The 516,651-nt window shown below is 40.6% G+C and overlaps 1 protein-coding gene and 2 long non-coding RNA genes across 18 annotated transcripts; 2 read left to right on the forward strand and 1 right to left on the reverse strand.

Moving 5' to 3' along the window:
- The first annotated feature begins 5,573 nt into the window (after nt 1-5,573).
- Nucleotides 5,574-413,979, forward strand: CTBP1 (C-terminal binding protein 1). 15 transcript variants are annotated; one of them, XM_043544846.1, is made up of 13 exons: nt 5,781-5,825; nt 57,209-57,315; nt 57,571-57,700; nt 82,205-82,303; nt 136,349-136,512; nt 362,968-363,122; nt 377,660-377,804; nt 385,207-385,413; nt 392,746-392,960; nt 400,752-400,882; nt 403,160-403,287; nt 406,255-406,372; nt 412,735-413,979. In XM_043544846.1, the coding sequence occupies exons 5-13, from the start codon at nt 136,455-136,457 to the stop codon at nt 412,919-412,921; spliced, it is 1,344 nt and encodes a 447-aa protein (XP_043400781.1). In that variant the 5' UTR covers nt 5,781-5,825; nt 57,209-57,315; nt 57,571-57,700; nt 82,205-82,303; nt 136,349-136,454; the 3' UTR covers nt 412,922-413,979. The 15 variants fall into 15 exon arrangements, with proteins under 15 accessions (XP_027681957.2, XP_043400781.1, XP_037754183.1 ...); XM_043544850.1 differs by lacking the exons at nt 5,781-5,825; nt 57,209-57,315; nt 57,571-57,700; nt 82,205-82,303; nt 136,349-136,512 and adding exons at nt 325,978-326,056; nt 342,876-343,001; nt 344,674-344,842; nt 356,748-356,838; XM_037898259.2 differs by lacking the exons at nt 5,781-5,825; nt 57,209-57,315; nt 57,571-57,700; nt 82,205-82,303; nt 136,349-136,512 and adding exons at nt 324,536-324,750; nt 356,748-356,838; nt 358,367-358,583.
- LOC119566148 lies at nt 255,738-331,098 on the reverse strand. 2 transcript variants are annotated; one of them, XR_006290236.1, is made up of 4 exons: nt 331,048-331,098; nt 258,160-258,247; nt 257,892-257,980; nt 255,738-257,772 (listed from the first exon to the last, which is right to left on the reverse strand). It is a non-coding gene; the product is annotated as an uncharacterized LOC119566148 (long non-coding RNA). The 2 variants fall into 2 exon arrangements; XR_005225251.2 differs by lacking the exon at nt 331,048-331,098 and having other exon boundaries at nt 255,848-257,772; nt 258,160-258,722.
- LOC119566149 lies at nt 321,897-323,142 on the forward strand. Its single transcript, XR_005225252.2, has 2 exons — nt 321,897-322,059; nt 322,970-323,142. It is a non-coding gene; the product is annotated as an uncharacterized LOC119566149 (long non-coding RNA).
- Nucleotides 413,980-516,651: the final 102,672 nt, after the last annotated feature.

Consider the following 516,651-nt stretch of genomic DNA (forward strand, 5'->3'; position numbering starts at 1 on the left):
TTGTAATTTATTTATATAGGGGTTTTTTTTTTTGCTGCCTCCCCCAGCTCCTCACTGCCCCCCTTAGGGCTCCCCATCACCCTCAGGGCCCTATACTTCCCCCATTGCCCTGAGCTCCCTTCCACAGCCTCGCACCCCAGGCTCACCCCACTTCTTGCCTCTTGACCACGGCGCCCAGTAAGGCCGGCCCAGCTGAAACCCCGCTGCCCTGGGTTGAAGCCTGCCCCCAGAGCCCGTCGGCTGACTTGGTGGGGGAGGGAGGGCTGAAGCCTTCCCTTAGAGTCCAGTGGCTGAAGTGGGGGGTCGGCTGAAGTCCTCCCCTGGGCACTGCTGGGAGGGGCCAATACTTTTCCCTCTCCCCCATCTCTGTTGAGGAGGCTATCCTGGCCGCAGGAAAACCCCTTGGTGGCCATATTTGCAAAATACTGCGCTAAGGGCCAGATCCTGCAACTGGATCTGCATGGATGGACCTTGATTGACTTTATTGAGGCTCCATGCAGATATAGGGGTTTCAGTGTGTCAAGCTGAAATATTGAAGCCTTAGGTAGATAGTGTGTACACACACATTTACATAGCACTATCATGTTCTTCCTATTTTTTTCATGTAGATATGAAATACATACACATTTTTTAAAGATTCTTTAAACAGAAAGTTTTATTCTAGACTATGTGAGTTCAGTAGTTAATTAATTAGCACTAAGGACATGGAAAGAAAAATTAGCAAAGGGTGGATATTTTGTTGTAAATTATTAGGCTAATGTGTGAAATATGTAGCTACTGAACATCAGATATATATTTACATGTAATTTATTTTGCTATGTATATTTAGTTACGTCTACTAATCTTAATTGTACCATATTTTCCATATGTGATTTTATGCTTAATGTTGAACTTCAACAATATGCAAAATGACCATATTTCACAAATATAAAGTGATCATAGGCATATGTGTGCAAAGTGAGTCAACCTTTGTCCTGTAGAACTATTGGTGAATGTTTGTCAGAAATTAGTAGTCAAAGTTGAAGAGGTTTGCTCAATGGAAACAGATGGCTGAGCCATCATCATGTCACAGAAAACAGCATGCATTCTTAGTTTAACACAAGAGGGAGCATGTCTAATCTTTAACCTTTAAATATTGCAACTTCAGAGAGAGAGCTTTAATTGTTGAATGTCAACTAATTTACGTTCTAGGTGGCATGGTTAAATATTTATACAGCCTATATGTGCATTATTGGCATATTTTCAATTTAAAGTTGTTGCAACTATTAGTTCATGCAAGTAGTGGCATAGAGGGAGTGTGGACTAGAACTAAACTAATCATCTAATCTCTCAAATATTTAAATTTATGTTAAAGAAAATGGAGTGGTCAGTAACTTCCTGCTGAAATTAAAACCAATGAATTATATTGTTGTAAACATTCAAGTACAGAAATGGGCCTTTGATTTTAATGATAAAATAATAATCTTTGTTTTCAAGTTTCCGCTGATTACGCCCCCCCTTCCAAAATTATGGAGCCCAAGTTTAATTTTAACAGAGTTGTGATTAATGCAAAACAAGTCTGTTTATACAATGGTTAGTTCTTAAGTAGTATCTTTGTGTAATTCTTACAAAAGCCAAGAAGTGTAAATTTGGAGTATATTAAGAAGGATGTGTGTGGCCATAACTTGTTGCTTTCTCCCTGTCCTCTAGCGGGATGACATAAAAAAATTAATCTAACATTTCTTTCTTATTTTGAATTTGTATTTCCAGGTTTTGATGATCATCCTTTTCAAATAGTTTATCAATAGGAATGAACATTGTAATTAATGACAGCCACATCCAGCTATTTAATCACTTTGGATAGTATACATTAAAAAATAGGGCTGTCATGCGATTAAAAAAAATTAATCACAAGTTAATCACATGATTAATTGCACTGTTCAACAATAATAGAATACCATTTATTTAAATAGTTCTGGATATTTTCTACATTTTCAAATATATTTCAATTACAACACAATACAAAGTGTACAGTGCTTACTTTATATTTATTTTTGATTACAAATATTTGCACTGTAAAAAACAAAAGAAATAGTATTTTTCAATTCATCTAATACAACTACGTCAGTGCAATCTCTTTATCATAAAAGTTGAACTTACAAGTGTAGAATTATGTGCAAAAAATTCTGCATTCAAAAATAAAACAAGGTAAAACTTTAGCACCTACAAGTCCACTCAGTCCTACTTCTTGTTCAGCCAGTCGCTCAGACAAACAAGTTTGTTTACATTTGCAGAAGATAATGCTGCCTGCTTCTTGTTTACAGTATCACCTGAAAGTGAGGACAGGCATTTTCATGGACAGTTGTAGCTGGTGTTGCAAGAGATTTTTGTGCCAGATGCACTAGAGATTAATATGTCCCCTCATGCTTCAACCACCACTCCAGAGGACATGCGTCCATGCTGATAATGGGTTCTGCTCGATAACCATCTGAAGCAGTGCAGACCAACGCATGTTCATTTTCATCATGCAGAAGAGAAGAATGAGGGGGGATTTGATAGCTGCTTTCAACTACCTGAAAGGGGGTTCAAAAGAGGATGGATCTAGGCTGTTGTCAGTGGTAGCAGATGACAGAATGAGGAGTAATGGTCTGAAGTTGCATTGGGGGAGGTTTAGGTTGCATATTCAGAAAAACTTTTTCACTAGGAGGGTGGTGAAACACTGGAATGCGTTACCTAAGGAGGTGGTGGAATCTCCTTCCTTAGAAGTTTTTAAGGTGAGGCTTGACAAAGCCCTGGCTGGGATGATTTAGTTGGGGTTTGGTCCTGCTTTGAGCAGGGGGTTGGACTAGATGACCTCCTGAGGTCCCTTCCAACCCTGATATTCTATGATCATCTGAATCAGATGCCACCAGCAGAAAGGTTGATTTTAATTTTTTTTTTTGGTGGTTTGGGTTCTGTAATTTCTGCCGTTGGAGTGTTGCTCTTTTAAGACTTCTGAAAGCATGCTCTACACCTCATCCCTCTCAGATTTTGGAAGGCACTTCAGATTCTAAAACTTTGAGTCCAGTGATGTAGCTATCTTTAGAAATCGCACATTAGTACCTTCTTTGTGTTTTGTCAAATCTGCTGTGAAAGTGTTCTTAAAATGAACAACATGTGCTAGGTCATCATCCGAGACTGCTATAACATGAAATATATGTCAGAATGCAGATAAAATAGAGTAGGAGACATACAATTCTCCCCCCAAGGAGTTCAGTTACAAATTTAATTAATGCATTATTTTATTAACAAGCATTATCAGCATGGAAGCATGTCCTCTGGAATGGCCAAAGCATGAAGGGGCATATGAATGTTTAGCATAACTGGCATGCAAATACCTTGCAGTGCCGGATACAAAAGTGCCATGCGAATGCCTGTTCTCACTTTCACGTGACATTGTAATTAAGAAGTGGGCATCAATATCGCCCGTAAATGTAAACAAACTTGTTTGTCTTAGCAGTTGACTGAACAAGAAGTAGGACTGAGTGGACCTGTAGGCTCTAAAGTTTTACGTTGTTTTGTTTTTGAGTGCAGTTATGTGACAAAAAAAGGTACATTTGTAAGTTGCACTTACACGATAAAGAAATTGCACTACAGTACTTGTATGAGATGAATTGAAAAATACTATTTCTTTTGTTTGCCATTTTACAGTCCAAATATTTGTAATAAAAATTAATAATATAAAGTGAGCACTGTCAACTTTGTATATTGTGTTGTAATTGAAATCTATATATTTTAAAATGTAGAAAAACATCCAAAAATATTTAATACATTTTAATTGGTATTCTATTGTTTAACAGTGCAATTACAACTGCGAATAATTGATAGCCCTATTAAAAATCTTAACTACTCTACATACTACCTAGTAGACTAAAACAGAAGCCTCACTATTACTCTGTTGACAAGTAACTAATTATATATTTAAAGTGTATATTTATGGCCATCCAGTTGGCTTAATCTGAGCTATATGGGAGGATGGGAGATCTAACTTTTTCTAGGGTGGAAATTGTTAACAAATAATATTTACAGTATGCACAACGTTATACATAACATGGAGACAGTCCATACTAGAGTGACTTGCCATATACAATGATTTGGTAGTGAGAGAGTGTTTATATGTGGCAGAGAAGAAGCAGAATGGATCTGACATACTTCTTGGTTTATGTTCAAGCAACCATTATGTTTTTGGGAAGTTGGGAGGAATAGTATTTTGGAGAAATAATAACCCACACTCCCCCTTGGACTGCTAACAGGGAGCGTTTGAGTAGATTTGAATTCAATAACTCTGCCTATTGATAGGAGAATATAGCCCCAAGGAATGGACTGTTATAGCTTTTAGCCACATATTTATTTCTGTAATATATCTTTTATTTGAAGGGGATTTTAAAATGAAAAATAATGCTTCAGAATAAGGGACTGGGAGAAAGCAAAATTTGAATTTGAATGACTTAATAGTGATATTCTGAGTTTCTGCATTAGTGAGATGAGGGCTATATTGGCTTATATGCATTCTGTTGAACTGAGGGATAACTGAATGTACACTTTGGTTTCGTCTGACATGTTTTTTTACTTTGACCTGTCAATCCATGTATGTTTACATTTTACAAAAAAAATGTACTAGTATGTGAATAGAATTCAATGCTTGTATTGCAGTTGTGACAGTTGACTTGTAATTGTGAAATGACTGTTGTTCCTTGGTTATGTGTATATAGGATGAACAATCCTAATAAAGATGTACATTAAAAGCGAAAGCTATAACGTTGCACTATGTCCTGGCTATTTAGTCATCTATATTAAATAAGTTGTCCATCTTAGTGCAGTTTCCATGGGTCAGTTATCCACGCCATAAAACCATCACCACTTCAGACATTGACTCTGATTGGTCAAAGATTGAATAAGTGTACAGATTGGCTTGCCTTGTCACCCTTTAGAGCAGCATTGTAAAGTAGCCATTGCAGAGCAAACAAAAATTATGTTCAGCCACCTTACCATGATGATGAGGGCATTTTACTTGCCTGTCAGAAAAAGTATTTGCTTCAAGCAAGTGGTGTGAGTAGAATTTTACAAAGCTGCCTTAGAGGATTAGCGATGACACACATTGTCAAGGGCCACTGTCTGTGCTGACTAGCTCTTTGAATAGACAATATCTCCAGGACTATCCAATAAATTCACTTAAAAGTTATTTAAAAGTTACTGTGTATTCAGACTACCCTGTTTTCAAATATTAATAAATATTTATTAGTGTGTTTTTATAAAAAGCAAAGCACCAGGTTCACATTGTAGATCAAAGGGTCTGTGAAATTTTATTTTTGAAAAGGAGTGTTTTATTTATATTGGAAAAGTGCAAATAAGGCTTCCAGAGCTGATAAAATGGGTGTACTTTTGTGCCCCTAAAACTTTTTGAATAGTCTAAATGGATATTTAAAAAATATTTTAAAAAATCACCTGTTTTAGCTAGGAGCAATTTTTTGCGGGCTTGAGTTATAACCACCTGCAAATAGGGGTTTAGGATGGAAGTGCTGACACAGACTGAACTATAGAGCAGTGTCCGTCGTGCTGCTGTAATAACTGCCCGGACACTGTTTTCTGCTTTCCCATTACTGTGTTCTGTTCCTCTCTAATTCACTATTTTTAAACTTTCTGAGAAGTTTGATATTATTTAGAGCACATAAAGTGCGTGGAATAACCTGAGGAGTAAAACTGTTCAGTAGCATGGACTTGTTAATCTCAGCCTGATCTTGTCAGTAACAGCAGAGCAGAGGGAGAGGGAGAGGGAGAGGAACTCCGGCTGGGGCAGCGCTCCAAAGGTTTGTCTGTTATTTTATGGCTAAATTACGTCTCAGCACCAAACTGTTAAGTATGCGGAGTGTTGTTTATAATCTGTAGATTCCGCAGTTGCGAAAATATGTGTGTTTAGCTGTATTGTTTGTTTGCAACGGGGAAGATTTGCCTGTGTGTGTATGGAAGAGAGCGAGTGTGTGTTACGATCTGGGAAACGCTGAAGAAGAAGAAACCCTGTTGGTTCTCCATGCAAATGACCGCTTTGGTTGTAACAAAAGCCTTGATGTTGGGCTTGGAAAAATGATCTGACAGTGTAACAACCCCAGGCCACTTTCGCCATGTTTTTGTTTATTCATGTTTCATTCCGTTTTCCGTAGCTATCTCACAGATGTTTCCAATTTCACTGTTTTTACACTGTCGATCCTCCTTTTTTGGAGTTAGCAGTAAAATGTGTGAAAGAATGTTAACAAAACAGAGAGGTGTTGCAGATGTTTATACTTTAGTTCTTGCGTTGCGCTTGACGGTATTGGCAGAGGGATACAGTACATATGAAGGAACGTCAGAAGCATCTGTTTTAACTACGGAGCTTGTAATTTCTAAATGTGCCCATTGTAACTTGGATTTTAACATAAGCAGATGAAGTGAACACGTTCCTGATACAATATGTCCAGTTAGTATCCTTTTTGGTTGTTACTATTTCTGGGGGGGGAGATAAAAATAAGAGCGAGGAAAGGAATATATGTGACACAACATGTATGCTCCTAGATAAACTCCTGCCATCTCTTAGTGCCTTTAAATATTTGAACAGCTTCTGTTAAGTCAAATAAAATTGGTTACCATGAGAAACAAAAAAGTATAATAGAATAGTTTAAACAGACTAATGAAAACGTTAACAAGGAATTGCTTTAAAAATATTCCTAGAATGGTAGTAGTGGGAAAAATCGTTTAAACAGAATTAGTAGTAACACATTTAAACCTTTTCGCCAGGGATGAACCTGGAAAACGCTCGCTCTCTTCCCTCCTCCTCCGCCCCCCCCCCCCCCCGAAATAACCTGCAGAGATGAATGATGAATCTTAATGTCATATATATTGATATATTGAAATGTAATTTTGTCTATTAACCACATACAAACAGTTGGTTTATAAAATTGCATGATTGTTGAACATATCAAGACATACACCTATAAAACCTTAAATCTTAAAGGACAAAATGATTCAGTGTCCAGAGCTACTGTTTAAATCAAACGTACGGTGAGATGTAAAGTTACTTAAATCCTCGCTCACTATGCATATGTGGATCTCATAATCTCTCTTCATAGGCTGGAGATTAAAGAGAAAAGGATTACAGAATCTAGAGAATTTTTTAGCAGAAGACCTGTAGCCTTACTCTGGGAATTAACACTGAAGAGGCTTTTAAGGAGGGGCAGGATTGCGGTAAACATTTTGTTGTATAGTCCTAATAATTCTAGAAATGGATCTTTCTTGTTGGTTCTGAATGATCACCAGCCAATTGTATCGGTGTTCACATAAGTGAATGGAATCAATCTTTTATATGTTTCATAATAATAAAGAACCTTCCTGCCCCAACAAAAGCAAAACAAAAAACTTTGCATAGATTTTTATGTCACCAAGTAGCAATATGGGTAAAGCATGTCATTCTATGCATTGTATTCACTTGTTTTTTGTTTTTCTGAAATAAAGCATTTTTCTTTCTTGTCTGAAAATAAAGCTTTGAACGGCTTCCCCATTTTAAAACATGAATATGATACTTGTATACATATATTTGATTGCTTTCTAAAATTTGACAGTATCAAATGGAAAATGGCCTATGCGGAAAAAGAAGTTTAAATAAAACCAGAAAGTTGATATTGTGGTCAGTCTTTATTGTGGTAATTAAGAACGGAGCCTAATAGACTTTGACCATGCTCCTACTCCTGCTTCAGCTGAGAAGAAGTTAAGGTGCTATGTTACACTTTTTGCAAAAGTGTTTCAGCTGATGAAGCAGATCATTTCATATGGACACGAATGTCATGCTTATTTGTTTGGAGAAAAGTTGCTGATCATACTGACTCTTGAAGGAATGGGACAAAGAAGAGGCTAAGTGGAGATACTAGTTACTGATTAATTGTGTGGAATATGGAAAGAATGTGAAAATTTTTCTTTTAATGGTTTATTGTGAAAAAGTTTTGGGAAAACATTATTATTATTACAAATAATATTTTTTGTAAAATATATATATATATATATACTTTTAATGTACTGGTGGAATATTTGATTTTTTAAAGTACACATTAGAACTAGTAGTTCAGCATAGTCCATCCTGGACTTTGTCAATAGCAAATCTTATAAGCATCTTAAATGTTTTATTGGGACTCTTTCTCAGTCTCCTGTGTCAGGACATAATCCCACTCTTTCTCCTCCCAACTCCTGGTATCTGTTATGAAACCTGTGGTTAGAAAGCCCTGAATTATTTTGATGAAACACCATTCCATGAAAACACATGAAATTGAATTGCTTAGATTGGAAGATTGTTCAGATTAGTGCTCAGAATTATTAAAATATATTTACAAATTAGTGAGAGTTATATTGCTGAAACTGTATTACAATACAAAAATAATATTTAACACAGTTATTGCAGTTCCACAAAAGCATTTAAGAAATACCATTAGTTGTGTTATGCTCTACATGCTTTATTTTTAGTGACCGGGGGGGGGGGGGGCGAGGCGGCGTTATATGGGTTTTTTGTTGTTGTTTTTTTCTTTGTTTGAGGAGTGGGAGTAAAAAAAAAAAAACAACCCCTCAGGTGATATAGTACAATAGTAATGATTAGTTATTTTTAGTTTGGTATCTTATATATTTATTTTAGACATAAATGTTTGTTTAAGTAAAAGTTGCTAGCTTTATGTAGAAATTGGTTATTTGTCCCAGGAGGTAAATTAATTTCAGATACATCTTGTACTCAAATGAATTGACATACATAATCACTTGTACCTTCAATTCACGTTTCATTATGTTGCTTTGTTCAGGATATACACTATCTTTTTTTTTTTTTTTTAACAACACTGTGTATATATTTGACATATGTCAAGAAAGGGATGCAGTATGGCCTAGTAAACAGAGCAATAGAATGGGATTCAGGAGACCAGAATTCTTTTCCTGGCTCTGTCATTGGCTTGTTGTGTAACTTGGGCAAATCTTGTCACTTATCTGTGCATCAGTTTTGGTTTCTGTAAAATAGGGACAGTGATACTTTGTAATGTGTATTTGAAATCTACTGATGAAAAATGCAATGTAAGAGCTAGGTATTATTATTATTTATTGACAAAATGGGATGGAAAGCTCTGATGGCTTCTCATTAGTATTCACTCATCATGGACGATGGGTGAACCACCCCCCCTTTGGGGAGGCTAGCCCCCCCCCACCCCCCCAGCCCTGCCCCTTCCACCCAAGGTCCTGCCCGCCAGAGGCTTGAGCCCCTCCAGCCCCATGGCAGGAGGAGCCCCAGCCAAACTGTCCCAACTCCTGGTCCAGTCTGAGCACCAGCCTGAGATCCAGCCTGATCCCTGGGTCAACCCGAGCTGCCCTGGGCCGCCGGCCAGAGTGAGCACCAGCCCAGGCCACCAGCCGAGCCCAAGCTCCACGCCACCAGCCCAAGCTCAGACCACACCGGCTTGGAGGGAGAGGGGGAGCAAGGGTGGGATCTTGGGGTGGAGCATGGGAGGCGCCACAGGCTAGGTTAGGGGAGGTTTAGCCTCCGCTGGCCTATTATACATGCCGCCTATGGAGCTCATGTGACTTCTTGGTGGTGGCTCATCTGAGGGTTTTTTATTTGCAACTGGGCTGGCATCCAAAATTTAAAATGTCCAGTCACTAGTGATTTGATGACACACTAGCAAACAGCCCAGGTAAAATGATGGTGTGTGTGCAGTCAGGATTTTTAATCCTAATTTTGACACTTGGATTTAAGGGAGAAATTGTGAGGGTGGGATTTGGACGTTGAGGGGGGTTATCTCTAAAAATCCAATAAGTACTTTTCAAATGAAATAACAAATGGTGTATTTCCTCAACTCCAAATAGCTCTGTAATAACAAAGACTTATTTTGTTTTAAAATTTAAAACCTGTGAGTTTTTTAGTTGACTTGTTCAGATTGGCTGGCTGAGACTCTGTGCTAGAAAAGTAAATTTAACAATAAATTTGTTGTAGGCTAAAATATGTTTAAAAAAGAACAACAACAAAAAACCGAACCCCTCATCCCCTTGCTCCTTCTCTTCCCCCCCGGCCGCCCCACAACTTGTGGCCTTCTCAATTTCTGCTCACTGACTATACTGGATTAATGAATCTTTTTGGTCTTGATTTTGCAAATAGTTATGCATGTATTTAATCTTAAATAGTCAACACTTTGAAGTCAATGGGTCTGCTCAAGTGCTTATAGTAAGAACATGATAAAGTTTTGCAAGTCTGTAGTATCTTCTACTGTAACTTGATCATATGGAATGGATATGGCAGTCAAACTGAACTGACATTCTGAAGTGTTACAAGTTGTCCCTTAGGTTAGGTGTACTTTAAATATATGATCCAAGACAATTAGGAAAGAAGTAGGAATGGTGCTCATCCACATCTATTTGTACATCATAGAGTCTTGTGTAAATTGATCTTAGACTGGATATAAAAGTATGCAGGATAATTTTATTTTGAAGACGTATGCACCAAACAGCTTAAAAAGCATTAGACTGATTTCTCAGCCTGTACAGTTTTAATCTAATATATGGTCATTTACCATAGTTTACAATAGTACTCGTTGTTTATGATTGCTTAGGACTGATCAGTCCTAATCAATATGCCCCTTTGCCAGATTGAAGCAGTTGAATGTCAAAACCGAATGGTAAAATGTTAGGAAATTATGGTTTGAAAGACTCCCTGCATTTTAAGAAGATTCCATAGTTTCCTTTTGTGTCGTTCTGCGTCAAATATCTGTCAAAACTGTCTTGATCTTTGTTGATAGAATCAGTCTTTGGTCCCTGGTTGAAACTGCTATCATTGCAACACTTAGTTTGCAACAACTGGAAATAATTTAAATGGAGACTCTAACTTGTTGTGTATATATAGTTTATAAAAACCCTTTTAGAAGTTTGAAAATAATTTTCTCCCACTAATTTTCCATTTAACAGGCTTTTTTTCTTATGGTGAGCAAGCCAACACGGCTAAATTTTTTGTAAATTTCTTTGTACAACAATATTAGCCATGTCTGCACAACTCCTGGAATCTGAGTTCAGTAGTAATTTGAAAAGCATTATTTATCCTATATAAATAGTGGCTGCTGTTTAGATTTCTCAGTAAGAAAGCGATGGAGTTCTTTTAGCTTTAAAAATTAGAATCCAGATCACACTTTGGACCTAGTAAATTATAACATTTGTTACATGGGTAAAACTCAGAGCCTAAATTACTTGACAATAACGTTTATCTTAATTTTCTTGCAAGTAGAGAATCCTTGCAACTTCTGCTGCATTCTTAATACATTTGTTTGCCTTTCTAAGATGGCCCTGTCTAGTGCCCTCTTGTCAGACAAGAAAGCCATCTCCATTTTATTCTTCACTGAAATAATGGAGTCATGATAAATCACTATGTTGTGTTTTGACTGTTGCTACTGCAGGCTGAAGTGTGTTCCTCCTTTTTGCTATTGTCAAAAGGTGGCAAAATAAATAATTTTTTTTTGTAAAAAGAAAACTAATGACTTTTTGGGTGCCCTTTTGTTAGAACCTTTCCTTTTTTCATCATTTCATTAGTTTACTTACTGCTTCCATTCAAGAAATTACATGGCATGAAAGTTTCTTGTATGTGACTTTTATATTGCATGGATATATACTTGTTGCTGCTCTATACTATACTTTTACTGCAGTGGGGCAGAAAAACAGAGAAGGAAACTGACAGTACAATACATTAGTCTAATCTTTTTCAATGCCTGATCCTTTTCTGAATAACCACTCTTCCTGCTCTTCCCACTGCTGGAGTGAGGGAAGGAGGAATCGGCAGCTATATCAGTCATATAGTCAGTTGTGATTGTCCATATTTTGAACCTAAGTGAGATGGGTTTAGTCTTCTGCAGTTAGTTTCTCATTCATCAGGCCTCTACAAGAAACAGAAATGGAGAGCAAGAACAAAGATATCTCTTAATGTGAAGTAAGAAAGGAAAGAGGTTAGGGGAATTTCTGATCAGTGAAAGGTTTCAGAGTGTGTGTATGGGGGGTGGGGGGTGAGAAAACCTGTATTTGTGCTGGAAATGGCCCACCTTGATTTTCATGCACGTTGTAAGGAGAGTGGTCACTTTGGATAGGCTATTACCAGCAGGAGAGTGAGTTTGTGTGTGTGGTTTTTGGAGGGGGGTGAGGGGGTGAGAGAACCTGGATTCCTGCAGGAAATGGCCCACCTTGATTATCATACACATTGTGAAGAGAGTGGTCACTTTGGATGGGCTATTACCAGCAAGAGAGTGAGTTTGTCTGTGGGGGGGCGGAGGGTGAGAAAACCTGGATTTGTGCTGGAAATGGCCCATCTTGATGATCACTTTAGATAAGCTATTACCAGCAGGAGAGTGGGGTGGGAGGAGGTATTGTTTCATGGTGTCTGTGTATGTAATAATGTCTTCTGCAGTTTCCACAGTATGCATCCGATGAAGTGAGCTGTAGCTCACAAAAGCTCATGCTCAGATAAATTGGTTAGTCTCTAAGGTGCCACAAGTACTCCTTTTCTTTTTTTGATCAGTGAAAAGTGATCACGTGGCTTTTGGTCAATGCATTCCCCCAAAAGAAATCATGTTGTCACACAAAATTCTAAGGAAAAATCCGTTTAGTCTTCCTCCAGTGCCAGAGCATCTGTTCAGATTTGCCTCCAGAAACTTTTTTTGCATCCTTACCACTCCCCTTAATAATGGAAAAAAGTTAGATTTGGCAGACTATTTCATCTCTTAGGAAGTTACATTGCAGAAAGTGAAGATTGTTTTAGAATCAGAATCTCAAAAGTTAATCGAGTGTGTTTCTCTACAACATTTTTCATCTCCCCAAATTACCATAATCTCTCCAGTCCAGCACCAAAGAGGTGTAAAGGAAGGATAGTTCCCCTTTTCCTTTAGGAAATAGAACAAAAGTGTTCTCTCTCTCTGTTGTACAAAATATAATGGAATTGGTGTGCAAGGTTTCACACTCAAAACAGTTGTTCAATAGAAAGGTACTCTGAGACTCTTTTTCTTTTCTTTCCTTACACAGATGCAATATTAGCAGTGTATTTAAAGTTCAGACTTCATTAGACTTTGTTTCGTGGTATTTTAGACAGATATAATTAATTGGAAAAATGATTGAGAGTTTTCTCAGTAAAACATATTTTTACACCTCATATATATACTAACTCTTATTCGTAAGCGTCTTTTGCTGTCATCTAATGGATGACACACATTCAAAGAGGTAGAAACTTGTGAAGAAACTACCTACATCTAAAGTAAACTATAAATATAATTCCCCCCCCCCACACACACCCTTTAGTAATTTAAATAATAGGGATCAGGGATCACACAATCTTAGTGACTATTTTGGAGAAATTCTGACCCAGTCTGCTTGGCTTTGTGGCTCTGACCACTGATACGTTTGCAGCAGGATGATGATGATAGTATTTTTCATTTAAATTATGAATAATGGTTCTTCCCCTTATAGTAGCCAGACGTTTGGATGGTTTGTTGGACTATGCCCTCAAGAATTCAAGGCTATTTATCTCTGCATCAGATATACAGGGGAAGTGGTCGAAATTTTGCTCCTGCAATAAGATTTACAAGCCTAATTTTTCTATCAAATTGCCTGAACTCCCCCCCAATTTTGCAATATAGAATTAGAAGTACAGATCTTACCAGTCTGCAGAGAAGTCAGGAAGGGGATGCGATCATTTTTAGCTGTCTCTTCCCAGTTAAAGAATCCCATTCTGGAAGTCTTATGTCCAAGAAGAAACCTAAACAATCACAAAGGATCCTTAGTGTGTATCAGATGATCACAGACTCCTAGAATATCAGGGTTGGAAGGGACCTCAGGAGGTCATCTAGTCCAACCCCTTGCTCAAAGCAGGACCAATACCCAACTAAATCATCCCAGCCAGGGCTTTGTCAAGCCTGACCTTGAAAACCTGTAAGGAAGGAGATTCCACCACCTCCCTAGGTAACCCATTCCAGTGCTTCACCCGCCCTCCTAGTGAAAAAGTGTTTCCTAACATCCAACCTAAACCTCCCTCATTGCAACTTGTGACCATTACTCCTTGTTCTGTCATCTGCTACCACTGAGAACAGTCTAGAGCCATCCTCTTTGGAACCACCTTTCGGGTAGTTGAAAGCAGCTATCAAATCCCCCCTCATTCTTCTCTTCCGCAGACTAACAATCCCAGTTCCCTCAGCCTCTCCTCGTAAGTCATGTGCTCCAGCCCCCTATTAATTTTTGTTGCCCTCCGCTGGACTCTCTCCAATTTTTCCACATCCTTCTTGTAGTATGGGGCCCAAAACTGGACACAGTACTCCAGATGAGGCCTCACCAATGTCAAATAGAGGGGAACGATCACGTCCCTCTATCTGCTGGCAATGCCCCTACTTATACAGCCCAAAATGCCCTTAGCCTTCTTGGCAACAATGCCACACTGTTCACTCATATCCAGCTTCTCATCCACTGTAACCCCTAGGTCCTTTTCTGCAGAACTGCTGCCTAGCCATTCGGTCCCTAGTCTGTAGAAGTGCATGGGATTCTTCTGTCCTAAGTGCAGGACTCTGCCCTTGTCCTTGTTGAACCTCATCAGATTTCTTTTGGCCCAATCCTCTAATTTGTCTAGGTCCCTCTGTATCCTATCCCTACCCTCCAGCATATCTACCACTCAGTTTAGTGTCCTCTTCACTCTTGCTGAGCGTGCAGTCCACGCCATCCTCCAGACCGTTAATGAAGATATTGAACAAAACCGGCCCCAGGACCAACCCTTGGGGCACTCCGCTTGATACCGGCTGCCAACTAGACATGGAGCCATTGATCACTGCCCATTGAGCCCGACAATCTAGCCAGCTTTCTATCCACCTTATAGTCCATTCATCCAGCCCATACTTCTTTAACTTGCTGGCAGGAATACTGTGGGAAACCGTATCAAAAGCTTTGCTAAAGTCAAGGAATAACACGTCCACTGTTTTCCCCTCATCCACAGAGCCCGTTATCTCGTCATAGAAGACAATTAGGCAATGATGGGCTCCTACTTATAATAAACAGCACTAGGCACCCTTTCCACAACCCTTCCTCCTGGCTAGTGGGGCAGCCAAAAGACGTAGTGAGCCTGCAGGAACTTTGTTTGTAAATAAGATGGCTTCACCCATAACATCAGAAACCTATTTACTAAGGCTATGGCCTAAGATTCCACTCAATGGACTATAAGAGGTAAATCATCTACAAGTTAGTTATGACTGCAGAGCACTGAGTCTGGAAAAGGAGTTACATTCTTTCTGAATGTATGAATTACCGAATAGACTATTGAATGTTTGAATGAATTATTGAATAGACTATAGAACTTTATAAATATAGAAAAACTAACACTTCTTGTCATTTATTAAAATATGAGGACCGTTTAGTGTGATGGACAGTATGCCATACCAGTGCATTAAGGAAGCTTATAGGATACCCAGAAGTTCTTTTCCCATAGAAGTCTGTGAGCACACACCATTTGGGCCTTGATACTTCCTGGGCTGAGAGGGGAGAGGCTACTGCAGAAGATTTGTGCACGACAATCACCTGACACTTTTGCTATACATTATAGGATAAATGTTGCATTGACATGCACAGTATTTGTCTATAATGTGACTATAGCTTAATAGGCTAGATCAGGGGTCGGCCACCTTTCAGAAATGGTGTGCCGAGTCTTCATTTATTCACTCTAATTTAAGGTTTAGCATGCCAGTATTACATTTTAACATTTTTAGAAGGGCTCTTTCTATAAGTCTATAATATATAACTAAACTATTGTTGTATGTAAAGTAAATAAGATTTTTTAAATGTTTAAGAAACTTCATTTAGAATTAAATTAAAATGCAGAGCCCCCTGGACTGGTGGCCAGGACCCGGGCAGTGTCAGTGCCACTGAAAATCAGTTCGCATGCCACCTTTAGCACCCGTGCCATAGGTTGCCTATCCCTGAGCTAGATATTCATCTTCCTTGTTTGTCATGCTCTCTTCTTTGCATTCTTTTGTCTGTTTCCCAGTAGTGAGATTTGGCAAACTCCACTTTTTGTACTGTTGACGATTAGTTTCAGAAGCACATTTTCTCCTACCTGCTAACTGTTTTCTGTGTCTTGATTCTATCATTACAGATGTCTGTCCAGGAATATTGTTTGGAGAAGACTTCAGATTTAGTTTGTTCAAAACATCTTAGGTGTCTTGTACCTTTTAGACTTAGGTTTGTGGGTTTGGCTTTTTGTGTTTTGTTTTTTATATTTTGTTTTTTTCAGACAAGGGAGAAGTTCAACTGGAGATGTGCTAACATTATGTGGTGTGGAAAATGTCTATGTGTGTGACAGAAAAGAATACTTCACAGTCCTCACTCATGGAACCAAATCTACAATTGTGTAGAAAATCTTGTTTTACAACGCCTAAAGATATTTTTGCGTGCATTTGTATCTATCTTAGGTCATTGAGGCCTCTAATCACTACAGTATTTAGCTGCTGGACATAAAAATTAAGAAAAGCATAAAATTTAAAATGGTCTGTCTATACCTTCCTAGGATTAGGCTGCTTAAAATTGCTTTGGGATTATTTTTCTATTTCTGCCTTTGATTACTTCTTTCTTAACTTCTCTGTTTCCTCTCTCTCCCTCACCTTCATTTTTCGCCACCTGTTATTGCCCAATAGTCTTCTGTCAATGATCTGGTTTTTCGCTGGGCTCTGAAAAGTGTTAGATTAGGGATTATTGTGATTTTTGTTTGGCAAATTGTTCTGGAGTTTAGGACTCATCACTGCAACCTTTGATGTTAAAGCCATCTCCATGCTATCGTCTGGTTCGAATACTGAATGTGGAGGTGCCAAGATACTGTAAGAAGTTAGGTGCTGTTGGCATCTAATTCTTGTCATTTATTGATTAGTGGAAGAAGTTGGAGATGGGACAGTAGTTTAGATCTGTTAGTATGCAGTGTTGGTTTCTTGATATTATTGTATCTAAACTATTGCATACTTCAGAAAGGTTCACCCACTAGATAATGGTATGCAGCCCTCTATGGCTTTGTAATTTTTTTATATATAATTTTTTCTCTATAATAAATTGTTTAATTGTAATCCTTAAATCAGAATCATGTTGGGTCCATGTAGATGCTTTACCTTATTTTCATATTTTGGTTTAAAGTCTTTAATTGCTTCAGGGTGCAGACATTTTTCATATCAATGTCACTGGAGTCAATGAAGATCTCATAATGCTCTTTTTTTTGGCAAGAGTACATATTCCAATTGGATAATAACATATTGCCTATTGTACCTGGAATTTCAATATATAGTTTCAACATTCTCTCCTGAATTGATAACCATTTAACAGCCACTTTTTATACATCAGTTATCGCGTTCCATTTCAATAGTTAAATTCGTGCAGTTCTTGGTGAAATTATTTTACATGTATCAGTGGTTCTTAACCTTTACTGCAGCCTGCACCCTTTTGGTTCTCAAAATATGTTTTGCACCCCTTATCAAAAATCGTTGGAGTAGGTCAGTTTTTTAAACCTAGATATATTTTTTTTGTTTGTATATTACAGTAATCATTTAAAAATGTATAATGTTAATAAATACATAGGTTTGATGAAACAAAGTAATTGTACTTACGTGCCTGTGCTTAATTTGTGTTTTTGATGATTTACCTTCTAAAAAAATCTGGCATGTCTCGCACCCCCGGAAAGGGCATCTCACACCCTCAGGGGGTGCATGCACCCCAGGTTAAGAACCACTGATACATATATATGGTAGCCATAAAAAATGCACTACATAGTGGTTTGCAGTGGTGTTCTTGTAGCCATGTTGGTCCCAGGATATTAGAGAGACAAAATGGGTAAGGTAATATCTTTTACTGGACCAACTTCTGTTGGTGAAAGAGACAAGCTTTTGAACTACACAGAGCTCTTCTTCAGGTCTGGGAAGAAGTGGCATATAGTGGTATCTCAGATACCACAGTTATTTCCTAATCTAGGAAGAGAGAAGTATAGTGGTTTCTTGAATACTGCTGCATAATAACTGTTGGTAAATACTGATTCTTTAATGGCAACTGCTATCTGTATGTACGCTTTCATTTTTATAGCACATTCAGTCAAAGACCCCAAACCATGCTGTAAAACTGCAAAATGCAGTAAAATATTTAAAGTGAATATTATTTTTGCACTCATCAGTCTGAGTAGTTGACACTCAATATGGAATGCATCCACTGATGTGGTAAAATATTTCCACTTTATTTTTTTCCTTCCGTCATTAGAAGTAGGATCTTGAAATGAAAGGCACAGTGAAAATATTATATATTATAAATGTCAAGTAATTTTAATCAGATTCTTCTTAAAAAGGAGATAGGTGGAGTTCTGCCCTTTGCTGAAGCCAAGGTACACCAACTTTCTAAACTATATAATATATTTCATCAATTTCCTATGCAATATAATCCTAATTCTGAAATGGATGTTGCATCTGGCTACTTGACTAAGTAATCCATGTCAGTTAGAAAATAACAGCTGCCACTTTCTCTCTATAATAGTGGCTGCAATACGTTTATCGTTTTCATTGATATGTAAACTGTCATGCAGCATAAGCTTGATTCAACACCTGTTGAAGTCAATGGAAAAGTTCCCATTGACTTTGATGGGTGTTGGAAAATGCCCTGCCTGAGATAACCTCACTGTTTTCATATGAGACCAACTTTTTGGTTATATTTATCTTACATCTGGATACAGACGTCAGGTGATAATGCCAATTAAATCCATAAAAATTATTTTAAATTGATTTTTAAACCAAAATGAGGATCCTGATGCCCTACTCCCATTGTACCACAGTGGGGAATTTTACTGTTGATATAGTATATATTACAACCTTTGTTGGGGAAAAAGGTAATTTTTAATAAAAGATTTTGCAAAATGAAATAATAGGTCATAGGTACAGAACAAATAATATATGGGGATACAGGTTATTGGAAAGTGAAAACACCTATGACATACTACTATAAATATTGTATGTAGTACAGAAGGTACCTAAGCATTTCATGTATTGAAACCAGACTCTAAACAGTGATTCTGTTCAGCAGATACTTCTTTGCATTTGAGTACTACTTTAGATGTTGGTTAGATTTCTTAGGGCACCCAGGGCTGTGAGTCATCTTATTGCCACCTGCCTCCAACATGAAGATGTCTTGCATGGGCCAGGTAGGTGTTACCTCTGTACCAGCCCTGTTTTGCCCTGGTTAGGCCTCCCCTTAAATCTCTGGAAACTATCTCCCTGTGGTATCCAGCCCCTGACCTTTGGATACCCACAGAAATTCCAGATCCACTGTTTCCAAAGAAAGAGTGTACCCCAGTTTACCAATTTTACCTTACCACCACTCTTGCATCACACACAGTCCTTGAGTTCAATGATAGAAAAATGAAAGGAAATTTATTTAAGAAAGAATAGAGATTCAACAGAAGCAAGTGTGACTGATGGATACCTATGGGTACATATAAAACTAAATCATAAAACATGAACAAGAGCCTACACTTATTGACAGTTATCTTTCCTATCTAATAATGATTCTGATTCTCCTTCCACATCATTCGCTAGCCCCAGAGAGCTATGACTCAGACGTTCATCAAGGTACCTCCTCAGTGAATGGATCCAGTGTGTCTTTCTCTACCCTGTGTTGAATCAGTCTTTCATGCACAGTGTGATTGCCTCGCAGTCATATAATTCCTTTTCACTCCCAAGTGGTTTCAATTTTTATAGTTTGTCTTTGATGGTTTTCCATTGACTTTTCTGGGTTGGTGCAAAAGTAGACAATCGAGCAATACATTACATATCAACTAGCCGCAGAGGAGTGACAACTCCCTCCAGCTTGAATGGGACATCATCGAGACACATTATTCACTGGTGACTCTTACTCCCTCCAAGACCACAAGGGCGTAATTGTCAATATAGTTACATTATTCCTTAAACATCAACTGTACACATATGTGGCGGTGATTGAGTATTGATAAGTTACAAACTTTCTGAAGAAACATCATAAGCTATGATTTATGGACAAATACCACAAAAGCAGTACGTTAGGTTTAATGAGTTTGACAGGAGTTGCTTGTAAAGAACAGTGAACCCTTTGCCATTTGGCACAATGGTTTGTCACAATGTCACCAGTGGAGCAGGTAGCAGGAGTTAGGGGTCCTGTGGAAAAAATAGTATGTGATCATTTAAAGCAGTGCTTCTCAACCCTTGGGTCAGAACCCAAAAGTGGGTTGCAAGAATGTATGAAAGGGTCGTGAACAAACTTTAAAAAATAGATCATGTTGTGCATACGTTTTTTTAAAATAGACGTCGCTTGTGCTTCACTGTATGTTAGCAGTACGCATACCAATAAAGTTATTTGAACATGCAGATGTCACCGATAAGCCAATCAAATGCAACGTACAAAGAGTTATGGGAAAGACTATGCTGCAGAGTAGGGGTCTCGCTTCCCAGGCCCCACCCGCAAGCCGACTGCCTCGGGAAGGGATGTGGCGTGGACGTTGGTCCACCTGCCTATTTCTGCCATGTGTGTGGCAGCCTCTGCTGGCACCCAGCTGCCTCACAAGTGCCAGGCAGCTTGAAGGACATGTGGTGGCTCTAGGGAGGAGGCAGATTAGAGAGCAGGAGGTGGCAATTTGTGGGCAAGGAAAGCAAGTCCAGCCCAGCAGGAGGGAGCTGCCAGGATCTCCTCGCGAGCCTCAGCACCATCCCCATGTGCTGCTGGTCAATTTTCAGTGCCCTGGGTTCATCACCGAGCCTTGGGCTGCAGCAGCCCCGAGAGGGAGGATGCCCCTGAACAGCCCCTTCCTGACCCAGGGCAGCTGGTAAGCACTGAGGTATAGGAAAGGGGATTATATCTACCTCACAAAGCAGTGGTGAATACTGGAATACCAGAGCTGGAGTCCCAGAGGAGCTGTGGGAAGGAGAGAGTCCCCACGGAGTGCTTTTGCAACCAGTGCAGCTGGACTTCTGCAAATGTCTGGGCTCCATGGTGTACTGCATATGCCCATGAAAACTTTGCTCGGTGCACTGGGCACTCGCGATGGGGCTGGGGCTAGCTGTGCACAGTGTGGACCTGCTGGCAGTGCCCATGGCTTGCTTGGGGGTCAAGCATGGTTCACTTGGAGGCTGGGCGCACCACATTTAGCCTTTCCTGAAAAGTTGGTAGAGCTGGGCAACTCAGGAGCAGTCAGGCACAGTGCCCCACAGAGCACCGGGGGCAGTAGGGGGCAGAGGCGGAGGCTCTAGGTCTGTGCTCTGCTGCGGGCTGGTACCGTGCTCCTTTGCAACCTTAATATTCTTTTAATGTAGTTTTTTGTATATGTATATTGGAAAAAATCCAATTCATGAAGATAACTTTAAGAGTCAACGTCATTAGTCTACTGTTTTTCTTATTAACCTGACAAGGAAGGATTTGAGATATCTGTACTTTCAGCAATAGAGAATTTAGATACTATATTCATATTATGGCCATGTCTACACCACAGAGTTAAGTCAAATTAAGTTATATCAACTGTCATAAACTGTTGTAATTACATCACTTGTGCATGTTCACACAACACTCCTTTGTGTCAGCGGAGCATGTCCGCAGCTGTGCTCTAGCACCAATAGAACAGTGCACTGTGGGTCGCTATTCCACTGTGCAAATCGCCACTTTCTCCTGCTAGGAATTCTGGGATTGGATCGCAGTGCCTAATGGGGCTGGATCACCTCCATCATGGGGGCGTCTTTTCCGTCCCATAATTCCAAGGTCTTCCGACTGCATTTCATGACGTTCTTTAACTGTCCCTGTAAACTTTGCACTTGCTATCTCTGCCTGAAAGCATAGATCTTGAACTACCCACCAGTCTTATGATAGGCGTTTTGAACACAGTGCAGCTGATCCTGCAGTATTTCATGAGCTGCGAATCTCAAAAGGAATCCATGGTGCCTGTCCTGCTGTGTGCCATGGAAAGAAACAATTCAAGTTTGATGTTGGCAAGTTTCATGGAGCAGCTGCTCACGGTGGACTGTTGCTGCTGGGCTCGGAAAACAAGCACCGAGTGGTGAGATTGGATTGTGATGCAGGTATGGGATGGTGAGCAGTGTCTGCAGAACTTTCGTATGCCCAAAGTCACCTTCCTTGAACTGTGTGCAGAGCTTGCCCCCACCCTGCAGCGCGAGGACACCGAAATAAGAGCTGCCATCACAGTGGAATAGTGAGTGGTGATTGCAGTGTGGAAACTGGCAACTCCAGACTGCTACCGGTCAATGGAAAATCAGTTTGGAGCTGGGAAGTCCACCCTGGGGGTTGCAGTGAGGCAAGTATGCAGGGCAATTAATCGCCTCCTGCTACAAAGGACTGTGACTCTGGGCAATGTGCAGGAAATAGTGGATGGCTTTGCAGCAATGGGATTCCTTAACTGTGGCAGGGTGATAGATGGCATGCATATCCCAATTTTGGCCCGAGACCATATTGCGACAGAGTACTTCAACAGAAAGAGCTACTTCTCTATGGAATTGCAGGTGCTGGTAGATCACTGGGGTCATTCACAGACATCAACGTGGAGTGGTTAGGAAGGTGCATGACACACATATCTTCAGGAACACTGACCTATATAGAAAGCTGCATGTAGGGTCTTTCTTTCCAGACCACAGGATTCCATTAGGGGATGTGGAAATGCCCATAATGATTCTGGGAGACCAAGCCTACCCATTACTCCCATGGCTCATGAAACCATACACCGGAAACCTTGACAGCAGCAAGGAGCACTTCAGCAACAGGCTCAGCAGGTGTCAAATGACTGTAGAATGTGCACTGGGAGATTATTGGGTCACTGGTGCTGCCTTTTTGGCATGTTAGACTTCAATGAGGAAAATATTTCCATGGTCATAGCAGCCTGCTCTGAATCACATTTGTGAAGTGAAGGGGGAAAAGTTTCCTCAGAGGTGGAGTGTTGAGATGCCACTGTGTTTGAATTTCTGTTGCAAATACCTGTGTAGATCACAAATAAAGAATCACTGTCTTTGTAAGGCTCAATTTTTATTCAACAGCAATACACAGATTAACACAGCTAGGGTCCACCTATCGAGGAAGGGGAAGAGCATATTTGGATGCAGATTGGCTAACCTAGTGAGGAGGACTTTAAACTAGGTTCAAAGGGGGCAGGTGACCAAAGTCCACAGGTAAGTCAAAAACATGGAGACCTGGGAGAAGGGTCAGAATTTCGGGGCGAGCATGGGCTGTTAAAGCAGCGATAAAGGAGAGACAAGACAGAACTGCTGGGGGTGGGGGGATCAAATCAGTATCTTAGATGTCTGTATACTAATGCGAGAAGTATGAGGAATAAGCATGAACTCGAAATGCTATAAATAAACACAACTATGACATAGCTGGCATCACAGAGACTTGGTGGGATAATACGCATGACTGGAATCTTGGTATAGAATGGTACAGCTTACTCAGGAAGGCGGGCAGGGAAAAAAGGGAGGGTGTGTTGCCTTATATATTAAAAATGTATATACTTGGACTGAGGTTGAGACGGAAATAGGAGACAGACCTGTTAAAGTCTCTGGGCAAGGATAAAAGGGGTAAAACAAAGGGTGATGTCATGGTAGTGACTACTACAGACCACCTAACCAGGAAAAAGAGGTGGATGAGACTTTTTTTGAACAACTAACAAAATCATCCAAAGCACAGGACTTAGTGGTGATGTTGGACTTCAACTACTCAGACGTCTGTGGGGAAAATAACATAGCAAGGCACAGATTATCCAACAAGTTCTTGGAATGTATTGGAGACAATTTTTCATTTCAGAAGGTGGAGAAAGCTACTGGGGAGAGGCTGTTCTAGATTTGATTTTGACAAATCGGGAGAACCTGGTTGACAATTTGAAAGTGGAAGGCAGCTTGGGTGAAAGTGATCATGAAATGGTAGAGTTCATGATTCTAAGGAATGGTAGGAGGGAGAACAGCAAAATAAAGACAGTGGATTTCAAGAAGGCGGACTTTAGTAAACTCAGGGAGTTGGTCGGTAAGATCCCATGGGAAGCAAGTCTTAGGGGAAAAACAATTGAAGACAGTTGGCAGTTTTTCAAAGAAACATTATTAAGGGCACAAGAGCAAACTATCCCATTGTGTAGGAAAGATAGGAAGCATGGCAAGAGACCACCCTGGCTTAACCAGAAGATCTTCAATGATCTAAAAATAAAAAAATAAAAAGTCCTACAGAAAGTGGAAAGTAGGTCAAATTACAAAGGATGAATATAAACAAATAACACAAGTATGTAGGGACAAAATAAGAAAGGCCAAGGCACAAAACGAAATCAAACTAGCTAGAGACATAAAGGGTAACAAGAAAACATTCTACACATACATTAGAAGCAAGAGGAAGTCCAAGGACAGCATAGGCCTGTTACTCAATGAGGGAGGAAAAATAATAACAGAAAATGTGGAAATGGCAGAGGTGCTTAATGACTTCTTTGTTTCGGTTTTTACCAAGAAGGTTGGTGGTGATTGGGCGTCTAACGTAGTGAATGCCAGTGAAAATGAGGTAGGATCAGAGGCTAAAGTAGGAAAAGAACAACTTAAAAATTACTTAGACAAATTAGATGTCTTCAAGTCACCAGGGCCTGATGAAATGCATCCTAGAATACTCAAGGAGCTGACTGAGGAGAAATCTGAGCCATTAGCAATTATCTTTGAAAAGTCATGGAAGACGGGAGAGAATCCAGAAGACTGGATAATGGCAAATATAGTGCCAATCTATAAAAAGGGAAATAAGGACAACCAGGGGAATTACAGACCAGTCAGCTTAACTTCTGTGTCCGGAAAATAATGGAGGAAATAATTAAGTAATCACTTTGCAAACATCTAGAAGATAATAAGGTGATAAGTAAGAGCATGGATTTGTCAAGAACAAATCGTGTCAAACCAACCTGATAGTTTTCTTTGACAAGGTAACAAGCCTTGTGGATAGGTGGGAAGCAGTAAACGTGGTATATCTTGACTTAAGTAAAGCTTTTGATACTGTCTCACATAACCTTCTCATAAACAAACTGGGGAAATGCAACCTAGATGGAACTAATATAAGGTGGGTGCAACTGATTGGAAAACTGTTCCCAGGGAGTAGTTATTAACGGTTCACAGTCATGCTGGAAGAGCATAACGAGTGGGATCCCTCAGGGATCAGTTCTGGGTCTGGTTCTGATCAATAACTTTATCAGTGATTTAGATAATGGCATAGAGAGTACACTTATAAAGTTTGCGGATGATACCAAGCTGGGAAGGGTTGCAAGTGCAGCCTTTGGAGGATAGGATTAAAATTCAAAATGATCTGGACAGACTGGAGAAGTGGTCTGAAATAAATAGAATGAAATTCAATAAGGATAAATGCAAAGTACTTCATTTAGGAAGAAACAATCAATTGCACACATACAAAATGGGAAATGACTGCCTAGGAAAGAGTACTGCAGAAAGGGATCTGGGGGTCAGGGTGGACCACAAGCTTAATATAAGTTAACAGTGTAATACTGTTGCAAAAAAAAAAAGCAAACATCATTCTGGAATGTATTAGCCGGAGTGTTGTAAGCTGATTAGGCCTCAGCTGGAGTATTGTATCCAGTTCTGGGCGCCACATTTCAGGAAAGATGTGGACAAATTGGAGAAAGTCCAGAGAAGAGCAACAAAAATGATTAAAGGTCTAGAAAACATGACCTATGAGGGAAGATTGAGAATATTGGGTTTGTTTAGTCTGGAAAAGAGAAGACTGAGAGGGGACATAACAGTTTTCAAGTACATAAAAGGTTGTCACAAGGAGGAGGGAGAAGAATTGTTCTCCTTAACCTCTGAGGAATGGACAAGAAGCAATGGGCTTAAATTGCAGCAAAGGAGGTTTAGGTTGGTCACTAGGAAATATTCCTGACTGTTAGGGTGGTTAAGCACTGGAATAAATTGCCTAGGGAGGTTGTAGAATCTCTATCATTGGAGATTTTTAAGAGCAGGTTAGACAAACACCTGTCAGGAATGGTCTAGATAATACTTAGTCCTGCCATGAGTGCATGGGACTGAACTAGATGACTTCTCAAGGTCCCTTCCAGTCCTGTGAGTCTATGATTTCTTACAAGGGATGTGACAGTGAGCAGCACTCGCTGAAGTGAGGATCTCACAGCTTCATGTAAGTCCAGCTGTCATAATGGAAAATATCCTTAGGGGTGGAGTGCAAGGGGTACCGCGACAGGCCAGGAATGTGAGAGGAATGTGTGTGGGGAGTTTGGGGACGGCAAGAAATGCCATTCTATATGGACTTCAGTGGGAGTCAAGCATGCATGTGTTCTGCCTACAGTTCAATCAGGGACCTCAGCATCTCTATTTGACCTTCCATAAACTTTATTATCTGCTCGTGACCCTGTCTCCTCTCTTGGCTGTCCATTTGTAGTTTCTCTTTTATTGTCTCTCTCCACACTCTGTGCTCACTATTGGCCTGATTGCTGACGATTGGAGCAATTGCTGACGATTGGAGCAATTCCTGAGCCTTCTTACTCCGCTTCATTCTCCTCCTTGTCTGGTTGGGACACTCTGCCAGTGTGTAGAAGCTGGCCCTCAAGGGCACAATCTGCAGAAGCAAAAGAAACAATACAGAGTATTTGGTGCACACGCACAAACTTGAATCATAAAAATTACATACACCTCTTTCTCACTTTCACTTGGCAAGCATGCAGCACGGCTTGAGTGCTAAACATGGTAAGTTCTGCCTGAGTTGGAGTAGGGGGTGTAAGATAAGACAGGGTCTAGGTGATTTCAGAAGGGGATCAGTACAGCACCTGAGGACAGTATTCTGAATACTGGCACCATTTTCCGTGGGGGGAGGGAGGGATTGAAGCTGAAATCACACTACTGAGGGTTACTGAAGATGCAAGTGTGCATTTCCTGCACGCGTGCAGCTTCAGACTGGATTCGTATGCTGCGCGCCTGTGCACTGCTTAGTTTCCTGCAGAAGTAATTGCTGATTGGTTAAGCAAAGTTTCCTACAATGGGGCAAGAAACAAAGCAGCTCTGCCAAGGAACCTTTGGCAGAGGACTGCAGAGTATGTGCAAGAAAGTTTCCTAGAGATCTCTGTAGAGGATTCCCAGGAGATCTCAGTGTGCATTAACAAACTTTTCTGCAGGGCCCCACTGCATAGCTGCACTGGGTAATGTAAAGCGGATGCTAACAGTACCTAGTGTTGTTAATTTCTATCCCTTTTGCCACATGCACCATGTAACAAATAAAGGACACCTCTACCTCATGTAACCATGCACCATCAAAGAAAAAGTACTTACCTGAGTTCTCCTTTCCTGCTTCAGGCATGCCAGACCTGGACTGCTGAGACTGGCTAGACCCCATCAGAGTCCAAAAGAGGTCCTGGCTTCCCACACCATTGGATGAGCCTGTCCCACATCCTCTTCCAACTTGACCACCTTGTCTGCCACTTTGTCTCGGAGTTGACCAAGCAACAGTTGGCCTCCTTTGCAGGGCTGTCCTTAGGATTTATGGGGCCCTACGCAGTATTATTAAACTGGTGCCCCTATGCCGGACGGCAGCCCAGGCTCGCAGCCCCAGGGGTGGGGCGTGGGTGAGGGATGAGACAGCAAAGGATAGCGAGACGCCCAGCCCGCCTCACGGTGGTGGAGAGTCACAGTTCCCTGCAGAGACCCCCGTACCCTCTCCCTCTCGCAGAATGGACATGCAGAAGGTACCTAATTAAAAGCACTAAACTTGGGAATAAAAAATGTCATTCACAGGTTTTTTGAAATACCCTGAAGTTTGTCAGAGATTTATTTGCAAAAACTTTGTTGTAAGGGCAAGTCAGCTGTCTTGCTGAATACAACATTAAATATTATGGAATACATGATACAGCTCTTCTCTGTTTTACATTTTCTTAATCAGTATTTCTAAGCTGATATTATATTTTAAATGTACTCTTAAATCTTCATAAAGTAATCATTCCAGATTACTACATATTTAACTCACTGAAACAAAGACATTATTTTAAATGAATCAGTCACAGAGGTTTAGTGTGTTCGTAACAATGTTCATTGCTTTTAGAAAAAGGGAACACTAATTTACTTTTTGTGATCTCCATAACAATATATGTTTATGAAATTTCACCAACTGTAAAAAATATGTTTCCAAAGATTTTAGGCATAACAAAGGATTTTATATCTTACTAAGGTACTGATTTTGCTGGAGGGTTCTCTTAAAACTAGTTCATCAGATAGTCAGAAGTAAAGAAAGGGAAACTCTTTTTCTAGCTATCTGGAAGGAAAGGGGTGTTGTCCCTTTAAGGGCCCTCTTTAACGGGGGCTGGGGTGTGTTTGAAGGGAGAAAGGGATGTACAGAAAGGACAGGAAGACTGGAAGCAAGTTTTTTTTACTTTAGTAATTAAAATTAAAATGTGTATTTTAGATAAGGGTGGTGTTTTGAAGGATTTATTTGAAAAACTATATGTCTGAAGATCTAAGCATTTAAGGCTAAAGATGATTGTGCAACTAAAAATCTATGCAAGGATTTTTTAGAGATGTGATTTTATAATCTTCACCAACTCACACTGACACTGCATCACTCTAATTTTGTCGCAAAAAGCTCTGCGCTGCTTGTCGAGGTGGTTTTATTATGTCAGCATAGCAAGAGAGTTAAATAGGCAGGAGGAGCATTGTTGTGTGTACACCTGCACTGTTTTGTCAATGAAACCTGACTTGTGAATGTCTAGTGTAAACGAGGCGTGTTAGTGCTGATCTCCACAGTGAATCATCTTGTCTAGGGAAACAACTGTTGGGTAATCATGACTACGGTCACCACCAAAACAGCCATTGTTAGAAATGTGGCATGCTCCAGGCTCCTTACCTGAGATACTGTGTCACAGCCCCAATACGCTGATTCTGTGATCACTGCAAGTAGCGATCTTACGGGGGGAATTTTTTATCTCTAGCCCTTAGGTTTTTATGTGACAGTCTCCTTGCTTCCTCTATTTTTAGGGTTACTTTTGACCCAGGTACCATTGAAATCTGTGGAAGTGAAGTTGCAAAGTCCTTGATAGTCTGCCAACCTAAGTAAGCTCTCCATATTCAAGGACACGAAGGCGAATTCATCATTATAGTCAGGGGCAAAACCATACGTTTTCATGGGAGACCTAATCTTTCCAGCTCCTCATCCCTTGATTTAATTTCCTTGCTTACTTATCTTTAATTTCAGAAGAGAATTAATTTCCTTAATTTTCCAGGAGCACTTAAACTTAAAAGATTCTCCTTGAAAGGGAATACGCTTCTAAGATGTTATACTGCTTCTTGTGCCTCATCAGCTTATACTTATTTCTTTCCGTTCCTAAGAATGGATGCAGTGTGTTTAGTTGATGGGATCTTCTCCTTTTGATAGCTCATTCATGCTTCTGCATTTCTGCCTGGAGATTCACTCTGATTTTTAGGCTTCAATTTTATTCTTCAATTGCAGAATAAGGTTAACCAGCCAATGCATATTTACAGACTTCAGATGCTTTCATGTAGCCCTTTCATGTCTGTACTATTCAGCCTGTCATATAGTCAGACGCTCAGAACCTTTTCTCCACTGTATTAGTATAGAAAGAGTAGTATAGTAGGAGACATTTCAGGTGGTGGCCTGCGATGCAAATGGCATCTCCAGGAGTTTCTGGTACTAGGCAGTATTTGAAGACCAAGTCTTCTAAACAAGTTCCTGTACACAAGTCAAAGGGTACTTCAGTTCCCAGTAAATCACCTATGCCCTCAGAATGAGAAGGCAAAACACTTCTGCCCTGGGGACAAAAATTTTAAGGACTCGGGTAAGACACGCACTTTTTTTTTCTGTTATTATATCAGATTTAAATGTTTTTTAATAGATGCTTCCATTCCAGGGGCTAAGAGGTAAATCAGAGTTTCTGTAGTCCCAAATACAATAGCTCTAAGAGCACTCATTAACGAAAGGGATCACCATGTGCTGCCATATCAAAGCAAAAAAGAAAAGGAGTACTTGTGGCACCTTAGAGACTAAAAAATTTATTTAAGCATAAGCTTTCGTGGGCTTCAGCCCACTTCATCAGGTGCATAGAATGGAACATATAGATATAGATATATATACACATACATACAGATAAGTTGGAAGTTACCATACAAATGTGAGAGGCTAATTAGTTAAGATGAGCTATTATCAGCAGGAGAAAAAACTTTTGTAGTGATAATCAAGATGGCCCATTTAGACAGGTGACAAGAAGGTGTGAGGATACTTAACATGGGGGAAAAGATTCAACATGTGCAATGACCCAGCCACTCCCAGTCTCCACTCAAACCCAAGTCAATGGTATCTAGTTTGCATATTAATTCAAGCTCAGCAGAATAAATTAGATACCATTAACCTGGGTCTGAATAGAGACTGGGAGCGGCTGGGTCACCACACACACTGAATCTATTTCCTTAAGTTAAGGAGTACTTGTGGTACCTTAGAGACTAACAAATTTATTTGAGCATAAGCTTTCATGAGCTACAGCTCACTTCATCGGATCCATGCAGTGGAAAATACAGTGAGGAGATTTATATACACACAGAACATGAAACAATGGGTGTTACCATACACACTGCAACAAGAGTGATCAGGTAAGGTGAGCTATTACCAGCAGGAGAGCCGGGACAGGAGGGGGGTGGGGAGGAACCTTTTGTAGTGATAATCAAGGGGGCTGTTTCCAGAAGTTGACAAAAACGTGTGAGGAACGGGGGGGAATAAATATGGGGAAATATCAAGGCAGGTGGTCTCCAGCAGTGTCTATGAGTCTACGTCAAATGCTAGCTATACACACAAGCTGATTGGTTAAGCAGGTGCATTTGGTCCTCAGGATGACAGAAAATGAACAGCAAAGTGTTACAGTTCAGGGCAACTGCACCTGTATTTCCACTCCATGGTCCAGCAAGGGCACCCACTCTCAGGCTTCCAGCTCCCCAGCTGTCACCTCCTAACCAGGGTTTTTCCAGGTTGCACAGTTCCTTGTCCCCAGCAAGGCAGAATTCTTAAACAGATCTCAGAGTAGCAGCCCTGTTAGTCTGTATCTGCAAAAAGAAAAGGAGGACTTGTGGCACCTTAGAGACCAACAAATTTATTTGAGCATAAGCTTTTGTGAGCTACAGCTCACTTCATCAGATGCATGCAGTAGAAAATACAGTAGGGGGATTTTATATACACAGAGAACATGAAACAATGGGTGTTACCATACACACTGTGAGGAAAGTGATCAGGTAAGGTGAGCTATTACCAGCAGTAGAGGAAAAAAAAATTATCACTACACACCCTGACCCCAAAAATCTCACTCTTTCACCAGAATAAGTCACTTGGTTTCACCACCTCAGACTGAACATCGTAGCTTTCAGCACCCCTGCTTCACGGTGTGAGCACCTTTCAATGAGTCAACTTGAGCTGGACTCCTGAGAGAGACTTGTACACCCAAAGGGAGCAATGCACCCCCACCTTCAGCATCTGCAGTGACTCTCAGCCAGCATTGTAAAAGCAGTAAAGTTTATTAGATGTCTGGAACACGGTGTAGAAAGTCCTTGGTTAGCATAGAGAACAGAAAAAATACAACATGGTCCATCTTGGTCAGCCCAGAGCCCTATGACTCCTTTGTTTGCTTTCAGGAGAATCTCAAACTTCCAGCAGCCCACTCCTAACAACCCGCCACCTGTGCCTCCTTTGTTCTTGTTCCCAGGCAAACATAACTGGCTTCTTGTAGGGGTGTAGACCATTAGGGGCATTAGTTGCTAGGTACCAAATGTCCAGGCAATTGGAGTGGCCGTTGTCTTCTCAGACTCCCCATGAACATGAGGCATAGGCCCCAGACAGCTAGGTGTCTGTCACATGTGCATCTCTGGGTCTCTGCAGAGAGTACACAAGCTTTTCCCTCCACCTAGTTAACAATGCAGCATATAGGGAAAACTGAGGCTCACACGATATTCACACAAAATATTACAGAAAATTCCCACTCTGTCACATTGGTACTCCAATTTGGCTGATCAGCCTGTCTTCAACAGTTCATCTTCAGCTTCATAATTGAGAATCATTAGATGAATTGTTAGGTAGACCAGTATGTTTTTCATAGCCTTCTTCTGGCCCTTGACTATAAAAGAGAAGTTTCCTCTTAGTTCTCCTGGTGCAGGGCCCATAGCAAGAGCAAGACCAAGACCCAGACACATTCCCCCAAAGACCTGGAATTTGAGAGGATAGATCACTAACAGTCTGGATTGTCTGATGACTTGCTGAAGGTTCTACTCCAATGCAGAAAAGTTCTTGTTATTGCGTTGGGGTGGTTTTCCAGTTTGGGGAAATTGAATGTATCCTAAAGATCTAATTAATCTCCACTAAAACCTATCTCTAAACATAAGAACATAAGAATGGCCATACGGGATCAGACCAAAGGTCCATCCAGCCCAGTATCCTGTCTGCCTACAGTGGCCAATGCCAGGTGCCCCAGAGGGAGTGAACTTAACAGGTAATGATCAAGTGATCTCTCTCCTGTCATCCATCTCCACCCTCTGACAAACAGAGGCTAGGGACACCATTCCTTACCCATCCTGGCTAATAGCCATTAATGGACAATCTCCATAATTTATCTAGTTCTCTTTTAAACCAAGTTATAGTCCTAGCCTTCACAACCTCCCCAGGCAAGGAGTTCCGCAGGTTGACTGTGCACTGTGTGAAGAAGAACTTCCTTTTATTTATTTTAAACCTGCTTCCCATTAATTTCATTTGGCAGTCCCTAGTTCTTATATTATGGAAACAAGTAAATAACTTTTCCTTATTCACTTTCTCCACACTACTCATGATTTTATATACCTCTATTATATCCCCCCCTTTAGTCTCCTCTTTTCCAAGATGAGAAGTCCTAGCCTCTTTAATCTCTCCTCATATGGGACCCGTTCCAAACCCCTAATCATTTTAGTTGCCCTTCTCTGAACCTTTTCTAATGCCAGTATATCTTTTTTGAGATGAGGAGACCACGTCTGTACGCAGTATTCAAGATGTGGGCATACCATGGATTTATATAAGGGCAATAAGATATTCTCTGTCTTATTCTCTATCCCTTTTTTAATGATTTTTGTTTGTCAGATTCAGCAAGAACTGAGCCTCCATTACTCTTTGAGGTCAAAGAGCAGCTTTGAGATCTCTCATGGTCACTTCTACAAAAGGAGTCCAGCATTTTATTTTAATCCCTGATAACAGTTAACAAACTCTTTTCTCTTATTAGAACTCCTGTTGCAGAGTGATGTTTAACCTTGTGCCTGGCCATTGGATGGACGAGCCATTTCAATGAATAGCTACTTCATCCTCCTGTTTTCTCTGTTAAAATTGTCTCTTGATATCTGTCCTTCAGCCAAGAAAGTTAGTGACTGAATGGCTTGTATATTAAAATCCCATTATGTAGTCTTTTCCACAAAAAGAAGTACCTGAAACTATTTCAGGGTTCCTATCTAAAGTAGTTTCACTTGACCTTGAAAAGTTCAGATATCATCATTTGGATACCTGCAGAACGATCAAATTCTCAAAGATAGGTCAAAGTTCTTTAGGCAATCAGTTGCCTTGTTTGCTTTCATTGCTGGTAAAAACGAGGGTCTCTAACCCTGGAAGATCTCCACATCCTAGGTGTGTTTGGTCTGCTATCCTGAGTCTTACAGGAAGACTTATCCTCCTTCTCTCAAAGCACATTCAACAAGATTTGTCTCTTTCTCTTAAGCAGAAACAAACAGAGCATTCTATGGTGAGATCTGCCAAATGGCCACAAGATAATCTATACACTCCTTCACCTAACACTGTGACACCTTCAGATGCTGCATTTGGTTGTAGGATTATGTAGTCGGCCTGTCCTCCTTGACTGTCTCATGTGCTTCAGCTCTTCCTTCCCACTTCTTTCTTGGGTACACTGCTTGCTGAGGCCTAAACTATTTCCGCAGACTGTAGGATTAATTCTGTGTGAGCACAGAGAATATAAAATTACCATTAATGTATCTTTTTATAACAGTAGAGTTCTCTGGTCTAGGGCATTACCTACTCCTGCATATTGTTAATGTTTTGGGGTTTTTTTGGTCTAGTGGGTCTTTGAGCTTTGGAAGTTGCTTATCTGGGACTATGATGCAATGCTCAGGGTTCTAGAGAAGGAGTCTGAGGGCACCAAATCTTTACCCAGTGGCTGCTTCTGAGGTGCAAGTGGGCATGGCTCCCAATACTTGTTTCTCCAGAGCAGGGGATTCTACTTTTATAAGAAGACATAGAATAGAATCATAGAATGTCAGGGTTGGAAGGGACTTCAGGAGATCATCTAGTCCAACCCGCTGCTCAAAGCAGGACCAATACCCAACTAAATCATCCCAGCCAGGGGTTTGTCAAGCCTGACTTTAAAAACTTCTAAGGAAGGAGATTGCACCACCTCCCTAGGTAACGCATTCCAATGCTTCACCACCTTCACAGTGAAAAAGTTTTTCCTAATATCCAATCTAAACCTCCCCCACTGCAACTTGAGACCATTACTCCTTGTTCTGTCATCTGCTACCACTGAGAACAATCTAGATCCATCCTCTTTGGAACCCCCTTTCAGTAGTTGAAAGAAGCTGTCAAATCCCCCCTCATTCTTCTCTTCCGCAGACTAAATAATCCCAGTTCCCTCAGCCTCTCCTCATAAGTCATGTGCTCCAGCCCCCTAACCATCTTTGTTGCCCTCCGCTGGACTCTCTCCAATTTTTCCACGCCCTTCTTGTAGTGTGGGGCCCAAAACTGGACACAGTACTCCAGATGGGGCCTCACCAATGCCCAATAGAGAGGAATTATCACGTCCCTCGATCTGCTGGCAATGCTCCTGCTTATACAGCCCAAAATGCCCTTAGCCTTCTTGGCAGCAATGGCACACTGTTGACTCATATCCAGCTTCTCGTCCACTGTCACCCCTAGGTCCTTTTCTGCAGAACTGCTGCCGAGCCATTCGGTCCCTAGTCTGTAGCGGTGCATGGGATTCTTCCGCTCTAAGTGCAGGACTCTGCCCTTGTCCTTGTTGAACCTCATCAGATTTCTTTTGGCCCAATCCTCTAATTTGTCTAGGTCCCTCTATATCGTATCCCTACGATAAGTGGGTTTAAATAAGTGGGTTTAAATTGTCTTTTAATCATTTGTATTTATGTTCAAAAGGCAAAAATAAACTATGAAAGAGCTTATGAAACAGGTTCTTCGGGGATGTGCTGTTAGACCAACAAGCATGAAGATTTAATTAAACATAAGAGGTCCAAACTATTTTACATAGACCAGTGGAGGACTGCTGGGTGATCGAGACCAAATACATGGTTGGGAAGAATTGGTCAAAATCTCTTCTCTAGACCTTTGGGGATACAAAGGAGACATAATTTTTCACCCATATTAATAACAGGCTCTGTAGCAATACTTTATATACAGAAACGAGATGTAAGCAAAACTATCAAAATGGGAGAGAATGTCACTTCTTCAGTTCCTGGTGGTGCTTTGAGTGTAGATCCCCTTATACAACGTCACATCTGTATGAACTTAAATTGAGAATCATACAAATGGTACTCACGTTGTTTTTAAGCAAATAATTGTTTGCACTTAAACATGTAGTCATTGTTTCCTTGTAGGAACCAGTGCTAAAAGAAAAAAGTTTTTGTTAGTTTTGAAGTTGGGGGCTATGCCAGATAGATAAAACAAAAGCATTCAATAAATTAAACCTTCAGTTCCTTGTCTAGATGTAGAAATATGGCTATTGTAGGCATTATAACTCTTCAGGTGATCTGGTAGAGATGTGGGAAAATGCTTTTAGTATGAAATCTCAATCATGGAGAATCTCAGAATCTGGTTTTAGTCAGGGATTTTAAAGCTGAATAATCTTTGTTTTAAGAGTAATCTGGGTAATATTTTTGGATATTTGAGAACTTAAAAATCCTCTTTAAAGGACTGTGGAGCTATAGTTAGTGTGGCCACTATTTCATGAATCCAGATTTCTAGGGTTTAAGTTTGCCTTACAAAAACATGGCAAAAATCTGACTGATAGATTTTCATTTTGGCTGCAGTTTGTTTTTTATTAAAAATAATTGTAATGCTTAAGTTCTGTGGAGATCTCTGACACAGAGCCACATTCATATGCGAGTGCGTAGGCACAATATAGCCATGTATGGCAGTCTTCTCTCTGAATTATCTTGATTTTGTGGGTTTGGCAACATAGTTGCATAGTTGTTGGACTAGAAAGAGGCCATAGATATGGCATGTTTAGACAATAACTTCTACCTCTATCCTACCTATTATTAAGCTTTGTAGCAGAGAAGGGAAAAACACTGTGTTGCAATAAAAAACATTGTTAACGTCTGTTTGGTATTATGACATATCACTAGTACAATAATTGCTCAGTATCAATAAACCTGAACATTGTCTGTTCCTCGCAGCGCTTCAATTGAAATCAGTAAGGATTAGTTTCTACGATCAAGTAATGCATCATGTCATAGATGCAGTTTCTCTTTTATGGCCAATTGGTCACTAGGGTGAAATTAAGATAGCGTTTTAGGACTTGTGTATTGGTTCTGAATTTCATTTTCCCTTATAATTCTGTTTTGGATTTTTACTAGGAAGTTTTTAATGGCAATCAGAAATGACTTCTGCAGTTTGGCCTATATTACATTTTCAGTAATGGTCTTCATTGGTATCCCGAGCTATTATGAATTATATGATCACTGTAATATAGAGTTGTTTTCTCATAGACAAAAAGTAATTTGCTGTTAAGGATGTTTGTGATCCACAGCATAGCTGTTTGAGGTGTGGAAAGGCCCAAAGACAACAGCATACTTCAGCAGTAACTGTGGGCCGTGGGACTTTAAGTTGACAAATGCTGAGAATCGTTTAACTTGGACATTCCAGATTTAGAAACTACTTGTAATTTTTTTGGGTGTTGTTTTAATTTAAATTAAGCTTGTGTTTATTTTTCTGTCTAAAATGGATAAGTACCAAAAGGTTTCTTTTTTAAAAATGTCTGCTTTTTAAAAACTTTTATTTGATTGGGACTCCTGGGTCCTACTGTAATATAAATAATTATTAATAATAGATGTGGACCTAAGAGAAATTAAATAAAGATTAATTAAGTCTATATTGGAGAAATTTCTTTCTATTAAGTGCTTATGGTTAATATGTGTAGTAAAAATGAAATGTGAACTCCTAGGTATCTGGTTAGCAGATTTAATAAGTTTAACTACTGAGTCTTCTTCCCCTTTTAACTGACTATTCATAGTTTGTATGCAGTGTAGTTGTAGCTGTGTTGTTCCTAGGATATTAGAGAGATAAGGTGGGTGAGATAATATCTTTTATTGGACCAACTATTGTTGGTGAGAGAAACAAGCTTTCGAGCCACACAGAGTTTTTCTTCAGGTCTGGGAAAGGTACTCTGAGCATCACAGCTAAATACAAGGTGGAACAGATTGTTTAGCATAAGTATTTAGTACATAATATAAGGGGTCTGTGACAGGGTGTAGTAGGCCTGAAAGCCCCCTGCTGGAGGCCTCACAGATCTACCACGCCACGCCCCAAGGAAAGAGCAGAAGAAGTGAGTCCTCCAAGCTGCTTAGAGAAGCTATGTGGGAAGCAGCCAATTAGAGTAAAGAGTCTTCAGGGAAGCTGCCAGTCAGAGCCCAGCAGGCTCATATAAAAGGAGCTGCTGGGCCTGAACAGATTCAGTTGCTGGCTGGAGCCAGGGAAGGAAGTACGGTGCTCCTGGCTGGTTGCAGCAGTTACAGTGTCTGTCGCTGGCATGGACCCAGGGAGCAAGGAAGGTCCTCCTGGCTGGCTGCTGGGACTCAATCATGGCTTCAGCTTGAGGTAATGTGGTCCCTGCTGGGGCCTCAGGGAAATGACCCAGAGAACAGTAGCAGCAACAAGTTAGTTAAAGGGATGCAGCAAGTGGCTGGTGTTTGTAGGGTCCCCAGTTTGGGACCTAGTGTAGTGGGTGAGCCTGGATTCCCCCATACCAGCTGCAGCCTAAGTGCCTTGAAAAGGGAGTTTACATAGGCCCAGGGAAGGGGCTGAAGACCGCAAAGGGGTCAATATATATTGAACTTTAAGGGGCTGAAGACCCCAAAGTGAGGATGAACGGAACTGAAAGATTGACTCAGCTGGAGATCTGGGGTCAGTTGAGGCTCACTACAGAGCAAAGAGTTTCCAGGGAGGAAGTCCTGGGGGCACTGCTCCATGCCAGAGCAGGGACTATTTGAGAATTAGCCCAGGGAGTGCTGCAGAAGACCAGTGAGGGTATTGGAATAGGCCCTGTGGGACTGATTACCCTGGAAGGAGTCTGTTTTGTTTCACACATGAATTATGTGTGACTTGGGCAGAGGGCTGAGACACCAAAAACCCACCTGAAAAACAGGACACTGCTGGTAGAGAGCTAGGGTGACCAGATGTCCTGATTTGGGGGTCTTTTTCTTATATAGGCTCCTATTACCCGCCACCCCTTTCCTGATTTTTTTTTTCACATTTGCGGTCTGGTCACCCTATAGAGAGCACCATAAAAGCTGAGAGAGAGCAGGTACACAAACACCGCATAGGAGGTGCTCACATGAGGTGAATGGACCCCATCAGAGACCATTCAAGATAGAGGGGCCCATTAACACCTCTGCAGTCACAGGACAAAAATGAAAAGGAGTACTTGTGGCACCTTAGAGACTAACACATTTATATGCTCAAATAAATTTGTTAGTCTAAGGTGCAACAAGTACTCCTTTTTCTTTTTGCGGATACAGACTAACCCTGCTGCTACTCTGAAACCGGACAAAAATGGGATTAGTGGGTTAGATTGTTGTAATAATCCATAAATCCAGTGTCTCTGTTTAGTCCATGATTTTTAGTGCCCAGCAGAGTTATGAATTTTAGCTCCCAGACTCATCTTTTGAAAGCGTTGTGCAGGTTTATTCTGAGGATGATAGATCAGATATAGAGTGATCACTTTGTGCAGGTGACACAGTAAGGTGTGGTGGTTTTTTTTTTTTTGTCTTTTATCTTCCTGTGTGAGTTCATTTCATAACTCTGCTAGACACTAAAAATCATGAACCGAACAGAGACCCTGGATTTATGGCTTATTACAACAGTCTGTAAGCCACTAACCCCCTCTTTTTGTCCTATGACTGCAGAGGTCTTAATGGGCCACTCTACTTTGAGTGATCCCTTAGAATATGTGCTAACTACTTATGCAAAACAATGTGTTCCACCTTGCAGTTAGCTGTGATACTGAGGGTATGTCTACACTACGAAATTAGGTCGAATTTATAGAAGTCGGTTTTGTAGAAAGCGTTTTTATACAGTCGATTGTGTGTGTCCCCACACAAATGCTCTAAGTGCATGTAGTCGGCGGAGTGTGTCCACAGTACCGAGGCAACCGTCGACTTCCAGAGCGTTGCACTGTGGGTAGCTATCCCACAGTTCCCGTAGTCTCCACAGCCCATTTGAATTCTGGGTAGAAATCCCAGTGCCTGATGGGGCTAAAACATTGTCGCGGGTGGTTCTGGGTACATATCGTCAGGCCCCCGTTCCCTCCCTCCCTCCATGTCTGCACTTGCTTTCAATCGTTTTGCGCCTTTTTTCTTGAGTTACCTGTGCAGACGCCATACCATGGCAAGCATGGAGCCCGCTCAGCTAACCATCACCGTATGTCTTCTGGGTGCTGGCAGACATGGTACTGCATTGCTACACAGCAGCAGTTTATTGCCTTTTGGCAGCAGACAGTGCAGTATGACTGGTAGCCGTCGTCGACATAGTCCTGGGTGCTCTTTTAACCGGGCGCCTGGGCAAACATGGGAGTGACTCAGCCAGGTCATTTCCCTTGTTTCGTCTCATGGCGATTGAGTCCGACCGGCAGCGCACTGTCTTTTAATCTGCAGCTAGCAGAAGATGATGGCCAGCGGTCATACTGCACCGTCTTCTGCCGAGCACCCAGGAGATGACGATGGCCAGCTGTCATACTGCACAGTCTGCTGCCAGCAAGATGTATAAAGACAGATGAAGTGGCTCAAAACAAGAAATAGACCAGATTTGTTTTGTATTCATTTTCTCCTCCCTCCCTCCCTTTGTGAAATCAACGGCCTCCTAAACCCAGTTTTGAGTTCTATCCTTGAGGTTTTGAGTTCTATCCTTGAGGGGGCCATTCAGTTTCTCGCAAAGCCACCCCCTTTGTTGATTTTAATTCCCTGTAAGCCAACCCTGTAAGCCATGTCGTCAGTTGCCCCTCCCTCCGTCAGGGCAATGGCAGACAATAGTTCCGCGCCTTTTTTCTGTGCAGACACCATACCACAGCAAGCATGGAGCCTGCTCAGATCACTTTGGCAATTAGGAGCACATTAAACACCACACGCATTATCCAGAAGTATATGCAGCACCAGAACCTGGCAAAGCGAAACCGGGCGAGTAGGCGACGTCAGCGCGGTGACGAGAGTGATGAGGACATGGACACAGACTTCTCTCAAAGCACGGGCCCTGGCAATGTGGGCATCATGGTGCTAATGGGGCAGGTTCATGCGGTGAAACACCAATTCTGGGCCCAGGAAACAAGCACAGGCTGGTGGGACCGCATAGTGTTGCAGGTCTGGGACAATTCCCAGTGGCTGCGAAACTTTCGCATGCGTAAGGGCACTTTCATGGAACTTTGTGACTTGCTTTCCCCTGCCCTGAAGCGCAAGAATACCAAGATGAGAGCAGCCCTCACAGTTGAGAAGCGAGTGGCAATAGCCCTGTGGAAGCTTGCAATGCCAGACAGCTACTGGTCAGTCGGGAATCAATTTGGAGTGGGCAAATCTACTGTGGGGGCTGCTGTGATGCAAGTAGCCAACGCAATCAAAGATCTGCTGATATCAAGGGTAGCGACCCTGGGAAATGTGCAGGTCATAGTGGATGGCTTTGCTGCAATGGGATTCCCTAACTGTGGTGGGGCCATAGACGGAACCCATATCCCTATCTTGGCACCGGAGCACCAAGCCGGCGAGTACATAAACCGCAAGGGATACTTTTCAATAGTGCTGCAAGCACTGGTGGATCACAAGGGACGTTTCACCAACATCAACGTGGGATGGCCGGGAAAGGTACATGATGCTCACATCTTCAGGAACTCTAGCCTGTTTCAAAAGCTGCAGGAAGGGACTTTATTCCCAGACCAGAAAATAACTGTTGGGGATGTTGAAATGCCTATAGTTATCCTTGGGGACCCAGCCTACCCCTTAATGCCATGGCTCATGAAGCCATACACAGGCAGCCTGGACAGTAGTCAGGAGCCATTCAACTACAGGCTGAGCAAGTGCAGAATGGTGGTAGAATGTGCATTTGGACATTTAAAAGCGTGCTGGCGCAGTTTACTGACTCGGTTAGACCTCAGCGAAACTAATATTCCCACTGTTATTACTGCTTTCTGTGCACGCCACAATATCTGTGAGAGTAAGGGAGAGACGTTTAATGCAGAGTGGGAGGTTGAGGCAAATCGCCTGGCTGCTGGTTACGCACAGCCAGACACCAGGGCGGTTAGAAGAGCACAGGAGGGCGCAGTACGCAGCAGAGAAGCTTTGAAAACCAGTTTCATGACTGGCCAGGCTACGGTGTGAAAGTTCTGTTTGTTTCTCCTTGATGAAACCCCCTGCCCCTTGGTTCACTCTACTTCCCTGTAAGCTAACCACCCTCCCCTCCTCCCTTCGATCACCGCTTGCAGAGGCAATAAAGTCATTGTTTCACATTCATGCATTCTTTATTAATTCATCACACAAATAAGGGGATAACTGCCAAGGTAGCCCAGGAGGGCTGGTGGAGGAGAGAAGCACCAGGAGGGGTGGTGGAGGAGGGAAGGACAAGGCCACACGACACTTTAAAAGTTTAAAACTTATTGAATGCCAGCCTTCTGTTGCTTGGGCAATCCTCTGGGGTGAAGTGGCTGGGTGGCCAGAGGCCCCCCCCCCTGCGTTCTTGGGCATCTGGGTGAGGAGGCCTTGGAACTTGGGGAGGAGGGTGATTGGTTACACAGGGGCTGTAGCGGCGGTCTGTGCTCCTGCTGCCTTTCCTGCAGCTCAACCATACGCTGAAGCATATTAGTTTGATCCTCCAGCAGCCTCAGCATTGAATCCTGCCTCCTTTCATCACGCTGCCGTCAGCTTTCAGCTTCAGCCATCTCTTCAGCCCGCCACTTACTCTCTTCAGCCCGCCACCTCTCCTCCCGGTCATTTTGTGCTTTTCTGCACTCTGACATTGTCTGCCTCCACGCATTCATCTGTGCTCTGTTAGTGTGGGAGGACAGCATGAGCTCAGAACATTTCACTGCGAGTGTGTTTTTTTCACCTTCTAATCTTCACTAGCCTCTGGGAAGGAGAAGATCCTGTGATCCTTGAAACACATGCAGCTGGTGGAGTTAAAAAAGGGACAGTGGTATTTAAAGACACATTTTATAGAACAATGGGTACAGTCTTTCACGGTAAACCTTGCTGTTAACATTACATACATAGCACATGTGCTTTCGTTCCAAGGTCGCATTTTGCCTCCCCCCACCACGTGGCTAGCCCCTCCCCACTCCCCGTGGCTAACAGTGGGGAACATTTCTGTTCAGCCAAAGGCAAACAGCCCAGCAGGAACGGGCATCTCTGAATATCCCCTTAAGAAAAGCACCCTATTTCAACCAGGTGACCATGAATGATATCACTCTCCTGAGGATAACACAGAGAGAAAGAACGGATGTTGTTTGAATGCCAGCAAACATACACTGCAATGCTTTGTTCTACAATGATTCCCGAGTACTTGCTACTGGCCTGGAGTGGTAAAGTGTCCTACCATGGTGGATGGAATAAGGCTGCCCTCCCCAGAAATCTTTTGCAAGGGCTTTGGGAGTATATCCAGGAGAGCCACGAATGCCAGGGCAAATTAATCATTAAACATGCTTGCTTTTAAACTATGTATAGTATTTTAAAAGGTACACTCACCAGAGGTCCCTTCTCCACCTGGAGGGTCCGGGAGGCAGCCTTGGGTGGGTTTGGGGGGTACTGGCTCCAGGTCCAGGGTGAGAAACAGTTCCTGGCTGTCGGGAAAACCGGTTTCTCCCCTTGCTTGCTGTGAGCTATCTACAACTTCATCATCATCATCATCTTCCTCGTCCCCAAAACCTGCTTCTGTGTTGCCTCCATCTCCATTGAAGGAGTCAAACAACACAGCTGGGGTAGTGGTGGCTGAACCCCCTAAAATGGCATGCAGTTCATCATAGAAGCGGCATGTTTTGGGCTCTGACCTAGAGCAGCCGTTCGTCTCTCTGGTTTTCTGGTAAGCTTGCCTCAGCTCCTTAAGTTTCACGCGGCACTGCTTCGGGTCCCTGTTATGGCCTCTGTCCTTCATGCCCTGGGAGATTTTGACAAATGTTTTGGCATTTCGAAAACTGGAATGGAATTCTGATAGCACGGATTCCTCTCCCCATACAGTGATCAGATCCCGTACCTCCTGTTCGGTCCATGCTGGAGCTCTTTTGCAATTCTGGGACTCCATCATGGTCACCTCTGCTGATGAGTTCTGCATGGTCACCTGCAGCTTGCCACGCTGGCCAAACAGGAAATTGAAATTCAAAAGTTCGCAGGCCTTTTCCTGTCTACCTGGCCAGTGCATCTGAGTTGAGAGTGCTGTCCAGAGCGGTCACAATGGAGCACTCTGGGATAGCTCCCGGAGGCCAATACCGTTTAATTGCGTCCACAGTACCCCAAATTCGACCCAACAAGGCCGATTTCAGTGCTAATCCCCTTGTCGGGGTGGAGTAAGGAAATCTATTTTAAGAGCCTTTTAAGTCGAAAAAAAGGGCTTCATCGTGTGGATGGGTGCAGGGTTAAATCGATTTAAAGCTGCTAAATTCGACCTCAACTCCTAGTGTAGACCAGGGCTTAGAGTACCTTTCCCAGATCTGAAGAAGAGCTCTGTATGGCTTGAAAGTTTGTCTCTCTCACCAACAGAGACCTGTTTTGGCCTCATAAAAGATATTACCTCGCCCACCTTGTCTCTCTATTCATAGCTTGTCTATTATTATGATTATTTTAGGATTGGGAATAGTGCACAAAGAAGTAATTTATGATGGAGTTTGCTTGGGTTATTGAAATAATTATAGGGAGAAAAAAGCATCTAGTTTATCTGTGGCTCTCCTAGATGAAAATCATTAACAAATGACGATTGCTGATCACATCCAGGTAAATCATATCCAGTAAATCATTCCTTCACTCTTTTTAGTACTTTAGGATAATACTGTAGCTAAAACAACAAGGAGTCCTTGTGGCAGCTTAGAGACTAACACATTTATTTGGGCATAAGCTTTCGTGGGCTACAGCTCACTTGATCAGATGCATGGAGTGAAAAAAAGTAGGCAGGTATAAATACACAGCACATGAAAAGATGTGAGTTGCCTTACCAAGTGAGGGTGTCAGTGCTAACAAGGCCAATTCAATTAGGGTGGATGTAACCCATTCCCAACAGTTGACAAGAAGGGGTGCTAATATTTTCATACGTGAATTTTAATTTGAGATCAAAGCTTCTTGCCTAAATAACAATGTTTCAACCAGTCCTCCAATTTTGTTTATAAGTAGATTTGAGACTATTCTATGTTTTTATCTTTATTATATGTCCTGGTTCCATTATTTTGGTTTTTTTGGTCACTTTTCCCTAGATTTTCATCTTCATTGCAACTAGTATGGTATAAGTTGTCCAAGTTGTCATGCATCGTGTAGGCCAGGTGCGTGTGCGGGGGAGGGGGGAAGGTCCAATCTCTTGGTGATCTGCATTGTTATCTGTAATGACAAACTTTTAGCCAAAGTTATTCTTTCTCGATACTTATACATTGTATTTTTGGGCAGCTACCATGCCAACAATAATCTGCATATTCCACTACTTTATAGTCATGAAGCTGTAGGTTGTCAAGTTGGGTCCATCAGTTCATTTGCTGAGAATCAAATAGTTTTTATGCTCCCTTCAGCTTGTTCTCTGCTTTCTAAATCTGCGCATGGGTATTTGTATGTGGTTATGTAAGGGAGAGAGTTTTAAAAGCACTTAAGTGATTTAGGAGCATCAGTTGATAGGCCAGTGTGATTTGTGCTCTTAAATGCCTTATGTGCCATACAAAATCTCCTCCCCCCCCAACCCCAGAGCACGTTAGCTCTTTCTAGAAAACTGTTGCTAGTTTAAAAAAAAATGCCAGTTTTAAGGACCAAAACACACTGCTTTTGGGCATACTGAATCTACAGATGTGAATTTGCTTCTTATCTTGACTGGCCTGCTGTCTTATCTCTAGAGTTGTGTAGATGTTTCCTCAGTCCTCGTCAGTTTACTGTAATTATGGAGTTAAAGAATCTCTTAGATTCCAAGGCCAGAACGGACCTTTGTGATCATCATCCTGTCCAGTGGTTTTCAACTTTTTTCATTTATGCACCACCCCCAAAAATTTTTGAATGGAGGTGCAGACCCCTTTGGAAATCTTAAACATAGATTGCAGACCCCCTGTGGTCTGTGGACCACAGGTTGAAAATAACTGATCTAGTCTGACTTCCTATACAATACAGGCCATAAACTTCCCCAAAATAATTCAGAGAGCAGATTTTTTTTAGAAAAACATCCAATCTTGATGTTAAAATTGCCAGTAGCATAGAATCCACCACAACCCATGGTAAATTGTTCCATTGCTTAAATTGTTTCAATGGTTAATTACCCTCACTTTTAAAAATGTCTTATTCCAGTCAGGATTTTTCTAGCTTTGACTTCCAGCCATTAGATCATGTTATACCTTTCACTGCTAATACAGAAGCCCATTATCAAGTATTTGGTCCCCCATGTAGGTACTTACAAACTAATCAAGTCATGCCACTTTCCTTCCTACCTGTCTCCTTATGTTTCCTCATATATAGTAATACGCTTTCTTTTGTCTTTTCCATTTCCATACTGCCCCCTTCCCCCTCACGGAGAAAAAACCTCTCAATAATCCATTTGTCTTTTCTAAAATATCCCCATCAGGCTCTCTCCCAATTCACTTTTCCACTAACCCGCTGACACATCTGCACTCCCATCAGGACTTCAAAAATTTACCAGATCGCTATTAACCGGAAGAAAACTAAAATGAAGAATCTCATTTTTCTTTGAGTAGTGTCCCTATGGATGCTCCATTGTAGGTGTGTCTGTGTCCCAGTGCTGCTGATCAGAGAACATTAGTAGCAGTGTCTGTCCAGCTCACGCATGTGTAACCCACACACCTCTTGGCTGTGGTGTTCTGTCCCATCTAGTACAGTTACAAGTGCGGGCTTGTCCGGGATTTCAACTGGGAAGTCTCTGAAGCTCGGGATGTGCATTCTCAGGTAGGGAAGTATATAACCCACACATGTCCTGGGTGTGGTGTTCTGTCCCCTCTAGTGTGGTGGGGGGAGATTTCTCTACAACCTTAAATAACAGCCAGTTGGCTTTTAGCTCATGCAGTAGAGGCTCATGCACTAAGCTCCAGAGGCCCCAGGTTCGATTCCCGCCTGCCGACAACTGGGGTCTAGCAGAGTTACACATGCGCCGCTCCTCGCCTGCCACAAGGCTAGCCAGCGTGCACAGATGATCCTCCCGCCCCCCGCCCCGTTCCTTCTCTACTGCCCCTGGCTAGACACGGAGCCTCTTGGCCTCCATACAGCTGGATTTCTGGTGTACAATGGATCTTTTGGTGTCTGATGCACCGGATTCTCCTCTGCTCAGTACCGGGGTCCCAGTACTGAGTTCACCCAGAGCCCTGGACTCACTGACTTCCTGGCATGCATCATTCTTTACTTCATTAAAATCAGAAAGTGAGTGAGAGGACCTTGTTTCCCAATGCTCTTCTCACCCACCATACAGAGCCCAGTTCCACTATGGACATCTGGCATACTGCAACTCTGACCCATACCCTCCCTGATTTTGGCAACTGTGGGACCCTTCCCATCACAATGGCCATCCTGAGACCCTTGGCAGGCCCAAAAGCAACAGGCCCTCATCACCGCTAGTGTGGCCTACAAGCAGCTGGGGAAGTACTCTCCTTCAGTTGCTGCCTCAAGGGCCTCAGAACCCCCTGAGTAGGCAAGGGAGGAACCGGAGTTGAGGAAGAAGTCACTCCTCAAGCTCACTTCTTGGCATTGTCACCAGACAAGATGGTGATGCCCCTTCCGCCATCTGTGGTGGATTATTTTAAATTGTTCCAAGGCTTGGCACAGAGGGTGGCAGAGGCACGATAAATACCTCTACAAGAGTCGACTGAGTCACACCCAAGCTGGTGGACATTCTACATTCCTCCACCTCTTCCAGAGCGGCCTTCCCTGTTAATGAGACTCTACTAGACCCCACCAAGATGATATGGCAGACCCCTGCATCCATCCGTCCAACTTGCAAGTGGGTGGACCTGAAATATTACATGCCAGAATTTCTATTCTCACACCCAGCTCTCAATTCAATCATTGTGGACACAGTTAATTCTAACAGTCGCCAACACCAATTTAAGTCCACCCCTTACAATTAGGACTGGAAGCATCTGAATCTCTTTGGCAGGAAGGCTTACTCCTTGGCCATCTTCCAGTTCAGAGTGTGAACTATCAAGTCTTGTGGGCTAAATATGACTATGCCAAGCTTAGTTCTTATTCAGCAGCTCCCCAATTCTCCTAAGGAGCAATTTAAAGCTTTAGTCAATGAGGGCCAGCTGGTAGCTAAAACATCTCTCCAGTCTGCACTTGATGCAGCTGACATGGCAGCTCGTTCTATCTCAGCTGCCATTGTGATGAGATGGGATTTGGGGCTTCACCTATCTGGCTTCCCAAAGGTGGTCCAAATGACAGTGGAGGACCTCCCTTTTGAAGGGACAAAATTATTGCCGATAAGACCAATGTCTCCCTTCACACATTAGAAGATTCAAGTGCCACTCTTCGAACCCTCAGAACCTATACACCTGAGTACAAAAGAAAGTATAGCCCTCAGCTGCCATTCAAGCCTCATTAATCACAGTACTCATCTCAAAAAGAGACCCTATGAACCTCAGAAGAAGTAGTCCAGGTTCCCCAGGTAAAAGATGTTGGGATCTCTGCAAATTTCCTGTCAACTCTCCACCTCTAAGAGAAATTTTGATGGGTTGGTTGAGCTGCCCCTAGAACACTCTCCTCACCGCTGCATCACAATGGAAAACCCCATCCATCCTTTCAAAGACCATGTCTCTCCATTCTGCAGCACCTGGGAATGGATAACACCAACAAATCGGTGCTGGAGATCATCCGGGATAGATACTTCATCCATTTCTCCTCCCTTCCCGTTCCCAAGCACTTTTCCCCATCCCTCTTCAGGGACCCTTCTCATGAGAGCCTGCTACATCAGGAGATTATCTCCTCAGAGTAGGAGCCATGGAGCCAGTGCCCATACATCTAAGGGGCAGAGGCTTCTATTCTCATTACTTCCTGATACTGAAGAAAAATGGGGGCTGGAGACCCATACTGGACCTCAGGTCACTCAATAAATTCACCAAGGCTCAGAAGATCAAGATGGTCATGTTATCAATAATCATTCCAGCATTAGAAAAAGGAGATTGGTTCTCTGCCCTCACCCTCCAAGATGCATACCTTCCACATTTTGATCATACCAATCCACAGACGTTACCTCAGGTTCGTAGTAGGCCAAGACCACTACCGATACAGAGTACTCCCTTTTGGCTTCTCATAGGTTCCCAGAGTGTTCTCCAAATCCTCTCTGTCGCCTTCTCCAAGGTTATCTCTAGATCAGAAATATGCAGAACAGCTACCTGGGCATCTGCACACACCTATGTAGATCACTATGCCATCCTGGGGGATTTTGCTGCAGATGCCAAATTCAGTGCCACAGTACTATCATCCATATCAGACTCCACTTTGAAGTTCCAGTCTCCAGTGATGGGTACTGCCCAGGAATTACCTACAGTGGAGTACCCATATGGACATTCATTGAAGTTACTCGTCTTGTACAGTAAAGATGGTTCTTCAAGATGTGTGTCCCTATGGATGACCCCCCCCTCCTCCCCTCTACTTCAGAGTTCTAGTGATTGACTCTGCGGTAGAGAAGGAACTAAGGAGGGATCACCCACTCATGCTGGCTAGCCTCGTGGCAGGCAAGGAGCAGCACATGCATGGACTGGACAGACAGTGCTACCAAAGTTTTCTGATCAGCGGCACGGGGACACAGACACACCTACAGTGGGTCACTCATAGGGACCCACATCTCGAAGAACCATTGTTACTATACAAGATGACTAACTACTTCTTAAGTGCAGCACCGAGGTGAAAAGCCAAGTTCCCAGAAGTTAGTACTTGATTTCCCAGCAGTGTACTTCCCCAGTACCATTCTCAAGGGCGTAATCTTTTGTAGCCTCTGCATAGCAGGTGTCTAAATCTAGAGCTCATGCTTTCATGTGAATGAAGTCGAATTGTCTGTTCTGAAACTATACAGGTGCTTCTTCTGTTTTAGATTTATTTGATTTTTATATTTCACTAGTAATTTTCAAAGCCAGCTGGATATCAAACCTACAGTATTACGTAATTTAAATAATTCTGGGTTGGCTGTGTCTTGCTTCAGTATCATACACCATTTTTCTTCGAATGATCATGTGTGCTCACAGTGCACTGTTGTGGGGGAGATTTCCCTCGGTGGTACCCATCAGGACAGCTCTTGCACCCTCTGTGGTCTTGCGCTGTTGTGCGATGGTATAAAAGGCCGAGACGCCCCCAACCACCCTCAGTTCCTTCTTACTACCTGAGACAGTAGTTGGAGCGTATTATCTTGCTATCACAAGTTTTCCACACTCTATTTGTATTTAGTTGGTACTCATTTTCTTTGAGTCTGTTTTAGCGTTACGCAGGTTAAGTAATAAGTCGGGGGGGGGGCAGATTTTTTGCATTTTTTTTGTTTTTATATATACTTCAGTTTCCATTATTGGGTACTATACCATTGTTAGGGCTTGCCTCAGTCACCAGGTTTCAAGCCCTGCCATTCCTGCAAAACCAAGCCATTGAGTGACCCATGCTCCAGTTGCCTGAAGTGTCTCAGGGAGACTCACATTAGGAATCTGTGCTAAATTTGTAGGAATATAGATCCAAGGACCAAAAAAGACAGGGAAGCCAGACCTAAATTTCTTCTGATGGAGGCAGCCCTGTACATACCCTTGGAGCCTCCCTTTGGAGTGGGTACTGAGCACATCCACTTCCATGAGGAGCGCTCCCCCTGTTTTGGCTGCATCCTGAGGAAGAGGTACCAGTATCTGGCTTTGAAAGCCTCAATATCCAGGACAGGGAGGTTCCTGGCACCAAATTCCATCAAACATGCTGAGAAAAAGAGGAGTGTACTTGAGGCAGAGGCACTCCCCAAGGCGGTCATCTACTCAGACATGACCATCAGTGCTGGGTCTAGTACAAGGGGCTGGTCTCTGTGGAGCCAAAGTGGCACCATCTAGTTCAGCAGTGCTGTCCCCCTTGTCTCAGCAACAAAAGGCTGTCCCAGTGCCATCAGCTCCTCCAATACATGTTGCGGCGATGGATCTGCTGAATGTCTCTGTACCAGTTTTGTTGGCAGTCCAAGAGTCCTCTTGCCCCAGTACTGTCAGCTGTTACTAAAACCTTGTCAATTGCTTCATCCCAGCATACAGCACTGTGATCACCTCCAGGCATTGTGGACACCTCTGGACACTCAAGGGTCTCATTGTACAATGCTGTTTTCTTTGTCTCAGCAGAATATAGTGCCTTCCAGACAGAAAGCTGTGACTATCTCTCCAATGCTGTCTTCTCTGGGCTCCCAACATCGATACCTGGCACCAACAGGAACAGCCTCCCCATTGATCGGAGGAAACTGATTAATCTTCTGACTCAGGGGTCAGCTCATATGTGTCAGTCGCATCATGTACCTCACCATTCCCTCCACCCACTAGAGCCTCCATCTTGGTCAGCCAGTAGAGATCCATGGCTTGAAAGAAATTGGGCACCATGGCCTTCATGATGTTTTGAAACACTTAGGGGTTAATCTCTGCTTCAGGGTCATCTCTGCACCCTGCTCACTCTAATTCATCTAATAGCCATCAAGACCCACTCTACCAAGTGAAGCAGGCAACTATTCCTGGTACTGGGCTTGATACCAAGCAAAAGGAAAGTGCTCTGGGGAATTTTCCCATAGAGGATTTGGAGGAGGCTCCTTTGCATTCAGCTTTGGTTTCCTCCTCTTCACCACCAGATGAGGAAGTGCTGTCAGAGAATTCCTCACCTCTGCCTGATGATTATAAAGCCTTCAGGACCTTTTAAAGAGGATGGCTTCCACCTTGGATATTTGGGTGGACGCGGTTCAAGAGACTGTCATTTTTAGCTTTTGTTGGAGTGGTGCTCCCAATTAATGATGATATCCTTGAGCCCACCAAGGTGCTGTGGCAAACTTCCTCTTCACTTCTTCCCAAAGCAAAAAGGTCTGAGTGCAGATATTACGTTCCCTCTCAGGGGTTTGAACATTTTTACACTCACTCTTCTCTGTGGTTGTTGGTGTTATGAGCTGACAATGATAGAGAATGCCAGTGTCAGCAGCACCTATCCAAAAGCAACAGATGAAAAGAAGCTTGATCTCTCTGACAGAAACTTTATTCAACAGCTGGGCAGCAGCTCAGACTCAACCACCAGGCATTTCTGGAATGCTATGATTTTAACCTCTGGGACAATATCTTAAACTTTAAGGACAGATTGCCAGAGGATGCAAGGCAAGAGTTTGTTGCTATGGCTGATAGGGGACTTGATTAATGCCAATCATTTTACTTTTTTTATTCTTTATTAATCAAGTATTTATGGACAATAGATCCTGTCAAACTAACCTGATACCTTTTTTTGATGAGATTACAAGTTTTGTTGATAAAGGTAATATTGTTGTAATATGTAGATTTTTATAAGATAACGTTTTGATTAAAAAAAACTAGAACAATATAAAATTAACATAGTCCACATTAAATGGATTAAAAGATTGCTAATTTCTAGGTCTCAAAATGTAATTGTAAATGGGGAATCATCATTGAGCGGGTGTGCTTCTAGTAGGGTCCTGCAAGGATAGATGGCTGGCCCTGTGCTATTTAACATTTTTTATCAATGACCTGAAAGACAACATAAAATAATCACTGATAAAGTTTGCAGATGACACAAAAATTGGGGGAGTGGTAAATAATGAAGTCTGTCACAGATACAGAGCAATCTGGATAGGTTGGTAAACTGGACACAAACAAACAATGTGGTTTTTTTAATATGGCTAAATGTACGCATCCAGGAACAAAGAATGTAGGCCATACTTCCAGAATGGGGGAACTCTATCCTGGGAAACAGTGACTTTGAAGAAGATCTGGGGCTTGTGTGGATAGTCTGCTGAACATGAGCTTCCAATAAGATGCTGTGGCCAAAAGGGACAAATGCAATCCTTTGATAGATAACCAGGGGGATCTTCAGTAGGAGTAGACAGGTTATTTTACCTCTGTATTTGGCACTAATGCAGTGGTGCTGGAATACTTTTTTTTTTATAGTGGGAGGGGTGGGGGAAGAGTGCTGAAAGCCACTGAACAAAACTGTAAACCCTGTATATGATGGAAACCATTTCAAGCCAAGGGGGTGCTTGCATATCCATACACTAGTGTGACTGCTTCTGGAATTTTGTGTCCAGTTCTGGTGTGCAGTATTCAAGAAGGATATTGATTAAATTTGAGAGTGTTCAGAACAGAGCCATGAGAATGATTAAAGGGTTAGAAAACTTGCCTTGTATATATATAGAGAGAGAGTCAAGAAGCTCAATCTATTTAGCTTAACAAAGAGAAGGCTAAGGGGTGGCTTGATTACAGCCTTAGAGTACCTACATGGGGGAACAAATATTTGATAATGGGCTCTTTAGTCTAGCAGAAGAAGATATAACATGATCCAATAGCTGGAAGTTGAAGTTAGCCAAATTCAGACTGGAAATAAGGCATAATTTTTTAACAGTGAGAATAATTGACCACTGGAACAATTTACCAAGGGTTGTGGTGGATTCTCAATCACTGGCAATTTTAAAATCAAGATTGGGTGTTTTTTCTAAAAGATCTGCCGTAGGAATTATTTTGGGGAAGTTCTATGGCTTGTGTTTTACAGAAGGTGAGAGTAGGTATTCACATTGGTCCTTGCTGGGATTGGACTCTGATACCATACACAAGTCTGAATTGCTCTCCAACTTGGACCAGAAAATAGTTCAGTTTAGCATTTGGATTGCAGTGTTCATTAACAAATTAATATATTTAGTAATGTCTGAAGTTGACTGGAGACAGTCTTACACAGCAACCACTAAGTGCTACTTTGCAGGAAGAGTTGTGACTGTTGGTGACCAGGCAGATAGATGAATCAAGGGGATGCCAGACAGCACATTGGTCCACACTGACATCAAGTGACTTCAAACAAAATAAAATTACAAGTAGGAAAATCTCATTGTTTTCCCTTCCCTAGCATTTTTTGTTACCATTCTTGTGTTGGAATTGAAACTTGGTACAGTGTATAAAGACACCTGCGTAAACAGTTGCTTAGTGAGTCTTAAATTACAGCTTATGTTGTCTTGCCGGTGCCCTGCGCCAAATGTTTTAAGGGAGCTGGAACAGAGAATCATTTTGGACTGCGTTTTTTTTTCTAAAATGTCTTTGCATGTTGTAATTCAGGATGTTGTAAGCCTCCTTGTAGTACTGGGATTACTCATGAATTTGACTCCTACCAGGTTTTTATCCCAAGTACGGAAATGGCTACAGGGAAACTACAGAACCAAATACTTAAATCTCAAATGTATTAATTGTTTTTCTTTTCTACAACTAAAATCTGTCTCCCTCATAAATAAGTTTGAATTCAGTTTAAGTGCTTACTAGAACAGAACTTTTTCTTATAAAGTAAAATATAAAAAGTCCTGGGCTTGATATTCTACTCTTTTACTATTCTGTTATTGCAAGGATTATAAGCTTGTTATGTTTGGACTTGTAAAAAAAAATTACAATGGCACTTAAAACTTCCTATAGGATTGTAAAAAAACAAATGTGATGGTGTTGGCTTGTGGTGGTTTTTGTTTGTTTGCATTTTAATATTTTGTAAATGGGAGGGGAACAATTAAATGGGAGTTTCATTTTTGAACTTTTATGTCACTTGGAAGTATTTACATGAATATGGTATATTTGAAAGTGTTTTTTTAATATTAGAAACACAATTTTAGTTTCTGAAAGAACATTCTAAAATATTACTATGGAAGTAATGAATTATGCCTTTTTAGGAGACCATAAAAATTATAAAACTGTCTAGAAGCCTATAGAAGAAGAGTGGGTGAAGCCAGTGATTGGAGAGAGGGTTTGTCTGTTAGGCAGATTCCAGTGTTCAGTGCTGAAGAGGTGAGCAGGTGAAATTGTGTATTATTCAAGGATTGGTTTGCTGGGATCTAGATACTTCTTGAAAGTGTGTAAGGGCATCCAGCAATATGGTTCTGTATAAAACTTAATAGTTCATCTTATGTTTGTCTTCACAGGGTTTAATTCACTAGGTGATTGTTTCTCATTCTAACTAGTAAATGTGAAAACTGCTTATTGATACTGCAAACTTGTGAATAGCATTTACTGATTGCCGAGCACTAGGGTATGAATTCATGTGACTCAACTTGCCAAAAGTTGAAGTGGTAGGAAACAAGAGACTGAATGTACTGAAGTAATGAAAATAGATAATTTATCTAAAGAAAAATTGTAAACGTTGTCAGGAGTTGTTAAGTAACAAGATTGAAAAGAGACATGCTCATCTCAGTAAGTGCAGAAAATTGGTTTCTTTTCGTTCTTAAAGATTAAATATGCCATTGAATGAAACTTTAATAGACAAAGTGGAAGAACAGAACATTGGTGAGTCTGATCGTGCAAATGAGACATTTTCAAAATGTAGCCAGGATGATAATTTAAGTCCCTTTTTGATGCCTTCCTGTTTCTCTTCAACATTTGCTTTATTCCTGAGTGCTCTCTTTTCTAACACCCAAAAATAGCAAATGTCAATCAGCAATTTTGCCATTTAAAAAAACTTGAAAGGCAAAAACTTCAACTTGAAAAGAAAGTTGTAACCTCTTTTACGCTAACATTATGTGAAACATTGCACGGAATGGGCAATTTAAAGAAAAGACTGAAGCATTTTGTCCTGGATATACCCCTACAGATGGACTTTAAACTCTCAAGTCGACTGCTAGGTGCTGCAAATGAAGAAATGGAAGAAAATTAAAGGAAGAACCAAAAAATTGAAATTAAAGCAAGCTGGGGGTTTTTTTGGGGGGGGGAGAGGGTTTAAATTTGAGGAATGACTGAAATATCTGCAAGCATCCCTATGGGGGAAAAAGTGCCCCAACTTAACGCTAGTGATTCTACACTGAAAGAAAAGTGCAGAATATTATATCCAAACTACTGAAGGTTCCGTATAAGAATCCAGAGAACAGTATGACACAGATTCTCAGGTGAAGTCATCCTAAACTTCTGAAGTATGGATGCTGAGCATGCTATTAAAACCTCACTGGGAAAGAAGTAATATGAAACAGAATCCTAAAGCCTATTGTGGAAGTTCAAAAATGCCTCTGCAACTGCTATCAGCCTCGTGGTTGGTTGACTGAAAAAAGTATTGATGCCCCAATTGCACTTGGAGAAGCTTTCAAGAAGATTCATTCTCTCTCTCTCTCTCTCTCTCTCTCTCATTAATATATAGTTACAAGAAGCTTATTGATATTTCTTCTGTTTACAAGGAGGACTTGGATCAAAAACATAAGTATTAAACTTACCCAAAACCTTCTCAAATGGCTTTTTTTATCTTGACAGATTACAAATTGGTAACACCACTGTCGACGTGGCAAAGAAAATCTGTGGTGTTCCAATTTGTTAATTAGAACCACACAAGCACAAATTGAAACTATGAGACCTTTCCATTACTTAGCCAACTTAACTAATTTGAAATACAAAGACCATATCTTGAGCCCAGAAGAGGAAAAAGAGGCTGAGCTATGGCTTGGTGAAACCTAATCCTGAGTTCCTTTTTTCTTCTAGTATTTAAAATTAAAGGTCCTGATTTCCACCCCAAATCCCTTTTCATTGAAGGGTTTTGTGTTCTAGTTAGTTGCAGCAAAATTATAGAAGCATACTACCTAGAGCACAAGCTATATGTATATATTTTTTTCAATTTTTAGAAGACCTCTCCAGCTTGCTCAGTGTTGATCCAGGATATCAGCTTTTGTTTTTATCTCCCAGTTTGGGGAAAAAAATCTTTTCAGGCTGGGGAATATCACAACCTTGACTGTACATTTCACCACTACCCCCCCATTTTTTTTCTTCATCTGTATGGGGTCAGCTCTTTGAGTTCTTCTGCATTCCAGTCTGTCTTGAAGCAGTTCCTCAAACTGCAGCTAATCACATTCTTTAGTATGACCTCCATCTAGTTTTGGTTCTTCCAACCGTTCTCTTCTTCATTTAGCACTTTGTTTCCTATACATTCTTCCAAGCTTCTTGACTCATGTCCAAACCATTTAAGCTGATTCCCTCCACTTTTTCAGGAACTAGCTTTGTGGCATCACTATTCAAAACCAGATTCAGCGAGAGTTAAATTCTGACCTCTGCTTTAATACACTCTTCCTCCGCTAACACTACATGGATTGCACACATATATTCAAGAGCCACAGTGTCCACAGGGATCTAGAACCATAATGCCTTTTCTGCCTTAAAACACACACTTTCTGGATAAATAGTATCTAGTTCTACACAGCTGTGGTACTACTGCATTTCAGAAATGGCTTGCATAGTACATCTGTCTTCTACCAGAACTTTATCATTCCTCATGTCGAAAGCCTGTTTGTTTTTATCTTTCATTCTTACTGATGGAGGTTGACTTAAATTCTCATTTTTCTCAAATAAAGGCAAAGAGAATTAACTGTTTTTAAAAACAGGTCTCTCCTGTCAGATTACCCTTACCATCATATATAGTCACGGCCTGCATCACTAACCTTTCTTTTTTATTTTAGTTATAGCATCCTGTCTTATTTAGAATAATCTTTGGTAACGTCTTTGTTTCAGTCTCTGACTTTGATTTTTCTTATTCTGCAGCCCTTTCTTGGGTAAAAATCTCATTTGAAGTACTTGGGTGTCACACAAGAACCTCCTGATGCCAACTGCAAGGAGGTGCAGAAGGGTTCAGGAATCTTCTGATTCTGGTATGTGTATTCCATTTCACCAAAGAATGTCATGTGAGGCCTCAAATGCAAGCCAGTGTCTCACCAGTCATCAGTATCATTGTGAAATGTATGTACAGACACTGTGTAAAGAGCTATGTATGTAGACTGAAAATATGTTGTTAAAGTCTAAGTATGGGGGCTGGTCACCAGCAAAGGTGAAAACCCAGTTTTCTGTCAGACCAGAGATATTTAGACATCTGTTTACATGTAAATTAAGTATTGTCTCATTCACAGTGGGCTTCCTATCACCAGTCTGAGATGAATGTAAATGAAGGATTGTAAGATGGAACTTCAGTAAGAAATCAGCAGGAAGAGAAGAAGATCAGCAGGGGAAGAGAGCCTTATCTTGAGGTGCACTTAAGAGGTTTGTTTTACTATATTTGGGGAATAGAGAAGACCCCCTGGCATCCTTCACTGAGGACTTAAAAGGGCAGCAATTTTTGCTTCATTGAAAAAGGGATTTCACACATGCTTGGCTGAAAATGCTGGAAAGAGCTAAGCAAAATTAAGAGAGCACCTCTCAACAAGAGTAGCTTGTTAAAGTTTTTAGTCTCTAGAAAACTTGTTATGATTTTATTTTATGTAACCATTTGTTTTTAATATTGTTACTCACTGTAAGTTGAATCTCTGTTCTTTGATAAACTTATTTTTGTTTTCACTATAAATAGATCTCAGTGCTGTGGTGTTCAGCAAAGTGATGGAGTTTAATCTTACAAGCTAGTGTGTACTGTTCCCTTGCGAATCGCAGGCCTGGTAATTCTGTGAGTGCTCAGTTGATAAGGGGCTGGACGCTACAGGGAATGCTTGGTGTGTACCTTTCACTACCTGTACAGAGAGTGAGGCCTGTGGGCGCCTGGAAAGTAGTGCTTGTGCGGCCAGAGGCTGGTGGCTTCCGGGAGATGATCCACAGCAGGCACAGATATGACTGCTGCACACTAATGGCAGGGAGTAGTGCAGTGCCTCACAACTTTGGGTACCTCCCGGGGACCATGACATTGGGAATTCCTCATAAGAATTAGCAGCAACATTGGCCTCTTTGGTTTTTATACTGCCCATATTCTTTAATCTGTCCTGTTCTTCTTTCTAGTAAATGTTTTTAACTTGTACCTTTTACTGTTGATTACTTTAAAAAAAATTGTATACAACTCCTAGTTTGACCGGGTCAGCACCTTTTTATTGAAATATATTTTACTTTGGTATGCATAAATTTATTTTCATGTTTGCTTTCAATCCTTTCTTTATTCTTCAATTCCTGAGACCACAATTATCTTTCTTTCAAGAGTTACTTTTTTTGATTTAGTGCTTATTTTCCATCAGAATGAGGAAATTACATGTTGGGCGCTCACTTTATAGTTTGTCTCCCACCCTCACTGCCCATTGGTGATGAGTTGTAGTTTTTAAACTAATTATCAATGAGTTATTAGTTTCTAAACTCTATATTCTTCTCTTTTTGAATTGTTCTTTTAAATTAATTGGCAGCTTTACAATACATTGATTGGTGTGAAACTCCTGAGTACAAGTACTTTCCCACGAAAGCTTATGCTCAAATAAATTGGTTAGTCTCTAAGGTGCCACAAGTACTCCTTTTCTTTTTGCGAATACAGACTAACACAGCTGTTACTCTGAAACCTGTCGTTATTCTTAGATACTGGAGTTTATAGGCATCAGTTTCTGGAAGAAGGTAATTTGCAGTCCTGGATAGAGAGTCTGCTACTCTGTTCCCTTTTTAAAAATGTGCTTCTGTCAGCATGCAAAGATAAAATTTCTTGGCACCATAAGTGACTGCTTCTTGGAGCAGCTAGTCCTGGAACCCACAAGAGGAGAGGCAATTCTTGAGTTAATCCTAAGTGGGGCGCAGGATCAGGTCCAAGAAGTAAATTATAGCTGAACCGCTTGATAATAGCAACCATAATGTAATTAAATTTAACATCACTGTGAGGGTGGACTGGAAACACCAAAGAAGCCCACCACAGCATTAACTTCAGAAAGGGGAACTACACAAAAATGAAAAGCTAGTTAAACAGATATTAAAAGGTACAGTCCCAAAAGTGAAATGCCTGCACACTGCATGGAAACTTTAAAAAAAACACCATAATAGAGGCTCAAATTAAATGTATACCCCAAATGTAAAAACATAGAGGGCCAAAAAAGTGCCACCATGGCTAAACAACAAAGTAGAAATTGGTTAGCCACAAAAAAGCATACTTTTAAAAATTGAAAGTTAAATCCTACTGCGGAAAATAGAAAGGAGCATAAACTCTGGCAAGTCAAGTGTAAAATTATAATTAGGCAGGCAAAAAAACAACGTGAAGAGCAACTAGCCAAAGAGTCAGAAAGTAATAGCAATTTCTTTTTAAGGACATTAGAAGCAGGAAGCCTGCCAAACTATCAATGGGGCCACCGGACAATCAAGGTACTAAAGGAACAATCAGGGAAGATAGGCCATTGCAGAGAAACTAAATGATTTCTTTGCATCTGTCTTCATGGCTGAGGATATGATGGAGATTCCCACTCCTGAGCCAGTCTTTTTAGGTGACAAATCTGAGGAACTGTCCCAGACTGAGGTGTCATTAGGGGAGGTTTTGGAACAAATTGATAAGTTAAACAGTAATAAGTTACCATAACCAGATGTTGTTTGCCCAAGAGTTCTGAAGGAGCTCAAATATGAAATTGCAGAACTACTAACTGTGGTATGTGGTACTACTAACTGTGGGCAACAAAAATGGCAGAGAAAATTCAGTATTTATAAATGCACAGTAATGCACATTGGAAAACATAATCCTAATTATACATACAAAATGATGGGATTACCATCATCTAAATTAGCTGTTACCACTCAAGAAAGATCTTGCAGTCGTTGTGGATAATTCTCTGAAAACATCTGCTCCATGTGCAGCAGCAGTCAAAAAAGCTAACAAAGTGTTGGGAACCATTAGGAAAGGGATAGATAATAAGAGAACATATCATAATGTCTCTATATAAATCCATGGTATGTCCACGTCTTGAATACTGCATGCAATTCAAGGTACAGAGAAGGACAACAAAAATGATTAGGGGTATGGAACAGCTTCCATTTGAGGAGATATTAAAAAGACAGGGACTTTTCAGCATGGAAAAGGGACGACTAAGGGGACATGATAGAGGTCTATAAAAACTTGACTGATGTGGAGAAAGTGAATAAGGAAATGTTGTTCTTCACAGAACACAAGAATTAGGAGTCACCGAATAAAATTAATAGGCAGCTGGTTTAAAATAAACAAAAGAAAGTATTTTCTCACACAAAGCATAGTCAACCTGTTGAATTCTTTGCTAGCGGATGTTGTGAAGGCTAAGACTACAACACCGTTAAAAAAAACTAGATAAGTTCATGGAGGATAGGTCCATCAATGGCTGTTACCCAGGATGGACAAGGATGCAATGCCATGCTCTGAGTGTCCCTAGATTTTGTTTGCCAGAAGCTTGGAGTGGACAACAGAATGGATCACTCGACGATTGCCTGTTCTGTTTGTTCCCTCTGAAGCACCTGGCATTGACCACTGTCGGAAAACAGCATACGGGGCTAGATGGACGATTGGTCTGATCCAGTATGGCCGTTCTTATGTAAAAGAGCTAACCAATGTAAAATAAGGGTTTAGATGTATAAATGTAATGTATAATAATAAAATGTATGTCATGACTGCTGGCAAGTTGATATAAGTAATTTAAGTTTTACTAACATGAAACTGTTTCTTTGACTTTTTAAGAAGGTTTCAAATATTGTTTGTAGGTTTGATAACATAAATGTGGAATCAAATAGAAATATGTAGGAAAAAAAAGTAAATTTAAATATAAATGGAAAAAATATATTAGTACTGCCTATGGGAAATTTTTCATAGTTGTCATTTAAACAGTTTTTTTTCCTATTTCTTTTTGTGTATGTATTTTTGTTTGACAGATGTCAGTTTCAGAATGTAAACATAAGCAGTCTGATTACTAGCTGGCAATTCTTCTACTACTTGCTCTGCAAGGATTGAAAGCACAGCTCCTTTATTAGGGCTTGTCTACACAGTCAGTGTGCAGCAAGCAAGGTTGTAAATCTATAGTACTCTAGCCTGCTGTGCAGTAAGTGGCCGTGTGGACTCTGCTATCGCACATTAAAAGCTCCCTCATGTGCAGTAGTAGGGTCTACATTGTGACTTAGTATGTGGTAGGCTAGAGTGATGTACATTCACACCCTGGCTTGCTGCACACTAAATCTCTGTATGGACAAGCCCTTAGTAGTAGCATTATTGATAGTGTACTATGAGTGTACACTCATTTCTCACTTCTTACTCATTTCTTTACGAAGGGCTTTTGAACAATCAGGCATTAAACTTCTTTCCATTATGACAGCATAAATGATCAATCTCTTTGATCAGTGATAATCAGCAGTCCTGTATCCCAAGGCACATCTCTAAAGGGGTAATGTACCCTAGAAGTTAATCTGCAGTTCACTTATTCTCCAGGTTTTTACCTCAGCATAGCTTGACTTTTCAAAAGAAGCTTTCAAAATAGCTGACACCTCAACTTGTGGGAGGACCAATAATAAGGACTTCCAGGAAGATTCTAGGACTGGATGTATGTGACACAGAAGATCATAGACCCACTGCACTTATTTATTTTTGGGAAATTAGGTCTCTGTCTCAGGTTAGACCAAAAGTGAGTGAATCTGTCCTCCCTTCATTTCTGAAGGATGCTTTTTCCCCGCCTCTTGCTTAAAGAAGACGAATCTGAGTTTAGAGCCTGCTTTTATTACATAGTGGTCATTTTTGGATTTTGGTGTGAGGACTGGCAGCAGTGGAGTACAGAGGTGGCAGCCATTTTGCAACCCTGGTATTCACACCATGACAAGTAATATTTAAGTGAACCTTGCTATCCAGACAGGGTAAAGGGTTGAAAAAGAAGGATCTGAGATTGAAAACTTTTGGGGGTAAAATTTGTAACTGTTTAAATGGCTAGAAAATATTTAGCGTGTTCTCATGGCCATGTAATATTAAATTATTTTAATATAATTTCATTTGAAACATTATTTTGAGGAGACAGGACTACTTTAAAAGAGGGATGGGCCCAACTGACTATAAAAATGTTATTCATGGACTTATGGTGGTCTTCAAGCAGCTTGCCTTAACTATGGATTTAGTATGAAACAAGACTATCACATTCAATGTAATTCCACTGCTCGTGGGTTCTACTGCGTAAACTGGTATTTCTTTGCCACTTCTTTTTGGTGTCTTCAGAACGTACAGAACTCTACATACCCATTCATAAGAATCTTGGTGTAAGTATCTAAAATATTTTAGTTTTTCAACCAACTCTTTAAATCTGAAACCCACAATTATTTTTTGCTTGAAACCTGAAAAGAGGTTTTGAGTGATCTGTTGAACATCTTCGAAAAATCAAATTGGAATCAACTGTCCATTTTAGTCACATCTTAATCCACTGTCCTTTTGAGACACAAGTTATGGGTTCTTGAAATAGGAATTTAGAAAGGAAATATCAACTTAAACTTTCACCATTAGCAACACTTTTTTGCAAAGTTTTAACAGCCTTTTCTGGATTCTAGTGTAAAATACTGTAACTTTTTTTCCCTTTTTGTTCTCACAATGGGTCTGATTTTTTTCATAGTGTGTGGCTCTGATTTTGCTGCTATAGTGAACAGTGCCTGCAGTTCATTCATGCTTTTTCCTGACAATTCATTGCCTGCAAAAATGGAAATCCAGTTTTGAAAATCAAGCCCTATATATCTGTATTCAGCAGTTTGTTATACAGACCTGAAAAGATTAAAAACTGGACCACAACTAGGAAGGGGGCTCAGCAGAACAAGCAACAGGACTCCGATGATCCAAACTCAAATAGGCCAAATCAAGACTAAGAAGTTCTAAAAATTCAGGGTCACACTTGAAATCTTTGATGTAAAAGCTCAAAAGGATAGTTTGTGTTTGCCTCCACTGAGAGTTGTAGTCTGGCAGAGATACTATACTCCAGTTTCTAAATCCAGACAAGCTCTGGCATTTTAACAGTAAAGCTCATCATACCTTTGAAATTGCTGAGGCTCTAATGTGAAAAAGACTCCAAATGAGGATTTAGAATATTGCTGAAATCCTTAATTATATGGGATTAATATCTTGAGCAAGCTCTATGACCAAATTTAAGTTATTTGGTCTTCCTGACGTGTATAGGTGTAAATAATATATAATTCTAAAATAAATAAGAGGATCAGGTTTAAATGGAGCAGAGGTAAATTTGGGTATAAAGTGTTGGTTAGCTAAGATGTTGTTTCTCTCTCTCTCTCTCTCTCTCTCTCTCACACACACACACACACACACACACACACACACACCCCTCCCCCCACAAGGAATCAGAACTCAGGTAAAACAAGATTTTGGGGGGGGGGGGTTGGGGGGGCTGATCTTTATTTAAAGGTTAAAAAAATCACAACTGTTTCTGGAGAATATAATCACTTGTTTGAATTTAGAGTGACTCTGGTTCCATCCTTCATGCTTAGTATCCATCTGAACATGTCTTCTGCTACAGGTGACATAAAATCCAGAGAAAAATTCTCAGGTCCAACTTGATCTCTGGTGGTGTGTGCAGTGCCATTTTTTTGTTACCAAGAAACATTGTGATAAAGAAAAATTATTATAATCAGTCAAATTAATTTAGGCTCTAGAACACTACTTTGTGGGTCGATTTTCACGAAAGCTCTGAGGACAGAGAATCTCCATTTCTACATCCATTAATATCTTACCTCTGAAAATGTGATTGTTCATGCTGAGAGGTTAAACGAAATCTGTCTTAATAGTCAGAGGCCGAATAGAGGCCCAAGTTCATGTCCAAGAGACTGATAAATTATCCAAGAAAGCTTTTGATATTGTAACACAGAGAAAGATTGATATAGCAATTCAGTCAAAACAGATGGAAGAGCTTCAGGAATGAAAACTGAAAGAGGATTATATCTTAGGGAGACAGCAAACTAGAAAGTATCAGTTGAAGGATAAAATAGGAAAAGGTGCTGCAAGGATCAGTATTGGTCAAACTTCTTAGCTGTTGGCTTTTCAAAACCCTTTATATTCATTTGAGGACTATTTTATAAAGTGTGCGCTGGAACCTATCATCTTGTGCTCTGATCCTGTCAGACCTCCAAAGAACATGCAGGTGTTGCAGGAAGTAGGTAGCATTTTTGCTTTGAGTCCATACTTGTGCCCAAGTATGGGCACTGGGCTGCGTTTGAAGTGTTGTCTTTTGGATTATACATGAAAATAGGGTCCTGACTAGAGCTGTGTGACTAAACAGTTTTGTGGTCCACTGGCCAAAGTGGGGCGGGGCAGGGGTGGGGGGAGAAACTAATTTAAGTTCAGATTGAGGCATGTTTTCATTTTGTTTGTCTAGGTGGAAAATCATTGTGGGTCAAACAAAATGTCATTTGATCTGAAAAAATCATTGTGGGTCAAACAAAATGTCATTTGACCTGAAATTAAATGTTTGATTTTGAGTATGGGGCATTTAACTATTTTGCTATTAAAAGGTAATTTGAAAACACTAGAGGCGGTGGTGGTACCATTGCCACCATTGTAACCCTTCAGCCCTATGGTCTGAGTATTTAGCCAGGATGTGGGAGACCCAGGTTCAAGTCCCCATGCTGCCTGATTTGGAGTAGGGATTTAAGTGTGGATTTCCCACATTGCAGAGGAGTGCCTTAACCACTGAGCTATAGAGTATGCTGGGGTGGATCTCTCTCAATTTCTCCTAACATAGTTGTTTCACTTTATGTAAATATTCATTGGAGCAGGGACTGGTATCTGGTTGCCGCCCCCCCCCCCCAAGTAAGTGCCCTGACTAGGCAAAGGAATATTTAACTATTTCCATACTGTTGTACAGTGTGCTGTGCTGCTTAATTCACCCCATAGGTGATTGCATTTCCATTGTTCAGTTGATCTCTCCAATAGATCACTTAACTCATTTGGCTGTAAAGGTTTAATTCATATTTGTAACACATTGAGATCTCCTGATAGACACTGTAGAAGAAAAATATAATCATGGCAATAAGTGTTTTATGCCTTGTGTTCCTTTCGTTTTGTTCTATGATGTAGTTTTGTCAGTGCTGAAATTGGGGGCACTCATAAGGTGAGGGTAGTTCTGAAAAGGGGAATAGATTGGTATTTGGGAAAGTAGGACAGATCACTGCAGAACTGGGTCAGACAAGCTCTTAGCTGTTCTATTATTCAGCTTCTGTTAAATATATTGTTCAAGTGAAATAACTGCTTCTAAGTTTAAAAAAATATTCAGGAGAAATGTGGATACTTGGATCCTGCTTGGGGGGCGGGAATATGATGAAGCTCAGCTCCTCAGACCAAAATACATTGGGCCCCCAAGGCACACGCTAAACCTGAGCCAGGACCACCAGTCTACTGCTAGCCAGGTGGTCCCCACTACTTGGACCCTAAAACCCATGTCTACCAGTGGCTGAACTCTTACTCCGCAATTAATCCTCTCTTTCCTCCCCCCATTCTCTCTCTAACTTAATGCTGCCCATTCCACCAATAACTAATGCTGGGCTGACCCTATCCGCTCAAAAAAAACAGTGTATGCAAGACTACCAGAGTCCAATAAATCAATTAATTCTGCAGCACTCCTATCAAATACTGAAAATCCCCTCCCTAATAAATCAGTTTATACTGGCCCCACAAATGGAGGGGAGGGGAGAAAAAAGGGGCAGGGTGAGGATTGTCTCCTCCAGGACCAGATCCTAGCCTGTCTAAAATGAGGGAAAAGTGGGCTCTAGTTTAGGGAGGGTCTGGCCAGCCTGAAGACCACAAGTGCTGGTCTGCCTGCTCCTGCCAACACTACCTTACCAGGCAGAGAAGTCTGAGTTGGACCTCTTTTGCCACCCTGGCAGAGAGGACTCTGCATGTGGGCCCCTCCTGCCACCCAGGTAGAGGGTCCTGTGTGTGAATGTCCATACTACCACTCCTCAACAGACGGTTCTGCTGAGAGGCAGCACCCTCCAGAATCCTTTTCTGCAATGTCTGAAGTCCTTTGCCATACAAAGCCTTCTGCTGGGATAGCTGGTCTCACTTGGGGCCCTGCTCCAAATAGCAGTAACTTTCATAGCCTACCCTACTTCAGATGGTGGGAGGGGTGGGAGGACAGCCGTCTGCTAGGGCATCCTGCGTCAAACTATGCCAGGCTGCCCCTTGTGTGTTGGGTACTCTAACAGTAGCAGTTGCCCTCCAACTCCCTAAGAATGGTAGCAATTAAGCTGTTCCTCTGCAGACTTGGGAAGATATCACTTTACAGGTTATTTTTGGTTCACATTTGAAAGGTATTTTTCTCAACCATAGAGCTCAAAATCTTTTTTGTTTTGTTGATTTTTTACACTAAAAACTTAGATTCAGCAAAACATAAAGAAGCACTTACCTATGGAAGATTTCTACTTGCGCTGGGCAAGTGGATTTTTCAAGGCCTGCTTATGCTACTTATTGATGTGAAATTTCACGTGTCTTAATTGATTTAGGGAAACTTGGCGAAGGGTAATATGTTACCTGTTATATCTATATCTATCCATCTAATCTATTTTTTCAGGCCAAAATTCCACTTCTGTTTTTGTTTGAGTTTTACTTCTAGTTAATATTAGACATTGTCTTCCGGTTGTTTGTTTTTTATTTACCAATATAAGGCAGTTGCATTAAATACCTTATTGTATCAGCCCAAACATATTAGTACAAGGAAGTATCTCTCTTGTCTGGATTTATGCTGGAGGGTTTGGAAGAAACAGCTAAATGGGAAAGAGAGAGCCCCTCTTTGTATTTTTTAAATAAAATTAGGGCTGTCAAACTATTAAAAATAATCACGATTAGTTGCGCAATTAATCGTGCTGTTAAACAATAATATACCATTTAGTTAAATATTTTGGATGTTTTCTACATTTTCAAATATATTGATTTCAGTTACAATACAGAATACAAAGTGTACAATGCTCACTTTATTTTTTTGATTACAAATATTAGCACTGTAAAAAAACAAAAGAAATAGTATTTTTCAATTTATCTAATACAAGTACTGTAGTGCAATCTCTTTATCGTGAAAGTGCAATTTACAAATATAGATTTTTTTTTTACACAACTGCACATGACTGTTAGATAACTGCACACACAAACAAAACAATGTTAAACTTTCGCACTTACAGGTCTACCCAGTCCTACTTCTTGTTCAGCCAATTGATGAGACAAACAAGTTTGTTTACATTTACGGGAGACAATGCTGCCCGCTTCTTATTTACAATGTCACCTGAAAGTGAGAACAGGCATTCGCATGCTACTTTTTGTAGCCGGCATTGCAAGGTATTTATGTGCTAAATATGCTAAACATTCATATGCCCCTTCATGCTTTGGCCACCATTCCAGAGGACATCCTTCCATATTGATGACACTTTTTTTTAAAAAAAAAAATGCATTTATTAAGTTTGTGTCTGAACTCCTTGGGGAAGAGTTGTATGTCTCCTGCTCTGTTTTACCCGCATTCTGCCATATATTTCATGTTATAGCCATCTTGGATTATCTCAGCATATGTTGTTCGTTTTTAAGAACACTTTCACTGAAGATTTGACAACATTCAAAAAAGGTACCATATGAGATTTCTAATGATAGCCACAGCACTCAACGCAAGGTTTAAGAATCTGAAGTGCCTTCCAAAATCTGAGAGGGAGGAGGTATAGAGCGTGCTTTCAGAAGTCTTAAAAGAACAAAAGGCCAATGTGGACACTACAGAACCTGAACCACCAAAAAAGAAAATCAACCCTCTGCTGGTGGCATCTGACTGAGGTGATGAAAATGAACATGCTTCGGTCTGAACTGCTTTGGATCATTATCGAGCAGAACCCATCATCAGCATGGACACATGTCCTCTGGAATGGTGGTTGAAACAAGCAGGGATATATGAATCTTTAGCGTGTCTGGCAAGTAAAATATCTTGTGATGCTGGCTACAAATGATATGCCAATTTTGGCAAGCTATGGTTAGCTTGGTGGGAACTCAACAGACTATGGTGGGAGGCAGCTGCAGGTGACTGGGTCTGGGAGAGGGGATCTGTAGTCTCTAGGTTTCCTGCTTGGAGCCTGGTTCATTGATTACAAGGCCAGAAGGGACTATTGTGATCATCTAGTCTGACATCTGTATAACTTAGGCCAGAGAACTTCCCATAATATCTTGAGCATATCTTTTTAGAAAAAACATTCAATCTTAATTTAAAAATTGCCAGTGACAGAGAATCCACCACGACCATTGGTAAATTGTTCTAATGATGAGTTACTCTCGCTGTTGAAAATGTATGCCTTATTTCCACTCTGAATTTGTCTAGCTTCAACTTCCAGCCATTAGATCATGCTATACCTTTCTCTACTGGACTGAAGAGCCCATTAGCAAGTATTTGTTGCCTCTGTAGATACTTATAGACTACGATCAAGTCACCTCCTTAACCTTCTCTATGTTACGATAAGTAGATTGAGCACTTTGAGTCTCTCACGATAAGGCAGGTTTTCTAATCCTTTCATCATTCTTGTGCCTCGTCTCTAAACCCTCTCCAGTGCATCAACATCCTTTCTGAATTATGGGCACCAGAACTGGACACTGTATTCCAGTAGCTTTCACACCAGTGCCAAATATAGAAATAAAAAAAAATCTCTCAAGATTCCTTTGTTTATCCATCCAAGAATCGCATTAGCCCTTTAGACCACAGCATTGTTTTGGAAGTTCATGTTCAGCTGATTATCCACCCCCCCCAGGATAGAGACCCCCCCGCACCCAAATCTTTGAAGTATGACCTGTATTCTTTGTACCTAGATGCATATATACAGTTCTCTGTATTAACATGCATATTGTTGGCTTGTGTCCAGCTTACCAACCTATCCAGATCGCTCTGTATCTGTGACCTGTCCTCTTCATTATTTATGCTTCCCCAATTTTTGTGTCATCAGAAAACTTTCAGTGATCATTTTGTTTTTTCTCAGGCCATTCATGAAAAATGTTAAATAGCATAGGACCAAGAACAGATCCCTATGGGACTCCAGTAGAAATGCACCCAATCGAAGATTCTCCATTTACAATTACATTTTGACACCCATCAGTTAGCCAGCTTGTTAATCCATTTAATGTGTGACGTTAATTTTATATTCTATTTTTTAATCAAAATATCGCGTGGGACCAAGTCAGATGCCTTACAGAAGTCTAAATTTATTACATCCGCACCGTTACCATTAATCTACCAAATGTTATAATATCATAAAAAAATATTGGATTAGTTTGACAGGTTCTATTTTGCATAAACCTGTGTTGATTGGCATTAATTAAATTAGCCTACTTCAATTCTTTATTAAGAGTTTTATATCAGACATTCCATTATTTTTCCCGGGATCAGTATCTGGCTGACAGGTCTACACTTTCCCAGGTCATCCCTTTTTAAAATATTGGAACAACATTATCTTTCTTCTAGTTTTCTGGAACTTCTCTGATGTTCCAAGATTTAATGAAAATCAGCATTAATGGTGCAGCAAGCTCCTCAGCCAGTTGTTTTAAAATTCTTGGATGCAAGTTATCTGGACCTGATTTAAAAATGTTTAATTTTAGTAGCTTCTGTTTAGCATCCTCCTGAGACTGCTAGTGGAATGGAAAGAGCGTCATCATATTATATGACTACGTCATCTACTTTTTTCTAAAATACAGAGCAAAAATATTTATTTAACATTTTCTGCATTATTACTGATAATTCTACCATTTCTATCTAGTAAGGGACCAATACCATTGTCAGGATTTTTTGTTGTGCTCCTAATATACTTTAAAAACTCCTTATTATTGTCTCTAACTCTGCTGGCCATAGAGTTCTCCCTGTGTCCCTTTGCTTCCCTTAACAATTTTCTACAGTTACTAGCTCCTAATTTATATTCATTACTGTCAACTTCCCCTTTCTTCCATTGGTTGTATTTTATTTCTTTATAGCTGCCTTCACTTTCTAAACAAAGTTTTTTGTTTGTTTGTTTGTTTGTTTGTTTTGTTAATGAATGACCTTTTCCCCTCAATTGTAGTATTGTGCTTTGTGGGCATCTAGTAAAGTGTTCTTAAATAATTCTGAATTATCATTCACATTAATGATTAAATTCTTCTTTCCTTTTCATTTAGCTCATAATTGTTTTCAGTTTTATGAAATTGGTTCTTTTAAAGCACCAAGTATATATATCACTGGTCTGGACTTTATTTTGTTTGCACATTATAAATGTGATCAAATCATGATCACTTGTACCTAAGCTACCACTAATTTCTGTGATCAGTTCCTTTATTTCTCAATATAAGGTCTACTACAGAATTCCCATTTGTTGGATGCAGCACTTTTTGAGATAGGAAATTTTTATGTGTAATAATTAGAAATTCCAAGGATGTTTGCCTGCTGGCAGCATGAGACCTCCAGAATGTGTCACTCTGACTGAAGTCTGACATGATCACACAGCCTTTTTTCCTACACATTATAGATAGGTGCTTAAGGCACCAGTCATTCTATATCCTAGTGTGACTTGGTGGTATGTGGCAGACACCTACAAATACCCCAAGTTTTCAAATATTATATGTAAGTATATGCAGTCTTGTTATAGCCATGTTGGTCCCAGGATATTTGAGACAAAGTGGATGAGATAATATCTTTTATTGGACCCGTTGGTGAAAGAGACAATCTTTTGAGCTTACACAGAGGTCTTCTTCAGACCTTTTTCAGAGCTCCATGTAAGCTCAAAAGGTTGTCTCTTTCACCAATGGAAGTTGGTCCAGTAAAATATTACTTCACCCACCTTGTCTTTCTTACTATGTATGTATAGACATAATAGAATCAATTTTAAAAATGTCTACATTTGCTAACTATTGCTATACAGTTACCACATATACTTTACCAAAGTTTTCCCCTATACTTAAAAAGGAAATCTCAGATACTACTGTATGGTAACAATTGGCACGTAACTACTTTTTAATGGCAACTCTTGCTTGTTTCAGGTTTGTTTTTGTTTTTTCGTCATTGTAGTGTACTTTATGGTTGTCTCGTAGAGGTTGCAGAGTACTAACGAGTACCAGGACAAATATTACCACAGAGCATGATCCAAAGCGCACTGAAGTCATGCTACTAATGTTAACTGATTTCTTGCTGAATGATCCATCCACTATGCTAGTCTAGTGGAAATAACACCAGTAGCAAAAATAGTTAGACAGATTGTCCTAGTTTGTTTATCTTACATTTTTCTGTCGTGCCCAGAAATGTAATGTCTCCACATGACTGCAGATAATATAATTACAGCTGAGAACCAATAGAGAGAAACAAAATGTGTACAAAAAGTAAATAGGGACAGCAGTATAAACTCAAAAAATGTTTAACTATCATTTCTAACCTTTTATCTAAGCTTTATTATTTAAACACCTAATGATGCCTCATGGGCAACTTACTAAATATATGGAGATAGTTCTGCTTATATATCTTCTGCATTTGTCTTCCCACTTTTTCTCATTACTAGTAATATGTTCATGGAAGCAGAGTCATCTTGTTTCTTGTATTCATTTTTCCCTGCTATATTACGTTCCACTTTAAGTTACAGGTTTTTCTTATGACATAATCTAATGTCCCTAGCAATAAACAATGAGGAAATAAAAAACAGAAAATGATATAACAGCACAATAACTTCTTAATGTTTGTTTTTCAAATGTGTGGTTTTGCCATTTTACACCAAATGAAATTGGTGATGATAAAACAGGATAAAATGTAACTTGTATTTATTCTGTTTATCACCTGTAAGAGGGTGAAATTGTGGACACAGTGAATATTGCTAACCATTGATTGTGGAGGAAGTTTATCTCATGGTTATGGAAAATTCTTACTGACTTTATTCAGGTAATCCTAAGTATGTTTAGCAATACTTCAGTTATATCCGAACTTGGACATACTGCAAAGCACAGAAATGTAAATCCTGTTCTTGGTTACCCTCTCATACTAGATCTCCAAACTATATTTTTACAGATGGGCATTAATTCTCCATTACTATGGTTTATTGTACTCCCCTGTGTTCTGTGCTTTTTTGACAAATATAGTTTATTTAGTTTAGTAACTTAATAGAGAGAGAAGGAAGAAATGTATGAGTGCCTTCACTTTGTATGTAGCTAAAGATTAAAATATGTACTACTAATATAACTTTAGATGAGAATTTCAAAAGCACCTAAGAGAATAAGGTGCTAGAGACCTATGGACTTTCAGTGAGAGTTGAGCACCTAACTTCCTTAAACTCATTGAAAATCTTACCATTAGAGTATAAGAGAAGCATATTCTGTGTAGAGTTCTTCCTAAAGAATGGTTTCAGAGTAGCAGCCATGTTAGTCTGTATTTGCAAAAAGAAAAGGAGTACTTGTGGCACCTTAGAGACTAACTAATTTATTTGAGCATAAGTTTCGTGAGCTACAGCTCACTTCATTGGATGCATTCAGTGGAAAATACACTGCGGAGATTTATATACATAGAGAACATGAAACAATGGGTGTTACCATACACACTATAACGAGAGTGATCACTTAAGGTGAGCTATTACCAGCAGGAGAGCGGGGGGGGGGGGGGAAAACCTTTTGTAGTGATTAATCAAGGTGGGCCATTTCCAGTAGTTGACAAGAATGTTTGAGGAACGGGGGGAATAACCATGGGGAAACAGTTTCCGGTATAGGGTGGTGTTTATGTGACAATCGCTTGTTAGCACTGTAGTGTCCAGGAAGTGGATCTCTTGTGTGGACTGGTCCAGGCTGAGGTTGATGTTGGGATGGAAATTGTTGAAATCATGGTGGAATTCCTCAAGGGCTTCTTTTCCATGGGCCCAGATGATGCAGATGTCATCAGTGTAGCGCAAGTAGAGCAGGGGCGTTAGGGGACGAGAGCTGAGGAAGCGTTGTTCTAAGTCAGCCATAAAAATGTTGGCATACTGTGGGGCCATGCGGGTACCCATAGCAGTGCCGCTGATTTGAAGGTATACATTGTCCCCAAATGTGAAATAGTTATGGGTGAGGACAAAGTCACAAAGTTCAGCCACCAGGTTTGCCGTGACATTATCGGGGATACTGTTCCTGACGGCTTGTAGTCCATCTTTGAGTGGAATGTTGGTGTAGAGGGCTTCTACATCCATAGTGGCCAGGATGGTGTTTTCAGGAAGATCACCGATGGATTGTAGTTTCCTCAGGAAGTCAGTGGTGTCTCAAAGACAGCTGGGAGTGCTGGTAGCGTAGGGCCTGAGGAGGGAGTCTACATAGCCAGACAATCCTGCTGTCAGGTGCCAATGCCTGAGATGATGGGGTGTCCAGGATTTCCAGGTTTATGGAACTTGGTAGCAGGTAGAATACCCCAGGGGTTCCAGGGGTGTGTCTGTGCGGATTTGTTCTTGTGCTTTCTTAAGGAGTTTCTTGAGCAAATGGTGTAGTTTCTTTTGGTAACCCTCAGTGGGATCAGAGGGTAATGGCTTGTAGGAAGTGGTGTTGGAGAGCTGCCTAGCAGCCTCTTGTTCATATTCCGACCTATTCATGATGACAACAGCACCTCCTTTGTCAGCCTTTTTGATTATGATGTCAGAGTTGTTTCTGAGGCTGTGGATGGCATTGTGTTCTGCACGGCTGAGGTTATGGGGCAAGTCATACTGCTTTTCCAATATTTTCCACCACACGATCCATTGTCTACAGCCAAGCTCTACGATACAACCGCATTTGCTCCAACCCCTCAGACAGAGAGAAACACCTGCAAGATCTCTATCAAGCATTCTTACAACTACAGTACCCACCTGCTGAAGTGAAGAAAGATTGACAGAGCCAGAAGAGTACCCAGAAGTCACCTACTACAGGACAGGCCCAACAAAGATAATAACAGAACGCCACTAGCCATCACCGTCAGCCCCCAACTAAAACCTCTCCAGCACATCATCAAGGATCTACAACCTATCCTGAAGGACGATCTATCACTCTCACAGATCTTGAGAGACAGGCCAGTCCTTGCCTACAGACAGCCCCACCACCTGAAGCAAATACTCACCAGCAACCACACACCACACAACAGAACCACTAACCCAGGAACCTATCCTTGCAACAAAGCCCGTTGCCAACTGTGTCCACATATCTATTCAGGGGACACCATCTTAGGGCCTAATCACATCAGCCATGCTATCAGAGGCTCGTTCACCTGCACATCTACCAATGTGATATATGCCATCATGTGCCAGCAATGCCCCTCTGCCATACATTGGTCAAACTGGACAGTCTCTACGTAAAAGAATAAATGGACACAAATCAGATGTCAAGAATTATAACATTCAAAAACCAGTTGGAGAACACTTCAATCTCTCTGGTCACTCGATTACAGACCTAAAAGTTCCAATTCTTCAATGAAAAAGTTTCAAAAACAGACTCCAACGAGAGAACAGTCAGCATGGATTCACCAAGGGCAAGTCATGCCTGACTAATCTAATTGCCGTCTATGACGAGATAACTGGCTCTGTGGATGAGGGCAAAGTGGTGGACGTGTTGTTCCTTGACTTTAGCAAAGCTTTTGACACGGTCTCCCACAGTATTCTTGCCAGCAAGTAAAAGACGTATGGGCTGGATGAATGGACTATAAGGTGGATAGAAAGTTGGCTAGATTGTCTGGCTGAACGGGTAGTGATCAATGGCTCCATGTCTAGTTGGCAGCCAGTATCAAGTGGAGTGCCCCAAGGGTCGGTCCTCGGGCCGGTTTTGTTCAATATTTTCATTAATGATCTGGAGAATGGTGTGGATTGCACCCTCAGCAAGTTTGCAGATGACACTAAACTGGGAGGAGAGGTAGATATGCTGGAGGGTAGGGATAGGATACAGAGGGACCTAGATAAATTAGAGGATTGGGCCAAAAGAAATCTGATGAGGTTCAACAAGGACAAGTGCAGAGTCCTACACTTAGGACGGAAGAATCCCATGAGCTGCTACAGACGAGGGACTGAATGGCTAGGCAGCAGTTCTGCAGAAAAGGACCTAGGGGTTACAGTGAACGAGAAGCTGGATATGAGTCAACAGTGTGCCATTGCTGCCAAGAAGGCTAAGGGCATTTTGGGCTGTATAAGCAGGAGCATTGCCAGCAGATCAAGGGACGTGATAATTCCTCTCTATTGGGCATTGGTGAGGCCCCATCTGGAGTACTGTGTCCAGTTTTGGGCCCCACACTACAAGAAGGATGTGGAAAAACTGGAAAATGTCCAGTGAAGGGCAACAAAAATGATTAGGGGACTGGAACACATGACTTATGAGGAGAGGCTGAGGGAACTGGGATTGTTTAGTCTGCGGAAGAGAAGAATGAGGGGGGATTTGATAGCTGCTTTCAACTACCTGAAAGGGGGTTCCAAAGAGGATGGATCTAGACTGTTCTCAGTGGTAGCTGATGACAGAACAAGGAGTAATGGTCTCAAGTTGCAATGGGGGAGGTTTAGGTTGGATATTAGGAAAAACTTTTTCACTAAGAGGGTGGTGAAACACTGGAATGCGTTACCTAGGGAGGTGGTGGAATCTCCTTCCTTCCTTAGATATTTTTAAGGTCAGGCTTGACAAAGCCCTGGCTGGGATGATTTAATTGGGGATTGGTCCTGCTTTGAGCAGGGGGTTGGACTAGATGACCTCCTGAGGTCCCTTCCAACCCTGATATTCTATGATTCTATGATTTAAAAGTAAAAAATATACAGGATTTTGCTCCATTTTTATGTTGTGTTTTGGTTGTGGTACTGTACTGCTTAACATTTTGGTCCAATAATTCCAAAATGTGTATTATATGATATTTGCACATTTGCAGCTTGTACTGTATAACGCTTTTATTACACCCAGAAACAAGAGGCAACAGAATGAATCACAACTGAATACACTCTAGGGAACAGTCCTGTATTAGGATGACTTAAAAGGTCTTTTCTACCTCAAACATGTATGATAAGGACTAGCCTAAAATCAGAATTTCTCAGCTCAAATGTTTGAAGTATTTTGGGTAGTGTTTTCCTTCTTTTAAAGTAAATCTAGTGCAAAGTAATTTGTAACAGGGAGATGGAAATATATTTGGAAAGACATCAGTGTTTACTTGAATAACTAGTGCCAGTAAGATAAATGTATAGGTGAAATGAGCCAAATCTTCATAATTGGTTGCATGTTTTTGTATGCATATACACAGACCACAAAACCTATTTCTTGCTCATGTGAGTCAATGCTTGTGGCCATTTTTAGGCCTGTGCTCTTTTGAAGATTTGGGTCATAATTTTTGGCCATTATGTTTTTTCCAATTGCCTGAAGCTACAATTAAAACATACAGGTCTCTTGTGAGTTGGATCCTAATTACATCATTCCACAGAATTTGAATTTATTCTCAAACCTTATGTAAAATATTATATATAAATTATAGCCCTGGTTCTGCAACATTTACTCAGATGTGTGAACATTACTTACGTAAATAGTTTTGTTCATGTTAATGGGACTAACCACATTGGGTGAACGTCACTCTTGGAGACCTGTATGTATTAGACACTTCTAAACTGGCCTTGCAAAATTCTGCTTGCTTGGGGTGAATAATTGTATTTTCATGAAGGAGACTAAATTATCATTTTATTTTTTCATCATGGTAGGGGAGGGCAAGTAGATTTTTTTTTTTATGCTTGAGCTAATAAAATTTCATGACTATTTTGCAAGGTTGAACTAAATATATCCATCCATCCAGAGAAATGAATCACTCTGCCAGAATTAAACTACAGGCATTTCTGAAGTGAAATGCAGTAGTTTAACAGTGCCCAGCAATGCTACACAATAGTTTGACAGGAAGAAATGAAAAACACCATATCACAGCTTTTCCGAACTGGCCTGCAGAGAGCTGGCTGATCACATAGTGCTGGATCTCTACTTTGTTTCCACCTGGTAAAAACAGAATAGATGGGACCAGGGGAGATAATGAAAAGCAAAAGCAATGGTGTGGTTAACTTTTACCAAAAACGAGTAAAACACTTATCACTGAAGTTGTAAACATACTTTCCTCCTATTACTTTTCTAAGTAAGAAACTGCGGTAGCTGATGTAAGGAGGTTACATGATTACCATTGGGAGGGGAGATGATTTGCACAATTGCCAATAGGAAGGGAGGTGTCCATGAGACAATATCTTTAGGAACCAGCAGAATCTTGGGAACAACTGTTAGAGAATTGTTATCAAATAATACTGGCCCAAATCTGCCACTCTTACTCACATCAAGTTCCTATCTCCATTCAAAGTCCAACTGAAATAAGTGTATCTACTCATGGAATAAGGTAGCAGTCAATGTAAGTGTGGCAAACTTGAGCCGCAAATGATCAGAGGAAGGATTTGCATATGAGATTTTACTCAGATAGAACTTCCCTTATCTTCAGTGTGAGTTGTGCAAGACTAAATACTACAAAATCTGACCATATTTCTTTTTTGTTGAGGATGTTTTTATACTCTCCAACTGCAGAGAAGCACATTTTTTAAAAAAAATTGTGGTGAAATTTAAATTTATTTAAAATACATATTTTAAACATAATATATCAACTTCTGCCAAAACATTAGTGAAAAAGGGGTTGGAAATGTCTTGAGGTGAATGTTTGGCATAAGTTTGTGTTTGGTGTACGCACATGGAAACAAGTGTATCCCACTAGAAATCCATTCAGTATATTTGCATTTGATCATGAATGATTGACTTAACATACTCTTAGTCCTTTGAAGAAGGGCTGGATTTTGTCCAGGGCTACAAGAGCTTCTGTAGTGCCCTCAGTGTGGAAAGTTAACTGGGCAAGATTATGGCGGCTGTGGGGGTGCAGAAGTCCAGCACAGTCCTAAAAGTGGCCAGGCTAGTCAGGAGATGCACAAGGTCAGCATATCACCTGAGCAGCCTCTCTGAATGGAGCTCCTGTGATGCCCCTGGAAGAACTTAAAGCTGCTCCCCTGGACCCCATGGAAGCCTTCATAGAGCAGCAACAACGTTACCTTCTGCTCTCCTGGGGGAAATGCCTCTCTTTCTGGGCCAGCATGAGTATATTTGACCCAAGGGCAGATATACCAGTTTTAATTAACTGCAGTTGGACAACAGAAATTTATGCGTAGATGTAGAAGTGAAATAGGGTCCAGTGCTATGCCATTAAAGTCGATCAAGAGCAGAAATGGGCTGTTATAGAAGCATCTCAGAGAATTTTTTTCTATTGTTACCAAGTTAGGTGGTAAGGAGAAAGAGTAAACATTTAAAAATCATAAAAGGTGGGGGATTAACCTAGGCAAATCATGTCTGAAATTTTATTAGGTTAAAAAAGATCCTTTTTTTCAATAATTTTAATTTATATGGTGCCTTATTTTCTCAGATTCCAAAAAATGCTTTATAATCTGCATTATGTATTGGACCTTCAATTAAAATTTAAATTTCAGTGCGGGGAAGATTAGTGAAGAGCTTAGTAGGCAGCAAGAAGAGGGCTAGGAGTTATGGGACAAGAGGAGGTAATAGCAAATAGCCAATCAGTGAGCAGAAAATAGAGTCCAGTGCTGAAATTTAACAAGTCAGAATCTGACAATATCATTAGTTTCCAGGAGACTGTGAAGGTATGCTACTGCTGATATGGTTGTTGCTTTTCTATTCCTGGTTTCTGGGACATGCTTCATTTGGTTTTTGGTTCTTAGATACCACGGTGATAGTTGCTTCAAGTGCACAGACCACCACTACTGCAGCTTCCTCTGGAGCAGAGGGTTCTAGTCACATTGTTAGCCAATGTACAACATACTGCATTCAGTGTAGGAGGAGGGATAGAAAATTTTGGTCGAGGAAATCAAGACTTAGGTCTGGTCTACACTACAGAATTAGCTTGACGTAAGCTAATTCTGTAAGTGTCTACTTTACAATGTTACTTCCGCCAATGTAAATCACCCACTACACTGACTTAACTCCACCTCCAGAAGAGGCATAGCTTAGGTTAATGTAGTTAGGTTGATGCAGTGTCATTGTGGACACTGCATTGAGTTTTCCAACTGTCAGCCCCTGGGGTACCACCTGGCAGGGTTGGCAGCTGCAGCCCCACCGCCTGGCTCTGGCTGTCTTCCCCTCCTGGCACGTCTCTAGATGCAGGAGTTGTGTCTAATCCAAGACAGATGACTATCCAGCCTCCTTTTGAAAACCTCCAGTGAAGAAGCTTCCAGATGTAGTATAGACATGCCTTACTCTGTTGTTGTCTAATAAAAAGTAGTCTGGATCTTTGTTCAGTCAATAGTAATGCATATTTATATGGTCCTAGTGCAAAGGCCGTAACTGGGAGTGGTGCCTTTGACAAGAGGATCTAAGGATTGTCAATTTACATTTTATGGTAAGGTAAATTTAATAAACTTTGATGTGACCCTTTAAAAATTTATTTATCTCTGTTCAGCAGAGATGGAGACCAAGAGTATTCAGCTTGAATGTGTGAGCTAACCCCTATAGAAAAGAACAATGGTACAGATCAAAGTTGATCACCATACTTAATCAAAACAAATGGAAATCATTAGGTCTTTTGACATACTGGCCTCGGAGACAGAAAGGCGGGGGGAAACTCCCAGAAGTGATTAGGAGGCACTAATCATGTGGCTTTTCTCCTAAACAAGAAAAGATCCTGCATGTAAATTTTAATCCAACCTCATCCTGATTTGTTAATGGATTATATCACACGAGGCATGCATGAGTGGCCAGGAATTGTATGTCTGAACATGCAAGATGTCCCAGTCACAGGAACTTGAAAATTGGGTACAGGACACAGCAAGAGAGTTGCTCTCTGGACACTAAGTGATGTTAACAGGCTGACAAAAGAGAAGTCAGAGGGGATTGCTTGAAAGGGGTGTTATCTAGTCACATTTCTTTTTTGTCTCTGCAACTCAGTTAAGAATGCTTTATCTAGCTTAGCTTATGAGAAATATAAGTCTAGATATGTTAAGCAAACTGTTTCTTTTCTTGTAATTCCATTTTTTCTCTTTGTTTTTAGTAAATTTGTTTTTGTTAAGATTATGGTTGCATGAGTAATTTTGTACAGACATTCCTGAGGAGAGGAGAGCCCCATAACCTCTAAGGAGAGTTGGTGAAGTATAAAGAGTTTCTAGAAGTTACACCTCTCCTTCTGTCCTGGAGTGTTTGGTCACGGGGCATGGGGACAGGTGTTTGCTCTCCCCAGTGGGTTGTTACCACAAATCTGCAGCCAATGGACACAAGGGGAGAAGTGAAAAAATTAAAGAGGAAATCACCTGAAGGGGGGTTCCAAAGAGGCTGGAGGTAGGCTGTTCTCAGTGGTGGCAGATGACAGAACAAGAAGTAATGGTCTCAAGTTGCAGTGGGGGAGGTCTAGGTTGGATATGAGGAAAAACTATTTCATTAGGAGGGTGGTGAAGCACTGGAATGGGTTACCTAGGGAGGTGGTGGAATCTCTTTCCTTAGAGGTTTTTAAGGCCTGGCTTGACAAATCCTTGGCTGGGATGATTTAGTTGGTGTTGGTCCTGCTTTGAGCAGGGGATTGGACTAGATGACCTCCTGAGGTGTCTTCCAACCCTAATATTCTATGAAATGAGAATTGGTGGTTGATTGGTCACTGGTCCCATTGTGCTGGGTGATCTGCAAACACAGAAAGCAGAGTGGTCTTAGTCCTGCAGGGTTTACAGTCTAAGTAGGTAGAACCCTAGAGTTTATTGTATGTGGAATGTGTGTCAGTTTTTTTCTCTAATTTTACATATTGTCTTCATATTAAACTGTAAACAAACTTTTACATAATTTATAATCATTTAACTGCAAGTACATGCTCTAAGAACTGATTTTTACATAATGACTGATGTTGGTTCTTTGAGAGTTGTGTTTTTACTAGCTTTGGTTCTCAAAGCCGTAGGTATCATCAATGTTAATTGATTGTAACTTTGAAGACGGGGATAAGTAGTTTTAGGTGCTGAAAGCATTGGTTTTCAGATGAGATCAGTTTCTCTGTTGTCCTCTCAATCTACAACAACTTTCTCCAGTGGGATCTCTTTGTTTGCCTTATAAATTGGTGGTGATTCTGCTACTTTGTTCTGTACTTTAGAAGTATTATTGCTACATTTGCTAAATTTATTTTTATAAACATTGAAATTTAATGTCGTAAAGTGCTCAACACAAATGTTGTGGCATTGAGTGAGCATGTGTAGTATACAATATTTGAAGGATACTTTAGATCAGAATAGCAAATTAATATTTACTCAGGTTAAGTTGGCAAGAAAACACATTAACCAGATCTCCAACTTGGATTTGTGTTTCCTTTTTTTATTAGTAATTTTATTATTTTGGGCAGGATTTTGTTCAGATCTGTAATCTTTCTAATATTTTATAGCCTTCATTAGGCTTAGTCTTTCTACTTGCACTTTCCAAGTACAGCACCTCTGAACCTGAATCTGTAGTCATTAGTATAATGTCACTGTGTATCTTACCTGAATAAGAATTACAAGACTGGGCCCTGAGCCAGCTTGATGTAACATTTTACCCAACATTACCTGTAATAATTTTGTGATAGTCTTCAAATGTGTTTTAAAACTTTCTTCTTTAATACTTAGTTTTATAATTAATTTGGTTTGTTTTATTGCTCTCTTGTGCTAATTATGTCAAGTTTGATACTTTTGATTAGTACTATATTATATAAACTAGTTATCAATCATATTAAATGATAGACTTCACAGTAGATATTCTCGTGTTTTACTTTTGGGGTTTTTAATTAGGTGTTTCCTTGTGTGTAGTTTTTTTACACATTTGGAGTTTTGTGTTACTTTTCTTTTCTCTTCCAGCATTCTTGAGCTGTTTCATACAAACTACATAAAATTACCACACGACTATTCTCTCAGAATCACCCTTTCGTCCTTGAGGTGTTCTTTTTTTGGCCTTTGGTGAGTACCAAACAATATTTTACGGTGAGATCCATTTAGTTACTTTTTAGTGCACCTGATCTTCCATTATACTATTCTCCCCCCTTATTTTTATTTTCCCATTCTCTTTGTTTAATCATTTTCTTTCTTTGTACCAAATTTTTCTTTTCTAAAGCTATTCTTGAAATTTTTCCAGTTTAACTAAGGTCTTATGGATGAAACATAATCTTTCAACTAATTTCTTCTAATATTTGTTTTAACAATGTTGTTTGGTTTTAAATTTTATATTTTATTGTGGGAGCCTATATGCTGACACAGAACTAGCCTTATTCCTGAAGCTTAAAAGATTGGCTTTACACAAAGGCTAATGATGTAAATACATTAGCATCATTTCTGTATAATCATACTATTAATTAACAGATAAAACTCCTTTTGCAGGGATATAGCCAGGTCAGTTTGTCATTTCTGAAGTGAAATGGCAGGATGAGTATAATGACCCCTTGAAGAGTTACAAATTGTTTTGTATGGTATGTGTTTATATATAGAATACAGTATATACTGTAATGTATTTAGCAACTGCTGAATATAAAATATTTGGAATTAAAAAAATCCACTACTTTGACAGACTGGAGTACAGGTATTCATTTTATTTATTTTTGAAAAATACTCTCATACAAGTGTAATTACTGGGGCTCATTGATTAAGCACTAAGGTTGTATTTCCTGCTACCCACCCCCCTGCCCTCTGCATAAAGAAGTGCATACATATTTAGTTGGTTTAAATGAAATCCTTTAATGTGTGAAGAGACAAAATTAAATGACTGTGTCAGATGATTCCTTTTTGGGAAATGTACAGTGGAGGTAATGTAACAAGGATAAATCTTCTCAGTGCTAGAAAATTAAATATTAAACATGTAACTTTAAAATGTAAGTCCTCATTCTGGTTTAAAAACTTCTCATGCCGTGTAAAAGCAGTGCTGTTTGACAGTTAGTAATGAAGCTGATTGGCTGATCTTCATCTAATAGTGATCTTAATTATTTAATAACCTTCTGCAACCATCATGCCAAATGCATGTGTAACCCATCCTCACATGCAACTGAAAGACTGAAATAAATCCATTATATAAATTTCCTGAGTAAAACTGCTTTAGTGTAACCATAGGAAATTGTCTAGGTGTGTGTATTTGTATGCTAGCTAAAGTAAAGAGTGATTGGTTTTTGGAGCCCTTTGCAAAGCTTGGTTGTCTGTTTGCTTCCATAATCACATGTCTCTGAAGAGGTTAACTGTAAACCCACAGTGCCTCGAAGGTTGGAGCTCCAGGGCGGATGTGCTTAAGCTACTGGGGAGTGTGGGTGTGGGGACTCAGCGCTGGACCTGGGTGCCTAGGGCAACTGAGCCACAGGATTCCATTTCCATGAAGGAAAACTGACAGAGCCTGTGCCCAGGAAGCTTGCGAGAGAGACCAAAAAAAGAGACACTGCTGCAGCCTACTCAGGTGATGTGAAGCTTAAGAACACATGGGACAACGTGGTGGGACCAAAACCACAGTTGCCTGGTTAGGGGCTTATTCCTTCACCCACTTACTTCCCTGGTCCTTCTTGCATGAACAGAGAGCAACAATACCCGAAGTCCAAAGGTGCAAACAATTCGATGTTTATTGGGGTGAACTTCCAGCAAGCATGATTCCAGTTTCCTTCCTTAGTGTCCCTCTTCCCAGCTCTGACACCACAGAGCCTTACACCTGTGTCCCTGTTCCCATTCCCCCCCCTTAGCAAAACATGATTCCAATTTCCCCACCCCCATTCCCTGTTCCCATTCCCCCCCCCCCGACACCCACACACGCCCTGATTGACTGCAGACTGTATAGTAAAACTTGAGTTCTGCTTAGCTATACCTTAACCAATCATTTTCCTGAAATTTAACTAACCTATCCTAACATATTGTAACATGATTATGTAACCAATTATATCCCACCACCTTAATTAGTTTACACCCAGCAAAATTAATTATACAGCAGACAGAAACAATCACAGAACCAGACAGATTATGCAGACAAATAATAGCAAAGTGGGAACTATAATGACAAAACAATACAGAAGTGAGGATTTCATATCCCAGCTATTGATAAGTGAGTTCTTGCCAGACAGGATGCTATCAAACTAAGTTTCCTTTTACATTTTCTAGGCACTTCCCTTTCTCTGGAGGCGATAAGCATTATCAGGACAGGATTGTATTCCTAACAGCTCAATAGCACCTTATTTCAATGGGACTAGGTTGGAATGTGCAGATGTGACCGTTCGCTTTCCAGTTTATGGCTGCCTCTGTTGCTTAGCCAGAGATCTCAGCCTAAGAACAGGGCCTCAGACTGTCACAGTAAGAGAAGGCCCTTACACCGGCAGACAATGATTTTGATTCTTTCTTTTATACCTCTATAACTAGCTAAGTGATAAGAATACACCTAAATTCTTAGAGTATAGGCCTTTACAGACAGGCCTGAATAGCTATATCCTAACAGTATCCAGCTGTGGGAGTTCTAGTAAGGCTGTGACACCTTCTATTATCAAATTGCTGTTCCACATGTAGGTTCTTACAGACTACCCGTTAATCTTCTCTTTAAGCTACATAGGGGGAGCTCCTTGAGTCTCACTGTAAGGCATGTTTTTCTAACCTTCTATTCATTCTTGTGGTTCATGTCTGAATTTTCTCCAAGGTATTCACATCCTTTTTGACTTGTGAAAACCAGAACTGGACACAGTATTCCAGTAGTGGTTCCAGGAGTGGTTGCACTAGTGCTACATACAGAGGTAATATAACCTTTTCACTCTTGCATGATATTCTCCTGTTTCTGCATCTGACGATCATGTTAGCCCTTTTGGTCACAGTATTGCACTGGGAGCTTCTGTTCAGTTGATTATCAGCTATGACCCCCAAATCTTTTCAGTGGCACTGCTTCCCTGATTAGTCCCCTCCATCTTGTAAGAGTGGCCTACATTCTTTGCTCCTAGAAGTATGGCCTTACATTTGGACATATTGAAAAGTATGTTTCCTTACGCCAGCTTACCAAGCAGTCCAGATTGCTCGTAGTATTGGCCTGTCCTCCTTTACTATTTACCACTCCCCAATCTTTGTGTCATCTGCAAACTTCATCAATTTTGTTTTCTTTCAGGTTATTGATAAAAATGTTAAATAGCGTAGGTCCAAGAACTGATTTCTGTGGGACCCCACTAGAAACAGCCTTTACAACTGCATTTTATGACTGTCAATCTGTCTGATGATCATAGGATCCATCCAATCCAATATTTGCTCCTATTTTTGCACACTTTTGGGGTAGACATTTTTTTCCTGTGCTTAAGACCACTGCTGTCAGAGTGGTTCTGAACTACCAGTATAGTTGACACTTGGAAACTCTGGTGATGGGCAACCTGAGACCGTTTCCAGTAGCCTAATTATGGCAGTTCCTGCAAGCATCACCGACCTAGATTCTATTCTCCGCTGCATCTATGTAACTGTTACCTACTGGCTTCAGATATGTAATTAAGGGCAGAGTACAGCCAACTGTAGCTTTGGAACTGCAGACATTTCACAGATGTTGTCATAAATATAAAGGGAAGGGTAACCACCTTTCTGTATACCGTGCTATAAAATCCCTCCTGGCCAGAGGCAACATCCTGTTACCTGTAAAGGGTTATGAAGATCAGCTAACCTGGCTGGCACCTGACCCAAAGGACCAATAAGGGGACAAGATACTTTCAAATTTGGAGGGCAGGGGGAAGGCTTTTGTTTTGTGCTCTTTGTTTACGTGGTTCTCTCTTGGGACTGAGAGAGGCCAGACAGAAATCCATCTTCTCCAACCCATCCTAATCCAAGTCTCCAATATTGCAACCAGTATAGGTAAGCCAGGCAAGGCGGATTAGTTTATCTTTTGTTTTATGTGAATTTTCCCTGTGTTTACAAGAGAGGTTTATTCCTGTTTTCTGTAACTTTAAGGTTTTGCCCAGAGGGGGATCCTCTGTGTTTTGAATCTGAATACCCTGTAAAATATTTTCCATCCTGATTTTACAGAGATGATTTTTACCTTTCTTTTCTTTTCTTTTCTTTTCTTTTCTTTTCTTTTCTTTTCTTTTCTTTTCTTTTCTTTTCTTTTCTTTTCTTTTCATAAAACCCTTCTTCTAAGAACCTGACTGATTTTTCCATTGTTCCAAGATCCAGGGGTTTGGGTATTTGATGATTTTGTAACCAGTTGATTAGGATATTATTCTCAAGACTCCTCAGGAAAGGGGGTGTGTACGGCTTGGGGGGATATTTTGGGGGAAGACGTCTCCAAGTGGTCTCTTTCCCTGTTCTTTGTTTAAAACGCTTGGTGGTGGCAGCATAATGTTCAAGGACAAGGCAAAGTTGTACCTTGGGGAAGTTTTTAACCTAAGCTGGTAGGAATAAGCTTAGGGGGTCTTTCATGCGGGTCCCCACATCTGTACCCTAGAGTTCAGAGTGGGGAAGGAACCCTGACAGATGTCTATAGAAAACTTTTGATTAGAGCAGAGATCCTGAAACTGTGATTATTAAATCATTTGCTGGTTGTCTGCAAAGAATTGAATGGTAACATGTTGCTGACTTACCTTATTTTGAGCACAGAGAAGGAAGATAGATGGGAGGAAGAGGAGAAAGGGACAAAAGTAGACTGTGATTAACTATTTCAAAAAGATCAAAACATGTATCACACTAAAAGCAGCAAATATATGTATACACACAGTTTCCTAACATAACTTTTCCAAGTAAACAATTGCTATCTGTCATAGGGATGTCATTCATTGTGAAAGAGAGGGCAAGTATTTCATTTGTTTTTCTTTGAGTGATGCACGAGATGAGGTTCTTTTGAATAGCAGTGTCTGTTGGGGCTATGCCTGTGCCCTGGCTACACTCTTGTTTCCCATAGACAAGTGTATGAGGAATGGGGAGGCTGCAACTCACACTCATTTCCTTTTTACCACCCTTGTCTGCAAAATGGAACTGTGTAGTATCCACATCCTTTTCTCCAAATGCGTTAGGGCAGTGGCTCTCAACATTTCCAGACTACTGTACCCCTTTCAGGAGTCTGATCTATGTACCCAAAGGTTCACCTCACTTAAAAATTACTTAAAAATACAGAAGTGTCTCAGCACACTATTACTGAAAAATTGATGACTTTCTCATTTTTACCATATAGTTACAGAATAAATCAATTGGAATATAAATATTGTACTTACATTTCCAGTGTATATAGGGCAGAATAAACAAGTCATTGTCCATATGAAATTTTAGTTTGTACTGACTTTGCTAGTGTTTTTTATGTAGTCTGTTGTAAAGCTGGGCAAACGTCTAGATGAGTTGATGTACCCCCTGGAAGACTTCTGCATACCCCTGGTTGAGAACCACTGAGTTAGGGCATGTCTAACCTACAGCAGCATGGCTATGGTGCTGCTGCTGTAGTGCCATAGTGCAGATGCTTCTTGCGTTGATGGACGGGGGGTTTCCATCACTGTAGTTAGTTCATCTCTCTAAGAGGCAGTAGCTAGGTTGTCGGAAGAATTCTTCCATCAGTCTAGCCACATCTACACAGGGTGTTAGGTTGACCCAACTATGATGCTCAGGGCATGAAATTTTTCACAGCCATGAGCAATGTAGCTAGGTCAATCTAATTTGTAAGTGTAGATCAGGCCTTAGCTGAATCAGTTCTATAGTTAGGATTAGTTATTGTTGTTAGTTTATTTTAAGTAAATTTTCATTGCCTGTTGGCATATGACCACCCCCCCCCCCCCGATCTCTAAACTTAGAATAGTCATTGGTTTTCCTTATGCCTGTATGTGCCCCGGTACAAGGGCTGCTCCTCTACAAGAACTTAAAATGGCCTACACAAAATAGCTGGGGTTCGAGATTTTTCCCTCTTCCAACATAATGATGCCAGTGAATGATAGCCATGCTCTATTCCTGGGAGAGGGCCATGCCCCAGAGCAGTATATGATTTGCAAGTGCTTCTCCAGAAGAACTCAAAAAGAAAGGTAGAAAAACTTGAAACTATTTCTCCTGAAGAGGTCCATGCAAGTCTAATCAGACCCTTACAGATCCTCTGAGAAGCTCCAGGTACTGGACCCATCACACACATTTGAGTGCCCTGGTGAGCTGAGGTGCCACCCAAACTCGGGGTAACCTCTAACAAGCCCAGTCATGAAACATCTTGCTGACATCTTTAAAAAGGGTCTGCAAGGAGCACTGCTCTAGGGACCAGGACAGGCACTGTTCCCTCTCTCCTCACAAGGGACAGAAGGCTTCCCCAGGCTCACTCTTCAAAAAGCCTGAAAGTAGAGTCCTGCCCTGGTGCACCTGCACCAAAAACCAAACTGTCTCTGACAGTCTCGTCTTACACCAAGGACCGCTCTGCTTCTGGTGCCAACAGTTAAGCACTGTTACTATTGTCACCATACCTGTGGTACTGGGAGCTCTGATATCGAGTACCTCATTACCAAGAACTAGTACTTCAGTACCAAAAAGCTCATCTATACTGATTTGAGATCTTGCCCTAGGTAGTTTGAGGTCTCTGTACATTGGCATCTCTCCATTACATGATGTCCAGATACCTTTCAGTGGGCCAATACCAGAGCAGCTACAGGAGGTCATTACTAAAGCACCCCGGTGCTGGTGCCATGACAAGGTATGCCTGACAGAACTGCATGTCTGCTGGAAGAGGTGCTTTCATTTTCTTCCTTCTCTTTCAGAAGGACAGAGCAGAACTTCCTCCCTGGAACGTACCCATTCACCCCCATGGATGGAACAGTGGGAGTCTGGTAGAATTGAGGGGGGAATCCTTGAGGCATTCCAGAAGATAAATTGGGAGTCATAGGGAACCTGCCCCTGTCCTGCTGCCTACCTCTATCAACCACGGCTTTACTGTTCTCCCAAGTGGTGAATATTTATGGCCCCGTGAGTGTTTACCAAAATTTTGGCAGTGGTGGGTGCCCACTTGAGGAGGCCAGGAATCCAGGTGCATCTCGGTGTTGATAACAGGGTTGTATGGAGAAAATCCTGACAGCAAATGTGTAACTTCCTTCAAAAGACACAAAAGCATCTTTGCCACACTGGGTCTCCAACTCAGAGGATACAGTTAATTGGAACTATATTATATTACAAGTCAGTAAAAGCATACCTACCTCAACAGAGGTTTCTGACTATGATGGACTTCATTAGGCTATTCCAGGCTCATCCCACCACACTAGTAAGGACTTACCTCAGAGTCATGGTGTATATAGTGACATGCACTTATGTCATGCAGCATGCTAGACTTCACCTTTGACCTTTGCAAGAACAGCTGAAATCCTTGTATCTGCCCAACAGAGTCCGTGGCCCATCTCACAGCTAGAACCTCTTTTTCTGTGGCTGAGTATGCTTTCTCTCTGGAAAAATAGCTTCCTACTGATAGATGGTATTGGATATTCCTCTCCATTGAACTTCTGAGAGACTGTCATCCCCCAGGGTGAAACCTGAACTATTGTATTATTGTGTCCCCTTTAGCGCTCTAGCCTAGGTTGTCTTTTAGAATGCGTTGCTAGTGAACAGCAAATCCCTCCAGTCCCTGTTCACTCTCAGCCACCAGCATGCAAAATCAGTCCCAGCTGAATACGTGAATGCTATGCCCAGCCATTCATGAATAGACACAGGTGGATGCACGCATGTCCCTCAGTCCCAGGCTTGCATCCCAGAAATGTGCATCTTGCACTGTCCAGCACACTACTGCACAGAGCAAGTTCATGAATTAGTCTGTCATTTTATCAAAGAAAATTATTGTTACAGCCTTGGTTAATCTGAGTAGAGATTCCCCAGACGCTTCAACCAAAACCAAACTGGTTTAGATAAAACATTAACATAAGTTTATTAACTAGAGAGAGAAATTAAGTGATTCTAAGTAATATAAGCATAAAAGTCAAAATTGGTTTAAAAATAAAAGGATAAAACTGCAATCTGATTCCTAAATGTTGCCAAGTTGAATAAGATTTGAAAGCAAAAAGGTGTGTCTCACCCAGAAAGTTTCAGCAGTCCATGCTAACTGGAAAGTATTCCAGTTAGGAACACTCACCCCATTTCAATGATGGTTCTTTGTTGTTCAAATGATCTTGCTCCCATGAGTACAGATGGGGAGGGGGGTCATGGGGAAGCCATTGTCTCTTCTTTTATACCCTCCTCCTCGTCTTTGAGGATTACCCGCCTGCTGCAGTGCAGACAATCAGTCTGTGGCATGTGTGAGATTCAAAGTGATTTCCAGGTGATTTCTACATTTCTTGTTCACACCTGCGTACATGATGTTTGAGATATCGTGGGGATGAAATGCAAATTTTTTTTGTTTACAGACCTCCCTGATGGCAAATGGTTGCTTCAGTAGCTAATAGTTTTCTAACACCTGTGGCCAGTCCTTTGTTGACACTGAGGAGCTAAGTGGTGGGTGTTCCCCAGAATTACAACATGTTTCAGTAACAAACATATAGCAAAATCTCATAACTTCATATACAATATTGATACACACATTTAACAAGACAATAATGTTCACCAGATTATGACTTCTCAAATGATACCCCACAAGGCATACTTTGTGCAAAATATATCCTTAACCATACAAAAGTGGTGAATATGGGGGTACAAGGTGTTACATGGGGTGCAGTGTGTCACAGAAAGCACTTCCCCCAGGTCCGTGTCTGAGGCACCAGTTGGTAACAGAAACTCTTTTAAAAATCTGTATAAAAAAGGATCAGCTCTCTACATGAGCACTCTGACTGTCTTAAAGGCCCTGTCACATGTTTCCATCCACTGAATTTTCCTGTGGTGTCCATCTTTCATGAACTCCGTCAAGAGGGATCCAATGGTGGCAAATCCTGGTACAAAACATCAGTAGTACTTGGCTAATCCCAGGAACTGTTGCATTTGTTTTTTTTGTCAAAGGAGTAGGGCCGTTCATCAAAGTGTGGACCTTGTCTACCAAGGGTCACAGCTGGCTGCCTCCTACTACTTACCCAGAGTACATAGTTTCACAACTTCTATTTTGCATTTGATGAGATTGGCTGTTCGGCGTTCACGAGGGATTGAAGTAATGCCAGCACGTGTTCCAAGTGTTCCTCCCAACTTCGGTTATAGATGACAATGTCATCCAGATGGGCTGTGGCAAATTGCCCATGGGGTTGCAAGTTTTTATCCTTCTAGAGCTTGATGGTTGCAGTTGCTGTTTTTTCCCTGGAATCTGGCATCAGCAGGATCTGCCAGTACCCTGTGGTAGGATTGGGGGCAGATCTGTACACGCACCCGTACCTGCTCCAGCAAGTCCTCCACCCTTGGCAGGGGGGAGGCATCAAATTTAGATACCACATTGAGTTTGCAGAAATCGATACAGAAGTGCACCATCCTGTCTGGCTTAAGGACGAGGATAGTGGGGCTCCTCCACTCATTGTAGGACACCTTTATGACTACCAGAGCTAACATTGCTTGAAGTTCTTGATGGACAGCATCCCACATTTTCCGGGTAAGGGGTGATGGTTTTCCCTCCCCTTTTTGTCCTAGTTTTGTTCCAGTGTGATGGGGGATCAGAGGGGACTTTTCTGGACCAGACAAGAGTGTTGTAGGGAACAATTCCACAGGTTGTTGTACTTGTGCCCTTTGATCAGGTTGTAAAGTTTTCTCATCTTTACAGACTTGCAGGATTTTCCTACCAGGGCCAGGGCTTGTAATTTTTTTTTTCTAGGGGTCTATGCTGAGCTGGTGTGTCTCTGCTAACAGTGCCAGGTTCTGTTTGGTCAGGTCCTCTGGTTTTTAACTTATTGCTGCATGATGCTGTCTGTAGGCCATCTGTAGCCATATAATTTTCCATGGGGTGGACCCCCTCTGCTAACATCTCTGGGCAATGTTTTAACTCCTAGGCCTTTCACCCAGCAGTAGGATGTGCGTGAACTATTCCACGAACACATGACATGCTGTCTGGAGTGGCTCATGACCGTGAGTGCCTACCTCAGGGCAGATTGTCAGAAGCAGGGCAGACATCCCAAATTGGTGGTGTGTTCTATAATTAGATTTCACTAAGCCAGTACCAAATGTGAACTCCTGGATCCTAACAGTCTTACCAGGTAGTTGCAGACAATCCCCTTAGACTCTCTAGTCTATCTTGTTACCCAGACAAATTGGACTTAGTGATAAATGGTCATTTATACCAAAAATCAACAAATATTCCAGGTTACTCCCAGTCACAAGAAACCAGTCACTCACCCAGGTTGAGTTGCATTCTAGATCTCACACCAAAGACAACACTGGTAGCCAATTCTGTAGTAAACTAACTATAGGTTTATTAGCTAAGAAAAGTCCATCTTGCTTAGGCCACCCATGGGTGTAACTTGAAAAAAGCCTTCCCCTTATCTCAGGGGTGATCCCTGACGTGCGTTCTCCACCATTTGTCACAGCTCTTGGGTTACAGATGGATGCCTCGAGCTGTCTGGGTGCTGCAAAACCCATAGGGTGCCTCAATCTGCATAAACAAGAATCTCAGTGATACTAAATTGAGCAGAATAGTTTGACTGTGTTTGAAGAGGATGGAGCTCCTCGCTGTCACTCCCCAAGTCTTTTCAATATAATCTAGATTCCCTATCTCTAGGGTGGATTGAGGATAGCAGTATTGACCACTTAATGGCTTGCCTCTGGGCTTGACAAACCTACTAGCCAGAATACTGGAGTCTGCTGTCTCCCTGTCGGATCAGTGTGACTTTGAGGGCAGTTTCCCTGAAATGTTCCTGGAGTCTCTTGGGAGCTGTAGAACTGCTGTCCACTTTTTCCCAGATCTGCCCAGCAGCTCTCTGGAACTTTGTGCTTTTACACCCTTACTCCACCCCTGATGTGATTGACAGGTCTGGAGGGGCAGGGCCAGCCCATAGCAACTCTTTAACTCCTTTGCAATACGTGACACAAGGACTCTAATGATGGGACACTTCTATGCAATGCTAGGGAGTGCATTTTGACTACTTGGGAATTCAAGGAAAATGGTTCCCTCTGGAGACTATACTATTCATAAATGTGCTGAAACTCAGAACTATTTGGCTTGCGTGTGGGACTTTTCTGCCCCTCATCCAGGGTCTGACAATGAAAGTGCTTGCAGACAGTGCCCCAGTGGTGCACTGGTGAACAGATGAGGGGGATCGATGAGGGGGATCCAGGTTCTCTCCATTCTGCCAGGAAGCCATACATCTTTGTAGTTGGTGTATATGTTATCAATATAATCCAGTCACAGTGCAGATGATTCAGCACTGCAACACCGGCTCTGCAGCCTCTTAATCCAAGACTTGTGGTGATAGGGGACAGACAGAGGTTGCTGCTGGAAGTCCTTAGTTAGAATCTGCACAGAGGCAGCCTGGGACTGATGGTGATTCATAGTAGGCTGGAGCAGAGGCCATGTTTGTATCCTTCGTAGGTGTCAGAGCAGTCCTATGTAAGGACAGCACTGCTTTTGTCAAACTGGGAAGAGGGTGGGAAAAGATCCCTAAATAAAGCTCATTTCACCCAAACCTGTCTGAGTGCTGCACATGAAGGGTCATCCAGCTTTTTCTGCGGTCTAAATATAGAGAAGATCCAAATAAATTTTTCAAGTTGGAATGTTTGCACACTCCTTGATAGAAGTGATGGACCTGAGTGTAGAACTGCTATATTTGGTTGAGTGTTGGCATGGTACAGTGTAGACATTTCTGCACTCTGTGAGACAAGATTTGCTGGCTAGTCACAGGTAGAAGATGTGGGTGCTGGTTACACCTTTTACTGGACTGGCAAATCTGAGGATGAACACTGATGCTCTGGTGTGGGGTTTTCCATCTGCTCTTCAATTGCCTTCAAACTTGAGTCACTTATGACAGGCTTATGCTTCTTCACATCAGCCTTGTTAAAGGTCCTTTTGCTTCTGTCATCAGCGCATTTCTTGGACATGACATATAATATGGCTATTAAAGCTCTTGACTTCGTTAAGAGGAAACATCAGGACTGGTTTGATGAGAATGTTCCCAAAATATGTCAGCTGTAGGAACTCACTGCGTGCTATCCATCGAGCTACAGAGCGAACAAGGCTTCAGCAGTTAGGAGGCTGCATATCATCAAGCAAAACAGATGGCTCAGACCAGACTTTGGTAAATGAAAAACCAGTGGAAGGAAAGAAACGCGGGGGAGTTAATATTGGCAGCAGACCACAAAGCAGCAGAAACTTTTTTGCTGGCCTCTGTGCTGCGTATGGCCCCAGATGCAACAGTATAATCCCCTCATGCACTCTGAATGGCAATCGACTGACAAAAAAGAAATATGACAGGTTTCAGAGTAGCAGCCGTGTTAATCTGTGTTCGCAAAAAGAAAAGGAGTACTTGTGGCGCCTTAGAGATTAACAAATTTATTTGAGCATAAGCTTTTGTGAGCTACAGCTCTGCTCAAATAAATTTGTTAGTCTCTAAGGTGCCACAAGTACTCCTTTTCTTTTTTAAAAAAGAAATAGTTGACTGATGGGTGGAACATTTCAGTTCGCTTTCTAATCACCCTTCTGAGGAAGCAATTAAGGCTCTTCCACAGCACCTCATTATCTGGGAGCAAGAGTCATTGCCACAGGATTTCAAGAATGCCAACATTGTCCACCTTTATAAACATAGGGGTGATGGGGAAACTGTGATAATCACTGTGGCATTTCCCTACTCTCTGTGACTGGGAAAATCTTTTCATGGGCCATATTGAATAGACTTTCCACTTATCTTTTGGAAGCCATTCTCCTTGAGTCTCAATGTGGATTTTGGTCTGCATGGGCACTACAGATGTTATCTTCACAGCATGTCAGCTTCAGGAAAAGTACTGGGAGCAAAAGTGTGGTCTTTATATGGAGTTCATTGGCTTAGCTAAAGCTTTTGATTCTGTAAATCGGACTCTGGAAATTTTTGTTCCTCTTTGGATGCCCTGCAAAGTTTTTCTGTCATTTGTTCCATGATGGGATGATGGCCAGAGTGGTGAAAAATGGGGAGATATGTTTCTCCTTCATGGCACCAACCAAAATTGCACGCTGGCTCCTATACTCTTTTTTTTTCCCCACCCTTTTTCAGCTCTACTTATGGATGCATTTCATGACATTGACCAAGGAGTATTTATCCAGTGGCATACTGATGAGAAATTGTTCAATCTGCAATACTTCTGTGCTCATATGAATGTGGCAGATTTAGTTATTGAGGACCTTTTATTTGTTGATGACTGTCCACTGGTTGCTCACTCAATTGATATTTAATTTATAACTGATCACTTCACTTGTGTAGTCAATCATTTTGGTTTCACAATTAGCCTAAAGAAAACTGAAGTACTGTACCAACCTGTACCGGGAGATGTGGAACTCTGCCCAATTATTAAGATCAACAACGCTCCTCAAATCCATGGAGAAGTTTTGCTACCTAGGAAGTATGCTATCACAGAATGACATAACTGATGGTGAGATTACTCATCACGTAGGCAAGGCCTGCTCTGCATTTGAAGTTGCGTCATACATCCTGTGGAATGATAGGGAATCAAAAGCACTATGCTAAATGTCTATTGGACAGTCATGCTTACAGTGCTTCTATGTGGTTGTGAGACATGGACAACATATCTCTGCCACATTAGGAAACTTGATCAGTTCTGGATGCACTGTCTTCAGTGTGTTTGCAGGGTCAAGTGATAGAACAAGATTCCCAATATAAAAATCCTTAATTGTTGTCAGATGTCTGGCATTCAAATCATGCTTGTAAAAGCTCAGTAGTATTGGTGTGGGCGTCTTATCCATATGTCCAACTTGAGTCTTCCCAAGATCATATTTTATGGTCCGCTAAAGCCAGGGACCCATTCTCATGGTGGCCAATACAAACATTAAAGACATGCTAAAGTCAAACTTGAAAGCATGTCAGGTTGACCCTAGCAACTGGGAAGCAACAGTCCATGGCAAAGCATGGTGGTAGCAGGTTTGTCTTGTCACCTTTAACCGCTTTGAGGCAAAGCACATTAACAACTTATGTGAAAAACCTGAACAATGCCAAGCAAGGATACAACAGCCTGCATCTTGTAACCATGTTTGCGGTTCTCAGATTGGTCTGATCTTACACATATGTCACATACATTGACATCAACATTGACATTATTGTTGTCATCGTCTGTTGTCAGGTCACACCAGTGGTCCTTCACCTTCTTGGGCTACAGAATACCTTCATGGACCGACTCATCAGATACTTATCTAAGAATCATGGATGGTCCCTGAAAACCAGTCCTCCAGAGCATCTTTTCCAGATGTAGGTTGCCGCAAGTTTCTGTTTCTGACACGTTACTAGAAAAAATGCCAGAGGTTTTACTCCCAAAGGAGCTCAACATTCCTCATTCCATGGACTCCCAGTCTGATGTGTGCCTTTCCACCTATATTCAGGGTGCTGAGGAAACTGAGACAAGGCACCATCTGCATCATCATGATAGTCTGGCATGGGCCAGACAATTCTGGTGTTTGGATCTACTGAATCTGTTGGTAAGGAGGCCAAGCCCCTTTCCCATTTGCCAGAAGCTGACAATGGGCGACAAGGGATGGATCACTTGGTGATTACCTGTTCTGTTCATTCCCTCTGAAGCACCTGACACTGACCACTGTCGGAAGACAGGATACTGGGCTAGATGGACCTTTGGTCTGACCCAGTATGGTCATTTTTATGTTCTCATCCTGCTTGACCTGGTTTCACAGACTGGTGGCTTAATTCTGCACTCGGACCTGATGTCATTGCACCTGACAGCCTGGGATGTTGACTGGATGACAGGTACATGCAGGAGTTATTCTGCTGCAGTTCAAGACATCTTGCTACTAAACAGAAAACATTTGACCAGACAGATATACAAGACCAAATATCCTTCCAAATAATATTATTTGTTCCAGCTTCTTGGAGAGGCTCTGCAGCTTGTGTGTAGGTGGTTGGGTTGGATGGTTGGAGTGACCTCTTCTGTCCTTGGGGTCTGTGGGTTTATGAATTCTCCGTCCCTCCCACCCCCAGGATTCATCCCATTCTTTCATGGGCCATAGGGAAAATGGGATTGCCTGCATTGCCTCAACATGCTCATAACAGTTGCAGCTCTGCATTAAACTAATAACTGTAATCAAATTTCATGTTTCAGGGCTTCAGCTGGCCACCTGCAGGGGTTGGGAAAGATTTTTTTCCACTTGATACACAAATGGCTAGATGTTTTCTGGAGTGCCTTTTTTTATCTTGCCTGGGACCTATACACACCAATACTGCAATCTGTGTGGACAGCTAATCTCAAAGAATTTCAGTTACCATAGGGAAAGTAATTGTTCTATCATGAATGGGAGGGCAGGTGGTCTGCACAATTGCTAACAGGAGAGGAGGAATCCATGAGACAATCCCTCTGTTAAGATGTGGTATTCCACTGACTATATTGTTGTGTTAGCATTATTGTAGTTACAGCTGAGCAGGCAATTCCTTTATAAGCTGCTAGTTATAGGTGTTTATAACGTGTTTTAATTGTCCTCTGACTGCAGCTTCTCATGCTTATTCTCCGTCAAAAAGGTGAAGTTTTCTTTTTGTTTGGTAAAATTCCACTGAGCTATTTTCTGAGTGAGCTGTGTGTGGGGAAAATAATGTTCTTCTTCGAATGATTGCACATGTCCATTCCACTGTAGATGCATGCATGCCTCATGCACAGCTGTTGCAGAACTTTTTCCCTCATTGGTCCCCATTGGGATGGCTTGAGCACCCTCTGTCACAGTGCACCCTTGCATGCCGATATAACAGGACGGAGCTGCCTCCAACCCCTCTCAGTTCCTTCTTGCTGCCAGTGATGGTTGTTAGAGCGCTTCCCCTCTTGGTGTCACAAGGGTATCTCCCTCACCCTTTGTATATAGTCTGTTTCATGTTTGGTACTTAGTCAGATTTAGTATATCATTATTGGTAAGTTTTTCGCTGTTAGGTCCTTTTTGGACCAAATTAGACTTTTGGTACCAGCACTGGTACATCTGTGCTCACCCGGGGTTCAAGTCCAGCAGGTCATGTGCTAGACCGATGCCAGTCTATGATCCACACACCAGCTGCTGAAAATGTTTGTGGGAGTCCCACATCAGTGATAAGTGTCATATTAGTTGAGGATTTAGGCCATGCTCCAAAAAAGGTACAGCAGCAAGGGTTATCCATTGGAGCTATTGGGTTCAGAGCACACACTGAATGGGGCACCATCAGCATAGCGTATGCCTCGTGAAATGTCTTCGGCTCCATGTTTGATGTCTCTGGTACAAAAGAAGAGACACAGATCTCCCAAAGACATGATACCTCACCCAGCAAGACGTTCGGTACTGTGGCTAGCTAAAAGCAAGGCCTCTGCAAGGGACTTGGAGGGAAAGCATTCCCTGGAGCTCTCTGCAGCAAAGGGGGTTCATTGACTCCGGAACGTCTGCCAGGTATGTGGAGGCCAAACCCTGAAGTTTCTATTCACCAAACTCAGGATCCAGTTCTGGTACTGAAGACACTGGAAGTTTACGCTGCTAGCAGAGATCCACTCAATCTTTTGGTACTGGTGTCACTGGCAGTGCAGGAAGGGTTTCCGTCAGTACTGGCAACTGTCATCCCTACACCAGCCCCGCAGGAACATGCAGTACTGATACCATTTCTGGTGCCTCGGAGGCTGGTACTTTTCAGGGGCAAGCCACCACTAACAATCCCGGTACTGCCATCTCTGGGTTCACCTTACCTGTGTCCTGTCCCCACGGGTTCTGCTCCACCATAGTCACAGGACTCAGCCATCTTCATCAGATTCTGAAGTTGGGTCGGTTGTGTCCCATACCAGATGGGAAGCTTATCCTCCATCTGAGCCATCTCAATAGTTCTAGCAGTGAACACACTGTAATGGGCAATAGCCTGTACAACCATAGGGCTCACGACCACCATATCCATGGCTGTTCCGGACGCCGCAAGGTGTCCCTTCCCCCTCCCACTAGGACCTCTCCACATCCGAGTTGGCTTCTTCGAGGGTGCACCAGGATCATTGGTACCACACATAACATTCCTTCATGCATGGTACTAGGACCAAGCAACTGGAAATTGCTCAAACAGCTCCTTCTCCGCAAGAGACAGACCAGCCATTGCCACAGCATACTCATTTTTATCACCAGCTGAGACTGGAGAGATGGTTAGCGATTTTACACTGCCAGCGGATTACAAGGCTCACCAAGAATTCCTTAAAAGGGTGGCTTTGGTTGTAGACATTCAAGTGAAGGAAGTCTGTGAGAAATCCCACAAGCTAGTGGACATCTTAGCATCTGCTGCACCTCAAGAGTACCACTTCCAATTAATGAAGCAATTGGAGGACTGGTTAAAACACTTTGGCAGATGCCTTCTTTCCTCCCACCTACAGCAAAATGGGCAGAGAGGAGATAGTGTCCCTTCTAGGGCTTTGAATACCTCCACCCTCACCTAGAGCCAGTGCTCTTTGGTGGTGACAGTAGCTAGTCAGCAGGAGAGGCAAGGGCACAAAGCATCAGTCCTACCGCTTAGAATTGCTAACCAAAAAGCCCTCCTAAGTTTGTACAACTTCACCCTGTTGGAAAACATCTTAAAGTTTAAGGACAGGCTACTGGCGGACTTCAGGCAGGAGTTCATTTTTATGGTAAAGGAGGATAAGCTGTTGGCAAGGACAGCTGTTCATGACAGTTTGGATGCGGCTGACTCAGCAGCTCATTGCAGAGTGCTCAAGTCCCCTCTCCCTCCCCTCACCAATGAGCATCGCTGAGGAAAAAAGCTCTTTGATGGCTATGCACAAGACATGCACCCACCTACAGTGGAATGGTCATGTGCAACACATCTCAAAAAACAACGGTTACGGAAAGGTAGGTAACTGGTTGGTTGGTTTGTTTCCCAGCAAAGGGCTATTCTGATACTCTTTTTGTATTTAGATTATTTAAAAATAATCTTTTTCAAAATATCACTTGCTATGTACAGACTTTGCAATGTGGGCAAGTGCCTTTAACTCTGTTAATTTGAATCTTACACTGCACATTCAATACATATAGGTGGTATGTTTATTTGAATATGCAATCAATCAATCATTTTCTTTTACACACCAAGAAAATTAAGTTTAAAAAGTAACTTAAGTTTAAAATACATTATATTTGTGGTCTTAAATCCATAAAGATACTAAATGCACAGAAGTTACATATGCTGCCACATTACCTACTATATTCATTACCTAATATATATATATTTGTGAGCATCAACACCAAAATATTACATATATGCATGGGGCCCTTGTCCAGTTGTATAGGAGTCATGAATTAAAATTTCTTGAAATGAATCTATGTTTAGAATCTTAACTATAAATTATGCAATGAATATATATATATATAATATGCTGTACATATTTTAATAGGTACCAAATATATTCTGTAAAAGATGTATATTTTAAATCTCTTTTCTGATGTTTTTATAACAAGGGAAATTTTGCATGAAAATGGCTTTATCCATTAAGAGTTCATCTGCTTCTAATTCTTATGCTAAACTTGATGCCAAAATGTTTGGTGTGTAACTTCACAATTAGATGCTCCAGAGGTTATTTTGAAGACACAAACTGTGCATTATAATTTCAGGTTTGGAATAAGCAGGAATGATGATCTTGAAATAAACAGAGGGCTTTTTTCATGGAAGTTTTACTTTTTGAAAAGGAAAGCTGTCCTCTCATTCACCTGAAATGATAAATATGCAGGATCCTTTCCAATAGACTTTTTTTCAGATTTTCAATGCGGTATGAGTGTCTCTTTAAGGTGCTGTAACTATACTTTCATTGTTAACCCTTATTTTCAATAATAAACATTATTTCGAACCTCTTCCAAATGTGGAAGTTATCTTTGATATTTCTTTATCAAGTTTATCATGTTTAATGTTAATAACATCTGAATGTTTTACTTAGAGCATGATTAAAGTCCCTTTCCCCTATAGGCTGAAAAGGGGTTACCTCAGGTCAACTCAGGGACATATGAGTCCAAATAAAGGCTTCCTGAGACCTTAAAAAACCCCTCCTCTGGTGAGAGAGGAGGAAGAGAGACGAGCTGCTGCAGGGCTAGTGGCAACAGAGAGAAAGGCCTCTCCAGGGCCGGGGAGGGGGGAGGGAGGAGGGACACGCTACCTGACTGCCTGTTCAGGGGAAGGACTGCCATGGGGCTAATGACACAGCTACCATTGCCTCACACACCCGCAGCCTCCCCGGGGGTAAGAAAAGCTATTCCCCTTTGATTTGCGTTGTGAATTTGTTTCTTTTGTTTGGCGGAGGAGTACTCCTTGGGCCTGCCCTGAGGCCTACCTGGAAAATATTGACAAATAAACCCCAAGAGGGAAAATGAACACTGTCTGGAGTGGGGCTGATTTATTCCAGGCACCCCACCGCCAGAGGGGGAAGCCTTGAGCCTGAGATGGAGGAGACTCTCCCTAGATTAATCACATGGCTTGCCTCTGATATTGTAGGGGATCTCTGCTTCCTTGCAATTATAGTGTATATTGATGCGTTTCCTACTTTGCACCGTTTTACAGAACTCTAATGCATTTTACAGTATTGCTGAAATAGGTCGGTAGACCCCAAACTGTGGGGTGTGCCCCCCAGTGTTTTTTGGGGGGGCAGTGAGGCCAAAGCCAGACCCCACGGTGGCGGAGGTGGCGGGGGGAGAGCGCCACCCAGCCCCACTCTGCCCCCAGGTCCTCTCTGCCTTCAGCCCCAAGCTCCTCTGCTGAGCCAACTGGGCAGTAAGGGGGTGGGGAGAGATGGACAGATATCTTTACTGGTAAGAGGTGTGTGTGGGGGCGGGGGAGTGGGTGACAGGAAAAGTTTGGGCACCACTGAAATAAGGCCCTTGCTTATCTCAAACTCATAATTGTGCCTTTGTTTTAAATTTTACTTTTTTATTATCCAATAGAAAATGGAGGAACTTTTTCCCCATTTAATTCTTCATTCATTATTTTGGCTTTTTATTCTGTTATGATGTATTGCATACTATGTTTACATATTTCCCTAACTGTTGGCCAGATGTATTCATAAATTAAAGTCTTAGTTTGAGTTTGCATACTTTAGAACTAAAAAGAGTAAAAATTGTTCTTGAAAGCATTTCTTTAAGCTAAAATCTTAATTTTATAAAAGCAAACTCATTAACAGAATAGTTTGAGAAACGGTTGCTCACAGAAAGGAAATATGAGGCTGGATAGTGCTAATTCAGCAGTGATACTGAAACAGACTGATTAACACTTTTTGGTAGGTGACAGTTTGGTTACTGGGCACTGTTTGAGAGGCAGATGACTTTGCTGGAACAATGGTATATGTGCTTGTATAAAGCAAATGATGTAATAATGTCAGATTCAAATAATGTTCCTGCATTTAAATAATATAAATTATAGAGGATACAATTTTCAAAAGTGCCTAAGTCTAATTGACAGTATATGAGACTGAAGCCTGGGTGCCTAAGTAGCTTTTGAAAATGGTACTTAGGCTTTTTTAGGTGTTTTAAAAATTTTTTACCCTAGAGTTTTAAAATGTATATTAAGTGTTTACAATTTTTTAATATTTAGACTTATCATTTAATTGTAATACATTTTATTTCTTCCTACTCGTTCCTGATGATGCAGCCTGTTGTTTCAGGGTAGTTGTAATTGATTTTCTGTTCAACGCTCTATTAAACTATTTAAATGGCACACTTGATTTTCCAAGAACTATTATGTGGCATATTCATTCACAGTAGATATTCATTAACTCCAGTTTGATAAATTGATTATATTGGCATAAATTATTTTCACTATTTTTAATAGTACTTTTTTCTGTTTTCTCTTTATGATATCATATGCTGCACTTTATCATAGTGATAAAGATTTTTCCTTGCAAGTGTAACTTGTGTAAGTTCAACAAAGAAAAGCTAACTTCCCTTGTCCACCTCACACATCTTTTTTTGCTCTCTCATTTTCTTTCATTCCATTAGAAAGTGATATTGCACAAAATAATCCTCCACTTCAGGGAGTAGTGTTAAAACTGATCTTCTAGTTTCAGTTAGTTTCAATTAGTGCTTTTAAAAAATATGCATAGCAGATTTCCATGTTAATCAGCATGAATCCATGTCATCCAAGTTTGTGGATTTTGATCTGATAATCAGCAAGTTGCAGTTCTCATACTATCTCAGAACACTTTAAAATTCAGTGTTCCCCAAGACTGGACTTACACATTCTTGTGTTACAGTGTAGTTCTGTCTATCCATAAATCTAGTTTCAATATACTAATTATTTTACTGTGTACTAGTTTTTATTTGAGATTCCCGTAAGCAAGATACAAAATTTAAGATGCGCATTTGAAATAAAGTTTGTAGAATGGGAGCAAAAGAGGAAAGTTTTTAGTCCCAAAATTTGTGAAATCAAAATTTTAAAATACTGGGAGGGAAGATGGTGTTGTCAAATTCCACGGCTAAACTAGATCTAGGTCTGCACATGAAAAGTATTCCACACACAGGACCTCATGGTCTGATCAAATAAACAAGGAAGGTGTAGACATATCATTTAAACAGGAAGTTTCTGGTAGCTGTGCTACTCCCATAAAGGAGCAGACAACTTTTCTAATGAGAGGTCCTCTTGCTGATGTGAGCACAGTGCTGGAATGCAGGAACTCCCTAAATTCTAATCCCTGCTCTGGTATTCCAACACTGACTCCTCTACGGCACTGGTAATTGTCTAGTCTCTCTTCATCCATTTCTTCATCTGTGAAAAAAGGGTAATAATACTTAGCTGCTTCACAAGGGTTTTACGAGGATTAATTAATGTTCATTAAGTGCTTTGAGGATTAAAAGTGTGACAAGAGGGTTAGTTTTTATTATTAAAGGCAAAAATCTTAGAACAATATTTTTAAAAAATATTATCCACCTAAATCAGAAACTGATTTTTAAAGTTATTTTGTAAGTTTACTTATTTAGTTGCAGAAATATAAATTTAGGAGCTGAAATTTAGGCACCAGTTTTTCAACATGTGTACATTATACTCAATTTGCATATTTTAAGTAATCAAAGGTCAGGAAAGTCAAAAGTAAAAGTTGAAAACATCTTAACTTTGTCCTTTGCACATACATATGCATTGTGCTATGGGCTTCAATTTTGTGATCAAACTATTTCTCAAGAAATAATGGCAATACAATATAGATATTGTATGACATTAGATTCATACATGCATTGAACATAAACTGTAATCATGTAACTAGCACAAAGTGTATGTTCAAAAGGGGAAAGCTAAGATACGATCAACCTTAATTTTCACATTTTCTGACTTTTGGCTGCTTAACTGTAGAACATTAATATCATATTAATAGTTTTCTTGCATAAAGTTTCCTGGATGGCTTGGTGGGTGGGGGAGGGAGGGAGGAAGTCCTCCACTTCATAGAAAATCTGTGGGAAGGGACTAGAGGGATAGAATTCAACAGTTTTCTCTCATGCGGTTTCTTCATAATTCAGGGCAATGAGATTTTGTGAACTTTGGTGCCCCTGCTCTCCTGACTGTCAGATGGCTGTCTCTAGACTTTCCTTTTAAAGTGGGAAGGTGGTCTTTTTCAAAGAGTGACTCCACACAAAAGTAAATACAGCTTGGGGCTCTGTTACCATTTCTGCATGTTCGCCAAAAGATTCTGAGATAATGATGGTCAACCCTGCAGCCCTTCCCTCATTCCTCTCCATATGCAGATGTAGGGTACCACAGATTTTGGGAGTGGGATACTCTCAAGAATGCAACTGGCCAAACCCCCTTCTCTGTAAGCTAAAGATGGCAGTGTACTGAGCATGCCCTTTATTTACAGATCTGGTGGAATTACCAATTCTGACGGTAAAAATATTGGTGAAAAGTTTGGAAATGGCCTCTTGAGTCATCTGGCACATCATCCTTCATTAGTGTAGCAATGTTGTATTCTAAACCCTGATATGTCTGTCTAGTCTACTTTTGTGTCCTCTAATGATGTTGCCTTACTTCCTTTGGCAAACCATTATATTGAGTTGATGTTTTCAGAGAACTATCCACAATGAATCCAAGATCTTTCTTGAGTGGTAACAGCTAATTTAGACCCCATCATTTTATATGTATAGTTGGGATTATGCTTTCCAATGTGCATTGCTTTGCATTTATCAACATTAAATTTCATCTGCCATTTTGTTGCCCAGTCACCCCACTTTTGAGAGATCCTTTTGTAGCTCTTTGCAGTCTGCCTGGGTCTTAAATATCTTTAGTAATTTTGTAGTCTTCTTAGTGGGCATCACCTGCTCCAGGAGCGTGGGAGAACTGAATGCATTGGACATACACACCATACATTGGACACCATACACACTTTTCTACAAGGAAAAGGTTCAGCTGAGACCACACCCCAAATTCCTCTCAAGGGTGGTTTCTGATTTCCACTTGAATCAGTCTACCTACCAGTTTTCTTCCCAAAACTTCATTTGCACAAGGAGAGGCTCCACACCTTTAGACATTCATTGAGCATTAGCTTTTTGTCTGGATAAGACAAAGCCTTTTTAGGTGGCTTCCGGGCTCTTTGTTTCTTATGCAGAACATATGAGAGGCCATCCAATCACAATGAAAAGGCTCTTAAAATTGAACACCATCTGCGTTGCAATGTGTTACGCTGACAAAGGAGTAACAGCTCGTGACAAACTCACATTCAACATCAGCAGCATTTGTGGCACATGTCCCAGTTATGGCCATCTGTAGAGCAGCAACACGGTCTTCGATTTACACATTACATACTGTCCTCTGCTTCGAGAGAAGATGCAAATATAGGGAAGGCAGCCGTACAGTCACTCTTCCGATGAGACTCTGTGCCCCACCTTCTGAAGTAACAGTTTGGGGGTCACCTACAGTGCATTGGACATATGCAAGCACTTGAAGAAGAAAAATTGTTACTCACCTTCTTGTAACTACTCTTCGAGATGTATTGCATATGTACATTACATGACTCACCCTTCTTCCCTGATGCATTGGAGTCAACTATTGGTTCTGATGCAAAGGAATTGAAGAAGAGGTAGGGTGACTCTTCCCTTTCTACCCTCACTAATGAGCAGAAGGAGGTTGGTACGGGGCACCTCTGTGGCTACCACTAGGGAAAACTCTCTGGCACTGGCATACATGGCACACATACACCTACAGCATAATTGACATACACAATACACCTTGAAAACTAACACTTATGAGAAGGTGAGTAACCATTTCCCCCCTTTCTTTCACTGTTTTGTTTGTTGATGATTGAAATGGTACCATTTTACAGAGCTTTTCCAATCTTGTTGGTGAATGTGTGGTTAGAGTAATTTCTTACATAGAAATCAGATTCTTGTGACACAGATTACTCACTCTGGGGACCCACCTAATTGCCTCTGTAGTTCTGCAGTTGGGATAGGATTGGTTTGTTCCCCTGTTCCTGCCTTTTCAAGTAATAACTCCTTGTTTTGCAAGAATTTTGGAGAAAGATGGGTTTAGTGGAAGTGCTAGATTATTACTCCTGTTAGTGTTGCTGTTTGAGAGAAATGGAGGGTGGGATTAAACCACTAGTTTAAAACCATTATCTTTGATCACTTAGCCTTCTAGCTGATTACAATTGCAGTGTATAAATGGAATTAGATGGAGTTTACGTTTTGAAAGGGGGAAGTGCTTGCTTTTTTGGAAGTACCTAGCTTGGAAAGAACTGTGCATATACAATCTTTGTTGAGTTATCACATTTATTGTAAAGGAAATAGCATATTGTTAGTTAATACTCATGCTCATTGAATTATTTTTAAGGCAATGTTCCGTGTGGAAAGAGATTCTAACAGAGAATGTCTTGTCTTCTTCTCCATCACCCAAAAAGTCAAGTACTAAAGATTTGCTGTTGATTTAAACAACATTAAATATCAACAGTTGTAATGCTCTTGGGAGGCAGAAAGAATAAACTTTTTTACATTATCTATTTAATTGTTATTGAGTGACAATTTAGGAGGAAGTATCTTGGTAATGGAGACTCCCAACAATGGTTCTTATAATTGGTTTTAGGCAAGCCTTTTAGTCTATAATAGGGGTCAGATATTGATCTTGGTACAATAAAACTTTCTATGTAGATCATTAAATCACTTATTCTGTGCTAGCAGCAGTGTAAGTTATTACTTAACTTGTCATTGTTATAGCCAAAATTTCCTGTGAAATCATTTACTGCTCTATGGGATTTTTAACTGTGCTAATTAATATGATTATTGGTAATTGAAGTTACTTCCTTTGTAATTAAATATCTAAAAAGACTTTGGGGATCTCATGCCTTTGTCCATTAATCTGTCATTTATAGTAGTAATAGCCAGATGTCAGTATCAATTCAACCTTTATAGACTCCTATTATTAATTCATGCCACAGCTATTTTAGTCATTAGGTTATGCAGTGAAAAGTATGTCCTAGCTTACATAATTCAGAATTGCATATAAGGTTTATATGCATCCATTTGTTAGCACATCTACTGTCTACCCTATTCTTATTCTTTTGTTCTTTACTTCAAAATTGTCAAACTTGCTAACTATTTTGTTTGCAAAGGTGTGTATTTTTTATAAGATTTTGTTAAAGAGAAACCAAATGTTTAATTCTGGTAGTTTTATCTTCATGATTATTACTCTTCTGTATATGTATTATGAAGCAGTATTTAATTACAAGGACCAAATATTGTTTCTCAAATAACAGTGCCAAAGCATTTTTCTTAAACTCGAAAGCTTATCTCTATCACCATCAGAAGTTGATCCAATTAAAAATATTACCTTATCTACCTTGTCTCTCATATCCTGGGACCAAGATGACTACAACACTGCATATAGCAATTTTTTACAATCTTGTGCATGGATTTGCATATGTTGTACTGTGCTCTACTCTGTGTAGGCCAGACAGAATCCATCAAAGTAATTTATCTGAAAAATACATAGTAAATGGTAAGTAATCATCACACTACCGATTTTTATATAACAGTATAGAAGAATACTGATGATTTGATGCTGTATGTATACGTGTAGGTTTGCAGTTGCGTTACCTTCATTGTTAACTGCTTCCTTGCTTGAAATACACCTAAGCAAGGCTAGTTAAATATAAAAGGGTATAGTATATGCTGCAGACTAAATTATTTAAATACATTGGAGAGAAAAGAACTTATTATAAAATGTCTAAGTCACTAAAGGTACAGGATCATTAGGAGAATGAAAAATAGTGTTTCCAAAACTAATAATAAAAATCGAAGAAGTGTAGGGTTACAAGGACTCGAGAGGCCATCAAGTCCAGCCCCCTCCACTGAGGCAGGACCCAGTAAACCTAGACTCTCCCTAGAAGGTGTTTGTCTAACCTGTTCTTAAAAACCTCTAGTGACAGGGATTCCACAACCTTCCTTGGAAGTCTGTTCCAGAGCTTAACTACCCTTATAGTTAGGGAAAACTTTCTAATATCTAACCTAAATCTCCCTTGCTGCAGATTAAGCCCATTACTTCTTGTCCTACTTTCAGTGGACACGGAGAACAATTGATCACTATCCTTTTTATAACAGTCTTTAGCATATTAGAAGACTGTCAGGTCCCCACTAAATCTTCTTTTTTCAAGACTAAACATGCCCAATTTTTTTTAACCTTTCCTTATAGGTCAGGTTTTTTAAACCTTTAATAATTTTTGTTGCTCTCTGCTGGACTCTTTCCAATTTGTTCACATATTTTCTAAGATGTGGTGCCCAGAATTGGACACAGTGTTCCACCTGGGGCCTCACCAGTGCCAACTAGAGTGGGACAGTTACGTCCCATGTCTTACATATAACACTCCTTTTAATGCACCTTAGAATGATATTAGCCTTTTTTTTGCAACTGCATCACATCATTGACTCATATTCAATTTTGATCCACTATAATCCTCATTTCCTTTTCAGCAGTACTACTAGTTTAGCCAGTTATTCTCCATTTTGTAGTTGTGCATTTGGTTTTTGCTTCCTATATGTAGTACTTCACACTTGCCTTTATTGAATGTCATCTTGTTGATGTCAGAGAAATTCTGTAATTTGTAAAGGTCATTTTGAATTGTAATCTTGTCCCCCAAAGTACTTGCAACATCTCCCAAGTTGGGGTCATTCTCAGATTTGATAAACATACTCTCCACTCCATTATCCAAGTCATTAATGAAAGAATTGAATAGTACCAGACCCAGTCTGACAGCGAACCATTGATAACTTCTCATTGAGTATGTTCTTTCAACCACTTGTGCACATTTTAGTAAGTTCATCTGCTCTACACCATATTTTCCTAGTTTGCTTATGAGAATGTCATGTGGGACTGTCAAAAGCCTTACTAAAATCAAGATATATCACATCTACTTCTTTCTCCCATCCACTAGACCAGTAGCCCTGTCAAAGAAAAAATTATTTTCAGTCCCCCAGGCATGGCACCTCAGGGACTTGAATTCAGGAACTGTGGCCCAGTAGGTAAGAGCCATATGCCATCCAGCAGCTTGATGATGATAAAAAAGATATTCTTAACATATCTCAGGTTGTAAGAAAAAATATTATTTAGATTTTGTATTTGAAAAATACATGTTCTTGCAATTAAAGACTATATCATAATGCATATGCCCAGAGGGCCAGAGTTAAAGTCTATAAAAATGGAAAAATAAATGGCATAATCTGGAACTTTTTGGCAGCACATCAGTGGAAAGCCCTGGGATACCTTATCAGGTTTGCAGTGACTTTTACAAGGGCTCCTTCAGTCATTGTCTATGTTCTCTGTCTTCAGTGTACACTGAAAACAATCTATGCATATACATATAGTCTGGTTCTCTTCAGCTATGTGCTTTGCAAGCTTAGTGAGAAATCCTCATTTAAAGTAAACTGTTTATCAACAAAGTGTGATTTTGAACATGTCATAACTAAATTAAATCAAAACCAATTTTTTACCAGAGCAGTCAAAGGAATGGCACCCTCAAACATAGCGGTTTTATTATCAAATTTAAACTTGATAAATCCAGCTATTTCACCTGAACAAGTTTTCAAAAAGAGGTTGCAGAAACACTTAAAATGAGAAAAGTGCACATTTCTCCCTTTCCTTGGTTGCTCAGACTTTTCAAAATATTCGTTTTGTGGCAGACATCAATTACCTAAATTTTCAAAAGCCCAACTTGAGACACCAAGGTCAGATTTTTAAAGGATGGGTACTCGGTGCTTTCTGAAAATCAGGTGCCTGTAATTATCTTAAATTGGGAACCTAATAAAAGAATTGTAAAAAATCACTGGTCACTTTCAGAACATTATGAATAAATTCTAACCCTGTTTTCATGGGAATGATTATTCAGCTTTTAAAACTATAACAATTGCTCCACTATAGTATGGGCATCATTTGTATTGTCACAGAAATAACAGCCTTCAAAGTGCTGACTGGGGCAAAAAGTGGCAGAGTTATTTTACACAACAGTTTGGGAGAAGAAATGAAGGAAAACTAATTTATATTACCATGAGTCTGACCAATATATTTCTCGATTAGCTTACATAACATATCAGTGATGATTCTCTGTTGCAGAATTAGAAATCAAATAGAAACATGAACAGAAGCGTTTCTTTAAAAAGCATTAATTCTAAAAACGGTTGATTTTCTGTCTCACACAGAATAGATGTGTAGACTTAAATTGCCAATACATACCTTGATAGATTAATTGAAAGACTTTCCAAGTGTTATTTTTAGGCCTTCAGGGTGCTGTGTTTCCCCTGACAGAGTTGATGACATAAATAACACCTAAAACAGAGCACAGCTGTGTTCTTTACACTGCTTGGTGTTAGTAATGTCATCAGCTGTAGCAGGGGAAATAAAGAACCCTGAAGGTTTTATCTTAAGATTTGGCAAATTTTTCAGTTAATCGTTTAGATGTATTTTCTGGCAATTTTTAAGTCTACACAGGTATTAGTGATTTGAAATCTCATACCCATTTAAAAAAATTAAAAATCATTGGAACTCTCCTCTAAAGAGACGTTGTCAAGTTTGCCCAAAACATAAGTGAATTTTTCATTTCTCTTCACATTATACATACAAAAATTCATGTACTTCTTTTTGCTTGTGTAATTTTAAATAAATTTAAAGCATCAGATTACAAATTGGATTTTAGATTGAAGCTGTTTGAGGAATTATTCTAAATAGTAATTCATTATTAAATATATGCATTGCCAGTGTCATTTGATAAAAGATTAGAAGAATTGACTATCCTTTAGCATTCTTTTACGGAACAGTACCTTTTGAGAAGACCTGTTTGGATGCGGGGGGTGGGGGAGGGAAAGAGGGGAAGGAAATAAAGAACACTTGTCATAGTTTGTGCCATCTGTTGTTGAATTTTGAATTATCTGAGAATTCTGCATTTTACTCCCTGTTTAAGGCTAATTCTTTGGAACTTTAAATAGATATTTTAAAATACCTCAAACCAGGTAGAACTTCACCAGATAAAATACAGCAGATGTTTTAATCTGTTTTAAGGCTTCATTTATCCTAAGTAATTTTTTTCCTTTGTTTTAGAATGGTAAGGGCATCAATGGGACTACACGAGCCTTGGAACACAAAACTCCTAATCTTGTTTATTTCAAAAGGTATTCTATATAAAGAAGGCTGTTCTCAAACAATATTAGAATTGTTCGGGGAAAGGTTTTAGGGGTTTTATTCTTTGTGGACACTCTCTTAGCTACTACTGGAGAAATAAAATCATCAGGCAAAAACAGCCTAAAAACTACCAATTAGTATAAACATTCATTAATGTCTTAATTTGCATACTTTCTGGGACACCCAGTTTTTATAACTTTTTATTAATTTATTTTCAAGTTAGTTTATTCTGGTATGTAATACACTAAGAATTCATATCTTTAAAGTGGAGATCATTGTCACTTTTTCAAGATAGGACAGTGATGTATACATGTTCTCTGCATCCAGTCTTGATTCTTTTGACCTATATGTAACTCCTACAAATGATTGACTGTAGATGTCCGTTAACTTTGGTTTTTGAACTGTATAGTCAAAAAACATTTTGCAGCCATAGAATTATTTTTGGCTTCTTTCATACTGGGAAAGACAACAAACAAAATAATAGTAATTGATGAAAATACAACCAGACTCTTGATGCTATGGATTGGAAACATGGGTTAGAACTGCTTCAGAATGTAAACCCAGATGTGAGCAGTCACACGGAAAAATGTAAGCATGATAATTATCCTTATGATATCAATTGAATGAGCACATGTGAAATGCAATTTGATTAAACCCATTTTAGAGTACATAGAATTACAGCTAGAAATAGTGTCGGAGCAAATTCACAATCCCAGGATTAAAAACAATAGAGACGAGCTGAGTGATACATATATACTCCTGATTTTTTTTGTCGGGCAAAACTGGTATTGCATTAGCGTTCAGCAGTTTGACTAGCTACTCAGCTACTAGAAAACGAGTACTTGTGGCACCTTAGAGACTAACCAATTTATTTGAGCATAAGCTTTTGTGAGCTACAGCTCACTTCATCGGATGCATTCAGTGGAAAATACAGTGAGGAGATTTATATACACACAGAACATGAAAAAATGGGTGTTATCATACACACTGTAAGGAGCGTGATCACTTAGGATGAGCTATTACCAGCAGGAGTGTGGGGGGGGGGGGAGGAGAGAAAACCCTTTGTAGTGATAATCAAGGTGGGCCATTTCCAGCAGTTAACAAGAACGTCTGAGGAACAGTGCGGGGGGGGGGGGGAATAAACAAGGGGAAATAGTTTTACTTTGTGTAATGACTCAACCACTCCCGGTCTCTATTCAAGCCTAAGTTAATTGTATCCAATTTGCAAATTAATTCCAATTCGGCAGTCTCTCGTTGGAGTCTGTTTCTGAAGTCTTTTTGTTGAAGAATTGCTACTTTTAGGTCAGAAATCGAGTGACCAGAGAGATTGAAGTGTTCTCCGACTGGTTTATGAATGTTATAATTCTTGACATCTGATTTGTGTCCATATATTCTTTTACGTAGAGACTGTCCAGTTTGACCAACGTACATGGCAGAGGGGCATTGCTGGCACATGATGGCATATAGCACATGGTAGATGTGCAGGTGAACGAGCCTCTGACAGTGTGGCTGACGTGATTAGGCCCTATGATGGTGTCCCCTGAATTGATATGTGGACACAGTTGGCAACTGGCTTTGTTGCAAGGATAGGTTCCTGGGTTAGTGGTTCTGTTGTGTGGTGTGTGGTTGCTGGTGAGTCTCTATCTAAACTGCTGCATGCCACAGGAAGCCACAGCAATGGTTCCCTTAACCCACCCAGCAATATTGTTAATCTATCCAACTATACTCTTAGCCCAGCAGAAGAATCTGTTCTATCTCGAGGCCTCTCCTTCTGCCCCTCCACCCCCACGAACATGATACACTTCTGTGGTGACCTAGAATCCTATTTTTGACGTCTCTGACTCAAGGAATATTTCCAACACACCTCTGAACAACATACTAATCCACAGAGACCTTCCTACCAACACTACAAAAAGAAGGATTCTAGGTGGACTCCTCCTGAAGGTCGAAACAACAGACTGGACTTCAACATAGAGTTCTTCTGCCAACATGCACGGGCTGAAATTGTGGAAAAGCAGCATCACTTGCCCCATAACCTCAGCCGTGCAGAACACAATGCCATCCACAGCCTCAGAAACAACTCTGACATCATAATCAAAAAGGCTGACAAAGGAGGTGCTGTTGTCATCATGAATAGGTCGGAATATGAACAAGAGGCTGCTCTGCAGCTCTCCAACACCACTTTCTACAAGCTATTACCCTCTGATCCCACTGAGGGTTACCAAAAGAAACTACAGCATTTGCTCAAGAAACTCCCTGAAAAAGCACGAGAACAAATCCGCACAGACACACCCCTGGAACCCTGACCTGGGGTATTCTATCTGCTATCCAAGATCCATAAACCTGGAAATCCTGGACACCCCATCATGTCAGGCATTGGCACCCTGACAGCAGGATTGTCTGGCTATGTAGACTCCTTCCTCAGGCCCTACGCTACCAGCACTCCCAGCTATCTTCAAGACACCACTGACTTCCTGAGGAAACTACAATCCATCGGTGATCTTCCTGAAAACACCATCCTGGCCACTATGGATGTAGAAGCCCTCTACTCCAACATTTCACACAAAGATGGACTACAAGCCATCAGGAACAGTATCCCCGATAATGTCACGGCAAACCTGGTAGCTGAACTTTGTGACTTTGTCCTCACCCATAACTATTTCACATTTGGGGACAATGTATACCTTCAAATCAGCAGCACTGCTATGGGTACCCGCATAGCCCCACAGTATGCCAACATTTTTATGGCTGACTTAGAACAACGCTTCCTCAGCTCTCGTCCCCTAATGCCCCTACTCTACTTGCGCTGTATTGATGTCATCTTCATCATCTGGACCCATGGAAAAGAAGCCCTTGAGGAATTCCACCATGATTTCAACAATTTCCATCCCACCATCAACCTCAGCCTGGACCAGTCCACAATAGAGATCCACTTCCTGGACACTACGGTGCTAATAAGCGATGGTCACATAAACACCACCCTATACTGGAAACCTACTGACCGCTATTCCTACCTACATGCCTCCAGCTTTCACCCTGACCACACCACACGATCCATTGTCTACAGCCAAGCTCTACGATACAACCGCATTTGCTCCAACCCCTCAGACAGAGACAAACACCTACAAGATCTCCATCAAGCATTCTTACAACTACAATACCCACCTGCTGAAGTGAAGAAACAGATTGACAGAGCCAGAAGAGTACCCAGAAGTCACCTACTACAGGACAGGCCCAACAAAGAAAATAACAGAACGCCACTAGCCGTCACCTTCAGCCCCCAACTAAAACCTCTCCAGCACATCATCAAGGATCTACAACCTATCCTGAAGGACGACCCATCACTCTCACAAATTTTGGGAGACAGGCCAGTCCTTGCCTACAGACAGCCCCCCAACCTGAAGCAAATACTCACCAGCAACCACATACCACACTACAGAACCACTAACCGAGGAACCTATCCTTGCAACAAAGCCCGTTGCCAACTGTGCCAACATATCTATTCAGGGGACACCATCACAGGGCCTAATCACATCAGCCACACTATCAGAGGCTCGTTCACCTGCACATCTACCAATGTGCTATATGCCATCATGTGCCAGCAATGCCCCTCTGCCATGTACGTTGGTTGAACTGGACAGTCTCTACGTAAATGAATAAATGGACACAAATCAGATGTCAAGAATTATAACATTCATAAACCAGTCGGAGAACACTTCAATCTCTCTGGTCACTCGATTTCTATAATCCACAACAGAACTCGGCTCCACGTGCTGCAAAGAGCTATCATCCTACTTTGCTGAAAATACCATGGATATTCAGGAAGACTTCTCAAGCAGCATAGATCTGGTCCTGCTTTACTGACCAACAAACATAGAATCATAGAAGACTGGATTGGAAGAGACCTCCGAAAGTCATCTAGTCCAACCCCCTGCTCAAAGAGGACCAACCCCAACTAAATCATCCCAGCCAGGCCTTTGTCAAGCTGGGCCTTAAAAATCTCTAAGGATGGAGATTCTACCACTTCTCTAGGTAACCCATTCTAATGCTTCACCACCCTCCTAGTGAAATAGTTTTTCCTTATATCCAACCTAGACCTCCCACACTGCAACTTGAGACCATTGCTCCTTGTTCTGTCATCTGCCACCACTGAGAACAGCCTAGCTCCATCCTCTTTGGAACTCCCCTTCAGATAGTTGAAGGCTGCTATCAAATCCTGCCTCACTCTCCTCTTCTGCAGACTAAATAAGCCGAGTTCCCTCAGCTTCTCCTCATAAGTCATGTGCCCCAACCCCCTAATCATTTTCGTTGCCCTCCGCTGGACTCTCTCCAATTTGTTCACATCCTTTCTGTCGTGGGGGACCCAAAACTCCAGATGTGGCCTCACCAGTGGACACAATACTCCAGATGTGGCCTCACCAGTGCCGAATAGAGGGGAATAATCAACTCCCTCAATCTGCTGGCAATGCTGCTACTAATGCAGCCCAACATGCTGTTAGCCTATTTGGCAACAAGGGCACACTGTTGATTCATAACTAGCTTCTCGTCCATTGGAAGTCCCAGGTCCTTTTCTGCAGAACTGCCGCTTAGTGAGTCAGTCCCCACCCTGTAGCAGTGAATGGGATTCTTCCGTCCTACGTGCAGGACTCTGCACTTGTCCTTGTTGAACCTCATCAGATTTCTTTTGGCCCAATCCTCCAATTTGTCTAGGTCCCTCTGTATTCTATTGCTACCCTCCAGCGTATCTACCACTCCTCCCTGTTTAGTGTCATCTGCAAACTTGCTGAGGGTGCAGTCCACACCATCCTCCAGATCATTTATGAAGATATTGAACAAAACCGGCCCCAGGACCGACCCCTGGGACACTCCACTTGATACCGGCTGCCAACTAGACATAGAGCCATTGATCATTACCCGTTCAGCCCGACAATCTAGCCAGCTTTCTATCCACCTTATAGTCCATTCATCCAGCCCACACTTCTTTAACTTGCTGGCAAGAATACTGTGGGAGACCGTGTCAAAAGCTTTGCTAAAGTCAAGGAACAACACGTCCACTGCTTTCCCTTCATCCACAGAGCCAGTTATCTCGTCATAGAAGGCAATTAGATTAGTCAGGCATGACTTGCCCTTGGTGAATCCATGCTGACTGTTCCTGATCACTTTCCTCTCCTCTAAGTGCTTCAGAATTGATTCCTTGAGGACCTGCTCCATGATTTTTCCAGGGACTGAGGTGAGGCTGACTGGGCTGTAGTTCCCAGGATCCTCCTTCTTCCCTTTTTTAAAGATGGGCACTACATTAGCCTTTTCCCAGTCATCTGGGACCTCCCCCGATCGCCATGAGTTTTCAAAGATAATGGCCAATAGTCTGACCAACACTTACGAAACATGAGCAGGATATGTTGGTTCTAGATAACTACCACCGAGTATGAAACCTCCTGTTACTGAGCAAGCTCACAGAGAAGCTAACCAAAAACCAACAAAAAGCTTATCTAATTGAAGCTAATGTCTAAGACCCAGCACAGAATCAGGATTCAGGCCAGGACATGGGACAGAAAGAACTTTAATGGCACTGATGGATGATCTTCTGTCAATGGATAGTAGACAGATGTCCATTCTCATTCTCCTGGACCTCTGCAGCATTTGGCATTGTCAACCATGAAATACCACTGTCTCCTCTGAGAAAGGTGGTAGTGTCCAGGGTAATGCATTAAAATGGTTTGAGGCCTTCCTGAAAGGACACACCCAACAAGTAGTGAAGGGAAATTGCACCTCCAACATGAGACCCCTCACTTGTGGAGTCCTACATGGATCAATTTTATCTCTGGTCCTATTCAACAACTACTTGCAGCAATTAGATGAATTGGTAAAATGACATGGACTAAAATGCCAGCGCTATGCAGATGACACACAGCTCTACCTATCCTTTGCCAGATACAACCATACCATTACCACCAAGATGGCTGTCATAAATATAAAGGGAAGGGTAAACCCCTTTAAAATCCCTCCTGGCCAGAGGAAAAATCCTCTCACCTGTAAAGGGTTAAGAAGCTAAAGGTAACCTCGTTGGCACCTGACCAAAATGACCAATGAGGAGACAAGATACTTTCAAAAGCTGGGAGGAGGGAGAAAAAACAAAGGGTCTGGGGCTGTCTGTATGCTGCTTTTGCCGGGGACAGAACAGGAATGGAGTCTTAGAACTTTTAGTAAGTAATCTAGCTAGGTATGTGTTAGATTATGATTTCTTTAAATGGCTGAGAAAGGAACTGTGCTGAATAGAATGACTATACCTGTCTGTGTATCTTTTTTGTAACTTAAGGTTTTGCCTAGAGGGATTCTCTATGTTTTGAATCTAATTACCCTGTAAGATATCTACCATCCTGATTTTACAGAGGTGATTCCTTTACTTCTATTAAAAGTCTTCTTGTAAGAAAAGTGAATGCTTTTTCATTGTTCTAAGATCCAAGGGTTTGGGTCTGTGGTCACCTATGCAAATTGGTGAGGATTTTTACCAAACCTTCCCCAGGAAGTGGGGTGCAAGGTTTGAGAGGATTTTGGGGTGAAAGACGTGTCCAAACTCCGTTTCCCAGTAAACCCAGTTAAAGTTTGGTGGTGGCAGTGGAAATTCCAAGGGCAAAGGGTAAAATTAATTTGTACCTTGGGGAAGTTTTAACCTAAGCTGGTAAAAGTAAGCTTAGGAGGTTTTCATGCAGGTCCCCACATCTGTACCCTAGAGTTCAGAGTGGGGGAGGAACCTTGACAATGGCCCAGTGTTTATATAAGTTCAGCTCATGGATGAAGAACCACTGGTTGAAGCTGAACCTGAGCAAGATGAGGTTATACTTGGGAGAATAGAAAAGCACTTTGAAGAGATTGCAGCCATGATGTGGTCTCCTTCAAGACACACACTCATAATTGGTCAACTTAGTCTATAGTTTAGGAGTGTTCCTGGCTTCCTCTGCCACTAAACCCCCATGTAGCAGCTTCCGTGAGTAATACTTTCTGCCACCTTTGGCCAGTCAGTTGATTTTGTTCTAGACTGACAGATGATAACCTGACCCTCAGTTGTACACATCTGCACACCTCCCATCTGGATGACAGGAATTACCTATACCTGGGCATGAAGCCCTCAGTTCCTGGTAACGAATGCAGAATGCTGCAGTGCACTTCCTCAGTAACAGAGGCTATTGCAAGCACATCATACCTGTTCTCTGCTCTCTATACAGGCTTTCCACAGAACATCATGTCAAGTTAAAGATCTTTGTCCTAATCTTCCAGGTGCTCAGTTGCCTGGGCCCAAGATATCTAAAAGATTGCCTAAAGCGCCTGGATGAAGACTATGGTCGTCAACTCCACTCCTGAGGCACAATGAAACTTTATGGCAGAAAGTTTTAAGCTCAGCTGTGCAGGGGAGATAGAGCTTTCTCAGGGGCTGGCCTAAGTCGGTGGAATGAACTCCCCAATGAACTAAGGACCATCACAAACCTCACAACCTTCCACTCCAAGTGCAAGGTGCATTTCTCCAATCTGTCTTCGCCAGCATAAACATATAACATTAAAACCAAAACCATACCTAAATAAAACACTGCACTGCACATAGAATTCTCCCCCTGGCAAGAGGCTGAGAGAGAGAACAAACCACATGTGACAGCTGTCTATCACATCACTTAATGCGCTACTGTCAGGCATGCTGATACTATGGTGATGAGGGCAGCATAAGAACTTACATAGAATAGAATGAATATCTTGGATGAAGGGAACCCACTGATTAAACCCTACTTATGTCATATGTGGGCAGGGACCTTGGCAACTACTGGGCCTTTTGTGGACCCTGAAGCCAGCAAGCATGAAAGGACTTTCTAGGGTTTGACACAAGGCCTATCAAAATGGTCGCTGTGCATGTGGTGAAAAACTGGCCTATTTGTCCACCTCCCAATTTTCAAATTGGGTCATTTTTAGAATACGGATTCCTCCAGTCTGAGTCCATTCAGTGGTCTTTTCCTCTCTATGATCCATCCACTTCTTAAATGTCTCTCTCACATATGAGGTGGTCCTCAGAGGCCAAAGTGAACCACTCTTCTGAGGAGTCTAGGACCCCTGGGCTGTGACCTCTGAGCCTGTGGGTACATAATGCTGACATAAATATAAAGGAAAGGGTAAACACCTTTAAAATCCCTCCTGGCCAGAGGAAAAACCCTTTCACCTGTAAAGTGTTAAGAAGCTAGGATAACCTCACTGGCACCTGACCAAAATGACCAATGAGGAGACAAGATACTTTCAAAAGCTGGGGGGAGGGAGAAACAAAGCCTCTCTCTCTCGGTCTGTATGATGCTCTTGCCAGGGACAGAAATGGAATGGAGTCTTAGAACTTAGTAAGTAATCTAGCTAGATATGCGTTAGATTCTGATTTCTTTAAATGGCTGAGAAAAATAAGCTCTGCTGAATGGAATGGATATTCCTGTTTTTGTGTCTTTTTGTAACTTAAGGTTTTGCCTAGAGGGATTCTCTATGTTTTGAATCTAATTACCCTGTAAGGTATTTACCATCCTGATTTTACAGGGGTGATTCTTTTTACGTTTCTTCAATTAAAATCCTTCTTTTAAGAACCTGATTGCTTTTTCATTGTTCTTAAGATCCAAGGGTTTGGGTCTGTGGTCACCTATGCAAATTGGTGAGGATTTTTGTCAAGCCTTCCCCAGGAAAGTGGGGGGTAACATTTGGGAGGATTTTGAGGGGGGGAAAGATGTTTCCAAATGGACTCTTTCCTAATAATAATACCGGTTAGACGTTTGGTGGTGGCAGCGAAAGTCCAAGGGCAAAAGGTAAAATAGTTTGTTCCTTGGGGAAGTTTTAACTTAAGCTGGTAAAAGTAAGCTTAGGAGGTTTTCATGCAGGTCCCCCCATCTGTACCCTAGAGTTCAGAGAGGGGAAGGAACCTTGACAAATGCCATTCCTCTAGCCCTTGTTTCCTCCCTCAAGACATCATAAGGAAAGATCTTTTCTGCTTCCCTGGGAATTCTGTCTCATAATGACTGATGTGCAGATAAAAGAGGAGAAGATTAATCTACAAGTAGCCATCTGCAAGTCTTCCTGTAAAGGAAAGGAGAGGCCAAGATTCCATCCTAAGAAGGCCTCTCATCACACCGACTGACTCTAGTCTTCTCCTGTTCTGTCTACTCATCCATTGAATAAGGGTGCAGACAGGTGATCTCAAATATTGAGTCTAGCCACCATAACTAGTCTACTTTTAAAATGGGGTACAATAAATCATTGTAATGTATATCAGTGGTTCTCAGTTTCTGGTCCACAGAGAGCTAGCCAGTCAGATGGTGCTAACTTTGTTTCCACCTACTTACTCACATTAAAAGAGGCTAAATCATATTTTTAAAAGGCTGCTGTTATTAATTTTTCACATAAGCATAACCACATAGCAATTGTTGTTGTGACAGTGATATTATGCAGCTGTGAAAGGGAGTGAAGGTGGTCCACACAAAGACGATTGGTAAAGGGGATGGTGTGTGTGGTCATGAATAGTGGGGGAGGAGTCCACAAAACAACTTCTCTGTTAAGGTGCGGGCCACACTATGGAAAGGTTTGAGAACTTCCAATATGCATAATGGAATATATCATTTACATAGCTGTGTAAATATCTAGGTAATCTCTTTTCAACAGGTGGAGACATGTAAGTAAGTTACCATAATGTTAATAACAGCTAAAACATAAAAACAGAATCCTGTGAGTTTTCTTAAATGAGAGAAATGTTATTCTTCACTACTATAAATTGGATTTAGCACACACAAAAGTTTCCAAGTTAGAAGAACCCCCTCCCACCCACGTATTCTAAACTTTTCTTTTGATCAACAATTTTAGAACAGTAACTTCATTACTTTCATACTATAGATTTTTTAAAAATTTACCTTAACAACCAAACAATAATATTAAACAAGATTTTGCACACTGTGGAAACTTTTCATAGGAGTCTAGTTGGGGGTTAAGTTTAGAGAAAATGACTTTTAAAATTACATGAAAGGGTAGATTTTTTTTTAAAAGTAAGCATGGAACTCATGACATTTTTCCTTAAAATGTGTGCAGTCCTTTATGTTGTCTTTTAATGCAATAATGGGAGAGAAAAGAAAATTAAAAGCTTGGTGTGTATGCTAGCTACGTCCACTGTTACATTTTTCTAAAATTCATGTTGACTACTTTTAAATTGACCCATATTTCTTAATATTCATCCTAGTAATGAAATTCAGCTTATTTGGCCCATAAAGCTTCAAAATGGTGTGTTGTGCAAGGAAACTTTGTATACAGATGTGATCCTAACATAGTTGAGCCTCACTGCACAACATTTGCAAGGATTATCAAGAACTGGCTGTGACATACCCAGGGTATAATCCAGACTAATGAGTGGCTGTGTCACCCCTGCCCTCCACCCTGGGTGCCCTTTACAGTGCTTTGTTTCCATAGCTTCCAGTCTGGATTGTTCACAAACAGCCTTCAGTATGCTAATCACTCCAAGCTATATCTGTGTGTGTGTGTGTGTGTACTGCAGCCTGTGAGTCACACCTAGGCTCTCACCAGCCTGAATTATACCACAGGGTGACCACAACACACTCCAGGCCCCAGATTTTTGCCCCCAGAAATGTATGTCCTGTATTGCCCAGCCCTCTCCTAGACAATACAAATTTATATAAGTCCTTTATTTCATTAGTGGAAATAATGTGCACACATTTTGTTATCCCAAAAGGAGTTTCCCAAACACTTGAATTTAAACACACTGAATTAGATAAAACAATAAAACAAATTTATTAATTACAAAGAGATTGATTAAGTGATGAGGCATAAAAGTCAGAAATGGTTACAAAAAAAAAGATAAAACACAGCGAATGCCTAACTTAACAAACTATGTTAAATTCAAAGCAACATTTTTCCCACCACATGCTCTCAACTGTCTTACTGGCCTGACTTCTTAGGCCAGGACCCCTTCGTCTGTTTAATGGCTTCTTCCTATTTCCCTTCTCATGCAGTGAATCAATGGACAGAGAGAGAGAGAGGGAGGAGGGGTGCCTTGGGGTGTTTGTTGCTCATTTTTATAGTGTCGCTCCCCCTCTTGGAAAACATTTTCAGCTGAGATTCAGGAGACAGAGATTCTAAAGGAAAGGATCTTCCCTGCTGCTCTTCCTCACCTATTGGAACTTTTTGTTTCCCTTCCTGTTTCATGACTCTGTTTACGCTTATATGCAAACTAAGGGGAGCACACATTCCTTTGTTTGAGACAGATCTGTTTGCCATCCTCCGTTTGGAACATGTGTTAAGATCACCATTCAGTGGAATCCTATAACTTCATGTACAATGGTGCCACACATATTTCATCAGGACAGTATTAACCAGCAAATTATGAGTTTTCAGATGATATCGTACAATGCATACTTTATACAAAGATTATTACAAGAGAGTGTGGACACAGGTATGTTCTGTCACATTGGGGTCATAGAAAAATTAGCTGGAAATGCTGTTGCTCAATGTTACAAGCTGACCCTGTAATCAAATTTGCTTGCCACTTTTAATATAACTTTTAATTCTGATGCCCGACAAATGCACAATAAATATCCTTGCAATTAGCTGTGATGTCAATATAGGTGCCAGCGACTTATGCCCTTTCAGATCCTACTAAATTTGGGAGAAGGTCCAGCACTTTGAGTAGTGCTTTTTTCATTAAATCTGAGGATTCTCTAATTTAACGTCCACTGGAAAGCTCAATATTTTAATATTTCTTCTGGACCTATTTTTTTCTGTTTTGTCTCTGAAGGGGCGTGCAGAGCCTATCTATGGGCTGTGACAGGTAAAGTGCTAACCTTTAGGTAAAGGTAAAGGCCTTTAGCTTAGGGACACAACAGCTTGCACTGTTTACAAAGACACTGAGAGGGGGCTGGAACAGCTGGGAGGAAGAAGGATCTAGTACATATCTTCTTCCTCTCTCCACTCCTCCCACTTTTTTTTTTTTTTTTGCAACTGACCTCTTTAGATAGAGTGAAGGAAGTTCTTCCCTTTCTTCCTGCTGGTCTCACTCCCTTCTGAGTGTTTTTGTCAACAGTTTAAACAATTGTGGCCCTTCCCAGGTAAGACATTTACACTTTCTCTGCCAAAACCAGGGGTATGGTCTGTGTACTCCAACATGCTTACCCAGTGTTTTTTGATACCATTTATATTTTCTGAATGTTTTTTCGTCCATTTTTTATATTAGCTTCATGATTCATATCATCCAAGTCTTGCGAATCTACTCTCTCTCAAGTTTTGAAGAGACAGTTTAGTTTCAATAATATCTTCTGAGATCATCCTTCAGGATTATCAAGATATCAGTTATTGGTACTAGAACATTTTACAGAGTTACTGTCTGCCTTTATCTAATTTTACCAAGGTGATGGAATATTAATTTTTTTCTTCAACATTTTCAGGAACAATTGAGAGGAGAATGGTCTCATGATTTCAATTTAATTTTCTTGTATTTCAAACTTAAAAAAATAGAAGTGATTTCTTTAACACTTTGCTCAGCTTTTCTAGCTGCTACTCTTACAATGCACTTGTATCACTTTTTAAAATGATTTTCATCTGACTCTTCTAGTGCTTTATACAACATTAATTAACCATCACAATACCGGCCTTTGATAGATCAATATTATACATATTTGGTTATTTTACCAGTGGGTAAAATGAGGAAAGGAGAGATCTTGTCCAAGGTCTAACAGTAAGTGAGTGGCAGAGCTGGGAGTAGAAAATTTGGGTTTAGCTTCTCCAATCCAAAAATTTTAGGTTCTGTCCAGTCTGTGTGACTGTAAGGATGGAACTACTCACCCTGCCATTTGTTCGGAAATGGTCGAGTCGTATCCAGTAGATAATTTTATTGAAATACTAATTGAGGGTAAGAATATCTGGAATATTTCTCAGCCATATATACTTTATTTTTTTAAGTTAAAAATGTATAAAGTGGCCAAATGAACATTTTGCTCAAGTGATTATAGATATTCCTGTTTTTGGTATTTCCTGACCTCTTTTTGTCTGTATGGTGCTTTTATAGCCATAAATTTGCATTAGGTGATGAATGCAGTCCTACAGTCCAGAATTAACACTGCTCATATGAAAAAGAGCCTTAAGTAAGGCCCACAGTTGTGACAAAATGATAATGCAAAATCTATCTTCTTCACAGTTGCAGGTAATGGTATCATACACTCATGACAAATCTGGAGCTAATAATGCATTTTACTATTTGTTATAGAAACAAAGGCTTATGGTTACCAGAAAAAGGAAGTTTACATTGATCATTATTGTTTGCCTTAATTGTAGGTGTTCTTTATACTATCTCATTAGAAGGTATGGCCATGGTTTTCCATATATGTGCATATATCTATTTCGGTATTACAGTTCTGCATTTCAGTAATTTTTAGTTTTGTTTCTAACTAATTTATTGATCCTGAAGTTTGCTGAAGCTTCTTGCATAGCTTCTCTTTGACTGTAGTGACATCTAATGGTAAGGGAAAGTTGCTTAACTACAACGTCTTTTTTCTGTATGTGTATCAAGTAGCTACTTGTGTGTGTTTTGCCAACAGTATGCTTTTCGGGCAAGACAGGATTGTGGTCTTTTTGTCCCTTCCAGTTTCTCACAAAAGTCTGGTTTGAACACTTACTCTTCAGCAGCAGATATCAGTTGCTTATTCTGTTCACTATGCCTTGCTTTGCCTTACTTATGCCTCACCGAAAGTTTCACATGAACATTTTTCAGTATATCATAAGCAGTGTGATAATTTTATACTGTGGCTTGTTTTGATTTTATGGGAAAGCATACTATAGTGTCTTCAAAAGAGACTACAATAATGAAATGGGCCTTTCTGGAAAATTTAAGAACAAAATATTTAATGTTAAATTGTGTTAGCCGTTGTGAGATCACCACATTTTTGAGAAATACGCTAGTAAAATTCTGTTAGCTTTTAGATGGCACAAGCACTCTTTGTTTTCCTCTATTTTGAGGTGCTTTACTAGATTTAAAAAAAAATGTTACTTTCAGAACCCATAATAATAATAATTAATAATTAATAATTAATAAACACTATAGAAAATGCATTATATTCAGAATTAAGAAATCAGATTTCAGGCACCAAAATATTAATTTAGTTGTAATATTAATATCAATTTTTAATATTTCAATTTTAAATGCTACTTTTAATTTTAGATTGCTATTACATTTGTTGAATGTAATGCATCACGTATAATTTCAGTGAACTATGGAAGGATACCTCTTCACTATCTCCCATTATGAGAAAGCATTGCTCATTTCAGACCCAAAGTTCTTTTGTTCCATACAAACGCCATGTTATACTACTGTTTTACTGTCCATTTTTCACATCAGAAATGCAGAATCTTGAAATTACAGTTGTAGAGTTCTTTTGAACAATAAAGACATTTATCCCAGGCTTTTGAAACGCCCTCTGATCATTTCTTATCCTATTTTTGCCTTTCTCACACCTATAAAGTCCCATGTTACATGTTTTGGCTTCATCAGGTTGGCATCTCTAAGTATAAGAACATAAGGAGAACATAAGAACTGCTATACTGCCTCAGACCAATGGTCCATCTAGTCCAGTATTTTGTCTCTGACAGTGGTCAGCAGTAGCACTAGAGCTTCAGGGGAACTGTACAGAACAGGGCAGTTGGAATGATCCACCCCTGTCGTCCCCTTCTGGCAGTCAGAGGTTTAGGGTCACGCCAAGGATGTGGTTGCATCCCTGACCATCTTGGGTAATAACCATTGATGGATCTACCCTCTATGAACCTATCTACTTCCTTTTTTGAGCCCAGTTATACTTTTGGCCATCACAACATCCCATGGCAATGATTTCCACAGGTTAATTGTGCATTGTGTGAAAAAGTGCTTCCTCTTGTTTGTATTAAAGCGGTAACTTATTAATTTCATTTTGTATTGTGTGGGAAAGGGTAAATAACACTTCTCTATTCCCCTTTTCCTCATTATTCATGATTGTATAGACCTCTACCATATCCCTCCTAAGTCGTCTCTTTGCTAAGCTCAACAGCCCTAATCTTTAGTCTCCCCTGATAGGGAAGCCACTTCCTATCATCCTTGTTTCCCTTCTCTGAACTTTTCCGGTTCCACTATGTCCTTTTGGAGATGGGGCACCAGAACTGGACGCAGTATTCAAGGTATGGGTGCACCATAGACTTATATAGTGGCATTATGATATACCAAAGTATGCTAGGTTTCATAGCAATAAAACCATCTTTTTCTTCTGTTTTTTAAAACATTTATTTATTTTCTTATCTTCTCCCACTTGTTGATTTTATTTGAGATTTTATTTTTCCTCTCCTTTTTCAGTTGATGATAACTGTATTTTAAACTGATGTTGAGGAGTATTATAAAACTTATGGCTTAACAGTAATGCTAATCTCTATCGCTATTCAGTTATTTGTGACATGGAGATTTGTTTGTATGGATACCTGCACTACCTGCATTTTTACTTCAGAAGTTGTTTTTCTCTGATAAAATTTGCTTCAAAAAATAGTCCAGTTTCTATTCTATGGAAGTCCCTTAGAATTAAAGTTTCTGCTGTTTTGTACTTTTTTCATTGTATCTGGACCCTATAAAACTAGCATTTTGATATTTCTTGTAAATAGTCCAGTTCATAGGTTTTTCATTCTTTATTTCCTCTAAAAAAAGTTTTCTTGACCTAAAAGTTTATGAGCTAATCAAATACCAGCTTTTATACTAAAAAGCTGCATTAAAATTTAATGAGTTTTTACTTTTCCATACTGACCTGCTAGACCTATCTGAAGTGGTTTGCACATTATAAATGTGATCAGGTCATGGTCACTTGTATCTAAGCTACCATTAATTTTAAGTTCTGTGATCAGTTCTTCTTTATCTGACATGGTGAGGACTAAAATAGAATTCCACCATGATGGTTGTAATGCTTTTTTTGACTTAGGAAATTGTCATCTATAATTAGAAATTCCAAAGATGTTTTAGTAGTGGCAGCATGAAACCTCTGGCATATGTCATTCAAATCAAAGTCTCCCATGATCACGCAGCTTTCTCCCCACTCTGCCCTGCACATTATAGATAGGTGTGTAAGGTGCCAATCATCCTGTTCCCTAGTATGATTTGGTGATCTGTATCAATTCCTCTTGTTTGTTACCTGGGCTCCTAGTATTGGTGGATAGGCAATTCAAGAATTCTCTTCATGTCCTTTGGTTCCTTGATTAAGTTTGTTCTCATCATCTCTATTTTTGGTAAATAAGTGCACATATCTTCCCTCTTTTTACCCTCCCCCTTTGTTGTTAGCTTAATGCCCTCCTTACTACTTTAGCCAGCCTGTCCCTGAGAAGGTTGATTCCCCTTCTACTGAAGTGGAGCCTATCCAGACTATACAGCTCCCTATCTCCAAAGAAGGTGGACCAGTATTCCACAAAACTAAACCCCTGCACCACCTAGTTAGTAAGCAGTTCTCTTCCAGAATCCTCTGTTTTCCTTCTCTCATTGGATAGGAAGAATCTCAGAGAAGTTCTCCTGGACATTCTTCAACACTCTTCCCAGTTCCCGTAAGTTATCCATTATCTATGAAAGATCTCATGACACAGTGTCATTAGTGCCAATATGAACCATCACCTATGGATCCTTGCCCATTGACTTCAGAAGCCTATCGAATCTTAGGGCTGGTATACACTAACGCTGTAAGTTGATCTAAGTTACGCTAGTTCAGTTATGTAAGTTACATAACTGAAATCAACGTCATTAAGGTCAATTTATAGTGGTGTCTACACTGTGGTATGTCAACGGGATATGCTCTTCTGTCGACATAGCTTCCACCTCTCAGGGAGGTGGATTACAGACATCGATGGGAGAGCGCTCTCCCTTTGACTTAGTGTGTCTTCATCAGATCCGCTAAATCAACACCACTGCATCGATCTCAGCGGTGCCGATTTAGCCGGTAGTGTAGACATAGCCTTAGAGTTATGTCTCATGTCTTGGTTCCAGGAAGGCAGCACACTCTCCTGTTGTCTGTCTGTTCTTTGCAGAATATTTTTTCAATGCTTCTGAGTACTGAATCTGTTTTCGTTGGATAGTTGGAGAACTCATTGTGGGCAAGCTTAATTTTCTTATAGGTAGAGCTGAGCTGGCATCCACAGGTGTGTCCCATACAGCTCTCCATTCCCTTGGCTCAGCAGAGTGATCCTTTAATCTGTAATGCAGTATGGTTCTTTGTGCCCTCCTCCTTATTAAATACTGCTTGTGAGTCACCTTAAGTTTAATACCCATAGGGACCATCACTCGAAGAAGGTGGTCTGGTTACTTACCTTGTACAGTAACTGGAGTTCTTCTCCTCTACTTTGGATTCTTATTAGGCTAAATTCCGTTCTCAGGATCTTTACTTTTTTCTCCAAACACAAGGAGCACAGTGCAGGAACACTCTGGATTTCAGAGGCCTGTTATTGCACCCTAAATGCAATAAATTCCAATTTATGGGTTGCTTGTCCCTTCCCTCGAAAATGTTGTGTCCATCTAAGACTCCATCTGGGTCTAAGCATGAGTATATTATACTCCATCTAAGTCTAAGCATGAGTAAAAATCTTTTGCAGAGCACACTAGGTTACAATTCCTAGTGCCCTGTCTTATTAGAAAAATGTTTGTAAACACCAGAATCACTGCTTAAATTGAAAGAGAAAGAAAAGCTCCTTAATATTAGGTTTCAGAGTAATAGCTGTGTTAGTCTGTATTTGCAAAAAGAAAAGGAGTACTTGTAGCACCTTAGAGACTAACCAATTTATTTGAGCATAAGCTTTCGTGAGCTACAGCTCACTTCATCGGATGCATACTGTGGAAGAGAGAAAACAGCTGGGTAACACTTTCAACCAGCATCAACTGCAGATCACGGGTTACAGATGGTCTGTTTTCACTATTGTCATTCAGGTTCCTACGTAGAGTGACTACAGAAGAAAACGCTTTTTGTGGATAGCTAAACGAAAGAAAGAATACAATGTGGACTAGGTACATATGTGTTCACGAGGTGGGAAGTTAAATAAATTATAGAAATTATCAGAATGACTAAACATCTAGCCATGGCTGGCATTTGCAGGAAATTATTTTTGTTTCTGTCATGGCCAGTGGATTTATTTTTGTTTGAAGAAGAACCATCATTCAAAATAAAAATTGAAGAAAATATTTAAATATTTTAAACATGAGGCCTGTGATCCTACATAGAATGATTCATAAAAAGGTATAACTTTACAACAAGTTTTTAAGCATGGTAAAGCCTAGATCCTTAGGATTTTAAAATGTATGATTTATTTGTATTTTGGTAGTGCCCAGAGGTGCCAAGCAGGATCAGTACCCCATTGTGTTATGACTGTACACACAAAAGACACCATCTCTGCTCCAAAGATTGTAGAGTCGAAATAAATGTGAAGATAAAAAACCCACTTCTTCAGATTGGTGCCACCAGACTCCTTGTTGTTTTTGTGGATATAGACTAACATGGCTACCCGCTGATACTTGTGTGGCACAGAAACTTGTGGCTGAATCAAAGCACATATATTTTAGAAAGACATCCAGTTTTGATTTAAAGACTCCAAGTTATGGAGAATTTACCACGTACCTTGGTAGTTGTTCCAATGCTTAATTACCCTTACTGTTAAAAAACTGCATCTTCTTTATTGTATTTCTTTTTTAAAAATATGTTAATTAGTTATTTGCCTAGCTAGGTCTTTCCTCACTCACTGCTCCTAGGGGAAGTCCTGTCTGTTCCTGTGGACTGGATCTGCCCTGAGGAGATTCTTCTTTGCTTCTCACAGCCCATTTGGGGAGGATGTGGGGAAGGAGGCTGGTACCCCAGAGGGTGTATGTGGAGCAGGTAATACAGGTCAATCATAATTTCAGCCACAATATTCCACAGCTTTGGCTACATGTTGGCATACCTGGCTTCTGTTAGCTCTGGCAAAGCTGGGATCAGGTTTCCAAGCCCCCTGCTATGAAACCTGAGACATAGAGTTCATGTAAGTCTGATTGTTTTGAGTTGCCTAACACTTTGGTACTGGCTCATTTATGTTTCCATGTTTCTCGTTTACAGTTTCACCTTCCTTAAGCTTTAAGGTGTGTTGAAGTGGTTTTAATAATAAAAGTGTGTTCTTCCTCAAAGTTTCGTATCTTATTTGCTCTACATTTTACATGTGAAATCCAGGTCCCACATCTTGTGCACACAGTATATATGGATATTCTATTGCAGTGGATTAGGGTCATAGTTTGTGGCCTATTGCTCTAACTCAGGATGTGGAGCATACGGCACAGTTCAGGGCAGGATGCAAAGGTGGCTGCTGCACTCCCCCAGTAGTGAGTCTGCTGTGTCAGCTTGGTACCCTGGCGTAAATTATAGCAGCCTGAGAGCTGTGCCAAATTATGCCAGCTGCTGACAGCCCCAGTGAGCCAATGCAGCAGTTTAGGATTCAGAGATTATAGGGAACCCCGCAGACAAGTCTCTTCTGTCAGCAGGAAGGAGTGGATTGGCATAAGAGCCTTTATGCCAACTTTACACCACCAGAGGATCCTTCTACATGGGAGAGAGCCTCTTCTAGTCAGTTACATTGGCTTTATGATTGCTTATGCTGGCATTGGGGACAAAATGTATCTGTAATTTATTGACATCAAAGATCTACAAATTTAAAAAAAGTTTAGTATTTTGTATTTTAGTATTTAGTATTTTTGCTGGATGGCCCAGATAAATAGGATAATGGATACTTCATCACATTCGTAATTTAAGCTGCTTTTCTTGCAGTTGCTTCTTTCAAAGCCTGTAGACCTACTGCAGCTTGCTGTCTCAGTTGGATTTGGTGTAATGCCTGGACATGCAGTCTGCTGACACAGTCACACCTGTTATTTAAGAATGCTGAATCCTGCACATAAGAGAAATAATTAATATTATTTTATTCCATTTGGGATATAAAATGAAAATTTAAAAAACTCTTTCCAAAACATTGGATAACATTGGAAATAAGACTTGACTTATTCTTATAGTTGGGCTCCAGCACTCTTCATGGACATTACATCACCCATAACATACATGGCAAGCTGCATGGACACTCTTCAAAGACACCATAATAGAAGCTCAACTTAAATGTATACCCCAAATTAAAAAAACACAATAAAAGAACTAAAAAAGAGCCACCATGGCTTAACAACCATGTAAAAGAAGCAGTGAGAGATAAAAACGCATCTTTTAAAAAATGGAAGTCAAATCCTAATGAGGTAAATAGAAAGGAGCATAAACACTGCCAAATTAAATGTAAAAATGTAATAAGAAAAGCCTAAAAGGAGTTTGAAGAACAGCTAGCCAAAAACTCTCAAGGTAATAACAAAATGTTTTTTAAGTACATCAGAAGCAGTAAGCCTGCTAAACAACCAGTGGGGCCCCTGGACGATCGAGATACAAAAGGAGCACTTAAAGATGATAAAGTCATAGTGGAGAAACTAAATGAATTCTTTGCTTCAGTCTTCTGGCTGACGATGTTAGGGAGATTCCCAAACCTGAGCCATCTTTTGTAGGTGAAAAATCTGAGGAATTGTCACAGATTGATGTGACACCAGAGGAGGTTTTGGAATTAATAGAGAAACTTAACAGTAACAAGTCACCGGGACCAGATGGCATTCACCCAAGAGTTCTGAAAGAACTCAAATGTGAAACTGTGGAACTATTAACTATGGTTTGTAACCTGTCCTTTAAATCAGCTACTGTACCCAATGACTGGAAGATAGCTAATGTAACGCCAATATTTAAGAAGGACTCTAGAGATGATCCTGGCAATTACAGACCGGTAAGTCTAACGTCAGTACTGGGCAAATTAGTTGAAACAATAGTAAAGAATAAAATTGTCAGACACACAAAAGAACATAAATAGTTGTGCAAAATTCAACATGGTTTCTGCAAAGGGAGATCATGTCTTACTAATTTATTAGAGTTCTTTGAGGGGGTCAACAAACATGTGGACAAGGGGGATCCAGTGGGCACAGTGTACTTAGATTTCCAGAAAGCCTTTGACAAGGTCCCTCACCAAAGGCTCTTACGTAAATTAAGTTGTCATGGGATAAGAGGGAAGATCCTTTCATGGTTTGAGAACTGGTTAAAAGATAGGGAACAAAGGGTAGGAATAAATGGTAAATTTTCAGAATGGAGAGGGGTAACTAGTGGCGTTCCCCAAGGGTCAGTCCTAGGACCAATCCTATTAAACCTGTTCATAAATGATCTGGAGAAAGGGATAAACAGTGAGGTGGCAAAGTTTGCAGATGATCCAAAACTGCTCAAGATAGTTAAGACCAAATCAGACTGTGAAGAACTTCAAAAAGATCTCACAAATCTAAGTGATTGGGCAACAAAATGGCAAATTAATTTTAATGTGGATAAATGTAAAGTAATGCACATTGGAAAAAATAACCCCAACTATACATACAATATGATGTGGTCTAATTTAGCTACAACTAATCAGGAGAAAGATCTTGGCGTCATCATGGATAGTTCTCTGAAGATGTCCACGCAATGTGCAGCGGCAGTCAAAAAAGCAAACGTGATGTTAGGAATCATTAAAGGGACAGAGAATAAGACAGAGAATATCTTATTGCCCTTATATAAATCCATGGTATGCCCACATCTTGAATATTGTGTACAGATGTGGTCCCCTCATCTCAAAAAGGATATACTGGCATTAGAAAAGGTTCAGAAAAGGGCAACTAAAATGATTAGGGGTTTGGAACAGGTCCCATACGAGGAGAGATTAAAGAGTCTAGGACTTTTCAGCTTGGAAAAGAGGAGACTAAGGGGAGATATGATATAGGTATATAAAATCATGAGTGGTGTGGAGAAAGTAAATAAGGTAAATTTACTTGTTCCCATAATATAAGAACTCGAAGCCACCAAATGAAATTAATGGGTAACAGGTTTAAAACAAATAAAAGGAAGTTCTTCACTCAGTGCATAGTCAACCTGTGGAACTCCTTGCCTGAGGAGGTTGTGAAGGCTAGGACTATAACAGGGTTTAAAAGAGAACTGGATAAATTCATGAAGGTTAAGTCCATTAATGGCTATTAGCCAGGATGGGTAAGGAATGGTGTCCCTAGCCTCTGTTTGTCAGAGGATGGAGGTGGATGGCAGGAGAGAGATCACTAGATCATTACCTGTTAGGTTCATTCCCTCTGAGGCACCTGGCATTGGCCACTGTTGGTAGAGAGGGTACTGGGCTGGATGGACCTTTGGTCTGACCCAGTATGGCCATTCTTATGTTCTTATGTGGGATTCCAAATTGGAATTGGAATGTGTTATGCATATGTTCAGTAGAGGACAAGGAACATGAATCTGATGTCAAAGCAAGAGGAAACCACTGGAGGAATGTGAAGAAGGGGATAGAAATTGATCAAGGAGGATGATAGGCACACTTATTCCTGAAATTGTTTTATGTGAAAGCAAAGGGCTTAATATAATAATAATAATAATAATTAATAACTAATAAAGTCGGTTTGTTTCAGTCTAGATGTACTCAGAACATCTTGGATAAATGCCTGTACATGTTTTAATTCAAATAAGTGTAATTTCTTACATTTAAAGTAATTCACTTTATTGTATTACTTGTCTCCAATTTCATGAACTCTTCATATGACTCGTTGATGAAATATGCACAATAGTTTTATGCTCTTAAAAAGAAGTTTTACCTTTAGAAAGCAGTGAGCAGATAGACTTATTTCTAGAATCATTAATTCTCAGGATGACTGTAAGGCTATCCAACAGTGTTCAAAGCTGTCGGTTTAGTAATATAAAGAAGCAGGAAAAGGTCTAATCATTAACTCATTGGCTGTGTTATGCTCTTGACATAATGTTCTGTAACCTTGGCACTCGATGTGCGCTTTAGTATTTGAAAGCAGGAATCAATGTGATAGCATTATCACACTCTGTATAGTCAACCTCCCATACTTTTTCTTTTTCTGCTTATTCAGGTGAATTTCATGCAATGTAGCATGTTGGTTACATTTTGTTAAGGTATTTTTCCTGTTCTCTTTTTTCTGTTCTGTGTGATTTGGCTTAAGATGCAGACTGTTGCTGCAATGTCACAGAAACAGAAAGATGTTGTTATATCTAAGTATTCAGAGGGACAAATTAGGTGAAGGTTTCAGAGTAGCAGCTGTGTTAGTCTGTATCCGCAAAAAGAACAGCAGTACTTGTGGCACCTTAGAGACCAACAAATTTATTTGAGCATAAGCTGTCGTGGGCTACATCTGATGAAGTGGGCTGTAGCCCACGAAAGCTTATGCTCAAATACATTTGTTAGTCTCGAAATTAGGTGAAGTAATATCTTATATTGGACTGACTTCTGCTGGTGAAAGGTATAAGCTTTTGAGCTACACAGAGCTCTTCTTCAGGTCTGGGGAAGGAAATCAGAGTTGTCTGAACTCTCTGATTTCCTTCCCCAGTTCTGAAGAAGAGCTCTGTGTGGCTCAGAAGCTTGTACGTTACACAAGCAGATGTTAGTGCAATAAAAGATAATACCTCACCTTCCTTGTCTCTCTTACATCTTGGGACCAGCACAGCTACAACAACATTGCAAATATTTGAATATTATTGTTATTATTTGCATATCTTTACTCAGTTACACAGAATTTTAAAAGTGGATAGTCATGATAGTTACCAGATAATTTATCTGATCATGCATAAAGTTGGCACTTAGTTGCCATTTGCGCTGATACAGAAGTTGGTATTCTGCATTGTCATTTTGCTGCATTTCCTCTTATTTAATTTGCCCTAAAATTGGTTCCTTAGTGTCTATATATTGAACTCTGATTTACCCTTTTATTGTAAGATTTAAAAGGTCAGCGCAAGAAAGGTTCATGTCCTCACTTCTTGTAAATGTTATCACATGGAATGCCTATGCTCAGCATTGCAAGTGGGCATTGAAAATAGTAATTTCATTAATTGTTTGGGAAATATGTTCCTTAGACTTACTGGACTGACCTGTAAATGCTTTAAAATAATTTATCTATCCTAGATGTGTACAGAAAGAGTGTGTGTTAGGTGGGTAAAAATACATACTAGACAACCAAATGAGAGTAAAAGAGGAATTGTCTTTCTGTGAACTCTTCCCATCCTGAGTTTTTAAGCTTTTATTTGTACACTTACAATTTATACATGTTGCAAAAGTAAGGTTATTTTGAAATATTAAGTTATCTAATATATTTTAAGAATCTTGTATGTTTTCTGACCTGTCTAAATTTATATTTAGATCACTAATTTTGGAATAAGATGAAAAATCTGAGTATGTTTACCTGCATTTTGTAGTTTCAGATATGTCTTTCTTTTTGCAGGTGAACAGACATTTTGAAAAACATACAGCAGTAATTTTATTTGTGGCTGATTCTTGAAGAGTTTGGCAGCAAACTGCGTGGTAACATTCTCTGAACTTCAGTTCTCATGTCTCTTATGGACAAACACAAAGTGAAGCGGCAACGCCTAGATTGCATATTTGAAGGTTAGATACTACAATCTAAAACATGACTGCGTTAACCAATTTTATGAATTAATGATCTTGCTGGGGGTTGGAACTGTGTTTCTTACAGTAATTAAACTTCTTTTTAATTAGTCAGGGCTTTTCATGATAGACTCACAATCACTGACTGACTGGCTGAGATTATCATAACTGTGCACGTCTATTCTTTTGAGATGAAAGCGATATAACCCACATCTAGTGCTTGAGCTCCAATGTTATTGTTGTGCATTAAAGGCAGTCCATTACCCGCTTGATATTTTAGTAAATTCTGTGCAAACCTTGCAAAAGGATAGATCTTATAGTGTGAACCAGCAGGTTTTTTTTACTTTGAGTGCTAAGACATGCTTGTTAAGGAGGGTGGTTTCTTTGATGTTCTTCTACAGGTTAAATTCAAATAAATTCAAGAAACTGTCTGATTCTTCAGATAGCACAGGATGTGAAATATATTTTAAATGATCAGTACTAGAAAAAAGAGCCAGCCTGTCATTTGGAAGGATTTTAGTCAATTGGATCAGTCAGTCTATCTCATGCCACAAATAATTTATTCTTGTATAATGTCTGAAACAACACTGGTGTTTTGTGCTTTTTGATTCACATCAGAATAGGTTGGGAGAAAATTTGTGCAGTGGTTTTATATGAAATACCTATAAACAGAAAAATCCAAAAAGACGAGGGATGCTTGAATTTTTATATTAAAAATGCCAATCTCTCTTTGAGGCACAAGTAGTTTCCCACATCTTTATGGTTACAGAAATTCAGTTTTGCTTTTCAAAACATCAGAGTTGTATTTTGAAAACTTGAGGTACTGCATGTATCTTGGGGTTTGTCAGTGGATCATTTTTGAGAGTTGAATTTTCTATGTGCTGTTCACTATCCATGCAATTTTGTGAATTATAGTGAATAGTGGGACAGAAGAGAAAGTAAATGTGGCCCTATTAAGATTCAGTAGCTAAATGCACAGAGTTTTACATCTTTGTCAGGGACATGCTGGCATTCTATAGAACTACTTAAATATTTAACATTTTGCAAAAATGTGTAAGATGTTTTACAGAGTTCAAGAAACGGTTGTTACACAGCTGTTTAAAGATTGTTCATCTTCATTGTCAGCTTTCTTCCTTATCAGTTCCAATGTGCTTATTTGTTTTCTCTATTATATTTATTTCTAAATATCTGATATTTTCATATTATTTTTTAAACTCTTATTTATTTTTCACTGTCAAATCCACTTAAGTGTAGGATAATGTCTCTAGTTATTGCTGTTGTAGCTATGTGACATTTCAAAAGTTGTTTTTGTAACATGCTAATTTTAATGTACTTTTGCATTGGTGTCAGACAGCACTTAGAGAAGAAATGTTCTCTAAAATGATAGAATAGTAGTGTTCTAGTTGTAGATTTGTATGTGACAAAAATAGTTTACCAGTCTTCAGTTTTGGGGGAGGGACAACAGTGGATTTAATTTTGTGGGCCTGATTTTCAAAATTAGATGCTCACAATTTGTAAAATGGCATGCTGTGTTCTCTTGAATAACTTTTTAAAACAGTGATGGTATTAATATGTACTTGGTCATTCCAGTTTATATGCTGTTTTATAAGTTACTGTTATATCTCTAAATGACAGAACTGGAATACTGTCGGTTTAAAAAGCCAAAGAATTAAAGTTAAACTCTGGCCTTTTACCCACTGCATTGTAATTATGAATGCCATTTAGACGTACATGTATAATTGTGTGCAGTCTGAGTAGCCTCTGTTGGAAACCTTTAGGTGTTGACTCACATTACAGAATTGTGAGGTAACATTTAGCAGTTTCTTCCTAGAAGATAAATGGATATTTAAGGATGTGAAATATTAATTAGTTACCAATTATATTGTCCTTTGTCCCCCTCTCCCATGAAACTGGCTTCTGCACAGAATAGTTGAAAATAGTATACATTTGGCAAAACAGTTGGAAGAGTGTCACAGTGCAAAAATAAAATATGTTCATTTTTGTGTAATTTGGAAAATTTGAAGTATGTTTCTTGGCTTCTTGTAGGCTAGTTAGCTCTAATTAGGCTATTATTGTACTGTATATTGTAACAACTGTAAACAGTGCAGTATATTTGCTTACATTTTAAAACCGTCTGTAGTTTACTGTCCATTGATGGAATGTCACAATGATATGCCAATTTTGGCAAGATATTTTTAGCTTGCTGGGAACTCAACAGATCATGGTGGGAGACAGCTGGAGGTGACTGGGTCTAGGAGAGGGGATCTGTAGTCTTTGGGTCTCCTGTCTGGAGCCTGGTTCATAGATTGATAGATTACAAGGCCAGAAGGGACTATTGTGATCATCTAGTCTGACCTCTGTATAACACAGGCCATAGAACTTCCCCAGAAGAATTTCAAGAGCAGATCTTTTAGAAAAACATCCAATCTTGATTTATAAATGATCAGTGATGGAGAATCCACCATGACCCTTGATAAGTTGTTTCAGCGGTTAAGTACTCTCACTGTTAGAAATTTGCCTTACTGCCAGTCCGAATTTGTCTAATTTCATCTTCCAGCCTCTGGATCATGTTATACCGTTCTCTGCTAGATTGAAGAGCCCTTTATTAAATATTTGTTCCCCATGTAGTTGCCTATATACTGTAATCAAGTCTCCCCTTAACGTACTCTTTGTTATGCTAAATAGATTGAGCTCCTTGTGTCTGTCGACATAAGGCATGTTTCCCACTCCTTGTAATAATTCCTGTGGCTCTTCTTTGAACGCGCTGCAATTTATCAATACTCTTCTTGAATGATGGGCACCTGAAGTTAAAAACATTCCCTATCCAGGCTTTTTTCTTGTGCATCTATAGGAACAGTGTGTGGCATCTTCCTTATTAGTAATAAGCATCAGACTTGCCAAATACCAAATGTTCTCTAAAAACTAACCACTGATGGAGACTATTTGAGCTGCTTATATTATGAACCACCCACTGGAGATGTGAAGCTAGGACCTAGGCCAGTATCTTTGTCCAGATTGATGAGAGAGAGAGAGAGATGCCTCTGATTATCAAAAATCAGATTAATTCATATAGTTTAATTTGGTTGACTAAAATTAGGCACCTAAGTACATAACTAGATACATGAATAAAAGCGGGATGATTTTTCAAAGGTGCTGAGTGTTCAGACCTCTTACTCACTTCTACAGAAGCTGCAGATGGGTTATCACTTTTGAAAAACAGACGACTTATTTAGGTTACCCAGTATGCACCTAGCTGCCCAATTTGAGGCATCCAAATTTGCAAATGTTTGCTTATGGGAATTACTTTATTTACTGTGTGTAGCTGAGAAAGCACCCAACCTTAAATGAGTGTAAGTCAATATGTATTAATGATGGAATAATGGTAAATTTGCAGATATTTTTCTTAGGGAATTCCTTTTATATATGCTCCACCTCAAATCAAAGCAGAATTGCTAAAATCTGTAGAGTAAGATACCAAAATAAATAAATTAAAAGTTTTGAAAAAGGAAATCTACTATACAATTTACTTCATTTACTTTTCCACCTTTTCTTAAATCAGTTTTGATCACTTGAACATTTTTATATTCTGTGGAATAAGAATAGGTTTTACAGAATCAAGGTAGTTATTTAACGTGTGTACTGACTAGGTTTTCTAGTTTGTAAATTCACACAGATTATTATAAAAGAAATGAAAAAACAAAATGTGTAGACGATTTGCAAGTTAGATTAAAACGTCATACTGGAAAGTGGTCACGGTGTTACACATTGACAGATATTATTCTTGTGAATTTGCGTTGCATATTTAGTAAATGTCATTTTCCTGAAAGCGTTACAGTGGAATGTTTCATTGTGATGCTTTTTGACTGAGTAACTGGGGAAGCTTTACTGAAAGATCAGGGCAGCAGAGGGAGCTAGAAGATCCCTAATATTTTATTGTTTTTTCCAAGTGAAAGTTGCTCCTCCATGTGAAGTACCAATTAACCTACACAAAAATGCCATCTTGTAAACTTAAATGTCCTTAGTTAATAAATAAGTAAAAATTCTGAACTGGAAAAATGTCCCTTCCCCAGCAACCCAATACAAATTAAATTGGAAATCAGACAGTAAAAGCTGCAGAAATCTTTCCCTGTAGAATAGCCATCAAATCCTTCGACTGTAACTAATGAAGATATTTGAGGCAATCTGAATTTTCTGTAGATAAGCCAATCTGAATTTTCAATGAATAACCCAGTTTCAGGTTCAAGCCTACTTGTGATCAAGTTACTCTGAAAGTAAACTGTGTAAACTAATAGTTTTTTCCACTCTGATGTCACACTGCTTTCAGAGCACTTTGGAGCAACTCCAAACTGTTTTCCTAGATTCATTTCCCCGTAAGAATCTGTAAATATGTTGTCATTAAACTTAGACAAAATAAGCATCATAAAATGCCCAGTTGAATTCAGATTGCCGCCAAGAGATTCAGAGCAATAAACTCAGGTAAAGCATATTTTGGAATTCTTAATACAATGAGTATGCTATTAGTATGAGTAGGCTGAGAACAGAATGGTAAAATAGTTTTAGTTTGTTCATTAGGGAGCATTTACCTTCCCTCATGCTCTTCTTTCTCCCCAGTCCAAACATTATATATATATAATGGTACCGTTTAAGTGCATGAGCATGTGATTTTCGATTGTGTTCTTAATATGCAGTATCTAGTCACATTTCACAGAGAAAGATGGTTTCATCACCCTTTTGGATGAAGATTGCCTCTTTAAATGGGTTTTGTAATTTGAATCTTCATTAAGTGCCACCTCAAGAGAGATTTAGAATTTGCAAATAGTTAAGCTATTACGAAGTTGCTAACTTATTACAAGTTGCATTGCTGCTAGTATGAAAAGAAAATTGGCTTAAATGGCCATTTTGCCCAAAATGGTGCTGAACAGCATCCCTTAATGGAAAGAAAAGTATTGTTTTAACAAGAAAACATAGAAAAACATTAAAGGAAAAAGCCTAAATGAACATTGCATATTCTGAGAAGATTTCTCTTTTACTGAAACATTCAAATTGTTGGTTTAGGTTACAGAAGTTTTAAAGAAAAAATGAAGAGCGAAGATTGTGTATGTATATCAATCAGCTTATATATTATGTACTGTACAATATATTAATTAGTATATATTTATATTTTGAAGAAAATATCCTAAGTTGTAGTAGTTAAAGGGAAACTTTTTTTCAGCTATGATATAATCAGAGGACTAGATTTTATAGTTATGATATAATGAAATATAGTTTTTAAGTTTTATAGTTTTAAAACTCCTTCATAAAACCAGCAGCTCTCTGTTCATTTTATTTCTCTTTATAAGAGTAGCTTATTAAGCTCCTCCTGCAGACAGGACAGTAGAAAAGTCTGTACTCAATAGTCTTTTTGGTTCTCAAGAAAAAAAAGATGGGAGAGGACTATTTGAGACTTAAAATTCTTAAAATAAATTGTTCAGAACACTGAAGCTGAAAATGGAAACATCTTGGTAACTGTCTCCAGAGGGGGACTTCCTATCCTCTATATATCTCAAGGAGTTATTCCCCTCTTCTCATGGCTGATAGACCTGGTTCTGCCCACAAAGTTTTAGCAGATTGAACACCCATTGTAGGCTACTTTATCTGGTAAATTCAGATAAAGTGCCCTATTTTGTGATTGCTATTGCTTCAAATAAGCTTGTTTCTCAAAAGTACCTGATATAGATGAGTTACAACAGCCTCAAAGATGGCTTTAGCGCTGGAGACTTTTAAACTGGTGACTCGGTGAATACTTGGAGACATGCTAACTAACTGCATTAGGAAATCAAAAAAGTGCAGATGTGGATAGAAGAGGGAAGAATGGGAAAGACTGATTTCCTCTAATCCTATCAGATATTTTGAGGCAGACATTTTAAATATTTGATGACAGAATACAAAGAAATATAAATTAACACTGCACTTATCATGAATTTAAAAGAATAAGCGTAAGCATGATTGATCAAAGTGCCACACTATCAAGATCTTTAGTTTTAGCCACTTATATGCATTTAAATAAAGAAATTTTATTAAAATGCCAATAAGATATTTTCCCCTGAAATTTTATTACTGTTTCTCATTCTCCATTGACTCACTCTTCTCTTTTTTTTTTTGTGAAGATGGAATCAATCACACCCATGTGTTTTCTGGGTATCAAATACCACTTAGGCAGGTGTTATTTAGTTTGCACAACATGTGCCAGCTGCACTTTTTATTTTTTTTCCAGTTTATCTAACCTGCAGATGGTCATGTTTGCCTCTTTCTGTTTAGTGCTCTGCGAACTCCCATGGTTGTTCCCTAAGTGTTGTTCGGCACTTGCATGTGAGCACGATCAATTTATCAAACTCAAATAATTTAGTAACAGTTATTTCTGCTTGCAATAAACAAAAGCAGCTGCACTCTAGCTATCCTTGTCTGCATGAATGCATAGATCCTAAAAGGCTTTTCTGACAATCACCACAAAAGTTCAGAATATCAAACTGGAATTTAGGGCATGTAAGTCAGACTGGTGAGGCTGTGATGTTTAGAAACAGGATAATAATGCAAAGAACGAATTAGTTACCATAGTAACTGCTTTGTTTTAATAATTTGGTGGGGCAGTGAATAGAGGGAGCTCGAATAGAAGTAGTAGGAATTTTAATTACATGTTGTGCAGTGTGAGTGGCTTTGTTCATTAATATTGAAATTCATTTGATTTTATAGTGGATTGAAGAATAGGTCTGAATTTTACTTTGAAAATGCACTAATCATGATTTATTACTTTTTTCCCCTTGGAAAAATATGATCATATTTTGCATTTAATTATCGCAATTTAGATTATTGATTTCTTAAAAATAAAACATGCCTAGCACACTCTGTTATAAGATTGTCTTAAACTGTACATGCTGTGATTTGTTGCTTGGCTGTTCTTGGCAGCCTAGCAACCCATGTAGTGCCTACACTTAAATGGCATATTTTCATAGATTACTGTTTCTGGACTATAGCAGTGATGGTCCATTTTCCTCTCCACTTTTTTTCTTTTGCACCTATGAGTTTCAAAGACAACTGCAGAAGCTCACATAAAGATGTTGCCTGCATAACTGCACTGAATAGCAAACCACCTCGTATATCATTACCTACCACCTTGTGCTTCTGTGACTGGGAATCCTAGCATGACAGTTCAGAGGATTCAGGAGTTATCTCAAGTTTTCAGTGGAAATCCCCTCCCACCCCCAGTCAATAAAAATAAAAGAGAGAGTTTGTCTGTGTGTGTGTGTGTGTATGTATATGTGTGTGTGTGTGTGTGTATATATATATATAAAATTTCCCTTACATCTACTAACCCAGAAAAAAATGTGAAAGGTGTTAGAAGCATCTATATTATGGGAATGTCTTTATGATTTTGAAATGTTGTTATTAATTTGCGTTAAACAATTTCCCAGATATTTCCTGGATATAGCACAAACCTGGCTGCTATAAGTTCAGTCAGTTTAAGATAGGCTTGGATTTTATTTATTTATTCGTTTTATTCTGTTGGCCTGGCACATCTCCACAGCTCTAGGCACTTCCCAATATTAAAAAAATATTAATAAAAATCTAAAATATATTGCTAAAATATTTTGATACAAACTTCCACTTATACATATACCAATTTGTAGACTCACACTAGAAAAAACAGAAACTTTCTACACAAGGCTACCATCTATGATGCCTACAGAACATGCTACCTGAGAATGGTGGGCAACCTGAGGCCATTGCACATGACACAATATATGCTTGTTTTACCATTACCTTGCCTTCTCAGCTGCACCTCCAGTCCCATTTGTCTCTTTAATTCACCTGTTGCACCTTTCTTTAATAAATCAGGATTGTGAATTCTCTGGAGCAGAGGCTGTCTTCTTATTACCAGTTTGTTCAATGCCAGTGTAGTGCATCCCATAATAGAGTCCTGATCCTTGATTGAGTACTGGTGTAAGAGAAATAATAGTAATACACAGCAATATTTCAAGACACTCCCCTGCCACATCATGTTTCAGTCTCAGCCCCTCCTTCTATAGACCTCCATCCTCCCCAAAATGCCTGTAAGAAAAAACTAGTTTTGCTGCATGTCCAGAAGGTTAAAAAAAATCCAAGAGTTTTGAAGTATATTTCATAGGTGAGGACCCCTCATGGAGGATTTCCTGCCAGCATCTCCCTATCATTTGTGTTAACGGAGCACCAATTTGTGTGCTCCCTGACTGATACGCTAATCAACAAGCAGGCAGTAGTATTCTTCAGTAGTTGAGTTCCTGAATGAGACATTTATGCACCCCTTGCTGTGCTCATTACAGCAAGGTGACAAAGGAATGGAAATGGTAGTAACATCCATCAGAAAGAAAAGGACACACTATTCTAGCCAAATGTAGGAGGGAAAAGTGGCTTTTTTGGTTATATCTACTATTTGATATTTTATTCTGAGACGTGTTTTGGTGTTGCATTAATAGAAACTGACATTCCTGCCCACTAGTTCATCCCCTGCCATTTTGGGATTATTCCCTGGACTAGAGAATGTTTCTGATTGTTTTATGCATTTTTCTTTGGTGGTGGACAAATGGGGCATCCACCACTTCTTCTTGGACACCTGTGTCCAGCTGACCATTATTGTTGATTTTTTTCTGAATGTCCCGCCTAAATTTTGTTTTGTTCAGTTTCATTTCATTATTCTCTTCTGAACCAAAAAATTATCTTATAATTATCTTATTCCCACACTGCTTAGTGTGTTTCCTAAAAAGCCATTATTTTAGTATCAGGTGTCTCTTTTTTTGCATTAATTTTACTAAAAATTTGGTTTTTTATATGAGTAGTTCTCAACCTTTCCAGACTCCTGTACCCCTTTCAGGAGTCTGATTTGTCTTGGGTATCCCGAAGTTTCACCTCATTTAAAAATTACTTGCTTACAAAATCAGACATAAAAATACAAGTGTCACAGCATACTATTACTGAAAAATTGCTGACTTTCTCATTTTTACCATATAACTATAAAATAAATCAATTGGAATATAAATATTGTACTTACATTTCAGTGTATAGTATATAGAGCAGTATAAACAAGACATTGTCTGTATGAAATTTTAGTTTGTACTGATTTCACTAGTGCTTTTTATGTAGCCTGTTGTAAAATGAGGTAAATATCTCGATGAGTTGAATACTCCTGGAAAACCTCTGAGTACCCCCAGGGGTACACCTACCCCTGGTTGAGAAGCACTGTTTTATACTGACTGACATTTGTGAAGTCCTTTTCAGCTAAAGATCACAAAGTTGTTTACAAACCATGATCCTGTAAACTGGGAATAGAGAAAACACTAATGCTGTGAAAGCAACACTGATATGGGCCTATGCACCCGTCCACACGATGAAGCCCTTTTTTTAGACTTAAAGGGCTCTTAAAATCGATTTCCTTACTCCCGACAAGGGGATTAGCGCTGAAATCGGCCTTGCTGGGTCGAATTTGGGGTACTGTGGACGCAATTAGACGGTATTGACCTCCGGGAGCTATCCCAGAGTGCTCCATTGTGACCGCTCTGGACAGCACTCTCAACTCAGATGCACTGGCCGGGTAGACAGGAAAAGGCCCACGAACTTTTGAATTTCAATTTCCTGTTTGGCCAGCGTGGCAAGCTGCAGGTGACCATGCAGAGCTCATCAGCAGAAGTGACCAAGCAGAGCTCATCAGCAGAGGTGACCATGATGGAGTCCCAGAATCGCAAAAGAGCTCCAACATGGACCGAACGGGAGGTACGGAATCTGATCGCTGTATGGGGAGAGGAATCTGTGCTATCAGAACTACGTTCCAGTTTTCGAAATGCCAAAACATTTGTCAAAATCTCCCAGGGCATGAAGGACAGAGGCCATAACAGGGACGCAAAGCAGTGCCGCGTGAAACTTAAGGAGCTGAGGCAAGCCTACCAGAAAACCAGAGAGGCAAACAGCCGCTCCGGGTCAAAGCCCAAAACATGCCGCTTCTATGATGAGCCACATGCCATTTTAGGGGGTTCAGCCACCACTACCCCAGCTGTGTTGTTTGACTCCTTCAATGGAGATGGAGGCAACACAGAAGCAGGTTTTGGGGAGGAGGAAGATGATAGCTCACAGCAAGCAAGCGGAGAAACCGGTTTTCCCGACAGCCAGGAACTGTTTCTCACCCTGGACCTGGAGCCAGTACCCCCCCGAACCCACCCAAGGCTGCCTCCCGGACCTGCCAGGTGGAGAAGGGACCTCTGGTGAGTGTACCTTTTAAAATACTATACATGGTTTAAAAGCAAGCATGTTTAATGATTAATTTGCCCTGGCATTCATGGCTCTCCTGGATATACTCCCAAAGCCTTTGCAAAAGATTTCTGGGGAGGGCAGCCTTATTCCACCCACCATGGTAGGACACTTTACCACTCCAGGCCAGTAGCACGTACTCGGGAATCATTGTAGAACAAAGCATTGCAGTGTATGTTTGCTGGCATTTAAACAACATCCATTCTTTCTCTCTGTGTTATCCTCAGGAGAGTGATATCATTCATGGTCACCTGGTTGAAATACGGTGCTTTTCTTAAGGGGACATTCAGAGGTGCCTGTTCTGCTGGGCTGTTTGCCTGTGGCTGAACAGAAATGTTCCCCGCTGTTAGCCACGGGGAGGGTGGAGGGTGGAGGGGCTCGCCACGCGTTTTGGGGAGGCAAAATGCGACCTTGGAACGAAAGCACATGTACTGTGTATGTAATGTTAACAGCAAGGTTTACCGTGAAAGAGTGTACCCATTGTTCTATAAAATGTGTCTTTTTAAATACCACTGTCCCTTTTTTTTTTCTCCACCAACTGCATGTGTTTCAAGGATCACAGGATCTTCTCCTTCTCAGAGGCTAGCGAAGATTAGAAGGTGAAAAAAACACTCACGATGAAATGTTCTCTGAGCTCATACTGTCCTCCCACACTGACAGAGCACAGACGAATGCGTGGAGGCAGACAATGTCAGAGTGCAGGAAAGCACAAAATGACCGGCAGGAGTGGTGGCGGGCTGAAGAGAGGGCTGAAGCTGAAAGGTGGCGGCAGCATGATGAGAGGAGGCAGGATTCAATGCTGAGGCTGCTGGAGGATCAAACTAATATGCTTCAGCGTATGGTTGAGCTGCAGAAAAGGCAGCAGGAGCACAGACCGCCGCTGCAGCCCCTGTGTAACCAACCGCCCTCCTCCCCAAGTTCCATAGCCTCCTCACCCAGACGCCCAAGAACGCGGTGGGGGGCCTCCGGCCACTCCACACAGAGGATTGCCCAAGCAACAGAAGGCTGGCATTAAATAAGTTTTAAAGTTTTAAACTTTTAAAGTGCTGTGTGGCCTTGTCCTTCCCTCCTCCACTACCCCTCCCAGTGCTGCTCTCCTCCACCACCCTTCCTGGGCTACCTTGGCAGTCATCCCCCTATTTGTGTGATGAATTAATAAAGAATGCATGAATGTGAAGCAACAATGACTTTATTGCCTCTGCAAGTGGTGATTGAAGGAAGGATGGGCGGGTGGTAGGCTTACAGGGAAGTAGAGTGAACCAAGGGGCGGGGGGTTTCATCAAGGAGAAACAAACAGAACTTTCACACCGTAGCCCGGCCAGTCATGAAACTGGTTTTCAAAGCTTCTCTGATGCGCACCGCGCCCTCCAGTGCTCTTCTAACCGCCCTGGTGTCTGGCTGTGTGTAACCAGCAGCCAGGCGATTTGCCTCAACCTCCCACCCCGCCATAAACATCTCCCCCTTACTCTGACAGATATTGTGGAGCGCACAGCAAGCAGTAATAACAGTGGGAATTTTGGTTTCGCTGAGGTCTAACCAAGTCAGTAAACTGCGCCAGCACGCTTTTAAACATCCAAATGCACATTCTACCACCATTCTGCACTTGCTCAGCCTGTAGTTGAACAGCTCCTGACTACTGTCCAGGCTGCCTGTGTATGGCTTCATGACCCATGGCATTAAGGGGTAGGCTGGGTCCCCAAGGATAACTATAGGCATTTCAACATCCCCAATGGTTATTTTCTGGTCTGGGAATAAAGTCCCTTCCTGCAGCTTTTGAAACAGGCCAGAGTTCCTGAAGATGCAAGCGTCATGAACCTTTCCCGGCCATCCCACGTTGATGTTGGTGAAACATCCCTTGTGATCCACCAGTACTTGCAGCACCATTGAAAAGTACCCCTTGCGGTTTATGTACTCGCCGGCTTGGTGCTCCGGTGCCAAGATAGGGATATGGGTTCCGTCTATGGCCCCACCACAGTTAGGGAATCCCATTGCAGCAAAGCCATCCAATATGACCTGCACATTTCCCAGAGTCACTACCCTTGATATCAGCAGATCTTTGATTGCATTGGCTACTTGCATCGCAGCAGCCCCCACAGTAGATTTGCCCACTCCAAATTGATTCCCGACTGACCGGTAGCTGTCTGGCATTGCAAGCTTCCACAGGGCTATTGCCACTCGCTTCTCAACTGTGAGGGCTGCTCTCATCTTGGTATTCTTGTGCCTCAGGGCAGGGGAAAACAAGTCACAAAGTTCCATGAAAGTGCCCTTACGCATGCGAAAGTTTCGCAGCCACAGGGAATCGTCCCAGACCTGCAACAATATGCGGTCCCACCAGTCTGTGCTTGTTTCCCGGGCCCAGAATCGGCATTCCACCGCATGAGCCTGCCCCGTTAGGACCATGATGCCCACATTGCCAGGGCCCGTGCTTTGAGAGAAGTCTGTGTCCATGTCCTCATCACTCTTGTCACCGTGCTGATGTCGCCTACTCGCCCGGTTCTTTGCCAGGTTCTGGTGCTGCATATACTGCTGGATAATGCGTGTGGTGTTTAATGTGCTCCTAATTGCCAAAATGATCTGAGGGGGCTCTATGCTTGCTGTGGTATGGTGTCTGCACAGAAAAAAGGCGCGGAACAATTGTCTGCTGTTGCCCTGATGGAGGGAGGGACGACTGACGACATGGCTTACAGGGTTGGCTTACAGGGAATTAAAATCTACAAAGAGGGTGGCTTTGCGAGAAACTTAATGGCCCCCTCAAGGATAGAACTCAAAACCTCAAGGATAGAACACAAAACTGGGTTTAACAGGCCATTGATTTCACAAAGGGAGGGAGGGAGGAGAAAATGAATACAAAACAAATCTGGTCTATTTCTTGTTTTGAGCTACTTCATCTGTCTTTATACATCTTGCTGGCAGCAGACTGTGCAGTATGACCGCTGGCCATCGTCATCTCCTGGGTGCTCGGCAGAAGACGGTGCAGTATGACCGCTGGCCATCATCTTCTGCTAGCTGCAGATTAAAAGACAGTGCGCTGCCGGTAGGACTCAATCGCCATGAGACGAAACAAGGGAAATGACCTGGCTGAGTCACTCCCATGTTTGCCCAGGCGCCCGGTTAAAAGAGCACCCAGAACTATGTCGACGACGGCTACCAGTCATACTGCACTGTCTGCTGCCAAAAGGCAATAAACTGCTGCTGTGTAGCAATGCAGTACCACGTCTGCCAGCACCCAGGAGACATACGGCGACGGTTAGCTGAGCTGGCTCCATGCTTGCCATGGTATGGCGTCTGCACAGGTAACTCAAGAAAAAAGACGCAAAATGATTGTTTGCCCTTGCTTTCACTGAGGGAGGGAGGGAATGGGGGCCTGACGATATGTACCCAGAACCACCCGCGACAATGTTTTAGCCCTATCAAGCACTGGGATTTCTACCCAGAATTCAAATGGGTGGCAGAGACTGCGAGAACTGTGGGATAGTTACCCACAGTGCAACGCTCCGGAAGTCGACAGTTGCCTCGGTACTGTGAACACACTCCGCCGACTACATGCCCTTAGAGCATTTGTGTGGGGACACACACGATTGACTGTATAAAAACACTTTCTACAAAACCAACTTCTATAAATCTGACCTAATTTCGTAGTGTAGACATACCCTATGTTCACATCAGCCTGTGGTTCTACATGCTGCCAGTGGTAAGGAATGACCTGTGCAAGATGTGTGGTGGCCAGATCAAGAGGCAATCATCTAACTTTGTGGACTGTCCCATCTGTAGTTCTCTCTATGGATAACTTACCATGTGTGAACGCAAGCTGAAATTGTCTGTTACCTAACAGCAAATTAAATTTTTCTCTTTCCTGTGATCTATGTAGAGACTCTTTACCACTCTTTCCTGGTTTATTATTTGTACCCTTGTTTCTGGTGCTTGTCATTCAGTTGGTTCAGTCCTGGTCCCAATGTAAATAATGCTGCCTTCCCAAGAGCATCGTGGACTTGGCACCACCTTGCAAAGTGTATAACTATTGCTACAGAGACTGGGATTAGGAATGATCAGAAAATTTGTAACAGATGCATAAGTGGAGAGTGGGGAAGCGTTTTAGAATTAGGCTGTGATGTTTTAAAAAGAAAAAGAATGAAAACAGCAACAATAAAAGCTTTAAGCTCGTTTTGGCAAATGCTGCTGTTCTTAGAAACGTCCCCAACATCACTAGCCCATTCCGCTATTTTAGTTTCATACTTTCTAATTGCTAAATAACAGAGAGTGCTTATCAAGAGCAGGCAGGGTAGGCAATGTCTGCCTTGTGCGTCAGTGGTCTGCACAAGCCTTGTAATAAACCTACCCACTTTGAGATGTCACCAGCTTCTACTGTTAGTCATATCATTTTTAAACATGTTCTGTTCTTAGTCACTGCAAAATAAAAGCATAAAATTCCTGGAATGTCTTAACAGCCTAATAGCAACACAGTGCAGGTTATGTGAATTCAGAGCCTCGGTGAGTGGCCATATTTCATGACTGTTGAGCATCCCCAGTCACTGATTAGCTATGGAAGGGGCTGTGTTTGGCCCTCCTTTGTCAGGATATCTAGTTAGCTAAACAAAGGCCTACGAGCAGAGACCACCCTGACATAACAAAATCCTGCTTAGTAAATAGATTATAACTACAGTAAGCATTGGTTTTGTGTCTGGTTTTTTTATTTCAGATTTAGCTTGGCATGTTGATAAGGGTAGAATCTAGTCCCCTAACATTTTTATGTACTTTAAAAAAAAATAAGTGTGTGAAAGTATAAATGAGGCGCTTGTTCTCTGTGTATTTGGCGTGCACAAATACAAAGATACACACTGTGTTGGCACTTGAGAAGTTTATTCCTCTTTGAAAGATTCTACAGGTTTGAAAGAGATTCTCTTTTATTGAGATGGGGAATACCACTGGAGCTGCCACTATTATTCAAAACGGAAGGAGCATTTTAAGTGCAACTATTCTACACAAACTATCATACAATGATGTGCTCCAGGTTGTAATGTTTATTTCTCCAGGTGCTGGATGTGAGTATCTTTCAACTTTTTGCTTTAAAACATATACCATAACTGTAGTCCCAGATAAGGTTTTGTGTGTGTGTGTGTGTGTATGTGTGTGTGTGTGTATGACACGTGTGTGTATGTACGTTTACACACATGTAACATGCCTCATTTTAAAAGTTTGAACAAATAAGTTGCACTCTTTTGGAATGCTTTCAAAATTTACTAGTAGGAGTGTCTCAGCTGTACACAAAAAATAAAAAATGAAAAAGATGCTTATTTAAGAAAACTATTTTTTAAACACACAATCAAGCTATTAAGGTTAGTTTTTTACATTTAAAATCAGATTTTGAAGACTTTTTATCGTGATAAATTGAAGATGACCAGCCAAATATTTGTTTTTACCCAGTGAAAGTAGGAGTCAAATCCTGTTGTGATATATATTTAACAAATCACAGTTAGATGTGATAATATATCATATGGTAGCCTGAAGCTATAATATAACTGTCTAAACATCAGCTTTGGAATACCTGGAACCAGAGATTCAAATACTGGTTGATTACCTCAGTCTTTCACCTTTCCAAAGCCAATATGTGGAATACTACATAGTTAACTGTCAGTGAGTGTGTGTGTGTGTGTGTGTGTGTGTATTTCTGATAATACCTTAAAAACAAAGTTAATTTCTGCTCTAGGTGGACTTTAAAGAGCCCACAAAACTTACTGTAAGCATGTAACTCTTTTCCTTGGTGTCCTGGACCAAAAGTGTCTGTGTCCTCCTACTAGTTTTCAATGTGCTGCTTACTACCACTTGACTACAGCCCTCCATTGCAGAGGTGGCTGCATTTCAGTGGTGTTTTACGATGGCTATATAATTTGTCAAGAGTTTTGGAATCCCTTGGGATTAAAGGCTCCATGTAAGTGTAAATTGTTATACATAAAACAATGATTGTTCACTTGATACTCAAAGGTGGTTTTGAAATAGTTTTAAAAGGGTTTGGCTCTGGCTGCAGTGATCAGCCTAACCATGTCTGAAATCAGTTTAGCTTTAGCTGTATTGAAACAGAGGACAAATTCTGTTTTTAAATTCAAAACTTTGACATGACAATCTATACAAGTGTTGCCAGAGTTCAAAAGATGTTCCTTAGAGCATCTGTTTGAGGATGATACAATATGTGAAGTATCTGCCTTCTTTGGGCTTCACTGTAATATGTTTGATTCATCCTTTAGTCTATCATTCAGTCTATTTCTGATTTATTGGCAATTTATTACATCTTGGTGCTGTTTCTACCACCCCCTTCTTCCTGGACTAGTTAGGAAGACTCTTTCTCACACTCCTATGTATGTTGGAGTAGAAAATGTCTCTATTTCAATCTCTTTTGTCACACTGATTGCATAGTTGTTCCTCTGAGAGTTTCCCATGTGGTTTGTAACTCTCAGTTCTAGTTCTAATTTTTGATCACTAATTTTGTCTTTGGTGAGAGTCTGTATTTTGTACAGTTTATTGTATAAAGGTATTCTGCTAAAAAGACAAAGGCAGGTGAAGGTTAGGGGAAAGAGGTACAACATAAAAGCAAAGTGATCAGTGTGATCATAGGCTCATATCTTTATTCATTCATTTAAAATAAACACATTAAATTCCCCCATCCACCCTCCCTCTCCAATTTAAACCAGTCAGTTCCATTGTCCTTATACTGCTCCTTTCCTGCCCCCAAAAACATTTGTCTTCCTTCCTCCGTTTAGATCAGCAGTTCACTTATAAAATAAATGGAATAGGTAAAGAAATGATTTAGAAGAACTTGTGTACAGAACTGCAGGGTTTCCATGTTGTGCTGGAACAATTTTTATAGTGGGGGTGCTGAGAATCATTGAATCAAACTGTAACCCCTATACATGAAGAAAACCACTTTAAACCAGGGGATGCGGCAGCACCCTTAGTTCCAGCACGTATGAGAGTTTCTGTTGGGTATTTATCACATTCCGTAAAATTTTGAAGTTCTAATTGGGCTGCCCATAGCTCTTATATAGTAAGAGAGCTTGCTTTATACTATCAAATAGTTTTAGCAGTAGTCTAATTGGGACGTTATAGGCACCCAGAGGTTTTTTATGGCAGAAAAGGCCCATAGTATTTTTTCTTTTAGTGTTTTATAGGTTTTCAAACATAGTTCAAAGTCTGCTGTAGACAGTAATTTAGATTGTCCATGCTTAAAAATGCCAGCATTTATATGGTCCCAAATTGGTTTAGAAGAGAACACCTCATTGAATAGTGTGCTTAGAGGTTTGAATGGATTAGAAAAGGAAGTAAATTCACACCTGGATTAATATGCACAATATGGTATCTTTATTTTTGTTACATGAAAGCTTAGTCCCCACAAAACCCATGAAAAACTGCACAGGTGCTTTCACTGCAGATTCTAAAGTAAATTGATTTATTTAAAAACCAGGATTACATAGCAAATTTGGGGGAAAGTGATTCCACAGAGAAAGTCTGAAGACTCAGAGAAAGAGAGAGCCAGGAAAGCACAAATGAAGCAGAACAGTGTAGAAGAGCAAACTAATGACATTGACATATTCTTGGCATTCATAGCATATTATTCTCTCTGCTCCTCTGTGAATCAAGCTTTTGGTGCTTTCCAGTAATGGCTATTCCATTTTTTTTTTTTTGGTAAGTCAAACAAGTTTATAGGAGCTTCTGATAGTTTCAAACATTAGGGATTTTTTTCCAGTGAAAATGGATTTAGTGTCAATAGAATACACATCCAAAGGGTAGTATTACTTGTAGCATGTATATCTACCCTGGACTTGTTAAGGCTAGGAATAAAATCTTGGCCCCATTGAGTGTTCTGCTGTTGACTTCAATAAGGCCAGAATGTTAATCCAGGTACTTTCAAACATATGCAAAAAGAGTTCCCCTGTACCAGATATATCAAATATGCATCTTTATTTGTAATTCTAACTCTGTACATTTCGTAGACATCCTATAATACCATTATTTTTAAATGTGTGTGAAAAATATTAAATCCAAACTGGAGCCATTGACTCATTTATATTTTAATGTTAGGGTTTCCACCCAACAAATTTCAAAGTGGTTCTAATTTGATCTTCACAGAGGTTTAAGGGAGTTATAGTTGTCTGATGCTGGTTTTGTACAGGACCGTGTTAACGTAAGAAATATTAACAATGGAGGGATCTAAGCGGCTGCTAGTAACACTGGGCAAATATGTGCAGAAGCAACTGCAGATACTGCCAAAATTATGGCTTCAGCAATTGGTGTAGATACTTTAAGATCTGTAAGCCATTTGAAGAAGTTTCATTAACACAGTTGGTACTGGCAGAAAAATCTTCTTAAAACTAAAGAATTCTGCCTAAATAGATGCAATTTAGTGCACAGTGGAAGGAATATTTTCATCTGCTTTGTACACATTGATACATACTTTCTGTAAACTTAATGAAGAATTCTGCTCAATATGCAGTAGTAATAAAATGGAGAACAATTTTAGGCGGAATTAAAAACAGGATAAAAATAAACAAAAAATGTTATAGTGGCGTTATATAAAAGTCATCCCCCATAGTGCTACATTCACTATTGACAATCTCATTTAAAGGTGATAGAAATGGAAACTATCCAAGGAAGATCATCTTAAATTATTTATTTAGATTTATAGAATTGCTAAAAAGGGTACCGATCCATTTGCTTGAGGCACCCTTGAGATAGTTTAAAAAGACATTTTAGGTGTTGCAATATAATAACCTACAGCAGCATGTCTCAGAGCCTAAATCTACAGACTCAGGATGGCAGGGCTCACGCTACAGCACTAAAAACAGCAGTGTGGACCTTTGGGCTCAGGCTCTGAAGCCCCAGAAGTGAGTGTATTTGTTAACACATCCATACTGATCTGATATAAAGGGGAAGGATGATCCTGTGGTTAGAGCACAGGACTTGGATTCAGAGATTTGGACAGAATTAACCGACTGTGCTTACAGACCCAGATATAAAATGAGGAAAATATTTTCCTACTTTGTGCGGCTTAATTCATTAATGTTTATACAATTATTTTAGAACAGGATGGAAAGTGCTAGGAATATGCAGAATATAATTGCTGCAGCTATCACTCCTGTATTATTGAATAATAACATTTAGAACTCGTAGTTGGTTATTCAAGGGACTGCTGTTGCTGTTTTAAGAAATAAATGAAATGTACTTACATAGAAAATTTGAAAGAAAATAATGCCATAGCTGTGCTAAAAAGCCATAAACTGTCATTATTGTATGCTCACTTCATGATTCAGCAGTTAGGCTGGTTTGTGCATGTAAATGATTTTTACTTAATGGATTATCGCAGCACTTGTGAGCAAGCAGTATAGGACTCTTCAAAGGGCATACCTTGAGGACACTGCAGTAGCAATATTTTGCTGTGTCACTAGATTTTATCATGCGTAAAGGACATGGATTCTTTTATCCCTGAGAGGTTGCTACAGGATGTTACTGTTACATTACTGACTGTGACTTCAAATATGCTGTCAGCTTATAGTAATTTAAACAGCTCTCTTGGACAGTGAGTTGACTACAGTAATATAGAATATCATCCTTCCTTTTAGTTAAATATAGAAACACTAAGTTTCTAACTGATGATGATTATAAACTGCATCAATAAAAAGATGCAGCACTAGTTCTTCTCACAGCAGTTTTACGAGTGAAGGCTTTTTTTAAGGCAGTAGTAATCAAAGGTGAAATAAGTGGCTTTTAGTTTGTTGTTACAATGTTCTGTAGATGTAAAATAAGTGCTGTTACTAAACAAATAGTAATATCCCTCTGTTGATTTTAATGCTTTTCTGATACGGTTACATGAACCGTATTACTAGAACTCTCTAAGATGGCACAATTTTTAAATGTTGGGGGATTAGTGTATGGAGTTAATTTCTCCTGTGATGATACTTTCATTAAGAAATGGGAAATTGATGTTTCATAGGAAATCATCCTTAAACTGAACATCTGCAGATCTGGATGACAAGTAAGAGAGGTACTGTTTCAAATCCAGGACAGTGATTGCCATAGTTTCATATGGGACTTGCCAATGGGAAAGGTTTAAAATACTGTAATTGTCGACATATTATATTGAACTGGGGATCATACGGCAGGAAGAAGACATTAATGAGAGCTTTTGGGCAGACAAACGATCTCTAAAAATTGAAAGGTAAAGTTATTGCCACCCTTTTAGACATTCACCACTCCCCAGAATCACTTATTCCTCAATATTCTTTTTGTAAACTCTGTCTGTGTGAAGTGTTGTGTGTGCCCTCACATAAATATATGCTTGCATGCTCTGAGAGTGCAGATTTTTTGAATGTCTACACTCTGATACATAACACATTGCAGTTATAGGTTGTTTGTTTTTTAAATCCTGAACCTTTTCTTCTGCACTGGTCAGCTGAAGAACAGTTAGGGAAATGAGACTGGAGAAACAACTGATAAGTTAAGTGACTTTAAGGGCCTAAAAGGTTTAACATGTCACTCTATGGTGTAATGGAGGAACCACAGAGAGTTGTGATTATTGTTCTTATTAATCATGGTTACTATGGTAGTGCTTAAGAACCAACCAAGAGTGAGATCCCATTGTGCTAGGCACTATTCGAACACAGAGTAGTATATAGTCCCTGCCATTAAGAGCTTACAATCTAAATAGACAAGATCGATGCAGGGTGAGGGAAGAGGATAATACATAAGCAGAATGAACATCATGATGATAGCAGATGTTATGTTAGTTCTGTGGTGTATTAAAAACTGTGTAAAACTACAAGCTGTTACTGATAAATTTCAAGGGTTTTCCTAATCCTGCTTGCAGCCTTGGGGACTCCTTAGGGAAGCATGTGTTCTGGGTCAAGCAGCAGTCACTTTGTAGAGAGCCACAAAGAGTAAGGTCCCGCTCTGTTTTAGGGAGCGGCCTCCTTGGTCTCTCTCTGTTTTTGGTCTTTGTGTGTTATTCTGAATTCTAGGAAATAAAGTATTACGTTGCAACCTTCCAGCAAGAGTGTTCCGAGATTTTTTTAAATCTAATTTCTCTCTGTGTGTGTGGTGTAAACATAACGAGTTCCACATTTATTTATTTATTTAATGTATGTGTCTATTTATGTGGGTGGATTTATTTAGGGGGACACCAGGTAAATGGAAAGAAAAGCAAAGGCAAGAGGAGACATTAAAGGGACAGGGTGAGAGGGACAGGACAGGGGAAAAGAAGGGCAGGTATGAAGTGAAGCTAAGGTGAAGAGACTGTGAGGAAGGGAGAGAGTTGGAGAAAAGAGCCAATCTGCACAGGACTGGAATCTCCGGCTGATTCCGCTCTGCTGTTTTTACCAAGACTACATCGGGGGTGGGGGAGGGGACTGGGGATGCCACCTGGGTGCTAGTTTCCCCAGAATGTGTGTGGAGTGTGTCCCCTGCACAGTGCTGTGTCCAATGAGTAGCTCTGGCTAGGCTCCATTTTACCCCCTCCTCTCCAGTGCAGCAGATCCTGCTTTGGCTGCTTCCTTAGCTGCTCCTGCCAGCTGGAATCTCTGGCTGGTGATGAGATGTGGAATAGATTCAACATGATTGGCCTCTTTGGCTTTGCCTCAGTATCTGCAGCATAGAAATGCAACATATTTTTTGTGAAATTTAGGTCTGCCACCTCCCCCCCCCCACCCCCCACTCACTTTTACCTTACTGTAGTCTGTCTGGCATTCTTTTCAGATAACTTTCTTATCTTTGTCTTAAGTAACCAAACTTTGACATTAATTCACATAGTGACAAATATAAAAATCATTCATCTGGAGTTTGTTCTTGTGAAGACTTCTAGAAGTGTTTTACAAATGTACACATATATTAAAAAAAATACCAAAAAACCCTTGGTAATGTTAGTAGTGGTGTTAACAGAGGCCAAGAGTTAGTGGGCATGGAGACTGAGTTACACTTTGCCTCCTGAATTCAGTCCTTCTGGGTCAGGGTGAAAATATGTTAACATGGCAACGTACGGCGTCCTGAACTACCACTGCATGTGCTGTACCTTGGTAACTATAAAGAGGACTTCATTTTCCGTGACTTAATTCAGCACTTTTCATAAACAATACATTTCCTTAAGTGTACACACTTTTAAGAGAGGGGGAAGAGAAACAAAATTCACTGCCTATGTATTTTTGTAGAAATGTACATTCTGAACTCATTATGGTTTTTGTATTCCTCATTAAGAATATTTTTTTAAAGGTTTGACACCTTAATATTGAGTAGTTGAATTGCATGACAGTTAAATTGAAACCTTATGGTTGGTGATTGTAACTATTTATCTATTATTTTGAGCATAGTCATTTTTGTGGTTCACAGTTGTATATTTCAGTTATATATAATACATCCTTTCAGTTTTCATAACTGCCTTCCTGAAATATTAAAATATTTGCATTTCTGAAATACACACTTTCCTTTCCTTCTTCCTTTGCTACTCCGCATATAGTAGCTTTTTGTGGTTTCTGCCCCACCCCCTTTTTTCTTTCAGAACGAGCTATCTGGCATCAAAACCCTTTTTGTTTTTCTAATTCTGCTTTACCTGTGGCCCTCTTTCCCTGTCCTTTGACATCAGAACCCAAGCTGTCAGTCATCCCTAACAATTTCCCCCACATTGGACTTACTCAGAGATTGTTTATGTTCCTCCCCATGGAAAAATGTCACCAGTCTGCATTCAGTTGCATCAGGAAGAATGGAACATGCAAACTCCCTAATCAGTTGTTTTAGACCAAAGGAGAGGGACAGCCATGCTTATGCAATAATGTGATGAGTATTCTCCATCCCTCTATAGAGACTAATAGCAATGCTGAACACTGACATGCTCATTCTTCATTGGCTCAAAGAGCTTGAGCCCAGAATTTATTCAGATTCTGTTTTTGCTGCTATCCCACCTTGGCAACTGGACAATCATTTAATTAAAGAAAATATTTGGTACTGAGAAGAATTCTGAGGATCATATACAATATGTAGAATGTTTAATTTTTCATATGCCAACACTATTATAAAGAAGTAATAATGTAATTTCTTACCTATAATTTCATGCAGACTTCAGATTTTTAAACATTGCATGGTTTTGTCTTATAATTTGCATATCTCAATTCTGTTTAAAAAATGAGAAAATTTAATGTTAACCTTTGTTATGCAAATGGTTAATGCTAGTACATGTACAGATAAGAAGAGTTTCACATTTTGATAATAGGGTTTTCTTTTAATGCGATATGACAGTTAATGATAAGATTTAATAAATATTCACTGGAAGATTAATTTCAAAATGTAAACGAGGAGTAATCCTAGAGTAAAGTATCAGTTAACCACTGAAGAGCAAATACTATCTCACTGTACGAAGCAGTGGGAAGCATACACTAATATTTAACTAATGGAAAATTACTGGCCAATCTACAATTCTGATGTTGTATCACTTGTGTCAGTAAGTTCCCTAGATAAAGAAGAAAATGGGCTTGAAGAGACTCAGGTTCTACACTGATGAGACCTATATAAGTACTGGATAGATAGAAGGCAAGTTGTGTTTGTCGAGTGGCTCCTGCACATTCCCACCTGGGGGATATGGTGCGTTTAGCATCAAGCTGTGGACTGTTTCGAGCAAGCAATGTCTCTTTTTGCCATTTGGTTCTCTCCTACTCGAGGAGGATTTTGGTGGAATAAAAAGGGGAGTGGCTCCAATCACCCTTTAGTTCCTTTTTAACCACTGAAGGTGCAGCAAGCTTGAATCACACACAGTGTCCTCAAGCTTTCCTCATTTCCTCTTTCTTTTATTTTGCCCTGTTAGGCTTTTTTTTCTTGTTAGTTAAACAACACAGGCTTTCTTCAGTCAGAAGAATAAAAAAGAGTCCGGCATGGGTATGATCTGGATGACCCATAGGAGTGGGAGGGCTACTCACATATCCCTGCTGATGGAGGTGGCTCTGCAGACCCAGTCGACTCAATCTGGCAATGTGTAAGTGTGGTCTTTTGGACCCTGGTAGTCTTAGTGACTCTGTGCCAAGATTAACCAGGATTCAGATCCCCAATTCTATTGGGGTGAGTCCAGTGTGCAGGGCTTTCATTTCCCCCCATGTTTGCCTAAATCAGCACTCAGGGTTCTGGATTCCCCTTGGGTTCACCTAATTTGGCTCTCACAGCTTTGTCTTTCTCACAAGTTCCAATGTCCTGGCACTGTCAAAGCAGCCCTGAAATCTGCAAGTTGGCCAGATTTGCTATTGTCAAAGCAGTACTGCTGAGGTCCTAGGATTCGCAAAATTTGGTACCAAGATCCCTGGGACTGCTGGGAAGACGTAAATTTGGTCCCAAGGTCCCAGCATTGTCAAAGCAGAACCAGGCCCTCAAGTTGGCTTGATTTGGCACTGAGGTTCTGGCACTGATGTCTGCAGATAGACCTAAATTTGGTGCAGAGGTCCTGCTATCATCAATGTGGTACTGAGATCCCTGTGTCCCTTTTGGTTGCCCTATTCAATACCAAAGTCTCCAGATCCTCCAAGTCAACCTAATTTGGCTCTGAAATTCTGGTATCACTAACTCTGAGCTGAGCCTCCCAGGTCCCACAGGGTTGTACTGGTTTAGTGCTGATTTTATCAGAGTCCTACTCGACAAAATCAGTAGAAATGTTCACTTTTCCATGCTGGGGTTTCTAGTAGGAACTTTTGCATAACCTTTATTGGCTGTGAAACCCTTTAGCTGGGTTCTTTAACCTAGGTGCCCTTGTGTGCTGAGACATCCTTAGCACTGAAATCTTGGAAACCTATTCCCAGGTGCTGATTAACAAAGCCCACTAGTCTCTAAGGTGCCACAAGTACTCCTGTTCTTTTTGCAGATACAGACTAACATGGCTGCTACTCTAAACCTACATAATGAGACTCATTCAGTGCTGCACCACTTATTGACTTTGAAATCATACAAGGCTATTCTTCCTTTAAGACATCTAGGTTCTAAATACAGGTTAATGCCTTGTTTTTGAAGTCAGGCCATAAAGAGTTTTCTTGGAGCCTGCTCTACTATCATCTGCCAATGCTGGGTCACTGGATCTGCAGACTTGTTCTATCTATGGGCAATCTGCTACATATTGACATCCCCTGACCTTCAGGGTACAACAATTTAAAACATGGCAGTCATTTCTGAGACCACACAGCATTAACACTAAAGGACTCTGATTTGATTGGAGAGGGCCTTCTGATGGCAACCACAGTTCTTTATTCCTGGAACCTACTCTGTTGCAGTATCGGGAAAACCATTGACTTCTGTCATCCATTTGGATGTAGCAGGCAAGCTGTTTTGTGCACACATGCCTCGGAAATGTTCTTGTGTTTGAAATTTAGAATCATAGAAGATGAGGCTTGGAAGAGACCTCAGGAGGTCATCTAGTCCAACCCCCTCCTCAAAGCAGGACCAATCCCAACTAAATCATCTCAGCCAGGGCTTTGTCAACCTAGACGTCCCGCACTGCAATTTGAGACCATTGCTCCTTGTTCTGTCATCTGCCACCACTGACAACAGCCTAGCTCCATCCTCTTTGGAACACCCCTTCAGGTAGTCGAAGACTGCTATCAAATCCCCCCTCACTCTTCTCTTCTGCAGACTAAATAATCCCAGTTCCCTCAGCCTCTCCTCATAAGTCATGTGTCCCAGCCCCCTAATCATTTTCGTTGCCCTCCGCTGGACTCTTTCCAATTTGACCACATCCTTTCTGTAGTGAGGGGCCCAAAACTGGATGCAATACTCCAGATGTGACCTCACCAGTGCCGAATAGAGGGGAATAATCACTTCCCTTGATCTGCTGGCAATGCTCCTACTACTGCAGCCCAACATGCTATTAGCCTATTTGGCAACAAGGGCACACTGTTGACTCATATCCAGTTTCTCATCCACTGTAACCCCCAGGTCCTCTTCTGCAGAACTGCAGCTTAGCGAGTCGGTCCCCACCCTGTAGCAGTGAATGGGATTCTTCCGTCCTAAGTGCAGGACTCTTCACTTGTCCTTGTTGAACCTCATCAGATTTCTTTTAGCCCAATCCTCCAATTTGACTATGTCACCCTGAACCCTATCCGTACCCTCCACCGTATCCACCTTTCCCCCGAGCTTAGTGTCATCAGTGAGCTTGTTGAGGGTGCAATCCATCCCATCATCCAGATCATTTATGAATATGTTGAACAAAACTAGCCCCAGGACCAACCCCTGGGGCACTCCGCTTGATACTGGCTGCCAACTAGACATCGAGCCGTTGATCACTACCCGTTGAGCCATCCAATCCATACTACTTTAACTTGCTGGCAAGAATACTGTGGGAGACCATATCAAAAGATTTGCTAAAGTCAAAGTATATCACACCACCGCTTTCCCCATATCCACAGAGCCAGTTATCTCATCATAGAAGGCAATCAAATTGGTCAGGCATGACTTGCGTTTGGTGAATCCATGTTGACTGTTCCTGATCACCTTCCTCTCCTCCAAGTGCTTCAAAATGGATTCCTTGAGGACCTGCTCCATGATTTTTCCATGAATTTACCTGAACTTGAGCACTTGTGTAGTGACAGTGCCCAATGGAAAAGCACTTAACTTGCAAATCTAGAAGTCTCAACTGAGATTAAAAAGGCTAATTCTTTGAAGTTGTTGATGTGTAGTGCTGTGATCCAGGAACCCCTTGATGCCAACTGGGAGAGGGCCCAGGGGGTGCATAGGGATTTTGTGGGTCGGATATATGCATAATAGTTCACCAAAGGGTGGAGTGAGGTCTCTACTGAGACCCAATAGTCTACTGGTCATCATAAGCATCGCAAAATGTATCTAAACTAAAAATTATGTTCTTAAGATCTTGGACTTAAGGGAAGTCACCAGGAGCTGACATACCTTCTGCATGAAAGGAACATTTCTGAGGTAACAGACATCTCTCTGTCCCTGCCTTGTTATTTGTATATTGTATGCCTCACAATGTATGCCTATTTGCACACTGAGCCACAGGCAAAATAAGAGATTGTGAAACAAATGGCAGGGGATGTCCTGTTTATTCATAAACAAAAAGGATTGTTCTGTTATATACACAGAGTCCTATACTGGGAAGGCAAGCTGACAGCGTGTTTATCTCATGAAAAGAGGGTCTTAGCCAGCGTGGCTGTAAAGTGCCGTAAGGATTTTGGGTGAGCAATACTTGAGTAGACATGAGAGTAACTGGTTAATTAAGTCTTGGCTCTAGAATGCATGTTATGATTTTATTTTATATGTAACCACTTGATTCCAATACTTGCTATTACTTGACTGTCTATGCTTTGTTAAAAAAACGTATACTTAATTTCACTACAAGCATGTAGAAGTGCTGTGTGTAAAGCAAAACGGTGATCTCAGGTGGAACTGGCAAGCTGTGAACACTGTTAAGTGTCCAGTGGACTAGCGGTTGGACGCTCCAGGGAGATGCTTGGACAGCTAGAGTTTTGAGGTATGCAAATCACTAATGTGTAAAACAACATGAAGGCCTGGGAGGCTGAGGGGAGTGCTTGTGTTGCCTGTGGTTGGTGGAGTTGGGGAGCTGGCCCAAAGCAGACACAGATGAGGCTTCCTCAAGCTCAGGGCAAGTGGTAGCAAGGTGCCTCACAACCCTGGACACCATCAGGAAGTGGCAAAAGTGCTATTCCTCAAACACAGCCTATGAAAACTGCTATCCGTGAGGTAACTTTGTCATTATATCAACTCTTTTCACAGGACAAATCCCAGTTTTGTTGCATTAGTCCAATTAGCCACAAATATCATAAGATACTTTGCTTTTAAAGCATCACTTAAAAACAAATAGAGAGAGGGAGACAATCTTGCTATCCTGACCTTCTCTGTCTCAGACATCAGAGTATTCATATCTGTATATAGATTTTGCTCTACAGTTTCCTTAACAGTGTAAATGGATGATAACTTTTTTCAGGTCACGTCTATGACACCATTTCAAAGGAACTATTGTTGTCAGTTCTCCTTGGTAATCAAACAAAACCCAGAGTAATTGACAAAGTTACTGTTAAGTAATCCCTCTTTCTTGGATTGGTCTATGGTCAGTTCTTCAGTTCTATGAATTGAAGCTCAGAAAATGTTTCTTGGATGAAATGAGGTATTGCAATTGAAAGGTTAGTATGCTTATTGCTATTGTTTTGATGTCTGTTCTACAAAATTAAAATATGAAATACAATAGAAACTAAAAATGATCAATGCAAAATGTTAAGCGGTTCTTCATCAGAATATATTATGTGGAATATATTGTTGTTAGTCAGTCAGTAAACCAATAATGATCTTCACCCGGGGCGCTAAAGTTTAGACTTATGAGGGATAACTCACATTAAGATATTTAGATTGCTGGATTGATAAAGAAAGATCATTTCTGAGGTCTCTGAAGGGAAACCAGGAATAGTTATCACACTCTAAAAGAACCCCCCTTTCTCCTTCAAAACCCCCACAAAACGGAGAAAGATTCTTCTTTCCCACTACCTGTTTCTCTTAGAAAATCATAAATTAAGAATATTTATACCCTGAACTTGACAGGTCTAACAACTGGGACATGCCACAAATTATAAAAGATACAGAAGGGCACGTATCCCAAGAGTACTGAGTTTCTCAGCTGGATGCTTCCATTTACAGTAGACTTGTACAAAAGACTAATCCCTGTACAATTTAGGGTCCCAGTAGACAAGTTTACACCGTTTTCCCCTAAAAGGGACTATGACGCTTAAATCTCTGACTTTGGTTGTTACCTTTAGGACCTCCTGTTCACATATGTGTCAGTCTTCAGTGCTAGTCAATGTCCAGGGCAAAGACACTAAGATCCTGCATACCTGAATTTTTAACAATCTTGGATGCTGTCAATAAATAAATATTAACCTAGTCTGCTGGAAGGGCATTACTTCAATATAGTCAAGAGGAAATAAAAACAAGAACCTGTTTTTCAGAGCCTCAAGTGTTAGAGATATATCTTAATTTGGGCAAGACTTCTGAGATGATGACATGATTTTTTTTTTTTTACCGTTGCTGAAATTTGCTGTATTAAAGTATGTTTACAGTCAAGTAGTGTATCAAGATTCCTTGCTCTCTCTCCTGAATCTAGTGGAAAATGATTTAAATTCTCTGATGTTACAATTGGGATATCTTTTAATTGATTCTGAGAGTTAATTAAGGAGCAGTTGTTTCCATTTATAGTTGAAAAATAATTTTATTCCTTTTAAGGCTATAAAGTGATTATATAAGAATGGCCATACTGGGTCAAACCAATGGTCCATCAAGCCAAGTACAATATTCTATCTTCCAACAGTGGCCAATGCCAGATGCTTCACAGGGAATGAACAGAACAAGGCAATTATCAAGCGATCCATTCCCTGTTGTCCACTCCCAATATCTGCAGGTCAGAGCTTACGGACACCCAGGCATGGGATTCCGTCCTTGACTATCTTGGCTAATAGCCATTGATGGACCTATTCTCCATGAACTTCTCTAATTCTTTTTTGAACCCAGTTATGCTTTTCGCCTTCACAACATCCTCTCACAACAAGTTCCACAGGTTGACTGTGCATTGTGTGAAGAAGTACTTCCTTCTGTTTGTTTTAAACCTGCTGCCTATTAATTTCAGTGGGTGACCCCTAGTTCTTATGTTATGTGAAGAGATAAATAACACATCTTTATTCACTCTCCACACCATTCATGATTTTACAGACTTCTATCATATTCCACCCCACCCTTTTCTAAGCTGAACATTTCCAGTCTTTTTAATCTCTCCTAATATGGAAGCTGTTCTGTACTCCTAATAGTTTTTGTTGCCCTACTCTGTACTTTTTCCAATTCTAATATATCTTTTTTGAAAGGGGGCAATCACAACTGCACACAGTATTCAAGGTGTGGGTATACCATGGATTTATATAGTGGCATTGTGATATTTTTTGTCTTATTATCTATCCCTTTCCTAATGGTTCCTAACATTCTGTTAGCTTTTTTCACTGCCACTGCACATTGAGTGGATGTTTTCAGAGAACTATTCACAATGACTCCAAGCTCTTTCTTTAGTGGTAACAGCTAATTTAGACTCCATAATTTGGTATCTATAGTTGGAATCATGTTTTCCAATGTGCATTACTTTGCCTTTGTCAACATTGTATTTCATCTGACATTTTGTTTCCTGGTCACACAGTTTTGTGAGATCCCTTTGTAACTCTTCTCAGTCTGATTCGGATTTAACAATTTTGAGTATTTTTGTACTGTCTGCAAACTATGCCATCTCACTGTTTACTCTACTTTCCAGATCATTTATGAATATGTTTAACAGAACTGGTCCCGGAACAGATTCTTGGGGTGCCCCACTATTTACTTCTCTCCATTCTGAAAACTGACCATTTCTACTCTTTGTTTCATGTCTTTTAACCAGATCCATGAGAAGACCTTCCCTCTTATCCCATGACTGCTTACTTTGCTTAAGAGCCTTTGGTGAGGTACTTTGTCAAAGTCTTCCTGGAAGTCTAAGTACACTGCATTGTTTGGATCACCTTTGTCCACATGTTTGTTGACCCCCTCAAAGAATTTCTAAGTTTTGAATTTACAGGTTTAGTGAGTGATGTGTCCACATGGATACGACTTCTGGTATGTATGTGCCCCATGGGCATGATATTGGACTCTTTTGACCCATAGTATCATTTAGGGCTACCACTCCACCCTGGATGTCCTCACCACCTGTCCTTCACACATAGAGGACAGAACAGGCCGAACCTTCCCTTAGTTCTTTTTTTACTGCCTGTAGCAGCAAGACAGAACCCCTGCAGTGAATGTTTTTTCCCTGCATCCTGTGTGATTAGTTGTTATGCTAGTTTATTAGTTATTGTGGTTAGTAGTTTTTATTTATGCCTGTTATATCAAATCCTAATTTATTATTGTTAGCTATTAGATTAGAAGTTATTCCTTGGTAACAAATACGTAGACTCTATGGCTGAGACACAATCCCCAGGATTTAAAATGTATCCCTCTTGCGAGGTTGCTATTTTTCTCAAAATTGGACACTTCAGGTGCCTCTTCTGCCTCAGTGAGGATCACATGTTCAATTGCCATTCGTTTTCCAAATGGACTCAGAAAGCCAGGAAAGCCCAATCCAAGCTCTCTCTCTCTCTTTTTAAAGAGTATTCATTAAGTGTCTCTTCAGAGCCCGAGGCTAAAAATCCTGCCAAGCCTGCTCAGTCACTTTCAACTTGAGTTCATGTGAACTGCAGTTGTATAGTGACATCCCAGGCTCATTCTTCATCAGAAAGATTGAATCTCTCAATTACTGAGTCTAACAGAACAGTCAAGATCTGCAACACCAATCTGTCACCAGAAAGCGTTCGGAAGGAGCTGTCACAGCTCAGGGCAACTGTAGTCCCTCTCCAAGGTCCCTTAAGGGCACTCACTCTAGGTTCCTGGCTCCTCAGCCATCATCTCTCTTGGGTAAAGAATCATGTCTCTCTCTCTCTCTCTCTCTCTCTCTCTCTCTCTCTTTCTTTGGCAGGGGATTTTTTACACTGCATAGTTCCCTGCCTGAACTGTGATATTCCGAGCAAGCCAGAATGCTTAAACAGGTCAGTGTCTGTGCTTTGTTTTTCTTTGAAGGCTATGAATAGCTTACTTGCCTGCAGTTAAGTTATCACACAGCACTTTCTAAGCAAGAACATTTATTCCTAAAGAGAAAGCATTACAGAAAAACATATTAAAACAATAAAAGAACCTATATGCATGCTAATAATCTTACCAGAGATCACGCTCCAACTCCAAGAAAGATTTTGGTAGAAGTCAGTCCTTCAAACCCCACCGAGGGATTTTTCTATGGTTTCAAGTAATTCAGCCTTAATTCAGAACCAGAACAAGTACTTCCTTTCTGTAGCTTGTGTCTTTGATATGTAGATTCTGGGAACGTGTAATTAGCAAACAATGGTCATTTCCTCAAGGTATAGCTTCAAAAGGCTGAGTTTTAGCTGAAGGTGGAGAATTTGCATTCACCTGTTACTAGAGATTCCCCAGGCAAACCATGTGACAATGTTTGTCCCAAAAGCCCACTCTTGCCTGACACATTGTTCAAGATAGTACTTTAAAGTTCATAACACTTCCTGGGATTCAGATCCCATCTTTCCACCTAGAGACAGGTTACATACAATCCCCGCTCACAATAATACATAAAACATTTATTTAACATAATGGACCCCAAATATACTTAAAGTTAATTCAATAAAGTCTCCCAATTATATTACAGGAAATTGCCATATTTGTTACCGGAGCATCACTCCCAGAGTGAGCATACATAAAGATCATCCTCTCTAGTGTCTAGTCAGATGACAGAGAAGACTCATCATGTCTCTGTATGTGCTCGTGCCGCTCAGCTGAAAGGCAATTCTTGGTCAAGATCAGGTTCCTCTGATGCCTTTTGGCTCTGGCTCATCACAGAATATTCACAGTGCCACCTGAATCCATAGTCCCCACTTCTCCTGGTACCAGCTCCTTGGTACTAATGTTGACACTGGCACACTGGATACCGATAACCTCACTGGCCCATGAGTCAGATGTCAATCTCAGTGGTCCAGATGTTTATGGCACTGACTTTCTCAGTGCCCAAGACATTCTCTGTACCAAGTAATCTCTCAGGGACCACACAACTGGAGTTACCCTTACTTTCTTTATCTGCCATTATAAGTACTACTGCCACTCTACCAATTATTAATACTACGGTGATACTGACAAGCTCTCCTATTAATGTTGTGATTGGATTTTGAGAGAGCCCTAAGAAATCTGATAGGTAGCTCCTCTGTTAGAGAAGACTATTTCGGGGCTTGCTCTTATGGGCACAGACCATTTTGGGCTCCCTTGGGTATGCACCCATTAGGAAACCTTCTTGTACTTCCCCCCGTCAAGTATTAGATCTTCCTCCCCTAGAAGCCACTGGATTGACTCAAGAGGGTCATTTATCCTAATCCCACAATTAGCACCAACAGGAATGTGTCAGTGAGAAAGAACAGCAGGGAGGAGATGGAATGTCAACTGATTCTAATGGCAATTTCTTCCTCTTCACCTGACAAGGCAGTCATCACAGTGCAGGCATGGTCCTAATAAACACTGCTGGCCAAAAGAACCTGATCTCTCACTTATAGGGTACATGCACATTGATAGTGGAATCCATGTGGACAACACATCTCAAAGAATTGCAACTACTGTAAGTTAAGTAACCATTCTTTTTTATATTATAAGCTTATTGAATATCACAGAGTAAGGCATTCCACAAGATCGGTGCCATATGAGCAGAAGGCAGATGGCAAAGATGGAAAATATAAAGAGAGGCAGGAGGCCATATGTAAATTATGAGAGAAGTGTCAAAGTTTCAAGGATTTAAAAGTTTAAGTTGGCAATAATGTATTAAAGTTAAGCCTTGGTTTCAATGGAAACCAATGTAATTGAATAAATAGTAGGTGAATGTAAATTTTAGGAGAGTAGTGATATATAAGGTGGACTTTTTCAATATTTGGGGGGAGGTGCCTTGTAAGAAAGCCCATTGCCATGATCAAGATGGAAAATGACTGAATCATGAACAAAAATTGTAGTTTCAAATGTAGTCAAATTATACAGCTTTGAATTCCAAATGGATTCAAGGATACAAGATCAATCAGAGTTAACTGGAAATACAAGGATATTTCCAAATCTAAAAGGCCTCCCAGATGGCTCACTAAACTAGCAGGCATCTTCAAAGAGTAAGCAGTTGATTCAAGAGTTAATAATGAGGCAGTAGGAATAAAAAGAAACAAGAAATCAAGTGAGCCAATCCCTCCACTGGGTCTAGATTCAGCTGGAAAATCAAGTCCCAAGATCACCCAATTACTAAGCACCACAGGTGCCAGGAGTCAGTACCAGCCTCCCAGAGGAGGCCTATGAAAGAATCCATGCAACTCCTAGGAGGATGAAACTGGTAATGGCAGAAGGAACAAGATGGTAACCTTGTGTCACAGCCTCAGGAATCTGCCTATAGACTCCACTTAAGTCAGCAGAGCCCTTGTTCCATGGACAGTTGGTCATTTTTGAAGGGCAAAGGGTGGCAAGGGAAGGAGGTGTCTATCAGAAGAGCAGTGTGAAAAGAAAGCTGGACAAACACGAAAAAGTTAGAAACCTAGACGTAGGCAATCATGCCTAGTGGTCAGAGCAGTGATGTTTAGGCCTTGTGGTCGGAAATCAAGTTGGCGAGGGTAGCAAAGAGACGAGCTAAGGTCAGAACTGGAACTGGCACCCAATGGTCAGAAGCAGAGCATAGGGTCAGGAGCTAGAGATGAAGCAAGGATCAGGCACAAAGCAGGAACAAGGCAGGAGCTGAGGGCAAGGGCAGAAGCGAGGTGGGGACCAGGACCAGGATGGGAGCAGAACAGGTACCAGGAACAACTTGGGGGAGACAGGTGAGAGCAGGGTCTGATGCAGCAGCAACAGAAACGGTGTGCAACTGCTTGGACAGCCCACCCCAGCCACTTCCTGACCTAAGTAATGGGTGCGAGCCAATTAAGCAACTGCATGCCTTGGGGATTCCAATAGGACTCCCTGTGGGGCGGGATCTTCCAAGATTGGTGAGGTGCTGCTTACACAACGTGAATCAGTGAAGAATAAGAGGGGAAAATATGTTTGAGTTAATTAAACTATGAAAGGGAGAAAACAGATTTAAATATGATGCTGTTTAAAAAATGTAAAATGGAGAATAAGAAGTAAAAGGGGAGAAAAGCTTAAATTGCATCCATTCTCCTATTCTTGTGTCGGTATGTTATCTATCTAGATTGTACAGTACGCACTTTGAGACAAGGAACTAATCTATGATATGTTTGCAAAACACCAATTAGACTTTTGGGTTGTATTTAAATAATAGTGAAAATGTGAACCAAAGTCTCGCCTCTTCAAATTTTAATATGCCCAGAAAGCTGCAGCCAAACTATTACCTCATTCCAGGTAGCATAACCCTTCTCCTCTATCATCTTTATAGACTCTCTTTCTGTCACCTTCATCCTGCAAAGCCCACAGACAGAAGTCAAGGTTCGGGATTGACTGCAGGCAGAGCACTTTTAGAGGGCGAACTTCTTGGTTCATGCATTTGACTGAGAATCTGAGTGTGGCTTAAACACAGATTCCCCATTCATATCCTTTCCTCTGAGAGAGAGGGATCTTTTTCCTTTCCAAATGCTAGACTGTAGTAGTGTGTCCCATAAATAGTCTAAGATCCATAAGTTTCTTAAATCAATTAAAGTATACATTAAAAAAAATTGAGAAAAGATCAAATTAAATAAAAAAATAATTATACCTAGTTTCATGCCTTGGTCTAAGATTCTCTACCCTCACCCACATAGGCCCCAAACCCTTGCAGTTATAGGAGAGAAACCAGAAAATATGATGATAACACAATAGTTCTTGTTTGTCCTTTTCTTGAAGTTTTTAGACTCCTCAGTCTCTCCATGATACGATGTATCTCATATCAACAGTCCTCAGCATAAGGTTCCCTTTGCTCTATATTTCTATATTTCAGTTATACCCAGTGGTGAGCTGGAGCCGGTTCGCATGAACCGGTTGTTAAACTTGGAAGCCAGTTTAGAACTGGTTGTTAAAGGGGTGGGCAAACTCCGGCTCGCGGGCCACATGCGGCCCGCGGGACCATCCTGTCCATCCTGCCTGAGCTCTCAGCTGGGGAGGCTCCCCTGAATTTTCACCCGGCGGCACTCCGAAGCTTCGGCGGCACTTTGGCGGCAGGTCCTTCACTCGCTCTGGGCCTTTGGCGGGACTTCGGCGGCGGGTCCTTCAGTGCCGCCAAAGACCTGGAGCGACTGAAGGACATGCCGCCGAAGTGCTGCCAAAGACCTGGAGTGGCTGAAGGAACCGGTTCTTCAGCTTCTGGCAGCTCATCACTGGTTATACCCTCCAGTTTCTCTGTGGCTAAGTGTCAACATATTCATTATCATAGAGTCAGAAAACATCATTAATATTTACATTTGTCCTAGTGCCTTAAGAAGTGAATTAATCTCTGTCCCTTTTCCAAATATAATAGCCAATGGTATGTTATAGTAATTGGGAGGGGAAAATATAGGACTTGAGATATGCTAGAATGCTCTGGAATGCCATTCTGGCACTTCTGAGGGGGACTAGATTGTCATTCCAGCACTTTTTGGGGGAGCTTGAATAAGATATTTCCAGTACAGTATGAATAATGGTATTGGAATTGAGTTCCAGCACCCTTTTTTATTTTTTTAGGACATGATCACTGGAAAAAACTCTCTAGTTTAGTTATGTTTCCAATTTTTTCCCAAATCCCTCAGCATTTCAAAGGTAAGTTGAATCTATTAAACATCTACATTTACTTTTTTATTTTTTTCATACACCAAGGTCACAGTGAAGTTTGCTGGCATATTAAATGTTTATCTTTTCCTGAAAAGTCAGCAATAAGGCTATCCATCCATCTGCTTTCTACTCTCTGCCTTAATTATAAAGTGAATATATTTTTCAATAATTCCTTATATCTTAACAATATTAATCTGCATTAAATATGATTTCTCAATGGATAGTATCAGTGTTGCAACTGTAGCAGTATACTAATTCAAAATCACACTCCCTTGTTTTCAAAAATCTGCATAACATTAGTATTTTATGTCTGTCTATTCTCTTGCTCCTTGTTTCTCTCTCTTTTCCCCATCCTTTGCAGATGATTCTCCAAGGTTGGAATCCCACTGTCACCTGTGTTGTCCCATTTTTATAAAATGTGCACACTCAGTCAGTCACTTTATTTAAATCTTTCACCTTTAAAAAAACCTTTTTCTCTTTTGCCTTTGATTAGTGATAGGGTGTGTTCAAGAAACTCTCGCAAAAAATGCCCAAGGAAACAAAAATGTAGAAGTAGTATCCAGAAGGCCTGAATGGGCATTTTATCTTTTCACATGTATCTAGCAGAAAAGTGGTTAATGAGCATAGGAGGTTTACATCTCAGGAGGTATTATTGCTTCAGTCTTTTTGGCTTCAGATTCAAGACAGCAGTGCATCAATATATGTTGTGAAATCTATTGTGCAAACAGAAGGGCTGGAAACATGTTTCTGAAGCGAAAGCTTCAATTCCATAGTATACAGGAAAATTCATGAGAATCCCCTTAATCACCAACTTTTCCACAGTGTAAGTTTGAATTGCCTGATGTTACATGATAGAATTATATTCTCCCATTATGATGCCATAAAATTTCATAGCAGAGTCATCTTGGCATATTGAATATTTTTTTCTTTTTTCCCCTCCCTTTTTTTTGAAGTACTTTCATTTTGTTAGCCTCATAAATTTTTCTTGGAAAATATGTCACGATGACACAATAATATCTTATAATTGCATAAATCCATTTCATAATAATAAAATTAAAAGCAATTCTAATTATAACCTGTCCTAGAATCACCCATGTCAATATCACAGTGTTATATGTGGACATTATGTAATGTTAACCTACATTAATGTATATTACAGTAGTACAAGTTGTGTGCTTTAGAGAAGAGATGGAGCTGGAGCCACCTTTCTTGAGCACATCCAACTGTAGACTGGCTGATGTACCAGTAACCTGTTGGTGTTAAAGACAACACTAACTTTAATCCTTTTTTTCCTCTTCCTTTATTTTTAAAATAGCTTTTATTGTTAAATCCTGTGGTTATCTTGCTGACTCTTGTTCTGACTTGTGGGTAGCTTACTGTATTGAAATGCTCATTGGAAACTGTTAGGTATGTGCTCTTCACAATATTAGTTTTGGAATGTATGTGATTTAGAATCAGGACATTTGGGTTCTAATCTCTGCTCTGACAGAACCTTTCTGTATTACCAAAGGCAATTCAATCGCTCTGTGCAGCAGTCTCCTCACCTGTAAAACAGGAATAAAAATAGTTTCTTAGGTCACACATAACTGTTTGTAAAGCTCTTTTGAGCTTGTCAGATATAAGATGCTGCAGAAATATAAAGTATTAATATCATTATTTTGAATGGCATGTGTTTGTTCTATTACTTTACTAGAAGTGCTAGGGTTATTGAAAAGGCAAAGTTGTTTACTTTGCACCTTGAGACTCTAGTTTGAACTAGTTTAATCTGGAATTATTTCTTTATAATAGTTTGCTTGTCTGTAAGATGTCTATCTGTTCTGAGAACTAGAGAGATCATCTCTTGCTACTTAGACTGACTGCTTAACTGTATTCTTAAACTCAGTCGACTTTTCCTTCTGTGTTAAATAAAAGTTAACCATACTGTCAAAATCCAAGTACTATAAGTGCTGTGAGAATCTTCAGACACAATGGAGGCTGCTCTTCCTCAGCAACTGATCTTTCATTCAGCAGATAGAGAACAGAAGTGTGTAGGAACCAGTGGGAGCGGTGTATGTAGTATTAAAACGGTGACTTTGGAACAACACTTTTAGATTGTTGCACTTAGAAACCTTTTATCCTTCAAGACTTTAAAATATGTCCTCAAAAACTTGAAACGAAATTTTTTGCAGTGTCTTGTCACTATTGTACAAATATTGAGAACTTGAGGTGAGTCACAACACTATTTCAGTACTTCCCTGTTGGCCCCCAAAATGTCTGCAGAATTTAAACTTTTATATATATCTTTAAAAGTTTCTAACCCTTATGATTGTACATCTCCAACCCCTACACCTGCACACACCCCATACACAGACAAACCTTCGGAATGTGATCCAAATTACACTTATACAGTGTTGTATTGAGACTGCAAACAGATAAAGTCTCTGAGAGACATAAACTGCTCTCCTTCATCCCCATGGCTGTTAACACTGATACACAAATGACAACAATGCAAATATCAACATAAGTATTTAATTGTGGTTCACTTTAACAGAAACATCATGCTAATACTTTTGTTCAGTCTTTTCTCTAGTGCTTTGTCTGGTAGGAAGAGGAAAGTGTAATAGTAGCCTCCACTGGAGGGAGCAAAATGAATGGGGCAGGCGTGGGGCAGGAGTAGAGGAGAGAGAGAGAGAGATTCGTTGTTTTTAATTCTCATTTCACTGTTGTACATTAGAAAAGGGACTTTTAAGATTTAATTATATACAAAACCAAACAAAACTGTGTGTATTATGTTTTTCTCATACTGTATTGTTTAAAGATATTTCTAAGCAGCGGTTATATAGTTCCTACTGGTTTTTAAAAATTTAATGGGATATTTGATTTTTAAAGACCTTAATGTATATTAAGATTAATTTTTAACTTGTCCAAAACTGTATATTTGGTTGCTAACACACCAATTAATTTAAATAGATAATTTCTCTACAGAATTTAAAAATAGTGTATTTTGTAATATTTCATTATCTTCAATCACGACAAAACGTATTAGCGCTCATCTGGCAGCAAAAGAGCTAATATGCTGTTCTATTGGATTGAAAAAGGGGAATCCTCTAGACCCCACATGGGGAAGTCAGTTATAAAGTCTAATAGTTGTAGACACTCTATTTACAAATAGTGCAGACTCTTGGCAACTCACATCTTTCATTTTGCTGATTATACCTTGAGACAATAGGCATGAAATAATAAGTTACCTCCACTAAGAGTCTCCATTTCAATGTAATGTTGTTTACAGGTAAATAGTACCATACTAGATATATTACAGCCATAGCCAATACACAAGATGCAGATAGGCCTCAGGGCTACCATCCTGTGACCTTGCCATAAATAAATAAAGCTTGCTTAGCATTTACAATATCAACTTCTAAAAGCTGGATAACATGACATGTTTCTACAAATTATATTCACTGGACAATGTATCAGATAGAAACCAGACCTAAGTGTTGACTACACTGATTGTGGATCAGCAAATAAACTCCTGGACCCCACAATATGATTACCTGCCTGATAAGTGGGTGGTGTATGTGTGCATTCAGTGCCAGCAGGTCAGGATCCTCAGAGACTGAGTACGGGCTTTGGAGACCAGAGTGGCTGAACTGGAGGAGCTTAGGGAGACAGAGAGGTACATAGATGAGACTTGCCATGACAGAGTAGGACGGTCCCACCTCCTGTCTGACACCCTTTGTACTGTTGAAGAGGATGAGAGTCTCAGGGAACGAGAACATCAAACTGGGGCGAAGGGAAATGATCTCATAGTTGGGACCCTCCCTCCTGAAGATATCATGGTATCCTTTTGCACTAAGGATACCTCTCTAGAGGAGGGAGCTCCAGTTATTAGAAAGAGACAAGTGATAGTAATGGGGGATTCGATCATTAGAAATATAGATAGCTGGGTTTGCAATGACTGGGAGAACTATATGGTGACTTGCCTGCCGGGTGCGAAGGTTGCAGATCTCTCGAAACATCTAGATAGACTTATGTGTAGTGCTGGGGAGGAGCTGGTGGTCGTGGTACATGTAGGTACCAGAGACATAGGGAAAGGTAGGAGAGAGGTCCTGGAGGCCAAATTTAGGCTGCTAGGTAAGAGATTGAAGTCCAGGACCTCCATGGGAGCATTCTCTGAGATGCTCCCAGTTCCATGTGCAGGGCCAATTAGACAGGCAGAACTGCAGGGTTTCAATACATGGATGAGGGGATGGTGTAGGGAGGAGGGATTTCGATTTATTAGGAACTGGGGAACCATTTGGGAAAGGAGGAGCCTATACAGGAAGGATGGGCTCCACCTAAACTGAAACAGAACCAGATTGCTGGCATGTAAAATTAAAAAAATCCAAGAGGAGCTTTTAAACTAAGTGCTGGGGGAAAGCCAACAGGTGCAGAGGAGCAGGCAGTTCGGATAGACACATCCCTTAGGGGAGGATCTATTAATGGGGATCTCTATATCCTAATAAGGAGGAGAGGATGGAAGATGATAAAGTGCAGGTAGGATCTGATGAGAAACAGTCAAATGAGAGTCTCATTCCATTCATCACATAATGGCAGACAGCTAAAAAGTGACAAATTTTATAAGTGCTTATATACAAATGATAGAAGTCTAAATACTAAGATGGGTGAACTAGAGTGTCTCATATTAAAATTTCTTGACACCATACATGACTGATTCTTGCATCAGCTAGTCCTGGAAGTCCCACAAGAGGAGAGGCAAGTCTTGATTTAGTCCTAATTGGAGGTCAGGATCTGGTTCAAGAGATGAATGTAGCTCAATGGTGTGCAATCAGCACACAGCTGTGTCCAATGTGATATCCTCAGGGCCATACAGGTAGAATATATATTGTGTGGATGCAGCCCACATAACACAGAGAGCTGCATATGCGGCCCATGGTGGTAAATAGATTGAGAATCATTGATGTAGCTGAGCTATTAAATTGGGGATTGGTCCTGCTTTGAGCAGGGGGTTGGACTAGATGATCTCCTGAGGTCCCTTCCAACCCTGATATTCTATGATTCTATGATTCTAAATAGTGACCATAATATAATTAAATTTAACATCCTTGTTGGGGTGGGTAGAACACCAGGTAGGCCCACCATTTAATTTCAGAAAGGGGAACTACACAAAAATGAGGATGTTTGTTAAACAGAAATTAAAAGGTATAGTCCCAAAAGTGAAATGCCTGCAAGCTTCATGGACGCTTTTTAAAGACACCATAATAGAGGCTCAAATTAAATGTATACCCAAAATTTAAAAACATAGTAATAGGCCCAAAAAAGTGGCACAGTGGCTGAGCAACAAAATAAAAGAAGTGATAAGAGGCAAAAAGGCATCCTTTAAAAATTGAAAGTTAAATCCTATGGAGGAAAATAGAAAGGAGCATAAACTCCAGCAAGTCAAGTGTAAAGGTATCATTAGGCACACCAAAAAAGAATTTGAAGAGCAACTAGCCAAAGACTCAAAACCTAATAGCAAATTTTTTTAAAGTGCATCAGAAGCAGGAATCCTGCCAAACAATCAGTGGGGTCACTGGACGACTGAGATGCTAAAGGAGCACTCAAGGAAGATAAAGCCATTGTAGAGAAGCTAAATGAATTATCTGCATTAGTCTTCACTGCAGAGGATATGAGAGAGATTCCCAAGCATGAGCCGTTCTTTTTTAGGTGACAATTCTGAGGAACTTTCCTGGATTGAGGTGTCATTAGAGGAGGTTTTGGAACAAATGGATAAATTAAACAGTAACAAGTTACCAGGACCAGATGGTATTTGCCCAAGAGTTCTGAAGGAACTCAAATGTGAAATTGCAGCGCTACTAACTGTGGTGTATAACTTATCATTTAAATCAGCTTCTGTACCAGATACCTGCAGGATAGTTACTGTGATGCCAATTTTTATAAAAGACTCCAGAGTAGATTCTGGCAATTACAGACCAGTAAGCCAGTACCAGGCAAATTGGTTGAAACTAGAGTAAATAACTGAATTATCACACACCTAGATGAACACGATTTGTTGAGGAAGAGTCAAGGTGGCTTCTATGAAGGGAAATCATGCCTAACCAATCTATGAGAATTCTTTGAGTGGGGCAACAAACATGTGGACAAGGGTGATCCAGTGGATATAGTTCATTTAAACTTTAAGAAAGCCTTTGAGAAGGTCCCTCACCAAAGGCTCTTACACAAAGTGAGCAGTCATGGGATACGAGGGAAGGTCCTCTCATGGATCAGTAATTGATTAAAAGATAGGAAACAAAAGTTAGGAATAAATGGTCAGTTTTCAGAATGGAGAGAGGTAAATAGTTGTGTGCCCCTGGGGTCTGTACTAGGACCAGTGCTGTTCAACATATTCATAAACAATGATACAAAATTACTCAAGATAGTTAAGGCCAAAGCAGACTGTGAAGAGTTAAAAAGGATCTCGCAAAACTGTGTGACTGGGCACCGAAATGGCACATTAAATTCAATGTTGTTCAATACCTCCCCCCACCCCACTCTCCTGCTGGTAATAGCTTATCTAAAGTGATCACTCTCCTTACAATGTGTATGATAATCAAGTTGGGCCATTTCCAGCACAAATCCAGGTTTTCTCCCCCCCCGCCCCCCACAAACCCACTCTCCTGTTGGTAATAGCTTATCTAAAGTGACCAGCAGGAGAGTGGGGTGGGGGGAGGTATTTTTTCATGCTTTGTGTGTATAAAAAGATCTTCTACACTTTCCACAGTATGCATCCGATGAAGTGAGCTGTAGCTCATGAAAGCTTATGCTCAAATAAATTGGTTAGTCTCTAAAAATTATTAGGGATAGGAACAGCTTTCTTATGAGGAGAAATTAACAAGACTGGGACTTTTCAGCTTGGAAAAGAGACAACTAAGGGGAGATATGTTAGAGGTCTATAAAATCTTGAGTGGTGTGGAGAAATGAGTAAGTAAATGTTATTTACTCCTTCACAGAACACAAGAATTAAGGATCACCCAATGAAATTAATAAGCAGCAGGTTTAAAACAAACTAAAGGAGGTACTTCTTCACACAGTTCAGAGTCAGCCTGTGGAACTTGTTGCCAGGGGATGTTGTGAAGGTCACAGATATAACAGGGGTCAAAAAAGAACTAGATAAATTCCTGGAGGATAGGTCCATCAATGACTATTAGCCAGGATGGACAGAGATGCAACACCATGCTCTGAGTATCCCTAGCCTCTGTTTGACAGAAGCTGGGAGTGGACAACAGGGAATGGATTACTTGATGATTACGTGTTTTGTTCATTCTCTCTGAAGCATCTGGCATTGGCCACGGTCAGAAGGCAGGATACTCAGCTAGATGGACCATTGCTCTGACCCAGTATGGCCATTCTTATGTTATTATGTAACAAAGGAAGCAGAAAGGGATTGCTCCTACCTTAGGTGTGTTACCTTTCTCAGTTTAAATGACCCCTCCCCATACTGGCATTAACGTTACTACACAACTTTTAATTGCAATGGTTTGGTCTCCTAGTCTATTATTTTCATTAGAACTTTGTATAGGAAAGAAAATAAATGTGTTTTCATTTATATTTAGAAATACTTTGATTAGGAATAATATAATTTGCAATTTCTGAGGACCTCAGCATTCAAATGTTTTATTTTCTATTCAAGTTTTTAAGCTACATGCATCATTGTAGTAGCTGAGCATTACTGTATACAAATAAATAAAATAAAGTTGAGTATTTATGGGTGTAAATGAAGGAATTCAGAGTTCAGTTGTTTTGTAATTGATGTGGAGATGTTTAATGTTATTCACTGTAACTATCTGGTAGTTCCTCGCCTAGGCATAACAAGAACTGAAAATGATACATCTTAACTCTGGATATAATTTCTTTTGTAGACGTAAGATAGATCCATAATGTTGTTTTAAGACTATTGTTATTGAAATAGTGTACATTAAAATTTGGTAGAATTAAACATTTTTTTAAAGTTTTTGTTTTGAAAAACAGAGAACAGAAGATTACACGTGTATATTCACACACACACACTCACACACACACTTCTAAAGCCATCTGATTTGCTGATGAGTTATGTCTAAAGCCTCTGCGTTGGCCAGCAGTCTCTTCACTTTTCCACTTTCAACACATACAAAACTATACAAAGTTCACAAATATCAATACATCAGACAGGTTTTGCTGGGTAGTGTCAAAATTCACTGTTTATTTCGTTTGAACTGTAACTTCTTGCCCTACTGCAGCCAGCTTGAAAGCAAAACTGCCATCTGAAGATTGATTAATTTTGCCATTAGTTAGGCTTGAATTATGCGTGTCAGACTTGGGCCTGCAGAACTGTTCAGAATGAAACATTCAGGCTCCATACAATAAATTGTTTCTAAATTTAAGTGTAGCATATTAAAGGATAGACCTAAACATAAGCCCTGAGGTCACTGGCCATACTTACCCAGAAAACCCATATTTTTGGTAATAAGTATATGTCCACATTGGACTACTCAAACCCAGGATCTGTCTCTTGGGGCAAGCTGTTCACTGAGTGTGTTGTGATTGCCCTCAGAACTGCTGTTCTTAGATCCTGAACATTAAGGACTCTCTTGAACTGCTTTAAAGAGATTCTGCTTGATCATTCTACGAAGAGACAGACAGGTACAAGCAGAACACTATGTTTAAAGTCTTCATATTGGCAATGCTTCTAAGAACACTTTACTTTTTTTAACGGAACTGGTTTTTAGGAATTTCAGGGAATATAAAGTGCCAAAGGCAGATATGCTGTATACAGTTGTAAGCCTTTTCTGCCTTTATCAGTGAAGTCCTGATTACTAAACTACAGTCAGTTCTTTGAAATACCAAGATTATCCAGTTCCAAATAAGCTACAGATCAGCTGTCAGCAGATACAAGTGGTGTCAATTTTCTGGAATGCCAAGTTAAATATGAGTTAATTCAGGCCTCCTAAAAGGTACTGTATACTGTTGGAGATAATTACAGACATCTGATTTATAAACTACAGGAAGCAATCAAAGAGAAGTGCAGAAGCAAACTGAGGTATAGTGTACTGCTTGCCTATGAAAATTAATGAACCCATGCAGCAGAATCAAAAGTTAAGAATAATATAAAGACCTTAACAACATGTTACTTATGAAAATCTGGGTTGGAATGCTCCATGATTTTATAAGTAGGGGGCCAAATTCAGCCTTGGAGTCCGTGGGTGCAACTTCTGTTGACTTCAGTGTTAACTGTACCCATTTGTACCAGGGCTGAATTTGGGCATATATATCTTTGCTCTCCTGTTTAGATAAGATTATTCAGAGCTGTTGCCGCTGGCATTATGAGCTAGCTACATAAATTTACCTTACAGTTTATCTCATGATAAATTATTTACTTCTATATCATTCTGTGCAAAAGACTTTACCTTCAGTTTTGCGCAAAATGTAGACATCTTTTTTTTCTTCTAAGGATGTTAGCCAGAAATATGGGTTAAAGCCAAATACCTTAGACTAGCCTTTGCATATCCACCATCTTGCCTCTTGTGTCATGGGGGGAAAAGCAATGAAGACCTCATTATTATTATTATTATTTATTTATTAGTATTACCATAGCTCCTACGAGTCCTAGTAGTGGACCAGGATCCCATTGCAATATATGAACAGAACAAAAAGGTAGCCCTTCCCCAAACATACTTGTCTGTTTCCCAATGAGATTAAATACCTTTACATTGGAAGGTAACTAATATATGGAATGTTTTAATAAAATTGCAAGCATAAATGTCTTTTTGAAAGAATAGAGAGGGAAATTTAGGGAGTAGTACATAGGCCATATCTCCCCTGTTATTTCTAGAGTGTTACTATGTTTATCAATTGCTGTTCTGATTAAACTCGTGGTTTCTTAAAGGAGTACATTAAACTTCGGTATAACATCAGTTTGTTTTCTTATTCATATATTTTTACTGTGAATCTTTTTTCCCATCTGATATGCAAATGAAACCCCTGCAATATCTGCTGTCTTAACCATGCATATTTTCAGATTTTGATGAAGATTATGGCAGTAAAGAAGGAATGTCATTGGTGTTGGCAGTTTTGCAAAATGATGAGTATATTCTACCCCAAACTTGCATTTTGAGTAAAGGATGAATCTTTTAAATTCTTCCATACAACAGATTTTGACTTTATGAACAGTGTTTGCTCATGGGCCTGGGATCAGAAGGTCTTGAGACTATTTAGTATGGTGATGAATTCTATCACCATCTAAAATCTGTGTGGAGAGACATTAGTATATTTTCTCTCTTAACAATTATGTTTTCATTTTCCTGCTATGCCAGAAAATGGACAAGAGACACTGGACGTGGTTTAATTAGGCCACAACTTTATTATTAACTGTCTGGGGATACGTGGTAGGTAAAACTGTACAGTGCAGGTAATTCCATAATCATTTCAAATATAGCCAGAGGGCTTCCATCAGCCCTCCTCATTTCCCATCTTGGCCCCCAGTCTACCCGTGCTTGGGACCTTACCATTCCCTTTCCCCTCGAGTGAGGGTTAAGGTCAGCTATAAAAGGGGGGGGGTTTGGCTTTCTACCGTGCCAGTTGTACAAGCCCTGCACGATGCGATTTCCACTCCTTTAACAAATGCCTCCTTTAAATCCTTTACCAGTCCATTTATCTGATCACTGGAATCCTCCCGAATGGAGTACCTACACTGGACATCTGTTCCACATCAATATAATGAGTTGTGACACCATAGCCTAACTCCAGTTCCATGTTTGCCCCAACTAAGCCCCCCTGAACCTGCTGTGGGAGGGAGGACCCGCCCCCCCCCTTTGGTGAGGGAAATATTCCTTCCCAACCCCCTGAGAAAGGAGCAACTAGTGCATTGCCCACAGTAGATCCTGACCCAACTAATATTTCACCACTTCCATTGATGGGAGGGTCCAGGTAAGAGAGGGTTTTTCCTGCCCAGCATGTATTTATGTAACCTCCCTTCTCTTCAGGGGGATGGATCTATGTGCCCACAGCCTACTCTGAAACTGCTGCTAAATCACTCTGTCTCTCTTAAACAGGTACACACCTTCCTCCAGCAAACCAGACAATGGACCCCTGGTTAATGTGTGGTGCGGTCATTCTCAAAGTACTGTAAGGCAGGGGTCATGTGCCCTACTTATTAAGACCATAACTGCTGCTGCTTATATTAATCATAATTGTCTCAGTATTATCTTGTTCTCCCTCTCCTCCCTCTCCCTCCGTCAGCTTGTTGTAGTCCCCTGTTAGATTGTGGGCTCTTTTGGGAAGGACAGTCTGTTTGTTACATGTGTGCATGTAGATCAGGAGTAGGCAACCTATGGCACACGTGATTTTCAGTGGCACTCACTCTGCCCGGGTCCTGGCCACTGGTCTGGGGGGCTCTGCATTTTAATTTAATTTTAAATGAAGTTTCTTAAACATTTTAAAAACCTTATTTACTTTACACACAACAATAGTTTAGTTATATATTTTAGACTTGTAGAAAGAGACCTTCTAAAAACATTAAAATGTATCACTGGCACGCGAAACCTTAAATTAGAGTGAATAAATGAAGACTCAGCACACCACTTCTGAAGGTTGCCAACCCCTGACGTAGATCATAGCACAGTGATTGTGCCACTCCTTGGTTGTCGTTTTAGGCACTACCACAACACAAATAAATAAGAAGAAAAAATAGTGTGCACTACTGCAGATATTATTCACTATGCCATCTGAAGTACTTTGTTATTTATATAACACTATAAATATGCTGCTTTAATAGATGAATAAAAGGGTTTCTGCCATAAATTTTCTCAGAACTCACAATAATGAGCGTAATATGCATGCCTATGTATAAAGCATGCTTTTCAAGGCCCTGCTCCTGGAAGCTATTTTATTTGGGGTACCCCCGCCTCCACCCACACAGCTTTATTAAAGTCAGTAGGGGTCTACCCATAGTAGAATCAGCGGCTGAGGCATACGTTGTAGATTGATTATTAGCACTGGCATGGGGAAGAGAGAATAAGAGTAACAACAATAAGATCAAGCAATAGAGTTATTTGGTAATGTTCACACCACAGGAGTTCCAACATTTTAAATGTTTTATTTCTTGTGAGATACTGTTACTAAGAGGGGACAACTAGGATTGTCAGAGTTCCGTTGCAGTCAGAGTATACGTTACCAGTTGTGGGCTCGATGCAGGAATTACTAGGTGAAATTCTACAGCCTGTGTCATGTAAGAGGTCAGACTAGATGTGTCCCTTCTGGCCTTAAAAGTCTATGAAAATATGGTCATTTCACCCTTAATGAAAAGAAGTACCATCCATACGGTTGGCTATAGTACAATAACAAAAAGTCCGTTTGTCACATCCAGGTCCAGGGCACTATACAGATAATCTTCAGATATTTATAAGCAGTAGCATTAAAAACTGTCTTTGATTTGGATTTAAAGTCAGAAGAGGATTTCTAACTTTGGATGAAGTCTGTTTAAGGGTCCAATTGTCATTTTAATAGAACTATTCATGAGTTTAAAATTAAGCATGTACTAAATGTTCACAGTATCAGAGCCTACACTGAGGAATTATAGTTGCTGGAAAGTCCCACAGACATCAGTCTGCACTGTAGACATTTTATACATTAAATAACTGTTGATTTGAGTTTGTAATGGAGGTTTATGGGGACAAAACAGTTGTAGCCGAACAAACTTCAGATGTGATGCTGAAGCTATTGTCATCTTTACTTCCTACCTTGAAGTGGGTAGTATTGGTTCATGTTGAATTTCAATGTCTAAAAAGATTCTATGCTTCAATAGGGCCAGTTTCACAAAGCTGAAAACAATTCTGAGACAAATCAGCTAGAAGGAAGCATTTAATTAAAAAAATGTTAATTGGGAATCATTTAAAAACACTTTACTAGATACCCAAAAAGCTACAATCCCACAATCAAGGAAGAAGGCCATATTGGTTAAAAAACTGACCTGGTTTAGATGGGAAGAGAAAGCAGCTATAAAAAATAATATATAAGAAATGGGAATTCGATAGTAATGAATATAAATCAGAAGTTAAGAATTGTAGAAAGTTGATAAGGGAAACAAAGGGACACAAGGAGAAATCTGTGGCCAGCAGTGAAGGATAATTAAAGGATTTTAAAAATATATTAGAAACAAAACAAAAAAAATCCTGACAATTGTATTGGTCAATTACTAGGTGAAAATGGTAGAATTATCAATAATAATTTAGAAAAGGCAGAACTGTTCAATAAGTATTTATGTTCTATATTCGGAGAAAAAACAGGTGATTTACTCTCATCATATGGTGATAAAATTACTTCTATTCCACTGGTCTCTCTGGAGGATGTTAAACACCAGCTATGAAGTTTCACATTTTTAAATCAGCATTTCCAGATAACTTGCATCCAAGAGTTTTGAGCTCACTGGACCACTAATGTTGATTTTTAATAAGTCTTGGAGCACTGGGGAAGTTCCAGAAGACTGGAAGAAAGCTAATGCTGTGTCAGTTTTTAAAAAGGGTAATTAGAGGCCCATCAGCCTGACACTGATCATGGGCAAGATAATGGAGCAGTTGATATGGGACTTGATTAATATAAAACTAAAATGTAATTAATGCAAATCAACATGGGTTTTTGGAAAATAGATATTGTCAAACTAACTTGTAATCTCACCGAAAAAAGATATCACGTTTGGGTGATAAAGCTAATAATGTTGACGTAATATATTTAGATTTTTTTGTACGGTGTTTGACTTGGTACTGCACAATATTTTGAGTAAAAAACTAGAATGATAAATTCACATGGCACACATTACATAAATTAAAAACTGATTAACTACTAGGTCTCAAAATGTAATTGTAAACAGGGAATCATCATTGAACAAGTGTGTTTCTAGTGAAGTTTTGCAGGAATTGGTTCTTGGCCCTACACTATTTAACACTTTTATCAAGGACAAGGAAGAAAACATAAAATCATCACTGATAATGTTTACAGATGACCCAAGAATTGGGGAAGTGATAAATAATAAAGAGGAAAGTGACTGATGCAGAGAGATCTGGATCACTTAGTAAACTGGGCTCAAGCAAACGATATGCATTCTAAGACAGCTAAATGTAAATCTGTACATCTAGGAACAAAGAATGTAGGCCATATTTACAGGATGAGGGACTCTATCCTGCGAAGCAGTAACTCTGAAAAAGATTTGGGGTTGTGGTGGATAAGCAGCTGAGCATGAGCTCCCAGTGTGTTGCTGTTGCCAAAAGGACTGATGTGATCCTGAGATACATAAACTGGGGATCCTAGAGTAGGAGTAGAGAGGTTATTTTATCTCTGTATTTGTCACTGGCTTGACTGCTGCCAGAATTCTGTGTCCAGTTCTGGTACCCACAATTTAAGAAGGCTGCTGATAAATTGGAGAGGGTGCACAGAAGAGCCATAAGAATGACTGAAAGATTGGAAAAGATGCTGTAAAGTGAGAGACTCAAAGAGCTCAATCTACTTTGTTTAACAAAGAGAAGGTTAAGGGATGACTTGATCATGATCTATAGATAGGGTGACCAGATAGCAACTGTGGAAAAAATGGGACGGGGGGGGGGGGAGGGGAGAGAGAGAACAGGTGCCTATATAAGAAAAAGTCCCAAAAACGGGACTGTCCCTTTAAAAATGGGACATCTGGTCCCCTATCTATAGGTATCTACATGAGGAACAAATATTTAATAATGGGCTCTTTAATCTAGCATGATCCAGTGGCTGGAAGTTAGTCAAATTCAGACTGGAAATAAGGAGTACATTTTTAATAGTGAGAGTAATTAACCATTGGAACAATTTATGAAGGGTCATGGTGGATTTTCCATCACTGACCATTTTAAAATCAGGATTGGAAGTTTTTCTAAGAGGTACGCTGTAGGGATTATTTTGGGGGAAGTTCTGTGGCCCTGTGTTATAGAAGAGGTCAGACTAGTTGATCACAATAGTCCCTTCTGGCCTTGGAATCTATGAAATATGTATTCTCATTATAATAATTATACTAGAAAGAAAGTGTATGTCCCTGTAATGATCCCTATTAAGAAGTCTGATTTGTTAAGAATTTATTTGAAGTATAATAATGCCCCTTGGTAGGTAATAATTTTAAAAATGATTTTAAACACAAAAATCAACAAGATGTTAGCAAAAATAAATTATAGAACAAGGGAACTCTAAAAAGTAATTATTATTGTGGATATGGTAGAGGATTCTGTAACCACCATTCAGTGATTTTTTTTATATTGGTTTGTGCTTTATAAAACATGTTTATAGACTATGTCAGCAATGTTCTTTCCCAGTTGCTGTTGCAAAGACTATTTTTGCAGTTTATCACAAAATGCCAGATTTGCTCAGCATGTAATTAAATCTTATGCTTGGAAGCATCCACAGTACTTGGTTATCATGAAATTATTCTTTAATAAAAATGTATGCTTTGTGATCTATATTTTATTAATTTGGTGAGTCAGTATATCGATTGTTGCAGATGCCATGAATGTATAATTTGTCACTGTTATTGGTTGCCTGTCAGCAGTTACTAGCACCACAGAGTTCTTGGCTGTTGGGGCACCTTAGAAATATGTCTTTCTTGATCTGCAAAAGAAAAGCTTTCTGCTGTAGATTGTCCTCAAGACTTCTGGAAACACAATGAACAAATGAATAACATGGCCTGTTTAAGCAAGAGTTTGCAACAAATATGATTTTTATTTTTTGGGGAGAGGAGATGGAAAGAAGTGTTGCATCATAAAGGAGAAAATCCGGTTTTCTCATTCTTTTTTGTTAATTTCAAACCTACGAAAGTTTGGGGTCATAGACCGTGAAGCACAAAGAAACAGTATTAGCTTTTCTATTTATCCATTTATGATAGTTAGCTTTCTGGTTTTAAGATTTACTGATAGTGACCTGTGTGGACTCAATCGTTTATTTTTAGAACTAGATACTAGCGAATGAGTTTTTAAAGAGAAGGGATCTAATGTTGAAATGGTTAGCGTCTAATTTATAAAAATGAAAAGGAGAATTGATGGGATAATGCAGTTATTTTTTCTAAAGTTGTTGGATTTGGCTTACTGATTAAGAGGATAATTTACATTTGCTTTAGAATTTTCCACATAAATAAGGTAATTTTCCACATAGTAAGGTAATGTAAATCTTAATGTGCCAAAGTGTAGTTGTGTGGTTATAACATGTTTTTTTTTTCAAAAAGGCCAAGTTGGGTTCACAATATGAATGCACGATCTGTTAGAATCTTTATGTATTGTATACATTTTGATATATGAAAAAATTGTTGGTAAACAGCCACTCTGTTTCTCCTTTCTGATCCTGTATTTTATTAGGAATAAGCTTTTTGTTTGTTTGTTTTTTAATTTGGACTAACATTTTGGACTCTCTAAATATTTGCCTTTTCTGACACTAAATGGAAATCCATGTTCATTTTCAGTCCCTTTCTGTACAGAGGTAATACAATTGCAGCAGGGCCTCTTAAAGTTTTAATTTATAATTTAAATTTTAGAAAATGCAAAATTGCATTCTGACTGCTTCTTTCAGACAAAAAGAAATCTTACTGTGTAACACAAAGACAAGCCTTTATTTCTTAATCTTGACTAGTTTATATTATATTAGCCATCTCTGAAAGGGTTTTTTATTATTATTATTTCCCCTCCCCCAGCCTTTTGCTGTCTGACTGAGTAATGAGCTATGATATGGTTGGCTAACATCCAATGGTAGGTGATTGTGATTGGCTAACTTGGAATGCCTGTATACACTGATTGGTCTTGAGCCTCTTTGCTTCATATTTTCACAAGCACTAGCATATTCTGGTTGAAAACCTGAAGGTGGGGATGCAAGGTTTGTATCATCTTTCATTTTCCTTTCATTCTTTCATCCACATAATCAGCAGCAAATATTAAATAGTCTCCCGTGACTGTCATAATGAGGCTGGATTCATTTTTATGATGTGAAAAGCCTTGGGTGGGGTGCCTCTGATCCCACGCTGGGCAGTTCTCCTGCGAGTGTGTTATGAGAGGATGAAAAGGGGGTGGCTTGTATATTTAATAAGCACAAGCTGTGCCGGGATTGAGCTGTTGTTTTCTGCTTTTCTGAACTCTCAGACACAGGTTTATCAGCACAAAATGACACATCCTGATTTGTTCTATTGTTGTGAATCAGGGATCATAAATATTTTTCATGTGTTTGGAAATGCATCGATTTTTGAAGGGATTCTTTGTTGTGTGAATAGAAACCCTTTATGTAAATGTCCATATGAGGATATACAAAGGCTATTGTTTAGCAGAAGTTTGTGCAGAGAGCTTGCCTCGAGGGCAGGACTGGGACAGCCCCATGTAAAAATGATAACAGGAGCTGATTTCTTCCTCCTTGTTCAGAGCACACACTGTTAAAATGCGAAATGCCAAAAAGCAGAGCTTTGATAAAATTGTTTTTATTTGGGCCGCAATTGTCACTATTTTTTAAACAAAACTGTGTTCATTTGATTTGGTTCAGCTTTGTACTAGTGTCCTGAGGAGAGACTGCAACTGGGATTTGAATTTTATGTATATTCTTCATTATGTGTTATTGAGTAGTAGAAAATTGACCAAAATAAACTGACGGCTGGAGTTTATCAGTGCTGTGCATTTATCTAATCATTTAAAAACTGAGGTTTGTACGCTTTATTAAAAACAATAAGTTAGAATCTAATTAGATCATCAGATTCTTTGCTGGAAAAGCAAAATCCGTTAACCGTTGAAAACTGGTTTCATAATTTCATGCTTTTTCTGCAATATCAGACAGCAACTTATAGTTAGTTAGAAATGAACTTGTTTGTGTTTCATCATCTGAACGTGTTTTACTTCACCTTTATTGAAATTAAACAATAAAAATGAAGTTAAAAGAGAGTAGGATTATTTTTTATATTTTCAGATTTTTTTCCTGACCTGTTGCAAATACTCTTGTTTATAGTTTCAGGAAAAGTATTGCATTTATTTTCTTTTGTATCATATCTCTGGTCTTGTAATTCCTTTCAGGGGAATTGCTTGGTAAACTTGCAGTCGTCTGTTTATATTGTGTTTTCCGCTTGCATTTCAGATGAATAAATGTTTTTTTTCATTGAAAGTTTTAACCGTTAAGCTTCCCTAATATGTCTAATTTTAGGAAGGTTACTTCTGATCTTGATACTTTTTAGCAATGAACAAGTTCCCAAATATTTTATGGCATAGTAATTTTTTCAGCATTTTAGTTTTATCTTGCACGATTCGGATAATGTGAAAGCTTGCAGTAGGCTAACTGAGTATTCTCAAAATGTATTCTGTTCAGTAAATGTAGTCTCAATTCTGTATTCCTTATTCAGGCAAAACTCCCACTCTCAGTAGTATTCCCAAGCACTGGATAATAGTTGAAGTTGCATTACATTCACGAATTAACTTCGATATGACACAGGTAACTCACAGCAAATGTTAAGCCACCAGGTGTCTAATTTAAGGTTAAGGGCCAGAGCCTGAACATCTTTCTCAGGCAAAACTTCCATTGAAATCAGGCCTTTAATGTGTCTATGTTAGAGTAGATATGTAGGGTAAAATCCTGACTTCATTGAATCATAGAATATCAGGGTTAGACGGGACCACAGGAAGTAATTTAGTCCAACCCCCTGCTCAAAGCAGGACCAATCCCCAGGACCAATCCCCAATTTTTGCCCCAGATCTCTGAATGACCCCCTCAAGGATTGAACTCACAACCATGGGTTTAGTAGGCCAATGCTTAAACCACTGAGCTATGCCTACCATTGAAGTCAAGGGGAGATTTGCCATTGATTTAATTGTAGCCAAAATTTTACCCCTAGTTATTGAGTGTTTATTCTTGGCCTAAAACCTTAGATTGGCCCACATCCTGGGCCAAACACTAGAGAGTTATTCCGGTGCTGGGGAGGAAGGACTCCTCCTCTTCTCCTACCAATACTGTGGAGTACTAATGGAGCTACTCCATGGCTGTTAACCCAGCCTCAGAGCAGGACCAGAATCTACATTTCTGATCCCTGCCACAAGCAGCGTGTGGGAAGTAGCCAGAGGATCTGCACTGCTGCAAATCCACTGTTCCTAGCCTATCACCCAGTCTCAGCTGTGCACTGCTACACAGGAAGCCAGAATGTATAGGAGGGCTGCATGTTCCCAGTATGGGGTCTCAAAATCTTAATAATAAAGAATACAAACTGCACCCATTTCACTGCAAGAGGGCTGTCCACAAATGCAAAGGAAAGGTCAATATCCTCCCATCAGTGAATATAATGCAAGTTCAATTATTTTGCCTGAAATTACGTATTTCCGATTGAATTTATATAAAAGTGGAAATGTTAATAGCCTATTATATCTAAGTGACCACGAATATTTGTATACATAAGTAATTCAGCTGGTTTCATATAAAATCTCTTTTTTATTGTGAATGAAATGTTTTATTTAATAGAACTGATTATATTTCTTTAATCTGGTATTTATGCATATATCACATGCTTTCAAAGAAAATATAACTGTGTTTCATTAGTTAAAGTGTTTAAAAGATTATATATACTACATATAATCTTTTTACTGATTTTTAATGTACATGGACATTGATTTTGGCTATATAATTATATAAAGTAAACCTTTCAGAATTTCTTTATAGAACAACAAGAATAATACTACATGGAGTTATATACGTGTTGAGGATTTTTGAGTGCAAATAGAAAATGATGGAATTCTAAACATTTTAGGCCAAACTGTGGCCAGGTTATCATGGGAGCGCCACACTAGCTACCCACATCATGCGCAGCAGCACAGGAGAGGGATTCAGACTCTGCAGAGCTGATATTTCCTCCCCCCCCCCCCGGTACAGGTGAGTGGAAGGGACAGAATCTTGCTCCCTCCCACAACATGCCCACCAGCATGTGTTACACCAGGTATAGTCCCTGTGCAATTTACAGCAAGGGAACTGGATGCTCAAGGGGCAGAGTAGCAGCCTGAGGCCTCTTACTCTGTGCGCCTGGCTAGCCCACTATTGAGCCCTCTGTTTATTGAAAGTTGTTGTTAAATGTGAACTATTTCCTTTATTTTCCAGATGAGTTAGAATCTTTTCCCTCCTTTTATTAAGTATCTAAAAGGAAAAAGTTAATTGGAGAGCTAGTTCTCCAAACGATCGAACATGAGAATAAAGATTTTTGGTTGTTGCTATGGTTGGATTTTTTTGTTTTGTTTTTCTTTTCCATAGGTTAAAATAATGATGTTCCCAGCCAATTTTACAATCTTGATAATTTTTCTTATTATAATAGCAGGACTTTCAAAGAGTTGCATGCAGGTGCAAGGGTCTGCCCCTGCAGAGGTCCTGGCAGGATCCGGGCCTAAGCACATGCATAACTTTAATCACAAATAGTCTCATTAAACTACTCACATGATTCAAGTTACTTCATCAGGTGTAAGTGTTTGGAGATCAGGGCCTTAATTGTGTGTGTGTGTGTTTAAATTCAAACCACGTGTCATATAGTGTTTTCTTGCTAGAGATGGGAAGGAGTTGCTAGGTAAATGATTTCTATGAGATACTTGTTTCTGTCTGTACTATCTTGCCACATATTGATAACTTTAACCTTTAGCTGCAATGTCAATTTAAAAATTAGATATGTTTAAATATGAAGTTATAAAGTTAGCGTACAGTATTCTTGTCTCTGATGTAGTAGTCTAATTCAGTACTTGCATTCTGCAGTTATTTTAAATGCATACTTTCAGTGACCACAGAAAACAAGGGTGATGAAGAGTTTTTAAAGATTTGTGATTTTCATTTAGTAGTAACGTGTTAATGTTGTCACTAACCTCTACATCACTTGCTGCTAGTTTATTATGAAGTGCAATGTGCAGATTTTTATGCTGCCAGATTTGTTTTAAGTAAAGAAATAGTCTGAGAGTATAAGGATTTTTACACTCCTCTTGTCACAATTTACTGTGTTTAAGAAATTTTGGGGACCTGTGTTTCTCTCTGTGATTGCTTAGTTTGCAAAGCATGAGCATTGTGGCAAAAGCATTATAGCAGGAGTGGTACACCTCAACATGTATGGAGGTGATTTGAAGTTTGGGGAGCCAGGAGAATTAAAACCAAGTTGCAGGAAAATTTTTATTCATCTTATGTATAAAGATTTTCATGTTGTAGAAAACTTGATGCAGTTGATATATATATTTTCCAATATGAATTTAGTTTCAATATTAGTTGATCCTTCAGGCCCCAGAAGATCCCTGATCCCTGACTGGCCTTGCATCTACCCTCTACCCCATGCCCTCTCCTCATAGTCTTCATTATGGACCTTCATTATAGGCCTGCTTATAGAGGTGGATTAAGATTTATTGGGGCCCTGGGTACAAAGAACTTTTGGGTCCTCCACTCCTCCTTTGCCATGGGGCCCTGCCTCCTGCTCCTCCTCTCCCCCCAGAGGCTCCGCCCTATGACTAGGCCAGAAGTCGGAGCTGGGCCATGTTAAGAGATGATGCCTAGGGAGCCCAGGCTGCTGTGGGCAGCTCTGGACCCTTCACTTGCCCTGGGTAGTGTTCCCCGGGGAGTGGGGACACAGGCCAGGGACTGTTCTGAGACCTTCCGGTCTCCCACCCCAGGCAGGTGGAAGGTCCAGGGCTCCCCACAGCGACCAGGGCTCCCTAGGCGGCTCTTACCATGACCTGGCTTCGGCTTCTGGCCTGGCTGGGATGGGGCTGCACAGGGAAAAGGAGGAGGAGGGGACATGACCTCAGGGGAAGAGATGGAGCAGGTGGCAGAGCCTCAGTTCTGGTGCCGGTGGCCCCCTCCACTTCTACTCAGGTTCCAGCACTCCTGCAGGGGTCCCCAAATTGGCCAGGGCCCCTGGGTTAATCCACCACTGCCTGCTAAGGAGTGCAGGAAGTCCTGTTTCCACAGTCTTTAGCAGGTCTGCACCTGTAAGCTCCAGTGGAACAGGGGCCCGGTTCTGGCATTGTGCAGATCCTTGTGTTCAGAGGAGTAGGTCTTATTCCGAAGGAGCTACTAACTGTTCAAGGTCAGGCACTCCAGTGATATCCAACTTGATAAATTCTACAGTTGGAACTATCTGCAAGGCTACAGATTAAATAAAATAATATAGGATAATAATTACATTATTTTGTTATACACAAGCAACCTAAATTGATTTACATTGTCCATATATTTGGTCATTATTCAAGAATGAAAAATATGTATGATACATTGTATAATTTGAAAAAATATTATGTGATCATGACATTAAAGGCTATGTTATAATATATACACCAAAGGGATGATGTTACAGTTGCATGTATAGGCTTAACTTTATTTCCTGACTTTTGACTGCTGAAACATCCAATTAAATGTTTTCTTAATTGTTTGTAGTGAATATTCCATAATGAACTAGATATTTTGCTCAAACCCAGAACGTCTTATAACACATGGTTATTGACTTATTTTTTCATTCGTATTCTCTTGCTTGCTGCTGTTGTAATAGTAGCTAAGCAACAGGATTTTCACAATACAGTATATAAGCACAGGAAAGCTAAAGGAACAGTATCAGTTTGAACACTGAGGAGAGTTTCCCAGATTAGCTTCTTTTGTTGGATCTAGGTGCTTACTGCTGGATACCGTGAGACGATTTCTGTCACCCGTACTCATAGTGGACTTAAGGAGGATACTTTCATCGAATAAGGTTCTCTCCAGTGAAAGCGTGGGAGTATTTGGCTCTTTGTGTGATCTTTACTTTGGGATTTCAGCAGCTGAAATAAAATTAAAATTATATTCACTATATCATGATGAAAGGAGGTAGGGAAAAAATACGTACACCTATTCAGATATTCAGTTTAGTATTCCATTGACTATTGACAGGCGGGTTTTATTGCTAGTTGTTTTTTATTGATATTTGCAAATTATTGTTAATTGATGTGTCAAACTTAAAAATTGTGTCCAACATGTAGTCATCATTATAATGAAGTTTCATCATATGTTATACGTGAGGCAGTTTAGTTTGGTGGCTAAAACACAGGAAAAAGAGTAAAATCTTTTGAGTTAAATTCCAGCTCTGCCATTGACTTGCTATGTGACTTTGGGCAAGTCATTTAACCACCCTCTGGATCAATTTACCCATTTGTAACATGGGAATAATCATAATACAAAGGAGTATTATAAGTCTTATTTAATGTTTCTGGTATACTTTGAGATCCTATGGAGGTGCTATGGAGTTGTTAATGAGTGGATTCTTGTTGGGTCATGAAACTGTTAGCCTTTTTTATTTTTGAAGTCACACCTGGATCGATCGATCTTCAGCTGTCATTAACACTGCGCCGATCACAACACATCCGCCATTGTTCTCACACTCTTGCCTTTCTTCTGCACGTACACGCAGGGAACTGAGGCCCATTTACTTGTGTTGTTTTAGCTGTTGACTTCAAGCCATCCCACTGGCTGGGCAGGCAGGCATGCGTACGTCCTCAAGCTTAGCTAGCCTTCAACCTCTAAGGAGAAGGAAAAGCGCTCTTTCCTCTGAGAGAGCAATCCCCCTTCCTGGATTGGGTAGTCCGACACCTTTGTAGCATGGTTAGACCTGCCAGGGCATATGGCCCACTACCATAGCTGTCAGACAGCCAGGGTCACTGCTGCACCAAGATGAGGCGATGAGGTGCTGAGGTAGGATTTCCTGCTTGCTGATTTAAATAATGATTACAATTGGTATATTAAATTATTTTGATTTAAATTAATCCACCCTGCATTTTATTATTTCTCTTCTTACTAATATATTATTTTACAGGTCAATGTTTTGACAACAACATCATAGCAGTAAACATAAAAAATAATTCTTGGCAAGATTTCTAGAGTATTATATGAGTATCTTGCTGTGGGATGCAAAGACTATGGGAAATAAAACTTTCCTTCGCCCACCCTGACATACTAGATACTTGTGAAAATAAAAGATACAGATTATAATTTCAGTCAACAAACTGAGCTGTGGCTGTTCCAACAGTATTTTATATAGATAAAGAGCATCTACTTGAAGATGTTTCTAGACTGTGACCGCACTGCTGTATGTTCTAAGGGTATGATGAATATTTGTAAAATTATTCTTGGACAAAGAGTATTAACATCTCTTCAAGCATGGAAGAGCTGATAATTTTAACCTTTTGCTATAGTTTATTAGAAATGGTACTAAGAATAGCAACCTGAAAATAATTGATAGACATTAGCAGCAGGAACATTAGATAGTCATGAGACTTCCTGAAATTTTTCCTTCCTTTGTTGTCCTCCTTCTAAAAATAGATAGAAGCAGTTATGGGACAACTTTACCCTCTAAATATTGGCCCCAGGTCTCCACCCCCACCCCCTGCTTTACATTTCAGATTGAAAAAATGACACTCAGATTATTCCCTCCCATGGTAAGGAAGGAGTTTTGGGGCAAAAATTCCTAGAGGGATTTCCTTGGGGAGATCCTTCCCACAGTTTCCCATCAGGATAAGTGGGGGTGGGGTTTGCCCGGCACCTCCATGGAATAAGCTGCAGGGCCTGCTCAAGATCTGTAACAGGTTAAAACCACCCCAGAGTTCCGTAACTCCACATCTCTGGCCCCTAGCAACTCCGTGTGGATCCCAGTGGAGCCACACTGCCAAATACACCCATGTGCTATTGAGGACCATGGGCAACATGATGGGGCAAGGGAAATCAGTGAAGGGGCTGTCTTGTCTATTCTGCTTAACCTGTGGGGCTGAAGGGTAAGCAATATAGATTCCCTCTCCACATCTGGACTGCCAGTCTTCCCTCTGGCCCACATCGTCTCCAGTCTTTCCAATAAAGGAATGATAAATAGTGTCCTCTGTGGGATCCAGGGGCAGAAGGATGGTTCTGTACACATGGCTGAGCAGTCCCCTTCAATTTGGGAAGGGAGAGATCTACATGCAGAGGTTCTGCCCTGTGCATGGATCTACATGGATGATTAGGGACTTAATTAATACTGCATTAACTTGTGCTTTCCCATGGTGTCACTGAGTACTAGATATGTGATTTAAAATTATATAGCATTACAGATATTGGACAAAATTGATATAAACTTATTTGTTACAAATAAAGAAAAAACTGTGGCTGAAGAAGTATTTTATATATTTTTTTCTTAATGGCCTAAAGGCAATTACTTGGAAGCTAGGATTTTAAACTCTATTGCTTGTATTTTGACATAATATGTTTGTAAAAAGTGTCAAATTACTATTTGAAATTACTTTTATCTTATGTGAAATATAGCTTTCATATCTTCCTAGTTTCTAGTACCTATTTATGGAGAATATGGTACTAGACGATAACGTCCGAGTTCCATTGTGATATATTTGAACCATACTCTTAAACTGAAGAGCAAGCATCAGGTTTCCTTCCCATTCCCCAAAATTTTTACTATAGTTTGCTAAGTCATGCAAAATCTTCATGTGTCTCATACTATAGGTACCCAGTTCAAAAACCAAGATGTCAGCAGAGACTTCATTTAAACGATTTCTACCCACTCACACATACACTAGTTCACATGATTCTTGTGGGCCAAAAGCTGTCTCTCTGATTCTTTTTTCACTGTTTTTTTTTTTTTCATTCAGTTAACTGCTTGTTGCCAGCAGTTCTGGCACATTCCATTGTTGCCTTCAGAATACATGCTGAGAAAAGCACGTTTCCAGGGGCAAAGAGTTAATCCAGCTCAGAGTGGATTGAACTGTTTCAGAAGCTCATGATAAATGTTTGTTGCACTATTCCTACATGGGAACATTGCGTTCGAAAGTATTTAGTGCAGTATTGTACCTATGTACTGTGCGTGTGGTTCTTTGTCTGTGGTGCTTGTTGTCTAATTGTTAAAGTCTTGAAATCAGTTATACATTCTAGACAAACAGATATTTTAGCTAAGCAGTCTGCATAAAAGATAAATACAATCGTGTGACGTAGGGAAAAAAATGTTACTCTCTTGAGTGCAGCCCTCCTATGCCAGAGCCACCAAAATGTTCTTACTGAAGCACAGGCAAAAGCATAGAAGCATGTGTGTGTTGAGAAAAAATGAGCTGCAAGAGTCAGGTTCTGGGCGTGTTGCCATAGGTATCAATGTTCTTTTTGAGAATGTTCAGTGGAGTCCTTTGGGCATCATCAGTGTGGGCCGTTTTCCATATGAGTTTGGTGAGATCTGACTTGTTGTGTGTACTACAGCTGAAAAGCAGGGTGTTGCTTAAACCTAGAATCTAAGACTGGATGCGGAGTGCAAAGACTTTGGCAAGTAGAACTGAATATAGCTTTTGAGGAAATTTTCTGCTGAGGTTCCTTGGAATCTTAATTAAATAAATGCTAGATCCTTTAATGGATCAAGCAATAGTAATTTCCCAAACAGTTTACCTTGTAAATTAATTGTTCAGCAGCCACAGACACTATATTTTGAGAATCAGTGTTCAAAATGGATATCAATAGGCTCATGCCAAAATCTGTCAGCAGATAAAACCACTAACTATCCATTCTGTTTCTGTTGAAAAGAATTAAAAATTTAGAAAAATATTTATATGTTTAATATGTTACATTATAAAAGTTTCCTTGGGAATAAAGAAAATTGTATTTTGTTATGCTAATGGGAAGGATGCTTTTCTACCCATCCACACAGACACAGTATTTGCTCAAGCGGTCTCTGTTGTCAGCTGGACATGTATATTTATTCTGAGGCTCCCTAAACCTGTGATGACCTATGACTCTTAAAGAAATCTTGAATCAGAGTGCTTTACTTCCCTCTGAGGTGACACATTTGATTCTCACTTTCACCAGAACTGAAGACATGCACATAGTAACCTAATGTGTGGATGATGAAAGAGAGAGACTGTTACACAGTCATAGATCATAAGGCCAAAAGAGACCACTGTAATGATCTCGTATGATCGGCATAAAACAGGTATAAATATTCCCACATAACTAAAACTGTTGGAATAATTGCAGGTATGATAAAATCCAGGTTTCTACAATTTTCATTTTTTTCACTGATTTCCTTACACCTAAACAGAAACACTTGTTTTAATGGATACTAAACTCAGAGACTCTTACTAGGACAGTTACGCAGTGATGCCATAATTATCAGGAGCAATGCTGTGCAACCTAACACCTAACTGGTACTTCTGTACTACCCACTCCAGAAACACACTCCCAGCTCCATTGCTTCCCAAGAGTTGATAGGAAGGTGAAAGAAGGAAGAGACTGAAATGTGAAGGGGAGCATGGAAAACACGGGAAAGAAAGAAGAAAGGGATGGATATGGGAGACCAGGAGAGAAGAGGAAAGAGGGAATGATTATTGCACAATATAGAAAAATAAGACTGAAGGAAAGTAGACATCTGAAAAAGACTGAGGCGGTGACATATCAGGGTATAGAGTAGCGGGAAATAAAAATAAATGAATAAGAAGCTGGGAAGAAAATAGGTGGAAGGGAGTAATTTGAAAGCTTAAAATGTTGTAGTAACTGCTGGTGTACTGAGACCACAGCCTATCAGGCTGACTCCTTGTACTCCCCAGTCTGTCAGTATCCATTTGTTGTCTCTTGACTTATACTTAGATTGGAAGATCCTTGGGGCAGAGACCACGCTACATTACCTAACATAGCAGGGAACTGGTCCATAACTAGGCTCCTAGGGGAGAGGGTAATATAAATAATAATAATAAAGTAGCCCAGTAAAGTTTTGGGGTTTTTAAAAGGATGATGGATAGATGCTGCTCATCTTGAAGTGTAGCTAAGCCATGCTCTATTCCCACAACATTTTCAAACAGCTCTTTTACTTCATTCCTTCATGGACAAAAGTGGTTAGTGTTTAAAAGGAGGTGGATAACAAAAAGGGACATGAGAGGGGAAGCAAAGCTGGGAGCTCAATTTACAATTATTAGTTTTATTCTCTGACAAACAGAAGACCTATGGAGCTGGAGATAATTTGTGAAATACCTAATGAAGGAGATTCTGTGAGAATAGTAAAACAGCTGGCCTCTGTAGAATGGCTTCCCACACGAGGAGAGTGTTTTCTGCAGTTTTTCATTGATTCTGCACACAGTCTTTCTGATGCTTTTCACAAGCCCAAGACCTTATGTATTCTTAGATGTGCTGCTTTGGTGTCTCAGTGACACCGCATTAAGGTTGATGCAGAGCTTTGCAGCCATTACTTTCTAGGACAGCTAAATACCTTCAATATACTGAAAGAACAGTGTACAAAGTAAATGATTTGTTGCTTGCTTTGTCTAGATTAAAAGGTCTGACTAGGAGAAACTATTTCTCTGTCAGTGTTTATAAGGCAGTGAGAAAAATAATATGGTGCCTAGATATCATCGTTATTGGCACCCAATCAATATGTAGATGGAAGGCTACTGTTCTTCATGTTTTAAGTCACGGAGGTGTGGGAGGGCCATTTTTTTGTATCTAGTAAGTTGTTACTCTAGCATTTATAAACCAGGTTTTGAAGGGTTTTTAACTTGACTGTTTACAAACTGCCGTCTTATTTATTGTGTTTAAAGTGAATTCAGGAATGTTATTTGTGCAGAAATGCTGTAGTAGGGTAGTCCATATGTTTATCAGAATAAATAATGCAATTTTATGGAGTTTGCTACTGGTTATTGGGATCTTATTGCGTGCATCAGGATCATAGATGGGTGGAAGATGGTTCAGGTTACTGGAAGGTGAAAAGAGTACGTTTTTCAACGGCTTTAACGTATTGAGCCTGCTCCTTGGCTGTGACAAGTTATTCTCAATACAGTCTAGGAAAGGAGAGAACAAAGGTGGCTTTAAGATACCTTTGGGCTCTCTGGTCTGGAGGTTGGCCTGGTGCCAATCTGGTTCCCAGCATAAATTAGAGCAGTGCGAAAGCTGCTCTAATTTACATCGGCTGCTAATAGTCCCAAGAGGCCAATATGGCAGCTGGGAATAGGCCTAAGGCAACCCTGGTATCCTTTTCTCCTCCTAGTTCTTTTCTCTGGTTGCGTCCCCAAAAATTCTTCTGCATTGGGGATTCCTACTGTAGCAGTCTATGCTGGCTTTGGGGCAGTTTTATGCTGGTGGATGAATCAGGCTCATTATTTGTAGAAATGCAGTTTCTCTAAGATGAAAGTTTTAACATCTTTTGAGGAAATTGAGCTTTCCCACTGTATTTGTGCATCTCTGAAGAACCTGCATCTTCCTTTTGCATAATTGTAACTGCTTCTGAGATGTGTGTGACTTCTGGCAGTAATTAAACATGAGTTTGTGTAAAACAGTTTCCACAACATCTCTCTCACATTAAAATTATTAAAAATAACTGAGCTCTAAAGAAGTGTATAAGAGTAAAATAAAATATTTTAAGGGATAGTATTCTGGAATATGTGTTCACTATTTTTACTGTGTAAATTCTTAGCCATAGGTTAGTAGAACCAGTGCACTGAAAACACTATGCATATTTTTGGGGGGATTACAATAACAATACTCTCTTCTGTTTATTGGGATATTATACAAAATCCAATTAACAAACATCCACCAGCTTCAACCTTTTAAAAAGAATAAATAAAGTGGATGCATTTTAAAAGGTTTTAGAGAATCTTTTTAAGAGTGATTCTGCGTATAATCTCCTGTGATCCCAGTGTTGGCCTAGCACCTAAAATATCCTTTTAAAGTACCTAATATGATTTCATTGGCGCTGACTTAATAAATGTACTGTGTCTGTACATTCTATTCTTAACATGAAAGTATTCACCCTTCCATTTTCACATACCTTGTTACAATCTCAGTGAAAGAATTTTACTGTTGCTACTGCTCATAGAGTCAATGCATTTTCAAAGGAAAATTCCTGAATCTGAGGGAAAAACAGATTATGCATTTGCACATTGATTTATAGTAATACCTTACACCCAAAGACTTTATTACGATGTATAATTTCTTAATGGTTTCTTTACTAAACATGCATAATACCGTACTTCTGGCACATTGAAATGTCTCACATACTTCCATTGAGCTCTTAATGGCTCTATTAGTGCTGTTAAAATATCAGTGGAAGAACTGTAATTGGTCCAACGAAATTGTATCAGAAAGTAGCCTTTGGTCTCACAGGATATTAATGAGAGCCTTTTCTTCTTTTTTTGAATGTATGAATTACTGTTAAGTAAGAGAAAATTAAACCACAAAAATAATTTACAATAATATTAAGGTTGAGAGACATAATAGTAAAACTCATTGCTCTTTACTCCATTACTCCTCCTTTCCCACCCCAATCAGTTATGTCAACTGTAGGTACTATAGAAATCTGAGCACAGGGTGCAATATGTGCTTCAATACCGAGGCACAACAGGGGCTGAGTTGAAGACTGAATGGCAGTCTTAAAAATTAATTTTCCTGCTTTTTTTGTGTGCATCAACTTTACATTATTTTAACCATTTTTGTCTTTAAAATGTGTACATAGAGATAATATTTAATGCAAGTTTGAGATTGAATGAAAGTCATTTTTATTGCTATGGAAAATGCAGACAGAGCATTGTCAGAATTTACAATATGTAGCTATGGCATTTGAAGTACGAGTGTTTAAAATACTAGCAGTAGTTTATTTTCATTTCCTTCATTAAATATCTTATTACCATCTATTTATTTTTCCCTTCCTCTCCTACAGTGCCAAAAAAGGCAATTACTAGAATGTAGGAAGTATACAACTGCTGTAAACTACCTTAAAGCATTGACCTTCCATTGACCTCTGTGACTGCTGGTGTGAGCCATATTTTGCTCTAATATAAGTCACTAACTTTGTGATCCTCTTTTGCTTTCATAAAATCATATTTCAGTTTCTTTCCTGAGCTGCTGCAACACAATGATATAAAAAACATGAATAATTTAATAAATTGTACCTTCTTATCTTGTAACTGTAAACATAAGGTGTCAGTACCTAACAAAATTACAAAAATGTATTATCTGGGTCTGTTCTAGCTTTCAGATAGGAGAAAGTTTACCGTTCATATGCGTCTACTATAATTTCAGGCATGGTTTTGCGAAAGGTTGTCTCTAAATGGGCAGATGAGCTAATATATAACGCTTGTCTTTCTGCCGAACCATTGATCTCAATGACAAATATCAAGCAAGTATTAAGTTCATACTTGACCTAGCAGAGCTTTAGACTAGCCGTGGAACATATTCTAAAATATTTAATCCTTTATCAGTGTTGTGCAAAATCCCTCCATGTCCCCTCATTCCCCCTCCCCAACTCAAAGTCAGTTTCTCTCTCATCCATTTACAAATGAAACTTTAAAGTCTGCAGTTTTATACTTTGTTTTATGTTGTTCTGTTAGCCTGGAGCTGTTTTTAGTGTCTTTATTGCAAGTAGACAGATGGTGATATTTGGTTTCCTGTCAGTTTTAATGAATATAGATAGAAGCGATAAGAACATTTGCTTCGTTTAGCAAACTTCCTTCTCTGGCTTTTAATTAATGAAGTGCTCACTGGTGTGCCGCTGCTTTTGTATATAATACAGTTAAATCTTCTACACTATCCAACTTCTAATGTTGTCTAATGAAAAGAGATGGCAAATAACTTCTTGTTTCAATAATATTCTTTTAAAGTTTGCTTACATAAATTTTTAGTGCTACAAAGTGTCAAATTTCAGAACATCAGGGAATTTAACAGGCTTATGAGAATCACAATAACTAACTAGCAACTGTTGTTTCTCTTCATAATTTTAGAAATGTTTTTCTTCCATATAAAATTCTCCACCCCTTTGATAGACTGTGGGGGCGGCAAGTCTCGTTGTTGTGATTTTAAAGAAATAACATGCTGAAATAGACTTGTAGCTAATTTTGAAGCTAATTTTGTAAAGAAAAGAGCCCAGTTTAGATTTATGGAAACGTATTTTGCTTCCCATAAAGCTTCAACAGAGTCCATTGCAAAAAGCTTGATAAATTCAACTCAATAATTGTTCATTTTGCTGTTCTTTCCATTCCCTTCTGTTTTCCCCCTCTTCACAAAGTAGTAGAAGATTGATTCAAAGATTAACATAGTTCATTTCAAACTGTTTTATTCCTTTTTTGGATTAGCACCCAGGTTAGTTTGGTTCTTTATTGGTAGCTTATATTTTGTATGTATTTTCCTCAGCATCTGTCTCCTGAGTTGAACTCCAGAGGATTGGGGTTTGTTCTTCTCTGTGTTATGTTTTTAGTGTAGACTCTGTCCTGTGGGAAGACTGAATTTACTTCTGTTACAGCAATTTTCAGTTTGTCATGGCTGCTTGCATTCCTTTCATTTGTAAGTTTGTGTGTGTGTGTGTATATATCTATCTATCTCCTTTTAGAAAATAAAGAAAATGTATAACGTATTATATATGGATGTGAAATGCCTGATTTCCCTTTGTGGGATATCCTGGCTAAAAGACTTAATTTGTAAACAAAGGATCTTGACCCGTGTTTTGAAATAGAACAAATTGGGGCGGGGGGGGAGGATTTTTGTTGTCTTATCCAGCTGACCAATGTTAAGATTTTTCAGAGACTAATTTACAAATTCTTCAGTCTTTCTAAATTACCCTGTTTACAGCACTATTCATTTTCTGAACAGAACATATAGGGTCAATTTTAGTTCTTCCATGGACTTCTGGGTCACTGCAACCCCAAAAGTTCAGCATTATAGCTCCTTGGAAGACCAGTGTATTCAGAGAAAAAGTCAGTGTACTGTGGAAAGTCATTAAAAATCCCAGCAACCTGTCAGGAGATAGAAAGTTCAGTAACTGACTAGGAAGCAGGGACTTCGGGCAAATAGTAATAATTTTCTTTATATGCTGCTTATTTTCCATATCTTTCTCAGCATATCATCAAATAAATAAAAGTGATCCCTGCTCCTTTTCAAAGCCTACTGGAATGGAAAGACCATTTACTGAAGGACACTGATTCTTTAAAGTAACAGTTTAAAAAACACAAACTTTTATTACTAGGTTTGGTTGGTAGTGGGAAAGGTGAAAGTTAGAAGTCCGTGTGTATCACCCATTTAGCTTCTGCAGATTAGCAGCACCAAAGGCTGTTAATAAATGTAGTCCTTGGTTGTTCAAGGTCACAACAAACAGAAAAAAAATGAAGATCTGATTTTTAAAACATACTTTCTTTATGTACTTTTACTGTTGCAACATTACATCTCAGGAGCCATAATTTGACAGCTAAACAATTCAGAGTTGCTTTTTTACAAGAGTGATGCGTGAAAGGGTTACAAGCCATATTACAAACAGTGGTGAGGGATTTTTTTTTTTCTGGCAGCCTCTTCCACAGTGCTTTCTGCCTGAATACCAGGGAAATGGCTTCCAATACTGCATCAAGAAGAACTCTCTATCTGAGAGCCTAAGCTCTATATGTACATTTGAAGGCATACCTAATATGTATTCATTACTAAGGGCCTTTCTTATTTGAACCAGATGTCGACACAATTCTGAAATACATGGCAGAATTTAGTCCATTTTTTCATAATTTTTATCCATTTTTGGCATTTAAAAATGGTTTAAATTTTTTTTAAAGTGGGAACGTCCATGAATTTTTAGACAAGAGCATCCATAACACAGTAAGTTACTGTATTAAGGTCATGCTTTTATTTCTTTCAGATTCCCTTTCATGCTTCATGAGGCAGAGCTAAATGCCCTTTCTCTTTATTATAAAAGCACACATATAAAAGCACCACTGTATATATGACATTTTTATTTATGAATTTCACATGAAGTCTCTACACTGACTAATCTGTGAAAAAATAAATAGCAGATTTAATGTAGTCTGTTCAAATAAAACAATTCACTTCTGGGAAGAATCCATAGTCTACATTGTTTTACTTATTTTATTTTTAGAATTTGCTTCTCAGTCTTCAAATGATTGTTGTTGCATGTCATCCTTTTTCAACGTTACCCAAATCCTACAGAAGTTCTTACTCTAAGTTATCATGATTCACATAGGGAAAAAAAGACTGACAGTCTTTCTACGGAAAAGAAAAACTACAGTGCTCCACATCCTTATTCTCAATCATTTTACCTCCTCACTTGTGGAAGCATGGAGCAATTCAGCTCAGCCCTATCCAACTTTCCTTTTTTCCTAATCTGATCACTCTTTTTGAAGAAAGAAAGAAAAGAAGAGTTCAGAAGAAAGGAAAGGAAGAGAAAAATAATGGAGAGAAACAGGATAGAGGAGTTACCCAGGAAGCAAAGTATGCAGCTTCCCTCCTCTTCTTAATCCACCCCAGATTCTACTATTTCAATTAAGTGGGTCAGGCTGATGGACAACAGCAATTTAACCTGGTTGCTTTGGGGATGAGGGGTACCACAATAAAGAAGGCCAATTTAAGTAAATTCTAGGAAGCCACTCAGTTGGGAGCCCCCTGTTGAATGTCAAGATTGAATGTGCAATGGGGTCTTCTGCGTAGCCATGCAACCAGGTGGGAGTGGCGTTAAAATGGAAATACAACAGGTGGTGGAGTAAAGGAATTGCAGAACTAGTCCAGTGCAGCGTGTCTGTGCTGTTGTTGGAACGGTTAGGGGAATGGTGGATCAAGATTTTCTGTTAAACAGGACTAGGTCAGCAACTTGTGATGTACTCTGACCAGGGCTCTGGCAGACAGAGAAAGATCAGATTTCTTATGGTAAAGGTTTCAGAGTGGTAGCCGTGTTAGTCTGTATCAGCAAAAACAACAAAGAGTCTTTGTGGCACCTTAGAGACTAACAAATTTACTTGGGCATAAGCTTTCGTGGGATAGAACCCACTTCATCAGATACATGGAGTGGAAAATACAGTAGCAGGTATATATACATAGTACATGAAAAGATGTACATGAGTGAACTAATTAATTAGTACACTCATGGCAGGACTAAGTATTATCTGGACCATCTCTGACAGTTTGTCTAATCTGCTCTTAAAAATCTCCAATGATGGAGATTCCACAATCTCCTAGGCAATTTATTTCAGTTGTTAACCACTCCGACAGGAAGTTTTTCCTAATGTCCAACCTAAACTGCCCTTGCTGCAATGAAGCCCATTGCTTCTTGTCCTATCCTCAGAGGCTAAAGAGAACATTTTTTTCTCCCTCCTCCTTATAACAACCTTTTATGTACTTGAAAACTGTTACCATGTCTCCTCTCAGTCTTCTCTTCTCCAGACTAAACAAACCCAAATTTTGCAATTTTTCCTCATACGTCATGTTTTCTAGACCTTTAATCATTTTTGTTGCTCTCTGAATTTTCTCCAATTTGTCCACATCTTTCCTCAAATGTGGTGCCCAGAACTGGACACAATACTCCAGTTCAGGTCTAGTCAGCACGGAGTAGAGTAGAAGGATTACTTCTCATGTCTTGCTTGCAATACGCCAGCTAATACATCGCAGAACGGTTTGCTTTTTTTGCAATAGTGTTACACTGTTAAAAGAAAAGGAGTACTTGTGGCACCTTAGAGACTAACCAGTTTATTTGAGCATGAGCTTTCGTGAGCTACAGCTCACTTCATAATGTCTTCTGCAGTTTCCACGATATGCTATGCATCCGATGAAGTGAGCTGTAGCTCACGAAAGCTCATGCTCAAATAAACTGGTTAGTCTCTAAGGTGCCACAAGTACTCCTTTTCTTTTTACGAATACAGACTAACACGGCTGCTACTCTGAAACCTGTTACACTGTTGACTCCTATTTAGCTTGTGGTCCACTATGACCCCCAGATCCCTGTCCGCAGTGCGCCTTCCTAGGCAGTCATTTCCCATTTTGTATGTGTGCAGATGAGGATGTAGCAGAGGCATAAGAAGAGGTCATTTAATATTTTGAGAGCAGTTTCAGTGGAGTGGAAATGGTGGAAATAAATCCGGAGGTGTTTTTGAGAGCTTTAATGGGTTCTTCTTTAATGGGTTCTTCCTTTGAACCCAGAGGGGAAGAAAGATTGGGGAATATTGATAATTAATTTTCCATTTTCTTTTGGCCAAGAACAGCATTACATACAGCAATAAAAAGAACTGCAATTTCTTTTTAAAGGAAACATTCATAATATTAACAGGATGACATGTTTTTTGTTTTTTGTTTCTGTTCAGTTTCTGTCACTCAGAAAAAGCAAAGGAAGTTGCTCAGTATTTAAAAATGGAAACTAAAATCCTGATGTTTTCACTGAAGGGATTTCTTCATGGTCTTAGAAGGCACAAGTTCTTCCTTGTTCCAGGACTCCAATTTCTTGAACTTTTTCTTGTAACTTATTTTAATGGACATAATTTTCATTACCAGTTCATGCCTTTCATGCCTGCTTTCCAACCTAAGAAGCTAAGAAAAAAATGACAAGTTTATCTTCTGTTTTGGATAACTGAAATTTCAAAATCCCTATGTTTATTTAAAAGAATCTAAATGGACAAGGTCACACCTTTAAGAATAATGTTTTTCCACCCTTTCTGTTGCAGTAACACAGACAGAGAGATCAGTGACATAAGGCAAGTGATTCATTTTGTGGGGGAAAAAGTGCTAGTTTTCTTAAGGCATGTATACTGGTTTTCAAGGCATGTACAAAGCAAATACATAGAGATTAAAAGCAATACTCTCTTATATAAACATCCAACAGCGTACAGGAAACAGACATTGACTCAAGAGATATTCAAGAAACTTTGGCTAGGCTGCAATAAACATCTTATTATGTATTTGAAAAGCAGTGTGGTCTAATGAAATGGGCATGAGGCTGGCAGGCAAGAATGCTGACTTCTAATCCTTACTCTGCCATTGACTCACAGTGTGGCTTTTTGTAAATCAACAAGCCCTACTGTGCCTCAGTTTCCCTGCTTTGGAAATGTAAAGTATTAAATAAGTGCAAAGCACTTTTATTATTTTTCAGCAAACCATGTTGTCATAACTATAGGAGTCTTAGAGCACAGTCTTTCCTAGAGAAACTGGAGTTGTGGCAAAATACCTTTCAACTTCACCTAATCCTTTTGGAGTTTACGAGGAACAGGTTATTTTGGTAAGTGTGATACAGAGGGCTGGTTCAGTCAAGTGATTAAAGCACCAAAGCACATTTTAATCCCTATACATTACTCCATTTTCTCCTTTTCCATTTGGTGTGTTTCTGTCCGAAAGGCATAACTGTTACTCAGATCTAAATTAAATGAATATAATGAACATTCCCAACTTTTAACACTTTTTCCCTACAGAATAGTGCTCACTGTTAACCATATAAAGCGAACTTTGATGTGGATCTATTGCAGTATTTACTCTAGTGTTTTACTGTTGGTGCTCTTGAAGAAAGAAGTGTTTTATTTTGCTATTGTCTTTAGGTTTTATTTAATATTTTTAGAAGGAATCTGTCAGAAAGCTGTCCCAGTACTAAAAGCATTTTAGCTGTCTGTGTTAGAAGCTCTATTAAACATGCTAAAGTAAATAAGCGTCTTCACATTTTTGTCCTCTTTTAGAGTCATCGATCTCCTTAGGTCCCCATGTAGAAAAGCAGTTTGTCGGTGAGATTTTATCTAAGATTTGAGCTAACTTTCTCTGTCTCTGGCTCCAAGCCTTCACAAGTCAAAACACATTTTATAATTTTCCTAGTCATAAATTTTGCTTCTCACTTGAGTTTTGTGGAAAGAGTAAAAGAGCAACAAGCATTTTCTGTTAAGTCTTGCTTTCAAAGTTTTTCAGAGAAGTGGAATATGGAATTTATACTTGTAGTTATTGAGGCTTTCCATCTAATGCAGTGCATTGTTAGTTAAGAAAATCCATTAATTTTTTCTGGATTCTGCAATCTAAGGAATGTGTTAGCAACCTCTAGTGGCAAGTTTTTGTGTGTTTTGGTTTGGTAGTAGTCAAAATGTAGTCAAAATGTAGGCCGCTAATAAAGGTTGGGGTTCCCAATTTATGTGTAGTTGGAAAGTGGGTATAATTTACCTCTTATGAATAATAACAAATTGACCATAAGGGATTAATGGAGAATTCATAATGAACTGACTTGATTTTTATGCACAAGATTTCATCCTTTCATAGGTACATCCTATTACAACCAGCCTATTAGCCTCTTAGATGGTTAGGTGAGAGGGGGTTTTTGGGACATCAGACGTCTTTGGGAATCCCTTGGTAAAGGATAGATAGGAGAGGAGAAATTATATAATCCCATCCATTTAATTTTCAAGGACTATCTGACCATAGTTTCTGATGGAAAATAAATAAAATTGATTAAATGCAAATAGTAAATAACAGTGAAATGGGTCCTGATTCTAAATTAGCATGTGTGCTCTTTTTACTCCTATCTATAGGAAACCAAAGTTTGATGTTTAACTTTTACATTTAATTGTGTATGAAAATTGAAGAAGTAGCAGATTTTCTTTAAATATTGTTGTTTTAGGGTATTGGGCTGCTGTACGGGTGCTGTATAATTTTGAGGCACTTTACCAGGCAGTCGTTGCAATGTTGGAGCACTGATGCATACCAAGAATAGGAAGAAAACTGGTCTTTCAGATGGCTAGTAACTTTTTTGTGTGCTCACTTCCAGTGCACTGGAATATTTTTTATCATACCCATGTTCCTTACAGAGGTGGAACACCTTTTATGGCAAAGTTAATAGTAAGCCATTATAAAAATAGTTAATACAAATTATTGCAGCATTTCTCATGATTGTTGGTGATTGTAAATTTGACCTATGTATTAAATATCTTTGTTCCTTAAAGTAGAAAAGATGGAAGTACATTTTAAAAAGTTCATGCTGGATATACAGCAGCATGAGCTCTTGCTTCACATGCATATTTAATAGTCTTAATACATTTTGAGGGCAATGGAGCATTATTATAATATTAAATATTATTTAGATTAAGTAGTCTGTCTAAATTGAGCGCTTAAAAGAACACTAAAATGTTTTTAAGTTGTTTACTTTTATTCTCTATTGTTTGTAATTCTGGTTTAGAAGGTTGAAAAAATGTTATTTCATCTACTGACTTTGTGTTCTTGCAATTGCCAAACATTGATTTTTTTCCCCCTTGTGTTTTGAATGGGGCCGAAATTAACATGCCTGTCTTTACCAATTATGGCTTCAACTTATACAGTGCCATATAATGACAAAACAACTTTGTTTATTCACCAGTACCATTGATTATGTCAGTACAGCTTTATGAATAGTATTGTGGCCACCCAGAGAACTGGATCAAGGTCCTTTTTAAACAAGCAGATGTTTTTACACCCATCTGAAAAAAGAGAGACCAAGTTCAGGCAGACAGGCAGCTTGGAAGTTTTCTTCTTCATCTCTCCTTGAGGAAAAATCACAGAATGACTATGAAGAGAGGCCCTTCTGTGAGCTGGTCTAGTGCTGTTTCTGCTACTCAGAAAAGTGGCATCTGGGTAAGAGAGACCTGGTGAAATTTTTGATTAGTGGATTCTAGGAGATGACTGCCCTCAGATTTTCAACTGCTGTTTTGGAAGCAGGAGGCCAGTTGTTGCACAGAGGGCACACTAGTCTAACTAGGGAAACAAAAACAGACCAGGAAGCCTTACTATGAGAAGGGGACTGATATAACCTGAGGGTAGGAAGAGAAAATTATTATCCTCAGTTATCTAGACAGAGTAGGGGAAAGAATTGGAATCTGGAGTTAAAAAAATTGCTGTCTCAAGTCATAGTCCGGAAGGATACGCTAGGAAATACTCAGGAGCTAATGGAGGGAAAAAATGTGCAAGATGTTCTTAAAACAAAACAGTGGCAACAAACTAGCTAGCTAGCAAGACAAACCGTATTTTCTGTAGTTTTTATTGAATGGCGCAATTTAAGTCCAGGTCCACTTTTTAGATCACTATTTCTACAAGTATAATTTATTTACCTTATGCCAGTTTAAACAATGAAGGTTTTAGAGTGGCAGGTATACTGTTAGTACAGGAAGAAGAGTGGTGAGAATTGGTCGGCTCAGAAACGGAACCTGAAATTAGTAAACTGCAATAGTTGATGGATACTTTAAGAAGTTGATCTCTTAAATCATGGATGAGGAATATCAGAAAGGAAAGTATTGTAACTGACCCCCCCTTATCTTGGAAGGCATAAACTGTAATCTGCATGAGCAGCGGTGCACACAAAATTGGTTTGAGTCAGTAGCCATGACTTACACTAGCATAAACTCTCCAGAGGCAAGCACTGAAAATGCACCAACAATTAGAGCCATGTGGGCATTTAACACTTGATGGGTTCACACAGGAATGAGACTCACATACAGGGGTCACAAAACAAACAAGGAACTTTACTCCCAATCTGGCAGAGAGATGGTTAGACAAGAGCTACTGGGAATACTGGGTAATTCAATAAAAGGTATTACATTAAACAGCATTGAAAACACATAGATAACCTTTTTAGACAATAACACAATTAACAAAATTATAACTACGCCCCAGGCTTTCCACTTTGCAGGCTGGAACTTTAAACAACCATGTTGCCGAATTGTGATTTTTATCTCAAGTCTCAAATTATACGGTGCTTGTCTTAAAGCCTCAGCTCCTGGAATTGTCTGATTATGTGAGAATCGCAGGAGGTTTTTTTAAATAAGTTTCTAGCTCTCATAGTTGCAGAGAAAACCTTGACAAAGGGACCCAAGTTCACCCTAAAGGCTTATAAACAGTTAAAAAAATCTTTATGATTTTGGGTGGCCTGACTCTCATGATTTTTGAGCATTTGTAATTGGCAATACTAGAGCCAGTGCCTGCTACAATCCTATGGATGAGGGCTCACTTCTGGGTCCCAAGCCTTCTTGAGCCCTAACCTGGCTACCTTTGGTTGTTAACTGGGTTCCACTAAGATTCCTCATCAGCACTCCCTTTCTGCAGTGCTTCTTCTGGCCTTTTTTTCCTGACTCCTTATAAGCATTGCACAGGCTTTACCTTTCCTGGGCTGGATCCCCAGTGTTGTATTATGTGAATGTTTAGAGCCACCACTAGGGGGCATAGAGCAAGGAGATGAGAGTCTGTGTAAATTTCAGTCTTCTATTCACTCAACCATGGTGTACTGGGTCTCTGTAATCTCTTCACCCAGAGCCTTTCTGTCTCCCAGGTGAAAGACGCCATACTCTGTTCTTTCCTTCCTCTAGTCAGATCCCAGGAGCTTCCCTTGCTCCCCCAGCACCACAGATGCTACCTCACTGTCCAGTCCTGGGAAGATGGCTCCTGTCTTGAATTCCACTCCCAGCATGATCTGATTGGCTGAGGGGAAGGGACTCAACTGTCCATCAAATCATTAATCTGACAAGTCCCAAAGCAGTAGATCCCAGATCCACAAAGGTCAATTACTGTATTACTAACTGATGCAGGAAATGTAGTAACGCATAGACCATATTAGGTGGGATATTGGGGATTTGTGTGAATGTTTAGTGACCTGGAGGTAATAAAGATGCCACGGCTTTTTCCCTGAAAGGATAGTTGTTGCTTTACATGCAGGAGAGCTTTTGTGGTGGTTATCTATTTATCGACAGGTCCCTTATTGCCATAAACTCTGAGTGTCTGTTGAATAACCTGTCTCTTCTTAGTTTCCAGCCTGTACAAGTAATAGCTTGATTAGTTTATAGGGTCTTTTGTTCCTGCTTTATTTGTCTGAGTATGTGTTGTATCCTCTGTGTAGATTGTGCATTGAGAACAACTTGAGGGAGAACTAAGTTGAAGAAATGAGCTTTACATTTAGTTCTGAAAGCAGTGGGGTTTATAGTCACTCTTATATCTTACCGTAGTAAAGTTATATGGTTTAGGACCATTTCCTGTGAAGGTTCTGTCTTCCACACCCATGAGTTCCCCTCTACTGGTTGATAGCTATTGGAGAAAGTAAACTGTCCCAGAAGTCATGGCGGCAGAGGAAGAAGCAATCTCATAGGCATTACAGATAATCCCATGGAGGGCTCTGTATATCAGGTTAGAGACCTTGAACTGGACTCAGTCTTCCACAGGGTTCCATGGTAGAGAATTCCTCACTGTGGTGAGGAGTTTAGAGTGATCTGTTTTGGTAACTAGATGGACTGCTGCTTTGTTTTTCAGGTGGACTTTTTTTGGTTGTGGCTTCCATTCCTCAATAAAATGAACTGAAAAAAAATGAGTCCTCGATGTAACAGATGCATGGATCACCATGGCTAGGTCTCTGACCAGTAAGATGGGGCACAATCTTCTGGCTAGTCACAGATGTGAGTAGTTTTTGCTACCATAGCTCATGGGGTATTCAGTAGAATCCATGAGTCCTAAAGGGCACCTAAGGTTGTTGACCTACTTAACAGTCTGAGGGCAGATGACATTGGAGTATGTTGTAAAGAAGGCAAATTTCAAAGTGCTTCTTTGTTCCTAACAGCATTATTTTAGTCTTGCAAGGATGAGCTTTAGCCAGCTGCTCTTCATCAACATACTAATTTTGACTAGGCATTGAGAGCTGGGAGAAGATACTATTTGTGGTTCATACAAAGGAGATGTACACAGACAGCACTCAGCTGTACTGCTGGCACTTAAGCTCATGCTATCTCATCAACTCGCTCTGTAGTTTCATAAAGACATTGAATAATGTTGGGAGAGAAAATGGTTGAGTCTTGTGGAATTCTAAAATAAGGGTTTTGGAGATAGAGTTACTTTTCACCATAAAGACTTTCTATTTTTGGTCTGAGAGGAAGTACCTAAGCTGTTGCAGGTTATTTCTTTTCACCCCTTCAGTCTCGTGGAAGGAGAAGGGGAGAAATTGGTGATGAATGGCATTAGATGTCAGATACAGACAGCAGAATGTGTATAGATAGCATTCCCTTGAAAATGGACAAGAGGAAGCCATCTATCAGAGCAACACGTATTCTCTGTGCCATGCTTTATTGAGAAGGTTCCAGAATACTAGTAACTGATAGTATCATTAGAGGCTGTTTTTTGTTAGCTTCTTGATTAGGATATGGGAGGTAATTTGTGATGTCTTTAGTACTGATCACGCTATAGTATGTTTTGGGAAGGTTAGTAGATTCCACTCATCAAAGGAGGTGTTGACATTCTCTGTTAGCAGAAGTTGGAGGTGTTCTCAGACTTGTCTTCCTGGCTTGTGGGGATGACAGGAGTTGAATATGATTAAATTTAACTATTTAATGTAAAAATATAAAGCGGAGGGAGATGGTTAATCCATATTTTGCCATTGTTTTTTTTCCCCAAAATTGAACTCAGAAGAGCTAAGATACACTTTAATGTAAGTATTAGCCTTTTAGCTATCAAAATATGCAGTATTTTGTACTTCAGTAAACTGAAGTTATATTTAGAATTTCTGGATAATAATCTCTGGTTGGACCTATTTAGAAAAAAAAGCATTGTGTGTTGCAGGGAAAATATTTCCTTAAGTGTTGAGTGTTTTGCAAAATTGCGAAAAGTCATTATTTTTTCTATATACTTGTTTGGTCACTTACCTATTATTTGCCTGTTGTTCATGTGGCCTCTGTGTAGTCCGACTTCTAGGATCAGTGCCTCCTGGTGTTGAGCTGCAGAATCAGAGCAGCGTCCATTGGGAGCACTCATCTCCACCCCTTATAAAGGATCCCAAGAATGTGAAAGGGGAACCGACTCACTGCCCTTCAGTTCCTTGTTAATCACCAAAGGTACAGTGAGCTTGGATCTCTCACAGTCTTCTTGACATTTCCCTCATTGATGTTTTTCTTTTTCTTCTGCCCTTTCAGGGGTTATTTTTGTTTTAGTTAGACTGACAGTACAGAGTATTTTAGGTAGAAGACAAAAGAAGAAATGGTACCCATCAGATTCAGGTGTTGTCTGGATCATCCTCAGGACCAGGTGGGCCGCTTCACACTGTGCTACTGAAGGGGGAGACTCTTCAGGCCCAATCAGCTAAGCCTGGTAATGTGTAAGTTCAGCATCAACTCTGGATATCTTCTAGTCTTTGTGTATCTATGCCTGGTTTAAGCATCATCCATGTCCCCGGTCTTATCTGGCTGAGGTCCTAGTACTTTTGAAGGTAACATGGCTTATAATGGTGAGGTGAAGCTGGATAGAGACCACCATCTATCTGGTATTCAGAACTGGGGCTAAGGGCAGGAGAATAGTAAAGATAATAGCAGAAGCTGTGACTTGCAGAAAGGGAGTAAGAGAAGTCAAGTCACTTGTGCTTGGAGTGGGGGAAAAAAGGAAGGTGAGGAAGTTTGAAACTGGGGATCATGTCATGGGCGTGGGGCTGGATAGAGGAGGAAAACGAGGGGGCCTTCAGAAGAAAAGAGAGAAGTTGAGTTTGGGGCAGCAGATGCAGGGAGCTTGGATGAGGGAAGGGTTTTGAGCAATGGTAGGGGGAAGCTCAGGGAGTGTTTGGTAGAGGTGGGAAGTGGTCAGGAGAGTTCTGAATAGTGGAGAGAAAGGAGCTTGAATCCAGGAACCTCATAAATGCTACAGTGCTGCACAGCATTGCAGAGTTCCTTTGCTGGAGAGGAAACATGGTCAGTGGGGTCTGTGGAGCAAGCAGGGGCGTATATAACACTGTATAAGATTATGTGTATACATAAATAGGGTCATGGGAAGTTGGGAAGGGAGATGCACTGTGTCGTCATGAAAGGAAGGGGAGGGACTCTGGAGACAATCTCACCACTTGGAAGGTGTCCGCATTATGAAAATAGATAAAAAATTGAGACCCTCTGATACTTATAAAACATACATACCTATGGAGTGGAGAACGGTAAAGAGGCTGTATTGTGAAAATAAATATTCTGCTCCAGGATGTAAAAAGAAAAATTCATAGCCAAACAACACATATGTTGTCTGTTTTCATAACCAGCTGTACCCAATGTTAAGAAACTTCATCATCAATCCCTAAAATGTTTGTTCTCTTTGGAAATTATACCTAAATAGTTTAACCATTTTTATGGTGAATAGTGATTGTTCACTGCTGACTACTATTCCAGAAAATCACTGTGATATCTGATATTGGTAAATGGCCCAATTCAAGTGCTAAGAATGCTTTCTTACTGCAGTCCCCTAATTTGAAGAGAGTTAAGAAAACATGAGATGGAAACTGATGAACTGGATTCCCACAGCCACTGCCTTCCTTGGGGATAATCAGCAATATGGGTTGTTTGATATGCTAGTGAGATTATTATTATTATTAAAGCTGATACTAAATTAATGAGTGCATAGTGACTTCTGCCAACCAAAATAAAAACATTTACAATATAACTGGGACCCTTCAGGGGTGCATCAAAAATGTAAGTTCAATAATTATTCAAGTGTATATATAGCAGCTGGAACTGCTTTAGGTTACGTTCCTAGCTGATCTGAGGTGATGTTATGAAAATCAAATCATTTAAATAGTTTTTGAGATTTTCTACAGGAATTTGTGTTTGCTGTAATATATGGATTAATTAATATGTAATTTTAATTCAGAAACCTTCACTTATTGTAAATAATATGCATTACAGTTTTAATAGCTTCATACTGTGTTTAATCTATTACTGAAAAGAGATTTATGTGTAAACATGGGATCTTCACTGAAAATATAGTTATTTTCAATTAAAGGGAAACAGTCAACTTAAAAAAAATCAACTTACTTCTGAAGATGTTACATATACTACGGTTGCAAATAACATTTAGGTTATCCTGACTAAAAGAGGTTAATGGAAAAAAATCTCTATTTTTCCCCAGTTTGTGTGCTTTGTCAAGTCAGTTTCCCTGTTGCTTCTGTACAGTCAGATTCCCCTTTTGTTTGTGTGGGTTTGACACAGAGGAACAAGGAGTATATGGAAAACAGCACAAAAATTGGTCAGGGGACTGAGGAATAGGAATAACATCTGAATTATTATAACACATTTTTTGAAATTAATTTGATTTTAATTTGTCAGTATCCCTTTAAATGGTCATCTTTGTCTCATTAAGAAAAGATTTTAGAAACTCACTGTTTTCACATTGTGAAGACAGTGGTCACTTTGGATGGGCTATTACCAGCAAGAGAGTGAGTTTGTCTGTGGGGGGGCGGAGGGTAAGAAAACCTGGATTTGTGCTGGAAATAGCCCAACTTGATGATCACTTTAGATAAGCTATTACCAGCAGGAGAGTGGGGTGGGAGGAGGTATTGTTTCATGGTGTCTGTGTATATAATGTCTTCTGCGATTTCCACAGTATGCATCCGATGAAGTGAGCTGTAGCTCACGAAAGCTCATGCTCAAATAAATTGGTTAGTCTCTAAGGTGCCACAAGTCCTCCTTTTCTTTTTACTGTTTTCTAGAGTTAGCACTGTTAGAGAGTAGTTAAGACTAATTTCAAAGTGTGAAGTTAAAACTCCAGAACAATCATTGATGTCAGACATTCACCAGAAGTCTTTATTATATTGTGATAAAATTATTTTGTGAAAGAAACTGATATCCACACATTTCCTGAAAACATACTTTGCGGACACATTTTAAATAACTGGAAAGTACAGAACACAATTTTCTCTTTTTATAGATTTCCTAAAATATCTTATCTGAGCAATTGCTTGTTGTCTTGAGGAAGGAGGTAGTAAATGAGTTTCCATGGTGATGCTATTTCATTTTCACCGCTAGTCAATAAAGTAGTGCTACTTCATACATTTGGCCTCTCTATTGCCCTGGATGGAGACCCCATTCAGGATTTTTTAATTATGTTTTCAAAGTGAGGCAGTAGTAACCATCTTTATTACACCTAGTATTGCTACATGTGTGGAGAGAAACTATACTCAGATATGGATATTCTGTAAAATGGGAAAAATCCAGAGATGTTTAGAGACAGATGTTTTCTTTCCCTGATTATATTTTGTTTCTTGTGTTTTTAAAGCAAGAATGATTCTGTAAATGCCAGTTGAGAATTGCAAAGTGGTTAGTAAGTTCAGTGCTTGGATATGCAGATGCATTCTGTGGTAGCTCTTTTGTCACTATTAAGCTGGTTTAAAGATCCATGTACAATCTTGAGGAAAGCTGAGTCAGATAATTTCTATTAATCATCAATTTATCAATTGTGTGTGTGTCACAGGAAAGCAGACCTGAAGTAAAGCTCTTCAGACTGTCAGGGTTCCTTCCCCACTCTGAACTCTGGGGTACAGCCAGTTCTCCTTCCTCCCTGAGCTCCAGGGAGTGACTGACCAGCTCTGGTCTGCGGATCTTCTTATATGGGCCTGTCAAGCCCTGATTGGCTGCTGCTCGTAGCCCTCTCCAATTGGCTGTCTCCTGCACAGCCTCCCTAGGGTCCTCTCCAATTGGCTGTCTGTTGCGCAGCCTCCCTAGGATTCTTTTAACCCTTTATGGGCTAGTGTGGGGAAGACATCCCATCACACCTGGGCAGACCTGTTTCTACTTTGTTCAAATACAGAATTTAAAATATAATATCCCAGGACATCCATTATTTCACAAGCTGCATTTTCACACACATTCCACAATGATATTACTGACCAGTGTGTTATTAGTTTTCAAATGATACTTCACAAGGGGCAGTTTGTACAATATCATTGTAGTAGGGCAGCTAGCACCTGGAACAGAACTGAGCAGTGCTGGGCAGGATCTGGGGAGCGAAGGGAAGCTCCTGGCTGACTGCTGGTATGCTGAGGCCCTGAGACAAGGGTGGAGAAGATGCTGGGGCTGCAGGGAAGTGGCCCAGGGAACTAGACTGTGGGATTGGAGGGGACTCAACACGTGGCTGCCATCTACAGGGTCCCTGGGTGGTGACCCAGAGTAGTGGGTCACCCCGCTCACTCCCACTTGCCACAGAGGAAGTGGCTGGACAGTGGACTACGGTTCCCCCATATTGCTGCATATCCCCAAGGAAGGCAGTGGCTGTGGGAATCCAGTTCATCAGTTTCCATCTCATGTTTTCTTAACTCTCTTCAAATTAGGGGACTGCAGTAAGAAAGCATTCTTAGCACTTGAATTGGGCCATTTACCAATATCAAATATCACAGTGATTTTCTGGAATAGTAGTCAGCAGTGAACAATCACTATTCACCATAAAAATGGTTAAACTATTTAGGTATAATTTCCAAAGAGAACAAACATTTTAGGGATTGATGATGAAGTTTCTTAACATTGGGTACAGCAGTTCCCCTGGAAGGGGGGAGAACAGAGTGTGACACAGCTGGAGGGCTGTGTCCTGAAGAGGACACTGTGTTCTTTGGGACAACTTGCATCTGGGAGCAGTAGTGATGGCAGCGAGATGTCACCAGACGAGGGTGCATGGGTGGACTAAGCTAATTCCCAGGACAGCCAGCAGGAGGCACCACAGTGGTGACTCAAAGCTTGTCATGCCAGGTCTTGAATATAAATGAAGCACGGTGACCAGTGAAAATGGAATTGCAGTTTATATATGCTATGAACAGAATCATTGAAGCTCACATGGTAGCTGTGGAGTCCGCATGCCTGGATCATAAAGAATTGTGTATTTGCTTGTCTAACCAGCCTGGTTGCCAGGCAGAGACAATGAAGGAAAATGTACATAACAGGTAAACAAAAGCCAACAAGCTAATAAGGAAAGGAGGGAACTACTTAACTATCAATGGTGGAATGCAGACTGTACCTCCAGGAAGCCTTCTTGCTTCTTGAAGCAGAATCAGCACATTTTAAGAAAGATGCTTTTCAAAGGATTCCTGGACTATAAAGAGAGGAGAAAACTTTCACCAAGGATGACAAGGGAAACTGGCACCTCATACTTCTGTGGAAGATCCAGATTGAGAGACAGTCAGCCATGCACCAAGAGTAATTGGCTAATGAAACCATCTTAAATAAAGACTTGCTAGATTTTTAATCTTTTAGATCTGTGTTTTCAATTTTATCTGCTTCTAACCTTCTCTTCCTTTATTTCTTGGCACCATTTAACCTATGTCCCATTGTTAATCAAATTGTTTCATTTTAATCTAAACATATGTTTATTTTTGAGACTGTAGATGGTCACACTATTGCGGAAGACGGGGATTACCCAGTGCTGCACTTTGAAATTGTTTTCCATTCTTCTTTCATTTGGGGGTCAATAGTAATACCATAATTGCACTTGTTCAGCTGTTATAAATGTGAGTGCAGGTTTGATAGCTTTTCTCAATATTTATTGGATATTTTAATGTAATGTATTCTTCTGGTATTTAATTGTTCTCTAAAATTGTGCTTTAATGCTCTACACCAGAGGTCCCCAAACTGTGGGGCATGTCCCCATAGGGGGGCATGGAGGAACATCTGGTGCGGGGTGCGGAGGGGCCTGGGCCAGCCCACATGGGGGGGTGGGGTGGGGAGGGAGTGCCACCCAGCGCCTCCTCACCCCCAGCTCTGCTTCAGTCCCACACCCAGCCATGTTCCCGGTCCCGGGCTTCGCCCCATCCTCAGCTTCGGCCACTGGCCATAGCTCCGTTCCTGGCCCATGGCCCAGGCTGGGGGCCGGGCCAGGAGCGGATCCGCATCTGGCCGCAGGCTCTGCTGCGACTCCGCTCCCACCTCGACCCAGCCCCAGCTCCACCCCCACCTGCTGCCCCAGCTTTGGCCCCCCTACCCCGTCCATGTCCCTCCACCCAGAGCCGTGGCCCAACTCTGGGAGGGGGGTGCGGACAGGAGTAAGGGGGGAGTGATGACCCTCAAAAGTTTGGGACCACTGCTCTACATTAATGTGCACCATTATTGAAATGTACTGAGCTAGGCTTTTTCTAAGGAATGTTATCCCTGTTGCAACAAGCTGATTTTTTTAACTGGGTTTCTCTTTTGAGCATCATCAAACAGGTAATTTCAATCATAGTTTATAGATATTTATATTGAACTTGAAACAAGATAATGACTAGAACTGAAAGTTACCTGTGGTGGATAGTGATAGTCTCATATTGTGGTTTTTGGCATTAGTCTTTTGTTGCTCCCTTTTTAAACCTAAGGGATAATAGTTCTCCACAAAATCTAAACTCCATTCAGTAAATGCATGTATGTTTATAAGCTGTATAATCAATAAAGAGATGATCTTTTTCTATATTTTCATCAGGCTTAATTGTGTTGTAAGAAATCTCCTACAAAATGTCGAGGCATTTACAAGTTTCACTTTAAAGGAATTGGGAAAGAAAATAGTTTAGTTTTATTGACTCATGGTAGCATTTCTGTATATTAACACCATTTCTCTATTCATGGAGGTTAAGCTATACACGCAGAGGAGAATTATTTGCAGTATGATAGAGTATTTACATTTTTTGGAAAGGTTAGTAGGAGAAAGCTTTCCTTTTTGTTCCCTTAAGGTTTGAAAGTGGTACTTGTCACTTTCCATGGGCATCAGGGACAGTATTGACAGCAAACAGATAAATTGTTATAAAAATAGTTGCCTCAGGTACTAGCTTTAGCTTATTACATGTATGTCTTCTTTCCTTTTTTAATGTGATTGTTTCCCAGAAGTACTATTTGACTTCTGTACAGAAAATTATGCAAGTTTTAAAATTCAAACTTAACCGGGGATATTTTGGGCAGAAAACCAAGTAATGTTAGTGATAAACTATGTGTGCTGGTCTTCAAATATTGTGTATTAAACAACTCTTATTGATATAGTCTAATTAGAGGTGGTTATTTATGTTTGAGCAGGAAATGCAAATATATGGTAATCCTAAAAGGGAGTATTCTCTAAGGCCAGAATTCCGCAAAGCACTTGAGCACTTGCTTAACTTCAGTGGGACTTAAACAAGTGCTTAAGTGTTTCGGTGAATAGGGATCAGCTGCTAAACCAATGCCTAAAAGAGTTACAAAAGTTCCGATAGTATATTGATGTGGTTATTTTTTTTAATCTGGCTTAGGCACTGTGTTTGTTCTCAACTTCTTTTGTTAAAGTTTTCTGAGAGTGGGGATCTAGTGAGTCATTTTGTTACCGCCTGCCTCCATCATGATGGAATCTTGCTTGTGCTAATCTGGGTGTCAGCTTCCTAACACCATCAGCCTTTTAGTCACTCAAGCACTCTCCTCTGGGCCTTTGCCAGCCCTCACTTTGCCTTGCAGGTTAACAGTATGTGCACCCCAGCCCCTGAGTCCCTTTGAAGCAATCCCCTGTAGTGTCCACTCCCTTATCCACCGACCACTCTTGGAAATACCAGGTCTGCTGTCCCCCAAATGAATCTGCTTGTAAGATTCAGCTCTGGATCAGCACTTTGCATAATATCACAGCACTTAGATATATTTATAGTGAAAGCAAGAATAACTGTATTATCAAAGGTTTAAATGATCATGAGTAAGGCTACTAGAAACCAAATGGTCACATATAAAACAAAATCACAACATGTTTTCTAGAGAATAAATTTAACTAAAAGGTTAATCTCCTGTCTGAAGAAATTTCTCATCCAACATCTTTTACAGCTTTTCAGACAAGGCTGGCTGAGATCACATTTTCATGAATGTACATGCACTGCAGGATGAGGGGGTGTCATCTTTGGCTTCTTCTTCTATCCCCAAAATTCATTTTTTGCACTCAGAGACAGTGTAACTACCCGTCCCTTGTTTTTCCGATGTGCTACTTTCCTGTTGACTTCACATCCCTTCATTGTCTTTGTTTGTAAATGGGCATACATTGTGTTAGCTAGCAATGCTTAATTTACATCCCAACAGAGAGACAGGTGAAAAAACAGCTATTGTCTGACAGAAAACCTGTTATTTCACCTCTGCTGGTGCAGACTCTGAGAACATATTTTCAGTATATATACATAACTCCTTATGGAGTATTGGTGCATACATTTCAAAATATTATTTATGACTAGTGTGACCCTGACTTTCATTTAAGACCTCACTTGACAGTCTTTGTTGAACCAGAATGTAGCTCAGAATCAGGACATTCTTGTAACCCCATTGTCGCTTGGCATTAAGGGGTTCTTGGGTCACATTGAGAGTTGAGCAAGCAATTACTTATTTATTTTTAAAAGACTTAAATGTAAGTGGAGTGCTGCACAAAAGGCTCCACTGATGTCACTGAATATGATGGGTTTAATCAGCCAGCATTTCTGACTCATTTCAATTAATATTATCAATTCCCTGGGGGCGTGGGGTTAAGTAGAGAGAACTTTCTCAAAACATCAAACATTATTTCTTTATGTATTTTAAAAATCTTAGACATGTGACCTTTTTAGGCCACCTTTTTAAAACAATTGTTGGCAAAATGTTTTTGTTCTTAAAAAAAATATAGACATTAAAATTACTTCAGCAAAACCCAATATTAATTAGTCTCAGCTTTGTTGTTATTTACCGCCATAAGAGAGAGGTTCAGCAGCAGACACAGGAGTGTTTTGCAGTCTCGTCACTGGATACTGCTTTGGACGTTGTTGCTGAGATGGCAAAGTGAAAACACCTAGATGTATAGAAAGAAATAAACATGACATTTCAGTGAACTGACATCTACATAGTGAACTGAAAATTACTCTGAGATAGCTATTTACATCAGGAAAGGAGGCACTTTTACATCTAATCTGGTTTCTGCATTGAGGAAGGTGTGTAAAATCCATGGAAGGTGTGTACAATCAGTTTTTCCAGGTTCATGACAGTGTACAGATTTCCACAATGTACAAGCTCAGACCAATATATCTTACTTTGTTGAACCTGGGCAATTAGAGATTACAAAACAATATCAAGGGGGTAGTACAGAATCCTGAGCCCAACAGCCAGTTTAACAATCAAGTATTACTATGCACTACTACAGGGTTTTCAGAGGTTATGTAGGTAAATTACAGACCAAGGGGAATTTATCTAGAAATGCAGATCAGTGCCATTTGAAGACACCTTCATGTATTAAACAATATAACAAAAATACAATAAAACAAATAAGAAAAAAATTGCTAAGATATCTGTCTATTATCAGAGTTTGGATTAATAGTGTACTTCAGTCATCATATGAAACAAACTGCATTATGAAATTTGTAATTTCATAATTTTGGAAGTAGTCATTTACAGCTTTATACCTTTGTTCCAATGACGGATGATATTTACAGTAACATAATTTGGTAGATTTCATTGAACTTATTGTAAAATCTGTTTGTCTACTGAGTTTTATCTTTGTGCAATTTGTTGCTTGGAACACTTCTGTTCAAACAGAAAAAGTGGGTAATCATTCACCCCTTGTTATATCTTTGCGGACAGCAGGAAAATTTAAAGTTATGAATTTTTTTGTGAAGATTGAATGCATAGCAGAAAAGTAGACTCTGAGTTGATGATGATACCTGTCCAGGAAAACCCTTATGCTAAATTTGCCACATTTTCTGTTGTTAGAATAATAATAAATGATGCCAATTTTCCAGTTAATGTACCTTGAGATGGCAAAAATAATATTAACTGGAAAAAAACTTGCTAATCAAGGGGTGATATTTGATCATTAACCGTGTTAATTAAGAGGCTTAAAGGCTGCAATCTTCCATATAGAAAATGACTGCACTCTAGTACTGAACAGAATTGATATGTATTTGTGACAAATGTCGGGGTGCTCTTTAATAATTAGTAATATTGTATCTGGATCTGTCACTAACACGTTGTGTTTGTAGTACAAAGGGGTGGAGATTTCATTTTAGGGATCTGTCAGGATAGCAGAGCCTATCCACCTGGGGAAAGAGAGAAATGGACATTTGTAATGGTCACCTAACTTTTTATACTTAAGGGTCATTAAGAGACAGTGACAAAGCGAGTAGACTTAATGCCTCTAATCCACTCTCATGGAGAGGACCCAATCCAGTCTGAACAAAAAGGAAACCGATTTAGAGGGCCACAAACACACACCTACACTGGAGGATCTGGGCTTGCTAGGAGAATGTTGCTCCTGTACTGTTCCTGTAACTTAATTATCTAATCCCATTTGTAGGAAAGTGTAGGATTTGACAGGTTTCAGAGTACCAGCCTGTTAGTCTGAATTCGCAAAAAGAAAAGGAGTACTTGTGGCACCTTAGAGACTAACCAATTTATTTGAGCATAAGCTTTCATGAGATACAGCTCACTTCATCGGATGCCAAAAGTCCTCCTTTTCTTGTAGGATTTGAGGAGATTACATCTAGGAACAAAGAATATTGGTGATACCTACAGAATGGTGGATTGTATCCTGGAAAAGATTTAGGGGCTACAGAGGGCAAGCAACTAAACATGATCTTCCAGTGTGATGCTATGGTGAAAAGGGCCAATGCGATCCTTAGATGTATAAACAGATGAATAATAAATAGGAGTAGGGAGATGATTTTACCTCTCTCTGCATGACTGGTGAGGTACAGGAATAGTGTGTTATGGTTCTGGGTTTCCACTTATTAAAAAGGAAGTTGCAAAATTGGAGAACATGCAGAACAGAGCCAAGTATTGTAGGGCTGAAGAAAATGCTTTACAATGAGAGACTTAAAAGAGCTCAATCTGTTTGGTTTATCGAAAAGAAGATTGAGAGGTTACTTGATTACAGTGTGTGAATACCTTCATGAGAAGAAATCATCAAGGCAAATCCCAAAAGGATATAGCCTCCTTGCAAATTGAGCACCACCCCAATGGACATCTAGTTAGTTCCTTAAGATGGTCTAGCTGGATGTTCAGTCTATGTCCATCATTGACAATCTTATCACAGTACTAAACTTTTTGGTGACTACATGATTGCCAACCATTTACAGGCATTCATTCTTTGGTTCTTTGCAGAGAAATGCCTGTTACTTTAATAAAGTACTCTTTCATCCAGCAGAGTGAAATCACTAGAACCAATGAAGCCAGATAAATTTAATTTAGCAATTAGGTATCAATGTTTAATAGTGAGGCTGATTGACCACTGGAACAAACTACTAGGGGAAGTGGTAGATTCTCTAACTCTTTATGTCTTTAGATCAAGACTGGATGCCTTTCTGGAAGATATACTTTTGACAAACACAAGTTACGCTTTAGTCAGATGCCAAGGATTGAGCTCAGTACAGGAGTAACTGGGTGAAATTTAATAGCCTGAGATATATGGGAGGTCAGACTAGGTGATCTAATAACTCCTTCTGGACCTGAAGTTTATGAATTAAATACACATGTTTTCTGTTGCGTTAAAATGCCTTTTTATCTAATGCTTTGTTCCAACTATTAAATAAAACAATTTTGTTTTAAGAAAGCTGTTGGTCATTTATCACTGACTGCAGGTTTCTAAAGGGAAGAAGTGTAGGTGCCCTAAAGCCAGTTGATCCTTCAGGTCGATAAGTGGTTGATATGAATGAGGTCATGCACACAGGTTCCACAGCGAGAGGGGTAAGGACAAGATCAGAAAGAGGAGAGAAATGCAGCTATCCTGTACCTGTGATACTATTATAAACACTTAATTTTTTTACATGCATCACGCTATGGTACGCCTAGTCCTTGACTCCAGAAAATATCCTTGTAGATGGGAGGGGAGAAGTTCTTTGATTCTTTGCTGCAGGTTGTTGTGTTTAATTTAAGAATTATAGGATAAGGTTGTTACTACAAAAGAAATACCTGTGGACAGAAGAAAAAGATGTGGAGGTGCATTGGTGTTGTTAGTTTGGTACAAACACATAGAGAGAGAAAGTATGTGTGTGTGTGAGAGAGAGAGAGATCATTTTAGTAAAGGAAATAAAAATCATACCCACACAGCATGAATCAGTACATGTAAAAGAGATTCATCAACAATCCTGTCAATTGCTGGTTTTACTGTGGTTTGTAATATATGGCAAATTTAATCAAAGTTTTTAACCTACTTTATCAGTAATCTGCAACATTGTTCTTTGTGGTTATATGATTTAAAGGTTTGAATTACAACTATTAGCATTTAAAACCTTAGACTTTCCCCCCTCTGCCGCCACCCCACAACCTTGCTTTAAAATGTTCTGACATTTAATCATACAATTTAAGTTATATAGAATATAACGGCTTAGGCAAATAAAGAATTCTGTTATTTTCAGCGTCTGGTTGATGACTAAATGTTGGTGAATTTCCCATATTGATGGCTGTTGTCACTGAAATATTAAACCTGACTGGGGAATTCAGTTAGTACAAATGTTTCTGTAGTATACAGTGCACTGAGAAACCCTGAGGGTTGACACGGGATAATTTCTCCATTTCAGCTGGTTGAGTGAACTGTCTGATGAATCTTCATATTTTGGAAGGAGCCAGCTGTTACACTAATTCTTTCCTATGTTTCAGGAAAGACCATTTTTGATATGGTCTTTTTTTGTATTGATTTGATATGGTATTTTTATGTATAGAATTTGTTCTTGACTTTCCTTCTGTTCTTTGAATAAGGGTCTGTTATGCAAAGGTATGATAATGCTATTCCTTGCATACAGTTGGAAAAGCTAGTCCCCATGATTAATTCATTTCCTGAGAGATGATGGAAACCTCTGTATGGGTTTTTTTGAATGCTTTGGGGACTTCAGTTATCCCATCTTTGTTATTGTGTGTGTTTACTCTTTGACATTCCTTCAGAACTGTTTACTTACTGATCATTTCCTACATGGCTTGTGTCTAACAATTTTATCTCATGGACATAAAGTATGACTAGCTGTTGCTTGTAGTCTTCTGTTCCAAACGCTACTCTTTGTTCATTCCAACAGTTTGTGAAACCCTGGCATTGGGACCTGCAAATAGAGAGCTCTTGTGTCTAAGGTTTCAGAGTAACAGCCGTGTTAGTCTGTATTCGCAAAAAGAAAAGGAGTACTTGGGCACCTTAGAGACTAACCAATAATGAGCATAAGCTTTCGTGAGGTACAGCTCACTTCATCGGATGTCTAAGAGTCTCCTAGAGGAGCAAAAGGAAAAACCAAACAAAAGCAATCACCAACAGCAACAAACCTCAAAAAAAAAAATCCAAAGGAAACTTAAAAGGGTTCAAAAAAGAACTAGATAAGTTCATGGAGGACAGGTCTATCAATGGCTACTAGCCAAGATGGGAAGGGATGCAAAACCATGTTCTGAAGTGTCTCTAGCCTCTGTTTGCCAGAAGCTGGGAATGGGCAGGGGAAGGATCGCTTGATGATTACCTGTTCTGTTCATTCCCTCTAAAGCACCTGGCATTTGGCACTGTTTGAAGACACAATACTGGACTAGATGGACCACTGGTCTGACCCAGTATGACTGGTCTTATGTTCTTATCTTTTATCAATCTTCCTTCCATTTGGAACTTTTAGAACATACAGTCCTTTCTGTTAGTCTGTTTTTCTTTTTGAGCTCCTGCTGACCTAGTGAAAGCATATCTCTACAAAGACTCCAGAGAATAATGTTCTCTGGACTGTGCTAATTCCTAGACAAATTAGAGGATTGGGCCAAAATAAATCTGATGAGGTTCAACAAGGACAAGTGCAGAGTCCTGCACTTAGGATGGAAGAATCCCATGCACCGCTACAGACTAGGGACCGAATGGCTCCGCAGAAGTTCTGCAGAAAAGGACCTAGGGGTTACAGTGGACGAGAAGCTGGATATGGGTCAACAGTGTGCCCTTGTTGCCAAGAAGGCCAATGGCATTTTGGGATGTATACGTAGGGGCATTGCCAGCAGATCGAGGGATGTGATCGTTCCCCTCTGTTTGACATTGGTGAAGCCTCATATGGTGTACTGTGTCCAGTTTTGGGCCCGACACTACAAGAAGGATGTGGAAAAATTGGAAAACGTCCAGCAGAGGGCAACAAAAATGATTAGGGAACTGGAACACATGATTTATGAGGAGAAGCTGAGGGAACTGGGATTGTTTAGTCTGCGGAAGAGAAGAATGAGGGGGGATTTGATAGCTGCTTTCAACTACCTGAAAGGGGGTTCCAAAGAGGATGGATCTAGACTATTCTCAGTGGTAGCTGATGACAGAACAAGGAGTAATGGTCTGAAGTTGCAGTGGGGGAGGTTTAGGTTGGATATTAGGAAAAACTTTTTCACTAGGAGGGTGGTGAAACACTGGAATGCGTTACCTAGGGAGGTGGTGGAATCTCCTTCCTTAGATATTTTTAAGGTCAGGCTTGACAAAGCCCTGGCTGGGATGATTTAATTGGGGATTGGTCCTGCTTTGAGCAGGGGGTTGGACTAGATGACCTCCTGAGGTCCCTTCCAACCCTGATATTCTATGATTCTATGAATTCCTCAGTTTTTTTTTTTCTTGGATTCAACTTTCCTAAAGAGTGTGGGCAATTTCTTTGTCTGTCAGGCTTCCCAAGTATTGTATATTTGGAAAGATTCCTTTTCCACCGATGTTTTGTCATCTATGTTATGCTGTAGTTAACTGAGTCATTGCAAGTGCTTAAGCAGCTATTAAAGACTTGTTGCAATTTTTACTCCATTAATGAGAAACACATTACTGAAGCTTTTAGTTTTTATTTTTCCAGATCCCTTAATCTGAGATTCTGAACATTAAAATAGAAGTTAAATCAACATTAACTCATGGTAATTACACATTTTACAATACCTAGCAGGATATTCTTTGTACCATACATGAGAATCACAGTGGTAAAAATTGTTGTGCAACTCAAATTACATTCAAGCAAACAGGCCTGAAACACACCTTTTCATTTTAACTCCCAAGAACTAACATACTTGTCAGCTAGTGGGTGATCAGTCATTGTTCTGTTTTTTACATTATGTATATGTTGTATGGAGAGGGTTTCTAGCATCAGAAAGAATGATTTTTAATGATCATAATGCATTCTCAGTTAAATGATGAAATGTAGGCGTAATCCAAGCTAAGTAAAGCGACATTGGACTTACAAGGCCTCTTTACCAGATATGTTCATGGTTTGGCAGTTTGCTTTTTCAGCTTCAGAGTTCAGAAGTAGTGAGTCGGTCCAGGCAAAATTAAAAACATCATCAAAAACAATTTACTGTAACAACAGAAAATGAAAAACATGTGTTAGAACGAGCAGTTTCCCTTCTCAAAGAGTAACACAACTGAGTAGTCCATATATTTTCTTTCCACTACTAGCCTGGTCCATCTCTTGGAAACATGGAGCTCTTTCAAGGGCTCCTATAGGAAAATAGCTGGTACTGCCTACTAAGGTTGCTGTGCTTTTGCAACCTAATTTGGAACCGCTATGAAGAAGTGGTGGAAACTCCTCACACACCTCACTCTGTCTTGAAGACAGTTGGATAAGAAAAACAAGCTCACCAAGGATTCCAGTGGCTCTCACCCTCTGATCAGAGCTTGGTGGCACAGGCAGCCTTGGCTTGAGGGAAGACCATTCACAGTGCTGCCTCCAGAAGCTGGAGCTGTGGTACTGAGATTATTTTGATCATATTCATCTGAATTAGACTGTAACTTTTGTGGGGCAGATGAATATGACCAAAATAACTTCAGCTCCAGATTCTGGGGCAGTACTGTGAGTGTGGTCAGGTTTCCATCAAGCTAGGGCTGCCTGAGCAACCAAGCTTTTATTTATATTTTGTGTGTGTGTGTGTGTGTGTGTGTGTGTGTGTGTGTGTGTGTGTGTATATATATATATATAGACTGAGAGTTGCTGCCCCCAAAGAACTTACACATACACTATGTATAAAAAATAGCACCTTGTCTATTTCTCTTCTCTCTCAAAATATATGAAATTGGTAATGATACTACTCTAAGCAGCATAAAATACTTTAAAAGAAGCACCTACTCTTAAAGAAGTTTTAAACATGGAAATCTGTCAAATGTAAAATAACAGCATTTATGCACATGAGGTTCATTTTACTTCCATAAATTTTCTTACTGCATTGAAATTTGAAAATATGGTGCCTGTAAATATTTTAATCATATTAGAAAGAAATACAGCTGTTGATATATTATTTGCATGGAGATTTTATCTTTAATGACTACTACTTTCAGTTATTGAAGTTCTAAAGTGCCCTATAATGCTCAAATGCTGTAATTTTTAGACTGAGCATCTTATCTAAAAAATCATGTCATACTGAGTAAAATATTGCAGTATGCAATAGTGGTTTCGTAAATAATCAAAAATTTTAAAAAGAAATGCTATTCTGTATTTAAATATTTTTCTATGTACCTTGTTATAGCATATCTTGTCTCCTTAGCTGCCAGCCCTCTATATAATCTTCCCTGAAACAATCACAGGGATTACTGTCTCCAAACGTAAAAACATTGTACACAATATTTTATTCAGGGTTTGGTAATGAAGAAAGTGAGCTGCTTTGATGGCATTGTGCTCAAATCAATGCATAATCGAGACAGGTGCTGTCTAACCTTCCTCACTTTGCTCATCAGTGGATAATAGCCCTTAGCTAAAATAACTATTCTTAGTTCTAGAACTTTCTTGAGAAGAAACTGTCAGTGTTATGAAGTCATGCCAAATTTGTGGAGATTTTTTATATGGCTCAAATACAATCCCAAAATAAAAAAAGGAATCCCCAAGCCACTATACCTGGTGAGTTGGAGACATGGGGAAATGGAGCAGAACCAATCTGCTCCCTTTAAAATCTTGTGCCTGGGGAGAAATGGCAGAACAACCAAAATGGAAATAAGAATTATAGACTCAGTCACGTCTTAGTTTCCTGCCAGAGATCAGGAAAAAAAGATCTATTAGTAAAAATGCACAACAGTGGTTCAGAAGATCTGAGTTCTGTTCCTAGCTTTGCCACAGACTTCCTCTGTGATTGTGAGCAATTCAAATTATTAGTTTCCCCATCAGTATAATTAAAATTGTAATACTTCTGTACCTCTCATGGGCTTATAAAGTGTGGATGACATAGAAGTGAAAACAGAGGTGAAAGTAAGCCGGTACGCCCCAGTACGGCATACCGGCAAGAGCCGGTGCACCATACTGGGTCAGCCCGGCTTCCCCAGGGGGCAATTTAAAGGGCCTGGGGCTCCCAGCAGTGGCTGGAGCCAATTGCCTCCATAGCCCTGCTGCTGGAGCCCTGGGGTAGCGGCTGCAGGGCTCTGGCAGCTATTTAAAGGGCCTGGGGCTCCCCTGCTTCTACCGGCCAGGCCCTTTAAATAGCCACTGGAGCCCCGCCGCCACTACTCCAGGGCTCCGGTGGCTATTTAAAGGGCCAGGGCGGTAGAAGAGGGGAGCCCCGGGCCCTTTAAATAGCCCCCAGAGCCCCGGGCTGCTGCTGCTACCCTGGTGGGGGGGGCACTTACCTTACAGGGTGGGCTGGGGCTGCATCTGACCCCCGCAACCCCGCCCCTTCCACCCTAGGCCCCGCCCCTTCCAGGGGCCAGAGGTGGCCCCAGAGTACCAGTAAGTCGCTCGACTTACTTTCACCCCGAGTGAAACGTATTATAAATTATATTATTCATAGGACTCATAGGGGGAAAATCTTTTCCTAGCCCAGCTTCTACTTGCTGATTGAACAGTGTGGTTTGCGAATAATATGGTGAAACCAATAACATCAGGATTTTAAGGAAAGTTAATTGTAAATGTTCCTTCAAGATAACATAACTGAATATGCAAGCTGCCCAGACCTTCTTTTAAATATTAATTGACAGTATTGTAAATATAAAAATCTGCAAAAGTGGTTGTTTATATACAATACATAAAGCCCATTTATAGTAACTCAAACCTGCTACTTGAGACCACTGTTCATTCAGGGGAGGGTTTGAATGTCTCATCAGGTCATTCATAAAGAAGGAAAGAAATCCATCTCACCTACATACACACACATCTTCCACCTTCTGTGCTTTTTTCGGTAGCAGACTTGTTACCCAAGGTTGAACCTGATTTTCTTAGCTGCTTCTGAATCTTTATACCAGCTTCAGATATTCAGGTTCACCACTCCAGAATTACTGCTAGAAATATTAAAACAGCCTCACTGACTAAACTTCCTGAATATCTGTTTTCTTTGGTTCTTAAGGAATTAGCACATTGACAACTGTTTGGAAACATGCTTAGCTCTTATGCAGATGTTACTGCTAAAATCTTTTTATGTAGACAATTTTACTATACAACCTGGTCTACGCTTAAAATTTTGATCAACATAACTACATCCCTGAATGACACAGCTATTCTGACGTACCCTTGGCATAGATGCAGCTAGGTCGATGGAAGAATGCTTCTGCTGACCTAGCTACTGTGGCTTGAGAAGGTGGATTCCCGACAGTGATGGAAAAACCCCTTCGGTTGCTGTAAGTTGTCTACACTATGGGGATAGTGCAGCATAGCTGCGGCACTGCATAGACAAGCCCTAAAGGAGATTTTTTAGTGGTGACTTCCTGAGGGATTAACAATATTAACTTGAGATATGGGAGTCAGGTGCACACTTCCTTTTTATGAATGAGAATTTGTGAGTTAAAATGAAATGAATTATGAATTAAATTTCACTTAATTAGCCATGAATTAAAATTCATTCAGTTTATGAATTAGAATCCCAATTTTATGCTTGAGAAGTAGTTTTAATTTGTAGTACAGAATATAGATTTGCAGGGATCATCACAGAGTATCTCAGATAATTGTGTTAATGTTTGTTAAAAATAAACCTTGAATAGTACTTATAATTCATAGTTTAAAAATGTGTCCGTGAAGGTTTGTTGGAAACGGTCTAAGTTTGGAGTGCGTATGTTTGTTTCCATTCTGTGACCCACTAAACTAGTGAAGAGTGAATTAGTTCATCCTCTGTATGTTTCATAGGCAGATACCAACTGATGAGAATTGAGCTTCTTGGCACCCACCTACTGGCTCACTTTTTACTTTTTCCTCCACAGGGCAGTGTTGCTTCCTTCCTATGCTGGAAGAAGTCAGGGTGAAATTGCTCCGCCATCTTTCTCTGTTGTATATTTGAACCATTTAAGGCAACTTATCGTGTTTACATTATTTATCCACTGAGCTGTGATGGGTTCTACCCGAAAGAAGTGCCCATAGGTGTGTCACATGCAGAAAATTATTACGTCTCTGTTACCTGATCTTTCTAATCATGGTTGAACAAGCTGAGAATTTTCACTCTGATTTTTGAGGCTTTCTCTGGCTCTTCCTGGAGCCATATATACTAGAAATCACTTAAATGTCTCAGTTCAGAAAGATGTTCAGATAACAGAGCAGTTTCCTCTCAGCAAAGGAGCTTTCAGCCTACAATTAGGAACAGGGTAGATATTTTTATACCAGAGGTGGAATCCTGGTTGAATCAGGCCTAATTAGCTTCTTTGAGATGGCTGAACTCTGCCCTTTTTGCTTCCCAGGTAAATCCAAGTGAGGTGCATCATATCCTGACATCCACTCAAAGTTCCAGTAGGGATCACAATGTCTAGGAGTCTGTCTTAGGAGCCAGCATGGCCACTAAGCATGAGAAACTGCTAGCTCTTCTACCCTACTTCAAATATTCCTGATCTAGATGATGGCAAGACAAAGATCTCATCTTCTGACCCACAGTTGACTCTTCCTCACCTACTTCCAGTTGACACAATGCTGAACACATCTCTGGGACCTGGAGCAGAACCTACACTAGAAGTTCTAATCATAGAATAGATGGATGGGAGTCTGTAGAATCATAGAAATGTAGGTCTGGAAGGAACCCTTTGATGTCATCAAATCCAGCCCCCTGCACTGAGGCAGGACCAAATCGACCTAGACCAGTGGTTTTCAATCTTTTTTTCGTTTGCTGACCCCTGAAAAATTTCAAAAGGAGGTGTAGACTCCTTTGGAAATCTTAAACATCGTCTGTAGATACCCACAGGTTGAAAACAATTGGACAGTATTTGTCCAAAACATTGTTAAAAATCTCCAGTCATAGGGATTCCACAATCTGATTTGGAGGCCTATTCAAGGTCTTAAATAACTAACTCTAGTTACAAAGTTTTCCTAATATCTAACTCAAATCTGATGCAGATTAAGCCCATTACTTCTTGTCCTACCTTCAGTGCACATGGAGAACAACTCATCTCTATAACAGCGCTTATCAGATTTGAAGACTTTTTGAGTCTTCTTTTTTTCAAAACTAAACATACCCAGTTTTTTAATTCTTTCCTTATAGGTCAGGTTTTCTAAAGCTTTTATTTTTGTTTTTTGTTGCTTTCTTCAGGATTCTCTCCAGTAATAGCACATTTTTGTAAAAGTTCTCTAATGTAGACAAGGCTACAAAGTTAAGAGGGCATAAAAGTAAAAGGCCTTTTGGACTATATGAAGATGTCTTCCTTACAGCTTCTGCTGGGTGAAGAGGGAAGAAGACACAAGTGATTTGTTTTATCAGGGCTAAGGTTTCTGTTTACTTAAGCTAGTTCCCTGTGTCGATAAAAAGGATGGGAAAGTGAGCACATTTAAAAACTAGAGTCTGTGTACTGATTTGAACTTGAATTTTCCCTGACTGACTTATATTTTTCTCTTCTGTAGTGCTTCCATGATCTCAGTCTTTGAGTCCCGTCTCTGATGGTGGTTTGTCTTTGGTAGTTGAATGGAAGGTCAGTGTTTTCATAACACAACTAAACTTGCCTGCCATTATGCTTTGTCCGTTAGCTACTGTAGAATATTTGAGACTTTTATTTTTAGCCTGCTATGGGGAGATGGTGTTTGATTGCCTTTAAATCCCCTTAAATGGTTTTATTTCATTAGGTGTCTAAATAAGTTTCCCAGTAAACTTGCATTCTTGATTTGTGGTTATTCTATCCCGACAGTTAATGCAGTGGACACTGCCCAAAGGTTGAAGATGTTTCTCTCTCTCTCTGGCTGCTTGAATTGACAAAAATTCATGGGCATTTCATTTGACATTTAAAATGTTGGCTTATAATAGAAAGAAATAGAAAAGACATATTAGATCTTCAAGTCCATAACCAAGGCAAACTGTAGGAATTTCCTGTCTAGCAAATTCAAATATAAAACTGCAGCATCTTCTGCATCCAGTCTTTTACAGACTGAACTAACATCAAATTTAGAGAATAGACTTTAGACACTATGTTATACTATGCTCTCTGATGTTTCATGCAGCTGCTTGCAGGGCTCTTTGTGGTGTATAAACAAATGCTACTAAATCACTAATGTGATGTGTGTAAAGCTGAGCATACTGATTTGCCCTGCGAAGTTTTGTACTGTTTTCCCTACAAGAGATTCTTCCTGAATATAATCAGTAGCACTACCAAAGAAAATGAGAGAGAATCCAGTCTTGTCCCCTACAGTAGATTTACCAGATAGCTTTCTATATGATGAAAAGATCAGGGACAGGCATTAATAGAATCTCACAAGTTTCAAATATTTGCCACCAATGCCAATGTTGATCTGTAGCAACTTCCTTGGGCGCTGACGCAAACAGAACAGATAAATCAATTACTACTACTTAATAAGTATGTTGTAATCCATTTGCTTGACTGTGAAAATATGCTGTGAACACCTCATGACTGATATGAATCCTCTAGATTACTGGAATTGTATCAGTTTATATGCTGCAAATACTATACGTATATCTACTAAGCAGAGCAAACCAAACTAAAGCACCAAACATGGTAAGAAGACTGATAGGCATATTTAGAACACGCTTTAAGGGTGCCACCAACATGACTCCACATCAAGTGATAATGTGGATGCCACCTGGGAAGAGAAAAATAGGGTGACACAGAGAAACATTATGCAGAACAATAGAGGAAAAAAGCCCAATCCATCAACATGACACGCAGAAGCCTGAACAGACAGACCAGCCCTGCAATAAATGTTGAAAACAGATAGCTGCCCTTGAAGTTGCACTTGAAGTTGCAGGAGGATAAAGAAAGAAAGAAGATCCTGTTGAGCATGTTGTCTGTCAAGCTTCATGGTTTCCATCTGTCTGGCAATTCTATAGCCAGAATTATACAGAATATTATGAGTGTACAGTGGCTAAGGCTGTAGCATCAAATACACTCAGTAGGATCACCACCACCTACCGTAGTTACTGTGTGAGCTGCACCACAGAACCTTTTTTGTTCTTCTTGAGTGCCCCCTCGGTTGGCAGGTCTGGTTTCCTGTACATCACTCTGAGTGGAAGCATGCGGGCCACCCACAATTTGACTTAGGGTTGCCAACCCTCCAGGATTGGCCTGGAGTCTCTCAGAATCAGCATGGATCTCCCAGTGACTATTGAAAGCAATCTGGGAGATTGTAATAGGATATTTTAAGAAAATGACATTACATCATGTTGGGGGAGGGGAGGGGAAGGGGAAATATTGGAATAGCTTCCAAGTCAGAGTTGGCAGAGTTGGCAACCCTGTGGGATCTCTTGGCTTCAGCCTGCCTGTTTCCATTTGTGGTTTTAACTCTTCATGGTGTGTATCTTTGAGTGAAAGAATGAACAATGCTTTGTCTTGACAAAGGTGTTTTTGAGTCACTAACCAGTTACTGTCTCAGGCCTCCAGAGGAAAAGGCTTACAGGTGCCAAAGTGAGTTGGGCCCCGTATTTCCCAGCTGTGTTAACCTGACAGGCCCAAGCATGGTTCAGGGAGGGAGTGGAGTAGGTGTGAACCCCTTTTCCAAGGTATTGATCCTGGAGAGCTTGAGGATTTCATTGTGAATGTTGTGACAGAAGGTAATACAGTGGATTTCTATTGTCTCCCTTTAAAGTTGTCACTGACCAGCCACAGGCAGACCAATGGCAGCATGGCAGGGGACTAACAGAACTGCCATTCCTTCAGAAAGATGCATGTGTCTATATGGAATGGGATTCCCTTTTTTATGAAGCCCCACAAATTGCATGATTGGGATGAGTTGTGGCTTCCTGGAGTCAATGTAGATCAGGTCAACTTACCCCAGTGTCTTCAGTGCGCTGCGTTGACAGGAGATGTTCTCCTGTCGACTTACCTTAATCATCTCAGGAAGCTGAAGTACCAGGGTCGACTGGAGAGCACTCTGCCCTGGATTTAGTGGTTCTTCACTAGACCTGCTAAATCAACTTCAGCAGAGTCAGTCTTCCTTTAGTGAAGACCAGCCCTAAGTGAAGTGCATTTTCTCAGGCACACTGTGTGTGTGTGTGTGTGTGTGTATGTGTGTGTATGTGTATCTCTCACAGTCTCTCTCTCGCTCACTCACTCTCTTTGGTCCCTCATGTTGGTATTACTGCAGGAAGAGGGTGTTTCTTGGAATTTGGTTCATTTCAGTTTTTGGAATTTAGGTAACAATATTTATTTTACACTATTCAAAATGCTTTCTCATATTTCAAAAATAGATGAGACATCACTTACCAAGAGAAAATAAAGCAAATATAGATCTTTTTTCTTGAACGTTAAGGACCAAACTTTCACAGTTCTCAATATGGCTCCTCAACTTGTACCTGTAATTTTTTTAACCCACAATTTTGCCATTGCAATCAGTCAGGTGCAAATAATGGAAAACGGACATCTAAGTATCCACTGTGTGTTATAGACTGTGTTTGAAACTTTAGCTGTATGGCATTATCATTTTCAGTGCTTGTTCGTGCATAACAGTGAAATGTTTATCCTTTCTTTAGTTGAAAACTTCTCAATATCCAGCTAGTTTTAGTCCCTTAATATATTTCTAATGTATTGTTGCATAGATTTTAAGCCTCTCATAAAAAAGGAATTCAAACCAATGTTTGCTGCACATGGACAAGCACTGAAGATAATTTATTAGACATGCAGTAATCTGCCACTTCCACCAAAGAAAAGTCATTCTGAGTTGTCAGTATAAGCAAGTGAGGAAGATGATTTTTTATTTTATTAATTATTAATTATTATTAATTATTATTATTATTGTTATTTGGGAAGGGGGAGGGAAATGTCTAAACTTTATTCTTCAGTACAACAAATTTTAACTCAGATGCTAAAATTACCTTAAATCTATTACTGTGGTTATGTTTTCACATTGTATAAGTAACAGACTTTACTAACGTAAGGTTTCAGAGTGATAGCCGTGTTAATGTGTATCAGCAAAAAGAACGAGGAGTACTTGTGGCACCTTAGAGACTAACAAATTTATTTGGGCATAAGCTTTTGTGGGCTAAAACCCGCTTCATCAGATGCATGCAGTGGAAAATACAGTAGGAAGATATATAAACAGAGAACATGAAAAATCTAACGAGACTAATAAATTAAGGTGGGCTATTATCAGCAGGAGAAAAAAACCTTTTGTAGTGATAATCAGGATAGCCCATTTCAAACAGTTGACAAGAAGGTGTGAATAACAGTAGGGGAAATATTAGCATGGGGAAATAGTTTTTAGTTTGCAAATTAACTCCAGTTCTGCAGTTTCTCATTGGAGTCTGTTTTTGATATATGCCATCATGTGCCAGCAAAGCCTCTCTACCATGTACACTGGCCAAACCCGACAGTCTCTATGCAAAAGAATAAATGGACACAAATCAGATATCAAGAATTATAACATTCAAAAACCAGTCAGAGAACATTTCAACCTCCCTGGACACTCAATTACAGACCTAAAATTCTTCAAAAAAAAAACTTCAAAAACAGACTCCAACAAGAAACTGCAGAACTGGAATTAATTTGCAAACTGGACATCATTAAGTTAGGCTGGAATAAAGACTGGGAGTGGATGAGTCATTACACAAACTAAAAACTATTTCCCCATGCTAATTTTTCCCCTACTTTACTCACACCTTCTTGTCAACTGTTTGAAATGGGCCACCCTGATTATCACTACAAAAGTTTTTTTTTCCTCCTGCTGATAATAGCGCACCTTAATTTATTAGTCTTGTTAGAGTTGGTATGGCAACCCTCATTTTTTCATGTGGGGTGTGTGTGTGTGTGTGTATGTATGTATGTGTATATATATATATAATCTTCCTACTGTATTTTCCACTGCATGCATCTGATGATGTGGGTTTTAGCCCACGAAAGCTTATGCCCAAATAAATGTGTTAGTCTCTATGGTGCCACAAATATTCCTCGTTCTTTTTGCTTATGTAATAACACAATATATTTGTTATATATAAACAAAATTCATGCTGCTTTTTAAGGCTTAGTAATGAAGCAGACAAACTTCTGGCTCTGCAACGTTAACTCATATACTAGCACAACTGGTGCTTGTTAGTAATATCGTGTTTAAAGATTTACAGTGAACAATAGAAGTATAACTAGAAAATACTATGTATGTAATACTGTGTATGTGGCTGAATATTTCTTGTGCTGAAAATAAGCTCTTAGATTTCAGGAGTTTTTCTAATCTTCATAAATTATTTCTTGAATTCACATAGTTAACAAAAAAAATTTATAATTGTAATTTAAACCCATGGCTGTTTTTTTTGTTTTTTTTAAATCAGGGTAATTCAAATTAAACAACCAAAGGTTGTATTTAGCTAATGGGAAATCTGTGTTTTGTATTAAGGATAGAAGAACACATCCAAGTCCCCCAAAAGAATCTGCATTAGGCTGCAACAATTGGTGCTCTATAAACAGTTTTTAACCTTAGAATTTTTTTTCTGTTTTTTTTTTTCTTTTAATCTCCCTCTATTTGTTTTCCACTTCCAGTACCCTCACTCCTTTTCCCACACTCTGGTTAGCAGAATGTGAATTTAATAATGTTTGAATTGAACTTTTCAACTGACAATTATAGAGTTGGGTCAAATTTAAGCAAAGCAAGTTTTATTTGTTGACTTAATTTTGAAACCTTAATGTGTTAATTTTTGCTTATAATGTCCCTATTTTAATGTAATAAAGAAGTAAAAAGATGTAAGAAACACAAAGGCATCTTTAACATAGTATTCCTTACCTGAGGAAGGCCCGTCTCAGGCCTGATTATCTGCACAGTATTCCACATACTCTATGTTAAGGTTCCCATGAAAGACTAAGCAGAAAATATTCAGTACTTTAAAAATCTCAAACCTGTTTTCTAAAGATTCAGCTGGGTTTGTAGTTCCTTCTTTAGCAAGTTCTATAAAACAAATCAAGTGTAAGATTTGCAAGCTGAGCCTTTTTAGTTGGGTAAACACAATTTCAGGTGGAATGTATTGTATTTTATTTTCACTCATAATTAAAAAAATATCTGAAATGATCCTACTCAAACTTTCCCAAAAGCTTTGAGTTGAGAACAAGCTGTCATTTTAGCTCTTCCAGCTCACCTCTCATCTGTGTTCTATAGGCTTTTTCTGTGCTTTTGGCTGACTGATGCCAGAGCTGGAGCCAGAGCCTTTATGGAGTAGGAGCCTGGTCTGTGCCTTTCAGAAGCCAAGCTTAATGCTTAGGTCCAGAGTCCCCTCTACCGCACATTAGAATGAACCACAGTAAATTTATCATTAAAACAGTCCAAGACCAAACAGATCTTTAAGAAAAAAGTTTATTAGACAACAGAGAGAAAAACAGATTAAATAAAAAATATACCATATATAATTATTTCTAGTCTAACTCTGGGCAACTGTGTGGGTAAATTAGGTACAGTCTTGCAGTTAGTTAACTACTATCTGCGTATTGTCAGCAAGATTTAATTAGTAACTACTTACATCCTCATGCTCAGTGATTCATGTCATTCCGTCTTCAGGTTAGTTCCCACTCACCTTCTGTTAGAATCACCGTCTCTCAGAAGCCCATCTCTAATCAATGTGCGCACTTCTGTGTCATCCTCCTTTCTCTCATTCCTGATTTATATACCTAACAATCTTTGATGTTACTTTGAAGTGTTGTATATGACTCTTACATTACCATAGTAGCTGCATGTTTTCTATGGAGTCATGAATTCTATTCATAGCATTCTGTTTATGTAGATGCAATGTCTAATCTCTGGCCCTTTCCCAATATTAGAGACATTGGACACATTATAAGGTAAAACATATACATGCACCATCCAATCAAGATTTGTTTTTTCAATTTCCTTCAGTATTTCAAAAACACTTTAAACCTGCCCAGGTGTCAGCTTTCCTTTGCATCCCCATGGGTCAGAATAAAGTGAATTTGTATGATAATAGAACCATCTCCCCAAGGGGTCCTCAACTGTCTTTCTCTGAAGTATGCAGTGTAGTTATAGCCATGTCAGTCCTAGGATATTACAGAGACAAGGTGGGTGAGATAATATTGTTTTTTGGACCAACTTCTGTTGGTAAGAGAGACAAGCTTTCGAGCCACAGAGCTCTTCTTCAGGTCTGGGAAAGGTACTCCCAGCATCACAGCAAAATGCAAGGTGGAGCAGACTGTTCAGCGTAAGTAGTTCGCAAATATTGACAGCCATAAAGCCATACTCATTGTCTGTCTTAATTTTAAAGTGATTAATTTTTTTCATTAATTCCCTGTTTACTGTAATACAAAATAAGCTTTATCAACAGACAGAATCCAGCCCATAATACAAGCACGGAGAAATTTCAGACCCAGGAATTTGAGAAGATTACAATATTGAATGGAACTCAGCCTTAACTATTGCTTCCACTGCCACAGAAACTATTATGAGTAACTTTATTCTTAACAAGTAATGTGACAGCAGACTTTGCTTACTTTACAAAAAGAAATAATAATAATTATTTTTTTAAATTTACCATTTACTGGTTTGAGGAAAATGTGAGTTTGTTTGTTTTTAGTGGATTCTACCAAACAGAATAATACTTACTCATTCTGAAACCAAAATTGGATTAAAATCAGTGTTTTTCTCTTGTCAAGTTGGAATTTAAATTCCAAAGTTAATTTAAAAAACTGTTCTAAGCCTAAAGCAGAGTTGTCAGTGTCAATTTATTAAATAGATTCTCCCTATTGAAGGCAATGCCGTGTTCAGTAGGAAATTAATGCATTGTTGGAATCAAGTTTCATGTAGGTCAGCCTAACCAAGGACAGGTCAGAAGCAGTAGCAGATTTAGAGTTAGTGGGGCCTGTACGCAGCTTCATTTTCAGGGAGGGCCCCCCCTCGAGACCCAGCCAAGATAAAGCATATTCTCTCATCTCCCCCCCCACCCCATTTTTCATCCATTTTTTTCTTCCTCCTCCTCCTATATTATAAGTCATGGGAAGTAAATGAAAATAAAGTGAGGTACCTTGATTGGGGCAGGGAGTTGGGGTGCAGGAGGAGGTGTGGGGGTTGGGTTCTGGGATGGAGTTTGGGTGCAGGCTCTGGGCTGACGCAGAGGGTTTGGGTGAAGGGTCGGGCTCTGGGAGGGAGTTTGGGTGCAGGCTCTGGGCTGACGCAGGGGGTTTGGGTGAGGGGTCGGGCTTTGGGAGGGAGTTTGGGTGCAGTCTCTGGGCTGACGCAGGGAGTTTGGGTGCGGACTCCGGGCTGGAACAGGGGTGTAGGAGGGGGCAGGGGAGTGCAGAGACATCCCCCCCGCAGGGACATGCTGGCCGCTTCCGGGAGCCGTGCAGCACAGAGGGAGAGAGGCAGAGCGGGTAGCGAGCCACTTTAGCCCTGCTGCTTGCATGTTCCTGCACGCTCCTTAGGGGGAGGGAGGCAGCGGGTCTCCGTGCACTGCCCGGGGTGGGGGCAGCGTGCAGAGCCACCTCTCCCCCACCAGGGTGCACAGAGACATGCCAGCAGCCGGCCGCTTCCAAGAGTAGTGTGGGGCCACCAGCCCTGGCATGCAGGCATCCTGCCTGCCTGAGCCTTACTGTGCTGCCAGCCGGGCTGTGGGGGCAGGTTGTCAGATGAGATTTGTCCTGCATTTTGGGGGCCCCACCGATATCAGATTTTTATGATGGTGTATAATGCGAGCATCAGTCACTGCTTTTTAAAAAAAAGTATTTCCTTTATATTCTAAACTAATGGCTGATATTTACCTTACCTGATCAACCTAAGTGTATTTCCAAAGTATACCAAAAGCAAATAATGAAATATATATGAAAAAAACACCCTGCTGTTTGAACTCAGAGGCCCAAATATTACTATGATGGGTGTAGTATAAGAACCTGTATATAGAGCCCTGCAAATCTGTGGACTATATTTTTACAGAGCATGGATCAGATGTAGATACAAATTTTGTATCTGTGAAGGGCTCTACCTATATACTTGGTGGAATAGACAGAAATTATTATAATAATGAGGGTGATATTATTTATAATGCAGTATGAAGATACAGTACCTGTTTCAGAGCTTACTGTCTGAAAGAATAAATGAATACAAATAGTGAGGGAGGGTGATACTGTTACCCCAGGTTCTCTGAACCCAAAGCTCTTGGTAACTTTTACTCTTTGTGAAGCGGTGTCAGGAAAAAAATCAAGGGGGGGGGGACACAGCATGTCTGTCTGATAAGTGGTTGGTATAAACAGTACAAACAAGAGTGCTTTCACTTAAGGCTTTTACTTTATTTAGTCTCCAGCATATAAACACACAAGTAACAGGTTTAGAACATCCCAAATCAAGTTACCCCAAAGGTCTGGAGTGGTCTTTGAGTGTTCAGTGACAGATTTCCAGTGGCCAGCCTTCTCTCTGCCGCTGGGGATCTTGAGGCGCATCCACGAAGAGTCTATTTAACTCAGACTTTCCCCCCTTTTATGCATGTTAGTGTTACATAGCTTGTCAATCAAAAACAAAAAAATAAGGCAAAAGTTAAACAAGAATTTTTCAGCCATTAACTGAACAGATGTGTTTTTACAGAGTTCGCAGTCTTATCAGCCCTGACAAACACACACCAGAAGTCAAATATAAACAGGCTTCCTTCTGTTTTTCAAAGCCACATATTTCACCAGTTTAAAAGAAGAAAAACAGGATGGCAGAGGATCATGCTCGCTTTTCGTGGTCACGCCCCGTCCCCTCCCGGCCTGCTTAGTTATGCAAAGGTTGTTGCAAAGGCCTAGTAGCTTAGCTGCTTTTGGCAATTAGTGTAACAATTGATATTTCAGTTACTGGCAGTTCTCTAGGCATTTTGCTGGGCTGTCAAAATCTCCCTCTACAATACAATCAAATATATGTTTTATATACATATAAATAATTTTCTATCTATCCTGTCTCAGATTGGAGCAATACCAATCCTACCGTACCTGGGGATCTGGACCATCATTTTTCTGAGGCCGAACCATTTCAGATTTGCATGTTGAAATGATACATAGCTTTTACAGAGTCCCAAAAGACTCACCCTGATTAATTTTTAAATGTTTTGTTTTGTTTTGAGTTCCACTTTTTTAATAAAGATATATTACCAACATGCATGGGGAAGAGCAATAGCTTCACAAAATTCCCTCTAATGCCAAATGTTTCTTCACTGTAGGTTAAACACTTTTTTATATTCAGAAGGAATGAAAAAATTTATTGTAAGCTGTTTGGACTGGGAAAACTATTAAGTAATGCAAACACTTCTTGATCAGCAGGCTTGTTTGGCATTGAAGTGGGCTGGCATTTTGGAGGCCCAGATTTAAGAATAATCTCTAGACTGTTGCCTGTCATGTTTAAAGGCTTTGCAGAAACGATGGATTTGATGAGAATTGCTAGCCACGCTAGAGTCTTGGCATACACTCTGCCAGGCTGTTTTTGGATTATTACTAGCTTCCTGCATGGTAGCCATAGATAAGGTACCTTGATGGCAAATAAATGTGAGTAGGCAATAGTGTGAAAACGGAGGTAAATAGTAGGTCCTAAAATGAAGATAGACAACTGAGGACTTCTGTCAAAACTAGCTTTAAACATGGGGCTGGGAAAATTGGCAAGAGTTGTTAACCAGATGCCAGTGCAAGGCTCACATGCAAAATAATGAGATCAATTTGATGTTTTGAACCTTGCCACTGTTCCACTTCTTGTACAATGCCATCTGAGCCTATGTTATTCTGCAATGCCATCTTATATTTTTGTCCAATTATTTTAAAATGTTTGTTTCTAGGCTTGACAAAATGGTAGTATATTTTAAATGCTACCCTTTATGAGTGGTTTTATGTAATTTGCTGTTTTTGAGACTTGGTGCCAGATTCTGCCACCTTACTCACAGTTCATAGTACTTTACTGCACAAGTTTTTGTCCCATTTATTTCAGTGGGACTATTCATGGAATAAGTTATGACTCAGCACAGGTGCTGAGTTTTACTTTTCCCTGGGGTACTCCACTCCCTCCCTGAGGCCCTGCCCTCTCTCCGCCTCTTCCTGCCCCCACTCCGCTCCCTCCCTGAGGCCCTGCCTGCCTGCCGCTCGCTGCTTTCCACCCTCCCCCAAACCCCTCCCTGAGCTGCCAAACAGCTGTTTGGCAGGGCCTCTGAACATCTGTTTGGTGACACCCCTGATTGGCGGCACTGCCCAACAGTTTTTTTTTCCATGCATGGATACTCCAGCCCTGGAGCACCCCTGGATTCAGCACCTATGGGAGTCAGCATAAGTAAGGGGAGCACAGAATGTGTGATTTTACAGATAAGTGCTTTGCTACTATGGCCCTATCCAAAAATCTATTAAATTATATTATAACGTTTGTGTGACGTTGGAATGAAAACATAACGCCTCTATTAGAAATCACTATTTGCAATATTATAAAATTGCCAATTGCAAAACACAGTTTGTAGGATGTGACTGAAGCACAGTATTCATCAAACTCCGACAATACCATAGGTAGACATCTCAGCAATTAATTTTCTTATTTGCTTAACAAACAAGACTTTTACTTTGTGTGTATGATAGAAAAGTATTAGTCTCAAGAGAAAGGTTGTTTTCTGTCAGAAGCAGCTACGTAATTATAATTTAGAGGAGTCAATAGATCTCAAACTAGACAAAGAAATAACTAAGACTTCTTCTTGAACGAAAAATCTCACAAGATCTACAGGGGTATTGGTATTAAATTGTTTTTTCAATACCTTAACTAAATTCTTCTCTGTCCTATTCTTGCTAAGTGATCTATCCATCTTAATATTTTTCCTATGTCTAAGTTCCTGTCTCTTAATGGCATCCTAATGCATTCTGAATGGACACATTTCACATAATTTAAACTCTGCTTACCTATTTATCATGCACAGGTCATACTTCAATAAGTGAAAGTCATTTCAAGGATCCTTTTTGCTATTTTTATAATTCTCTGTTGCCATACTATAAATAAATTATTACTATTCTGGTCAATCATTTTACAGTTATGATAAACAATGTGTTCCTTCCGTCCCCCCTTCTCACATACATAGTGAAGTTTTGAATGTGGTTTTTTTCTTCCTGCTGTTCTGTCTGTGTCAGCTTAACATGATATTAAAAACTGGAAACTGAATTGTTTTTTGTACAGCTGTTGCTGGCTTTGTAAGAAATGCAAAGATGACCTGGTTAGTGTGGCATCTACTCTAAGAGAGTTAGAATATCAAGTCAATGCTTACCGAGGCTAGGATTATATGTCATTCAGTCTTGTCAAAAATTCTATGAATATTCAATGAGGATTTTAATGTATTGTCATCAGGGAAGCAATTTCTATACAGTCATATTAAACATGTTGTCATCTCTTCAGTTTAAATACATTGTTTTGCCCATGAAGTGACCTTAGGCAATTTTAAAATGGTCTCATTTTTTTCTATTTGGCTTACACCAAATACATTAATTTTACCTAATAGGAATAAAACCTAATAGGGGACCTCATCCACTCATATAGGGTGAAACAGAGTTCTAATAAATAATCAGGGTATAATCCCACATATAATCAGGATTTGTCTTTATAGTTTATATGAAAACAAAAGATCTAAGATACAGCTAGGTAGTAGTATTACTCAAGCTTCTCAGTGAGAGTTATATTTTTCCAAGTGGTGCCTATTGATTTGGCTTCACAAACCCATTGAAGATACTGGTTTTTGTACATCTAAGTCATCATGCATTGTTTTGTAAATCTATTCTTTTGTATTTAGGTGTCCTTTAGTTCTCACTGTCCAATCCAGCTTCTAATTTGCATAGATGGGGACACACACATACTTTTAAATTGATTATCCTGAAAATAATCCACTATACATCAGGTAAAGTGTGTCTAGAGAAGTTTATTTTACTACAAACACTCATTTTCTTGAAATGACAGATGTTACAACTAGACAAAATGAGCCTCTGTAGCTCAGAATGCCAAGAATATTTTGAAGAAAAAAAAACATTTATGAGTGTGATTTTTTTTTTTTGCAATACGTACTAAATTATATACCAGTCTTCTTTTTGAAAGAAGAAATGAGTATGTATACTTAGTAGAAATGAAGTTGTTTTTTCTAGAATGAGCTATTTCAGACTGTGGATTGAATGTGTCTTGTAACTGAATTGTGGACAAGAGGCTTGTTTGTCACAGAAACCATTTGAGTTGAGTTAGGGGAACAACAGATTTATTGTCAGTTGGAATAGAATAAGGTGACTTCAAAAATCTTTAGCGAAATATTGTAAGAATAGGAAAAATGTTTTTTATATTGTTCATTAAAAGAACTAATCAATATGGAATGATAAATATTTCCTTACAATAACTTTATAGTGGACTGTCTATTAACTCAGTCCAATACCACTATTGGCTGGTGAAGAATGCAGTGTTATTTACACAGTATTAAGATTTATATCTGGGCCAAGGTTTTGAAAGAAGAATAGTAATTTGAGGTGCCTGCACTTCTGAGTGTGCAATTTGAGACAACTTAAAGGGACATGATTTTCAGAGAATGGTTACTCCGCACTTTTTGATAAACAGGCCTTTTAAGATATCTCAGGTTGGGCACTCAAAATCACTAGTCACTTTTTAACAAATGAAAATGAGTGATAGTCATGTTACTACATAGACTCGTCCATCCACGTACCTAAGGTATACTAAAATCTCGTTTTTGTGCAAGATGGCATTCACTTCCTTGAGCTCTGCAACTGGATTTGAGAAAACTGGTCCTAATTCCTCACTCGGATTGTTCTTCCTATTGTATAGGTGCCTTGATTAAGCACTTTGCACAAGTTTACCCACCTAAGTTCATAGCTAAAAGGCACAGCTAGTAACTCCCTATTTCATCAGATCTTTCTGCACATACATAGCGAGCGTGGCCACTTGCATTTAAAAATAAAAAAAGGATGGCAGTATGAAAAGTACAATAAAGCTTATTTTAAGAGACACTATTACACAGTGTTTTATTTATGGTACAAACCCATACATTTACATTACATGATTAGTGCTAGAAAACATACTTTTTATTTGATGAAATCAGGGTGGATTAATTGAAATCCGCAAGCAGGAAAACTGGATTTAAATCAGGGCTTTAAATCAGAGCGAGCTCCGGCTCTGCTCCAGCTCCAGGCAAAAACCTGGAGCTCCACTGCTCTGGAGCTGCTCCGCACTCCAGCTCCGGGCTCCGCTCCAAAGCCCTGAATTAAATAATTTATGTTTTCTGTTTGTACTCCTTTGGTTATTTTCTCAAAGAAAGGTTCATTCCCATTGGTTGGTATAACTCTTAGAACATGTTGATTTGAATATTTACAACTAGCCTTTACAGTAAATTTGCACTTCTTTTTGCCAACCACAAGGATGCACTGTAACCATGAACACTTATTTATGCAGTTCTATTGCTTAATGTATATTTACTCAGATTCTTAATTTCTACATTTTTAGAAAATGGTGAATGATGTATTTCTTATTTACTAGATAATAGTTAGTTAACCTTTACTCGTGATTTGTGTCAAGCTGCACTTGGATGGGAATTGGAATTCAATTAAAAATATACAAAATAAACACTTTAATTGCTTATTAATTGAATAAAACTACCATTTTTGCCACATTTCCATTGTTGAAACCTACACCAGAAGCTCCACTCTGAAGTAGGCTAGATGGTTCTGATGAGCAGGGGGTTGGACTAGATGACCTCCTGAGGCCCCTTCCAACCCTGATATTCTATGATTCTATGACTAGACTGCAAAAGTAAAACCAAAAGTATATTTGATAAACTGAAACATAAACTAATTAAGGCAAAAGAGTGTGTTAAGATGATCATGCAATAGTGAAGTGCAATAGCATTGTAGCAAGTCAGTAACAGAAAGACACTAATGCATAATAAGTAATATAGGAATGAATTTATCACACATTCTACTCATTTCATATCACTAGGTTTTGCTTCTTGTATGGAAAAAATTTTTCTTCCTGGGTCCTGTGGAGTGTCCCTGATTTTCTACTCAGAGCATTAATGAAGTCTCCAGATGGCCCAGTAACACTCTTAATTTTGTTCCTGTTTGGGTGACTGCTTAGCCAGTTGATTCTTTTTTGTCCATTTTCTGCTTTAGGAATGTGTTGTGGTTTTTTTCCTAATTATTTCCTATTTCCCTCAATTCATTGAGAGGAAGGATGGTCCGATGGTTAGACCACTAGTCTGGAACTTCTGAGACTCCAGGTCTGATTCCCTGCTCTGCCACAGACTTCCCATGTGACCGTGGGCAAGTCACTGAGTTTCTTTTTGCCTCTGTTCCCTACATGTAAAATGGGGATAATAACACTTTCCTACTTCAGAGGGGTGTTATGATTGTAAATACATTATAGATTACAAGGTGTTCAGATACAAAGGTGGTAAGTAGACAGACACTGAAAACCTCAATGGCTAAGTGGGCAGGCCTTAATTTTAACAATTATGCATCTTCAATTAAGAATGGAGAAAAAAGACCAATATATATTGCAAATATATTCGTGGTGTAATTCTGGCCCTATTGAAGTCACCAGAACACTTGCACTGATTTCAATAGTCAGGATTTCACCTTCAGTATTTTTATTATTTAATATTCATAACAAAGTAATACCCCAGTGTGCTAGGTGCTGCATGAACACCTGCTAATTATTTGTGCATTTTGTATGCTTATTTTCTGTGCTGGTCCCTATAGTGGGTCATGTTATCTTTCTTTGAAATACTGTTACCTTAACTAGAGCCTTGCAACCTGACCTGAACCCAAGGGGACCCAACCACAAGTGTTGGATTGAAGCTGGGCCTGACAACAACCCAACACTCTCTCAGGATTTGGTTGGGTAGTCTCTGATCGCCTCCTTCTGCCCATGGGGTCACCACGGTGGGGGCTGCATGCCCTGTGCCTGCAAGCTGCTGCTGCCTCATGGTCTGTGTGCTGTGGGTTGAAAGACAGTGCAACTCATCAGCGTGCTCACTCCGCAGCGCGGCAAGGCAGTAGCAGCGGGCTGGAGTGGGGCATGCAGAAGACAACCAGAGAATGATTGTGACCACAGGGCATGGGGAGTGGAAAACCCCTGTGAGACTGCGCCCCAGTGATAAGGTGGCAATGACCGAGGTTTGGGGGGCAAGTGTTTGGGTTCATGTTTGATTGAGTCTGAAGACAACTCAACACTTGGGCTCAGATTGGATCTGGGTTGGTTGTTGGCTAGTCGGGTTCAGATTGGGATTTAAAATTAGGCCTGAGTAGACCTCTGTGTTAATTGCAGGAAAAAGTCTACTACACTGTGCTTTGTGTACTTTTTTTAGTACTGATTTTCAAATGAAAACTATAATGCTTATACCAGCTAGATTACATCCTTCTTTCTTCAGGCCGAGGAGAATACTGTACTCTGGCATTTGTTATTACATTAAAAAAAACATACTGGACTAGATGGGCCATTGATCTGATAAGGTATGATTTTTCTTAAGTTATGGAAGATGCAATAGAAAAAGTCTTTAGTAAATTAGCTTAGTTCTATTGAGGGTAATGAGGTTTGGAAAATTTACATCAGCTCAGGATCCATCAGGCCCAGTGTATTTTAGACTCTGATAAGAGGATAGTCAGGTTGCTTTATGTTGGGTTACACTGTCACCTGTTCAGATACCAGTATTAACTGAACTCTAAAAGAAGTTGAGTTCTCCTTAACACAAACCAGGCCTAAGATTCACTTATCCTTAAAAGTTACTCCAATATAGCCATGGCAGTTAGGGCGTGATTTCTTTACCAGTAAAAGGACACCTATACGCTGTGGTATAACTAGAGTGACCATATGTCCTGTTTTGACCGGAACGGTCCCCTTTTTAAGCCCTGTCCCTGACATTGAGACTTTTTTGGCAAAACTGGGTGTTTGTCCCAGGAAATTTACATCAGTGTGAGTGACATTCCCTACACCCCTGGTCCCCTGTTGCTCACTCCTCTCCCTCCTCACTGGTGGGAGCGACCCATCACTTGCTCCTCTCTGCCTCCCTTCACCTGCTGGGAGCAACCTCTTCCCCATTGCTCCTCTCCCCTCACTGGCTGGGAGTTGCCCCTCCCCCATACCAAAATCTGAAATAGTAGCCAAAGGGGCATCACACTGCTAACTGGATCATAGTCCAATAACTTCACTTCATGGCTCTGAGCCCAAATGTACTCACACAGTGCTTTGATGTCCAGATCCCAACCCGTATACATTCCTCTTCCTCCCTGCCCCCATCTCTACTACTTGGCTCAACTGGAGGTATGAACAGATGTTTGCAGGGGCGTGAGGTATGAGCGAAGATGCCAGGTGGCTTGGAACAGCCCCACATGTTCCATTTGGTCACCACAGATGGGTATAACTGCATCCACGCTAAGAGGGTTTTGCAGGTTAGCTGTGTCGGTATAACTATGTCTGCAATATCCTCCTAGTGTAGACAAGGTCTTAGTGACATGTACAGAGAGAAGAAAAGGATTTTTATAAGGGAAAATGCAAAGTTTGTGAGTGTGTACTTGACTGGATATATTACTACCTAAGTTATTCTAATGAATAAGCTAAGGACCTGATCCTGGCAACACTTCACATGAGTAAGTTCACCTACGTGTAACAAATCTATACACAATGAAATATTTGAGGGATCAGCTGACTTTTTCTGGTAAATGCCCAATATTAGAATTTTTCTTCTGTAGTTTAAGCCAATGAGTTGTTTTTTGGGGAGAAGATCTAGCCCAGGGATGTTAGATATAAATAGTAGAAAAAAAAAATTCACATTAGCAGTCATTGCCAAACCAAAGGCTAAGAATATTATTAAAGTCCATATGTGCAAACACCTCATTAAAAAAAAAGATTTATTCTATAAGCAAAGTAAGTTTGCTTAAGTTCCATGTCTTCAATTTTAAAAAAAAATGTTTTAAAAGCCCTGTGATAAAGTCACAGCACATTTGGAGTTGTGGTCATAATAAAGAATATTTTTCTTGTGAATAACACTGAGAAAAGAATCTTAGTATTCTGCCATTTCAGTCACCTTGCAAAGTCCAAAAGCAATTAGTAGTGCAGCCCAGGACCAAAAATTTTTCTGCTTCACAACTTCAATTTGTCCATATTCCTTTAAATGTGTCTTAGATTTTGTTACTGCAAGAATTCAGATAAAAAAGTGTTTCTTATTCCTAAGCAAGTAGATGTTATTGTTTTAACCTGGGTCTTTAACTCAGTTGTGTTCAGGATTTAAATGAGTGCAAAACTATTTGCAGAGATTAGGAATGGGGACAGAAAATAATCCAGTTTTTACTTGAAGAAATGAATTGTCATACATATCTGAAATGTAAATGCATTATTATTCATTTAGATCTGAAGCTAATTGCCATTTCTGAGTTCTCAAATAAAAAAAGTCCCAAATAGAAAAAAAAAAAAAAAACTCAAGGGAAATATTTTAAGTATGTGTGTAAATGAAAATATCAGTTGATTGGAAAGCCAAACATAGGGTTTTTTCCATTCACAAAAAATGTACTAAAGATACCATGAACATTTTTTACCAACTGAATAGTTATTAGAAATAAACCAAGCTTGAAAAGAGAGTCACATCATAATTATGTGAGTTCGGTCTGAGGGCAAGTTCAAAATACCTAGACTGGCACTGTCATTTAACTTTTGGTCTTTGAATAAATCAAAATGTTTTCAGTAGGCATCCATCCACTCCTACCTCTTCCCCATTCCCCTGCCCCCCCCTTCACTTTGTGGGTACCAGAAGTGTAGGGAAAACAGAAACAGACTTGATTCATTATAGATGCCTTCCTCATTTACAATTAGTGTTCAGAAAACCTGTACATGCAGTATGATGCATTATCGTAATGCTCTTCTAAATCAAGCCTATCTTCTAAAAAGTAGCAGAAAGAGGGACTAATTGTGTTATCCTGTCACATGCCACATTCTGTATTCTTACCAAATAACCTAATTTTGACTGTTTTTTTTTCAAATATACTTTCCTAGAACAAAGAACAGGAGTACTTGTGGCACCTTAGAGACTAACAAATTTATTAGAGCATAAGCTTTCGTGGGCTTCAGCCCACTTCATCAGATGAATGGAACATACAGTAAGAAGATTTATAATACACACAAATAAGTTGGAAGTTGCCATACAAGCTGAGAGAGGCCATACAAACAGTTTAGACAAGATGTCTTTAACCCAAGAATCCTTAATGCCAGCTGGGAAGGGGGGCTACAAGACTATCTTGATTCTGGTATGTGCACTCTGGTTTACCAGGGAACGTCATGTGAGGTCTGAAGAGAAAGCTGGGGTTGCACTGATCCTTAATAACGTTATGAAATGTAGGTGCAGGTACTATGTAAGTAGTTATGTGTATATACGCTGAAAATGTGTTTTTAAAGTCTGTATCAAGACATGGTTCACAAAATCCATGGTTTTCTATCATATGAGGTGTTTATTCACCTGTCTCCCTGGGGAGAAGTAAATTAAGCATTGTAAGCTAACACAATGGATATCCATTTACACATGAAGTCAAAGAGATGTGAAATCAACAGGAAAGCAGTAGACAGGAAAAAATAAGCCATGGGTGGTTATCCTGACTTTAAGAACTGACAGATACCTTTGAGGATATAAATAGAAGGCAAAGAAAACATCACTTTATCCTGGGCCTAGGAAGAAAATGGGCAATCACAACCAGCCTTGGCTGAAGATGCTGCAAAAGGCTTTGGGAGAAACTTTATAAGACAGGAGATTAACCTAATAGTTAAGTTTCAGCTCTAGAAAGCATGTTATGATTAACTTTTTGTTTCCATCATCCTGACTCACTATGTCTTGAATTTTTGGTAATCATCTTATCCTTTTCACTATATGTAAGTGCTGTGATGTTAAGCAAGATGCTGATCCTGAGTTGAATCATACAATCTAGTGTGTACTCTAGTCCCTTGGGGACAGCTAACTTGTTAATTCTATGGGTAGTCAATATCAGAGGCAGGCTATCACAGGGGAACACTTCAAAGGGACTTGGGGACTGGGGTGCACCTATTGTTCACCTGCAAAGCAAAGCAAGGGCTAGTGTTGCCCATAGGAGAATGCTTGGGTGGCTCACAGGTTGGTGGTGTCAGGGAGCTGAAACCCAATTAAGCACAAGCAAATCTCCCTCATGATGTGGGTGGCGGGCAGTGGGTAACAAGGTGACTCTCAGGATACCCTGAGAACCATCACAATGGCATCTATTCATCTTTGAGTATTGGAGTTGCTCAATTGGTGGAAGGACCCCTCCAGAGTATGTACAGAACTCCCCTTCACCCAGTTCCTCCTGCTGTCACCATAACTTCAGATGTATCCTTTCGGGGGGAGAGCATATCTAGGCATACACACTACTCAGGGCAAATGGTTTGCCCAAAAATCTCTCCTCCACATCAACCTTCTGGAAGTAAGAGCAGTGAGCAGTATCTGCATACAGTTTCTTTCCTTCATCAAGAAAGAATCTGTTGAAGTCATGATAGAGAGTGTTGCCTGCATGTTTGGATTCCAAGTGGGAACTCCAATCTTGGACTCTCCAGCATAGTTTCCTAACCTGGAAGTTCCCAGACGTGGACTTCTTTGTAATAGCTGTTAGCAGAAAGTGCAGGAAATTCTGCTCTAGAAGGGCTTTGGGTCATCAATATCATTCTCACTTCTTGGCCACCTCTATGCATGTCTTCTGATGACACTGCTCTTGAAGGTATTGAACAAGATCAAGCAGGATAAAACTGCAGTCTTTCTAAATGCACCAACTTGGCCAAGACAAGTATGGTATCCTTACCTGATTCGTCATGCTTTGCTCTTGCCATTATTATTCCCAGCTGCTTGCCATCTGTTATCCTGTAGTCTGGCCAGATTCTCCATCCCAACCTGGGCTTTCTTCAGTTCAGAGCTTTGCTCCTCAATGTTTGTTGGAGATAGAGGTTTCCTGCTTGACAGAGGTACAACAGGTTATATTAAACAGCAGAAAGGTTTCTACTAGAGCTAGTCACCTTCAAAAGTAGAGGAGATTTCATCGCTGGTTTGTGCACCAGAGTTTTCACCTACCTGTTCTTGATTGCCTGTTGTAATTAAGAGGACAAGACCTTTATAAATTGTCGAAGTTCATCTGGCAGCAATCTCAGCCTTCCATTCACCTGTGGAGGGATTTTCAGGGTTTGCTTATCTCACGGGGCAAGGTTCATTGAGGGACTGATTAAGCTATTTCCACAAATAAGAGGACCTACTTCAATTTAGGTTTTGAACTTGGTCCTTAATTACCTCATGAACAAGCCTCAATTTAAACTATCAATTAAATTTTCTTTGCTGCACTTACCTATGAAAATGGCATTCTTGATGGCCATCACTTCTGCCAAAATGGTTGGAGAATTAGAGGTGTTAATGGCAGATCTCCTCTTTACAGACTTTTTAAAGAAAAAGGTATTGTTACAACCACATCACAAATTTCTATGTAAAATATCATCTGATTTCTACATTAACTGGGTCATACATTTTCCTGCTGTTTTCCCCTAACCCACACCAATCCAGGGAATAATCTGCTCTTCATGCTTTGGGTGTGAGAAGAATGCTAGTCTTCAATCCAGATAGAAGGAGACCATTTAGAAAATGAGATTTTATGTTTTCCTCCATGGACAGATCGAAAGGATCTTCAATTTCCTTGCAAAACTTTCAAAATGGGGTTCCGGGTGTATTCTAAGTTGTTACAAGACTGCTAATGTTCAGCCTACTTCTGGAGTAACTGCCCACTCTACCATATCTCAATCTACCTCCAAGGTGCTGTTGAAAAACATGCCAGACACTGAAATTTGCAAATCTGCAACTTGGGTGTCAGTTCACACTTTCTAACACACTATGTCCTGGTACACACTTGCAGGTCAGTCTCCTGGGACTTTGTGACAGAGAAGAAAATGAGGGCTGTTCGCTTGCACGGCTCTATATCCTCAGTACGGGGCACAAGGAGGCCTGGAACTCATGTGCAGGCTGAATAGGCACTGCTACCGAAAACCCCCAATCAGAGGCACATGGGGAGCATGTGCTCCTGAAATGAAGCACCCATAGGGATACACATCTCAAAGAGCTCCAGTTACTGTACAAAGTAAGTAACCTCTCCATCTCCAAGGAAGTTAAGTCCCTCTTATAGAATTTGTTTATAATCTTTAAAGTTCTCAGTTGATCCTCTTTTGTACCTGTAATAGAGCTGGACTCACCCGGCAGCGCCTCCCACTGATTGTCTTTGGAAATTAGCTCGTCAGCCTCTGGAGCGCCCTCTGCGATCTGGTAATCTGCCTTACCACCAGCCCCAGTCCCTCCCAGGACCCGGTGCCTCCTGCCACTGGGGTGCTGCCCCCGGCAGTAAACTCCAACAATCCCTGAGGGTCTCCCCTCCCCAGGGAACCCCCACCTCACCTCAGTCTTGGCTACTGCCAGTCATCGCTTAACCCTGCTCCCTGGGGCAGACTGCAGTCTATCAGCCACTCATCACGGGCCAGGGATTTGGACCTGCTACCTCTGTCTACCCGTGGGCTGCCCCCTTGCAACCCCAGTACCTAATAGGCCCTAATCTAGGCCTTGCAGCCTGGGGGTTTCCAGGCTGGAGCTCCCCTGGCCTTTCCCCCTCAGCCCTGCTCCAATCTAGGTATTCCCTCAGGTTCTTCCCTCTCTGAACACAGAGACCGACACTGGCTAAGTTTCAGCCTAGCAGCCCCTTTATAGGCCCAGCTGCGACCTGATTGGGGCGTGGCCAAGCTGCCGCCATTTCCCCAATCAGCCTAGCCTTGCTCTCAGCCCTAGCTCTCCCAGGGCTGGCTTTTAAGCCGCACAGGGCAGGAGCGGGTAACCATGTGAACTATGTGAACTTGTAATCAGTTATGAAAAACGTTTTTCTCTGTCTTCACCCTCAATTCTCTTCACCCCCCTCCTCCTTGCTCCCCTGCGCACACACGTACTTTCACAAAAATATCAGAATTTTCAGCCTGTATTAGACCAGACTCTCCCTAAACATGTTCATACTTTTAGGATAATTTTAAAATAAAATTCTAACTTTGATTAAAAAATAAAAGGAACCCCTCCCTTCCATGGTATTCTCAGAAAATCAGACTGCCTAATAAAATTGTGATAATCCAGATTCAGAAATTACTGGCTATTGCGTAAGTATCGAAGTAAAGTGCCAAATGACTATCATTCTAGCTAATGCGTTACTTCCTCAATTAAGCTACATCCTATGAATGTGAATACCTTTATAACAATAATACACAGCAAGGTTTGTATTAGAAAACTATGGTAATGGCAGGCGATGAGCTGGGAGACTGCAACTTATTATGCACATCCTGGTCATTTTATTTTTCCCTCACCTTCTGACTCCTGTTTGCCTATTTCATCTACCCTTTGCATCTTGTAATAAACTTACATTGTAAGCTTTCTGGTGTAGGGACTGCTTTTGTTATGTGCTTTTACAATGCTTAGCATAATGGCACCCTGATCCTTGATGGTGCTAATGTGTTACTACTAGGCATATGGCCTTCATGCCATAAACCACCTAAGAAGTGCAACACTTTTACATAGACCCCAGCATAGCTTGTTGCTATTAGACTATGGCACATTATTTTAAATTTCAATTTTAAAAAAATATTTGAGTGGTTAATGCACAGATGGGGAGCTGAGGAAAAGAGACATTAAAATCAAAAGTATCCACTAATTTTGGGTGCCCAATTTGAGAAGTCTAGGACCTTATTTTTTCAGAGCACTTATCATTCTATAGCGCAGTGGTTCCCAAACTTGTTCCACCGCTTGTGCAGGGAAAGCCCCCTGGCAGGACAGGCCGGACCGGTTTGTTTACCTGCCACGTCTGCAGGTTCAGCTGATCGCGGCTCCCAGTGGCCGCGGTTCGCTGCTCCAGGCCAATGGGAGCTTCTGGAAGCGGCACGGGCCGAGGGACATACTGGCCGCCGCTTCCAGCAACTCCCATTGGCCTGGAGCAGCGAACCGTGGCCACTGCAAACCGCGATCGGCCGAATCTGAGGACGCGGCAGGTAAACAAACCAGCCTGGCCCGCCAGGGGCTTTCCCTGCACAAGTGGCGGAACAAGTTTGGGAATCACTGCTATAGCACTTTATATTTGAACCACGAAGTGGATGCACAAATTAAGAAAGCTAGCTCCGCATATGCTTGCCTTTATAACCAAACCTGGAAGCAACACAGAATCTATCCATAGACAAAAAAAAATTATAATACTGTTGTCCTCATGACATTGCTCTGTAGATGGACTTATTATCAATGGCACATTAAAAATCTTGACAGTTTCCATTTGCAACACTTACGATGACTGCTGGGAATCAAATGGCAGGACCGGGTGTTCAACATGGAAGTTTTGGCAAAAGCTGGTTCACGGTAGCAAGACTCATTTGATTTGCACCCAACTAAGGTGGACTAGACATGTAATTTGTATGCTTGGGACCCATCTATCAAAACAGATTTTATACTCTGAATTTAAGTTCTAGCAACCATAAGAGTGGAGAGCAGATGAAGCACTTCAAAAATACTCTGAAACAAAATCTGCACAAGACAAATATTTCTCACTCAACTTTCGAGCAACTGGTTGCTGACTGCATCAAATGACACTACGACATAAGGGTAGGCGTTCATGATTTTGAGAAGAACCACATTGTGCAGCTGGAAGCACAGCAGCGGGTATGGAAACAACACACAGCTTAAGCAACACAACCACACAAATGGCTTTGTGGTCAGTGAGATAAATGTCATTCTTCCAGAATTGGTCTATGGAGCCATATGAAGACCCAATTGTACAAACTGTCCTCAAAATCGGTATGACTAGTGTTTTATATTTTTAAAGTACAGCTCCCATTACCTTCAGTTGCAGCTGTGAGTGCTCAGCACTTCTTCAGATCTGACCCCTGAGTCTTAAATCAGACACCCAGAAAATGAAGAACATAGAATTAGTGACCACATGTGAAAAGTTTGATTTAATAATAATAATAAAATAATAATAATAATAATTAATAATTAATAATCAGAGCTCTTGTTGTCCTGAGGTGGAGCATGGTGAATTGTTCTGTGTGGATAGTACATGTTCACAAACACATGTAGGAGCTGTGAGGGGGATGAAACTTGCTCAGTGGGGATGGTGGATGTGCTGTCTGGTCAACATAAGGAAGCACAATGGACTGGAGCATGCTCAGTGATCATGGAAACTTCAGAGATTTTAACTGCTAGATTTTAAATCTCTACTGAACATGTGCAAAGTGAGATTTTTCTGAGGCTTATGACATGACCAAATTTGGGAAGGTTTTCACATGAACAGCAAAAGGCACGTCCCTGACAAGAAGGCCTCGTCTCTGCCAAATTTCAGTTTCCTTCTCCCAAGCATGGGGATGGTAGAGCTTCTCAAAGAAAAGGTAGCCAGAATGTTTTAATGTTGCAAAACAACGTATTTTTCCATAGCCTCATTCCTGGAAATAGCTCAACTCTTTTGGCTGAAGGTTTCAGGAAAAAAAATTAGCCTGACAGACAAATGGCATGGAAAATTACAGCCCAACAGTTAAAGTTTGGCAAAACTGTAAGCAATTGAAAACAGGATCTTATATTGGGAAGTGTAGGGTGACTTTAACAATAAGTGGTGCAAGCAGCCCCACTTGTAATAATGGGTGTCTGTATATGTCAGTCATATATGGGCAAGGATCCTTATGCATGGCCTGAGTGAGACTACTCACACGCTTAAATTATACACATGTAAATGTTTGCAAGATTGAGGTGTCTGTGTTTGTGCGCTCTGTTCACCAGAAAGTGCTCTCTGAGTTTGACAGTCACCTGCTCTATGGAAGAGGTACAAATGTACCACTTAAGCCCTCAAAAGTATGTCTTAAGTGTATTTAAGTAGCGTATAGGGCTTGTGCTAGTTGTCCGTACAGGAGTGAATTTCTCTGAGTCAGTCCTAAGCCCTATACTGTTTATTAATTGTATGCCTGCAGATTGTCTCATAGGACAGACTCTGCATCAAAGGTCTGATTCACTTCCTCCTTCAACAAGAGCTTAGTTTTCAGCTAATCTGGAAATATAATGTTGTCCTTTGATACCAAGGTCACTCAACTGATGTATTGAGGACAGTAGTCTCTTAAAGGGATTTGACCATAAGAACAAAACTGATATTCCTAAAAGGTGCCAGTCTCTGCATGGGATACTTGATTGAGATTGGAACCCCAGGTGCCTTTAAACATTCTAGAAATGAGTTGAAAGGCCAAGGCACTTTGTAAAGTCAAAGTTCATTCATTACTGCTCTCAGAAATAGACAAGGGGTTTGAAAAGAGGTCACTCTTTAGTTAAAGACTGTTGCTCATAGTCTGCGCAGAAAACAACCTGAAGTTTCTTAGAACATCCCACCTACCAGCAAAAATAATTTGTCTGTGGACAGACTTGGCATATAACAGTCTTTCAAGTAAATGGTTGCTTCATTCTGAAATCGTTCAGTTCTGGTAAACATTTCTATTTTTAAAATCTCTGCTCTGATCCTGTCCATTTAAGTGTATCATTGTTTTATTTAAAAAAAAGAGAGAAATTACTAGAGATGAGCTGGAACTAAAAATCAAAATAACACGTCTATTTCTCCACTTTCTTGTAACTTGTGTGGTAATTCATACCTGTGCAAAATGGGTGTAATATGTAACCAGCTCAGAATAGTTGTATTCTAGATATACTTTGCATAGGTGTAAATGAAGACATTAGCTGCCATGGGTGATTAGAGACTAAACCTAGATATGAATTCCCAAGATGGACCACTCTCTACAATGGATTGAACCAAAATACATAGGTGCTATAGATTTCAAATCCAGCCCCACTGGGTTGCAAAATGAGAGCCTTACATTCTGTGCTACCATGTGTAAGCTCAAATCTCTAAATTGGTGGTTCTCAAACTAGGGCCACCGCTTGTTTAGGGAAAGCCCCTGGCAGGCCTGGCCGGTTTGTTTACCTGCCGTGTCTGCAGGTTCGGCTGATCGCGGATCCCACTGGCCGTGGTTTGCCGCTCCAGGCCAATGGGGGCTGCAGGAAGCGGCCTGGGCTGAGGGATGCGCTGGCTGCCCTTCCTGCAGCCCCCATTGGCCTGGAGTGGTGAACCGCGGCCAGTGGGAGCTGTGATCAGCCGAACCTGTGGACGCGGCAGGTAAACAAACCAGCCTGGCTCGCCAGGGGCTTTCCCTGAACAAGCGGCAGCCCTAGTTTGAGAAACACTGCTCTAAACTACAGTTTATATCGTACAAACAGGGTCTACATGTGTTGACTCAGCAGGATCAGCTGGCTAGCAGCAGACTGCTGATTGGACACATCTTGGTATAATAAAGCTTTTTGTTTTTGCCCCACTACTTGTCTGAGCAGCTAGTCTTAGGCCCATTGCTGTCCAGGCCCCACCCTCCTTTGGGACCAAACTCCTGCTTACCCAAGCCACTCTTCTGACCTGCCTGAACCCTGGTTAGCCAAGCCTGTCGCTTAGTCTGCCCGCTAAGTCTGTCTAGGCGCCTTGTCTGTTCATCCACTGCCTTCCCCCAGACTGATACCTAACTGCTGAACCTGCCTGCACCCTGGACTACGCAACCTGGCTCTCCCTTTGGACAGTAACCTCTCACTGATATCTCAGAGAGCCCTGGCTGCTCCCCGAGCATGGCCATCTGGCTTCAGCCCAGGTCTTAATTCTGAGGCTCGGCCTGCTCATAGTGGGCCTTGATAGTCATGGATCTGATTCTATCTGAGGTATTTCTGGGACACAGATCACACTAATGCCTGAGCACCTAATACAGTAATTAAGATTTAGTAGTCTCTGCTCTTCTCTCTTAGGTTAGGCATCTTCTCTTCCTCTCTCCCTCTCTATTAGTGTAATTGCTTGTCTTTATTTCAGGTAGATTTCTGCAAAACGGTCAGTATTATAGCATGCTCTGAAAACAGTTTTGGTTTGGGTTCATTCTTATCTCTTCTAGTCAGCCTTTCCATAGACAGGATCATTGACCAAGAATGTCATATCTTGGGCTCTTTCACCCTTTGGCCTGAGTACTGCTAGCTACATTGACTCAGAAGAGTGCTACTGTCTTCATTGGTCATGAATAGAGAGGTGGTCTCTGATGGAGCCCGGTCCAAAATTACTGAAGGTTTTAAGGTTTCAGATAAGGGATTTGAATTAGCCTAAGAGGAATAAGCACGTTAGCTGTATATTGTTGCTAAAAGGATTAGCAGCAAAAGAGTTAACATTCTTGACTTTAGGACTAGAAACCTAATTTTATCTTAAGGGAAAGTTTAAATTTTGGAGCACAGTTTTGTGGCAACTGATAGATTTTACAGCAGATTTTCAACCAGACACATAAAAACTGCTTAACTAAAATGGAGTGATATCATTCTTAATCAAATCAGAAGAGATAACTAGACAATACAACATGTATTGGAATAAAAGCCAGCCTACCCTCAGAAGTGAGAACAAAGGTGTGGTAGGGTTTTATTTAAGTTTCCGTCTGTAATTTGAACCAGTTGTTTAATGTTAGTATCTGTTTTAGCCTATAGCTGTAAAAGCATATCAGAGACCACTTAAATGGATGCAATATTGTTTCAAGTAATCCATGATCATATTCTATAGATATCTGAATGGAAATTTTGATGTAGTCCACTGAATATAGGTGTTTGAACATGAATAACTGGAGGCCCTTTTGTTGGTAAACCCTGACAATAAACAGAATTATTTCACTGTGGAAACCAGTGCTTTCCTCTGAGCCTGAGTTTGGTTTTCTCTCTTGTACTGTATAGTATAGAAAAATCTCTACTAAAGAGGAAAATATTGACATGATAAAGAATATTAACATACTACATATAGTAGTAAGAGATTTTTCTTGTGAATACCAGTGTTGTGAACCTATGTTAAGGCCCAAACTTATTATAATCTATTAAAATTAAATAAAAAAAATATACTAATCATTTTATGTTTGCTGCCAAGTTTTAAAGAAAGTTCCACCAGATCAGTGGCTTGAGTTGTCGGCTAAGCACCTGGAGCCAGAGCTTGGTAAAGTGCTGAATGAGTTTTTGATAATAGTAGCCTCTTCTGGCATATATCACATTGGCTCGTTCACCTGCACATCCACCAATGTGATATATGCCATCATGTGCCAGCAATGCCCCTCTGCCATGTACATTGGTCAAACTGGACAGTCTCTACGTAAAAGAATAAATGGACACAAATCAGATGTCAAGAATTATAACATTCATAAACCAGTCGGAAAACACTTCAATCCCTCTGGTCACGCAATCACAGACATGAAGGTCGTTATCTTACAAGAAAAAAACTTCAAATCCAGACTCCAGCGAGAAACTGCTGAATTGGAATTCATTTGCAAATTGGATACTATTAATTTAGGCTTAAATAGAGACTGGGAGTGGCTAAGTCATTATGCAAGGTAGCCTATTTCCCCTTGTTTTTTCCTACCACCCCCCCACCCCCAGACGTTCTGGTTAAACTTGGATTTATGCTGGAAATGGCCCACCTTGATTGTCATGCACATTGTGGGGAGAGTGGTCAGTTTGGATGAGCTATTGCCAGCAGGAGAGTGAGTTTGTGTGAGTGGGGGGAGGGGGTGAGAAAACCTGGATTTGTGCTGGAAATGGCCCACCTTGATTATCATGCACATTGTAGGGAGAGTGGTCACTTTGGATAAGCTGTTACCAGCAGGAGAGTGAGTTTGTGTGTGTGTGTTTTTTTTTTTTGGGGGGGGGGGTGAGAAAACCTGTATTTGTGCTGGAAATGGCCCACCTTGATTATCATGCACATTGTAGGGAGAGTGGTCACTTTGGATGAGCTATTACCAGCAGGAGAGTGAGTTTGTGTGTGTATGGGAGTGGGGGGGTGAGAAAACCTGGATTTGTGCTGGAAATGTCCCACCTTGATTATCATGCACATTGTAGGGAGAGTGGTCACTTTGGATAAGCTGTTACCAGCAGGAGAGTGAGTTTGTGTGTGTGGTTTTTGGAGGGGGGTGAGGGTGTGAGAGAACCTGGATTTGTGCTGGAAATGGCCCACCTTGATTATCATACACATTGTGAAGAGAGTGGTCACTTTGGATGGGCTATTACCAGCAGGAGAGTGAGTTTGTGGGGGGGGGGGGGGGGTGGAGGGTGAGAAAACCTGGATTTGTGCTGGAAATGGCCCAACTTGATGATCACTTTAGATAAGCTATTACCAGCAGGAGAGTGGGGTGGGAGGAGGTATTGTTTCATGGTCTCTGTGTATATAATGTCTTCTGCAGTTTCCACAGTATGCATCTGATGAAGTGAGCTGTAGCTCACGAAAGCTCATGCTCAAATAAATTGGTTAGTCTCTAAGGTGCCACAAGTACTCCTTTTCTTTTTGCGAATACAGACTAACACGGCTGTTACTCTGAAACCTATGAGTAAAAAGATGGTGTCAGAGGATGAGATCTACCAGTTCTAAAATCCTGAAGTACATAGTGATCAGAAGCAATCAGTTCAATTCACTAACTATTGTTAATACTTCCTTTGTTTGTCAGTTAATTTTAAATCCAAAACATGTTTTGATAAACTTTTTAATAAACTTTTTTGCTTATGTATCTAGCACATTTAAAACAGTTTCTATTTAATAAAAATAAAATAAAAGTTCTGTTTTTGGCATTTTAAATTGAATTGGAAATTCCATCCAAATACAGCATGACATAAATTGGAAGTGAAAAATTAATCATCTTATAAATAAGAACTGAATCATTCACCATTTTCTAACACACTAAAAAATGTAAAAATTTAAGAATCTGAATATATTTAAGTTAAGCTATATAATTGATTAAATAAAGGTGTACAGATATAGTGTATCCCCCTGGTTAGCAAAAAGAAGCAGCACATTTAGTGTGAGGATTATATTTAATTATAACCATATTTTAATGGTTACCAACCAGTGAGAATGAAGCTTTCTTTAGGAAAATAACTGAAAAATACAAATGTAAAATATGACTAAAATTGCTGATTTAAATCACAATTAAAATGGGCGATTTAAATCAATGCACCTTGCTTGTGCTGAACTAGACGTAGATGAATATTCCCACTGACTTCCACTGAACTATTCATGTGTAAACTTAAGTATGTCATAAGTGTTTGAAGTGTCGAGATTTTAGTTTAAGACCAGAGGCAATGAGTGTTAAATAAAATAGAGAGAGAGGATGAGAAGGGTAACAGTAAAACATTTTTATATAGACTGGTGATGATCAGTTTCCTGGTACTAAGTCAATTTTTTTCATACTGATATATGTAAATATATTAGTAATTGCTTTGGAATTCTCTTCCTTTTGTGGTTTACCAAAGCCTGAGTATGACTACCTTCAACATGGTGTGCAAGACTGATATATTTAATCTTGAGAAGGGGATCTGTTGTCTTTGGGGCATGGGAATTTGTTGTTGTTTAATTGAATAGTTTTAGTGAAGGATGGGTACTGAAGTGGGTAATATTTTAGTCCATACTGCATGCATTAGTAATTATTTTTAAATGTGCCCAAGGTGTACACAAATGTGTACACCTGCTGATGGGCATGTAATAAAAAAATCCATAAAATATTTAAAACTTAGTTACATGAATAAAACCAGTACTTAGTTACCAAGAACCATTACATTATGGGTCACGTGATGATTGTGCCACATGCCTTCTTATTTCTTACACAGGCATACAAATAACTGCTTTTTTTCTTGTTAGTCAGAGCAAAAATTTGTTAAATGAAATAAGTATTTGTGGTTGTTACAGCCTCTTTCTCATTCTCTGATGTAAAATGAAACAATCTACATATTTTAACATAAAAGTGTAGCACATGAGTACAGTCAAGTGGCTAGAAACTGGATCTGGGATTCTGGGATTTGCCACATTTAATATACATGGAACCCCCTCATATCTGACATTTGTATGGAAACTGGTTGCCTCATGCTATTTCTAATGAGCTACAAAGTCTTTCACCAGTTTGAATCCAGACCAGCTCATTAAGGATTAAAGTTGTCCCCATCTAATGGATGTTTAGTGGTCTCTGTATGAGATAAGTTGAGTGACTCTCATTTCCAGCTCCTAATCACAAATTAACCATAAGCTCTGAGCTAATTGGCAGATTCTGCAAAGACACTTAAGGACAGTATGGACCAGGAAGATTGAGATTAACCCTGTTTCTCCTAGAGGGAGACCTTCCCCTCTCCACCCTCACCACTCCCCAAGCTCAGGGTAAGACATGCCAACGAGAGAGTGTGTAGGGGAAACTTGCCTTGCTACTGCCCTGTAGAGGACTTCTATCACCAGGGCAGTCAAGCCTATGTCTTTCACAATCATAAAATCAACATTTTTTTAACTAAAATGTATGGGTATATACAAATTATTGGAAAATACACAAATTAGCTCATTAAAGTATTTACATGGAATGCCATACAAGAGTGACACCAAATTTGGTATCTATGCATCAGTTTACCCATATGTAAAAAAATATACAATTATATGCACCTCACATGAGTTTTGTGAGGATTACTTCACTGATGTTATTAAAGTGCTTTAAGACTCTCCTACAAGAGATAGTTTACACTTCTATGGCATAGTATTAGTACTTAGAAAGAATAAAGACTTCGCCTGTAACAGTTAAAAATGATTGTACAGCATCTTCTCTTTATCTCATTGTAGTTTTCTTGTGCCATCCTCATCAGTAAAATACAATGGCCTTTCTCCCACAATTTAACAGTAATCCAAGCAGATACAATACAATACAGTGGATGCCAGTTATTAGCAACTTCTTGCTTCCCAGCAAAATGTTGCCATTATTCAAAAGTTGCCAGTAAGCAACTGCCCCCCTCCCCCATTTTTGTGTATATATAGATGTGTGGAACAACAATACCCTGTAGTTATAGAAGCATGGCATTGAAATACATTTATGTATTACATTTTTGTAAGATACAGTGTTAAAAAATAAACCTGAAAAATCCAAACATTCAATACTTAGTTTCCTTTAATACTATAAGTTTACCCTGTGTAATTGCCAAAATATGGTAACTTCTGTTCACATTCAGACTCTATGCTCCCTCCCAGTCAGTTGCTTACATGACACATGTGAAAACCAAAAAGGAATTGTGTGTGTATTAGGGCTGTTGATTAATTGCAGTTAACTCATGCGATTAACCCCCCAAATTAATCACAATTAAAAAAATTAATCGCACTGTTAAACAATAGAATACCAATTGAAATGTATTAAAATATTTTTGGATGTTTTTCTACATTTTTAAATATATTGATTTCAATTTACAACACAGAATACAACGTGTACTGTGCTCACTTTATATTACTTTCTATTACAAATATTTGCATTGTAAAAATGACAGACAAAATAAATAGTATTTTTCAATTCACCTCATACAAATAGTGTGGTGCAATCTCTTTATCATGAAAGTGCACCTTACAAATGTAGAGTTTTTTGTTACATAACTGTACTCAAGAACAAAACAATGTAAAGCTTTAGAGCCTCCAAGTCCACTAAGTCCTACTTCTTGTTCAGCCAATCTCTAAGAGAAACAAGTTTGTTTACATTTACAGGAGATAATGCTGCCCACTTCTGAATTATAATGTCACCTGAATGTGAGAACAGGTATTCTCATGTCACTGTTGTAGCTGGTGTTGCAAGATATTTATGTGTCAGATGCACTAAAGATTCATATGCCTGTTCATGCTTTGGCCATCGTTCCAGAGGACATGCTTCCATGGAGATCATGCTCGTTTAAAAAAAAAGTGTTAATTGAATGTGTGACTGAACTCTTTTGGGGAGAATTTTATGTCTCCTGCTGTTTTACCCACATTCTGCCATGTATTTCATGTTAAAGCAGTCTCGGATGATGAACCAGTACATGTTGTTCATTTTAAGAACACTTTCACGGCAAATTTGACAAAATGAAAAGAAGGTACCAATGTGAGATTTCTAAAGATAGCTACATCACTCGACTCAAGATTTAAGAATCTGAAGTGCCTTCCAAAATCTGAGAGGGATGAAGTGTGGTGCATGCTTTCAGAAGTCTTAAAAGAGCAACACTTTGATGCAGAAACTACAGACCCCAAACCACCAAAAAAGAAAATCCAGCTTCTGCTGGTGGCATCTGACTCAACTGATGAAAATGAACATGCATCAGTCCGCACTGATTTGGATTGTTATCGAGCAGAACCCATCATCAGCATGGATGCGTGTCCTCTGGAATGGTGGTTGAAATATCAAGGGACATATGAATCTTTAGCAAATCTGGCATGTAAATATCTTGCGAAACCGGCTACAACAGTGCCATGCAAATGCCTGTTCTCACTTTCAGGTGACATTGTAACAAGAAGCAGACAGCATTGTCTTCAGCAAATGTGAACAAACTTGTTTGTCTGAGCGATTGGCTGAACAAGAAGTAGGACTGATTGGACTTGTAGGCTTTAAAGTTTTACATTTTATTTTTGAATGTACGTTATTTTTGTACATAATTCTACATTTGTAAGTTTAACTTTCATGATAAAGAGATTGCACTACAGTACTTGTATTAAGTGAATTGAAAAATACTATTTCTTTTGTTTTTACAGTGCAAATATTTGTAATAAAAATAAATATAAAGTGAGCACTGTATACTTTGTATTCTGTGTTGTAACTGAAATCAATATATTTGAAAATGTAGAAAACATCAAAAATATTTAAATATTCTATTATATAAGTATTGTTTAATAGCATGATTAATCATGATTCATTTTTTTAATTGCGCAATGAATTTCAATTAATTTTTAATTGCTTGACAGCCCTAATATATATATTACAATGTATATATATATATTACTACAATTATGCAATGGTATACTGCATAGAATGATATGCAATGCATTGTAATTGAAATCAATATATTTGAAAATGTAGAAAACATCAAAAATATTTAAATATTCTATTATATAAGTATTATATTGTTTAATAGCATGATATATATATGTGTATATATATATATATATATTAGGGCTGTCATGCAATTAAAAAAATTAATTGAAATTAATTGCGCAATTAAAAAAATAAATCATGATTAATCATGCTATTAAACAATATAATACTTGTATAATAGAATATTTAAATATTTTTGATGTTTTCTACATTTTCTAATATATTGATTTCAATTACAACGCATTGTATATCATTGTATGCAGTATATCATTGCAGAATTGTATATATTACTACAATTATGCAATGATATACTACAGTTGTCCTTACAGTGAGCAAAGCACCCTCAGCTGTAAATCCCTATCAATTTTGCACACAGCTTTATAGCTAATTTCAAAGCCACAATTCTGGTATATTTTGCGGAAAATGTCCACGGCATAAAACTCTTCTTGAAGCAGAGGCACTTTGGGTTGCTCAGCTGATGCACTATCTGCATGTGGATGATCAGCAGCTGTTACTATCTCAAATTTCCACAGCAGTGAGCTCACCTGCTGTCTCCACATGACCATCAAACTCAACAATGATCTCAAATCTGCTGTCAGATTATCAGGAACGGCAATGTTGGCCAGTACATTGACGTCCATCAGCCCAGCACTATATGTGGTAGAATAAAATCTCTCTTTCTGAAATAGTTGTTAACAGTCGAGGGGGAGAACAGTGCCCCAAGATTCCTTAGCGAGATGAAATGCATCAAAGAGTATTGTGGTTTTTGCAACATCCAGCACTCAAAGGTGTGCATCAGCATCAAGAGAGGCACTGATATAGACATTCAGATGAGCATAGTAGTCGCCTTTGAAGTTTTTAATTACACCCATGTCCATCGGCTGCATGAGTGACGTTGTGTTGGGAGGCAAAAAAATCAACCAACTGTGCAACAGCTCTGCATTGAATGAATCGACTGGAAAATTGCCAATCAACAGACATGTGTGACATCTTGTAGGTCCAACTTCCTGTTCCAATTCTTCTGCCATTCTTGAAACAATGACTAGTCATCCAGACATTATCAGAGTTCCTGTAGATCACAGGCAGTTTTGTTCTGTATGGAAACAGTGAGGGCTCTCACTCTTTCATAAGAGGCCATTTCTCATGTCCCTTCCATTTTTTCCACACTACAACAGTGTAAATGTGGTACATAGCTTTTTTGCCTCCTGCAAACTCTTTACTTCAGCATACCAAAGCCTCTGTCCAGAAAGCCCCAGTATATGCGAGCAGTCTTGTCAACAGTGAAGAGGTCACACAGATGAAACACATCCAGAATGCTGGGCAGGATTTCCACCTTCCATTCAGCATCTATCAGAAGAACAGCATCTTGTTTCTTGCTGCATTCCATATGTTGAACCATGTTGTGTTGGGCTTCCCATTGACTGAGCCAATGTCTGAAGGATTGAACTTCTTCCCCTGCTCTGCTGCCAGCTATGAGTCACTCTTTGTTTCAGTGTAGGCCTAGAGAGAAGACCACTTTGGCCAAGTTTATGCTGAAACCGGAGCCACGGGTCTTCACCAGTGTCCATCTCCTTGCATTCACATTGATGCTTGCAGCCTCCACTTGTGCTGATCTTGTACGCCTTCAAAATGTCATCACTATTCTTTAGAATGTGCAAAAGAACAGATTTTGAGATATCAAAGTTGTCAGCTCCTTGTACTTGCTTAGCTCACATAGGGACCAGAACCCGAATTTTATTGGCAAGAGACAGGTCCATATGTTTGGAAGACATGATATACAGGAAAGATGCACAACAGTGTATTATGAATGCTGCATAAAGTACCTGCATAAGAGCACAAAAATGGCCATACCAGGTCAGAACAATGGCCCACCTAGCCCAATCTCCTGTCTCTTATACCAGTGGCCACTGCTAGATGCTTCAGAGGGAATGAACAGAATAGGGTAGTTATCAGGTGATCCATACTGTGTCATCCAGTCCCAGCTTCTGGCAGACAATGGCTTAGAGACACCCGGAACATGGGGTTGTGCCTCTGACCATCTTATTCTCCATGAACTTATCTAATTATTTTTTTAACTCAGTTATACTTTTGGCCTTCACAACATCTCCTGGCAGTGAGTTCCACAGGTTGACTGTGCGTTGTGTGAAGAAGTACTTCCTTTTGTTTTTTCTAAACCTAAAGCCTATTCATTTAATTGGATGACCATTGGTTAGTATGTTATGTAAAGGGGTAAATAACACTTCCCTATTCACACCAGTCATGATTTTATAGACCTCTATCATATCCCACTTAGTTGTCTCATTTCTAAGATGAGCATTCCCAGTCTTTTTGCGGGCATACTATGGATTTATATAGCAACATTGTATTTTCTATCTTACTATTTATCCCTTTCCTAATGGTTCTTACCATTCTTTTAGCTGTAAAGCATAACACATGTATAGCAGTAGTCTGTGCACTGTAGTCCTGGAGATGTACATGAGTATTCATGTCCTGCCTTGGATTCAGAGCCAGAAAATTCATTACAAGTGGAACCTCTCTTCTAAAAAAGTTGTCAATAAATGGCATTCCAGGTGCTAATATCCAAGTTCTGTTAACATGAAAATCAGTGGGATGGGACTGGTTCTTGGGAAAATGTTGATGATAAGGATTGCTAATAACCAGAATCCACTGTATAATCGTTTCTTCTATCCTTTTTAACAACAGTACATAGAATTCATATAGCACTTTACAAATGCTAATTAATTAACCGCCCCATGAAGTAGGTAGATAACTATTACTGCCTTATTTTACATATGGAGAAATTGAAACAGACTGGTTCATTGACTTGCCCAAGACAGCACAGTGAGTCAGAAACAAAGTTGGGAATAGAAGCCATATCTCCCAACTTCCTGTCCTATGCCTAATCCTAGTACTGGTATTTACAATACAAACAATACAAATACAATACAAAGAATAAACTATTAAAAACTCACAATAATGCAGTTTTTGGTGAAAAAGTAGATGGTTTAACTAGTGACAAGTTTGTTATTGATTAAAGATACATTGAATATTTTAATGTTATTTCAGTTTGAAAATGTTTGATACTGACCAATACTGTAAAGAACACAGTAGTAGATCATTAATTCCATTATGGTAATATTCATTATGACATTATGTAGATATTTATGCAGAAAACTATGAATTACATTACAAATTTAGCTTGAATTAATGTCCATTTTATTCATTTATTTATCTTGTTTGAAAAAAATTAAAATAGAAGATTAACAGTTTCAGGGGTTGGCTAAACTAACTGGAATGAGCAGAGAACAAAAACTAACAACAATATTTCAGAGTTCAGCCATCCGTTATTTACTACAAGTATGGTAATGTGGCGTTATAAAGTAGTTCTATGTCTTGAAAAGGAATTTAATTACATGCATCTTTGAGCAAAGTTCCAGGTTGTCTGTGCCTTTAGGATATTTTTTGTAGCCCTAAACAAAATGGTAGAAAACACCACTCTAGCCTATGATATGTGTATGCAGCTGTGCAAAAGGAGAAAATGGTGTATTCAGCTTTTGGCTAAGATTCAGTATTTTTCATCTGTCTTCTGAGGTTGAAACAACAATGCAGAGCAACACTTTTCTGCTACAGTGATGGTAGCATTAAAATGCATAGAATAGTATTTTTATAATCCCTATTACAGTAAAAGAATTAATATGCCCCTTAGTTGTATTAAAATAGGCAATTATCTCTTGGTATGCTTGTTTTAGAGGCTTTTTCTTTTCTTTTAAGGAACAATATATCCTGCCTAGAGTTCTAAGATCTTAAAAATTTGTCATAAATACAAAGTTAAAAATCCATCCACGTTTATGAAGGGTAGATGTTATGTGCCAATCATTTATCAAACAAAAAAGCTGTGTCCCCATTAATTTATTCCTGATACCGCCTAAAAAACCCAAAATCAGTTAGTTACCACTGGTTTGGGTTCTGAAAATCCAGGGTAACCATTATGGTACTATAAATACCTAAAACATACTCATTATAAAGATTACATTGAATGTTGTGCTAGACAGTATGTATAATTGGTGAAGAAATCTGAAGTTAAAATCTATGATAACATACATTATATCCTTAAGCAGAATAATTACTGGATAAACCTGTTACAGTGTTGTACCCTGAGTGTCCATGTGTCTCCCACCAAGGAAACAGAGGGCAAGGTAACCCCAACTTTAGTAACGTTAGTTACTTCTTATTGCTCATTCCTAAGAGTCAGAAGCTGAGCAGTGTCTGAGTTTCTTGCTCACTGTGCAATCTCCTTTTCTTGTGTAAATAGTAGTAAATAGCTTTTGATAGTCGCTTAATTACTAATTAGTCTCTAGTCACAGTGTGTTTCATAGTGTTTCCTTTTTTAGTTATTTATTTTGGTGAGACTTTCCTGGTAGCAGATTGAGTTCTTATTGCAGAACACAAGTCTGCAGGTTTTAAAAACTCTCCTCCTTGTGGGGCAGTAATGCCCCTGCATGATGGCACTTCTGGTGTTTATTATGCCTTTTGCAAGTTCTCAAAAAGAACACCAAAAGCAAGAGAGAAAGTTGTTTTTACTGGAGATACCAATAGTTCTTCAGATCCTTTAAAAAGTGTTTCTGTGAGCTTGTAGATCTGAGGGTCATATCTCTGAGAAATCCTCCTCTTCAACTAGTACAGCTTCTGAGGTCAGGGGTTGAAAGGAGCACTGCTTCTCTCAGGCAGGTAGATCCACGTCACCCAAGGCTGGGTCCTAACTCTGAGAGAAATTCTCTCACTTTGCCAAAGAAAAGCGTAGCTCAAGGCCCAAGAAGGGTCCTTCTGATGCCCCAGTACTAACTCATTCAGAGCTTCATGTTTCATCAAGTACCAACACTTCAGTGTCTTCTGTACCAGTGCCTTCCATTCATCTGCCCACGGTTCCAGCATTCTCAGTACCAAGATCCTTTATGGTGCTGGTAAATTTCTCTGTGCGGTACCAAAGACACCTCTGTTACTGGTGGTAAAAGTTCCACCTACTGTACCTCCAGTTACCTCCAGCACAGTACCAAGCTAGGGCACATTTGTTACTACCCTAGGCCTCAGAGCTCTGAAAGGGACACTGACACTCAATCTGATTTCTTTTCCATCAACATGTAATCTTCAGAGGTGCAGAATATACTTATCCGTATTAGAAAGGACTTCACTTGACATACATACGCTAACAAGTTGAAGAGATTTACTGTGTGGATCCAGCAATATCCATTATCTCCAACTGATATTTAGATTCCTGAGATACCATCTACTGGTTGTTAAAGAATTGTTGTTAAAGGCTGAATAAAGGTGTATTCCCCAAATCAGAAAGCCTCCCGCTTCCTGCAATGTCAACCTAGTGCTGACAGGGTTGGTCAATTTACCCTTTGAGCCCAAATGTGCCATCCAGCCCTTAGCTCTGTATTCCCTTTTCCATGTAGCCAGCAAAACAGCCTTTCAGGTAGAATAACATCTGCTAGAAAGGTGAGAAAAATACAAGCACTCGTGTTGGGAGCTCTGTAAACTGTATTTCCTATATATAGTGTGCTCTTGAATCCTCTCCCTAAGTTGTTGCCAAAAGTAGCCTCTAGTCTCTATCTTCAGCAAATAATAACCTTGCCTGTCTTCTTTCCCCAACAATACTCCAACAGAGGAGAAGCTAAATTTCACACCTTCAGTGTGTTTAGGCTGCTATCCTTCTATCTAGATAGAATTGAGCCTTTCAGCGTGTCCCCTATGTTATTTGTAGCATATGCAGATTGGGTAAAGGGTCAGGCTATAGCTACGTTACTTGCATTAAATTATACTATGAGATATCTAGCCTAGACCCACCATTGAAAGTTACAGGCCATGCCACAAGGGCTCAAGCAGCTTCTACCGGTTCTTTGAGAAGTGTTCGAATCTTAGAAATTTACTGGGCAGCGTCATGGGGGTTCAGTACATATTTTTACCTAACACTAAAGTTGAGGCAGTAAGATCTGATGCTCATTTTGGCAAAGCTGTCTTACAATCATAGTACTCATCTCCTGTCACTGCTTGTGAATCACCACGTCTGGTGTGTGTGTATATATGAGCAAGCACTTGAAGAAACAGTTGCTTTTCTTCTAGTAACTGTGTTTCTTCAAGATGGGTTGGCCATATATATAGTCCATGACCCACTCTCCTTCCCTGCTACTATGGAGTCTTTTAATACTTGGATTCTGTATTGGCAAAGGAACTGAGGGACGTCTGGGATTGTCCCACCACTTATGCACTCGGGTGGGAGGCCCGAGGACACTCTGGGTGAAGTATGGCTCCAACAGACTCTGTAGGCCAAAAGAATCCGAACGTGGGCACATAGGGCACATGCACACCAAGAGTGGAATATATAGATGGACAACACCTCCAGAAGAGCCAGTTACTGTAAGGTAAGTATCCATTTCAACCAATAAGCATTAATATTCCCCTTGAAATAGGGGCCTACATGCATTGTAGTTACAATCTGGCCCAGATAAAAAGAGCTGGATAGTTTAATGACTACTAACATAGTAGCTATGGAAACTAATATAATAGGAATGATCAAAAACCTCAGGCTTTATGATACAAGATGACTGACCAGGTGGGTCAGGAATGATTTTTTTCTTCCATGGAGAATATTAGAGTTCCCTTGCCTCTCAAATGTCATGTGTTTGGTCACTTCCAGAGTAGGATATGGACTAGACTGACCAATGTTCTGATCTATATGACAGAGTCTCTGATACTGCATTTCACTGTGATTGGGATCTGATCTCTGGCTAACCTGTATACTGAAGGGACTGGAAAGATGCCCAAACCAAGCTGGCTTCTGAAAGAATTTTTTTTTGTTTAGGTTGTAAAGCTTTAAGACGAAGGATAATATGTCTCAGCATAAGTTGGGAAGCAGAACCATAGGAATGGAAATATTCAATGAGGTACAGCTTGTAGCCTGGCCATTAAAAAGTTGATAATGTAGAGGAATCCCAACTTTGCACTGAAAAGAAAATAAGAAATATCTGCTCAGAGTTACAGTATTTGAAAATATAGGTGGATGATGTAGAAAGCTTGGTACTGGGGGTTTAGGTGGGGGATGGGGTTGATTTGGTATGCTTCAGACTGGTGCCCAAATACTTATACATGGCTCTGATACTTATAAATGTGCAAGGAAGCAGCCCTCTTGTGTTCAGTGGGACAACTCATGTGAGTTAGCATTTGCATGATTGGGTCCTCTGTCTGTAATTAATAATAACTCTCTCGGTAATCATTTAGAAAATCTTGCAAATTAGATAGGAATGTGTGAGTCTCTCTCAGATGCAACAGCATTGTGTTTCTTTCTTGTAGGCCTGTTGCATACAAAATACCGAAAATAGCAGAATCGACTAAAATTGAATAAACCCACATTTTTTTACTTGCTTTTATTTGTATTTGCATTTGAATAGAAAAGGTCTATTAATAGGGCATCTCTCAAAACTATAGTGGGTTATACAGATAATGGTGCTCAGATTAAAAAAGCAAAAAAAAAAAAACCCCAAAAAACAAAAAAACCTTCTTCTTTTGTTCTACTTCTAAAGTAATTGCTTTAAAATAATTGCCCCGAGAAAGAAATCTTCCTTTAAAGGGCTAATTTTACTTCCTAAATTTAAGAATATAGGTAGCTAAATATCTCTTGCTTTTCCATTTTTTGTATACTGAGATGTTACAATTTTAAAGCATAACATCATCATGAAAATTTTTAATACTGAACTCACATGTGAATATTCCACTTTTGTTTACCAAAAGCTGTAAAACATAAATGTGAAATATTTATATGGTGATGTTATCATCTCAAAGTGTTAAAAATTCTATTGAAATATTCTTATGTTGATATCAGCACATGGTTGAAAGTCTCATAAATCTTATTTTTTTCTCTGTATTACTATTTTAACTTGTCTAAAGGGTACAGGACAACATTTTAAAACTTAATATTTCAGGACATGAGTGATTGTACACTTGTGACTCTCATTTACACAGCAATATATTCTCAATATAATTTATATATTTACACTGCTATAGAAGTGTAAAGGGGCCTTTTCATAAGAGACCAGTAGGACTAGTTATATGTGTAATCACATGCTTAAATCTTTGCAGGATTGAGTGATTAGGTTTCTAATGTGAGGCAAATCAAATTGGCCTGATTTTCAGAGGTACATTGCTCATCGTCTGTGTTTGCCATTTACTCAGTGGGATTTGTGTCTGATCAGCATCTTGGAAAATCAGGGCCTTTTTCAGATGTCTAAATTTAGGCATCCAAGTTTGAAAATTGTCCCCCATGTATATGTAGTAGGTGTATTGTACTGTATGTACATACATGTGTATAAAGAGAACATTTTTGTGCATACAAACGTATACATCTATTTCATCATTTTAATACTTTATTGAATTAAATTAAAACAGTTTTTCCACAATTTGAACTTTTAAGAGACCAGTTATTGTCATTCTGCTGTAATTGCACTTTAATGTTATTTGAATAACAATCAGAAAGGGGAAAACAAAATTTATGTGCAATTAAACAGCTGCAGCTGCACCAGACACAAATGTGTGAAAGTTTCCAAATAGGAACTTTAATTTGGCAGTGATTTTGGCAAAATAACTGTCCTTTTAGTGTAGCTCAACATCTGTGTGCAGTTTAACAGTTTTGTTACCTCTGTGGATAATTAGCTGGATAGCTTTTATTGTTTTTTAATGTGGTAGAACACCCCAATACGAAATATTTCAACCTTAAAAATAATTGACTATGCTGTACTCTGTTGTTAAATTTAAAGTTCAAATCTGGTTGTAATACATTGTTTAGGGATGTGAAAAAGTCTGAGTTGTATTTATTAAAGAGTGTGCTTGAGGACACGGTGGATCAAAAGATATTTTGGAAAATGTATGAAAACACACCCATACTCAAACCATCCTTCTCCCCACAAAATTCTCACATTTGACCAGAAATTCTTTGGTTGTGACTGACTTTCCACTGAGCCAGCATGGTGTGTGCAAACCTAAATGTGGAGACAGTAGTTTAGTTAAAAACAAACAAAAAGGAAAGCAAAAAAAACCCCCAAACCTCCTCTACTCGGAAGACCCTAATCAAAAGAAATAAAGCATTAGAGACACATACATTGAGGGTAGATCTTTGTGGGAGAACTTATAATACATACATTGTATATGTATACAAGCCCTAACTTATCATATTTAACATTTGAAATGTGAATATTTGTGGCTTTATATGCCACTGGTGCAGAGCCATTTACTGGCTTCAATAAATACATGTTTGGGCAGGGCATTTCTATAACAGTGTTTGGTTGTGTCCTCTGAGAAGAAGATACAGATGAAGATGTCATCAGCACATCAGTGGCACTGGTGCCTGTGATGCTGCATGACCCCTCTCAAGCTTTTCACATGTTTGAAAAGGTCAGTCCATGTGGCATTGCTGATATGTTAAAACAAGCTGGAAAGGACGTACATCACCTACATAACAGTTGTTAATAGGGGCACAATGATATTTCACATGCCTGGAATGTTGAGAGTAAAAATGTATTTGAAAATTAAATGCAGGTGTGTGGCCTCATTTTCAAAGTTACTTTTGTGCTGTCTCACCAAAAAGAAAAAAAAATAATGAAGTGGTGGCACAGCCGTTACATACCAACAGCCCTGTGTTCTCACCATTTCTCATCCTTCCCAAAATTAACCATTCACTTTTACCGAAACAGGATAATGTTAAGAAAAAGTACAAAATGAAGACGTCTGAAATACTTTCTGTGCTCCAGTACCACCGGTATAGAGGAGTGGGTTCTTTATATCTGTGGCGTAGTGGCCCATCACAGACAAAAAGGCCAATGGGGCTCTTTGCCCTCAGAAACAGCTCATTCTTACCAAGTCTTCTGCATTAATATTGAACTGGTGAGCAGATACAGGGTTCTGACAAAGCCAAGGAACATCTCCAGTCACATGAAGAAGACTGAAGGATCTTGCCAGGAGAGTTCTATTAAGGCTCCTTTTGTAGGCAGGATTTTCTCTGTCCTCTCCATCTCTCACCTGAATTCACTGTCTCATATAATAACAATAACCTGTACCTTGAGTTCATGAGCTTTCCCGGTACAGTTCCGTCCCTTGTTTACCTGCCTTCTACCGTTTCATTGCTATGGTAGGCTGTTCTGGTATTTGAAGACCATCACACTTCTCCTTCTCTCTTTTAGTACTTATGCATATGGTCAGCTATTTTGTTTAATAACAGGGGCATGTCTACACGAACACTTAGTTCGCAGCAAGCTGGGGTGTAAATCTACTCCGCACTAGCCTGCTGTGCACTAAGTGTCCATGCAGAGCCCACTGCCGTGCACTGAAAATTCCCTAGAGGGCTTTGATCTACCTTGCTTTGAAACGGGAGTAGATTAAAATGCATGAGGGAACTTATAGTGTGAGGCAGCAGGGTCCATATGGATACTTACTGTGGGGTAGATTTGCATCCCAGCTTGCTGTGAACTAAGTGATCATGTGGACAAACTCTAGGTTAATAACTAAACTTGGACTTGGTAGGGTTATATAAAAGAAGTAGTTTTCTTTCGTAGTTGAAGGTCTTTTTATTCTTTAATCACAAGTTAATGACACCTTCATTTTGTTGTTTTATAAAAATTAAAATTGAATTTAGTGCTGGGGGTTGTCATTTCTAGAGCCTGGAATCTTCACCTTATCCACAGAGTTATTACAGTCCAAGAAAGAACAATGCAAGCTACTTCTCCTCCCCTCCCTTGTATCTCAACCCTGAGCTGGCAGGACCACTAAGAGTGAAAGGTAGTTCAATCTCCATTCCCATTCAGTCCTGTTGAGACTGCCAACTAGTGCACAGAGCCAATTGTGATGGTGGGTTTTGTGACTGTGACCCTCTGAGCACTCCAGTGACACTTGGCCTACTGTTGTTGTGCTATTTACCGAAAGGATGGCATGTAATGTATCACTGGAAAACTCATAACTCTCTGATCATTAATATTATTTTGTGGTTCATGTACAGGTAACATATGCAAAATTACAAACATGCTGATATTATGTTCTTAAAGTGTGTGCCAGGCAGGACATCAGGTACCTCATCCTAGAGAAAGGAGTATGGTTCTACCTGCTTGAATGTGTCTCCAAGGTAAATCGAGAGACACTGAAAATGTATTCCCATAAAAGATAAACAAAGTCATCAAGCTAACAAGGGAGGGAGATAACCACTCAACTATCACCAATGGAGGAGGAACCAGCATGAAGACTTCACCATTCTGCATGGCATCTCTTGTCAGCAGGAGAAAAGAAACTTTATCTGAGAATACATTTCAAAGGTTTACTGGTCAGTAAAGAAAAGGGGGTGTAAGCCCCTAAGTTATCCTTCTACCTGAAGAGACAAAGAAACCAAGCTCTTTGGACTCTTTAAAGATTCCTATCCAGAAAGGCTGATCAGCCATTTCTAGAAAAGAGACTTGGAGAGAAACGCTGCTTTTTTGAACAAGAGACTTCAGTTTGTTAAATCAGGATTTAATATTAGGAGAATATTTTTAGTTTTGCTTGCTAATAACCCTTTCTATCTTTATGCCTGATACTTGGTATCACATCAATCTATGCCTTCTTCAGTGATAAATTTCCTTTACTTTTAAAATAAACCAATATAGTGCTGTGAGTGTAATAAGAGTGTTTGTCAAACTCCATTTAAACTAACAAGCTTCTGTTTACTGTCTCCTTAAAGGAACAGCAAACTTAACTTCTGTGAGCAAGCCAAGGGAGGGCTGGACACTACAGGGCAGACAGTTTGGGGGAAATTCAGGACTGGAGGATGTTGGGGTCACCTTACAAGGAGTAACCAAGGCTGGGGAAAGCCAGGATGGTGCTGTGAGCATGCTACTGGTGTCAGGGCTCTGAATCAAGGCTGCACACCACAGAGACACCCAAGGTTACAGGGAAGGTGGCGACACAACCCCTTACTAGTCTGGGTTGAACCTCAAAACGTTGCAGTGATGCACATAACAGTCAACTAGGAATTGAACTGAGGCCACAAAAATACAAACAGCTGGTTTAATACAGGCCCCTGAACATCCCTCCTATATGCTAATGTAATGACTTCCGTACGCTAGCAGCCTACATCAGATTTGCCCTGTGGACTTTGGCTCTGTAACCAATACAATTTCCAATACGCTGGCCCATCCAGTCCTTTAGGGTTTTGGGGGTGGGGGGTGTTTTGTATTGTTTTTTTGTGTGCAATATTAGTTAGCAAATGTTTTACTAGCATTCTATTAAAAATATTGTTCTTGTACCATTGATGTGACCTTTCGAATACATCAGAAATTCATCTAAAGAATTGTTCCCATTCACCTCTCTATCTTAGCTCTGGGGCATCTTTGCCGTTAATCAAAATGTCTCAGAAGATTAGCCTCCAAAACATTTTCTCTTTAAAATCTATTTTTGACATTAATGGTCTGGGCTCTTAGAACTTTTGTAACATATTAACACTGTGTGTTTAAACACCTGTATGTCTTGGAAAGGTCCCCCCTCTGGAAGGTGACCTATCTCCTTTTTGTGTGATTAGGGGACAGTGTGTGGGGAGTTAAAGCTGCAGGCAGGGCTCAGTTTTCATGGTAAGAAGGCAGAAGATGATTTTAGTCCCTAGGGACAGGTCTGACACATTTTGTTTAAAACACAACCATACCTAGACACTGTCAAGTCTGAAATCCATTCACACCCTTCAGATGAAACTAGAAACCATACAGACTAATTACAAAGGGAACTGAAGGCAGATGTTTTACTTTCTCTGTGGACATTTACTATGACACAAATTTTTAAAATCTATTTTTCTGTTCAGATTCTGCTAGGTAAAGAGACTTTTGTCTTGTGCTCTAGTTCTTCCCCTACTTTAAACTCAAGTACAGAAAGTTGTTGTTATTATAGTTCTTTTGGGTTGTATGCGTTTTTATCTTCTTTCAACTGTAATCTAGAAAATTGTTTTATTAAGTTTAATTAATTTCACTGTTATTCAACCTATTGTTCAGACAGATAATAATAAAAAGTTGTAGACTCTCTTTTTGGGAGACTCTTAAGAGATAAACCGTTGACCTTTTTTTTTTTTTTTTTTAAGTCTCAACTTGATTTCTTGGCCTCAAACACATTCCATGTTTGCAGTTCAAACATGCCCCCCCTCCCAACCTATCAGATTCCCAAGTTAATGCTTTACTTCCTTATTTTGTGACTTAGCCCTCTGAGCTTCTACCATTAACCCGTTCATACTAGTCCTAGATGGTCACATTCTTACTGAAAGTTTGTTGGAAGAATTAAATAACTTTTATTAGGCTTTGAACGTAGTAGATGAACCCAAATCCTTTTTTCATGCCGCTGAGTTATCATTGGTGATGGCAAAAAGGGAATTATTGACCAAACAAACCAACCAACCAAAAAAGTTGTAAATTGTGTTTGGAGGGCCTGTAGGCCATGTGATGAGTGGCTGAGAAGTCAGGTAGAGCACTAAGCTAATCACGGTAGATGCCATATCACATCAATTGTAGCAGATGGATAATTTGTGGAATCCAAGAAAGAGGGCATATCCAGTTGTCAAAATTACCTAGTCAGTGTAGATGTACTCCAAATCTTCAATACTGGTGTCAGTTTTTCTTCTTCGCAGAGCATTCAGATACAGGTGAGGACACACTATTAAAAAGCACTCCTAAGTAGACACTTTATTGGCAGTTATTTAGTGTGTGTGTGTGCGTGTGTCACTTGAACACATTTACTTTTTATATCTTACTAGCTCTCTGTGTGTACATGCACTATAAATTTTCTTCCCTTGAAGTAGATTATTAATGTTCATCCTTCCTTTACTACATATTTGACTATTAATTGAAAGGTGTTAAAACTTGCAGTATAATTTTGTACCTATTCCACAGAGTCATTTCATGAGTCAGTCATGTGAGTTAGATGTTTTTATGGGTAGATTTACAGTTTTATGTGAGCCATTTTGTAGAGAGTTCAGTAGGTATTCTTATTTTTAAAGGAGTTTCTGATGAGATTAAATAGGGTACATTAAGAGAAATTAATGACTTTTAATACATGTTTAAAATACTGCCCCAACCCTTAATGCTTGCTTTGTTTTTCTCATGCGCACACAATGGAATATACTCTTTAGAGCAAAAAATAAAAACCGCTGATGAAGGTGACAGTGTAGATTGCCTCCATTTTCTGGAAATGACATAGAAAAAGTTCTGTGTAGCGTGTGAAAAAAATCTATCATCATATGGTTATACTTGAGATCATATTAGAAGTCAGTAGATTTTCTCCATTTGGACATACCAATTCTGGTTTTTGTTCAATATTATGAAACCGGATTTCCTTGGGCTCTTACACTGCTGAGATTTGCTGCTTTGCTCAGAGCCATTATAATTTTCCATCAGCTGGAGCATGCTTTCATAAATTACAAAAGAAAAAGCAGTATTCCCATGCTATAGCTCTTTTCCCAAGGTAATCAGTTTTCTTAGTTGCTCTGCTGCTGCATAGACAGTAGCACTGCAGCACTTGGAGTCTGATTTCTATGATGGTTGGGCATAAAAGGTGCTTTCAATGTAAAAATATCCTAAATATATACTGTGTGTTTCTATACCCCAATATATTTAAAATTTTGTATGAGTTGGGCTGTTTAATTAGTGGTGTTTGATTAAAGCAATGGCCGTTGCTTCTGTCTTTCTCCTTTACGTTAGTAGTTTGTTTTTTTAAAAGGAAGGCAGTGGAGTGTTTGTTATTTCTTCCCACACGTATGTACCCTGATGCCTATGAAATAACATCAGCATGCACTGCATTGGTACTTTTTGTCCCATCAGGCAGTGGAATGGTGCTGAATTGCAGAAAGATACTTCTGGGCTGAGCAGAAGTGTCCCTGATGTGTACTTGCAGAGACTCTTTGAAAACCAACTTATCTGGCTTCTTGTGCAAATGCTGTTCCATAGCCTCCATTTTTCAAGCTGGAATTAAGAACTTCAGTGTCACAGCCAACAATATTTTATCTCTTGATCCCAATACCTTTTCCATAGCCGATAAATTTATTAAACCAATTACCCCTCCGCTTTCTCCACAAAAGAGGTACTGCACTGGCAGCTAGCATTCAAGTTACCTTCGAAGGCATCTCAGCTCTAGCCTAAAAGGATACTCCTCTCTGTGTGAGAAGAGAGTACAGCTGGAGAGTACCAATGCCCTGCAGAATTCCAAATCTGCTCCAAGTTGGGATCCAATAACTTCAGTGGTGTAGTCTCAAAAGACAGCCCTGTAAATATAATGAGCTGTGCTCACAGCAATCAGTGTTTCTCAGATGCAGGCTATTAAGCCCAAACTGTCTGCACGTGAGAACAGTAAACAAAAATTGGCTAAAAAAGCACCCAACCCAAACTGTCTGACATTTCTCTCTGGTATTGCTCACTCCCAATCTAGAATGTCTTAGACATTTGACTGGGTGACTTTTGCAAACTAGTGGGTGAAATATTTTCATGGGTGGTTAAAAGGTTAAGAATAAGAAATTAAAAAGAAACATTACCACTGTTCCTGTGATGGAGTAGAAGTAATTTCCAGATATATGTGGAAAAATTCTACCCCTGAAGAAAATCCCCCCAAACCTGGCCTTTACATTTGGTTCTAAAAATACAAAACAATCATTTTCTCCTCAAATTTTATTCCAAAGAAATTGTTTTGTTTAGCATTAATCAAAGTTTTATATTGGAATTGTGCACCATCAGTAATGATTTACACTATCTAAAAGGGGGCTTGACACTTTCCCTTTCATTGTAATAATAAGTCTTTCCCACGATGAGGAAGGTCCTTCAAATGTGCAAGAGTAATGCCTGGATAGTTCAGCTGGTAGTGCCTCACCAGCATAGACCCCGGACTTCTGATCTGAGAGGCCAAGATGCCTGTTCGGCATCATTTGTTGGGGAGACAGAGCGGTCTGACAGATAGGGCATTGGTCTCGGACTCTGGAGATCTGGCTTCTATTCTCAATTTGACCACTGACCAGCTGTGTGGTTTTGGTCAAGTCCCTTCACCTCTCTGTGCCTCTTTTCCCTTCCTGTCTTATGTATTTTGACTGAAAGCAGTAACTGTCTGTCTGACTGTGTGTTTGTACAGTGTCTAGCACAATGGGGCTCTGATGACCGCTAGAACCTCTAGTCACCGCTAGAATACAAATAATAATTAATAGACTGTTTAATGTATATTATTTCTCAGCTGGGCAACTTGCCAGCAATAAATGCAGATTGCTAAATTTGTTTTCACTTGCAGATATATGACATGAGCATCCTTATACAGTACTTTTTATACCACATGGAAGCTTCACACCTGTGAAATGTCAGGGCATACAAACCTCTGAGAAGCCTGCATTTGCACATAGGATTCTTGAACATTCCTGTAACTTTCAGACACAAAAATGAACTGCATGATACACATATCCACAGCCACAAAATGAGTAGATCTTATTTCAAGCCTACTTGCCTCAGCAATGTCCGTTTAACTTCTGGTTAAAGTCTGTGGCTCGCTGGTAAAATTAAAATTTCTCCTTTAAACAATGTAGTGATACACAAACCTTATGAAGCTGAGATAAAATCTGTTTGTCTGTTTATGCATTTCTAAAACACCTACCTCAGTAAAATTGATTTATGTCTTGCAATCCTCCTTAGAAAAGAGCGATTCTGGGCTGTGTTATTTTTTTTACCAATAGTAAATATAGTAGTTATTCTGTGTCTTCTCTCTGACATGTTATTACTTTTTACTGAGCGCTATTCAAAATAGTTGACAAAAAGGTAAATATGTTTGTTGTCCCACAACCTCAGTACAAAACACAGTAAGCCAATTTTCGTCCTGCTTTAATTCTGGCTTCAAAACAGAATAACAAATATCATGTAAATATATAAACAAAATTTTTACACCGTAACTTTTAAAAATTACCCTTCTGATTGTTTTAAGACAGTATTGAAAGAGGTTAAAAATTGATCTACAGCCATTTATGCTGAATAAACTCACAGTGTTAGTGTCAGCGATATCACTTTTCAACAGGATGGCCCACTACCAGAAGAGGCTCATAAATATCAACATTAGTGTTAAACAGTATTTTCAACTATATTTCACAGTGCATGCATACTTCAGAGCAATTCTCATCACATGAACTTGTTAACTATTATACCAAACCAAGTAGGTAAATAGAATAAAATAGCTTCTTTAGAGTTCTTTCTTATCAGAGAAAAAGGCAAAAATATGGAATAGTAGCAATAGTATCTCCCTGCTCTGTACGCTTGCCATTTATGAAACCAGCTATTAATGCCAAGACTATTATCTCATTGCTCAGGATGCTGAAAACTGTTAGTCATCTCTTACCTCAAATAAGCCAGTCTCTGCACTGAATTGTGCCAAGGACTGGATCAGACAGAAAGAAACATTGTTACAGATAGACTCTAGGGCAATGATGGAAGTAAAAAAATGAACAGCCGTAAAACCCTGAAATTTAGAAGTGTTCATGTTTCAGTTTGTTGTTCAGGATGTTTAGTTTCACTGGTTCATGTAGTTGCTGACTAACAAATAAATAAGATTAACTTTGTGGGTTCCCCAGAACTGGAATCAGAGTAGCTAAGTGCCAGCTGCCAATCTGTTTTGTTTTGCAATAATACATAGTGAAGAGGAGTCCTTATTTTCTTTTAATTTTAGAGATTTATATTTGGTTTAAAAATTGCTTACATTGGGTTTCAGCAGCACAGCCATTCCTGCTTGTGTCAAATGGGCCATGCACATTAACCATGAAACCCTGAAGAAGCACTGGAAGATAGGCAGTATGGTGTTATATGAGTGCCTCTTTTAAAATGTGTATATATATATTTCTAATGTTGATGGAATTTTGTTAAATTCCTGCACAGCTCACTTTTCATTTCATTCCTCTGAACCTTTAAGCAGATGTCATATTTAATTTTCCATTAATCAAAGTCACTCTCTTATGATTATTCTTGTTCCAGAGCAATGAAAGTGAAGAGCTGCAGACTGCCTTGATCAGAGATTCTTATCCCCCAAAACTTTCTGGGAAACTTTTCCATTGCAAAAGTGCATTAGGTTTTTCCCCAAGGTTGATGTTTCTTTCAGCCTAAATTATTACATTGCAATTGTAATGATTTTTTTTCTGTACCAACACAGAAACTTTGAAGAAGAACCTCATGGATGTTTGGCTGTACTATAGTATTCAACCCATATTTGTACCCACATTTTCATGTCTAGGATGGACATAGTACTTATTTTTGTATCCTCAAAATAGTTACGTCAAGGAGGGCTAGTCTGTTTGACCAAAAAAAGTTTTGTAAGCTTGTTATGATACAGCATTTGTCCTTCATTTGTCCTTGGACTTCTTTCAGGGCCAAGTTAGGAAGAGATGGCTGAGTTGGAGCAATTTCGGACTAATTATTGTTCTCTGGTTGGTTGTTTATGCAGTAGTAGAGTGAAAACTTCTTAATAATATACGTCACATACTAGCCTTACAGGAAGGATTTTTACATACAGTAAAGAAATCATAAACCAGGGCTGGAGCACCCATGGAAAAAAATCAGTGGGTGCTTATCACCCATGGCAGCCATCTCCCCCAGTCCTTCCCAGTGCCCCTTGTCCGCCAGTGGCCCCACTGATCAACTCCTCCCCCTCCCTCTCAGCGACTCCCATGCTGCTGTGATCCGCTGTTCTGTGGTGTTTAGGAGGCACTGTGGGGGAGGAGGAGCTGGATGGGGTGTGCTGGGGGAGGGGGCAGAACTGGGTGGGAAGACGTGGGGTGGGGGTTGAGTGGGGGCAGGAAAAGGCGGGGCAGGCGTGGGGCCTGGGAGGGGGGGATGGGGCCTGGGGCAGAGCAGGGGGGTTGAGCACCCCCAGGGCCCAGAGGAAGCCAGCGCCTGTGAGGTGAAGTACAGTTTCCTTTCACATGTAGCTACTTTGTCGTCTCAAAGCAATCAGGAACCTGGTGTAACTGTGCAGATATTATAGTAACTTTGAATTATGTTGTACTGCTCTTTAATAGAGGGTATCTGAAATCTTTTATAAGTCAAGCTTGTATTCTCACAATATTTGTACACTTTTTTACACATTCTCTTGACATTTCTTTTCCTTTCCCTTAGATTTTAGTCTTTTCATCCCTTATACCCTCTCAGCTTTTTAAAAATTGTTAAAATTTCATCTATAACATCATCATGTTGATGATGTCAATCAGATTGCTGCTTCCCTTCGAAATGCTGTGTTTTACTCCTTCTAGTGGTATATTCATTACTTACAGCACAGACCACTAAGATGAATTAAAAATCAAATAGTAAAAGTAGCGCTGAAAATGTATACCAGAAACAAAGTTGGTAGCAAAAGTTCTTCTTTGAGTAGTGTCCCTTTGGGAGCTCCACCTTGGTCAGTTTGGCCGGTGCATGTGTCCCACACATTCTCATGCCCTGCGCTGAGGATGCGTAGGGCTGTAGGAGAGCCGCTCTCAGTTCCCTTTCAACTGCCCTTGTCCCAAGACGGAGCCTATTGTGTGCCTGTTCTCAAATATTTAACTTTTTTCTCAGATACTGACCTTACAGTTACTTACTTTTTTAGCATTATAGTTGTTGGAACAATTGTTCCTTTTGTTTTTTCTTAAAAAGCAAACAAAACCCCCACTGAAATAGTTAAATAGTTAAGAGATTTCCCCTTCTAGGGGTTAAATTTTCATTAGTTTTGCTTGGGAATGCCAGACTCCACAGAATTCAAGAGGTGCCTCTCCTGTCAGGAGGCTATTCCAGTAAGTGACGGACACTCCTCTGCAGTCTGGGTGATACTCAAATCCCGCATAAATGCAAGCTCTGCACTTCCTGCAAAGACAGATCCCCCAAAATAGAGAAAGTTGAAGCTCCTAATGATGGAGCAAGCTTTACATCCAGTTTTGCATCAAGGAGCAGAGGGCCCCTCTGTACACAGAGCTCCCAGTTTAGCTACTGCCCCGCCTACATCAACATCTCAGTTACTAGAGACTATTGGAGAGGTGGGTGGTATCATGGTACCAAGTACTCTGTGATACCGAACTCCTCATCTACATCTGCCTCTAAGCAGAAGGCAGTAAGGAATAAACTCCAAGAAGATCTTCGTCACAAGAAGGTTACAGTGACCTTAGGTCCCAAGAGGAGTTCAATGCAGACTCCGAGTGAGGCAGGCACTGCAAAGTTGAAGAGGAGTCAGTCATCTAAGACAGACTTGGTATTGAGTTCAAACATGATTGAACATGGCCTCAGCAGACATTTCTTTCTAAATTATGAATAGGAACTAAACTCCGGAGTCCTCTACAAGACATTCTGAGCCTGGGGGTTCCCAGTGGTGGATCTGTATTCCATGGCAGCCAATACAAAATGTGTCCAGTATTGCTCGATGTGGTGGCTCAGCTCCAATCCATAGGAGATGCGTTCCTCATCTCATGGATGAAAAGACTTCTCTTTGTGTATCCACCAACCCATTACAGTTAAAGGTTCTCAGTGAGATCAAACCAGAGTTATACTGATTGCATCAACGTGGCCAAGACAGGTCTTGTACCCCTCACCCTTTGTTGAGGCTTCTCATCAGTCCTTGTCTACTGACCCAGAATGCTGGTTAAAGACTTCACCACAACCTGCAGATTCTGAGGCTCCAAGCATGGTTCCTCGATGCTTCTTGGAAATAGAGATTTCTTGCTTCTCAGAGCTACAACACATTTTATTAAATACTTACCTCCAGAAATGGAAACAATATTAACTTTGGTGTAACAGCCATCAGATTTTGCTGACTTGCTCTCCTCTTCCCAGGGTATTGGATTACCTACTGGAACTGAAAACATTGGTTCTTGCTATGAATCCTATTAGGGTTCACTTAGCAGCCATAGCAGCTTTTCACATACACATAGGGGAGTGTTCGCTCTTCACTCACCCAACTACAGCAAGATTCCTAAGGGCTTTATCACAAATCAGAGATCCCATGCCAAGATGGGATTTGAACCTTATACTTAGTTGCCTTATGAAACATCCTTTTGAGCCACTAGCTATATGTTCTTTATTAGATTTATAAATGAAGACAGCCTTCCTGGTAGCAATCAGTTCTGCCCGAAGGGTGGGTCAATTGGGGGCTTTAATGGTGCTACGGCAAATCCAAGATTTTTACCTAAGGTGTCCTCAGAATTTCATATTAATCAAACCATTCATCTCCCAGTTTTTCCCCCAAAACAGCACTGGAATATTCAAGAAACCATATTCCATACCCTAGATGACAGGAGAGCATTAGCCTTCTACCTAGATAGGACCAAACCATTTAGAAGATCTCCTAGACTGTTTGTATCCATTCCAGACAGAAACAAGGGTTTGGAAATTTCTAAACAGAGGGTATCAAAATGGATCTCTGGTTGTATAAAGATTGGTTATGACAAAAATCATGTTCAGCACCCTTCAAGAGTAAAAGCACATACCACAAGAGCACTATCTTTGTCTGTTGCCTTACTTGAGGATGTACCAACTGCAGACATCTGTAGAGCAGCAGTTTGATCATAGAATCATAGGACTGGAAGGGACTTCAAGAAGTCATTTAGTCCAGTCTCCTGCACTCATAGGGCTAAGTATTATCTAGACCATTCCTGACAGGTGTTTATCTAACCTCCTCTTAAAAATCTCCAATGATGGAGATTCCACAACCTCCCTGGGCAATTTATTCCAGTGCTTAACCACTCTGACAATTAGGAAGTTTTCCCTAATGTCCAACCTAAACCTCCCTTGCTTCAATTTAAGCCCTTTGCTTCTTGTCCTATCCTCAGATGTTAAGAAGAAGAATGTTTCTCCCTCCTCCTTCTAACAACCTTTTATATACTTGAAAATTGTTATCATGTCCCCTGTCTTCTTTTTCCAGACTAAACAAGCCCAATTTTTTCAATCTTCCCTCACAGGTCATGTTTTCTTGACCTTTAATCATTTCTGTTGCTCTTCTCTGCACTTTTTCCAATTTATCCACATCTTTCCTGAAATGTGGCACCCAGAACTGGACACAATGCTATAGTTGAGGCCTAATCAGCGTGGAGTAGAGCGGAAGAATTACTTCTCGTGTCTTGCTTACAAGACTCCTGCTAATACATCCCAGAATGACGTTTGCTTTTTTGGCAACAGTGTTTACACTGTTGACTTCTATTTAGCTTATGGTGCACTATGACCCCCAGATCCCTTTCTGCAGTACTCCTTCCTAGGCAGTCATTTCCCATTTTGTATGTGTGCAACTGATTGTTCCTTCCTAAATGGAGTACTTTGCATTTGCCCTTGAATTTCATCCTGTTTACTTCAGACCATTTCTCCAGTTTGTCCAGATCATTTTGAATTTTAATCCTATCCTCCAAAGCACTTGCAACCCCTCTCAGCTTGGTATTATCCACAAACTTTATAAGTGTCCTCTCTATGCCATTATCTAAATCATTGATGAAGATATTGAACAGAACCGGACCCAGAACTGATCCCTGCGGGACCCCACTCATTATGCCCTTCCAACATGACTGTGAACCACTGATAACTACTCTCTGGGAATGGTTTTCCAATCAGTTTTGCACCCACCTTATGGCAGTTCCATCTAGGTTGCATTTCCCTCGTTTGTTTTTGAGAAGGTCATGGGAGACAGTATCAAAAGCTTTACTAAAGTCAAGATATACCACGTCTACTGCTTTCCCCCATCCACAAAGCTTGTTACCCTGTCAAAGAAAGCTGTCAGGTTGGTTTGACATGATTTGTTCTTGACAAATCCACGCTGACTGTTACTTATCACCTTATTATCTTCTAGATGTTTGCAAATTGATTGCTTAATTATTTGCTCCATTAACTTTCCAGCTACAGAAGTTAAGCTGACTGGTCTGTAATTCCCCGGGTTTTCTTATTATAGATTGGCACTATATTTGCCCTTTTCCAGTCTTCTGGACTCTCTCCCGTCTTCCATGACTTTTCAAAGATAATTGCTAATGGCTCAGATATCTCCTTAGTCAACTCCTTGAGTATTCTAGGATGCATTTCATCAGGCCCTGGTGACTTGAAGACATCTAACTTGTCTAAGTAATTTTTAACTTGTTCTTTTCCTATTTTAGCCTCTGATCGTACCTCATTTTCACTGACAATCATCTGTTACACTTTTGTACATGCGGCAAGATCAGATGCTTCTTTAGGCAATGCAGTTGTCTCTTCTTTATTGGACTTTGCTCCAAACCTTCCACTTCTTTAATGGGGGTACTGCTTCATGATTCACCTGAAGTGGGGCACCCACAGGACACTACTTGAAAGAGGAGAGGTTACTCACTTTGTGCAGTAAGTGGAAGTCTTCGAGATGTGTGTCCTTATGGGTGCTTCACTACCTGCCCTCCTTCCCCTCTGCTTCAAGGTCTCCCTTGTGGGTCTTTGTGTTGGAGAAGATGATTCGCCCATATAACCCAGTCCCATATAACCTTGGTGCAGGGCACGTGGACGAGTGGGGCGCATGATGCGCAGGCTACCAAAAATCTCCAATCAAAGTGGCAAGTTGCAGGTGAACCTATTGGAGCACCACCAGTGACACGCATCTTGAAGAACTCCAGCTACTGCACAAGGTGAATAACCTCTCCTTTCATAGATTTGGGTAGCACACAAGGATTAGATATGGTACTAGGAACTCTTCTCAAACCTTGTTTGATTTTAGGGGAAGTGTTTCAACCATTACTGTTTTGTATGCATCCTGGTCATTTGTTTTTAAAAATAGGTTGAAGTTAGTACTTTGGTTTTTGAAAAGATTTACTCCGATTGTATTCTAATTATAACTGTTAATAAAATGACTTTACCCTCAAGACAAAAATTAGATCAACCACAGTTTAAATATGAAGTGTGTTGTAGCTTACTTTGAAATTATACAGACTGGAAACTACATATAGGCTAGTCAAGATTCAGGCCCTGAATTTATTTAACAGTATTTTATGGTATATCCAGGCAGTTGAACTACGTTTCATCTGTTCACCTGCATTTTGTGTTAGTCAGTAGCAGTGACTCTATTTCAATGTAATATTTATTTATTCCAGGATAAAATATATTTAAAGATGATGTTCAGTGTTCATATGTACAAAGTAATGCACATTGGAAAACATAATTCCAATTATACATACAAAATGATGGGGTCTAAATTAGCTGTTGCCACTCAAGAAAGAGATCTTGGAGTCATCATGGATATTTCTCTGAAACGTCTGCTCAATTTGCAGCAGCAGTCACAAAAGCTAATAGAATGTTAGCAACCATTAGGAAAAGGATAGATAATAAAATAGAAAATATAATGCCACTATATAAATCCGTGATATGGCCACACCTAGAATACTGCATGCAGTTCTGTTCACCGCATCTCAGAAAAGGTATATTAGAATTGGAAAAGATGCTGTCATAAATATAAAGGGAAGGCTAACCACCTTTAAATCCCTCCTGGCCAGAGGAAAAAACCCTTTCACCTGTAAAGGGTTAAGAAGCTAAAGATAACCACACTGGCACCTGACCAAAATGACCAGTGAGGAGACAAGGTACTTTCAAAGCTGGAGGCCAGGGGAAAACAAAGGGTTCTCTCTGTCTGTGTGTTTTTTTTTGCCGGGACCAGAGCAGGAATGCAGGTCAGAACTCCTGTAAAGGTCTAATAAGCAATCTAGTTAGATATGAGTTAGATTCTGTTTTGTTTAAATGGCTGATAAAATAAGTTGTGCTGAATGGAATGTATATTCCTGTTTTTGTGTCTTTTTGTAACTTAAGGTTTTGCCTAGAGGGATTCTCTAGGTTTTGAATCTGATTACCCTGTAAGGTATTTACCATCCTGATTTTACATAGGTGATTCTTTTACTTTTTCTTCAATTAAAATTCTTCTTTTAAGAACCTGATTGCTTTTTCATTGTTCTTAAGATCCAAGGGTTTGGGTCTGTGTTCACCTATGCAAATTGGTGAGGATTTTTATCAAGCCTTCCCCAGGAAAGGGGGTGTAGGGTTTGGGAGGATTTTTGGGGGGGGAAGACGTTTCCAAGCAGGCTGTTTCCCTGTTATATATTTGTTAGATGCTTGGTGGTGGCAGCAATAAAGTCCAAGGGCAAAAGGTAAAATAGTTTGTACCTTGGGGAAGTTTTAACCTAAGCTGGTAAAAATAAGCTTAGGGAGTTTTTCATGCAGGTCCCCACATCTGTACCCTAGAGTTCAGAGTGGGGAAGGAACCTTGACAGATGCAGAGAAGGGTAACAAAAAATGATTAGGGGTATGGAAGAGCTTCCATATGAGGAGAGAGCTATTAAAAAGATTGGACTGATAATCTTAGAAAAGAGATGACTAAGGGTGGATATGGTAGAGATCTATAAAATCATGAATAGTGCAGCGAAAGTGAATAAGGAATTATTTACCCCTTCACGTCACACAAGAACTAGGGATCACCTCATGAAATTAATAGGGAGCAGGTTTAAAATAAACATAAAGAAGTACAACTTCACATAGTGCACAGTCAATCTGTGGAACTCATTGCCATGTGATGTTGTGAAGCCAAAAGTATAACTGGTTTAAAAAAGAATTAGATAAGTTCATGGAGGATAGATCCATCAATGGCTATTAGCCAAGATGGTCAGGGATGTAACCCCATGCTTTGGGTTTTCCTAAACCTCCAACTGCCAGAAGCTGTGACTGGACAGCTGGGGATGCATCACTTGAAATTGCCCTGTTCTCGTTCATTCTTTCTGAAGCATCTGGCAGTGGCTGCTGTCAGAAAAGAGGATAGTGGGCTAGATGAATGATTGGTCTGCCGCAGTGTAGCCATTCTTGTGTTTTTATGATCTGCCATACATCATAGAATATGTCTGTTTATGCTGCAAAATTCAGCAAAAACATTTATAGAGATTGAGCGTTTCTTGCTCTCACAAGTAACACAACAAAGTACTGCCATCCATGACAATAGGATTTTAGATACTTTACTTTCAGAAAGGTGTACCTGTATTTTGTGGAAGTGTTAAACATCATCTTTACTTTGGAAACATTAAAAGGGAAATCGTGGAGGTGTTTTCTATTTAGAAAGAACCATATTGTATATCTTGCCAATTTAATTTCCAGGTTTACTCTTTGATACAGTAAGAATGAAAACACAACCTACAGCATAAAGTATGGATTACTCAGATATTGCCTTTTACCAATATCTTTAGTAAATTGTTTAGAAATAAAAATTACTTCAGTATATTTGAATGCATTTGGTACTTAGTGAGATTAAGTATATTTTAATCATTACACTTGTGCTTTCAGTTATTAGAAAAAGTGCTTTATCTGATGATAGCAGTTAGCAATTAAAATGCAATGCTTCTGCTTTCTATGACAATGATAAATACCTATTTAAACATCTTTGGGTATGGCCCACTCAGCATTGATTGAATTTGTATTTTTTATTACCTAAACATTGCATTTATTTAAAACTAGCTTTCTATCTCACTTTATCCACTGTGCAGTATTATTTCCATTTGGAATGATAATTCCAGGATTGGTATGTCTATTCTGTGTCTGTCTATTCCACAAAGCATGCTCTGTCATAAAAGCAGATATCTTTGCGAACATAGGAACATAGGCATTGCCAGACTAGTTTAGTTTATGGTCCATTTGATCCAGTATCCTGTCTCCAACAGCAGGTAGCACGAGTTGCTTCAAAGGAAAAACCTGCAGTAGGCAATTGTAGAACAATCTGCCCCATGAAGGTCTCATCCTAATCCCTAGAGATTGGTTGAAGCATGGAGTTTTTATCCCATCAAAACTATTTATTTTATTTTATTCATTATTTTTGCACTAACTATTTAGATAGTAAATTCTTTGAGACAGGGATAATTTCTTTTGGTCTGTTTGTTCAACTCCTAACACAGTGGGGTACTGGTCCATGGCTGCAACAAGGTGCTACCACAGTACAAATAATAATAATACTTAATAATGAACTGTTACATCTCTGGACAATCTTGTTATCCATGTAAACATCTAATTACTCTTTGAATCTTATTAAGTTATCTGTCTCAACAAAATCCTGGGATAATGGGTTATACCGTCTAGGAATATGAATTGAATAAAAAATTGCCTTTGATCAGTTGTGAATTTGCTACCTTTCAGTTTGATTGAATGTCCTCTTGTTTTTGTGTTGTGAAACATGGAGAACAGAAGCTCCTGATCTACCTTCTTTATACCATTCATTATTTTACATACTTTTATCATGTCCCCTCTTATACCTTTTTATGATAAACATTCCCAATCTTTTCAGTTTCTCTTCATATGAGAGTTTTTCCACTCCCATAGTCATTCTTTTACCTTTCTCTGATCCCCGACCAATTCTGCGATGTCCTTTTTGACATAGGGTGATCAGTACAGCACATTTATTCCATGTTAGAGTGTAGAGTTAATTTGTATAATATTTTCTGTATTATTCTTTATCCTATTCCTTATGCATCCTATCATAGTTTTTGTTTTGACTATATTTGCATATTTAACAGATGTATTCATTGCGCCGACTACAGTGACACCCAGGTTCCTTTCTGGGGTTGTTACAGTTAATTTAGAACCCTGTAAAGTGTGTATATGTATAGCTCAAATATCTAAGCAATGTTAATAATGATATTTAGATAATGTTAATATGCATTAGTCCACGTGGGATATTATGAGGGCAGGGTGGCCTGGAAAATGTGATAGCAGAATCAGGTGACGTAGGGTAATGGAAGAGGTGGTCATGAAGACTCTTTCAGGAGTATAGAGTAGCCCTTCATCCCTGCTGGGGTAATGCTGTGGCAGCATACTTCCTAGGAAATTGGGAGGACAGTGTGACCATAGGGGACATGCTGGAGGTACACTTTATAGGGGAACACAGTAGCTGCAGACGTTGATGGGTTCAGTGTACCCTCCCCAAGGGAACCTGTTGAAGTGGGACTTGCAGAAGCTTAAAGGTCTTTATTGTCAGTTTTCTCTTCCATTATTCTGATAGGTGGGATGTTTTTCACTCAGTTTGTGGGGAGAAAAGAGCTAAGGGGAAATGAAGTTAGAGAGAACTTTTGCTTAGGGTACCCTTGAAGAGACAGGTCATTTGAAAGGGGGAAGGGAGAAAAGACAAAATATTTTTTTAAAAACCAAAAAGGAACTAATAATCATAGAATCCTAGAATATCAGGGTTGGAAGGGACCTCAGGAGGTCATCTAGTCCAACCCCCTGCTCAAAGCAGGACCAATCCCCAGCTAAATCATCCCAGCCAGGGCTTTGTCAAGCCTGACCTTAAAAACCTCTAACGAAGGAGATTCCACCACCTCCCTAGGTAACCCATTCCAGTGTTTCACCACCCTCCTAGTGAGAACAGTCTAGATCCTTCCTCTTTGGAACCTCCTTTCAGGTAGTTGAAAGCAGCTATCAAATCCCCCCTCATTCTTCTCTTCTGCAGAGAAGAAGAGGCTAATGGCTGAGTAGAAGGGTAAGCTGAGGTGCAATTATATTAAAACAAACAATAAAATAAAAAACCCACACCATGAACTAATTAGATATGTCTATTATCACATGATCATTTTGTTTGTACGTTTCATTCTTTCTCTCTCTTTGTGTATCTTGACTTTTTAAATTGTAAGCTCTTTGAGACAGGGAGGGCCAAAATCCTCTTATGTGTTTGACCACACTACTAGCAGAATGGGGTCTGATCATAATTGGGTCTTGAGGCTCAACTGCAATACAATGAATTGATGATAATATATCAATAGCCTAATATCAGAAGCTTAAAATCTCATTTTCAAGATCAGGGTACCTCAATTACTCAACAAAAGGCAAAACATTTACTTTCTGGAGATCTGCATTCCTTATATCCCAAGCACAAGTAAATAGTAACTTCTTATTGAATGAGATTGATTTTTTTATTAGTAACACAAAGATTTCTTCAATTTCAACACAAAATAGGCTTATATATGAAGAAATTTCTTGGTTCAAAATCAGACAGTTTACCAGATTTCCTTGAACATCTAAGGGTATATTTTTTCATATTGCTCTGTGGTTGCATAGAACTTATTCCTCTGTTTTTTGTAATCCTAGACTTGAGAGAGAATTTTGCTTGAAGGGTGGGATATGATAGGCATGACCAGTGATGAGCTGCCAAAATCTTAACAACCGGTTCCCTCCTCACCCCACGAGGGGGTCGTTGCCCACCCTCACCTCACCCCCCCAGGACTCCTGCCCCATCCAACCTCCCATGTTCCTTGACGCCCCCCCGGGACTCCTGCCCCATCCACCCCCCCCGTCCCCTGACTGCCCCCAGAACCAGGCAGGAAGGTCTCGTGGGCCACTGTAGTAGGTGCCCACCCCGCCCTGCCCCTAAGAACCAGATGGACCTGCCGGGGGCCGAGCTGGGGAGTTCCGGCGGTGCTTACCTGGGGTGGCTCCCAGGAAGCATCCGGCAGGTCCCTCCGGCTCCTAGGGTTGGGGTAGCATAGCTGGGGGGGAGCAGGGGGAGCGGCCGCTCCCCCACTGATTACATCAAAAGTGGCGCCTTAGACACCGACTCCGTGGGTGCTCCGGTTCTGCACCCACCAAATTTTCCCCATGGGTGCTCCAGCCCCAGAGCACCCACGGAGTCGGCGCCTAAGGCGACACTTTTGGCCGGTTGTTAAATTTAGAAGCCCTTTTAGAACCGGTTGTCCCTTGTGGGATAACCGGTTCTAATAGGGCTTCTAAATTTAACAACTGGTTCCAGTGAACCGGCTCCAGCTCACCACTGGGCATGACCCAAACCCCCCTCAGAGAAGGTGCAGCTTTGATAGCCTCAACTCACAGGAAGTCCAAACCAGATCTCAGAAGTGTGTTCTGTGTTGTGTGGAATGTGTTAGTCCCAAATGGCACTGGATACAAGACAGCCCTTCTCAAAAAACTCATCTGCTACAAGATGGTAACTGCTCGCATCACTGAGGCTTGCCTGACACAAAGTGATCAAGTCACTGTGGAAGGAGCAACCTTCCTTCACTTGGTCGTCCAGACTTCAAGGTGTTACACTGGTTATTAGACAATCTCTAGGACAGATCTTAACCACATGGAACCTTATCTCCGCAAGCTTTATGCTCAGCTTTCACTCATCTGTTGTTGTGGCATACGCACCAACAGAAGATCCATCATCTGCGGAAAAGCATTGATTCTATCACCATCTAGCAGCAAAAATCTAGTCAGTGCCACATGACATCCTGCTAGTGCTCTGAAATTTCAGTGCTGTGGCTGACAGTGATCAAGGTATGATAGGTCCTTTTGGTTTGGATTCCCCAAATAACAGTGATACTTGGCTTCTGACCTTGTGTGCTGGCCGAGGGTTTGTCTGTTATGGGGTCCTCAATAACCATCACACAACCTGGGTTTCAAACAGTGGACATGCCATGAAAGAAACTGAGCACATCCCCATCAGAAATCATTGCACAGTGAAACTGTGTCTTTGGCAGTGCAGAAGCATCAACAAATTCAGACCATAGACTAGTTGTCAATCAGCTTTCACTGCATCTTCCAACTCCTTGCAAGCCAGATGTCCACCAACAGTAAAATGCCCAGCATCTTTCCAAGGATCCTGTTAAAGCTGTGAAATACACACAGGCCAACAAAGATTACATATGTGCCCTCAGTACCCTGGCAGACAATGTGGAAATTGCCTGCAGTGGTATATGTAATACTATATCACACACTGCCACTGAACCAATCAGCTAATGCAACAAACCTTGACTTTCTGAAGAGGCCTTTGCTGTATTAGCAAAAAGGGCAGAAGTATGCAAGCAGAAAATGTCCAACAACGTAAATGGTTGAAAGACATTTTCCAGGCCATGGCAAAATGTGACTCTGAGATTTACATAAATTCCCTAGCCATCAAAGCAGAAGATGGCCTGAAGCACAACAATCTACGTCTTGCCTACAGAGCTACCACATGCCTGGTTGGCGACCATAAACAGCCTTTCCTGTCATGAAACCAGATGGCTCTCCCTGCTCATTAATGGATGAGGTCTTGTACAGATGGAAAGCACATTATGAAAGCCTGCTGAACCATGCATCTGATGATGACTGTCCAGAGCTACATGACCTGGCAAACTGTACAGCTGCAGACCCAGGGACAATCACTGAGCCTCCATCACTCAAGGATGTACGAAAGGCCATCCAAAAGATACTGAGTGGACATGCTGCTAGACCTGATGGTATTGCATCTGAGCTGCTTACAGGTGCCTTGGAACCAGTGAGCATTTGCCTGCATTAAATGTTTTTAAAAGTGTGGGCATTTGGCAGAGTACCACCAGAATGGAAAGATGGCATCAGTGTAAAGGTAAAAGGATCTCGCATTGAGTGTGGCAACTACAAGCCAGTCTCATTCCTGTCAGTCCCTGATCTTGCCTGGCATCACCTGTGGGGCTGCCACAGAGATTCATAGATTTGCAGAATTGAGCCAGATATGTGAACTTCATTCTACAATGCCTGGTATGATGCCATCAACCAAGGTCATTCTGGCTGGCACAACAGGCCTCAGTAGATTATGTGCGTTTGATGATGATGCTTATGTATCTAAAGCTTTTTTTTTGCTTTCTCTACTTGAGGATAACACTTCAAAGTTAAGGTTACATTTTACAAAGGAATGGGAGAAAGTGTGGAAATGTAGAGTTGGGTTCCCTAAATTATATTATTTCAGTTTAGCTTAAATATAACAGTATATATGTTAACCTATAAAGTCCTAAATTGTTTGGGTATATTTACATGAGATATTGCCTGTCTTTCCTGGTGATATCGGCAATTGTAACCAGGTGAGCTAATAGACTTCTGGTATGAAAGGGGAAAGGGCTAGCTAGCAACAGGGCATTGCCCTGAACTCTGGAACTTGCTCCTTTCCCTGGTCTGACAAACCCTAAAGATTAACAAATCCAGGTGGTGGTTTAAAGCTCATATTCTTTTCTTGAGCTTTCAGAGAAGGAGTGGAGGAGTTTAATGTGCTTTTGTGCTATTGTTTTTATTTTATATTTATGTTGAAGATGGGTAGACCATTACGTATGGTGCATTAACCCTTATTGCGTAGAGTTTTTTGTCTAGATACTGGTGTGTTTTAATTGTATAACAATGCCTAGACCTACAGGCAGGTGCTGTAAATAAAGAAATCAGAGATACTAGCAAATTGCAGAATAGAGAGAAAGCATAAAATAAATATAGTTCGAAACATACTTGCTTTAACAGGAATCCACAGTTAGACCCTCAGAACTGGCTCTGAGGCTTATTTCAAAGAGAAAAAGTTACCTAATTAACTCCATCACTTAAGCTGATTTCTTGCATCTCCTGCCTATCAGAAGTGTAACCTAGGGATGGGTTCCTTGAAGTAAGGAGATTTTTCTCTCTCTCTCCCAGGTGCATCTTTTTGCAATAAATGTCAAAGTACATATTAGCATTTGATTAATCCATTTTATCCTTTGAAGTTACTTTAAATGTACATCAGGGGATCATCTTACTAACTTTGGAACAACATATATAATAAGTTCCTGATTAAACATCTTCTGTCCTGTGGAAAGTTAACATAATTATTTTTCTTCTATTGGTTTATGGTAAAATTCTATCTTTCCAAAATTAATGCAACCTTGGTGCCCACTTCAAATGCATCCTTTTATTGTGCTTCAGGATGGATAAAATAAAGATCATACATTCATATTTCTTAGCATCCTTTTTTGCTTTCCTAGTGATTTTAGGTAACACCTTTAAAAGCACTCCATTACAATTTTAAATGGCAAAGTCACACTTTTATCCCCTTCATGTAAAAGAGACAGAAGCTTAAATACCAGAGCCATCCATCCTGGCAAATTATAGATATGCTAATTGCAAATTTAAAAATACCCCAACCTTAATGCCATTCTGGTCTTTGATTTTTCTTCCATTCAGATCAGAGCCGTATACTAGAACCTACCTAGATCCTTTCTTCTTTTAAGCGACAGTACTGCAGTTTGATCCGTGGGGGCTGAGATGATAAAGTGCAAACACATTTAATACAAAACAATTATTTTTTAATTCTAGTATATCTAAAAATAGGGATTAGGAATGAAAGTACCATCAAAGTTATAACTATGCCATCTCTACTTTAATACTTCCAGACATTATTTGTGTGAAAACATTTGATAATCACGCAGCCACATTTTTCATTTGTAATAGTTTTTATTTAATGCCAGATAAAATGCAATACATGAGTTACATTCTTAAATTGATTAAAACTGATCTCTATTAAGATGTCAGCTATATTAATACCAGTGATTATTAGTGCAATTTAAACTGATCTTTATTTTATAGGAATATTGAATTGTTTAAACTATATTTAAATTATTAGAGTGACAAATCACACTTCAGACTTCCACTCAAGTTTTCCAGTATAAGGTTACCTACACACTGCTGCACAACCTTGGTTTAAAAACGATTGTTTAACGTGAGAAGATGGTTTCCATGCAGGGGCGGATTTACCACGAAGCACAGGGTGCCCTGGCATGGGGCCCCCCAACAACAGGGGGCCCCAGGCTGCTTTGCAGAGGTTGGGGGGCTGCGGGGGCAGAAGCTGTGGGAGGCAGGAGAGCAGGAAGGGGGCTCCCCTGCAGCCTCAGGGGAGCAGGCGGCGGGAGCGCCAGGAACGCGGGCGGAGGACTCAGAAGGAGCACAGGGCGGCTGCTTCCCTCCGACCGCCAGCTGCCCCTGCCGCTCCTGAGTCCTCCGGCCGCCGCTTCCAGGGCCAGATTCCGAAAGGGGCGGGAGGGGCTCAGCCCTGCGTTTCGGCCCCGCCTGGCGGGGGGTGGGGCGGGGGCGGCTCCGAGAATCATGGCCAATAGGAGCTGTGGGGGGGCGGTGCCTGCAGGCAAGCGCAGGGCCGCGCGGAGCCCCCTCCCTTTCTCCCCCGCCCCCCCCCAACGGGAGCTGCCTCAGGTAAGTGCTCCACACCCCAACCTCCCGCCCCAGCCCTGAACCCCCTCCCGCGCCCTAACTCCCTCCCAGCCCCCCATCCCTGAGCCCCCTCCCACACCCTAACTCCTACCCAGACCTTCCACCCCCAGCCCACTCCTGCATCCTAACTCCCTCCCAGCCCCCTCACCCCCAGCCCTGAGCCCCAGGAGGAGGATGGAGGGAAAAAAAGAATGGAAAAAACCCGGGGGGGGGAGAAATAAGAGAGAATGCTCCCCCTGTGGGGAGGCCCCAAAAACGAAGCTGAGCACAGCGCCCCACTAACTCTAAATCCGCCACTGCTTCTATGGAGCAAATTTTGAAGTGCAATGTATTTCCTCGCTGTATCAGTACAGGTGTTGAGCAAAATATGTCACGTGTGTGAATTAGTATATATTGAAGCTTTCCAAAAAGTGCTTTTTGAAAATATTAAGTACACCAGTGAATCATGATATTTCTGTGCTTGCTAATAGAGATGCTTTGGGAAATACTGCTGATTTCTGTGAATCTACCAGATTGTGTCATGTGAATCTACCAGATTGAATCACAACAGATATTGCTGTGTGAACATCTGTAACAAAATGGTTAAGTTGTATTGTTAAATATAGGTAACAGATTTTTAAAAGAGACCTAAGCAGCTCTCCAATTGGTTTTTGAATACCAACACACTTCTTACTAGCCATAATTTCACTTTGGATAGGCTTTCAGGTGCCTCTAACATCCTTTCCTCAAAGCACTGCAGTAGATGTTTATAAACTTTGCTAAAGTACATCTTGTAACAATAACCTTTTTCTTTTGCTGTATGAAACCTGGAAATAGATCACTAGACTAAAATTGCCCAGGTTTTCCAACAGGCTAAATATACAGGACTTGAGAAAAAAAATCTGTGAGCATCAAATTTTTTAATTAGTTACTTGATCTTTAGTAAATGAAAGGATATGATGTATGAAGGTTAGCAATCAAAGATGCAAGACAAAATGAGTTTTCATTGGGAGAGACTGAACTAGGTATATGAGCAATCAATTTTTGGTATAATTGAATACAAAATATTTGGTATAATATTTAATCAGATACATAAATCCAGGAAACAAGTCATATTACACATTTTGAAAAAAATAGTGGATTATTTATTGAAAAACATGGCTTGAAAGTCACTGAATTTAAGGCATCTCTATACAGCATATATTGATTAGTGCATGCACTCGTGTATGAATGCTGTGTAAATCGTCAAAACTAATTCTAGCATAAGCACTTCTTAAAAACAATGACCTGCCTACAGACTTCCCTGTTCATCCCACCCTGTCTTCTGCACTTAGCAGCTCAAGATTGAAGTAGGCCTCCTCCTCTTCCCCAATGAGCATACATCAGATAAAATCCACACTCTCACTCCTTATACAATTTGCCAGATGTTCACACTGGTGAAGAATTAATCTCTGTAAACATATAATATCTTTGCTGTTACGAAGGTCAGTGAGATCAGTCAATAGATTTGCTAATATATGCTGGTCATAGAAGTTAAAGCTATGTGAGAACAGTTTTACCTTTTACACTAACCTGTTCCAACATTTCAAAAAACTTTGAGGAAAGAGTATGAGTAGCTAGTTTGTCATGAGCTGGAGTAGGACTGGTGGTCTTCTCTTTGACTTGCACGTAGGGATAACTTTTCAGCGAATGTAAATGGGCACATTCACATCAGCTGAGGACCTAGCCCATCATGTAAGTAATAGCTTTCATTACAAAAGTGAGATTTAGAAAGATGCAATACGTCAATAAATATGGTAAAATCAGAATAGATTGTTTTAGATTTCAGAGTAACAGCCGGGTTAGTCTGTATTCGCAAAAAGAAAAGGAGTACTTGTGGCACCTTAGAGACTAACCAATTTATTTGAGCATAAGCTTTCGTGAGCTACAGCTCACTTCATCGGATGCATATGCATCCGATGAAGTGAGCTGTAGCTCACGAAAGCTTATGCTCAAATAAATTGGTTAGTCTCTAAGGTGCCACAAGTACTCCTTTTCTTATTGTTTTAGATGCTACCAGTTTAATTAACACTAAGAAATTAAAGCATATGTGATTACTCATGATAATCAGCACAAAAATCTAGTGATGCACTAATAAAAAGAGTAGCTTTAAGATTTCTTTGGGCTGTCCAAAACCTATACTTGTGAGTCATTCCAAATTCCTTCTGAGAGACTGAATTTGTAAGTCGCATCTGAAGTTGGTACTTTATTAGTCAGATCCCTAGATCAATCTCCAGTCAGGAGAAGACAAGAAAGCATCTGTACCACCGTTGTGCTAATGAGAAGTGGTTAACCTTGCATCTCTGAAATATTAAACATGGATAACTGTTAAAAGTAACTCCTTAATCTGAATATGTTGTGAGGGTGGGGATGTAAATGCAGCTAATGAAGAACTTGTTTTCTTAGCCAAATAAATCTACTGAGCTTCTTTAACAGTCATCAAATTTAACTGGCATTTGGTTAATTTTAACTGGTAAAATGTAAAACAAGATGAAGAGGCCTGCCTGTGCTCAGTCCCTGTGACAAAGTGGGAGAGGTGCAAGGAGCCTCCATTCCTTGTAACTGCATGCAAAAGGTCTTTACACTTATGACTGCTCTAGGCTAGTGCTGATGCTGGTTTCCCCTGAGAGGGTGAGGAAGGGTCAGAACTATGATCCCATCCTCCCTCTATGCTGGTCTGTGAAGCTGCATGTGTGCTGCACCCAATTTTAGGTCTGCACAGTTGCCACTCTGTTCCTAAAAGCATTGTGCCCCAGGAGCATCTGGTGAGGTGGTGTGCCTCTGCACTACCCCCTACAAGTAGCTCAATTGTAATGGGATAATTTAGCCTGGATAATTTATGATATCAGATTGTTGTAATTATCTGCAATTGTAAATTTTAAAATAGTCCAGCAACCAAGTTAATGTACAGTACATTGATTTAAAACTGTGTTTTAAGAGGCTATATTTTATTCCTTGAACTACAGCAAACATGTTAATAAAATATGGATTTATATTACTGAAAATCTTTCAACCTTCTAATACAACTGTGAATTAGAATTCATTTTGGCACACAGATGTATGCTGTCCACTCCTATTTGTTAGATGCTTAATTAAAATCCCCTTCGTCTCTTAATTTTTACAGACTGAAAAACACTTGTCTGGATAATAGTCATTTTTGTTTTATTTTCTGTAGGCTGTTCTTACATTTTTTTAATTCGCATCTGAGAAGCTGAAGTTAGCTTGAATTAATTATTGTTATTTTAAACAGTAAATAATTAATTTCAAAATTTCATAGCAGATTTTCCATGTGATATGTCAGGGCCAAGCTCTGATCATACTGAAGTCAACGGCAAAACTTCCTTTGAATTCAATGGACTCGGGGTTTGATCTTTAAAGAATAAATGTTTATTTTTCTAGCCTACAAAATACAGCCCACTAAAATACAGAAAACTGCTCTTTTCTTAATAAATAGAATTGATTGTGAATGACCATGGACCAATCCATCATTTGTGCCTTGCTCCATGTTTCATAACTACAGTATTAAGTATACAGCACTGTTAGTGCACAGAGCACTTTGAAGATCACAAAAACAGAAGTTCCATGCCCTCCGGAAGGAATCGTCAAATTCCAATATTCAGTTCATAGGAGTAAACAGTTCAACTGTGAGAAGTTGGTGAGGCTGTTTTGGAGCTGAGTTCAACATAAGAAGGATTCATGAAAGGAATGTTTTTGTAGGAGGTTGAGAGATGGGACATGATGTGCTAAATGTGGGGTCTTTTTAGAGGTTATGAAGTGGCAAAAAACCAAGAATAGTAGGAAGAAACAGAGGGCCTGATCCTTGACTTACAAGACCATTTTCAGTCCAGAGGAGGAGATCCAGAGATGTCATTAACTTCAATGTCAGAAATTAAATGCCAGAAATGGATGGAAAATACCTAGCTCTAAACATCCAATAAAAGCTGCACACTCTCCCAGGTGTTTACCAGTGCGTAAGTAAGAGGATAATTTGGATGAAGGAAAGATGGAGGAGCTAAACCCAAGCAAAAGGACAATGATATTGGCATTTGAAGAATTAACCAACAGCATATCCTCACCCTCAACTGAAACCATCTGTGCCCCAAATTGCAATATGGTATGTATCTCTAAATTCCTTCTGGATTCATCACATCTTCTACATACCCATAAGAAATGGGTACCAGAACTTCCACCTGAGGCTCATCAGCATGCAGACCAGGCCATGGTGATCAATTCATTGATAATTTCCAGATTTGACTACTTTGGAATACCAAATACCAGTATTCGGATTACTTTGACCTCGGTAAGTGGTTCCCTGAAGCAATAAAAGTCCTTGAAATAAATACCAAGATACTTGAGTTTGTTTGGACACCTGCAGAACCAGAACTCACAGTGCAACTGAAAAACTTCTACATTTCATCTATCTACGAAGGAAGGAATTTAGGAACGAGGAGTTTGCACACCAAATCTGACCAGTGGCCCATCCATGCCAGTAGCCTTTGATGCTGACCAGTATCAGATATTTCAGAGATTCTGTGGCCTGCGTTGTACAGGAGGTCAGACTAGATGATGATAATGGTCCCTTCTGACCTAAATATCTATGAATCTAATCTAATATCTTTTGCAGGACAGGTTCAAGAAAGAGTTTAGTGGGCACTTATGGACTAACCTGCCCATACAGAAAGTTTATTCCTAATTCTATCTGGCGGTGTTTGGTGTGAACTCTCTCTCTCTCTCAAAAAAAAATCCTAAATTGTGATTTTTCTCATTTTCGGCATAAAGCAGTCCTTCTACACTGGAAATAAACAAGTGTATATACAGTAAACAGAATATGGAATTGTAGTTTACTCTTATTCAGTGTGTAAGAATACAGTGCAGGAGAACTGTAATCTAAAGCTCTATCTTAGACTTCAGATATCACAATCCACTTGTAATTCCTTTTTGTAGTTACCTTGATGATAAATAAATCCCTTGATGCTTGCATACCCTTACATCTTACAGTTCCCTCTAGTGTTATCTATATGCTGTGTGTAATATGTAATTTTGTTTTTAAAAATTGTTCAGTGCGTTTCTTTCGCCGGTCGTAGTAAGGAAAAAAACCAATGTGAAATACAGCATGTTAATATTAGTTCATTCTAGTGTCCTACATGATTACAGTTTACCAGGCAAAGTAGCAAATGCTCAAAGCAATTGTTCCCGTTAGTGGAATTTTAAAAGTACTAAGAGAAATCTTGATCTATGAAGACAATACAATAATGCACAGTGACATATTTTCCTGATTTTCCACAGGGCAAATGGAAGCTACTAATGCTCCTGTCCAAAACCTTTTTTTTTAGAACTGAAAGGAAACATTGGCGATCAAAACAATGGATGGAGATTAGATGTAGAAATTTAGACTACCCTGCAGCACACCAAAAGGGAAAAGATTCAGAAAATTTAGTATTCAGAATCAATACAGCAGCTTAAAACTGCTATTTTTAAAAAATAGAGCCACATTGTGCAAACATTTCACTCATGCGTCTTTGGCAGGTTTTATTTGGGCGAGGTGTGCGGTGAAGGGAGAATAGGGCAGATAGCTATGGTTGTAAAATGTGCTGGTTGAATGTTGCAGATCTTACATGTAGTGATTCTAACAAAGGAATATGGAGTCTCCTCTGAATCCATTCTGTGCCCAGCAGTGTGTAGTCAGTGCCCTTAGGAGTCAGTTGTTCCACTGATGTATACACCAGGAATATTTGTCATCCATTGCAGTATTTTGCCTCCAGCTTTGCTAGACCCAATTTTATCTTTTCCTCTAGCAGTATAAATGATATCAGATCAGAATGGCATCTGACTTTGAATGTTTAAAGAAATAAGTAGTTGAAAAATATTTATTGAGAATATGGTTTATATAAATATATAAAACTTACAGCAATTCAATTCAATTAATATAGTAAAATTGCTTTCGGAATGTGTTTTATGTATGAATACTTGGTATCTTTTTGGCTAGATGTTTGGGAAATAATAGACAATTACCTTTTAAGTGTCAGATTACATGGAAAGCCCAGAGAATATATTGTGAGAAATAATTCTGATGAATCACCAAAAATATCTCTGTTCTATGAGCATCATGTCATCTGTGTGTTGCAGAAGTGTGTGTTGATTAGGAAAACATTCCAGGTAATTTTGTGTGAAGCAAATGATTGACTTGTATTTTTCCCCTTTCCATTTTTTTTAAAGAGAAAGAAATTAAGGAGGTAGGTGATGCAGAGGGTAATTGCCCAGACCTTTAGAGTCTGGAGACTAGACTCAAATCAGACTTGGGTCATAAATGAGATGAGTTAGATGACCTCAACCTAGTGCCTGGTAGACATCTGTCCACATCACAAAACCTCCACAGATTTCAGCACAATTGGAAATCTCTTTTCAGGAGAGGTTCAGGACTAGATTGAAAGTCCTTGGCTCTGGTTTTGATTTTAAAAGAGTGTGTGTGCGCGCGTGCACACACACACAAATCCTCCTTTTTCTTCTCAAACCACTAAAAAAATTGAGAAGGGAGTTTTGGAGCAAACATAAAAGGTAAATTGATCAAACTACTCTATTTGAACTGAATAGTTTTTTTTCTTATACAAACCATTTATTATCTCCATGAATTATTGCTTAGTCTTCTCTTGTTATAATTCTTTCTGATGTAGGTTGCTCTGTAATGTTAATCATGTAGGTGCAGCCTCTGGGAAAGACATAAACTTTAACCTTTCTGGGTCATGGGTCTCAGAAGCCACTTTAGTTAAAGATCAGCACAGTACAAGCATATTCAAACTGTTCTCTCTTGTTTCCAGGTCTCCTACTGCATTGCAGAAAGAGCTAATGTAGTCATGTATATGTTAGTTACATACATTTATTTATTATTATGATTCAGTAGATTATATTGTCTACCAAAAATGCGTCTACGTTACACTTATATATAAGTTAACCATTATATCTGTAAGGTACCTTGTATTAGTCACAATGTGTGACATGCATATCAAATCATTTGAATTAAAAACATTATAAACCTGTTCCCAAAGACAAACTAGTATTTCCTTTTTATGCATGCACGTCTGGTTGCCTGAACTTTGCTGCTCCCATCGTGCTTTACAAGCATTTACAGTTTTGTGTACAAACTAATACAAATTAACAGAGTGATTCCCAAATCAATAGGCATTCAGCGCTTCTGGACTGAGAAGTACATAGGGCCAGGATAGCACCTCAGAATTTGGGGTAGGAAAGGAATGGTATCAGAGGTAAAAGCTATTGAGCTCTAAGATGTTCTATAGAACAGGTTGTTAAATTAAAATCTTTCAAATACTGGACTGACTTACTCACTAGTGTGTTAGTGGCATTAGTGGCTGATACTAATTGTTTTAATAATGTATATTTGTAACCTGGCATGCAACATTTCACATGAATACACCCCTATAATGATCAAGCAGAAAGTAATATATACTGTATTGCTTTCTACAGCATGTATATTAAAATAAATCAGGTCTATAGTGATGAAGTAAATGAAGAAAATGTAAGCGGGAAGATAAATAGCATGGTTCAATCATTACACCTGTATTTAGAAGCTAAGACCATTCCTTGATTTTACATTAATTTTAAAGGGCATATTAATATTTTTGATATTTATTTTACAGCTTTTTGTTTACAGCAGGCCAGACATTTGGTATGTTTCGAATACTAGATTTCAACTCTAGTATTAAAATTTTCTATTGAGAGCTCTCTACACTAAGCTGAAAAATGTTATAAGAAACCATTGTTTGGAACACTTTCACCTTGCAACACATGTATTAAAACCTTGCATCCACAAACAATAGTTGTTTCAGGCATTTTGCATTTTGGTGTTAGTTTTGCAACACCTGGAATCGAGTTTTTAGCCTACGTCTTGCTGAATAGTGCACTCTCTAGTGTTTTTTTCCCCCCCAGTGTATATAGGAAACCACAAGTGTTGCTCCAGCTCCACAAACTCTTCAAAATCCACCCCACACTGCAGTGCCTAATTTTTGAAAATTGCTCCAAATTTGCTGTTACCACCAATGGTACTGGGCTTTATGAGACAGCGGTTTCACAAGTCCAGAAGCCACTTGTACAAGAGTGATTATAAGGTACGCTGCCTGTGAATGCAACAAAACAGTTCTGTCTAATTGTCATTGCTGTGTAGATGAGCTAAACGACTGCAAGGACAGCCACTCAGCAAATCACTTCATGAAATCGGTATCCCTGCAGCTGTTTCTTTGCTTTGTGAAGACAGGCCCTTACAGAGTTTATCCAGTAATAAAGTTAAGATAAAAAAGTGTTACTTACTCTTAACATACTGCAGTGATAACGCTTCATGCACTGAGTTATTGTCTAATGCAAAGTACTATAGAGTATTTGGCAATAAATACTACTAGTAAACAAATTGGTATCAGTGATCACGGATTGCAGTGGAACTGCTTTCATAATAAGACATTACTCGACCTAAGTAAGAATGGCAAGTTCAAGCCTTGTGTTTGTAGGGCTGTGTAGGATAGCAGCCGATTTAGTTCTTTCATTACATTATTCAAAAATTCAGAGCTAATATTTTCAATATACATGGAGGACACAGAGTTACAGTACCATCTTTAAATGATTGTATACACTGATTTTCTTTTAGTTTGTAATTGTTTCTTAGTGGTATTGCATAGCAGTAAGCATTTCTCTTAGCTTCCTTTTCAGCAATCAAGGCTGCAGCCGGGGGGCGGGATGAGTGGGTAAAAAGTCACACAAGATTCTACTTTCATTTTTTCCTGTTTTTAAAAAAGAAAGGAAAGGAAAGATAGACTCCCCATGAAAATATCTTCTGTTGGAATGCCTGACTACTGGCTAAATGAATACCTCGGGGCGGAGCGAGGAGTGTGTGTGTATGTGTGTATAATCTTGTATATTTATATGTTATGCTGGTATATGAATACACACACTATGTAATATGTGTGTGTATATAGACAATAGTAGGTGTGTATGCATATCTATGAAATATTAAACCTCCTCATCTGTTATAACTGTAGACTGGACTTTTATCATATTCCGCTTTTTTGCTATTATTTTTGCCTCCGTGTGGTTTTTCTATTTATTTATTTATTTATTTATTTAGGCCCAGGGGAGTGGGCGATTCAGAATTCTCTTATTTATCATAAATTATGTTCGCTCTTGTGTATAATAATCTATGAATAGTTTTTTAAAAGAGGCAAGGAAAAATTATATGAATTAGTAAAACACTTCTGTGCTATCAGATTTCAGTACTCATTTCTACTGTAGCGCACTAAATACAGTACTTGAAATAATTATGTAATTATCTCTGGATGGGTTTTATTGTCATTTTAAATAACCAAAACACACTGATGTCACTCTGTCAAATATATACTTTATCTGCAAATACATATGCTATGTCTACTGTAATATCTGAGTTAATAACGGTAGCTGCAAAGTCACAGACAGTATTCTGCATCCATACAGATTTAGGTTGTGATCTAATCATTATTTCAGTTTTGGGTTGGACTTGATCAGTCAGTGCTTCAAAAGGAGAATGCCAAAGAAAACCCAGGGTGTTTCAGGAAGTAGTGTGGTGATTCAATAGCTGGCAGCCACTTAGTGTTAGTACTGTATTGCTGGAAATGCTGTTGGTCAAAAGGGCACTGTTTTGTTGGAGAAGCTATTTTCCAGGGAAGATGAAAAATCAAGATTTTGATTATATGTGGTCAGCAAGAATCCCAAATACTTTTCACCAGGGTAGAGGACTTACACCAGTATCATATATATGTATATTCCATATTGGAGAGTTATATTCTGCCTTCTCAAAGTCAAACTGAAGTTTCAGTTGGATATATTTCATAGTCTGCTATAACTTTTACCTTCTTCTGGCTCCTTGGCATATGAATTTGGTCACACTAAACTTTAAGAGTATTAGTGGACATAAGTAGGCCTAAGTCTAAGTTAGTATAAGAAAAACTAAGTTGCACCACTTACATAATTCTAAATTTCGTCCTCCGGGTCCCCTGAGTCCTCAGCTTCTGCTGAGACTACCAACAAAGTTGTAGACACACCCCAATGGGAACTTCCTTGAGGCCACTTACTCATTCCACATAGGCCCCTGAACAGCCATTTGATAGTAACTCCTTCTGCTACTACCAAACTGAACTGAATTCAAAGAGGTAGAGGTTCTAGAGTTGTTTGAGCCGTTACAAACCTTCTGGATTTTTTTAGTCCCTTCAAATGGGTTCAATTTTTCATTGTGCCTTTATGTCATTTTACTCGCTATTTCTGCGTATATGGAGTACATCATAACAAAGAACATCTGTTTTACACTGTTGTCATTTTAAAAAGAAATCACACATTGAAAACAGATCAGTGTGGGACTGGATCTGTCAACCATACTTATGCTGAATAATCCCACTGATGTCATATATGAGAAGTAAACTACTGTTCAGTGCTAGCATGCCAGAATCTTGCTCTATGGAAGTAAATGTAGTGGCAATTCATTTTGTTAAAGTATCCTTTTCTTTCATTATATGTAACAGAATTTTCTAATGTGAGTTTTCAGTCTTGGACTGGACATCTGGATTGGCAGTCAGACCCACATGACTGTGGGCTCATCCTAGGCATTTTTTTTCCTTTTAATGCCTAATCCTGTTTCTTTAAGGGCTTTGCTGGCACCAACAGCCTCAGTCTGCTGTCTCTGCAACTCATAGAGATTTGAACAAGCTCCAGTTTCTCTGTCAGCAGAGGGGTAAAAATTGGTTCTCTCAGAGATACAAACCTTCCAGGGATAGCACTAGGCTACAAATACCTTTAACTCTTTAAATTCCCAAGGGTGCTTCAGTTCTGGACATAGGTACAGTTGAAAATGCTATTTCTTCTCTGCCTCAAATAATACCAAGTCCCAAAGAAGATTTGCCGGTCCAGAAGGGACTCACTCATCTGGGGCAGGCTGTAATTGTATCTTCAGGTCTGGACTTGTTCCACTATGAACAGATGAGCCATGGATGTCGTCCAGTCATGGTTCTCTATAGTTTTCTTCTCCCCCTCAGCCATGTCTTCTCTTCTTCATCAACCAGAACACAAGCCTTGTTGGAGCTAGTTCACAAACTCCTTTTGATTGGAGCTATATACTCTGTACCCTTGGGTGAGTTTACTCAGTGAATTGATTCCTTTTACTCCATGGTAATCAATAAATGTGGATGATTTAATCCCATCCTGACCCTGTGTTTTTAACTTATTTATGAAGAGGGCAAGATCGAGGTTGGAGACCCTTAATCTAGCAATGCACTTAATTTCACATCACAGTCTTTTGTGATTATTGGTTTAAAGGAAACATAACTCCATTTCTTCATTCATCCAGCACATCACAGGCATTTCCAGTTCTTTACTGGCAATTCATATTTCCAGAAGAGTCCCCAGAGTATTTACTGATCTTGGCCATATTCGTTGCATCTTTGAGAAGGGAGTGAATCCACAATTTCCATTACCTGGATGATTTGCTAACACTAAATTAAGACAACTGAACTTCATCTTCATCAAATGGAATTTTAATCTGTTTCTGAGAATTCATTGAGCCTCCCCTTCTATAGTTAGCCAAGGTCCCTCTATATTATCTGACCCCTAAATTGACTTTTCTTATTGCCAACACCTCTTTTTAAGAGTCAATGGCCTTCTTACGTAATTTATTCTTCCTCCATTTTTTTCCCTTACAAATTCATCCTCAGAACCATTCCAGAATTGCTTCCGCAAATGGTCTTCCCCTTTCATGTTAACAAGAAAATCTTAATTTCCTTCTGTTAGAAACTCTCCCTCTCAAAGGAAGTTGTCCTCTATTCTTTAGATGTCACTAGAGTTAGCACATATTATCTACATGGGACAGCTTCTAATTTCCTATTGGTGTTGTAAGAAAGGTCTTGAAAACCATTAAATTCCATTGGGTTAGGTTAGAGATCAAGGAATCTGAAGAAAATAGGGTTTTGGCTTTTTTTGGTGGGGAGGCGGGGTGTAATTTTTAGTACATGGCCATATTAAAATCATACAGGTTTAAAAAATTGTCCTATTTGTATTGCATATAGTATCTTTGATTATTGAAATTATATTTTTAACTTTCACCATTTATACTGTTACCTTACTTTTTTGCATTTCACTCAGCTTGACCAATGAAAATAGACCAATCAGTTTTACTTTTATTAATAACCTATTTTACTTTCTGATTTTATGCATTAGGACAGTTTTTCCAATGTTGAGATTAATACTGTTAGGGAAATGCTTGAATCATAAAAATTGCTTGAAATAATTTTTAAAAATCTCATTAAATAATTTCTATTAATATTATGTTTTCAAACCTTTTAGTTTAGTTTAGTTTAGTTTGTTTACAAGTCTACATTTGATCCCTGCTTTACCCAACAGCGTTCTGTTTCTGGAGGAAGTGCATATGAGATATCCCCATGGTATTGTCATGATTTAGTACCCATAAAAGTTATGATATTTAATTGAAATGTTAATTGTAAATTTCATGATTTCAAAATTTTGTGACAGTCTTAAAATGACTGAAACATTAAAATTCGTCTGAACAGTGCAAGTTTTCTAGTGAGGCAAAGTGAGGCCTGTGTGAAATACCCAGCACTGATACTCACAATAGAATAAGGAAAGTTTGCACGTTAGTTCAACATGGGGCAGGAATATCTGAAATAAATCTAGGGTGACCAGATGTCCCGATTTTACAGGGACAGTCCTGATTTTGGGGTCTTTTTCTTATATAGACTCCTATTCCCCGCCCCCACCCCCTGTCCCGATTTTTCACACTTGCTGTCTGGTCACCCTAAATAAATCCCATCACAAAAACTAAGAACACTATAGAACCCCATTCTTCACATTAAAATTAATCACAGAATATGTTGGATCACTGCTAAAATCCAATACATAAAACTTCCTCATTCAGCTACCTTCTGCGAAAGCACATTTGTGCATTCTAATTTGTGAATGCCCCAAGGTCATGCCCTTGTGATTAGGTCTATTCCTGCGAATGTCTGGTGCATAATTGAAACATACAACTCTTAACAGATATACTTCTCTTAAACAATATATTATCCCGCTACAGCATATGCACTCACTGTGCAAAAAAAGCTGACTCTTAAGAAGCAAAGAAACTGATTTTGGTGACCTGGAAAATCCAACACCTCCCAGTATTGAAATATAGTTAAATATGTTGTTAAATAGCGCTACCATTGAATAAATGCCATTGGACTACCATATCAGAATTCACTACTGCAAAATACTATTTCTATAATCATCAAAGATTTCACAGAAAATGTTAAATTTTGTGGACATTTCTCATATACGGGGCATGTGCAGATTATAGTCTGAGAGATGCGGCTGTGATTGAAGGATCAGTGAGCGTATACAAGGTAGGAGATGTGGAGCCTGGGTTGGAGTCAGCTGGTCTGCTCCTGGTTTCGCTCATAGGGAGCCTACAACCAGACCACTGAGAACAGTATAAGAGAGAAGAGAAAAGAAAACACTGGCTTCTTGTTTCAGCTGCAAAAGAGCAAACAAACCGGAGAAAGAAAGGGGGAAAAAAAGAATCTGACCCTCCCTCCCCACAAGTCCTCAGAAAAAACATGATTATTAATAAAGTAAAGCTCTAATAACTTAAAAGGTGAATGAGGTGTCTTTGTTTCTCTTTTCAGGTAGATCATGATGCTTTTCTAGTACATTATTCTTTATTTGATACTGGTCATTAAAATGTGTCTACAACATTTAGGTTCCGCAAAAGGTTTAACTCAGCATAGCTCTATTGAAACCAATGGAATTATGCTGATTTACACCAACGGAGGATCTGGTCCTCGGTGTTTTCCTGTGAAATATGAAATTTTCCTCCATGAAATAAAAAGGCAACTTTTTCTGTGGAAAAAATTACAGCATTACTTACAATCCATATTATTTGCTAGCCTGCCTACAAACAAGAAGAAAAGAGCAAGCATATGAGTTCCTTCGTGAGGTAGTGTAGAGAATACCAAACTGTAGTATTAATAACCTCCTGTTATTGAATACTCCATCTGTTCCTCATGCCAACTTATCCTCACTTAGAGCACTCCCCTTGTCATAATATTTTGTACCACGCTCCCCTCCCTGAAACAACAGTTCCACTTTCGAACAACGTTTGCCCAGTTGTGCAACCCCACTGAGAAAATGGTCTTGACTGTATCTGTTTCTCATGTTTCCCTAGTAAAAATATTATTGAATTCTAATTCTACTTCTGATGTTGATTGTGCTATTAATTATTCCTCACGTTATCTTCATACCCATATTGGCAATCATAGAGACTCCTGTAACAGATAAATACACCTGTCTGGCAATGCCTGCTTGTATTGTTGCATAATACTTAATTAATCATGCTGTAATTTTAGTGATGCAACAATAATATATATTATCTTTATGTTGCAATTTATTATATCTGTAAATTGATATATATTTGCTTCAGTATTTTCATTATTCTGCCATTTATTAACATGCACAAATGTCAATAAAACAACTAACCACTAGAAATATATTTTTAAGCCCCACATGAATAACTCAGGCCCAGATTGTGCCCTACTGATAGACAAATGGGACGTAGCTGGGATTGGGAGAATGCATTTTAGCCATTTCTGCCCAGCTCTCACTGGCCCCCAGTGCTGCAGGAGGAAAGTTAGTAGAGCTCTCCTCCTTACTGGAGAATGCCCTGAGACAGGAGTCACCTGGCAGGGTCTGGGCAGAGCCAAACGGCCAGGGAGTTGGGCCTGCTATGGAAGCCTAAGTGCTTCACTTGTGCTCCCAGCAGTTTCCTGAGATCCAAAGCATTTGGAGGCTGGACCCCCACTTTTTTCCCATGGGGACAAAAGAATACAGAGGAAATTCTGTGGAAGGAACCACACAAAATTTCCAGCCCCCCGAGTGTGTAGGAGTATGATCTGGACATCAGGTTTGCTGTGTTATTATTACCAAAGTACAATAAATTACTATGACAACTATCTAATAGGTACTTCTGATTATTTGTGTTAGGTACTTTTGATATACCTATTACCATGGCATCTCAGTGCAATGAAACCATTCCAAAGCATTGAAGGTGGTCACAAAAGGCTGTAATCTTGTCTATCACCTTCCCAGTAGCATTTTTAAATCACACAGGAGCCTAAGGTTTAAAGATGCAGTAATGATATCATAATGATCATCCCAGAAAAGTATTAAATCGCATAGGAGGAGATGGAGTAACTTTGATTAATTCAGCTGACATGGAATAACACAGCAGGCAGAGATAAATGTACAGCAAACTCACTTCCTTGTAATGAATGGATTTTCCTCACTGAAACCCAGAGGCTGGATCTGAGTTGAACGTTCCTGGATAATTAATGGCCTGATCCTGCTTCCATTGAAGCCAATGGAAGCTTGGCCATAGACTTCAGTCGGAGCAGGATCAGACCCTAAATTGCAAGTGTGTGTCTGTACAGACACACATACACGTACTAGAAGTAAAGTTATATTTTAATCCAATCAAATGCTGACACATTTTCCTCTTCCTTTCCCTACCCTTAAAATGTAGATTGTTACTTTAAGTTGGTAAAATCTGCAACCTGTTTTTTGTGTGTGCATGCACACTTGTCAGGGGGAAAGAAAAATACAGTACTCCAGAAACTGGTTTCTCAAGCTTGTTTACAGTGCTATGTACTGCAAATAAAAACCTGGTGGTTTATTTTTGGAAAACGATACCGTGGTCACTTTTCATTTGTCAGACTTTTCTGTTAAAAAGAAAATCTTTCCATTTCTAGCATTGGTTCTTGGCTGAAACATTTAGCATTTTGAAATCTGAGCTACATTGATAGTGTAATTAAAGTTTGTAAAATGATTAAAATAATAGATTCTACTCTCTGACTTGTATGCAGAAAAAGAAAAGAATTCCAGAAAAGGTAGTAGCTATTTATGAATATAAATCCATGGTTACAGCTCCGGTCCAAGTAAATGATTAGGCCTGCAAGCGCACGGCCATTATGCGAGTTAATTATATTCTTCATAGAGCCCTTCCACATACAGTTTAGTGTGTACTGCATTATGCAAGTCAGCTGACCCAGCCAGGCAGTAGATCTTTACAAAATCTTTAGTTTTCCATCCTCCTCCTAAGCTTGTTTGATGAAGAAAATAATATTTAATTGGTAACATTTTCCTTGCTTAGGTATATTTTAATTATGAATTCTGCCTGATTGCAACTTTCTGGTAAGGAAGACATGATGAATATTTTGGACAGTTTTAATTTTGAGTTTATTATTGTATCTGCAAATTAGTGGAGTCCTTTACATTTTTTTTGAAACTTTAATACTTAATTAACAATGGAAGAAAATTTAAAATAGAAAAAACGTTGTCTAATTTATACAGTAGATTAATTTATGACCCAAAATATTGGAGAAAATGTTCCATAATTTTATGTTGTTGTAATAGATGTAATGTGATGTATAGGGCACTAGTTAAATTCATCAGGTGTGCGGGTTTTTTCCTGATTTGAGAACTGGAATTCTGCAAGTTCCAGTTACTAAAGTTTCTGCTTGATTATTTCATCAGGGGTAATGCATTTGACTCTTCCAAGATGTGCAGCCTCCAGAATCTTTCCAGAAGCCCTGTGCCTCTGCATAGCCCCCAGTAACTTCTGTCATCATCATTATTAATATTGAAGTCAGGGCTGGTAGCACCACTTGTTGTTATTAAGGTCCCCGGACACTTCTCATTATAACATCCTGTTTTCAGTTGCTTACAACTTTGGCAAACTTTAACCATTTGGGCTGAAATTTTACATGCTGGGTGTCTGCCTCAGGCATTTTTGAAAGAAAAAAAATCAGCGAAAATGGTTCAGCCATTTCTGAGAACAAGAGTAAGGGAAAATGTTTCTCTGTTTTGCCAATGTTAAAAAATTCCGACAACTTTTTATTTGGAAAGCTATGTAGCAGGAAATTTGGCAGGTGGGATGGCACTACATACATGATCATACTTTGTGTCAGCACTACATACATGATCAGTAGTGTCCTCTTAGATTTTAACAGATAAATTCGGTGCAGCCTTAATTCAGCCCCATGTATGTATGCATTATAATAAAGTCTTTAATTACAGGATCACATAGTATTTTTTTCCACAGGACCCGTCTCATTCATTTCTCAGGAAGCTCCTGCTCTTGGATTGAATCAGTGTTGTATAGCAAAGGACACTGTTGCCTGTCAACCCGTGCCTCATTTGTTGTGGAAGCTGGAAGGTGTGTGGTGAATGAAGGCAGGGGACTGCAGAAAAATGAAGGGTGGTCTCATGATCAAGGTAGTTGAATGCTGCTTTAGAGAATTGGGATTCTATCCATGCCTTTGCCACAGATTTCCCATATGATACCACTCAGATTACTTAAATCAAACTTTTCACAGGTAGTCACTAATCGTGTGTTCTTAATTTTCTGGATATCTGATTTAAGACCCTGGGGTCCGATTTGCAGAAGGGCTGAGCACTCGGTGGGAGCTATATAAAGTGCTATATAAAGCTAAGTACCATGAAAAATGAGGTGCCAGGTGTCTCAAATTGAGCACTAAAGTTAGTGGATACTTTTTACTTTAATCTCTCTGTGCCTCACTTCCCCATCTGTAAAATGGGGACAATAGCCCGTCATCTCACCAGGGCAGCATGAAAATAAATTCATAAAGCTTGGTCTGAAGAGCCAGGATCTCCAGATGACAGCTATAACAGACCCGGGACCAGACACAGAGGTGGGACATACAAAGCACAGTGATCAGGTGGGCATTTTAGAATTAGTGGAATATGCTTGATAGTGAAGAATGGCAGGATTTGGCTCATAAGATACCTTTTGTTCTAATTCTGCCCTCACTTAGACTGGTGGATTCCCATTTCAGTCAGTCGACGTCACCCAAGGTAATTGAAAGCAGAATTGGGCCCTAATTATTTACAGTCTGAGCCACTGAAAGGGGTCTATAAACTAAGATACATTTTTTCTTATTTGCCATTAGTGTGGGGCCCTTAGAAAATAAGAAATTATTTATTTTAAAAATTGTCCTTCATGTATAGGGGTGGGAGGAAATCCTCAACCAAATTGCATAATAAAATACAAGAATATAAAAAGGCATTAATCAGAATTTGTTCTGTGGGTCTAAAGCAGTGGTTCTCAAACTTTTGTGCTGGTGACCCCTTTCACATAGGAAGTGTCTGAGTGTGACCCCCTTTGTAAATTAAAAACGCTTTAAAATATATTTAACACCATTATAAATGCAGGAGGCAAAGCAGGGTTTGGGGTGGAGGCTGACAGCTCGGGACCCCTCCATGTAATAACCTTGCGACCTCCTGCGGGGTCCCGACCCACAGTTTGAGAACCCCTGGTTTAAAGAGAAAACACATCATATAGTTACACTGTGAAACTTTTCAAACAGCTCAGCTGCTAAAATATATCTAAATAACTCCGTTTTACTGAGCTATAAAAGTAATTCCAGTTTCCCAATGCGTGTGTGTTCCCCCCCCCCCCTTTCTGTTGCTAATAAGCAACTGTGAAAAACGTGTTCCCCAATTGCTTTTGTTTTGAAATTGACAGAGGGGCCGCAGCCCTGAGCTATTTTTGCTTTCTGCCTCCCGTCCGTTTCCTTTTGATTGCGCTTCCGAGCTTGGAAACAAGAGATTAGCTTCGTCTGACCTAAGCTCCGCCTGCAGCGCCTCTCCCACTTTCAGAGACAGCGGCGCTGGGGCTGTGTGTGTGTGTGTGTGTGTGAGTCTGTGTGTGTCTGTGTGTTACTTCGGGGGAAAATAGAAGTAGCCGCCATATGCTTAGGATATTTGTGTGTGGTGATACTGGACTGAAGTTCTCTTTGTAGAGAGACTGGACAGCTGTCTCAATGGGAAGTTCTCATTTACTAAACAAGGGCTTGCCACTAGGTAACGATTTCACTGTCTATTTTGTTCCGATTTCCTCTGTGAGCTTGCTTTAAAGAGACATCGATGTCTGTGTGGACATAAAGGCTCGCTCTGCTTCTTCCCCTCCCATCCCCCTCCCTTCGCTGCCTGCTCGCTTTGTGTGTGTGAGAGTGGTTTGGGTTTTTGTTTTTGTTTTTTTTGATCTAGACTTGTTAGCGAATATAAGGTTATTTGTAATGAGAGGTGCGGGTGGCCAGGCATTGTCTGTCGAGCAACTTTGCCTAGTAACTGCTGGAATAGAGAGATTTAAATACAAAAATAAAAAAATCGAAACAGCAGGCTCGGTGAAGCCTAGTTCAGGGGCTCGAACTTGGCTGTTGATTCATTTCACCCTTTTTAAAGAAAAAAAAGACTGCACTAAAATAGCCTTAAATCTATATCCATGATTTTAATTCTTTTTCTCCCCATACACCCCCTCAGGGATTAAACAGTGTCTTGGCTTTTAACTGCAGTAAAAGGCAGGTAACATGCCATGTAGAAAAAGCTGTGCTAATTTTTCAGTAAACAGGAAGTTAAAATCATTTTATTACTATAAAAAAAAAAAACTGTTTAAGGCCTGAATGTTGAAATGACTTTGCTACGTTTGGGGATAGGTTATTTATTTGTGAGATAAGGCTTTCCTCCACAAATTTGAGTTCCTATTTTTTAAAAAAATGCTAGCAAATGCATTTATGGATTGCTGCTGCTGTTGAGGGTAAAGACAGCTCATACGCATGGGGTGATGTTACAGTATTTGGCTCAACTGCCAGCTTAAAATGTTTCTGTTAATCTGAAAACTGTTATATGCTGCTTCAGTCAGCAACAACAAAATATAGAATCGAACAGCGAGTGATTCCCAAAGAGAAAGCTATAGAGCCAAAATAATAACTTCATTTGCTGTGTAGATTTGATTGTCTATTGTGTGTCTTTGGGTTTTTTTAAATATTTTTAAAATCAGATGGCTGCCTTTGCACTCTTGATAGTGAAATAGACATTACCAGCCGTACTTTAAAAAATTTCACCTGTTGTGGCTTAAATTAAATAATTGAACTTCAGTGTATATTTTAACAACTCTTGTCCTTATTAAGAAGAATGTTTGCTTTTAGTCCTTGGTGTAACAGCCGTGAGGCAATCACCCATTTAGCCTCATTTAAATTAATGGGGCTTAATAGGACTGTAGTGAATGTGTACTTTTTTTTCAGTGAATTAAAACGAATTACAGTATTTGGGATGTATGTGTGTGATTCTAATGCATCACAGAGATTCCTTTCCCTGGATCTCAGAAAATGTAAGTATGTTTATTTAGCATTCTAGTCCCTTTGCAAGCAGTCAGGTCCATGTATTTTAATACTTCAATCTCATTATTATATTCCTGCAGAAAAGGAACCAGAAAACACTAATAAACCTCAGACATATATAAATCATTGCTGCTTTAGATGGAAGGATCAGCTCATTAAATGCATCTGCTGAATACCTTTGCTTACCTAGTAAATAATAAAAGTAGAGTAAAATAAGCTTAATATGGAGAAAGTTACACGGGTAGAGAGAATGTTTTCACAATATACCTGCTTGTTCTGTATTTTTGGTCTAGTTTAGTGGCATATTTGTGCCATATCATGAACCTCCTCATACTATCTGTGTAAAATTAGTAACACCAACTCCTAATTTTGCTATTTGTAATATTATTGCTTTATATTGACCTCCACCTCCTTATGGCAACAAAATTACACCAGTGTATTTTTGATGTTTTTAAATATAATCTAAATATTATATAATTTGTTACTTTAGCCATCCAGACAGGAGCTACCTCTTTGCAGTTAACTACAGTACTAAATATATCATTCAGTTACTGAAGCTACTATTTTGAAATAAACTTCGTTTTGTGGATTTTTAAATTCAATCTTGTGGTATGTAGATTGGGAAAACTGCAGTATGCAAACATTCAGTGTGCATGCAAATGTGTTTCTTATAGGGAGTGTGACGTGCCATATGGGCTATGATATCTGACTTGTTAATAATGTGACAAATTAAATTCAAAAATGTCCTTACGTATGTCAGTTTGTTTGACTTTTACCCTTTTTTTAAAAACTTTGGTCTTTGCACCATCAAAGAGTAATTGTCGCAACTCCCTATTCAGAATGCCTGATGCTTTAATATACTAATCTGTATTTCTTAGAGTTATCGTTTTATTTATAATGTGAATGCAGCAGTCACAGTATTTAGCTCAAAAATCTCATTAAAGAGATTAGAATTAGGCTGCCACCATAATGTGTTATCATATGGATACTGTATCATGCATTCCAACATTCTTAAGCATGGTTTCAATCCATCTCTGTCAACTAAGAACATCTACAGCAATTAGATAATTAGCCAGGATTGTACCCTTTGGGAAAACTTCAGTGTTTTCCTAAAATGTGTGTTTATATGGCTGTTAAGGGAATGAAATATTATTAGGTTGTTAATTAGATATTTTGAATGACCAGTGAGCATATGGTAAGACATTGACTTCAGTTGTATTTAAGAAAAGACACACAAGAATTGGTCTGTCTTTCTTCTAATTTACTTCTATAAAATACCACTATTCCCTGTTCATTCAAAGTCATCTGAATATTTTGGGCTACAATTGCTAGTTTCCATTTTGTCTTTCTTACCCACTATTAGTTTGTAATAGCTGTGTTTCTGTAAGGAACTCTGGGTGGATGACAACTAGAGACCCGGATTCAAGAGTAATATTAGGGGCTCTTGCTTCTTGGGCCAGCTGGGAACATTGATGAGGTGATAGTCTCTGGGCTACAGCGTGTGTCAGGCTTTCAAATCCCATAGCAACATTGCGTTTTCATCTAAGGCTGCCTAACGGCCTGGCCCCTGTAATTATTTATTTAATGATAAAGTCGGGATGGAGTGACATTGAATAAAAGGTGGCCTAAAATGTAAGGTTAGGATAAAAATTATAGGACAGACCTCTTTCTCCTTATCTCCCTACCATACACTCATGGGCCCAGTCTATTAACTAAATTCATACTGTAGAGATGAGGGTGTCTGGAGCATACGTTATTGAGGGGTAGGAAAAAACTCATGGTTACTTTCATTATCCTCCTCTCTTACCAACTCAAAAACGAAGATGGCAATTTAAGCTGATTTCTGTGTGTAATCCCACTAGAAATGTGTAGCAGAAATTCTTTACATATTATAAAACAGGCCGTTTTCAGATTGCCAAAACATAAAAAATATAAACTGTCTCCTACTAACATAATTCGCAATTTAAAGTAACATTAGGACACTATAGATTGTTTGTGGGTTGCGTTTTTTTTTTTTTTTTTTTTTAAGTTCTAGAAGTAATATTTTCAACTACATTTTTTTTTCATTCCAAAATATTCTCATCCCACCCTCTTGAGTGACTAATGTACAGGGAGTGGATTAGGAGTCCATGACCATTTGAGTTTCTCCTGGCTTTAAGTGATGTACAACATTGTGATGACAGCATCTGATGGAAAGCAAAGCTAAGGAAATCTCAAACTGTGAGCAGGTTGGAGGCTGGAGCTTGTTCTGAGCCCCTAGGTGTAACGGTTTGCTTAGGGGTTTGTAAAGTTTGGAGGCCAGAATATTTGGTACTGCTTTACTTCGCTTAATTTGGTTAAACCACTTTCGAGCCTCCATAATTCTGGTCCTGGCCAGGGGCCTGTCCAATCCCCAGCACAATTTAAAACAGCCTCAGGGCTCCAATAATTTGCACTGCCTTCTGACTGTCCTCTATGAGCTATTACACTGTCGGAGAATAGCTGGAGTGAACTGTGCTTTGGCCATACTCCCTCATGCCCCAGCCTGCCCTATACATCCTGGTCAGGGCGGGAATTTGCGTAGAGGTGTTAAATTAGCCTCTGCAAATGGAGTATTCTGGAGGGGCAGATTCAGTTCTCTTTGTGCCACTGGACCAAAAAGGGATGTGAATCAAGACCTTTCCCTAGGTGTGATGAAGTTTTTGCCACAGTAAGCAGCATCTACAAAAAAAGTGACTGTTCTCGTAAAGAAATACGATAACTAGCAAGGTAAAGAAGTGAAAATCTATATAAATCTCTTTTTATAAGAAACCTACCACAGTTTCCTAAGAATTTATGTAAAATAAAAAGTTTAACTTTTTGATGTGTGAAACATAAATTTGTTTGCTGTAATAGAGCAATAATTTATGACGAAAACTATAAACTCGTTTGTTTCCTTTAAAAAACATTTTTCGTATCTTACCTGTGGCCATCATGTTTCCTGTCTAATTCCAATTGGCAATTATCCAGATAGTGGCTAATAGATATAATTGGGTTTTTCTAATTTTGTATATAACACTTCCCGTATTTTGATGCGCATTACTGATACTTAACAAGGAAAATTTTGTTGCTTTGAGCAAGTATAAAATAAAGGGTACTCAATCAGGCCTCTTCAGAAGGAGATGGAAATATCTACTTTGTTCCCTTGTGGCTCCTCTCCTCCATAGACTTTGGAGTCTTAAGTCCAGTCATCCTTAGCTAGGAAGATGGTGACTATGATGTGAGGCATCAAGGTCAGAAGTTTGTAAAAAGCAAGATTGCCAGGACTATGAGACACAGAGGAAAGCTAAAGAAAACAAATTAAATATTCAGTACTTATTCTTTTACCAAAAACATTTAGATTGAGATTAACATTGGCTGAGAGCACTGACCTTTACAATGGTTTTAAACTTGAATTTTTTCAAAGGAAGCTTTTATTTCTGTAATACATGAGGTATGGGGGTTGGGTTTTTTTAGTGTTTAAGTATAAGTTAAGTCATGTGGTTCTGTAATTGTATTTGGTGTTAGATATTTTATGGAATGGATTGTATTCTTTTAAAATAACTATATGCACAGGCCAGTGGCTGGGTGTCCCTTGTCGGTACCCAAATAAATTTGTTATATTCCCCCTTGGCAAAGTTACATAAGTGTGGAATGAAGGTTGCTCATGCTTTCTGACCCTGCGCCTCTCGCAGAATTCATTCTGAGACTAGTCACTTATTAGTATTTGTTCATATCTTGTATGTTTTGGTTCTGATGTGAAAATATGAAATGCACGAAATAAAATTCCTTGCTTTACTGAGTCAGGATTCGCAGTTCCTGTTCACAATACAGGTTTTGTTATTGTGGGATGGTACAGTAACAGGCTTCCTAAAGAGCCCCAATATTTATTTACAGATTCTGGGAAAACTGTAGCATTTGTATCTGGCCCTGTGGTGGGGTGGTGCATGGTTGTACACCACTCTGGAAGGAGCTCATGGCGGCATTGAGCCTAATTCAGGACACTGCCATATGAGCATGGTCACTGTTCTGCCCTTGTCTTAAAGAGAGGTGCACCTTCCATTACCCTCTGCATTAGGCCAGCTCAGGCATGGCCCCCCTTTAGAAGAGGTTCGTATCAACAGTTATGCAAATACTGCATGGGCTCCCTAAGTGTAAGCACTAGTCTGCCTAGCCATATGAAGCAGGCACAAAGGAGCAAGGGTGCTTGCAATCTCTTCCCCACGTTGCACATTTGTGTAGAGGCTGTGCACAATATATATATCTTCCTACTGTATTTTACACTGCATGCCGCTGATGAAGTGGGTTTTAGCCCACGAAAGCTTATGCCCAAATAAATTTGTTAGTCTCTAAGGTGCCACATGTACTCCTCGTTCTTTTAACAAACAAGCAGTGGCCTATCTGGTAACCACCGCACACACTGTCTGGGGTGCAGGGAAGATAATGTAAAAAAAATAAGCCAGGTGGGGCCAGGCCCAGGAGAGAAGCAGCTGTGCAGGAAGTTTCCATCCCCTGCTATATGTAGCCACTTTTCCTCACTCTTGCAAAATGTCCCTGTGGCCTATGAGTGAGCCAGAGTTTGAGCAAATGAACCAGGAAGGAGCTACACTAAAAAGTATGTTCAAGTATGCTCTCCAGCCAGATTGTGGCTGATCTACAGGAGAATTTGCCGAAAGTGAATGCTGCCTGAGGCAGCATTTCCTCGCACTGCACTTTCTGTGACTCCTGTTAGAGTCACAGGGTGCAGCTGGGGGCGGCAGCCAGTGGCAGCATTGCTATTGGTCCAAATCCAAATGTCCTTACTTTGTTTGAAATCACACTGTTCCCAAGCAGAATTCCTGTTGGCTTCCATTGGAGTTTTGCCTGAATATGAACTTTCAGAATTGGCCCGATATTTGTAATGTGAGAGGTACAAAAATACCTTTGTGTCTTCACACGTTCACAGGGCAACAATCTCAAAATGAAAAAAGAAAATGTCTCCTACCTGAAACTGTAGTGTACAGTACTTCATCAGTTACCAAATGAGTCATGTTTCATTAGATGTGTGGCCTTGTTCAGTATGTAGCGTTAATCTTTGCAGAGTCATGCAGGACAAAACTGTTTGGTAGAGATAACTACAAGCCAGTCACCAAACCCTTAAACTGATCTTTAAATGTTTTTTTTTCTTTTTAATGTGTTGTACCAGATGTGTTAAACTGTTCATTTTCACCCAGATAATGAGCATTTTCACATTTGTAGTCTACTAAACATCTTCATGTGCTTTTTGTACTTTGCTGAATAGCATTAACGTGTATCACAGCTGTTCTCATGTTGATTTTTCCTGTTCCTGAAATGAGCAGGATTGAAAGAAATTATTTCACTGGTTGACAGCAGTTTGATGTTGCATGTGTGCATTCCTGTGCTGGTTGGAAAATGCTAGCTGCATCATTCTCCCTCTTACCAAAATGCCTTCTGGATGAGACATAAAATTAAGATTTTGGCCAAAGATCCCATGGCATTTTTTGTTTGGCATGTTAGCCCTGGCTAAATTCTAACTCCGGCAATTATATTCTGCCAATCTAACATTACTCCTTAAGGTAGTCTTCACTGTCTGTCCTAAACTGTTTTATAGTGATCTCTGTTCCACTCCTAGAGCTATGTTTTAGTGGTGTCTGAAGCAATTTGGTGTGTTTGTATGTTTGTTTGTAATGTACTTTTGGGATTCTTCAGAAACGTAAAGTATTATTCTGTAATCTAATATCTTTAAAAAAAAATTTCGTAAGTATTCAAAATGTTTTTACAAAAACTGGTGGCCCAAAGCCTAGGATCCTAATATTTTAGGTAACTTGTATGCTAAAGGACATATTCTCCCCTCTGCACATGCATAATTAATATTACTGTAACTTTTGTTCATTGGTTCCATCAGGGGGCTCTCATTGATTCTTCACCCCCCGCAGCGGCTTTACTGTTTTGAAGTTCATCTCAGTGTGTTAAATTTTGGGACAGTTCTCCATTTAGAATCCTCTCCTGTTCTTCTCCCAATATTTATGTAGCTTCTTAAGCCTCCCCTTGCTGAGCTTCGTAGTCAGCAGTTTGGCTCCTAAAACACCATTGCTGCTTGTCCTGTGGGGTCTTTGAAGTGATGCAACTAGATGGCAGATTTTATTATGTGCAAAAGCAACAGCTAAGAAAATAACCTTTTAGCTGGGTAGAGCATAATGTATATGAGACTCCACTGTCTAGATAAAAAGAATGTGTTGCTTTTTTGAATGCTTGCGGGAGGAGGCTCACAATAGAGGCTCTATTGTGCATTTAGTACTGTGAGTACAGGAAATCACAAATTAGCTATGACGAGGGTACTGCAGGGGAGTTTGTTTCCCACAGTATTGAAAATTTTTGAAACTTTTGTAATAGGTTGCTGTTCACTGTTGGTAGGGCATGTTGTTTATCCTCGTTAGTCCTCTGACCAGACTCTCTCTCACCATCTCTTTGTTCAAAGGGTGCATGTTTGAGCCCCTTATATCCAGGTGGAGTTCCTTTCAACGCTAAATATTATCTTTTCTTCTACACCAGTCTCTCTCTCTCTCACACACACACACCATTTTTAACCCACTCCATCATATGATCATCTTGCAGCCATCCAAGATGTACACCCTAGCTGCTTGCTCTGTCCATTCAGTTGACAGAGCTGCTTGATAAGCCTGGGTATTGGCCTTGGTGAGACAGTGAAGAGCAGTCACATCTTCACCTTTCCTAGCAGACTTTGAACCTGATCCTGTGAGATGCTGAGTGCCTTCCACTCCCAATGAAGTCACTGAGAATTGAGGACATTCAGCACCGCACAGGATCAGACATGCTAAGTTATCCCAGGTGTAACACACTGATTTTGTTGAAATTACACCAGGGATGAATTTGGCCCACTACTGAGGAACTGGCTACCTCATTCAGGTATAGAATTTGGAATGGTATAGAGACACCTAAACCAGTGGTCTGGGTGTCTTAAAGACCTGAACAAATAATATAAATATTACAGTACATTGTAAATGGGCAGCTGGAAAGGATTAGTGCCTAAAATACCGTGAACATCATACAGCTTCACTTTTGGTTTAATAACGTCGTGAGTGTCGTCTCTCTTGGCCTGCTTTAAGCCTCTTAATCTGTCTGTTTCTGAACACGCTGAGCTGTATGGCTCTGTTAGGAAAAGTGGTGTTTTGTTTGTTGGAAGGGGGACAATATTCTTTTGTGTTCACTAAATGGAAAGAAGGAAGAAAGAAGCACATAAAAGAAAGCTTTTGTCTGTATCGTGGACAATGTAAAGTTTTTGTACAGTATTAGCAAAATCTGTACCACTACCTGTGCTAGTATAGCTTAAGTATACTTTGGCTCTTTTGGGATTAATTTTTTATCCAGAAATAAGACTTTAAAGTTAGCGTAATTGATTTCTTCTCAAATGTACATTTGGAAAGTATTTTCAAATGCAATATTAAGTCTTGATTATTCTTCTGTGATCAGTAAATGAGTAGCTCTATTCAGGTGTTGTGGCAGCTCAGCCCAGGTCTAAGGCCTTGTGTGCATGAGAAGGTTGCACCTATTTAACTAAAGGTGTGATTTCAAACTGATTTAGTTAATCCAGTGCAAACCCCTGTGTTGACTCTCTTATTTCAGTTTAAACCAGACTTAAATCAGTTTACCTTAAATTGATTAGGAATCAGTCTAAGCTAAACCAAAATCAACCGCTCTGAAACCAGAGTAAGCATACCCATACAGGAGGTTGCAAATAAGTAAGTAAGTAAAATAAAATTAACATATTTTGTTTAACTGGTGCATCTTTCTTGTGTAGGCAAGACCTAAGGTAATTACTTCCCGACTTTTTTTTTATTGAATAACTTATGCGCCCCTCTCTCCCCTCAACCAAAATCAGGCCTTCAGTTTCTTGGGTTTGGGCTACCTGAGACTGCCTCTTTGTGATTCGGTTATTGTTGTCCTTTGTGACTGAAGATAAAATTGACAACGGTATTATGTCTTGTGAATATAATTGTGTCTAAGTAGGCCGAGGCATGAGTGACAGTCCTTTCTGCATTGAGCACATATGTAGCTTGATATCGAGGAAGGGATTACAGCCTGTGCCTGCTGAATCTGCCACTGTTTACAACTCGGCCTCTGTGCTTCAGGATCCATATGGTGATTAATCTCGAGCTGAGTAACCCCATTGTTGACTGTTTCTCACCAGCATGATCTGTCTGTTCCTGATGACTCCCAGTTGTCATCATCAATGTTGCATGCTTCAGGTTGTGCTTCAGGGTGGCCCTGAAGCACTTCTTTTGGCTGCCTCAGATACGGTTGCTCACTTTCAGTTCACCATATAGCAACTGCTTTGGCATGGTGTCATCCACCCTCAACACATGACCTGCCCAGTCTAACTGAAACATGAGCATCGCTTCAATCCCTGTGAAGTGTGCTGTGATATGCTGTCACAATTGACATCAGTGGTGGTGGTGTTAGATTCCCCTGGGTACAGTACAAAGCTGTCAGGGTGTTCTCTGTGTGAGCTCTGGGGTTCTGGAATATGTCTCACACCAGGTCTGAAATAGCCACATTTGCTGACTTTCAGGGAATTATTTATTTATTTGTGTTACCATATCACCTAGGAGCCCTAGTCATGGACCAGACAGCATTGTGCTAGGAGCTGTACAAACACTGAACAAAAGGACAGTCCCTGCCCGAATGAGCTTACAGTCTATGATGAGCCAAAAGACAGAGATGGATACAGGCAGATGGAGGAGTGCAAGGAAAATTGAGACAATATTGGTGACAGTACACCAGCAGCCTAACCGTTGTCAAGTTTTTTGTAGGTATCGTGGCTAAAGATAGTTTTGAGGAGGGATTTGAAGGTGGATAATAAGGTGGAATGCTTCATGGCTCTTCTTCTTTTTGTTTTCTTTTGGCCTGCCATTGATGAAAGATGGGAGAAATGGTAGCGTTGGCAAACGAATTGAGGATGATTGTATTTAGAACTGCTGCTTAGTAGAGGGGGTGAACTAATTGCAATTTGTATCTGTTTTTTGTGCTCAGAGCCTGCATATGACTGTTTTTAAATCAAAATAAATACAGTTTGCAAAAAGTGAGGCTGTGGTCTGACCAAATAGCTATGCCCTAGAGAGGACGGAACATTCTGTTCTAAATAATATATACACACACAAAGGCAAACTGAAAACGTGCTTTCTACCATTATAGTGCCATCTCTTTAAATTTTGGTGGTAAGATCTTTATGTTCAAACCAAGAAATAGAACCTCATCAATTAAGCTGCAAGGACAAATATGCAAGGGAACCAAAAGTTAGCAGACTGCACTACAACCATGTTTTGCTAGTTGTGAGTACTCTTAAGCCTGCTGAGAAGCAAAAATTTGGACTGGAGACATGCTAATTTTACTTAACAGTTGAACTCTGGGAGGAAAGGGGGGAACATCATTTCTTGTAGTGTGAGTTTGCACATTGTATGAGCTTTCAAGACTTTGAGATGACTGTTAAGTAAAGAGAGCTACTGTATCCGTACCAAATGGAAAATGGCTGGAGAAATAGCTTCTGTCTAAAAGGGGGAGGAGGATTTAGTTTTAGGATCTTCTCCATTCCACACAGCTCCTGCGTCTGGCTTCCTCCTGTGCTTTGCTTCCTGCAGAGGGACACATGAAGGCCAATTTAGGAATCGGATCCATAACGGGACACAGTTCCCCCTCATTGATCGCATGACAGAACACAGAGAAAAACATCAGGAGCTTTTTTGTCACACCCTTTATCAGATCCGTGTCATGGCACAGTATCTGATAGCTGCAATCAAGAAGACTCTCTTTTGAATGTTGTTTACTACTCAGATTGTCAGATTGTCCAGATTGTCTTTTTGGTAATAGCTTGAGACCATTTAATTCATTTTAATACAGCACACTTGGTCGTCCAGTGACCTCTGTGCCATAAACAAATGGTTCAAGTCCCAAATAAAATGTTCAGTGTATACCTAATGCTGAAATTGTAGTGCAAATAATTGGAGAATACCAGAAACTCTGATAATTTGTGATTTGGCTAAAATATTGCACCTGCAGTTCTTTCTGTCTTCATCTGGATGTTGGTCAGTAGAAAGTGAGAGCTTCCACAATACCTTTTCTATGTGATATTGTCCATTTGCTGGCCAACATTCTTTCTTTCAGTTATACAAATAGATTCTACTATCAAAGGCTGTTTTAGAACTATTGCTGAACGTATAATTGTGGTGTTTGCCTTCCCAGTTACTGCACAGTTGATGTTTTATTTCTTTAGTATGTGGTATTCATATGTAAATATTATGGAACTTTTTATATCTATGTCAGTGGTTCAGATCCTGCCCAAAGTGATACTGAGTGAAAAAACAATATCATCTGTGGAGTGTTTGAAGTACAGTGTGATATGAGTTGGCTAGTGCTGTCAGTCAAAAGCCAAGTAGATAGGTGCCTTTGTCAACAAGGGAATCTACTGTTGTAATCTCAGGGAAGAGATTGCTGAGAAGCTGAACTACCTTTAGACCTCACTCATCTGGCACAAGCGGTCCTTTCAGAGCACAGCGGAGACATTTTGGCAAGGAAGCGTGTAGAGGCTTACTTCGTTGCTGCCTGTGCTGTCCCCGTTCTGCACTAAATAACAGTGCTGGAAAATCATATCTATCTCAAGTATTAGATTCACTTTAAAAATATTAATGTTTAATAGGAAACCAGAAACAAAGTTGTTCCTTTTTCCATTTCACATTGAACTCTTGGAATAATACTGCACAAATGGATACAGTTTTGGGCCCTGATTCTGCAAAGACTTACGCTTATGCTTAGTTTTACCCATGTGAGTAGTCCGATTCACTTCAGTAGCACTGCTCAGAATGTATACGATTGAGTATGTGTGGAGGTCTTTGCAAAATCAGGGCCCTAGATAGCAAATTGCTGATTTTATAGGGAGTGCTGTGTACCACCTCACAATAGTATTCGTAATGACAGAACCAAGCTGTAGGGGTGAAGCCACCTCCCAAATTAAATTGTCATTTTTCAGGTGCCTCAAAGCCCTCAGTGGAGTTTGATTAGTTGGTTATGGACTGTCCTTATAGTCAAAGATTGAAAGGAAAATGGCTTACAGTGCATTTCAAACACACTAAGTTGTGAATCTACAGTATGGATCGGTCATCTAGGGCCTGATCTAAAGCCCACTGAGGTTAATAGAAAGACTCCCTAATGACTTCAGTCATCTTGGGATCAGGTCTTTGTCACATTGTCCAAAAAGTCTAACTCTTTTCATGAAAATATTTTTAGACCTGTTGCTGATAAGGGGAAAACAAGAAAATGTCATTGGCTAATACAGTTCTACAACGTTCTAAATTACCAGGGTCAAAAAGTCCATTTGTAATCCCCCAGATCTTTCATGAAGTATGCATTTTGGGGTAGTACAGGACTCTGTGCTGTAATTAGTGCCTTCTGTCTATTGATGTGCATGGATTAAAGTAGTAAATGGATCTAAGAATACATTTTATATAAACTTTGAATTCTCGTCTGCAATATATGTGTGTGTATATATATTTTAATGTGTCTACACACACAATCTGTATGTTCATTTGAGTGTGTTTATAGTAACCTGCTTTGAATTAGTGCCGGCATTTGGAATTTTCTGACATTTAATATTCATGCAAAATTCAGACATAAAAATAAAATACAAATACATGCAAAATGCATTAGTAGTGAATGTCGGGAAATCCCAGCTGCCACTTCTGTGACTGTAATTTTCCTCCAGTTTTCAATGTAATGTCTTTTAATATGTTCTCAAGAACTAAATAGAGGAAAAAAGCAGTTATTATGCTGTTTTCCTTGAGAAAAGAAATTAAGAGGGCAAGAAGAGACAAATTTTAATATTTTGTCTTTATTTTGTGTTCATTTATAATACAAGTTTTATGGATCTTTTACTTGGTGGTTTTTATTTATTTATTTCTCTGGGCTGTAAAGACCAAACATTTGAATCTTCTGTCTATATTGCTTATAAATGTCAATATTACCATGAAATTTGCTGCTCTTAGATCTTTGTCATTCATTTCCATTTAACATTGTTTAAAATAACCACAGTTAGTTTAGATACACTGTGCTGTGCTTTTAAATTATTAATGAACTTTTAGATTATAATTTTTTTTCTTGTAACACACCAAGTGGTAGTGCTTTTTCACCAACATGCAAACTGAAAACCTATTAATCCATCTACATAAAATAATTTTGTAATTCCACATCTTAATTATAATTTAACATTCTCTCTTCCTTACTTTGGGTAACAGAGAAAAGCTGTGGCTTTGAAATGCTACAGTTTTGTCATTTAATAATTTTTAGACAACTCACAGCAGGCCTAATTTTGCTACACTTACTCAGTAGAGTACTGTGACAAAGTTCCTGCTCTACTTTGGTGGGTCTTGTGCTTATTGGCAGATTTGCTCGCCTTGGAGCTTCACGGCAGCCCTCAGCTTGGCCGTTTTTCTGAATTCACAGTCCAGGTCGACGACTCCTGTGTCTGACCAGGAGTTGAGAGGTTTGGGGGGAACCCGGGCCTGCCCTCTACTCCGGGTTCGAGCCCAGGGCCCTGTGGAATGCAGCTGTCTCGAGTGCCTCCTGGAACAGCTGTGCGACAGCTACAACTCCCTGGGCTACTTCCCCATGACCTCCTCCCAACACCTTCTTTATCCTCACCACAGGACCTTCCTCCTGGCATCTGATAATGCTTGTATACCTCAGTCCTCCAACAGTCCACGTTCTCACTCTCAGCTCCTAGTGCCTCTTGCTCCCAGCTTCTCACACACACACACCACAAACTGAAGTGAGCTCCTTTTTAAAACCCAGGTACCCTGATTAGCCTGCCTTAATTGATTCTAGCAGCTTCTTGATTGGCTGCAGGTGTTCTAATCAGCCTGTCTTAATTGTCTCCAGAAGGTTCCTGATTGTTCTCGAACCTTCCCTGTTACCTTACCCAGGGAAAAGGGACCTACTTAGCCTGGGGCTAATATATCTGCCTTCTATTACTCTCCTATAGCCATCTCGCCCGACCCTGTCACAGTACCAACATAGTGAGTTACCCTATTGAGTATTTGCAGAGTAAGGTACTTCTCAACATAAATAAGGGGGGGAAAGTAAGGCGATATGTGAGGTAGAAAAATAAAATCTCAACAAATAACACATGTAGGGTGTGGTATTTTTGTGAGCGCTGAATAACAATTTTATTCTTACATGTCTAGCAAGTAAAAACTCTCAGTAAGAATTAGTCCAATCGATGTTAATCTTCAGTGCTTTTTTAGTTTAGCTGTTCAATATAATATTTTCCTTTGTACTAGAAAATGGCAACTTTTAAAAGTACTTTAATGGCAAAGTGCCATTAGTCATATACCACACATGCCTTAAATTGCATTGTAGTCAAGTCTTTTTCTGTTACTGTAAAATAGGTATGAATCACAAGCATTATATAGATAGATAGATAGATAGATCATACACACACACACACACGTGTGTGTGTGTGTGTATGATCTATCTATCTATCTTTTTATAATAAAAGCAGGTTACTTCCAGGTTACTTTTTCTTGACTTCTATACATTTCTGTGCTCCAATGGCACGGAAAAAGTTTGTGGTGGTGCTCTAGGGGGGAGGGATAGCTCAGTGGTTTGAGCATTGGCCTGCTAAACCCAGGGTTGTGAGTTCAGTCCTTGAGGCGGCCATTTGGGATCTGGGGCAAAAATTGGGGATTGGTCCTGCTTTGAGCAGGGGGTTGGACTAGATGACCTCCTGAGGTCCCTTCCAACCCTGATATTCTATGATTCTTTTATAGGTGTTTTCCTTTTACTGTCTATGTAGTTACTTGTTTATTTTTTGAATGTGAAAATGGAAGCCCTTTATATTCTTCATCATTTCCCCATTGTTAATGTATGCATGCTCTCTAGTGCTATATAAAATTACCTTTCCCTCTGTCCTTGAAAATTATCGTATTTGTTTTAAAAGACTAAAATATTAGAGGTTAATACTCTTCAGAGTGTTGATTACTATATTAATTAGTGTACAGTATAAAACAATTAATATGAATAACTAACTGGAAGGATGTGTGGGTAGGGTTTTTTCCCTTTAATTAGTTTAAACCCAGAAAGCAAATGGAGCTTCCTAGTTATGCAGAGATACTGCACTGAAAATTAGTACCTAGTTAATGAAATTAATTATTATTAGTTATTAATGAATTACTTTGTTGTTACTGATGTTAACCGTCCCTACATTTTTGGCTTAAAAAAAGAACTTCTCCTCTCTAGTGAAGAGTTACTGGGTCCTATGCAGAGACACTTCATTGAGGTGGCAATATGTTACCATGATCACGATTGGCTGTTTGTACCAAATAGGCTTCTAGGTTCTTGGCAACATCAACGGCTGTTCCCAAAAATATCTTATTTATGGCCATTAGCAAACTTGTGTGACAGGCTTTTTGTGATGATTACTGCAGCAATGTCTTTTCTGACTTGACTGTGGAACACTTCAGCGACTGCTTCTCAGGAAAAACAAATAGATTTCACCATCAGACAATCAGGGAACTGGAGAAAATAGGGAATAGTTCATTCCTCTTGCAAATGTAACGATGATCGCTGTTTCCTGAAATCGTCAGACTATTTACAGTATGTCCCATAGTGAGTGATACCCAGTTTGCTTCCTTCCACTTAACTTTAAGTTGTCTGGAATGGCATTTTTGGTGTCACTTGTCTGCAGAAAGTGATACATCAGTGATATTTGTTTATTCATATCTAAAGATTAAGATTAAGCTGGACAAAAAGCCGTTCATGAATTTTGTTTGAATTGGCATTGTTTTAGAGGTAGGTCCTATGAACGTCTAGGTACAAATTCAGCCAGGTGCAACTCTGTTGCCTTCAGTGGAGTTAAACATATTTTCCTTATGGTGAAATTTAGCCTCATTCTAATGTATGAGAGTCACTGGCTGAAGAATTGCATAAGCTTCTTAGAATAAGAATTCACACTGGCCCAGTCCATTTCAACTTTCAAGTGAGTAATTTGAGTGACAGGTCCATAAAGGTCACTCATTGAATGATCAGAAAATGAATACATTTGAAGGATAATATAGATATTTCACTTAGCTTTACACATGTAATAACTAATCAGGTGATCTGACTTAGGAGCATTATTGTACTACAAAATAAAATGCACGTGTCCCACTTATTTCATTCTCTCCTCCTGTTTTGCTGATTAGTGTAAATTGAATTTCATGCTATTCAGCCCAGTTAGTTAACACATGATATGTCTGTCTAGAATTTTGGCAGATTGCAATAAAGGTACTGTAAGTTTGCACTGTGTATGATTATTACTCTTTATTTATATCCATATTTATTTTTTTACTAGTTTCGTGGTATTACCCTACAACCAAGTGGTTCATTTCTGCCTAGCCATATCCCCCTCCCCTCATATCATTACACTTGTTTATGCAGAAAAACAATAGAGAAAAAAATCCCCAGTTTACCTGTTTTAATGTTCCGTTTAAGTAACTTGAAAGGAATATGGGCTATTTAGGACCCAGTAGCATCCGAATAAAAATACTAGTTTGTTTCATGCTAGACCTTTCTTCTGAGACCTTTTTGAGCCTTCCATGAAGATCTTTGAAACTGGCTTTGCTAGAGCTAAAAGACAGAAGTCACAGAAGAAACTTGGAAGAACCTTCCCCCTTCTTTTTCTTGCTCACAGCATTTTACAAACTAGATTTTTCACTAGCGCTAATGTGACTGTGAAAGAAGTTAGGTCTTGCAACTTCCTCTGTGACTGACTGCATCTCATGAGATTGGCATTGCAAACCACTGCTCCCCCTTTCGTCCTCCTCCCCCTTCCTCCCTGTGAGCAAGTCTCAGGTGGGCATGCAGAAAAGAGTGAGAAGCAGTCAGGGACATGGCTCCACCCTTCTCCTCACAATGATCTGGCCAGTGGAGCTAGCTGGATACGGGGGCAGGTAAGATGCACCCCTTTCTTGGTTGCTGTAAATTACTTCCCTCCCTCCACCCTTGGAAGTATCTTGCTGGTGTTCCTGCGAAGGTGGCACTCGGTCTGAACCTCTGTTTAGCTCTAACTCTTAGAAATTAGAGATGGAAAAGCGATCACATTGTCTAGTTTCTTCCTATCTTAGTGCAGGATTGTAAATTCCATGAGGTAGGAGCTTTGTCTTTCTTTATGTTCTTTCTAGAACAACATGTAGCGTCAGTACTCACCAAATAATACAGTACATTTTCTAGTGCTTCCTTTATATTTAAGTTTGCTCTAGTGGCGGAGCGTCCACTTCTTTGGGGGTAAGAATATGAAGGAGTGAATTTGAAGTGCTGTAGGAATCTTGACGTCATCGTTCTGTAGTGTACCTCTTGCATGGATGTGACTGTATTCAGCATGGCTTTGGACATATATTTACAAAAGTAGATTCCATGAATGTGTCATCAAATTATAAATCCAGGAGTCTGTGCTGTATGTTTTATTTATTTAAAAATATGTATTTAAATATATTCCAGTTGATTTAATGCTTGTGAAAGGGAGGGAATGATACACTATGTAGTTCAAGCAAGATCTGTACAAGTTTTACCCACAAAATTCTCCCAAATGCACTTCAGGTCTGATGAGAAATACACCTTATATTTCTGGACTTCTTTTGAGCAACAGCTGCCAGTCATGTCAAGTCTGTTGTAATTTTATGATGTGGGCAGGTGCCTATCAAAGATTAGGATAAAATCACCAAAATAATGTTACATGTTACTTAGTTGCCCTGTTTATTTGAACCCAAGTACCTAGATCTGGAAGACAGGGTCTGATCCTGCATTCATTGATATCCATAAGAACGCTCCCATGGACTGCAGTGACTACAGGATCGATCCTGATAGAACTAAGCCACCAACCACCTTGTCCTCCAGGTAACTTTTGACTCAAAAGTTGTTCTTTTTATTCTTTAGTTCCATTTTTAATCTTTTTTAAGTAAGTTAAATATCAGTATGTGGTAAAAGATTCACATCACATAGCATTGTTTATAACAGAACTCTGGAGGCTGCCCAGAGAACAGATGTGTAAAAACAAATATAAAAAGTAATATTAAAGTTATCAGAAAAGAGATTATGCTATTAAGGGGGGAAATTTGTGAAGTCTACTGGCTTCTGTAGGTTTGGGATATTCCGTATATTTTAGATTGTGTTAGGGCCAGGACTGTCCTTTTCTCTATGTTTGTAAAGTACCTAGCAGAATGGGGCCCTGTCCTGGTTGGCCTCTAGGTCAGAGGTGGGCAAACTACGCCCTGCGGGCCACATTTGGCCCACGGCACCCTCCTGAGCTACTGGCTCGGGAGGCTTGCCCTCGGCCCTTCCCCTGCTGTTTTCCCTCCTCTGCCGCCTCAGCTCACTGCGCCGCAGGTGCAATGCTCTGGGCGGCAAGGCAGCGAGCTCCTGGGGCAGTGCAGCTGCAGAGCCCGGCTTGACCCGGTGCTCTGTGCTGCGCGGTGGCGTGGCTGGCTCCAGCCGGGTGGCGCAACTGTAGCGCCACCAGCGCTCCAGACAGCACAGTAAGGGGGCAGGGAGCGGGGGGGTTGGATAGAGGGCAGGAGAGGTGTGGGGGGGTGGATGGGGGCACTCAGAGGGCAGGGAGCAGGGGGGTTGAATGGGGGCAGGAGTCTTGGGGGGGCAGTCAGGAAGGAGGGGGGGGTTGGATGGGGCGGTGGGGAGCAGTCAGGGCAGGGGTTCCGGGTGCAGTCAGGGGACAGAGAGAAGAGGTGGTTGGATGGGGCAGGAGTCCCGGGGGGGCCATCAGGAGTGAGGGGGGGTTGGCTGGGGCGGCAAGGGGCAGTCGGGGGACAGAGAGAAGGGGTGGTTGGATGGGGCAGGGGTCCCGGGGGGGTGCTGTCAGGAATGAGAGGAGCAGTTGGATGGGGCAGCGGGGGGCAGTCAGGGGCGGGGCTTCTGGGGGCGGTCAGGGGACAGGGAGCTGGGGGTGGGGCCCGGGCTACGGCCCCCTCCCCTAACCGGCCCTCCATACAATTTCCAAAACCCCGATGCAGCCCTCAGGCCAAAAAGTTGGCCCGCTCCTGCTCTAGGCACAAGTGCTGAATACGTTGAATGAGGAGTTGCCCTGTTTGTAATTTGCATAAAAGATATCATTTTTTATTATGATGAGCTTCCAGGACTTGAAAGTGCATTCAGTGAATGGAATATCAGTGGAAGCCTTCCATTCCAAAGTGATTGCTACTCTAGCAATGAGAAATAGCTTAGTGGAGAGAGGCCAAAAAGGATTAGTATTCACAATACATTATATCCGTTATCACAACCAAAACTGCTAATCCTGGGTAAGATTAACTGGTGCTTCAAAGATATAAGAACAGTGAAGTGAAATATGCTTCCAGAGACATTTAGCAACTGGACAATACTACCACATTATCAAGGTTATCCACTGTAAATTCTGTGTCCCCTCATCTCAGTTCCTTTACTACTTCCTAGTTAAATGAGTGTCTTCTCCTCTGAGTCACTCTACAGATGTAAAAATTTCTCTTGAGAAAGGTGGTCCATAGGCATTCTCAAAGATTCTTTTGTTTTTACCCTACAGGTTAAAGGATGGGTAATAGCTCTTCACCCGTATCTAAGTTGTTTGGGACATAAAGAATTTAAAGGTTAATCTATCTGGTCAAAGTCCACAGGGAAAACACTACAGGAGCTAAAACTGGCTCAGAGTTTACTCTGGGGTGAAGAGGGATAGTTGTTGTCTCAAACTAAAGGTAAATACCTAATAGTAAGCATAAAACCATTGCATGCAGCTAATGCTAGAAAGCTGCCTTACTAACTTACTTTAGAGTTTTTTCCCTCTCCTTCTTTGTAAAGTGCCACCATGAAAACACCTTAGCTGCTTCAGTTACTTTTCAGTTGTTCTCTCAGAGTTAATTGTAGGCTGAACTTCCAAAGTGATATGGAAAATTAAATTAGTGATGAAGATCTGTTGCTCTTCCTTCTGGGCCTCACCAGCAGGATTATCCTCACCATCTTCTTGTTTGTTATAGAAGATGGTAATAATACTTTCCTGGTTTGGGCGGATTTTCTGACAATTATTCACTTGTGTTGGCCAACCAAGTGGCCTTTTTTCCCCCTTCCCTTTTTCCTGAGATTTCAAGGGGAGGGAAACTGCTGCATTTGCTGTCCAAAATTTCCTTGGTGCTGTGGCTCTTTTTGAGTACTAAAAAATATGTATCAAATAGTCTGATTTGATTTGATTTCCATTCAGTTGATGGTGTTTTGGTTACCTTTGGAAGATAACCAAAAGATTCCAAACTTTTTTGAGTACATGCACTAGCAATTTGGTTTTTTGGAAATGCAATGGCCAATTTTATTTTTTTGTATGCAGCTTTTGGAGTACTTAATTGTTGTTTTTTCCTGCTTACCCCACATTTTGTTCTTGGCTTCAGAGGAGCATGTGATGTAGGCATACAGCAGAAGACCAATTACAATTTCTTTCTTTGGAAAATGCTTTTTTTGCAACTACTGGGAAGAAATTAGTAACATCAATCTAGCATCCTACCTAGTTACTACCCAATCTAATCTTTATTTTGAAGGGAGGTTACTAAGGTCAGGCTTTGTCTGCCCTATGTTTTTCATAACCTTTCTAATGCTGCAGAAGTTTTAGGCTGTCACTGAGGAGGAAGAAGTTTCGATTAGAGAGGGGGAGATGACATTTATATGACGCACGTGTATGCTGTGGGCAGATTTCCTAAGTGTTTGTCTGCAGATTGGTGGACACAAAGGCTATAATAAGTTTATTTTTTTTAAGATAAAAAATGACGGGAAGATGTCAGAATGATACTGCTGACTGACAGTTTAACTTCTGTTTGTTAGGGATTGTAATCTTGGATTTGTTTTTCAAAATTGTTTCTGAATCAAATTAGACAGTTTTCATGTTCCAGCAGGGTTAAAATACAACCGATTTCTGGCTCAAAAACAAGAATATATAGTATTGTAGCTGTAACTTTAACTTATCAAACAATGCAGGATATAGAAAGGGAAAAGGCTTATTGTTCACATTGTCCAGAAATGGATCTTTTGTGTTTGATTTTAGTAGAATCAGGGCTTGTCTACCTGGTGGGGTAATGTGCATTAATGGGTCTATGTAAACTCTGCAGGTGCACTTTAATGTAGTGCTGTGTGAACTAGTGCTATGTTAAAGCACACTAGGTAACCTTTAGCACGCACCAGCAAGTTCTGCACAGACCAAGGGATGTGCAATATGCTGATTCTTTTTTAGAAATCACACCCCAGTAGAGCGCATTATCCCACTTTATAGACAAGCCCTCGGTAGCACATTTTCCATGATTTTCCCAGACTGTTGTTGGGTTTTTAAACACTAAGAAACGTCTTAGGCACTTCACAGAAATAAGTAAATATCTGTGGCCTAAAAAGCTTACACTGCACGGCCCCTATCCTTCATACAGAGTAATTTTACTCATGTGACTAGTCCCATTAGGGAAGTTTCTGAGTTTTAATCATTTTTAACTATGTGAGAACATCAAGAACTACAAGAAACATCAAAAAGCCAGTGAAAAAAAATTCAAAATTAGATAATTTTTTAATACTTCCGACTTTTAACCAGTTCAGTGGAAACACTTTAAAACATTCACAAAAATCACATCTAGAACCCTTTAGAAAGTGGTATGTGTGAGAAGGAAATATTTGGCTTCTCTCATCAAATCATGGGAATAGGTCCCCACTTTCACTGTACTTTTCAACACAACTTTAACTCTGGTGCTGGGACCAGCCCCTTCATAACTGAAACTCTAAATTGCATGTGAAGAAAAACTCACTAGAACATTTATCTCACATCATGGTATGATTTATTATATTGTGATTAAATGTAATTTGGTAATCTAAACCAAGCTGTTGCCGTAAACTGCCTGTTTTATTTGGCTGTTACACTGTTGTTGCTGGCCCAGTCTCAGTGAACTAGTCATTTTTATACATCCTGTTTGCTTACCTTCAGAATGAACATCTTTTAAAAAATTCTGTTTACTGAAGATTTAGCTCAGCTAGCATGAGTTAGCCTACAGAATATATTGGATGGAAGATGAGTCTTTGATTCCTTTATCCTTCAGATTCTTCGATTTATTTTTTTAAAAGACTGAGCTATCCTCTGATTGTGATCATCATCAACTATTTTCCAGATATTAACAGAGAAGAGCAAAGAGGTCACTGTCTTCGGAGGGGGGGGGGATTAAAGGAGCTTTAAAGAGCCCCTTGTACTGGATCAGTGTTGATGGAGTTGCTTTGGCATGCAGAAGAGCATAATGCAGTGTAATTTGAGAGAGTTTATTGTCCTCATTTACAGAAACCTTAATACTGTATTGAGTGGAGGTTTCTGATGACAGTGATCTTTTTAAATGCCTGGGGATTTTTCAGCGTTTTAGTTGTAAATCTTTGGGGAGAGATTTTTATTTCTCTTCCCTTCTCCCATCCCTAAAAAAGAGTCATTATTTTTTTCACTGGAAGGATTGCTGCCACAAATAGCTGTGTGAATTTAGCTGAAGGGGAGATGAATCACAACAAAAGCTTTCCTAAAAACAAAATCTTAAGAAGTGACATTTTAAAGACATTGACGAGAGTTAAGTGTTCAAAATGTAAAAAGAGTTCAGTTTTATTTTTCAGTGTATTCAGCTAATCTTAAAAAAAAAACAACCCTCAACATTGTAAAACTGATTTGGTTTGCTAAAGCCCCATATTTGTTTATTCTCAACATTTTTGATAAGAAAAACAAGGAGTGCCTCTTAACGTTCTAGGTCAAAGTACAGGTGTGCTGCTGTAGAAATTGCTTTTCGTGTTTGGGATGAGGGGTGGAGTAGCCTTTGATGTTTGTCCCCACCTTGATTACCCTGCCTGATACAGCATCCCTGTCCAATACCTAATATACACAGAGAGAAGCACAAAGGAGAATAATCATCATTACAGACGGGATTGTGAAATGTTGTCGTGCCTCTTCAGTGGTGTCTTTAAAATATTCTGTGTAATTAGTTCTCATGAAAGCTGCTGGGTTGACAGCCCTATAAACTGATATCTTCTATCCACAAAATACCTGCAGCCCAGGCAGTGGTAATGAAAACTTCCCTGTGTTGTATACCTTACTTCTCTTCTGGAGGGAATAACCTTTAGAGGGAGGGAAAGATTTATTATTTTCTGTTCATTTGCACAGTTGTTCAAGTTTATATGGTGTTTTACTGACAAATCAAAAGACAAAGGTTCCTGAGTATGTTGCATCCTGAATTCACTTTACATGACCACCCAGTCTTCATCAATTGCCAGCAATGGGTGCTAATTATGATGGTGTGATAGAGCAGGGGTTTTCAACCTTTTTCTTTCTGAGCCCCCCCTCCACCCCCCCAACATGCTATAAAAAAAACTCCCAAGGCTCACCTGTGTCACAACAACCAGGACTGGCATTAGGGGGTAGCAAGCAGTGCAATTGCCTGGGGCCTCATGTCACGGGTGCCCCTAGGAAGCTAAGTTGCCCAGGCCTCGATGCCAGTCCCAGATGTAAGGGCTCAGGGCCCTGGGTGTCAGCCCCATATGGTAGGACTTCAGCTTTCTGGCTTGGGCCCCAGTGAGTCTAATACTGTCCCTGCTTGGTGGATCCCCTGAAACCTGCTCGCAGGCCCCCCCCCAGGGGTCCCTGGACCCCTGGTTGAGAATCACTGTGGTAGAGGACAGTGCACTTGTTTGTTTTGTGGTATGGGCAGTTGCCATTAAGAGCTAGACTGAGATCACCAGCTCTTCTCACTTCACAGAGGAACTCAGCCATGCTTCTCCAGCCTTGGTCAGATTTGAACCACATTCCTAGAGGTGAAAGGCTCTGCTTCTGAGACTCAGGATACATCCAATACTTCTTTGGTAAAGTGCCTTGATATATATATATCTTGGCATAATATAGATTGTTGTTGGAACGACTAGGAGAGCTAATCATTTTGCTCTTGGTACTGTTGTTGAAGCAGATTGTTTTTCTTGTTCATGTCAGTAGGAGTTCCCTAACCTTTGAAAAAGAAAGTTACGCCCACTTCCCTTAGTGCCACCATCTGAAAGTGCACTTCCCACCATGTCCTCTAAAAAAACATTATATTTTAAAATAAAGGGTTTTTAATATATATAATATGCAATTTCTGAGCCTACTGCAGAGGTATTCATCTTACAGGAAAGTGGCAATAGCTTCATACAAGGGATACAGTGCTTACATTTTAGTGCTTCTCAGGGATGTCTCTGGGTCATGCGGCAGCATGTGGCATGGTGTTCTTGTTGAATTCTTTATTTTGGGACACTTCAACTCATCAGTAATTGGAAAGTGACCATGACTACAGAGAAAATAAAGACCAGATTTAAAGCCCTTTGACTGTTAATTATTTCATTGCTATGCGTCTGTATCAGCCCTGTTTCCTGCTAGTTATAAACAAGATTGTGACTTAAGCCACAGCCCTTGCAGGAATGGGTGTTGCAGAGCCATCCTGCAGCTCGTGTCGCAAGTAAGAAATTTGGCAGTCTTTAGCCAGAATTCCTCCTAGAACTCCCTGGGATTATACTCTGCCAGACCAGCTCCACCACTTTTAGGTAGGAAGCAATATGAATTTCCTCCTTTCATCTTAAGGAATCAATTTTGAAGCACTTAGAGGAGAGGAAAGTGATCAGGAACAGACAGCATGGATTCACCAAGGGCAAGTCATGTCTGATTAACCTAATTGCCTTCTATGATGAGATAACTGGCTCTGTGGATGAGGGGAAAGCGGTGGACATGTTGTTCCTTGACTTTAGCAAAGCTTTTGACACGGTCTCCCACAGTATTCTTGCCAGGAAGTTAAAGAAGTATGGGCTGGATGAATGGACGATAAGGTGGATAGAAAGCTGGCTAGACCATCGGGCTCAACAGGTAGTGATTAATGGCTCCACGTCTAGTTGGCAGCCGGTATCAAGCGGGGTGCCCCAAGGGTTGGTCCTGGGGCCGTTTTTGTTCAATATCTTCATAAATGATCTGAAGGATGGCGTGGATTGCACCATTAGCAAGTTTACAGATGACACTAAACTGTGAGGAGAGGTAGATACATTGGAGGGTAGGGATAGGATACAGAGGGCCCTAGATGAATTAGAGGATTGGGCCAAAAGAAATCTGATGAGGTTTAACAAGGACAAGTGCAGAGTCCTGCACTTAGGACAGAAGAATCCCATGCACCACTACAGACTAGGGACCAAGCGGCTAGGCAGCAGATCTGCAGAAAAGGACCTAGGGGTTACAGTGGACGAGAAGCTGGATATGAGTCAACAGCGTGCCCGTGTTGCCAAGAAGGCTAATGGCATTTTGGGCTGTATAAGTAGGGGCATTGCCAGCAGATCAAGGGACGGGATCGTTCCCCTCTATTCGACATTGGTGAGGCCTCATCTGGAGTATCGTGTCCAGTTTTGGGCCCCACACTACAAAAAAGGATGTGGAAAAATTGGAAAGAGTCCAGTGGAGGGCAACAAAAATGATTAGGGGGCTGGAGCACATGATTTATGAGGAGAGGCTGAGGGAACTGGGATTATTTAGTCTGCAGAAGAGAAGAATGAGGGGGGATTTGACAGCTGCTTTCAACTACCTGAAAGGGGGTTCCAAAGAGGATGGAGCTCAGCTGTTCTCAGTGGTAGCAGATGACAGAACAAGGAGTAATGGTCTCAAGTTGCAGTGGAGGAGGTTTAGGTTGGATATTAGGAAAAACTTTTTCCCTAGGAGGGTGGTGAAACACTGGAATGGGTTACCTAGGGAGGTGGTGGAATCTCCTTCCTTAGAGGTTTTTACAGTCAGGCTTGACAAAGCCCTGGCTGGGATGATTTAGCTTGTGTTGGTCCTGCTTTGAGCAGGGGGTTGGACTAGATGACCTCCTGAGGTACCTTCCAACCCTGATATTCTATGATCTGTGTCCAGCCAGCCTCTTCTGGTCAGTCAGAGACATGATCCTGCCCTTGCAACTAATCTGTAAAACTAGTTTCACCAGCTGACTTGCACAAAGACCCACTCCTTCCACCAGACCCAGAAACTTAAATTAAAAGACAAATAGGCTGATGTAGGGAGATGAAATACTGTAATCAAAAGCGATCTCTTTCTCTGAGCCTTCCAGTGCATCTTACCTTTTAGTAGCAAATCCTCAGCTGATATAAATTATCATAGCTCCATTGAAGTCTGCTCCTCTGTCTTCTAGATTGTAAATTCTCCAGGGCAGGTTCTTCTGTCTTGATATTTGGGACTTGCGCAGAATTGAGCGCACACTGCAATTAACAATCAGCAAATAATAATAATAATTAGGGCTGTTGATTAATCGCATGAATTAACTGCAATTAACAGAAACATTAATCATGATTTAAAAAAATGCATTGTGATTAATCGCACTGTTAAACAATAGAACACCAATTGAAATTTATTAAATATTATGGATATTTTTCTACATTTTCATATATGTTGTATTCTGTGTTGTAACTGAAATCAGTGTATATTATTTTTGATAATTTTTACAGTGCAAATATTTATAAACAAATATTTTTCAGTTCACCTTGTACAAGTACTGTAATGCAATCTATTTGTCATGAAAGTGCAACTTACAAATGTAGAAATTTTTTTGTTACTCAAAACTCAAAAACCATGTAAAACTTCAGAGCCCACAAGTCCACTCAGTCCTACTTCTTGTTCAGCCAATCGCTAAGACAAACAAGTTTGTTTACATTTACAGGAGATAATGCTGCCCTCTTCTTATTTACAATGTCACCAGAAAGTGAGAACAGGCATTTGCATGACACTTTTGTAGCTGGCATTGTGAAGTGTTTAAGTTCCAGATACGCTAAGCATTCGTATGCCCCGTCATGCTTCGGCCACCAGTCCAGAGGACATGCTTCCATGCTGATGCTCGTTTAAAAAAAACAAACGTTAATTAAATTTGTGACTGAATTCCTCTGGGGAGAATTATACGTCCCCTGTTCTGTTTTAACCGCATTCTGCCATATATTTCATGTTATAGCAGTCTTGGATGATGACTCAGCACATGTTGTTAAGAACACTTTCACTGCAGATTTGAGAAAACGCAAAGAAGGTACCAATGTGAGATTTCTAAAGATAGCTACAGCACTCGATCCAAGGTTTAAGAATCTGAAGTGCCTTCCAAAATCTGAGAGGCATGAGGTGTGGAGCATGCACTCAGAAGTCTTAAAAAAGCAGTACTCTGATGCGGAAACTACAGAACCCAAACCACCCAAAAAGAAAGCTGCTTTGGATTATTATTGAGCAGAATCCTCATCAGCATGGACGTGTGTCCACTGGCATGGTGATTGAAGAATGAAGGGACGTATGAATTGTTAGCGCATCTGGCAGGTAAATACCTTACAATGCCAGCTACAAAAGTGCCATGAGAACACCTGTTTTTACTTTCAGGTGACGTAAACAAGAAGTGTACAGAATTATCTCCTGCAAATGTAAACAGACTTGTTTGTCTGAGCGATTGGCTGAACAAGAAGTAGGACTGAGTGGATTTGCAGGCTGTAAAATTTTACATTGTTTTATTTTTGAATGTAGTGAGGTTTTGGTACATAATTCTACATTTTTAAGTTCAACTTTCATGATAAAGAGATTGCACTACAGTATTTGCATTGTGGATTGAAAAATACTATTTCTTTTGTTTTTTTACTGTGCAAATATTTGTAATCAAAAATAAATATAAAGCGAGCACTGTACACTTTGTATTCTGTGTTGTAATTGAAATCGATATATTTTGAAAATGTAGAAAACATCCAAAAATATGTAAATAAATGGTATTCTATTATTGTTTAACAGTGCGATTATTCGCAATTAATATTTTTTAATCGCTTGACAGCCCTAATAATTATTAAAATGAACAGGCAACTTGTTTTTCTGTCTTCCTCTGGATCAGTGGGTCACAAACTTTTGTACTGGTGACGCCTTTCACATATCAAGCTCTGACTATGATCCCTCTTATAAATTAAAAACAGATTTTTATATATTTAATACCATTATAAACGCTGGAGGCAAAGCTTCGGGATGGAGGCTGACCGCTTGTGGACCCCCCCCCCCCCCCCGTGTAATAACCTCGTGACCCCTTGAGGGGTCCCAACCACCAGTTTGAGAACCCTTGCTCTAGATCCTAATAGTTTATTAAGTCAAAGCATGAAGAGAGAAAGGAGGTGGGACCCATGTAATGTACATAGGAAACTTAGTTGTGACGTTTGGAATAGAAAGTGCTTTCATAAGTCTCTAGCTTTTCCATCAGGTTGATTGGAATGTTCTTTGGGGGTTTAAGGAAGTAAAAGCTCCGGTGAAGAGCAGATATGTTGCTAGTTCTAGGGGAAATTCCATTGCCTGCATTATGCAGGAGGTCAGACTAGGTCAGGGATCTCAAACTCAAATCACCACGAGGGCCACATGAGGACTAGTATATTGGCCCAAGGGCCGCATCACTGACACCTTTTCAAATAAAGATACAAAAGCCCGGCCCCACCCCACTCCACCCCTTCCGCAAAATCCACACCCCAACTCCGCCCGCTCCATGCCCCTATTCCAACCAATTCCCCAAATCCCCACCCCTGCCCCACCTCTTCTGTCTCCTCCCCTGGGCATGCGGCTCCCCCCTCCCTCCTGGAAAGCCCTAAGACCCTGGAGCTAGGCAGAGTAGCAGAGACACGGTGTGCTGGGGGGGGGAGAGGGGGCGGCGTGTGAGGGGAGCTTGGCAGCTGCAGGAAATAACTCCAGGAGGAGGGGGGCGCGGGGAGCTTGGCGGGCCGCAGCAAATAACTCTGCGGGCCACGTGTTTGAGACCCCTGGATTAGGTGATCACAATGGTCCCTTCTGGCCTTGCGGTCTATGAATCTATAGTTTAGTGAGATAATGGCCACAAATGTAGAAAGCTTCAGTTTCACGAATTGAATACCGTATTCGTGCCATTATTGCAAATATCGAACCTCTCAAAATAACAAATATCAAAAGTCTCTAATGTCCTTCTCTTCCTTCCTTCTCTTTTCACATCAGTGATAAAACCTAACAAAGTCTTTACTGTGCATTGGCATTGAACCTGCATATCCATGAAAATCTCTGTCCTTGAAATAGTTTTGCTTTTATGAGGCCTGCTTTTAAGTTCCTGTCATCTCAAAATGGCAGTTCCAGAATGTTGGCACTCAGTATACACTATAGTTAGCTAGTTTACTGTGCTTTTATTACTATTTTTGATACGGTCTCTTTCATGTAATTGTTTCTGAATGTGTTGGGTTATTTCATCATGATATACAATTAAAACATTCTCTTCGGTCACACATTGTGTTATCGCCATTCATTAATTTGACAGTACAAAGGTGTGATTCATATTGTTTCAAGGTTTGTTTTGAAAAGCTCTAGTTAACATTGGGCATATCATCATAGCATACCTAGCACAGAGACATTAACATGTGTGAATTTTGGTGACAGATGTGAAAGTGGTGCCAGCCCAGATTTCATGTGGCTGTTTGAAGTAAATGTTTAATGAATAGAATATTTTGTCAGGCCATTATTTTGTTCCTATTTACATAACCATTACTTCTGCTTATGGGCTGCAAAATATGTTGAGCAGTTGAGGGAATTATTTTTTTTATACCCTGTGACAAGTTTGCCTGAAGACTTTGTGTCCATAGTGACACAGCCACTGTTGTCTGGTAACTCTGTGGAAATATTGTCTATTTAAGAAGGACCACTGAGTCGTCTTGTTTGGATTTGTCCAACAGGAAAAATGTATCATGTAGTCAGTCACATAGTGTCCTGTCCTGTCATTGTATCCTTCGCATCTGTCTGGTATAACACTGCCTGACTGAGTGCTGGTGGACTTCCTCTCACTGGCAAAATCCAGCTGTGGTGTATGTGAATCTCAATCCTGTGGAAATCACTGGGCCAAATATTGCAATGACATACATTTTGGTGGCATTGGCCATATATTGGGTGTAAGTGGTAAAGTAATGTAATTTGCACCAATGTGACATTCATTGGGTGTGGAAAATGAATGTAATATACATACCAATGAGAAGGAATGGGGTGTGTATCAGGCAAAACAATTAACAAGAGGATGTAGGACAAGTTTGTGTGACTGCTTTGTACATCATCAGGTGAGCGCTGATCCAGAAACCACACCTTTTAGGTCTGTTGTGTTTTTTTAAAAATTACTTGATTTTTACCCAAATTTGGTAAACAGAAAGCAGAGTGCATTCATACCCATAGATCACTGTTTCTCCTGACCTAGGCGCTGCTCCATCAAAGCACTTCAGCATGTGTTTTACATTAAGCATATGAGTAGCCCCATTGGCTTCAGGGAGACTTACTCACATGGTTAAAGTGAAGCAAGTGCTTAAGTACTTTGCTGCATCTGCATTTCTAGGGGTGGACCCAAACCCCATTGAAGTGAATGGAATTCTTTCCATCAATTTCAGTAAGCTTCGTATCTGGCCCTTATGTCCCTATATACCAGTTACTTCTCCGAACTTCCAGTGAAATGAAATGAAGAGTTCATCTGCCAGCTAGTGGAAATTTGTGGGGCTCACTACTGCCTTCTCTTACGTATTTCTATTTGCTAATTTCCTTGATAAATCTCCTTTCTTGCCCCTTAGTGTGAAATTCTGGCCCCTCTGAAATCAATGGGAATTTTGCCATTAATTTCAACTGGGCCATGATTTCATGGTATGTAAATTTCATGCACTTTACATATCCCTGAATATCCATATGGTGCATGGTAGTCTACTTTGCCTCTTTCTTTCTTACAGCCAGTTCTTTGACCAGTTTATAGGCAATGTGTAATTTGTAAGTACATTGCCATTTACCTCTTCTCAGAATTTGGTTTACCAGAACGCAACAGGATCATGTAAGAACATGTCCTACAAACGTATAGTGATGTGGCCCCAAAATAAATTCCAAAATTTCTAATTTTCCTGAAAGTTAGTCTTGCAAGACCATAAATGAGTATTGTAAAATTTGGTATTTTTCTACTAATTTTAAGACTAATGGCGTATTAGCAAACCTAATTTATGACAACTTTGTAGTCATATTATAAGATGTATTTTTGTTTGTTTTAGATTAATTAAAGAAAGTAATGATGTTACCAAGGGTTTTATTATTATAATGCCCAAAAGTCTTCTAGATGTTTCACAGAAAAATGAGAGACACATTCCCTACCCTTAAGAATTTACAATTTAGATGGAAAAAAAAGTGAGATGAAACCAAAGGGAATAGGGAACTACGTGCACAGGTTACAGATACAAGCTCATGAGTTACCTGGCTGCCCAGCATGTCTTGGTAGTGTGGTGTTCTTTAACTATTAATTGAATGCGGGGGAGGAGGGAGTTCAATAGTTTGTATTTTATTGTTTTAAAATTAAAACCACTTTGCCATTTTAAAAGACAAGTGTAATAGGAAACATTCTTTTAAAAGGACGTTATCAAGGGAGTTTTCATAACAACATAGTTGTTTTACATACTTATTCATCATATCCCCCTGGACGCTTGAAAATGAAAAAACTCCTTCCCAGTTCCCTTCCCACCCCCCTTTTCACTTGCATTCTGGTTTGTTGTTATAGGGTTACTCATGAGTGTTGTGCTTTTTGGCATTGATATATTTTTCAGAAAAAAGAGAATTGAAGCATTTGTTTTGAAAAAAGAAAAACACATTTAAAGAATTACATGGACTTTGCAAACAGATATAAGAAAATGAAAGGTAGGTCAAATTTCAGGCCTACAAACCTGACAGTGTCCCTTTCATTTTAACATCGATGCTTTATTTGACAAAAATTAATGATTCTTGTAGTGTTACGTTAAGCAATGGCAGACAAATGTAAAAATAATATTGTTAATCTTAATAGCTGTTTTTCTTCTGTTTCTTCTATGTTGTTTTTAAACACTAATGAATGGCTGCAAATGATAGCCTGATTAGACTTCTCCCTTTATTTGTGTAATCTGACTACTTTACTTACAGTTTTTTTTATGTGATAGTTGCTGAGAAAGTGCTTAAAATAAAGTATCAGTGACTAAAATACAGATGGTCTGTTAAGGACCCAGAGAATTTTTCATTTTAGCATCAGCGTTTACATCTACCTTTCATTTTATTTCACCAAAAAGCCCTAGCTGAAAATTGGTGTACAAGCTCTTAGCTCAGGAATGATGGGGTGTGTGTGTGTGCGTATTGGGATTTTTGTTTAACAAATTTTGGGTGGCTTATCCATTTGTTAAGTTACCAGAGAATAAGAAAAATAAATGCTGTGGATTCATGTAAGGGCTGGATGGATGATTTGTAGGGCACAACAACTAAAGGAATGAGGGGAATTGGGCATGAGATGCCTTCCTCTCCAAACTTAGTGCCAGAGCGGGTGATCAGGCATTAATCCCCAAGTCTGTGTGAAGACCCAAGCAATCACTCACATTGCTTGTGTTTTAGGTTCACCCTGTGTCCGATTCTGTAACTGAAAACTGGTTTCACACTAGATTTGAATGTGTGTTTTGGTTTTTTTTAATAATCATCCTAATATTCAGTTTTAAAGGGCACTGTTATGTGGCCATATGTAATAGTTACTCTTCACATGTGTAGCTACTGTGCATGGGTATGCGTATTGTACTGTCGTATTATTTATCTTTTATTTCAGTAAAACATGAACAGTTGTTGACACAATTGCCTTGTAGTGGTGCTGAAACTTTGGCCTCAATGATTTTATGTATTGACAAGACAGACTTGTGTCAGTGATTGCTGGAATGAGGCCTGTTGAATTTAGAGCTGTTAGCAGAAGATTTTTTTTCTTAAATACATTTAGATAACATTAAGGGCCTGACTTATACCACCAAAACCAGCAAATTCAGAGTTAAGTCTTCTCACTCCATCTTTAATGCACACTACTGTGTCTGGCTTTTCCAGCACCGTATGGTACAGGAGATCACAAACTGTCCTCAGAACCCTACAACACCTAGGCAAAAAGTTTATCACATGGCTGCTCTGAACATTCCAGGTATGTCCATTTACAGTGCGTGCCCCTGCTGTGCTGCTGGATGTTCCATGTATGTCTTAACATTCCATTGATTTCAGTGGAATGTTAATGGATGATGGCAGCGCACTGCAGGTGTGGTGGAAAACTAGCAGTGAAAGGGGGAAAAGTAAGGATGCCGTGAGAAGCTTCAACTTTGAATTTCCTCGCTTTTGTGCGTATGAGTCAGACCCTTAATGTTGTTTTAATGTATTTTTTGTGTTTAATTTTTAGTAAAAATTTGAACACGATCCAGGCTACAGAGGTTGCAGTGGATAAGAAGTTTAAAAGCTTTGGTTCAAGATTACAGGAGACTGCAAGAAAAGTTAAAGACATGGAAATGAGGATCAAGTGACAGGATGCTATTCTCCCTGAGAATACTGAAGATTGTAAAGCATTGAGAAATCGAATTCATGATCCTGGAAATCAAGCTCAGATTAAAAAATGTCAGGTTGGTAGGGGTTCCTGAAAGTTTGGAGTTAGGATAAACTGAGATTTTTTTTTTGATCATACATTGTGAAGCTGCTGTGATCTGGGGTAGATGGTTTGAAAGTTCTTCTTCTACCTATATTATGATTTAGTTGGGGATTGGTCCTGCTTTGAGCTGGGAGTTGGACTAGATGACCTCCTGAGGTCCCTTCCAACCCTGATATTCTATGACTCTATGATATACCATATACCTGCAAAAGCCAACCAAGCAAAATTGGCTCTTAAATCTGAGTTTAGTATTTGTGGTTGAAAAATCCCATTTTATCCACATTAAAGTTACTCTTTTTTTGGCATTAGGTTGCATGTTTTATTTTAATACAAGCGTGGAAAATATTGCTCTTGATTACACATTTCTTTATCCTGCCACTCTGAGGGCTTGCTGCAGAGACCAGACACATGGCACACCATGACATTTCTAGATAAGATATAGACAGAATGCACCCAAATGGTGGAAGAAATGGTTTCTTGTTCAGAAGACTCTGATTCATAGTGAAACTGTTTGTCAAATGTAAACTTCAAATGGTTACTGCCATTGAGATGAAATTACTGTAAATTCACTTAAGTGTTGAGTTAGTCTGTAGTTCAGTTATATGGTATTTATGCTGAGAAGTTGTGCAACAGGAAATCTAGCCTGAAGTTTAGGGAGCACTTTGGCAAACAAAGGATTAGCTGGATGTTCATGGTCAAAGTCACTGGTTAGGCTTAAATTCTGAGAGGACTACTGGCTACACCCAGTCTGAAGTTCTGTAGAGTAGAAGTGTACTTCGTTATTTTTGTTACCTTTCCTTTTATATCTTGGGCCTGAGTCTGATACATCACTTATGCCAATGTTAAAGAGGCGCACTACAAAAGGTTTTTTTTTTCTCCTGCTGATAATAGCTCACCTTAACTGATCACTCTCGGTATAGTGGGTATGGCAACACCCAAGTTTTCATGTTCTCTGTGTATGTGTATGTATATACATATCTTCCTACTGTATTTTCCACTGCATGCCTTCAATGAAGTGGGCTTTAGCCTACGAAAGCTTATGCTCAGATAAATTTGTTAGTCTCTAAGGTGCCACAAGTACTCCTCGTTCTTTTTGCTGATACTGAAATAATACAGCTACCACTCTGAAACCTGTCAGGTGTAACTCAGTTACAATCCATGGAGTTACACTGACATAAATGAAAACAGAACCAGGCTTTGTGTATTTTTTAGTGATCCCCTTTTGGAGGAATCCTTATTTTAAAAAGTGGTTTTCTATTGAGTTAGCAGTTCAGTATTTTGTGAACTCTTAAGATTGGCTTTGTCTGGAAAGTGATTGTAAAAATGGCATTTTCTTATTCAACCATTCTGCACTCTGTGTTTATTCAGAGTCATATCTGCTGTCCTACTGAAAAAAAAAATTTATTACTTTCATGTTAGTGTTGCAAAACTATTAGAGAGACAAGGTGGATGGGATAATATCTTTTATTGGGCCAGCTTCTGTTGGTGAGAGAGACATACTTTTGAGGGCTCCTCTGAGTTATATATATATTGGCTTGTTCATCATCTGTAGTTTTGGTCCAAAGTTCCAGTTGCAAGTATCTTTATTACTGGTGATGAGGCATGAGCCAAAATGAATCCAATTTGTCTCTCAGACCCAGGCTAGGTTTGCTGGACTGGTGGTTAGAAAAAACATCTTCTGCTTGTTACGTGACCAGTTGATAAGAAAGGCAATAAACCTGGAATCCCACAATTACTATTTTTACAGTTCATTTTCAAAGTGTAATTGTACTTTATTGCACTTTGGGTTACATATCAGGATACCAGCAGGGATTCTGTAAGTTACTTTACTTTGAAAGCATGGCAGAGTTCCAGGTGAATTTACAGTGGGGGCTTTCAGTGAAGTTCCCATTGAAAAGGATCAGTAGTTGTCAGGGTAGTGGAAGTAAATTTCTGGTGTTAAGTTATATATTCGTGTGGTGTTAAGTTATATATTCGTTAAGTTATATGTTCTGTGTCATGCACTAGCGTATGATGTATTTATAAGAAAATACTACCAATGTCAAGGATAACGCATGGTCCTTTGTGGATGGTGCAAATGGCTATTAGGCTATCCTAGATACAGGATTCAAGAAGAGCCAAAAAGAAAAGCTCTACGTTTTGTTTCTATCATACTTAATTTTTGAAGCTGATCCAAGTGTATGAATATTGAAATGAGCACTGAAATTCTTGGTGGTGTGTGCCAGAAATGTCTCTAAATAGAACCCTGCTGTCTTACCAAGGAGGAGACCCACTGTAATTGATAATGAAAATTGATATGCTTGGCCCTTTCTTGAGAGAGAAGGGTTTTCATGAGCATCTCATCCACAGAGTGCCATTGCTACTCCATTTACTTTTCCCATACCATCGCTAAGCACCACTATCAGACCAACTTTGTCACACCTTCTTTCATCTGTCAAGATGTTGGACGGCCATGTAATCATACAACTCCATTGGCATGACCAGTCTGTTGGGAAGGCAATGGGGCCAAACAGATTTAGGCGGCGACCAGATACGAAGGGGTTTGTAAAATCCATTGCCCTCCTGCTTTAAGCTTGAGAGATCCTGCTGCTGTTTGCTTTTAAAAGAGGACAAAATTATCTAGTAATATTTAAATTGAAGCCAAGAGTTATTTCTAGATGCCTCTCAAGGGATTTTGTGCCATCTGAAAAAGCATGAATATAGGAATAATTGGAAAAAGTATTAAGCGGATTTAAATTTTGCTGACTTTAATACTTTTTTTCACCAAAATACTCTTTGAGCAAGTAAATGGCTTAAATATGAAATCATACTGTAGGGCTAGACTGTATATTTACAACCTGCCGACTAAGGGGCAACAAGTAGCAGCGCTGCCCCAGGAACAGACCAGAGAATGAATTGTGACTTTGAGTCACCATTTGTTTAATGGTTCCCCCACTCCCATTCCTCACTTCAGCTCTAGTGGGGAACTAATCCACTATTAGTATGGGCCCGTGGTAGATCCCCCTCCACAGCAACTCGGTTCTTTTGGCCAGCAACTTTCCACGGGATAGTCAGGGCTCCCCCTGTTCTCCACCCATCTGCACAGTAGACAGAGTAGCAGTCCCACAGAGGCTGCTCAGCCCCCCACACTCTGCCCCATGAAACAAGGAACCTGTGCAGGTGGCAGGGACCCTCATCCCCCCTTGCTCTCTTGCACTAGCTTTAAGACTAATTGTTTAGCGAATGCGAAGCATATAAAATTCATACTACAACACATGTATAGAAATTATGATGGATACATGAGGAATTTCAAGACTGCTTCTCTTGCAGTAGTTCAAACTGTATGTACTGTAGTGGAAAAGACTACAGTATTCCCTACCTCTTGTATTCATTTTTCATTGTCTCTTTGAGAGAGTCATTTTCCTATAAATATAATGATTTAATATTATTGAAGTTTACAGGAATCTTTCCTCAATTAGGTTTGCATACTTATAATTTCTATGCCATTAAAAAGATACTCAAAGTATTTTCATGATGTTTCTTAAATATTTTTTTCATTTCTAGCATCTTGGAATCTTGAAAAAAAAAGCCTGCATCCTTAACTCGTTCTTTCCCCCCACCACTCAATATGTATATTTCTTTGTTATCATACTGTTGTTGCTAAGTGCTGCTGTTGGTTTTGTTTTTAGGGAAAAAACCAAGTACTGATGCATCAATTTTGACAAAGCTCAAAGATGAATTTTACGAAATTCATAAATTTTAAAAGAGAACTCTTTAGGTCAGCATTATGAACTTTTACACTGGCTCTTCAGCAAATCACACAGGATTGCATTAATTATTTCTCAGTGTGATTTCAGTCTCAGCAGATCATTATCTGTAATTATAAACTGAATGCTCAGTGTATGAATGCATGTTACGTTGTTCTATAAATTTCACTGTCACCTGCCTGCAGAATATTTTTGTTGCGCTATTTTGAGATTTCAGAGTTGGTGAAATCCTGTCAGAGTGACACCTGACCCAAGCTTTGTACAGATGCTACTCAGTAGTGCAGTGAGGTCCTGTCTTTAGCAAATGACTGTACTATTTCCTTGTTGTTTTCAGTCTTTTGCAGTTCAGGGTCTAGGATCTTGAGGCTGCTCTAGTACTTTTACTCGATTGCTTCAGAATGTAGCAACGCAAACCTGTCAAGTGTCTGCTTCCCAGCATTTTCTTGTTTTTATTGTTTGCTGCTGAGAACAAGTCGGTTCCTAATTTACTGGCTTTTATCTCTTGAAATGTTTCTTTGCTATCATACAAATATAGAGGTTAATTTTAATTTTGTTTTTGAAAAATGCGTGTTCTCAATTTATAAATAATACTGTTTCTCTATTTCATTGTAGGCATTCGACCTCCGATCATGAATGGGCCCATGCACCCACGCCCTTTGGTAGCTTTGCTGGATGGCAGGGATTGTACAGTAGAAATGCCTATTCTGAAGGACGTAGCCACGGTGGCATTTTGTGATGCTCAGTCCACACAAGAAATTCATGAAAAGGTAAAACATTTCAATCACACTCCTGGTTGGCAAGTATAATATAAGCATTTTTACAATTACAAGAGAACATGTACATTATTATGTAAGTGACAGTATTTTGGTTAACAGTTGAAAAGATACCCAAATTGGTCAGGAATTAGGCAAACTTCATATAGAGGGGAAACAGAGAATAATACCTTTATTCAAACACAGTGAAATATAGCCCCGGGCACCTTGCCTTAGATGGGACATTGGCCTTGTGTTCATCCACTACATATACACTTCTACCCCAATATAACGCGGTCTGATATAATGCGAATTCGGATATAATGCGGTAAAGCAGTGCTCTGGTGGGCGGGGCTGCGTGCTCCGGTGGATCAGTGCCTCAGCGTGTCTGGCTCCCACACACTGCTCTGAGCAGCGTGTTAAGTAAGGATGCCGGGCTGGGGCCGAGGGGTTGGATAATGGGGCCACGGGGGGAAGGGGAACGGGGGTCGATTCAGACGTGCAGGAGAAGCGCGGCGGGGCTGTGGCGGGGGGGCTCATGGCTGGAAGTTCATGCCTCAGCCTGGGTGCCTGTGACCGGAGGGAGCTGGTCCGTGCTTCAGCCCCGGCCCCAGCTCCGCGCTTCCCACTCCCTGGCCCCTCCGCCAGGCTGGGTGGTTTTGCTGCAGCCGCTGCTTCGCTCAGCTCCTGCCTCCCTCCCGTGCCCCCGCCCGAGACCCTCTGCCCCTAATAACAAAAATTATTTAGTTTGCAAGTTTACAAACATTTTTATCCTAAAGGAATAAAAATATCTGTCCTCGTAAAATTTCGAAGCACATTATTTCTTTGTATACTCTAATCCCTCTACCCTGATTTAACACGGTTTCACCTATAACGCAGTAAGATTTTTTTGGCTCCCGAGGACTGTGTTATATCTGGGTAGAGGTGTAGTAGAATTTCATTCATAGAGAGAATTACAGTAGCTGAGAAACAGTATGTATATTGTAAATATTAGTATGATAGCATATAAACTGAGAACTTACAAAGCAATAAAGATTCCCCTCTCAGCCGTAGGTCCCTCAAGCTTTGGGTGGGTGCCTCATGCACTGAGAACTTAAACTGCAGTAAGTAATTGCTGAAACAAATTTTAGCAAAAGGTTCATTAGTATTGGGGTTGGGTGAATAAGCTGCTATTCCAATTCAGGCATTCCTATCAGCCACTTCACTGGACTCCGCCAAAAGTTCAAGAACCTGTGAAACAGCCTGGGGAGAGGAGGCCTTCCAGGTTTGTTAAGAGACAGTTATCTAGGGCTGTCAGCTGGCTTGTATGCCTGTATTCCCTGTTGGGGGACTGGTGTCATGGTAAGGCCTGCTCCCCACCCAAGCTCCCTTGCATTTTCTAGGGGAGGAGAACACCTCACTCCCATATTTCAGGAGCAATAGGATGGGGAAAACCCTGCTGCTCTTACTCCTCACTAACAGACCAGGGCCTCGGATGGCCCATATTGCCACCCTGGGAACTAAGGAAACCTTATCTTCCAGCTACCAAAAATCGGTACCATGTACAATGAGCATGGTAGCAGAGAAGAACTAGATGGGGAAACGGGGATTCACCCCACAAGGATGTCTTCCGTCCTTGCTCCCAGAAGATCAGAAGGAGGTATAATGGCAGGCTAGTGCAGGCTCACATGCTAACTTGATGGACAGGCCAGGTAGGCACAGTTAAACAAGTGTTTCTGTGTCTGCTGCAGTGAGCTTCCTGATGCAGATGGAGCTGTGTGAATACAGAGTGTGTGTGAATACAGAGCTGAATATGTCCCAAATGTTAGGGATTTCGTCTGTGTATTGAATTGAGCTAATGTTCTTGCGCCTCTGCAAATATATTATTGGTCTTGTCCCTGTCCAATTATTGTAATATTTAGGCATGTGACAGTTCATGGCTCTTTTTTCAAATGTTAGATAGAAACTGAAACCATAACTGAACTATTAACTTTATTTGCTCTACATTCTTACAAAATATAGCACTGATAAACCTTTAAAAGGCAAGCATTTTTATGTCGGAAAGACCTAATCCTCCCTCAGATGGCTATATATTAAAGACAGCTCTTGAAAGTACAAACAATAATAGTTTCCTTTCAGTTAAGTGAATGACTCCTATTTTATGCAGTGCCTTTCTGGTATAATCAAATCAACCAACTGTTGTGTTCATTATTTCTTTGGCAATCAGATTTCTATCCAAAAAATGATTTTTGTTGTTTTAAACTCTCTTGAAAATTAGAATATATAAAGGAAAGCTTGATGATATTCTTAAACATAGTGGACTAGCTGTTTTGCTACTATATAAAGAGAAGTCTAAAGGATTTTTTATGTCTTATCAACATTGCAGACTTGTATTCCTCATTCTTATCATGTTTATGGGAAATGTTCTTTTTTTCGTTATGGAAATGTTCAACAGAGGAATGGCTACATACTCCTCAAGTTCTATAAATAGTTCCTCTCTGTTGTAGATTCTTGGACTTCCTGTCTTGCTTTTAAAAGTCATTGTACCGTAGTCCACTGTTGTCAGAATCATTATCAAGAATTATCTTAAATATTGTTTTTCTACACTATCAGTGTTGTCTTAGTTCTTCTGACTCAGTTCCCATTGATTTTTGATTTTTATTTATTTATTTATTTTGAGATATAAAGGAATGTAGTGAAGAAAGAGAAATAAATTCCTCACTCTAAAAAGGAGACCCCCATTTCATTTTTCTGAATGTCCTTTCTTCAATATGCAGTTGATTTCCCACAGAGTAGAAGCCGCTTTAAAAAAAAAATAGTATACTTCTGGAGGAGCTATCTTTTAATAAAAGATTATAAATTATAAGTTAAGGGTCCGAGCTGGTGAATTTTTAGTCCTGACCAATGCCCATTAAAGTCAATGGGAGTTTTTCTATTTACTTGAGTGGTCACTGGATTAGGCCCTTAGTGTACACACGTGTACACACACACACACACACACACACACACACACACACACACACACACACACACACACACACACTCTCTCTCTCTCTCTCTCTCTCTCTCTCTCTCTCTCTCTCTCTCTCTCTCTCTCTTCCCCCCCCCCCCCCCCCCCCCCCCCCCATGCAGAATCAATGATGTTTTTTCATAGATTCATAGATATTTAGGTCAGAAGGGACCATTATGATCATCTAGTCTGACCTCCTGCACAACGCAGGCCACAGAATTTCACCCACCACTCGCACAAAAAAAACCTCACACCTATATCTGTGCTATTGAAGTCCTCAAATTGTAGTTCAAAGACCTCAAGGAGCAGAGAATCCTCCAGCAAGTGATCCGTGCCCCATGCTACAGAGGAAGGCGAAAAACCTCCAGGGCCTTCCAATCTGCCCTGGAGGAAAATTCCTTCCCGACCCCAAATATGGCGATCAGCTAAACCCTGAGCATATGGGCAAAATTCATCAGCCAGATACTACAGAAAATTCTTTCCCGGGTAACTTGGATCTTACCCCATCTAAAACCCATCACAGGCCATTGGGCCTATTTACCATGATATTTAATTACCAAAGCCATGTTATCCCATCATACCATCTCCTCCATAAACTTATCAAGTTTAATCTTAAAGCAAGATAGATCTTTTGCCCCCACTACTTCCCTCGGAAGGCTATTCCAAAACTTCACTCCTCTGATGGTTTTGGAAGAAATGGGACAATATCAACTTAAATATGTCCCAAAATTTAGGTTTTGTAATAAGCTTTTTTCAACAATAATCACATTTTACAAAACCCTAAGACAAACAGAAATGATGTCGTGATTCTTTTTACTTCCTATTGAAACAAATAAATATTTCCATGTAGTGTTTGCAATTCAGACATTTCAACACGGTGCAAGTACATGAAAACCTAAAAGTGTAATTGACTGGAAACTACTAGAAACAAATATGAGATTTACCATTCTGACTTCTTTGGATGATTTGAGCGAAATGCAGAAGAATAAAAAAACATCATAAATATTTAAAACGCATTTACATTTTTAAATTTTATTTAATTTTTAAGGATCTAAGAGATTAATTGTGACACGCATCAGGCCATTTCTTATTTTTTAATTTAAAATATATATTAACCTGACCAAGTTTGAGGGTTTCCTATTTTTTATGTACATCCATATTTAAAACACAGTGAAATGCATATTGCTTTAAATTTATTTTAAATTGTCCTTAAAAAGTTCTAAACTCCTCATTTTTGTGTCCTACTTTAAGCCATCTTCATAGGAAGTTAATAGGGGTAATAGCTGGATCCAGTTGATAAGGAGCTAGGAGGAGATGTTATGGGCAAAGAACATAACTATTCTTTAGACTTGATTTTTTTCTAGATAACAGCAGTCCACCCTTCAGTTGGACATGGTTGTTTATGTTGGCACCTGCAGTCCTCGTACCTTCAAATGATTTCTTAACTAAAATCCAATCAATAGAATCATTGACCTATAAATGCCCTTAATTTCTCCAAATTGGAAGTCTCCTACCCAAAAAAAACACCCCACGGAAGAAATTAATATAATTTGTATAAATTGTTAGACTGATGACGTTTCAGAGAAATATCAAATGTATTTGTTCTAATCCATGGTCCAGCCGGAATGAGCATTCAGAAGTTCAAAACTGTAGCTGAAAGGGGCACTTGTTTCAAATTATAGCTTGAAAAGGGCACGCCAATGACTGAAATCTGATGAAGACTGTTGACCTTTTGGTGACCTCTGGTGGAAAGGTCAAAGTTCACATTTTGGGTTTTCTAGTATTCAGGATCACAGAATGAATTTATGTAACAAATCCCAATTTGTAGCTGCCTACAGGAACACTGAAATTAACTGTATCACTTATTAAGAGCCCAGTACTGAGTGGTGCTGACCATCCTTTATTTCCATTGTCTTCGGTGGGACAGGAGGGAGCTCAGCACCTCTCAGGGTCATACTCTAACAGTATCCATATTATTACTGTTATTGTTTAATAATATGCTGTGATGCTTTACAAGCAAAAAATATTTGTCTCAAAATGTTTAAAAACTAAATTCACACACAACACAATATTAGGATGGAGTTAATGTTACATATGAAGTTTATATCTTAAATGTAACACAGTATTTCAGTATTTCCATTTTAAAAAAACAAAGGCTTAAAATAAAGAAAATTACAAGGTGATTTGCTGAACAGTTCAATAATTGTTTCACGCTTTAAATTCAGATTTCTGGGCATACTAACAACTGTCACTCTGCACCACTAAATTATTCTGTTATTCAAAATATGTATTTTTTCACATCTGTCATCTACCATACCCTGATGCTAAACAAGTATTTACATCAGACCATTTTAGGGTATGGAGGAAAAGAAGAAAGAGGGAGAGATGATAGAAACCTAAGGAAAAGGGATTAAATTACTGATCTCAAAGCATTTTTCTCAATAAAAACAGAATTTCTGTTTCATATATTTCTTGGTTTTTTGAAAGACACAAAAGTCTGCTATGAGAGCAGGGTGAAGATTAGAGGTGTAATGTATGAGGGGAAGATTTTAGAGCAGATAGTGAGGGAGGCGCAACAGAATTGGAGGAGAGCCTGTATTTGGGATGTTAATAATAAACAGTGGGCAAGCATTACCAGTCTTTACCCATTTTCCTGTTGTTCCCCATACACTAATATAGGAAAAACCTCTCAAACCAGAAAAAAGTTTCAAATCTAGTAGTTTTCAACTGTAATGATTGAAAATAATTCTTCTGTAGTTCTTCTCTTGAGCAGCTCACTTTACATAGTCTAAGAATTTTCATTCCCATTTTACAGATAACAAAGCTAAAGTACAGAATTTAAGTGTCTTGTTCAAGACCGCAGTAATTGGTGTATGAGCTGGTATTAGAACTCTGCATTCCTGATACTTCATCTCATGTTCAAAATGCTGGGCCACAAACCCCCAAGGTTGCTACTTTGGAGGACACAGGGTTGCCGACGGGACGGGAACAAATGGGGCAACTGCCCACGGACTCGGGTGATTTAAAAAGGCCCAGGGCTCCTGGCTGCTGGTACTGCGGCAGCAGCAGCGGCTGGGAGTCCTGGCCCTTTTAAATTGCCCGGGCAGGTTGCAAGACTCCTAAGTGCGTGCGGGGCGGTACTGGCGGCAGCAAAAGCAGCTGGGCGGGCATGTAGAAGCCCTGGCTGTGCCCGAAGAGTGCACCCAGCAGTGCAGCCAGCAGCAGCTCCCTGGGCACCAGCCAGCACAGGCGCAGAACCGCCCAAATGTCAGGCGGACCTTTCTAGGGGGCCCATTGATTGTTCTGCCCTGGGCAGAGCCGTCCCTAGGGTACGGCAAATCAGGGTGACCTCTCTGGGCCCCAAGGATACGTCACTTCCGCCCTGGGCTTCGCACCCCCCTAGGGACGGCCCTGGCCCTGGGGCCTGGAATTGCTGTCGGCAGGCCTGAGAGGACCGGTAGGATAGTGAAGTAGTGGGGGCTTTACACCTCCTGGAAAATATTCCATATTTACTGATCATGTCCCAAGGCTTTTTTTAAAGCATCAACTGCAATGTGCGGTTAGAAAACTCATTACATTTGTTCAGAGATTGTTAATATATATGATAGAACAGCACACCGGAATTTTCTGTTTCAGTTTTTTACCCCATATTCACTAACCATCATGGATCACTACTGCTGGGAAGACAGGCAGTCAGCATGTTTAAACATTGATTTCTGAGTTGCATGTTACTGTAAATGTTGAGTTTTCTTACCAGTATAGAGAACAAAGTCTTGTCTAAACAATGACTGTGTGGAGTTAAGCAGCATGTTTTTGCCAAAGGCAGTGTTTTATTCAAACCAAGTAATATGGAATGTGTTATAACTGGGACCTAGAGTCCTTGCATCCAGTTGGGGAGACTCAGTTCAGTCACACTCAGATGTAAAAATGATTTTAAGCAATTGCTCATTAAACAAATCTGTAACAACTTGCATTGCTCTTATTCACAGTAACTGTCTAATTTCTTTACGCAGTGAAATATGCTTTTTAGGTGGTCTCTGCTCTCATGAAATCATCCCAAAGTGTTCCCAAAGGTACAAAATATAATGCTGCTCTACCTGTATTCGACCACAATCTCCTCCATTAAACTGCCAGGTTTTCTCCGTCCCTGGAGTAGGGGATTTCACTGAATATAATTTGTGGTGGGTTAACTTAAAATACTTTGGGTTTGGTTATCCAAATATCCAAACATCCAAAGATTCTTTCAGAACATTACCTGAATCTCTGAGTTTCCCTCTCTCCTATTTGAGCCATTCAGCATTCTTCCCTTGTCTCCCGTCTCTTCTTCCATATGCAAAAGGCTACATTGCTCACATTCTTATGTTCCAGGCTCATGCAATATCCTCTTCCTTTATAGTTGCAGTACACCATCCTTCCAACCTGTTCTATAGACCTGCAACCTGTCGCTTCTCTCCCAATTCCAAGATCCCCCTTCCCATTCAGTTCTGTTTGCCATTAATATCCCTTTTCTGGCATACATGACACTTCTGAGTCCTCTCTTACCATCTACTTTCACAGTGTGTCTTGTGTACCCGTTAAAAGAATTACAGAGTCAAACAGATCCCTAGTGCTTTTGTGGTGCCTAGAACTCCCTGAACTTAACTTTTACTCTTTTTGGGCTTCCAAATCACTGTGTTACAGTCTACAGCTCAGAGTACTTTTTGTCGTGCCAAACGGAAGCCCTCAGAGCATGTAAGATATGAAACTAGAAAAACAATCTAGGCCAAGCAAAAAGAGAAGGAAATTAAGTCATCCCCGCAAATTTTCAGGCCACAGAAGGGAAGGTGGGAGGGCAGCAGTAAGGACTGATTTATCACATCGTCAGAACAAAGTTTATATTCTGGACTGGGGTTCAGGCTTCGGTTCAAACTGCATACACTTCCTCACTTTCTTTTAACTATGCATTATCATATGTCTTGCTACCTAGATAGGCTACTAAATATTGGATTTTTTGACTAAATGGACTGGTGTGCTGAAAATTAAATAACCAAATCGCCTCTGATTTTCCTTATAATGTATGCACATAATTCACAGTAAAGTTAATAAGAGTTGTATGCTCTCTTGGAAAGGAGACTTTTATTATGTCACATAGCATACAATCCAAGCATCAAAATCTTACTGAATTCAATTAGAAAGCAACTGTTGCATCTCATTGCTCCAGTTAAAAGCACAAAATAAAGTCACTTACAAAAAATGTTACATTTCCATATTTCTGGTTTAATGTAAAAGCTCAAGAAGTTTAAAAGGTTAACATTCAGTTGAATTCCATTTTTATAGGACTCAGAAATATGTAATGATTGTTTTCAATGTAGAAATTTTAAAAAACAAGGTTTCTTATTATAAGTTGAGCTAAAATTATCCTAAAGGAGAGCTTTAATTGTGGAGCAAACATTTCAAAAATATACAATAAAAAATAGATGTTGCGAATATTATTCTACTATGTCAAAGAATCATAGAAGATTAGGGTTGGTGGAGACCTCAGGAGGTCATCTAGTCCAATCGCCTGCTCAAAGCAGGACCAACGCAAACTGAATCATCCCAGCCAGGGGTTTGTCAAGCTAGGCCTTAAAAACCTCTAAAGATGGAGATTCTACCACCTCCCTAAGTAACCCATTCCAGTGCTTCCTCCTCCTCCTAGTGAAATAATTTTTACTAATATCCAATCTAGACCTCCCCCACTGCAACTTGAGACTATTGCTCCTTTTTCTGTCATCTGCAACCACTGAGAACAGCCGACCTCCATCATCTTTGGAACCCCCTTCAGGTAGCTGAAGGCTGCTATCAAATCTCCCCTCACTCTTCTCTTTTGCAGACTAAATAAGCCCAGTTCCCTCAGCCTCTCCTCATAAGTCATGTCCTCCACCCCACACCCCCCCGATCATTTTCATTGGTCTCCGCTGGACTCTCTCCAATTTGTCCACATCCTTTCTGTAGTGGAAGGCCCAAAACTGGATGCAGAACTCTAGATGTGACCTCACCAGTGCTGAATAGAGGGGAATAATCACTTCCCTCAATCTGCTGGCAATGCTCCTACTAATGCAGCCCAAATATGCAGTTAGCCTTCTTGGCAACAAGGGCACACTGTTGACTGATATCCAGCTTCTTATCCAATGTACTCCCCAGGCCCTTTTCTGCAGAACTGCCGCTTAGCCGGTCGGTCCCCAGCCTGTAGCACTGCATGGGATTCTTCCGTCCTAAGTACAGGACTCTTCACTTTTCCTTGTTGAACCTCATCAGATTTCTTTTGACCCAATCCTCCAATTTGTCTAGGTCAAATCTGGACCCTATCACTACCCTCCAGGGTATCTACCTCTTCTCTCCCCCCCCACCCCCCTCCGCCCACCTTAGTGCCATACATGAACTTGCAGAGGGTGAAATCCATCCCATCATCCAGATCATTAATGAAGATGTTGAACAAAACCAGCCCGAGGACCGACCCCTGGGGCACTCCACTTGATACCGGCTGCCAACTAGACATAGAGCTGTTGATCCCGACAATCTAGCCAGCTTTCTGTCCACCTTATAGTCCATTCATCCAATCCATACTTCTTTAACTTGCTGGCAAGAATACTTTGGGAGACTGTATCAAAAGCTTTGGTAAAGTCAAGGTATATCGTGCCACTGCTTTCCCCACATCCACAGAGCCATTAGTTATCTCATTATAGAAGGCAATCAGGTTGGTCAGGCATGACTTGCTCTTGGTGAATCCATGTTGACTGTTCCTGATCACCTTCCTCTCCTCCAAGTGCTTCAAAATGTATTCCTTGAGTACCTGCTCCATGATTTTTCTTTGATATGCTCTTTATCTTATATTTGTGTATGAATAAAAGCATTCCACGGCTAGCTTCTTCTCTTTGAAGCCATAATCTTGCATTTGTAACATCATTATTGTTTACTTTAATATCACAGATACTGTAGTATAATTTTACTGCAGGATTAGAAACTAGAAGAATATGAGCTGAGTGGTAGCTGGCCCTTCTTTGAGCCATAAATACTTTAGAAATTAGCAAACAAGGAAAGCATAATGATTTTTAAAAATGGAGAAGGAAGAGTGGATTTATTTTGAAACATGACATATTTAAAAGTTTTGTGTTAGTCCCTCAAGGGGAAATGAGCCTTTTGGCACCTTAAGGGTGAGAAAATAGCTTAGAGTGTTGGAAACCACCCTCCAACCCACAGGGAAGGCTTGGAGTCAGCCTTTTTGCTGTACAGAATTGGGGATCTTCCCCAATATTGCTGGGTGAATTTTCAGCTTGGATCTGATCCAAAGCCCACTGAAGTTCATGAGAGTCTTTGAATTAACTTAGTTGGGCTTTGGCTCAGGCCCCTAATGAAAGATTTTTGACAATTATAGAAAAGTTTAGTAAATCTAGTCAGATTAGACAAAAAAGTGTTAGGTGGTGTATCCCAACAGCAAGTCACCCCTAAATTCCAGCCACAGTCACATTTACATGTGCTAACATTGCAGATCTTGTGAAACACTGTGCATCAGGGCAGGCTGCCAGTGTAAAAAGTCAAAACTCTTAAAGTGCTGCCATGCCCAAGAAGCAGTATATCAATCTTGCAGACAGCTTGGAGTCTGTAATGTAGTTAGTTATCAGCAAGCATCTCACGGCTCCTTTCAGTACCATACTAGCGATGGATCACTAGTGCTTCAAAAATGCTGGTGATTATTATGATGATTTCTCTTTTTTGCATCTGTTTGTTTTTTTAAATATTTTTAAGACCATGCTCATTGTGTTGATATGTTACTGTCAGTGACATTCATGGCATAATGAATCTTCCAGTGAAGATGGTTTCAATCCAGCTTGCATTTCTAATAGATTGAGTTTAAATGTTAAATAATTCTAGATTTATTAATAGAAAACACAAGTGAATCCATGCATAGAAACTATGTAGTCTGAAAAGAACTTTCCTTAAAAACTGAGGGCTTTTTTTTTTTTATTTTAAACACGAGAAAATGTACGAAGGGAAAAGTGTACTAAGAGACTGTGATCTAAGATTGACTACAGTGATAAAGCAGTTGCATGTACTGTCAAGTAGTTCTGGGATTGAAGTAGTGGTTTAATTTAGGCAAACTGTTTTGGTGGTTTTTTGTTTTAAAAAAAAAAGCTGCCATAGAAACAGAAAGTTTAAGTCTTTACTATATTGTAAACATGAGAGCATAAAGGCAGGTTTTCTTTTAATGTTATATATAACATAATGTGTGTTGTGGGGGGTGTATACATGTGCATATAGTTTGCATTAAGTGTCACAGTTTTTAGGGCCTAAGTTAGTGTCACTAATCAACAGAAGTCAGTGAGCATTAGTTTGGATCTTTACAGCATAAAGTTATATCATTGGGCAAGTGCATTATTGGCAGTGAAACACACTGCAGAGATCTATATTTGAGATCAACATTCAGAAGTTAGTTTTTTATTGGAAAACTGAAACCATAAAAAGGCAACACGAACTAACAGGTTTTTCTGGTGATCGATCAGGTCTTGCTTGCATGGGTAGTGCTTCTTGATAATTTTTGTAATGTTAATTTTATTCAGAGCTATTGCACCATTGTCCAGACACTGGATGTGGTTTAATTAGGTCGCAACTTTATTCTTAAATATCTGGGAGTACCTGGCAGATAAAAGTGTACAGTGCAGGTAACTCCATAATCATTTCAGTAGACGCCCAAAGGGCTTCTGCCAGCTATCCCCCTTTCCCATCTTGGTCCCCAGCCAACCTGAAGAATCTATCCCCCTTCCCTGCCTCCCTCCCCCAGTTAAGGGGGATGAGGATTAAGGGGGAATATAAAGGGTGGTGTTGGCTCCCTGCCGCACCAGTCATAGGAGCCCCAAACACCCCTTCCCCCCACATACACACATACCCTGTTTCTGCTCCTTTAAAGAATACCTCCTTTAAATCATGTAAAGCAAATGTAATGGCCAGCAGAGTGACCTCACCGCACGTTAAGTGGTGGGTGGGGGCTGTTTTCTGGTTTGCTGGAAAAGGTGTGTGCCCCTTTAAGGGCTAGAGAGTCAGAGGGTGACTTTTTGCTACAGCTTCAGACCAGCTCCATGTGGGGGTGCTGCTGAGCCCTTGCTGACTGTATTCTCTGTACGCTGGGTCTGATCCAAAGCCCATTGAAGCCAATGGGAATCTTTCTGCTGACTAAAATGGGGTTTGAATCAGGTGTCTGAACAGAATCCAGCAATATATGATCACCAGAAAAAGAAAAATAAGGGTTGAAGTTTACGTTACATCCTGAATGCTGCTCCCAACCTGGTTATTTGAGGCTTTTAACACATTATGCTAAGACTGTTCGCTTTTTGTATAAATGGGAAGCATTAAGAGTTATCGCCCCCCCAAAAATTACAAACTAAAGCTCTTATGGTGGTGAACAGCTGATGATACCCAGAATGGCTGCGATAGTTTAATGCTAAAATATAACTACAAATAATTAGGAAAACTAAGAGGAATTGTAGCCCTAAGTAGTCAGCACTCAAGTTAATATTTGAAAAGCTCTGTAAAACATAAATGTCCACCACATCTGTGGCACAGAATCTGTTAAGGCCTGTGAGGACTTAACACATTTTGAAACTGGTGCAGTCATTGTGGGGAAAAGTAGGAGGAGCTGAAAGACCTGGCTGCCCAGTTCCGATAGCAAACTGTGTGAGCCAGAGCAAAGAGGAATGTCCCAATGACTTTGAAGCAGGCAGTTTGCTACAGCATCTAATGGACGTAAATTGGTTTGTCAGCCACGAAAGGGAAATAAATAAATAAATACTGACTTAAAATAGAGGGCAGGTAACAGAAGGTCCTATACCTGACCTTTTATAACAAACCCGTTCTATTTGAAAAAGCACAGTGGCAGGATAAAATATCTGATGGACGCAAGAATGACCGCAGATGGACATATACTTAATTGGTACCATTTGAGCCATTTCATTTTTTTTTATTCACTTTCATTTCTGGAACTGTGCTATTTTTATACATTTCTAGTTTACGGAGTGTAAAAAAGCCCATGTTAGAGAGCAAGAGTGAGAAAATACTGCCACATTTGAACTGATGTGAAATTCCAGTTTTCTATCTTCTGAAATTGACACTAGCTGATGGTTTTGTAATAAAATTACATCAGCTTGTCTTTGACTATTAGTGCTGCATGTTACGGTACCTAGAATAAGCTTCATTTTCTTTAGCTGAATATTACAGTGTACACAAACCTCTTTACAGGAAATGCTGAAAAACAGTCAGAACATACTTCATACTATAGTATGCTTATGCTATACTAATCTATTTCTAAGGCACCAATCACCATAGTCCCAATGGTACTTTACAGATATGTTAGCAGACATGCTCTAGTTAAGTTAGTCAGCTGTATGCAGCATGTTTGATTTTTCTAAATGTTTTTGTTTTTTTGTTAAAGCCTTCTGTATTTATTTTGTATTATAATTTCATCTTTTGCATATTTTATATATAAAAGTAGAAAAACCATGTCTTCATTTTTAGTGCAATTTGCAACCTTTTAGCCTTCTTTCTATGAATGTAAGTAACTTCAGTAATGTGTGAGCTCCTTCATTAAATGTATTTTCTACATGTATTTTCAAAGCATAAGAGCCTTCCTTAGTAAGTAGTTTTTTTCCATTAATAACAATATGGTTTGTAATGCACTTCAGATGAGCTTTATTCAGGTGAAATCCAACAACCAGGAATAGTTTTAATAACTTACATTAGCACAGGAGTTCTTTGTCTAAATTTGGAGTTCTCCAGTTTGCTTTTTGAGAGCTCAATATTTTCCTCCTTAACCATGATTTTTAATGGTTTATTTTAATCGTATGGTATACTAGGTGCATAGAGTTCTAACATCATCAAGAAAGTAAGTTAGTGTGAAATAATATACAGTAACTGGAGATCACCATCCTGCCAAGTCGTCCGTAGCTCTAGGAGAGTCCTGAACTTTAAAAATAAAATATAAAAAGATTAGTCACTTGCACACCTATTTGTTACATTGATGCTACCACCATGTGGCCGATAAATAAATATACGCACACACACACACACAGCTCACTGTTTTAAACAAAGGGCCACATGTTCCGTAAAAAGTGTCTCAAACTGTTTCCCAGCCCCCCCCCAGCCAATCTCTTCCAAGTGCCATTCAGTAGCCTGAACGGGCCCAGATATAATGCAGTGGTGTCCAACCTGTGTCCTTCGAGGCTTTAAACTGTGCGCCTGTATTGGTTTGCGATCCTGAAAGTACTTGTACCATCAAAATCACAAGGACTCCTCATGAGCATATCCTTTTGCAGGATCAGGCTTGTGTTTTGTTCTCTGAATTTTATAGTGAAAAAGACATGGCTTACCAAGATGCTTGAAAATATTTGGAGAAAAGTTTTTAAAAATAAAATGATTTTTTGTAATTATTACAGAGTCCTTCAGACCTGCAAAATTTTAATACATGATGAAACCCAAATGCAATGAAAAGGGGAAAAAATCAGATTACATAAAGCAAGGTTTGTTCTTTTTTTTTTTTATTTTTTTTAAATTCTAGGTACTAAATGAAGCAGTGGGTGCACTGATGTATCACACTATCACTTTAACACGAGAAGACCTGGAGAAATTCAAAGCACTTCGAATAATTGTCCGAATTGGCAGTGGTTTTGATAACATTGACATCAAATCTGCTGGGGATTTAGGTATGATTATTAAAGACGCTGTTTTATTTGAACATGTTATAGTTGCCTCCAGAAATGTGATAGCATCTAAGTCTTTGCATCAACATTTGCTGTATAATTTGTGCTAACATAATATATAAACTGTATAATTTTCTCATCAGAGTGTTCAAAAATCATTATGGTGATACTAACATTAGTTAATTAACTGATAATGGATCTGTGACAGTATGGCAGTCTGTCCATTCAAGACACATTTCAAGACTAAGAGCAGACTTTTTTTAAAACAGTAAACAGGAGACTTTCTGTCTGTTTGTTTATTTAACTTGCTACAGACTGTGATCCAGTTACAGTGTATAATTCTGTCAGTATTATGGCATACTATTTTGTTTGAAAATAAACAAATAGACCTAGCACCTGTGTTTGGACTGTAAGATCTAGTTCAGAAGCTTTTCCTGGTAGACAAATCAGGCACATCAGTTTTATCAAAGAATCAATTGTAATTACATGAAAAATAAACTAAACCGCTGGGGAATTTTGGGGAGAGGATCTTCACTCTCCTATTATTCAAAAGCTGCAATCTGGTTTGAACTGTTGTTTGCTTCACAACAGTCAAAAACAAAGCTGTATTCTCAAAGTACAGGTTTCCAGTTTATTTCTTCAGTTTTTCTGAATAAACTGGGAACAAATTACCTGAAGATTTTCTTCCTGTCACTTTTGACTAAGTCCTGCAAACATTTACTACCTAGTGTAGTACTTATTGCAGTGTCAGTCCTACTGAAGTAGTGAGTGGTTGTAGTACTGAGTTGTTTATTAGTAAATAAGGGTGAGTCACCCAACACCAGTTTCCTTAGCTTCTATTTTTTACACGTTAGTTAAAATAGATTTTTTTCTAGTGTGACAAATGCCTCAGGAGCAGGTTAGATCTGAAGATGTTTAGGGGGCTGTTCTCCCTTTGGTGCATACCTTGAACTCCAGTTTACATTAATAAGGTTAGACGCATTCATTGTGATGAACGCAGACATGTTCATTTGTAAACTTACATCATAGAGGTGGGCCTGAAGCAAAATACTAGGTCCAAACCCTAACTCTGGTCTCAGAATTAAGACCCAGTCCTGCAGAAGGTTCCACTTGTGCAGAATCCTACTGAAGCAAATGGGACTCCAGGCAAGAATATGATCTGTACATACAGGCAGGTATCCTTGCTGGGTTACAAGTTCACAATTCAAACCTACCTCATAGCTGTCCAAACTTGAACATCCCGGACTTTAGGAACGTTTTGATTCAGATCTAAATGCTAAATGGCAACATTTCTGAACGTTGAAGTCTGAGGCTTTGATTAGACTCATTTAAGCTGTACAATTAGGATCCAGGGTATTGATCCATGCCTATCTTTAATGAATAAAATTGTCCCCTCCCAATGAAATAACTGTCGGTTTTGCTTTTTAGTTAGTAAAATCTGGATGAAAGTTGAAAGTCTGATTTTTATTTTTAAGCTCCATCTGGCTAGAGCTAGTGACTGGGATTCAACCACTGACTTACCATTACTTGCAAAATCACTTAACCTACCTGTCACTCAGTTTCCCCTCTGCAGAACTGGTATAAATAATACATACCTCATAGAGGTGATGTGAGAGTTAATTACTGTTTGTAAAACACTTTCATCTGCTGATGAAATGTGCTGTGGAAGTAGATTTTGTGGTAGTAGCAACAATATTCAGAAGAAGCCAGGTATTTTATCAGAAGCCTACTTAGTGGAAATCACATGAGAATTTTTTCACTTTAGAAGAAAATATTTTTGTAGATATGGTTACAGCTGCATTCTTTTCATGCTGTCATTTTTGGTTGATGTGTATTTCACAAAAAATGTGGAACCAGGAGTTTCCCATGCAAAAACCTGAAAATCTGACTTTTTCCACAAACTTGTGAGTTGCTACTTATGTGCTGAGAAAAACCTGAGAGATGAGGATGTAATCAGGGAGGTGGGAATGAGCCTATAGAAGGCAAATAGGGCTGGGGCTTTGGGTGAAGCCAGCTATTCTTGGGCTCTCTAAGGGGTGAGGGTGTGTGTGTGTGGACCAGACCACTGAGATCAGTGGGGGGGAAAAGGTGTGTAGAAGAAATCACAGAAGCTATTCTGCACCGCTCCCTCCCTAATAATATAGTGCTGTTTTCTCAGTAAGTGGGAAGGCCATACCCTTTTCCCTCTATGGTAAGTCTTGTGCTTGTCCACTTTCTCCTTGTTCTTGTCCTCCTCCTGCTGCTGCAAGTGGTTCACCCCGCAGGGCAAGCTCCTTATTTCAGCTGCCTATATGTAGTAAACTATTTAGAGGTGGGAGAAGGGAAAAAGAAGCTCTAGAACGTAGGTGAAAGGTTACGTGACCCTTCTCCCTACAGCCTTCTAGGGACAACTGTACGATGAGCAAGAAAAGCTCCAATAAGCTGAAAGGTGAGTGGAAATTCCTTGTTTCTTTCTCCAGACATGTAATGAAACATTTCTAACTCTGTAGAAAGCAGTGTTTGGTAGATGCTGGGAATTAAAATATGTGTTTATGAATTTTAATATTGTCCCATGCAATCTGTATTTTGTTCCATGAAAATGGCAGTTCTTTCTTGTATAACCAAATACAGCCATTTAATATGATAGGTTTAACATAATTTTACCCTCCAGTTAAACAAGGATACTCATTTTGCCTCTTTCTTTTTTCTTTTACAATGTTGGGATTCATAGTACAGTTCATGCTAATAGGATGCCAAGAATGATATGCCAGCAAAGGAAGCTGTTTTATCTTAGTAAATCTAAGAGCAGTGACTCAGCAGACGATTCCGCACAGCAAAGAAAAATAGTTATGCAGCCTCCCTATATCGATTTTTTTATTGATCTCAAAAGTCAATAAAGGTGCAAGCCAGCAGAATAAAGAAATTTGGATTCACACTGTAGATAAATAGGTTTGAGATGATAATTTATCAAATTACTGACATTGTTCCTATTATTGAAGAGAATACTGTTCTGTCTCTCTTGCTTCATAAGATGTGAAGTTCATAATATTAAAGCTAGGTTGTCGTTATTCTCTCAGGCCAAAGTGAATGGTCAGCTGCCTCCTTTGTTAGCTGAAGCAGCTTATTTAATTTTTATTTATGTACAAATATCCACAGTGAAAAATGCCCTACTAGTTGTTGAAGAAAAAAATACATATTCATCTCCATTAAGAGGTATGACAGGAATCATCAGCAGTCTGAACACAAACTTTGTCAGGAGTCAGAGCTGGTAAATAGAGAGGGAGCAGACAGTACATGGAACTGAGAAGAGGCAACATTTAAGCAGGACAAAAGCTTTTTAAAGTAAACAACAACAACATTCCCTAGGGTTATTTCCGAAAAAAGGGTTTTCTTAACTGTGAAGCATATATTGAGTACTGCAAGGAAATTATTGTCCAGAAAACTACTGCAAGGTGGCAAACGTGTCCATAGTGGCAAAGCCACCTCACCTGGGGTCTATTCCATTTTTGGGAATAGCTGCCATTGACTACAAAGATTTTGGATTCAATCTCTGGTGCCCAATCCAACTTCTGTTGAAGTCAGCAGGATTTTCTCTATTACTTTCTCTCACCTTCTTGCCTCCATGCCTTGCTCACTACAGACCAGCTATTGCCAGGTGCTTAGCACCACAAACTCCTATTATCTTCAAACACCTTGTAGGAGCAGACTCAACACCTCAATATGAAGATTTAGGTAGGGTGTGTCTTTACTGGTTAGCTTGGGGGCTGCGGGTCAGGGCTTCTGTTTCTGTTCACAGCAATTCTACTGACTAGTTGTGCAATCTTGAGCAAGCCATTTTTAAGCTCTCTCTCACTTTACCCATGTATGAAGTGGATATAATCATACCTGCCCCAGGGGGGCCTGGCGAGCGTTCACTAATATTTCGAAAACAGTTTGAGATCATCATTAGTTTATATAAACAGAGTTTTCTTGTATAAAAGGGCTTGACAAAGCCCTGGCTGGGATGATTTAGTAGGGGTTGGTCCTGCTTTGAGCAGGGGGTTGGACTAGATGACCACCTGAGGTCTCTTCCAACCCTAACCTTTTATGATTCTAACTAATGCAGTTTAACTCTAAGAACCAGCACAAACCTCACTTCTTTTGTTGCCAGTGCAAGGCACATGTCTTGACTTTGCCTTGGCTAATATAAACACAGAGCACATTATATAGCTAATAAAATATCTCCAGCAAAAATATATTGAGAAGCCATAAATAAACATACAGTCCTGGTTTTCCATACGCTAACACGTGAATTAGTCCCATTGAGCTTAATGAGACTACTCATGGGCATAACTGTTTGTAAGATCAGGCCTTAGTATGGATTTCTCAGTATGAAAAGAACATAAGAATGGTCATAATGGGTCAGACCAATGATCCACCTAGCCCAATATCCCGTCTTCCGACAGTGGGCACTACGAGGTGCCCCAGAGGGAGTGAACAGAACAGGTAATCATCAGATGATCCATCCCCTGTCACCCATTCCCAGCTTCTGGCAATGAGAGGCTAGGGACACCCAGAGCATGGGGTTGCATCTGTGACCAACGTGGCAAATAGCTGTTAATGCACCTATCCTCCACGAATGTATCTAATTCTTTTTTGAACCCCATTATAGTTTTGGCGTTCACAACATCCACTAGCAATGAGTTCAAAGGTTGATTGTGCGTTGTGTGAAGAAGTACTTCCTTTTGTTTGTTTTAAACCCGCTGCCTACAAATTTCATGGGTTGACCCCTCATTTTTGTTATGTGAAGGAATAAATAGCATTTCCTTATTTGCTTTCTCCTCACCGTTCACAACTTTATAGGCTTCAGAGTAACAGCCGTGTTAGTCTGTATTTGCAAAAAGAAAAGGAGTACTTGTGGCACCTTAGAGACTAACTAATTTATTTGAGCATAAGCTTTCGTGAGCTACAGCTCACTTCATCGGATGCATACTGTGGAAAGTGTAGAAGATCTTATTATATACACACAAAGCATGAAAAAATACCTCCTCCCACCCCACTCTCCTGCTGGTAATAGCTTATCTAAAGTGATCACTCTCCTTACAATGTGTATGATAATCAAGTTGGGCCATTTCCAGCACAAATCCAGGTTTTCTCCCCCCCCACACACACACAAACTCACTCTCCTGCTGGTAATAGCTTATCTAAAGTGACCACTCTCCTTACAATGTGTATAGCCCATCTTAGTTGTCTCTTGTCCAAGTTGAAAAGTCCCAGGCTTTTTAATCTTTCCTCCTAAAACTGCATGAAGTATTCCAAGTTTGGGCATACCATGGATTTATATAGTGGTATTGTGATATTTTCGGTTTTATCTGTCCTTTTCCTAATGGTTCCTAACATTCTATTAGCTTTTTTGGACTGCCACTGCCTATTGAGGGGACGTTTTCAGAAAACTATCCACAATGACTCAAAAATCTTTTTTTTTTTTTTTTAGGTCAGCTAAATTAGACCCTATCCTTTTCTATGGATAGTTGGGATTATGTTTTCCAATATGCATTATTTTGCATTTATCAACACTGAATTTCTTCTGCCATTTTGTTACCAGTCACCCAATTTTGTGAGATCCATTTGTAACTCTTTGCAGTCTGCTTTGGGCTTAACTTGCTTGAGTAGTTTTGTATTGTCTGCAAATTTTGCTACCTCACTGTTTACCCCTTTTTTCAGCTCATTGATGAATATATTGAACATCACTGGTCCCAGTACAGATCCCTGGGGGACACCACTATTTACCTCTCTTTCCATTCCGAAAACTGAACATGTATATCTCCGTTTTTTCCTACCTTTTTTTTTTTTTTAACCGGTTACTGACCCTTGAGAAGATCTTCTCTCTTATCCCATGACAGCTTACTTTGCTTAAAAGCCTTTGATGAGGGACCTTGTCAAAAGCTTTCTGAAAGTCCAAGTACACTATATCAACTGGATCACCTTTGTCCACATGTTTGTTGATACCCTCAAAGAATTTTTATAAATCGGTGAGATGTGATTTCCCGTTACAAAAGCCATGTTGACTTTTCCCCAGGAAATCATGTTCATCTATGTATCAGATAATTCTGTTGTTTACAATAGAGTCAACCAATTTGCAAGGTACTGAAGTTAGACTTACCAGCCTGTAATTGCCAGGATTGCTTCTGGAGCCTTTTTAAAAAAATTGGTGTCACATTAGATATCCTCTAGTCATCTGGTACAGAAGCTGATATACATACCACAATTAGTTAGTTAATAGTTTCATATTTGAGTTCCTTCAAAACTCTTGGGTGAATATCGTCTGGTCCTGGTGACTTATTGCTGTTTAATTTATCAATTTGTTCCAAAACCACCTCTAATGACACCTCAGTCTGGGACAGTTCCTCAGATTTGTCACCTAAAATGAATGGCTCAGGTGTGGAAATCTTCCTCACGTCCTCTGCAGTGAAGACTAATGCAAAGAATTCATTGAGCTTCTCCGCAACGGCCATATTTACCTTGAGTGCTCCTTTAGCACCTTGATCGTCCAGTAGTCCCATTGATTCATTGGCAAGATTCCTGCTTCTGTTGTGCTTTAAAAAAAAAATGCTGTTAGTTTTTGAGTCTTTGGATAGTTGCTCTTCAAATTGTTTTTTGCCCTGCCTAATTATACTTCTATACTTGACTTGCCAGAGGTTTATGCTCCCTTCTATTTTCCTCAGTAGGATTTCACTTCCCATTTTAAAGGATGTCTTTTTGCCTCTGATCACTTCATTTACTATGTTGTTTATCCATGGTGGCAGTTTTTTTAGTCCCCTTGCAATCTTTTAATTTGGGGTGTACATTTAGTTGAGCTTCTATTATGGTGTTTTTACAAAGTTTCCCTGCAGCTTGCAAGCATTTCACTTTTGGAACTGTTCCTTTTAATTTCCATTTAACTAGCCTCCTTAAAAAAAATATTAAAAATCATACATTTAACAAATAGCTTTGATAATGGAAATAGATTACAAAGCTGCACTTGCGTTCTGTCATGCATTAGCCAGATGCTCCACTGTTTGCACAGAGATGTTTACATTCAAAGAATTTTTGTTTTTGTGAAAACTTTTGAAATGTCATAAATATGTTTCTATTAATAGTGGTTTTGGGGCCTGAACTACCAGACAATATCTCTTCTGTAACTTTCCTTTTGGAATTTTTTTCGTGTATCTCTTCATTACTCCTGTGAAGTTTAAAACATATTAAAGTCCTGCCACTGTCATTCAAGCCATGAACTCTGATGTTTATACGAACAGCATGTGAAAATATCTATGGATTGTAAAATTAAATCTACAATATCCTTGACTCTAGAATAATTTACTCGTTAAACTTTAGGGTGACTTTTGAGTGAGGGGAAAAAAGAGTGTGTGACATATTCAGTAAATGTATAATCTTCTTTATCTTTCAGGAATCGCAGTATGTAATGTGCCAGCTGCATCAGTAGAAGAGACAGCAGATTCTACAATGTGCCACATCCTGAACCTTTACAGGCGAACCACCTGGCTTCACCAAGCCTTGCGAGAAGGCACAAGAGTACAGAGTGTTGAGCAGATTCGGGAAGTTGCTTCTGGAGCTGCCAGGATTAGAGGGGAGACCTTGGGCATTATTGGATTAGGTATGTTGACTCTGAGTAGACAGTTGGTTTTCAGTTTTTTTACCCATTGTGATAGAATTATGGAAATTGAAAATGGAAAAGAAGAGTCATGGAAGCCATCCCCTGCAGTGCTTAGATCATATTTGCTTTGTCCAAGCTTGTATGCTGAATAAGCAATACCCGTGCTAAATAAAAATGTCCCCAACTCATGGGGCTTTCTCTATTTACCTTAGAAGACTACTTCAAAATCTAATAGTTTTCTCCTGATAGTTTTAATCTTTCTCTTCTTAATTTCATCCCGTTAGTTCTAATTACACTCCATTGTATCATGGTGAATAGTACTTCTCCATCCTTGGTGTTTATAACTCTCAAATATTTATAGGTAGTTACTTTGTTCCCCTTCCTAAATCATCGCTTAATATTTCTACCCAGTCAGTCCATCCAACAACTTATCTAATTTTGTTGTTGTTCTACCTGAATTTCTCTACATCTTTCTGAGAATCAGACACACAGGTGCTGCAGAATCATATAAAGAGGGAGTATCACTTCCCTTTTCCATCATGGAGGCCCTTGACTAATTAGTCCAATATCAGATTAGCCTTATTTGGTACTGTTTTACATTGCATAATCCTATTTAACTTCCTGTTCAATGCTTATTTCACCGTTTCTACTTTTCCCATATTTCTCCCTCCTACTGTTGTTTTTAACATACCAGAAAGGGTCCCTCAAGATCCATAAAATATTTTCATTAGTGAATTGGATATTGGAGTGCAGAGTATGCTTATAAAAATGACACAATGAGCAAATGACACAAAGCTCGGAGGGGTTGCAAGCTCTTTGGAGGACAGGATTAGAATTCAAAGTGACCTTGACAAATTAGAAAATTGGTCTGAAATCAACAAGGTGAAATTCATTGAAGACAAGTGCAGAGTACTACACCGAGGAAGGAAAAATTAAATATGCAGCTACAAAATGGGGAATAACTGGCTAGGTGTAGTACTGCTGAGAAGGGATCTGGGGGTTCTAGTAGATCACAAATTGAATTTGAGTGAACAATGTGATGCAGTTGCAACAAAGGCTAATATCATTCAGGGTATTAACAGAAGCATCGTATGTAAGACATGGGAGGCATTATCCTGCTCCGCTTGGCACTGGTGAGGCCCCAGGTGGAGTACTGTGTCCAGTTCTGGGTACCACACTTCAGGAAGGATGTGGACAAACTGGGGAGAGGAGAGCAACAAAAATGATAAAAAGGTTTAGGAAACCTGACTTGTGAGGAAAGATTTAAAAAAACGGGGTGTGTTTAGTCTTGAGAAAAGAAAATTGAGGCGGGACCTGATAAGTCTTCAAATATGTTGCAGGCTTTTATAAAGAGAACGCTGATTATGTTCTCCATGTCCACTGATGGTAGGACAAAAAGTAAGTGGCTTAATCTGCCGCAAAGTAGATTTAGGTTAAATATTAAGAAAATCTTTCTAACTATAAGGATAGTTAAGTTCTTGAATAGGCTTCCAAAGGAGGTTGTGGAATCCTCATAATTGGGGTTAAAAAAAAACAGGTTGGACCAACACCTGCAAGGGATGGTCTAAGTTTACTTGGTCCTACCTCAACGCAGAGTCTGGATTTGATGACCTGCCAAGGTTCCTTCCAGTCCTACATTTCTATGAAAGAGTGATCTATCTCTAGTTTTAGATTAAAATATATTTGCAATCTTGTTCACCAGCATATTGGCCTTAGGGTACCCTGTGTTCTGCAGAAGATGCCACTTTTCATAGCTTTCAGTTCCTGTCCTAGTTGATTTTGTCTCATCTTTGGTTTTGTTTCAGTTTATTACTGAAATGTGTGGACATCACAACTGCTGAATCATGAAAGGCTGCTATAGAAAATGCTGTGCATGTAAAATAAAGTAGTCCCAACTTCTCCTACTTCCATGCCACCTTGATGTCATTGCTAAATCCTGCTGAAGTTTCTCTCTACACCTCCAAAATGTCTTTGCCACTTTTGTCCATATTCATCCCTGGCCTCAACCACTGCAATATATTTCCACTATCATCATCTTAGCTCAACCTTCAATCATTCTAAAGTTGTCCTTTATGGATAATACAATGTGTCTGCCACATTAACCATGTCTGGGGTCTCTTAACATCCTTTCACTGACTTCTTCTTGCCTTCTTCACAAGAAATGCCCTTCCTTATTCTCACTTCCAAAGAACTCTTAAGACTAGCTCCTTCTTTTGGCTCTCCACATAGTCAGTCCTTCCAAAGCCCTAACTAATCACTTCCACACCCTTTGATCTGGCCAAGCTGCATCACTCACTGGCCTCTTCATTTCCTTCACCCACTCTCTTTTCTCTATGCCTTCTTTCATACAAATTCCCTACTTCTGACACCTCCACTCTCGCTTGGTTTGCTGAGCCTCCTGCTGCTCATCCTTCATGTCCCTCTTTTAAAGTCGCTTCTTCCCCTAATAGGCCTAATAACCAGTCTCCACCCTTCCTCAGCTTGTAGTAATAATGAGAATGAGAGAAGTAAAACAAGCAAAAAGTTCACTGATCAACACTGTTTTGCTCAAAGAAAAGGAGTACTTGTGGCACCTTAGAGACTAACCAATTTATTTGAGCATAAGCTTTCGTGAGTTACAGCTCACTTCATTGGATGCATTCAGTGAAAAATACAGTGGGGAGATTTATATACATAGAGAATATGAAACAATGGGTGTGACCATACACACTGTAACCAGAGTGATCACTTAAGGTGAGCTATTACCAGCAGGAGAGCGGTGGCGGGGAAAAAACTTTTTGTAGTGATGATCAAGGTGGGCCATTTCCAGCAGTTGACAAGAACGTCTGAGGAACAGTGGGGGGGAGGGGAGGAAGAATAAACATGGGGAAATAGTTTTACTTTGTGTAAGGACCCATCCACTCCCAGTCTCTATTCAAGCCTAAGTTAACTGTATCCAGTTTGCAAATTAATTCCAATTCAGCAGTCTCTCGTTGGAGTCTGTTTTTGAAGTTTTTTTGTTGAAGTATTGCCACTTTTAGGTCTGTAATCGAGTGACCAGAGAGATTGAAGTGTTCTCCAACTGGTTTTTGAACATTATAATTCTTGACGTCTGATTTGTGTCCATTCTCCCTCCCACCTCACCTCCCCCACTCTCCTGCTGGTAATAGCTCACCTTAAGTGATCACTCTGGTTACAGTGTGTATGGTAACACCCATTGTTTCATGTTCTCTATGTATATAAATCTCCCCACTGTATTTTCCACTGAATGCGTCCGATGAAGTGAGCTGTAGCTCACGAAAGCTTATGCTCAAATAAATTGGTTAGTCTCTAAGGTGCCACAAGTACTCCTTTTCTTTTTGCGAATACAGACTAACACGGCTGCTACTCTGAAACTGTTTTGCTCAATCACTTGTTTCTCTTGCATCCGATCTCTCATCTGCTTGTTTATTCAGACTGTAATTTTCTCAGGCCTGGATTTTTGTTTCTCTGTATCTTAGAAAGTGTGTAGCATCTTTTGAATGCTACATAAATAATACCATATATTTCAAGCTTTCTGTGTTACCTTATTTCTTTACCCAGAGACCAACTGGCAATCATTACAGATTCTAGAATAGTCGTATATAGTGTCATATAATATACACTATATTATTGTGTGTGTGCGCATGCGATATCCCAAGTGAGCTGCTACATTCTGCATCAGCTTCAGTCTCTGAATGGTTTTAAGATGTAGTCCCATATAGAATATGTTAAAATATGTTAAAATAGTCTAATCTTGAGGTGACAAAGGCATGGATAATAGTAGCCAGGCTTGTATATGAAAGAATAGGTCACAACAATAGGTAGAAGCGTTTAGGTATTCCTGAAGATGAGCATAGAAGTACTTGGATTAATAGAAAGCCAATCTGGTTACTGCTACAATTATCATTTAACAGTAACTGGGAAATCACCCCTTAGTTGCAAAGTCCAAATCACCCCTTAGCTGCAAACCCTGGTGACCAGCAGCAGATGCACTCCCTCAGTCAAAGGGGATGATATTACTAGTGGCTGTTTCCTGCTTTCCATCATCCTCTTGGTCTTGTCTGGATTCAGCTTCAGACAGCTTGCTTTCACCAATGCCCCAGTCTCAGCTAGATGTTGTCTGAGGTGCTGAGTTGCATTGCCCATGTCAGACAAGGTGGCAATATACAGTTAGTATTATCTGCATACTGCAAATACCACACCCCTCAATAACACTCTTGCTTAATACTTAAGAGAGGTGAACAACGGGCGGGGGAACAGAATGTTGCCCATGCTATCTACACTTATCATTTTGTTCAAAATGTACATCAACATTTCATTAGTAACTAATCCTGGTGGTAATTTCCTTAAATTAGATTTATTTATTAGAAACATTTTCAGGATAGAAAGGAAAGCTGTCACAGGCTGTAGAGTTGTGCTGTGTTGTTTGACAGTAATTTCAAAAATAAACCCAAGGAAATTAATAGGCAACAGGTTTAAAACAAACAAAAGGAAGTACTTCTTCACACAACGCACAGTCAACTTGTGGAACTCTTTGCCATGGGATGTTTTGAAGGCCAAAATTGTAACTGGGTTCAAAAAAAGAATTTGATAAGATCATGGAGTATAGGTCTATCAATCACTATTAGTCAAGATGGTCGGGACACAACCCCATGCTCTGGGTATCTCTAAACCTATGGCTGCCAGAAGTTAGGGGTGGATCAGATGGGATGGATCACTTGATAATTACCCTGTTCTGTTACTTTCCTCTGAAGCATTTGACAGTGGACATTGTCAGAAGACAGAATACTGGGCTAGATGGATCATTGGTCTGACCCAGTATGGCTGCTCTTACGTTTTTAAACTCCTGGCCGATTCATGATGCAATCTGTTCCGTGTACAGAGGTTATGGTTAAATCTGGACCATCAGTTACAGCAAACTTTTCTCCCGTTAAATCATCATTGGCCAGTTTCTTCCCTCAAACACATACACGTAGCTCCCGGTGATTTCAGTGGGAGGTTCCACACATGCATTAGAAGGCTCTAATATATTAGTCTACACACCAACATTGGTTGTAATCAACAGAAGGTTTCAGTTTTAAACTGGTCAGTCCATTCCAATAGACCCACCCATAATGTATTCCGAAGGTGAGAGGTACAGGAAGATAGCACATGTAATACACTTTATTCTTTGTGAAATTATTGTTCACAAATTATGTACACTGAGCTATATAGGTCCCGAATCTTGAAAAACATTTTAATTACACTAGAAGTTTGCTATATTTCTGATTTTCATAGAATCCTAGAAATGTAAGGCTGGAATGGACCTCAAGAAGTCCTCAAGTCCAGCTCCTTGTGCTGTGGCAGGAACAAGTAAACCTAGATCATTGCTGACTGGTGTTTGTCCAACCTGTTCTGAAAAGCCTCCAGTGATTGCGATTTCACAACCTCCCTTGGAAACCTATTCCAGAGCTGAATTGCCCTTATAGTTAGAAAGTTTTTCCTAATATCCAACCTAAATCTCCCTTGCTGCATATTAAGCATTATAAACAGATCCTCAAAAGCAAACAACTAGTATACACCGTCTTTTATTTCAATATGTTTTGAACACTTTGTCTTAAGTAGAAGTCCCAAGGGAATAGCAAACAGTACCAGTTATATTGACTGACTGCTCAATATTCTAAGTATATCCATCACCAGACACTCCAGAATTACTGTGTTCAGGTTAGATGGTCAAGAAGAAACCTCTTTTTGTGGCTTCTTGTGTTTATTCAAAAAGAAACTGAAGAACATTGGGAAATCCCTTAAAACACAGTTAGGAAAATCCCATGTCTTTCCATCTTCTTCTGTTGCATTTTGAGTAGACACAGATATTACAAAACAAAACTTTCCGTTGATATTTTTAAGACTGAGCATTGGCTTTCCTGGTGAGTCTAGTGATTCTGATACTTCTGAAATATCCTTATGTCTCAAATTCTCAAGCTGATAGCTGAATGTAAAGTACAGTGCCGTATAAATAGTTGTATTTCTTCAAAACATTTGTATTCCCAAACTCTCTTCACACAGAACATGCCAGTCCCGTGACCTTGATTTAGTATTACTTATCTGTGTGTTGTAATAAGTGAGATAAGGACCTCCCAGTACACATGCAAGGTGGGATCCTTTCCTTAAACCAATTTAAAATGTGACTTAAGGAAGTAATAAGAGTAAGAAAGGGTAAATGAGGAAGAACTAAGGCAATAAGGTAGATTGTACTACTTAGATTATGAGTTTATTTTAGGCTAGAGACTGTCTTTTCATTATAGATGGGTGTACAGTGCTACCACAGTGGGGCCTGTAGACACTACGCAGTACAAGATTATCACTGCAGCTACTCAACAGGAGTAGTGCATGTTATGATGGAGCCCCTTTGTTTATGGTTTAGCTATATGGACAATGAACAAACATTGGCAGGTTTCTTGTAGGCATTCTAGAATAAGTTCATCATCAAGAAGGATGTAAAAGTGGAAAGTACCATCTCAGAAAGTGCACGTGGGGATGGGGGCAGGGGCAGGGCAGGTGAGCTGAAAGGATTTTAAAGACTGCATAAACTGAAAACAAGTTGGGAGGGTAGACTCATCTGCTAATAGCAATTGCAAGAATTTGAATGTTTTGAATATTGACCTGTTTTTGAAATAATCATGTTGTCACAGCTTGCTGTGTAGTGTGTCATAAATTCAGGCAGAGAGGAAACTTTAAAGAAATTATTTCATATTAACTGAAATTGCAAACATTCACTTAACTTTTTATTCGAGCTGACTGTGCAGACATGGGGAAAAATGAGTACTTTGCAGGGATAAGGTGGGTGAGGTAATATCTTTTATTGGACCATCTTCCGTTGGTGAGAGAGAGAAGGTTTTGAGCTACATAGAGCTCTTCTTCAGGTATTACCTCACCCACCTTGTCTCTCTCATACCTGGGATTGGCGTGGCAACAACTACACTGCAGGGAACAGTCCAGAACATCAGTGATTTGTCGTCAGCACGTCCAGCAAATAGTGCCACCTGTTAAGCAGACCCAGGTTACCATAGGTCTCATACATTCCACCTTTTGGCGTTACAGCTTGCCATTTTGTTTATATTTTATGGAGCAGTCTTGTTGCTTTGTTTTGGTCAGGGATGGCATAAACCAACCCATAAATATAAAGCTATGTAATGAGAATTTCTAATGGGACATTGGGATGTCTCTTTCCTATGTTCTGTAAAATCCCATGTAAGTTTACAGCACCACGTACATGTGTAGTAACAATAATTATACAACTATGCCACTTTCTACCAAAAACATTCTCTTGTTTGTATGTCTGTGTCATTCTAGGACGGGTTGGGCAAGCAGTCGCACTACGTGCAAAGGCCTTTGGCTTTAGTGTTCTTTTTTATGACCCATACCTCTCAGATGGCATTGAACGTGCTCTTGGACTGCAGCGGGTGAGCACTTTACAGGACCTGCTATTTCACAGTGACTGTGTAACCCTGCACTGCAACTTGAATGAACACAATCATCATCTTATTAATGACTTCACCATTAAACAGGTAACCATCCAAATGTACCCTACAGGCTGGGTGTAGTTTTATAATTACTGACTTTCTGCAAACTGTAGAGTTTCTCTGTGTAAACATGCAAATTCAGATCTGTATTAATTTTCTCTTCCATCTGCTATTTCACTATTTGTTAAGCAGGTTAATAACTGGTTAAGAAATAGATGATATCTTATACAGTGTTATTTTTTATTCATTTTACTTGCTAATTTCTCTTTTGTTGAAATAGTGTGTTATGCTGAACACTGTTCAGATGTAGTTGCTTGATTCATTGACATTTACTTAAAAGCACTTCTGTTGTATCTTCAGGTACATACATCCTCTTTATATTAGTAACAAAAGTTGCACTTCACTTTTATACTTCAATTACAGTTGAGTTTCTGTATCCCTAACTTAAGGATCATGACTAACTGGCGACCTCTTGTGTTAATTCCTAATGGTTGCAGAATGTTTCCCTAATAATTGCTCACACTACAGTAGTAGGTTATTTGGGGAAAATAATATATAAAATGGATTTGGTCTTGAGATGAAGCATTCTAAAATTACTAAATACTTAAAACATATCCAAGTGTAGAACTGCGGCAATTGTTCCTTTTTGGAGAAATTCAGAAGGTAAACATTTTGGTTTTTGCATTCAGTATTTATTTGCTGCCTCAAACCTTGGTGTGTATATATAATGTATATTAAAAGGTGTAGCTTTTTTAAATGTATGAGTGTGGCAATTATATAAGTAAAAATGGTAAATTGAACTAAGAAATCATGTATGTTCATTTTGCATTGTTGATGCTCTATATACATTTATTGTATGAATTTATTTGATACCACACAAAAGTTCTATGAAAGATATCTCTACTGAATTAAAATGATGATTGGTTGGCTTCTGAGAAGTACCCAATACCTGCTATGCCCATGGACTTCACTGGGATTTCAGTATGAGTTGAGGATGCTCGACATCTCATAGGATCGATCATGGCTTCATGTTAATGAGATGTAATAATGGGTACTTTAATTGGACAATTGGCTGTATGTAGAAAAATCCAAGTATAAGATCATCTGAGTTTAAAACTCTCTCAAAAGCTAGGAAATGCAGTGTGAAGGGAGCAAAGAAAGCTGTCCTCTGTCACCTCTTTGTTCTAGACTTTTGTTCTGTTCAGTATAGGTTCTTATACTACACTCATGTACATTATGATTACTCTTTCATTACGTTATCATATAATACTGAGCAGAAAAGTCTCAGTGTGTTAAGAAGCACTGTGGAGGCAAACCCCTGCACCCACATGGAGCTCCACTGAAATCACTTGGACTTCACATAGGCTCAGCAGTGCTCTAGCATTCCAGTGAATTGTGAGATTGGGTCCAACATACGTATTTTGTAAATAGGACTTATTAGTGTTGAGATATAGAAGTTGTATGTACTTTGAAAACCTGCCTGGTCTGCTGTGTACAGAAACAAAAGACATAAGCAAAAATTAAAGCTGAATGATATCTACACATTAAAATTAAATAAGAAAGTATGTCATTTAAATGGCATTTTGTCAAATGCATTTATATTGTTACTTATTACTCTATATTGAGAAAATAGAAATTGTAATAAAATATTAGATATGCGTTACTTCAAATAAAATGGAAGTTTGGATAAAGAGTATGAATACATTATGTTATACAGTCTTTGCTTTAACAGCTGATATGGTATAAATTCATGAAAGTATTAGGTAAATTGAAAAACAAAATATTCGTAATAACATATAAAATTCACTTTATATAATATTTATATTAAATGTAGCTGTTATTCATATAGCAAATTCACAGGAACTCCAGTCCCTATCATATTTTAGACAATATGTTCTTCAGCGGCAAGGTGAGTGAGGTAATATCTTTTTTATTGGACCAACTTCAGTTGGTGAGAGACACAGGCTTTCGAGCTTGTAGAGTACCTGCACTGGACGCCCATCCCACACTCTCATGATGAGCTTTTCTTAGGCCTGAATAAGAGCTTTGTGTGAGCTCGAAAGCAGAAGTTGGTCCAATAAAAGATATTACCTCACCCACTTTGTCTTTCTAATATCCACTAACATGGCTACAACATGTTATTCATCCATTTTTATTATATTTTCATTAACATTTGATGACTGTTTAAAATAATGTTGTCATTAGTATAATTATTTAGAGATACTATTAATATTTACATAGGGTATGTCTATACTACCCGCCAGATCGGCAGGCAGCGATCGATTCAGGGGGGATTGATTTATCGTGTCTAGTCGAGACACGATAAATCAACCCCCAAACGCTCTCCCAGCGACTTCTGTACTCTGCCACCGCGAGAGGCACAGGCAGAGTCAATGGGGGAGTGGCAGCAGTTGACTCACCATAGTGAGGACACTGCAGTGAGTAGGTCTAAGTATTTCGACTTCAGCTACGTTATTCACGTAGCTGAAGTTGCGTAACTTAGATCGATTTCACCTCCCCCTCCCCAAGTGTAGACCAGGGCATAGTTACAATGCTACTAGCTGGTTTTATTGTGACAAAATATAAATTTCAGAGTAGCAGCCGTGTTAGTCTGTATTTGCAAAAAGAAAAGGAGTACTCGTGGCACCTTAGAGACTAACCAATTTATTTGAGCATAAGCTTTCGTGAGCTACAGCTCACTTCATCGGATGCATTCAGTGGAAAATACAGTGAGGAGATTTATATACACACAGAACATGAAAAAATGGGTGTTATCATACACACTGGAAGGAGAGTATAAGGTGAGCTATTACGAGCAGGAGAGCGCTGGGGGGAACCTTTTGTAGTGATAATCAAGGTGGGCCATTTCCAGCAGTTAACAGGAACGTCTGAGGAACAGTGGAGGGTTGGAGGGGGGGGAGAAATAAACATGGGGAAATACTTTTACTTTGTGTAATGACACATCCACTCCCAGTCTCTATTCAAGCCTAAGTTAATTGTATCCAGTTTGCAAATTAATTCCAATTCAGTAGTCTCTCGTTGGAGTCTGTTTTTGAAGTCTTTTTGTTGTAATATTGCGACCTTTAGGTCTGTAATCGAGTGACCAGAGAGATTGAAGTGTTCTCTGACTGGTTTATGAATGTTACAGTTCTTGACATCTGATTTGTGTCTGTTTATTCTTTTACGTAGAGACTGGCCAGTTTGACCAATGTACATGGCAGAGGGGCATTGCTGGCACATGATGGCATATATCACATTGGTGGATGTGCAGGTGAACGAGCCTCTGATAGCGTGGCTGATGTGATTAGGCCCTAGGATGGTATCCCCTGAATAGATATGTGGACACAGTTGGCAACGGGCTTTGTTGCAAGGATAGGTTCCTGGGTTAGTGGTTCTGTTGTGTGGTGTGTAGTTGCTGGTGAGTATTTGCTTCAGGTTGGGGGACTGTCTGTAGGCAAGGACTGGCCTGTCTCCCAAGATTTGTGAGAGCGATGGGTCATCCTTCAGGATAGGTTGTAGATCCTTGATGATGCGTTGGAGAGGTTTTAGTTGGGGGCTGAAGGTGATGGCTAGTGGCATTCTGTTATTTTCTTTGTTGGGCCTGTCCTGTAGTAGGTGACTTCTGGGTACTCTTCTGGCTCTGTCAATTTGTTTGTTCACCTCAGCAGGTGGGTATTGTAAGAATGCTTGATAGAGATCTTGTAGGTGTTTGTCTCTGTCTGAGGGGTTGGAGCAAATGCGGTTGTATCGTAGAGCTTGGCTGTAGACGATGGATCGTGTGGTGTGGTCTGGGTGAAAGCTGGAGGCATGTAGGTAGGAATAGCGGTCAGTAGGTTTCCGGTATAGGGTGGTGTTTATGTGACCATCGCTTATTAGCACCGTAGTGTCCAGGAAGTGGATCTCTTGTGTGGACTGGTCCAGGCTGAGGTTGATGGTGGGATGGAAATTGTTGAAATCATGGTGGAGTTCATCAAGGGCTTCTTTTCCATGGGTCCAGATGATGAAGATGTCATCAATATAGCGCAAATACAGTAGGGGCATTAGGGGACGGGAGCTGAGGAAGCTTTGTTCTAAGTCAGCCATAAAAATGTTGGCATATTGTGGGGCCATGCGGGTACCCATAGCAGTGCCACTGATTTGAAGGTATACATTGTCCCCAAATGTGAAATAGTTATGGGTGAGGACAAAGTCACAAAGTTCAGCCACCAGGTTTGCCGTGACATTATCGGGGATACTGTTCCTGATGGCTTGTAGTTCATCTTTGTGTGGAATGTTGGTATAGAGGGCTTCTACATCCATAGTGGCCAGGATGGTGTTTTCAGGAAGATCACCGATGGATTGTAGTTTCCTCAGGAAGTCAGTGGTGTCTCGAAGATAGCTGGACGTTCCTGTTACCTGCTGGAAATGGCCCACCTTGATTATCACTACAAAAGGTTTTCTCTCCCCCCCGCCCCAACTCTCCTGCTGGTAATAGCTCATCTTAAGTGATCACTCTCCTTACAGTGTGTATGATAATACCCATTTTTTCATGTTGTGTGTGTATATAAATCTCCTCACTGTATTTTCCACTGAATGCATCCAATGAAGTGAGCTGTAGCTCACGAAAGCTTATGCTCAAATAAATTGCAAAATATAAATTCTTTGCTTAATTTATGAAAAAGGGTTAACCCTTCAGTGTCTTCTAATGGTTTACAGTCTAATGGTGTATTCCATAATTATCTAGTTGACTTAATTTTTATGTATATAAATTATCAAATTAGCCATCATTTTTATACCTACATATGCCATAGTTGGTCTATATGTCTTCAATGATAAAATATGCCACATTATCCAGTGTTATGTGTTAATGTAATGAAAAGGTCTCATTTATATATACACAAAGGGGAAGGTCACAACCTGAACTGCTTGTTAATGGATCTTTTAAATTGAATGTCCTTGAACCTCTTTGAAAAGTTTAGGAAGGAGCCTCTCTTTCCTTGTTAGGCTGACTTATCCTCTAAATTGTTTGGTGTATTGCCCAGCCAGCACATTTGGCCTTCCATCTCCTATGTAGCTCAAGTAAACTGAGTCCAGGGCAATGAGTGCTCACTGCTCTTTTTCTGAAGCAGAAATCATCTTTACCTGTTCATCACATTACAAATTCGTAAAGGAGACATTTTATTTATTGCAATATCTCTTGTATAATAATAGCAGTTACACAGGATTAATTTAGAATAGTAGAAAAGAGTCATTCCTAATATGCAACTACCGTTGCAGCTGACTGTGGCTCACGTAGCTCACTCCCTCTAGAATACAGTTATACATCCACATTCTGTTTGGTTTTGATTTATCCTACTACTAGCTTTACAGCTGTATAAATAGCACTGGAGATGAAAAGTCAAGGCAGGTTTTTGTGGATGGAAAACGGATTTGAGCAGTATCCACTATGATTAAAATTTCCAAGCTCTTTAGAGGATATATAAATGTTCTACACGATACTTAAGGCCAATACGTCCTGTCACTTATGTGAGTGCTGAATTGGGCAGTGCACACGTATGCTTCCCTGGAATCCATAGTTGTCCCCCGACAGGGCTAAAAGTCTGCAGGTGAGAGGGGTCAGACCATGGTTAGAGCGAGTGGGTTGGCCAATATAGTACATGAATTCTGTTATGATCTTATCAGATATGTGTAAATGTTAGTTGTTTTGTTTCCAACCATCCTATCAAACGACTTTGAGGCGATTCCTTTCCTTGCACTTTTTCCTTTAAATACTCCTACTGTGCATCAGTTTGGCATTTCTAGCCGAGGTGTTAGTTGCAAAAGAGCGACTGATGATCCTGTAAAAATCCTTTTCCCATTTAGAATAAGTTGTTAAAGTTCATTCACTATTCAAAAATCGTGTTGTTGTTTTTGAGATGATGGGATCAGATCAAGATGGGGACTTGGGCACCCATCTTTATTTATCACCCCTATCCTGCAAACACTTCTACAGATGCTCAGTTTGATGCATGGGAATGTATTACTCCTGGAGGGAATTCTGTGTCACTTCGCACGCGCAGAATTCATGTACCATGCAGATTTCTTTGCTTCCCACAGAAAAATGACTTCTGATGGGGAAACAAAGGGAAGCCACAAGAGCGGTCATGCACCGCTCTCGATCAGTGCAGGCAGGTCAGTCCTGGCACCTGGAGCAGCCGGTAGAGACATAAATCACCGCCGGGGTGGGAAGCCTGGCAGGGCTGGGCAGTCATGCGTGTGAGAGAGAAAGAGACACTCTGTCCCTCTCGCTTGCTATTGTAGCATGCTCGTTGTGGAAGGGCAGGGTTTTGGGGGGGTTCTGAGGAGGTAGTTGTGGTGCAAGCTCTGTCCCCCTCAGGCAGAGCAGAATGCTTAGTGAATTGTTCCCACTGTTCTTAGTGAATTCCCCCCAGGAGTATAAAACAGGTGTAAATGTTTTAAGGCTCCTTTACATTGCCAGAGTGGTGTAAAGGACAGTATGGCCTCATAAATGCTTATGGTGCTTTAGTGATTAGAACTGGTCTAAATTTTTGGACTGAAAAAATTTCTGATCAAAATGTGCTTCATGAACTGTTTGCTGCTGACGTTTTTGGAGATGGTCAGTAGCCAATATAAATTGTTAGTTTGATTCCTCAGCCCTCACTTGCTCTTCAGTTGCCTATGATGTAACACTGAGCATATGGCTGCATATATTTGTTGACTAATAACTAGAAATAAAGGGTCAAACCTAACTACATTACTATCAGAGGGGATTTGGAGATTTCCTCTAATGCTCCCCACTCCCATTCTCCATCCATTGTATTATAGTTTAAATAAATTACCAAAATAATTGAAACCAGCATGATTATATTGCGTATTTTGACAAATAAAACATGCAGCATTTTACAGAATTTAAAATATGATGTGCAGAATTTTAAATGTTTTGGTGCAAAATTTTTAACATTTTGGCACAGAATTCCCCCAGGAGTAATGTTTGCAGGGTCGGGGCCTACGTGTGGGAAACATGCTATGGATGCTTAAGTACTGGTGCTGATTGACGTGAGACCCTGAAGTCTTTATTCCCACCTTCATTCTAGACTATCATCTTTCTAATTTAAATCTCCATTTTGTGTTCATGTTGCGATTACATTATGGCATGAAGTCTTGTAGCTGAAGCTGAGTGTGGAGGACTATAATGCTAATCTGAGCAACGCAGTGCACAGACTCTTGCCAAAGCTCACAATATTCCCAGCCAATACCATTCCAATGCCTTCTAATTGAATAAAACGAGAATTTCCTGGGTCTTGATTTGAAAAGTCTCATGAGGAGGGGGAAGTGAGTTTAAGTATCAGCAGTAAATAAAGTATAAATCTTCTACATCTTGTTAACTAAAGCAAAAGGTCTTGGAAGATACAAAATCATTGAGTTTTCTAAAAGATCCATTTAGCGTTTCATTTGCATTAAAGTTTAAAAAACACAATGTGATTTTGGTTAGCAATGTGCAATAGCTTCCGTCTCATACAATTTCACAGTGAAATAAAAAAAATAACAATAATCTGTCAGCTTCATATGCATGTTTACCTCTTCTGATCGTGTACTGCACAGTATGTAAAGCATTGGTTCTGTTACAAGACACCCTACTTATAAGAAACAAAACGTTATAAGTGCTGTGAAATATTGTTTTACATTTGAAGCATCAAATTTTGTGGTACTTTCCAAAAGGGAAGACAACTGGTGATAGGTTAATCCAGTTGAATAGCCTTTGTTGTAATGGATGCTTCCTTTGAGTAAATAATAATGCCACAACGATTTTATTTCATTTATTTTTATTTCATCATCCTTGTTTTTAACTTTCCCTAGATGAGACAAGGGGCTTTCCTGGTCAACACAGCTCGAGGTGGGTTAGTAGACGAAAAAGCACTTGCACAGGCCCTGAAGGAAGGAAGGATACGAGGGGCAGCCTTAGATGTACATGAGTCAGAACCATTCAGGTGCTTTCCTTTTTTTTTTCTTTTTTCTTTTTTTATATTTTGTTCACTTTCTTATTTTTAAGTATTAGTGCATGATGCATCCAACAGCAATGAAGCAAAGAAGCGTTCCTTCCACCTAGTAGTTGAATCCTCCTTAGTAAAGCAATATGCATCTGTGCAGCTCTGGAGTAATGCAAATGCAGATGGAGCTTTTGTACACAGTCAGGAGGGAGCAGAAAAAAAAGTTAAATACAAGATTTAAAAAAATGTCATGGGGGTAATTCAGTAGTGAAGTGCACTGCCCTGCCCCAAGAACCCAGGTTCAAATGCTGGGCATGGCTTTGTGCCTCATGGCCTGGAAAAGAACACACTCCTCTCCTGTCTTTGATAGGGGGAAGCCCTGGCCAGCTCTCCCTGCCAGAGGAAAGTTAGTGGTGGTATAAGTACTTTTCAGTAAGGTGGGGGGAGTTGAGATTTTTTGGGAAAAACTATCCTTTTATGAAGCTGTCTGGGTGTGACCCTGACACCTCATTGCATAGATTCCGTATCCATCACCCAGATTCTCTCTACTGGGTACCTGAGAATTATAAGCAGGCAAGTTTGTGGAATTGAGAGAGATGACCAGAGTCCAGATATTTTTGATGCCATTAGCAGAGCTGGTGACACTATATTTAGTTTGCTGAATACCATCAGGTAGTCCACAGTTGCAGCCACAAATGTACCAGTGTCTCCAGTAAGTAGCTTTGGTGGTATGATTTAAACACAGAAAACACCAGTACAGTCTTTCCATGAGTCCTGAGCCTGACCTCTGAGTTTGGGAGTGGTTTGCAATGGATTAAACCTAGGAACTGACAATCGTGCAGTTGCTGGGTGTGGGCAGGAAGAAGCCTGCATTTCTTATTGGATGGTTTAAACTGCTACAATCCTCATAACTTGAAGAGGAACAGATTCAGGAATTGAGGATCGGTTATAGAAACATCTGTTTCGTGATTTTCCGCTCATCAGATGTGTGAGAGATCATCTGAGATAACCGTTTTAAAAATAGTGATAAAAAGGGTCCTTCCCTGTAGAGTTTTTGCATCTGTAGTGTACAGGATGCCACATCAAAAAAAAAAAATTCCTTATTCTGGCCCTGCATTTGTTTACTTCTAAGTGTAACCATTACAACAGAGCAATACTGTGAGCAAAACCACAGTCTAATATCCAGGGGGCAAAATTCTGCTTTCAGATATCCCCACTCCTGCCATCAGATCTGCACAAGCAAATCCTTGCACCCACAAGAAGTCCCATTGACTAGAGTGGGGAGTCCCTGTAGGTCAAGGGTCCATCAACGTAGATTTAAGTGCAAGATCAGGGTCATAGTTTCCTTAGGCTTCAGTGTGTGTTGTCTGAGGACAGCATTTAGTCCATAGAGACTAACCGTTGTTGTGCAAATATTGTATTGGAGAAAGTTTTGGCAGGTATTTTAAACTAGAGATGAAGTCTGTCACTTTAAGAATTGCTGCCAACTCTGAGAGCAGACTTCTGTCTAAAAATATTTTCTCTCCTCTTCTTGCAAGTAACACTTCAAGATTATTATAACTGAAAGAAATTGGAGGGGGAAAGTGTCACTATTTTCTCAGTTTTAGTTTGTACATTTGACAGCACTTTGTGTATAGTTGGTTTCATTGCTTCCCCTGGATAGTCAGTCGGTCAGTTAGTCCATATCTGGTATTGTTAGGTGGGTTTTTCACACTGCAACAGGAAAGAGAAACCAATTAAAAACAGGAAAATGTGAAATAGGAAAAATTGTCAGGGGGATGCAGGCAAGTGTATTACCTGGAACTAATTTTAACTCCTTTTTTTTTTCAATTGACTAGATTTCAAGCTAACAGTGTCTCTTTAAAGAAACAAAGCTTTGTTAGGGGTGTAAAAATGATGATAAATTTTGTCATAATAGACCCAAATGGAGTCGTTTCTTGAACAGATGTTGGGGTTGGGCTCACCGTATCATTTTCTCGATCTGATTGTGAGTGGCAGTGATTAGAAATAGGTGCACTGGACAGAATCTAGTGCTGCTTTCTCTTTTATTCCACCCCTTGAGTACAAGGAGAGTAATTGTTACTTATTTACACAACTAGAAATACATCAAATTAACTGTAAAATTTAAAAACAAATCCACCCAAAAAATATTGGTACAGTTCATCCTGTGATTGTAGCTGTTAATTCTAAAGATATGCAAAAATCCCCTCATTCCCCATCCCCCCTCCCAACGTATTTTTTTTTTGTCATTTGATCTTGTTTTAAAATTTCATTTAGCTTTAGTCAGGGTCCATTGAAGGATGCACCAAACCTGATCTGCACCCCACATGCAGCCTGGTACAGTGAACAAGCTTCAATTGAGATGCGGGAAGAAGCAGCACGAGAGATCCGTAGGGCTATCACAGGTACTAACTTTTCGTACTTGTTTCTTCACTGAACGTTTTCTTGATTAAACAAATATATCGATTCTTCTCTTTGTTGGAGTATTAGAAGTTGAGATGGGCCAAACTGGGTTTTCTTAACCCCCCCAACCCCCAGCATGAAGAGGTAAATAGACCAGCAGATACCCACCAACTCTGTACCCACCGCTACTAATTGTTTTGGTACTTTGCAGTGATAAACAAAAGTAACAAGACAGGACGTAATTATTTTCAGGGTGGTCAATTAAAAAAATTAGTTGTGATTAATTTTTTAATTGAATTAATTTGTTTTGAGTTAATCGGTTGAGTTAACTGCCGTTAATTGACAGTCCTAATTATTTTTCCAAATGATTTAGAGTGTACCCCTGTGACCAAAATCTCACCCTCTTTTTCTTGCTGGAGATGTGTCTACTGACCTTTTCCATGGCTTTTGCTTTAGGTCTGAAGCCACCCTTTTGTAGACTTTCTTACATGTCCCCTGACACTCACCATCATTGGTTCTGTTACTTTTGTTCTATTCTCTCTTGGCTTCTCTCTACCTTCCAAAATTCATCCAAGTTTGTATTTAAATGCATCTTGCATTTCAACATCTGAAGGGGTAATTTTCAAGGATAAAAAATCACTTCAACTCTGAGTTCCTAATAACTCCAGTATCACAGCAAACCATATAAATGTTAACTGTTTATATAGGAAAAATCTGTAAAGTCTTTAATACAAAATACTAATATAATAAGTATCAGGGGGTAGCCGTGTTAGTATGTATCCATAAAAACAACAAGGAGTCTGGTGGCACCTCAAAGACTAACAGATTTATTTGGGCATAAGCTTTCGTGGTTAAAAAACCACTTCTTCAGATGCATGGAGTGAAAATTAGACCTGCTCTGTAATTTTCACTCCATGCATCTGAAGAAGTGGTTTTTTAACCACGAAAGCTTATGCCCAAATAAATCTGTTAGTCTTTGAGGTGCCACCGGACTCTCTGTTGTTTTTAATAAAATAGGGAGAAGTTTGGGCAACTTGGTTTCGATTTGAATCCCATAGAGTCCAAAATAAAAGGTGGCATTCTGTGTGCTGGAAAATGTTTCACTAATCACTATTGTCAGTTCTTTAGAATTTGGTCATTTTTTTCTCTCTGTGCAGTTCAGATTGAGTGCTCTTCAGACGTTCAGACCTATCTATTTCACTTGCACTGTGGTTGAGTGCCAACACATTGCTGTACAATTCAGGAAACTCTGCTGGCAGGGATTCTAGCGCCATAAATTAATGAAGGTTGGATTTTTTGCACAAGAGTTACATTCTTGATCTCTGGGATAGGATGTGCAAACCACCTTGCATTTCTAGGATGGCCAATCAGTGAGGCAGCATTGGTGGTGGGAGTCGTTCTTAGGTGAGGGGTAAGGGATATGAGTCAGTTAGCTCTACAGAGGAACAGGTGGCCATATATTAAAAGTTCTGCAATAGCCCACACACAAATGTGCACAGGAAAGGCTCTGGAACAGGACGGTTGTGATATCAAAGTTAGAAAGCATTGATTTATATTGAAGCTGTTGTCACTTTAACCTTTTGCACGTGATTTGTAGTAAGATTAAAATGAAGTCAACATTAGGGTATTGAGCAGACATTGGATTTCAGCAGAACAAGTGTAGAAAAGATATAGAAAGTGTGGAGTGCAATTGAGTAGATGAAAGCCCTGGGAGGAACAGAGAGAAAGAGAATAGTTGGAAAAAGACACATAATAAATGACTGCATGTCTCAGTAATATGCATGCCATTGGAAGAGAAACACATTCAGTTTTTAAAAATAAATAAAAATACCAGTGTGGTTGTGCTGTAGAAAAAAGTACAAAGGAATAAGCACAGGTAAGGAAAAACCTAAAGCCTACAGAACATGAATATAGATCCACTCTGAAAAAAGGGAGTGTGACACAGAAAAGTAAAAGTCACAAGTTGAAAGAAGATTGCAAAATACATTTAAAATAAACAAAAGTGCAAAATAAATGTTAGCAAGGGGGACTGGTGGGGTGTCTAAATGGCAGCAAGGCTAATATAGTGATTTGAAAAGATCAATATATGAAATTAAATGAACCCTTTGTCTCAGATTTCCCAAGAAGGAAGATGCTTGCAGGATAGGTGCCGAAAATAGACACAGGATCCAGTCCAGATCCCATTAAAGTCAATGGAAATACAATCATTTACTTCAATGGGAGCGGGATTAGTATAATCTATTTTACAGAGGGAACCAAGATCATCCCAAAAACTGACATTCAAGACTAATTCAGCACCCATTGAAATCATTTGGGAGTCTTTCCATTTTCTTCGGTTCATGTTGCATCTGGCCATAAAAAGCTGAAGAGTTGTAACTTGAAGGCTGCATGAAATCTAAGCAAATATACTGAAGGAAATGGTTAGAGAGAGAGCAATCATCAGATGTATTTAAATATACCTTTAGAAATGTAGGAAATACTTGGAGACTGAGAGGTGAAAATGTGCAGTGGATATTTAAGGAGGAATTTGAGTAAGGAAGAGGGTAAATAAGAGTCCAGGGTGAAATTCTGGTTCCATTCAAGTCCATGGCAAAATTCCCATTGGCTGCAGTGGAAGTATGATTTCATCCCAGTTTTTCAGAAGTGTGTGTTTGCTGTTACTGAAACAGAATGCAGGAAGAAAAGGTCAGAGACCGAGAGGAGAAGACTGCAGTGTTGGAGCTGAAGGACAGCCAGAGTATGGATACAGGTTTTTGCAATTTGGGAAAGATGGACTTTAGAGATGACACAGGTGAATCAGTGACAGGATTTAGGAAGAGGCTGGATGTGGGAGAGAGTAAACAAAAATGAGACAGAGATTTATAATATATGTTATTATTTATACCTTATAGTATACTTAAACTTTATTATTTAGTATACATGATATATCCATGTTTTATTCCATGTTGTATTTCATATCCACTCTCTAGGTCGTATTCCAGACAGCCTGAAAAACTGTGTTAACAAAGATCATTTGACTGCAGCTACACACTGGGCCAGCATGGATCCAGGAGTAGTTCATCCAGAGCTTAATGGTGCTGCGTACAGGTAAGGATACTTAAGTAGAAAAAGAAATAGCTCTTTATCTCAGAGACAACTATTCCAGCTTAAAGAAAAGAAAGAGCCACCATTTAATAAAAGGATTTTGTGAAATTATTGTTGGATTTGGCCTGTATATATAGATTTTTATTACTGTATAATTGCTACATACGTGATCATGATTGACTGAAATCAGTGATGTAATAAGTCAGTATGCTTCTATTCATTACCTCTTCGGAAGGCACCAATGCCAGTGTTTGGAACAGTGCAGATTGTATGTGCAAGGGAAGCAGTCCTGACTGGCTGCAATCAGTTCAGTGGAAGCTAATGTTCATTTTGCCGAAGGTAATAATATGGCTGCAAGCCACAGCGGGGTTACATTAGTAAGCTAGTGGTACACATCTTAGTTGCTTTTAACCCCCTAAGATATGTACAAAAAGCCCACCAATGCACTTTCTGGAGTAGCTCTTTGCTGTTATAAATGTATATGGAGAAAGTGTCGTCTTAATTGTACATTTCATTTCTTTTTTAAATGTTCTTTACAAAGTATTTTTGGGACTAGTCATTTTATCCTCCCACTGTAAGTAGTAGTTCATAGTACATTGATAAGATAAAATAGGCAGAAGTTTATAAATATTATTTCACTACTATTTTGAATTTCTCTATTTTTTGCTTATTTTATCTCTTCTGTAAGTTCCTGGGACTGTTTTGACTGCTTTTTTCCCATCTCTTTATCTGCTGATGCCTTAACAGTGGCTGTTCATGGCTCCAAGCCAATTTCAAGCCATTTACTCTTATAAAAAGCAGATGCCCAGTCTTGCAGCTCCCAGCTGAGATTTTACACTGTGAATTGAGTTAAAGTGGTTTACAAGGCCACGAAACTGCTGCTGAAAAGCAATGTCTTGAGGTTGGGGACAGTTCAAAACTGTCATAATTCTTCTTCAGTCCTTCACTTTTTTCCTTATCTTCCCCAGGTTCCTTTCCTCCCACATGCTCCAAGGGCTGTTTATTTTCTTTGCCCTCCCTGTTAGCATTTCCCCTCACTCATAATGAGTGAAGGGACGTTGTATGTGTATGTCTCTGTGTGTGTCAGTGTTGAAGCCCTAGTTGTGCACCGGGTGAAGCACAGTTGTAACATTATCAGAAAGATCCAAGTGACCAATCAGAATGTAGCTTTGGGCTGACAGGCCCATGTCCTGAAAGATATATAGGTATTTTAAATCCATGGGAGCTAGGTGCCTAAATAACTTTCAGGATCCAGGCCTCAGGGTCCAATGTCATCATCTATATATTGGCAAGTATTCTATGCTTCAAGGAAAATATTAACTTTGTCTTGATCAATATACATACAGATACATACATACATACATATATACATATGATATATACATACAGATCAGAACAATTAGTAATTTATTTTATTTTTGTTAAATGTGCCTATCTATTGCTCTAAGTAAAAGAACAAAACATATCAAAGAATAAAGCTATTTTTACTGGCCTCAACAGAAAGTTAAGCATAGGAAAGTTATGCACAGAATAATTCCGTTTAGAGGATAGTTAAACACATGCATAAGACTTTACAGGATCAGAGCTTTAATATGTATTTAATTGGAGTAATATAAGTACAGAAGTGTAACCAAAACCAACTGTATCAAGAATATTTTTAGGAATAGGAAAATAGCGAGTTCATGCATTCATTTTTTTTCAAAAGCATAGTAAAAGTTTAAAACATTTCACAACTTCATTTGCCAGTTTCAAAGGAAAACATGGGATAACATGATTTTGGTAATTAATTGATCTTTAAATATTCATGGTAAATAGGCCTAATGGCCTGTGATGGGATGTTAGATGGGGTGGGATCTGAGTTACCCAGGAAAGAATTTTCTGTAGTATCTGGCTGGTGAATCTTGCCCATATGCTCAGGGTTTAGCTGATCACCATATTTGGGGTCAGGAAGGAATTTTCCTCCAGGGCAGATTGGAAGAGGCCCTGGAGGTTTTTCGCCTTCCTCTGTAGCACAGGGCATGGGTCACTTGCTGGAGGATTCTCTGCTCCTTGAAGTCTTTAAACCACGATTTGAGGACTTCAGTAGCTCAGACATAGGTGAGAGGTTTTTCACAGGAGTGGGTGGGTGAGATTCTATGGCCTGCGTTATGCAGGAGGTCGGACTAGATGATCATAATGGTCCCTTCTGACCTTAGTATCTATGAATCTATGAAAATTTGTAATATTTCCATAAATACACACAGCTTTTGCATTTAGTTAAGATTTTCTAAATTCAGTAGAGAGGGCAGTACTACTGAGTGACTGAGAAGAAAGTACTGTACAATTTCCTAATTTGGAGGAAGATTTCTGAAATAACTTGATAAATTGTATCTGTACAAACCAACGTAGGGTAGTCTTTAAGAAATGCCAATGGGAACAATTGCCATATTGGTTGTGGTGATATAAAAACATATGGATTTGAAGCTGAGGCTTTATGAAAGAATGAATTTAAATAACAGTACTTGCTAGTGTTAAATTCCATTCTGCTTTTAGCACAAAAGTTAAATTGATGGTTTGAAACAAGTATTTCTGTCTTATCTTCTGTTTCCAGTATGAGACTTTCATTCAGTCAGTTGAGTTGTGCAGTCTCTCACTAGGAGCATGATTTTTCAGATGTGCTAAAAACCATATGGATGAGAATGTGGATGATCATTTATATGTATAAAATGCAAATATGTATAAAATGCCTTTTGGTAGACTAAAACTAACAAGAACAGTTAATCCTGGAAATATCGTTATTTGAATAGTGATAAGGGATAGAACTCCTAAGTGAATCAAATATGTTGTTGTTACAAGCAAAGAAGAACGTTCAGCAATTACCAGCTGAACATAATCCAGATCAAATGCCTTTTGAAAATCATAATATCCTGCAGAAAAGAAATCTCTCATTTATTGTATGCTAAACATGGATAGTCGGTCTGTTAAGAAGGTCAGGCAAAGAGGACTGTAGTTACTGTTCCAGAAGCAAAGATTAATGATGTACCTGAGAAGTTTGATGAATTATGTAAGAGAAATGGAAAGGAACCAACCTATATGTAATCGTCTTAATTCTTAGGTAAAGTAGAGGCATGCACTGCGGTGTATTATTGTTGTATATTCATTATTGGACTACTTATTAAATAATACACCTCTGTTTGCTGTGACACAAAGTGCAAGATACAGCCAGATACATTGACATGACCCACAGTAGACACAGAGATCATGCAGTGTACAGATATTGAAACGTCTTCTGCCTTCAAACAGATACAGACAAGAATAGCATAACCATACTTTAGATATTATTGTTGTTACCTGTACTGGAATGAATTATACAATGAATAGCATGTTAAAGAGTATTTAAAGAGTGATTCACACACTCTGCCTGGAAGAGAAAATTTTTACTTAAATTATAAACACTTTGGGATGGAGACATTCTCTTGTCATGTGTTTGTACAGCACCTAGCCCAGTGGGGCTGGGGCCTCTAGGCACTACTACAATGTAAATAATAATAAAGTGGATTAAAATGAAAATGGGTAAACAGTTGATTGTTAATCCCAGGTCAGAAGGTTAGAGATTTTTTTATAAAGTGCTATCGGGGCGGAGGGGGGAGGAGCAGCTTGACAAAGGTGAGATCAGCTATGTCTTGGTTCTGCTGGGGCAATTAGATTAGTTTATGGCACAATTACCTGGCTTGTTTTTTGGATTATTGATGCCAGAGATGAAGGGTTGGGAGAGAGGGACTGTAAGACTCTGGATAGAATTCATCAGCTGATTAACAGTGTAAGAGAGAATGAAACAGTGAAGCAACGGGGCTGCAAATGCCAGGTGCATATATAAAATGACTGCTGAATTTACATGACATGTGTTTAAAGGTAAGATTGATTAAAAGGTTGGAATAACACTGTTATAGTTGAATTAGGGAAAATAAAGTAACGAGACAGAATTTACCAAAAGTTCATGGCAAAATAAATTGGGAGTACAGGAGCAGTATTAGTGCGGCATCAGCAAAGAGACATGTTATCAGTATTCTGGTTGATATAACGCCCAGTTTAGATTCAGGACAAAAGAGTAATTGTATGACTCTTGGATGTTAGATTTATAGGAAACACTTTTCTGCTAAGAGGGGTTGAAGGTCAGAATTTGGATCACAAGATAGTTCATTACTAGTATTAATTGGGATTACTGTGCAAACACTAAAGGTGATATCATTCTGCAGGCAATGCATGATTTTCTCCACAGAGTTTGAAACAGACCCAGTTCATAACAAAGCTGTGATTAGTAGAGACTTCTGACCTAGAACCTATATGGTTTAAATGGGAGAGGCTGTCTGGAAGGAAATTCTCTATGAAGAGAACACAATTTTGGAATTTGCTCCCTTCCTGATTTGTCAGAGTCCAAATTTGTTGACTGTGTAGGCACATGGACAGCACAGTGTATTTCCATGAGTATTTCAGGAATGGGCAGATGGTGAGGGGTTGATGTTAGAAGCTGGAGAATCTTTGTTGCAAGGGCTGCTATGTTGGGAGTGTCTTTTAATTTGAGAATTATTGTCCTCTCATGATGTGTATTTTAATTTTTGTACAAAACACTATTGAATAAACCCTTTTCAAAATTAAATATGAATAAATAAAACAGTGCCCTGTTGTAAGGTATTCATAGGCATTGAAGTAAATTTGATAAGATTCAAATTGAAGTACTGAAAGTAGGAACTAATTTCATTTTCAGTTGCCAATTCATTCTGGAATAAACTCTCTGGAGGGGCAGAGAAGCACTCTGTAAATTAACACTTGCAGAGTTCCATGGAAGGTACTCTGTTGCGTGTGGGTGGGGGATGAGGAATTAAATTTGTTGGCCGACAGATGGTATGATCCTCTAAATCAACAGATATCCCAACATTAGGAACAGCATTAACATCTATGGGAGCCTCCACCAAAGTGAGCAGGCCAACAGATAACTTCCTGGCCTGCCATGTCTTCCCCAAAAGCCATTCAGAGTTCTAGTTGTATGGTGTTTGTGACGTGAATCTTCTGTGGGATTTAGGTGATGAAGTAGAAAAGCTGCTTCCATTCTGCTTCCTCTCCTCTGAGTTTGCTGGCCATTGCAGCCAAATTCCACCCTGATATTTAGAAAAGTTTCAATAGGCTTCAATTGTAATTCCTGCCATTGAGTCTAAATGAGTAATAGGCCAGCAGATTACACTGCTACTTTTAAAATAAACACCCTCATTAAGGCCCTTGGGTAAACACAATGCCAGTTGAGGACAACAAAAGACAATTGCATGTTTTTATGATTGGAGTGGGAGAGAGAATTATAGGATACAATAAGTGGCTGGTATGAGAGAACCCCTAAAGGTGAATTGGAGGCATTTGGCTGAAGATTAAAAAAAAATTGGTAACCTCACAAAAGAGGATACACACATAGCTGTTGTTGAAATGTCAGCTGCACAGAATCTAGAGACCATGAGCTGCCGATCTGCCATTTTTGGTGCCCTGATAATATCACAGCCACTATAAAACTAGATTGAAAATGTTATTCTCTTGCAAACCCCTACAATATTTAACCATGATGCTTGCCCAGGAAAAGTAACAAAACACAAACACAGTTCTTTGTTTGTGTCCTCCCCATTCCTTCCCACATGCTGAAGGTCTAGAGCAAGTTTGAAGTTCAAAAACCAAATCAAGTTTTTAGGGCTCAATTTTGCCACCCTTAGACTGAATAGAACCTTACTCCATGAGTAGTCCCATTGGTTTAAATGAGACTACTCATGGACTAAGATACTCCACTGTGTTTTATAACACAGTCCTAGTTGACTAAGTTTGTATGTTTATTTTAAAAGAAAAGACATTGTTTCAGATTCACATGATCTTGAAACCCATTCAACTGATTTCAAAACTTTACAAAAGAATCCTTTGGTATGCTTCAGTCCCACAGGAGAAATTCAGAAAAGCCAAGAGGAAAGGAAAATAAGGAGATAGGGTCCAACATTGCACCCAGTGAAGTCAGTTGTAAGACTCCCAGTGACTGTGAATGGTCAGGATCATAATTTTAGAGTGGAATGGCTCTTTCAGTTCATGTTTTTGATATATATGTTGTCACTCATGCTGTCAGATGAACCAGCAAGCCAGGAATATGAAGGAATTATCAAATTCCCATTTCTAATCTGGTTAAAGTGAAGTGTTGATTACCTTAATTAACAACACCTGTATATGGTGCAGTCATCTTGAGCTTTACATACACAAAACAAAAATCGTTGCCATTCTCCTTGAAGATGGCACAATTCCTGGGCCAGGTGGGCTTTGCCATCAGCCATCTCTGAGTTTTAATTGTTCTCATTTTCCTCTCTTAGCAGGTATCCCCCAGGTGTTGTAAGCGTGGCTCCAGCTGGCATACCTACGGCAGTAGAAGGAATAGTTCCTAACCCCATGTCTTTATCACACGGCCTTCCTGCTGTAGCCCATCCACCACATGCTCCTTCCCCCGGCCAAACAGTCAAACCAGAAGCTGATAGAGACCACCCAAGTGACCAATTGTAGCCTAAGAAGACAGCATTCCCAACATTGGAGATTTCAACTTCAGAGAGTGTGTGGAAAAAATCTGGATTTTGAATAAAGGCAAAACCATGAACTTACAGGAGGAGACAATAATTGTTTTAGAAACTGGTCCAATATACAGTATAAAAGGAAAAGGTGGGAGACGAAAAGAAGATTCGGAAACGTTTTTTCCTCCATATAAATTGTAGTTTGTCCCTGTCCAGTGGACTGATTCACTGTTTCTGTGTCCTATGGGTTCTTTGTTAAGCAAAAGAAGTTAGTAGTTAATTATATCATGAATGTACTTGTCTGTGTACAGTTTTTAGAACATTAAAAAGGGTTTGTTTTGCTTAGCTGTCAACAAGGAAAAAACACATAAGGGAGACATTCAACAAACCAATTTTGAGATTAAAATCCTTTCTTTTATATGTTAAAACATGCCCAAAAATGAGGCAGTTGGCAAACTTCTCAGGACAATGAATTTTTCCCATTTTTCTTTCTACGCCACACAGTGCATTGTTTTTTCTACCTGCTTGTCTTATTTTTTAGAATGATTTAGTAAACAAAAGAAAAAACAGTTTTTCCTTATTTTGGCATGAATTCCCTTATTTCAAAATGAAGTCAACATTGCAAAGAGATTTTGAGGAAAAAAAAAAAGGTTTTGTATAAACAAGCATTGTGCTTTTTGTCACCAGTTAAAGTATATATTATTGGTGGTTTGCGAAAAAGGCACTAGACTACTGAAAAGTAGCAGCATTTCATTGCCTACATTGATTCCTTCCTGGTAATGTGGTAGGCTAGCAATATTTTTGGTTAAAATCATGTTTGTGACTGTAACCATTTGTATGAATTATTTTAAAGAAATAAAAATCCCAGACAAATATCATATGTGTAAAAATTTTTATTTCTAGTATCTGTTTGTTTATTCAACTTTTATTAGGTTTCTTAGATGTAATTTTTAAAAGGATGCTGTCAAGTATTTCATTTCTAGCTTTACTTTGCTCTCCGTTGTTTGTAATACGCTCTTGGAAGCTTGAAAAATAAAAACTCTTTCCATACCATTTTTCCCTTTTCCATTTCATAAATGTTGATCCTGTGTTTCTAATGAAGTTTGAAATTAAGATAGCTTTTGATTTACTTCCTCATTTTGTGCACCAGCATCATCAGCTACAGTATGGTAACAATATTTATTATGCTGCTGAGACAGCAGAGGGGGCACAACAGTAACAAAATAATAAACTTCTTTTGTGGAAGTTCTACATAAACACTGTGTGTTGTTTGGTTTATTTTACTTTATGATCACGGAGAGGTGTGGCCTGACAAAATTATATTGAAAACCCTGACGATACTTCCTTCAAAACTGCAGAACCGTTTTAAAGTATGTTGGATTTCGGGTGGAGCCACTTGGCATTTATTTCGATATTGTTTTCAGGTGTCCTCTTAGAATCATAGAATAGAATATCAGGGCTGGAAGGGGCCTCAGGAGGTTATCTAGTCCAACCCCCTGCTCAAAGCAGGACCGATCCCCAATTAAATCATCCCAGCCAGGGCTTTGTCAAGCCTGACCTTAAAAACTTCTAAGGAAGGAGATTCCACCACCTCCCTAGGTAACGCATTCCAGTGTTTCACCACCCTCCTAGTGAAAAAGTTTTTCCTAATATCCAACCTAAACCTCCCCCACTGAAACTTGAGACCATTACTTCTCATTCTGTTATCCGCTACCACTGAGAACAGTCTAGATCCATCCTCTTTGGAACCCACTTTCAGGTAGTTGAAAGCAGCTATCAAATCCCCCCCTCATTCTTCTCTTCCGCAGACTAAACAATCCCAGTTCCCTCAGCCTCTCCTCATAACTCATGTGTTCCAGTCCCCTAATCATTTTTGTTGTGCTCCGCTGGACGTTTTCCAATTTTTCCACATCCTTCTTGTAGTGTCGGGCCCAAAACTGGACACAGTACTCCAGATGAGGCCTCACCAATGTTGAATAGAGGGGAACGATCACGTCCCTCGATCTGCTGGTAATGCCCCTACTTATACATCCCAAAATGCCATTGGCCTTCTTGGCAACAATTGCACACTGTTGACTCATATCCAGCTTCTCATCCACTGTAACCCTTAGGTCCTTTTCTGCAGAACTGCTGCGTAGCCATTCGGCCCCTAGTCTGTAGCGGTGCATTGGATTCTTCCATCCTAAGCGCAGGACTCTGCACTTGTCCTTGTTGAACCTCATCAGATTTCTTTTGGCCCAATCCTCCAATTTGTCTAGGTCCCTCTGTATCCTATCCCTACCCACCAGCGTATCTATCTCTCCTCCCAGTTTAGTGTCATCTGCAAACTTGCTGAGGGTGCAGTCCACACCATCCTCCAGATCATTTATGAAGATATTGAACAAAACCGGCCCCAGGACCGACCGTTGGGGCACTCCCCTTGATACCGGCTGCCAACTAGACATGGAGCCATTGATCACTACCCGTTCAGCCTCACAATCTAGCCAGCTTTCTGTCCACCTTATTGTCTATTCATCCAGCCCATACTTCTTTAACTTGCTGGCAAGAATACTGTGGGAGACCGTGTCAAAAGCTTTGCTGAAGTCAAGGAACAATACATCCACTGCTTTCCCGTCATCCACAGAGCCAGTTATCTCATCATAGAAGGCAATTAGATTCGTCAGGCATGACTTGCCCTTGATGAATCCATGCTGACTGTTCCTGATCACTTTCCTCTTCTCTAAGTGCTTTAGAATTGATTCTTTGAGGACCTGCTCCATGATTTTTCCAGGGACTGAGGTGAGGCTGACTAGCCTGTAGTTCCCCGGATCCTCCTTCTTCCCTTTTTTAAAGATGGGCACTACATTAGCCTTTTCCCAATCTTCCGGCACTTCCCCCGATTGCCATGAGTTTTCAAGATAATGGCCAATGGCTCTGCAATCACATCTGCCAACTCTTTTAGTACTCTCGGATGCAGCGCATCCAGCCCCATGGACTTGTGCTCGTCCAGCTTTTCTAAATAGTCCCGAACCAGTTCTGTCTTCACAGAGGGCTGCTCACCTCCTCCCCATGCTGTGCTGCCCAGTGCAGTAGTCTGGGAGCTGACCTTGTTCGTGAAGACAGGCAAAAAAAGCATTGAGTACATTAGCTTTTTCCACATCCTTTGTCACTAGGTTGCCTCCCGCATTCAGTAAGGGGCCCACACTTTCCTTGACTTTCTTCTTGTTGCTAACATACCTGAAGAAACCCTTCTTGTTACTCTTAACATCTCTTGCTAGCTGCACCTCCAGGTATGATTTGGCCTTCCTGATTTCACTCCTGCATGCCCGAGCAATATTTTTATAGTCTTCCCTGGTCATTTGTCCAATCTTCCACTTCTTGTAAGCTTCTTTTTTGTGTTTAAGATCAGCAAGGATTTCACTGTTAAGCCAAGCTGGTCGCCTGCCATATTTACTATTCTTTCTACACATCGGGATGGTTTGTCCCTGTAACCTCAATAAGGATTCTTTAAAATACAGCCAGCTCTCCTGGACTCCTTTCCCCTTCATGTTATTCTCCCAGGGGATCCTGCCCATCAGTTCCCTGAGGTTGTCAAAGTCTGCTTTTCTGAAGTCCAGGGTCCGTATTCTGCTGCTCTCCTTTCTTCCCTGTGTCAGGATCCTGAACTCGACCATCTCATGATCACTGCCTCCCAGGTTCCCATCCACTTTTGCTTCCCCTGCTAATTCTTCCCGGTTTTTGAGCAGCAGGTCAAGAAGAGCTCTGCCCCTACTTGGTTCCTCCAGCACTTGCACCAGGAAATTGTCCCCTACACTTTCCAAAAACTTCCTGGATTGTCTGTGCACTGCTGTATTGCTCTCCCAACAGATATCAGGGTGATTGACGTCTCCCATGAGAACCAGGGCCTTCGATCTAGTAAATTCCGTTAGTTGCCGGAAGAAAGCCTCGTCCACCTGTCTTCCAACAGTGGCCAATGCCAGGTGCCCCAGAGGGAATGAACAGAACAGGTAATCATCAAGTGATCCCGCCCCTGTTGCCCATTCCCAGCTTCTGACACCATCTCTGCCCATCCTGGCTAATAACCATTGATGGATCTATCCTCCATGAACTTACCTAGTTCTTATATGAACCTTTTTATAGTCTTGGCCTTCACACCATCCTCTGGAAAGGAGTTCCACAGGTTGACTGTGCATTGTGTGGAAAAAATACTTCCCTTTGTTTCTCTTAAACCTGCTGCCTATTAATTTCATTTGATGACCCCTAATTCTTGTGTTATGAGAGGGAGTAAATAACACTTCCTTATTCACTTTCTCCACACCAGTCAAGATTTTGTAGACCTCTTTTATATCCCCCTTTAGTCATCTCCTTTCCAAGCTGAAAAGTCCCAGTCTTGTTAATCTCTCCTCATGGCAGCTGTTCCATACCCCTAATCATTTTTGTTGCCCTTTTCTGAACCTTTTCCAATTCCAATATGTCTTTTTTGAGGTGGGCAGCCACATCTGCACACAGTATTCAAGATGTGGGTGTACCATGGATTTATATAGAGGCAATATGATATTTTCTGTCTTATTATCTATCCCTTTCTTAATGATTCCCAACATTCTGATCGCTTTTTTGACTGCTGCTGCACACTGAGTGGATGTTTTCAGAGAACTATCCAGAATGTTGATTAGAGAAAATCAAAAGTCAGAAAGTGAAATCCTGGTCCCATTGAAGTCAATGGGAGTTTTGTTTTTGAATTCAGTGGGGCCAGGATTTCACTGAGACTGTTTACTGTGGCAATAACAAGAAAGCACAGAGGTAATACTGCAAGCTACTGCGGTACAGACAATTCCAACTCGTCTCCTGGCCAGGAACTTGCAGAAAATCACACAGGGCCTTATGGTGTGAGTAGGATTTTGGTTTTAGAATCCAGTAGTTTATGCTCAGGAATAACCTTTGTAAATCTCCAAGTGTTGCTTTGACATATATGAAAGTAAAGTAAATATATAACTTTTGGGGGCACTAAATCACAGACAGGCCCAGTCAGGGTGATGGCCTTGGGATATCAAGACTTGCCCCTATCTTCAGGGCCAGCTCCAGGCACCAGCTTTCCAAGCAGGTGCTTGGGGCGGCTTTCAGAATGGGGTGGCAGACCGTGTCCCGCGGCGGCAATTCAGCGGCAGCTGCTTGGGGCGGCAGAATTGGTAGAGGCGCCCCTGCCTATCTTACACCTCCATTGGCCATGCGTTCGGATGCGGCTTAGACCAGTAACGTTATTTTTTTTCCCCCGTGAATCAGTAAATAGACCAAGAAAAGGGAAATGAAGGCAACAATATATAGAGCAGGGGAAAGAGTTTGTTCAGAGCACACAGTTAATCCACAGCAGGGAGAAATTAAGTCCCAGATTTGCAAATATTCATGTGCTTGACAGCAAGTATGTATGTTGTCCGTTGACTTTAATAGAAATACTCAGTGATTTAGTTAATGGTATAGAGAGTACACTTATAAAGTTTGCGGACAATACCAAGCTGGGAGGGGTTGCAAGTCCTTTAGAGGACAGGTTTAAAATTCAAAATGATCTGGAGAAATGGTCTGAAGTAAATCAGATGAAATTCAGTAAGGACGAATGCAAAGTACTCCACTTAGGAAGGAACAATCAGTTGCACCCAAGCAAAATGAGAAATGACTTCCTAGGAAGAAATACTGCTGAAGAGTCATAGTGGATCACAAGCTAAATATGAGTTAACAGTGTAACACTGTTGCAAAAAAAGCAAACATCATTCTGGATGTATTCGCAGGAGTGTTTGTAAGCAGGACATGAGAAGTAATTCTTCTGCTCTACTCAGCTCTGATTAGGCCTCAACTGGAGTTTTGTGTCCAGTTCTGGGTGTCCCATTTCAGGAAAGATGTGGACAAATTGGAGAAAGTCCAGAGAAGATCAACAAAAATGATTAAAGGTCTAGAAAACATGAGCTATGAGAAAAGATTGAGAAAATTGGATTTGTTTAGTTTGGAGAAGAGAAGACTGAGGCGGGACGTGATAATGGTTTTCAAGTACATAAAAGGTTGTTACAAGGAGGAGGGAAAGAATTGTTCTTTTTAGCCTCTGAGGCTAGGACAAGAAACAATGGGCTTAAATTGCAGCAAGGGTGGTTTAAGTTGGACATTAGGAAAAACTTCCTAACTGTCAGAGTGGTTAAGCTCTGGAATAAATTGCCTAGGGAGGTTGTGGAATCTGCATCATTGGAGATTTTTAAGAGCAGGTTAGACAGACCTGTCCGGGATGGTCTAGATAATACTTAGTCCTGCCATGAGTGCAGGGGACTGGACTTAGACGATCTTTCGAGGTCCCTTCCAGTTTTGTGATTCTATGTTGAACTTGTGCAGAAGGCGTTTTCAGGATCAGAGCCTAAGCAAATCCACTGATGCATGCAGTGTGTAAGACTTTCCTTTTCCATTCTTTAAATGCTCAGTTCTTTTATACGAATATGTATTACTTTAGCTTGTTGTTGAATTGTAAATTATCTGTGAGCTAGAGGCCCTCAAGCCTCCTAAGTTTTAGCTTTTTTAAATCTTTGAATTAGTTGTTTCCTGTTATTTATAGAATACAAAATACAAATTTATTTTACAAACATCAGTAGCTACAGAGCTAACAGTCTAAACACCCTGATGTGTAAAAATGAGGGCTGGCTATAATAACCAACTTCAGGGCTTCATTTCCTCAACAAAGTTTTGGAGGAAGTGTTCTTCTGTTAATTTCTGATCCAGCACTCCCACCTTGAATGAATCAAGCGTGCTTTTCATACCACGGGGACGCCCCAACTCTGAGTGCTTCGCAGCTTATTCCTTACCTCTGTCAACGATCTTCTCATGTTTAATGATAGATATTTCAGTACTCTCACTCTCTTCTTCTTGAGTTAAAAGATGGCACTGCCAGTCATCTCTTCTATTCAGCCAACTCCTACCTCTCTTGCTGATTCATAGATTCAGTCACAGATTTTAAAGTCAGAAGGGAGCTAATTATTAAATAATGAAGCCTGACCTCCTGTATAACATAGGCCATTGAATTTCACCCAATTACTCTTCCACTGAGCCTAATAACTTGTATTTGACTGAAGCATATCTCCCAGAAAGGCATCCTCTCTTGATTTGATGACCTCAAGAGATGAAGAATCCACCACTTTCCGTTGTAGTTTATTCCAGTGGTACTTGCCCTGACTTAAAAATATATGCCCTCCATCCAATTTTAAATTTGTCTAGCTTCAGCTTTCAGCTATAGGTTCTTGTTTGGCCTTTCTCTGCTAATTTGAAAAGCCTTCTAGCACAGGGTATTTTTCATATAATGTTAAGGCCAGAAGGGACTATCAGATCATCTGGTCTGACCTGCATATCACAGCATTCTTGTCAGCAAGTTAAGGAAGTATGGGCTGGATGAATGCACTATAAGGTGGGTAGAAAGCTGGCTAGATTGTCGGGCTCAACGGGTAGTGATCAATGGCTCCATGTCTAGTTGGCAGCCGGTGTCAAGTGGCGTGCCCCAGGGGTCGGTCCTGGGGCCCGTTTTGTTCAATATCTTCATAAATGATCTGGAGGATGGTGTGGATTGCACTCTCAGCAAATTTGCGGATGATACTAAACTGGGAGGAGTGGTAGATACGCTGGAGGGGAGGGATAGGGTACAGAAGGACCTAGACAAATTGGAGGATTGGGCCAAAAGAAATCTGATGAGGTTCAATAAGGATAAGTGCAGGGTCCTGCACTTAGGATGGAAGAATCCAATGCACCGCTACAGACTAGGGACCGAATGGCTAGGCAGCAGTTCTGCGGAAAAGGACCTAGGGGTGACAGTGGACGAGAAGCTGGATATGAGTCAGCAGTGTGCCCTTGTTGCCAAGAAGGCCAATGGCATTTTGGGATGTATAAGTAGGGGCATAGCGAGCAGATCGAGGGACGTGATCGTTCCCCTCTATTCGACACTGGTGAGGCCTCATCTGGAGTACTGTGTCCAGTTTTGGGCCCCACACTACAAGAAGGATGTGGATAAATTGGAAAGAGTCCAGCGAAGGGCAACAAAAATGATTAGGGGTCTAGAGCACATGACTTATGAGGAGAGGCTGAGGGAGCTGGGATTGTTTAGTCTGCAGAAGAGAAGAATGAGGGGGGATTTGATAGCTGCTTTCAACTACCTGAAAGGGGGTTCCAAAGAGGATGGCTCTAGACTGTTCTCAATGGTAGCAGATGACAGAACGAGGAGTAATGGTCTCAAGTTGCAATGGGGGAGGTTTAGATTGGATATTAGGAAAAACTTTTTCACTAAGAGGGTGGTGAAACACTGGAATGCGTTACCTAGGGAGGTGGTAGAATCTCCTTCCTTAGAGGTTTTTAAGGTCAGGCTTGACAAAGCCCTGGCTGGGATGATTTAACTGGGACTTGGTCCTGCTTTGAGCAGGGGGTTGGACTAGATGACCTTCTGGGGTCCCTTCCAACCCTGATATTCTATGATTCTATGATTCTAAGCCATTGCATTTCACCCATTTACCATTGTATTGAGCCCAATAACTTGTCTGTGACTAAAACCTGCCTCTCCAAAAGGCCGTCAGTCTTGAATATTTTCTCACAGTGAATGTACTTACACACCGTAATCAAGGCAACACTCCATCTTGTTTTCCTTTTTTGTTTCTTCCCCAAATGCACTGTGTCAAGTGTTCTTTCCGCTTTATATTTTCTTTTTGTTTTGGCCTTCTTCTCATCTGGAATCTAGCTTTAACTGTGGTTATTCACATGCAAACAAAATCATATAATTTATCTGTCCTGATTCTTTTGCTGTTATCTATATCTCCTACCTACAAGACTGTATTGGCTGTTATTTCCTCAGCTAACCAGAACTTCCTGCAAAGTCATGCAAGCTTCAAAAACTTGGTAAAAAGCCCTCTTTAATCTTATGACTGGCTCCATTATCACTTTGGCCCTGATTCTGTTAAGCACTTCAGCATGTGCTTAAGTACCAGAAGTAGTGGCTTTATCCTAGATTTCAGTCTTTTTCTTACTCATATCTTCCTGGATTATTCATCTGCCTATCACTACCCCTGCACTTTTAAAAGAATTCATCCTTATCTTAACCCTACCGCACCTCTCTTCAATCACTTTGTGCCTCAGCTATTACAATTCTCTGTCTCATACTATTCTGAAATAATTTCTCTCTGATTTTCCGGAGACCTGGAATGCTACAATCAGAATACTCACTTTCATTGAAAAGTATTCGTACAGATCATGTTCATTGTTGAGTGTCAATCTCTAAATCCAATTCAGTATTGATCTGGTTTACAACTCTCCCTGAGCTCTCTGCACTCTAACACGCTGATCACACATCCAGCCTCTTGCGAGTTTGGAATCACCCATATCACTGTGGAACTTTCTGCCCCAAACCCTCCTTGTAGAACTTTGTCTCTTTAATCTCTGAAACTTTCTTTGCCTTTAGAAAGAAAAGCAGGACTTGTGGCACCTTCGAGACTAACAAATTTATTTGAGCATAAGCTTTCGTGAGCTACAGCTCACTTCATCGGATGCATTCATCCGATGAAGTGAGCTGTAGCTCACGAAAGCTTATGCTCAAATAAATTTGTTAGTCTTTAAGGTGCCACAAGTCCTCCTTTTCTTTTTGCTGATACAGACTAACACGGCTGCTACTCTGAAACTTTGCCTTTAGGTTTCTGCTGACGCTCTCTCTGTAAAGCGATTTGTGACACCACACATCAAGGATACTATACAAAGTAAAATATGGTTTAGATAATGCAAGGCAATCCACTGAAACACTTCCAGGACAATGTAGATTATTCTTTGAGCAGGCCAAGCCCTTGAAAATTTATGGTACTTACAAAACGTTTGTAACTGCTTATCTGTCCTTGTCTTTCAAATTCAATCTGAAAAGGACAAAAGGTGGTTGGAAAATACTAACCGGACAAACCTCAGCTCGAGAAACCAAGGCAGGAAAACTGCAAAAATTATATATTTTTAAATGTGTCTATGGGAGCATAGATTTAAAGGTAACCTAAAAAAATAGAGACCCAGCATTCAAGGTTTGGGGAGTTGCCTTTTTTCTACAGACCAATCATTTTGGTCACTGAATCCCATCCAGGCTGTAGGAGGCACAGGGTGAGGGAGTACAGGGATATAAAAAGAAAAAAGACATTGATCCACACACTTTGGCTTTTAGACTAATTCACCACCTGTAAATCCAATATACGGAGGCACAGCTTTGTAACAAGTAACTAATGTGGTAGATGGGGTCCAGCCCCACAGAAAAAATAAGAAACTCTGTAATGGAAACCTGTTGTGTCCACTTTGGATTGCTGCATGCATCCCCCACACTGAGTTTTTACAGGCTACCTGAAATAAAATGTGTTTTATAATGCCAATACAGTCATTCTCTTTTAAATGAAGACTTCACTTGTGTTCAGGAGCTATATTTAACCATCATTAGAGACTGAAGAACTATCTCCATATATTATGTCCAGCTCTGGTGGCAGTGGTGCAAGATTTCCTACACTGTTCTGATCCCAACCATGTTTCATTCCTGACCTGGAGGGATCTGATCAATGGTCAGCAAAGGTACCAGTTGTTAACAACTGTTTGTTATGTGTTTGTGATGTCAACAGCTGTAAATTAAGGTCTAGACTGACACCAAGATCTTTCTTCACATAGTTCACTGAATAGCCATTTGAGGGTAACTTTCAGCCATTACTGATCTTAGGAGCCTAAGTTCCCATTTCAGTGGGACATTCAATGAAACCAATGGAAATTAGGCACCTACCCTGTTATAGGTGCTTTTGAAAATCCTACTTGGCACCTATCTGCCTTATAGATGCCTTTAAAAATTTGGCACTAAGGGCCTAAGACTCATTGGAAATCAATGGGACAAAGGCTGCTAAATGACTCTGGCACTTATGAAAATGGGACTTAGATGCCTAAATCACCTAGCACATTTGAAAATACCCCAATATCTATTACCAAAAATTCCAAATGCTAGAGAACAGCCACCTAGGATAAATAATTACTCTCATGTGATGGGGTAATGGCGGTGGGGGGGACTTTTTCTTCACTTGGGTGGCCAGAGAGGGCGGGACTACATTAAAAACAAAAAACAGGTGATAACTCAACAGACACCTGAGCCTTATAACTAGAGTGTTTAGGCTGGTGAAGAAGCTACAGGGTGCAGATTGGTAGGCTGGCTCCTGTGAAGGGCTGAAGCACCAAAGACTAGAGCTCAGGCAGACTGGTTGGCAGGAGAGTGCTTGATACTAGAGATGGAGAAAAGTAGTGTGGAACCCCAGGAAAGGGTTGAGCCCAGAGAATAGGTTGATTCTTTGGGATTTTGGACTATACCTGGTCATTTTGTTGCTCTGGCAGGGGTTTGGACTAGCTGCTTCTCAGCTGGTATGTAGAGATTTAAAGGGACAGCATTTTAGAGCCTTGCCATTGAGAAACCCTGAAGTCCTCATGCAACATCTCTGAACAACTTGTTGATGGGAAACTAATTTCTGCCCAGCTCTTAGTAGACAGGTGTCCACATCACCACAATTGGGCACCCATCTCTTAATGCTGAGGTCAGTGGTAGGAAAGAAAGCTTGTGTTTCCGTTGCACTTCTATGGCAGGAGATGTCAGTCAATGTTGTTGTAAGTCTGACACCCTAAATATGCTAAAAAGTAACAAACCAGAGAAAGCTTATGCTTGGTTTCTTACTCTTGGTGCATCAGGCTATGCATGCTCGTGTTCATCGAAACCAGACTCTGAAATCTGAATCTCCCAAACCACAGCTGAATGCAGCCCCAAAACTTTGGTTTCACTATGAGGCATGATCTAAACTCTTTTTCAGGCAGCTCTTTGCTAGTTAGAACAGGTACAAATTCAGAATGCTGAATCCTTGCTTTCTAAAATTCCCACCTTTGAGATTAGCGACTGTTTTAACCTGTGGCTGTATTCAGGCTCTGATCTGCTAACACTGGTAAGGATGCAAATGCTTCTTATAGGGACTTCTGTGCTGTGTTTAACTGCAGTGTATGTTAAATTTTATAGTTAGTTTTAACTGTAATTTTTTCTCTAATTGCTGCTCATTGAGTGTACTTCTGGTTCATGTTTTACTTATCTCCAAAATCTTACAGATTTAGCAGGTTATCTGTGTTTGTCTGTGTCCAGAAGTGGAATGACGGAGGTACAAACAAAATTAATTTCTCAATAGCAACCACTAGGTGGCAAAACAGACACTTTGTGTAAAACTATAACTAGTGACAATCAATTAGTGGTAATGGGTCTATAACTCCGTTTATGCTACCCCATAAATAGTAGTTTTACAAGATGCCATGGCATATTTAGGTACTGCCGACAAAGTATATGGAGTTAGAATATCTCTGAATGTTCTCATTTCTAATTACATATCAGCCATTCAGATATCTGGGAGTTAAAATCTTGCTAAGATTATTTCATTGTGGGAATTCAGCTTCTTTGTATAAAGGGATAGATAGAAGTTAGAGAGAGAAAAGATTTATTAGGGGAGCCTTGTGAAATTGTCATTAAAACTTATCAGCCCAGTCACAAAGTTTACTTGCTTGCTCTTTCCAATAATGATCTTTTATTGTTGTTTACTTGTATTATAGTAGTGTTTACTGGCCCCCAACCAGGATTGTGCTAGGTGCTGTACAAACAAATAATGAGAGACAGGCTCTGCTCTGAACATATTACAGTTTAAGACAACAAGACAGATAAATGGTCTGAGGTAAACTGAGACACAGAGAGGTGAAATGACCAGCCCAGTGTCAGAGAGAAGGTCAGTGCAGAGGCCAAACAGAATTTTGGTCTCCTGAGTGCCAGTCCGGTGTCCTGTCTGCAAAACCAAATTATAAACCAAATGAAATGAGAGAAATCCCTTGTCTTGAATGCTTAAAAAATTGTACCAGTTCTACATGTACAGATCACTGTTTCCTTCTCTTCCATTCACCTGGAGGAGTCCCTTTCTTTATAAAAGATTGTGGCATGAAGCCAAAGAGGTAAGTGTCACATTCCATTCTGAACGTGCTGTGATCCATGGCCGGTCTGATCTGTCTCAGCGGTTAGTTCTACAATCCTGGGCCAGTTGCAGAGGAAGCCTTGTCACCATTCTGTAGTTTGAGAGGAATGTAACAGAGAGGGAGGTCAAGAGTGTTTGGAGAGTCAAGCAGGCCCTCAGGTGGCTTGGGCCAATCATTATATGTTTTTCTAAGTCCAGTGCACTGCAATATTGACTATATCCCACTGGTCACAAATGCATGGATCACCGTGGCCAAATCCATACCCAATAGGTTGGGGTTTAGCCTTTTGCAAAGCTGCAGAAAGAAAAGGGTATTTGAACGGGTGATTCTGTCTGTTTGAGGAACCACGGCTATGGAAATGGATGATCCATAAAAGATTTACTGGCAGCTGTCCTCACTGATTCAAAACTGTTTGTTTAAAATACTACATTGCTGCGGTGATGAATATTTATCCGTGCAACCAGACAATACAACACGTAGGAAACACGTGCTGTGTCCTCAGAGTTAAATAATATTACCCCATATGTCCATAATAGCAGGCGGAGAAACATTTCTCTTTTCTAAAAGCTTCAAGGGGCCCTCAACTGAAATTTCTAATTTTCCTCCTCCTCTCCCCTCAGCGGTGGCAGCAGCGGCAGACCTGTTGATTGGCTCTCCCTTACTGAACTGCCTTTGCTTCAGTGAGTATGGCCTAGCCTGCCCCCTCTCCTCATTCTCACCTATCCACTCCCGCTGCTCATGGCCTTCCTCTGCTCTCCTGTGAACTAGATGAGGCTTTGCTGACCTCAGGCATCATAAGGAGAACAACAGAGAAAGATTGGGGCTGCACTGCATGTGATATCCTGCTAAAGGCCCTAGGCCAGGTGGCTCACATCCAACTGCTGCACTTTTCTCAGACACACACCTCTCCCTGTCTTTCACCAAGCTCTGAAACATGAAACTCAGACCCTCGGGACAGTATCCAGAGTGGCTTTCAATAGCACATTCAATACTTCTTCCATCGCTGGGGTTTCTCTTGGGAAGGGAGTGGTTCTTCGAGTGCTGATTCCCATCAGGTGTGCGCGCGCCGCGTGCACGGTCGTCGGAAAGTTTTCCCTTAGCAGCTCCCGTTGGGTCAGCTGTGGAGCCCCCTGGAGTGGCGCCTTCATGGCACTCAATATATGACCCTGCCGACCTGACCCCCCCCTTCAGTTCCTTCTTCCTGTCCATGATGGTGGTTGGAACAGTGCTCACTTGTTCAGCAGGTGCTCCCTTAGCGTTCTTCGGTTAGTCATTACAGTTTCCAGTAAGTGTTATAGTTAGTTAGATAGTAGGTTGCGTGCGGGGTCTCCCTCCAATCCCTAACCCCCCTCGGGCTCCGGGGCATGCTGTGAGCCAAAGGCTTTAAGCCTTGCAGTGCTTGTAATAAGCCTATGCCCATCAGTGACTCCCACATTTCTTGTTTAAACTGTCTGGGGGGAGCACACCAAACGGAAAGGTGCAAAATCTGCAGGGCTTTTCAGCCAAGAACCAAAAAGGAGCGTGATTTCCACCTAAAACAACTTTTAATGGAGTCCACTCTCTGCCCACAGCCGGCTGCGGACCACCAGAACCCGGCACCAGGCACATCTGTACAGAGTGCTCCGGCATCCGTACACGACATGGTGCCAAGGAAGGACTCTCCTGCAAGAGACTCTCGGCACTACCCAGCATCACACCCAGGGATAGCAGCCCGGCACTGCTCGACTTCCCCGATGCCACACAAGAGACACAAAAAGGCTGAAAGAGGGCATTTGCTGGCCCCGATATCTGCGGGACCATCAGGGGATGCACCGGTGCACCCCAGAAAGGACCTGGTGCCAAGTCAGTACAAGTTGGTGCCATTGACTTTGGTGCCCCACAGGGACACTTTTGAAGGTGCCAGAGACCTCATCAAGATGACGGCTGCAAGTCCCCGGTTCTCAGGGACAAGCCTCAGGTTCCGATAACACCGGTACCGTCTAGAGGCAAGGCCGCTATGATGCTTCGCTTGCAGTCCCCGGCTCGGCACCATACCTGGCACAGCTCTCGGTTGCCTTTGTCGCAGCACCGCTCCCTAGCACCGAGCCCCACGAGAGCACCTCCAGTGATGCGACGCTCCCCATCCCTGACACCGAGGCCAGACCGGCACCGATCCCCTGCGCCAGCAGAGGACGGGCACCAACCCGTGGTGAAGTCAGAGGACTGGCATTGACCCACGGCACAGGTCTTCATCCTCGATTGCCGCCACGACCACCCACTACCGGTCCCCATCGCCGGATCCCAGGCACTGGTCCCCAGTGAGATCGTCCAGGCACCGGTCTCCCGCCTCATCACAGTACAGTTGTTGGTGCATGGGCCCTTGTTGCCAAGGTGGTCCTCGCAATTGGGATCCACTTCCTCGGAGTCTGATGCTGACTCGTCCTGCTCTAGGCACAGTCGACCTAGGTCCGAGAGGTGACAGTGGCAGGCCCTGGCGCAGTGGCTCTTTTGGACCCCCTGGGCTTACCATCAGGCCCTTGGTACCTTTTCAAGGATGTTGAGATTGGTAGCCTCAGAACACCAGCCACGCCACTCTCCTAGGGACAGGCCTACGCCTCAGGGATCTGAGGCCACTCTGTCCCAACCGCCCCTTCAGGCTCCAGTCACAGTAGAGGCGACCCCGACACGGGACCAGCTGCAGAGTCAGGCTACAGCCCCCCAGGCTGTAACCGCCACAGGAGCGTGCACTGACCAAGAGGAGGTCAGGCAGGAGGGCCTGGTACCCCCTCTGTCTACCTTGTTCTCCTCCCTGATGAAGCTGTGACAAGGGCGTCAGCTTCGGGCCCTCCTCTGATTGACCGTAGGGCACATCAGGACCTCCTTAGGCAGATTGCCCGCAACATGGGGTTGCAAGCGGAGGATGTGGTCAAGGCAAAGGACCCCATGGTGGATATTCTCTCTCCCGAAGGTCCATCATGGATAGCTCAGCCTTTGATCAAAACAGTTCAAAACAATATAAAGACCCTATGGCAGACCCCAGTCTCAATTCCGCTGACGGTCAGGGGTGTGGAGTGCAAATACTTTGTCCCTTCCAAGGGGTATGAATATTTATTCTCACACCTGCAGCCATGCTCTCTGGTCATGTCGGCGGTTAACGAGAAAGAGTGTCAGGGACAGCAAGGACCAGCCCCCAAATCTAAGGAGGCAAAAGGGATGGACCTATTCAGTAGAAAGGTCTGTGCCTCTGGGGGGGGCCTCCAACTGAGGACAGCTAACCAGCAAGCTATCCTCAGTAGGTATAACTTCAATTCATGGTCCTCCATGTTGAAGTTCAAAGATCTGATACCTGCAGACTCTAGGGCTGAATTCTCCACCATCACAGAGGAAGGGAAGGCGGTAGCGCAGTCTCTCTACAGGCATCCCTAGATTCGGTGGATTCGGCCGCCGGTAATCTCTCCTCAGACATAGCTATGAGGAGAACATCATGGCTTCAAGCATCCGGGCAACCCCAGAAGTGCAGCAAACCCTACAGGACCTTCCCTTCGAGGGCATGGGGCTCTTCTTGGAGGAGACAAACTCCAAGCTGCTCAGCTTGAAAGACTGCAGGGCGACCATGAAGTCATTGGGAATGCATACGCCAGCAACCCAATGCAAGTACTTTAAGCCCCAACCACAATCGGCAGAGGCAGGATTTTTATAGACGAAGGGGCAGGAATGGCGGACGGAACCTTCCAATCCCCCTTCGGAGCAAGGTCATGGCCAGTCTAAGCTTTCATCAGGCTCTAAACTGGCCTTTTGAAGATGCGCCTGAGGACGGCGCACCTGCCACACCACCGGATCCTTAGCCATGTTTTCTGAATCGTTTATCCCACTTCTACCATGCTTGGGGCCCAAATAATATCAGACCACTGGGTTCTTTGCACGGTAGAAGTGGCATACTCTCTCCAATTCTGCTCCTCCCCTCCCTCCCACCTCCCTTCCCCGTCCCTCTTCAGGACCCTTCTTATGAGCAACATCTTATCCAGAAGGTGCAATTGCTCCTCACCATAGGGGAAGTGGAGGAGGTGCCTCAGGAGCTAAGGGGCAAGGGTTTCTACTCCCATTGCTTCCTAAGGCAAAAGGGGGTCTCAGACCCATTTTAGACCTGCGAGGACTCAACCAGTTCATGGTGAAGTTGAAGTTCTTCATGGTCTCCTTGGGCACTATTATCCCTTCCTTGGATCCAGGAGACTGGTATGCTGCCCTCGATATGAAAGATGTGTACCTTCACATAGCCATTTTACCTGTGCACAGACATTTTCTCCGGTTTGCGCTCAACCACAAACACTATTAGTTCATGGTCCTCCCATTTGGTCTGTCAACAGTCCCCAAAGTATTCACCAAGTGCATGTCGGTCATAGCAGCCTTCCTCCAGAGGAGGCAGGTGCAGGTATACCCATACATAGACAACTGGCTGCTCAGGGGCTGTACCAAGGAGCAGGTAGAGTCTCATGAATGATTGGTCAGGTCCACTTTCCAGAGATTGGGACTCCTCCTCAACAATTCAACCTTATCACCGATCCAAAGAATAAAATTCATCAGAGTCGTGCTGGACTTGGTACAGGCAAGGGCGTTCCTGCCAGAGACCCATTTCCAGGCCATGACAGACATTATTCAAAGCCTCAGGCAGTACCTGACCACTACTGCAAGGAGATGCCTGAGTCTCCTGGGACACATGGCGGCCTGCACGTATGTCGTCAGGCATGCTAGAATGAGGCTCAGACCCCTTCAAGGGTGACTCACCCAGATATACCGACCGGGGCGGGACAGGCTGGACTCGGTAGTGACGGTGCAAGGGCACATATTCGAGTCCCTACAGTGGTGGCTCAACCCTCAGATGGTATGCACAGGTGTCCCCTTCAACAGCCCATGCCCTCTTTGTCCCTAATAATGGACACATCATCTGGGTTGGGGATCACATCTGGGAGATCTCCAATCACAGGGCCTGTGGTTGCGGGACGAGCTCTCCCTTCACATCAATATCAGGGAGCTCAGAGCAGTGAGAGTGGCATGCCAAACTTTCCAGTCCCGACTACAAAGCCAAAGCGTGGCAGTGATGATGGACGCACCACTGCTATATTCTACATCAACACATAGGGTGGAGCTCATTTTTCCCCCCTATGTTGAGAAGCCCTCCAACTATGGGAGTTCTGCATAGCCCACTCCATTCACCTGGAGGCATCCTATCTCCCAGGAGTGCAGAACGAGTTAGTGGATCACCTCAGCAGATCGTTCTGCAACTGCGCATGGTCTGTCCGCCCCGATGTTCTTCATCCCATCTTCCAAAGGTGGGGATTTCCCCAGGTCAACCTGTTCACCACCGGGAGCAACAAGAAGTGTCCAACGTTCTGCTACTTCCAGAAACACAGTCCGGGTTCAATCACAGATGAGTTTCTGCTGCTTTGGGGAGACCGTCTCATGTATACCTTCCCACTCGGCCCACTCGTATACAAGGTGCTGCTCAAGATCTGCAGGGACAAAGTGGAGGTGATTCTGCTGGCCCCAGTGTAGCCCTGTCAACGCTGGTACACCACACTTCTGGAGCTGTCAGTTGACACTCCGATCATGCTACCACTCTGCCCCAATCTGATCACTCAGGACGACGATCGCCTCCATCACCCAGACCTCCAGTCGCTCCACCTCATGGCTTGGAAGCTTCATGGTTAAACCCTATGGAGCTCCTATGTTTGGAGCTGGTAAGGGAGGTTCTACTCGGCAGCAGGAAACCATCCACCAGGGCTACTTATTTCGCCAAGTGGAAGAAATTCACTTGCTGGTGTGCCCAGCAACACACACCTCCACTCCAGGTGTCTATACCACTCATCCCAGAGTAGCTTCTGCATCTGAAACAGCAGGGCCAACTGCAGCATCCGTCACAGTGCACCTTGCTGCTGTCTCAGCCTTCCACCCAGGAATGTCTGCATGCTCTGTATTCACTAACTGCATGGTAGGACATTTCCTCAAGGGCTTGGAATGCCTATATCCACAGATTAGGCAACCGGTTCCCACATGGGACCTCAACCTGGTCCTCTCCAGGCTCATGGGGCCTCTTTTTGAACTGCTGGTGACTTGCTCCCTGTTCTATTTGTCGTGGAAGATGTCCTTCCTGGTAGCAATCACATCAGCCAGGTGGGTGTCTGAATTAAAGTCTCTGACCTCTGGCCCCCGCTACACAGTCTTTCACAAGGACAAGGTGTAGCTCGGGCCTCACCCAGCCTTCCTTCCCAAAGTAGCGTCACAATTCCACACTGGTCAAGACATTTTTCTACCTGTCTTCTATCCTAAGCCTCACACCAGTACCCAAGAGCAGAGGCTGCACTCACTGGATGTTTGGAGAGTACTAGCATTCTACATCGAGCACACGAAACCATTCAGGAAGTCGAACCGACTACTCGTGGTGGTGGCAGATTGGATGAAAGGACTCCCAGTCTCATCTCAAAGAATATCTTTCTGGATCACATCTTGCATCCGCACATGTTACAAGTTAGCCAAGGTCCCAGTCCTAACTCTTACGGCTTGATCTTGGGGCAACAATAGAAATGCAAGTTACCATTGAGGCAGCAATGAATTGTCCAAGGATTTAAAAACATATTAAGAAGGCTAGTGCAGAAATGACACTAGAACATCTTATTTGTCTTTCTTTCAAAGATCAGTAGGCTATGGGAATGTAAATAGTATTGTACCATCATGAACTAGTGGTCACACTTTATATGAAGGGCACAGTATAAAGGTGTAAACTTTATACATTCATAAAAGATGAATCAATTGTAAGTTGTTACTGAGTCCAATAGGTTATCTATAACCATCTCTAACACTTTCTTCTGATGTGCTTATAGCCATCTGTACTACTACTTATGCCTTAACATGCTTATAACCACCATTAATGGTCTATTAACCCTATATGTTGGTAGTCCATCGCTGACGACGATGGTATTGTTTCAGTTCTTATATACGGCTACGCATATGACTCCACAGTCCAAATCCTGATGCACAGAATCAGCTGCACTGAGGGCATGGGAAAGTCTGTATCTATGTTGTTTGATGATGCAGCTCTGTGGCACCTTTGATGTGCAGCTTGGAGATAATTTAATTGATCCTGCTCAAACTTGTCACATGCTGATCTTGTTAGAGACCACCAGTGAGTCCTGTTCTGAGCCATTTGCTCAAGTTCTTTGGGATTGATGCCAGCCCACTGGAGACCACTCTTCAATTATCTTGAAGAGTTTATACAGATGACCCTTTTTTCTTTTTGCTCTGACTCAGCTCCCCATACAAGATCTGTTTTGGGAGACAGTGGTCTTCCATTCTGATGACATACCCGGTCCACCTAAGTTGTGCTCTCAATAACATTTCCTCAATGCTGGTTGTGTTTGCTCTCTCAAGGACCTTAATACTGGTCACACTGTCCTGCCAGCGAATGCTCATTATTGAGCGGAGGGAGCGCATGTGAAATTCCTCTAGCTGTTTAATGTGATGTCTATAAAGAGTCCACATCTCAGACCCATACAGGAGAGATGTTAGAACCACTGCATTGTAGATCTTCAATTTGATGGAGAGAATGATGTAGTGTTGGTTAAGAACTTTTGTTCGAAGTTGGCCAAGGGCCTGGCTGGCTTTACTAATTCTGGAGGAGATTTCCTTATCAAGGGAACAGTCACTTGAGATGGTACTGCCCAAATACTTGAACTGATCCTCATTTTTCAACTGTATGCCTTGAATGAAGATGGCTGGCACTGGGGCATTGGAATAAGGTGCTGGCTGGAACAAGACCTCTGCTTTTCCAAGACTGATGGTGAGGCCAAAGAGCTGGGATGCTTCAGAAAATCAGTCTATGATGACCTGAAGGTTGCCTTGTCTATGAGCCATCAAGGCACAGTCATCTGCAAAAAGTGCCTCGATGAGAAGCCTCTCCAGTGTTTTGGTCTTAGCACTGAGTCTTCAAAGATCAAAGAGGAAGCCATTGAGTTGGTAGCAGATGTATATCCCCTGATCCAAGTCCCTTGTTGCATGGCTGAGGACACAAGCAAAGAACAAGTTGAACAGCACTGGAGCAAGTACGCAGCCTTGCTTCACTTCACTCGAGATTTCAAATGCATCAGAAAAGTCACCACTGGAGAGTACTTGCACTGTCATGTGGTCATGGAACAGAGAGATGATTTGTATGAACCTTCTTGGGCAGCCCAGTTTATGTAAAATAGCCCATAGACCCTCTCTGTTGATCATATCAAAAGCTTTGGTCAAATCGATGAAAACTACATACAGGTCCATGTTTTGCTCTAAACATTTTTCCTGGACCTGTCTTACAGCAAAGATCATGTCCATAGTGCTACGACCTGGTCTGAAACCACACTGCACTTCTGGCAGATTTTCCTCCGCTATGTTTGCAATGAATCTGTTCAGTAGAATGCGAGCTAGTATTTTTGCCTGCTGTACAGAGGAGAGCAATGCCTCTGTAGTTTCCACAGTCAGCTTTACTGCCTTTGTTTTTGAACAATGATACAATAATAGCATCTTTTGAAGTCTTGTGGCATTTCTTCTTTCTCCTAAATGCTACTCAGGATGGCATGAAACACCTCGATAGCCCTTGGGCCTGCTCCTTTATACAGTTCTGCTGGGATACCATCCTTTCCAGATGCTTTTCCAGAGTTGTTTGATGGCTTTTATAACTTCCTCAACTGATGGAGAGAGATTGAGATCCTCTTTGACGGGTTTCTCAGGTAAATGGTCGAGGACGTGCTGATTGACTGTGGATGGTCTATTGCGTAGACGACTGAAGTGTTCAGCCCATCTCTGTACAATTCCCTCCTTGTTTTCGATGAGGGTTGTGCCATCGCCGACTTCAAGGGAGCTGTGCCCAATTTAGATGTTCTGTAGACTGCTTTGAGAGAGTCAAAGAACATCTTTGCATTGTTTGTATCTGCGTAATGCTGGACTTCTGCAGCTTTCCTCTCCCACCACGCATCCTGCATTCTCCTTAGTTCAGACTGGGCCTTACTCTGTAGATACTTAAACCCATCTTTCTTTGAGATGGAAGTGAATTCATTCTGCCATTCAGCAAATGCTTTCTGCTTGTCACTTAAGAGTTTGGAGATGTCCTCATTGTTCTCGTCGAACCAATCCTGGTGTACCCTTTTCTTTGGCCCCAGCACTGATTTAGCTGTGTCAATAATCACATGTTTAAACTCGTTCCCTTTTTTTTGGTGGTTGCCAGTGGTTGGTGGGCAGGAAAAAAGCATGTCATCAAGTGACTGCTGAAACTGCACCTGATAGTTGGCATGCTTGAGCTTAGCTATGTTGAAGGCTGTTCTATTAAATTTCGGACGCTTGCACTGTGAAGGGATTATATGCAGGTTCAGCATTGCTCTTACCAATCTGTAGTCTGTCCAGCATTCTGCACCACGTATGGCTCTGGCAATTCTGACATCGCGGATGTCTCATTGGCGTGTAATAACATAGTCTATCAGGGCCATTGTTTGCACCATGGGTGCATCCATGTTGGTTTATATTTATCATTTTGCCTAAAGATAGTGTTAGTGATGAACAGACTGTGTTCTGTACATTTACCCAAGAGGAGTCCATTACTGTTCATCTTTCCCACTCCATGTCATCCTGTCACTGCTGTCTCTACCAACTCTAGCGTTAAAGTCTTCCAGCAGGATGAGTTTGTCATATGCAGGGGTTGATCTGATGATGGAGTCCAGGTCAGAGTAGAACTGCTCCTTGTTTTCCTCTGTGCTGGTCAGTGTAGGTGCTTAGGCATAGATGAGAGTGACATGCTGTCATAAATATAAAGGGAAGGGTAACCACCTTTCTGTATACAGTGTTATAAAATCCCTCCTGGCCAGAGGCAAAACCCTTTCACCTGTAAAGGGTTAAGAAACTCAGGTAACCTTGCTGGCACCTGACCCAAAATGACCAATTTGGGGACAAGATACTTTCAAATCTGGAGGGGGTCGGGGAACAAAGGGTTTGGGCTGTGTGCTGCTTTTGCCGGGAACAGATCAAGAATGCAAGCCTTACAACTCCTGTACAGTTAGTAAGTAACCTAGCTAGAAAATGCATTAGATTTTCTTTTGTTTAATGGCTTGTAAAATAAGCTGTGCTGGAGGGAATGTATATTCCCGTTTTTGTGTCTTTTTGTAAATTAAGGTTTTGCCTAGAGGGATTCTCTGTGTTTTGAATCTGATTACCCTGTAAGGTATTTACCATCCTGATTTTACAGAGGTGGTTCTTTTACCTTTTCTTTAATTAAAATTCTTCTTTTAAGAACCTGATTGATTTTTCATTGTTCTTAAGATCCAAGGGTTTGAGTCTGTGTTCACCTGTACCAATTGGTGAGGATTATTATCAAGCTTTCCCCAGGAAAGGGGGTGTAGGGCTTGGGGAGGATATTTTGGGGGAGGACATCTCCAAGTGGGCTCTTGCCCTGTTCTTTGTTTAAAATGGTTGGTGGTGGCAGCATACTGTTCAAGGACAAGGCAAGGTTTGTACTTTGGGGAGGTTTTTAACCTAAGCTGGTAAGAATAAGCTTAGGGGGTCTTTCATGCAAGTCCCCACATCTGTACTCTAGCGTTGAGAGTGGGGAAGGAACCTTGACACATGCCATAAAGGATTCAGGGGAAATCAAAGTTTCATGAGCCCTTCATTCAGGCCAACAGGGAGGTCAGGAAGTAGTTTCAGGAGTGACGTTCTTATGGCAAATCCAACTCCATGGATCCTGTCTTCATCCGCTGCTTTTCCTTTCCAAAAGTAAGTGTAATTTCCTTCTAGCTCACTGATGGAACCTTCTCTTGCCAACCTAGTCTCACTCACTGCTGCAATATCAATGTTATAGCGGGCAAGTTCTCTGGAGACAAAAGCTGTTCTTCTCTCAGCCCTTTGTGCATCACCTCTGTCCATAAAGGTGCGGATGTTCCATGCTCCTAGGGTGAGTCTTTTCTTCTTTATTATTTTTTGACCGCTGAAGGATGATCTGCCAGTTGTGGTAGTCGGGCCAGATAGTATGGGGTAGGCAATGTTTAGGGCACCTATTCTAGACCCTTCCATTAGAAAGGGTGAGCAGTGCTACCCTAAAAAGGGCTGCTCAGTTGCCTAGGATGCTGCCAAACTTCTCCGCTGCCCTGGGATGGAGCTGAATGGCTACTAGTCCCAAGGCCGCCTACATGCAAGATTGTGGCTATGACTGCCAGTGATCATCTCCACCTGTCGCTTCGCCATGCCCATCGCCACAGGACTTGAATTAATGTTATGATGACGATGATGATAACCCTATATAAGCTATTTATAAACACATCCTTTTTATAAAGTTTATTATTAGCAATAGTATAGCAATGAGTTCACAAATAAGGCCCTAATGTTCTCGAGATTATCCAGGTGAAAACATTAAGAAATAGGAGAACTTAGTTTTTTTCTATCAAGACAAGGAGGCTGCATTAATTGGAAGTATTAATTTGACAACATTTGTGAAAGCAATTTTAAGCAAAAAGTGCCACTTATGGAGGAAGCACACTTAAGGATTTTGTAATTATAATTATTTGCACTGTTAAGTGAGCTGCATTAAAATATTTGTTGTTGCTTTATTTCCCATGAGCAAACTTACATGGCAGAAGCTTAGTCGTGTTGATAAATGTGCCTGAATGCTTTATAATATAGTGATGCATCATAATGATAAATAGATCCGGGTAAATAGTATAGAGCAAACACACAATGAAAGTGTTTGTATTATACACTTTGCTGAGGAAGGAAAAATGATAGTGGAATCGGTAAAGATGAATATAAATGGTTTTATTAAAGTAGGCAAAAAATTATATGCCTACAAAGAGGAAAACAATGGTATTTGACACTTAACTAAACAGACCAATAAAATACACATTGTAACTTTTCAGATTAATATTTTAGTGGGTGTTCCATGCTCATAAACCCATAGGCAATTCTTTCTCCATACAAACATGCCAAATATTGAAATAAAAATATATCACAGAACAGAGGTTAAAATAAATCAGTATCATGCAGGATTCTCCGACGGAGGAATGTCATAGGCAAGGTATGTATATCTGACATGACATAGTAAAATTAACATAAACCTGTTGCACTTGACAGAAATATTAGAAATTAGAACTGAGCATTGACAGCAGCTGATCACATTGTCAAAAATTTACTTTCCTAGAACTTTTCCTGGCAGGAAGTTAGTTCGCATTTGGCAAGTCCATAGAAGTTTCACACTGTAGCCTTTTCACTGGCATCAGATGCTGTTCCAAATATCACAAGAAAGTGTATTTCAAAGGCAAAGAATTTTGAAAGAAGAAAATATGGTTGTGTATTGACATATAAAGATATATACAGTATACTGTAGTTACCTGAGAGTTTAACAAGACAGTTGTGTGCGCATGCACACACATACCCACAACCCAAAATTCAGAGAAGTAGCAGCGTGAGATGTTTGCAGGTGACTGATTTCTCTTTCAACCTTGAATTACCACTAGGCCTGCTTAAATGAATTTGCTTTGCAGCAGTGCCCAGAGCAGAGTCAGTGCAATAGGAATTTCAGTCCCCTGTCCAATAGCTACCATGGCAAAGCAAATCTCTTAGGAATTGCTAGAGGATTTAAGGTCAGACATGATATAACCGAAGAAGGCGCTGGTTCTGATAGTTTATAAATATAGTTCTGTAGAAACAAACCAATTTGTCATGCAAAATGGAACTACACTGCCTAGGCTCCTAGCCTACAAAGAGCATCAGCCATTAGCAGCTGAAGTAGCTGGATGCATTCCTTTGCAGTACCAGGACATTAATATGATCCAACTGGTGGACTAAATCCTGCTTCTTTTGAAGTCAACAGCAACACTCCAAGGCCTTGTCTATACAAGGAAACTTTAATGTCAAATTCCTTCTAGTGTTAACGCTGGTTCAGCTGCACCACTGGGAACATCAGTGAAGACAAGACAAGACTGCGAGGTCTTTACCACCATATCATGACGTGGAACATGGCATGCATATTTGTCAAAGATTGGCCATTACTATGTGTTCCAGTCTCATGGGCAATAGGTCATTTTTTAGGACTACTAGAGCCACTATGTATTGTTCACCAGACAATCCAAGCAACTAAAGAGTTTGCCTGGCCTACAGGAAGGCAGTTTCTTTTTAAGGAAGTCAGTGTTATTCAATGGAATTAACCCTCTACACACTTAAGTAGCTGCACGCAAGGGTGCACTGAATAGTTCACACATAGGAAGACAAGGCTGCTGCCCCAATGGATGTATTAGGTGTCCTATTTGTGGAGCCATCCAGCTCTTCCTTGTCTGCGTGGTTGGCAGCAGAGTGCAGTTGATTGTTAGAATGAACCCCAGTACAACAGCCCACAGGGTCTGATTTAATAGTGTGGTGTTGGCGATGGTCCCATGATAGTGTTTATATTGAAATACTTGTCTGTCAAGAATGGAATGAGATAGGGGGCTGGGTATGGGGAAGTAGCTGAAGCTAACTGACCCAGGAGATGCTGGTGGGTAGGGAGAAGACTCTGAGGAGTTTGCAATGACTGGAGGTTTGTGCTAGTCCTTTGTCACACAGGTTTGCAATCCACAGCTTATTTTGGACCTATGCCCAGAAGATTATGAAGTAGTGGTAGCCAAGAGCTCTCTGTCAGGAATAAGGGCCTAGCCTCCAGGCAGCCTCATCAGTACAGCTGGCCTGCAGCAGGCTGCCTGATAGGTCATCCCACCTGATTGACTGGAGGGGCCAGGAGGCCAGCCATTTAGGCCAGGAGCAGCTCACTGGCTGCTCAGTGCTCATGCCCACCCCTATGACTGTTCCTGTGTTACCTTGGTCCTGCTGCTCCTCCCTGTCACCCATCCTTGCCTCTGTCCTGCCCCTGCCTTGAACCCCTCATTGCCTGCTGCCCTGCTTGCTCTAGTTCTTGACCCATGGCTCTGGTCCCTGATTCCAACACGTGGTTCCTGGTGCCTGCTTTGGCCACTAAGCTAAACCATTCTCTTCCCGGTTACCTGACACTTCCTCTTCCATCCACCTCTGGCCGATGGGTTATGATCATTACACTCAGATGTAGACCTCACCTTTGTTCTCTATGCCCACACATTCTCGAGGATCCTTCTAAGGAAACCCTTTCAGAGCATGTGCAGTCAGATTGGGGACTGAGTTGTGTCTGTGAGTAATAATGGAGCTGCCTTTCCTATAAGTGCATCATCTCAGCCTCTGAGTCTCACATTTTGCTGAGGTTCGCTGACAGATGAAGATCACAATTGGGCCACTGCAATGAGTTCCACTTGAGAGCTCCATTTGAAGTCTGCCGTGGAACATCAGCTAGTAGAGAACCAGGTACTTCACTTTTCTCTAACTCAGGTGAGAAAACCATACACATTTTCGGAATGTTAAACTGGCTTCCCATTTGCTTTGAAATGCAATCTTATACAGTGTGGGTCTTGGCTGGTGCGCATGCGTGCGTGCGCACGCACACACACACAAACACACACCCCTCTCCCCTTTGGGGTAGGGGTTACAGTCCAGGTGCCACTTTCAGATGGGCTGGTGAACTGCTTATGTTTCAGAGAGGATACAGGTTAAATCACTCCAGTGCTGATAATTCTCCAATGTTTTCCCATAGTTCTCTCTCTGTGTGCTCAGAAGAATGGGCAAATTCTTCCCCAACTCAATGGAAAAGAATAATAGAATATCTCCTCTTACTACAGTATAAAGAACCATAGGATATGGAGTTCCAGCAACACATGAGCATCAGTGAGGACACAGTAACTCGAGGCCCGGTTGTGAGTAACCACACTGCAAAACCAGAAAGGCTAACCTGGGTACTGGTCACTCAAGTTAATTCTTCTGTGAAGACATACCTTGAGAGACAGTCTCTCCCAATGTGTGCACTCAACAGTTCAGATAGCTTCTGTTAATAGTCCCTAAATTTGATCTCTGCCGGTGGAATGAGAGAGGACATTCCTGGTAGAGTCTCCTTGACTTGAACTCACTTTCCTTGTCATTCAGCCTATGCTTGAGATTGCTGAATTTAAGGCAGGATTTAAGACCCATTTCTTTGCTCAGATCTCTCTACATAGGATAGGTTGGCTGTGAAGGGTTTTATGGTTTTGTGTGCTGAGTGGGTAATTGCTTGAGGATTAGCTTTTGAGTCTGAGCTCTGTATTGTGGCACATGGCAGTTATTAAATTTGTGTATCATCCATTAATAAGGCTGTGAGTCTGTCACAGAAGTCACGGATTCCGTGACTTTCCGTGTCCTCTGTGACTTCTGCAGCGTCCTGTGCTGGCTCAGGGCTAGGGACAGGGGGTTGCGGGGTGCGGGGGGCACTTATCTCAGGGTGGGGGGCTCCCTGGTTCCCACTGGCATGGCCCTACAGCTCCTAGCCTAGGCAGAGGGGCCAGAGGCTTCCGTGCGCTGCCTGCAGGCCCTGCCCCCACAGCCAGCTCTTGTGGTGGGAGCAGCGCGTGGAGCCCCCTGGCCCCTTCGCTGCCTAGGAGCTGAAGGAACATGCGGAGCCAGGTAGAGAGCACTTGCCAGCCCTACCAGCCCCCCTCCCTCAGCACCAGCAGGGATCCCGGGTCACACGCCGCTGCCCACCCCACCGCCAGCACCCCCAGACCACCCCCCAGGAGCACACACGGTCCTCCCACCCAAGTTTTAATTAGGGGTATATAGTAAAAGTCCTGGACAGGTTACGGGCCATGAATTTTTGTTTACTGCCTGTGACCTGTATGTGACTTTTACTAAAAAGACCCATGACTAACGTGTAGCCTTATCCATTAATGCTTCCTGTTGTTGACCATATGATATTAAAGTGTGATTAATTATTATTTTAGAACATAAATGCACTCATAGATGTAGGCAATGTTTGTATTAGTCTACGTCTAAATATGACCTGCCTCTGGTGGTTTTCTTTGTTATGTGAGGGAGGATGTAGAAGCTCTAGAATCCTAGTTTGCAAGAGGATTGTTAAAGGTTCCCCTACCTATGTACTCTGTCACCACCATCAAAAGTCTAAGATGGAGTCCATCTGGCCTGGTGTCATATTGACCTTTCGTAAATATAATTTAATGTCCCAGAGTGATATGATTTTGGAAAGTTTTATATTTTGGGGATACATCTACTGAATAGACATTGAGAACCTAATTTAAAACACCTACTACACCAAGTTGTTTTTCTTACTCCACCACAGTATATATTGGATGGCTTTCTTTAACAGCTTAGCCTACGCAACACTACTGTTTGACAAAATGCTTAAAATGGCACAGCACCTAGCAATCTGCATATGCATTTGGTTCCACACCGCGTACCTAAAATAGTCTGGAAGTGAGGAGTCACGAGTGAACGGTACTTTTTCAGATCCAAATATGATAAACCCACTCATTTATTTGGAACTTGCTTTGTGGGATTTCCAGCCTGTTTAAAGAGAAGTCTAGGCACAACCTTAGGTCCCTTGCATTCCATGTACTTACTCCCTTAGCTAAGGAGCTCACAGATTTGATGTTTTGTTTTATTTTCAGCATTGTCTAATGGTGTCTCATTTATACAGTAGTGCTTCTATACTTCATTTTCCATTTTGGCTTGTTTGAACAGCAACATTCATGAAAATATTATAAGGCATGGTCTGATGGAGGTTTAACTTGCTGCTGCCCTTTCAGGCTGCATCTCCTTGGTGCCAGGGATTCATAGATTTTTAAGGCCAGAAGGACAATTATGACTTCCTGCATAACGCAGGACATAAAATTTCACACTGCAGCTCCTGCATTGTACCCAATAACTTGTGGTTACCTAGAGATGCTTGAAGATTTTGTTGTTGTTTAAAATTCGAGGTGAGTGTAAACCCAAATCTGAGACATCCAGGGCTGAAACGGAATCCTCCAATTTTGTGCAGATGTTTTGGATTTGAATCAAGTGTTCTAACATGGAGCTGTTTGACTCTCACAAAAGTAATTCCTGGGGATATTTTCAAGAATAATCTTCATTTGTAGTGTAAATCAGGCATGGGTAGGAAGATAGAAAGCTACCCTAATTCATGTAGGCAACAACCATGCCACTGCAAGAGAACTATGTTTATCCAGACCCTAGTTAATCAAAACTCTTGGTTTGATGAAGGTTTTCTATCTGGTCCCTAGAGTTTAACTTGAGTGTATCAAGTTATCTATGGAAAAAAATGTTAAATACACTAAAGTTCATCATAATTTATGTCTGCAGAGTTTACAGACTCTTCAGGAGAGAGATTTCCTTTGCATACACTCTCCAGATTCCCAGCCCTTGTTTATCCAAATGTTCAACAGTAGAATTATTTTTTTTTTATCCCCAGTTACATTCATATTGTTGTTCTCATACTATATCAGCCCTGATAGATAGTGAGGGAAGTTCACCGTGCATCCTGGGATAGGTGAATTTGACCTGGCATAGAAATCTCCGTGGGTTTATAGAATAGTCTTTAAATTATGCTGTATAACAGCCCATAAAAGACTAATAGTACTGCCATTTGTTATGGTAAAGGAACGTTACCTCAAAAAAGGGTTTTGGGAGAATGAGAAAAGTTAGAGTAATTTTGTGTATGTAGTGTTGTAGCAGTGTTGGTCCAAGGATATTAGAGACACATGGTGGGTGAGGTAATATCTTTCATTACACCAACTTCTGTTGGTGAGAGAGACAGGCTTTTGAGCTTACACAGAGTTCTTCAGACCTGAAGTTTGTCTCTCTCTCACCAACAGTTGGTCCAATAAAAGATATTCTCTCATCCGCCTCGTCTCTCTTATATGATGTTATGTGAACTGGTGGCTTTCCTTAACTGGGATTCTTTGGTGGGTGTGGGGAAAATATTTGTATTAAATGCAAATCAATATTATTGAAAAAACTGCAACAGGAAGAGAAGTAATAAGCCAGCCAAAAATCATATGGCCCAGATGCTGCCATGGGTAATGCATGTGCATGTCTTCCCACACTTGAGAAGCCCTGCTGAAGTCAGTAGGACTCCTGACGTGAGTAAAATTAAGTGTGTGTAAAGCATTGCAGGATTGGGGCCTGTGTTACATGGAAAGTTAAATGTAGTGGTGCAACAAGAAGAAAAGCTTTGTATTACTGTTAATTGAGAACAATGATGTCATACCACAATGAAATATGACTGACCTTTTTATTACCACATCGAAGGAAAGCTATTTTCATTTACCGAGGTTTCTCTTGCTCTAGACTTTCAGAGATTCTGAAAATCTAAGATGTCTGTCCACCTTTAGACTGAGCAATTCTAGCTTTGTTCAGCTATAGTTTAGTTATGCTGTAAGTGATATAGCTGTACTTTGTAATCTATGTTTTGTGCCTATCTAGTGCATTTTGGTAATAGTAAGTGATCAGATATATTTATCACTTGTGTTGTGATTTTTCTTTTATGTCACATGCCAGAACTCTAATTTTAATTAAGATAAATGGATTTTTATTTTATTATTATTCTTTGTGGTATCCTAGCACCCAGCAGTCATGGACCAGGACCCTGTGGTGGTAGGTGAAAGTAAGAGGGATGGGGACAGGTGTCCCAGCCAGGAGGTGTGGACGCTCCCTAGGGGTCCCTGGTCTGTTCCTCCACACTGTTCAAAGACAGAGCTAAATAGGTTTCATTGGGAGCCATTTACTAAGTTAAAGTGCTCAAATGAGAACTGAAACTATTTGTGTTGGGGCAGTGTTTCTGCTGAGTCTGCAAAAAGCTGAAAATCACTAAGAGACTGATGTGCAGAGTCCACCGCAGAGAGGCAGGTGGCAGGAGAACATGACTAACAGTCCGGCAAACGAGCAGCTGGCGAGGTGGTGAGCAGAACGAACGGCTGGCGGGGCAGCCAGTGGAGAGGAACCACGGCTGGCAGGGCGGCCAGCCAGAGCAAGTGTGCAGATAGCAGAGCAAGCCTCCTTCCCCGGGTGGGAGGTGAACTCACACAGATGCAACTCTGAACCCTGGGTCCTAACGGACCAAGGACAACCGCTGTATGATGAGGAAGCAGAGAAGGGCACAGAAAAGGAGCTGTTTGTGGAACTCAAGAACATGAGGCAGAAGGCACTGCCCCACACACACTGGGGTGGGTGTCCTGTTCATAGTTTTATGATTATGAATCCTGCTTGTGACATTTTCCCTAAGTAATGTTTTGTGATATTCCTCCTTTCCTTAAAAGTTTCTTTTCTACACGCAGACCCTGTGCTTGTGAGTGGGGAAGTATAGCCTCTCAGAGGCACCCAGGAGGGGTGTGTAAATTTCCCAGGCTACTGGGTGGGGGCTCAAGCCGGTTCTGTGTTGTATTGTTGGAAAGGAACCCCTAGATATTGGACTTGGCCCTGGTTGCTGCCGGCTCCACCTGGCGGAAGGGTTACATAAGCAAAGAGTGGGGACTGCTTGAAAGGGACTGGTCACCCTGCTCTGACTGGAGGCAGAGAAACCAGCCAAAGCTCCGCCAGTTTGTACATCTAAGTAACCTTGTATCAGTCTGTAACTTCAAGCTGTTAGCTGTAATATGACGCGTGGACATGGAGAAAGAGGGTCGGGTTTCAGGGAAGGCCCGAGTTTGGTATGGCTCCACAGGCTGAGGGACGTAAACTGGGGCCAGGCCATTACTGTACTGTAGAGTCTCAGCATGTGGTACTGGCCTCTCAGCATGTTGAATCAAGTTCTGTTTCCTTCAGCTCTGTTTGCCTGCTGCCTTACATCTTGCTAATGAATCACCAGCACGTAGTGATGCTTTCTGCAGTGGTATTCTCAAGACCCTAAGAGGGGTGTTTAACTACCTGACTGTACACTTTATTTCTACAAAATTGGCAATAGTCACTTCTTTCTTTTCACTGAAATTGGACTGAGAACCTGGCGTTTGGTATCTGAGCTTAGTTACTGGCTAGTGTTTTCAGAGAAACTGAGCGTAGGCCTCAGTGAATCAAGGCAAGTGGTGAGGATAACTCTGCCTGTTGGGTCATAGGCATGCTGACAGCACTACTGTCAGTGCCCGGTTAGAGCTAGAGGAGGCTGAATGGCCTCAGTGTTATGAGCTGACATCTGCACAAGGTTTTGTCATGTAAATGCAACTTCTCATCAATACTCTATTGTGTTGAAACAGAAATCCTTCATACAGATATGTCCTGTGAGTTATAGTAGATCCATTTACAATTTCACTATCTATTTTATTCTAATTCTAACAATGAAATACAACTATAAGAGTAAAATACAACATACTAAATAGGCATTGATTTTTCTATATATTTGTATATTTAAATCTACGTAGAAAGGTGCAAACAAGGGGTTAAAGGCCTCTGTTACAAAATAATTGGAAGAAATATGGTATTCAGGTGAGTTTTTTTTTTTTTTTAATCCTCTTAATCCAACAGTCTCAAAGAGCAAACAGCAGAGGACCTTTATGCTCTTTTACATTCTAGTTTGAAACATTCCCATTCCCTGCCACATTGAACAGCCACCAAACCAGATAAAATACTAAACTAAATATTTATCTTTTTAAAAGTTATAAATACTTAGCTGGTTTAATTTAACTGGGGCATATAATGTTTACAGATGACATAGTCATTCCTGGCTTACAAATATGCAGTAACTTGTTCATCTGATACCTAACTCTATTCTTATGGGCACATTAGCAGAGGCCCTGGAAATATGTTTGATCAGTTCAGTACTGGCAGGCCTGTAAGTTCAGAATTCAATAGAAATATTAGTGAAGTTGGAGAAAAATTGGATTTTATGTTTTCTGTATGTTGGTCTGGGCCCAAGAGAATAAATGGCCTATATCCTGAAACCAAGGCTGATACATACAGGAATAACATAAAAAAAAAAAAAACAGCAGAATTTGTCAGGAATTTACTGCTGAAATGCATTTTGTTGGAAAATGCCGTTTCTATAAAATCAATAATTTCCACTGAAAAATTGAGATTTTTGCAAAAATAAAAACATAAATTTTCCATCAGTAAAATCAAAACAAAATATTTCATTTCAGTTGGGTTGACCTGAATTACAACATTTTGTTTTGGATCAGTTTAGCCATAATCTGTGTCTTCCTGAACAGTTGTGCTGCCTAATGGGAGACACAGTTTGGGTGCCTCATTCCATTTTCTCCTTTATGGGCAAGTTCCCTGCATGGACTACATCTCCCAGGATGCACCACAATCTCCTTTCTAGTTGAACCACCATGATATAAAGGAGATGTAGTCCAACCAGGGAGCCTGGCCCTTATAGGAGAATGAGGGTGTGATGCTGAATGAGTAAAGATAACCATTTATATCATTGTCATCATGATACAATTACCATAAATCTTGTACAAAGTGTATCACGGTAAGGTGTGGATGGAAAAGTTACAATCTATCAAGTAAGATTATCCTGGTTAAATCAACATATCATCTTTGTATCTGAAGTTATGAATATTGGCTAGGTACTTGTATCTTCAACATGTTTGTTCCTGGGTGACATCCCCTCTGATAAAATTTACATTAAGGCTAGACAGCTACGTGTTGATGGCCTATCAAGGGCACCCCACTCACACAATGGGCCATTGAAGAAACTCATCCGGTCCAGATAGCTCTTCCTGAGGCTGCCTCAGACAGCCAGGAGCCAATGGTCACCCCCTGTGATTCAGCAAAACATGTAAGGGCATGTGATATGCTCATGTGACCCTAGACTCCATTTTGGGTCAGTAACTTGGGCTTTGTTTGGGATAGTAAATTTCCATGCACATGGCGGAGGGTATAAAGAGACACCTGAAACATCTCCATGTTGCCTCTTTCCTACTCTAATTCTCTGGACTGTGGATTTAAAGCTAAAAGAAGCATCTTGAACTATGGACCGAGGACCTTCCAATCTTTGGGGAGTTACCAAAGAGACTTTACAAGCCAGCAGTCTATCCCATCACTGTTACAAACCTGACATAAGGACTTTGCAATTATTTGTATGCATATGATCTATTAACCATTTATAACTCTCTTCTTTTCTTTTAATAATAAATGTTTAGTTATTTACTACAGATTGGCTGACAGAGTGATATTTGAGTAATACCTGAGATTCATATTGACCTGAGGATATCTGTCTGATCCTTTGGTATTAGAAAGAACCTCACATTAGGTGAAATAGGTTTTCCATAACCTCTCACTATACTAGATTGGATTGCCTGGATGGAGCCAAGGGCTGAAATGCCTAGAGGGGACTGTGTTTGGCTTCTGGTTAACTAGTGTGGTACTGCACAGGCTCTTTTGTTACTGATTTGGTGAATCTAAGTATAAAGTAAACCACCAGCTCTGGGGATTGTCTGCCCTGTTTCTTGCAATCTGCCCTGAATGTGGCATTATCTGTGTGGTCTATCCCAGGCACTTGATCACAGAGGGCTTACCATGGCACCTCAGGGAGATACAGATAAATGCTGAATCAAGCAAAAAAAAAAAAAACCCACAATTTCAACATTACCAAGTCAAAAAAATTTGGAACTTTCCATCCTGATGATGAAAATAAATTTTGAAACATTGGAATTCACCAATGGAGTGGGATGGAAATTTTTTTTTTTTAAATTAGCAGCTCAAAGCTAAAACTTAATGTTGGGATGAGTTGTTTGTGCAATGTAATTTATGAAAACAACATGCTGATACTATTTCAGAGTAACAGCCGTGTTAGTCTGTATTCGCAAAAGGAAAAGGAGTACTTGTTGGTTAGTCTCTAAGGTGCCACAAGTACTCCTTTTCTTTATGCTGATACTAGTTACTCAGCCTGAGTAACGTATCTTTAAGTCCATTGATCTTCATGACGTTCTTCTGCTGTGGCTTAGAGTTGATAATATCAGAGCTGTGTCTGGCTTGTAGCACCTATAGCTACCAAATCCATTTTAGGGATGTTTTGTTTTCCCCCAGCCACAGTTAAAAGGCCTTACAAAAAAAGTAAACTGTTCTCTCAAATTCCCATAACTGTCACAGTGTCTTTATATGATTTCTTGTCACCCAGTATGGTTACAGAATTTCACAACATTTTCTATATTCTCTTGCTTTTTCCAAAAAGCAACATTATCACCTGTCAATTAAGTTGTCCCAGCTTGCAAACTGCACTGATATCTTGTTTTGCTCAAATAATGCCCCAATGAATTTCTAAGCTGTCTAGAACTAAGGAGTTTTGCTGCTTAAAATATTTTGAAATCAGTCAACTTTGGCTTTTTGTCTAGATTTTTCATGGAATTACCAAGTCAAGTGCAATTAAACACTGATCCTGCTCAGTCCAGCTCTTGCGTTTCCCTTTGGAGTCCACATACCAACACACCTGTGGGGCAACCAACGCTGGCTGAAGAAAGGTTGCAGAATTGATCCTCTGCATTTGCTGGAAACCTTCTCAAGAGGTAAGTTCCAATTGTCCTCTGTTTGCTTGGAGTCCTAGAGTGTCTCCCTTTTTGCAGTTACTCAGAATTTTTACTCAAACAGGATTTCCAGATATAACGTTTAGTATGTATGGCACACTTAATCTGCAGATCTCAAAGTGCTTTATGAAGAGTGGGCTAATTACATTTACGCATTTCACAGATGACACAGATGCTAAATGATTTGCCTAATGTCACACAAGAAGTCAAGAGCAATACCAGGAATCACACCCAAGTTTCTGGACTCGGACTGATGCTCTGTCGAACGGACCCTGCTGATGCCCTTTAATACGGGTATTAAAACAAAAACAGTCTCAAGGCAGTGAAGTAATAGCCTTCATTCTCATAACTGGTTCTGTGCAAACCCAGGGGCTCATGTGGAGCCTGTAGGACCAATTTCAGGATCAAGGTGTAAGTAGCCTGAAGTACCTGACTGTGACTGTGTCATTTTTCTTACTCTCCAGCTCACTAGAGGTTCCTCAAATTATACACAGCGTTGCATTGTATTTGCATGACTGATTAATTATATGATTGATTAGTTAATGTTCATACAGAATGTTGAATGTAAAGTAAGTGTCATCATCTGCATTTCATTGTGTTCAATGCCCTGCCTTTTTCCAAACTTGAATTTAAAAATTCCCCAAATGTCACTAGTTTGGAAACCAGAATTTCCTGATTCCCAAATGCTAGGACTTCTGAGCTTCCCTAATAGAAATAAGTCTAGAATTTCTGTATATAAAACACAGAAAAATAAAATTTATCACAGTTAAATGGGAGGAAATACTGTGTCTATCCTCCCTTAGGTACTTATATGCCCTCTATAGCATCTGAGCGCCTCACAATCTTTTAATGTATTTAACTTCACAGCACCACTGTGAAATAAGGAAATGCTATTATCCCCATGTGACATTATCTGATTAAAATATGACCATATAGATCATTGTTGAAACCACTGTTATATATTTGCAACAAATCTTGAACAAAGGTTGTCAAATAAGGTGTCTGTGGAAAGGTTATGATTTGCTGAATATGATTTTGCTATTTGTACACAGGTATCATTTTTGTATTTGAAGTTATGAGTATTGGCTCTATACCTGGATTTCAAATGTTTGCTCCTGGGGTAACGCCCACAAGGCAGCTAGCCAGCACGTCTTGGAGGGACTATTCAAATTGAGTGGCCCATCAAAAGAACATTTAACTGACAATGGACTATGGGAGATGCCTAAGTCCACCTAATGGAATTTCCTGCTGTGACTAGGTGAAATCATGCATGGACATGTGACTTGTCCATGTGACTCCAATCACCATCTCGTTACTTTACTTTTCCACAGTAAGAACAACGGGATTCCCGCCACATGGCAGAAGGTATAAAAGGCCCTGGAAACACCTCCATTTTGCCTCCTTTCTGCCCCAGCCTCTTTCCTGTTCAAACCTCTGGACTATGGATTATAATAATGGGAGCATTCTAACCAAAGGTACTGAGGTCCTTCCAATGATTTGGAAGCAGTCAGAGACTTGACATAAGCCAGCAGTTTATTCCATACTGCTACAAGCCTGAACTAAGAATTTTGCATTTATTGTATGTATTTGATTCTTTTAACCAGTTTTAACTTTCTTTCTTTCTTTTTATAAATAAACCTTTATATTTTAGATACTAAAGGATTGGCATCAGCATGATTTTTGGGTAAGATCTGAGTTATATATTGATCTGGGTGTGGCTGGTCTTTTGGGATCAGAAGAACCTTTTATTTGAAGAGATTGGTTTTAAAGAACCACACATCTCTAAGTCTAGTGTTTTCGGTGATAATATAAGGACTGGAATGCCACAGGAAAGTGCTTTTATGACTTCTTGTTAGCCAGTGTGGTGAAACAGGAGTTTACTTTTGTTGCTAGTTTGGTATATCTCATGGGAGAATAACCTCCAGTTTTGGGGGTTTAGCTGCCCTATTTCTCAGCAGTTTGTCCTGAATTTGGCATTCTCCGTTGTGACGCACACAGGCTTGGTTACACCTCATTTTACAGATGGTGAATGAGATCTAGAGAGACGAAGTGACTTGCCCAAGGTCACATTGGAAATCTGTCACAGAGCATGGAAATGAACTTGTTTTCCCAAGTCCTAGGCTAGCATCCTAATTACCGTACCATCCCTTCTCTTTCTGTACAAGCATCTGCTTATACCATGATCTCTGTTTGGCCCCAGGAGTTAGAAGGATATTTTAGTGGTGGTGGTAGACACATTGCTGCAGGCCTACATCAGGGTATTCTGATACTAGAGCCTTAAGGTACGTCCACACAGGGATAAAAGACCTGCAGCATGGCCATGGCTTGTCTGGTTCAGCTGACTGGCTCGCAGGGCTTGGGCTCCAGAGTTGAAAAATCACTGTGTAAATGTTTGGGGAACCTGAGAGGGTCCAGCCCAAGCCTGAATGTCTACACAGCAATGTTTCAGCCTTGAAGCCCAAGCCCTGCGAGCCCAAGTCAGCTGATCCAGGCCAGCTGCGTTTTTTAATCCCTGTGTGGACATACTACAAAGAATGCAACCTATTCAATCGGTATTTGTTCTGTTTTGTGCTTTTTGCTTTGAACCTAGGTCCTGTACCTGTTCTTTTCCTTAAGAAGAAGCTTAGATGGACCATTTCAGGACTGTTTCTTCTGCAAGATCCATCTGATAGGTCAGTGTTTTAGTTTGCTGATTGGTACTGCAGGGATGTTTAGAATATTATTTTGTAATTTTAAAAAATAAGTTTGGTTTTCTTTTGAATACTCATGTGTCTGCATTGGAAGTGTAACAGCTGCTGTGCTGGCCATCCCTGAGGATTGAACCTGGGAAACTTCACAGCTAAAGCTTGAGGCTCTAGAGCTGTGGTCACCAACCGGTTGATCGCGATCTCCAGTGGTGTGGTGTGGCTGCCGCTAAGGCAGACTCCCTGCTAACCCTGGTCCCATGCCACTCCTGGGGATGGGAGGTCAAGGGTCTCCCTCCATGCGCTGGTCCTGCCTGCAAGCACCGCCCCTGCAGCTCCCATTGGCTGGGAGAGCAGCGGGGGTGGTGCTTGCAGAAAGAGGCAGTGCACACATCCACGTGCCCCCCGTTCCCCCTCAGGGGCCGCAGGGGCTCATTGGCTCCTTCTGGGAGCGGTGTGGGGCTGGAGTAGGCAGGGAGCCTGCCTTAGCCTCGCTGTGTCTGCTGCTGACCGGGAGCCACCAGAGGTAAGTGCTGCCTGGTGGGAGCCCAACCCCCAGCCCTGACCCCCCTCCCAGAGCAAGCACCTCAACCCCCTTCCCCAGCCCAGAGCCAGCACCCTGTACCCCCTCCTGCACCCCAACCCTCTGCCCCAGGCTCAGCCCAGAGCCCCCACCCCCACTGTGAACCTTTCGGCCCCACCCCAGAGCCCGCACCCCCTCCCGAACCCCAACCCCCTGTCCCAGCCTGGTGAAAGTGAGTGAGGGTGGGGGAGAGGCGGGGATGGAGTGAGCGGGGTGGGGCTTTGGGGAAGGGGCAGGGCCTCAGGGAAGGGGTGGGGTAGATCCTGGGTTGCCCTTAGATTAAAAAAGTGATCTTGGGTGTAAAAAGGTTGGAGACCACTACTCTAGAGCCAAAGCTAAATCCCTTATCTGGGAGCCACATCAGAGGCATAGCCTCCTGGATCAGGCACAGCATAATACACTGAGGAGTGGGCTACAGAAACAATGAAATATTGGTACACCATAGCTCTGGGTTCAGGCAAAAGGTGCTGTCTGCGGAGAAAGCATTGGAAAATGCCTCGTGCTACAGGCATCTCTGGCTTTAACTTCCACCTCAACATCCTGCCATTTACTCTTCAAGCATAAGATTAAAATAATCAGTCAAAATAAATGAATTTCAGGGATATGTGGGAGTGGAATTCAGTATGTGTTTGAGATTTTTTTTATATATATATATATTGATTTTGTGGTTGTACTGAGTGTGGGAGAGATTTCCCCTTGCACTCAGGAGATATGTTCTGCGTGCGACAGCTCAGAAAGAGAAGCTGCAGCTGGCTAGCAGGTGTGCTGCAGCAGTGACCTGGTTTGTGAGTGACCTCTGGTAACCTTCTTAGTTAGCCAAGCTAAAGATTGGCCAGATGTTCTAACACACACGTTATGCCATCATGCAAATGGGTAGTTTCCAAGTGGTCTGAGAGAGAAACTGCTACAGTGGAAAACATCTTGAGATTTCCCAGCACCAAAGAACACTGCAGCTCAAAAACTTTCACACATAAACAGAAAATGTAAAATAGAGCCGTGTAAACATTTGGAACAGTTTCAAACTGGGCTGGCCAATTAACTGAATTCTAAGCTGCATTATTAGGTACAGTCGGTGTAATCCATCTGGGAAAAATAAAGAGGGCCGCAGCTGTAGCAGCATCCAGGCAATGGTTGCTGAAAGGCCCTGGACTTGCCATGTGTAGTGTAGTCGCACAGAAAGCAAGAGAGGAGATGACTCTGCCCTCCCAATCCAACATAAAGTGTCATACTGGGAGTCCCAGCACATTTATAAGCCCCTAAACAGCTTTAAAAAGTCTTGACTGGCTTGGTGGCAGTGGAGCAGTCATGGTGGAGGTCTCGTCCGTCTCCCTCAGGTCATGTACTGCTCAGCTTCCTGACTCAGCATCACAGAAGTCAAAGGAGAGAGTCACGTGGCCCTCATTCCCACATGTTTCAGAGCCTGTCAGAACCAGTCCTGCTGTGCATCCTGGTATTTCTTCCTTTGGATCCTGTTATCACAGTTTATACACACCCCACCCCATGCCTCTAAGGAGCCTAAGTGCTTTTTTCATAAGTTACTGAGGTCCTTAGGAGTTTGTCTGTGTGATTCAGGCTCCAAAGTTCTTGAGTCATAAGAACAGCCATACTGGGTCAGATCAAAGGTCCTTCCAGCCCAGTATCCTGTCTTCCGACAGTGGCCAATGCCAGGTGCCCCAGAGGGAATGAACAGAACAGGTAATCATCAAGTGATCCTTTCCCTGTCGCTCGTTCCCAGGTTCTACTGAAAGAGACCTTGAGAGGTCATCTAGTCCAGTCCCCTGCACTCATGGCAAGACTAAGTATTATCTAGACCATTCATGACAGGTACTGTATTTGTCTAACCTGCTCTTAAAAATCTCCAGTGATGGAGATTCCACAACCTCTGTAGGCAATTTATTCCAGTGCTTAACCACTCTGATAGGAATTTTTTCCTAATGTCCAACCTAAACCTGCCTCGCTGCAATAAGCCCACTGCTTCTTGCCCTATCCTCAGAGATTAAGAAGAGCAATTCTTCTCCCTCCTTCTTGTAACAACTTTTTATGTACTTGAAAACTGTTACCGTGTCCCCTCTCAGTCTTCTCTTTCCCAGACTAAACAAACCTAATTTTTTCAATCTTCCCTTATAGGTCATGTTTTCTAGACATTTAATCACTTTTGTTGATCTTCTCTGGACGTTCTCCAATTTGTCCATATCTTTCCTGAAATGTGGTGCCCAGAACACGACACAATACTCCAGTTGAGGCCTAATCAGCATGGAATAAAATTACTTCTTGTCTTGCTTACAACACTCCTCCTAATACATCTCAGAATGATGTTTGGGTGTTTTTTGCAACAGTGTTACACTGTTGATTCATATTTAGCTTGTGGTCCACTATGATCCCCAGATCCCTTTCTGCAGTACTCCTTCCTAGGCAGTCATTTCCCATTTTGTCTGTGTACAACTGATTGTTCCTTCCTAAGTGGAGTACTTTGCATTTGTCCTTATTAAATTTCATCCTATTTACTTCAGACCATTTCTCCAGTTTGTCCAGCTCGTTTCAAATTTTAATCCTATCCTCCAAAGCACTTGCTACCCCCCCAGCTTGGTATCATCTGCCAACCTTATAAGTGTCCTCTCTATGCCATTATCTAAATCATTGATGAAGATATTGAACAGAACTGGACCCAGAACTGAGATCCTACCAGCATGACTATGAACCACTGATAACTACTCAGGCATGTAAATAACACAAAGGGCTGTAGTTACCACTTTGGAGAATGGGGCTTAGGTTCCTAAATGACTTGGTTCTCTTGAAAATTTTACTCCTGGTCTGTAATCTGTACAAAGTGAGGGTATATCTACACCACGGCTGACAGGGTGCGGCCAGCACAGGTAGGCTGTGATCGAATACTGCTTTTGGGTTATACTTTGAAACTGAGAGAACTTTCTCAGTGCTGTCACCTGCCTTCCTTTCCCCCCGCCCCACACAGACATATTCCTATCAACTAAACCTTTCAGTCAGAGTCTTAATCTGTAGCATATAAAACTACTTTCCTGTGATGCTGTCTTCCTCACCCTAATGACTTGCCTGTGTGGGAAGTCTGTAACTGCTGGTGCATCAAAAGTGTCTGCCAACAAGGCTACTTTCTGCTAAGCTCTCTGTTTTTGCAGTGTTGAAGTAAATAAGTATGTACAGCAATTGTAGCGTTCACATCAGTCACATAATCAATGACTTCATCCTGTTCCTTCCCTCAGGCAGTACATATACCTGCCCGACACAGGGATGGGGTATTCTTGTTGCACTATGGGTGTGAACAGGTAAATGTTTTCTGGATAACCAGTATGAGGGGTAGTAGATCTGGTGGCTCACTTTTCACACTGTCATTTCCCCCTTGACACCTCCAGCCATTCTGAAAGAATCAGGCATGTATACAACACAAAGGGATGTATTCTTGGGTCCGCTCAGTTCACCTGGCACTGCAGAACCTGGGCAAAAAGAATTCAAACCAGCAGAGAACCCCCCCGGAGAATTTCCCCTGTGTAGGGAGAATCTCCATCTGCCGTAAAGCACAAGAAGGCAGCTATGCTTCTGTGCCTGTGCCACCACCTGCCTGCCTTTTCCACTGGGGCTGCACTGCCCAGCGTAAGGAGAGACAGTAGGTGGGTCAAAGGAGATGTCGGTGGTGCATGTTAAAGGGAGGGTATGTGGTGAACGAGTTGCTTCACAATGCTTAGGTCTTACCTGGTGTAACATCCAGGAACATTTATGCTAGTGGTATAAGTTAAAGTTGCCCTTAGCAACCTTAATTTTAGTGATGCCAAGCAGAGCAGCATCAGGAAGCCACAAGCACAATAATCTTCTTGTCATTTCCCCCACTGCCCTCTCCCCCCGGAGAATTCAGATGGAAGTTCAGAAAAGTCCAGTTTCATCTGGAACTTTCACGCCCACAGTTGTGTAGAGGGTTCAGACTTTCTCAGCTGAAACTTACTGGGCTACCCTTTGCAATTATTCAAAAATCCAGATGCCAGTGTTAAGAATGTGGCCTCTGTTTGCACTTTTTTGGTTAGCACGCCGTTTTCCCTGCACATACTGAAATACACACTGAGCATTGTTCGTGCTGCAGAGCGGTCACTGCCATGTTTGAATTTTTGTGACCTACATATCTGTTTCTTTAACTCTAGCTCCTATGCAGCCATAGAAGTTACTAGCAATGGCTTTTAAAAGTGACTCGTGATTTTTGGGTGCCCCCGTTGACATACTTTAAAGGGATTTGAATTTCAGAAAATGCCGAGCACTCACCATCTTAGGAATCCCACCATTTTAAAGTTATGTCAATGGGCCATCCAAAATCACTAATCACCTGGGAAAACTGGGCCTATACCTCTCAGAAACATCTCAACTGTCATGTAGAAGTGTCAGAGAATTAGCATCTACCTGCTAATGAGACAAACCTGTAATATTGTTTTAACCGTTATTCAGATGAAGCAAATCATTCCAGTCTCATTTACGGTTTCCATGTCATTTCCGTCTTGTGTAATTTACAGGCATTCTGTAATCTATAAGGGCCGGATTCTGCCATGTTTCGGTGGAATAAGGTGTTTCTCAGTTGAAGGGAGGCAGCATCTGCTGAAAAATACTTTGTATCTTTGCTGACCCTTGCAGTTATGTAGAGGTGGAGTATGAACGCTTAGTTTGAATTATGTATAACTCTCTATAGAGACACCCAGAAGGAAGTGTAAGGAGCTTTCAGCTGCCTTTGTAACTACAGTACTTCAGATTAATTTTCAGCAGCAGTTAGCAAAGTTTGGACTAAATAATGGGAACTAGGGCAATGCTGTTAAGTGCTCTGTCCTCTGTCGGGCATTCTAGTATATTTGCCACCTTACACATCCACTTTATTGTGAATCAGCTGCTTGTTTGCTGCTAACCAAAGTGCTCTTGGAACCATTAATTGTTCATTCACAGTGAAAGCATGTGTCATTTCTTGGTTTTGTGTTATGAAGTTTCAGAGTAGCAGCCGTGTTAGTCTGTATTCGCAAAAAGAAAAGGAGGACTTGTGGCACCTTAGAGACCAACCAATTTATTTGAGTATAACCTTTCGTGAGCTACAGCTCACTTCATCAGATGCATCCGATGAAGTGAGCTGTAGCCCACGAAAGCTTATGCTCAAATAAATTTGTTACTCTAACGTGCCACAAGTCCTCCTTTTCTTGTTATAAAGTTGGAACTTTTAAAATAATTAATTCATGAGCCATTAAAATGTCTTCTTTTCTCAAACATTTTAGCTCTTAACGTTGCTATCAGATCAGTGTTGGCAAAGCCTCTTATCTGTATAGAATCCCATTGGAGTCACTGGGCTTCGTACTGGTGTGAGGGTTCAAACAGACAATCCAATTATAGACTCAGGGCCTTAATAGTCAGTATCAAGTCTGCGCAGATCTCACCAGCTCTGTTTAAAATGAAGCAGTTTTGTTCCATTGCAATAAATTAAACACATGCAGGGCAGGGGAACCCACCTTTACGTTCAAGTATTGCTTCTATTTAACTGTCTGCCCTGTTTTGTCACCAGTTAGTTTCTAAAATAAATGTAAATGTATTTTTTAATTGAAATTACAAAATGTAATATCTTTCAGGGAGGTAAAGCTCATTACCATTATTTAGAGTTTTCAGTTATGAACATTCTTATGCTTTGGGAGTTCTTTGAAGTAGATGATTTTAATTCCTTAAATTGTTACCTTCTTGTTCATTTAATCCATTCATGCATGTTTGGGTCTGTCTTGTACTGACACTGTGTTTGCTGCTTTTATGTTTCATTTTCTTCCTTTTGTGTGTGAATTATTTCTAATCTGTTATAAACTTCTCCCATGTTGGAGCAGATTTAGGCTCCGCCAATGCACCTGTCCAGGAAATTAAAGGTGGTGCCTGGCGCCCCTTCGCTGCTTTGGGCTGGCTATGCGTATCATAGGTAGCAGGGAGAGAGGGAGAGCAGCAGCTTCTGCTGAGCTATTACTCCCCACTCTGTAAAACTGCTCCTGGGACAGTGCTGCTAGACACTGCTCCTTGCTCAATACTCGTGTCACAGCTACAGTTTAGCCCTTTATTATTTGTGTTACCGAAGTGCCTAGGAGCTGACCAGGAATGGCCCTGGATCCCATTGTGCTAGGCACTTTATAAACACAGAACAAAAAAATGTTCCCTGCCTCAAACAACTTGACAATGTTGGTTATTGTCTTCATTTTCATTTATTTTGTTGTTAAATCTCCTCTCCTCAATGAACCTTTTAACTCTGTCTCATTTTAAATTACTATTCTAGTTTGCTTTACTCAATATGTTGCCTCAGGGGTCGGCAACCTTCAGCACACAGCCTGTCAGAGTAATCCGCTGGCGGGCCACGAGACATTTTGTTTATGTTGACCATCCGCAGGCATGGCCCCCTGCAGCTCCCAGTGGCCGCAGTTCACCATTCCTGGCCAATGGGAGCTGTGGAAAGTGGTGGCCAGCACATCCCTGCGACCCACGCCACTTCCCGCAGCTGTCATTGGCCGGGAACGGTGAACTGCGGCCACTAGGAGCTGGGCAGGGCCATGCCTGTGGATGATCAATGTAAACAAAATGTCTCGTGGCCTGCCAGCGCATTATCCTGATGGGCCGCATGCCGAAGGTTGCCGACCCCTGCGTTACGTTTTCTAAAATACTCAATTACCTGAGTCAAGACAGAGCTAGGACTGTAGGATCTGGTTAATTTCAACACGCTGGTGTTAGCAATTCCTTCAACACTTCCATGGCTTTATCATGGAGATATTACATGCACTCCTGTTGCATAAACACACACTTATGCACATACCCTGTGTATCCATGTCTTCACTGAAACATATGCACACATCCATGCAAAGACCCATAATGTGCATGGATGCAAAGATTTAGCGAGCTCCCTGCTCTCACGCAATAACTGCCACCCTGGTTGTTTAACATGATGTTTTGTTTACGAATGACTTTAGAGATCAATGCGTTCAGTTGCAATATGCCTTATCATATCATTCTCCATCTATCAAGCAATGAAAAATGATGTACAGCATCCTTTGTTGTTCAAAGCACGCCTGATGATGATGATGATGATGTTGGAAATTGGGTGTTTGATGTCTAAAGGATGAATTTTGTAATCTGCTGCCATTGCTGTCAGGATGCCTCTGTAAACCCCCAAGCCACAATTTGTCTCAGGCATTGAATGTCTGAATGTATGGTTATAACAGTGTGTTCTGAATGAGTCATTACAATCTGTCTGTTCCCATAATATGGCTATTTTATAACAATTTGTGAATGATTTTTGCTTTAAATTAATGCCAAAATTCTGCACAGAAATAATTGTATAAAGAAGCTTTTTGAAGGACATTGCTACATGGAGGCTGAAATTCTCTTTCTTTCACCATGCAACCTGTTTTCTTTTAATGGCAATCAGGGACTAGAGCTTCAACCTTAACTCTTAATTTCCTGTCTATTTAAACAAGATCCTGCTTTATCTGTTATAATAAATATATTTAGAGAGAGGGCTCCATCAATACCCAAGACCAAATTCCCCCCGATTTGCTAGTTTAAGATCTAGCTCTGAATTTTGCAGTTTGGGCCCATCTCTAAATATACCACTTGTTGCTCTGTACAGACCAAACCAGAACAGGTTCTGGGATGCTAGGCATCAAAGCGGGAGAGCTGCACTCACAACCCACACACTGGGCATTGAACCAGGGACTTCCAGAGCTTGAAGCATAAACTGCTATAGCTTGTGCTAAAGAATCAAGCTTCAGTAGCCGGGGGCTGTAAGAACTCGTATCCTTCGTTGATCAGCACAGAGGGGAACCTGTCACATACATTCACTGGTGGGTTGCAAGAACACCAAGAAAAGGGGAGCTAAAAAAACAAGGCAGGTGCTGAACTACTGAGAAAATAGGCACCTAAGTACTTAATCAAAGAAAATGGAAGGTAAAGCATTGAGGAATACAGGTTCCAAAGCACTGCAGAAATGCACCCAAGTACTCAAGGAAAGGCCCTCTGAAACTCTACATGGCACTGAACAGGACCTCATTGGAAGGCAGAGTTGTGAGTATGAAAGAGTGTCTGATGAGTAACAGAGAAGAATTGGAGAGAGCGCCAATATGGCATAGCTCATGCACCTAATGCCTTCAAGAGAGGACCGATGGGAAATTTTGGAAGTCAGCATTTACACTAGGCAAAGGATGGCCTCTGATAGGCAGTAGGGGGCCTAGCTTGTGCTCTACCCTGGTTCCACATTAAGTGGGGTTAATAATAGAGCTGGTCAACATTTTAAAAATGAAAAGATGGTTGTTGAAAAATGGACTTTTTTTTTGTTAAAAAAATATTGTTATGAAAATTGTTAATGGGGGGGGGGGTGTTTGTTGTATTTTTCCCCTCAGATGATTACAGATTTGGAAGGGATGTTAGTTATCACGTTATTTTTGTTTCCCAAAAGCTACGGTTTTCGTGTGACCTATCTATGCTTAGGCTTAACAGTTGCTGAGAGGAGAAGCAATATTATATGCAAATAAGTTAAATAAACTTACTAGACAGCAGCCTTCATGTGCTTTAAATGTGGTGCCTTACAGAGTATTTTTATTATAACTTATAATTCCAGAGAAGAGACTGGTGCATGTAGATCTTAAAGGCTCCCATGACTAAGATGTTGGAGTCCCTGAATTATTCATAGGATCTTATTTAGTGCACTGTGGTTATTTCTGATGTTTCAAACTCCTGGATAGCCTTTGATGCTTGTATTATTTTTATGTAAATTCAAACCATTAGGTGGCATTATCAATAAGGTGCAGATTGAATCATAGCAGCCTGTGCAAATTAATGCAACCTTAACAAACAAGGAAAAATATTTAAACTATCCAATTGCCAGTTGTTAGATGTGTTTTTAGAGAAGAGAAAAAAAAATCTATTTTAAAACTTCAGAATGTAAACATCTCTGGGTATTACCAGCTATACAGACATTGGGCAGATTTGTAAACATGGAAGGTGTGCTAACCTTCAGCCTTTTTGAACATATAGGTAGAATCCTAGCTCTGCCGTTGAATTAGATGCTATAGTAACCTTCCAGTCTTGAGGTCAGAAAATGTAACACTCGCTATTTGCTTGACTAATTGTATATCTAATTAAACCATAAACATTGTTTTCAGATAACATTGAGGATCAGATTAAAACTCATAAAATTAAGATAAGGTTGAAATCATCTCTTTAATTCATAACTTTGTCTCTCTAACTTGCTGTGTTCCATAGACAGTACCTGTCACTGGTTAAAGCCCCTTCAATACCTAGGCTCACTGGAAATAGAGATTCAATCTTACCTCTGAATTTCCATGCTTTTGGGTGTTGAAAAACAGACCCTCAATGTCATTTGCATGTACTATTAGAGCTGACAAGCTATTAAAAAAATAAATCATGATTAATAGCATGATTAAAAAAACTAATCGCAATTAATTGTGCTGTTAATAATAGAATACCACTTATTTAAATATATTTGGATAGTTTCTACATTTTCAGAAATATTGATTTCAATTACAACACAGAATACAAAGTGTACAGTGCTCACTTTATATTTATTTTGATTACAAATATTTGTAAAAAACAAAAGAAATAGTATTTTTCAATTCACCTAATACAAATACTGTAGTGCAGTCTCTTTATTGTGAAGTGTAACTTACAAATGTAGAATTATGTACAAAAAATAACTGCATTCAAAAATAAAACAATGTAAAACTTTAGAGCCTACAAGTCCACTCAGCCCTATTTCAGCCAATCAAGTTCGGTTACGATTTGCAGGAGATAATGCTGCCTGCTTCTTGTTTACAGTGTCACCTGACAGTGAGAACAGGTGTTCGCGTGGCACTGTTGTAGCTGGCAAGATATTTATGTGCTAGATGTGCTAAAGATTCATATGTCCCTTCATGCATCAACCACCATTCCAGAGGACATGCGTCCATGCTGCTGATGGGTTCTGCCTGATAACGCTCCAAAGCAGAGTGGACCGACGCATGTTCATTTTCGTCATCTGAGTCAGATGCCACCAGCAGAAGGTTGATTTTCTTTTTTGGTGGTTTGGGTTCTGGAGTTTCTGCATCAGAGTGTTGCTCTTTTAAGACTTCTGAAAGCATGCTCCACACCTCGTCCCTCTCAGATTTTGGAAGGCACTTCAGATTCTGAAACCTTGGGTCGAGTGCTGCAGCTATTTTTTAGAAATCTCACATGGTACCTTCTTTGCATTTTGTCAAATCTCTGCTGTGAAAGTGTTCTTAAAACAAACACGTGCTGGGTCATGATCTGAGATGGCTATAACATGAAATATATGGCAGAATGCGGATAAAACAGAACAGGACACATACAATTCTCCCCCAAGGAGTTCAGTCACAAATTTAATTGACGCATTATTTTTTTAACGAGAGTCCTCAGCATGGAAGCATGGCCTCTAGAATGGTGGCCGAAGCATGAAGGGACATACGAATATTTAGCCTATCTGGCACGTAAATACCTTGCAACTGCTGTATCCTACTTTTTTGATTATCTATCCATTTATCTATCTGATATTAAACCCATATATTATTTTTTGTAACATCTGTTTCACTAGTTGAAATGTACCAGTTTGAGAATTAGTCTTTAAAGGTTTGAGTAATCAGAAGAGCAATTTTTTCCCAGTAACCCTGCCTTGTCTGCAGCAGGGATGGATGTAAATATGGCAGCTAGGCAGTTATTCAAAACCATCTCTGCAACAGATGAATACTAGACCTAATCTGCTTTTATAATAAATTGTTGTGCTGGAGACCAACATAAGAAAAAAAAGATAGAAAATGAGAGGAAAATGTCCTTACTCGTAGCTCCCATTAAACCTGTTTTTAGAACGTTAGCAAATAATTTTAATCTTTTTTCCGGCTGCTATCTTACAAATATTAACTATTGTAACAAATCCTGCAATCTAATGAAGGTAAATGGACATTTGCACCAATGTAGAGCTCTGCAAGTCTACCCATTCAGATCCACTAGCTGACTAGCAGGATCGGTGTTTAAGCCTCCATTCTAGCAGACACTTATGCACATGCTTAACTCTGCTCACCTGAGTGGTGTCTCTGACTTCAATAGCACTATTCATCCTTAACGCTGAGTGTGTGTTCAGGTGTTTGCAGGATTGGGGCCAGAGTATCAAAGGACAGTGCAGTACTGAAAATCAGCCATAGTTACATTGTAATTTCTTCATGTGCCATCAATTTAATTTAATATTTGGGAATAACTTTTGAAGTGGTAAGAGAGTGGCCCATTACAGACAGTTGATAAGAAGGTGTGAGTAACAGTAGGGAGAAATTAGTATTGGGGAAATTAAGTTTAGGTTTTGTAATGACCCATCCACTCCCAGTCTCTATTCAGGCCTAATCTCATGGTATCCAGTTTGCAAATTAATTCCAGTTCTGCAGCTTCACATTGGAGTCTGTTTTTGAAGTTTTTTTGTTGAAGAATTGCCACTCTTAGGTCGGTTGTTGAGTGACCAGAGAGATTGAAGTGTTCTCCTACTGGTTTTTGAATGCTATGAATCCTGATGTCAGATTTGTGTCCATTTATTCTTTTGCATAGAGACTGTCCGGTTTGGCCAATGTACATGGCAGAGGGGCATTGCTGGCACATGATGGCATATATCACATTGGTAGATGTGCAGGTGAATGAGTCCTTGATAGTGTGGCTGATGTGGTTAGGTCCTATGATGGTGTCTCTTGGGTAGATATGTGCACAGAGTTGGTACCAGGGTTTGTAGCAGGGTTTGGTTCCTGGGTTGGTGTTTTTGTTGAGTGGTGTGTCGTTGCTGGTGAGTATTTGCTTCAGGTTGTGGGGGCTGTCTGTAAGTGAGGACTGGCCTGTCTCCCAAGATCTGTGAGAGTGAGGGATCATCCTTCAGGATAGGTTGTAGATCCTTGATGATGCGCTGGAAAGGACAACCTATCCTAAAGGACGATCCCTCACTCCCACAGCAGAGGCTCTGGTTTGTGTCTGTAAGCATTGCAACACCTAACTTTTAAGTGCCTGAAAGTTAGATGTTCCAGTGCCGTGATCCACAAAGCCCAAGTTTGGCATCTAGACTCCCTATACGGTGAATGGGAAGAGGTAGGTGCCTTTCAATGTGATCCACAAAAGCCAGCATGGTAGCCGGGGAGCCATCTACATTAGCAAGTGGGATATATTGCTGGGAGGGGTGTATCCTAAGCCCCTTCCCAGAGACAGGTGCCTATCTCTGTTTAGCAATCCATGAATGGGAACCCTTGTGTAGGAGTCAGAAGGCTTAGACACCTATGCTTTTTCTTGTGAGAATAAGTTAGGCTCCTACCTAATTCCACAGAAGACAGGGGTGTGGGTGTCACTTTATAACTTTTAATGCATAGTTCGAGCACTTGCATGGGATGTGGGGGACCGAGGTTCACTGCCTGAGAGGGAGAAAGAGGGGTGTGGGTCTGTAACCACGGCGCGATGGGATATTCTGACCCGGGCTCCCTCAGTCTCTCCTGCTGAAGCTCTTCCATTGTGAATAAATAATTAAAGAATCATTGGGCCAGAGAGTGAGCGTGACTCTATAGCCTGGTGGTGAAGGCACCCACATGGGAGGATGGAGACCACCAGAATCCAGTCCTCCTGCTCCAATGACTCTTCAGTCCCCACATCAGTATATCCCATTGCTCAGTGGTTAGAGCCCTCTCCTGAGAGGTGTGGGAGAACCCTGTTCAAATCCTCTCTCCCCCTCAGGTAGAGCGGGGAATTGAAACTGGGTCTCCCACATCCCAGGTAAATGTTCTAAACACTGGCCTAAAAGTAAGGTAGGTGGGCACCAATGACAGCATCTCGTCCCCCTGCCAGATTTTGAAGGGGACCCTGTCTGATAGGCAGCACTCAGCATGTCTCCTGGATCAGGCACAGCACCTGAGGTAGGCAGGCGAATGTCTATCTTCCTCCTGGGTGTGGGTTGCTCTGGTTTTGCAAGAGTTTTGTGAATTGCAGTAGGGCCTAAAACTTGCACTTAGGTGCCTAAACCCCATACTTAGGCACCTAAATCGTGGGTTTAGACACTTAAGTATTTGTGTGGATCTGGAGCAATATGCCTCCAGGAACCTGTTCCACACAGGAAGCATAGTACTGCCTGATGTACTCACTGATGTTTCCAAGGCCCCATTAACTAAATGTTTCATTAAGGTAAAACTTAAAAAATGAAATTTCCCTGCTGTTTTCTTATGGGCATATTGATGTGTGTGGGGATAATGTGGCTCAGTTGTTCCAAATTCAGTGGTTTTGAGAAGTTTACATGCACTGCTTAAAGGTGGTACTGTTCCAGACAGGGCGTTTTCTCAGTTTTATCCATTTCCTCAAATTGCGTAAGTGAAGTGCTGTAAGAGAAAGACCTAAGTCAGTCATTCTGGCACCGTGGCAATGAAGGCCATAGAAGTACTTAGATCAGGGGTGGGCAAACTTTTTGGCCCAAGGGCCACATCTGTGTATGGAAATTGTATGGCTGGCCATAAATGCTCACAAAATTGGGGTTGGGGTGCAGGAGGGGTGAGGGCTCTGGCTGGGGGTGCAGGCTCTGGGGTGGGGCCAGAAATGAGGAGTTCAGGGTGTGGGAGGGGGCTCCGGCTGGGGCAGGGGGTTGGGGTGCATGGGGGGGTGAGGTCTCTGGCTTGGGGTGCAGGCTCTGGGGTGGGGATGAGGGGTTTGGGGTTCAGGAGGGTGCTCTGGGCTGGAATTGAGGGGTTTGGAGGGTGGGAGAGGGATCAGGCCTGGTGCAGAGGGTTGGGGCATGGGAGGAGCTCAGAGGCACAGGCTCCAGGTGGTGCTTACCTCAAACAGCTCCCAGAAGCAGCAGCATGTCCCTCTCTGGCTCCTAAGCAGAGGCGCAGCCAGGAGGCTCTGCACACTGCCCCGTCTGCAGGTGCTGCCCCTGCAGCTCCCATTCCCTGCATTTCCCAGCCAATGGGAACTGTGGGGGCTGGTGCTTGGTGCAGGGGCAGCCCGGAGCTCCCTGTTTGCTCCTAAACATAGGAGCAGTAAGGGGGATATGCCACTGTTTCCAGGAACCGCGGCACCCGGAGCAGTCCCTGACCCCGCTCCTCCGCTGGAGCACGGGAGCAGGGCAAGCCCCAGATCCCGCTCCCCAGCAGGAGCTTGAGGCCTGGATTAAACTGGCTAGCGGGACGGATGTGGCCCGCTGGCTGTAGTTTGCCCACCCCTGACTTAGATATACATGTGAAGTGTGCTATCCCATATGGTATGCACTTTAATGATCCATGTGTGCAAATGTGGTCAGACCCTAGGGACATCAGCTATGCCACACTATGCCCAGTATCAAGGTCAGAGTTCTGGATCTTCTTCCCCCCAAAAGTCAGGCACCTACCACTTGAACTAAAGGAGAATCTCTGTTTGCTGTAGTAATATAAAGATTCACTGTCCACCAGAGGGAAAGACAATCATAAATGCTCAAGCAGGTCTGATTCCATCCATTAGGGGGTAAGTAGTATGCACAGGAGACAGCCAGTAAGTTTCAGTGAATTGCATTTTCTCAGCCCATAAAGGCTTTGTTCTGTGAAATAAGCCTGGGCCTTCTATAAGAATAGGAACAAATATTTGCTCAAATGTAATCACATCATCCTCCCTGTGTTTGATTTAGAAAAATCACTTTCCTTTCACCTGACTTACAAACCATTGCTGGGTTAACTAAGTGGGGGACTGGCCACTGCCACTACTGAGTTAGGAAAAGAAAATAAACTTTGTTAAAGAGAATGTGAAGACTGGGCTGTAGATCTATATTTGTTTGTCTTGTTATTTCTTCCTCTCCCTCCTCCCCCCCCCCCCATTCTTTCTGTGACTGAACTATAAGAAGCTCAAAAGGAATAAAGTAAGGACATGCCCCTATCGTTGTTTCCTCATGTGAGCAGCCTTTACTCATGTAAGTATCAGGTTTGCAGGGTTGACCCCTTTTGCTTTTGAAGGCACCGTACTCCATTGCTTTCTCTCTTCAAATAGTAAGGGATGACAAGATCAGTGAGGCAAAGACCACATATACTGGTGGCAAAGCCATAAAGATGTTGCTTGTTTATTTTAACCCTTGGTGCTATTACAAAAAATAAAAAATAAAGGCACAGAATGTACAAAAAGACATTGAACTAGTGGGTGATAAATGCCAAGCGGTCAAAAGCTTATTTGAACATATAAGCCTTGAATTGTGCCCTGATGTTCATTGGACTCAGGTTCTAATGGACTGTGTGGGGAGTCTGGTTCCATAGGGAAGGGCTCAGAGTCTTCTGTGGCTGTTCCTGAACAGTACAGTTAGGAGAGACCCAATAGATCTCAGCTTCTGTGGTGGGACAGAGTGAGAGAAGAGCTCAGAAAACTGCATTCCAAAACACCTAGGGCTTCAAAGACAGGTTTCAGAGTAACAGCCATGTTAGTCTGTATTCGCAAAAAGAAAAGGAGTACTTGTGGCACCTTAGAGACTAACCAATTTATTTGAGCATAAGCTTTCGTGAGCTACAGCTCACTTCATCGGATGCATACTGTGGAAAATACAGAAGATGTTCTTATACATAAGCTATTACCAGCAGAGAGAGGGGTGGGGGGAGAGAAAACCTTTTGTAGTGGTAAACACCCATTTCTTCATGGTTTGTGTGTATAAGAACATCTTCTGTATTTTCCACAGTATGCATCCGATGAAGTGAGCTGTAGCTCACAAAAGCTTATGCTCAAATAAATTGGTTAGTCTCTAAGGTGCCACAAGTACTCCTTTTCTTTTTGAGGTAGTGGAGACGCAGTCAAGTTCCTGGACCTCTCTGATTTATTTATTGTTGTGGATGTGACAGGGTCATAGGAATTGATTTAATTGTTGGAAACGGTCTATAATCATGAAAACAGGCTCACAGCACTGGTGTCACAGGACATGTACATATGAAGATGTGCCAAATGCTGAAGAGCTTTAGCTTGACAGGGCTGAGGAAACATCAGTTGGCAGGAGGCAGCTTTGTAAGGAAGAGGACAGGGGTTCCATCTGCATGTTCTCTTGTGGATATGCACAACATGCCAATGTGGTCTGCAGTCTCAGCTATGGTTGGGAGTGCCTTTTTCATGTGAGGCTGGTGAGAAAGCTGTGACCATTTCTCTAGGATGCAGGTCCTTGCCACAGTGATCCACATCATTGTCATCTCTGGGCTGTAAAATGCTTATTGTGTGCGTCTTTGGCAGGGTGGGGAGGTGGAATCTAGAAGCTGATGAAGAATGCATGATCATGAAATGTTTCTTGAGTAGGGTGGGTCAGTGTTTTTAAGATAATGCTGGTGTCCTATGTGCTGCACTGGCTTCTAAATTACTTCTGGATGAAGTTTAAGGTGTTAACCACGAGCATCTTTGAAGCCCTAAAAAGAAAAGGAGTACTTGTGGCACCTTAGAGACTAACCAATTTATTTGAGCATAAGCTTTTGTGAGCTACAGCTCACTTCATCGGATGCATACTGTGGAAAATACAGAAGATGTTCTTATACACACAAACCATGAAGAAATGGGTGTTTACCACTACAAAAGGTTTTCTCTCCCCCCACCCCTCTCTCTGCTGGTAATAGCTTATGTATAAGAACATCTTCTGTATTTTCCACAGTATGCATCCGATGAAGTGAGCTGTAGCTCACGAAAGCTTATGCTCAAATAAATTGGTTAGTCTCTAAGGTGCCACAAGTCCTCCTTTTCTTTTTGTGGATACAGACTAACACGGCTGCTACTCCACTACCTCAGTAAACTAAGGAATATGCTGAGCTCTGTCTAGAATTATCCCCTCCTCCTTCAAGGTGTGCAATTCTGGAGTCATCCCTATTTTATCTGTCAACAGGATTTCTGCTTACAGTGGTATAGTCTCCTTTCACAAAGGGTGTTGAGTGGCACATTCCAGTTGTCACATTGTTCTTCTCCTACTTGCGTACCATTAAAATACTTGAGACTTCTGAGGGAGGGAGGGAGATTAGTAGACTTCAGATTCTTATTAGAGGCCATAAGTTATGGCTGAAGAAAGCTGCCATCTATATTCCCTTGACAATATTATTTCTGTTAAGGGCAGCCTGTGTAATCTGAGGCTGTTAGCAGCCACATTAACGGCTTTGATTGCTCAGGGCTTCTCTCAATAAATCCTCTCTGTCTGAGACAGCCTGAGGAGTTCTAAATCTCTAAAAAAGATTCTCTTGTTGATGATGATTTTCAGGCAACTGTCATACATAATTTCTGATAGGATTGTTTGAATGGAAAATTAATTTACATTAGGTCCTTGATTAACATACCAACTCTGAGCCATGGAGTAAAATTATTGGGATCAAGCTGCCTAATTAAATAAGCCAATAGTTTCCTCCTTCCCTGGTCTCCAGATCCATAAATGGGATCATTTTATTCAGAAAAAAATGCAGAAATCATGTTCAATAATCAGGAAAGATCAGCACGATTCAACTAAAATAATCACTTTATTCCAGGACTTTCTAACGAACAACAAGATTTGTACTTCATAATCTCATTAGCATGCCAACACATATGCATGCATCCATCTACAAGCAGAGTTAAGTTTTAGTAACTTGCAAGGTAAGTTACATCACCTATTTCTCCCAATGCAATAATGAATTTCTCTTAGCAGAAATAAAAGTGCACCAGCCCTGTTAAATTTTATAGGTGTCAGTGTCATAAAACCAGTATAGGCAGTGGTAGCTCTCGACATAAGCAGACTAAAGGATGGTTTAGGGACCCCAATGGGCTAACACTGCTTCTGAGTGTATATGTACGAATTAACCAAAATTATAGTTTCTAATGTTCAGTGATTTCATAGATTTATGGATTTTAAGGCAAGAAGGAACCATTGTGATCATCTAGTCTGGCCTCATACATTCACCCAGTCATTTCTGCATTAAGCCCATAACTTCTGTCTGACATATAATACATATTTGTGACAGATATGCTGTCTTGATCTACAGTCTTCAAGTGATGTCGAACCCACTATACCTGTTGGAAAGGTATTCCAAGAGCTAATTACACTTGTGAAAAATTTGTGCCTTATTTCTAATCTGAATTCGTCTAGCTTCAGCTTCCTACCACTGGTTCTCTTTATGCCTTTCTCTGACAGATTAAAGAGCCCTGTATGGTCTGAAGTCTCTTCCCCATGTAGATGCTTATAGCCTGTAAATATATTAAAACATCACAATACAGCAAATATAATGGGTCAAATCCTGCTTGCCTTACTCAGTGAAGTCAATGGGATGTCTCCTGTGAGCATGACAAGCTACATTTGGCCCAATATTAATGTAACCCTTCTGCCTGTCAAGGTTGGCAGCAGCAAGGGCCGGGTTCAGTATCTAGGGGTTCCGTTCCAATAACGCAATGCAAAACCGGCTCGAGCCCCCACCCATTGACCTGGGACAAATATATACCACGCCCGCTGGGCGCCTCCAAGAGGCAATACTTCCCCTCTCACAAACACATAGTCTGAGTGTAGCAAAAAGCCTTTTAATAACAGAGAGAAACAATGTGGCATTATGTTGGGGAAACACCACCAACAGGATTCATAACACAACCCATGAGCAAAACCCATCCCAAGCAAATTGGGGCATGTCTTTCCCTTTGGTTCTTGAGTCCAGCACCCCAAAATCACCCAAAGTCCCAAAAGTCCAACGACCCAAAAGTCTCTGTCCTTGGTCAGGGCAGCCCAAGAGTTCAAAAGTTTATCTGCAGAGTTTTACCTCCCAACCTGGGTGGAGATTGGGGGGTGGGTTTTAAGGGGCACCTGACGTGGTCCAACGCTGATGGCCCCACCTCTCCATTGGTCTCTGCTCCGCCAGCCATTCCGCTCGCCGTCCCGCAAACCGCTCTGCTCCGCCAGCCGCTCCGCTCGCCATCCCGCAAACTACTCTACCGTATTGCTTCAGGCTCCCCCACTACTTAACACAACACTCAGTGATTTCAGCTCTTAGTAAGTTTAGCTCTTTTGTGATTTCAGCTTGTAGTATGGGAGCCTCAGTGCTGGTACACCATTAGCCCAAAGTGAATTCAGCTCAGCATCCTATAACTAGACTCCTAATGGAATCAAAATTAGCTCTGATATTCCACAGTGGAGAGAGAAGAAAGTGCAATTAGCATGTAAGGCCCTCACCAGGGAGCCTATGCCACCAAGTATTAATACCTGTTCCCAGCCTTTCTCAATTCACAGAGTTTTGGAACCCATGTCCCTTGCCTAGCAAGTGCTACTTAGTTGATGGCGAGTCCCTCCATCATAACAAAAGGCCAAGTACAGTTCCACTGTCCTTGATTCCCATAATCAGGGTAATAACAATTTATTCTTCCTGCCCCAATAACAGAGACACTGGGGATCCCACAGCAGCCAAAGTGACCATTTGGGCAGCTATGGCCTCATTCTAGGTGGGGTGGGTGTGCCTATGCAAATGAGATCAGCCCCTGAAGTTCTTTTCCACAACTTGCCACACCTCACCACCAGATGTCAGGGTAGAGCTCATCCTGACTCTGCTTACATCAATATAGTAATGCATATGCATTCACAGTCTCTTGGCATGTGCTCTTCTGTTCTAATGGTGTAGTCCTGTCTTACAGGACAACCTCTAAGCATCATAGTCCAGTCCTTCAAGAAAACGGATGTTCTGTTTCTAATGTAGGGGTATGCGGTGTTCCGTATTTTCACGTTCTGATGTGAATGGGCCTTTCTCCTCACATTCAGAGCTGATCACTACATTTACCTGGGCCTTTTTTTCCTTTGATAAATCTCTTTTTACCAATTCTTACAAAAGAGCCCACTGGAATGCTGTGTACATTTACATGATGGCATATATCTGTTTCCTGTTCACGTTTGTCTTGTTTTGTAGCATTTGGGACACCTCACAGACAAAGGAGAATGTCTGAGATTCTCCGGTAAAAAGACCTAGATTCCTACTGAATTTTACCTTCTGTACGAATGGAGATGCACAGCCCAACATGTCAGGCTCAGCGCAACTTGTCACCGTTGGGGACAGCGGTTCAAATAGTAGGATCAGGTGTGGAAGAACCACAGTCATTAATAACCTGAAGGCTTAAAACAATGAAAAAAATTATTCAAATAACAGGCATATTGGCTTGCACCATAACTTTGCAGCTATACAGCAAATATCATACAATCATCAGTGTCTTCAGACAAGTCAGCACAAGGATCGCTTTCTAAGGTACTTCAGCTATTGCTAGCTATGCCCTAGAAGGGATCTGAGGGCACGTCTTAGAAATGATAGAAGCCATTTTTGGTAAGCAATTCAGGCAGAATTGTCATAGCTTGACTAGTATCTAGTATCAGTAGAATGCGACGTGTCCCCCGGGGTACAAATGTCAGCATACAGGAGCAAAACAGTTTCTTAATGGTGTGAGATTGTACTGAAATAACCCATGCTCAGGACAGGAGTGTTAGGAAAAGTGTCTTGACAAATCTGTTGTCTGGAATGAAGCCTGTCACATTCTCGCTGAAATGGCCTATCTTCCCACATTGGAATTGATAGGCAGTCTGGGTCTGCAATGACTTTGTTTAGCGTGGATGCTGATATTCCTGGCATTTACGAGACACATGAGTTCATCTGCCATACCTTTGCCCACCCAGAGGCTGCAGTGTTAATGAATTAACTGCCTGCACACTCTGTAGTCACGTGACTCACTTTACACACTGCTATAGCAGACTAGTGGTCAGTACAGCTTTCGATAAAATTAGTTCTGGTTCCGGCAATAACTATGTACTCCAGGACCTGATCTTGAAGAATCTCATTGGAGACCTTCCTATAGTGACGTGTAATATGGATTCTCATAAAGAAGTCAATTATCAGTTAGTAGCTTCACTCAGTTTGTGTGCATGCTGGCGTAAGCTACATCCTTCTGCTACCCCATGTAGGCTGTGTCTATACGTGTAGATAGAGGTGCGATTTCCAGCTCATGTAGACATACTCGCACTATTGCGCTAGCGTGCTACAAAGAGTAGGGTAGCTGCAGTAGCATGGGCAGCAGTGGTACAGACTCTGAGGGCTGAGTACGTACCCATGGAGTCCAGGCAGGTTCATGCTGCTGCGTGCCTCTGCCCATGCTACTGCGGCTACACTGCTATTTTTAGCACACTAGCTCGAGCAGAGCTAGCACAGGTGTGTCTATGCTACCTGGGAATCACACCCCCTAGGTCCAAACTGAGACTTAGGCCATGTCTACGCTACCAAGTTCTGTCGACAAAAGTGATGTCAACACCCAAAAGTCGACATAATAAAAATTGGAATCTCATGTTCACACTCGCTCCTTCTGTCGGCAGAGCGCATTCACAGTGGGGGCACTATCATCGACAGTGTGAGCAATGCATTGTGGGTACCTATCCCACAGTCCAGCTTGACACCTTCTGTCGCTAGGTGTGGTGGAAAGGCAGAGCGGATCATGGTGCATCCACCAGGCTTAATGTCCCATGATACATTGCTTTCTGTCCCAGCACTGCAAGGGGCTTCCAGCTTTCTTTCCTGGCATTTTTGCAACAGCCCTCTTTGCTGTCCACTCTGGCAGCTTTATGAGAAGGGATGGATGCTGCACTGTTCTCTTATGCTCTGTTAACTGTCATGAAGACATAATGGGTGGCAGTGCAGTTAATCGTGAAGTTCCTAATTGAAGATGGTTTGCAGGCACCTGACATGCTGCGTGATATGGATAGAAGCAACCTTAGATTGCTTTTGGCATTCACAGAACAGCTGGATAGAATAGACCATCGCTTTTGGTCTCAGGAAACAAGCACTGGATGGTGGGATCGTATTGTCATGCAGGTCTGGGATGAAGAGCAGTGGCTACAGAACTTGTGAATGTGGAAAGCCACCTTCCTGGAATTGTGCATGGAGCTCACCCCAGACCTGTGGTGCAAGGACACCAGAATGAGAGCTGCCCTATCGGTAGAGAAGCATGTGGCACTCGCTGTGTGGAAGCTGGTGACTCCAGACTGCTATCGGTTGGTTGTGAATCAGTCTGGAGTCGGGAAGTCTATCACTGGGGCTGCATTAATGCAAGTATACAGGGCAATGAATTACATCCTGCTATGAAGGACTGTGACTCTGGGAAATGTGCGTGAAATAGTGGACGGCTTTGCAGAAATGGGTTTCCCTAACTGTGGAGGGGGGATAGATTGTGCACATATTCCAGTTTTGGCACCAGACCACCTTGCGACAGAGTACATCAATATGAAGGCGCACTTCTCCAGGGCGTTGCAGGTGCTTGTGGATCACCATGGCCGTTTCACTGACATCAGTGTGGGGTGGTCCAGGAAGGAGCATGACGCGTGCATCTTCAGGAACACCGGCCTGTATAGAAAGCTACAAGCTGAGACTGTCTTTCCAAACCAGAAGATTACAGTGGGGGATGTTGAAATGCCCACAGCAAAGGTGACATCTGGGGCCTTACATTCCAGTAAGCAAATGATTAACATGCTTATGCATGTATTGGTAGTGCCTGCAATCTCCGTCTGTAGAGAACAAATAAAGACGAGTTCCCCTTCGAAAACTTTGCTTTTATTGCACAAGAAACAGCACACACAAGCAAACAAACAAAGACACTTGGTGGGAAAGGAGGAACCAGGGAAGGGCAGACTTTCACAGCTGTGTGTAGGTCCAGCTATCATTGTGAAAGTTGTCCGAGGGGGTGGAGTGAAGGGGAAACCAAGAAGTCCCAGCGAGTGGAAAGCACTGTGCGGGTGGAGTTTGGGTGGGACAAGAAAAGGGTTCTGAATGTGCTGCAGGGGAAGACGAGCACAGATCTGCTCAGTCTGCAGCATTATTGAGGACTTCAGTATCTGCGTTTGCTCCTCCATGACTTTAATCATCCGCTCAATTGCGTCCTTAACAAACTCCTGATTCTCTTTTCTGTCCTGCCGTTCAGCTTCCTAGTATGCCTTGCGTTCCCTTTTCTCTGCGTTGCAACACTGCAGTATCTCCCAGAACATGTCTTCTTTGCTGCATCTTGGGCACTTTCTTATCTGGCGAAGACGCTGGGTGCGTGGGGTGTTCCTGAAGGCCACAGCTGCCGAAGCACAGGGGATAATGCACAGAAGCCGAATTGTTAAATTCACACATGACATTGAAGCATTTCAGTTAAATACACCTTTTGCAACATTGCCATCACTTTCTCACTGACTCTTGCCAGGCATGCATCTCTGCGAACAACCAAAGCATGTTGAGTGTTGGGGGTGGGGAGTCGCTCCTCAAGGGGAAAAGAGCACACACTCTTTGCAAGGGTCATGGTGCAGCATACTAGGAGAAAAATTCTAAAATTCCCACACACTTTTCCACAGGTGGGGAGTCATTCTAGCAGACTTCTCACTACTAAGGGTATATCTACTTCATGCTTGTGGCTTCCGCCCTCCTCCCTATGCTGCTCGCCTATGTGCTGCTTTGGCCTCTGTACAAGTGATTGCCAAATGGCACAGGAAAGTTTCCTACAATGGGGGAAGGAACAAAGCTGCTCTGCCACAGAACCTGGGGCAGAGGATGGCCGAGTACCTCCAGGAAACTTTCCTGGAGATCTCTCTGGAGGATTCCTGTGAGATCTCATCATGCATCAACACCCTGTTCCACTGTACCGATGAGCTACATAGAATCATAGAATCATAGAATATCAGGGTTGGAAGGGACCCCAGAAGGTCATCTAGTCCAACCCCCTGCTCGAAGCAGGACCAAGTCCCAGTTAAATCATCCCAGCCAGGGCTTTGTCAAGCCTGACCTTAAAAACCTCTAAGGAAGGAGATTCTACCACCTCCTTAGGTAACGCATTCCAGTGTTTCACCACCCTCTTAGTGAAAAAGTTTTTCCTAATACCCAATCTAAACCTCCCCCATTGCAACTTGAGACCATTACTCCTCGTTCTGTCATCTGCTACCATTGAGAACAGTCTAGAGCCATCCTCTTTGGAACCCCCTTTCAGGTAGTTGAAAGCAGCTATCAAATCCCCCCTCATTCTTCTCTTCTGCAGACTAAACAATCCCAGCTCCCTCAGCCTCTCCTCATAAGTCATGTGCTCTAGACCCCTAATCATTTTTGTTGCCCTTCGCTGGACTCTCTCCAATTTATCCACATCCTTCTTGTAGTGTGGGGCCCAAAACTGGACACAGTACTCCAGATGAGGCCTCACCAGTGTCGAATAGAGGGGAACGATCACGTCCCTCGATTTGCTCGCTATGCCCCTACTTATACATCCCAAAATACCATTGGCCTTCTTGGCAACAAGGGCACACTGCTGACTCATATCCAGCTTCTCGTCCACTGTCACCCCTAGGTCCTTTTCCGCAGAACTGCTGCCTAGCCATTCGGTCCCTAGTCTGTAGCGGTGCATTGGATTCTTCCATCCTAAGTGTAGGACCCTGCACTTATCCTTATTGAACCTCATCAGATTTCTTTTGGCCCAAACCTCCAATTTGTCTAGGTCCTTCTGTATCCTATCCCTCCCCTCCAGCGTATCTACCACTCCTCCCAGTTTAGTATCATCCGCAAATTTGCTGAGAGTGCAATCCACACCATCCTCCAGATCATTTATGAAGATATTGAACAAAACCGGCCCCAGGACCGACCCCTGGGGCACTCCACTTGACACCGGCTGCCAACTAGACATGGAGCCATTGATCACTACCCGTTGAGCCCGACAATCTAGCCAGCTTTCTACCCACCTTATAGTGCATTCAGCCAGCCCATACTTCCTTAACTTGCTGACAAGAATGCTGTGGGAGACCGTGTCAAAACTTTGCTAAAGTCAAGAAACAATACATCCACTGCTTTCCCTTCATCCACAGAACCAGTAATCTCATCATAAAAGGCGATTAGATTAGTCAGGCATGACCTTCCCTTGGTGAATCCATGCTGACTGTTCCTGATCACTTTCCTCTCATGTAAGTGCTTCAGGATTGATTCTTTGAGGACCTGCTCCATGATTTTTCCAGGGACTGAGGTGAGGCTGACTGGCCTGTAGTTCCCAGGATCCTCCTTCTTCCCTTTTTTAAAGATTGGCACTACATTAGCCTTTTTCCAGTCATCCGGGACTTCCCCCGTTTGCCACGAGTTTTCAAAGATAATGGCCAAGGGCTCTGCAATCACAGCCGCCAATTCCTTCAGCACTCTCGGATGCAACTTGTCCGGCCCCATGGACTTGTGCATGTCCAGCTTTTCTAAATAGTCCCTAACCACCTCCATCTCCACAGAGGGCTGGCCATCTCTTCCCCATTCTGTGATGCCCAGCGCAGCAGTCTGGGAGCTGACCTTGTTAGTGAAAACAGAGGCAAAAAAAGCATAGGGAAATGTACAGCTCAGAAACATAGCCAGACTTCCACATTTCTATACCCTGAACCCACCTCCGCACTACAGAAACCACATAGGCATCTCCTCTCCTGCTTCTTGCTTGCTGGAGAGCAACTGCTGAGACTGGCTAGACCCTTGTGGCGTGGAGAACAGTTCCTGGCTGCCTGCCCCACCAGGCGACCCTGCTGGGAGCTGCACATCATCATCTAACTACACCTCTTCATCAATAACTTCATCCTTCAGGTTAGGTCCTCTTTCCACCACCTCCAGGCCTGCCGAAGTATCCACGGGGCTCTTGGCGGTGGAGGAGGGGTAGCCACCGAGAACAGTGTCCAGCTCTTTATAGAACTGGCTGGTCTTAAGTGAAGCACCGGGGCAACAGTTTGCCTCCCTTGCCTGCCTCAGCTCCTTTATCTTTGCTCTGCACTGCAGCATGTCCCGATCATAGCCCTTTTCGCACAAGCCTCAAGAAATGTGCCCGTAGCTATCCCAGTTAGGTATCCCAATTCCTACAGCTCAAGCGCAGCCATGATTGCGCAGCCTTCTCTCCCCATATACTGATCAGATCCAACAGCTCAACAGTGGTCCACGTGGGAGATCGTTTGGCGCGATAACCAGCAATCGTCGCCTGGGAAGATGCGATGAGACCTCTCCACGTTGAGCCAGCAGGAAATGGAATTTCAAAAATTCCCGGGACTTCTAAGGGGGAGGGGAGGAGGGTTGTTTACCTGGCTGCAGGGCAGTGGAGTTGAAACTGCTGACCAGAGCAGTCAGGATGGACATTGTGGGACACCTCCTGGAGACCAATTAAAGTGATGAAATCAAGCGTGGTGTCTACACTGGCACTTTGTCAAGAAAAACATAAAGGAAAAGAATATATGTCTCTCATTGGGGTGGTTGTATTTTGTCACCAAAAATGGGCATTTTTCCCAACAAAAGTCACATCACAGTGTGTATGTATTCGCTGTTTGGTCAGAAAAAGGCAGTTTTTGTCAACAAAACTTGGTAGTGTAGACAAGGCCTTAGCCTTACTTTAAGAATGAGAGAATCCTTTAGAGCTCAAACTGCAGTATTGATACCAGTAATGTGGAAAAGAAAATGTAAACGTATCAGGCTGCCCTGCAGTACCCAGGAGCATATCAGCAAAGCATGCTTTCTGGAATCTGGAAACTCACCCCATTAATCTGCACAGGGTCTTTGATGAAAACACCCCCAAGCCCTGGGATAATATCAAATCAGACTTCCTAGTGAAATGAGCTATAATGTTCACCAGTACTGGGGGACCCTAGTCTCTTGTTCATAATAGGAACATTGGTAGAGAATATAGGTTTCAAATGTGCAAACCAAGTGGACATGGGATAACTATGGAATGCAAATCTTCTGTTCAGGGAGCTTGGTAAGGTGGGGGCTGATAATACAGACAAACAAAAATGTTCACGCCCCATTGTAGCAAAGTACAGGAAAGGCTACATGCCCTCAGACAAGGTCAGAAGTGCTTTCTATTCCCACCACCAATAAAGATACCGGAGAAGGGGTTCAGTTTATTCAAGGGGCAAGACCCGGAGGAGAAAAACCAGAGAGAAGCCTAGATCAGAAAATGGATGCAATGCCACCTTCCAGCACAGAATTAAACCTAGGCTACAGGATATGTCCTGCACATTGTTTCTTCATTCCCTTTGTAATGTTCAGGGATGACAAGAATCACCAAACTGTTCTGAAGGGAATCTCTCAACTGCGAGAGCTCGAGGAGCTAGAATGTTTTCCTCCAGGTGAAATGTGCTCAGGGTTCTATTCCATAGCAAGGAAATTGTCAGGAGTAGCTGAAGCTGTCTTGGATCTCAAGAGTCTGAACAAGTCGATAAAGAAGATGAAATTCAGATGGACACGTTAGCGTCTATTGGCATTGCAGTCTCTGCAAGTGACCATCTAACGCTGAAGTTAGTTGGTGGAAGATTCCCACCAGGCCTTTTTACCTGTAATTTCTTTGGTTTGCCTATGGAAACACTTCTATTACAAAATATTACCTTTCAGTCTATCCTCTGCTTCCAGAGTGTACATAAAGAGATTGATATGAGGAGTTGTTAGGCAGTATATTCATCCGAGGGAGTTCACAGGAAGAGTTCACAGGAAGTTCTCCATGCTTCCTTCATGAGCACCTTAAAGACTATTCCAGCTCCCACTGAAATCACTGGGAGTCTTTCCATCGACTTCAATGGGCTTTGGATCAGGACCTTAAAAATGAGTTCCCTTACCCCCAACAGAGGATTGTCCACGTAGGGGTGAAGATTAGAGCTGGGTGGGAAATGGTTTTTCCCATCCTATTAAATTTTTTGAGATTTCAAAAAAATATCCTGTTCTGCATCAGGACAAAAACTGAGCCCTTTCAAATGTTTTCATTCAAAAAACAACAGATCCCTCTCATCCCAGAACAGATAACAGACTGGTGTTTAGGGTGCTCCAGTGGGATGTGAGAGAAACAGGTTCAAATCTCTGCTCCAAATTGGACCCAGCAAGTACTCCACCAAACTATTGCCTGTTCTGAGCTCTCTCTTATTCTCTCTCTCTCTCTGGTTGTGACCAGAAATTTCATCCTGGACCCGAGAATCCTTCCCAGCAAAAGTTTCCTCAAAACTCAGCCTTTCTCACAAACAGTTTTGGTTTTGGTGAATTAGCATTTTCCATTTGGTTGCAAAATTCCTGACATGCTCTAGTGAAGATGGGGGAATGGGGTGCAGGCCAAATGTGGTGGACTGTCTGTCCCAGAAAGGAAATTTATTTGGCAAAGCTGCATCAAACAAGTTTTTGTTTTTTTAAAAAAAAGCCTGTTCACTGACTCTGCAGGGAAGAGGGTGGTGAAGAATGAAATCAGCAGAGTAGTGTGGTAGCACTAGCTTGGGCATTTTAATAGGGTTGAGTAAAGAGTTGAGTCAAAATGGAAATCACCTATAAACTCATGAAATCTTCCTATAACTTGCCAGAACGCCTTTTCCTCTTGTGATGAAAGCAACACGATCCAGCCTGGTGTGCATTAAGAAAAACCACTTTCCATTATCTGTAACCAAGATGTGAAAATCTTTATCCAAATGTAACCAAGGCAGAAAAACCATTAACCAGCTGGGAGCCATTCAAAATCATCTGTAACCAGCTGGAACAAAACCCTAAATTGCAATGCACAGACTCAGCATGGAACCAAGCATGAGTCAGTCAATGCCTGCCAGAATCAACACTCACTGCCTGGAATGAATTCAGAACCACCTAAAACCATTGTTTTTAATCCTCTGACCGACGTCCTACTTGCAGGAGCCAAACTGGAGCTTTTCTGGTAATAGCTAGTTTTGGGTGGTCCTGGCAGGTTGGTGTTAGTTCTGGGAAGAACTAATGCTGAAGTTCCTAGTGCACTAGTGACATTCCCAGTAAGGCAAAATTATTATGATGCATAATAGCAACAGGGACGAGAAAATTACAGGTTTGCATTTGATTGTCCTTTCCACTTCCAGGCCTCCTGATGCGACGTGTTCTCATAGCGAACAATTGTGGATAGGTTTGTGGCTAATAACAAAATGGCTCTTTGTAGCTTTGCCTTTATTAGAACTGATTAAGATGCTTGGCTCTGGCTGAGTAGGTGTTTTCTTGCTTGGTGTTGGTTGTTTAATTTGGGTGGTGGTGGTAGAGATAAGTTTGTGGGTGCTACTTGGTCAGGTTCAAGGTGCTTTTGACACTGCAAATGACTCTGCTTCCATTTCCAGGTCTGTTTCTGTACTTAGTCTCAATCTGGTCATTCCATTTAGTTCAAACCTGAAACACCCTTTAGTGGAGAGAGTAAAATCCACCCTACTGGGCTTCACATAATAATTCTACCAAAAGTAGTACGTGAGATCCTCCTGAATTCTAGTTTTTAAGAGGATTTTTTTTTCAGGGCAATGTATACCATCAACTTTTGTTCCTGTAATTAAATAGCGGGTAAAAAAAACCCGGATAGTTAAAGATGCAAGTACTGACATTTGCATCACATTTAATTTTACTATTATAAATATTTTTATGTCAGCAAAAGAGAGACAGAAAGAGAGCTGTTCTGATAATGTTCCCTTAAAATGTTACTTAGAATTACCCTTAATCTAACAATGCAGGGACAGAGAATTGGGGGGAAAATGATGGAGCCTGGATCTTATCTGCTATATCAAGCCACAATGAATTAGACTAGAAATAAATCAGAGCTGAGATAAATCACTTAAAGTCAGATTGCAACCTCTTTGTTTACATTGGTGACCAGTTACTCACCAGAGTAATCAATGGACACTATTGGGACTACTTGTCATATTGGTGGCCAGTTACTCATAGGAGTATTCAATGGACACCAATGGGACTACTTATGTAAGTAACTGATCATTATGGTTCATATAACTTGTAATTTACCTTTTAGGTTTGCCATGGTCCCTGGAAAACATGGGCCTAACCAAAAATCACAGTCTAATGTGTGTTCCTGGATGTTTTGTCAGTAAATAATCTGAGAACCTTTGTATAGTCTAAATTAAGTACGGTATTCCTATTCATGGTGAATTGGGCTGAAAAAATTATATATTAAATAAACTTAGAGTATAATAGAATTGTTTTCAGGAATAAAATCCTGCATGTAGGTGGCTTTACTCAAAAGAGGCTAACCACAAATTGTTCAAAAATGTCATTAAATACCCTCTTTGACTGTTAGGTATTTAAGACTTTTGTTTGGAAGCAACATATAAAAGAGGCTATTTGAACATTCTTTTCCTTACACTGCAGACTTCTAACAGGCAAAAACATTACCCCTCAATTGTTTGTTCCTCTTTGAATTTGCCTATCTTCAGCTTATGGATCATTTGGTTTGCATTAGTTTGAAAAAAATATGGCCCAATTTATCTGCCCTGTAAAAAGGCTTTGTATTGTAATCCAAACTGCAGTGCCTTTTTAAAAAAATTACAGAAAAACTCTCTGCAACCTGCAATCATAGAATAATTCTTATAATAACAGAGCAGGATTAATAATGCATGTAATTATAATATACAGTTTTTGGTAGGCTTTTCTAATTATAAAAAAATTACAGATATCAACAGTGTGATTCTGAAATGCCTTTCATTTATTATGTAGCTCTTTTAATCAATGCTCTGCCAGTGGAAATCAAGTCAGAATGTTATTATGGTCTCTCCTTCTGGATATAATTACAGCAGTAACTCACAGCTCAAAGTCTGAGAAAACACACCAGGCGGTTTATAGCTTTGAAGAACAGCTATTAATCCTACCATCTACCTTCTAATGCAAACCAATGAAAGCATTTAAAAAAAATCTTTAGGCCTGAAGATAAACACACAGATAGAAGATGACCTCTCGAGGTCCCTTCCAGTCCTACTATTATATGATTCTATACACAGGGTCTCAAGAATGGAGTATAGAGCATCCCAACCTCCGTGCCTGATTAAAGCATGCACAGCTGAATAGGAAGCAGAGAATTCCAGGATCTTAGGCCCTGATCCTGCACCATTTAAAGTCAGTGGGTGCTTTTCCATGGATTTCAATGAGCGTAAGATCAAGACTTTGCACCTGGTTTCCAAGGGTGTTTAGGCTCTTCAAGATGCAGATAGATGCCCTGTGGGATTTAAAAGAAAACACCCCAAAACTAAGCACATTAGGTACCTAACTTCTCCTGATTCTAATGAGATAAAGGTGGGTGAGGTGGTATCTTTCATTGCACCAACTTCCGTTGGTGGAAGAAACAAGCTTTGGTGCTACACAGAGCTCTTCAGGTCTGGAAAAAGGTAATCAGAGTGTCACAGCTAAATACAAGGTGGGATTGTTAAATGTACCAGGGGTTAATTCATGTTGCAAGAAACCACCTGAAATGAAGTGGGCAATTAACACCTCTACAGTCATATGACAAAGGAAGGTTAGTAGGTTACATATGGTTGTAATCAGTGATGAGCTGCCAAAATCTGAACAACGGGTTCCCTCCTCACCCCATGAGGGGGTCATTGCTCACTCCTGCCCCCCCGGGACTTCTGCCCCATCTGCCCCCTTCCCCTGTCCCCTGACTGCCCCCAGAACTGGGCAGGAAGGTCTTGTGGGCCACCGTAGTGGGTGCCCATCCCACCCCTAAGAGCCAGAGGCACCTGCCAGGGGGCGAGGAGGGGAGTCCCGGCGGTGCTTACCTGGGGCAGCTCCCAGGAAGCATCCAGGAGGTCCCTCTGGCTCCTAGGGGCAGGGGAGCGTAGCTAGGGCAGGAGCAGGGGGAGCGGCTGCTCTCCCACCAATCATATCAAAAGTGGCGCCTTAGGTGCCGACTCCCTGGGTGCTCCGGGGCGCTGGAGCACCCATGGGGAAAATTTGGTGGGTGCAGAGCACCCACCAGTAGCTCCCTGCTCCACCCCCGGCCCCTTCTGACCTCTGCTCCGCCTCCGCCTCCTCCCCTGAATGCACTGCCCCGCTCTGCTTCTCCGTGCCCCACCCCCAGCTTCCCGCGAATCAGCAGTTCAGCGGGAAGCCGGGGAGGGCTGAGAAGCAGGTGGTGGCTTCCTGCTCACGCCGAGGTTGGTGGAGGTGAGCTGGGGCGGGGAGCGGTTCCCCTGCGCGCACCCGCCCTCCCGGGTTACCTGCTGCGGCACGGGCGGCCCTCCTTGCGCCCCCCTGCCCCAGCTCACCTCCGTCTCCCTGGGCCTAAGCGGGAAGCCGCCACCTGCTTCTCAGCCCGTCCCAGCTTCCCGCACGAACAGCTGATTCGCAGGAAGCCGGGTGGGGGCGGCAGAGAAGCAGAGCGGGGCGGCGCGTTCAGGGGCGGAGGCGGAGCGGAGGTGAGCTGGGGGCGGGGGTGAGGCGGGGAGCTGCCGGTAGGTGCTCTGCACCCACCAAATTTTCCCATGGGTGCTCCAGGGCTGGAGCACCCGTGGAGTCGGCGCCTAAGGTGCCACTTTTGGCTGGTTAAACTTAGAAGCCCTTTTAGAACCGGCTGTCCCTCGCAGAACAACCAGTTCTAAAAGGGCTTCTAAATTTAACAACCGGTTCTAGTGAACCGGTGCGAACAGACTCCAGCTCACCACTGGTTGTAATGAGTCATTAAACCTGTGTTTCTGTTGATACCATGATATTTAGGGCTAGTCTACACTAGAAGCACTTCATTGGTGCATCTGTAGCACACCTGGTGAAGACGCTGTATGCTGACGGGAGAGAACTCCATCTCCATGCAAGGCAGTAGCTATGTCAGCGGGATAGCGTCTCCTGCCGACATAGCACTGTCCACACCAGCTCTTCGGTTGGTGTAACTTGCATCAGTTGGGGGGTGGCTTTTTCATACCTCTGAGCAACGTAAGTTGTATTGACATAAGCCGTAGCGTAGACAACCGCTTAGTGTCTTGCAGAGTTATGAATTTAAGTTCTACTGCTCCTCTTTTGAAGGTGTTGTGCAGGTTTCCTTTGAGGACTAGGACTGACAGGTCAGATATGGAGTTATAGTTTTGTGAAAAGTGCTCATGTGAGATAGAAAAATAACAGACAAAATCACACTGTGAGAGTTCATTCGAGAGCATAGCAATTGTCTAATTTCCCTGACATTGTTATTGTTGTTGGGGCATTTGATGATCTGGATGAGGTCATCACATGTTGTCATAGGCATGTGTAGGACCCATGGATCTTGAAAGGTGTATTGTGGGCGACATTGATCATCATAGGCCTGGGGACATGCCTGCGGGTTTTCTATCTGTTGTTATGGCAGAGTCTGGTACCACTTTGAGCTGGTGTGTCCTGGTCTGTGGGGAGTTTACTTCTGATCATGGGCTTGGCAAGGCTGGGGGGTTGTTTGAAGGCCTGAAGAGTGAGTTCAGGAAATAGTTTTTTTTCAGGATGTGGGGTTTGAATTGTTTGATAATACTTCATGAGAGTTCCAGTGTAGGGTGGTAGGTGACAACTAAGAATGTGTGGTTGGTGTCCTTCTTGTATCTGTCTGTCTTTAGGGATCGATTGCTGAAGCTGATTGTGGTGTCCAGGAAGTTGATGAGAAAGAGTTCAATGGATGGGTGGTGGTTGTTGAAGTTGTGGTGGAAATCTATGTGGGTGCTTAGGTCGTCTGTCCAGGGGACGTGCTGGGAACTACAGATCTACCTGTGTTATACCAAACATTTTCTTTACCATATCTAGTGATGAAGCTTTGATTACTACTTTTGGCAAAATCTTCCTAGCATCCCAAATTTAACATTGTTTTTTAACATCTAGCTGGGATTTTCCCATTAGTACTGAATGGCTGTTTTATTTCACTTCTTAGTCACTCTAAATCCTGCTGTTTGTCACTGCCCTATTTTATAGAAAGCTATTGAACTGGGCTAAAATCCGCAGTTTCTGTTCACAGGGCTTAGTGCTAAACAATTCCAAAATGTGACCCACACATTTCTCTCTGTGACTCCCAGTCAGGAAGGTACTTAAGCAAGGGCCTAAGTCTGAGCACTTGAGTGGACCCACTGAAATCTCTGGGGCTACTCATATGTTTAAAGTTCCATATGTGCGTAAGTATCTTCCTGAATCAGGCCCATATTGTGTTTGAGTCAATATCCAACTTTAAAAAAAACAGGAGGACTTGTGGCACCTTAGAGACTAACAAATTTATTTGAGCATAAGCTTTTGTGAGCTACAGCTCACTTCATCGGATGCTTATGCTCAAATAAATTTGTTAGTCTCTAAGGTGCCACAAGTCCTCCTGTTCTTTTTGCGGATACAGACTAACACGGCTGCTACTCTGAAACCTATCCAACTTCAGTCTCTCGTCTAACAACTTGTAGCAAATAAGAATAATCTATCATTCCAAGTACCTGAATTAGTCTCAGGAAAAGTCTTTGTAGTTTTAGCAGGACCTGTGAAGACTTCTTCTCTCTCCAAATCAGAAACATTCTGATTCATCACCAAATGACTAGCACTTATTAATTGCCACACGTGTGTGGAAGAGTGTGCAGTGGATGGTGTTGAAAGCACACCTGAATGTGCCTTACCTTGAGGTGATTCTCTTTAAGGGAATTACTGTCCCCCAAAGGCAGAAAATTAAAAGATCTCACAACAAACAATGACACCCTGCCCCCAATTTAAAAAAATCACTTTAGCATTGCACAATTTCATTTGTCCTCTTGGCCACTCATCTGAACCATCAACAATTATCATAATTATCGTTTTAAGAATGGGCGAGTAGATTTTGTGCCCGGACTGGTTAGTTTTCATGATAGTTTTCCCATGCTTGTTTAAGCCATAAAATAGTTGTCATTAAAAGGAACATTATTCCACTCACCTAGGGCTCGGTAGAGCCAGCTTTAGTCCCCTGATTTGCCACAGGCTTTCTGTGTGACCTGGGGCAAGTAACTCAGAGTATGTCTTTTCTGTGGAGTTAGTCCAAGTGATTGGCTCATGTGTGTTACTAGGATTTTTGGGACACATCCCATGGTTCCTTGTGCTACAGTCAGTCAAGTCGCTCTAAGATTCTTTCCTAGTGAATTGTGGGAGAAATTGTCTGTCCTTCTGGGCACAGGAGAGGAATTGTGGGGAGGCATTGGAGGATTGCATTTAAGTGGTTTAGCTTGTGTCCTTACTGCAATAAGGGCAAATTACCAGCCAGGCTTTAACCCACTCCCTCACCAGGCTATGTAGCTCGGGGTGAAAGCTTTTGTGAGAAGTTTTAGTGTGTGGATGGGAGAGGACTTGACGCAAAACAAAAGTAAGAACCTGGGTTAACTGCAGTAAAGACACTATCCTTAGTGTCTCTGTGCCTCAGTTCCCCATCTGTAAAATGGGGCTAATAGCACTGCCTAGCTCACGGGGGTTTGTGAGGATAAATACATTGAAGAGTGTGAAGTGCTCAGCCACTACAGTAATAGGAGCCACATAAGTACTTTAGATAGATATTTTGACAATATATTAGCAGATTATACTCATTTGTGGTTCCAAGGGAAGTTGTTTAAAATATTTTTTAAACTTTCTGTTCTCCTCCCATGGCAGGATATTAATCTAAATTAGTCTTAGAAACTAGTCCTTCCTAAAGAGTCTCAGCAGATTAATTTAAGATATTTCAAAAGTTACCCTTCCTAGGCACAAGCCACTTTGGTGATCCTTTAGCCATCCTCTCCCCACATCTACTGTCTACACTACAAAATTAAGTTGACCTAACTTACATCGGCATACAGCCATGTCAGTTATTAAATCGCCTGTGTGCGCGTGCACACTTCGGTCCTTGTGTCAGCGGAGCGTGTCCTTGCCAGGAGCACTTGTATCGATTGCATTGTCAGTGTGAGGCAGTGGGGGACGGCTCCTGAAAGCCAGTAACAATCAATGTAAGAAATGCAGTGTCATCTGCTCTGACACTGCATTGAGCTAATTACATCAACTGTGACTCTACGCTGCTGGGGGAGGTGGTGTTACTAAGTCGGCGTAGAGAGATGCTTACGTTGGTGGGAGCCAAATTTAAGTGAAGACAGTTCCACAGCTAGGTCAACGCAAGGCAGCTTACATCGACCTAACCCTGAAGTGTAGACCAGGCCTCAGTCTATACAATAAAATCCAGTCCCCGTCTACTTTTCAGATATGTGTTCTGAGCCAGGGAAAATAAACTCCAGAAGAGTGAAAAGAGAATAAATCTGCAATTTCTGATGCATCCCATAGCAAAAAGGAAGTGCGGGGACACCACCTCTTCCACATATCAAACAAGCTTCAGTGTCCAGCGGTGGGAGTTTTAAAGAGAGTGCTCATAGCACAAGCTGCAGAAGCGCCATTCAGCATTCCAGTCTATTGCCACAAAAGGCTTTTTCCCCTGAAGTCAGCAGGCAATGGAGAGATGGGCAGCAGGACAATCAGGAGAGGGGATCCCTGACAGAATAAGCTTCCCCTGCTCACAGAAACGGAAATTTGACAGGCCACAGCCTGGCTAGGCATTTATTTCAATGGAGATGTTCATATGCGTAACAAGTTGCAAGATTCAGGCCTAGGATGACCCATGACCCCACCTGCCATTAATGGCACCATTATGATGGTCTCCAGAGGAAGTGCCAGCTGGTTCTTCTTGTCTCAAATGATTGTAGCTGTGATGTGGGTTCTCAAGGATGGGGTATTTAAAAGGATTCAGGTAAAGTCAGAGAGGTCAGACTAGATTATCACAATGTTTCTTCTGTTTCTTCTGGCCTTAAAGTCTATGGGCCGGTCTTCACTACCCACCGGATCGACAGGTAGTGATCTATCTATTGGGGATCGATTTATCCCGAGAGGCAGAAGTGGAGTCGACTGGGGAGCAGCAGCGGTCGACTCACCGCTGTCCTCAATGCCAGGTAAGTCCACCTAAGATATGCCGATTTCAGCTACGCGAATAGCTTGTTCCTCCCCACTGTTCAGAGGTAGACCAAAATAGGCTTCATTAGGAGCCTTTTGTTATGTCAAGTATTCAGTAAGAGCTGAAATTACTCGTGGTGGGGCAGTGTTTCTGCCCAGCCTGCTGAGAGCTAAAAATCACAAGAGACTGACTTACAGAGATCACAGCAGAGAGGCAGATGGCAGCAGAAGGTAACTGATGGGCGGCTGGTGAAAGTGGAAAGCAGTCGGCTGGTGGGAGCAACTGGCGGGGCGACGAGGAACAGCGGCCGGCGGGGCGGCCAGGCGGCAAGGAACAGCGGCCGGCAGGGCAGCCAGGCAGAGCAAGTGCTCAGATGGCTAAGCAAGCAAGGTGCCTTCTTTCCTGGATGGGAGGTGAATTCACACAGATGCACCTCTGAACCATGGGTCCTCACTGACCAAGGACAACCACTGTCAGTGGGGTATGGTGAGGAAGCAGAGGGGGGCACAGTAAAGGAATTGGGAGGGACACGGGAGCCAGCAGCAAGGCGAGACACTGGCCTGAAGAGGGCGCTCCAGAGGCTGGTGAGTTAATTCCCTGAGATGACCAGCAGGAGGCACTGCTGGTGAGTCTGTGTCCAGTGACAGGAAGTATTGCCTCTCAGAGGTGCCCAGGGGTAGTGTGTAATTTTCCCAGGTTACTGGGTGGGGGCTCAAGCTGGTCCTGTGTTGTATTGTTGAAAAGGAACCCCTAGATATTGAACCCGGCCCTGGTTGCTGCTGGCTTCACCTGGCAGAAGGGTTACATACGCAATTCCTCTGTACCATTTAAAGCTGTTCAGTAGTCATGCCTGGAGTTTTTGGAAATTTACTTTGTTATATGTGTATATATACACATACACATATATACACACACATGTGCACACATGCACCCCTCTACAGTTAGCTCGTGTGAGAGTAGACTTCATACAGTGCTAGTAGCTTAATTCGTTGGTAGCCTGGTACTGTGATACAATGAGTTCTAGGCTATGGCAAGTAGTTTACTCCAGGTATTGAGAGATAAGCAGTTCTTACAGCATTTGTAAAGCAAAGCAACCCAGGGCTTGTCCACACTTACTGGGGGATTGACGCACGGCAATAGATGCAGCGGTGGTCGATTTAGCGGGTCTAGTGAAGACCCGCTAAATCGACTGCAGATCACTCTCCCGTCGATTCCCATACTCCACCGTAACGAGAAGAGTAAGGGAGCCAACAGGAGAGCATCTCCCATCGACATACCACAGTGTGGACCCCGCAGTAAGTAGATCTAAGCTACGTCGACCAACGTAACTCAAATCGCATAGCTTAGATCAACTTTCCCACGTAGTGTAGACAAGGCCTCAGAGAGAAACTATCACAGAGAATAATTACTCTCTCTTAATCCCTCAGGATCACATTGTGCAGCACTGTACTGCGGGATCCACAAGAATTCAGAGAGGTTTTTATAATTCCTATTTACAGCCTATGATATAGTGTGAAATGTTGTCTTCAGGCTCAGCTAATTACTTACCCTTTATTTACCAGGGAGGATGGGGACAGTGGTTTCAGACTCCCAGAGCTTTTCACAGTTGGTTTTGTTGTTTAATTGTTCTGAGGGAGAACCTCTCCAGTCACTGTATGTCTGTCCTTTTGTTACTGAGTCTGAGAGAATTTCCGCCTTGCAGAGAGCTTCTGCATAAGCGAGTGTTTTCTCAAAGGGATAATACTGAGCCACCCCTGCCTTTTCAAATTTTTTTTTTAATAATGGGATCCTATGAATTAAAAAATGCTTCCTCTGCATTGTCTTTTGAAAACAGGTAATAGTTCTGCGACTGCATTTGCTGACTATCGGCTTGCCCGCCCGGCTGAATTTATATACGTCTGGCTTTTCTCAAGGAAGCAGCCGTGGACAGTTTCCCAGTTGTTCAGGCACTAACAAAACCACTGTTGTAAAGCACAGTTCTGTTTTATACAAGATGTAAATAGATGGGACTATTCTCTTCTTCACGGTGTCAGGCATATTGTTAAATTGGTTTGAATTCCCATTTGCATTCCAAGGAGAGAGAAGTTTGTACATGTAATTAGGATTATTGTCTAATAGCACTTTTCACTGCAGAGCTAATGAGATATGAGGAGAATGTATTTTTTCGTTAGTTTTATGGTTTTTTGTCATTACTTTGTGGTTATGATTTCTTATTGTTTAAATCGCAGTTCACTTTTTGGATTCCCAGGACTTGGCGTTTTCTGAAGCTATAGAATGCGAAATGTGTGTCTGTATCATTGTGTTTCGTTCCATGCAGCCTGAGAAGGACTGTGACTTAGGACCATGCATTGTAGTAGGGCCAAAATATCACTACATCGGAGACTGGTTTATTTTTCAGCATTTTGGAAACCAAGCTTCAGATCAGATTCATATTTGGATTTATATAGAGAGCAGAAAAGCAGGGAGGAAAAACTGGCTTTCCATACTGCAAAATCTGCCGTCTCTCCAAAATAATAATTAACATCTCTCCAAAAAGTTTGTTGAAACTCCCCTTGAAATTTCTTTTTGACTGGGACCCATAAGGCACTGTGATGGGGTGTGCTCCCAACACAGGCCCTGCGAGAGTTGAATTAGGTCAGGTGCATCCAGTCAGCCAATTAAGCTGCACATGGGGAAGATTTAGGCTTTGTAGAGTGTGCTAATTGGAAGGAAGCTCACCTGTGAGGGAACAGGCAGGGATCCTATAAAGTCAGGATGCTGGCAACAGTGAGGAGGCAGCAGGGGGAAAGCCTGCAGATTCTCGCTCCCTGAGGTAAGGGAGAAGGAAAGGGGACAGGAACCTAGTGAGAAAGAGTTCACCTAGTAGATCTAAGAGAGAGTTGTCTGGCCAGGAAGGCTGGAGAATGAAAAGCTTGGAGAAGCATGGTAGGAAGTCGTCCGGGGTTAGAGCAGTAAGTTTGGAGTAGCCACAGACCTTAACGGCTTGTTGTAGGGTCCTGGCCTGGAACCCAGAGTAGAGGGTGGGCCTGGGTTCCCCTACTAGCTGCTACAGAGTGATCTTGCTAGGGGCAGTGAATGGGAAGAATGCCCAAGTCACTGTGGGTCTGATGTTGTCAGGGCGGCAGGTGTGAAGACTGCCTAGCACTGCTGGTGCAGAGGGACTTTAACAGACTCCCCCAGAAGGGAAAAACACAGAGTGACCCGGCTGGAGGGCCCAGTCACGAAAGGACTGTACTGTGCCTCCATGGGCAGGAGGAGAGTGGCAATGGTGGAAGAGAAGAAAGGGGATGCTGAACTGGCTGAAGCGAATCACCAGAAGGAGGTGCCACCTAGCAGTGAGTAGACCACCCTGTGGCAGGCACGTATTAAAGCTGTTCATACGGACCCTGCTGTTGCACGCTCTTTCGTAACTCCTACCCCACTGTGAACCTGTACAGCTCCATGGTATCCAGCATCTCTGGCTGATCGCTGGAATGGAACAGAAAGACCTCTACCATAAAGCCTATGAACCACTGTGGTAGGATTCCACTGCATTTAAGTGTGTGGTGGCCACACTAAAGTTGGAACTAGGGTAGTGGGGGTGGGGAGAGAGATTCACAAAGGTCTGATAGAAAACCAGAGATTTTGAAAGACTTATCCAATAATTGTGAAGCTAGGTTTAAAAGACAAGCTTCAAAGGCTAGAGATGACTCTTTGATCTTCAAAAGGCTTAAAAATGATGGCAGTGTGCTTCAATGATCTGTTCATGTGTCCAAGCAGTTTCAACGCTGCAAGACTTGGTACAAAAGGATTCATATTTCCCAGCATTCAGAACAAACAGCGCAGACACCTCAGGTATTTTTAGGAGATCTGGTACAGAATACTACTGACTGAAAAATACATTTGGCTAATTGTTAACTAAATGGCTGAATACTGGGTGAGGTAGTGTTTTGAAATAACAGGGGGACCTATAGTAGGACAGACTGCAGACTGTAATAGTATCTAAAAATCACAGCTATGGGAAGAGAGAGAAATGTGGTAGGAGGAGGGAAAGGAATTTAACAGGAATATTATCTAAACATTTGATTATGGGTTCTTCTGAGTCATCCTATAATTAGGACCTCAAACCCTACAATGAAGGTGCTGTGTAAATACTACTGAGACATACTCATTCATTAGCTCTTAGAGGGAATAGGGCCTGTTCCGGGGGCAGAATGAACTACTGTCTAGGGCAGACAGGGCATGCAGGGAAAATCTGAAGAACTGCCACGCTTGGGAGAAAGTTTAGGCTGAGATTCATGTTGCAATGTTATTTAAGTTACCAAAAGAGTCAAATCCCTGGAAAGGGGGATAAGTATGCACTTACAGTGCATGTATATTCTTTTCAGATAAGGATGGCTATCTTATTGTAATCAAATTCTTGAGTTAGTTTGAGTGACAGATATTGCAACACCATGCATTATCTTTGGGGACTATTGTATTAAATTTATGAATGGTTTATGTATGATCGCATTCTATTCCATTGGCAAGCATTACCACAGCTGCTCCAGGAGCTAAAAACAGTGGGAGGTGATTAAGGCAAGTCACTGAGACTAAACAACTCTGGGGAAATACCACCCCCCACAGAGGACTGGTTCAAATTGGGTTTTCCAGAGACTCAAACAAAGAAAAGGCTTTTGGTATAAGAAGGCAGAGTTTGAACTAACATGGGCATTCTTTCTGATCTGGCAAAGAGACAAACTCTTTGTCTAAGGGGCTCTAATCCTGCTAAAGGGTTGCAAGGACGTTGGCCTATTGGGGCCCCTAAGACTGATGGGTGAGATCTTGTAAGGTCAGACCTGCTGGGAAAATCACAGTTAGGTGCCAGAGGGATCTAAACCCTCAGATTGGAGTGAGACAGACACAAGTCTCTGCCTGAAAGAGGTGATGGTTGGAGTGGGAGCCTGGAACTTTAAATGGGTGCTTGAGAGGACGACCTGGGGGGGAGGGAGTTGGGCGGGAAGAGGGCAAAGGTGCAGTTAGCCCTGAAACTCTGAAATATATGGTGGCAGCACATGTGATCTGTCAGTGGGAACTTTCCAGTGAAGTGCCAAAGCAATGAAAGCAAGTACTTTGGAAGGGAAAGGCGCAGAGAGAAGTGTCTCATAGCCTCTTTGGGAAAGGAATAATGAAAAGAGAGACGGGGAAAATGAGTTACGAACAGATGAAAAAAAGTCAGCTGGTTGAGATATGCAGAGAAAGGCAACTCAACGCTGAGGAGCAGACGAAGGCCCGGCTAGTTGACCTGCTGTACTCTAAGGACCAGAAAAGGAATGATGGTCCAGGATCACAGGGAACATCCAGCCCACTGGCAGAGAGACCAGCAGGTGGGAGAAATCTTGGAGACACCTCTGTGCAGGGAAGAGGCTGACAGAGGCAGCACTCATGCACCATCCAGATTGAATGTATGACTGCAGCAGAGACCATAGACATCCACAGACCGAGCCAGAGAGGCTACAGATGGAGAGGGACAGCCTGTGTCTGGAAGCCCAGATGCTTGTGGGCCAGAAGTGAGAGGAAGTGGACTAGGAGAAGCAGCGTCAGCATGAGGTGAGAGAGAGCGACAAGCAATGAGAGTAGAGAAGGAGCGTCAGTGTAACCGTGCCTCAGTGGGCCACAACTGAGAGTGCCAAATTCAGGACAAACTGCTGAAAAATAGGGCAGATACACCCCAAAACTGGTGGCTAACCCCCATAGGATATACCAAACCAGCAACAAAAGTAAATTTCTGCTTCACCACATGGGCTAACAAGAAATCATAAAAGCAGTTTCCTTAGGTATTCCAGATATTGTGCCAGCCAGCAAAACCCTAATTTGATAGATGGAGCCAGACCTGGGTGTCTGTCCTGGGAGGTGGTGTAGATGCCAAATTATTCCCTTGTTTTAGGGAAAGGGATGACATGGATGTGTTTCTAAATGCTTTTGAAATGAGGTGTGAATTAAACAAGGTGGGGCAGGAGAACATGGTATGATATTTGGGTCCACTACCGTTGGGGATGAAGACATTAAACATTTTCACCCATATGGAAAGAGAGGACCATAAAGGCTATAGGCTGTGTTTAAAAAAAAAAAAGAAGGAAAAAAAGCTTTGTCACAAGTTTAAATTGACCCCTGAAGTGTGGGGAAGGACGTTTCAGGGAGTTCAGAAAACAGGGAATATGACCTATGCTGAGGTGTCATCCCAAATTAGGGGTTACATAAGAAAATGGGGAATTGGCTGGGGGGTTACCATGGTCATTGAGGCCTATGAATTAGTGGGTTTAGAATAATTCTATAAACTCTGCCACCCTGGTTAATAGTCAAAGACCGTTATGTGGATAGTCAGCCTGGGTTTGACAGAAAATCTGACAGGGTTGGAATGGGATCAGAGGACGGGGGGAAGGAATCCAACTCTGAGAAGCTCCAGGATGAGTAGGGAAAAGTGGTGTCCCATCTGTAGCCCATTGGGATTGTCCACTCTGACCACTGAGGACCAGTACAGGGCTGGAAAGGCCAGCTGCACCCCACCCTCATGGAATTAACTGTGTAACTGCATCTCTGATGGGAGGGAACTGGAGTCACATAGCCAATCCACCAATGGCCAAGCCATTCACAGCCTAAAGCATCACCTGCTTGTGATGCTGCACCCTCCTGGGTGCCTATCCCTCTGATCCCAGTGGGAGAGGATGGTAGTAGTGAATAGGGAGACATTCATTGAATGGAGAGAGACGGGGCTTGCTAAAACTGCAGTTAACCCCCATATTATGAAGCCCCAACAAACATTCCCAGGCATGAAATCTAGTTAAAGCTCCCAGTGTAAAAGCTTACCAGGCATCACCCATCTTTCTATTGGTGCCTTATTAGGCCAAAGTCCTAGCAACCCTTCAGCAACATTGGGGACACTTGGACGAGGAGTTCATGATAATTTGCTGAACTGGAAAGAAGGCCCCATTATCATACCAAAAGCCCTTTCTTTAAGTCTCTGGAAAGCCCAGTTTGAACCTGTCTACGCAAACCTCCCTAGAGTTGTTTAGTCTCAATGACTTGCAATGATCATCTGTCCCGGCCTCTTCCCCCCCAGCTCCCCCGCACACTTCTTTTGGTTCCTGGAGGAGCTGTGGTAAATCTTCCCCATTATCATACATCAGTCCTTTATAAATGTAATACAATGGTCCTCAAAGATACTGCATGGGGTTGCAATATCTGTCATGAGTACTTAGGCTATCTGAGAGTGTAACACATGACAGCAGGATACATTCTGGTCTCTTTGCTTCCTTAAAGTCTGACTGTCAGTTATACCATCTGTTACCCACTTGTTATATTTCTAGAGTTTTTGTTGTAAATAATCTATTGAGACAGAGGTTTATTTTTTTATAAGTGATTCCGAGCCAGCTCTCAGAACTGCATTGGGGCCAACTTGTGACAGCAAGAAAAAAAACAGGAAGGGACTATGTAATGCCATGTTCTCTGCTGTCAAGGCAGAGTCATCTAGATGAGTGAAACAAAATTCACCATTTTCTCATAGTATGTAAAATCTCTTGTAATTTTGAAAGAAAATTTCACTGTATATGTGGGTTGTGGCAATCAGCTATACTGTGCTGTACAAGTTCTTGGAATGGAAGTACATACTAACTGTAGTTGTCTCTCTTGGGGGATGTGGCCCCTGAAGATGTTCAGGAACCTTTCTTAAAACAGTGTTAGAAAAAGGCTGTGTGTATCATCACTGCTAACGTATTGTGGGTAAAATCCTGGTCCCATAGAAGTCAGTGGCAAAACCCCTATTGACTTACATAAGGCCAGGATTTCACCCAATATGTCTCTAAGCACAGTTTAAGCCACTCTGACTGGTACAGAGTGTAAATGGCATTCTGTTTACACTCCTTTCAAAAGACTACTAAATAGCTAGGATGGCTTTCTAAATAAGTTAGTCTGATCCAAATAAAAATTCAAAGCCCTTTTGCCATCTGAACCCTGGTATCTTCCTGGTGAGAAAGAACTTCCAGAAAAAAATACCAGAATACCAGGCGATTAATGGTCTGATTTAGGAGGTGTTCAGATAGTACTTTGATATAAATTTGAGAAGATGCAGGACACCTGTGCCCCAGTGAGGTACACAGAAAGGAGGATCAGTCATTAAATGTGCAGCCAACTCACTCTTCTTGAAGATGTTACCATAATTTAAAATGCTATTTTATTAACAGGCTTAGAAGGCGAGTCTGGCAAACATGTCAACACCAGGATGAGATTCCCTGCTAAGACTGGCGGCCTAACTGGCAGAAAGACACTAATCTGTCCTTTTAGGAAACCTAGGGGATGATTGACTCAATTGCTACTGACTCCAGTGTTGGTCACTATCTCCCACTATTGACTTCAGTGGGAGATAAGAAAAATCATGGAGCAGGTCCTCAAGGAATCCATTTTGAAGCACTTGGAGAGGAAGGTGATCAGGAACAGTCATCATGGATTCACCAAGAGTAAGTCATGCCTGATCAACCTGATTGTCTTCTCTGTTATAATTGGCTCTGTGGATATGGGGAAAGCAGTGGACGTGACTGCTATATCTCAACTTTTTTGATACAGTCTCCCACAGTATTCTTGCCAGCAAATTAAAAAAGCATGGCTTGGATGAATGAACTATAAGGTGGATAGAAAGCTGGCTAGATCATCGGTGGTGGTGATCAACGGCTCAATGTCTAGTTGGCAGCTGGAATCAAGCAGAGTGCCCCAGGGGTCGATCCTGGGGCTGGTTTTGTTCAACATCTTCATTAATGATCTGGATGATGGGGTGGATTATACCCTCAGCAAGTTCACGGATGACACTAAGCTGTGGGGAGAGGTAGATATGCTGGAGGGATAGGGTCCAGAGTGACCTAGAGAAATTGGAGGATTGGGCCAAAAAATATCTGAGGAGGTTCAACAAGGACAAGTGCAGAGTCCTGCCCTTAGGACAGAAGAATCCCAGGCACTGCTACAGGCTGCGGACCGACTTGCTAAGCAGGAGTTCTGCAAAAAAGAATGTGAGGACTACAGTGGACGAGAAGCTGGATATGAGTCAACCGTGTGCCCTTGTAGCCAAGAAGGCTAACACCATATTGGGCTGAATTAGTAGGATCATTGGGAAGTGATTATTCCCCTCTATTTGGCAGTGGTGAGGCCACATCTGGAGTATTGCATCCAGTTTTGGGTCCCCCACTACAGAAAGGATTTAGACAAATTGGAGAGAGTCCAGCGGAGGACAATGAAAATGATTAGGGGGTTGGGGCTCATGACTTACGAGGAGAGGCTGAGGGAACTTGGCTTATTTAGTCTGCAGAAGAGAAGAGTGAGGGCAGATTTGATAGCAGCCTTCAACTACCTGAAGGGGGTTCCAAAGAGGATGGAGCTAGGCTGTTCTCAGTGGTGGCAGATACCAGAACAAGAAAATAATATAAGAATGGCCCTACTGGTTCAGACCAAAGGTTCATTTAGCCTAGTATCCTGTCTTCCAACAGTGGCCTGTGCCAGGTGCCCCAGAGGGAATGAACAAAACAGGTAATCATCAAGTGATCCAGCTTCTGGCAAACAGAGGCTAGGGACACCATTCTTCCCCATCCTGGCTAGTAGCCATTGATGGACCTTTCCTCCATGAATTTATCTAGTTCTTTTCTGAATCCCGTTATGGTCTTGGCCTTCACAACATCCTCTGGAAGGAGTTCCACAGGTTGACTGTGCGTTGTATGAAGAAATACTTCATTTTATTTGTTTTAAACCTGCTGCCTATTAATTTCATTTGGTGACCCCTAGTTCTTATGTTATGAGAAGTAGTAAATAGCACTTCCTTATCTACTTTTTTTACACCAGCCACGATTTTATAGACTTCAATCATAACTCCCCTTAGCCGTCTCTTTTCCAATCTGAAAAGTGCTAGTCTTATTAATCTCTCCTCGCACAGAAGCTGTTCCATACCCCGAATCATTTTTGTTGCCCTTTTCTGAACCTTTTCCAATTCCAATATATCTTTTTTGAGATGGGGCAACTACATCTGCACACAGTATTCAAGATGTGGGCGTACCATGAATTAATATAGTGGCAACATGATATTTTCTGTCCTATTATCTGTCCCTTTCTTACTTATTCCCAGCGTTTGCTTTTCTGACTGCCGCTGCACATTGAGTGGATGTTTTCAGAGAACTATCCACAGTGACTCCAAGATCTCTTTCTTGAGTGGTAACAGCTAATTTAGACCCCATCATTATATATGTATAGTTGGGATTGTGCTTTCCAGTGTGCATTACTTTGTATTTATCAACATTAAATTTCATCTGCCATTTTGTTGCCCAGTCACACAGTTTTGAGAGAAGCAATGAGCAATTGTCTCAAGTTGCGGTGGGGGAAGTCTAGGTTGGATATTAAAAGCTATTTCACTAGGAGGGTGGAGGGGGTTACCTAGAGAGGTGGTGGAATTTCCATCCTTAGAGGTTTTTAAGGCCCAGCTTGACAAAGCCCTGGCTGGGATGACTTAGTTTGGGTTTGTCCTGCTTTGAGCAGGGGGTTGGACTAGATAACCTCTAGATGTCTCTTCCAACCCTAACATTCTATGACAAGGCACCTCCCCAGAAAGGCTGTTTTAATGACAATTTGCCAGTGGAGTTAAGGATCTGACATTGAATCTGCTGTATTTATTTCTTTGAGTTCTCAGTGGTTATGCTGTATTATTTATGAATAACAGAAAAATAAACTTAAAAGGTAGAAAACAAGCCCTGCTTACAAGATATGAAGCTAATCTTTGTATTTCATGCCTTAGAAACACTCTATTAGGCTGTTGGGTACAAAAGATTGCACAATGACTTAGCCAAGCAAAGTTTCTAGATTTTTTTTTTTTTTGGCCATGTAGTACAGTACCCCACAAAACAAAAAAGTAAAGCAAGTTGGCTAATGCTGGAATTGTGCTGGTGTGGCCTCAGACAGCAGAATGACAAATTATTTTCTTTGACTTTCCTGAACAATGTGGCCCTGATACTTCGTATGGGATTTATGTAAACAATTGCAAAATCATTTGAGCCAGACAGAGGCTATTTCTTGGAAACCTGCAGGAAATGCACATGGGAAATTACCATATGCTGTGGCAATTTTAAAAATACTTCTCTGCTACACCAACAGCGTGAATGATTAACCCATGGAAGTCAGGTTTTTTGCAGACTTCCAGTTATATGCCAGGTGATTTGTGTGTGCAGTGCATATATAATGCAAGCAATTAAAACTGTAATTTACCACCTGTAGTAGTTCATATTTACCAAATTATGTGCAGCATTTCCCAGGGAAATGTGCAAATGACACGGTAGGCAAATACGGCAGTGTGCAGAATGTTAGCTTTTTTTTAAGGTACTTACTTTAGTCCATAGTGCCTCCTTCCATTGTAGGAAAACAAGTCCATTCAGATTCATAATGCTCATCTCATGCTGTGCAGTGTGGCTCTAAAGTTCCTCGATTCAATCCCAGATGTTTCAGGTAAGATGTTGGCTGTCATTGAAGTGGGGGCTTGTCCAGGATTCAAACTGGTTTGGACCTCAGATGCTTGGGGATGAGCTTCCTCTGTCTACAGGAAGTAGGCAATCAACTAGTCAGCCTGTGACATGTCTCTCTCAGCCTTTTAGCTCTGGAGGGTCCCAAAGTGTAACACCCAGTTTCATCCAAGACATCACTTGTCACGCAGACTTTGAAAGGTTCCCCTCCATCTAATTTCTGGCACCAAACTCATGAACTCTTCTCCCCATTCAAAATGGCTTCAATTTCCCATTCCTTTCGCTGGGATTGAAGCCAGAGGATACCCTGAGTCAAGATGCTAGACACTTTCCTATGGAAAAGGCACTAGAAAATATACTATTGGGGGGGCAAATACCTGTGTTGACTGACAGACTAACTATACCCAACAAACTTTCATCTCTAAACTCTATGAATATTTTACTAATATATATTATAGCTGCTTGTATAAAACACAAAATATTGCAAAATAACATCGAGAAACTTGGCATAAAGAATGAGGTATGCACATATCAAAATATGGAAATATGACTTTGTATTATCTTATTTAGTAGTCAACTAAGGGAGCCGCTGTAAAATACAGGACATTACAGCAGCTTCACCTTGCGACCATAGAAGTGTAGGGCTGGAAGGGACCTTAAGAGGTCATCCAGTCCATTCCTGCATTGAGTCAGGATTAAGTGAATTTAGAGAGCTGTTTGTCATGGAGATTCGAGAGAGAGAAAAGACCTACTAAATGGGCTGGTCTAGCCACCTTACCAATGCAGGCTTGTTACATTTTTCTATGGGTGTGTCTTTTAAATTTGCCTAAGAGGAAAATTCCTTCCTGGCCCCAGGCAATCGGTGATAGACTTTTTTGTTCTGAAGCCTGGGAATTGATCTCCTTTATCCATTTTTATCCCAGTTAGTGGGACTGCAGATATTCTTCTTTGCAAATGTCGAGTCATCTTTTGAATGCTGCTGAACTCTTGGCCTTCATGACATCAAGTTCCACAAGTTAATTACACATTGGGTCAATTATATCTTTGAATCATTTTTATTTCATTTAAATTTAATTGGGGTCCTTTCGTCCTTGTATTCTAGAAATAAACAGGTTTCAGAGTAACAGCCGTGTTAGTCTGTATTCGCAAAAAGAAAAGGAGTACTTGTGGCACTTTAGAGACTAACCAATTTATTTAACCAATTTGAGCTCACGAAAGCTTATGCTCAAATAAATTGGTTAGTCTCTAAGGTGTCACAAGTACTCCTTTTCTTTTTAGAAATAGGTGATTCCAATCTACCTTCTCTAAATTGTTCATTTGTTTTATATACTTCTATCCTGTCACCTCTTATTTTTCTTCTTCCTAACCTAAGCCCTATTTTTGTAACATTTTTCTTCCTATGGAAGGGTTTCCAGGCTGCTGTTCATTTTCAATGCCCTTTTTTACTGGACCTTCCAAGTTTTACTGTATACTTTTTTTGAGTGAGGACCAGCAATGGAAATAATGTTCCAGGTGAGGGCACACCAGTGATTTATAGAATATTATATCATATATTATTTGCCTTTTTTGACCCCCATGACAGGTGGCCAACCTAAAATTTTTTTCCTGTATATTTTGCCAACGTTTTCGAAAGCGATTAGTGCTTTTGGTTGCTCAGCTTGAGATACTTAAAAGAAGCATGATTTTCAAAGGGTGGATGCTTAGCACTTTCTGGAAACTTTTTAAGGTGTCTGAGGTTTGAACACCCAAAAATTCAGGCACCCCAACTTGGCGTTAGCCTGACTATGGCTACATTTGGAAGTGAGGGGTGATTCCCTGCCTGCTTAGAAGTGCCCGTGCTAGCTCTACTTGAGCTAGCATGCTAAAAATAGCAGCGCAGCTGTGGTAGCAGCAGCAGCCTGGGCTAGCTGCCCCATGAATGTACCCAAGGAGTCTGAGCAGGTTTGTACGTGGGGTGGCTAGCCCATACCATCACTTGCCGTGGCCCATGTTACTGCAGCTGCACTATTTTTAGAGCAGTAGCTTGAGCAGAGATAGCATGATTATGTCTGCGAGAACTGGAAATACCCTCCCTAGCGCCAACTGTAGATGTAGCCTTATTCTGAAGGAGGAATTTGTGTTTGATTGCTACAACCAGTCACATTTTTTATATTTAAGGCTGTGGCAAACATGGACCTTTCATAAGACACACAACCACTTGGCTAGTCAAAGGTTATATAGCACCAAATGACTTGTGTGTGCTCCTGAGTTTCATTTTAAGTTTTGTAAGATGGCAAATAGTGGTAGCATGCTGTAGTGGTTACTTCCCAAGACTAAGTGGTAAGAAAAATTGCTGTGTAATGTAGAAACTAAATTAATTAGATTGCATAGAGATTCTTCTGGAAAGAGATTTAATGGTTATTGCAGAAGGATCCTTAAAGCTATTCACCCACTGGTTGCAATAGTTGCAATAAAGAATGCAGACAGGCCACTGGTTTGAACTAACAGAGGGATAGGCTAAAAATCTGAAGAATCAATTTGGTTAATCATGTAAATGAAGCACTGACTAGTTAGACCTCATTAAAGCACAATGTGTTCAGTTGGGTCACCTCATTATAGAAGAGGTATGTTTGTGACTGAGCGAATCACCTAGGGCAACCAGGAGTACTTCAGCTTTTCAGAATACTTATGAAGAAAAGCAAAAGAGATGCCAATTTCATTCTAACTCACCAGAGAAGTCTCTGAAGCTAGCTGATCGAGATGTCTGAAATTACAAATGCGTGTGATATAATGCTCAGTGCCTACAGAATTTCTGGACCGTTTAGCTGTCCAACATGAACATGTCTCTACTGACCATGTGCAAGCTGAGATTTTTCAGAAGCTCATAACTTGGCCAAATTTGGATAGACTTTCACAGGGACAGCAAAAGGCAGATCAATAAACTCAGGGCAACATGCCTGCCACATTTCAAGTTCCTGCTCCAAAGCATAGATTTGTTAATTTCTCAGTGAAATGATTGATAGAATATTTTTAACATGGGCAAAACAACATATTTTCCCCTAACCGTGTTCTTAGAAACAGCTGAACTGTTTTTGCTTTGTTTTTTTGTGGAAAAAAATCAGTCCAAGGCAGACACCTGGCATGGAAAGTTTCAGCTCCAACAATTAAAGTTTGGCAGTTACAAGCAACTAAACCTCAGGATCTTATAATGGAAAGTGTTGAGCAATCTTAATAGATATAGCTACCTGCACTTGTCTAAAACAGACCTTTAACTCCCTTCTGAAATCAACCTTAATTATGGTGTTGCAACTGTACAAAGAATTAAAGACTGAATTTCATGGAGAATAGTGGCAAATCAGAGTGATGGCTCTTTTCCCTTTATAAAGTTATCATGCTTTTAAGAAGGCTAAGCTCTGCTACTCCTTTTAGTGAGCGGCTTTAAGTCCTGATGGTGAGACAGAAACAGGTATGTGTAGCTGAGCAAGCAACAGATGAAAATTCAGGGAGATGATGATATGGAGACTCATCCTTCAAACTTGTGAGGGAAGTAGGAACCTCAAGAGGCAATTGGAAACCACAGGCCCAACTCAAGGACAAGCTGTATGATACTCAGTGAAGTATCCATAGCACCAGCAAAGGGATGAGTATTGGTGTGGCACAATAAAGTGACTGATAACTGGCATGGCTTGTTTCTGGATTCAATTCTTCCAAATATGCAATTCAAATATGCACCCATGTAACTCACACTGAGGCCAGTGGGAGTTATGCATGCATATCAGAGGGTAGAATGTGTCTGTATAACACCTAGATTTCTTGCTTGCTGATTTAATACTCCAAACAGTTGCCCAGATGGCAAGAAATGTTGCAGTCACGTATTTAGGAAAAGAAAGCCGTTTTTAAAATTAATCCAATTTGTTTGATTACTCCTGTACTTCGTAATCACAAACATTCTGCCTAGTCACAGCTTGCTGTGTAGTCACAGCTTGCTTGTACATAGAACAAAGAATTTTGTGTGTGATGCATTTATTGTGTACAGATATGTCAGTCACTGCAAATTTATTTTTTTTTTAAGTGGGAAACAGAAGTTCAGGAAGGATGTTAGAAACCTGCTCCTACCTCCACAGCTGGCTTGAGTACTTGGATGGATCATAATTTATATTCCAATATACTGGTATGTCAGCGACTCAAACTCCGTCTCTGGGCTACAGAACAGTGTGTATTTACGTGGGGTCAATGTGAAAGCTTGTGATTTTTGGTGTTGGAAGAATGGATGAGACAGATTCCCTTCCGCACTGATCGATACTGCTTGTTAATTAGTCAAAAGAGGTTGCTGTGTGATGAGGAGGGACTGTCTCTCATCATCCAGCTGGGAACAGCGTGGGCCTGATTCTCCATTGCCCTGCACCTCAGTTATTTACATCATGGCAACGTGAGTGCAAAGAGGGTATAAAATGCTACCACCTCACAATGGCCGTGTTACTCCCACCATGCCTTGTTGTAAATGAATTCACAAGGTGCAGGGTAACAACGAATCAGGCCCACTGCCACGGCTTAACTGAGCTTGGCTCTCCCTTCCACAAGCTTTTTTGCATCTCATTTTGCCCTTCATTGCAATTTCAGTGTATTCCTTTCTTTACTGAAGTGTCACAATGGTTAAGGCTGAGATGGCACTTTCTCGACCCCCTCACCCCCCCCAAATTCTTTTGGGACTTAAATCTCTCCTATAAAAAGGCAAGCATGTATCATAAACTGATAAGCACTGAAATACCTTTCTAAGGTCCTTGTTTAATTCATGGCACTAACTGTTCACTTAAAGTCAGATTGTTACACATACCTTTGGCAGAATCCCCCTTTCTTGCCTATGGTCCCTAATTCTGATATATTTATTTGAAGAAATAAGCAAGGGAAAAGCTCATTTAGACAGTATTTAAGTAAAGCTATTTCTAAAAAAACATTTTACAGTCCTGTAATTTGCATACACAAGAGCTTCAAGAAATGAGATGTTGAAATAATCACAAGCCCTATGAGTGAGACAGAAGTGTACCTCATGTACTGCACTTGGCCTTGGTTAAGTCTACAAAGAGGAAATTGAAGATTTTTATGATTCTATTAAAATTACTGTTCAACACATTCAAGGGGATGATAGTGAAACATAAAGGGCAGTGTCTCACATTAATGTTAACCCGGCAACATCATTTATATTGAAATTTGACTTGACTTTCAAGCACCATTTGAAAGGTTATTGCATGTGAAACTGAATTAAGCAATGCAGTCAGTTTGCCCTTTTATAATTTAAAATCTAAATTAGATTTTTCTTTTTCTAAAAAAGAACCTCCCCAAACCCTAGAGCAATAAAAAAGCGACAGCTCACCGAAAAACCGTGCAGACCTAAGACACAGGGAAATACTGGGTGCCAGATTCAGATCCCATTTACACTAGTACTAACTTTAATGGGGCTGCTTCATCTTTACACTGGTGTAACTCAGGCCAGAGTCTGGCCCCTGGAAGCATAAAACTTTATGAGCCAGTAATCTGTATCCATGTCCTAGGCATTTACAAAGCCAACTAAATCCTTCCCTCTTCCATCCCTGGCTACCCTTCCTCAAATAGTTTATGAATCTCTCCATTCATAGGACACTGCATTCTCAGACTGATATTTGCCCTCTATGTGCACATAAACGGGATCAGATAACCCCTGTTCACTCCCTCACACCTTAAAGTTTTGGCAGAAGTTTTCCTGACACCCAACCTCTTCCTCTCTAAGGTCTCTACTGTAGGGTGTCAACAGGTGTATCTGTTTTTGCGAGGCTGGCTAGACGCTTTCAGATGTTTGCTCCAGAGCACCTGGGTTGGAGGCACCCCAGAATATATTGGATCCTGACATTGGGTAGGGTATAGGAAGGTTCTTTTTTTCTGATAAATTCATAGAAGTTAATAGAAAAGATCTATTAAATGTATGCAGTGCAACTCCCTGCCAATACAAATGTGTAATTTTAAAATTGCCACTGTATATGTCTACATCTGTACCTCTGTTTATCTCCATATATTCAACTTCTATTGGAACTTTAAAATAAAGAGCAGGAACCAAACAAGAATGTGGAGAGTCAGTCATAAGCTTCGCATCTTTGACTCAGGCCATGGTAAGCCATATTGACTGATTCTTGTTCCTTGCCTCCTTCATTACTGATGGAGCTGTGGTCTGTTATGCCTCTAGAACTCTCCAGACACCTACTGCATCTGTGGATTTTGTTGTTTCCTTGAGCCTCAAAATGCACATGCTGCCTTTAGATTTCTTAGTTCTCCACACTGTTTTCTTAGTCTGATACCTTGTATCTGATACCTTGTGCTGCCTTCTGTGAAAACATATTTTAAAATACTCATTTGACCATTTACTTTTGATTCAAATGAATTAGTTAGAGGAAGGCAGAGATAATATCCCCAAGATTATACAGGTAAATTTACATAAACAGGTATACAGAACACGTGAACTTACACAGGCAAATCACGCAAACAGGAATTACCACGGTGATGTAAAAGTACATTGCTACATTGGTGACTGGAAGTCAAGTTGGTATTTGGTGATGCAAACCTAGGCGCTGACTTTGTAATTTTCCGGGGAGCGGGGGAGCATGCTTGGAGACCCATGGAGTCAGCACCTCTGCAAACCTATTTGTAAACAAGTAGGAGTCAGAGGTTAGCCAGGTTATATGAAAAACTTGGTGTGACACTATTATACATAAGTAGGTAGTGAATAGGTTTGGTATGGCTACTTTCAAACTCTAATAGCTTGTGGTCTTCTGTACTAATTCCCCAATTAGCTGAGAAGTAGTAGCTCCAGAATGGTGGTTTCTTTGTTTGGAACATCTACTGTTTTTTTTATCATAAAGTGGTGTGCTGTGTAAATTTAAATTGGCAATTTTTTTTGCTGGTGCATACTTAGCAGTGTCTTACGCATTTGATGTCTGCCTACTTCAAGTTTTCCATGAGTTGGTTTAGGAGCTGCGAAAGCGGCTAGAATAACTTTTGCCTCACTCTAGGAGAGTGCTGCATTATTAAAAATATAATTGAATAACAAGCTGCATCAGGCAGCACAATCTCATTTACTGTCCCAGACTGTTACGGCCTGGGAACGCTCACTGACCCTGACTAGTACAGCCCAGCACTGACAGCTACCCAAAGCAACATAGACAGATGCTCCTTCACATACAAGAACAATAATGTTCTGCAGCACTGACATCTTGTGGCTGATTGGAGATGACACAAACATGAGAGATCAGTTGCAAATGTATCTGTCATTTGTGTATTCTGCATTCCACAAAGTATGGTGGTGCTTAAAGGGATAAATACTGGGATTTGAGAAACCTACAGGCTGAGAGATACTGTTTTATTAGTTGACTAAACTGTGTGTGTGGATAATCCTGCTGCATGCTAATCCGTTTGACTAATCTTCTCTGTGTGAATGATTCTCTCCAGAGAGCAGGGATATAGCCTGGAATGTTTGACTCTGTGAACATAGGCGCTGCTCCCTGTAGCTGATCTTTATTATTTTTTCTCTCTCTCTCAGTGTTGAGAAACTGGGACAGAAAAGCCTTCTGCAAGATTCTCTCACTTCAGGAGGAGTCTCCTGTAGTTCCTATCACTGCAGGCACTAGAAGGAGCTCCAAAAATGGGACCTGATTCTGCATCCTGTAGTCAGTGGAACTCTTGGCAAACGAAGGATCTTCCTGCAGAGAACAACTTGCAGTATTGACCATAGTTTTCAGGGAATTCTGCATAAAAGTCTGTGCATTCTAATGTATTTGGCCATGAATGCCTACATCCACTCTGTACTCTATCTTCCATGCAACATTCCCGATATAGCATGGTGGAAAAAGGCTGCTCTGGACTCCGGGAGATGCTGGGGAGGAGACATTTCTCCCCTGAGGCCCGAACCATCCCTGGCTGTGGTAGAGCACAGTGGACCTTGACATTTAGTAAGGCTTTTGATACTGTCTCGCATGTCTCTCTCATAAACTAGGGAAATACAATCTAGATGAAACTACTATAAGGTAGGTGCATAACTGGTTGGAAAATCAGTCCCAGAGAGTAGTTATCAGTGGTTCACAGTCATGCTGGAAGGGCATAACAAGTGAGGTCCCACAGGGATCGGGTCTGGGTACAGTTCTGTTCAATATCTTCATCAATGATTTAGATTATGGCAGAGAGAGTACACTTATAAAGTTGGTGGACGATACCAAGCTGGGAGGGGTTGCAAGTGCTTTGGAAGATAGAATTAAAATTCAAAATGATCTGGACAAACTGGAGAAATGGTCTGAAGTAAATAGGATGAAATTCAATAAGGACCAATGCAAAGTACTCCACTTAGAAAGGAACAATCAGTTGCACACATACAAAATGGGAAATGACTGCCTAGAAAGGAGCACTGCAGAAAGGGATCTGGGGGTCATAGTGGATCACAAACTAAATATGAGTCAACAGTGTAATGCTGTTGCAAAAAAAAGTGTAAGCAGAGTCAGGATGAGCTCTACCCCGACATCTGGTGGTGAGTTGTGGAAAAGAACTTCAGGAGCTGATCTTCTTTGCATAGGCACACCCACCCCGCCTAGCATGAGCCCACAGCAGCCCAAATGGTCACTTTGGCTGCTGTGGGATCCCCAGTTTCTCTGTTATTGGGACAGGAAGAATAAAGTGTTGTTACCCTGATTATGTGAATCAAGGACAGTGGAACTGTTTTATGACAGAGGAACTCGCCATCAACTAAGTAGTACTCGCTAGACAAGGGACATGGGTTCCAACGCCCAGTGAATGAAGCGAGGTTGGGGACAGGTATTTGTACCTTGTAGTATGGGCCCCTTCTGAGGGCCCTAAATGCCAACTGCACCACCACCTCTCTCCACTGTGTAATAGCAGAGCTAATTTTGATTCCACTAGGAGTCTGGTTACAGATTGCAGAGCCTCTGTGTTGGCGAGAGGGGAAGTATTGCCTCTTAGAGGCGCCCGGGGGGGTGGTATATATTTGTCCCAGGTCAATGGGTGGGGGCTCGAGCTGGTTTTGCATTGCGTTATTGGAACGGAACCCCTAGATACTGAACCCGGCCCTTGTTGCTGCCAACTATGACGGGCAGAAGGGTTACAAAAGCAAACATCATTCTGGGATGTATTAGCAGTATTGTAAGCAAGACACGAGAAGCAATTCTTCTGCTCTACTCTGTGTTGATTAGGCCTCAACTGGAGTGTGAGTCCAGTTCTGGGCGCCACATTTCAGGAAAGATGTGGACAAATTGGAGAAAGTCCAGAGAAGAGCAACAAAAATGATTAAAGGTCTAGAAAACATGACCTATGAGGGAAGACTGAAAAAATTGGGTTTGTTTAGTCTGGAGAAGAGAAGACTAAGAGGGGACATAACAGTTTTCAAGAACATTAAAGGTTGTTACAAGGAGGAGGGAGAAAAATTGTTGTTCTTAGCCTCTGAGGATAGGACAATAAGCAATGGGCTTAAATTGCAGCAAGGGTGGTTTAGGTTGGACAGTAGGAAAAACTTCCTAACTGTCAGAATGGTTAAGCACTGGAATAAATTGCCTAGGGAGGTGGTGGAATCTCCATCATTGGGGATTTTTAAGAGCAGGTTGGACAAACACCTGTCAGGGATGGTCCAGATAATACTTAGTCCTGCCTTGAATGCATGGGACTGGACTAGATGACCTCTCGAGATCCCTTCCAATTCTATGATTCTAAGATTTATGCATGATGGCAGCTGTGAATTACCTTGCATCTCTCATTTGGATCAGTTCCTTATTCCAATTACATGCTCGCACAGTTTTTGAGTGTCAGTATCTGCCTTAAGAAATGAATCCAGTAAAGGAGTGTGAATGAACATGAGGTTAAACACTGTATTCTGGGTTTGTTTGGTTTTTTTTTTTTTTGGTAACTAGAGGAAGAACCTCAGCACTTTGTTATGGGTGCTTGAGCTGGCAATGAACTGGGCACCGACCATTTTACACAACTCCCTTGGGGATCAGTTCTGCTCTCATACCCTTTGCAAGTCCATGGAAATCAAAACAATTGCATGGTGGTCTGAGTAGGACTGGGCCCATACTACATAAAATCCTACATGAAATCATGGATAGAACTGGCTGTTTGGTGGGTTGTTTTTTTTTTTTTATAATTATGAAATTCTAGATCGTTGTGTTCTTGAAAATCCAAGAACGGAGCTGTTTCAGACAGGGGGGCCTACTGAATCACAGCTCCCTCCCCACCAGAATTTGGAGAAGAGGTTGCATAAAGAGTTTCTAATTTGGCACCTCGCTATATCCAACGCTGACATCACCAAAAGGTGCTTTTCCTTTGATTATTAAATAAATAATCTGGGGAAGCACCTAGAGGCCCCATGTCAGGATTCTGACAGCACTGTGTTAGGTGCTGTACACATGCAGAGGGGAAACACACTACCTGCTCCAAAGAGCATCTCTTTGCATGTGCTGACACATGTTTGTGTCTTTAAAAAAACCTCCACACACAAAAAGAGAATCCCTCTGGAAAAGTCAATAAAGACACAACTAGGTCTATGTAAGAGTGGAGGTACCATTGTTTTCCTCCTCACTGAACTGGTTTATTTATTCCCAGTGAATGAGACTGACACAAACCAGACTGAGAGCCAATAGAATGGGAGCTTTCTACAGAATGTGATGTGTCCATCTCCACAGGGTCTAACCAAAAGTTATATTTTTTTCAATTTTTAATTTAATTTATTAAAGTGATGAAAAATTCACCCTCCGGCTAATATTTTATTTTGTTGCAGTAAGTCAAAATTTCAATCTAAAATGGTACTTTCTTATGGGGGAAAAAAATCCCTTTGTAGGCTCTGATTTCACTTATTATAAATACATATTCTGAATAGATGGTAGCAATCTGGAGTGAAAGCTATTGTTCATTATAATGTGAAAAGTGAGTGTTCTAGAACTAGCGAGCAGCAGTTATTTATACTGATGAATGTTGTTGTTGTTTTTTCTCCTGAAACATCTTGCTCTGGTGTCTGTATATTAAAATCTATTGCACTGAATCATAGACGTGTTTCAAAGAATAAAAAAGTGCGAAGTTCAGCAGGAAACTTAAGGCAGTGTGCTGAGTTTGCAGCTTTCAAAGTGTCAGCCAACTTAATATACTGTTTGTCTCTTAAATCTATTACAATGCATTTTAGGAGACAAAAGATTTTAAATCTGATTCCCCGTCTCCCCCCATGCTCCCCTTCAACATATTTTCCCCCATATTAGATTAAAAATATTTCCTCCTAGTTCTACTCTACATTGGCCTAATTTTCCAATGTGCAGTCAGTCAGTGACTCATTCATTAAATAGTAGAGATTTGCCAGTGTTCACAAGATGGTAATACCTTTCCTATTCTACATATTGGGATAATTGGTTTTTCATAAATTGCTGAGTAGTAAACGTTGGCAAAGGCTGATGTTTTTAATGGCGAGCCATGTAGGTTGAGCCTATAAAATGTATATGTACAATCTTTGTGTGCTGAAATCATAGAATCACAGAAGACTAGGGTTGGAAGAGACCTCAGGAGGTCATCTAGTCTAACCCCCTGCTCAAAGCAGGACCAACCCCAACTAAATTATCCCAGCCAGGGCTTTGTCAAGCCGGGCCTTAAACTTCTAAGAAAGGAGATTCCACCACCTCCCTAGGTAACCCATTCTAGTGCTTCACCACCCTCCTAGTGAAATAGTTTCCCCTAATATCCAACCTAGACCTCTCCCACTTCAACTTAAGACCATTACTCCTTGTTCTGTCATCTGCCACCACTGAGAACAGCCGAGCTCCATCCTCTTTGGAACCGCCCTTCAGGTAGTTGAAGACCGCTATCAAATCCCCCCTCATTCTTTTCCTCTGCAGACTAAATAAGCCCAGTTCCTGCAGGCTCTCCTCATAAGTCACATGCCCCAACCCCCAGTGAGTTTTGTTCCCCTCTGCTGGACTCTCTCCAATTTGTCCACATCCTTTCTGTAGTGGGGGGCCCAAAACTGGACACAATGCTCCAGATGTGGCCTCACCAGTGCCAAATAGAGGGGAATAATCACTTCCTTCGATCTGCTGGCAATGCTCCAACTAATTCAGCCCAATATGCCATTAGCCTTCTTGGCAACAAGGGAACACTGACTAATATCCAGCTTCTCATCCACTGTAATCCCCATGTCCTTTTCTGCAGAACTGCGGCTTAGCCAGTTGGTCCCCAGCCTGTAGGAGTGCATGGGATTCTTCAGTCCTAAGTGCAGGACTCTGCACTTGTCCTTGTTGAACCTCATCAGATTTCTTTTAGCCCAATCCTCCAATTTCTCTAGGTCACTCAGGACCCTATCCCTTCCCTCCAGCATATCTACCTCTCTCCCCCCTCCAGCGCTGCGCCCCGCTTAGTGTCATCTGCAAACTTTCTGAGGGTGCAATCCATCCCATCATCCAGTTCATTAATGAAGATGTTGAACAAAACCTGCCCCAGGACCGATCCCTGGGGGACTCCGCTTGACACCTGCTGCCAACTAGACATCGAGCTGTTGATCAATACCCGTTGAGCCTGACGATCTAGCCAGCTTTTTATCCACCTTATAGTCCATTCATCCAAACCATACTTTTTTAACTTGCTGGCAAGAGTGCTGTGGGAGACCATATCAAAAGCTTTGCTAAAGTCAAGATATATCACGTCCATTGCTTTCCCCATATCCACAGACAGTTATCTCATCATAGAAGTCAATCAGATTGATCAGGCATGACTTGCCCTTCGTGAATCCATGTTGACTGTTCCTGATCACCTTCCTCTCCTCCAAGTGCTTCAGAATGGATTGCTTGAGGACCTCCTCCATGATTTTTCCAGGGACTGAGGTGAGGCTGACTGGTCTGTAGTTGCCCAGATTCTCCTCCTTCCCTTTTTAAAAGATGGGAAGTATGTTTGCCTTTTTCCAGTCGTCCGGGACCTCCCCTGATTGCCATGAGTTTTCAAAGATAATGGCCAATGGCTCTGCAATCACATCATCCATCTCCCTCAGCACCCTCGGATGCATTAGATCCGGCCCCATGGATTTGTGCATGTCCAGCTTTTCTAAATAGTCTTTAACCTGTACTTTCACCACTGAGGGCTGCTCACCTCCTCCCCATACTGTGCTGCTCAGTACAGCAGTCTGGGAGCTGACCTTGTCTGTGAAATGGGTAACTGCATGAGCAACTATTTATTTTATGCTCGTGACCACAACTTTGGCATCAGTATTTGAAAGTTCGGCCTTGCACAGATTGTTTAGTTATGAGATTCAGTACCTCTCATGAGAATTTTAAATACATTGGAATTAGTATATTAATTTGAGTTATAAACCTCTGAAAATGGGGCTTATACATGTTTTATAGTAATATGGTTAGACGATAGTATCAAAACTAGCAGAACCCGCTGACTTTACAAATATTAATTACTTTTTTTTTGGCGAAGATTTAGTAAAGGTAACTTCTCCCCTGGTATAGACAGGAAAACAAGCAGAGAAGTTAAGGACCTGATTTTCATAGTTACTGAGCTGTCACCTGTGTGCCTGAAGTCAGTTGTAGCTGGGGGTGCTTATCACCTTTGAAAGTCATAGACTAAGTAATTTGCCCAAGGACACTAGAAAGTTGGTGTTAGGATCAGAACCCTGGAATTCTTGGCATCTGGTCACCTAGTCAACCCACTACTGTGCTTCTCTCACAGTATATTTTTATAACATCTGTCTTTCAGCTGTTAACCGTATGGTACACAGGCAAGTTATGCATGGTTCATTGGGACAACAGTCAGTTATCTAGCCAATCAAAAAACATTTAAACACTTCTACAGAAAATAATGATGTTGCTTTCATACCCTTAGTCAAAGCTGATTTACCAGTTATAATCATAACTTAAAACAATATCTGTATCTTGCCTAACAATACCAACAGCTGTAGTTTATTTGTTAAGTAATGGGCAAGCAATGAAACAGCTGTTGAAACATTGCACTGGGCTTTTCTTCTCCCAAGCTGAGCAACAAAATTTGCCAGGTCATTTAATCAATTTCATACTGATGTAAACTTGATAAACTCAGTCATGTTAGCTCATACATTTGGTAGCTGGAAAGATTATATATCCCCGGACCATAATGCTATATTTAAATAAATTTTCAATTAAAAAAAATTCATGCTGGAATAACTTTCCTGTAGTTACAATCTTTGTAACCCAACAGCTGCCAAATTTTTGCATGAGACCGGTCAAGCCTACAGTTTAAAGTGCTAGTAATTTGTAAAGCTAAATGATCTTGTGAAAGGATTAATCAAGAGATGGACCTGAATGGTCAATTGTCTTCCTTCCTTGAATTGAGATGAGATGATTTAATCAATAAATAAGCCGGGGGGGCGGTAATTCCATGCTGCCCTTAGGGCTGGTTTTTTTGCTTAATTAACCACCTGCTTTTTATACAGGTAGGCTCCCCAAGCACTGATAAAATGAACAAATGGAGGTTTCACTTACTAGTTTCAGTTTAACTCAAGAGCAATATGGATTATTTTTAACATATGGTACAAAATAATTGATATTTTCAACAAATGAAGTTGGTATTAGGAATATTCCGCCTTATTAGAAGGCTGGACTGGCTTAAGATCCAAGGGTCCATTTTTGCTTGTCTTAATCAAGCAACACTCCCTTGAATTTAATGGGAGTTGTGCTAGGTTAAGGACTGTGGAATTTGGCGCACAATCATTCAGAGCCAGAATCTGCACCCATTGAAGTCAATGGCAGGATTTCTAGTTTTGACATCTTTTTATGAAGCCCACATAGAGGTTAAGCTTGTTACTGTGCTATCTGAAAGCCATTATCCTATGACAAGATTATTTTAGGGGTCTGATTCTGACACCCCTTACTGTAACAGGGTCACCTCTCACGAGCACCCCTCTGGTTGGGTGTGGCCACAATCTATAAACCAGTCCAGCTCTGGTATGGGGCCATATCCCCAGAGCTTCTTCCATGGAGACACTATTTTCCTGCAGCCCTGCCCAGGCTCAGTCCCTGCTCAGTCCCCATAGCCAACCAGGAGCTCCCTCAATGTTCCCCTAGTCCCTGCTAGCAAACTGTCTTAGGCTCAGTCCTAGCAGCCAGCCAGGAGCCTCTCACTCCTCTGGTCCCGGTCCTGCTGTCTTTGGCCGGGTGGCACTTACCTTGGGCGGCTCCCAGTCAGCAGCACGCAGGGCTAAGGCAGACTCTCTGCTTGCCCTGACCCTGGCCTCGTGCCACTCCTGGAAGTGGTCAGCACATCCCTGTGGCCCCTAGGAGGGCAGGGTCTCCATGCACTGCCTACTCCCCAAGCACCAACTCCACAGCTCCCATTGGCTGGGAACTGCGACTAATGAGAGTTGCAGAGGTGGAGCCTGCCTTAGCCCCACTGCGCTGCTGACCGGGAGCTGCCCAAGGTAAGTGGGGCCAAGGTCTCCGCACACTGCCCCTTCCGCGCGGCTGCTCCTTGAAGTGGCTGCCACGTTCCTGTGGCCCTGGGGAGTGGGGGGGTCAGGGATCTTGCGCACTGCCCCTGCCTGAAGGTACCGCCCCTGCAGCTCCCATTAGCTGCAGTTCCTGGACAATGGAAGCTGTGGAGTCATGGCTCAAGGTGGGGGCAGTGTGTGGAGACACCTGCCCCCCTCTTCCCCCTCCCCGCCCCCCGGGGCCACAGGAACATGGCGGCCGCTTTCAGGAGTGGCATGGCGCCAGGGCAGGCAGGAGCCGCCAGACTTTAGTGGCCTAAAATCTCCCGGTTTGGCTTCAGTAGCCTCCAGGAGAGAGACCCCTATTCCGGGAGACTCCGAGCGAAACCAGGAGGGTTGGCAATCCTGCTTAGGGACACACCCCTCTTTGGTGGTGGCTGCTATTGGCTAGTTTAGATGA

Source organism: Chelonia mydas, chromosome 4 (assembly GCF_015237465.2).
Source record: "Chelonia mydas isolate rCheMyd1 chromosome 4, rCheMyd1.pri.v2, whole genome shotgun sequence".
Classification (NCBI taxonomy): Eukaryota; Metazoa; Chordata; order Testudines; family Cheloniidae; genus Chelonia; species Chelonia mydas.

Bases quoted from the DNA above. Each gene is read 5' to 3' on its own strand.
- CTBP1 (XM_027826156.3), top strand. From the start codon at position 136,455: ATGTCTCTTATGGACAAACACAAAGTGAAGCGGCAACGCCTAGATTGC. The intron at 377,805-385,206 runs GTATGATTATTA...TTTATCTTTCAG, and splicing joins CAAATCTGCTGGGGATTTAG to GAATCGCAGTATGTAATGTG. The intron at 403,288-406,254 runs GTACTAACTTTT...TCCACTCTCTAG, and splicing joins GATCCGTAGGGCTATCACAG to GTCGTATTCCAGACAGCCTG.